Below are 576,716 nucleotides of genomic sequence, written 5' to 3' on the forward strand. Positions count from 1 at the left end.
AGAGCTGGAACAGAATGTCTTCGATACCCTGGGCACTGTCTGCATACTATATATGGCTGACTGAAAAAGATAAAATAAGGTCATAGGAAATCATATCCAAATGCAAATAACTCATCACTATGCTAAGCAAAGTTGATCACACTCTCAAAGTTTTAATTTGGAATTTCTTCATTCACTAATGTATGGAAGTCTACAGAACTCAGCATCTCACAGTTGTGAAGATTGCTGTAGTTGTAACGAAGAGTACTGCAAAAGAAAGGATTCTTAATAGCTTCCATAAGAAAACAGAGTGGTGTGACCAGAAGCAAGATTAACAAAGTTGGAATAATTATCTACTGGAAGACTTCTTCTTTCCTCCTCTAGACATACAGCAAAAAAAAAAAAAAAAGCTAATGAAAACGAAGAGCTATTTTGGTGGCAAGTAATCCCTTGGTCAAGCATCAGCTGCTTTGGCAGCATGCACTTGGCAAAAGCAGGATCCCAGACACACTAATTGGAGCTATATTTATGAGAAATAACAGACTATGACGATATAACAAAACCTCATCCAGAAATCTATTTTCTGTAAAATAACGGCCACAAAGGTACTTCTCACACATCACGAGATGCTGTGGTACTATTCAGGAGAGAGTTGTTGGTAATAAACTGAACCTTGCTGGGCTTCAAGGAGTTCTAATTTAACAGTTTTTTTGTTGACTGCCTAAGGTTTTGAAGGATGGCCAGTAGAATTGCAAAGACAGTAATTGCAAAGACTGGTAAGAACAAACTTGCCTGAAAACAAATGAAAGGTTCATTCTGGAAATAAGCGTGGAACAGCATCAGCAATAACAATGCTCTCAATGTTTTTGAAACCACTTAGTTTGTGCGTTTGGACAATCAAGCAAAAGAAGATCCAATTCAGTGCACAATTTATATGGGCCTACCTGATATCTGAAGATTCACTATCTACATCTGACAATTCCAGTAAATCTTCTGAACTTCCTTCCTCGTCTGAAAATGATCTCCGCACCTTAGGTTGCAACATGTCTTGAGTAATTTTGTTTCTAGCATCCATGCTACGTACATCATCTTCGTTACGACATTTATCTGTATGAAAACCAAAATCAAATTTCAAGAGAAGAGCACAAGATGCTTCACATTTGTTATTCCCATTCTTTTTACATGGAGTTATGACATTTTCATTGCCATATAATTTATTTTTAGGTAAGTTTGAGAAGATCTTGCTTTTCTTGCAGTCTTGTCAGAGAAAACAGAGTACTATGAGCATACAACATACAGATACTTGATTGATGCTGGACTTTGTGCATACCTCAGCTATACAGTTATTGTGTGAAATACATCAGATTCTGTTACACACACTTGAACTTGCCTGGATGCTGAATGAGATAAGCTTCAACCAAGTTGTTCAATATGTGATTTTTACAAATACGTTCTACTGGACAACGACAAGTTGGACATAGAGAAGACCTCTCCATCCATCCTGAGTAGCAGGCAGCACAGAAAGTATGCATACAAGGTTGCAAGCTGGAAAACACAAACATAACAAGTAAGTAAACCCTAAATATTTCTTAATTTACATTCATAACACTTAAAAAAGCATTTAAAACATGCTCAGATGATAAGAAAGACTCGTTAAAAAAAAAAAAAAAGACTTAGAGGGCTTGTAAATAACCCAAACCTCCTGGTCACCTCAAACTGTCACTGAACTTCTTATATCATTAACACATAACTAGGGCTTTTGTCAGTCATACGTACCTCACACAGTCATGCAGCAATTCTTGGCAGATAATACAAGTTAATGTTTCCTCCATCTTATCCGGTTTCACATTTGATGTTTTTGCATCTTCAGAGCCAATTTTAATTATACATTCACTTGGAGCTGCTTCTGGAAGATTTGGACAAGCACCATCATCTACAAAGACAGAAAACTCCACAGTATGTAGATTCTGAAACTTTTTTTTTAAGTGTTTAAAAGAGACCAGAAAGGTGCACAAAAATTCCTTGCTCACTGACAATAGACCCACTAAAGGTTCCTACTTATTACAGAAACCATTATGCAAAAAAGTCATCACTTTCACTGGATCAGAAATCAAGCAATCAAGAAAAAAGGAACTGAAAAAGGACTAATGACACTGATCTGACTGAACCTGGAGATGGGAGAAGTATTATTTCTTTATTTAACACAATAAAGCAACATGGAAATACATTGGGGGGGGGGGGGGGGGAAGCTGTCTACCCCACAGTAACCTGACAATCACAGAACTGCAGGGGTTGGAAGGGACCTCAAGACACCACCGAGCCCAGCCTCCATGCTAAAGTAGGTAACCTTTCAGTCCTTCCTAAGTCTGATGAGCACCTTTGTATTTATTTCATGGTAAGAAAAGTAAGTGCAGACTTTTAAGTTCCTATTCATCTCACTGGACTTCTATGAAAAATAAACAGCATTAGATTTCTAATTTAAACTCTTAATATAAACTTTCAACAACAGTAAAGAATAGACTGCAGAATAGATTGCAGAATACTAGCCTCCTTTCAGTTTCTTCTTAGCAGGTTCCAAAACTACTTCTTCCTGCGTCCTTTGAGAATCCAATTCTGTATTTTCTTTGTCACTGATTTCTGAAGTGATTGCAGAAATTCCAGTATTCACCTCCAGCTTTTCATGTTCCTCATGAAGTGCTCTTAGACACACAGATTCTAAAATGGGCAAAGCAGGCACAGGAGTGAAGAGTGAGGATTGTGAACTTGCAAAATAAAAACAGAAGTTGCATATAGATATGGGATAAGCAGAGACAGAAGTTACTTGAATATTGATGATGCATGTACAGCAATCCAAACATCCGTACAGGAAAAAAAGAATACCAAAGCAGAGAATTATTATAATTACACTAAATGCGTTCTGAGTGAATCTGACTAATTGGAGGACCTGGAAAAAACAGCCTTTAGTTGTGTAACCCTGCTTAAAAACCCTCTTCAAAGTACAGAGCATTTATTCATAAGATTAGTACTCATATCAATGCTTTCTGACAAGGATGTCAGGCAAAGGATTTGTACAATACTGATCATACGTAGCAGATCAGGAGCAGAGGGCAAAGCTTCATTTTCATAGGAGTATGCACAAGGGTTCTCTACATAGCTGCCCTTGCTCTAATTCTATTGGAATATTGTACTGCCAGTACAGCTGAAGATACCAGGCAAGGCACTCATGTGGTGTATTTTGGCCTTAGTGCTCTAAAGTAAGAGAAAGCAAAGCAGTGACTGGCAGAACTAACAGTGATAACCAGAGTAGTTTCTCAGGCTGCATGAGCACAAACAGTTCTATTTACTTGTCTGGTAAATTATCCATATGCATTTGCTAAGTTTCCACCATATTGTCAGTACAAATCCATAGCATAACAAAAGAACAGTTTGAGGTTTACACTGATTTTGTATCTCTCTGAACATAATCAATTCTCATCACTGTTTTACCCATTCACCAGGATTTACCCTGCCTACTCATAAAATACACATAACTACCTGGTACTTTAAATAGAACTTACAAAGAAAATGCTAAACACCCGAAAGGGATAAGGTTAAAATTAAAATTTGGTCTAACAGCTGATGAGATAGCACACTAAATACTTGATATAACTCTTACCAGATGTAGAAGGATTATCCTGTTCAACAGATGCAGACTCAATAAGAGAGGTAGAAGAAGCATTAAAGAGGTTAGATGTAGAAGTAGATGGCTGTGGTTCCTCATAGCAAGACTGAGTAGCTGATGGTGATGAGGTAATTTGGTTCTCATCATTACTTCTTCCTGTACTTGAGGTATCTTTGGTCACATGGCATTGGTTTTCTACATTAGCTTCTACAGCTAGACGGGAAAAAAAGGGGAAAGAAAAAGATCTGTGTGACAGTCATCACATGATGGCTACAGAATTCCAAGGAATCAAATTCTAACAGAAGTGCTGCATTAGTCACTGGAGCTTAGCTACTCTTCCTGGATCTTCAGTTACTTCCTTACCTACAGGTTCTTGAGTGGCATCATGTTTTGCGTTTAAGGATTCATAAAGATAAGCAACGTCTGAAAGAGAGAAAAAATATTAAATGGAATTTTTTAAACAAAAATCAACTAGCCTGAATGTTACACAAACAAGTTCTACTACCAGGCAGATGCTTCCCCAAAGGGTCTGACAGCACAACAGCCAAATGAGGGACCACCTCTACAGTACAAAGTTAATGCTCCTACTTAGGAGGCAATTAGGAACAACACAGCAAGATCCTTTCTTCTCAGGAAACCAGGCAGAGAGGCTTTTGTGTGAGGTTTATCTTGTGCCAGCCATAGAACCACAGGCTTAATCATTTCTTACATGTAAAATATGAGTCTTTTCTTTTACTGATACTTCAATTAAAGTTATTTGATGAAGCTTATCATTTCTGAGCTCACCTCTCAAATTCTTCCTTCAATTTTAGATTTCTTTGCAAGAAAGAAACTCTAAAACATACAGATTAATAGCACACTCCAAGTTTAATCCAGAAACTAATTTAGTAACTATTAATACAAAACAACTGAATAATACTCTCCTTTTCACCAACCACTTCAACCAAATACATTTTGACAGATTCCCCTAGCCTGCTACTTTTTACCCAAACTAGAATCCCATTTAAAAAGAACAGAAGCCCTTTTCCTCATCAAGTTAGGCTAAACTCCTTCAGAGCTTCAGACAAGCCAGAATGTCAATCCTGCAGTTCCTTTCCATCTTTGAAGATGGAGAAGCTGAAAAAGCCAAACTGAATGCTTGGTAATTCCAACACTTGTTAGCATGAAAAGAAATCTGTACTTCTGTTCATTACATAGTACCTGGAGAATTCATATAATGATAATAATTGTATTGACATTTATTTTCTCTTGTGAAATAAAAATGACTAAGTACTCAATTAAAAAAAAATCCTTTACTTACTGTTCTCTGGCTCATTTTTTCTGTAAACAACATAGATCACATCTCCAGTTTGTAAAGGGTATGTCTGCTTCTTAACCACTTTCAGTTTATTAATTACTGTTCCATTAGTACTAGAAAGAAAAATAAAAGATGATAATGTAAATGGTTCCAATAATTATCTAGAAGAAGGAAAATTCAATATACTTTCAATGAAGAAAACTGTTGGCTCTCCAAGACATTTTAAGCAAGGATAAAAAAAAAGTTCAAGAACAAACCAAAGAAAAGAGAAAACCTGTTTCAAAGACAGAAGTGCAGGACCATTTGTACTTTAAAGCTCATTCGCAGCTCCTAGTAAAGACATGAACTTCATTGAGACATGATACTTGGCCACCACCACTAAGTAATTAGATGACTGTTCCTATAGAAAACTCTCTATCTTTTAAATATGAAAGAGGAAAGGACAAAAGGATTTCTACTCAAGAAGTTCAAGGTTATGTTTTCTACTTAACAATAGGAGCCTCCTAAGACATGCTGGCACAAAGGAACTTCTCCTGTACAGTAAGGGATCCATTAATGGCATTCATTTTGTTTCCTTTCTGCTTCAAATAGTGAAAAATTGAAATTCCAAGGTTACTTAGGTCGTCTGCAACTAAAACCCAAGAAGTCAGGTGAGAGAACTATTATGCACAGCTTAAAGGAGAGTTGGAAAGAATTATTTTGGTATTTGCAAAAGCTCCAAGACTTATGGAAGAAATTAAACCAGGGAAGAAGCAAATATGAAGCACTGCTGATTAATGGAGATACCTCTGCTCTTTCACTGTGAGTGATGTTTAATATGCAAGCTCTTAGCATTTAATAATTCAGTCATAATTCAAATAGTGAAAAACTTCAGCTGCATTGCAGTAAGCCTCTTTCAGGGCTGCAGCATTCTAGAACTTCAAATTTCTGCCATTCAATGTCAGAAATACAATTCAATTAGTATCATATATGAAAGAAGATGCTTCCAGCCCCCCCCTCCAAGCAGAGCACCACCTCCAAGAAACAACAGCAGACCTCTGCTGCCACCTCCTGGAAGCCACTACTTGTTCTCAGTACACAATCTGGTCTTCCTCAAATGGACCAGTTATTACCTAGAGGAGGGCAATGGTTATTTAGCCACAAGCACCTTTCCTTCCCTTCTCCTCATCTTTTTTCCTTTAAACAGCAACTCGAACCTGAGAAAACTTCCTGCCATTTTGCAAGACAAATAGAAAAAGAACTTCGTACTGCTGACCTTTTCAGACACAAAGTTGAAAGCATTACATTAAAAAGCTAAAAGGGCAAGCAAGCCTTTTTGAATAGCCACAGCACGTTCTGTTCAAGACATCACTTCTTCCTTCTCCCTCTGCAATGGCTTTCACTACCTACATATATGAATCAACTAATCCAACACACATTAAAGAGGATCTTAAACATCATCAAAGAAAAACCTTTGGGTCACATCAATCATCGCTCCATTAAATAATCTTCAAGCTTCTTTATAAGTAAATAAACTATTTAGAGCTTGCCTTTTTACCTTAGGTGTATAGATGCTGACTAGCCCAAAAGACACAAGAACCAAAAAGGCAGCAGAATGGGAGTGCCCCTGGCAGTTAAAAGCACCAGAAGTTTAGCAATTAAGAGCAAGAAAGCATTCTAAACAGTCTGCCAAAAACTACACTCGTTTTTAACTTAATACTGCTACCAGTGATACTAAAAAAGATGGTTATGAGAGGGAATAAGCCAAGTATGGCATTCTTGCAAAAAACATTCATCACCATTGCATGTCAGAAACCACTCATTCTTGGTCTGATAACTGAAGCTGAAGAAACAGCTCCCCATCCACAAAGTGACTACAAACACCCACGTCTTGTCAGTCCTGCAGTTAAACCTATTCCAAGGAGTGCTCAGTAATGAGTTACATGGCATCTACAGATGCAAAGTAAGTAAAAATAAATTGACAGAATTTATAAAGAAGGAAAAAAAAGCAAACGGAAGTTTTATCTCAGTCAATAATCAAAAGGAAAAAAAAATAATCACCAATCACCCCAGGTAATCATTGTTTCTTCACTTAACAATTCCAGTTTCATTACAGCAGCATGAGACATTTAACAGGCACTGTGACATCCTACGTTTTTTTTTTTTTTAAGGAGACACACATGATAAATAATGGCACTTGTACATTCCTGTGATTAGACCAGTGTTTTAGACCATAGCTTATAAGATAAATAATATTTATAACACATACCCCACAGATGAAGGTCCACTGGGGACTTGACACTGGGTTGATATTAATTGGCTATGTTATTTTTTGATGTGAAGAAGAGAAGATTTACTATCAGGTATAAATTGCCTGAGTTGTGAAACAATGCCACAGAAGATCCCACTGGCACTTCTCTAAGGAACAGAGTCAGGCATTGGCTCACTTCCAACTCCAATTTCTATTTCAAAATTAAGAATCTTACAGCTGCTTTCACTTAGGGCAAACCAGTATCTGCCTCAACAGTGTCAGGTCAGTTTGCTTTTCTGTCAAGTAATATCAAGGAACTATGACATAGCCACACACACAAAAAAAGGGTTGGGAGGGGGGCTGGGGGGGGCAAATCCACTGATATTTTATTGTTCTGTTTGCTAATCGTTGGGTTTTGTTACATTACTACTTGTTCTGTTTACTCAACAATTTCAAATCCTCTACATATTTCCTCTCATCTGCAAATCTATGGCAGTTCTTTCAGAAATAGATTCATGAACTCATCACGCTACCATGAAGGTAAATAACAACACCGACCATCTACATATATTTGATGATATTGTTTGATTTAGCTACAATACAAAAACAAAGTCCACTCAGTCCAACTATCCCATGCGAGCTGCCTCCTTCAATGCATTCCTTCTCACCAGAAAAATCCGAGCTTGACCACAGCAATGTTTCCAAACTATTTTCCACTTAACAGAAGAAAAAAAGCTGATGCTGCAGTATTTTTCTGGCATCAGTATTGCCAACTCAAACATCTAAAATTCTTCTTCCAGCTTGCTTGATTTCTCAGAGCTCAGCTGACAGTGCAAATGTCGGAAGACTCAAAGGAAAGGAGTCTTCTGTAAACAGACATACTAACTTTGGGTTTTTGATTCAGCAAGAAGTAATTGCACTACGTAACAACACAGAGGCAAGAAGAACACTTGAATGACCTTCACTCCTTTTTGTCAGCTACGTATAAGCATAACATACATAAGCAGTTAATGTTAGTACTCCACAGGCATGCAGCCCATCTGTGACATTAGCAATTCCTTCCTTTTCATGAAGGCATCATGTGAAAAAATAAAAGTTTAACTGGGCTTCGCTAGGGTTTTTTTTTTTCTGCTTTTTTTTTTTGGTTGACAAAGAAGAAAAAGTAGAAGATACTACAAGGATAAATAAGGTTCAGAATAAGGGCCATGAGATGCTACAGGATTTTGGTGCTTAAAGGATTAGAGAAAACCAAAACAACCCAATTCAAATAGAGTAGTGGCCCTTCTTCAACTGAGGCTGAAATGGGTGACCACCTGAGGCAGCTTCCAACCTCAGTAATTCCACAACATTCTGTTTTACTGGAGGAAAATTAAAAAATAAAAATAAAAGCTCATGTAATTATGTAGAAGTGAGTTCCACTTAATATCAGCATAGCCACTAATTAACAAAGCAAAAAAAATTTTGCTATAAGAAAGATGTCAATTAACTCTTGTAGATTCTGCCAACAGTGCCCAATGAGATGTGCCCACTGTTCAATTAAAGGCTTTTCTAGAATATTCTCAAAGCCTCAGAAAGTATGCAACACTAACCTGAACTACCAGAACAAAAGGCCTAACTGCAACCTGGGACATTTGAAAGAGAAGCAGCAGATCCAGCATGGTACTTTGTGAAACTTTTCACATTACACTTCATCGTCGTGTATATACAGCTATATATTTTGAACTGCCATCTTCATCTTCGGGAATAGTGCTTTCTAGACACAAAGAAGGGGGGGGTGGGGGAAGAGCTGGCAAAAAAGTATTATTTGTTTCCTTACTGAGTGCAACAGTGGGGCAGAAAAGAATGTGGTTTACAGAAACAGTCTGAAATGTCACGGATCTCTTGAAACGCAATAAACCAGAAGCTTTCTGCAATCTCAGACAAAAAATCCTGTCAAAAATGAAGCAGATGAAAATGTGCAGGGGGTTACAACCTCCTCCTAAGAAGTCTCCTTCTATTCAAATTCCTATCTCAAATTTTACAAAGAAAACAAGATAAAACCCAATGAAAACCACCCACAAACCCTGCAGTGCTATTCATACTCCCACAGTAACCTTAAAACTCTACAGGAAATAACATCACTAACATGCCAAGTTCACTGGCCTTCAGTATATGAGGAAATATGCAACGAACTTCACACACCAAAAGTAGTTTCACAAAATTAGCTTAGCTTTTTAACAGCAGTTCCAGTGAGGTATGTACTTAAGTCTTTTTACATTAAGGGCCTTAGTAACCAAACCCTTAATACATCATGGAAATAAAATAATCATTCTAGTTAAACAAACCCCAACACAAGTATCAAGAGTAGAAATTCACCAAGCACCTCTTTAACTATTAGATTAGATCTGGTCTTCAGCTGACATGCCCAGCACAACAACTAGATGACTGCAGTACCCAGGGTATACAAATTCATGACATTTTTAATACCATAAAGATGTACCACAAATACAGATTTTTATGACTTTATGCCTTGAGATAATCACTACAGTTATTTTCCTTCTTTGTTAAGTTCCTGAAACCTGGCATGCTCACATATAGAGCTTTTAAGAAAGTCAGTATCACTGCAAGCCATCCTACTTCCTCTCATAAGCCCAAAGAAATATCCCAGAGAACCATTACACCATCAGTATTTTCCACGGGTTCCTTTGAAGAGGAAAGAAAAAAAAATACTGGGAAAGTGCAATAAACAAACAAACAAGAAAAACAACCACTCCAGAGCTGCAAAAAGGGAGGAAGAAAAATGAAGGAGAAGGATTTGCTATTAATGCCTCAAGCAATACACAAGATTTTGCTTCACAGACTTAAGAGATGATAACATCACAAGTTCAAAGGAGAACCAACCTTGTATCTTCCAATGACACTTGACCAGACTCTTCATCCACTATGATCTTACAGTGATCTCCAGACACCAGCTTGTTGCCAGGGAAAGATAAGTCACAACCTGAGAAAGAAAGCAGATTTTCATGTTTAAAAATACACATTACAGACAGCTCAGGATTCTACATGTACATGAGTTGGTTTGTTGTGCATTTATAGACATCTGCAATGATCGAATAGTTCAAAACTTCCAGTGGCATATAAGCAGAAACGTAGTCCATCTATGTGATATATAAAAACAGTGCAATGGTCCCACGTAACAATACAGGTTTATTTCAACCTCTTCAAGATGTTTCAGCTCCCTTTCTTTCCTCAATTTCAGCCTTTATAAATGAAAGTCAGACCGCGATTACCCCGCTCTATAGTGGTATAAATTCATGTGTATCTGAGATGCATTCAATCCAAATTCTGGAGGCCTTTGTCACAGAGCACCCAGCTCTTCTTTCATGCCAGCGTAGCACTAGACTATAACTGAGGAAATGGTGGGGACCAGTGGTTGATAAATGAGAGTATTGCTTCTCTGCCTTAAAGCCCTGTGACACCAGGAAGTGCAAAGGTCAAAACGTACCAAGCATCTTCCCAGTATTTCCATTCTATTCAAGGAAAGCCTCAATGATGACCTCCAAAAACGCAAAGGAAACATAAACAGGCGTAACACAGACACTCTCTAAATCAACTACCATTTTCTCGTATTCGTGCAAGCTGCCTCAGATGACCTAAAAGCTACATTCACTCGTGAACGCTCCCATGCCACGAGTTGGTGAAAAAGAGAGAAGGTCGGTGCAGAACGCTCCCTTCACACAGCACAGGGGGCACGAGGGACCGGCCGGGCAGCGCCTGCAGCAGCTGAAAGCCCCAGGCCCCGCTACCCTGAGCCCACCTCAGAAGGCCGTGAATGCCGGCCAGGGGACCGCGGGCGGCCCCGCGCACTGCAGCCCGTCCCACCTTTCTTCCTGCCAATCGTCCACTCTCTCTTGAGCAGCAGGACGTGCGGCTCTGCCTCCTCAGCACCCAGCCGGGTCAGCCTCCCCCAGGGCTGCTGCTGCTGCTGCTGCCGCCTGCTCTGCTCTCCTCCTTCCGAGCGCTCCATTTGCCTTCACATCTGACGAAATCAAACAAAGCGAACCCGAACCCCACATCACACAGCACCCGGGGGGGCCGCTGGGAGCCGGCGCCCCCTCCCCCTGGCGGGCCGCTCCAGGTTCTGCGCGCCGCCGCCGCCGCCCCTCAGCCCCCCCGGGGCTGCCGGCCCTGCCCGCTTCCTTTTGTGTGGAGCCGCAGAGCCCTCCCCTCACCCCCCAGCCCCCCGCCGCCAGCCCACCCCCTCCGCTTCCCGCCGCCCCCACCCCGCAGGGCCGCTCCCAGACCGAGGGGAGAGCGATCCGGGGCGGCCTCCTTTCCCCCGCTCACTTCTCTCCCCAACTTTCCGCCCTCTGCCCCCAGCGGGCCCCGCTCCCTCGGAGAAGAGGGGAAGGCAGAGGGGGCCGCGGCCCCCCCCGCCTCCACCCGCCCCTTCGGGCCCGTCGCCCCCTCCCCTCGGCCCGGCCCTTACGCCCAGTCCCGCGGCCGAGGCGGCTCCTGTCAACAGACATTGCCACCCTCAGCTGATCAGGGCGGGGCGGGGCCCGGCCTGCCATTGGAGGCGGCGCACGGCGGCCATAGAGAACGAAGTGACGGCAGAGGAGGACCTTCCGGTGCCCACCACCGAGTCAAGGCGGCTAGAGCGTCGCCTCTTCCGCAGACACCGGAAGAATGGTGGTGAGGTTGGGGCGCCGGAGACGCCTCGGCGGACATCTTGGGTGTGGGGCGCTATAACACGGCGGGCGCCATCTTTGTTGTGGGCAGGTCGAGAGTCTCGGCCACGTGTGAGTGCCGGACGTTCTGACGTCCGCTGCTCAGCAGGGATGGAAGCAAACGCCTTAAAAACCATCACTTTGCTTTGTTACCCCGCACACCATCTCGTTTTTATACTATTCCAAATATCGTAGCAAAGCAGCAAACATTTTGTTTGGGTTGGTTGGTTTTAAAGCTCTGCCTCCTGATGTGAGCGTTAAATTGATTAAAAAAACTCCAAACCTGCTCAAAAACAAAACCATGAGGAAGGTTCCATCAGTTCCTAAGGGTGACCCTATAGGTCAGCAGGGTCTGCACTGCCAGCCTCATTGCACGGACACAGCCTCATTTCCCAAACCCCTGCATCATCTTCCCATCCCTCCCATCTCATCCGAAGCTGCCTCTGGGAGCTAAACCACTTCTCTGTCTACTTACCTTCTGCTCCTGCCTTAGGTCGGTCTGAAGTCCCACAGAGAGGCAGAACCTCCCTCCATCATGTGCTGGGTGCTGCCTTCACCTTCCGGTCTCACAGCATCACCTCAGGTGTTGGCCCTGATACCCGCCTGCTGGCAGCTGCCTTCCCTCCAGGAGCTGGATCTGCCTGCTTGGAGCTCCTTCCTCGGGGTCTCCTGAAAGACATCCTCTTCCTTGCACATTACTCCCTCTTTGCTTGATCTAACCTTTGAAGGATCACACAGCCCAACTCCAGTCCACTAACCTAACTGCTCCTTTGCTCCCCAAAGGATGCCAAGACAGACAGTGCCTAAAATTTGGTGGTCCTTCATGCTTCTGCATAAAGCATCATCACTGCTACTGCTTGGTGGTCAGTCTGCATACCTGTTCCTTGTTTCTCTAGATCTGATTCAGATTTTTTTCCTAGAACATTGTACTGTAATTTAGGCCACTTAGAACCCCAACTGAGGTGACTTGTTGAAAAGATGATGTTTATCCTTGCATACAACACCAGTAGCAACTTTCTGGCTGTGAGTTCATTTATTGCATTCATGCAAAGGACTTGAACAGTTTAAGAGCACCAGAGTAGAGCAGGAAGAAGATGGAGTAGCCTAGATACTGCTGGTTAGCTTCTTACATTAGTCATGGCATACAAACAGATGCAGTGAACAATTTGCTGCCCCCTCGTCCCCCAAAAGATTCTAGAGTTTCTATTACGAAATGCTGAAAACACAAACAAAACACTGGAAAAAAAAAATCCAAAAAACATTTGCATTCTTTGCTTTATACCGCTACTTGATTCAGAGGCTTGTGTGCTAAGATTTTGCTTTCATTTTGACCTTTCCTGGAAACTCTGTGTATCCTTTCGGCCACAGGAGCCTCACAGCAACACCACCCTGTGTCAGAAAGCCCTTCAGCTCTGTGAATACAAGCAAAATTATCAGTTCTACCCAATGCATAAAGCACAGTATTACTTCACAGTTCTCCATCACATGAGCCTCAGTTCAAGAGAAATTGTAAGCTCCATGGAAGTAAAAATGGAAGAATGTACTTAGAAGCTTTGCATTATTGACCTACAAGAATTGGTTCTTTGGGGCCTGTCTGCATTCCTTTCAAAGTATTTGCCTGTAAAATGCCCTTCTTACTTTTAACTTAGTCCTCACTGAGGACTAGTGCCTTTTATACACTTGAAGAGAAGTTATAAGTGGAGGTTACTATCACTCAAAAGCATTTTCACGCGCTTCATTCTTATTACTGCTTACAGTTACTAGTCATTGTTATCTCTGAGCAGCAGAGCATAATACCAGCACATGGGAGATGCAACTGAAAGCCCAACAACCAAATCTTTTGTGTTAACCACAGCATTAGCTGAAGGAGGAAGTTGTTTTGTTATATTGTGGCACTGAGAAAACATTTTCTAAATATTCCTGCCAAGAGATCCCTTCGCAATCACACTGAGGAATTACTGCACCTTGGTGATAGCACAGTGCAAAAGAACGATTGGTTCAGCTCCTGCAGCTCTCCTGTGCTCTCCACGTAAAAAGGCAGCAAGTGAAACACACAGCTAGCTTAACGAGTCCTGTGTGGATGGGAGACTCAATTAAAATTAAATTATACAACAAATTAGGTTTTAAATGCTGCACAGCTTAGCCAGCCAGATAAATAATAATTAGAGATATACTGATCTGCTGCTCTGTGCAGTTGAACGGCAGACTGCTATAGCTGCTTTCAACACATGCTGTCACGTCTCTCCCAGCTCAAGGTGGTTTTCTTGGCATTCCAAAGAAGCCACCCATGAACAGGCCATTCGTACCAGACATTGCTCTGAGCTGGGCTGAATAGACAGGAACTTCCTTCTAGTCTGTCTTTCCCACCTCTTTGTTCAGTCAATGTTTCTTTAGCAATATATTTCCCCTCTTCCTTCTTTCTATGATCCAAATAATTCTGTACAGATTTAATTTTCAGGCTCTGGATTGTGTAGACAGCAGACTCCCTAGAAAATGCAAAGAACTTTCCAGGGAAACAAACAGAAACCAGCACATCAAAATCATGCATGCAGGAGCTATTGGAATAACATGTTTTCCTGGAAGAAGTCCCTCTCAGAAGGGACCATGACTAAACTTTGTTGCTGGGGCAGAAGGAGCACTGAGAAACTGCTGTATGTCCAGATGACGAACACAGATCAGAATAATGCAATTGTTGTTCACACTTCACAGGTTAGCTTGACTGGATGCAGCATCCATATGCGATGTTCACAGCTTCACAGCTTTCTTTTAAAGTCATTTGTAAATGAAATCAGGTATTTATTGGAGTGAGCTAAATAATAATAATAATAGTAATAATAATAATAATATAAACATCTTGTTTACTTTTGCTTTTAGAAACCACTAACATCCAGTTCTTTTGTTTAAATCCTATTTGCATTTAAAGCTGTGTAAATACATATTTTTGTTTTGCATATATTTTTAAAATGATTATTTTAATTAAGACTGGAGGGGCAAAAGAAAATTGTTGCCTTCAGCATTTTTTAGTTCTGAATTTTAAAGTCTGTAGCTAATTTGGAAGCCCAGGATGTGGTCATTTCCATCCAACAAAGAAAGTGTTCATGCCAGGCTCATGTTGACTCATTAGCTGTTGCCGTTTTTGGGTGCCATTCCAGGTTTTCTTTTTAACTACTGAATTCTCTTGCACTTTCACAGTAAGAGTCTTAGACTGAAGCGTTTAGTCTCAGGAAGAAAAAAATTGCATGCATCATCTCAGGATGAAAAACCACATCCAGATAAAATGACATGAATATTTCTGCAAAGACCCCTCTCTGTAGATAACTGAGAAGATTTACAGTCTGTTTAAAGAATCAGTTTCAAAGGGGATTTTAATAATATTATCTTTCTTGAAGTGTTTTCAAACATATTTCCTCCAGGGGGTGCCAAATTAACACCACTGGAAAGTAAAAACATGTAAGTGTAAACGTGTATAAATGATCCACACAGAGGACATAACTCTCCACGCTGTATGTTTCGCTGTATCTTGTGGGTGATAAACCATTCCATCCAGAGCCAAAGGCAACAGTGTTGAGAATGAAACATCTCAGCTGTTCACTCATGAACAGTCAGAAGCAGTGCTGCCTGGTCCTGCAATTAATGTCAAATGCATTCCCTGCCAAGTTCAGATAGGAGTTTTCAGAGTGGCTGAGTGGAGAAATACATCCTTCTTGTCCTCTGAGAGAAAGGGACTTTGGGGAGAGGAGAAGTTACAGATGTAGTGAGAGCTGTATGCTGTTTCAGCTAGGTTATGAGTAAGGGCAGAAGCCTGAACACGGTAATGAAAAGGACAGCAAAACTGAAGAAGAGCTGGTCAGGACTGTCACTGGGTTTTCTATAGGTCTGCAAGGGATATCAGCCCCAGGCAGGACATCTGTAAGTGTCATTAAAGCAGAGAAGTTTTGCTGGCTCAGAAAACAGAAAATTCGCTTTGAACAAGTGGCCACTGTAAACTTACTGTACAAGAAAACTGATCTAACCACCATTCCCAGACTAAGGAGCAAGAGAAAAAGAAAACTGAGAAATAATATCATAATATATACACACATTTTCCACATTTCACTGCTCACATTTTGCTTTTATCTACACAGCAGTTAAAATAATCACACAGTCCAGATACTGTGAATCCTTCACCCACTGCGTTAGAAATATAACTAAAATAGTGCCTGGTTATCTTCTACTTGACAATAAAATCTCTACAGGATAATGACTTAAGTAAAAGAATTCTTGCAGACTCCAAATCTGAAAGACAAAATCCTTAATATATATTTATTTTGTCCTGTCATTTCGAAGTGTAAGTTTACTTCTTTTACTTCAGGAAAAGCAATGGAAGCCAACACTATGAACATAATTAATCCAGAACTTATAATCGTGGACATGGTCAGAATGGGAAAAAGATCTCTAGATCTCATCCTAACCCAGTGCTGGACAATCCCAGACTCACACAGTACCGAGGTGCAGAAGAGATGCTCATAATTCCAAAAATCATCTAACTAAATTCTTAGCTGCGTGTCCACTGAAGTTGCTGACAGGAAACTTCCAATCAGCTGAAAATACTTTGGTTGCTCCGAAAGTAATGGCTCCCATTTATTTCCATGGGAACCACAGCAGATATTTTGTCAGACTGCCCCTCTGCTGCCGTCTCTCGAACAGCAACGAAACGTAATGGGATATTGGTTGGAAGGTTCAACCTCTGCTGCCATACCACCACCATCTGCCATGGGCCAAAATAATAAAGCAGAAGACATTACTTTCAGAGCATCCCTCATATTACTTGTCTAGACCAGTCAAAGCTTTGAATTACTATGAAAGCACAATAAATTCATGAACCAAAACCTTGAAAGCTGCAGAGAATTTGGTGACCATGCAGAGTGGTAGCAGCAGGTTCCAGAAGTGAGGAGCAGCTGAAAGATTTCAACTCATTTGAGAAATCAGACGTATATTCTGGAATACCAAGTATAATTCTGGTGTGCCAAAGTATACTTCTAGTACACCAAAGTATAATTCTGACCCCTCAGAGCAGCTCACCCATCCTGGTACTTAGCCTTGCAGATCCATTCTCAGCTGAGCATCTTTGATATGGATTGTATGGTTGCCATATAGCAACCCCAGCAAATTCTGCTTTTGTTACCAATCCATTTTCATGCTGGATATGGAGAAAAGACATTCAGAGGTTAGCAAAGGAAATTGAAATGATGGGCTGTGGTCATTTCTTTCCCCCAGGATGTTCAGGTGGATCTTTAAATTGGAGTGTGACAGAGCAACAGGTTATGCAACATACAGACTAGATGTTGACTGAGATTTATTTTTATTTTATGCATTGTAAAGTGCAGTGATATTTAAATGGACATCAAAGCAAAGAAAAGCAGATGAGAACTAGATATCAGCTGCAATACATGGCTGGAAGTGCAGTCACTGTTTTTGTAAGTGGTAGCATTTCCTAAATTATGTCATCTTTGGAACAGAATATGGGATTAATGAAACATCCAGTATTTTTCTAGCTTCTTCTCTATACCATATGCAAGAGAAGCTTTATTATTTTTATTTTTTGTTACCTTTGGAGATGCAGGCTTACATGCTGGCCTGGTTTACAATGATATGTCTCCAGAGGAAGGGAAGAATCTATCTTCTACCAGCTGTACAAAAACAAAAGGTTCCATAATGTCTTGTCTGGCTTATTATTGGCAGGGAGTTAAATCCATCAGCACTGGAGGATGGGAATAGGCCAGCATTGTTTTTTGCTGTTTTGATTTATTAAAAATCCCTGCTGTGGACATTAAGAGGAAATTGGCCATAATTCAGGAGCAGTGGTTCTGATGGACAGCGAGATGGAAAGTTTCATATTAAAGCCTTAGGAGGCCAAAAAGAAAATTGAAAATCGGGAAGTATCAGCTGATGGGCAGTATCTTTTCATTATAAAGAACACCAAGCTCTATAAAATTCTTGGCAGGAGGGATAAGAGCAGAATCAAAACAATGACCTTGAGATCAGTCCCAGTCTGGGCAACAGTGGGTTTGCAATGGATGCCAAGTAAAGGAGAGAGAATAAATGCAAGTCAGATGTCAGCTTCAACTTGGACCTTCTTCTGATCCCTCCTGTTCAAAAAGTGTCCACATTTATAGTTCCTTCCTGTATGATAGATCAGATACAGGACTGTCTCTCTCTATCCATACAGCTAGAACTCTTAGCTATGTTCTCTTCACTTTGCATCACCCCTGCTGCATTATTCTCACTTCCATTTTTAATCATTCGATGTCTCACCCAATTCCTTTTCCTAACCAGAGCTCCTAACCAGAGCTCTTCCTAATCAGAGCTTAGTCCAAGTCACTTCCTATTTACATTCTTCTTTTGATTCAGCATTCTCTATTACAGGAAGGAAAACTGACCAACAGCAAAGTGACAGGTGAGAGAAGATGCAGTACTCCACTGTTGTACAACCACTGGGACTAGAAAGGACAAGAAGCTCGACCTATCACAGCGAGGATGGCATTTCTTTTTAATAGCAGCCTCTCAGCCTTTAGAGAGGTGTCAGTGGACTCTAGAAGTCTACTAGTTCTCCTTGGACAGAAGAATTAGGTACAGAAAATAGTGCAGGGACAAAGTTGATTTATGAATGGGCTTTATCCCACATTTCCTTCTGAGTCTGAGCTCAATCCAGAGGAGTCTTATTGTAGATCAGTATGTGATTTGATCTTGGCTTAAAAAAACCAAAGAGCATGTATTACCTGGAAGCAAAATCTCTGGAGGCAAGTGGTTACAATTTATGAGGATGCTGGAATGCCTACAGCTTCTCATCCAAAGCTACCAAGGCAGCAGGACAATGTGAGTTTTGGTGCAGTGTCACCATGTATTTCTTGCCTGTGTGAACACTGATCACTTAAACACCCTACATTCAGATTTGAAACTCTAAAGCACTGGAAATCACAATAACTCCCAAATATTAGCCTTGATGTTTCTCACTTATGGCATTCTCATCTAGTACACCGGTGTGTACACGAAGGATTAATAGCTCAAGGGCTCACCTAAATCACTGGTTTCCAGCTCATGTCCTGCGGAGCCTGAGAAACCTGTGGAAAACTAGAGTGCACAAAATGGTGAATAAAAAGCAAATTCATATGTGCCAGACAGCATGCTACATATGTGAAATTCCTAAAGGAGTCTGCATTACTGCTGGAAAATTTAGGGGTCCACAAATCACAAAAGACTGAAAAGCGACTGACCTAAATCTTCTCCTGCAAGAGCAAACAGCCTAGAACTGCAGCAATGTGAGAACTTGGCACTAAGAAGTAGCATGACAGCTAAGCAGAACAAAATCTCTGCAACTTCTTACAGATAAAAATGGAAGTAAGTGGGACAAACATCTGTATAGCTTTTGTAAGTATTTGTTTGGGGATTAGTGTTAAAATAGTCTCAAAGGATAAAAAGAGCAGCGCATATCAATGCTAACTGAAGTAATCTCGACAACAAATTACTTATGCAACACGTGTATGTGCTCCTCATACAGTTTGGCCCTGAACCTCCACTAAGTTAGAAGAAAAAAAAACACAACCAGACAAGGACAATCCCTATTAAGGTGTCACAGAGTTATTTTAGTGGATTCTCTGGAAATAAGCTTGTTTCTGTGCTAATTTTTCTTCTGGCAGAACCAATTCATTCTTGGCCTTTACAAGCCAGTCTTTTACATTTGATTGAAAATTGGATTTGGGCCTCTGGGGATATCTCATGTCAGCCTTCTTAATGTAGTGTCAATGTGAAGACACAAAGAGATAAAAAGTCAGTTTCACTTAGAGTTTCCTTTTTCCAGTGTCTAATCTGACTTTTCATTTTTTCACTTCTGCAGTTTGGATCTCTGTGTCTTCTTGTCTTAAGTCACATTCAGTGGGAGGGCAAGAGTGTACTAAGCCAACCTCCCTGGTTTACAGGCAGGGTCACTAGCACAGCTGGAACATATACTTAGACTTCATGGTATCACCTCATAAAACGATCACATAGCAGACAAATTTTAAGCGCATATTTGAAAAGCAGAAACTCTGGGGTCAGGGTGCTGGAGACCGGAGGAAGGGTAAACGTAGGCTACAATGAGAAATAATGAGACTCACTTTGCTGGAGGAAATGGACAGACATTAGCATTTCAATAGAAGAAGTCAAACCATTTCATCCAATACAGGATGTTGTTCCCTGCAGACCAAGCTAATACAATCCATAGCATCTGTATTCTGTATGGTACTTTTGAAAATACGGCATTCAAACCATAGGCTGCGCCCTCCATGATCCTTCCTGCCTCCTTCCCCAGCTCATCATGCTCACCTGGAAGAGGTGAACTAACCAACTGAAAACACAACACAAAGGACAAAGAGTGAGAATGCAATCTCTCAAAGGTATGAGGAAAAACTGCCATGTGAGCAGACAACATGGGGCTTCCGTAAAACACATAGAGGAAGACCAAATTAGAAGAGTCATTGGACAATAAAATAAGTTCCAGACTTTCGTTACATATGATTTTGTAACAGTCAAGATTATGTCATTTTTCAGGGTAGTAATACACATTATTTTGTAGAAATGCAAGTCTACCAAAGCAAGCACTATTTTTTTTTGTCTTTGCATGTGACAGAGCAAGTCTGTGTTCTGTTCTCTTACAGAGAACAACTGGGAAGCAAAGTGCTTGCTGCTGCATCGTCTTATGCGACACAGTCTGTGTGCAGAACTGAGATGGGACACAGCCAGTCTAGCAAATAACACAACAGTGAGTAAATGCACAGTACCCCAGTAGCATAAATACGTAACACAGCACCACATGCAGTTCTCATATAGTGAAGCTTTCCGATCCATGCAGATTCATACTGCTTTCCTGGAAGAAGTAAAATACCACGACCAGGAAAGAACAATGAAGTCTATCAATACATAGATCAGCGTTTCCCAGCCTACAGTCCTTTCGTGATTCAAGTGCCTCTAGATTCTTGCTCCCCTCACCACTGCAGATCAGAAAGGAAGCTGATTCGTGCAGTGGCTCACTCCTGTCTCATTTAGCATGTTAGATCTCTCAGAGGGGGTAGAGAAAGTATTTTGTTCCAGGTCTCATACATGGTGACTGAGACGGGATTTTATGCCGCACTCAGAACGTAACCTTTCTCCTGTATTGCCCTGCTTCTTAAAAAAAATCCTCACTCTCACTTCTGCTTTTGCAGAAGACTGAATTTTCCTAGGTCCTGCTTTCCTCTTTTGTTTTCATCTCTAATTTAGCACCTTCTATTCCCCTGTTTTCTCTGCAGTCTCTGCCCAACAGCATGTCCTCCCATCGGCTTAACATCCTACACCAGTGAAGTTCATGTTAAGTAGCTGATTGGATTCAGCTGGGTCTGTCTGTATGGTAGGAAGATCTGGCAGCCCTTTGAATACAGTTTCTGCGTGTCAGTCTGGATATCCAGATCACTCTTTTGCCAGAAAAAGAAGCATTGCATTTTTCATCACACTTTTCTTTAATGACATTTCCTTTCTTCCGCAAAGCAAATGTTCAGGGGAGGTAAATGAATTGCTTTGTATATCTTAGAGGATCTTCAAAGCCCTTGATCCAGGCTAAGTGTGTAGGAATGAAAAAAAAAGAACAAGGGGAGGACTGGAGGAAGGAGTTTTAAACGCACTTTCAGATTGTAGAGAAACAGTGAAAGAGCTAGAAGATGGAGGCGTGGTGAAAGAGAATAACTGAGGTATGGGGATAGTCCAAAATAATGCAACTGTTAGCAGGAGAAAAAAAACAAAAAACACAAAGCAGAAGAACTTTGTAAAGAGTGTGTTGATGTTCAGCAAAGCTCAGAAATTTTAATACCGATGTGTAAAATTAAACCGTGACAGCAGAACAGGCGAGAGCAGGCTTATCTGCAAGCGTCACATTACCTCCCCTGGGATCCTCACCTTCCCCCTGGTGCTTCTGTCATATTCTCCTTCCCCCTCAAATCTCACTTGACCTGAATTCTCATGATTTGACTCCGTAATCCTCTGGTTTCCACTGTACGCACACAAAAGATTATTGTACAAAAGCGAATTCCCAGGGCCTTGGGCTTTGCTTTCCATTTAGTTAAAGAATTATCCTACAGTAGTTCAGGTGCTGAGAAACTTCTCCTGTAGATTACTGCCTACAGGGCAAATGCTGAGGAAGCTGCTAACGAGAGAACAGATGTTCGCTGGCTTATGAGCCTTGCTGCATGTAAATGTCTTCAGAACAGTGCTTGTCAATATGCCTCTGCCTGAGAATCACAAACCTTATGGACAGAACTCATCCACAGTGTAAAAGCATGGGCTTAGGCAGAACTACGCCGAGGAGGAAGCTAGTCCTTGATCTGCACCAGAGACAGCGTTTAACGCCTCGTGCAGAAGCTGAAATTGAACATCAGGAAAAGCTGCAGCAGGAGGAAGCCCCGGGTGGGGGAGCGGTGCGGGGGGGCTGGATGCCGCCCGCTCCTCTGGCACTAGGTGGCAATGTGGGTCTGCAGCAGCATCGTATCTCGGCCCTGGGGGAGCCTGGAGGGAGGGGGGGAACCCGCGAGCACCGCTCAGCATCACCGCGTCCTTGCACACTCTCTGCATCACTCCCAGGATCACCCTGCAAGGCCTGAGGCGGTCTCCTAGAGGAAACGTGGAAAGAAATGCTCCCCAGTGGCTTTGCAGCCGCGTGCGGCCACCAGCCGCCTCTCTTCCCAAATCGGATTCCATCCATCTCTGGAAAGAAAAGGAGCTGACAGCAGGGCTCGCCATGCCACACATTGCTGCGGATGGGGAGCACACACCAGCGCCTGCTGAACCCACTGCTGGGACACACCGGCACGCATGGGAGACTGTGCGGGACGTCAGACCCCATCAGCAGGCTTGGAGTTGTGCCTGTGCCGTGTTCAAGCCACACTCAGCTGTGGTTCTGCACACAGCACTGCTGGGAATGCTCCTTGCCGTGGGGCTGTCTGCAGCAGCCTCACCATCCAGCAGAGAACAGCATTATCTTTTCCATGAGTAACATTTCTGAGGGTTTATACCTGGACATTTCATTTCATACCTTCCATCTAGTGGCTTTTCCATGAGAAGATGTGTTCTTGAGAAAGTCACTGCCTGACCCTTTTCAGCTGTTGCCTTTGTGTGGAGCTCAGTCTGTCAGTCAGGGGTGGATATTTAAGAGGAAATTTGACAATGAACGATGAAGGATGGCCTCTAGGCACACCTGACCCTTGCAACCCAGGCAGCCTGCTGCTAGGTTCCTGGGTGTCCCTTTGCTTTTGTGCATACCATGCCATTGAACACACATTACTCTACAGCCTGCTCCACCGAGGTTTACCTTCACCCACCCTGTGTCATTCCCAGTCTGCTGTAACATGACTGCTTTCAAGATTTCCCTCTCCAGCGGAACATCTGTGTTTTGGATTAGTTTTCCCCAGACAGATTTACTTACAGTTTTTCCACATTCAATTTTGTTAGCTTCTAGTCTATCTAGGTCCTTTTTTGGTATTGTTCCTCTGGGTGCGTTCGGAAGCTCCCCATTTAGCACAGTCAGCAAAGTTCTCTGCTATCCCAGCTTACTCTTTGTGTTAGTCTACCAATGAATAATGTGTTCCTGGATGTCCCTCTAGCGCAGCGCATTCATTTCTTGTGGTCCTTTGTTTACAGTTCATGCTTTTCTTCATCTGAGTGATTGTGCCAATATCCGGGAGGATTTCAATCAGCGTTTCCAGCAGACACACATGAAAAAGCCATAAAACCCCAAATAACTCCCCCAGTTGCTCTGCTTATCAGTCATAGTTGGATTCACTTCTGAACGTTACGAGACTTTCCTCTTCCTATACGTTTTATTTTACCACATATAAGCTGATGCTAACTTCCAGACCATTCCTGAATCCTGTTTGAAAGCTGGTTGGATATTTCATTTCCATCCTATTTTCTGTCCATGCAGCAGCAGTTTTCCATTTCTTGGTTGTAACCACTGGAAAATATTTCTTGTCCTTTAATTCAGACACATAACACTGTAAGTATACCCATCAAAGGAACAGCAGATTTTCTAATTGTGATACCCACTTCTTACAACGGGAAGAGGTGAAGTGATGGATGAATTTAAGCAGTTCTGTTTTCTGCCCTCTGTTTTGCCTACACACTGAAACCATGGCCGAAGCACAGCCTGCATCCCCAGAGCACAGCCCTGTGGGGCCCAGGAGGGATGTCCTTCCCTCGGTCACACAGGCAGGTGGTTGTTACCTTTACAATGAGGCCATCCACCAGCGAGGTCCTCGTGGCCATCACAACAAAGGCTGTCTGGCTTTGTGTTTTTTTCCACTCATTCTGCAGTGGAAATAGGCACTCAGGTGGAGTCAAGCAGCTCAGCTCCCACTGTGCTTTTTGGGTGGTGTGGTTACACAGCACTGCTTCCGGTGTCTGCAGCCGGATTCAGACATGCCCTTCACATGGAGGGGACTGAGATGTAAACCTAAAGGCCTCGTGTAGGCTGATACTGTCCCTCAAGGCTGTTGTGCTTTGGCACACAGCCCTTCTCCAGATCCTCCTACCCTTGTCCCCTTTATCTTTTTAATGGGAGTGATAGCAACAGAAGGGCACAGCAGGACTTTACCATTCAGTGTGATCATTTGCAATAGCAACTAGCAATCACCTGTGCTCTGCTGAACTCTCTGGAAGCCTCTACATTCCGAGGCAGTGCAGCACACGTTCTCCTAACCCCATCTCTTCTCCAGACTGCACAAGGTGCTGCAGGATGAATGCTCCATGGCAGCCCAGCTGCTGGCCAGGCAAAGGCGGGGGTGGGCAGCTCTCCCCTCACCTGCCCCCACCTGCCCACCTTCTGCTGGTAGAGCTGAGCACGGTCAGCTGCCTTCCACCTCCATCCTGCTTTGATAACTGAGAGCAGGGAAGGCATTACTTAAAGAATCTGGGTGACTGTTAGCAAAATAAACAGGAGATGAAAGATAAGGCAGTCTCCTTGGTGCATAATTACCTTAAATGAAGGTCTGTTTGCTAATACCCTTGTTTTGATGTGCTAAATAGCTTGGTCTTAACACTCCAGTAGATACTAAAACTGTAATTCCCAGTGATATCACACCAAGATTAGGGGCTGTCGGGAAGCTGAGAAGGATAGCCACGGAGCAGTGGTGAGCAGGGAGCAGGCTTGGCTTCACAGACAGCTCTGCTGTCAGCATGGATCTGCAGAGCCCTGTGGGGTGCTGCTGCCAGCCAGGCCTCCTCGGGGGCACCTCCTGCCTCCCCCCAGCTCGGGCCTGGGGAGTGCTGCAGGCTGTGCCTGCGGTGGTGTCACCTCCCCTGTCCCACACATAGAGTGGTGGATCACAAACTGGGAGCTCCGTGCACACGCTCTCCCAGAGCCCAGCTAATAGAGCCTGACAGGGGGTGCCGGCTTTTTCAAGACGAAGAAGTCTCCTGGGTGTTACCAATCCCCTGGAGGTGCCATTAGCTCATGATAACCACACCTTTGAAATTGTTTTATTGCTTTAATAATGCGGTGCTGATGGAAAATGGGGAACATGCCACATTTATTATTTATGCCAGTAAAAGATGAAAGTTGGCAATTAGAAGCTTTAAACCACAGGTTCAGCAGAACTGCATGACTCGCATTTATTCACTTTCAGAGTAGCCACCCCTGCTCAGGAATGCCCGCGCTGCCCAGGTTTGTTCGGTCGGGCGCCTACAGAACGCGCTGCAAAGTGGCAGGCCAGCACAATGAATGCTGCAAGACAGATACGCATCTCAGCTGCGGGGGAGGGCGGAGATTTCCTGGTGGGGAGCTGTTGGAAGTGGAACTGTGCTCTATGATATCTGAGCTAATCTTGTGCTATGATAATTTTGTCTTACTAAAGAGCTTGCAGCCTCTCTGTGCGGCGCAGTCATGCTGTGGCAGCTGCTGTGCACATCTGATCCAAACTCGCTGCTTCCCCACATATTTAATTGGTAAAATTGCCTCCTGGTTTTTATTAAAAAAAAAAAAAAGCATGAAAAGTGATCAGGGTCTCGGTCCCCAGGACTGCATCCCTGCTGCCACGTGGCTGGAAATCACACTCTGTCAGCTCAAGGCAAGGTGGAGAGGATGCATGCTGTACCGTATGCATTGTGACATCTACACCTGGAGGGAGCAGCTCTGCTGAAATAAAAGCAGCCCGTGCAGCTCGTGGTAGTGTGCAACCTTGAGGCTTTCAGAGCTGTGGCACTGAGCTGAGGGGTGATCCTGAGTGCCGGAGAAAGGGACTGTGGAGAGTTGGGCTTGTTGTAAAGGAACTTGCCAAGAATGCATATGGCGCCGCTTCAAGCTGTAGTCGAAGCTAGTTCACTAATCTGCCTTGCAGCCCACTTTCTCATTCTGTGTGATCTGCCAGCAAGGGCACAAGCTTGTTTGATCGCTTCACCTTAGGATCAAACGAGCAGAGGGCTGGCTGGGTGTTTTATCTGCAGCTGGCAGGAATGGGAGGTGAGGGAAAGAGAGTGAGTGAATTTTTATTAAAAATAGAGAGATTAATACACCCAAATTTAATTGGATTGCGCAAGCAGGCGAGAGGTGTCAAGATCTGAGTTCATGCATAGATTACGTGGGTGTCCTACACTCTGCATGCAGAACAACTGTGGCATGACTGCCTCAGCCTCGTACTTTGGTCCTTGCTAAGAACCTTCATGCTGGTTGATGCTGCTGTACATCCTTATTCTCCATTCTGCCCTTTGCCTCAGTGCACCACTCCCACGGGAAGGCTGTGTGGCTTAGAAATGCCACAGGGATCTCCTGCACGGCCCAGCTTCCCTTCGGCTCCAGCAGCCCCAGCATCACCCTGTGCCCGTGCAGCAGTGCTGGCCCTGATGGATGCGGCCCACAGGCCCTGAGCACTGCACTGGGATCAGCGTGCAGTGAAAGGAAAGGGCTTCTGGCTCTTCTCACGTGTGTCTGGGGCAGAAAGGAGGTGTAGTTTAGATTAGAGCACTGCGGCTTTTTCCGTGTTTATCAGTGTAGGAGTTCTGCTCCGTGTAGCGTAACAGCCTCAAGTCCTTTTAAACCCTGACATCAATATGTGGTGATAAGATAACGCTGGTTATCCTGTACCAGTTGCTCTAGATAAGATAAACCCTTTTATGCTTGAAAACAGGACTCAAAGTTTCTCAGTGTTTTCTTTCCCCTTTAATTTAGCAAACTCCAGAAACATTTTATTTCTAAGGGAGTGGTATTTATAAGAGCAGATAAAAATGGTACATATCATAAATAAGACTTCGCAAACTTGCCCAAAGAACATTAAACATTTTCTTCCAAAGTTTAAATAGAAAGGATCTGCTAGGAGGTAGACTTCAATGTCTTAAAAAAAACATTGGCTTAATTATGAGCAAAAATGACTCCTAGTAAATGTCGTGCCTACATGTACTCTGTCAGAGATCTCAGCAGCAGTGGACGATAGTTTTAATTAATATGAAACCACTTCTGCAGAAGCGTTGTTTGGGAGCGCGGTGCGGGGGATGTGCACTGTGCATGAGGCATGGGGACCATCTCCTGGGAGGAGCCAGGCTGCCCACAGACCCACAGCGCTTCCTCCTCGTGTGGGGAACGCATCTTCCGAGAAGCCAGAGACACGTTTGTTCATTAGCAAGTTAAAATTAATAACGGGGTCCTTTATGAAATTCAGCACTTTAATCTTGTTTGTCCCAAACGATTTTGACAATGGAGTAACAGACTCTTCACGTTTTCTGTATAATTAAAATTAATTGAAATGGTGTGCATTAGTTGCAATTAAGCTATGCAGCTAAGAGCGGTTGTGTCTAATTGCTGTGATTACGTAGGCTGCACACAAGCTCAAGTAAAGGAGCGGAGTTATTGTGGCAGGAGGGCCTGGCTGTGTGTGAGTGAGGGTCTGCGTGGGGGCTGGGAGCAGCAGGGCTGTGCTGCTGGCTGGGTTGCCTGGGCTGCCCTGCCCTTATGGTGTGCTGTGGGTAATGATGTGGGGTCATAAGGGCTGGGCTGAGGTCTCTTTGGGTGCCATACTCATGCAGTCACTTTTTTTTGTGCCCTGCATGGGCTTTCCTGGGTTGCATCTTGAAAGTGCTGCTCTGATTGTGGATTTCCTACATCTATAATGCATGGTTTGGGGAATAACAAGTCCCTTCTATTATATTTTTTTGTTTCTGCTTTTCTCTACCTTGTGAATATTGAATGTCATCTCATGGAAGCCCAGGAGAGAGTTGTTTGTAGGCTTCTTGGGATGGGAACAAAGCTGAACATTTCAGCTGCTGCTGCTGCCTGCCCTCCCCTCCTGCAGCACGGTGTCCTGCCCTGTACGTGTCAGAGAAATGGCTGCTCCAGCAAGGCTTGCCCTTCGCAGCACAGAGCATGGCAGGGATATGGCCTGGTCTTGCCAGCTGTTCATGTGCCCACATCCCAAATAAAGCAGAACGGCCCAACTGAAGCAGCTGTGTGGTTCCTGAGCAGCAGGGCTGATGTAGAGCCCTGTGCTCCATACAAGCCACGCATCAAAGAATTACAGACCACCCGAATTTCCCTTCCAGTGCACAGGGAATGACTGACAGGGCTCCCAAGCAAAGACCCCAAAAATTTACAGCACGTGGAAACCCTCCTGTTAATTAACAAGGGACTGTGCTTTGAGCAAGCAACTTCAGGAGTAATCCTCCCTCACTACAACTCTCCCTGCCTTGGAGAAGCTCTGCTGAACAAGCTCTTCTTGTTCCCATGCTCTGAGCAGTCCCAGTGGGGAGCCCAGCTCGTGCAGGGCTGTCGTTGTGCCTCTGTGCCCCACATTACGTCCCAGCAATGCACTTTGTGCTGCAACGGCACCCTCAGGGCAGGCTCCTCTGGCCACCATCATTAGCATTAGCAACAGAATTGTGAGGGAAAACATATTTCTTCACACACTGGTATCAATGAGTGACCCTCTTCTACCCAATGTGCGACTGCCACCGCTCGCTGCTGCGGTGCTTCGTGTATATGAGGTCAGGTTGTGGTGTTCTGTGGGTGACCGTGGGGCTCTGTGTGCCAGTGCTAATGGAGCTGCACTGACATTCCTGCAGCCATGAAGCACAGGCTCGAGATCCTGCCCCAGATAGACAGGCCACGATATGTGGCGTGGGGGAGTGCAGAGAAGTGAGAGAAACCATTAATATGTGTTGCAACATCAGACACAAGCCTGGGGACCTGTTACAGCAAATAAAAAGCCCACACCATTTAGCCAAGGGAATTCAGCCAAGAAAAGTCTAAGTTCCAGTTTTTTTTCAAACATAATAACTTTTTAGTCCATTTAGCCTCCAGTTCAACCATCTGAGCTGATAAAAGTACAGCGAGTGCGGGAATAACCGCACCTGAATGGGAAGAATAACACTCAGAAACATGCAGGCATGTTCACCAGGGACTCGTCCACACACGGAGCAGAACGGGGGGCAGCTTGGTCAGGACTGAGCCCCCTGGGCCCCTCCTGCACCTCCCCATGGCAGAGATGCCACACTGCACCAGCTCTGCACACAAACACGAGGCAATGAGACACTGCACCAAAGCTGTTGCTCTTGCCATTGCCTGCCTAGGCTGTGTTACAAGGAAAGGAGGCTGCATAGTGGAGCTGGATCATTGCTAGTCAAGCTTGCTATTAACCATCTATCTCCTGTCTGCCACATGGTGCTCCCTCATCCTCCCCCAAACATCACACCACCCTCGGAGTAACCTAGAAGCCACAGCTCCTGGCAGGAAGAGCTGGGCCACTCTCCAGAAGCCCTCCCTGCGCTGTTTGGTGCTCTGGGAGCTTTGTGATGTTCAGCCAAAAGCAATGGCAGCAAGCAAAAGTAATGCTGTAGGTCAAACTGAGGCCGAGCTCTATGAGAAACATAGGGCAATATTTTCGTTCCACGTACCCATGATAGCATCAGCCCACAAGAGGGGGATGTCAGTGGGTTCCCAACCTGTGGGTTCCTGGAGCAGCCAGCAGCAATAGGAAGCAAAGCACCCATGGCTCAGTGGCAGGGCTGCTCCCATTTGGGAACTGCACAGCTCTGGGGATGTGTGCCCCATCCATAGGTATACTGGGGCTGCATGGCACACATGGGGCAGGATGGGATGGGGATGCAGAGCAGAAGGCAGCTGAGGGCTGCCAGGAGGTCTCCCCCACTGGAGGAAGGCTCCCCATGGCCTCCTCCTCCTCTCACCAGGCGTGCTGGTTTTCACGGGGCTTGAGACGTGGGCAAGTCTCAGGAAATAAATGTTGAAAGTCTCTCATTTTATTGCCTGCAAAATAGCAGGAGGCTTTCAAAGCAACAGCAAATCTTGCTAAAAAAAAAAGGAAAGGAGTAGAGAAAATTAAAGAAATGTTTTTTGTCTCAGATCCAGCCCTTTTCACCTCAACTTTCCATCACGGTACATAAAACTTCTGTATATTCTGGCACTGAGAAGAAATTGCTTTTCCCCTCTACTCTCCTTGCACAGCCCAGGAGCTCTGGGTGAGCTTTAAAAATGTTTTGCACAAACACAGAATGGCCAAACGATAGAGCAAGAAAACAGCATTAAACTTTGCAGACAATCAACTTGATTCTGTGCACAGCAGCTAGTTTCTCCCGCTCTCAGCAGAAATAAAAATTTACAAGTGCTCTGGGAAAGCATTAAAAACCAAACACGTCCAGACAAAGTCTGGTGTGAACTGCTTGGAAAGATATCCGTGCGTTGCCTCCTCGAGGCTCATTCCAGGCGTGCTGGCACTGCCCAAAGCAAATACACCCGAGTGCTCCGGGCAGGGCCTGAGCTCACCTCCCGCCTCACGCGTTCCCAGGAGAGCCAGCTCTCTTCTGGGAAGCTTGTTACCAAAGGGCCCTTTTGGCATCACTTGGCCACGGAGAGACAGTGACATGTTTGGGACAGTGGGTCCTCCCTACGCTGGGAGGAAAAACTCAGCTACTAAAGAGGAGGGATGAAAGGCATGAGCATCGGACGCACACACACCAGCCCCTTCCGCAGGGAGCACATTAGGTTTGCAGTACCCCCTCGCTGCACTGACTGCCATCTTCCAAGCATAGCAAATAACATTTTCATAAAGTGCTGCTTTTAATCAAGCACAACCTCGCCATCCCCAGAGGAGCTATCTGGAGCCTCTCTCTTCTCTCCGCTGCTCCTCTCTGCCCCCTTTTAACTCCCCTCCCCAGAGGCCGGTGCCTGCAGTGAGCGGGGCTGGCCGGGCTCCCTCCGGAGCTCATTAGCACGGCTCCTGTCGCAGGCACTGCGGACACGGCTGCTGTGTGGCAGTGCACCGACATCCCTGCACTGATGGAAGCATGGTGTGATGCCCGACTGTACATCCCCTGTGTGCAGGGCCTGCGGGGTGGGCTGCGTGGGGCAGGGGTCTGCAGGCCCTGTACTTACACAGAGCTGCAGCAATGCAGACCTCTCCCAGCTCCAGTGCTGGGTAAGGCTGACCCGACCCCCGTGGCTGGCTCTGGGCAGGACCCAACAGGCTCCAAATCTCAGAACATGAGGAGTGATGGGAAACACAGAAGACTTTTGCTCTCAGGTGCATACCATTTGTTATGGCGTTCCTCAGGCTGCGCTGACGAGAGGAATTGCTCCTCACCGATGAGAAGCTCTGCATTTTCATCTTAGGGAGAACACAGCCCCATTCCCTTCCCCCATTTAATAACATATCAGGATAAATTGGTGAGTGCTGCAGCAAGCAATTCAAACCAACTTCAGCAGCTACGAGCAATCACACATACATGAAGAAAGCTACCGGCGCCTTTCTGCACAAGAGATACTTCCTCAGGCTGGGCACCCCCAGCCCTGCTCTCTTGCTGCCACCGAGAAGGAAAACCCTTTAGGAGCAGCAGGACCCCAAGTAGGAGATTGCCCCTCACCGTGAGGGCTCTGCAGCCCCCACCGTGCCCTCAGGGCAGAGCGTCCTGCGGCCGTGGGCAGTGGCACAGCCGTGGGTGGCCGTGTGGCTGTGGGGCCCCGGCAGCAGTGGTGGGGCCAGGAGGGCCGTGGGTGCCTGGGGAGAATGAGGGCTGTCCTCCCATCCTGCTTTGTAGCAGCCACTGCTGCGCGGAGATAAAAGCTTTTGTTTGCCTTTTCTTTCCGACATTCCTAATCTCCCTCCGAGCTGGGCTCCCCCATAGTCCATCGAGCACTTTTAATCTCTAATTGCATATGACGGATGAGCCTGAGCTCCGCACACAGCGTTGCCAAGAACCGCTTTTTCAGAGCCTGCGCTCGCTCCTTAGGCCAGTCATAACACACGGCAGGACCATTAAGGGTTTAGAGTCTGTATACATAACACCCTAGGAGCACCAGAGGGTGGTTTATCCAAACAGAAAAGAATTGAGATGAATGAATGCAGAAATGACTTTTGGCCAGGAAATACTTTAATTTTAATTAGGGGGGAAGGGGGCGAGGGAGGAATGAAGAGGCTTTCTTCTCTCACAAAAGACAAGACTAATGAGTTTACAGCTGCGGGCGCTGACCTTGGAGCATCCCGTACAATGCGAGTGCTGAAATGTTTGGATGTGATGTTAGTCCTGATAACCCCGCTTCTCAAAGGAAGAAATAAAGGGAAAGGCCTGAATGGGGAGGGATTCATTTCACAGCAATGCATGCTCGTATTTATTTACTTTTCCCCTCTCCGTTCCCATTCAGCTGCCTTTGGTGACACAGCCGCTCGTCCGGCTGCCTGGCTTCTTTGCACGGCCACAGTGTATTCTGAAGAGAAACCAACAACCGCTGCAGCGTTCCCACAGAGCCTCCCTGGCCCTGCAGCTGGAGCTGTGGGATCCGGGCAGCAGCCCTGGCCTGGCCCCACTGAGGATCTGCACTCACACCCTCCATGGGGCAAAATGTGTCGGATGGGGCTGTGGGGCAGCACAGCATGGTGCCCCACTGCTCGGCAGCAGATGGGGTGGAACCACAGTGCATGCTAACAGAGCAGAACAACATTGGTGCTTCCTATTAGAAGTATTTTTATGATGATGATGAATATTGTGCAGGGGCTGTGATTTTCTCCTGACTCTCTCTCCATCTCACAAAATAAACAGTTGCTGCATTATCCCCTTGTAAATGAGACCACAGGATTGTAAATTTTGTTACTTTTGGCCGCTCGCAGGTTTGGCAGACAATTAAACCAATTCATTAGTTCACAGAGGCACATTTTTGGCCACGTCTGGCTGCGTGAAGTCATCCAGTGAACGCACTGGCTGCAGGGCACAGAGAAATCATCCCAAAGAGCTCGGAAGGATTCAATGGGTGAAACTCCTCAGGTCGTGGTAGAAAAAGCTGAGCTCCTAAGATGGATCTTAAGACCCACAGAGCCATCCTCATGCGGGGATTGCCTCCTGGAGTGGCTGAGCTGTGAGTGCCTGCACAGCCCACAAGAGCTGTTGGGTTCTTCAGGACTACCAGCCAGGTGTGCTGTGAAGAAGAGCTTGTCCAGCTGTGCCACAGCCATTGCAGACATTTTATGGTACTGCACCACCTCTTCTGTCCAAAGGGGCTTAGCACAAACCTGTATCAGGTTGGATTCCTTGTCAGAAGTTTTTCACACCTTCCAGCCTCTCAGAAAACATGGATGCCAGGCAGAAACCTACCAAGTTTGCTCCGTTTTCTTCCAATTTTTCCATTCAACAAGCCATTAAGGAGACACTAAAAACCTCTCTGAGCAGAGTGCTGCAACAGCCCCACATCGGTGGGGGAGCCCTGGGTACCCTCGTGTCAATGCTCTGTTCCTCTAACTCGGGTCACCCACAACTAACCTCAAACACTGATCTGTAAATAGAGGAATGAGAATTCCCAGACACTTGTTTTAGGCAACAAAACTTGCTGCTCAGGGAACCAGAAGGTCCTTTTGTTGAAAACAAAGGAACAAACCGAAGCAGTACATTTTAACAAATCATCTGAGGCTTCACGATCTCCTGGGTTTTCATGTTTCAACTGCCGTCACGTGCCTGGCTGGTAAAGGATGTACCCACCCCCCCCAGGCAGCTCACACCGCTCACACGAGTGCAGGAGCTGCTGTCCCCGTCCTCTCCTGAGCACGCTTCCAAGCAGAGGCCGCCTGCAGCAGCCATGAACCTCACAAATCCCAGCCTTTGTCCCACTGCCATTTGCTTGAGACAGAAATGCATCAACGCCAGGAAGTTCTGTTACAGTCCTTTCGAACAGGAGAAGGCTCAGCTGGGGCAGCTTGAGGGAACAGGGCTGAATTAATTAGTTTCTCTGTTTAGGTAAATAATGCCATTAATCATGATGAACCGTTCTGTGAGAAGGCCAATATCCAGCCCAGCCTAATTCTGCAGGGGTCCCACTGCGGTGCAGCGCTGTCGATGGGTCATCTTCCCACGTGTGAGAGCAGTGCTTCCTAACACAGCGGATGACAAACCACTGACCTGCTTTTCATGTTCAGGCTGCCACATCACGATGAATTCCTCCGGCACCACTGTGGCTGCGATAAGCAATCCTTAAAGCACTGTTTTACCACCGGCTTTCCAAACCTTACATGGGCCCAACGTGTCCCAGGGGCACGGCCCACGCTTGGATTGGCTGCAGTGTGCACTGACAAACCCCTCATTGCACCCATCTGCGCTGGGATGAGGCAGCTACAGACTCTTTAATTGAGGTTAGGGAGGCTGACCTGGTCAGGTCTGCGTTAGAGGTGATGTCAAGCACGATGGCACATGGGACAATGGCAGAGGGGGAGAGTTATGGCCCCTCAGCCAGCATGACTAACGTCTTTATGCCGAGCGCAATGCGCTTTGCACTTCCACCATGTGCTGTACGTCCCTCCCATTTCAGCTGGGAGAGCAGGTGCTGATTTTTAATGCCTGTTTTGTCTTCAGCCTCCTTTCATCAGATGAAGGCCCCTGCTATTTGGTTTCGTTTTATTTTCCTCGCTCGCTCATTTAGTCACGCACAGACTGAACGAACAGAAGCCGTAACGCCGTTACAGCGCAGTCACCCACTGCTGAATCAGCCCCAGAGGGCTCAGGGGCCCGGAGCACCTCTCCACAGCCCACAGATGTCCGCTCTGCCTATGGGAAGAGCCAAGGGAGAAAACGGAGACACACGTGAGGCTGCAGCCCTCCCGCAGCACCTCCCGCCACCGAGCGGCTGCACAGAGCCCGGCCCTTCACTTCCAGGCCCTTCGCTTCCATCCGTCCCCAGCTCTGCACCAGGAGCAGAGCCCCACGGCCCGAACTCAGCCCCACTCCCAGCACCGCCACCACCGTGGGGCTGCGGTGGGCAGCGCCGGCCACCACACAAACACGCGGGCGCCTTTTTCGTCCAAAATCAATGTTGTATTTATCTTCATTGATCTACAAGGAAACTGAATGTTTAAAATTACAGGGGGTGCAGGGGGGAGGATGGGGAAGGGTGGGGGGGGGGGGGAAACAAGAGTTACAGAGCCAAGAAAATAGTAGCGGATGGCTGAATTAACTAGGGAGAAAAAGCCCTGGGTATATAAAACATGGACACTGAAAAATAAAATAAGGGAGGGGGGATGGTACAGCAAGTAAAACATGGCAAAATTTACATATGGATGAAAAGTAAAATTGGAAATAAAAAATAAATCATGCCAAAAAGCAGTTCAAGGCAGAACCACACTGAAACAAACATTTGCTTATGGTCTTCATGTACTATAGATAATATATCAGAATTGCTTTTTTTTTTTTTTAATCAACCATTAGACTGTTTTTTTTTCTTTTTTTTTTTTTTTTGCACTCCTAAAATTCTACTTTGTCCCGTATACAGATTCCAATAAGAAACACTGCACAATTAGCACAAGGGGTCCACAGAAAACTGTCCTTGCTTGCCAGCGATCCTGCCCACAACACAAAAAAAAAAAAAAAAAAAAAAAAAGAAAAAAAAAAGAGAGGAAAAAAAAAGGACAAAATAAAATCAAATAAAAATCGTAAGGAAAGGGTCTGCCCGCGTGGTACTGTGCCAGTTCCATCTGCTGCTGCCAGCATGAAGAGTAGGAAACCAAGGTGCCCTTCCAGGAGCGTGTCTGCCCTTCCTCGCCGAGCTGTCCCTTGCGTTTGTACAAAGAAATGCAGTCTCTGTTTTCTTGTTCAACACAAGCCGCCCTCCTGCTGCTCACGCGCCTCCTCTGTCGGTCTCCGTAGCTGCGAGTTGGCTGTTTTTGGGTTGTTTTTGCTTTAGACCTTCCTCCCCCCAGCATCCACTAAGACCTGCCGCCAGGTTCTTGCATAGTTGAAGTATATATGCCGTACGTAGCGCTCTGAGTGTGAATTTCTGACTGTGACGAGAGTATGAGCTGTAACCATGTTAACAAATAACCAGAGTGGTTCTAGAAACCATTTTTATAAAGCCTACCTATGTTAAGAATTTAATATTGGTGTACATTTATATTAACAGAGTATTTACAGTTTGTTTTCTGTTTTTTGTTGTTTTTCTTTTGTTTAAAACAAGAAGTCAAAAAAAATCCCTCTTAAATTTCTGCATAATATAATAAGGCAAAAAACAAACAGTTTTGTACATTATTATTATTATTATTAATATTTTAATATATATCTGTAACTCCGGTTCCAAAGTACCAAGGTAAGTGATCAATGGGCCTCAGAAGGGAACCTCACAGTGGACTGTAAAACTACAGCATTTCCATAAATAATACTTTTAAGAAACCCTGGGTTTTTTTTTTTTCTTAAGGATCTGAGGCCTTTAAAATGCAAATTTAACTAAAAACGAAAGCAACATTTCCTCTTTTTTTTTCTTTTTTTTTTCTATTTTTTTCTTCTAAGTGAATAAAGAGCACAAAATTAAAAAAAATACAAATCCATTAAAAACGTTTCTCACATTTGGGAAAAAATGTACAAACTTTTGTTATTTTTAACTTTTTTTTTAAACTTTTTTTTTTTCCAGCACAGAAACGAAAAACAAAACCCCCAAATCAATACCTATATATTAAATTCCCATTCTCAGCGCCTCCGCGTTGGAAGGTCTGCACCCCCGACCCCATCATTCATGGAAATGTGCTTCACCTCTACAAATTTTACATTAAAAAAAAAACAAAAACAAAAAAACAAAAACAAACAAACAAAAAACCAAACGGTTTACAGCAGTGCATTTTGTAAAAGGTTTTTGTGTTTTTTTGTCTTTTTTTTTTCTGTTTGTTGGTTGGTTTTTTTTCTCCTTTCTGTTTTTTCTTCTCTCTCTCTTTTTTTTTTCCTTCCTTTCTTTCTTTCTTTGTTTTTATTTTTTTTCCCCGTTTGTTTTATATACAGGAGAGTTTAAAATTCCGCGTGGGGGACTATCGGGCCTCTACTTCTTTGGGGTTCCTAGAGGGGGAGTAGTCCCTGGACTCTGAGTTAGTGAGCGGAGTAGTCCTGCGGGGGGAGGCAGGCCGGGTGCTGCTGGCTGGCACGAGGGGCGGCGGGGCGCTCAGCGCCGCGGTCGGAGGGTTCCTGTTCAGAATGCCGTTGTGCATGGCGGTGGATGGACTCAGTCTGGGGTAATGCATCCCGCTTAAATGAGGCATGAAGGATGGCACGTGTGCCAGGTGACTTTCGATAGGGGACGAGTGCAAGTGGTGCATTCTGGCACGCTCGAGTTCTTCCCGTAAGTGCAAGCGCTCTCTTTCCTCCACTTGCCGCAACCGCTCCTGCTCTCGGCGGGCTTCCAGAAGGTTCTCGTGGTTGTAGTCGTGTGGCTCCCTGTCTCTGTAGGAACGCTCGTGGTCATAAAACCCGGAGGTGGTGGGGAACCTGTGGATGGGATCTGTCCGGAGCTGGAAGTCCATTCGACGGTGCAGGTCCAAGCTCCGGTGGTAGGCATCTCGCAATGGGTCCCTCATCGGGTCCCAAGAAAATCCGGGATGCGGCAGCCTCTCTCTTCCTGACAGAGGATTCATGCCGATGAGTGGGGTCATCATTCTGCTGCGGTCCAGCACGTTCATGTTGTTCATCTGGTGCACGCTGCCCATGGAGATGGGCATGGAGGCTGCCATGGAGGGAGGCAATGATAATCCGTGCAAAGTTGGGGGCGGGGGATGCTCCACTGATCGGGAGTGCTGGGAAGGCTCAGAGCCTACCACCAGCACATCGCTGTCTTCCTTCCTCTCCTCTTTGACCTTGATGTCATTCTTAATCTTCTGGAGGTCACTGGGAAGCTCCGTCTTTCTCTCCATGTCCTTGCTCATTAGATTGGTAAGCTTCAAGCTCTCACTTAGTGCAGGTTTGCTGTACGGGGATACAGACTGGATTACTGGCTTTGTGTTGTCCTCAGAGGGTCTCTTATCATGGCTTGGAGTTTCCTTCACTGGGGAACGGCTCTCTTTAATCTTGTGTTCTGCTATGGGTGGCTCTCTCAGCCGGTCAGGGTGCTCTCGCTCGGGCTCTTTGGACCTTTCCCTTTCAGCGAGGCTAACCTGCCTGATGGGATCACTGGAGGTTTGGCTGTTGCTGCGGATGAGATTGCTTATCTGATGTGTCACTGGAGCTGATGCCGGTGAGGATCTGTTTGAATGCCTGTTTTTATCCATGAGGTCTCTGTAAAAAGAGTGCAGACACGTCCTTGGGTTTGTGCAAACAAAGATACATGTGATGCTGGACACGCGGTACCTAGCTACACCATTTTAGACTGCTCAGAACACGAATTGAAAAGCTCTGCCAGGATCAGCTACAGCTGTGGCATTCCCTGCAAGGGACCAACTACCTGCCTTCAGGGAGTTCACAAGGCTAGTTCAACATTCACTAAGCAATGAAAGAAAGAAGTACAGATACTTTATTGTTTTTTTAAAGAAGGTGGTTATTGTGTGTGCACACCTCCTGCTGCCAGACAGTGATTTCTTTGGCTATAACTCTTTATTATGCAGTTCCTTTCTTAGAGCATGGACCTGAGCTCACAGAAGAGCTCATCGGGAAACCTATAGAAACGTGTGCAGGTCCTTCATGAGGCAGCCTCAACAACTAGTGGCAGCCAGGAGATGCTGATTATTTTTCTACAGAGCTGCAGTGAAGTGTGTGCTGTTGGCATTCTGTCAGTTCAGCTAGATGCTTAAGGAAAACATCCCTGCACAAGCCAAGAAAAGGAACGACGGCCTGTAATGGGGAGCAAGGGGTTGGGGGAGAACGCCCACCGTGCAGAACAAACAGTGAGCATGGGATTTATCTTTCTGTCTCTGAGCAAGCCAAAGAGTTGCACTTATTTCTATGTTCTTCAGTGAATAAATAACGCTCACCTTTTAGAAGCACTTTGCTCTGACTGACACATACTTTAAATGCAGAATACGATGGTGTGATTCTGAGAAATGCCTTATACTGGAGGGGCTCAGTGGTGCCTTCATCTTATGCTGAGTTTGTGTTTGAGAGCCATAAGGCCGGAGTGCTGAGAACTGTTTGGTTTTTTTTTGGGGGGGGTAGTTCAGTATTTATGATTACAGTTGTTAACCCAGATTTCTCTCTCTGTTGTAGTCCTGATTGCTGGTCAGGGATATAGCTTATTAAAACCACGTCCAAACATGGATGCTGGGGACAGCTTAGGCTGAATTAATAGAAATGTAATAGAGATGTTAACCCCTGTGTGAACACTCCTGAGAGTGAAGTAACCTTGGTTTGGAAATGATATATGCTAAAGCCAACAAGGGAGCTTCCTATCTGAATGACTATTCATACAAGGGTGTCAGACAGTTTAACACTGAAAGCAAGATGATTCGCAGCCTATTGCTTCTGTATAATCTTTTTCACAGGCAATACCTGAAGAGATCATTAAAAGCACTCCAGGCAAACTGCGAAACCCTGATCAGCAGTCACATGCACACATCTACAGCATGCAGGCAAAAAGACTGTTGGAAACAGCCAAGGCCTGAAACATAAAGAGCTTCAAAATCAAAATGTAAAGCTTCAGAATCATAAAGCTGGAAGCTAATGACGTATCTATAGCTCAGGTGATACAGTTCTGCCATCATTAGTGAGGGTTTGCCTACAGTGTAATTTTTTAAATCACTTTTACTAATGAATTCATGTGTACTGCTCCACATACAGACATTTGCATTTTTATCTCGTTAACGTCCAGTTAACACTTGAATTTACTGTAACAAGAGCTATGACTGTCTACAAAGGACCCATCACAATACCACTTCCACCCTTTCCGAACTTGAGGCTGCTGAAGGAGGCTGCTGAGAATGGTCAAATACATTCAAGTACCCTGAAAACACTGACACGCTCACTTTCCCCACCTGGCACTCTTTAGTAACCCGCTAGCAGGGAAAGAAAGATGAGCCTCCAGTATTTCCACAGAGAACAAATCCTAAAAGGCAAGGTTTCTCTGTGCCACCAGTACTTGGGTTTATCTGGGTGACAAGGCTATCAGCTGCTTCAGAGGCAAGCAATGTTTTGCTCTGAAGGTGATTTTAAGATGGGAGCTGATGGTGAAGGAATCACGAGAAAAAATACAGAGGAAAACGAGAGCTGGAATCAATGGCTCAAAAGCACACGCTGCTCACCTCTCTTTGTCTCTGTCGTCTTTACTCAGAGAAAGATCCCTCTTCTCGGGCTCCCGCTCCCTGTCTCTGTCATGGTTTGTCACCGAGGAGCTTCGCTCGGAGTCGCTCGGCTTGGGCCACTGCGGAGGTGTCGGGAAGGACGGCGGGGTCCGATGGAGTCTGTTCCATGGCTCATGGGGATTATTGAAATTCTGCAGGTTTGGGCCATCTTTGTGAGTAAAAATGTTGTTGTGAGCTAGAATAACAGTGGGGGAGGAGGAAGAGTTAAAAGTAGTTCAAACCAATTACAAATGCATTTCGCACAACACAAAGTAAAACCAGAGCTGCCCTTTCAACACTTCTTAATGTGGAGCTCATGGCGAGGGGGAGCTGCTAGCAGGGGGTCAGAGATACCTCCAGCACTAGCCAAAGACCCACCAGCTCTTTTGGAGGAAGCTTTAGCTATGTATGTCCGAACAGCTCAGAGATGTCTTATGAGATTGCCCAGCTCCTTTTCTCCCCCCACCCCTGCATAAAAGCAATGCTCTTCCTCAGCTCCCCTCACTGGCAGAACCTTTCATTTCTGGGTAGCAATAAGCAATCAGCCGCCTGCAGCTGAGTATTCAAGGACTTTTTTGTTAAGAGACCCAACTATTTGGTGGTACATATGTATGTGTACAAAAATAGAGCTTGGCTGTAGGCTTTTTAGAACAGTCACTCGATTTTCCTCCATCAGTCTTCAACTGATTCCTGTTGCACCATGAGATGCATAAGCATGCTCTCTTATGTGTGGCTCTCAAGCATGTCTCACCTACACGTAACATGTTTTTGAAGTACAATCATTTTATACAGGTAATTTAAACTTCATGTATTGGTTACAGAGAAAGTCTACACACTGAATTAGGAGAAGTATCAGTAGCTGTCCCACTGTCCATCTCCACTGTAGAAGGGTGTTATCTTAGATGCCCATGGTGTGCCAGAGCTCAACGGGGTCAAGCAGCTCCAGCACCCCTAGGAACATACAAGGCAACAGCCTTCAGCAGTGAGGAGACACGTGGCACAGCTGCTGATGTCTGTGACATGCAGAAAAGCTCCCACCGCAGAGACCTGGAAATCTTAGGTGCAGTGTTTTCAGATAGGAGAATGGAGGTTAGGAAATAAGCTTCTTTAAAAACTACCACCAGCTGCTGTAAATATTAGCATGTGGCTTTTCTGGAAGGGATGTTTGTCTGCAGTAACCCAGCCAGTACTTACTCAGAGCATGACTGCCTAATCCTCCAAAGGCATTGCTGCCTAAGTTCCCAAGGCCGCTGAAGGTGCTTGACCTGCTAAATGGATCTGGAAAGGCAAACAGGGATTTAGCAGGCATTTAGCCAAGAATGTTGGAGAATGAAATGCACCCCTCCCCTTCTTAACGGTCTGAATCCAAGTAGGATTAGGCCAGACTTTAAGCTGATCCTTCTCATCGCAAGGTTCTTTGCACAGAAAATTCCCAGCATGTTAAAATGGAGAAGGGATTCAGTGCTCACTCTGCAAACAGGTGCTGTAATAAACTTTTGTATGCCAGTCAGAGGGGAGCGAGAAATTAAGTTCTATAGCTGCAATTAGGGTGGCTGTTGCTGAATTGTTAACTCCTCTCACCTATCAGCAGCAATACCAGAAGCACTGCAATTGCTTTGCAAGACCATCAGCAGGCTCCCAGGTCAGCAAATCCAAGGAGGATGCATTGCTTCAGTGTCCTTTCTCTATACAATCTTCTGCCCTCTTTGTAATGGTGCACAGAGACAGTCCTAAGCTAACTGCTACAGACATCCATCCATAACCAATGAAACATGTGGGTCTGTTTGTGCCCAAATCCTCTCCCATAACTGCTTCCTTGATCGTAGTGGTGGTGGATAGCATGGCCTAGGCCTTTCTGACACTTGTTTTTTTTTTTAAGTCCTGCCTTTTACTTCACCAGAGGCACCCAGCACCAAGGGCTTGCTCTCCTAGTGCCCAACTCAAGTTTACACCCTCCAAAGACAGCTGCAGGTTAAGAAGCACTCTCACTGCCTTCCTCTTGGTCATCTTGAAACAACTCCTCCTTCTGCCCACTGACTTCCTGGCTCTCTTTACAGCATTTAACTTGCCATGTTACAGGAGATGAAGTGCTTCCCATTTCCTCATGGACATCCTTATATTTAACACAGCAATGCAAACAGCACAAACATTTTGGAGTTTTATACCAACAGCTACTCCCTTATTCATTTTGAAATAGCTGTTCTTGCCCCTCTTTTACTGTTTGCAGTTGGGTGACTCTGCAGGGATACAGTTAGTTCCGACAGGATGTTCAGGAATGGTAAATCTGGGTATTTGCAACAGAAAGAAGTGTACTGGGTCATGTGGCAGGCTGCATTTACTGATTGGATGAATGTTACTACAATATTCATCAAGAGAGCTTGATCCTTAATTGGCAGTGAGCTGCTTGTGAGCTTTTAAAATGAGGAAATCTGAAAAAATCAAACTCTACTCACTGCCAATTAGGAAACTGAAAGATGGGCAAAATGTGCAGAACAGCTCTTTGCCAGGAACTGTTCAGTGAACTTTAATAAAGAACACAGACAAGAACTTGGTGAATAGGTGAGAAAGGGTATGGGAGGAACCCATGTTAAACTTGTTTGAGGTACCTCTGAAGCAAAGCCTCCCGTTTCCCTGGGCATATTTCAGCAGCACAGAAGGGCTCCAGAGGTCAGGTTTCAGCTTGAGTGCCCTCCTCTCTCAGAGGGGTGGGGGGTTCTGCTAATGCCACCCCTCTCCTTTGAAGATGACTGAGGGTGTGCTGGGAAGCTGGTGTGGGCGGGAAGACTTCGAGCGACCTTCTCATCCCTGGGACATTTCTATCCTCTCCCTCTGCTACTGCTAGTGCCTCAGGCAGAGCTGTGCTGAGAGCCAGGACCGGGTCAGAAGTGTAAAGGTGAAGGCAAGGTTTACTTACACTTACCTGCCAAGTGGTTAGTAGGCAGGAAACTGCTGTGATGAGGCGAAGGACCAAAGGGAGTGGTGGCTGGATGCGTCGCGCCTGTGAGAACAAGGTTACTTTTTAGTTCAGTGCCAGGTGACAGAGACCCTGGCCATCAAACTCAAGAACCATATCCAAAGGTGCAGATGGTGGGGGAAGATCTTGAAGATCAGCTGAGTGAGGTGAGCGTGGGGTTTCTCTGAGTGCTCTCTGTAGGATGAGAAAGCACTGGGAGGCACCAAGTGCTGCTGCAATGGGGCAGTGAATCTCTCTGGCTGGTGTTTTTCAGCCATCATTTTGTGTTTAGACTAAATAGGGTCAGCCCAGGTTATGGGCCCAGACAGAAGGTGCTCGGAAGTGACTGTGTCTAAATGAAACACCAATTAAGGGCAGGCATTCAGGAAACATCAATCATGCCTCTCCCTTGAGGGCCCCATCTACGCTCTCACATCTGCCTCTGCAGCCACAGGCTCCCCCATGGTATTTCTTCCTCTCCTACATGCTGCCTATAGCCATGCTGCCTTCTGGGAAAGGAACAGCACTACTTAGCACACTGCTTTACATTAGGTTGAGGTAAGGTCAAAGAATGGGCTGAAACAAGCTGGTCTGTCCTGCATTGCCAAGTGGACCAAGCTCATGCTCAGGTGGGCTTCAGAAGGGAAAATCAGAGCAGAGAATGAAAGATTTGCTTCCAGTGCAGGCAGACAAACACTGTGCAACTGTGTCCTGTGAAAACACTGGTGTCCCCCTACACATCTATTCCCACACATACTGGAAATGACCATGTGTCTGAGGAACCTCCAGGGCTTGCCCTTAGCCCCCTGAGATCAGCACAGATGATTTTCAGGATGCACCTTGAATCTAGTTTTGCATATCTATGTTTCAGACGTATGCACAAAAACCCTCTTCAAATGTTTGGGCCACGATGTCCATTCAGTGCCCCCTCTGCCTGCACTTCTGCCTCAGCAAACAAAGCAGAACTGCCACAGCTTTCAGATGCTGCTTGGATGTAACACAACTTGTGTCTCCCTTGCAGAAAGCGAAACCTGCCAAACCTTAACTGTGTCATGTTGTTAAAACTTGCCATTCTGCAGAATGACAGAAAAAGCACTTTCTCAAGGACAGGAGGTGCTGGTCAGTCCAGGACCTGGTTTTCCTTGTTTCCAGAGCTCAGAGTGCTGTAAAATGCACTTGTGTTCAGATATGAGCAGGCTATAAAGTCTGAGAGAGAGACAGTGCTTCCCATCCCTCACCAGTGTGGGCACCACAAACCTAAGCAGCCAGAAAATGAGTTGAGGAAACTTAAGAGAGACCACGGGTATGAGACCTGGAGTTATCTATAAACATTCTGACTGCTCCAATGCCTCAAGACGGATGGAGACTGTCATCTTTCTAATCCTTTAAGATTTCAGAAGGTGTATAATGGATGGGAGATTTCTTCAAAGGAGACGGCTTACAAACTCAACTACATGGGCTGATAATATAAAATCCTCTGGAGAAAGCTGGTAGCAGTATTGCAGGCTGTCAGGTAGTTATTAAATATAGCGTCTGCCAGGCAGCTGAACATCCGTCCTGAAGACAGGTGGCCCTAAGATAACTTATGTCTCCCACAGTAACCAGGCAATGCGGCAGAACCCATGATTCACATCGACGACGCGCTTGTTCGATAAGGTGAAAAGAATGCCTCAGATATTGCAGAGCAGAAGATTTATTCATCTCTCTATTACTGCTGCAATGTTTGCTCACTTTGATAGCGCTCTTTACGCAGGGTTAATGTGATGGCTGTTGTGATTAACACGCTCATGGACAAGCTGCTGGATGGTTGTTTCTCTGCACTGTAAGTTTTTTTTTCCACTAATTTGCCTTCTTTGAAGTATCTATTCCACATTATTCCCCTCTTGCTTTTATGAATAGAGAAGCGAGCCATGCTTGCATCTTTGTAAGAGAAAAAGCTCAAGACACCAATTAGACGGATGCTTTGATTCAACAACTGCATCAAGAGAGCATTCAGCAGTAAAACCGTATAGGAGGCAAGATTCTTGTAATGACAACACTGGACAGTCTGAGCCAGGGGTAAGGAAACAGCCGCCACAGGAGGAGGGTTGTGAATCAGCTCTGCTTATGCATCCAAGCAGATGCATTTCTGCTCCACAAAGTACCTTTATGAAGACCAAAATACAGGGAAGTGTTCAAGAATGTGCAGCTAGAATCAGCAGCGATTGCACGTGGTGGAAACCTGCATTTGAGTTTTAAGACTTTTCATCCACAGATAAGGTCTGAAGGACACTGAACCACTCCTGGAGTTCATGATGGTCCCCGACACCCACGCTCAGAAGTCTCCTACCACTGAGGTTTTGGCTTGATTGAGTTCAGCTGCTTTTTAGTCATGCTCAGGACCAAACCCATGGAGCACTTCTAACCTCATTCATTTCAACAGTAATGATTCAATACTGCGTCACAAAAGCAGAGTACAGTTAGGAAAGAAAACTGCATCTGTTGTCAATGAATTACATATGTAAGGGCTGAAGTGTACCACCACAACTGACAGCTCACTGAGAAGGCTAACTTCAGCATCTCAAACAAAGGCAATCAGCAGAAGCCCAGGGGTAGTCTGAGCCCCGGGAACAGAACAAAGCCAGCATCTGGCAAATGGGCACCAACATGAAAAGCACCAGTGACCTCCAAAGAGAAAACATCAGAGTGGCAGTCTCCTGTGGTCAGAAACATCAAGAACAGTGCACTGAAGCTTACTGAACTTTTGTAATCGGATTAATTGTAATTACTTCTCCAACATATTGGAAAGCAATTTATCTACATCAACAGTAGTTACTTTTTGCAAATTCAGTGCTATTTTAAGCCTCAGAGATGGCTGCACTTGGAAACACGAAAGGGAATTCTACATTTAAAAAACAAGTGCTTAAGAAATACACCTTCTGTATTATTTTTCAATGTTGTTAGTGAAGTCTTCCATTTTACAAAACCCCCAGGTTTCCCAAAGACAAACACAACTAGATGAGTGGATGAGCTAAGAAGAACACAGCAAACATGAGAGCAAGAAAGAAACCAGGACCGTTTCCAATCCTATGCAATGGAAACATTTTCAAGTGTTTTGTCAAAACTGGTTTTTAATATCCCTCCATAGTCCACCAGTGAGGCACACAAGAAGCAGCAGCGTAGACACAACTTTAAGAGCCAACTGCTGCAGCTCAGTGATGAAGAGAACTCACGCTGCAGGCTGCCAGCTCTGCTCCCAGAGCAGGGCTCCCAGCCCCGTCCCCAGCTTCTCCACACCCCCTGAAGCAATATTGCCCACTTCAATTCTGGAGGCATACACAGCTGCAGGGACACACACTAAATACAGTGATTTTTTCTCGGGGGGGAAGCAACAAATGATAAGCCTCCCTTACCTGTGGTAGAAAACAGAGGCCTGGCAAGGTCTTGTGGATAATGGAAGCCTGGAAACACTCCAGGGGCAGGAGGTCTGCTGAACAGGTCAAGTTTACCACCGATCTCAAGCTTGTGAGGATCCAGCTGCATTTGCTGCCAAATGATACAAAAACGGTCTCATTATGTGTTACCTTTTATTTTTTTTGGTTTGTTTTAATGGGAGAAAAAGAAAGGGAGTTGGGGCTTGCTGCTGCCTAGCACTGCCAGGGAGAGTTAATAAGAGTGACAGCAGCATCTCCGGTCACGTACCGCAGCCATGCTCTGACAGCATCTATAAGGCCATTTCACTCCACAGCCTCTCAGCTGCCTGCCTCATCCACATGAATAAGGTCTGAAGTGAGTGCTCAGCCCCTCAGCACACACTGGAGCATGCAACATGATACACCGAGCGTGCTGCACCACGGGAGCAGTCAGCAGTCTCAGCCTGACAAAAAATATTCTGAGGGCAGAAAGCTGCCGACAGAAGCCCTGGGAGCTGGGTGATGGACTTGTCTGGTTTGCTTCTCCAGTTTGGAAGGAGAGAGATGTTTTTAGACTCTTTCCTCCAGCCAGCATCACTCAGCATGAAGGTATGGGGAGAGGGATGAAGAAAACTGACTATGAGTCTCATCCAGGGGCTATTTTTACCCTTCCCCTATAGAAGCAAGCAAGGCCAACCCAAGGAACTGCACCTAAGTCAAAAACATGTATGCCTCTTGCTAAGTATACAGCTTCGAGATATATTTATGTACTGTGAAAAAAGGACATGACTCTTAGAAGTAATTATTTAAGCACTTAATATTCTTCTTTAATGGGAAAAAGCCCTACAGCAGGAAGAATGAAAAATACTGCTCTACAGAAGTCATATTACTTCTCCCTGCCACAGGGAGCTCTGAGCCCACAGGAGCACCCCGGTGTACCTGCATCATCACCCTGAAATTCACTGCCACCCCACCTTCACTACAATGCAGAAAGCCTCAAAATCTCTAACACAGGAACTATCAGCCTACTCTTCAGGTCTATGGTAATGCATTCTTCACAGTATCAGTCACTGCATCTTTACTGTGTAACACTCCATATTCCACAGGAGGTACTTGTACAGAAGGAAAATGACATAAAACATCCACACTTTGTACAAAGCTGGATCTTAGGCAAAGCAGCCCTTCCCCTCTCTTCTCTGTCTGTTAGTTTCTCCTGCTCATTTTGTTACCCTTCAACCCAACTCCTTTGCCCTTAGAGGTAAACTTGACAGTTGCTACAATAAATGTTAGAAGGACTGAACGTGTTGGTTAATCAGTACAGGCTTGCTTCCTCCTCACCTGTCACTACAACATCACGTGCATGCCAGAAGGCTTGGCTTTGCTCCATAACCTGTCTGAATTACCTTTATCTTTTGCTGGTGATGGTAGATCTGCCAGGCGATCTGTACATGAACTGCACACCACTTCCCGGGTTTCTGCAATGGAAAATGCAAGAATTTAGATTCATTCATATGTTAGCAATCCACAGCAGACAGAAAGTCTTATTTCCCTTACTGTCTAGCAGCTGAGCAATGAGAAAGGCTGATTACTGGAACAGCACAATAGATGGCTGATGCTTTTTTTCCTATGCTGCAGCTAATGATGTTTAAATTAAGGAGGAAAACAGGAAGAATGTGGGATATCTTCCTCATCTCATGGAGATCTGAGATCTCTCACTCTCAGGCTTCACTCTCATACTTGTACTCTCTCCTTCATAAATTCAAATAAATGGCTGCAGAGAACAGCATGACATACTGAAGAGAAAGAAGCTGATGCTTAATCATCCTTTTTCTGGAAAGAGCCCTGTTCATCCATCCCTGCTGTACCGGGCCTGCTAGCTACCTGCTTCCATCTGGGGAAGAAAAGTGTATGGACAAAGATCCGCCAGGGATGAGCAGTGCCACAGCTGAACGAGTTACTCTTTGTCAGCTGGCCTGACAAACACTGCTGAGTGTTTTTATGAAACACCAGAATCACAGACAAAACACACTGACCTAAGCCACCACAAATGCGATCATTTGTGAACGTCTGCCCATGCTCACAGTCATTCATTTCTGTGACCCTTATTTCATACTGTGAACTATTAATGTACAAAAGTGGATGCAAAACATGATTGGGATTCAACCTGTAAGTTATTAATCAGAAGCAGCTAAGAGCCAACAATGACATTTTGTTTTAAATAAAGGATGAGCTTGAGTTTTTCTACTGGACATGTTACATTTCAAAAACACATGCACATAATATATATAAAATCCCCCACAAACCTTACTTACTCTTACTGGTGGCCTGTATGGGTCTGACACCTATGGAAAAAGCAGAAAGAAAACAATCAGTCATTCTAAAACTACTCAGTATACAGAGAGGTGGGGAACTTCCTTCCTCTATACAAGTAAAAGCATTTAGAAAGCAATGTTCCAGAGAAGTCCCCTGTGACAAGGGAAACCTGAAAGGCTTAAAGCAGGCTTAAAACTTCTCTTTCATTCCTTGCAGCAGACTCAGCAGAACTTTATTATAAACATTGCAGCTTCATACCAGTAAATGAACAGTACTTGGTGCTTTTCTGAACCTTATAATTGCTCTGAAATGGACTGCATAAAACTACTCTCCAAGTAATGCTCTGGGGAAAGTCCCTGAAGAAGTTTCTTGCCTCGTTTCCCTCTGACTTTGTTTAAAAAAGTCAGTGCATCACTTTGCATTCATGACTGGTGGAGGCTACAGCTGTCTCATCAGAAAAAGAAAATTCAGTCCGGACTGCACATTCAGAGTCTTGAAAGGCCAATTTGCTTGTCAGCTGCTCTCTCTTTTTCTTTTTTTATGAGCAGTCACTCTGTTTACTGTAAGACCAGTTAAGCTCAAAGGAAGGTGATATAGCGTTGCCTACCCCTGGAGTCTTCTGCAGCAGTGTGTGGTGGACTGTGCCTGGTCTACCTGCTACGTCGATAGGGTTTGAAGTCTGAAAGACAAGAACAGAGAGTGAATAAAAGTGTGTCATATCAACAGCTCATTTAACATTTCTATTAGATGTTAACAGCATTTATTATTCCATGTTTGTACTGTGCTTCGAACACGCATATTGCTACATTAGTGCTAAATGTTATCTCTTACTGACAGCCAACAGCATTTAATCACTGTGTCATCAATTATTTAGCAGCAGAATTATGGCAGCACCCCTAAGCCCCATTTGAAATACCGACCCCACTGTGCTAGGCAGTATGCAAGTGGATGGGAAGAGACAGTCCCTGCCCCCAGAAGCTCATTCTTTAGACAAAACAGGCAGCCAATAGGAGAGGAAACGAGAGAGGTGGATTGATTCCCTCAGTGTTTCAGGCAGCAGCCAGTACCACAGTCAGGAACAGAACAACTCAAGCATCCTAGTCTGTATTCCACCTATTGGGCCATGGCCTCTTTCCATCCAGGGTGAGACGATACAACGGTTACAAAGGCAACAGCCCATCTATTTGCTTTGACAAGGCAAAATGAGAAACCTTAGAAGGTGCTTGTGGGTCTTTTATAGCTTTGCATTGTTTATCCCATTATTTTCCAGCAAGAATTAAACACCTCATTGAATGAATCCCTGTTCCTCCTCCTCCTCCGGATCCCACCTGCTGCCCTGTCCTAGATGATCCCCTAGAACTCGTTTGCCTTCTCACTCTGGAATTCATCCATCTCCCACTCCCAGATCAACTGCACCTGGTGCCTCCACGCAGCTGAATGCAAAGGGGTTAAACCTCATTCCCTGAGCAATTATTTGACTCACACGGCAGGTCAAATTACGGTACATTTCAACTGCACAAGGAACAAGTAAGATCATGGGTGTGGAAGGTTTTCATGTGTCTAGGGCCACGTAACTTCCAGATTCATTAAAAATAGAATTCTTGTGTGTGTGGAGGTAAGTCACCGAGCTCCGCAGGCAGAGCTGAGCTCTCAGGGCCAGTCTGACAGCTGAGGTATATGTAAGGTGGCAAATAAGTTACAGCTATCATATAGGCAAGAGTTTTAAGATCACAACACGTTAACAGCATGGTGTCATCCTGTCCCTTTGTCCCCTGGAGAAAGATGTGAAAGCTTCCTCCAGCAAAGCACACTGAATACTTCTGACCTTTTCAAGTTCTTAGCTTGTGAGAAATGCCTTTGGGAAACTCACTGAGAAGTTTACCGTCAGCCTGGATTTATGTGCAGTGGATTTACACACACAGCTGTAGGCAACTGACATGGGAAGGGGAAAAACAAAACCAAGACCTCTGCTTCGGAAACCAACAAGTACAGGATTCAGTGTGCCAAAACCAAGTCATCAGCTCTGCGGTGATTAAGAAGGCTTTGGTCAAACAGCTTGGGAGGGAGAGCACGGAAAAATGATTCAGAAACAATGCAACAGTCTTGAGTGGCTTTGCTGATGAGCAGTTCAACTCTGTCTCCTCTGCAAAACTGGAAAATAATGTGCCAAAATGGCAGATCAATTTTTTAACCTATTTTTCTTTTTTTCTTTGAGATGTCAGATTGCAGGCAAAAGCAGCACAGACCAGAGATCAAGTGCTGTTAGCGATGAACCATCGCACCAGAGGGTGGCCCCATGCTGGATAAACTCAAATGAGCAAATATTCTTTTTATCTATCATTAAAATGAATGAAACCTCCATATAACATGGCTCTGTTTAAAAATGTACAGGGTCTGTGCTCACTTTCTCCTTCTTGCCAATACAATTGCTTGTCTGTGATCTACTGCCATTTTACAGTAAGATGGTATCTACAAAAGTCTGCAGTGAAGGTGGAAGCCAGAAGAGCATGCTGTCCGTGCAGCAGAAGCTCCTCATTAACAGCAGCCTTGTGGCAAAACTCAACTCTTTTTCTACGCAAGAAAAAAGAACTGACATTTCCACATTATTATATTTGTGCAGCTTTTCTTGGGAAATAAAGCCCAGATCTCGACAACTTGGGGTCCATAAGGAACCCCTGGCTTCCATGCAAGAACAGCAACAATCTCACCCAGGGATAACTACACTTTCTCCCTCTTGCTCCCCCTGCTTAGATGCAACTGCTACTCTTGCAGCTCTGCAGTCACTAGCAACAGCACTGTTGTTGAACAAAGCCATTTTAGAGGCTTTGCTATTTGCAATGTAAGAGATTAGGTGCTGAGGAAATACACAAGGTTCTATCGATAAAATTAGGTTAATGGGGAAGGTTGCAGGAGACTTTACTTGCAGTGGTACTGACCTCCACTGACATCAGTGAAGAAAGCACAACACACAGAATTACCCAGCATGGCTGTGGAAATGACCTTCCAAATGCAACCAGAAAAGCATGGGCTACAGTGCTAGTCCTTAAAGTCCTCTTAGACAGCAGTAGAGCTCTATGGAGACGTGGTTCAAGGTAAGAAATCTCTAAAATCACAACATGCAAGGAAGACTAATGCATGGCACCTTAAAAATGGAAAAGATGCTCTATTTTCAAACTAACATTACATTCACGCTTCTTGGTTGAAGGGATTTAACACTTTCTGTATATTTGAAAGTAGATAATAAAAAGAAAAGTATGGGAGAGAAAAAACAACGCACGCCACAGAATTCATTGAAAATAGTGGTTATCACAGCAACACCTCGAAATGCCAGTCAGTGCCAGCTGTAATGACACGGTACACGTGCAGTGCACCTTTCAAACATTATCTCCAAGAAGGTTGCAGGCATTAATCAACCCTTATAAACCCACTGCAAGATAACGGTATGGATGAGGAAGCTGAGGAACAGAAGATTCAAGCAACTTGCCCAAGGTCTGGGCACTGGAGCTGGGGGTAAAAATTCAGGTCCTTCATGCTGCTCTGCCCATTTCTAGCTGTCTCTCCCTACTGTTCTCACACCTGTACAGTCAATTTCTCCTTCTTTCTGGGGATAAACGCAGTGTATCCTGTGCAATCTCAGCCTGTTAAATTTACGTAATGATTTGGGACTCATTGGTCTAACACTAGCTGTAGGTATGTCAATCAAATAATGCATCTGCCTGCATATGTCTCCTCCAGTTTCAGCTGACCTCCCAAGTGAACCAACTACACCCTTTTCCTAGGAACAATCTGCAGTGCCAAGAGAAAATTTCTGCTCAAGCGTTGGCTGCTTTGCGTGGAGGATGCTCATCGATCTGTGGGGTGATCGCTTCCAACCCTGCCTTGCACTTCTGCTAGTTCAATTGTGCTATAAAATCACCAGGGACACGACTCTGAATACAATTTCTCTCCCAGCAAAAGAACAAAGCCTTCAAAGAAGAAGTCTGTACCTTCGGTTGAAATGCTCCCTGAAGTGACCCAAAGGGACCTGAATGTGGAAGCATGGGTGGCATTCCAGGCATTGCTGGAGGATAGGTTGGAAAGAACTACAAAAGAAAAAGAGATGCTTATGTCACAGGACAACTTGAACAGCAGTGGAGGTAGGTGCCAGGCCTGGCACGTACGAAAATAGTAAAGTGTCGAACAAGTGCCACAGTGAATATACACACTAAATTTGCTTTCAAAATTTGTAAAAGCAAAGCCCAAACTTGGAAAATGTGATCATCTGATGAGTTTTCTCAATAGTGCTGAACATGTGTGTCTTTAAAATTTGAGGAACTATTGCAGGAAGCACAGAGCGTTCACCGTTCTTGGAGGAACTGGAATAATTTGGTTCCTACGTTCAATTTTGGTTAACTTTGCGGTTTTCTGGAGTAGTAAACAAATCAATCCTGTTTGGAAATGCGATCTGCTTTCATTTTCAAAGCAAAAAAGAACCACAAGATGCTCTATTGCACACTAACCACAGGCAACATGCACTGTGTGGGCTGGGTTAAGTTTTGCTTAGGTCTCTCCTGAGCGCACACAGCGATTTTTTGAAGTCCTAAAACATAACAGTTTTGTGCTTTGGAGCAGTGGGGAGCACCAGGAAGAAACCACCAGTCTGACTTACTCCTGTGACCTGAGCAAAATCTTGTGAAAGAGCCATGCACTCCGGGCTGCTGCACTGTGAGAAGCACCAGCTGCAAAGACACTGCAACGACCACCGACTCAGCAACCCCTGCACATCCCCTGCCATACCAGGCACAGTGAAACAGAGCTGCAGCAGCAAAAATGCAGTAGGCAAAGGTTAAAAAAAAAAAAGCTCAAAGAAAATCGTGTACCTTAAAAAATAAATCAAGGCGGAAAAAGAGCTTTAGGAATGAATGAATCAAAACACTACTGATCAGTCAAAAACAAGCAGAAGAGCAAGCAGAACCGTTAACAAAGACACCACCTAGAAACGTAAGCACTCACGTTGGAATGTCGAAAGTAAGGGTTGTCTAATTTGGGAGCGTACTTGTCAAACTGGAAAGAAAAAAACAGAAAGGAAAACGGGTGAGTTTGTTATTGGCAGCAGTGGACATATCAGGATTTCAACACAGACAAATCATCACAGCCCATCTGTACGACACTTAACAGAGCAGAACCGACTGATTATTCCATTACTCGCTCACCAGGGAGCTGCCTGATTTCCCAGAGCTAATGGGAATGGAAAGGCACTGGTCCCCAGTGTGCACTGGGTGCTGCCAGGTCCCCCTGAGGACTCCTGATGGCAGGCACTATGTGTTGTGTTCCCTCACTATGAAGAGAACAGCCCTGGTATCTGCACCCCAGCAAAAGGCAGGGGGGATTTGGCTCCGGGTCCAGCCCTGGGACCTGTCACCAGGCCACCAACTAGATGCAGGGAAATGGGATCCATTAGACCACAGTCTCTACCACGGGGCAGTCGATACCCGCTATTTGTTTTCTGGGATTCTCTAAGTGTCAAAATTGTTTGGAAAAGGGTTTAATGGCTTTAGATGCACAGATATCTTTTTTCTCCCTCCTCTGTAAAAGAGAGAGCTCCCTGGAAAAAAGCTGATTGTTAACCTTTGCCTTTCCAGCATGGGGTTTTAACACCTCCGCATGTGCAGTCTGTGCCCCATATTTATTTTTATGACCATTTGTCCTGTACCACCTTGGAAGCAAAAGCAAAGCATATATACATTGCACTTTAGAACAATATGTACATTCTGCTGGGGAAGAGGGAGCGGGGAAGGAGGCAGGGAAAGGAGCCGTAGGACCCCATGAAAAGCTGCTTATTTGGCAAGTCAGCTGCTGTTTCACACTCCTTTATGTGCAGGAGAGTAGATTTGTAATTTCATTAATTACAGTTATTACTGGAGCCATGTCCCCTCCAGTGTAAATACCAAAAATTACCAAACACATGCAGCTGTAAATTTCAACACTCTTCTCCGGTGTTGGGATTAGCAGACCTGATCTAGTGCAATATAAGAAGATGTGAGTGAAATATAACAAAAGAGCCTTGCAAGCTGTTTTTGCTATGAAGGCTGACATCAGCGGGACATGGGTGGGAGGGCAGGATCAGGTATCAGCATTCTTAAACAACACAGGAGAGTTCTGAGAAAAGTTTTGAGACCGTTTTACACAGATCAAGAAAATGGGAAGGTGTTTACACACGAGTAGGCTGAGCAAACACCTGGGGCTGCTTTCTGAGTGGAGGATATTACTTTAATTGTCTTGCTGCTAAGCAGATTACAACCCAGGAATGTCATCAGGCAATCAACAGTGGGAAAGAAAAGTGAGACACATTATGTTCGGTTTGTGGTCGTTCTCCCCAAATGCTGCTTTTGCTGTTAGTCCTTGTTTTTGCTCGCCTTAGCAGAAGATGGCTGCTTCCACCTTTTAGACACAGTGTGAAACTGAGAGGGAAAAAAGCTGAATCTTGTTCTTTCAACCTAACAAAGTAATTGCCAGAAATGGAGGGAGAGTGTGTTTTAAAGCACCGACAAAATCCATTTGTGGCGGATCGCTAACAATTTTATAACAGCTGCAGCAAAGCCTCGCTGTGTCACTTCAGTGGAAAAAAGGCTGAGGCTGATCAGGCGGCCAAAAGGATTTCTGCTGCAAGAGCCAGACACGCACAACTTAGCACTCGTTGAGGTGACCAAATAATGAATACCAAAAACGATACAGATTTGGGGGTTAGGAGGAAGAGGAACAACACTCGCACCGAACAGAAGAGACACTGAGCTGCGGTGGGAGCAGGCAGCACTGCAGCCATGGGAACGTGCCCTGTAATGAAGGCCACTGACTCCGTGGTGTCCTTGTTGGTGTGCTTCGGTGTGGGGGAAGGGGGAAGTGAAGTACCCAGAGGGACAGCAGGGAGGGCAGGTGCAGGGGCTCCAGGCTTCGCATGGCAGCAGCCGGGGGCACCCAGGGCTTCAGGGAATGGGATGGGGTCCCTGGGGGGTGCTGGGGCTGCTGCGGGGCCTCGCGGGTGGGGCAGGGACAGCACGCCTGGCTGAAAGGAAGAGGAACTTGTTTCTTTTTGACAAGAGTGGGTTAGGCTTTTTGACCGGAGATGCTCTACTTATCCTCACATTTTGGGCTGGGGTACGCACCATGGGAGGTGCAGAGGGCGGCATGAGCGGCGTCTGGGGCAAGCTGGATGGAAAAGGAGTGAATGTGTGCTGGTGGGTGTGTTGGTGCTGATGCGTGTGTTGGTGCTGGTGAAACTCCGCTCTCAGCAGCGGCACCGGGCCAAGTGAGGCAGCGGCCCGGTCCGAACTCTGAACCAAAAACCGGTTGTTCAGCTCTTGCCTGAGCAGTTCGTGATCTAGAGGAGAGAGAGAGAGAAAAAAAAAAGACACAGAGGCCCGTGGGCCTGTGAGTACCACAAAGATGGAGGAGAAAGAGTCAATATTCACCTGGCATTCCCTGTTTCTGCAGGTCATGCTGTGGTGGTTTTCTACGTGAGGACTCATTGGTGGAGGTAAGAGAGATGCCTGTGACAAAGTACCAATCAGAATCCCCGAATGAGGCTGGCAATACATGATTGGTTGGTTGAATGATATCAACAGGCTGGTATCTAAAGACAAGAGAGAACACCATGAGTCATCACAGCAGAAAACATCATCGCGGGGCTCAGCAAGCAGCCGCCCGCTCCCACCCGCAGCCCACCCCAGGGCCGCTCGGACCCCACCTCGGCCCTTCCCCTGTGCTCCTGCCAGCGGGACCAGCTGGGGCACACTGCGCTGAGTGGATGCGGCCCTACACGTACCTATGCGTGGAGTTAGAAGACGAAACACTGAGCGGGCAGCGCGGTGCCTATGGGCTGCCAACTGCTTCCCTGCAGGCTGACCTCCCCCTCCACAAGGCGAACACCCATCCCACTACCTGAGGCCTTCTTTGCACGTTGTCTTTTTTACTGGGACCTTAAGCACTAAGGAGTAAACTTCCTCCGTTCCTAACAGGCTGCACGTTGCCACTTTCTGCCCTCGCCTGCCCGTGAGAAAAGGAGGAGGAATTGGTGGGAAGAGGAGAAAGGCTGCGCTGGTGCAGGAGCTCATGGAAGCTGCAGTGACTGCTGGAACACAATGCTCTGCCCCATGATAAGGGCCTGTCCTCAGTATCTCGCTCTGGAAGAACCGAATCACACCAACCCTGCATGTACTTTAGGGTAACGGAAGGCATCAGCCCTTCAGAAATAATGTGGCTGAGGAGAACAAAAACAAATGCCCGCTTGCCCAGGAGACATCTGCTGGTATCAATTAAACCCATCTGTGATTTTGCCTGACAGCTTCAGATGGGCACCAGGCAGCATGCAGCACGCCAGGTGCTCCGTGAGCTGCACACAACCTGTGCCACCAGCTGCAGGGGATGCGTGCCTGTTCCTGACTTCTTGTGGCTGAACTTACACTGACCCTCTTTTATCATGGTCAGATCCCATCTACATGGCAGCACTGGGTATAAAGGGGCAAAAGAATACACACCTTTTTTATTGCATCTTCCACAGGCACTTCTTTCACTTAAATTTTTTACAGTACCACTCGAAGTATCTAAATCATTTTCTGAATTGATATCATTAAGGTCTTCAAAAACAGGCACTCTGATCTAGAATTTCAAGGTCTCTACTGACACTCAGAAGTGTTTATTCCATTGAAAGTCACTTTTGAAAGCATAGTTTGGATGCCTAATTCATTTGCTTTTGAGCAATAATGTGCTGCTAAGAGCAGGTACTGTGCACTGCTACATTCTGTATTAATAATATTTATACACGGACAGAAATGGAGAGCAGAAAGTACATATACTTGTGATGCTGAAGACTAAGGCACTGGACCAAATGAGTCTATAATGGGCTCTCCTCAAAAAAAAGCTGAGAGCACTTAGGACCAAAAGCTAGCATTGTTGTGAGAATACGAATACGGTTTCATACGTGTGTTGTGTTTATACATTTAAATCTGGCACAGCTTAAAAAACAGAATCCACTTTCTGTTTTTCTTGAGGCAGAGATAAAAGCAAGTTGGCAATTTTAAGTGCTCTGATACTCAGTTTCTTTAAAGAGACTTGAAGTCAGACTGATAAGATTTGTAGCTGGCTCCGGCCTGCTGTCCCACCCCATGGCTTTGGCCTCTGTTGGGACAAGAGGCCCACAGATGTTTGGAGAAGCAGTGTGGCACTTGGAGGAGTGGCTGCTCCACAGTAAAGATGGGACTGCTGAGCAACAACCCAGCTCCACGAGACGCTCTGAGCAACGTGAAGCCAGAACTTAGTTCTTGTGCCTGCCAGCTACGCCTTGCCCCATGGGCCTGGCTGCGCACAACACAGCTGGGAGCACACTGCTAAGTGTGCACACATGAGGTGGGCATGGAAGAAAAGGATCCGTTCTGATGGTGCTTCTAGATACCCTCATTCTGAAGAGAAGAAACAAAGATGACGTTTCCCCTGTGTCATACACAGCTGCTTTTGGGGCCTTTGAAAGGAGGCCCACATGATGTCTGCTCCTAACTTACTAGGATAAGCTATAGAATTCCAGAGGAAGAAGTGCCACCAGAAGTGCACTCTTGTTATTCTGAGATCTGAGCTTTTACCATCAGTGAATGCAGGAACTTAGTGCTCTGCTTTTCTTCTTGGTGAGAGTGACAAGCATGCCAAAGTAACTTTAAGGGAAGAACACTTTTTCCTCCAAAGCAGGGGAAATAAGAAGATAGTAACAGGAGACTTCAAAGCTCTGTGCTCTCTTGTAGGCTTTTCTAAGCTGGTGCATTTATAGTGAGCACACACACACTCAAACAGCACAACCGACCATGCTGCAAGTGGTAGTTGGCTCCTACCTCTCCAGGCTACTCAACAACATCACTTGCTTTTAAGAAAGTTTTATGTGACTGACAACAGAAGCTCCTGGATATGCAGCTCTCCATATTGATTTTATGATGTGCCAGTTTGCAGGTATTTCATATAAAGCAGACAAGAGGCATTTCATTGTCTGCAGGGTTAGACACTCAGACCTTTCCCTACACTAACTTAGGCCTCTCCAGCTTCAATTGCAGGAGAAATCCTTTTAGTAGGAGCAAGACTGCTACCATTTCCTGGCAAGGCGCTGAATGAGAATAGGTCACTTGATCTTGCACCTCCTGAAGTTAATGGCGAAAACATTCTTGCTTTCAGTGACTGCAGTATCATGCTTTTAGCGAGCACATTGCTACTTCCTTTTGCAATTCCCTCAAAGTCTCCAACACAGCAGCTTTTTGCCTTAAACAGGGGAAGCAATGAATAGGTCTCCCACAGTGCTGCCAACATCTTCCCAGCCAAGTAGTTGAAATTCTAGATAGTGCCAGGGCCTGTGAAAGCTAGCGGCTTTGGCCTTTGTGGTCCCGCTCCTGGCGAGGAACCCACAGCACTCTTGCCTTTCACTGTTCTGAGATCTCACTTTGGACCAATTCACATTCCTCACTCATTTAAGGAAGCAGTTCTAAATAACAACACAATATTATGTTTCTGGAAGGAAAAACAAGGGGATGCAAAACCATCAGAATTTTCAGCAGCGAATTTGCCCTCTCTTTTTTCTCCTAACTGGCTTCATAGGGTGCATTTTCTCGCAAAACGCTTGTCCTGTTTAATCCCTGCTGAGTTAGCTGTAGAGTCAAATGCCAGATCAAAAGGAGGCCCCAGCAAGTGAAAGTTACAGGGAAGTCTCCTGCTGCCAGGGTCTCTTCCAGGGACAGCTGCAGGCTAATGGATAAGCTATAAAGAGGGCATTTAGGGCAAGCCTGACAATGGAACTGGGGTGGGGTGAACAAAGGAAACATTTTAAAAGGATGCAAAGATAGTGAGTGTTGAACAGCAGAACTTGACAGCTGAGCTGTCTCTGCCTCACATGGAAAGGCCAAGCCTCCATGGACACACAGACAGCTGGAGCTGCTGCAGGATGCTGCTCTGCTGGCAGGATGCGCTGCATGTTGCAGGATCAGAGTAGGGAATGAGTGTGGGGGCTTCCCATGTGCCATCCTAACATACTGACTAGAAACTGGGGCTGACTAGAAACAAGGGGTTTTTTTTTGAGTCAGTTCTAGCAGCAGCAGTTCTCATTAAAGGTGGGGGGAGAAAAGAGCAAACTAAATGAAAGCCCTTTGCTAATGCACAAAAGCTAAAAACTAGTGACTGTGGAATGCCACAATGGATAACTGATGCCCTGAGAAGGAGATTTTGGGGGGTAAAAAATCATTTTGAAGGCTTATAGGAAGCTAAAACGCTGCCTCTACAATCTCTGTACTGGTAAAGCCCGTCCAGGTCTCCTACCTGTTTTAGGAGCACTCTTAACAGTTCCAGCACGCACTGCCTGCAGAGGTGTCTGCATCACTTTATTAAGCTGCCCACCAGCCAGCCCATCTCTCATCACCCTCCAGTGCATGCATGGCAGATCAGCCCTGGAAGAAGAAGGGAACCTACCCGCAGGGTGACCTGGTATCACGAGGCTGTTGGTAGGTAACGCTGGTGGAGGTGGCAGCGTGGGTGGGGTGGCGAACATGGCCGGATGGTGCTGGTGTTGGGTCTGCGATCTGAGAGAGAAGTGCGAGGTAGCAAGATTAGAGATGGAGAGGGGCAAGGCCGGGCCGGAGGAATGGTGCGGAGGAATCTGGGGAGAGAGGGGAAGGTGTTTCGGGATGCTGATGCTCGTTGCACTGCTAGCACTGCTGCTCCGGCTGCAGAGAGAAAAAGACAGGGGCAGAAGGGGAAGAGAGAAAGAGAGAAAGCGTGTTACAATGCGAGACTGAAACAGCACCAAGGATACACTAACAGAAACAATACAATCATACACACAAAACTGATCTCCTGGACTTATATTTGGTTATTTTTTTTTTTAAAGGCAGTGGAGAAAGTAACAAACAGTGAAGGTTTGGCTCTCTAGAGCAACAGTGCACGTGGTGTCTGAGCAGGTTACAACCCTCAAAGCTATCAGTGAGATACTGATACTGCTGGATTGTGCATCTGAATTTAGCTCTGATGAACCTGCAGTGGCCAGTGTGTCATTCTGATCATGCAATGCAATTCCTCTGATACCTTTTTCTGTTACTCTGGGTGTATGGAGCTGCACAGTGTGTAACTCAGGGACCAAGTTTTATCCGCAGTTCAGACTGTGCAACTATCATCACACAAGCATGCAAACACACACCATGTTAATACATTATCCTCATAATAAATCTGAATTTTAAATCTTCTTTTTTTTATTATTATTACTCTGCTGTGAGTGATCTAAATTTTGTGGGCTGAAAGGAATTATCACTGCAGTTATTTATTGTAATTCCCATAACAGCAATATTTGTTGCAGTTTCACATTTCTGAGACCTCTTGAAGACTCTGAAATATTATTAATCATTTATATCATGGCGGCATTTAAAGGGTTCGACAAAAGAAGATCCTAAGTATGCAGGATTCTGTGATACACAAACTTAACAGCAGCTCTCCGTCACAGAATGACCCTTGTTTTAAATCAGTTTTAAAATCTTGTTTAACAAGTCTAGCTCTGGTCTGGGAGGCAAGCCATGTTCTCTGTACCAGCAAAAATGCGGTACAGATTCCACTTGACTGGATAAACTCTTCTCTCTGGAAACTCCTTTTCATTACCATTTTCATCCTTCTTACTGGATGCAAGCAATTTAAACAGCAAAGCTAAGCCTACTGCTAGGTCTGAGCATGTCAGAGTGAAGCAAATTTGTCAGCCTACATGGGAATCCTGCCCTACAGGGCACAGCATTTTCTGATAGTTACCTCTCTGGATGTTGGTGAAGCAACAAAATAGTGATAAGAGTCAACAAACCACCTCTTTGACAGGAGTCTTTCTGAATATGAAACAAAGGAGTGCAAACTCAAACTACTTTAAAATCCTAAGGCAAGAATTGTTTGCCTCAGACAGGACAGTGCAAAACTCCACTAGAAACTGGACCTAAAAGAGCTTTACCCCTAAGTTCCCCATGCTTTCCTCCCATAAGGGGAGTGTTAATCACCATGTTTTACATGCAGCTATCCCACTGCTGTGGACAACCCAGCCAGCGGAGCTGGAAAATGCAACATCCAAACCACAGAGCACGTTACCCAGACAGGAGAAGTGCTCTTGGCTCCATTCCCAGCAACTTCTCTCCCATCTGAAACGAGCTCGATCCCCACAGCAGCACAGAGGTGATGCGTCTCTTTCTCCTACCTGATATTATTGAGTCCGTTGTGGGCCACCTGGTGATGCACTTGGTAGTTAAGAGGCGGAGGGATGTGACTCGGAGGCTGGGACCGAAGCTCAGGTATCAGCTGAGGCTGCGACTGCGGCCGAGGTTGAGGTTGTGACTGAGGCCGAGGCTGTGGCTGCGGTGTGAGCCTTGGTGGTGCTGGTGCTGAAATCACGGGCTCCTTCTTCAACAGTGGGCTCGCTCTGGCACTCGACGTGGGCGCTGAGGAAGTAGAAGTCACAACGGCAGCTACTGGCTGGGGGCTGGGGATAGGCAGCGTGAAGGGCACGTCGGTGCTCAGCTCCCGGCTCCGCTCTAGCCCAGACACCTTTGGGACATTGGCTGCTTTCGCCTCTGGCTTGTCATTCAAGGTGGGACCTTATGGAGCAACAAGAAAAAACCAAAGGCACACACTTCAGAGATCCGTCGTTGTCTTGTTGCAGGGTAGAACATATGTTTAAAAAAAAACCAAGACACGTCTGAGCTCGTGGGAGCAGTGCTGCTGCAGGATGGATGTGTTTGTGCACCCGTCCTTCCCTGTCCTTGACTGCTAAGCCAGTACTCCTTGGCATGTGTGTAGAAGACTGAGTTGTCATTAAACGAATACATACTACAAAGAACATATAGCTTGGTGACTTCTAGAATCCCAAGGTTATGTACAGTAGGAGTGTGAACATATCTCAGGTTACCGCTACAGGATTTCCTGCTCAATGTCAGATTTAAGGCCAATAATAAACTCAAGAACACAAGCCTGATCATGATGGCACTTCACTTTCTCAGTGGTCTTTCAAGGTAATCTACACTGTGTTGAGGCTCAACCCCAGCCACAAGGTGCCATGACCCAAGCACTGATCATCAAAGACAAGCCCACCCAGCCTCAGGGAAGGAGGCTTCTCTGGATATCTATGTGTGGCAAGGGACAGGACAACTCTGCTGTGAAGCTGTGATGCTGCTGTTCCTTGGCCACACACTCCTATGGAAGAACCAAAGCTACAAGCAATGCTGTGACCTTGACAAACACACCCGTGGAATTCCATTTGGAATTAATGGTTTTATATTGCCAACTATTTTCTCCAAATTAAACTCAAAATGCAGTGGAAAAGATGAAAAGGCTGGAAAGGAAAAGGGAAAAGGGAGGAAAGAACGGAGATTTCAGATGGAGCAGTATCCAAATGGCTGAAGAGAACCATGAGATTCTCGTTCACACAACAGAATTTGTGTGTCCTTGAAGGCACATATACACACAGTCACAAGAAAAGCTTGGAGAATGAGAGTTATTTGTGTGCTTCACCTCCCAGACAGGTAGGGTGCATGCTGTTATTACCCACCAGAAGGTGTTGGGGCTGCCTGCATTTAGCTGTCTTGCCGGCACCCAAGAGATGCTACCTACATTCCTCAACATGCTCCCAACACCCTCGCCAACAAATTCCACCTTTGAAATATTCCAGTCTCATCAAAGGACGGAGCCAGTTCCTGTCGTAGGAGGTGTGGAAATAGCAGAGCACACACGGGGAGCTAATTCTGGCAGCGTGGGGTCTGCTATGCAGCCTGCATGGAGCAGGGCCACTCTGCCTAAACTTTGGCCCCTTTGGTGCAACCATCAGACAAAGGGACAGCTCGTGCATGAAAAGCACTCTGCTTGTGAAGGTGTAACTAGACTGAGTTCCCATTTCATTTAGGGAGACAACATTTCTTTCTAAAATCAAATACTCCTTGCTTTCACCTGCTGATATTTTTGGTAATGCCACCTACGTTTGTCAACTGTCCTCAGATTTCATTAATGACAATTGCAATGTTGTCATTGCCCAATTAAGCCATGGGTCCACACGGTGCATTTTAGAGCAAGTGTACTCACAGCTGCAGATCCCACTGTTTTTTCAGGAGCCACCCATTAAAAGCAATTGGGTTTCATCCCTGACCATAGGTTTCCTGGGAGCCTATTATCTCTTTGCATCCAATAGGCTTCCTCCTATGGAGTCAAACTTCATATCGAGTAATTATAGGCAATGCAGACTAATGGTGTATATTCAAAACACAGTGGCACCGCAAAAGTTAGTTGAGTAAAAAGTTAATTAGATCCAAAACGAATCAATGAAGTCCCACATTAAAAGCAACTGTTTGACCAGCTTTATGTATTGATTCCCCATGGTTTCAGCATTAGTTCTCATTTGTAGTTTTCTCAAAGCAGAATCTCGGGCTCCCTTGCTGGCTGAACGGACCCTGGTGGTATTCGTGGCAGGGGTACGTGCCTAATTCCTGCTGCTGACTTGCTCAATGGAAAAATACCCAGGAGCTTTTTTTGGGGCATTCCCATGCCCAGTATCCCTGCTGCTGGGCCAGGCTTCACAGAGCTTCTCTCTGTGTTCTGTCCCTCGGCTCCCAACCGAACAGGAGCAGCACAACTGCCCTGACAAATCTCGGCCCCAGTAGACCACACCACGAAGTTCTAGAGACAAAAACGTGTTTATTTTAACCAAGTCCTAGAGTAATTTTCATGTTTAATGATAACAGGCTGAGCCAATTTGCCTAAGATTTGACAGTCAGCTCTAATAATTCAACCTTAATTAAACCCGAGCGCACGTCAGTTCAGCTCGTCCCTTCACAGGAAATCTGCCATTTGCAATGATTCATGCTTCAGCCATGCTGCGGGAAGGCCGGATCACATCTGCCATTCCCCGCTATGCAGAGCGCTACCCCTTTTCAGCATGCCAACTTTGTTTATTTTCTAACCAAACACTTCAGATTTGGTCGATTGAGGGGTTTTCTTAAATGAACAGTCAGTGGAATATGATTTTGCCAGGATGAATGAAAACATGGTGCCAGAGACAGGGAAGGAAGGAAGGAGTGAAGCTGCTCTGAAAAGAAAACCAATCAAGACTGAGATGCGGCATTCCCGCCTCCTTATCCAACTTCGTTGTCCTCTGCACTGTTGCAGAAGTCCACCCTTCCTCTGCCTTGTGCCAACTTAAAGTGGCAAAGATGAAAGCTTCTAAATACTTGTAAAAGCACTTCAGGTATTTCTAAAGAGCACTTTAGGTACTGCTGCTGGAAGTGTGCAGAGACAAGCTGGGGTTGAAGCTGAAGCCCAAACTCAACTACAGCTGAATGTGCCGCAAAAAGGAGAGGTTGGGAGGAATTGAGGGAACCTTGAAAACCATCAGCATGGGCCCAACATGAAACATCACCAGGATAAACGCGTGCTGCCCATCCCCAGGGCAGCACAGGGCGACACGCTCACCCACATCTAACTACCACACATTGCAGGCTAAACACTGTACAGAAAGCCCCCTGCACAAATTAAACCTTTCTGTTACAGGCATTTGCTTTCAAGCTGATTAAGAGTAGCTCAAGTGCAAGGGATTAAACATGTAAAGGCTGCTTTGAGGACTCCAATAAGCAGTTATTGTGTTATACAAACAGTACTTAGGGCAACAGCATTTCCAGCACTGCCTCTCGCTCTCTGCAAGCTGCCGGCTGCTGCTGAAAGGGGACTGTCAACACACGTACGATGTGATTGGAAAAAATCTAATCTTGCCTGCACGCCTTCCCTTTGTCTCTTGAAAAAAAGGAAAGTGGAGTCATTCAGATGTCTTTCTGCAGTCTCCTGCGTTGTATTCAAACAGCAAGGGTGATGGGGTGATGCGAGGAAGAAATTCCTCTCCTACATCCATCAATGACATCTTTACCAATGGCAATTTCCCAAGAAACACAAGCACCGCCATCTGCAGCCTATCTGTCCCCCCATACACATCTCTGCAAACAGACAGAAGCCAGCCTGGCTGTTACCGACTCTGCTCCGTATTAAAATTCCAGCAAGAAACGCTGCAAAAGCATCACTGCAGGAATTACAGGGACGTATGTGGCAAAGAGCTGCATGTTTCAGAGCTGGCTGACGAGTCCCTGGGATGAGTTTTGAACCATCAGCATTATTTAAGATGTGAGATAATTAGCATGGCTTGCTCCAGCCCCTGCTCGGCTGCTGACCCGTGCCCCCACGGCACTGTGTGATGTGGGATGCTCCGTGCAGCCTGGCCAGCTCCAGCCCTGCGCTCGGATCCTTCGTACCAAGCTGTCTGTCAAGTCAAGTCATCTCGCAGCCATCTGAAACACCCTCCCAACAGCTGCCACTATCAATTACTCTCGCAGACAGTCCTGACTATCAGGAAGAGAACTGGAGCGAGCACTTGCCAGTTTTAATAAACTGTGTTGCCCAAGTCATTTAACCTGCTAGATTGCTGTATGCTGGGGCTGTAACAAGCCTTCAGCTTTTCAAATGAGAAGAAAGCAACAGAGGCAAAAAGCTGTCAGCCTGGTCCTCAGAATTAACTTCCAAGTGTGTCTTTTTTTTTTTTTCTCCTCCTTCTCTCTTCTGAAATACCCAAGTTTAAGAGTAAAATATCTTCAAGTTGTTGTCATAGCGGCACGACAAGGATGGCATCCCACTGCTGAATACAGGCAGCTCCCAAGAGCGTAGGGCTGTGTGTGGAGGAGCCCTGGGCCTCCATCCCCCAGCAGTGCTGATGCAGCCAGGAGCTCCGGGATGCCCCAAGCATCCCCTGGCCCCCAGCCCTGCTCCCTCACACTGGGCTCACCCCACCAACGCGTGGTCAGTTGGAGTTGCTGGATCTGCACTTTCACTAGAAAGCTTATTGCGCTCTGCAAATTACAAAGAAGGTTAAAAAAGCCCTGTGCTCATTGTCTGCCTCAGCCAGAGCTGCAGATAACACCCTTCACTGCGGCAGCTTGTAGCGCATGGAAATTTCACTCTCTCCCCAAGAAAGGGAGAGCATAAAGACCTACGGATGGCGGCGATTTGCTGCTTTATGGTTCTTTAACGGGACGTTTTATTCCTGAAGATTTGGGAGCTTTCCATGCTCTATCCAGGCATGTTAGCTGTAAGCATGCGTGACGACACTGCAAAGCTGCAGGAGCTGAATGGAGATGGGTGCCAAACACAAGGATTGGGGCCAGCGCATAAAGGAGGAGGATCACCATTCTAATCCCCCAAAGTAAGTCACACTGCATTTTCCTAGCAATGCTGCTTCTGGCACCATTTCAATGCAAAGCTGAAACTGGATTTGCAGCTAAAGCACCTACTGTGGATGCTGGCGTTGTAATGAGATTGAAAGTTTCATACAGGCTGTTAATCTAGGGCTATAATGGTGGATCACACACTGCAGGGTTAAATCCCTTCAGTGCTGCTCCTAAGCAGATGACCAGAAACACGTGACGAAGGGGCTGCTCTCCAGCCCTGGGCACAGGCTGTTACTAAACCTGGCAGGTCCTTACTAAGGGTGTTTTTGTCTTGTTTTGCTCTGTTTTTTGCCATGTGTGACAGCACACCTGAGCAGAGCAGCAGACAAGTAGCAAGGTAAATAGGCTATAAGGAAGACAAAAAAAGCTTAAAATGAAAGCAAGTACAAAATCCCAAATCCAGATCGAGCTTTAAACAGACAGAAGTGTGCTACAGCAAGTAAGCTTATGATTTTAATTAGTCAAACCAGCACAAATAATAAACTATCAGCTACTACATTACAGGAGGAAAAGTACTGCTTTTGCTGTTTCAAATCCCCATCGATTCCCATCCAGCCTGAGTGAGTTATTAATCACTCCAATTAAATCATGAACACAGGTCTTTACGCTGAAATTGAACCTCCCACCAATTGATCAATAGCTCAAACCTCCAGGAGCAATTACTGCTCAGCACAACAGCAGCTTGTTACACAGCTCTGTAGGCCGCAGCTCTGTCATATCCTTCTCAGGCAATGCAAACAAACTGGGAAAAAAAAGATTTTCTAACTATTATTTTCAAAATAAACAGACATCTGCTTGGAGTTACCTAATCTCTTTCACATCACAGAGGCAGATCTGCCAAGGTCACATTGGAGACACGATTACATTTTTTCACAATTTGTTATTCTAGCAAAGCCCTGATAAGATTGAACTATTGAAGTTCACACTCCGGTTTAATTTCAAGAGGTTAAATGCCAAATCCTTTTCTTATTGCTACAAGGAAGGGATCTGCCAGGCTGCATAATACCCTGTGTGGGCTAAGACAACAATTTTGTTTCATCTACACAGTCTTACAAAGGTTTTGATATATTTTTTTTTAAATGACATCAGAGAACTCCAAACACCCAAAGAATCATTTAAAGTCAAATCCATCAGGGAGACTGCTCTGAAGGAGTGGGAATGACCCTTCCGACCCACAGCCTGGAGAAGTTAAATCAGCAGCTGGCTGAGAAAGCACGTTTGCTAACCAAAACCAGAACAAGGCATGGCAGAACATTCTTCAGCACCAGATCATCTCTGCTGGGAGTGGCAGATGATTACCCTAAGCAGCCAAGCATGCACAGGGCTGCTGAAATTCCCATCCCTGCCTTGGAAGATCACCGATGCCTGCCCTGATGCCATGCGGAGGGGAACTACCTGCCCCCTTTCCAGGTGAGAGCTGTACTTCTGCACGCATCCTTGCTTCCGACCGCTGCCCCTTGGAGCAGGTCCCTGAGCAGCCCTCGTTAGGGAAGCTATTGGCATCCAATTAAGTGGGGATGGACTCACGCCAGGGAGCTAATCGAGCTGAGTTCAGTTCAGGCTGCCGGCACGGGCCCCATCCCTAGGGCTCCACAGCTCTGCTTTGTTGTCTCACCAGCTCTGTGTGGATGTGCCCAGCAGCCCTGATGAAGCTGAGTGCTCCCACAGAGGAATGGCACCAAATCGGGACAGGGACGTCGCCGCTCAGCTCCCACCACAGCTCCCCCATCCCCACACCACACAGCTTTACAAAAGGAGGGGGGGGATTCTGTCTGTTCCCCACTGCAGCAGAAAGGGCCTGGAGAACAGAGCACGTGTTCTGCTGTGGCCAGGAGGCTCTGTGCTAAGCTCTACCATTCAGGTGGTCAAGTAAAGCATGCACAGCAGTAATCACTTCTAATGGATGTAAGCCTGCAGTGGTCTGTGCCAGATGTCAGAAGACCACAGAAAAAGACCTATTGTGTCTGTGTGCAATCAGCATTTGAAGTGCCAAAGCTGTTTTTCCGGCTCAGGAAAGTCAGCAGCGAAAGATGTAAAAGGGCAGCAAGCAGAGCTGTTAAGAACACATCTCGCTAACTTGACCAACTCCCATGCTCAGTGTAATGGCTGGAGCTGTGAACACTGAAGTTTTGCTCCAAGGTGACTTTGTCTTTGCTAAACAGGAACTGAGCTGACTACACACAAATCAGCAAAATCCTGTCTTCCTGTCTTATTTGCTACGTCCAGCTCCCACAGTTCAGCAGCTTCTGTCACATATGTGCTAATACACCTGTACTTTGGGCAAACAAGGCTTGAGGTTCAGTGCCTGTCATGCGAGGCCAGTGCTTTCCATGCTCTCTGCCCCTGCTGCCCCATCTCTGCCTGGTACCACACTGCCCATGCCTCCTGGCACTGAGGCATGGGCACCTTTTCTCCACTGATGGTACGGAGAATGAAGAGAAGCTGAAGAACAGATTACCCTGTAAGGCAGTAAGGTCACTCACCCCACTCTTACTCACACAGTCAGCTACTGTAATGGCAGCTTAAGAAAGATTCAGGTATTGAAATGAACAGATAATATCTCAACAGCATTTCAAGTTGCATCGCGGATAATTAAAATATTGAAGGGACACGCTGCAAGTTGTTAATCAGGGAACATTTACATGAATGGTGTATGCCCTTTGGATTCAGTCCCTATGGCAACCAAATACTCCAGAAGGATGTGCTGGAAGAAGCATGTCAAGAGCTGCCTCAACATTTTAATTCACAGGGCGAGTAGTGCATAAATACAGCTACTGTCAAGCACAGCACCAGCGAGAAAAGGTTTGCCAACAGCATTCAGAAGCCACAAATGGCCCTTCTCTTTAGAGACTGAAAAAAGTCCATTCTTCCTTTAAGAGCGCTGACTACAAACATCAAGAAAACTGGACACTGTTGCACACGCGGTGTTGAATCATATGTGCAGACTGTGTTTCTCCTCCTTGTGGTGGAAGATTCTGCATCCAGATCTTTAGAAAAAATGTTTCCATCTCTCCTGGCTCAACAGGGGGACAAACTCTGAGAAGGCAACAGCATGAGGACAGCTTCTGGGTGTGCTCAGGGTGGAAAATGCCAGGAATTATAGTCTTCTTCAAAGCAAGAAGCGCAGCTCGGGACGCAGCGAAGGAAGGAACGAGCACACTCACTTATGACTTGCACTGCAGAACGCAGACTCCTTCGCCATGATCTCAGTGTGAGCAAAACGCAGCTGTGAAGCTCCTTCCAGCCTTCTCCCTTGATGAAGTGTGAATTCTTCAATGGGCAGCAGAAATTTTGGAAATACTCCTGTGCCGGAAATGCTTGAAGATAATGTCAGATCTGGCATCTAATAAGATGTAGCAGAGGAACTCCGCGCTCTGCTCCGCACTGCAGTCACACCCTACATGAAAAGGAACACTTGAATCTCTTCTTTCATCAAGAATTATGACTGCGGAAAGAAATCTCCCCAGTGGAGGGTGCTGGGTGGTGCAACGCTGTAATTCCAGGCCGGCTGTGTACAGAGCCTGAAAGAGTCAATGGAGCCTTGTAAAGCCAAACACTTCTGCTCCACTCCTCTTCCTGCTGCCTCCAGAGCCCCGTGTCACTGCAGAGGCCCCACCACGACCGCTGCACGCCGTGGAACTCCTACCTTCAGCTCCTACCAGGTGGGCTCTCAAGGCCACCTGTGATTCTGACATCTGTAAGTACACCCTTGGAAAAGGCTTCATACAAAACTGCTGCATATCTTTATTTCAGTGCTGGGTGTCAGACAGAGGGAAGCATCCAGCCTCAGCCTGCAGATACTTCTTTGAGACAGTAAATGCTGAGTGGTTCCTGCTCCTGTTTTCATGTGTGCCACGTGTACCAGCAATTCTACTGAGTTCACAGTAAGTTTTTCCTTCAAGTCCTATCCATGTCACAGTTTTTCCAAACAGTTGAAGCCCAGTGAAAAGCAGTGACTTGGGTCTGGCAACCTCCTGCAATCCTGGGATCCTGCATGTCAGGAGGGCAAAGTGGGGTCCATGCAAATTCTTGAGAGTTTCCCATTCCCATTCGCACAGCAGACAAGAGCTTCCATTCACCATGCCTTTATCTCCTTGCAAGCAGTCTGTTGTCTTCATCTCTCTGCCCAAAGCCACCTGCTCCCCACCCAGTCCCAATCCTACAGGCTGGAGGACTGCTGCCCTCTACATGAAGAAAAGCTCAAAATTAACATCTGTGACCAGCAGGAAATCCCAGCAGCGTTAAATGCAATGTACAGCTTCCACACCAAAGAAACTCAACAAGGATTGCCAAGGAGCTGGGAGGAGGCAGCACTCCGCTCAGGCTTTCAGCCATGCTGGCTCACACCAAGCAGAATGGAGCTCATGCAGCAGTCCAAGTTCTGGTGGCACTGGTTCTGTTCCTGAGGACTCAATACGGTTTTGGTTTTGAGGACAACACCCCAAACTGCCAGTGATTTGTTTTAGGGAACCACCTCTTCCTACATTCATATAACCATCCGCAAAATGGATCACATATGTTGCGTGCAGAGAGTTTGATTCAGCTCTGACAGCACAAGAGCCCTCTAGCCCAAATATCTGAAAGTAATAAAACCCACCCCATCCTCCTGATCCCTCTTGCTAACAGTGAATTGACCTATATTCACTTTGCATTAGGACGCCTGTCAATAGCGAGCAACCTGCACGGATACGTGAACACAGTTAGAGACAAAACCAAAGAGCTATTGGTTTCTGGCATGCCTCTCAGCCTGCTCCTGCCTTGGCTTGCAGTAAGGATACGAACCCTTCTTGCTCCCAGAAGATGCTGAATGGTAATGCTGGTCTGTGCACGGCACAGCCTCCCCCCAACAGCACAGCACACATCCCGCAGTGCCGTGCGGGAAGCTCGGCGTGCATGGAAGGGCTCCCTATCCTTCCTAGCATCAGGAATTTCCCACCCCTTCATTTTATAAATTACCAGAACAGACATTTAAATGTTCATGAGTAATCTGAACAGAGTATTCATGCCTTGGGCATTTTTACGCTCTACAAGGAGAGAAACAAAAGGGCCTCATTTAATATCTCCCTGTAGCATTCCCTGCTCTTGCTCTTCCTTCGCCAATCTCCAAAGGCAAACTCGCAGTGGTTCAGTGCTCCCGCAACGCTCCATCCCTCCCTTCCTCCTTTTTAAGAGCGAGATGTGCTTTCAAAGCAAACTTCACAGGCAGCCTAGAGCAGGTGGTGGGAATGCTTTCAAGAAGAGAAAGATCATTTGTAACCAATAAAAAGAGAAGAATATTCTGATTCCTGGGGTTTGATCAAGCACCCAAGGGAGTCACTGGGTAGTATGTCTGCTGCTGCTGCAGCTCCAAGCATCTGCACCTGGCCCTGGTGAGGGTGCCTGAGGGTCTCTGCTCTATGGGGGATTTATGACACAGGTCAGCCCCGGACAGGCAGCTTGAGCTCACTCCCTCCAGCCCCACTGCCTGCCCTTCTTCTTCCCTGACTGCCTAAACTGAAGAGAGGAGAAAGGTGAAAGGCATGGCCAAGGCTCGAGAATGGAGAAACCTACAGCTGCACTCCTATGTGCTGCCACAGCACCAGGCACTGAAACATCCACGGCCAAGAGTGCAGGCTGGAGCCCAGGCTTATCTAGATGTGGTCTAAAGGATGCTTCACTCTGATGTGGCCAGTGCAGTTGTTTGTTCAAGAGTTAAAAGGAAATGATACTTCTTCCTAGGGAGGAAGACCAGGAAATTAAACCTGGACTGCTCTCAGATCTCCCTCCTCGTTCTGACGGGTTTCTCTGCACAACGAGCGGGTGGTGGTGGGCTTGAATATTCTTCAAATGTGACCTCCCTTTCCTGCACAAGTCACTTTTAGAGAAAAGCACTTAAAGGAAACTAGTCCTCAGAGCCTTGTATGAACACCACACCTCATCACATCGATGCAATCCTTCCACAACCTGTGCCAAAGTCACTCTGAGCCTCATGTGCCCACTGCTCCCAGGCACTGGAGCTGACAGCTCTACACGCACACTGGGTGACATCCTATTGCTCAACAGCTTTGCAGAAGCCAGCCCTACAGCAGTACCAGAAAGTCCCCTTATTTTACTAGGCTATGGGACGTGGCTGAAGCCTTCACGCAGGCTGAAACACAGCTGCAGTGTTTACATCTCTCCCCGAAACCACACAGACATTTATCACTGTATGGCCGCGCTCCCCCAGCCACAGAGCAGCCCTGGCATCCGGGGAAGAACTGTATCACAAACAAGAGCCCATCCCACGTACCACTGGGGTATGCAGCAAGTTGTGGCTGCCCGGAATTAGCTTCTGACCAGAAAAAGGGAACACTTTCTTCAGTCGCTCTCAGGAAGTGTTTTCGTTAAGGCCAAACTTCAGACATATTCACCATCCCATACTGAGGGTGTTTTTTCTAAGAGCTAAGGATCACAAGGAAGCCACGTGGTCAAACAAGAGGTCATTATCCACCAGCTCCAGGGAGCAGTGGGAGCTGCTAAGCAATGAGCAATTTGAAAACAGAGCTGCTGAAGCCCTACTGACAGTTTAAGTACTGATTTTTCTAGCTAAGATTCATAGGGATATCAAGTCAGCACAAGGATATCTTGTCAAGGGTAGTAAAGTCAATACCGTAATAGGCTGCGTCGTTTCTCTTTACTGCCACAACTGTATGACTTCATCAATACTCAGACCTGGAGGCAAAGGACACGAGGACGACGCTCTGTGCCAGGCACCAGCCCCTGCTCCATGCCACCCAGCCACAGCAGCTCCGTCCGACTGATGAGATTTGTAAAATGGGAATCAGGATATCAGCATAAGGAGCTGCTTCTACTTAAGATGCTTTAATACCTGGGATTTAATGTTAACTTACTGGTTCCTGACACAATAATGGGAGATTTTTCAAAGGCAGAAAATAAGCAGAAATTAATTGAGGGTTTGATCCCAAATCCTCGAAACCACACAGTTCACCTCGACCACAAACTGGATGCTCTCAGGACCACCACCAGTAGCAAAAAACCTTGCTCACTGAACTGACTGTGCTCTGAGAGCTCTGTGCAGCAAACTGCCCACTGGTGCCAAGCTGCACAGCCCCCCCACCTCCACACACCCATGGTGGTAAGCAGCGAGATTCCTCCATCCCCTGAACCCTGCAGACTTTCCATCTCCACCTGTGGAAAGCAGCAGATGCTGAAGGAAAAGCCCCTTGGACTCACAGAGCTCCCTTTGAAACCCAAGGAAAACAGATGAGCAGCACATTCGAAATTAATTACAGCGAAAACCTACTGCATTGTTCTCTCCTCCCCTTTCTTTTTCTCCTGACCCCCGATCACAGAGCTTTCACTGAAGCCTCTGTGCTGTGTGTATATTTTCCTAAAGCTGCCGGGGCCAAAACAGTACAGCTGAGACATTCACAGAAGTCAAAGAAAGTGCAGAGCCAGGTTAGCGCGCGGGGGTACAATAGTTCCTTAAGAGCGAGCGTCTCCCCCGCCCGCCGGCCCCCTCCTCCCAAACCTTCCGTCTCTAATGAACCTTTGGTGTCCGTCCACCAAAAACAAACATCAATCAGGCAACAGGCTGTTCCTTTTCCCCTGTTGCTGGTCTGAAATAACAGTCATCCCCCGCTGGGCTGGGAACGCCACTTCCCTGTCCAGCACACATACAGGATAATAAGGGGGAGGCGAAGGAGGGAGGAAAACCCGCTCCAAGGTGCCAGAATACACAGCGAGCTGTGCCTGTCGGAGCCAGGGAAAACTTGGGAACACAACAGCTTTTGATTCCTCCTGTCCCACTGGGCACGTTAATTATTTAAGGATTGGCTTGTGAGCTGCTGCTGGTGGTAGGAAAGGGGTGGAAGGGAAATCAGGCTTTTCCCCACTGCCTCAGCCCTGTCCTCATGCTGGCACAACTCTATGTGCACGTATGTGTGCATGCAAGCAAGCAGTCTCAGGCCTGCTCAGAGCTGTGTCCTCCCCACCCCTGCTCCAAGACCTTCCTCGCTGGCTCACCACCACCAACAGCACAGGACAGCATCTGGATCCAATGAGTGACAGCACAGAGCAACGTGCCCGGTCTCCTCTCCGAAGTTCCTCGTGTGTTATGACAGAGGGAGTTTATATTGGATTTCGACAGAGCTGGAAATGGAGCTGCAAATCAAGAGTTCGGCTCATGATTTGCAAGTGGGGCTTTCTAGGTGTCTGAAGCAACACTTTGGAAGGCGTGCAGGGAAAAGGAGAATGTAACTACATCTCCCTTGGATGGAGAGGACTCACAGATGTTAGGAATACTTTTGATCAACAGCTTTCCTGGCACTGCTCTTGGTGGAATCCACAACCTTGACGGCTAACTGAGTAAGAAAGCGCTGGCAAGCTCCTGCCTGCATGCAGGCAATTTGCAATGCTGCCAGTCAATATTTCAGTGAAAACAAAATTGCAGGGATCACATTCAAACAGGGGAAAAGGCAAAATAAACCAAAGCAGAACAAAAAAAAAAACCAACAACCCAAGACTCCCATTTTAGGAGAAACTCTGATAGGACCCATTGGGTCTCAAATCACAACACACCCCATTTAGTTAGCATTAACACCCTGCGATGCTAAGAGAGCCTGCCAGCAGCAAGAGCAGCTCGGCAAGGAGCGGCTTTACACGGGGGCACCTGGGCAGCATGTTTAGTACAGGCTGCAGGAAATGATGCATCAAGAGGTTTACAGCTTTCAGAGGAGGAAATGGATGCAGCAGGCAGAGTCTGAGCTGCAGGCCTGGACCCAGTCCATTAGAAGCACTGGGAGAAGATGTCATGCCCATAGTTTGCCTGGTGCTTTGCTGAGATGCACCAAATAATTGGCTCTGCTTTGATCATCAGGCTGGTCAGCACAGAATGTAATGGACGGATTCTTCTTGTTGGCTTCCTGTTTCTAGCTCAACTTTTAAGACCGATTCAATAATAAAAATGATGATAACGTTCATTATTGCGTAAACATCCAATGTCCACGCTGCCAGATTTCTTCCCCAGCTGTTATGCCTGTGCCAGGTTGGGCTGTCCCTGCAGGGGACGGGGAGGCTGTGCCCAGAGCAGCCGTGCAGGATGGCCATGGGCAGAGGCTGCACAGCTCTTTGGAAGCTCTGTCAATACCGGATCACCGATAATAATGGCAATGCAGAACAAACTGAGCCGGCACCAGCAGCAGATGCAGATCCGTAGATGTCTGCTTATAATCAAAATCCACCCCAGCTGAGACTTAAATAGTCACTCTTATGCAAAACAGAAGAGGGAGTGGAATGAGGGAAACTGGCAATTACCGAATTTCATTTCCCTCCCTGCCCATTTGCTTTTCATCAGGTAGCTCTGCGCTTGCATACGAGAGGTGCTTGTGAGCGCTAAGTTAAGCACAAAGCCAGCTTGGTACTTTCTTTTCACTGGGAGGACGTCTACACATGCTCTTCTGGATGCAGAGGGAAAGCACAGTGAGCACATTATTTTATGTTATTCTGCGAGTGCCCTGTGCTGCCTGGGAAGCAGGAACAGCCAGGCTGCACTGTCCCTCATTCCAAGCTGCACTTCTGAGTGCTGTGACCCACAACTGGGAGATGCACACACTCATCTGCAGTCTCCTTTTTCACCCTCAAACCTAACGCTTATATCACCCCGACCCAGGGGGCTGCCTGCTCAAGAACTCCCAGAGCTGGCACACCTCCCTGTGTGCTGTCAGGCTCTGATGCTCACCCGGCTAACACCTTCCAACCACGTACCTGCAACAGGGCAAAAGCTTAGCATCCATTTCATGGGAGGGAGATCTGGAAGGATGACTATTCCCTTAGGATAAACTGTAAAGAATTCATTAGTGATGAAACCAATGTTTCTTCAGCAATGTAATGGGGTCCCATAAAAATGAGTTCAATAACTTTTACAATTTAATGGCAAATGAGAACTTTTCCATAGGTGTCTTGAAGTGTCCAACAGAAACCTATGGCAGGGATGTAATTCTGCAATAAATTTTGCACGATAGTTAAATATATATATATGCATATACGAAACTTTTAATTTCCTATTACCTGCAAGACTTTGCCATCCATTCAAAGCAAATAAATGAAGTAAAGCACTGCAGTCACTTGTCTGTCCCAGCAGTTTACAAGAAAATATTTACTATTTGGAAAACAGCCACCCCAGAACAAGTATCCTTTTCAACGGCACAGAGACACAAACACAGACACTGTGCCAAGTCCTGCGCTCCTGCCCCGCACCCCCAGGAGCCAGGGGAAGGGAACGGGGTCAGCGCGGCCCTGGGGGAAAGCCGCTCGCAGACACGGCTGTCCTGGAGCTCCCTGCTGCCAGCCGGGATGAGCGGCGCATCGGGCTCATGCCACGCGTTTCATTTGCTGAGGAACTGAAGCTTTACGGAATCTTACATGAATAAAACATGTCCCTGAGGCGTTTGAAAGCCTGAATCGAGGAGAAGTGGGACCGATAGCTGTGTGGGTCTGCAGCTGCTCTGCACCACGGCCGCACGCCCGCGGCTCCGGCTGCAGGCCGCCTCGCCCCGCTCCGCAGGAAGCAGATAAGCCAACTATAAACAGGGAGTACAAAATGCGGTATCTTGCCAACGTCCTTCGAGAGTCTGGCTAATGTAAACTCCAGCGCACACTAGGAAGGAATTATTTTTTGGTTTGCAGTGTGATGGCCCTTTTATCTCCTCTCACGTGAACTGAGGAAAGCTACAACTGCCCTGCTCAATCAATACGAGTTTGAACGGGTGCGTTCCGGATGTGCACTGTTTTGCTTTTATAGTTTATTTTAAATAAAAAAGTGTAATTAAAGAAAACAAACCGCTCACTTCATAACATTTACACAACGAGGACTGTATTTATTTCATTTACGTTTCGGTGGGCAGGGCTCAGCAGGCAGTTGGCTTTCAGCGCTACTTAACAAAGCTGCGCTTGAAATTGAAAATCTTGAAGGAAATGAACAAATTCTGCGGAGGAAAGGCAGTTGGGCAGAGCCTTCTTACATTACCCTCAGTGACTGTGTGTTTATGTGCTCCTGCGTGCCTCTCCCCATTCCAAAAACACACCCGTGACTTGGATACTTTAAATCAAAAAGCAATTTCAGTCCGTAATACAATAAATCCAAATAAATAATTAAACATGCTTTATCTCCTACAGTATTGCTTCTATTCATTCTAATCCCACTGATGGGAGTGCAGCAACATACCCCACATCCTTAAAACAACGAAACAAAACACGAGACACCAAACAGAAGGCCTGGAAATGTTTATAATTCAACTTTTCAACTCTCTTGGCTGCAGCCTGAAGCTACAAAGCAAGCTCTATGCTGGCTCACTCAGGGGAGACGCACCAGGAGATAGCTGTGCAAACTGCACAGCAAATGGCGCAAGCCAAAGCCGCCCGCCGGCACCAGGCCATTCTTACTCTGCAGGCATACGGCACACGGCTCCAAGTCAATAAATTACCCACTTTTGCATTCTGAATGGTACAACGTTAGCTGGACAGTGTGGTTATGGTGAATGGCCTCTCCTACTTGTCCACCGTTATGTGTTTTCCAGATGGCTGCTATGGCTACGGATGGTTGTGTCCTGAATTACTATTAAATGCACGTAGTTCATAGGCGAGACGTCGATGCCAGTGCACATTCCCACTTCCAAAGAGAAGGCTGAGAGCTTTCCAGAGCCTACAAGATGACAGCACTGCAAGACTAAAAAGACTGCACTCGCTGCAGTTTTCTGCGCTTGCTTTTGTTCCAAGATGTGCCCAACTGGCTGTGACTTGTGTGATTATCTCGGTTACGCACGCTGCTAGAAAATCAAAGTCCTCCTCTTTCCCTCTTTCCCTGGCCACTGTGTAATTATATATCTGCATACGCAGGAAAGCCAGGAAGCTAATATACTCGTGCAGTCAGCGACAAAATTAGATGGATCTTTTCAAAACGACGCCGGGATGGACTCACATGATGCATTTCGCAGTACTTCACGGTATCCAGCACTGCCAACCCTAAGCGTTCACAAATCACAAGCTGTCTTTAAAATGAGGTTAAGAACAAGGTATTTGGGCTTCTTTTCAACTACCTGCTGGCTGGGAAGCGTAGAAGAACCACAGTTCCAAGCTCTGTGGCAGGGAAGACTAAAATCTCACTTAAAAATGAAATTAAAGCTTTGATTCTCATGTGGTTCTCCGAGGGCTTGAGTTTCATGAAAAACACAGAATACTGTACGGCTGTGCTAAAACCACAGGAGATGCAACATGGGGAGTAGAGCAGCTGCAGAGCATCCTGAGAACTGCATCAATCACAGCGATGTGGTTGCTATCCACGTAGATGCATTGCTTAATTTATTATTACAGATGCTGCTGCAGAAGTCTTTGCATGCCTGTAATTATGGGGGATCATCGTCCCAAGATTCAGCTGCAAATTATCATCAGTTCACCCACTGGCCAGGTGATGGCAAACATGCTGGTGACCTCATACAAACATAACCAAAACCTGGGGATAAAGCTGAGGTCAAAGGGACGGGAGACACTGCAGCTTTTCCTGCATTTCAAACCCTGCTGTGGACCCCACGCAGAAAACTGGAAAAATGTATGATATCACTCCTGACCCTGTTCATGTCAAGCAGAGCTAAGTGCCTGGTGGGGTGTTTGCTCTGCACCTGTGCACACCTTCTTGCAATGCAAAGCTCGGCATTGAGTGGCACAGTGGGCAAGGGAGGCTCTGCTCTCAGCTGCCTGCCTGCACGGAGCCACGAGGAAGCTGTACTACCACAAACCTGTACTCAGCACCTAATTCTCAGCTTAGCTGCGTTCAGGTTTCCTGCTTTGCCAGCTGTCACAGGTTCCTCCTCAACAGCAAACTCGCTGCCCGCCCTGCCCTTGCCCTGCTTTCCCCTCTCACCCCAGCTCGCTGTAACAGCCATCGGTTTTACAGTATGTCCTACACTGGAGGTTTTGCATTCTTATCTTTTAAAATGATTTAGTGTGACAGTTTAGTACTGAATTCAAAAAAAGAAAGAAAAAAAAAAAAAAGGAAGAGAAGAGAGAAAAAGGAGAGACAGTCCCCTTAAGGCAACAGAATTATAGAGCAGTGATCTCAGAGGAACAAGGGTTCCTCTCTGGTTCAGATGCGCTTGTCAGGGCTCGGTGTCGTCTCTGAACAAGAAATCTCTCTTGCTGGCCCAAGGCACACTTTCGTGGTCAAGAGGACAGAAAATAAAAGAAGGGAACTTCAAAGGCCCATAAGCTGCACTAGCCCGCTGGGGCGGGTGGCTGCAGCACATCCCATGGCTGACAATTACGACCTGCGCGCCGGGACGGCTTGCCTCCCTCTTGTCAGAGGGATAAGACACAGGCTGTGAGCTTTAGAGCTTTGAGGATGTGTACAGTTCATGATGAAAGATAGCACTTCAAAGCCCTCTGCCTCGAAACCAGGGAGCAGCGAGTGGAGGGTAAGCAATCTTTTTTTCCTGGGGGGCAACATGTGGGGGAAGGATAAGACTTATTTTCACTGTCATTTATTACTGCCATGAAAGAGAAGCCTCGTGCTGTTTATGGAATCTCTCATTAAATAGATCTCTAGATAAAACACTTGATAAACATTCATTAACTGGGTCTCCCAGCACACTTGGCTGACGAGCCCCGGTCTCTGCCTCGTGCACGGGGAAGCAAGGCAAAGAGCTCATGGGGCATCTCTAGTGACACCCAATAGGTCAACCCACTGCAGGAACATGGCTCTAAGGTCCACAGAGCACAGCCCAACCCCAGCACACCCACAGTCATCACCAGGGCAGGCAGGTCTTCCTGTGGCCGAGCCCCCCACCAGCCCTGGGTGCTCTCTTCTGGCCACAGACTCACAGGGAGATGGCTGGGCTCAGCCTACACCCCCACCTCCCTGCACCATGACTGCCCTTCAGAGCAGGTAAAGGACTGCCTGTCAGACTCCTGTGAGAAAGGAGCTGTGTAAGGCAGCAAAGAGATCTTTCTTATTTGCTGATCAATTCATGCACCAGGAGGAGGCAACACATGGCCCCAGGCAGCAAATGTCCCTGCGACTGCCCCACCACAAGGAGCGCTCAACAACTGCTTCCCTATGTCAGACACAAAGCTGCCGGCACGGCAGGCTGGGGATCCTCTGCTTCTGTTCTGAGATGCTGTTTCCTCCTAAGGGGCACTTTGCCTCCTGAGCCCCGGGAGCTCAGCCCATGTCCCAGCTGCAGGACTGCGTCCGATGGCCGAGAGCTGCACTCCCAGTGAGCACCAGACAAAAGGCGCTGCTCCTCGGCTGCCTGCAGAGCCACACGTGGTCAAAGGTGACATTTTACAGCTGTTCCAGCCTCCAACAGGCGAGAACCGTCTATCTTAGCACTTAATTGCATTGCTAAACTGCTGATAAACTAGGACAGCATAAAGCAAATACGTTAGGCCAAACACATCCCCGGGGAAAGCCTGCAGAGAACCGGGAGAGCTGTGCCAGACAATGAGTCTGCCTCGCTGTGCTGGAGAGCCTGGCTGCCTCTACTGACAACAGCCCTGCTGCGGCTGTACTGCATGCAATCTCTGCAGAAAGTCCCAAATAACTCACAGCACGGCACAACACAAATGCCCTCGGGAGCAGAGCAGCATGTGCCCACCACGACTCGGAGTGCCGGTCTGGCTGCCGCAGCTCCAGCCCTGCCCAACGTGTGCCCGAAGACAATGCTGTTATCTTGCAAAAGGAATTCCAGTGAAACGCTTTGCAAATCACTTTCTCCCGGCCATATGGCATCGCCAAGCCCGGCCCTGTTGGCATGGTGTGCATTTGCATGTGTGAGAGACAAGTTCTGGCTCCTGCGTTGCAGAGTGACAACAGGGTGAGGGCAGAATTCAGCACTGTTAGAGTTTCTGCACAAAGTCTTGACAAGACAAATTAATTTCACCTCTCAGCAGGAGCAGAAGCAGCGCACATCAGAGCCTGCCCGCAGCACAGCCCATGAGCCCAACCTCTCAGCAAGGTCCACAAGCACTGCTGAGTGCGGGGGACAAGAGCAAGGCAAAAATTACCATCCAAACCCAACACTGCACCGTCTACTTCCACACCAAACCAAACGCGAACAGCCGTCAGCTATAGGGATATAAACAGCAGCGAACAGATTTCAAGACAGCAAATTTGCAGCATTCACACACTGAACTTCCCAACGGAGAGGTATTTTGAAAACTTGTGTTGCTGAGCTGCTCTGTGATGCAAAGGGGTGGGGGATCTTGGGCTTCAACACAAGGAGGAGCCAACAAAGCTGCTCACACTTCAACACAAGCCTCTGCAGCAGATCTCTGTGCCACGCGTTTATTCAGGATGGCAAGAGTTTTGTTTTGCTGAGGCAGTGCCGTATGGGCAATCTGGCTTGCCTTATCAGCGAGCCAAGGCCGACAGAAGATAAATGCTCTTCCCCATTTGTTTAAACTTCTCTCCTTCCCCCACATCAAGCCGTATACTTTCATAAAAATATCTGCAAATGTAATAACACAATAGGCTTGTCATCAGTTTCCACATTTGGAATCGATACCTTGCAAAGCTTGGAAAGAAAGAGAATTCCTAATACTTAGCACTGCTGAGCAGATCTGGGTCTGTGTCCAGGTGATGCAGCACACACCACAACGCCCATCCATGGCCAGCACCAACTCCTACACAACTGCAAACGACTCCGTTTTCTTGGCCCTCTTGAAACAACACAAGGTTATTCCACCACTTCTTATCAATGTGCTCATCTCCTCTCTTCAGGGTATTTGTATGTTCCTCCTACTTTTTTATGCCACAACTCAAGTGCTGGGAATGCTGCAGAACAGCTGCACGCCCTGCCAAGTCATTTGGAGCCACATCACAGAATCACAGAATGATCTGGGTTGGAAGGGTCCTTAGAGTCCACCCCAGTGCCAACCCCTGCCACGGGCTGCATGCCCCCCAAGCTCAGGATGCCCAGGGCACAGCCATGGCCTCGGGCACCTCTGGGGATGGGGCACCACAGCTCTGGGCAGTGCCAGGGCCTCAGCACCCTCTGAGGACAAAACTCTTGCATGCTGCAGTGGAACCATTCCCAACACAATGCTTTCAAATCACATTCCACGCTTTGCCCTTCAAGCTGCTTCTTCAGGATTTTTATTTACAGTATCCAGCTAAGTGAGCCGGACCCTAGGAACAGCAGCAACTGGAGTAGCCCCACTTCACAGCTGCACCGAGCCCCCGAAGGATAGCCTGGCATATTTAGAAACACGTCACTGTAACTCCCACTGGGAATCCTAACTGGTGCAGTCTCTTAGCAACACCCAGTGAGTATCACAGGTAACCCTCAATTAATAGTAATAGCAGGAGCTGAAACCCTGCGGCACACTGAGCACCTTCCACCGCATTCTGGAGAGCTGCGAGAGACACAAACACTCTGTACACATCAGCAGGAGACAGATGTGCAAGGCCTTCTAAGAATAATACTCAGATATGAAACAAATAATGAAATACTTCTTTGTTTGGAAGAAATGAGATTTTGATTGCATTGGAGGGAGCTAGCATATACCCTACGCCGAGGGCTGACTTCTCCTTTGTCAGTAATCCCCTTCCTTAAGACATCTGCTGTGGCTCTGACTTGCAGGGAAGAAGTCCCACCCCACACTGAGACAACACTGCTCTACATTTTAACTTAACACAAACCCGCAAAGCTGATCTTTATGACAGTGTGCGTGGCAAAATTACAGGTGCTGGCAAAACGAATATTCTGCTGTTTGCATGATGTTCTCTGCAGCCTCACACACAAATCATTTGCTGTAAGATCAAGAAAGAATTTCTCTAAATCACTTACCTTTATTTGCTGCAGGGGAGAACAGCTTCTCAGAGCCTACAGAAGCCTGAAAAGGGAAGAGAAAGAGAGGGTGAGTAATACTCAAGGAGAATGTGGGAAGATTTGCTCATGAAAACACAGCTCATGAAACGAGTCTGTTATCTGTAGACCTGCAATTACACGCTGCACCTGGAGGGTGCAATGTTGTGCCATTAAAGAACAATCGTGCATCCTAAGATGAAAGCAAAGCACGCAGAAGCACTGTCCTGATCTCACCCAGCTATATCCTCCTGTCTATTTAGGCAGCCAGGCAATGCACAGCTATTTTATCCACAATTCTATGTATAAAAACAAAACCAGAGACACTGCTTTCAAGCTGAAGAAAAAAAACCCAAACATTTCCAAGCCTCTCTCATTGAAAATAAGCTCATTTCTTTCTGATCACATTAAAATGCAATTGGTGTATCGAAAACATAAGTTGCAACCAAAGACATCCATATGAAAGAGGGTGCTGGACAACATGACACCAAATGAGAGGCCCACGCTGCTATGCACTCAGCTGGATACGAATTAAAATGACTTCCTCTTGGAAGAAGCCCGTCTCCTTGAAACTGGGTTGTGCTATGCTGTCTGAACTCCACGGCTGTGCATTCGTGCTCCTCACAGCTCTGGGAAATAGTTAAAGAAATCCAATTAACCTAAACCTTGTAAACAGCTTCACGATAATCAGGGTCACTGGGTTACAGACAAGATGATAATGGCAGACGGGAAAAAAAGTCCATTCATTGTAAATAAAGCTTTTATGAGTTAATTTGATGGCTTCCCCCACCCCCACCTCCTGCATTCAAACAGCCAACCTATTGCAGCAGCAGCTCTTCCTCCTCGCTATCTGATAAAACAGCAGGCAGCCTCAAAGGAACGAAAGCTGGTCTGAGAGCAGGGAGCACCCCCAACATCACCACCTTCTAAGACACAGCTAAAATCATCACCAGCACTTTGGCACCCAGTGCTGCACAAATAACATGGGGTGAGGAATAGAGCAGAAGGGCAAAAGATACTGAATGCAGAAGAAGGTTTTCTCCCTTGGCTCTGCTTTAGAAAAATGAATTAATTCAACACATGGCTGAACTAAGTTGATTTTCTTTTTGATTTCATTGATTTCACTCTAAGGTGCCTTGGGAGATGTGCATGAGAAAGAGCACCGTGAAATGTGCATTGTTATATATTTAAAGTGACGACTCAGGAGGAAAAAAAAACCCAAACAAATACTGAAATGCAAAATCTGCATCAGAGACAGACAAGAGCCAGGAAGAGTGATCTATTAATGTGATTATTAAGGAAATGGCACTGCAAGCACTCAGTGCCTTACCTGATGCAAATGTATAAAAAAAATGAGAGAAATCTATACAAAATACACATTGAAGCTGAGGTGAATAAGAAGGAAATTCTCCATCTCGTCCAGGACAAAGCTGCACGTGTGGCTGTAGCATGGATGGCTGCTACACAGCTCAGCAGGAGCCTAAAATGTCAGGGAAGAGCAGCTACCTCCAGCACATCATCAGTGCACCAAGTGCACGGAGGACGAAGCAGGATCCAACCAGGCTTTGTCTGGGCTGGGTAGCAAAGAGAGCGTCCTGGCGTCACGCAGCAGCAAGAGCAGCACACAAAACGACAGCCAGCTCTGAATTTACAACCCATTGTTCCCATTTTTCACATGCAATCAGCACTAAGTCGTGACGGATCCCAAAGAGATGGCGGGCTCTGGAGCACAGGCTGGAGACACCAGGAGATGCTAAGGCTAAGGCTCTGCTGCAGCTCTTGGTGAGCACTGGGGCACGCGGCACGAGGGTAAAGCAGGCTCCCCCAGCTCACAGGGAACACAACTCGGCACCTCTGTCTGACCATGAGAAGCACATCTCATTGCTTCGAATCCGAGTGACAAGAAAACAATGCTCAAGGAAGTCTAACAAGAAAAATCACTTTTAAGAGAAAGTAAAACACACAGATTATTGCTCAGCCTGCTGATAGCAAAACCGCACACGTGGCACCACCCTCAGCAACCAGAGCCAACATTTACAGAGCAGAGCTTTCAACGTCGCAGCCTCGGTTTGCAGACACAAACTTTCACACCTAGAGTTTACAGTAACTTTTGCTCTCGCTTCTGGTGATTTCCAGCCCAAGATCTGAACCATTTTTGGCATAAGTGCTGCTCTGAAACACTGAACGCCTGTGCTATAGCATTTTCTGCGAGCTGCTGTAAAGGCAGGAGGGGAGCTGGGGGAGGAAGAGCCTGAATACATCATTCAATTTCATCAGTCACCCTTTAAAGAAAGCATACAATAAAACCTATGTGTCTGAGGGAGCCCACTAATGAGTGAAAAAATCCAGCAAACCAACGCATCTGCTAGAACAAGTCCCCTCCCAAGTTTTTCTGCTGTTTCAAGCAAATCATTTGCATACGATTAAGCAGGGATTAAATTAAAAAAAAAATAAAATAAAATGAAAAGTGGAATTCTCCCCTTGTGAGCGAAGCCAGGCACTGGGAGTCCTTTATGTGGACGGATTCGAGCCATCCCAGGAAATCCCACTTCTTTCTTGATTAGAAAGTGAAAGGAGGCATTTCCCCTTCCCTCTTGCTGGGAGCTTCCAGGAGCACATTCTGCTCCCGCATGAGGCTGGGAGATGGCCGCAGCCCCAGGTGGGCAAAAGACACCCCACAGCTCCCCTATACATCTGCTGCTCATCTCTGTTCCCCATGGAGATCTTCTGCTCTATCTGCATCACAGCCGAGCCCCAGATGGGCATGCTCTAATAAAAGCTGCTGCTTGCAAAGTCCCACCCTCATCCACAGAACCGACCTTTGTATTGCGAGCATAAAGGCTCCGGCATGTGTCCCAGCAGACATGCACACTGCCATTTCCGACCGGCAGCTTCCGAGGCAGCCTCGCTGCTGCAACTCAGGAGCCAGCACCCTTTGAAGATACCCTAAGCTCCACGCCAACCCTTGGGGTCCCTGTTTGTGCTTTCCTCAATGAAGTTAGCAGTTCCCTGCCCCATTTGGATGTCCTCTCTCTAGAACTGAAGGGAAAAACATCCCTGCTGGGTCTGTGACAGCTTGAAACAAGGCTGAAGGTATCACAAAGCCAAACAGCATTTTTGCCCTTCTCTGCTTCAGGAAGAGCAAGTGGAGGAGCAGTGCTCCATTCCCTCACCATTCCTCCCCTGGGTCCCAGCCAACAGGAGCACTGCTTCAGCACGAGGAGCCTCACTCCAGCGTTCCCTCAGACTGCAAGCTGCTAACCACAGAGGATGCAGCACAGCCTTGTGGGCAGGTGGGTGGTGCAGCCAAGGGCCTCGTTTACACAGCTCCTGCCTCCCCAGGGCAGCTGAAAGGTGCAAGAGCTCTTACAGATTAATAATTTAATGATTATGTAGAACAGAACAATATCATCTAACAGGGCCGCCATTATGAGCTATGTCAGGCCCTGCGGTAATTACTATTCCTCTCTCCCTCCCCCCCCCCCCCCCCCCCTCTTTGTAGCCTCTAAAATTGCTTGCAGGGAATGAACAGCTCCTTATCACTGTGAGCAGAAGCGCTGCAGATCCCCACGCAGCGTCCTGCAGCACGGAGCACCAGATCCAAGCCTGATACTCTGCACTCTGATCACTGCCAAGTTGCTAAAGCGGCCGCAGTTTGGGCTCACAGAGCAAACGCATGTGGTGGTGGTCGGACCTGGAGCAAGGGTCCTGTCAGGGTGGAAGCCAAGCACTCCTCCAAATCTGAGCACAGCGTGGTAGGCAAGAAGAAGAGCAGGCAGAAACACAGCTTCCATGTCACTCCTGGATGCCTGTCTATTAGACAGTCAAGGGCTGGTCTCGAGTGTGGCTGTTTGCACAATGCTCCTGAACTTAGCAAGTACTGAAAAGCTCTCAAGAAACCTTTCTCCAGGAGATTTTCAAACAAGAAGTGTCGGATATGCTCTACGTTGGATAGAGAGACTTTCAGAACGAAGCATGGACATGACTTGAGGATTCTGAACCAATTTTCCTTCCTCCCTTTGATCTGTTCCCCTGCCTTTACCCACCGCTCTGAGGCCACTTATTGCTTGTCTAGTGAAGCATTTCAGTGCTCCAGATGATTCCCTAAGTCCTTAATAGCAGAGCCCTTCGAGCAGCAACACGAGACCAGTAATAACACCAGAAGGTATTGTTTAGCTCGTGGTTCTCCTGTAGGAAATGGGACCCGGTGCACGTGGAGGTGCAGGAGCAGCCTAGAAATCACACACACATGCAAAACCGAACTGAAATTCACCCTGAAGACCAAGAAAGTATTCATCACATTCCAGGATCCAGAAGCACTGCAGCAACTTGTGAATAACAGTGCGTGCTTTGTGAGGGCTGTGCCGGCACTTCTGGGAACCTAGGGCCTTTTTCAAAGGCAGTAAGTAGTATTTTTGGAGGGAAATCCCAGCTTGAGTGAGAAGACAAAAGAAAGGCAGATCTTCAAGTTGGTCACTTCATGCACCACCTCAGGCAAAATGCTGAAGTACGTCAACCACTTCCTGTGATGCCTTCTGGAAGATTCAGCCCTGGGGTACATGGCTGGTTTAGAGCAACTTGTCTGGTCCAGGGCACAAAGCAGGACAGAGCCAGACACACGCTGAACTAAAATCCACTTTTCAGCCTCTGATTCTCACCCAATAGAAAAGGGGTTCACCTATCCCCTTCCCTCCAGAGACCTCTGCACAGGATTTACAGCCACCGCTCTCCAAAAGGACCGGTGCCCATCAGCCGCCCAGAGCACCAACTCGGCCAGGGCTGCCGGGCACGCAGCACTACTGGAAACTCCCTTTGGTACTGACACGGTGACCAAACTGCCCGGAAAAACCTAGATCCAGCTGGTCAAGAGCACTTACCAATTACGTCTATTGATTCTCAGTGCAAATAAGGACTAATGATTAAACAGGAATGAGTTCCAGACCTCAAGCTTTCTAGCAACATCCTTAAAACTTCAGCTACACTTTTCACTACACCCTAACAGAAGACAGCAAAACGTGCAGGACAAACACCTCAACCAGGCAACCAGATGCTGAAACACCAATGCCTTAAGTGCCCCTGACCACTTCATTCTGATCACATTTTATTCTGATCCAAGACCATCCCTGGGAGGAGCTGGGTTTTCACTCTGCAGAGGGTCCATGAGAAAGAAAACGCTTCTAGGACCGCACTTTTGCACAGAACGCACCTGTTTAGGTTCCCACCTCGTACCAATTTTACACATGCACGTGCAGTGCTGCTCAGTCCTGGAAAGGGCCTTTCACAACGCACACATGCCTCTCTTCATCACTTTTCCTTCTGAGAGCGCTGACTTCTTTCAGTGGTTTATATAACCGTGACTATTTTTTGCAACAGCCCCTTTGAGAAGCAAGCACAAGTCTGGGAACAGAGAATGAAATTAGGCCAGAGAGAGCCTAGAAGCAGAGATCAGAGGTCCCAATTCACTCTTGAATTGCACCAGATTCACACCACAGCAAGGTGGAAGCAGAGCGATGTAATGCATGTGCTTTGCATCACCGTTCTGAATCCAGAGCGTTTGGAGACAGATCAAGACGGTCTACACAAAGCAGCAAATGCAATTTCTGAACACTGCTGTTCTGGTCTGTCCCTCCCTGCCCAGCGTGCTCCTTGCCATGGCAGGGGAGCCCACCACGCTCCCCACTGAGGCAGCTCAGGCACAGCCCATCAACTCAGCTCCCCCTCCTTTCCATCCACCCTGCAGACCCTGGGGGATGGCCACAGCCTGGAGCTTTCCCTCCATTAGCCATGCTTTATGATTCACCTTCCTCTGAGCAGTCACTGCCTCCCAAAGGAAAAGATCAAACTCCCTCTCCTTCCCTGCTCAGCTCCAATAAATAAATAAATACACACACTGCAAAAAATCCGAGTGAGGGAGGAGATGGGAGGAAGCTGGGGAGTTACTGGGCCTCACCACGGCCAGTCCTACAGCTGCACAAGGTCCCTCAGCTGTTTGCGGAGACACTGACCAGAAAGAGACATTTTCCAGCTGTCCCTCATTAATCCCAGCCAAAAAAACCCCTCTCCTAGCAGCACTGTGCCTGCATGTCCTAATTTAAATGAAGGCGCACTTCATGCTTACCTCAGTATCCTCCAACTCAGCTCCCAAACTGAGACCAGAACTTATCTTGATTTTACATTCCTGGCTATTTTCCATTCAAATCAGCACCGGTTTCCCCAATTTCATATGCTCCAACCAACACAAACAAAAGGAAGAGCAGGATGTGGAGGAGACGTTGCCGTGCATGTCCCGCACCAGGCTGCGCTCACCCCTCCACTCACAGGCGGCAGCACCGCCTTTGCCGCTGGGAAGTCTGCTCTGTGCATGGCACCCAGAGGCCAGCCCTCAACCCCCAGTGCTGGGGCATTCAGCGCAGATGAGAGGAGCAGCATGTCAGTGCCAGGGGCAACTGGTAGACGCCAGTCAGTGAAAAACAGTTCTCCACGACACATTCAGGAAAGGGCTTTGCGCAATCTGATTTTACACATCTCAACCAGCAGAGATCTCATGCCTCTTCCCTAGGGCCGATCCCACCCCCAAACAGGCAGGCTTTTCAGCCCAGGCTTCCGCATTTAAATTGTTCCCATTACCTAGACAGTGACTTAGGCAACCGCAGACTTGATCACTGATTTAGCTTTTGCTACAAAATATAGGGGAAAGCCTGTCTATGAGGAGGAAAGGTTGAGAACGCCGCACAACATACTACTACAGGAGTTTGTATTATTGTCATTACGGCTCGAAACTATCTAGCCAGACTATCTATTTGGCCGGGGTACAGATTTTTATTTGCACTAAATCAAACAGAATGGAAAGCGCTCTTTGCAGAACTACCCAAGACTCCTTATAATTCAACGGCTGCATTGTAGGAAGAGTGATGGGCGAGAGCAGGGACTGCACTGCAAATGACAGGTGGCAGACTGTTGTTTGGTACCTACCAAATTACTCTGCTGCTCCCAGGGCTGCCTTGGCATTTCATTATCCCAACTCTCTCCTGGAAGGATGCGGACATAAATTCACACCTCGTGTCCTGGTTTCCGTCAAACTGAGTAAGAGTGCAAATGCTGGCACCAACAGGGAATGCCAAGCAGGGCTTGGCATGCTAGAACAAACTCTCAACTGTGGTCCTTGCCAGCTACCTGCATTTATCATTGTAATGGCCTGCCAGACAGGGCTTGGCAGCCGGCGGAGGAGGGCGGGAGGAGGAGGGCCAGGCTCCGCACTGCCAAGCAATTCATTCCTGCAGCTCCTGCCATCGCTGTACCAGCAGGGCAACCTTCCTTTCATTTTATCTTTTAACCAATTACGTGTCACCCAAATCCCACCTGCAGCCTCCTCCAATGCAAATGGCTATAAATCACCGTTCTGAGACCAGGAGGGTTTTGCAGGACATTTGATTTCATGGAAAGGTCACTGTCTGTTTGAGAATTGCTGCGGTTCAAAAATGTACCAAATAACAACCTGCACTGGCAGTCAGAGATGGAGCAGCTCCCATGGTCTGTTGCCTGTTGTCAGGTAGCATTAGAATGATTAGGGAGGCCAACAATGGCAGAATCGTTAGGATTCAGCTGAACTGAGGAGCTGACACAAATTCAGTAAAATATCTCTTCCTTTCAATTGCTGAAGAAACTATAATTGATTCAATAGAGAAGAGAAAATTGCATGGGCAAATGAGAAACATTCAACATCACCACCCTGAATGGGTAAGCAGAAGAAATGCCTGCCGTCAGTGCAACTTGTTCCCATTTGCCTGCGTGTTTCAGAGCGTACCACGATGTGCTGCTATTTCTCAGGCAGCTGCAACACTCGGTGGTCTCAGGCTGCTCGGGGTGACCTGCTGCTGTGGGGAAATGCTGTCTGCCCGCTCTCACTGCACATGCTGGATGGGCAGCATGGAACATTTTCCATGAATCCCAGCACACAGCAAATGCTTGGTGCCACTCCAAACCATCTGACACCAGTGCTGTTCCAGGAGCCTTCAGAGTCCATCCCCTTGCTGGTGACACAATGAATTGGCACCACTGGCTGCCCACAGCCAGCACAAGAGGTGCAGAGCAAACCGTGCCCTCCTCCTGGCTCTGGCTGTGCCACCTGCCCGGGGCCATCCACTCAGAAGCAGCTCCTGGCTACAGATGCCATCCTGACACGGCCTTCCCCAGGCTGGGGGGAGGGGGTCAGAGAGCTTATCAGGAAATAAGCTCTCGCCCGCTGCTATTGAGACTCACTGCATTACCCGCAGCAACCTCAAAGGAGTGCCTCTGCAGAAGGCTCTTTTGTTGTTGTTGTTTCTAATTCACTGCTCCAAAATATTTCTTGGCCGCGTCCCAGGGCTGAAGCCTTATCTGCCTGCCCGCCCCCCCCCACTCCCAGCAGACACGCAGCAGCTGCGGAGGCTTATCACGGCTGCCTGTCCACTGAGTTTACAAATTAACACCCTATCGAGGCTGCACGAGGGCTGATTAATTGGCGAGAGGCAGGCTGAGGGCCTTTATCACTGCTGGCGGCTGCCGGGGGAGAAGTCACAAATCCCGCTGGGGGCTGGATGCCTTACACACGGGAAGCAGGAGGACGGATGGGGGGAGCAGCGGTTCGGGAGGCAGATATTTTGGAGATGGTGGTGGTGGAGGTAATGGATCAGTGGGAGGGGGCAAGCTGCAGGCAAACGCCAGTACATTATGACAGCTGAAGAAAAAGATAATTAACAGCCTATACCTCATGATTCTAGCTTTCCCTCCCCGGGCTATAATTTAGCCTATTGCTCCTTTGCTCCAGAGGACAATAAACATTTATTATGTTAAACACATAACAGTGCTGCACAAAAGCACCGTTCTTTCACAGGTCCACTCCTTCCACAGCTGTGCAAGCCAGGGGAGGGTGATGGGGATTCTGCAGGCTCCCTGCCCCAAACAGCACAGCTCAGTCTGGACACCGAGCACATCCCTGGCTTTGTCCCAAGGGGCAGCATGCAGGGTGGATTCCTGAGGAAAACAAACCCTGGGGAAAACACGAGAGGTTGTCTGAGCCCAGAAGCCTCACTTGGATATTTTGGGAGAAATTTTTAACCCCACCAGAATGATGTGTGGGAGGGATTCCCATTGCAACGTGCACATTTCCGCTGTGTGAATCATACAGAGGCAGCACTGGGCCTGCATCCTCCAAGCACTTGGTCCACTGTAACGATGCAGTGGTTGAGGAGATGCACCTATTCTAGAGGGCTGTGGATTGCGGACTGCTCTTTCTTTGCATCAGTGCAAGTACTTGTTGCAGCCCCCCAGCACTCTGTCTGCGTCACAGCACTGCAAAGTAATTATGAAGACCGAGGGAACTCACTTTAAAAATACTGAAAAATGTAGTGCACCTTTAAAGGAAACCAAGTTGGACATCTATCTACGTTTGTCAACATTTGTTTGGTGTTTTTAAGTTGTAAAGTTTAATCCTGGCAACCAAGACAGCTGGAATCTTTCTTAAAAATGCAGTAAACATAAACAGAGACTCCCATGGAGCAACAAGACTCCAGAAGGTAAAAATTAAAGCAAAGCATTACCACCATGAAGAAATACTTCCACCACCTCCTTCATAGTCCGTCCTATAACACATCAGTAAAAAATTAAAAATGAGGAAATTATTTCCTGGACCACCTGGAGGGCTCTGGGTCCATAAATCAGTTCTGGGCTCCTCAGTTCAAGAAAGACATAAAACTTCTAGAGACAGTCCGGCAAAGGACCACAAAGACAGCTGGGGCCTGGAGCATCTCCTGTACGAGGAAAGGCTGAAAGCCCTGGGACCATTCAGCCTGGAGAGCAGAAGGCTGAGAGGGGATCTTATCAATGCTCATCTAAAGGGCAGGTGACAGGTGGATGGAGCCAAGCTCTTCTCGGTGGCGCCCCGCAACAACCCCTGGTGGTGTCCCTTCCAACCCCTGCAGCAGCTCATATATCAACCATTAAGTTAAGCTTATCTGAAATGGGCAAGTACATTCCGAATATTAGTCTAGGAAAGGAATATCAGCTTGGTTATTTGAAACCTTGCCCTGATGGACACTGTGAAAAATATTGCTGTGGAAGGTCATCTCACAGCTCTCTTCCCCAAACAAACAAAAAGAAACCTGGATCAGTTTGAACTGGGCCAAACCACCAGGAGCAGCTGACCCATAGGAAATCAGCCTAACAGCAGCTGTACCTCCCGGCACCACAACCAGGTAACAGCAACTCCATACATGAAGGAAGCATCAGACGCACAAACAGCCTCACCAGAAAGCCGTAGCATTTATGGACCTGACAGAGGGGATGAGGAGCTCCAAAGAAAAGAAGCCAAGGCAGCGTATAAAGTTCTCCAGGTATGGAGGCTGTGAGGGAAACAGTACGGAAGGAAGACATCTGGCAACCCAGGGTGGCTGGGAGATGGCTTCCACCCCCAGGGTCCCACTGATGGCTGCTGTACTGCCCACTCACCAGCCTGGGCTCACTGCTTGCCCACACTTCTCCCACACCACGCTCTAAGCCAAGAAAGCAGCTCTCATCATTGCGCTTTGATTAAATAAGGCATTATTTGACCTCCTCTTCTGGGTAAGAAGGCAGTGGAGGGGCCAGCCTGCCCTTTGCAGCCGACATATAATCTGTCTTCTCCAATTAGATATGCTTTGCAACAAGTGTGGTGGATCCATTTATTTCCGTACTGCAATAACGCAGATAAATCCAACTTTGGCTTCGGTCCCACTGCTTTCAAAGCTGGGGCTCCACATTTCTAATTCCTGTCCTGATTTTTTTTTTCTTCCCTTTCTGCTGCAAAATGTCACCAATTTACTTTAGCCTGGGGGCCCATTTCAAGTTTTACCACTAATATAAGAGAAATGCATTTTTCAAGCTGTTACCACTTAACTGTACTGATATCAGCCACTCAGGGGACACAATATTGTTTACACATCCCGCTCTATGGAATAAGCACGGATGCCAAAACTCTGCCTGGGTTGTGAAGGAGACGTTTACTCTCTGTTTTATGAGATTTCCTCGATTTGTGGCTGTCTCAATGGTCGTAAAAACAGCTGTAAATCAAAAGAGCACCACAAAATTGCAATAACAACTGTCGAACTCGGCTCTAAAGAGCATAACTCCCAGCAACAGAAGGTGGAAGGCTTTTTCCTGATTTAATACCAGGTGTGGGGAGCCTACAGACCCACACACCAGCTCAGCTGAAACACTTTTTGGCTGCTCCCCTATCGCCTGCCCCTATTCCACCCCACGTAGTCCCTTCCCACCTCTTTCCTCTGGAAAACAGAAGTCTTTTTTAAATGCCTGGAGAACGCTTATACAAATAACTGCTGAACGCATAGCCCTGCTTAAAGCATTAAGAGAGATAGAGAAGTCAGCCTGGCGTTCAAACACGGCTGTGCTTTGAATTGTGGCAATCGCTTTAGCAGATGACCTCAGCAAGAGCCACTGCCTCGCTCCTGGCCTACCCGAGAGAGCCCACATTCCTGCGCCTCCCAGCCCAGACTGCAGGGAGTGGAGCGAAGGAGGAGAGGGCTGGTGAGACATGAGTTATTAACGGCAGTCTTCTGGGAGCTGATTCTAGCTAAAATGGTTCCAGAACAGGCAGCTCCATTTGCTCTGACAGTCTCTAGTGAGGGCCGGCCAAGCAGCAGATGCATGAACTCCAAAGTTTCTGTTGCTCTGTGCCACTGGATATGGTCCAAACCAAAGAGAGCTTCACCCTGTGGGTAAAACAGGCTTCCTGGATTTTTCCATGGCCCATTCCAGTTGCTCTCAACAAACAACCTTCTCATCCTTGTCTCCAGAAACCTAAAAGATTCTCAGTTCCTGCATCTCGCTGCCCTTTCCAACCCAAGGCTGATGCAGCCAACAACAACCTTCCCGTTCCACCTCAGCTCCTTGAGGGATCGGCAGTGGCACTACCAGCCATGCCGCAAACCCGGGGCCAGCAGCTCTGCCTAGCCTCTTTGTGCCCTCCATCCAAAGCACAGATTTTTCCTGACTTCATTGGCCAGGTCTTGGTCCTCTTTTTCAAGTTTGCTCTTAAATCAAACTTCTTCCATGGGATTTAAATAACTTCCTCCTTTACAGAAGGTTTGTGTGTGCATAAGCCAAAGTACGTGAAGAAAGTGAGAGGGAAAGCTCATGGGAAGTAAGCTTTGATGCTATTTGTCTCAGTCTTTCTCCTGTCAGCCCCAGCAGACTGAAGTACAGTTGAGATCTAGCACTTTTACTGCCAGATGCATTTCCTAATCGTGCTCTTCAAGCAAATGCCCCATGGAGCAAGGTAGTAGAAGGGAAGAATTCTTTACAGTGGCCATCCTGCTGTGATCCATTTGGGACAGGAACTCCCCCCTGCATTGAGAGGACAATTTAATTTCCACGGACCACTTGATGCAAAGGGAAAAGAACCTATGTTCTTTTGTCAGAACCCCACAAAGTGTCAGCCCTTCTATTTCCCCTTCTTCCAGACATGCACATTCACCTTCTTGAGGAAAGCCACAATACATCAGACCAGCCTTTCACTTACAATGCATTACACATCCCTGCTATAACCTTTTCCTTCTTGTACAATGCCTCTTGACTTTCCTTTGGTTCTCTTCCTTTGCAATTTTTCTTTCATAAATACAATCAGAGAGACAAAAAAATAATTCCCCAAACTCAAATGAACAAAAAATGTCATTCAAAGCCTTTGCTGATGATGTGACTTGTAATTCCAGTTGAGAAACCATCTGTACAGACAAGAACTGATCTGAAATAGGGAACAGTTAGTTCTATTTCAAAAAGCTCTGTGTTCTCAGTGTTCTGGGTACAGGAACTCTACAAGACAGCTGAAGCTGATGGGGTAAATGTGATCAGCTACGCCCATGCAGCTCATCCAAATTTCTTTCTTTTGCACTATGCTGACAGTGACAGACTGGGTGGGGTTGCAAAAACATTAAAGCAGTCAAATATACACCACGCCAACTGTGGACCACAAAACCAGGCCGTTTCCTCATGCACCAACCATAAGTAACTTCTGCCAGTTACTGACTTCCAGCAGTAACCAACTCCTTTCAACAAAAGCATGGTTCCGTGTGCCACAAGTTACTGGGTTTGGAGTCTGAAGAATCTCAACAAGTCTGAACTTCAGATGCACACCTCATACCTGGAAGGTGCTGTCCTCCAGCAGGTCAGGCCAACTAACAACACCTGTTGTGACACGGCATTAATCACAGGCCAACTGCTACGTTTCTCCTCCACGCGTGCTGATGTGACTTTGCACATAAAGTTTTGCTTGCCTACAGCAAATGATGGATGTCTGCCTGAGGATCTGCATTCACATGTGGACCTATGATTCAGCCTTACTGAGCTGGCTTTGCCCTTCACCTGCGCGCAGATATGTGGCAAAGATTTTTTAGAGGTCACCTGTCATCACCTGTGGTGCTCAGGAAAATGCAAAGCTTTCGCTGAACTTGTGCATATGGCTTGCCAAAGGACCAAGGTTGCCCTGGGTGGAAGCAAGATGACTCCGTCAGAAAATGGAGAACGTCACTGGTGCACATGTCCAGACACCACTTTTGCTTTGGAGATAAGGAATGGGAGAAGAAGCTGAACTTCACCTTCCTTTGGCTATGCGCTCCTTTGCCAAGAAAACAACAGCTCTGCTCAGTTATCAGGCCTTCAACTCCCCAGTCCACTCACCTTCCGGAGCCCAGGGCCGAGCTCCTGAAGCTTGATCCTGGCCAACCTCGGGAAGTCCCTCCTGATGCAAAGGTCAGTACCTTTCCTGTACCTCTCATCCAAAGCCACACAGCAGCTAACAGCACACTTCACTGCAGCTTATTACTTGAACCAGAAACACAAATGTGGTGTTACAAGAAGGCTCTGTGATTTTAGCATAGATGTGACTGTGCCTGTTCAGTAAGGAGATGAAAAGCCTACAGCGAAAAAAGGCGTAATAATCCTGCATGTTAATACACAGTGACTAACACCTTCCTGGTGACAATCTTCTTGTACTCGCTGCAGAGGGATGTGTATAATGATCCTCCAGAGACACTATCTTGAAAATGCACAAAAGGCTCTGATCAGACCCTGGCATCTTCTGATTAGCTTAGCAAGAGCACTAAAAGGGACATCAATTTTCTAGAAAGTGTATTCCAAAAAGCACTTGATCAAACGCTCGTCTCTATGGATGTGCTTAATCTCACTGTAGCCGAAGCACTCCCCGAAAACAACGCCTTGTTTATTTCTCCTGTGAGAAATAAAACGATGGAAAGGCCTACCCAACTAAAAATGTTGAACCTGATAGTCAACAGCTCAGGACAATTCTGAGGAGGGCCTGAATTGCTGTGGCTTTCAGCTCAGCTGTGAAACAAACTGGAAGTGCTGACACTGGCAACCGAGAGGAGGAAAGAAATAGAAAGTAAATAACCACAGTGGATGAAGCTGCTAACTTACAAAGACAGCCCAGATTAGTTTAATACAACTGTGCATACCTTCCGTTGGTTGTAGCCTGATTTTTTCCATTTTCTTCTAGTGGACCCGAGGAAGCCCTGCTCAAGCATCCTGGCACAATACCTGGGCAGGCTCAAAGATCTTAATTCCAAGGAAAGTAACTACTATGCAAAATGATTAATTTGCAAAGCAGTACTCTCCACCACTTGACATCTCCTTCTGTACCTGCAGACAGCACCAACTAAAAATCACCCATTTTTGCCTTTCTCGATCAGTGGCAGATACACCTCAACGATTCTGGCATGTCACACTCAACCCATCTGCTCCTCTGCATCAGGCAGACTGCAGAAAACAGAGTTCTTCCCTGCCTGCCTCCCAGCCTGGTTGCCTGCTCCCCACCAGCACTCGCAGCTCCTTCCCCTGCTCCCAGCTGCAGCTGCTGGTGGGACCTGCAGCAGATGGCCGATGGAGCAGGGCTGCTGTTTCCTACACGCTTGGTATTTGCGATCCGACCTCAGTACCTCCTGCCCAGCTCTGCAAGAACACAGAGCTAAAGGTGCAGCAGTTCTGTACGATGAGTCAAAGCCACTTTTAGAGCTCATTTAAGATACGTATTTTAATAGGTATTTCTCAAAATAGGAACTAGCAAGTGTACAAGCTGAGTAAGAAGAGCGAAAAATAATGCAGGGAATCCCACATCATTTGCATTTTTATCCCCCTCCTCCAGGCCTATTATGACTTCATCATTGTGGACAACATCATTTTGTGGAAGAGCACATGCATAGGACCAACTGAACTGCCTCTTAACACAACTGGGGAGATGGCTGGTTTCCCTGGTCCAATCCAAGCCTTCAGGCTGTTGTGCTTGTGCAGGATAACCTGAAGGCTTTCATGGTCTAAACTACTTCCAGAACATACAGACAAAAGAAATAACATCACCCTGCTTCCTTACTCCCACCCATCCGAGGCAATGCTAACTGTAACTTTGCTTCTGCTCTGTTAATGTTTCTGTGCATTACAAATAAGCACGTCGTTCAGAGATCTCTCCCCAATTTATTTCACTCCAAAGAAGGAGACAGATGGTGGAAGACAGAGGGTTTTACAGTAAGAGGGGTTGGATTTTTTTTCCTCTTCATTTGTTCCCTACATTGTCTCTTCTCCTTGGGGACCTGGAGTTTCTTTTGATAGCACTGTGCTGCCTAATAAACACACATACAAGCATAGTCACAAGTATACATCTATCATCAAAGAGCCCTTCTTGTCTCCACTCCCCACAAAGTTGATTAATGATTACGTGTTTAACACATACATTATACATGGGAGGGGGAGACGACGAGGGTAAATCCAAGCCCGTGTATACATTTACATATATTTACATACTCACATAAAGAAAGCAGAGGAAGGCAAAAGAGGGCCATTCCCATCGGGCCAAAAATCCCTTTTGGCAAGGATAATTTCTAATTCCTCTTTTAGGAAACAGAAAAGCAAAACGAAGGCTGTACCTGGCCCAAGGAAGGAACCAGTGAACAAACATCTTCGGTACCTGACGTGAAATCAGTAACTCCATTACCAGCAATCACATCACTTTCAGCTTGCCAATGGGATCTAACAGTTTATGAGAAAGGAAAGGGGCTCCAGTTTTAACAGTGCTCTTACGTTTGCACTATTAATTCTCGCAGCTGAAATCACAGCGAAGCAGGTAATACGTTAGGTAATTAGGTCAATTAAATGTGTCCTCGATGTAGAAAGAAAAACAAAAGACTAATCAATATCCAGAGACACTGGAGTGTTTCATGGACTGCCACCCGGGAGGACGTTGGATCAAATACAACCCGTCCTGACCCTGAGATGCAGGCAGACAAGAGACGTGGTGTGGAAGGGAACAATATGGCAAACTTCCTTTTCCATCCTCCCAGGCTGAGCCCATCCGCAGACCTGGATAACTGCCCATGCACAATGAAGCAGCCTGAAGGCTGCTTTAATCATGCTGACTGCCAGTGGTGTTGAGCATTGTTCCAGCAGCTGGGGGACCAGTGCCATGGTGAAGGACTCCCCTGACACAGTCCCTTCTGGCAGCTGGGACAAAGCTGGCACTGGAACCACTATTGTGGCTCTCTGCTCTCCAAAGCGTCCTCGTGTGGAGTTAATCTTCCAGCCACCCGCTCTGCTGGCTTTCAGACATCTTTGCAAGGTTCCAATTGAATGCTGCTCCATTTGCAGGGGTCTGCCTTAGGATGCTAGTGGCAAACAATTGCATTTGGCACTACTCTGTGCTGAGCCAACCCACACCAGCCCCCTGCACACGCTGACCTACCAGCCACAGCCGTGCACAGTGCTGGCCAGGACAAGGCTCAGAGGCCACTGACACGATGGTTGAAGTCAGCAGTGTAAAGCCCAGCAGCACCCAAAGGGTAGCATGGCTACACTGGGGCAGCAACCTGAAGAACTGTCTGAGAAGGAAACCTGCACACAGGAGCTGGATGGCCACAGAGCTCCTGTACCTGCAAGACACACATCAAGAACTCTTTTTTTCCCCAATTCCCTTCATCTCGTGACCTTCTGACCACCAGCTGACCTTATGACTTCATACTTTCTCTCTCCATAAAGCACAAGGACCGAATTAAAGAAAAGCCATGTTCTTCCACTTGAAGAACAAGAGTGGAGAAGATTTGCCTTGAATTTTTATAATAAGAAAATCCAAAGCTCGTCAGGAAGCATCAGCAAAGGTCCCACTTACACTGAGACAAGCAGCAGCAATGCCTGCTCTGCTCCCTGCCCCGTGCACAGACCAGGCAGCGTAACTTCGCCGCACTGCGAACTGAAGCGGATATGGAGTGCTGCCACGAACACATCCTAACATAAATCTGCAGCAGCCATTGTAAAGCATTAAGTTAATTTGTGCTGAGATGAAGCAGTCCAGGGTGGAATCAGTGCCATGATCCATGGCAGCACATCGTTCTGCATGTGAGGTCACCAGCCTGCAGCACGCTGCTGCCCACCTCCTGGGCACGGCTTTATTACTGCTTCAGCTAATTGCAGGCACGCTCTTTTTCCACTGGTACTGCAATGTCCTGTGATGGATGTTTCCAGTCTACCTGTGCTACGGCTGGAAGACCTCGCTGTAACCCTATGGTAACACATGTGCACAGACTGAGGTGTCTGAGCTGTGAGCAGCGTGTCCCTCCACCCCTCCTTGGAGGTAGCTGAAGTCACAGTGGAAGCATCTGCTCATGCTGTGCATTTACGGACTCAATGGAATGACTCACAGCATCCAGACCTTCTGCTAAGTGCACTGTGGCTGAACGTGCTGGCTGCTTTGTGGGCTTGTACACATCCAGGGGTCTGAGAGCAGAACAATGAGATCTGCTTTGAGCTTTGCTGCTTCTGGATTTCAAGTTCTTTTCTTTCCAAGCTGATAAAATGAGCAAGACAGCAGTAGTGCGGACTGCTCAGCAACATGTGCTAAGGCCTCAGGACTCTGCCATCTGAGTAATGCCCGTGCTCGAGCCTGTGCCAGCAGAAAAGTGACTCAACGTGCAGGCTCCGGGGACTTGGGGTGAAGAAACCAACACACCGCGTATACAGAAAGCTGTGATCGCTCCTTCTATTTTTTGAAGCAGGGAGATAGTGCAGAGCAAAAACAGGAAAGCAAACACAAGACCTTGGTAAAGGCAAGAACAAGAAAGCATGGAAGGGAACCAAGATGCAGGGAGCCTACAATGGTGCCACAACTGAGATGCTGTAGAGGCTGAGCAAGGCTTAACACGTACAGGAGTACTACACGGCCGAGTCTGCAACCTTCCCCAGCACAGAGGTGACTCAAACTTTGATATTCTGTCTTTGAAACTCCCGTCTGAACACACATTTCTCTCCAGCTATGAAAACAATGAAAAAACCCCATAGTCACATCTCAAAAAACCCCTCCTGCAGTAGAGAATCTATTTCCCCGCACACTGAAATCCCACTCTGCTGTGCAGGCTTTCAGATATCACTGTAATGCAAATAATAGAGAAAAAAACCTTCTCAAAATAACAGTCCTGAAAACTGTTACCCCACGTACCATGGACACCCGTGTAAAAACCTCCACTGCAAATTGAAAACGTTACCCTCGCCCCGAGAAGCGCTGGAGATATTTAGTGCTATCGCCATGGGTTTGGTTTCATTAGTAGTCCGGACATGCGGCAACGAAGAACCCATTCAATTCCCTATCTCTGTGAGAGGTACACTTCCCGGGCTCACGGAGAGCACACATAGAGCTGTTATCTCTGACAGGGGTGGACACATGTGTGCGTGTCCCAGATTTGGAAATGGCACTGCAGCGAGCGCAGCTCTCGCGTCACTCAACTGCATAGCTTAGAATTTTACATTTTAATTTTTTTGATGTCTGGGGAGATTAAAATGAGAACTGGCAGCATGTGCAAGGGATACTGCACTTTGAATGCGTTATCTACAGCGATTCAGGCTTCCCGGAGCTCCAGCTGAAGCGGGTTTTCCACGATGGAAGAAACTACATTACATCGCTCCCTAGGAAGTGAAACAAAACAATAAAGGATGGTTAATCTCTTCTCTAATTCTGCTCGGTGGGACAACTCCTTCAGCAAGCAGCGCCTGGCTGTATCTACCTGGGAGGGGGTCATTTCACTCTGGCTTCCTCTTCTGCTTCCCTCCGTCCCTGGGAGCGCTCTGTCTCCCCGCTGCATCTTTCAATGGCTTTATCAGAGCTCGCACCAACTCAAGCGTGAAAAGTAGCTCTAGGCCCAGCGGGGAGAGGTGGGGGAGTGCGTGTCTGTGCGTGGCGCGGGGGGAGACAGGGGAAGACGAGGGAGGAAATGTTATTCTGTCCTTTGTCTTTTCAACAATTTCTTTTTAATGCAACTTGCAGAGCAGCATATAATTAGGGGTCTTGCGGAGCAGGCTTAAACTCAGGAGTAACCCTTCTAACGACCTCAGCAACGGATAATCAGGTACTCGGCTGTGGGGCTCAGCACGCCTCCCCACCCGCCGCGCCGCTCGGCCTCGTAATTAGAAGCCTCCACACTCCGCTGCATAAAGGCAGATTGCAAGGACAGCGTGAAGCCCTTGTTTGAAGCTGGGGGCACAAAGATTGCAGTGCCTGTGATGGATGGAGACAAAGACTCCGGCGCTGGAACGCTTCCAGCAGCCTCGCAATACTCACAGCATTTCTGATGGACGTTTTCGGGATTTTTTACAGCAGCGAGGGTTGTTCTGCTGCACCCCCTCAGGATTCCTTCACAGCTCCCTCCGCCAGGGCCGTGGTGCCCCACGCACAGGCACAAGGCTCCGGCGATGGTCTGCCCATGACAGAGGGTGTGTGCTGCTTCCTATTCCCAACATTCCTCACGAGAAGGAATGCCTTTGCGCTTGGACAAAGTGGTGGGGACACGGGGCTCAGCCCCCTAAAACAATCCCCGAGCCAGAGGGGTCTTTAAGCTGATTGCATTCACGCTGATCTGAATTGGCGGTAGCGAGAGTCGGGCTGAGTTGCAGCTGATGTTTGCATGATTCCTCTGAACCCTCAAGCACAAATCTAAAAACCTACCCTATTTAACAAGGCATCCAAGCCCTCTCTTTGCTGATCAGAACTCATCTTTAACTATTTACGTAACTTAAAAGTAGAGGAACATTGACACTGAATTGTATCCCAGCTACAGGGGAGGGAGAAAAAAGTAGAACGGAGGACAGAATTTCTGGGAGAGAAAAAGCCAAGAGAGCGAGGGGATGCCAGCTTGCATCACACAGCCCCTCATAAAGCAGGTGCTGGCTTGTTTTCATCTTCTGGCTGCTGCTGGGGTTCGTTTGTCAGTGCCTCCACACCTGACCTCTTCCCATTCCACCTCGGCCTCGCAGCAAAGCAAGGAGCAGAAAACCAAACAGCTCAGGCAACCTGCAGACTGAAAAGAAAGCAGCGAAGGCAAAAGGGTTTGAATAATAAAAAGGAGGAAGAAAAACCAGTGGAGCCTCTCACAGGCTGTCAATCGCCAGACAGGCAAGCTTCTGCAGAAGGAGCAGAGGAGGCAGGCTGAAGCAACAATCCCAGTGTCACTTCTCTCCCTCCCTAACACCAGGACTATAAGAGCACAGAACACAGAAGATGCCCATAGCTGAAATCAGGACACCCTGCCAAGGATGGCTGCCCTGAACTTGAGTTATCTGAGAACTCATGCTGGTAAATGCTTAAAACCTAGGAAGATCATTAACAAGTTAATAGGACCCACCAGTGTAACCTGGACTCATTAATGTGCTTCATTCTGAATAATGAAAGGGCAAATGCATCCAGACACTGAGTCACTGCAGCTAAAACCACTGTCACAAAAGATGCTGTGATCCACGTCCCGTCTCCCACTCCAGCCTCCTCTTAGGTACAACTGCTGCTGCATGAAAGCGTTCTCCACCATGCCCCATTTCTTCCTTTCCTTTGTTCTCACCACTGCTCGAAAGCACCAAGATTTCATACACCGCCCTTCAGAAAAAGCAGATCGCAGAGCACTGCATGCAGCCCAGCCTCAGGATCCCCACCGGCTCAGCACAGAGCCCTACATGATGGTGGGCTCCATGGCCACGCCTCTGTCCTTGGGAGGTGGGATGCAACCGCTCAACAGGAGCAAGGCAGCCCTACGTGGTAGGGCCTCACAAACACAAGGCAGCTCCAGACATCCCCCATTCACCAGAGCTCTTTACCCCACAGCCCCTCCCCAAGTCACCGGGCCGCTTGTTTGCAAAGAACAGAACCGCAGCCGGTGGCCAGCATGACATTTTCCCAACGCTGTGGCACAGCAGGAGGCTTCCCACAAAGTCTGGGGTTGTCTCCCTCCTTCTTTTAGTGCTTTTCAGTGGTGATGAAAATAATCAATGCTTATTATGCAGAAGCATTGTTGCTCCTTCCTTCTGTGCCTACCCAAAGCCATGTCATCATCAGAGAACAGAGAGGCAGGAGCGATGCTTTTACGCAGGTAACTCAGTGTTAGGCCTTCTCATGACAAACCTCTGTGGAGACAACACTGCCTGGACGTCTGCAGCCCTGCCTCACTGCGCTTGCTGCATTCAGGGAAAGAATTGCTTCAAGTCTCCTTTCATGTTGGCTGAATTACGTCTTTCATCACAAAGGAGCACGGCTTCGTCACACAGCAGAGCTGCTCCACTTCTGCTGGAAGACGTGTATTTACCTGAACCAGAACTTTTGGTGAAACCTGCTGAATACAAATCTAGGAAACCCTCAAGAAGGAAGCTGTAGAGAGCTTTTGAACATTCAAGAGCTGATCCAGATCTGTGACATTCAGAAACAACATCAAATAAAACCACCTTCCCTTTTTTTCAACTTCCCATGTGCGCACTTGCTGCAAATAGTTTCCACAAACTACTTCATACATCTTGAATTGACCTCTGCCAGCATCTTTCTTCCAGCCCAATTAACTCCCCGCAGCTCCCCCCAAGAGGACACGTGCTGAATCCCATTAAGGCAGCGAGAGCGCAGCCTGTGCCTCCGCAGCAGCAGGAAGGCTCCAGAGAGCCGTGACCCCTCTTGCTTGGGGCTGCACAGCCCCTCCAGGCTGACCTCCCCTCTCTGCTGGCAGAGAAGGGATGGAGACAGGAGCTGGCACAGCCCTGGGAGGCACTGCAGGGGCTGTGTGAGGTTAGATGGGGAGGGGACCAGCAAGGAAGCTGGAAATTTGTGGGCTCTTCTGCCATGGAAGTCGTGCTACCGTTGACTCCCTCACTGTGATTAACTCCTTGACATCCTCCTCCTGTGACAAGTGGGGGAGGACAGGCTGAACGCGGCGATCCATTTGTCAGGGAATTGCCTCCTTCCCTTCCCAGCCTCACTCCCACCCATGATCTTTACGGCTCAGCTCCACGTTACGGACGGTTCACAGCCAGATGCGGATTTGACAGCTGACATTTTCTCTCTGAAAAATTCTGTTTGGGGGCATCCCAAGCTCCTTTGCCAGACCTGGTGGTAATAACATTTGCAAGCTTAAGCCCACCCCACGGGCTCTGTATGAGGCAAAGAAATCCTCTCCTCCCCAGCCTCTCATTCAAATGACAGTAATTAAAGAATCTCATCACTCTAGACCTGGAGAGGGAGGGGACTTTCACGGTAATTGGAGACATTACATGAAGCCACACTGTGCTCATAAAAAAAAAAAAAAGAGGGGGGAAACAAGGAAAAACCACGCACAAAAAACCAACCCCCTTCCTCCCAGCCAGGCTGGCATTTCCTGAATACACTGCCTTTTTTTCAGGCACATTTTTAATACTGGAGACTATTGGAAGGGCTCCTGCAGCCCTATTAAGTGTAATGCAGCGTTAAGAAAAATAGGAGGGAGGGGGGGAAGCCCTGAGAAAGGCAATCGAAGAGAAAAATCTATCCCTGGCGTTTTGGTTCGGTTAGAGCCAGGAGCCCCGCTCCGAACACGCTCCTGCTTCCCAGCCATTTGCTCTGCCGGACACTCTGGGGACCCCAGCACAGCAAACTACAATTTCTAGTAAATATATCCCAGGGACACAATTAGTTTTTCAGCTGGGGGCATGATAAATTGGTCATGCATAATTCAAGGCTGGAGCAGGCTAGCACACAAACTGCTCGGTGGCAGCTCCCTGGCAGAATGCAGATGGGCTGCCGGGCGCTCCCGTGGCCATCTATGTGCACAGCATCTCCCGCTGGAGCCCTTCCTTCTTGTCAACGTGCATTTCACCATCCAAATGCCTTTTGGAATTGAAGGTACTTCATTATCATTTCAGACCTGCTTCAGCGCTCCCATCCCTTCCATGAGTGTATTTCCAACCACACACTTGCAATGGTGAGACGTGTAATTTTGGGTCTGCTGAAGGTCTGAGAGGTGGCTGAGGATAAAAAGCCTACCTGGAGGAACAGCCTGAAGCTCTCTGAGCTTTCTTTAGTACTTCTATAAATGAAGTTAGCTGCTCAGAGTCATTCTGTAGGAGAACAAGAAGAGATGCTGCTCAGCAGAAGTCAGTCTCATGAGGAGCGAAAGAAAACCTCAAAGGAAACTGTGGGAGCGCTTCAAAATGCTGTGCTCAAATTGCAGGTTCTCAGTGCACGCTCTGTAGCCTTCCAGACAGTGAGGGATACACTGCTGGTGTGCTGGAAGAAGCCACTGGAAATATTTGTACTATTAGTCTGACTGCAAGAGAAACAAGTATTCACAGCCTCAGATGCAACCGTGGAGTGGTGGGGTATAAATCCAGGCAGCAACAACGTTAGCCTTGGTAAGACTGAACATCCTCATCACCTTCAAGTGGCACAACTGTGCCAATACTTAAATGGTGTGGAGTGTCACCATGTCCAGAGAAGTAAACTCAGCTGTTCTCAGCATGGAAACATTGGCATCTGAACAAATCCTCTCACTGCCCCTTGCTGTACAAGGCAGTGCTTTCCCAAACCCCCATGCATGACCCTCTTCCACCCTCCTGCCATTGGCACAGAGAACTTCCTCCAAGACACCTACTCTCTCAGTTCTCCAATTTAGCAAAGAAAAAAATATACATATACATATATACACCTTGTAAAATTTATGTAGGATATTTCGCATCAACTCACAGGGATCACATTAAATAAAAAAAAACCTTAATTCTTAACAACTTGGTGGGTTTTCTTTTTTTGCAGGGACAACACAGTGCTGATGAGGCCTACTATTTCTGTGCATACTGCTGGGCCTTTTGTCTTCACACACAATTGTCTTCTCCATTAAAATAGGGCTCCCTGACACACACAGCACACTAACTGCTGTCCCGGGCTGCGGGGGCTGCCTGCCTTACAGCAAATGCATTCGTGGATGGATGTGTTCAGCAGACTGTATTTCCTCCTTTCAGCTCATCCCACAATCTCAACCTCAAAGGGAGGATGAACACTGCTGGCTTTGTGATACAGATGTCTACACAGTGCACCTCTGAATCATGAGGTTTGGAGTCTCCTGGCGTACCCATCACAGTTTGTTCAAATGCAGTCACTTCCAGGGAAGGTTTTTTGCTAATTTGTTCAATATCACTGTCTAAAAATCAAACAAAATAGTGCTCCACTCATGTATTGTTTCAAGGCATGACTCCAGGCAGGATAGCAGAGCAGACACACAACCAGTGACACTGCAGGACACCAAATGATGGTCAGAAAAAGGATCAAAATGGAAAACAGATTGAGAACGGAGAATGGTCACGTGCCAGAGTCATGGCACTGAACTTCCCAGGGAACATCTCAAGGTGAGAAGTGAAACATAGAGAAACCACGACCACGAATCACCACTGCCAGGAAACACAACAAGAACGCTTCACACATCATCCGCTGAAGACAAAATGGGCCTGCCCTTGTCCATGCAGGAGGAAAGGATGCCAAAACCTACTGTGGACTTGCTGCACAGCCTGAAGGGCCCTCTGGGCAGGAGCTGAGGGCACCCTGCGGGCACGGCACATGGACCCCAAAGCTTCCCATCAACCCCACTGCACTTCCACACGCCGGTAACCCCACGCAGTCGCTCGGCAGAGCCGAATCCACGCAGCCACCACCGGTCGGACAAAACTCTGCTCATATTTACACAAATCATCTCCACAGCACTGCCAGCAGAGCTCCCCGTGTGTTAACAGGGCTCGGAAATGACAGCCACCGTTTGGTCACGGGGCACAGCACAGCCACGGACTCTGTTTGGCCTTCAAGAAAAATAAAAAAGAAGAGCGAAACAGAAACTTCCCCACCAGAACATTAAAAGTAACCAATTTTTAAAAATTATTAACAAACACCAACCTCAGATCATTAGCCACCCTGGCAGCAGGCCAGAGAAAATTTATAGCCGACGTGCAACATCAGCTTTCATCCAGAAATGCTAATTTCAGTAAAATGAATAGTGTGTGGGCTTTTCATACTGCTTTGCATTTGGCTCCTCACAGCCCTGTTTAAAGCCTGGGAACCGGCCATATAGTTAAACTGCACAGATGTTCAACAATCTGTACTTGTGTTAATTACCCTAATGTGAGCAGAAACTCAACAGATCCCTGCTAATGAAGGAGAAAGTTTTCCAGTGTGACTACCGTATGTTTCATTGTCACTGTATTACCAAGCTTCTCCCCCTCCTTCCTCCGCCCCCCAGCTCCTATTCTCTCCATCTCCTTTGCATTCACATCACCCTCCTACCTCAGCATGCATGAATTGGACCAACTAATGACTGTGTATTCGCAACATGGCAGACACCATTAGGCTGATCGGAGGTGCGGCTGCTGAATTTTAACAGGCAATTTTAAACAAGGTAAGAAAAACAGATTCATCATGCTCCTGATGCTCCCATCCCCACCCATCTGCCATACTCCTGCCCTTGCCACAGCTAAAAAACACAGGCGAAGTGCAAATACACCCCCCCCGTAAAACACAAGAGTGCACAAAGCAATGCAAATAGATGTTGCTGGGTGATTGCCGGGGATGGAGCTGGGAGCACAAGCTGAGCAGACAGCACGGAGCAGCACAGGCACTGCTCTGGCCAAAATGTGCCACGGGCAACCTGCTGCTGCTGCTGCTCTGAGCAGGGAGGGCCGCCCATGGCTGTGAGCAGGGTCCCATGGCGGTGAGCATGGTGTGCTGCGTTCAGCTAAGGAGCTGAGATGGGGCTTCTCAAGGGCATGCTATGAAAGAGCGAGGCAACGCTCAAGTGATCAGCGCTGCCAGTAGCCATGAACCAACACTGCTTCTCAACTTAACCCAGCATTAAAACACACTCAACCTCTGCAGAACTGCTTTCCCAGTGAGGATCTCGCCTCCTCTCTGCCCGGCTCTGGTACCGATCACGCCTCCAGCTGCTGCTCCCCAGCCAGCTGCGCGCAGCTGGGGCAGCCTGCTCTCACCATGAGCCCTGGTGAGCATTCATACTCTCAGAGCAATACCAGCCCTGCTGAAGCTGCAGTGTGCATCTCCCTGCCAGGCCAGCCCGCACCAGCACACTGCATGACAATGGCCATCGTGGGAACAACTGCACTTGCCATGCTTGACTTGACTGGCAAATTCCCCCCCTATGGGGAAAAGGCCAACTTTGCTCATTTATTGCCACTACCCTGCTCACTCAGGCTCTTTTGTGGCCGTAGAGCACATCAGAAGGCCACGGCATGCTGTGGGGGGCCATCTTGTTGTGCCCCAGGACAGGCTGCTGGCTGCCCCTCATGCCCGCAGTCTGTTGGCTTCTCCTCATAAACTTTGCTCTTCACAGCATGGGAGGGGAGGGGTCAGCATCAACCAAAAAAGGGCTGGGAATGATTTAGAGAGCTCTTGGCCCCTCTCTCCTACCTCTCCATCGTTAGTACTGGAAGCAACACAGCTGTCTAACAGCAACTTCAGGCACCCATGGGCCAGCGAAGCAACGTTCTCCACACTTAAATAACACTGAGCTGATTTAATTACTGCACTTAATACTAACAAAAGATGTCTCAATTTAATCTTCAAACGGCCCTCCAAGATCAAAACACAGCTGGCTGGATAACAAGATGGCCTAGGCCAGCAAACAAGTAGGTCCAATTTGTTCAAGAGCTGAATCCACTCCTCGGTATGAAAGGCCAAGGAACACTTGTGTGTCGAGCGAATCAAAGAAAGCTGTGCTCCTTCTCCCCCTCCCTTCCTGCCCAACTTTTGTTATGCAGGAAAAAAAAAAGCAAGGCAGCTGATTCATGGGTAAAGAAATGCAACACGATAAAAGAACAAATGATGTTTGGGGGAGAAAGAAAAGAAGTAAGAACTAAGATTTAACAGGTTTTGTTTTTAGAGTCCTTTGAGATGATTAAGAATGAATGAATCAGATGAAAATCACATGGGGACAAAGGAAGGTCTCTAACTCTTTTGTTTTTCTTTCCATACTGGACAGAAGGAGACAGCTCATTAAGGAAAGCCCTCAAGACACAGCCACAGAGAGGAACAACTAAGCATTTTTTTAAGCATCTGTAAGCCATGTTTGGGCAAGAAAAAGTAGGGGAAAATTAACCATTTACTTCTAACATTTTCTAGTTGTCCATACTGAGTTGTGACTGTTACTTCTTGCCAACTATTCTGAAAAACTTCTCTCTTTTCAGCAGCTTCAATGTGTATTCCCGTTGACAGGATGGTTGGGTCCCTCCAGACACCTTCAAGGAATTATTAAGTTTTTGCACATTCCATTACAGCTGCACACAGAAAAGTTAAAGCCAGCCTTCCAGCCACTGCAACGTTTCTGCAACTCCCTGAGCAACAGAGAAGCCTCAATAAATGTTTGAGTTGTGCAGAGGATGCAGCTTTCCAAATTCCCCTTCCAACTACTGATAGTAACTGGGGGCATGCAGCCCACTTTTTGATCTCAGTTCCACCAGTATTAGTTACAAACAAGTTCACTAGAAAACACTTCACTGAGCTCTGTGGTATTTCTTTGGATTGACAACAGTCTGTGGGATATCAGTGCTGAAAGGTTTCTCTGCAACAAATCTTCCTCAACTTTTTCTCTTGATGGAGAGCTGTGATTAGGTAACTCGTGTTCCAATTTTCCTCTGGAGCCTGTGCATGCCCTGGACCATGGTTTTTCTGGGGATTACAATGCCTTTTTCTTCCCCCCCATAACATGTACAGAGCTTGTTCCAGGTTTTACAATACCAGTTGCCAAAAGCAGTTCTTGAACAACAGATGATGTCACTAGCCAGCGCACCGTGAATTTGGAAGACAGCACGAAGGGGAATTCACTACAACTCTGGGGCCTGTCCTCCCTTCAATCTGGGCTGGGGCACAGCAGAGGAAGAAGGCAGCTACATTTGAAATGATCAGGTAATTTGGTGGTTTGCTCCAATCCTCTGACAGGCACGAGGCATTTAATCAGACAACCAAGGATCTGCTTAAGCGAAAAGGGCTTTGCGAGACCATCCGGCACAGTCTCCTGCTCACACAGGGTTAACTTCTATGCTCCAGCAGATTTAGCTGAATCTGCCCCCAAATATTGAACTCCATTACCTCACTGTTCACTTAAGTACCTTCTTCTCCCAGTGACTCGGCTTCAACACCTGGTTTTGCAACTGGTGAAGCACACGTCGCTTCAACTTACAATGCAACCTCCGTACTGCTCAGAGAACACTTCCTCTGTGCTTCAACCTAGCTGGGCTCAGAAATTTCAATGGCAACAGGGAATAGAATTTTCCATCTTCTTGTCCAAATGGTTTCATTTAAATGGGGCTGAACTTTAGCTTAAAACCACTTTCCCAACCAATTTCAGTTCTAGACCACTAACAAGAGCTCTTGAGGAGGCACTCACTGCTCCATTTCAAACAAGTGACTGTTTCCAGATTGCCTGGTTAAGTCATGAAGATGGGGACCAAGAGCAATTCTCCGAACTAAAATACATGAGCACAACCAGCTAGAAAACCTCCTCCTGCTGTCTCAGACTGAAAGCTGGCTCTGCTCTATGGCCAGCACTGTACACGCAGCTCTGAGTGCAGGATCCTGACCTCCAGATTTCCTCGGGGCCAGAACGTTCAAACCCACTCAGACATCCATACCCCGCCATTTCCAAGGCACACCTCTGCACAAGATTCCCAAGGGCCTTTGGAGTTTTGACTTAAATGCCTGGATTATTTTTACAATTCCAGTTATGGGTTCTTTGTTCGCAGGGAGTTAAGCAATACAAAGAACGCAGCGTGAGAACAATGGACGTATTACCATGCATGATTTCTCTTTAAAAAGAAAAGAAAAATCTTTCTTTTCATTAAGTTACAGATCCAATTTCAGTCTTTATTTTCACTTTGCCTTGTGAGAAAGTGGTTCTTAATTCTAATAAAGGAAGGGAGCGTCATATTTCAACGAGAGCTAAAACGCTTCCTGCAATACAGGAGGTGGCAAGATCTTTTGCTCGCAGCTACTGCAGGCCAGACTCGGAGAACGAAAGGGAAATAATCCTTCCACGCTGAGTAAATAAATCTCTTCTAGGTCATATCTAATGGTGGGCAGTAGCCCAGAGGCACCTTGTCTGATGAGATCATTGCTGCCCCCTCCACTTGAAGGGAAATTAAGAGAACGCTCTGCCAAGCACATATTAACGTTTCACTTATCACCAAAACCAGGGCCCAAGCAAGTATGAATACTGCTGCAGCCTATGGTGCACCACCGGACTAATAAAAACCTTTCCACCACGTTAACCAAGCTGGATAAACAGCCACAGCCACCACGTCAGAGCCTTCCACTGAGATTTCTAAGCCACTTTCTCCCTGAAATCTGATTTACCCTTAAAAAGGAGTCTGCGGTACATTTAATGAGGCAGTCATACAAAACTTGACTATATCCCATTTTCTGTGAGAATGACCAGCAGAACACAGCCCAGCAAACAAAAGCAGGTGCTGCCCATTCACACAGGCTCATGCAGCTCACCTTTGAAGAAGCAACATTAGAGACCCAGTGTTCGCATTTCATGTTGCTGTACACATTCTGAAATGGAAATTCCGATTGTGCTTGGTCAACCCAAGCTACCGATCTATTCTGGTTAAAAAAGCCTTATGGAAATTCTTTTTTTTTTCCTGAAGATGACCAATGGCCCTATTATTTTACAGCCTTTCCTATTAGATCCTGTTTACACGAGTGCTGGAGCCATATTAGCAAAATCCATCTTCAAAACACAGTTCTCACTGGCAAGAACTAAACACAGTTTAGTAAAATTATTTTTAATACCGTTCCATCTCTGCCCATTCTGGCGAAGGAAACGGAATTAGCTGCAACCTGAGTACCAGGAGCGTGGTTGAAACACGGCCCATGGGGGCAAGCAAGACAAAGAGTGAATGCAGCACGCACAGAACAGCCCCCATGCTGGCGCCCAGTTCCTCCAGTCCCAAAACCAACATGTTCCTTTCAGCAATGTGCAGTCTCCTCCTCAACCTCAGCAAGTACAGGAAGAATAAAGCGAACTCAGAGCGTTTCAGAAAAGACTGCAAGGCCCACAGCTACACATTCACCCGACAACCCGGGATGTGTGCAGTGCCAATATTGTCATTTCCCTGTTGGAAAACCCGGTGCACAGGCAGGCAAGTGCCTCGCACAGCAAGGCTGCAGCACAGGAGCACGCAGGACAAGGCTGCAGCTGCAGGGACAGGCTGCTCGGGCATTTTCAAGATCTTTAGCAGTGTTAGGAGGGATGATATGCCATTCGTTGCATGCATTATTCATTGTTATTCGTTCTACACTCCAGCTCTCAGTACAAGGAATAAAGTGACCCCAAGAACCTGTGAACCACGCACAGAAGACATTTCTACTGAAATATCACTAACCAGAAAATCAGCAAGACACTGCTGGACAAATTTCAAGCCAGATCCGAAATGAGAAATGGCAAATGCAGGAGAGCAGAAGCAACTAGTGTTTCTGTCTTCCAGACTTCTCACATACAATTCCCAGTCACGGGATTTAGCTGCGGTGAACGGAGCTGTGAGATACAGAAGCCAGATACGGTGTGTGCTTATGATTCCTTCCAGGGAGCTGAGCACAGAACCCCTGCCCTTCCCTCTGCCCGGACCATACATCTTGCCCAGGTGATGGAAAGCCCCGTTCCCAGCGGGTGGTCCATCTCTCCCAGCCCTTAATGCCCGATTGCCACAAATCAGCTCCAACCTCCACGCTCAGGCTGCCGCTACCCGTTCCCTTTTCCAGCCCATTCTCTTCAAACCAATGGCAGCCCAGGATCCTCTCACATTACCCCATCAATCTTTGGACACAGCACCTCGAAAAAAACAAAGAGGCAGCAGCGATGCACGCTGCCGAGCGCGGCCGGAGCGACGTCACGCACAGCAGCCCGAGAGCCGCCAGCCCGGCGTGCCTGCGCGCACGCGTGCACACACACATGCCTCCTATTTTATTTTTTTGTTCAACTGGAATTAATCAGGAACGATAAACACTGTTTGTCTCCTGAAAGCAGCGGTGGGGGGATGAAATATGCCTCTTAAGCTTATCAGCCTCAGCGCCACCGAGGAGAAAGCTGGCTGCTAAGCCCGGGGATAATGGGCTGTCCTTTCAGGAAGGTATCAGAGGTCTCAGGAGAGGGAGGCAGCACAATGGTGTGACCTTCAGCTAATAAAGCCCACCCTAGAGTCCAAAGAAGCTTGGGGAATATTGACAAAAGTTCATATTTACAACAGCCTGGACTCCTTCCAGATACCATTACCAGTTTAGAGAGCTGCAGCCTCTGTACATACGCTCACACAGGCTTTTATTCTGCCTCCTCCTTTCTTTCTTTGTTCCCATGCTGGCCAAAAAAAAAAAAAAAAATTTAGTTGGAAAATGGCAATTCTTCTGCTAACAAGGCCCCACCAGTATCTTCTTTAATGAAGAGAGTTATTTAAAATTTCAATTTCAACCTCAGCATTATCCTCTACTTGAAGGAGATTCAAGGCCTCTCGCAAGGATTCTCAGTGCGTCATCGTGCTCATCAGGAGGAAAGCATATGTGTTTTTGTGGAAAATCTGCTGATGTATTTATAATTCTTTAAACAAAAAGGCAGCCAACATATTGTAAAATGAGAAGGTTTTTTTCTTTCTTTTTTTTTTTTAAATAGGCACTGGCAATCAACGCAGTCCCCATCAGAAATGCTGAGCTGAAGCTGTTTTGAGGCAGAAACTGATCCCCCCAGGTCTGCGCTGTGGTTAGCAAGAGGAGGCTTAGTCCATAACTGGAGAGCATAGGCATGACTGGAATACAAATAATAAATAATATTTTAAAAACTATTCATACAGTAAGAAAAGCCAATTCCAAAACATAAAAACTGTTTTAAGCAAAAGTTTAATTTCTCTGCCTCCTAAACTAGTTCCAAAACAAACATAACAAAATGAAGGTTCTGAGGAAATCTGTTTTCAAGGGTAACTTCAATAAAATCAACATTAAAACTCAAAACATTTAATGGAAATAGCATCTTTAGTGACACTGTGTTCTGAACGCAGTGGATCCAGCCACACCGGTCTGCCATGTCCATTTACCTGCCCGTACTTCAGCCCTGCCATCCCAAAAACAGTCTTGCTGGGGCTCAAAAGGGGATCCAACTACAGAGCTTCTCCTAAGAAGTGCCCCTGCATCCTGGTGGTTTCATTTACCACACTGCAATTTCAGCTGTTGCGTTCCAGCAAAACCCATTTCCAACCACAGCTACAGAGGTACGTCAGTAGGCAGGCCCACGAGCAGCTTTCCAAACTCTTTGTTTCAGCCCCAGAATGCATGTTCTCCCTTCTCTTTATCTTATCCAGGCATAATAACAATCAAGAGAGCTCAGGTGATTGATTACAGCTTGCCTGAATTCCAAGTAGTCAAATTAGACACTAATGTTGTGCTTAATTAATGCTTTCACACAAACAAGGTCATTGGCTGCATCAGGACTAATAGGAGATGACACACGCTGGGACTGCAGGGCCCAGGGGACTGGCAATGAGATGGAAGGCCCAGCCCATGGCCACTTACTGCAAACCCAAACCTGACCCTACAGACACCTCTCCCGACACGTCACAGCCATGTGTCAGAGCTCACACCTCCGCCTCAGTGCTGCCCAGATGTAAGCAGCCTCAGGAGTAACAACCCTCTGTCCTTGCTCCCAAAAGTCGCTCCCCACACCACATCTGCACTCCTTCTAGAGGTGGGCTACTGAACTGAATTCAGGAGGCAGCACGAAATACCAGAGAGGGCATAAAAACAGAGGCCCAGGATGTCAATACAGCCACCTGGGAAATGAAACCGTGTTCACCTTGGAACTAATTGATCTGTGGGGAAACACGATCCCTTGGTGAGAAGAGGGTGGGGGTGGGAGGTGTGGGGCTGTGGTTGCAGAGCTGGGCACCCATCGCAGCACCGCGGGGCGCAGCATCGAGAGGAGAGCGGAGCCATCCATCTCAGCTGTGCCCCACTGCTGCCTGCTGCACCTCCCAACGCCCAGCAGGCCTTCTTGTCAAGGCGTGCTTTTAACACCAAATGTCAGTGAGAAAGGGCTGAAAGCCCAAGTGTTGTGTTGCAAAGACCTGAGGCCCGCCTGCAGCCAGCCCTGGCAACGCTCTCTCGAACCCTGTTGAGTCTGTCCTTGTGTCTGCCGCTCAACAGCAAGGCTTTGTCTTTTTGGAGTCAAGAGACAAAGTAACTCAGGGCTTAAAACAGCTACAAACTAAAAGACTTTGTGTCAGCTGAGACCACCGCGGGTCCCTCCCACCTCCTCCTGGCTGCCATGAGGGACTCACGCTGAACATCTCCTGAGCCCACCTAAAATACAGCTCGGCCTTACCACGAAGCCCTTTGTTAGAACACCGTCACCATAAAGCTGTGAAAGCTTGGCTCCCAAGTACATTAAATCCTTATAAACCTGCCTTCATCTTAACCGCGCAGTATTTCACGACACAAAGCGCTTCTTCCAAGGGAGAGCACTATAATGAGGAAAAGGGCAAAATATATAAACCAAACCTCATTACAGCATAATTTTTAGGAGACAAGCATGCTGTTATAAAAATGAAGCCATGGCAATTGCATTTCACAGGGCCTGATGATTTAGTATTTTTAAAGAGCCACTGCTACTTTCAGCCACGGGTGTTGTTTGCTGCGAGTCCAACAGGAAGCAACCAGAATTACGGGCCCACTGTCCGCTGTGTATTTCATACTCTGCAAACTGGTGGATTTGGATCTGCTGCATGCTCACTGAACTACTGTGCATCAGATGGCAAGAGACTGACTACAAGCCAGAGCAGACTTTTATCTTTAAAACCTCTGCCTTCTTACAGGCTTCTGCTTTAAACGTGATGATGTGGAGCGGACACGGTAAATGACTCAAATCAGAGCCAATTCATACTGAAATGAGCAGTGATGGCAAAAAAAAAAAATTACAGAAAAAATACAAGAAAAATCTATGGTACTGTCATAGAAACAGATATAACACCGCTTAACACCAGCTGTCAGATAAGCCTGGGGAGTAACAAGCACATGAAAGGGGCTGCAACTGGTTTCAAAGAATTAATATACCAGATATTTTAAACACTGGAACTCAGTTACTTTCTACAAAATGTCAAATGGAGCACAACTCCCAGCCAAGCAGAAAAACTCTGCTGGAAAAAAAGCACTCCCCTCAAGAATGAGCCATTTATCTTCCTACGGAGCACCCTGACTTGCACTGCCCTGGAAGACTTTTAAACTTAATCTAATCAAGAAGCCATTATTGATTACAGTTCTTCTGTATCAGTATTGCAGCTGTGACTTCTGAAACGAAAGCTCAGCAATGGTTAGGTATTTACCACAAGCGGTAGAGAAAATAGTGGAAAATGATGAGTGCAAAGGTCACCAGAGAGACAATGGACTTGAACCCCCCCCACCAACAACCCCCAGCCCTTCCCAAACAGCCCCACCCCAAATCCAGCAGCAGCAGGGGAGTGCACTTCACAGCAGCTTTGACTCCAAGCACACATAACACTGACTGATGGGTACTGATAGAGAAGACACTGGTGGAAAATCAAACCCGACAAAGCAACAAGATTGGGAAAGTTCCTCGTGTTTCTTGGTAATGCTGTGGAAAATGATGCAAGAAGGGTCAGAATTTCAGCAAACAATCATTTTAGCTACTGCCACAGATCTGGATCGACAGCAGTGCAAGAACAGGCATGCAGCTGATGCCTACAACCTCATTAGGTTAAGTCTTCCCCTCTTTGCTGTAGTTTTTAATGAAGGAAATGCAGGAGTGAATGGTGCTCGCCTTCCCCAGTTAACAGAAGGTCCAATACTACATGGCCATGGTGATGGAACAGCACTTCTAACCGAGTCCTCAGAGAGGACATCTGAGGAGAACACAACGCACCAACACTTCTCCCAAACACACAATCCGTAACCTTGCTGTTGGGTCCTGCTCCTGAGGTACCTCCACCACTTCTGTTTCTACCAGTGTGACTCTTCTTTCCAAGCTTGAAGTGAGAGGACAACAGGTTCCTCCCCCGCTGTCACCACTCCCTCAAAAATCACAGCAGACTTGTCCAGCTCTTATCAAATCTGCCACAGAAGGCAGCAGGCTGGGTGAGTCTGAGCGGGTATGACAGCACACCCCCAGCACAGGACGGCTGGCACCACAGTAACCCAGCCCAGCACATGCCTTCCCTTAGCTCAGCTTTAATACTCTTCTGCTTAGCTCTGCAATTAAAGATGAAGACAACTGCAAGCAAGTGCCACGTGATGCTGGTTTTGTTTGACAACCTGCTCATCTCCTCCCTGACTAACAGAGGATTTGGGGTGCCAGAAATGAGAAGCCTTATCACAAATGTAGAATGAGGCCCTGAGGTCACAGGTTAGCTGATGTAGAACTGTTAACAGTGAATTGGCTCGGAGACAGCAAAAGGAAAAAATAATAATAAAAAAAATATGGAGAGACAGAGTGAGCGAGAGAGACAGAGACAGCGACCAATTCAGCTGCAAGAATCAAGCCAAGTCAGTCCCAAGTGCCCATGTTGGAGAGACTTGATCTCATACCTTGCTTGTTATCAAGGCACTCCTGATACGAGTCAGCTCCAGTTCCGTTGAGGTCTATAGACAAAACAAAAAGTTTCATTCATATCAAACGTAAATATCAGGAACTTCTCACATGGCAGCCTTGCTGGAGCAGTATGCTACGTGCAAACAGCGCTAGTTCTTTGGAAAGCCATGCCGGTTTGCTGACATAAAATGAGATTTGTTATGAGCAAGGGGCAACGAGCTGACACCAAGTCAACATGGGAACTACATCTGGTCCTCAGCAGAAGTACTGCGTGCTGCCTTCCAGCCCTGCCCAGCTGCTGCTGCACCACTGAGGGTGCTGGGCAGGGGATCTGAGCTGCAGCTGTGCTGAGCCACCTCACAGCATGTGTGGAAGATGCAGTATTGGGATCTGAATCTATTATAAACAACGTCCACCGTAGGCCCTATGGAACCACTGGTTGAAACCAACAGCACAAAACAAAGGATCCCAACCCGCAGGCTGGAATACACTTCCCTGTGGCTTACAGTGCTGCGCTCCCTTTAGGCTTTCAGTTGCTACACTTTATTAAAGAGAACTGAAACTACAAGAGTGTACTTTCCAAATATTACTCTTCCTATGGAAACAATGCAGTTATCACTAGGGTTGTGTCTGATGCTGGTCTGTGCCAGGAAAATGGTAGAGAAGCCAAGACTCCTGCACCCACGAGTACTCCACTCCATGAAGGAACCCGACTGTCCCACAGCCAGCTTCCAACTGCCGTGCTCTCAGAGCGGCACCTCGCAACCAGTGCCCACATCACCTAACAAACCCCTTCACCTTTGCTAGAGGTGCCACTGGATTGCACTGGCTGCCCGTAGCAGCAGCCTGAACTGTGGGGTGGCAGAACTGGGTTACGGCACGTCTTGGACCTCAGAAGCAAACCAAAGAATGCTCCAGCATGGCTTCTCCTCCTGCCTTACAATCCAGTCCAACTGCAAGAAAAAGTTCAGACGGTCCCTGAGAAAGACTAGTAAACACATCGGTAAATCCTCCACCAACGAAAGCTCTTCCAGCGGCTTTCATGCACCTTACGTCCTGGGCTAAGCACGCAGAACAAAGCTGATCTGTGCAGTAGGGTCCACACAAAGTGAACGTTCTGTGTATCTCAACTGAGAGAACATCAATGGTGCTGAAATCAGTCCTTCTGCAAAGCAGGGGGTCCCAACCTCAGCTGGTTCCTCAGGGCACCAAGGCCCAGGGCTGCCCCATCCCCCCTCCTGCATTACAGCAGCTTCATCCTCACGGTGACCCACACCGACCAGCACTGCTGCTGTCTGATGGGGGCAGGCAAGGCGGACATCCAGGCTGCTGCCTCAGGCGCACTGCCAGGAGGATCAGCACCGTGCCAATGGGTTCATTTCTTTCTGAGGATCCTCTCCAGGGCCTAGAGATTAGAAATACTGTTCCCAGAGGCACGCTGCAGCCAGCAGCTCCCTCCCAGCTCCCTGAAGACAAGAGTGAGCCGGCCCTGCACGCAGCGGTTCACTGCCATTTCCTGCACATGGTGGATGTGCTCCTGCACAAACGGCCCTTCCCCTCAGCTCAGCCAACAGCTGGCGATGGCTGCCCGCACGCACAAAGAGATCCCAATCGAGTTCACAGGCTTCTCATTCAGCAGCAGCATTTAATGAGGAAAAAAGCAAAAATTAAAGTTGCCCCACCATTTGTGTTGTGTAAATCCCAGATAACAGATCTTCTCCCTAATCCTAATGAGGCCTTCCTATTAAAATCTTTATTAGCTTTCAGCTCTGCAGACTGCCCAAAGGCTCATCAGTTTCCCTATCTCTCAGTACCAAGATCTGCTTTAACTTTTACAAATAGCTCTAAGATATTTCTCGGCTTATCAGCATTGCCAAGCAGCCTGTCTTATCATTACTACTGCAGATAAAATAAATGAGCTCAGGATGATATGAATAATGGCATTTTCTGTAGGCTGGTTTCCCATTACATTTTCAACAGATTGTAGATTTAAACTTCGGCACAAAAGAAAGAAAAAATAGAAATGCAGTGTTGGGGGAAGGGCGGCACTGCCCCTTCCCATTTACCTGCCCTGTCCTGGAGCACTGGCTCACCTGATGCCAGCCCATAATTAATGCTGAAAGGGAGCAGGAACACCTCTGCTGTGCTTCCTCTGAAGACCAGAAGCACAGTTACTTCTGGGATGTTTTTTCAGCTGCATTCGTTGCAGGGAGGCGAAGGCGAAATTGCACGCTGCCTAATGAAGCCATCTTCATTAGCTTGCTCCTTCCCCGAGCAGCCTAGGAATACCAGTCAGATTGGGAATTGAAACCACAGAAAGCAACAGAATTGTGTGTGAACGATGAGATGGGGCTGCGGGGGCTGCTGGCTCCTGGGGAGGCAGTGTGGCAGCACGGCTGTGCTGGCGAGCAGGGAGGTCACGTCCTGGCAACCATTTTCTGCCTGCTCCCCGCAGCAGACGCTACAGGGTTAAACGCTTTTCCATTCCCCAAATTCCTAGCCCTGTCACTGTATCAAGGTTATCTATTATTGGCAGTGACAGGTGAAAATTAATCTCCTAATTATTTCTTGCTGCGTAATCTGCACTGAAGAAGTAACATAAAAGGATTACAGTACACCCTCTACGGAAGGCTTTGCTAGAGAGCCAATCATCCAGGGAGATACAAGGTATGTGCTAAAGAGATATTTATGAAGGATTTCCAACCATTTTGAAGGCAGGCTATGCTGTGGCTTACACCCCGCAGCTTTGGAGCACGGATTTTAATAGCATACACATTTTTTACTCTTGATTACTCCATGGAAAGAAAAAAAAAATAAAATAAAAGATTTAATGCCATTATGTCCCCGATTTTCCTGTGGTACAGCAGTGACTGTGGTTACGGCATCCATCCACACACAGACATCTTCCCCCCAGAGCCACGGCAGCAACAACTCACCCGCCTGCTTCAACTGGAGATTAAGAGTCCTGTGATTACCTACCAGGGCAATATAACTGTGACACTCTTTCACAAGAATGCAAGCTAGGCTGAGCACCTTCCAAATCCAAAACGTTTTGTTAAAATTCTCATTTTATAAGCAAGCAGGAAATATCTTTGGTAACAACATAAACAGCCAACACAGACATGGTGCCTGATGAAAACCCTAACTCCTCGCTTCCCACCCACCACAAAGCAAGGCTTATTTTTACATGACTAAAATGACACCTTTTGTTTATCTCTGGCCCTCGCAGTGCAGCACTGTGAGCCAAGCAGAAGCCTTGAGGAACCTGTTTCCCCACGCCCACGTCAGCAGCACTGTTCTGCTTGAAGTCTACAAGAGCCAACAACAGCGGGTCCCTGTTCCTCCTGCTCACAGGGAGCTGGGAAGGTCTTGCATTGCCACCTCAGTGCCCTGCTTGCATTCGAGCCCTTCCACCAGTACAAGCAATGTGCTTCCAGCTTTTCTGACCTTGATATTTTGCCGTGGATGCAGAAATGTCAGCAGTTCCCTTATGCAACCTTTACATGCTCTGATCCAGCACCATTTTGCACAGGAAAGCTGACGCTGGTGCAACTGGAAGCCACCAACAGCATCCCACTGCCCAGCCAACCAAGTGAACTGACACCAAAACAGGAACGAACACCAAACCCCTGCCTGTCCAGAGACACTGAGCAGTACCTCAATGAACGCACTGTGCCTCAGCAGCCACACGGTGGCACACAATATACTACAAAATATTATCAATGAAGCACTGAAATAGGGGCCTGGGCTTCACAACGGCCATTGCCCCCTTAACTCCCTAGGAATAGCAGCAGCCGTGCAGAGCTGCTCACGCCTGCAGCCTCCGGCACCAGCTCCAGCACCGCAGGTCACCGAGCTGGGGCACGTTGGCGGCCGCGGGGACAGGAGCAGGACACCCATCAGATGTGTGCATTTTAAATGGGCAGCTGCAATTAGGCAGTTCCACAGCTAAGACAGAGGTGTGAAGATTTCTCGCCTTCTCCCTCTGCTGCTCTCACACCTCTGGCCATTGCGGGACCAGCCAGCTCCAGGATGTAACCCCTCAGTGTTCCGAGTGCACGGATGCTCCAGAGGGAAGGACAAGTACCTGGGAATTAAGAGGAGGAAGCGCAAGAATCGGCTGCGGCACTTCTTGCCGAGCACTGTCCCTGCTGGGTCAGCCAGCAAGCGAGAGCCCAGCACAGCACACAGCCCTGCTCCCACTGAGCCCACAGCATCCCATCCCACCAACAGGACATCACTACATATACACCACCACAGCCAGAGCTTTTCTTCTCCTTAGGAGCTCCAGAAGACAAACACAGGTAACATGAGGAAGCCTGGATTAGAACGCAGCCCTTAACGTTTCACCAGTGCTGTGTACCTAACAAAGCTATTGATTTGCACCTCCTATTCGGTGGAAGTTTTAATTGCACCGTTACTTAATCTCTTACACAGCAATTATCAGAACAAAAGAAGCGCGCGCAGAGGCGAAGCAGCAGCTCCTACCTAGCAGTGCCACTTTTCACAAGCCTATTTTTCAGTAACGTGTTTTGCTTATGGAAATCTGAAGAACAAATTCTTATCCATAGGCATTTCCCCAAATGCTCCATCAGCGGCCTCATTACGCGACGCAGAAACTCTCCCAAGGGATATTATATAATGGCAATTCCTCCCTCCTCTCCCCGAGGAGCACATTTCTCATTACATCTCCTCGTAATTGATTGGCCTAGGAAATAATTTCTGGTAAAACCATGTGTTTCTTTACCTGGTTCAAAATCCCAATCTTTATTCAGAAGGATAAAAGACTGCAGGAAACCCCAACATTTCCATCTCTGATGCAGAGAGTCAGCCTCTGCCCGAACGTGCTATTAAGGCATCCTTGTACCTGCCCGGCTTCAGCTCTTGTAAATTCACCAAGTCATTAAAATTCACCAGCCTGTGTTTCCTATTCTGATGACACAAATAAATTTCCTTGACTGAATCTCCTCTAATTGCTTTAAAAAGAGCGCTTCAGTGCTTCATATTCAAATCCATCCGGACACCACAACCCCCAGCGATTACGGGTCACTCCACACAAGGATGCTAGGAGCCAGAAAAAGAACGCATGAAAAACATAAGGCAGAAAATGACATCTACATCTGTGCTCTCCAGAAGCACTGAGCAGCACAGGGCAGCTCACTGAACGCAGAGCCCTTTGCACGGCGCTTCCGTGAGCACACGCGCTGTTATATATCTTAGCAGCTCTGAGTTGGAAGAGCAGCAGCAGCAGAAACCCACGTTTGGACCTCCACGCAAAGTCGGTGTGAAATCAGAGCAAAATAAATCCCGGCAGCTGCTTCATGCCTGCTGTGTGTCAGCAGGACCCACAGCACAGCCTGTCCCTTCCTTAACCTTACAGGTCCCAGGGCTGCTCCGGGCGCTGCCGTCCTCGGCCGCGTGTCCCATAGAACAACACAGGGATCTGTTCTGCTCGTCGGCAGGCGGCTGCTGGGGGGAGAACGGAGCAGCCCTGTGGTACAAGAGGCTTAGGGCTTCCCTCGGCGTGACACACCTTCCTCACAGAGGGAAAGAGGAACTTCAGCCTCTGCTCGAGAATGCCTGCGGTGTCTGCCAGCAGCGGTCTGCGCCGTGGGGCAGTGAGCACAGAGCTGTATCGCTAAAGGACGGCATTCCTGGAGAGAGCAATTCCAAGTCCCCACTTGTGGAAGTTAATGCTGCGTGTGAGCCCCGAGCGGCTCGTCCTGGTAAGTCTGCAGGCGGGGAAAATCCCCTTTAGACATAACATGGCTCTCTGAGACGGGTTCTGCTCAGGGACGGCCGCAGGTTGAGCTCCTGATGTGCGAGTGGGCACTGCCTGCAGCTCCACCGCAGCCCCTTCCAGGAACGGATATCCAGGAGACGTTCCCACTGCGCGGTGCGGGGAACAGCATCTCCAGGACCAGAGCCCCTGCTCGGAGCAGCGTCTTACGTAACGGGAAAATATCCTCCTTACAAAACGAGGTTAAAAGACCCTCAGATCTCGGAGTGCCACCAAAAGCCGGGCAAGCAGCAGCTGCAGCAGCATTATAACAGGCGGCACGCAGCCTCGGGAGACGGATGCGCAACTTCGCCAACATTTCCCGGCCGGGAGGACGCGCCGTTCCGCAGCGCCGCATCAGCCGCTGCCATCCGCACGGTCCCGCGCCCTCTCCCGTCCCCGCACCGCCCCGGGAGCCCCGCTCCGGCGCTCACCCGTCGGACCGCGGCGCCCCGTTTCGCAGCGCGATGCCGCCTTCTCCTCCCCGCCTCGGGGCTCTGCGGGGCGACTCCTCGGGCCGAAGACGGGCAAAACCCGCGCAGCCCTTTCCTCAGAAGCGGCTCTCCGTTCCCCGGCGGCCGCGCCGAGCCCCGGAGCCGCTCCCACGGGGCGCTCGGAGGACCGCGGCACCGCCGGAGGAACGCGCGGAACGGGGGCGGAGAGCGGCGGCCTCGGGAGAAGTCCCGCAGCGCAGCGCAGGACCCGCTCGGGGACCCGCGGCCGTAACTCAGCACCGCTCGGAACCGGAAAAATCCCACCCCCCCAACCCCCACCATCCGCGACCCGAAAGGCATAAAGGCAGAGCAGCGGGAGCCCGAGCCGCCCCGCCGCACTCACCGCATGGCCCCGCCGGGCGCTGCAGGGGGCGCGGAGCCGCCCGGGGCCGCCGCAGGGCTGAGCGCTCCCGGCCCGGGCTGCCCGCGGCCCCGCCGCTCCTCGGCTCCTCCGGGCGTCCTGGCTTTCAGTGCCTAATTGCTGCGCCTCTGCGTTTGTTCCCGTGTCGCCGCCGAAGTTCGCGTCCCCGCCGCTCACGGCCCCCGCTACGGCTCCATGGCCGCGGGGCGCGCCGGGGAGGGGGGGGGGGGCAGAAAAAAAAAACCGCCCCAAAAAAAGGTTAAAAAGGAAAACAACAACAACAAAAAAACACCACAATCAAAACAGCCCAAGAGAGACCCAGGCGGCTCCGGCCGGCATCCGACGACGGGAGGAAGAAAAAAAACAAAACAAAAACCACAGCCCCGGCGCTGCCCCACCGAGGGGCTCCCGGGCGGTGCTGCTCCGGCCCCGCGCCCTCACGCCGCGGCAGCCATTATTCCACGCACGAACCGCACCGCGCTGCCGCTCCTCGGGCGCTCCGCGGCGACTGCCCCGCGTCCCCCGCCCCGCGGCCGCCCCGCTCCGCCGCCGCCAGGCGCGACCAATCCAGCCACGAGCCGCGAGCCGCCGCGCGCCCCCGAGCGAGTGCGCGCACCCGCCCGCCCCGCCCCGCCCCACCGCGGGGAGCGCGCCGCGAGCGCGAGTGTGCGCGCCGCGCCGGAGCGGGTGGGGGCTGTGTGCGCGCGCAGCGTGGGTGTGCGTGCACAGAGCGCACTCAGGTGTGCAAGGTGCGTGTGAAACCTCGCGCGCGGTTTGTGCTGGGAGAGCGGCACCGCGCTGTCCGTGCGGAGCGTGGGTCTGTGCTGGTGTGAGCGGCCGCGGTGTGCTCGGCCGCTGCGCGCCGTGCGTGAGCGGCACGTGCAGTCCGTGCGTGTGCACACCTTCACCTCCGGGCACTCCCAGCAGCAGGGTGTGCACACAGTGTGCCCGGGCTGCGCGCACCGTGGGGTGGGTGTGCATGCGGGGTGTGCTCGCGCTACGCACGCGTGGCTGTGCCCGTGCTTCCTTCCCCGACGGCTCCTTTGAATATCGTCACCATCGCAGCGATTCTGAGGGGCTTCACCAGCGGTCAACCAACGGCCGCAGGGCTGCTCATGGGGCCAGGGAGCCCCGCGGCCCTACACCCCGCGTGGGGAGCACCGGGAGCAGCACAATTACCCTGCAACCTCCAGGAAAACCCCTGCGAGCCTTTGAGAGGAGGGCAGTAAGGATCTGTATGCTGCCAGAGCCGTGCGACGCGCTCATTACCTGCGATCGAGCGGCATATTGCTACACGAAGTTAATACGTTATGATTATTAGTATATTGTTAAATCATTAAATACGACAGCAGATGCAATAAATAATTTCCAGGGGATCTCTGCTGACATTTAAGAATTGATGGGGATGCTTTCCTCCTGCAGAAAGAAATGCCCAGGGCAGAGGGAGGGGGACAAAGCGAGGGCCGCAGGGTGCAGCTGCCTGCACAGGAGCCCAGCACTGCAGGACAGGGCTGCCCTGGGGCTGTGCAGTGACTGCTGCAGCCCTGCAGCACCCGCAGGTCCTGCAGTGGGGCTGTCCCTGGCCGGCACTCATGCTGCCACCGCTGGAGGCCCACGGCAGTGAATTCAGGTGACATTTACAGGAGTGCTCCACGTGAGCCCTGGTCCCCCGCCCTGGGCTGCTGCAGCCCGCTGGGTGCACGCGGACGTTACAGGAAGGCCCGGGGACAGGGGAGGGAGGAGAGGCTGTGTCACAAATAACATCCAGATGTGAACACACTGTAAATACAAACATCAAAAGGCTCGGCCCTCTGCGTTTTGCACACAACCCGGTGGAAAGGACTTGATGCGCTGAGACAAGCACTCCTGGTGGGGAATAAGGGACCCCACTGCCCCTGTGCATGGCACCCTGCAGAAACCCTCCGTGGGCCAGGGCAGTGCCTGGGGCTGTACTGAGGGCTGTGCCCCCCCCTGCAGCCGGATCACGCTTCTCATCTGGGAGCTAAAAGCTTCGAGCGGTGCTGACAATAGAAGGAGGAAGCACTTAGCCAGAGTGTGGCATGAAGATGTCATGAGAAAATCATGGTTTTACGGTGAAGAGGAGAAAAAACACGCAGAAAGAGCTGGGATAAACGCTGGGCCAGGTTCAATAGCAGCAGCTTGGTGTTCCCCCCCCCCTCCCCCCCTTTGGCTTGTGCTGGGAGGAGCTGACGTGGTACTGAGTCTTTGGCTGAATTCGTCTCTAAGCTGGGAAATGCGCAGGGTACCCTCAGCCGGAGCATAAAAATAGAAGTGACATGGGGATTTGCAGTGAAACCATTAAAATGTGCTCTGATTTGCTTGATAGGAAGGGGCACACGGGGAGAGGGGGCTGCTGCTGCATGGCCACGCGGGTGCACAGCCCACAGCAGCTCCAGAGCTTCGCTGTGACCTGTCATTTTCATGTGCTAAACAGAAGAGGGGAGGGAAACGACGAAACTGCCTAAACAAAAGGACGTTCCTCTCCCACCATCCTTTCAGATGTTATGAGCAGAGCAGGATGCAGTCAGAGCCACCCAGGGCAGCGGGGCTGGGCCTCAGTCAGGGCGGGGGATCGGAGCTGACACCTCCGTCTGGTCGCTGTGCCGCGGGCGGCAAAGCCTCGTGTGTAAACCACGCTGACTCTAACTCTCAACACAACAATTACGCATTTGTTTTTTGAATACATTTCCTCGCCACTCGCAATTCTGCTACTGCAGACTAGCCGGGACAAGAATAAATACCTTTGTGATTCTCTAAACATCCTCATAATTGCAGCACTTCACTCGTGAATGCGTATTTCAACAGCAGAAAAGATCCCAAGTGATGTGAAGACACGTCTCTTTGAAGTAACCTTTCGGAATCAGACGGAAATGTTTACAGCTAATCCTCACTGCAACAACTCCTGCACAGCCGGCAGCTGCGGGAGGGGAAGCTCACACGGGGCAGGACAGAGCCCTGGCAGACCTTGCAGGCTCTGTTTTTGAGGAGGGCTGGATGCAGAAGTCCAACAGAACGTGGCTTCCTCAGGATGGCGGTGGAAGGAGCGGAACGATCTGCTCTGTTTTCCAAAGGCTTTTTCCTAGAAAATGAACCTACTGCTGTGGAGCTGGGCAGCCGAGCACCATCCACCGTTTCATTGTATCAAGGCCCAACCTGCAGCTTCCCCTCTCGGCCAATGAACACCTTTTCTTGGGAATGCTCCCTAGCCATCACCATCCAGAACCCAAGAGCCCACCGACCCTGGGGAGACGTGACTATGATCAATGCTTCTTGTCTCACACCCCGATTCAGAAGTCAAGCACTGCTGCCCACTCCTATTCCTTATTTATGTGTTACGTTAAGCAACGACGTGCAAATGAGCCCGAGTACAAAGTATCAGCCAAGGCAAGATGTTACAGTGCGGTGCTACACAGCGCAGCAGAGATAAGTGACTCTTGGTATGGGGCCCAGCATCCTACCACTGTTTATATTTGACTGTATAATTGGGACCGCAGCCAGCTCATCCTAAAATATACAGCAAGAGTACGGTTAGGCATTGCATCTGTAACATATACAACTTTAGATGTCAAAGCATCTTTGTTTGAAGTCAACAGCAATAAAAACTGCATTTGTACGAGGGCTTAGCATGTGGGAATACATATTGCTAAACCAGGATGTTAACACATGGCCCTCCTCGGTTTGCTGCTGCCATAAGTATGCCTTTCAAAAGTGAGCGGAGCGTGCCAATGATCTGTGGGATATTTTAAAATGTGGAAGAATCCGTGGCAATCACCCAGTGGTGTGGAGAACTACTCCTGGGAGTATTTACCTTTGGTAGTCACTGACACTGCTCCTCCTCCTTGAAAAGATTCAGGTTCCTCACAAATATGGATGTGTCATATATAAGAATCCATTTAAGGGTATTTCTGTCACATTTCATTTTTCAGAACTTCAGATATTAGTCATTTGGTGACTAACATATTCATTTAGAAGAAAACGAGCTTTCAAACGTACACAAATCCAGCTCATTAGGGTCACTATCTCGATATTACTTCATTAAGACACATTTGAAATCTTATCAGAACTGTCTTAAGCCCACGGGATTTCCATGAGCTCCCTTTCTGGGTATTAAACTTTAAACAAATATTATGATTGTATTCCAAAGGCTTCAATGGGCTGATGATTTTGAAAGTGCAGCTCTGGCATCATTGTACGGCTCCATTCTTCTGTGCGTGTTTTGTTAAAACACAAAGGAACTCTATTTATGCAAAGCCAGCCTTAAATCTATAGTTTGTGAAGCCATAATTTGTGGTTGCAATTGTGGTTAATTTAACAAAGAAAGTCTTTTGGTTCACAGTGCACCACACTTAGTATTTTTCATAAACTATTGGAGCAAAAAACCCCTTCAACATGTCAGATAGACGATGATCCGGCAATATTGCAATTTCCCAGCTCCTATTTTGTGGTATGCCATATTATATGCATAGGAATGCTACATCATTTATTCTGGAGCGCAGCCCTGTAATTATTGCTGGCAAACTACTAATTACACACCGCCATCAAATCTAACAATTTTCCCAATAAAAAAAAAAAAAGAAAAAAGAAAAAAAAGAAAAAGAAACATCTACACTCGTGTGGAATAAGGCAAATACATGAGTGCATGCATGTTTATTTTAACACGCGTGCCACGGCGGACTGATCCTCCCCTCCTGTGCCCTTCACTTGCACCACCCTCACCAGCAGTGGGATGGGGAGTGAAGGTCTCTGCTGTGCCCGGCTCTGAGCTGGAGCTCCTCCCTGCAGCGGACTGGAACTCTGCTCATGGGGCTTTTGCCAGGAAGCAGCCATCCAGCCGGCAGCTCGGAGCATTTCAATCTGTGCACGCTTCCACTCAACACCACCCACGTCCCATACATGCCCCACGTCCCACATCCCGCTCCCAGGGCTGGGGCTGCTGCTCCCATCCCGATGATGATGGGCAGAGAACAGCTCATGGGCTGCTCCCCTTACATGGCCTCCAGCGACTCACCCTTGTGAGCAGTGCTTGTGCCTTGGCAGTGAAAACAACTGAGAGCCTCGCTCCTTTGTAAAACACGACAAACAGTGTCGGTATACGAGACAATTTTCTTCATCTTTCTCAATTTTCTCCAATTTCAAAGCTGTAGTGGAAATTGACTGCAGAGCAAAACCCTCTCCCACTTGCGTGAAGGCAGGGAGTGATGCACGGCGCTGGAGGCACGCAGCTAATAACGTGGGAAATGAGGCAGGCAGCGGCATGTGGGAAGATGGCAGGACAATTCCAGTGGAGCACAGTGCCCCAACCCTCCGGTGCACACAGGCACGGCTGCCAGCACTACATTGCCACCAGCACTACGCTGCCTGCACAGCACTGCCAGCACAGTGCCACCAGCACTGCGCTGCCTGCAGCTGCGGCTCTGGCACGGCACTGCTAAGGCACGGGCTGTGCACTTCAGTTCCTGGCATTCGCTCCTCGGTGTCCTCAGCAGCTTCAAGAGAAGCAAGCACGTCCTGCATGCCAAGCAAGTTGGCTGGTCTCAGCCACGGCCTCGGTCAAACACAAGGAGCTGCTTGTCAAGAGAGAACTTCAACTGAGGACATTGAAGAATGTCAGCAGAAGTCACAGCTCGCGAGATGAGGACTCGGAGCCCCATGGCCTTTGGGAAACACCTCCAGTGTTAATCTCGGCAGGAGTTCTATGGCACCAACACTCCTTCTGCTTCTTGTATCTCTGTCTTATTTATTTTGCAACCACAGAAAAGGGCCAATTTAAAGAGGGAAGTGATGGGTGTATAAGACTTGGCTTGTATGGATAACTCTGGAAAAAGAGATTTTCTTCCATGATCCTACTTTTGGGTTTGCTGCTATCAGTGGAGGATTACCAGCTAACATGGCATCTCTGCTGACATTCATTTCCTCCCCATGGCTACAACAGCTTAACTGCTTTAGATGGCAGAATATGCAATGGTTAACCAGATACATTCAGAAAAGAAACGTATCTCCTACTTACTCATTTATAATTCTGCTTTTAGTATCGAACTGGAATCCACAGACAAAGAAATAAGCACCCCAAACCCTCGTGCCTCTAAAATATGCTTACGCTGAAAGCTTGACTTATGGCTAGATAAATAAATGAACCAAAGAAGTCACTTGGCTGGTCCTGCAAACGCACAGCATCCATTCAACATCTTGCATATGTTTTCTTCCTCAGCAAATACACATTACAAGGATTAAACAGAAAGGGAACCTTACAGCTTTAGACGCACTTTGTGTCTCAATACCAAGCACAGCACTATCTCTGCCGCAAGGATTACCAAGGCTACACCCCCATGCAGCTGTCAGTCCCTGCAGGCTGTAATTCAGCTATCCTTCTCTCACTCTATCCATCACATTTACACAAATCCCCAAGGTGGACTGCCTTCTAAATGTCTTTACCTTGTGCATTATCCTGGGGCTTAACAATCCAATATTGGTGCAGCCAAGGATAATTACTCTCCATTGATGATAAAACACCCTGAATCCTGTCAGGCAAGGCAATTTGCATCTTACAGTGCTGAGGATCAATAGATACAACAAAGGAGTGAAACCTGATTAGATACCGCGGCCTCTCCCTGGGAAGGGGAGGGCTGATTGTTTAGCAGGGTTGAAGTCCTGGTTAAAAGGGAAATGGAGGTTTCCCATTACAGCACAGTCCCCAGACCTGCTGTTCGCCTGGAAACTGCTGCGGGGAGTTCAAGGCTGCAGGGGAAAGTAGGTGAGCAAACTGCCACGTCTCAGCTCCCGAATGGAAGGTGAAGAAATGACTTGTGCTTGCAGCAATGCACAACACAGCAGACACGGCTTGTTGGGAGCTCCAGAGTTTCTGCTTTCTTCCCATTTTTATAGATGGGCAGATTTACAGTATAAAGAGCTCAAGAAACTTGTTTGCAGCTACACGCTGCCTCACTGACTTGCCTGGAAGCTGGCTCGTGGCTCACTGAGTCTGCTCCTGAAGCATCCTCTATGAACAGAGAGCTCCTGCCCTGCTAGCGAGGCTGCTGAAATGTCTCATGTATTTAAAATAAGGACTGCAGGATATCTCAACCACAACCAACCAGGTAAGCAGAAGTATGAAGGCGGAGGTGGAATCACAAATTATCCCAACTCATTCAGCAGTTTGCTAACACTCATCTAATGCTGAATCTGATGGAAGATAAGAAGAGGGGTGGGTGAACTTGAGTTCCCACATTTAATCTGTGGAGACACCGCATGCTTCCTCCTCTTCAGGTCCTTCCCTGGAGGTCGGTGTGCACTGATGGTCAGAGCGGTACCTGGTTCTCACTGGGCACAGTTGTGCCCATCCCCACAGCACTCCCAGGTGGGAGCCCAGAGTTCAGCCCTGGGCTGCTGATCAGGGCCCCCCAGTATAGATGGAGCTGTTACATCTGGCTTTTTTTGTGGGTTTCTGGTGGCACAGTTACACTGAGCAGGGATTACGTCTCTCTGTGCTTTTTCAGGGCTGAAAGAAACACAGACTGTTCTTCTGCGGAAATTCACCAGTGAGGGAAAAGCCAAAACTGGGGGATTCCAAACCACGTGAAGAACAACTTTATAAAAAAAAAAGCTTTGAAATATGAATGGTACAGAAAATAAAACAGCATCAAGAAAAGAGTTGGGCACATCCTTTCAGACTGCGCGCTCCGAGCATGAGATGAAGCCAGGCTAAAAGCACGACAGGAGGAAACCAGAGGAAAAGAGAAAAACTCTTCAGAAACCAGCTGGGAATGGTCTGTTCTTATCAAAACACACTGCTGACACAGAGTTGTCATGGAGCCAACATCTGCTCCCAACTCGCGAGTCAGCGTGAGGCGTGCTGAGCAGCTCTGCACACTCAGACACAGGAACTCACCGCTGGCCCGGCATGTTGGACGTCAACGAGGAGAGCTTCTGAAAGCACCAGTGAGCTCAAAGGGAAGGAAACTTGCTCCTTTGATGGAAAACTTTTCTCGCAGATTTTCTCCACACACACAGTATCTTCCATTGGGGGAAATGGAAAAAAAATGCCTTATCCTGGAGCCCTAACACATATGGTAGTGTCTACTAAAGCCAACAGGGGGGTTGCATATGGCAAGCCTGAAAAACTCAAGCTCATTAACATTACAGCATAGTATTATCACCATTTTGTGATCATAAGGATCTGTCTCTTTCATCCTGATGATTTATTCACTTGTCCCATCTCAACTCCTAAGAGTAAATGTAATGTTGGTGGGAAGTACCAACCTCAGGAAAACCTTTATCTCCTTCACTGTGCAATAGAGAGGATGCACTCCTGCTGAACACCCAAAATCTGCCTAAGACCTTTAATTTTAAAGGCTTTCACTGCCTTTTCCCACTTCAATTTCCAGTGTTCTTGGGTACCAAAAGGCTTGCTGCTCTTTCTGAAATGGGAAATGGGAAGGAAGCTGCTGAGTCAGGGGCCAAGATGGCTTCTCCCGGCGGGATACCACTCATCCCCTGCGCTGCACCCGTGTGCCATCAGTTCCTTGGGATCCCCATGCTCTCTCACAGTCTCAGGCTCTCAGGGCTGCATCGATCTGTTTGGCAGTGGAGAACAGCATGGATATAATGGAGGCGATGCTGGAGGTGCTGGTTGCTACGGGTGGGTGAAGATAAAAATGCATGAAAGCAGCAGCCGGTAGAACACGAACCGGAGAGCTCAGCCCCCTGCCCCTGCCCTCGAAAGACAGGATGGTAGTGCTGCCGTGTGCAGCTAGCACAGGTGAGCAGAAAGATAATGAATTCACAGGGTGCAATAAACCTGATGGAAACTGGCTTAAAATAGACGTGTGGTAATAACGAGTCCTCCTGCAACACGGTGCACTGAAGGATGTTGTCCTCATCAAACTGACATTATGCATGGCGGAGGAAAACAGAAGGAGAACATAAATGTAGACACCTCATAAACACCCACAACTAAATCCCAAACAAGAGCATCCTATTAAAGACAATGATGCTGAACTCTCGAAAACAAATGTAAATTAGCAAAACTGCTGGTCACGGTTTGCCAGGCAAGCTTCTGGTCATTGTTAAGCTCTCCATGTGACTGGATAGCAGAGGGAAAGGGTCAGGATCAAGACTGATTTCCCTATCACTTCAGCACATCGCTCTCCATGGAAGCACCCTGCTGACCGGCCTTCTCCCAGAACTTCGCAGCGATTAGCACCATGCTGTTTCTTACTGTGAATTTGAACAAGAGTAGCACAAAGCTATCAGCAGGGACTTCAGTGATCAGAAACTGCTCAGCCAATTTCCCCCATCATTTTTCCCTTGTCAAACAAATGTCTATTGTCACAGGGCCTGCTCCTGTGGCATGGGGAGAGCTGCAAATTGCTGAGACCCCTGCCTCGCCATTTTAAATCCCTAAAATGTTATCTCTCACCTTAAGACTAGCAGATGAGCAAAGGACGGGGAACCAGGATCTGCCAGATATAATCCAGTGCCCTGTGCTCCCCACTCCTGCCCTGCTCCTCCCTGCTTGCCGCAAAGGGATGGAAAATAGCAGCATCTCTCCTGTCACAAGGTGCTTGGATTTTTCATGAAGCAAAGTGCTAACCTGTTACTCAAACTGCAGATCTCAGTACTGAAATAAGAGGCAACAGAACTATGTAAATTGCTACTGCAGTCACCAAGTACAAGAGGCTGGCAGTGGAGACTTCCCATTAAAACAAGGAGGGACTTCAAGTGCTTCATAGAAAGATTCCCCTGCACCTCCAAAACACACACTGCAGCACTGTTGGTAAGTTGTTTCTTTGAACAGAAACCTGTTCTGCCTGCAGCCTGCTCTGCCCTGCGATGGCAATGCCGTGCAGCCGTGTGGTGCCATGGCTCAGCCACAGCTCAGCCACAGGGCCCTGCTGGAAGAGGGGAGAGGAGCAGCAGATGAGCTGTGAAGTGGACAGCCCTGATTTAATTATAAAATATATCTAAAAATTAGCAGAAATAATATAGGCTCTACGTGAAAACATGGAAAGATGAATGGAATGGGATATGTGTGTATACTTGAGCTTCTTCCAGCCTACAGATTTCTTTTTACCACCACACATATTGTGTTTTTTCCTTAAAGCAGCCACTGTAGGGGCCATGGTATTGTGTAAAAAGAAGAATGGTCAAACACAATTTTACCATGTCTAGCAAGGCAGAGTGCAATACTTATATGTATCAGAACAAGCAGTGTGCCCAAGTGCCTGATGATAAGGAAGAAATGTGTCCTCGATCAAGAAAAACCAGTTTAATGTGCACACTGGGAGCAGAGTATTACACAGATAGCGCTTTCTCCCGGCCATGTGAATTTAAGGAACTCCTGCTGGTAACTGAGATTCTTCACAGACAATCAGACCAGAAACGAAATGCTATAAATTCTTAAGGTGCCGTACGACGTGAGATACATCCTCACATTTTGCACAAAACCAAGAAGGGAAAGATACCATGTAAGCATCTCAGCTTCCACACAACAAATGCCATTTCAAGCATCATTTATTATGCTGCCTTTCACAGACTTTTACAGTCCTCAATATGGTTAGCAATTCCAGCTGACTCGTAAAGCGGTTTTAAAATTCATCACTGAAAAGAATGTTTATCTCCATGTTTTCTCCAGTTCGGGAGTAAAATTAGAGCCTTAAAACCTGGGGATGGTGTGTCTTTAATTTTGTTTAGAACAGAAAATAACTGTGATATGAAAGGTTTAATGAGGTTAGAAATCTAAAAGGAAATGGAGTGGGAATAGATTATCAAGAGAAATAAAGCCAACCGCTGGAGAGTACACTAATATTAAATATTAGGTTTCTAAACCAAATATATATAATCCATTTAGGGACTTAATGGTGGTTCTCAGAAGCGCATTTATCTACAGCTTATGGTTCAACAACCAATATTATAACTCCATTTGTCATTGTTAGGTGAGGGGAATGGAAGTGGCGGAGGCGAGGGTCAGCGGTGCGGAGGAGCTCGGCAGAGAGCGGCCACCGCGCAGCACAGGCGGTGCTCGGAGGGGATGTGCTCACTGCCCATCTCCGGTGCCGCATCCAGATCTGCCTCCTGCCCGAAGAACTAAGGCAACGTATTCAAGCAAGGACTGGCCTTAAATTAGGCTTCATACCCATTTTTCATTTGGCAAGATACTTAAGCGTGTGCCTGACTAAATGTGGGATTATGCACTTGATTAAAATTAGCTACATGCTTAAACTACTTGATGAATTGGGTCATTAGATACCTAAGTCAATACGAGGTAAGGAGCTCTGAAAATCAAGACAAATTGAAAACGCAGAAATGGATGTTGGTGCTTAGCTTTGGGTGCCCACACGAACACGTCTCCAGGCCCAGCGGCCTTCCCTCAACACCTGGATGCAAACACCCTTGCCCCCTCCGCCATGAAGCCACTGCAGCTGCAGGCACAGCTTCTACCATGAGGAGAGGAGACCGGGAGCTGCAATATTTAAGGAACATCTGTGGAAGGATGTGTGGAATTTTTTTCCATGGCAGTGGCCTTTTTATAACGGCTGCGTGCTGAAATCTTGCCATTTTGCCCCAGCTCTGCATGCTGGCTGCACCACACATGCTCTTGTTTCCTCCAGCCTCTGCCTTGCTGCTGTCACACTAGAGGAGGAGCTAACTTTGCCCTTTGGATCGCTGTGTTAATTTGGTTACTCTTAGTACCAGTCCCCAAGTGCCTCCTGGGCCAGTTCTTGGTTGATGGAAACCAGTGAGGACTACAGCAAGCCAACCCACCGTGCTTGTCTGAAGGGGTCAAAATAAAGCAAGTGCCCTCTGCTCCAAGTAACACTGCTACTTGCAGCACTAACGTTTTTTGCTGGCGATGAAATTCTGAGCAAAGTCAGGGCCTTCATGTAGTGCCATATGTTGGCTATCACTCTGCTCCTAGGCTGCGTATTAGTGGGTTTTTACTACTAACACCATCAATAACTGCAAAGAGAATTAACTGCAAGAGCCACAAATCCATCCTCAGAGTGGTATGACCAAATTCTTTCACATAATTTGCCTGAGTGACAGAAAAATATGTTGCTAGCATAAAACAAGTCTGGAGACTAAACATGCTTTTAATTCTGCAAAAAATAACACGGACTTTCTTCCTGACTTCAGCTAGCTCTGAGTCAAGACCTCAGCTCAGAGAAGCACTTTGTTTCGATGCTCCACTTGAACCGAAATCAGTTGTGCTGAACAAGACCTGTAAACTTTTTACAGCGAGCCCAAGGAAGCAGTTTTTCCACATGACATGTCATTAAATCGTGGAATTCACCACCACAGGATGTTGCGGAGGCCAAAAATATAAATGAGTTCAAAAAAGATTAGACAAATTCACGGGGGATAAGTCCACCAGCGGCAATTAAACACAATGGTCTGGACACGACCTCTGGCTCAGGAAGTTCCTAAGCGAAGGACGGCCAGACGTGGCTGGATGAGGCCCCGTGCACGCTGTTCCTTGTGGTCCCTCCCGAGCACCTCCTGCTGAGCACTGCTAGCACAGCTCGGGGCCAGACAGGCCGACCCCAGCTCTACTTCCTATGGTCTTTGGGTTGTTTGGATCCAAACACAGCTCTAAGATCCGCTGCGAAGCAGGGAGTTTGGGAGCGTGTCGAACACCGCTTTTTTCACCTTCATAAAGGAACCAGCCTGAGCGATCACTTCAATGGCAAACGAAATATCTCACGCTTCTTGCCACCCCCATTTCAAAAAGAGCTCCAAACAAGATATTGAAACGTAACAGAATAAATTGTTTACTCCTCCTGGTATAATGCAGCTGTACTACTATCGTTTTACTCTCTCAATCAAATTTTGATGAAACAGCTGAACACATTCAGCAGATACTTAACTCATATTCCTTCAAGTCAGTTAAGCAAGACCATGTCCCAGTGCCTTCTGAAGCAGAATCACTGCAGCATTTTATGCAGGAGGGGTTTGCCTCAGTAGAGAGCAGACTTACAGGGACATAACTCCGTACTCTACAGCTCCCTCCCAGACTTATTTACAGTGCAGTCCTTAAGTCTTATGATAGTTGGTGCTTTTCCTGGAGCCCATCTCTAAGGGTAATTCCATGAGAATCTTTTTGTTCGATGAAACAGAAAATGATAAATTTCTAGCACTGTGAAGCTTAAAAATGTGATCTAAATGCATTCCCTCATCCCTCCAAAGGCTGTGGTAAGGAGATAGAAAGACCTCATTTAAGAACTATATCTCCTCCTCCCTCTGACAAAACAAAACGCTTTCTGAGACCCATGCTATTCAGTGATGTGGGTCAGATCTACTCTGTAGCCACAACCAAGCCTCAGACCACAAGCAAACAGATGTAAATTAAATTCCATATTCTCTGAGCCCCAAAATAGCACGTGCTCTGCATCAAATTCCTTGGCTCAATATCTCCGTTACATGAGCATGACAGAGATTTGGAATTCATCTGTATGAGTTTGTCACATGATATAATGAAAATGTCAAAAACAAAATTCCTTGTTTAACTGTCTTGGAGTCATCTCACCAGTTAGCCAGCCTAAATTCCCAATAACATCCTGCAAATTTCCACTGGTTTAATAAATAAATAAATAAATAAACTGTTCGTCCAGGACAAACTTCTATCAAGATGTTCCAAATTCCATCTGATATAAATGTGGCCGAATTTAATGAAGATCAAGATAAATCTATACAATCCTGGTTTAAAACAAAAGGAAAATGTCCATGCAGGGTTCTGCCTAAGTTCAGTGACTTCTGTCTCTCTCTAATGTACCAGCTAGCACAACTGTGCATACGAACAATGCCAAGGTCACAAGTTTTTACCTCTTAATGCTTCTGAGAGCAATTCTTTGAAAATAGACTTCCTTTGTACCTTCTGCACTACCTCGTGCTGTACAAAGAACTGCCATAATGTTTTTTAAATGATATATGTATATACAGCTGATGAGGTTTTTGCTCCTCATGTAAGAAATTCAGCAAGAGGCAGCCTGGTTTGTCCTTGGTGCTGTGTTTTGGAGATGTGCCCTGTGAAGTTTTCTGTCTTAATAAAACCATCACTACCATCAACAGCCGAAGCACTAAAAATAGTTCCAGTGAATTATTTTCTCCTCTCAAACCTTCCACCTGACAATCCCCATGCAAGTGTGATTTCACAGACTCCTCAGGTCCCCAAGAGCCCGCTGGACAACACACAACTGGATGTCTAGCAGAAAATCACCAGGATTTATGGAACAAACCATCCCCCTGCCTTCCCCACCCATCCTCTTCATTGCTTCATAAATCACACTCATGCACACAAGACTTTCTGGTTCTGTTGTATTTCCATAATGTGCTTTTTGTCTTTTAGTCCCACGAAAATTCCCTAAGTGTCAGCAGCAGAACTTAGACTCATGCCCATCAGCTGCAACATATGACAAGTTACCCACACCGAACTCCAAAGTATCCAAAATGAGCGCAGTGAGCCCAGAACAGCTGAAGCACTGGTGGTGTTCCCCACTTTGTTTCCCATCCCCTGGCAGCATACTTTTCTCCTGTCTGTTGAGAGGCAATGGGAAGGCAGGAGGGCACTTTGGTGACTTTTAAGAAAGGTTTTGATTCCAACTTATGACAACTTCTGTCAAGGCCAAAACAGAGAAGGAGCAGATCCTGCTGTGGTGAAGTAAAGCCAAAGTGATACGTCAGGGTCAGCAGCTATGTGACACAGACAGCAGCTGGCCAAACCATCCAGCAGCAGTGTGGCTACCAGCCCCAGGAAGCACCAGTATGTGTGCTGAAATGGTCAGAGAAAACAACAGTATTCTGGATTTTACTATTTTTTTTTTAATTTAAAAAAAGCTCCTTTTTTTGTCAAGATGAAGAAAGTGACATGTCCACAAATAGCGGTGGAGCCCGGCCGGCGCAGGCAGTGATCGATGAGCACTTTTGCTCGCTCTCAGATGCATGGGAGAGAATAGTTTTTTGTGTTAGGAGTTCATTACTGCTTCGGCCCTCCTACCGCACTGCTTCCTCTGAAATAAGAGGCAAGATTAAATCTGCTGTAGCGCGGTGCTCTGTAATGGCTCTGACAGACGTTGTTTTTCCTCGGCCGCACATCTGGGAGTTCCCCAGCAGAGCACTTGAAACCAAGCAGGTCAGCTCCTTAGCTGAGGTTCGTGTCTAATCAGCCAGGAAGGCTGAGGCCTCGGGTCACACATGGAAATCACTAGAGCTATTTAAGTCGCCAGAGGTTATTAATAAATCTCCCACTATTTCCTTAAGTAAATAATTGGAGGCCCATCTTTCAAACAAGTTATGTCTGGCCATGTTATGGTACCAATTTTATCCTTCCTTTTTTCCCTTCACCAAGCAGGAAGAACAAATCTCTGGTGACAACAATGGCAAAACTGTGAATTATAAACATCCATGTGTCTCTCATTTGAATGCCTCCTCGAGTTTCCTTGACAGCTGAGGGAGAGAGAGGCTCCCAGGCCTTCCAGCAGAGCCCGAGCCACCGACACGGCTCTCGCACCGATGCAGCCTTTGTGGGAATGCCGCTCTGCCGACCTCTGTGAGGTGGTAGCAGGCAGCAGTGCTGCCAGGAGGAGCAAGCACTGAGGCCTGGACATGAGGCATGGTTGGAGGGGAGGCTGGGAGAGCAATGGGGGTGGGATGGTGCCTGCTCCATCAGGCTGTGCATCGGTGCGGGGCTGAGCTGAGCGCATCCAGCCCTGACACCGCTGGTGCTGCGTGAGAAGCAATTTCTGGTGGTTGCAATGACGCTGTGCATCCCCCTGCTGCCAGGGCCCTCCCGCTGCCATGCTGAGTTACGAGGTGCCGCTGCTTGGACTTTGTTCGAGGCGATGAAGAGCGTCTGGCATCAGAAACATAGAATGTGTGCTTGGAATGGAGCAAAAAGTCTGCACACGAACATCCCTCTAGTGCACAAGGATGCGTCCTTGACTGCAGGTGCCCAGGAGGGCAGGCAGACCTTTAGACTCCAGCAGCATGGCTCTGCTCTGAGCAATGCAGCGAGCTGCTGCTGGGAGGTGCAGGCAGGCCGATGTGGGCACTGGGGGAGCTGCTGCCAATCGTTCTGGCAGAAGAGAAGCTGCTACAGATGGCAATCGCCAGCAGGGAACGAACAGCAAAAGCAGAGGAATCCATGACAGAAATTATGGAGAGAGAGAAAAAAAACCCCACGTTTCCTATGTTCTCTTTTCATCGTTTCAAAGGAAAACCTGTTATCGAGTGACCGAAGGAACAGCTCTGCTAAAGCTGATGGTGAACCCCCCTGAGGTGCCATCAGAGCTGGGGGAGTTCCTTCAATTAAAACTTGCAGCTCAGCATGCTGAGACACAGCACACGTGCAGCACAGGCATACACCAGTTAGTGAAGACCGGGGTGCACTAGAAGAGTGACATCATTTCTGTACCTACATGTTTCATGCACACCCATGCACACAAGGGAACAGAATCTGAGCACACCTTTCCTTCCTGCGTGGCTGAAGGTGCCCGGGGAAGCTGCGTGCTGTCCCTGCAGCCAAAGGGAGCACTGTGCGGGTGGGAAGGAAAAAAACGCAGCAAGCAGGAACGCTTAAAATGAGTTACTGTGTCTGGTCACTCAATCCTTTAAGCCTTGCCAACACTTTTCTGTGATTAGTTAGTAAATCTGACAAGGCCTGCGTTTGTTCACAGCTTATTGACAGAACCGTATTGATAAAGCAATATCCAAGCCTGGGGAAAGAAAGACCGCAATCTCATTTTACTTTCTCCGGTCTTTATTGCACAAAGGTGTTTTTTACTGGATGAATTCATTTTCTCAAAACTAAAGTTTGAATTTTCTGAGAGCGCAGCTCTGACATAATTGCTTAATAATTATTTATCGACTGGGGAGACATTACACGTGGGAGAGGAAAAACGTGCCCCACAGATTGATTCGTGCGGACTCCTGACCTGATGACACAAGGACGTTTGCTCAGAGATCACGGGAGACAGAGCAATGGGGACAGCGGGACTGTAATTCTTGTGTTCCCCAGAGACAGTCCCTGCTTTCCTGCTCCCGCTGCCCCGCTCCTCCCCAGCTTCCTCCCACAACCGCCGCTGCCTCCCCCAGAGGGCTGCCTGTGTCACAGCCTGGAGGGGAGAGCCATAGGGTCCCCTGGGGGGCCATTAGTGCCGCTCATAAATCAGCCAGATGGGGCTGGCTCGCACCGCGGCCGCAGAGGGCTGGCTCTGCAGGGAACCAGGGCTCCCGAGCTGTGCCTGGGGACCTGACTGCCACACGAGCGCATGGGATAAATATTCAAAGATTAGGAAAAAGTAAGGAGGGACAGGATTAAAAATAGAGATGATTTCACATCAGAAACCCACATGGTACTTGAAGCCTAGTGGCAGTTTTTCATATCCCGCTGAATTTCACAAGCTTGGTCAAGCTATAGTGTCAACAAAAAGACAAAATGTGGGATTGTTCAGTACTGTCAAACCAAAATGAGGGGAACTGGGTTCAGCAGCAGGCTGTGGATGCAGACACGGGTAGGAGCACACAGCAGTGTGCCACAGCTCTGCTCCATGCTGCTGGGGATGGCACCAGCTGCCTGCTTTGTGCGCTTCCACTTTGAGCTGCACATTTTGAAACACCCAGCAACAGCCCCTGATGCACTTCTGTCAAAGAAAACGATGTGCTGGTGGCTCAGTGACTGTTTTTCTTCTCCGTGTAGAGGGGAACGGCAGCTATAAGCCAGTGAAGAAGTGGAACATCATCACCAAAACACAGAGTGATAAGGAAAATCCCTTTATCGTTTCAGTTAAACCATCATCAGATATAAATGAATCATACCTCAAAAACCTATCCAGGCTTCCTTACTGTTACACATCCAGAGAGACCTGTGGGGTCCTCTGCAACTGCTATTGATTATGACTTGAAAAGCAGAAAAGTCTGCCCTTCTAACGACCAAAAATCATTTGTTCTAAATGCAATACATTTCTCAAAAATGAACAGAAAATGGCGCACGCATGTCACTAATGGTTATTTTCACTGTTGTGGGCTCACATGCATTGTCTTCTAAAATTTATGAAGGAAAGAACTAGTGGGAGAAATTACAACTAACTGAGAAGCTGGGAGTGCTAGGAAGAGGCCAGTGAAGTACATATACTCCAAGAAGTGATGCATTTATTGCTAATAATCTATAACAGTGGTCACTTCACTATGCAACCACTGGAAAAAACAGAAACAAAAACGAAGAAGCAAAAAAAAAAAAACCAACAAAAAACAAAAAAACCAACCAAAAAAAACAGCCTGCAAATGCTCTCGGTGTAGTGGAACAATGTCTCATGGGAGTGCCGTTGATGTTGGTGGGCTGACCACAGAACCCAGGCCCAGGAAATCCTGAGGTCGAGGCCTCACCCTCACAGGGCTGCACATCTCATGTGGCAGAGAGCATTGCAGCACTCTTACTTATTCCCCAGTGTTCTGATGAGAAAACCACTAAGAACCTACAGATGCTAGAAGTGTTTTGGAAGGCTTAGTTCATCTAAGCCATGGAAGCATTACTGTCTTTCCTTCCCCAGCCTCATATATCCCTAACACTGGAGAAGGTTGCACCTGGGAGTGCTTGCTTGCAGAACCCACTGGAAGAGTCTGCAGTGAGTGCTGCAGCGTGGCACAGCTCAGTGCAGCTTTCCCTCCCGGATCTGGCTTGTCCGTGGACACAAGCCCTGCTGGCTGCTTGCTGAGAACTCTGTCTGACAGCATCTTTGGGGAGTGCAGCCGTGGCATGCTGGAGACGTGACTCAGTCATGCTGAGCTGCCACAGCTCCTTCTTGGGCCAGCTGGTGCTGCAGACTCACAGTTCTCAATCTGATTGTTAAAAAAAGAGCCCAGCCCTCTATGGTGAGGATCCGGGATGGGTTATTGTAAGAGCTGGATGTTGAAAGTTATTGCTGTGGCAACACTTTGTTCTGCATCCAGTGCCACTTCTTAGCATAATCGTTGCAACCCCACTGCAATCGAGGGTGATGCTCCATTCAGGAGAGTTCTTAAAGGACTGTCAAATGACATTTTAGAATAATCTCCAGTCTAGTCTGCTGATTCACACCCTGTTGGGTTGGACAGAAGAGTGTAGCTGGTATGTAAGTGTGCTTTCTCCATCACAGCCACTGCTAAACAATGTAAAGCAGAACTCCCCCAGACCCAGATTGTCAAAATCCCTCCACATTTGGAACTCAGTTCTTTTCCTGAAGGACCTGAAGAAATTCACAATTACGGTACAAGACCCAATATTCTTGCTCTTTAGAGAATTCCAAGAATGCAAATTCTTGGAAGCAGAAGGTTTGATTTCATTGAAGACTGTCACCATTACTCTGGACACAAATCTTTGATCACAGCTTCCAAGAAAAAAAAATAAACAAACAAACAAAAAAAAAGGGCAAAGCAATTTGGTGTCCCTGAATTTCTGGATATACTTCTTGAAATCTCCCTGTTCCAATTTTCAGAGGAGCTGAGCATTTGCAAGCTCTCTGACAGTCACACAGCACTGAATGCACAACAGCTTTTGCACTGGGTGTTTCAGAGGATATTCCTCCAAACCTAATCTCTGCACATTGCTTCTGTCATTGTTTCTTGGCAATGCTCATACAGATAACACTAGAAATAAGAGACCTACTACTTTATTAATACCTGTGGAATACTTTTCAACTGTGGAAGAAGTTCTGTGCTTTAAAAATCATCTGTTGAATAGTGCCATGCTTGCACTGCTTCCAGCCGATACAAAACCATCTGCACAGATGATGATCTGCACCGCAGGCAATCACAAATCCCTCTCTATAACCTGTGGCTGTAAGTGCAGTTTTGCGGAGTGACAACTAAGGTGGGATGTTCATTTTAAGTGTGTGGATGATGGAAGCGAGACAAGAAGAAACCAAGAACAGGACAGTTTGGGGTCATGTGGTCTTACCAGTTACTTATGCTCAGGCCACCCAATGCTGCCTTGCCAGCACAAGTAGATGTTAATGTGAGGAAAACTACAGTTTCTGTTATACATTATCTCACAATGCCAGGGTAAGTAAGAAATGGCCTTTAGTTTAAGGAAGAAAAAGAGTGCATGCAAAAGATCTGTCTTGTTGACCCAGACAACTATGAGGCTCCAGAAGAGTTACCTAAGTGGGGCAGAAGAAAACTCTGTACAGTTAAGGTTGAAATGGTGGACAAGGATGAGAAAATACAGTGAAACAGAAGGTAATTTCTTGTGGGTAGGTTGGATGAAGTGACCTGGCACATGTTCTTCAAATCCTGTTTCTCTTAATACCTGCAGCTCTGACCTCATATGTGCTGAATGAACACATGTATCTGCACACCGGACCAAACAGACGCAGGCAATGCACACCCACTGCCACAAAGCAGGTCTAAGCATCAAGCGTGCCAGGCCACCACCACCAGAAGCACCACCACAGCTCTGCTCGTAACAGTATTCACTCATCAGGAACATGGTGACTGCTCAGAATGCCAGGAGGAGAGCTGCAGGGGTAGAAATGTGTCCCTTTTATTTCCCTGATTTCTCTGAAGCCGTGGCATAGCTATGCAGAACACGTCTTCCTACTGCATGTGCTGATCTAGAACTAAGCAGGAGATGGATGCTGAAGAGAGCCATTTTCATCATCCCTGGAGAGATTTGTAAAACAAGAGAGAAGGTTTTTCACTCCCCTCGCTCTGAAAGAGGCATTGGCCCCTTTCCACTTCCAATTTCACCATGGCTGCACACGACTAAACATCCATTCTGACACTAATGCGGAGTGGTGCTCTCTGCTAGGCTGGGTCAGCCAGCTCTCCTGCTTGACTGGCCAAGTGATTGTAAAATCATTAATGGTGTATTTTACACCTCATATTTCTTAAAAAACATAATTACCAGGGAAATTATTCTTCTTCTACTCCACACTTATTTTTTTATTATTATTTTTTTTCCAAAGACACATGTGCTCACTCTCTCGTAACAGTCAAAATGAGGTCAGAAACTTGAACATATGTGGCTGTGTGTGCTTTCTCCTCCAACCAGAAATGACAAAGCGGAGTTTGGCAAGGCAATAAAGGAATGGCCACAAATCAGCCAGGATTATCTGACTTCCTTTAAGAAAGCCATAAATTGTTTACAGCAGCATTGGTCTTTAATGGCAGAATGGGGGGTGATGGAGGGGAAAGCTTTAATCTAACAGTTTCAACACATTGCCAAAGTCCTTTCCTGTAGTTTACATTAAAAGAACCTCCAAAGCATCTAACATGTTGGCTGGACTTTTTATTTTCAGGGAAGAGATCCTTCCCATGCTCCCTTTTCCTTCACTACAGAAATAGACCGGAGCGTAATGAGGTTAAGTTTTAAAGCATTTAAGCATTTGACAAAAATGCTTGCAAAGATTTTAGCACCAGAAAACCTCTAGAGAAACCGGACAGAGCCTGGGATAATACACAGCAGACTCCTCCAAGCTTAATGCACTGGGAATTGGAAGTGCATTAGGATTTTGGCTGCAGCTGGGCTTTTTACGGCCACTGGATTCTCGGCACCACTGTCTCTAATAATACCCAGGTGAGGGACATGGCAGGCGGCAGTTTGCTGTGAATGCTGCTCACTGTACACTGCAGAATGGCTGCAAACAGGAAAAGGCAGCAGTTAAAAACAACACCTCCGGAAACAGAGCCAACCTTCACAATCCCTGTATGAATTTTCAACATGGAATGCTCCCTTCTCCTTCAGTGCAGCTCTACATTCAAAGCTGTTTGGTTTTATCCTTTTGTTCTTGCTTGTCCTAGAGGGCAGCTGTGAAATCCAGAACCAGCAGTGGAATTCGGGCAACAAGTATTTGCAAAGTTTGAGGGCTCCTCTAGTGAGGTTATTAGGATCTTAGGTCTGTCTCTGCTGCGTCTCTTTGTATATTTTGCCCTTGAGGACCAGCTCCCAGATGGCACTGTCATGCAACACACATCTAACACAGACAACACAAGTGTCTCTGCTGCCCAGAGTGGAAATCCCCAAAACCCCTTTCTGCACCTCCTCCAAATAATGGGATCATTCCCACTACTGCACTGTCCTTCTGTGGTCACACACCACATTTGGATAATGCACTTTCCTTCAGAACAATGTAAATAAATACAGCACAGCTCACATGGCTCGAAGAGTTTGTCAACAAAACCCATCCATCCCAGGCTACTGGCTTCTGAGAGCTGGAATGTTTCCAAATCTATTTATCTCATCACTCTGTAGAAGCTCTTTACTCCCTCCTCTTGATATTTCAGAAATTTATTTGCTTCCCATTATAAAAATAAATACAAGTGCTCTCCCTCCCCAATGCCCAAACAGTAATTAGTTATAATGATTGTTATTTATGTTGTGGCGCTGCCTTGGAGCCCCAGACATAGGCTAGGACCTGATATGTTTATATGTTTATAATCTCTCCTCCACATGTTACTTAAAAGCATATAGCTAGAAAGCCAGTAAAAGCAAATTCTTGAAGGAGGCTGCCAGCAAAGGCTCCCAAAGCCTTGGACAAAAATCCTACGTTGAGTGGTTCCCATACTGCAACTGGAGCTCCAGCAAGAGCTGCTCATCCTCGCTGCTTCCTCTGCCCCTTCGGCGTGAGACGAACTCAGAAGGCTGATGTACAAGAAGGGAAATGCACAGTGTTTGGAAGTAAACCATTCCTTCTTTCAGAAGCTTTTCTTTAATTATTAAAGCTAAAAAATGCCTCGTATTTTCCCCCACACTGATGAGAAAGTTATAGGAAGGAAGGAAACACAGGAAGATGTGAGCAGTACAGAAGCTCAGGATGAAGTGCTTGTATGGATAATTGCTGTATAACTCCTTATTTTGTTGCTGGTGCCTAGATATTATCGAGTAAAACTAATTAGAAATGCAATAGATAAATGTATTCAGAATTCTTCATATCCTCTGAGCGGTTCCAACACCACCCATCAGGGACTCTGTGTTTGCTGGGCAGGCAAATGATTTTCTCATAAAAACTGGACAGCCCTTATCACGGCTCATTTTCTCCTTTAACATATACTATTCCTGCTCCTCCTCCTCCAAAGTGAAATGTAACACCCGTCAGCACTGCAATGATTCCTTCACTAGAGATGCAGGAAAAAGCAAAGCAAAATCCCAGAAGCCTCAACGCAGAAGGCAAGGCGAGCACAGCTAGTTAGCCCTGCCTCTAATTAACGGCTTTTGCTTTTCTGCCAGGTGTGGTCCCCATGTCTCACTCGCTGCTTCCCCTCCCCAACCATTTGTTTTCCAAAAGCAGAGGAAACAGATCCTGCAAAATACAAATAATGAAGCAAATCAGTGCTGTTGTTTTTTCTGGCTGCTCAGGAACTTTGAAGACGTTTGGGAAAAACAAAACAAAATAACAACAACAAAACCCAACCAAAGCAAAAACCTTTCCACTAAGTAATTGAGTCTGTACTCCCGTATCAGACATTCAATGCTAATTTGGAGTCCTGTCTTATCGCATTACAGACAAACACAAGGCCCCTTACATCAAGTGCAACAAAATAGCTACACTCGGCATTATTAATGAAGTAGATGGATTAATTTCCTATTTATGAGAAGCTAACCAACTGGCTAGCTTGCTGACAGCACTATTAATGATCCTTAATGCCCCACAGGCGGTAATGGGTCCCGCTGGGAGATCTAGGAGCGCTGCAATTTGTATTGAGGATTTAGACATAACAAAAAAAAACAAAAAAAAACGCCCTCCTGGGAGCAGGCAGTTGATCAGCGGGCGCCCCAGCGGAACACAGCAGACAAATAATAAATGACAGCCTTGCGATTAAATCAAACCTTCTACTTTAAGTGTTAAAGTGTCTGACTGTCACTAACAATCTAGTGGTTGTTAAAGCCTCCCGGGGCCTCCAGGAACAGACGCAGTGAGCTGGAAGGTAAAGGGGGGGAGCGGCTGCGGCAGCAGCGGGAGCCGCGCTGTCTCGAGCAGGGAAGCTGCAGTACGGCTGCAATTCAGACACAGCCCAACTCCAGATCCGCTTCTTAAGGTACCACAGACCTGCGGCACAGGATCCTCAAGAACCTACGTGAGCCTCAAAAGCAAGTTTTTGCCTGCTGCCAGGACTCAGCCCAGAGCCAGGGGCACTGGGGACCCACATCTCGGAGAAGCAAACGGTCTTGCACACTGCTACCCAGGAATTCTGGCTTTTATTTGTATGTCGGTGCTTTTGGGATTGTAACCAGAGGGCTGTGTAAAAACTCAAAGGGGACACGTCAAGGTGTGAACAGAAGTCCTGCAGGTAGCATGCATTTCAGTCACTTAGTCTCCTTGATAAATACAGCTATCTACACTGTCTTCATTATATTTAGTTGCTGTGATGCTTTGGACAGATCACATCCCGGGGCCGGGTGACAGCCTGTAGAAATCCTAAAGCTTTCTCTTCTGGAGATCGCTGCTCAGAGGCAGACATGAAGTGGGCAGGTAGGTGAGATGGACACGAGCACTGAAATGGTCCTCTGCATCACCCTCTATCGAAACAACAAAGCAAGAACCAACGAGCTGAAAAGGCACAAGGCCAACATTTAGTTCTGGTTGGGAATATCCCCCTCCTCTTTGTCATGCTTTCTTCAAGCCATGATCAAGAGCACGCTTCTGTCTTCTGTCTTCTCCCAGCCTATTTAAAAAAGCTCAGTGCTACATACTGTTACAGTAAATAACAGGAAGTATTTGAACACAGTTAATTCACCTGTAAATAAACATCTGAAAAAATCAAGGGGTTTTGGTTGTCATGTACCTGTCATCTGCAATAATAAATACACTTCTTGTAAAGAAGGCTCAGGTAGCGCCCCTCAGTGCAGATGCCCAGACCAGAGGATAACAAACCCTTGCACACACTGGGCAGGTTTGCTTCACCAGTGCACTCCCAGAGCACAGCCAGCCCCCATAGGGACCAGAACACCAACGTGTTCGACAGCAAGAGCATCCGCTGCACACACCTCTGCTATCCCATGCTGGTTCCCTGCACTTGTGGAGAACAGGAACGGTTCTCTTCCTCCTCTTCCATTCCACAACCCAGAGAAAGGAGCCTTTTCCTTCTGGACAGCTTTCAAAATCTACACCACAGACCCCCTGAGAGCATCCCTACAACTGATCACAGGTGAGAGATGGTATCTGCTCTGCTGCCTTGTGAGAAGCTGTCACACGATTTATGGCACGAGTGTACCTTGGTACTGCAGCCTGGGAAGAGAGCCATAAATAATCATCTCAGCTCATATGTACCAATTTATTCTATTATCAATCCATGTGTGTTTTCTGGCAGAATTAGGCTTTGCTCTTTTTAATCATACAACTTAACAACAAGCGACTGAAGAAAACCCACAGGAGAACATGGCAGCCAGCTGGACTTCCTTCACCTCACAAGGGTGCCAGTACAGGATATGACATGGGAAAAGCACCACATCTGATGGGGAGACGTGGTGAGCACTGATGGGCAGGAAGGTGGCACTGTGGAATGCAGTGGGTCTGCAGCCTCTGTGTGGATTTAGCAAGAACCAGATTTAGGATGAGGGGCAGCACTGCACATCCCCTGCCTGAGCCTATCTAGGAGCTCTCGTTTCTCCTGGAAAAGACTGTCCAGGCTAGTGCTCTGCAGTCTGTGAGCCTTTGCTCAAGGGGACCACAAGAGGTGGGGCTGTACTTATGTCCGATGACAACAAAAAGTCACTGTGCACAGAAAAAATGCTCTTCCCAAAGCATCTTCCTCCTTCACCACATGAAGAGTTAAGGTACACTGCTAAGTTCCTGAGCCCGTCCCTCTCCCATCTTCCTGGCACAAAGCTGGATCCTGAGCCCTGTCTGCTCCATCACGTCTCTCCTCCTGCTGCCCTCAGCCCAGCACCTCCCCTCTGCTTTGCCCCCGCTGGCCCCGCTCGCATGGGGAAGGCAGAAATAACAGTGACAGCCCCCCTGGGGAAGCCGAGGGGCCCTCGCAAAGTGCACTGCGAAAACGAGCGTGCCTGCTCACTCATCACATTTCGCATTCGTTCTGCCACTCGCTGTCAAATTAAAACGTGGCCAACAACTCATTTCTCCTGCTCTCACAGTTACAAATTAGTCCATTAAGCTGTCTGCAGCAAGCCTTTTTTCCTCGTCCCAGTAATGGCCTCCGAGAATTCCTTCATAATCGCCAAGTCCTCCTGGGATGCCCACCGAAAGCAGATGGAGGAGCTCCCGGGTAATACAAGGCACTTTTTAATGACACAACACGCTGTAGTTTTTTTTTTTTTAATGTCCCTGTTCTCCCTTCATCATCCTTCCCCCTTTCCTGCTTTCTTCCACCAGGATGATTAGGAATGAAAAAAAATACAAACAAATAAATGCAAGTGGAGCGAGGAGATGGAGCGGGGGGCATAGCGCTTCTGCGCAGAGGCTGACAGCTCCAGGAAGGGCTGGGGTGGGGAAATCGGCTTCAGCTCCCTAATTAGAGTCTCCTAATTGAATTATCTTTATTGAAAAATTAGATCTTGCCCTGGAAGCTTGGAAGTCTGGGAGACAGCAGAGCAGGACCTGCCGTAGGTGACTGATGGGCCTCGCAGTGGCAGCCCCGTGGGCCAGCTGTGGGTGCATTGCTTACAGTCGCTTAGTGCAGAATCCCCTCTTAAGGGACACTCAGGAGAGCCGAAGGGACTCGAGTGTTATTAGTGGGTAAAGGGCTGCCATCAACTGGGAGGGGTCTTTATTGATTTAAAAGAGCATCTTGTCAAGTGAGGCTGCTCCAGCACAGGTGGTGTGGGGAGGGGGCTGCCGGCGCCAGCAGCGCTTCGGGCCCTGCAGCCCCCACAAAGCTGCTGTGTATAGAAACAAGGCATTTAAAGCAAGGCAAACATTTTCTGTACGTTGGTGATGCACAGAAAGAAATGCTACTGAGTAGATAGAGCCAGCTGGTCTCCACGCTGCACTTTAAATAAACCAATTACAGCCAAATCCCTCGTTGGTTCGTATGGCAAGGTCCCAGCCCCGAGGATGCTGCTGGGAGCTGAGTGCCTAGATGGAGCTTTGTGCTGTGCCCCACCAGCAGGTACGGCCCGGGACTCACACCGAGCAGTGCTGTGGGCAGCAGGGCACCTGGACTGGCACAGTGCCATGGGGACACACGCAGTTTGAGAGCTGCCGTGGGGCTTGATCCTTGCCCCCTGGGTTCCTGCCCATGCTGAGCTCATCCCCTCCCTCCTATGGACGCCTGCTTGAGGGTCTCAAGCTGAGGGTCAGCCCCAGCCTCAGCTATTCACAAAAAAGCTTGACACCAAAGTCAAGATTTGCTTTCCTCTGTGCAGAATGCCAGGAGCTGCGCCTTGAGGAAACCACTTTGCAGCAAAACTCCAGGAATTGGTGACATGGCAGCAATCTCCCCCCCTTCCCTCCCCCCACTGGCCTCCTCTCCCCAGTGCCGGCACATCCCGGGGCTCGCTGTGACAGCACACAGCGTGGTGCCAATGGGTCCCACCACAAAGCACAGCTCTCTGAGCACCTCGAGGCAATGCTGTGCTGTGGGGACCGGCTTCGGGGTGGAGCCATGCTATGGATGGATGTATTTCGAGGTGGGGAGGGGAAGGAATCAGCCCATTTCCTGGAAGTGAAGAAAAATTGGCTGTCTTTGCAGAGTCTGACTCCAGCTGGGAAGACAGAGGCGCGATTCAACTTTCTGTTTAAAGAAAACCCACTCCAAGAGGCAGAAATGTCCAGAAAAAAAAAAAAAAATACCATGCTGCCCAGCGCCAACCCCAAACGCTAAGTCCTGTACTGGGAGAAGAAAAACAGCTCTAAACACAGGCAAGCCAACGTGGATAAAATGTGGCCTCCACGCATCATAAATTATTATTTTGGGAAGAAAACAGTCCGTTTTTCTTTGAGCATTCACACTGGCAGAACAAAACAGGAGGAAGACTTGAGGCAGAGCACTGCACTCCTGGATTTTGTTATCGGTATCTGCTCGCTTATCCCCTTCCCATCACGCAGACACTTCCTGATCGTATTATATTTAAAGAAAATAGGAGACAATCCCCCGAGGCTTTTTCTAGGCTTTTTCATACTGTTCCTTACAGTGAATTCTGAGAGAGGAAGGAAACAACCTTTTATCTTTCCAATCCACATGCGTGCTCCAGGCAAAGGTAAGATCCCGAAGAAATCAGCTACTGGATAGTGGTGTCGCAGTGCTGGACAGGACAGGGGGACATGGAGGGACATGGAGATGGTTTGGGCACGGAGTAACACGTCTCCCACCTGGGCTCTGAGTTCAGTGCCCTCGGCTAAAGAAGGCTGCCCAGCATCAGCCAGGGAGACATCAAAACAAACTTGAATGGCATTTGCAAAGAGCTCTGTTAACTCTTCTGCCTCTATTTCTGTTCCTCTCTAGTCTGAAAATGTAATGAGAAGGGACATGCTGTTGGAAATGCTAGTTCAAATAAAAAGAAACCTAAATCACCAAAACTTGTCTCATCCACATGCTGTAATTTCTTTACAGTGTACCTGCTAGATTCAGAATTGCACGTAAGATCACAGCCAACCACCTCCCGCCCCTTTCATTTTCTGCAGGAGTTGGCACCTTCACACTGACCGTGCAGAAAGATGTGGGTTTGTGACAGCCATCCAACTTGCATGCAGCCCTACTGCAATCCTGCATACAAATCTATCCGCACACATGCGTTTGAAACTGGATCACTGCTCTGTTTCAAACATCTCCTTGAAATAACCTTGAACTAGCAGCATATATGCAGCATGCACGCACGTCTATAAATGCATGAGCAAGTTCAGCAGTGCCATTATAAAAATACTGCCATATAGGAATGCTTCAGTTAAGAATCAAAACTCCATAGCTTATAATTTTACTTCACTACTTGGGGCAATTTCTGAGAAATACCATAGTATTTTTAACAGCACATATGCGAGAGACCATATATATGGCTGCTGGCCGCTGCTTTCCATAAATCTTTCAAACCCAGTATTTATACTCCCGCAAAGGAGTGCTGGCTGCTTATTTTCCATCTCCGTAAAAGTGGTCAGATCAATAGCTCTGTGTATGTTACTTGGAAACATGTCACAGCAGCCTCGAAAACCTCTTTTTCCTTTGTCTGAAATTGATTTCTGTAATATGCAAATATGCAGAATAAGGAAGCTTTAAGTTCCCTCTTAGGATCCTTTGTGAGTCCTTCAGAATCCAGACACCGCCACGACGGAAAATGGGACCCTGCCAGCAGCTCTCCAACCCCCAGCACCAGCACTGCGGGCTGAGCTCTGAGCTCCGAAACCCCAACATCTGCATTCCCCTCACTATCAAACCCCAACATCCGCACAGCCCTCACTTTAGGACTGCTTCAGCACAAAGGTGAGTGCTGCAGAGCAGAAGCAGCCCTCCCTGCACCAGCCCCACTCCTCTGAAGATGACAGAAGAGGAAGGGGAAGATTTCCACTGCTCTTCTGTGACAGTAGGAAGACAACACCACACACTCTCTTGCTGCAGATGTTGCTGCATCCCCCAACTTTTTAGTTCATATGCAGCAGGATCAGGAAGATGAAGCTCGTGCTCCAGTCTTACTTTGAGAAGGAACAGAGACGTGCCATTCACTGCAGCATTTTGTGAGACTTTATTCTCCCCCCCCCCTTTTTTTTTTCAGCACAGCTTGAGCCCTGCAGCTTTCATTAAAAAAAAAAAAAAAAAAAGAAAAAAAGGAAAAAAACCCAAACCATGTACAAAAGTGGGGGGAGTAGAGAAGGTTTAACAAGCTCCAAGTCATAGATTATAAGCCGCTGCTAAAAATTTATGGCTGTTTGGATCTTTGCCATGCTGAACAGATTGGCAAGCTGATCAGAATCGCAGCAGGCTGCCTAATGAGTCCCACACAATTTTTCACCCCATATTTTTCCAATAAAAAAGCAGTTAAATACCAACCGCAGCCACAGCAGAGCCTGCCATCTGGCTGCTTTTTTCTCCAGCCATCATTAAAATGGTTCTTGGCAGTTTACACCTCGCTTTTTTCTGTACAGATGTGGAACGAATTTTCTGACAACCCTGGGATGAAACAGGGGGCTTTATTGAGCTTTACAGATTAACTGCCTAACTTCTGGTCCTAATTGTAAGTGTCTTAGCGCCGGAGGCATCATTTTAAGTGAGCTAATTGTAGGTATCGGAGCCCACCAGCAACATTTGGTTAAGTTAACCCGAGGTTCCAACCAGCACCACGGCCACGGGGTTCAGAGGGGTACATGCTCACAGCTGCGAGGACAGCACTCAGACCTATCCACAGAGGAGAGCAAAGATCAAAATACTGCTAACTAGCCCATTTAAAAGCCATTTATGGGCCAAAGAGAGGCAAGCAGGCCCGAGAGGAATACAGTTGGCTGGTGTCTACTGACAGCTTGGACGAATGTGGTTTCCACACTGGGGCAGTTTGGGGACAGCAGCAGCTGAGGGGCAGCTCACACTGATGCCTTGGCCTGTCCCCAAGGACCTGCCACAGCCAGAGTGGCAGTGGGAGGAGCGGGGGGTCAGCCCGGTCCTTCGAGGGCATGGTGAGCTCTGCCGGCCCCACTTTCTCTCCCAGAAGATGACAAACAGCAGCAGTACATCAGGGAGGCTTTTCATCATTTCGCTTCCCTTCACATCCCTAACACAGATTATTACTTATGCCAATCATCTCATAATGACCAGTGGATTTGAGAAATGAATAATTTATAGGAATGTTGATAACGTTTATTTGTTTTCAGTGAGGACTTTACAGAATCATAGAAATACAGTACGGAAGGGGACCTTAAAAGGTCATTCTAGACCCCCTGCTCTGAAAGAGATGATGGTGGAGATTATGTGCATAATAATGTAAATGACCCTATAACTGTACTCCAGAATCAACATTTTCATTAGGAGATATATTGCTCTTGTAATTCTGCAGGCTGGTACATAACCTTCAGAGCAAGAGATGCAGCCACAGCTACCAGGCACAGCTTTGGGCAAGGCAGTGCTGGTGGGTCGGCAGCACTCTGCACCCTCAGCCCCCGAACGCTGACGCACCCAATCCACGAGACTGGAAATGGCCATGCAAACTCTTGACAAAACCAGGGACAGAACTACCTCCATCTCTTTAGTGGGTGCTGAAAGCTGCAATTTATCTACTATACTGCCTGACCTAAAATGCCAGTTCCCCCTGAAAGCATTGACGTAGCATCAGTGCACAGTCCTGCAGACCTCAAGGCCAAGAGAGATGTGAGCATGGGCAGCCAGGTCAGGTTCTCAAATCTGCAGTCAGGGCCTAACATGCAGTGTAGGGTAAGGACTCTGTTTGACAGCAAAATAAATTAAAAAACAAACAAATGTGCCAGACCAACTCTTTGTCCCATTACATTTCTGGTAAACTTTGTTTCTAAGAACTATTATTGTATGAGAGGTATTCACATACACACACAGTGCCTTGACATTTGCACTTTTTTATATAAACATTTTTACAATATTCCATTACCGCAGAACGCACCAGCTAATAGCCAAATCCCTAAAGCTGCTAACAATCAAGTCTGGCTCAGAGTCGCCTCTGAATAACTTCCATTTCTTCAATGCTTTTGCACAGCAGGATTGCTAATAAACAACCGGGCAGTAAAACTAAAGCCAGCCAACACTGCCTCGGTCCTCTCCAGTTCAGGGAATTGCTCTAATACAATGTGGAAATATATCCTGTGACCAAGCAGCCTCTGGGAATTCTTACATTTCAGGTTGAGTTGTCTTCATTTGGGTTATTTTGGGATATCCACAAAAATGAGTCCCAATTCCCTTTCCCTTGCTCTCCGCCCCCCACAGTCACACACTCCACCAAGCAAAACATTCAAGCTACTTAAATGTGGTCAGGGAATAAACTGGTTCAAGAAAAAAAAAATAGCCCCATCTTAAATGGTTTCCATCCAATCCAGTGATTCAGCCTGAAGGCTGAAACGATTCAGCCCTTACACAAGCCTCACACAATAGCGTTTGCATAACTTACCCAGCTCTCTCCCTCTGCCCCACGGAGAGTTCCCAGCTCAGAGGGAAGGCACAAAGACATCGCCGAGGCCTCATCTTACTACAGAAAAGCTGTGGGTATGGCTCTGGGTACCTGCATGGGGCTGCCTGCAGCCACGGCACAGCCAAGATCCCAGAGCCTGGCCAGCAGCTGCGGTGCCTTGGGCACCCCATGGTGCTGCAGAGCATCCTCAAGCCACGCTCTGGGCTTTAGCTCTTGTTTTGGCCCTGAAGTGCTCCTCATTTTTACTGATTACCGCTGCTAAGCTGGTGGAGCTGACTCGTTGCTTTTACAGATAATATTTTTATGGTGAGTCTTTGAACCAGTCCTGCTTGTTTTAAGTTTATTAATGATCTTTTCCTCCTCACCTGTCTTAAGGGCTTACAGTTCAGATTTGAGATTTCAGCTGCAGGCAAAAATAGGGCACAAGGTGATCCTAGAATTCCCTGCGCCCCAATTGCATTAAAAATAATTTCCCTTTATTGTAAAGGTAAAAGAAAATCCACAATGAAAAAGATAACACGTGGCTTAGGGGTATCTTCAAGCTATTCATTTTCATTACAAACAAACAAACAAAAAAAACCAAAAAAAAAAACCAAAACCCACCAACATCAGAAAACATTTGCTCCTGAAAAATAAGGCTCTGCTCTCATAATTAATAAAGCTCAACACTTAAAATCCACCGAATGCATGCAGAAAATGGGACAGTAAATAAGCAGAGTGGCTCTGGACTTATAAACAGAAGATCTGGACCGGGAGGCAATCATACAGCCGGCCTTTTGGAGGCCTTGGGGTTATGCAGTTTGAATTCTGCCTTTATAGGCATCAGCAGGAACTGTGCCAATGACTTCACTGACTTCTACGCTATAAAGCTAGAATGATCCGTTTTGATTAACTGCTCTGACCTCCCGCACAACACAGGCTTACAGCACAGGGCCAAGACTTCATCCCAAATCTGGACAGAAGAGAGAAGCACGACATGTGAGTCAGCAGGACAAGCACAACAATTTTAATACTAAAATGCCAAATTGTTCTGGCAGGGGACAACAGGAGGGATGATAGACAGTTCTGGACACGGAACGGTTTCTTGAATTATTGGGAGATACTTGGCTATGTCAAATGAGCTGACTGAGCTAGCTTTCATCTCTTGTTTTTAATTATCTTTACTCTTTTAGAATTTCATTGTTGTGCTTAAAGTTGTCCTGGTGCGAGCCTCCTCCCCAGATTTAATCTTCCTGCTGCAGGCAATTGGGGCAGGGTTATTTTGACATGCAAACGAAGAGGACATATGTTGCATGCAAACGAGAGGGCCAGAGCTCAGAGCAAACAGATTTTTCCCCTGCCCGGGGTTCCTGTTACTTTCCAGGCTACCCCGGGACCCAGGGGCACGCTTTCCCTGTGGGGTCCCTAACTCACGCAGCCCCCAGGGGTGCGGGCAGTGGTGGTGCTGCCAGTGCTGCTGGGACTGCTCTGTGCAATTTGTTGTTCTCAGGTATTAACACTGGAAAATTGCCCACTGTGTCCTGGCTGTAACTTCTCAATGCTACTTAATACACGTTATTGTATTCCCACTGTAAAGGGCCCACACCCTGTTCTGATTCAAGACCTAGATACAGGCTCATTATGGTGCTATAAATGCCACTTTAAAAGCCTGACTATGTATTGACACAGTTTTTTATAAGTACATAACAGACTCTCAAAACCACTCTCAACCACTGATGACGTTTTACATGGGGCTCATGTGTCCCCCGGATGGCATTAATTGAAATAGTGCTGTGAAAGCAGAGGGAAACATGAAACAGCGAGCTCGGTGCAAAACAATTCTGCTGCAGGGACACCAAACCACGGCACATCCTCTGCTTGATCCTTCATCTTTGCTCACCAAGGTTGTGACAGTCGCCCGGGAACAAACCCTGCCATGGGAAGCATTTGAGAACTTGTCTTTGCTGCTAAGAAAGGTGCTTAAATTTCAAAATACCCTCAGGGCAGGCTAAGCCACCCCAGACAAGAGCACCGGGGATCTTACTGGCAGGCCCTGAATATAAAAAAAAAAAAAAGAAAGAAAAAACAAACCCAAAACTTGGCACAAACCACACCATTCATTGCAAGAAATCACTTCTGGCCAGCCTGTCCCCATGGGCCTGCCGGGCTGTCAGCAAGCAGCACAACCAGAAAGAACTCGCAGGTCCCTCCCTGCAGCGGCTCTGCTCCAGCCGGGATGGGGCTGCCGACCCGGGGGCAGGGCTTGCTTTCTCAGGATAAACTAATTATCTCGACATACTTGCCCACCGCCCTGAGTAAGGCAGATTTGGAACAGAAGCAGAGGGAGAAAGCCTTACAGATGGTACCGCCGCTCCGCAGCCCGCAACAAGGCTGGGGTGCCCTCCTGACCTGCGCCGGCTCTCCCAGGAGAGCAGCCCCACCGGCACAGGCTGAGCGAGTCAGATGGGGTCAACAGATGGCTGAGAATATGGTGCGCATTAACACACATTCTTTATGTGCCTGTCTCTGGCCCAGAATAAGCAGGAGAGGGATTTGGCCCTGGTACCTTCGAAGAAAGCATGGTCACAGAGCACTGAGACCTTTGCTGGCATCCGCGAGCTGCGCTAGCTCTGCCAGAGCTGAATATTGCACTCTTAACTCACTGTTGCTCAGCTTTTGTGGTTCTGAGAAAGGCACTCCACGTCCTCCCAGAGCACGTTAGGAAAAACTCCGACGCACGATGACAGCAGCAGTAGGTACAGCTGTGCTGCACAGATCAAACTATGCGCATGGATAACCTGGCCATCACATAGTTAGCCTTGACGCCTCCCTAAGAACATAATACTGTCCCTCTAATTTTGATTCCTCGTAAATAATCAATCAATCAATTAGCTAATCTGCTCAAACGATCCCCCTTCCCTTTGTGTTTTCAATTAAAAGTGTGAACGGCAAGCAGACAGGTTTACAGGGCGCAATGGGTGTTTTCTCACTGATCTTATCAGGTGCCCTTTAAGCAGACCTGGGTTTCTTGTGATCCTGACTGCTAAGCAATTCTGAGTGTTCAGCGTATTCCTGGAGGAAAGCACATCCTTACGGGACCGCCTTGTGGGAAACTGCTCCTTTAGAAGATGTAGCTGTCTGCTTAGGAAACAGTACTTCCCTTTCAGAAGCCTACCAGTGTGAGCACGGGGACTCTGCTCTTCTGAAATCTTGGGAATGTGCAAGCTGATACTTCCAGGAGCGTTCAGCTTGGCTCCATTTGATGCAACTTTTATAGAGATAGCAAAAGGCATCTGTCTTACCCGAGGCTCAGTCCCTGCCAGACTTCACATCCTCACTCCAAAGCACGGAGGTGGGCAAGTTTCTCAGTGAATTACTTGTAAGCATTCGTAACATGACCAAAACCATTTCTTCTCCCCCATCACATTTTTTGAGGGAGCCAAATCTTTTTTTACTTGAACTTGCAAAGAAGAGGAAAGAGCTGCAGGCAGGCAGACCACGTGGAAATGTTTGGCTCTAGGACTGCTCTACGGCACTTGAAAGCATCACCCACTGTTGGCAGAGATGTGGAGCCTACTTTATTCCTCTACTGTGATATGGGCTTTGCAAACAATGCTGGATGACAGAATTTAAAAGGAAATGGAGGTTCCTCAAAGTAAAATAACACGTCAAGACGTCGCAGAGACAAAAATCCAAGAAAATGAAGCAGAACAGCACAAAGCTGAGCAGCAGCTGGAAGGACAGTGCTTTCCCCCAGGCCAAAGCCTTACTTGTGTACATGGTGGAAAACATTATTTCAGGAACTTGCCACAGATCTACATCAATATTTTTAAGTGGAGACAACAAAGCTTATTATTAGATTTTCTACTTCGGTAAATGACAGGAATGTATTTCACAGCGTGACAAACTGCCCTCTGATTTCCAGACAGGAGGAGGCACTGCCCCTCGCTTTATGATGGCATTGCAGGTGAGCTGCACCCAAAGCCCACTTGGGTTATTATTAACTCCCAGGAGCACTGGGGCTCTGCCACTCTCACTCCATCTGTGCCTCAGAACTTCTGGAACGTCCTTTCCACGGTGCAGACATTTCACCAGAACTGAAGTGAGAATCTGCCTGAGCTGGAGTCTGTAAGAATTTTGCTGTCAGTGTTAATGCACCGGGATATCACCTTTGGTATCATTTTCCCGTAATAAGACGGGGATGATCACACTTGCCGATCTGTTAAGAGTGGGACAAGGACAAGCGAATGTGCATTCTGCATTCTGAATGTGTAGCATAATAAGTGCATGAATTATTTATGTGCGTAAATTTAAAACTCTTTGATTGAAATGTAAGACTGGCTGATTAGAGAGAAAAAAACCCAACAACTTCCTCCATCTCTTGACACCCAGACACTGTGCCATGGGAGCCTTCCCCAGCGGTTTGGCTGGAGGAGCTAGGGGACAGGTTGGCTGCACACAGCCCCCGTGGTGCTGGGGGAGGGAGGACAGGCAGCAGGATGATGCTGGCACTGAGCTGCCCGGGGACACAGACTCGCATCTGCCTCACTTGCCACTGAACCTCAGCCCAGGCTACAACACTTGCTGCCAAATCCAGCTCCTCCTAGAGATGGGTCGTTCTTGAAAACAGACATCTGTGTGCCTATGGATCTGTAGGTGGCTCTCCCAGCAGTGCAGTTCTTAATGGAGGTTATCCTTTCCTTAAGGTTTTAACCACCTCATTTAATAATCTGCAAAACAAAAAACAACAAAGCTGAGCCTGCTAACCAAGATGGTGCACTGTGATCAGGGAGTCCCAGCAGCAGAGCTGCAGGAATTAAAAATGGGCCTTGAGAAAGCCAAGTCACAGACCCAGCAACACTCCACATAGCAGAGGCCATGCAGCCTAGTGTGTTTTCCTTTCACTCACTGCTTTTTAAGCAACACAGGTGGCCTTTATCTACAAGTACATCGGATTGGGCTTCTAATCCACCCCAAAACATCCCCACAGCACACCCAGCACCACGCTGAGCGCTGGCTGGCCGTGCTGAGCGAAGGTGAAGCAGAAATACTCATTTCTGGAAAGCTTTTTTTTTTTTTTAAATGATGTTTTCCACGCTTTCCTTGGTGCAAGGTAAGGCAAGCTGGCCTCCCCCAGAGCAGCCTTCCCTCCCAGCCACTGCTCAGCAGCTGATGCACACAGGGCCGGCGTTGCCGCATGAAGGCTCTCTCTGCTGGAAGAGGCATTAATTATAAGCAGGCAAGGCGAAACTCCTGCAGCACTGATGGCTGCTCTGCTGGATGCTTTTCCTTGTACTGAGCTTGTTTTCATTAACTTTCCAAATAAATGATAAAAGGCACAGGCATGGGCAACAGAAAGACAAAACCATAATCGCTGGAGGAGCTGGCTGGCTTAGGGGACACACCATTCAGATCTGGGCAAGTGCACACGTAGATGCACATGTACACGGGCTTTCCTGCTGAGCAGTTTAACTAACCCAGCCATCAGTATCAAACACGATCCACGGTGAGCATCAACATTCGGCCACCTTCTTGTTAAGCAGGATTTCAAGCTCGCACAAACGCACCCAAGGTAGGAAGTTCTGTACTCTGCCTACAGCCATGGACAAAAGGAGTCAATGAGGCGATGAATCGATAGCGCTCTGCTCTCACTGAGACACAGTGCAGACAGCACTTGGGACTTCAATAAGAAATATCGATGCCTCGTACATATCCATGACTATGGTGATTATAATTGTGCTTATTGATTGCACTGATATGATATCTCATATACACAGAGGCCCTCAGGGCCTATGCCACAGATCAATCCTCTCTCTCGGTGCTGCCCACATGGACAGATAACAGAGTCCACTACAAAGTCCCCACTTCAGAGGTCCACTTCTTGGGGTCATGTGCTTTCCAGGAGTTGTGGCTCTCACTGAAAAGTGTAAAGTTCTCTCCCAGATCTCACTGATAGCACTAAAAGACCTTGAAAGGCACTCATCAGCAGAAATACTGGAAGGCAGAATAGGAAAACGTACCCTGTTCGAAATGATGACTTTTAAGAAAAATCACGTTGTATTTCCTGGAGCCTGACTCATGACTTTTCAAACACGAGGGAGTTTGCCAAACCACTGGTATAAATCTGGAGCTGCTCCACTGACGTCACTGAACAGCACTGATGCAAAAATGGCATCAGGGAGAACAGAACCAGGCAGGGAGAATTGGATGGCTGTGACCACCAACACAGGCTAAGCATTAGGAGAGATCAAAGACCAATGCTTACAAAACATTCTGTTTTGGACTAAATTTGGCTCAATTAGGGTAAAACACAGCCCACATTTGCTCTCAGTAGCTGGATGGGCTAAAAAGTTTTCTGAACAAGGGTAATACCACTGGGTATCTCACTGGCTGCTCTTTGGAGAGGGACTCCTGCTGCTGCTTTGCTCCCTCCAAGCACAGGATGAGCCTCCCAACTGCACAGCCCTGGTGAGGATGCTGCAGCAGACAAACACACCCTTCTGCTCCCAAGTACCACCCTGCCCCCAGGCTTCACAAACAGCCCCAGCTCCAGGCAGGGGAAACAGACTAGCAGGAAGGACACTGAAGGTTCAGCATGTGAACCCTTTGTCACATTAAAAAGCAAGAAGAAGGAGGAGGAAGAAAAGCAGATCGGCAGACAAGAATACTACACATCAGGCCAACTGAAGGGGAAAGGGTGTGTGCCCTGCTGCACGGGGGGGGGGGGGGGGGGGGGGGGGGTGCTGCCCAGGGCTGCCCTTCACCACTGGCCTGCAGGGAGAACAGCAGCAGTGTGAAGCCAGGAATGCTCAGGCATGGGCTTTGAGTTGGGAAACGGCGGATCCTGGCAGCACGGGTGTTGCTGGTATGAATGTTAAAACAGCAGGGTTATACGAACATGTGTATCCGCAAGGCCAGAAGAAAAAAAAAGCTGAAGTCTCCAAGGCCCTTTTTGGAGAAGAATCATAAAAGCTACAGACTACATTTCTCAGGTATTTTGTATTGTGATTAAATCCATTTTTAGCCTTACACCTTTAAGAAAGATCAAACGTAGTCAGCGAGGAAGGAGGCACACACTGACTTCCACTAATTGAAGCAAGCTGAAGCCTCCAGCACCTTCTGGGCTCTCCAAAGTTTCTAACTCAGCATTTCCCCTGCCCTCCCCTGCTCCAGCCCTCGCAAAGCAAATGCGGCCAGATGACTGACACCACCGAGATGCCTTTTGTGGCTGCCTGGGTACAGCAGCAGGAATGAAAACATCCCAAATCTCAGTACAATCACTGACAAACTCACCGCAGTTGTGTCACCATGAAATTTCTGTGCCTCATTTTTTCCGTTGTTAAGAAAGCAGATCAAAGAACACCGGGGTTTAGGAGCCGTTAACAACACATGTCTATCAATACCAACATCAGCAAAACACTGCATGCAACTCATCCCAGTAACAAAACCTATCAAAGCAACGCTGTACTGGGAAAAACTAGTTTCTCAGCATAACCGTACGTGCGGCAGAGGCTTTTGCCAATCTCCTCCTACCCCAGACCAACCTAATTAAGCTGCTCGAACCTGTAGCGTATAGATAAACCACGGCATCCCACGCGGGGCTTTGTAGCAGCCCGGCTGACTCAAGCGTGATAACGCCGAGTGCCGTGGATGCTGCATGCAGCTGAAGCTCGGGTACTTTTCCTTACCATTTACTGTCTGTGTCGTCAGTGCTGCCTTCTCTCATGCACTGTGCTGGGACTGTGCACCCAGTGGAGGTTACGGCTCCCATCCACTCGTACCCTGCGCTCCAGTATTTGCAAGGAAGAGAGATCCTTGTAAATGCCTCCAAGGGTCAAGCACAACGCTGCCTTTGATGCTTAATAAAGTTTTAAAATCAAAAGCACTATGTAAATGTTGTTCTTATTATCAGGTAGGCGTGCTCTGTTTTTTTTCCAGGAGAGCTCAGCTGCTGAAAGTGGCTGGTATTGGAAGCAGGTCTTGGATGCTCAACATTCGGCTTTGCAGGCAGAAGACTGACATATGAGCTTGGCATGAAGCAATGAAAGAGGATGCAATCTGATTTGGCAAATTAGCCCCTGGGATGATGCAGTTGCCATATGTACCTAGGTGCCAAATTTCAAATGGAGCAGAGTGACCTGACCCTGACCTTTGGCTCAGAGCGCTAAATTCCCTCTCTGGGGAGCCTCTCTAGCCTGAAGCGTGTTTCAAAGCTGTGAAGAGAATAAACGTATTCACCTGGGGGATATTTACTGCAGAACATTTGTTTTCACTTACGCTGAAATCTAAGGAGAGTTTTGGTAGAGTCCCTGCATGTCATTCATTCCAACAACAGGTTTTGCAACTCCTCTGATGCAGGTGTCTGAGGCCTGTGCAAATCTCCCCGGCTGCCCACAAACATCTGATGAACTTTCTGTTCCAGCCAGCAATCTGCCCAACCTGGGACTTCTCAAACAAAAGCAAACACCACCTTCTTCACACTGCTTACCAAAGACATTAGACTACAAGGGGAGGAGGCTTCCATTCACACCTCCTCTTCTATTAAGTGCACTTGAGAAGTTTACAAGCAGCACTGTAAACAATTTAACCTAGCCTTTCCAGAAGCTGTTTTGTTTTTTTAATCCTCCCATTGCAAACTAGTAGTTAGCTTGCTAACTAAAAACAATGGCTCAGTGGGTCGCCAGACAGCAAGTTAGGCAGGTCAGACAGAGGAATTAGTGCTAGCTGCAGGCAACAGCCACAGCTTCCTGAGCTTCAGACTTGTCTCTCTGAAAATACTGCTCCCCACGCAGGAATAGTAAATAAACTTAAGAGAAGGAAGTAAAGGTTCAAAGATGAGGCAGATTAGGTAAAATAGTTCTGTGACATAAAACAACACTAGATGGTTACAGCCTGGCTCAGCAATGGAATGCCACTCATGCCCCAGAGGCACCCTGCACATGGATGTGCTTTCACTTGAGTCCCCTTCATGTTTTCCCACATACCCTGGCTATAGAGACAAGCCCAGAGCTCTACTCAAGAACACTACACATACCTGCTCGCCTGCAAAGCAGCAGCCCAAGACAAAACTGCTTTCCTAACCCACTCAGACATCAGTGGTTTGAAAGCTTCCCTGCACACTTCTCTCAGATTCTGCTTAGAAAAGATGGTAGAAGTGGTCCGAGAAGAGCTGAGAGCAGAGCAGCGTGACAGGCCAGGCAGCAGGCTTTGGGAAAGCAGCACTGCGGATAACCCAGGCCTCCATTCAGCCAGCTCGCTGAAACACATCTTTAATTTAAGGAACTGAGTCACTTCTGAAATGTATCATTTGTTTAAATTACAGGAAATAAAGGTTTACAACCAGAGACGGGCTTGGCAAACCTCGGTAACAAAAAACAATGGTTTGTAAGAGCTGCAGGACCTGATCTCTGAAAGGCTGATATATCTCTGAGAGCAGCAGCAAAAGGGGAGGGAAAGCTTTGCTGAGCGCTACTTCCATCCAAGTTTCTCAAAGAGAACATCTGTTTGCACCCTAAAATATAAACAGGCATTTGATAAACACTTTCATTTTTCTCTCCTTAGAACGGCTCTTTGGCTCGCACAAAATGCAACACTCCTTCTCCCGTCTCACCCATTTCAAGCGCCGCATCAGCAGGCAAGAGAAAAGGAATGCTTCACGATGTAATTCACCCAAATAACTCAGTCTGAAGAGGACTCTGTACAAAGACATTCACCACAGCAGTATGGCTGGGCAGTGAGCAGGTGAAGGCAGAGCCTCATGGTATGACCTGCAGGACAGCAGCAACGCTGGGCCTGCCTTCCTGCCGTGTGTAGGACTGGGGGGAAAGACATCTGCACTCTGTGACTTTGAGATGAACGTAGAGAACTGGCCTCATACTGCCCCCAAAGAAACAAGGACCTGGGAAGATGGGAAAGCTGGCTGGGGGGAAGCTCCTAGCAGGGAGTGGAGGCAGCTGCACATGACAGAGACAAATGCTGTTTCAAGGAAAAAAATTGTGCTGAGATTGGACAAGATTTTCCATACTCATCTTGCCTTTAGAAAATAACCCTGAACTTTACACTTACAAAATCACACAGAGACACACATCTTTTACCTTGTCTTGGCAGCCTGAGAAGAATGCCAGGAATAAATCATAAGAACAAACAAAATACTCATAAAAAAGCTCTCACTGCCTGCCACGGACTGGAGCAGAGGATGCAGTGAAACACTGATTCATGAACAATACCTCTGAACCTGCTATTGTAAATGTCATTTCCCAGCACCTCCCCGCTCCTATCAGCAGGGTAAAGCGGCAGTTAAGAAAGTGGGAGTGCTCTGCAAGCCTTCCCTGTCTGTAACAGAGCCACATCCAGCTATTTATTAGATAATCCAATTACTCTGATGTGACCTTATTCCAAGCATTTCTGTCTACTCAGACTGCAGGGACAGCCTATCAGCCAGGGTGTTTTTCTTACAGTAATTCCACAATGCAAACCTGTTCCTCCAGCAGCAGAGGTTATTACAAAACACAGCTACTGCACAGAACAGCACTCCTTTGCACTTCTCCTCCTCTGATCGCTCCCTCCTGCAGGTAAGGTCTTGGCTGGAGCTCCTGGGGGCTTTAACACATCAAATAACACAGAGGTGATTTCCAGCATCACCTAGCAGAGCTTTCTATGGAAACCAATGACAAACGTGTGAGACCAACCACTAGAGCCTCTAAACCACAGCCTCTTCTACAACAGGGGTTCAGAAATCTCATTTGCAAATATACCCACAAAAGAAACTTTTAAGAACTTGGATTCCTAGGTGACATGTGAGGCAAACCCCAGCGTACGCTTCCTCTGAAACAGGCTGTCAAAGCACGCGGGGCTTCTGCTTGGAAATATGCTAAGGCAGGACCTTGGCCTCTATCCATTGACCTCTGATGACAGAGATTAGATAACAAGCGAATGGAAGTGCTTTCAGCAGTGTCGTTGTGTGCTGAGAGACATAATAAAGAGCGTGTATCGTGGCATATAAAATTCTCTGGAGAGATTACCCAGTGAGAGATCAGTCGTTGGTAACGCCCCTGTGTGCTACATTGATTTTCCTGACTTACCTGGAGTAAAGAACACTTTCCAGCTCTCTCCTACTCTGAAGCATGACACGGCCTCTGCAGACTCACGATGAAACTTGCACTTCCTGATTCTCAAGGGTCATTTCTATCACCCCTCGCTTCTCTTGAAGGCTTTTTACACCATGATTCTACATTAAATGTCTGATAAAATTAGACCCAAAAGCTAGGAGAGGAAGGCATGTAGGCGCAGGAGCAGGCACATCTACAGCCACGTGAGAGTTACAAATCAAACCAAAACCAGAAAGGGAGTTTCCAAATGCAAAGGGTCAGTGCTGTCTACAGTTTTCATCAGGTATGAGTTCACAGGCAAGGTTTCTCATTGAAACTACTGGCTTTTCCCAATTCTTTGGCACTGTTGTGTGACACAGACCAAAAAAGCGGTGTTGCTTCAAAGTTTTGAGGGACACTTTGGTCAGTCTGTGCTGCCCAAAACACTTTGGGCCCTCCTGCAGCCATGTAGGTAATTCAGTAATCCCTGCTGCTTACTGCCCCAGTGAAGTTTGCAAGCTGGGAAACTGCATTGGATTAGTAAGAAAGATGTACCCGAGGCAAGGTTTGTTTCAGGTAGGCACAAGTGCACTAAGTGCAAAGCTGTGCTAAATGTTTAGAGGCTTGTCTCATCAGCTACAGCTTCTGATCAGCCACAGGTAGAGGAAGCAGGAGAGTGCTTGTAAAACACAGCTTTTGCCCAGCTCCTGACCAAGCCAGGCCAGTTTCACACTCCTTCCTTCTCACTGAACACATTTAAATAAGATTACAAAGATAAGCTCTTTATTTCTAGTTTTATAGGATTATTTCTAGTTGCACAACTTTACACCTCTCACTTTGCTGCATCCTTGTGTCACACTTCCAACCTTTGCCCAGGTCAAAGATGCGCATACAACTGTGCCTATGACGCAGCCCATCCCAGGCAGCCTCTCCAGGAGCAGCAAGGATTGCCTCCCACCTCTGTGCCTGGCAGTGCTGCTGTGCTGAGTGCTGATCCAGGTGTCACTGCGCCCAGAGCTCCTTTCCCCTGCACATCCCCCTCACCAGAGACAGCTGCCATGTTGCTCTCCTGAACCCTGGGAACATCGCAGCAGCCTTTGTGGAGCAGCTGATCTGCATGGGAATCCCAGCAATGGACTCATGTTGGTGGCTTCAGTGCTACTCCCCCAGCAGTGTACAAAAGGCCACCAGGCAACGATTACCTAGGATGATTTAATTACGTGTGAAAACAGCTGCAAAGCTTTATGGGTTTTTTAGGGTTGTTGCTCTTTGGATAGGAGGGGAAAAAGGAGATGGAATTAGACACAGAGGAGCTGACAGGGGATGACTGGTGATGGCAGAGGAGCCCTCTGTTGTACAGTCAAGCAAAAGCTTAGGGACTGGAGCATACAAAGCCCTTTTATTTCCAAGATTTGCTTTTCATGACTTGTCACCTGGAACCAGGTTGGTGTGACCCGCGGCATCTCTTGTGCTGCCAGCACTAGGAGGGACAAGCATTTCTTTCTTCACCCGCTCTGTTTATAGAGCAAAAAGGCTGTTCTGTCACTATTTACCTGTACTTACACGTTCAGAAACCATGGTGGCCTAAGGGGAAGCAGAGTGCATACTAGCTGATATGACCTGAAATCTTGGACACATTTAAGTTAAAGAGTTTTAACACTGCCTTCAGAGAGGCCAGAACTTCACCCCTGATAATACAATGTCTGGAGAACAGTAGGTAGCAGAGTCCAAGGAAAAGCTCCATATTATCATTTACTTCACCTTGTCTGAGGTATTTTGCCCTTCTCAGTTCCATAAAAAGATCTCCATGCCTTAAAAAACAACTTCAGAGGAAAACGAGCCAGCACAGAGAATACTTCTCTCGGTGTTAGCTTTCATAAGGCACAAGGAGAGCTCATGAATGCAGCCTGGGAGCTGGTTGATTTGAGGACTCCTCCAAACATGTCTCACACAGAAATTACAATGCATGTGGTATTTGATTGTTTTTGTTTTTATTTCCATTTTATTTCTGGATTCTGCTTTGCTTTGTAAGTTATTTTTCTTGCATGACAAGCAGTGTCCAATTATTCGTGCACTGCCTTTTTTGTTTTGTTTCAAATTGACATTTTGCCCGAGCTTAAGACCACAAGACACTTACTAGAGCAGTCCTTCTAGCTTCAACAAAGTCTTCTGTGTTGCTTAAAAACTAGTACACAGAGACCCTAATGCACACACAAAAGACAACGCAGTCAGTGACATCAGCCATCCTTTCCCCTCCATATGTGTGTCTACATTTTCTCTATCTATGCACAATAGTGTTTTTAACCTGAAAACAATGCATTCAAGGAAAAAATATGGTTTTGTGTGATAGGATTTCCAACGGAGCCTGAAGGACTTTGGTATCCCAAGACTATAAAGGAAGCCCAAAGAACACAATGCTTAACATCTTCAGCCTCCTTTGAATTCCCAGCCTTATTGAACCAAGAATAAAGAAAGCCTGGGCCGTAAGCAGGAATTCACTAATTAAAGAGAAATGGGGCTTATTTGTCTTGGTTTCTGAAGTCACAGCTCTCCACTTCTGAAAACACAAGTTTCTCACCAGCTCTTTTCCGCCCTAGGGCTGTGACCTAAGCAGCTTAAACGATACACAGATTTTGGTCAAAATCTGCTCCTTATTTACTGGACTTCAAATGTGCAAGCAATTACAGAATGGCTCTCGTTTATTGAATAAAAGTATTTAGGCATTATGTTTACAAAGGCCTAGAAACATTAAAATCGAGTGAAAAACAATTATTTTTACAGAATACATCTGCAAGCAATATGAAGTCATTTTGTTTTTGTAAATTTCTCCGTAATGGACTTATTGTTGATGTGGAAAATGTTCACATCGCAGCAGTGAATTATTTTGAAATGCCAAACTTAATAAAGGAGAAATTATTGCAAATAATATCGCAACCCTTACGGAAAAGAAAAAAAAAACACACCAACCATGAAGCCAAAATACCAGTGGTTTCCTGACTAGTCAATCCCCTTCAGATTGGCAGACCTCTTCAGACTAATCAGGAAGAGTTAGACAAATAGTTACTTTATTACAGAGGCTGTCAAATAAATCAGGATCTGGCGAGCAACTGTTTTGGGAGCCCCGCAGCCTGGCTGGCTTTTCTTCCTGAGAAAGCAAGGCAGTCACAGCAGACCCATGGATGTCTGTAGAGCAACGTGTAGGCTTCAAGCCTCTACGTGCAACGTAGTCCACATTTGGGCCGGTGTGGGTTGTTTTTTTTTTGTCTTTGTTGTGGACCACGGCTTAGAGAGGAAATCTTTCCCAACCAATTAATTCAAGTCACCACCATTACTTTTAAGGGAGAGCTCTGAAGATCAACACACAAAGAGAAATGAGAAGATAATGTTTTATACAACATCATTTGAAGAATTGGGTCACACATTTGAAGTGCATTTCCTGGTTCTTGCCGTAGAGTTACTTTGCCTGCAAATATTTGCTCTTGACGGAGGCAAGAGGATTGGGAATTCTGCCTAGGATACAGGTCTGAGACACAGCCACAACGCAAGGTCACAGGACAGTGAAATCCAGACAGCAGCCCCAAGAAACGGCTGGTTGTGCCGCTGTGTGGTAGCTGCTGCAAGTGCTATTCTTGATATGAATTAACTTTTAATACAGATCTGCTTTAGTTCTAATTGACTTTACAGTGCAACTAAAAATAACTGCTCCCGTAGCCACAGGCCTGCTCCTCCCCACCATGGCTCGTGCTGCTGGGATGCAGGAAGCCTTCCTTCCCCCCTCTGCTGCCGGGACAAGCACGTGCTGATGCCCTGCTCTGGGAAGGGCAGCTGCTCTCTTCCTCTCCACTCCTTCCTTCTCAGCCTACCGCCTGTTTCCTTCCTGATTTTTCTATACGTTGTACTTACTTCAATTTTAAAGTGAAAACGAGTTTTTACTCATCTGTTTAAGCCAGTTTGTCCTCCCATCTGGTTTATACTGTGCATCATCACCTGCTGTCCTGCCGTGAGCCAATTTCTGAATGTTTAAGCTGTTGGTGGCTGTTGGCGATGAGGTATGAAGCAAATGCAACGCCAGAGTTGCATAGACTTCAAAAGGCTGAAGATTACTAAGAACACTGTATTGCCTAAACACAGACATATGCACCAAGAAGCTGTCACTTCTTCCAACCTTGCTCTCCTTCTCCGGAACCACCTTTTAATTTGTTGCAGTTGCACGAATGAGCTCGGTGTGCAAAGAGTTCAAAGGAAACAGCCGTGCTCAAACCATCTTGATAACACCACCACCTTAAAAGACATTTTTCTGATGAAGTTAGGAAAACAAGCCCTAATGCCTCAGAAAGAATACGACTTTCAATGTAATATGTAAAGATTTATGTCTTTACGTATGACCCAAAACATATTCCAGTTCAGCTAAAGTTAATTATTTTTTTTCTGGAGTTGTCTATCACCAGTGGGGCGTAGAAGGGGAAATCCATGGGCTGGTGGGCACTCAAGTGCTGCACACATAATACAGTGACAAATACACACTAGCCACTTCAGCCACCGCTGTGCCTATTATTAACAAGAAGAGCCACCTTAACATCTTTGCTGGCTATCACACATCCTCCTGTGATTTATCCTCCCACAATACCTCTATCCAGCTTTATATATGAATGGGATTCCTTTCAATTTTAGACTAATGCTCTTTCATATTTATAATATTCAAGATAGCTACACATGCTTGATTACCTTTAAAACACTTATCATTATTCCATTTAAAAATAAATGAATCCCATTTAAAAGTGACTTGTCCCCATCTTCTAGTATTTATGGACAAGGACATATGGAGCCGTTTTCTCTCGTTATTAACCAGCACGTCGAAGGCTTAAATCATTTAAATTATTCATTGACAGCAATTGGGCTACTCATACAAACTCCCACTTGCACAATGACTCCCAGTGATAGGACCGGTCGAGTGGATGAAGATGAGTGAACAGATTTTGGGATGCCCTAAGCATCCACAGATAATGCTGATTTCAATTAGGGAAAGGAGCACTTTAGATACTCAGGTGCTGTCTTTGCTAACCAATATCACTTCACTGGCACTTTCAACATAGTTACTCTGAATGATGTTTTCTTCAAAGATTCTCGTGACTACAGTTCTGAGTGTCGATCTCAGCAGCTGAAGGAAATCTGAGATACTGAGCAGTGACTTCCACAAAGCCCAAGCCTGCTGCAAGACATTTCTGGAGCACTGAATGATGCGGGACTTTCCATTTTGGTGTGGGCTCTGCATGAAGCAGGCAAGGCACGAGGTGGGTATCTCTGCAGAATCTCTGTGCTACGAAAGCTTTCATGAAGAAGGAAGCTGACTCTAAGCAAAGTAAGAAAAGCATCTCCAAGTCAGTGGCAGAAACTGCACACCTCTGGTATGGATACCACTGTTCCAGCAGCACTGAAATCTGAGGCAGGAGGTGGATAAATCAAGTGCACTGCTGAGCTGGGATGTTAATAGTCCAAATGACAAAGGCAGTAAACATTTAACTCCCTGCCATAAAGAGACTTTCCAGCCTATGGCAGACTCCTCTGCTCTCTGACCAGCTCACCAGTGGCAGACCTTGAGCTACTGCTGGTGCATTTTCAATAAGTGGAGTCAGAGGGAGAGAATGGGAATCATCTTTCATGGGAAAGATGCTTATGGTTGTTCTTTGCAACATTTTATTTTTAATTAAAAAGACACATTTCTCATTCTCTTCAGAATGAGCCTGAGGAACATTTGTAATCACTTTCAGGTCACATTATATTGTACATACTGCAGCTGCTTTCACAGCTATGTGGGCAAATTACTATTTTTCTGCACAACTAAATCATTATCAAGGTAAGAGCAGACAGGAGGTGCCACCAACATCCACAGTACATCTTAGAAAACACATCCTGGCCCTTGGAAGATGCAGCTTCCAGACTGCAGTCTCCCTTCCCTGCCCAACCCGAGTCCCAGCATCAACTAGACTTTGTCCCTGGAGGTGAACTTGATAGTGAAGATTTTGTTTTGTTTCTTTCCCCCCTAAGAAAGGTAAGAAGGTTAGTAAGTCTTTAAACTCTCCATTCTTACGGCTGTTAATATTTCACATTGCCAGCAGGGAAAGGAATTAAAACTGCCAGTAGCTATCCAGATAGATTTTAAAATCCCCTTCCCTCCCCCTTCTCTCTGCCTCCCTCAGCTTCAGAGGATATTTTCCCCGCAAATTGGTTTTAAATTAAGGAAGGTGATGAAGGCAATGTGCCGTCTCAGCATTTTCCCAGGTGCACTTAATCTAATTTCATTACGGAGATCAGGACAGATGATCGCTACAGTCGAAACATTAAGTCTGTCCATTTTTGTATAAAAAATCATTAAGTCTGTCAAAGTGTCGGCGGGTGGGCTGTTTATTATTGGAGATGAAGGCGCGCTTTGCTTCCCCAATAAACTGTCAGGAGTAGTAAACCACAAATTAAGTCAGCTGCTGCCAAAGGTTTAGGCAAAGATCTCCAACTAATTCTGACACAGGTGTGGGAAAGGCCAAGGAAACAGGGGCAGTAAGGCAGGCTGCATGCTCTGGCACCCAATTTCAATTGGACACAGTGATGGGCGAAGGACTGGACACCAGCGGCTACAACCAAGCAGAACTGCTGATGCTTTGGACACTGCAGACACAGCACCAGTGGGAAGTGCACCGTGACAAGCACTGCTTTAACCTACTGGGACCATCTTGTCTTACGCAGACGAGAGCTCATAAAAGCTCCATTTAGCTGCTCCTCTGTTTTGAATGTATGCACAGCTTTAATGAAAACACAAAATCCTATTCCTTAGATAATCATACAGATATCGTACAAAATTAGAGGAAAGCTGTCAGAATGCAGAAACTGTGGCACACTACTTAAAAGCCAAAAAAGAAATGAAGCTTTCAGACTGCATCATGAGGCATTACTAAACTGAATGTGAACCATTTGCTGAGGAGAACACCTTCCTGCTCATGAAAAATACAGATGGGTAGAACTTGGTATTTGAGACTGTCGAGAAATGTTAAGAAGTATAAAGTCCTAACAGGGATTACAGTCTTTCCAGCACATACAGAGAAATTAATAACACCTAAGATGGAATCAGGAATTATATTCTAGCTAGAGCTTCAAGTTGAAGGAAAACTCCCATGCTTGCAGTTGATGTATGCTTGATACTGTTCTGAGGATCAAAATATCCAGAAATCTCCTGGATCTTATTGCAAACTGAACCCAGAAGCAGGAACTATTAGAAACCTACAAAACCCAAAGCTGACTCTTTGCCCAACCTTTATCTTTGCATAGGGCACCCCATGCTGAATGCTAGGCTCTTCTGTTCTAGTTAGCCTGCTAAAACAATTTTGGAATACAGTTACTGGAAGATGCAAGCCAAACGAGGGACTGCAATTGTAGCAATTACAGTACGCGTCCTCCAAAATCTTCTCATCTTCTTGGCATCCTTATGGTTAATTAAATCATTAAACTATAATGCCAATTCCTGTCGGCTGCCTACTATGTTATGCTCATCACCAGAATACCTGGTCGCCTTTCAGAGCGTTCCTACCATGGCACAGGCAGCCCTTTGCATTTGTGCCTGTGCTATATAGGGGCTTCTTGATGCGGGCAGACAGCTGTACAAGACTGCTCTCTTCCCTGCTGCCTCAGACGTTGAAAGTGTCTCCTGGGAAGATAAGAAAATGCTCATCGATGAGGAACTGGAACTGGGAGATGTTAAACAATAGAAAAACCAGAGAGCTTGGAAGTTGCCAACTGCCAGCATCAGAACTGGTATTATCCTGTCTTGCTCCATGAGAACTAAGTCCTTTTATGTGAGTTAATGACGGACTTTTGTCAGCAAACTACCAGGCCCTTCCCATTGTTTGCTCTGAAAAAGAAGAATCTACATTTTGAAGAACAAGGATGGACACCACAGACTGAGATGACTCAGCTTGTTACATACAGAGTAATGTTCTTAAAATCTGCCTTTTTGTCTGGATAAAGCAAAAACATAAAATCTCAGTAGGAGGGGAGAACATTGGTTAATTTTTTCCATTGCTTTTTTGCTTTGCTTAAATTCTAGGAATACCGAGGTCAAGAAGGGCCACTTTTCCTAACGCTTTTTCATAGAGCTGCAGACACTCCTGTTAGGACAATGTAAAGGTCCCCTTAACCTGTGCAAGGGCTGGCATGGCCTACCTGAGCCGCTCTGCATCGTGATGGGAATCCTTCCATCTGCACTCCCTTGGCCACCACTTACCTGACACGGCTCTCCCCTCCCTGGGCTTCAGCATCCCCTGCCCTCTCTGCCCCCGCCTCTCTAACCACTCCTCTTGTGCATTAAGAACATCCTTAACCCAGTGTCATGGGCCTTTTTCTCTTATTTCTGGGTAACTTCATACACATACACAGAAACAATAACCACTTCTGCTAGAGCAACTACTAGATCCTTCACCTTGATTACATCCCCTCCTTGCGCTGCCTGAACTATGTTTCTTTCCTGTGTGCTTGCAGGCACTCTTTCAAGGTCAACACAGAACTGATAATTTCATTCCCCAGATCTTCCACAGTTTACTCTCCTCATTGCTTCCACCCTTATCACTTCCACCTCTCACTCAAGTCTGTAGTTCTCTATGACTTGCATCTCTCTTTACATTTTAACATCCATCCTACTGTAAAGTCCTGTGCATCCTTTTTCTTTACAACTAAATTCTCATTCGAACTCTCACTATCTCACCTTCCATTTATCATTTTATCCTTTCTTCTGCTACTGGCAGAAGTAACAGTGTCCTTGTGCCTATGGATAAAGCTGCTGCAGAGATCCTTTTCCTAGTCTGATGTTTTGCTCCTTACACAACTTCCCACTTCTAAAACTTCAAACTTTTACTTCTCATGTTTTGAGCCCTTCACAGCTCACCTCTGCTTCCCAGCACTGACACTCAGTACTGATGTCAGCTCTCATCTCTCACTGGCCAGACTCAATCAACCCTTTATTAAACTTTCAAATAAGCACATTCCCATTATGTTTCACTACAGAGAACAACTTCCCTTTCACAGCCACAAATCTCCCAATTTTCCCTCTCAAATGCTTCCTAAAGCCTTCCCCTTTCCTATAATTCAGCATGTAGCAGGATGGGATCCAGTGGTGCTGCTCCTTTCCCATGCATCAAGTGCTAACTCATATCTACCCGTGCACTGCTGCGTGCTTCCAGCACCTGCTGGGACTCAGGAATTAGCACAGCAAACGACAGCGTGGCAGGGCCGAATTCACATCACCCTGAGCCAGATCTGATGAATTTACTGTGTCACTGTAAGAAGGTGCATGAAGACACCGCTTCAGAAACCTGGCCTGACACTGTGTGACAAGCCACAGTTTCACGTGCAGCAGACAGGAGTCCAAGACTGAAGAACATGAGTGCCTAACTGCTCTGAAACACACCAGCTTTTTTTAATGCCGCCTTGAACACTGTTATTAAAAAATGAGAACTACATTTTGGAGTAACGAGCAGAGATTACTCATTCCCTTGTTTTACACAAGTTGACTTTTGGCTTTCTGCAGAACACCACTTAACAGAGCCCATTACCAAGCTGCTAGCCACTTTTCATAGTGATGCTAGAGCAGGTAAGAGACAATAAGTGGAACTGTTGATGGTTTATATTACTCTATTATGTTAATGTTCACTAAAGTATGCCATAAGCTCTCTCATTACATGTGTATAAACCAATTCTCTGTGGTGTTATTCCTGTGCTAAATGCTATAACTACATAAATCTTGAATTAATGGAGACTTTATAGTTCCTGAAAATGAAGGGTAATTGCTGTCTGTTAATGCTGTTGTTGCTATTAAAGGAAGTATATATTTTCAGTAACAATGTTTATGGACCGTGAGCCTCACATCGCAGCAATTGCACAGTGCAGAGAGCGCCATACGATTATCAGACTAACTCCCTTTCTCTCTCTCCTCCCTCACAAAAAGCACAATATCATTTCCACAGCTTTGACAATCTACCCTGCAATTCTCTTAACAGCTGCGAAGTCCAAAACTCTGTCCTTCAATGAACATTCAGTCAAAGAAACAGGATTTGCATTTCCATCTCTGGGAACGCATGATTTGCTAAGTTTCTTGCTTGGTTAAATGGCTGGACAGCTCCGTTTATTGGTTTGGGTATTTCAAAATGTTCTTGGAGAAGAGTGTGGTGACAGAATGATAGGAGTGAGAAAGCATCATCCCACTTACTTCCTCCGAGACTTCAGCAGTGATGCAGAAGTGAAAGGCTATACTTGGCCAGAGACAGTTCTCAGAAAGGAGATGGGATGGACAAGTCCCCAGCGTCGAGCTCCTGTTCTCCCATTATTAAAAGCAGCAGATCACTGTTAGGAAACACGCTCGCAATCTGCTGTGGAACTGCACCTTGTGCTAAAGCCATGACTCCTCCATCCCGACATACTGCACGTATGACTGACTATGCTCAATTACCTTTCTCCCCTGGAGACCTTCACAACACTGCAAAAAGGTAAAAAAAAACCCACCACGAGCGTACTTATATTTCTCAATGCAGTGACGGCAAAGCTTTAATTATACTATAACATCTGCGTTTAGAAACTTTAAGAGCTCAACAGCCCATAGAGCTATGACATAAATAAATAGTGAACAATTAGCAGCGTGGTAGAGAGGGAGAGATGTAGGAGGTGGAAAATTTCAGTTTTACTTCTAGCTCTATCACTGACTCAGCCTGCCATTGTACGTGAGTGTCTCTATCGTCTTCCCTCATGAGGTACAGACAGATGACAGCGATCCGCTGCCGATGACTAACAAAAAGTGTTATGCAAATCAAAGCACATTAGTAATTCCTGCCCTGCCCTTCATTAGCGTCAGCACGTAGGTGTACCGAGAGGAAGCTGCTTCTTGCTGACCGAGCAGCAAAGCAGGATTGTTCTGCAGAAGCTGACCCCTCATGCAATTTGCGCGGCCTGATGCTGGTGAGACAGCATGTCCAGCACTCCACCTTTGCAGGAGCCAGGCAACAACATTAGAAGATGCATTTAGCCACCAAATGGAAAGGGGAAAAAACAGCCAGTGCAATACCTCAGGAGAGTCGTGCCAACATTTTTACAGCTCCCTGTTGCATCCAGCCAGGTTAAGTTTTAGACAACTACCGAATGGCTTTCCAGGAGAGTACAGTATGCGAGGGACTAATGCAGACAGACAGCCTGCCCTTGTGCTGCCCAGCTGGAAGCCAACGTTGCATTTACATCATCCTCATGAAGGGTTTGAAGCCTCTTCATTTCAACCTCGGTGCGTTTACAAGCACGGGCACATGTCTTTGCTGACAAGCAAAGGAACCCTACTTAATTCCAAACATCTATTTAATAGAACCAATGTCATGTCCCATGCCTCTGCAGATCAGGCAAGGGATAGAAAGATGATGATCTCACTCTGCTCTCCTTACGAAGAGAAGACACGTTACCAGAAAGGTGGAGTCCCCTTAAGGAGAAGGCAGCTGGGAAACATGGGTGCTTACGAGGTCAAACTACTGTTATAGATATGTAAAGAAATGCCACATTAATGGTTAGGGAGGCTGTAATAGCCTTTCATTTGCTGTAAAGGACAGTAAGCGACCAGCCGACCGCACTGCAGCTTCCTCTGAAGGTAACCTCAGATCCCACATTCTGAAAGCTAATCAATGTTGTTCAGATTTCAATTTCTTCTCTACAAGGTGAAGTCAAACCTAATCTAACAAATGTCAGTCTCAGATGTAATGCTGCTAGCTGGGTCTACCAGTGTAATTTAGATAATCATTAATAGCATAGCTGTATAATAAAACTACATGTCACTTACAACTTCATCTGAGGTTTGACTGGCAGATCTTTAAACAGTTTTCTAAGTGATTGCTTTTACTTTCTTTGATTGGGCAGTCTAAGAAATGGTTTAACCCCACGGTACCTAAGCTTTTAGGGAATCATTTCTCACCCTCCCCACCCCAGCCATCAGATCTGCTGCGTAACTTTGGGAGAAACAGAACTTGAGTGGGAGTGACTTTATACAGACATACACATAAAATAAAATAAGCACGGAATCATTCATTAAACATAAGGGGTTTAAATGTCTCCCTTCCATCAGGGTTTCACCTCCAGACACACCTTTTGCCATATTCCAGGCATATTTCAGGTATCTGGTGGGATTTCTCAGAGAGGCTCAAGAAACTATAAAGCTTCCAATAAATAAATAAATAAATAATGACTTCACCAAAAGCTGCTTTCAGCACAGTCTCCTGAACTCATGTTAACCTTCAACGTATGTATGGCCACAGCCAAGTGTGCTGCCAAGGAGACAGGGCTATCTGAAGTCAGCCTTTACTTCTGTAATGCTGATCCAGTAGAAACCTATGTGCCACAGCTTCTCATGAATGAATGCAAGAGACGAACAGCCAAAATACAATGAAAGTTTGATGAAGACCTAACCTGAGATGCCAGGTTTGATCTGCCAGAACAGAAGTCAGCAAAGAACACCAAAGTCCTTCGTATGTTTGATGCTTAAAAGCACAGTGCAACCATGGCTATGTTGTCAGACTTCTCTGTTTTCCTTGCAAAGGTGAAACAAGAAATCCCTATAGAAAAGCACACAGCCACCACCTTTCAGTGACCAACCTCTGCATCGAAAGAAAAGGTCAGAAAAAATCACTGCTCTGTGATAAATATGCAACAAGACAAAACACTCCTTGGCAGATAGCACATGGCATCTGAGGGTGGGTGCCACTGTCCCACCTTCTGGGCTGATTACAAAACTGACGTCTGCAAAGGTTACGATAAATAAAATATGGGCTCCTGACAGGTCATCAGAGGAGACCTCCTCTGAAACAGCAGTAGCACTGTGATTTGGGTCTCACCGAATGCTCACATGCTAATGGAGACATTATTCTGTTAAAAAGAGTTCCTCTTCTGTAAACTAGTGAAGTAAAAAAACCATAAAGTATCTGATCCAGTGTTTGCTGTGTTCTATTATAAACAATTTTTAATCTGACGTGAAGCCTGGAGGAAAAACAGCATCTGTAAATTCATCCTTATTTTGACTGTGAGGGAATTTCCAAGCTAGTAAAGCACATGAAAGAAGAAAATTCAGTCTTACCTTATCGTCAACATCACTCTCGCTGTCACACTGTGGGTTAGAGAGAGAAAAAGATTATGTGAAAAACCTTTATGTAGAGAGATTTTTTGCATCATCTGCTTAAATCTTCAGGATAGCTGTTTATGATGTTCTCAGTTCAATGAAACATACACTTTTGATGTCTGCAGTAATGCCTTTTAGATTGCCAGCATAAACCAAAGCCAATTTCTCTCTTTTTATACAAAAATACGGTGTACTCATACTTTAATGGGTGACAGCGAACTTTAAACAAAAGAGACAATCAGCTATGCATTATAAAAACAAGTGCAGCATGAACCCCACCACAAATAGCGTGCCTTTGTATCATCACAAAATGCAATATATCATAACGGCCTTGCACCTCGATAAGCACTCTGGCACAGAGCAAGGAAAACTGAGAAACTGGCAATCAGTTTCTAATGTAATGAGTAGCACCAAGAATAGTAATTATAAGACATCCAGAAATTCTGGTCCATTTTTTAGTCTGAATCAGATGATGATCCCAGGAGGAAGTGGTTGCTCATAAAGAGTTTTAGAGCAAAATCTCTTTCAGCCTCTGAAAATGAAATGCACAGCACAGGGGGTAGAAAGGGAAATGGAGCACCGAATGTTTTGAGACACGCACTGGGGAAGATTTGGGAACAGGAATGATCCCTTGGTTGTCAGGCAAAGACAGCAATTTGTTCTGTAGATCTGGTGCCCATGGGCATTTCCTCCTGCAGCTCAGGATGGGTTTCTGCAACCCTGGCACCCTCTGCAGCTGCACTGTTCAGCAGGACAGGGCTCCGTGTGCCAGCAGCGCACAGTCACACAGTGGGAACGGTCCATGGGAACACGTGCTTCCATGTTCATGTAAAAGAAGGACTCGAACTCTGGGTCATTCTGCCCATTCCCACTCCTCCCATTGGCCCTGTCATGTCTTCTTATTCAAAAGTCACAAAGCAGAAAATTCAGCTGTGACATTCTCCGCTTCCTGCAGATTTCTGAGAGACTATTTAATCTGTTTTTCTTGTGTTCGGCACACGAAATGACTGACCCCAAACACTTGGAGAACATTTTACTCTTAAATTCTCTGAAACACAAAAGCACACGAAGGACAACGACAGAGCGGAGGGGTCTCCCGCAGAGATTCTGCAGTGAGGACTGCTCAGCTTCCCAATTTACTCCTTATTTCCATTTACCTCCAGAGGAAATGCTTGGTTTAAAGGAGCTGCTTTTCTACAGCCTTGACTAAGCAGAACTCCCTTTCAAAACGAAACTGTGTTTTACACCGCCCCACCTGATCTACAGCATGGTTTCCATAGGGAAATCCAACTGTTAGAACACTGCATACAGGTCTAACCTCATCCAGAGCCATTCTGGAACCAAAAGAGCCTGAAGTGAAGAGGGATGCAGTGGCAGGGTGGCAGGGTGCTGCTCTGCGGGGCTGCAGCCAGTGGTGGCCAAGTCCCATGGGAACAGCAGCACTAATGCCTGGGACTGTGCCAATCACCTTATGCACCGAGGTAAAAGCATCAGACAGCTTTGTTTTTAGCAAGTGCTTTCCTGTAAGCTGCCCGTGCCTGCTCGAAGATTTTTATTTTCATTACTGAGCTTTATGAAAATTACTGTAGGAAACGGTTTCACCGATCAGAGGTGAGTACAATCAGCTCTGGTAAATCAGCAGCAGCAGCCATTTGCCACTTGCCCAAACCCATGCTGTGCAACCACAAGGAGCGATCTCTGCTCCTAGAGGTGCCAGGCCTGGAAGGACATGGGCTGTCCATCACTGCTGGGACACGCTGGGACAGGCCTGCTGGGTGGAGGCTGCCCCAGTACTCGGGGCACTTGGTGTTTGCTCAAAACGGTGCTAATTCGTGCTGACAAAGCAACGCAGTCACAGTCATCAAAAACAAGGGGGTGGGGAGGAAGATGCAGCATTGCATTCGGTATTGCTGACACACCCTTGCCTGGGGGAAGCCTTTCTCCTCCGGCTGGGCTGCTGGGGGCTGTGTGCATTCCCTGCTGCCAGGACAGCCATGAGCATCACACACACAGTGTTATTTTAGGCTTTAAACCCGCTATCAGCGGAGGTAACCTCAGCTGCTGTCCTGCTCAAAGTGCTCATTCCACCTACATGACAACAGAGGCAGCGGATTTCGATGGCAATTCAGGCTCCTGCAGACTCTGGACTAAGCACATTACAGTGGATTTACTCTTATTGCAAAAATGGAAGAGAAATTAATAACTAAGTACAGTCAAGTCCACGTGCTTGAATTTGATGCCAAGGCAATATCTACTCACTTTTTAATTTGTACAGTGACTCAAAATGAAAAGAAATCACATACGTTCAGAAAACAGTCAAAATTATCATTTGAACTCAGATGCTTTTCCCCACAGACCTGAGTGAGCAGGTTACTAATGCAACGGAACTGCACACCTTAATAAATCTAGGTGTAAATATTCAAGAGCAGATGTAAAAAATCTGGGGGGAACTTCCATCATCACTCCAACAATATTTCAGTTATCTCTCTGTCTTTCTGTACCAAAATTTGTCTCTGCCTTTCCTGCTGTATTATGACGTTAAGAGCACAGGCTTTTTCTGTTTGTTAAGAGAAAATTCTTGCTCAAAACAGATTTGGCCTCAAAAATTCTTCCATCTATAATGAGTGTTAAAACCCACTGCAGATGGTTTGCGTTTCTAAAAGGTGCAGAACCGCCTTATTTAGATGCCTAATTTTGCTTTGTACCAATACACAACTCTGTCTCATGTAGATAAGTGCAAGTTGTAAAACGCAAGTGAACCATCAAATCCACATGCTAAGTTTTATAAACAGACATACGAAGGAAGCGAACATCTGTTCTCTGAGGACACATTTTTTCCTCATTCGTCGTCAGAAAATACTCCATAATTAATTGTTTTTGAAATGGAAAAGCAAAGAATTTTGTTTCATTTTAGCTTACATCTTCCTTAGCTTTACTGCCACTGCTGCAGTCTTGCAGTGGCAGAAGCCAACGAGGCCCACGGATGCAAACACGTCTCTGCACGGATGTGGATCCTGGCCGTGCAGTTGTGATTGCACAATGGGTGCTTCAGGAACTGTCCTTCTGACAGCAAGTTGCACAACTTCTTGTTCACCCCATGAAAAGCCTTCCTCTGGCAGCGTGCTCAGCCTGACTTGTGTTCACCAACCCTCCTCTGCTGCAGCTTCCAAACCACCAACAAACCACATCTTAATGCGCGTAAGGACCAAGTCCTTAACTGGACCCAAAGCTACCAAGTGACAAGAGAACACGGGAAAAATGAGCCCAAGTGTCCGTATGATTTGGATTTCTGCTCAATGTACAGTGCCCTGGGAAGTGGGGAGCTGACCACAGTCACGAGCACACGGCTACTGACTCACGTTAGCCCCTGCAGGGAACAGACAGCCCCTGCCTCAGTGAAAGGGCCCAAGCTTCACCATTCATTTTGGCTTTCCTCTCTATAATTTGAAGAAATGTGCTCCCACATAGGCAAGCAGAAACAGGAACCCTCAGGCTGCTGAACACGCACCATGCTGAAGAAACAGCGACAGCAAAACCAAACCTGTCTGGGACATGTGAGAAAAGCAGAACCGCAGTTGACCTCATCCTGGGGGGGTAAAAAACACCACAGATGGCAATGGGCTGGTGCAGTTTCTGTGGCAACGGCCTGACTTATCTTTGCACTCGCTTTTCTCCAGCCTCCACCTCCCTCCCTGGGTCAACAAAGAGTGACTGCCACTGGTGTGGTGTAGGACGGCCAGGGAGTGTAAGTGAATAACGAAGTCAAAGGAGAAGCTTGGGGCTGACCCGGAGGATTTTGTGCATGTCTGAAGAGTGGACTGGCTCCGGGTGGAGGAGCGGAGGGCGGAGGCACAGCAGTGCTGGCAGTGGTCCCCCGCAACGCTGCCACCTCCCATGCAGCTGCAGGGGGGGACAGCAGCCCTTGTCAAAACAGAAAGTTAAAGAAAATGAGGAGAATGGCAACTGTTGAGAGTTACAGGGCTCAATGAAAGACAAAAGCTTCAATTACCTGGATTTTTCTAAAGGCCTGTTAACGCTCCTGGTCTATAAGCGAAACTATAAACAGGCATTGTGCTAGGTTCATAAAGGCTTGTAAAAGGGTTATTCACTGCCTTGTGCCAATTGCCTCTCAGTGCCACCAAGAATGTTTGCAAAGCCGATCCCTAATTGTGTCGCTTTTTGGAAACGTTTCCTTGCAGTGGCACATTCAAGTCAGAAACAAGCCTCCTTCGCCGCGGTGTTAAGCAGAAACAACACAGAATTCAGGCCGAGCTGACCCACTGTGCAGCAGAAAGGCCGTGCGATGCCCTTTCCCTCCCTCCTTCTCCTTCTGCCCCACGCAGGAGCAATGCGGCTCTGTGCTGGGGACGCCCATAATGGCACAGGGCTCATCCCACTCAGGGTAGTGGCAAGGTCTGTATTACCGTTCGTTTGTACTGAGATTACACATCTTCTTTTCTGGTGAGTTTAGGAACCACCAAAATAACCGTCAGCTCTTTCTATTTGCCCTCCACGTTTTAACTTTCAGATCACCCAGTTTTAATTCGCATAGTAGGAGTCCTCCATTTATTAACACGAAACCAGGTTGTCACGTAGCTGCCTCATGCCAGGAACTAGAGCTCAAAGATTAAACAAAAACAACCCAAGTTTTGCAAGGCTGCAACAAGACTGGCAACACTTCAGTGTTATGTCATCAAGTGTAGAAAAACACAGTGCTATCTGAAATGGGGCCACATCCCCCACGTTTTAGAGAGCAGCACAGAATTCACTTCAGCTTATTCATGTTAATGAGGTTATCTCCTACTCAGCCCAAGCCTGGAGGTGTAAGATCTGTGCTGTGCCTGTGCAGCCCCACGGCTGCTGGGTCCCACTGTGCGAGACACTGTTCTGCACAGAAGTTACAGGTTGCTGCCCAAGTAGCTCACAGGAAGGCTTGCTTTTCTTTACTCAGAAACGCACATACCTACAGGTACTATTTATATCATGCTTATGAAGATGGTGATAGACATCTGAGCTGGCTGCGTGAACAAGCAGATTCCAGCCCGGAGGGACATGTATCCTAACCAGGCTACCTGCCAAAAAAATGGCATGGGGAAGCATAAGGCAGAAAGGAGTCCAAAATATTACATATACAATCTATAAGATTACAATGCACGCTGACAGGTAGAATATGCATGTAAAAAACTGCACGAGATATACAAACGGTGCAGATAACCACAGGGCTTACACGCCCACTCAGTCCCAGAGGATGGCCATGTTTCTGCTCTCTCATTATTTCCAACTGTATTTAGTTACTGAGCTTCCTTTTAATAATGAGGTTTGAGGAAGCATCAGGCCTAAAACCCAGTCTGTGATTGCTTCTTTTAAAGCAGGAGGTAACATCGAGCATCTTTTGAAGAGCCCTTCCCCCCGGTCCCGTCCGCCGTGCTGCCGCGAGCTGCTCTCAGCAGCAGCACACACGGATGCGCGTCTGGGTGTGCAGGGGGAGGGTGTTGTTTCCTATTAAGTCTGGCATCAGATTCATGTCTGCAGGGGCTTGCTTAAGATGATAGGAAGAGAGAGTTTTATCATGAGCCAGACTGACAGAAAAGCCTGCTAATGGGACTTGAGGCATACACAGGAAAGAAAGTGCCAAAACATTAAGCTACCGCCAAGTGTCAGAGGGCCACTGATTTATTGCAGCAATTTTGCCACTGTGTCCTTTATAAGGTCCCACAAGTCCTTCCTCCTGGCAAGAAGCTGTGAGCTGCTGCAGCTCGGGGAGAAGCTGAGATGCGGAGCACAGAAAGTGTCCAAGTGCGAGGCAGGGGCGGGGGGGGGGGGGGGGGGGGACGACGGAAATCGAATGTTGACTTGAACTTGCCCCAGGCAGCAGAGCCCTCTTAGCTCCACTGCCTCCCTGACAGTTTGATGAAATGAGTCAGGGCCTCCCTATGGCTAGACCAGCTCAGGCTTCCAAGCGCTGGGGTAGAGCTGTAAGAAACAGATTGAGCCTCAGGGCAGCAATCTTTTTTTTTTTTTTCCTTTTTTTTTTTTTTTTCCCTTTCTCTCCTCAGCATTTGGCTGGGGGAAGGGGGAGGTTATGAGCACTACAGATGTATAGGCTGAGCCTTTGTCTGTGGAGGGGGAGGGAGAAGAGCAGCAAGAGAGTATTAGCTATGGCAGCCGAGAATAGCCCTGAGCACTATAACTAATTTTGAGGGGCAGTGATGCATTGTACAGGCTATGTGCTGTTTGGTCTGAGGGGGCCCCTGTTGTGAAGCAGCAATCAAGAGGACATTTTGTTAAGTGACCAACAGCTGTCATCTGCAAACCCGGCACAGGGAAGGAGGGAGCAAAGGGGGAGGGGGGGAAAGAAGAAGAAGAAGAAGAAAAAAAAAGAGCATTTGTCCCTTGCAGGCAGAGCGCATTAATCCACCAATCTGGCACAGCTTTCACTCCAGCAGCGCTCGGTGCCTCGGAAGAGCTGCCCTGCCACGCAGAGATGCTATGGGTGCCTCGCAGCTAGCCTCCGGCCTCCGTGGGCCCGGCAACCCACGCTAAAAATACTGTTTAAGTCTCTTTTCATTCCATAAAATTGAGTTGATCTGGTGCAGCTTAGGGTCAATCCCTCAAGGACTGTTTTTTCCCCCCTTCCCTTTTCCTTAGCACTCATAAATTAATCAGGAAGACCCTGACTAAGTCATTTCATGCTGTACAACATAAAAGAAAGTCCCTGATGATCCAGGCGAGGATCTATTAAAAGCGGGAGGGGGGGGGGAAGGAAGGGCTGGCAAGGAGGGAGGAGAGGGAGGGGGGAGAGGAGAAAATCTCAACCTTTTTTGATTTTTTAGGATAAAAGCTGGAGGACTTTGTTACAAATTCCAGCCAACATCAAAACACCTTAAATAATTCAACGAACATGTTAAAGGGAAGAAGCTGAATGTTGCTCTGATGTTCAGTTGATGCAACGCAGAATATTACCCCAAACAGCACAGCCTGTTAAGGGAGGCAGCAGCCTTGAGCATTTCAGTTCTTTAGAAAAATGTCAGAACCTGTAAAAATCATAATTTCCAGCAACTTTTTTTTTTTTTTTTTGCATGATATAAACTCGGCGAGACTGAAATGTAGGTTTCTGACAAGCTGTTAACAAGACAACTTTAGAAATCTGTCTGGAGCTCTCAGGGAGATGGGCTGCCATTTCACTGCTTCGAAGGAGTTCATGACATGACAAGCAAAAATCAGGGAACACAGACCTAAAAACCACGGTGTAATTTTCATTTGCTTCTGTCGTGAAAGAATTCAAGCAGAAATATTAGAAGGTTGCACAACTAAAAAAGCCAGCAACTGGAAAATCATTGCTGTGGTTTGACAAGCACATCTTCTGTGCTGAAAATGGTTTCTTTATGATTACACCTACGTACAGGAAAGCAATTCCGGGAAAAAAACAACAAGAAAGGTAATCACAAATGCTTCCCTGAGATCTGCAAAGTAAGATCCGGAGTTGCCCACTTTAAGCCAGGACTGGGATCGACCGAGATCATGGGAGAGCCATCGTGAGAAAGTGTGAAGATCGCCACGTTGCTCTTGTTCGTCCCACGCTGCCCCCACAGTGAGAAGGGCAGAAATACCTTTCTGCAATGCTGCCTTGTACTTCAGTCCAGGCAGATGAGTGCTGCTACTCAGCTGTTTAATAAAAATTAAAGATTAAAAATAGAAAAGTCTGCATCCCCTGCCACCTACACAGCAACGCCTCACCAACCCGAGGGCCTTCCTGCCTGTTCTACCCCCTTTATCTCCTTCTTTAGACCTTAATATACCCACACAATGATTTGCCATAATTTCTGGATGATTTAATGATTTCTTTTCCGGAATCAATCTATTCTATTATACGGTTAGAAAAAACAGAACTATCTATCTTCATACAATATATCTCTCTCTATGTATAATCTCTCTATTTTTTAAGCATTTAATGGTGGGTTGATAGAGCTGCCTTGAAGTCAATTTACTGATCATGATTGACTCATTATAACCACACTTACACCATTTTGGTACCCTGCAATGGATGCTTCGGGAAACTCACAGACAGCTCTACAAATACAATCCTATGGTAAATTTCAGTCCATATTCAGCAAGAAAGAGAAAGATTGGACAATGCAGGTCTTTTTCACTTGTAACACCTGCAGTTATACCAACAGGTAATGTGAATTATAGGCAAAATTTAGCCCAGCCAAGGACCAAGCAAATAATGAACTGAAGCTTTTTCACCCCATTTCTATTTCAACTCATTTCCACACAGCTCTGGTGGTGCAATCCTACAGCCTTGCTTGGGTAATTGAAAGGACAGCGCATGCAGAGTTGAATGGCTGACACTGCATTTCACCAATTTACGAAATGGAGGAGACTCCGACAAGAAAAGAGACGCAGTTTGCCCCTCTTGTGAAGCGCTCACAAGCTCCTTTCATTCTCCCCTTGGCTGGGCATTGTGTAACCCGTCACTCATTTTCTTTTCATTAGACAGACGCGCTTGGAGACATTATAGCCTCAGTGCTGGATATAGATTTTCACTAAGAAACTAGAGAAACAGCCATTACTTTCTTATTCTGTGGCTCTAAACTATGACTAACCCCATTTGCCTGCAGAAGACCTCCTGCCTTGCTGCCTCCTTCGACCACAAGCTGGGTTGGAGTCATCCAGCCCCGGCTGCTCTGGTGCAAGAGAATCCACAGTGATGCAAAGTGCAGAGCCACTCCACTTTTGTTTAATACAAGGACACCTGGACAGGACATGCCCAACAGGAGAAAAGCAGCTTAAAGCCATTATTTACAACACCAAGAGCCTGCTGCAGTTTGGAGGGGGAGAAAACCTCCAAAAAAAGGAGTTTAGGACTTAATATGGATATAGCCAAAAGCCACTTTAACGATAATGATCTGTCTAGTAATTTCCCACTTACTATAAACATCAGTTTTCTTCTTCTGTTTGGACTGCTAATCTAGTCCACTTCTATGCCATGCCCACGTCATTATGGAGTCACAGAAAAGTTCTCGGCCATTAGAAGAGGATTTCTTGAAGTACCCCTGCTCTAATGGAAAACTTTTAGTTATTCTCAGCTCTCTGTCTCCATGACATGGAACTGTTTGGAAGTTTCATTTACATATTTATTTAGAGGAGAACATGCATGGCTGTCTTCCCTCGGTGCAGAATCCCCCTGAGCTGCAGGAAGCTCTTGGAGAAGTTTCAGCATGGAACTCAGCAGGGACAGCATTTGTTAATAACTCAGTATCCTGCTTAATACCGATCACCCTCTGGAAGGAGGGCGATGGGTTCTTGGTGAGGAAACCTGCTGTGATTTTTAACAGCTGATTCACATGAATGGTTACTGTGTTTGATTTATACATTTCATTTTGTATACACGCACACACTTCCTCTTTTTCTCACGCTGTCAGCTTCCTTTGTCCTTCTCCCTGCAGCTCCAAGTGGTGCAGTGAGAAGACAATATTCCAGGCTGTGCATGAGGACATCCACCTGATGACTCTAAAGTTTCTCTCAAAAGACTGTACAGATCTTTGCATTCAAATGCAAGTTGGCCTCCCCAACATTTCTAAGATGAAATCTCAGAGGTGGCCATTCATTCCTGAATCTGACACCCTTTAGGTATGAAAGCAAATCTCCACTGTGTCTTGTAACCACTTGTTCTGGACCTGGCAGGATGACTCTGCTGAAGTCAATCTGACTTCAGCTGTGGTGAAGCTGAGATGATGGGTTACACATCTTGAAACACATCTGCATGATGCTACATGTGATATTATTTTTAGCTGACTACTCAGTAACTTTGGACCTGGAAATCAATCTAAAACACATACTGTGTTCTTAATACACATGAATCTGTGAAGCACAGTTCATTTTTAATTTAGTGGAAATAGGAAGCTTGTGTGAATCACTTGCTTCGTTTTGTAACACCTTTGGCTATTAAGTAAGGAAGTCCCTGTCAGGACAAGGTTTGCGGTATTTATAGATAATTAATATAAAAATAAGTATTATTTAATTACATTATTATTTAGCTCAACTTTTAAAATAAACCTTGAGGGATGGGTGCCCCACATACCCAGAGGCAAACTACCCCGGAACAAAAGAATTCACCAAGAAGGAAATTAAAGAAGGAGTTAAAGCGAGCAAGCAAACAACCAACCCACATCAACAGAACTCCCCAAAACAATAACAGAGATCTAATCTCCAGCATAACTCATTAAGAATATGTATCATTTTTTTTTATTTTATTCCATCTAGATCTTAAAAATACTGAAGTAGGTAATTCTTGGGGGTGGAGGACACCCATTGCCTAAGGGCATACATTTAGGTGTCTTCAGTATCATCTAAGGAATGTAACAAAGGCTGCAAGCTAATTCAGTTAGTGAATATCACAGTGGGTTATTCATTTTCACAGAAGTATGCCAGGACAAAGCTAAACATAAAAGTTTCAAGGCCTATGCCATTATGTGGGAAATAGTCCTTCAGCCCACTGAGCAAACTCTAAGCAATTTAACAACATATATATTTGCTATTTCAGGGGAAATTGTAAGGGCTTCCCATTACAGTAGTACATCTGCTCCTTTCTCCCGACCCCACTAGTTACTCATTTGTTCTTGTCAGCTCTCCAGATGTCAATGATTGATGCAAGTGCAACGATTTACAAGAAGGAGCCTGCTGCCTTGCTGTTCTGCTTTCAGACTGAGAAGATTTGACCAGCAGTGACCTCAAAGATCAAGACAAGGGCTGGTAGTACACGTTCAAGGACAGCAATGCAAGTATCCTTCTTCGAACTATCCTGAAACTCTCCCAACAGGCTTTAGGTAAGGGCATCTACTTTCTGTTGGCTCTACAGAACTTTTAAGGTTCATTTTTCTTCCAAGACTATTGTGGCTATGCTCAGATGTGTGGATAGCCATCATTCAGGAATAGAAGCTCCATCATGTCAAAGTCTTTCCTCAATAGCAACAGCCCCCTGTATAGCTAATCCAGACTGCAGTGATTTGAGAATAAAAGAAAGAGGAAAACATCTCAAGGGGAGGGGAAATTGGACAAAAAGAATAGAAGATTGAAGAGTAAGAGTGGGGAAAACAAATACCAGTGCTGCGGTACCAGTAATGAGATGGGACTACAAGCACTGTCTATTTGGGTATGAGCTCTATCACCTTTAATCTGTAACCAGCACTGTTAGCACAATGATAAAATTGCTCATAATTAGATGGAACAAACCAGTGCGTATTTGTCATAGAGGAAGAGTACATTCAATTATGTAAACTTTTCATTTTTCAGTAGGTAATTGTAAACACAGCTGAATGCTAAGTCTGTTTGAATAAATGGCAAATACCTTGACTACGTATTAAGTAGTCGGCTCCTCTCACTCCAGCAGGAGTGTGACACAGCCAGAAGTCCTTTTTTTGAACCTGTTGTGATTCTTGCTGTACCAGCTGAGAGATCTGGCCAACACACATCCATGCTCTGCAGCCATGCATAGCAATAAAATGCCTGAAGAGCAACTCATGATAATACCATTAATAGTGTGTGTCAGCACTGCACATGTTATAACAAGGGTTTTTCACAGGTGTGGAGTGATTAGGTGCCCTAAAGCATGCTTTAAGGCCTTTCATGGAGCTGGAGTGGGGGAGGTTCTCCCGAGCCTTTATGCAAAGCCCAGATAAGGAGAAGCCCAGCTCCTGGCCAGCTCTAAGCAGCAATGTTGAGAATGGCATGTCTCATGCTAACCTACGTCCATTAAAAGAAAAAAATTCTTTTCAATTCACACCTAACACATTTGTTTCTGAAGCAGAAACAGTATTCAAAACAAGCCACTTTGTTAGCTCAGCTGGTTCATGAAAAATTGCCACAATTACAAAAACAAATCTTTGTTTTCAATTTTCAGTAAGCAGAGCTTTAGAAGAATAAGTTGCTCATGAAAGCATTATAATTTTTTTTTCCTAAAAAAGAGAAGAAAGAAATCTTTCCTAGCAACTGCAATTATGATACTTTCATGTCAAATGAATTATATTACTGAAAATAAATCTTAGTAAGATGCACAAGAGGGTTATCTGGCTCCAGTCAGACTTATGCATTACTGGTTTTATATGTTGTACTCTACTTGATTAATATAGGTAATCAAATTATATTGCCTTCCACTGTGCTCTCAAATTCAAGGCTATAATGTTTTCAATGACAAAGTTCATAGAGTTGTATAAAAATGTACCTCATGCTGTACCAGCCCTTTATTGCTGTAGTAAAACACCATTTTCAATTTAGTAATAAGTGATATAAAACAGAGTGTCTTGATTGGCAGGGTCGTATTCATTATGCAGTGCCCCACAAACGGCACAGTTCAGAATGGAAATTTAGGGGCAGAATATGCCACAGTCTTAGATGCTGATGCTACAGGGAATGTAAGGATTCCTCTTCCATGAGTTCTCCAAAGAAAGGACAGGGAATGGGACACAAAGACACACATGTGCTACTTCTATAAACACACACATGTATGGATGAAAGGGAGAAAGGGACAGGACAGGACTCATTATAGCATTCTCCTGCTCAGTACAGGTTTTGTTGCACTGGGACCACTGCATCCCACTTGGAATTAGAAAAGTTGAGAAGAAGAGAAAAGAAAAAAAAGAAAAAAGAAAAAAGAAAAAAGAAAAAAGAAAAAAAGGAAAAAGAAAGAAGAAAGGAAAGGGAAAGGGAAGAAAAGAAAAGAAAAGAAAAGAAAAGAAAAGAAAAGAAAAGAAAAGAAAAGAAAAGAAAAGAAAAGAAAAGAAAAGAAAAGAAAAGAAAAGAAAAGAAAAGAAAAGAAAAGAAAAGAAAAGAAAAGAAAAGAAAAGAAAAGAGAAAAGAGAAAAGAAAAGAAAAGAAAAGAAAAGAAAAAAGAAAAGAAAAGAAAAGAAAAGAAAAGAGAAAAGAGAAGAAAAGAAAAGAAAAGAAAAGAAAAGAAAAGAAAAGAAAAGAAAAGAAAAGAAAAGAAAAGAAAAGAAAAGAAAAGAAAAGAAAAGAAAAGAAAAGAAAAGAAAAGAAAAGAAAAGAAAAGAAAAGAAGAGAAAAGAGAAAAGAGAAAAGAGAAAAGAGAAAAGAGAAAAGACAAGAAAAGAGAGCTCTTTCTGGCTACATGAGTGGCCTGAGCTATGACCAGAAGGAAAATTCAGGGCCCTGTGATCCTGAGTGTTAAACTTGAGGTGTGTTAATGAAGCTGTGTTATCAAGTGCTCCTACATTATGAACATCCGGATTCTCTAAAGAGCAGTAAATTAGATGGTTGGAACTGGTAATGCCTTAAGTTTACAGCTACCTGTGAGTATGCAGATCCTAACCCTTCTCTTCCTTATTTCCCTTCTATAAATTAGGAATAATGTTTACCATATCCATAGACTATCAAGCCAATCTGTCTGTGGGTTACATGGATAAAAGGATTAAGGTGAGCCTTCCTGCCACTGTGAACGCTGTCTAGAAGACATAGAGTTATAAAGCCATTTTCTGTGGAGCTGAATGGCAGATATATTGTTAACTGGTTTCTTTTCCAAGCATGTATGTTGAGCAAATGATATGATCAGGAAAGACAACTCTTGGACTCAGGAATTAGTAATGTTTTCTTAGTTTTGTTTCCTTGGCAACTTGACCTTTCATAATTTGCCCAAAGGCAAAATATGGGCAGCATATCCTTTTCAAATCATACCTCAATATTCTTGTGATTAAAAGCATCACCAGAATGTGGCCTCGCCATAAGATGGAGAATTAAAGACTCTCTACTAAATGATCCACTGATGTTGAATCTAATTTAAGTAGCCTTGCAAGAATATTTAACACTTAATGATAGGCTCTGTATTAGAGTAGGTTTAATCTAGGATGCAGCCACAGATGTCATAAGAAGGAATTAATCAGCATTGCTTCCACTAAAACAGAAATGCAAAATTGCTGAACAGAATGTATTAGAAACAGATTAAAGAACTGGGACTTAAACATAAAAGAAACAGAGCTGATGCCACCCTCAGAGAGCTAATTTGAAATACAGGAAAACTTAATTCGCCTTTAACTGAAGAATTGGGGTGTTTGAAGTTACTAAAGAGAAGCTTGCACTATCAAGAAGGGAAAAAAGGCAGATAGTCTTTTCCGTCATCAATTAAAAATGAAAGCCCAACCCAAATATTAATGCCTGCCTCAAAATCCCAACAAAATGAAGTTACTGATGCCCTAGGGACTATTGCAGTACCCTGTGTGCAGCTCTATACTGCAGGATGTTCCACTGGAGAACTCCTGCCCAATTTAGATAAGTCACCTTTCAGAAAAGCACGTCTTGCCAAGAGGGAAACATTGCCCACAGATACTGAACTGCTTGCTTTTGGGGAAAAGCATTCAACATGGCATTTTCAAACTCTCAATACAGAGAGAGCTTGCCCACCCAAAGGCTTACACAGGCCCTTCCGTTACATTTACTCACTGTTGCTTCAGGCAGTTTATCATCTCCCCAATTATCTGAGGACTCCACACCAACCACAGGGCTTACACCGCTCGGTCTCTTTCCTTAACAGAGACAGGTTGCAGGTTTAAGTCTGAAGGCCTTTCTTTAATTCGAGATCCGAGTGCTTTAGTGCAAAGCCAGGAGGGAACAGCTCATCGATTCAGATGCTAGCAAAATACTTCCTATTTAGTTTATTATGAAAATTAATGCTCAAATCAGCCTTTTCTTTTTCTCTTCTTCTCGTACACTGGAAGTTTTCACAGCAGTGAAGCGAATGAAAGATGAGAGTGCAAGCAATGACCAACTTTACTCCCTAACTCAATGTTTTTCTTCCATTTTCTTGACTCTGGAAGGGTAGCAGTGATGCATCTTTTATCACACGGTCCTGTTTTGCTCTCTGTTAAGAACTGATGATGAAAATGTGTAATGATATTCACTTTTCATTAAAAATTTGCTTAAGTGAGTTCTCTCTATTTCTGTGACTCTCTGGTTAGCTGAAGACCTTTCATTAAACCTCTATGCTTCTCCTTTTGTAATAAAGGACACTAAACGAGTAATGATGCATAATACACTTCCCCATTACTAGTAATTACTCATTGAAAATAAGAAATGAGAAATCACTTTCTTATTTGCTTATCTGATGATCTCTAAGGACAATGATGTGCATGACAAATGCACAGAGTGGTGTAGCTGCTCATTTACGTTATTGATCTGATTCAGTGTAACGGAATGTAATACCAAGAAATGCAGTATGAAGCCATCATATGCCAAAAAAATGTACTTGTCTCTAAGATGTGTGTTGGTAACTTTAGTGCACTCGGATGTCTTTATGCTTTCTGCAAATAGTTTATAAAAGTTTTGAGCACAATGTGTTCCCAGAAGTTTTCCCTTCCAAAAAAAAAAACAACAAACAAAAAACCCAAAAAAGTCAACCAAATGAAATCTAAGTGGGAGCTGTCATGCTAATGTGTTTCAAACAACTAACCAAGGTTGCCTGACATATTCCTACAGCACAGTGTGCTGATTCTGGGTTATTAGGAAGGTACGTAGGGTGCTCCAAAAGTAATGCCTCCTATTTGATTTGCATTTTGATAGAAATGACAACAGATACACCCTCTTTCAGTGTATGAATTGTAAATCCTCTTTTTTTCTGAATACAGTATTTTTACCTGGGAAATACAGTACATGAGAAGTATCGAAAGTTAACATGCAATTAGCACGGTAATGTCTAAGCAAATTACTTCATGCTAGAGTTAACAGAGGTTCAAATCAGAAATAATCTGAGCACAGCCAGCATGAATGGCAAGCTCCTAAAATGCTCAGCATCCTGGAAAGTTCAGAGGCTCCGGGAGCACCTACCAAACCACCCACGTCTCAGATGTGCTACTGTTCCATGCAGACCCATGGTGTTTAATCATGCTCCATGCAGGTCAGACTGGAGCTTGCAAATCTCTGTGCACAGCTCCTGCAATGAGCAGTAGATGGTAGGATATGATGGAACTCACATCCCATAGGATGGGCTCTGTATCTTTAGCTTGCAGTGCGAGAGCAGAAGACATTATTAGATACTCTCTTGTTAATTTTCCTCACAATTAAATTTGCCTATTTTCCTCAAGGAGCAGCTATTAAAAAGAAACCTACTGCTGCTTAATTTTCGGTAGATCTCCTGCAGTTAGGTCATACCTGACAGGATGTGAATTGGAATCACTGTGCTAGCAAGCGGGATACATTTATGACAGGCAGCCTGAGCACAGAGCCAGTGCTTTCTTTAAAGGATCTACTACTGGAATCCTAACAACTTCACCCTATTTCATTTAGAATCAAACAACAAGGAGAGAGAGGGAGATTCTAAATTAATTAAACAAGCCTAGCGAAGGAGGAGAATCAATTTTGGCACAAACACTGTATACCATTTTTTAAAATTAAACCAAGACTACATGCTATTTAGCAACTCCCAAACTTAAAGAATGACAGAAAACAGTTAAGTAAATGACAATAAGAATAAGCAGAAATCAGTGTAAACAGGGCAACCGTCATCGGACAATCCATAGAAAGAAGGATGGTAATTTTTCAAATGACAGTACCAAATGTTAAGGACTACTGAGAAAAGCAGTAGTAGTTATTTTTAGACAACTGCCTTTCTTCCAAGGAACACAAAGCTGAAGAGCTTGGATTTATCTCTCAAATACTACGGCTCATAATGTGACAGGTTGTAATGCGCAGCACATGAGAGAGAATACATAAGCCAACATAAAATTCAGCATGATTAATGTATGATTAGTTCACGTTTGTACAATGCTTTGAAGATGTGAAGTGCTAATTAGAATTTCTGGATTAGTCTGGTTGGTGCCCCAATGCAATCCAGATCAGTAAATAAAAAACTGTGCACAAGTTTAAACTAACTGCCCGAAGAGTGAGCAGCCCGTGAGACACTAGGAAAGGCTTTACATTACAAGTGGATAAACAAATGTATAAGAGACAGAGATGGAGAATTCAAGGCCCCAGCGAAGATATTTAAGACAGATAACAGACGGTAATTATCTGGAAGACACTGCTTTGCCTCCCTCCACAATCACCAGAAACAGTCCCACTGACTTGTGAGATACAGACTATCTCAGCTCAGGAGATAAGATCCAAACATAAGCAACCATCTTCCCAAGAGTAGTTCTACAGTAACAAGAATGAGCAAAATACAAGCTCTAAAAAAAAAAAAAAGATGCAGCTTCAACCTAGAGAGAGAAATTCCTCCCTAGCTTTCATTGGAAAATTTGAAATTCAGAGCAAGGGGAAAGAGTGAAATCTACAGATGAACAATGTGGGGCTCACAGTATCAGATTATTTATTTTTTTTAATTTGAAAGTACGATATGTAAAACCATTTGCAGCAAATAGGCCATCCCAATGCATCACCTGCACGGGAGCAATAAACCACCCAGGATCAGAACAGAATGCCGCCCTGCAGAGAGATGCTGACCCTGCTACTGATCTGGCCTTTTCCTGCTTAATTATAGCAACTGCATACTTGAGCTGGAAAACTGTAATCCCCATTAAAGTGTCATTTTAGCTGTAGGTGATCAGACCTTTCAAGCTACACTAAGTAATTACGCTAGCAGGAACCATGTGTTGGTCGGTAAGGCCTACCAGCTGAACCAGTGCTTTCAGCTCTGGCCACATCTGAATCAAGACCAGTGTACTGGCACGTAGCCATGCCCGGTGCCACACACAGAAGGCAGGGCTCTGCTTCTACGCCGCATAACTCATCTGCATGAGCAGAGCCTGCACGTCATGGCTGTTTGTCCTCTGGTTCCAAACAACAGCGAAGACAAAAGGTATCGAGAGAGTGGGCACCACGCAATGAAATCATCAACACATCAATGCCTACTTTTGGTCTTCATCAAGATGCAGAAGTACATGTGGAGGCCTAAAGAAAATTGGTTTTGTACTACTCTGCGCTTTATGGAATAAGAAACGTGACCGAGGCAAAGTCCCAGTAATACAAAAAACATGTAGACATAAAGCTTCTACAGATGCAACGCAGTTGTGCTTCAGGCTTGGCAAAGTCTTTGAGAGCTGACTTCAAACAGAGTATCTGGGGGACAGGAGAGCAGGGCCCCACTGGAGATGCCGGCGGTTGGAAGCATACTGTCATGGCACAGAGACCACGCTGTGCTGCCTGTCCTACAGCGCCCGAGTTACTGGAAAGGACTGAAAGAGAAGAAATTCTAAACAAAGCAGACCTTCTAATTAGTGCTAAAATGAGACAAAGGCACTTTCTTATTAAGCAGGATGCACATTTTGCTGTAGTGTGCTCTCGCAGAGGTCTAGGACTATTACTTACACGATGTATGAAAAGATGTAATCCCTAGGTGTATACAAATCTTTTCCAAGTGTTCTCAAAGCCGGCATCTGTAGCAATACATGTTTGGCAGCAAATATTTAGAATGAAATATTTCATAAAGTACTTCAGCACTTCTTTGAGTGTTTAATTTATCTGACATAAAAGAACAAGAGTGTATAGCGTTTTCCTGTAAGTGGATGTAAAATACGCATTGCATGGATCCCTATAATTAAAAACACAGCAAATCATTGTCATTAATGCACAAGCAAGATCATAAATGAATACATTATTAAGTCCTACTGAATTAATGTTTAACTGCAATAGAGTTGAAATTGAATGAGGCAATTAATCAGAGGAAGAACTAAAAAAAAAAAAAAAGCCACATCTGTCTCACTTTGAATACATTGAGCAAAACGACCTTCAGAGCGGCGCTGCCAATCACACCGTGCCACCCACTGATTTGACAGCCCCGGTGCCACCACAGAGAGAAAGTTTAGGTGCTGTAACAGATACAGGCTTTCCATCTGAGTCACTTCGTGGGTACATGTCACCCCGAGGGAATAAAACATTATGTCTCAAGGGCCTCATTTCATAAAACCAAGAGTGTTCAGATGGCGAAGATCATGCTGGTTATACATGTGAACTACATCTGCTCAAAGTCACTAGAAAATGAAACTGGGGGAGTTGACATGCATTAATGATAATTTTTAGAGGCTTAATGCTCTTCAGCATCCAGGGGAGGCTAAAAAAATACGGCGTTCAGAAGCTTTTGTACCACGGATTGTGCTTTGATCGACCACAGTACATTAAGTTACATTTTTTCTCATCAGCCTCCAACTCTACAGTGGAGTTTTCTTTAACGGGTTAATTAAACTCCCTCAGGTTCTTAACTGTTGAAAAAGCCTTCGTTCAATCTATTTCAGAATTTAAGGAGGAATAAAATGATAATACTAATGATGATAACGACCCTCATCCCAGCGAAGGCTTTTTGCACTTCCCGTGCAGAACAGTAGCTATTGTTCACCAGTCCTACCTTTGACAGATAGGTATATGTACTTCTCCTCCATGTAACATATTATGAATATTAAACAATATTTAAAAAGAACAAATCCATTGGTATTTTTGTAGCAAATTCTTAAGCAGTAATTATCTTTGAATAAAGATTTTTTTTCCTCTCTTAATGCAAATGAACTGCAAATTTTCCAAACCGTAATTGTTTTCCTACGCTGAATTGATGGAACGAGTGGCATGTAGGTAATCAGCATACTCATTGCCCTTTCAGCAGCAGTAAGAAGGACGAGATTCAGGACTTTCCATTGAAAAAAGTAACAAAAAAAGGATTGTTCAGATATTCATTGATAAGGCAGCTAGTAATTAGGGGTTAGGAAAGTTTGCCAGAGAGATGAATAGTGGTTAGCCTACTCCTACTGCTGTTGTAACGATGGATGTGTTCTAGCCATTGTGTTACTTCACAATGTGCAATAATTTGTCCTCTGTACACAATTCATAGCTTTTTGTACCAAAAAAGTCAAGTCAACCTATAGAGGTATCATTCCATTAACACCTGCAATCACACATTTGGCTGTAGTGTATAAAAACAGGATCACCAAAGCACTTTGGACGCTGGCATGAGCATAGCTTTGCCTCCTGCACCAGGCAGGAGATGTTGGGAAAGAGAAGCCCCATGTGGGGAATGAAGCCAGAGGAGGGGATGGTGATGATGGTCCTCAGTCAGTGGGGAGGGCTCCCACCAGCTATAGCACTTAAGTCTACAGATTCATCATGCACATTTCCTTGCTTCCTACAGATATAAAGTTCCAGCAGTGAGCAGGGATCTCCCTTCCTAAGAAAACCAACACCTGCTCATGTTCAATAAAGGTGATTCCCCTTTAAGGACAAGGAAATACTTTCCATATTCTAAGAGCTTTAGACAAACTTTAGACAGTTCCCCAGGATATATTTTCAGGCTGACACTATTTTATTGGGATAACAGTGTGAGATCTAGGCACTTTTGGATATATGCCAGCGTGTATCTATCCATCCTACCCTATTCTGACACGCTATTTGTTCCACTGTAACATCAAATATGAAGATTTTAACAGAGCTGTGACACAGGGTATCAATTTGATGCAAACTCCAAATGGAAGAGCACAGCAGGATGGAGATGTCACAGAATGGGAGCATTCCAGCCTGAGCTGCCAAGTGTAAGATGATAGGTTGTATTAAACTCATCATGGCAAAATAGCTCATCAGCAGCTAAACACCAACGGGAGCACTGGTAATACCACCGAACTGTAGGGTTGGGTAAGGGATCCTGTTTCATGGAAAGATGTAGGACTCAGGGCTCAATCCTGACCTGACCACAGCCAACGGACTACATTTGGCTTAATTCCACAAGAATTGGTTTGGGATCTGTAATGGAAAGGAGGAAGAAAGGGAAGAGCATGAGTAGCAGCAATTCACAGCCTCACACAAACCCAAAAGATAAAATCAACAAAGCAATTAAGCTTCAATAGAAACAAGACAGGTTTTTTGTTTTGTTTCTTTTTTTTTTTTTCCCAGTGTGAATGTTAATTACTGTGCCTTACAGGAGAGATAAGGAGAGGGTTTTACTGCCTAGCATTTCTCAAACAAAGACATGAAAAATTCATGAGCAGGGAAGACCTTGGTGTTGAGCTCCAGTTTTCCTGTCAAATATTTCAGCTCTGTAGGTCCTTAGGAAGGTTACACAGCAATATTCAAGTCTAAAGGATGCCTGTCAGCTGGATCTAAAAGCAACCAGAATTTTATAGGCTACATGTGACCTTGTCAACATATTTTCACTGGCCAATGGCGTCTTCCAGCATCATTCACCCAGCTTACAATAAAAGCTGAACATTAAAACATCTGTCCTCCTGAGGACACAACATCAATTTGTCTGTAAGGTAGGAACTAAGATTCTCGGTGTTTTGTCCAATGCTGAGAAATGCTGATGTTGGCACAGCACTCTGGGAATGGTCCAAACGTAGCTGTGTGCTGACAACCTGACAGCAAGCACTGGGGAGACCTTTCCAGTCACACGAGTTATCAAGACCCTGTGCCATCTGAAATGCCACCCTTTAACTGGGGAGAAAGATCCCACTAATTCTGCCATGGTTTCCAATAAGATCTAAAATCTTTCAAGTAACTGGCTTCAGACACATGGCTGTTTGTGAGTTAGCAGTCCCTCATTAAAGCCTGGCCGAGGCTTTCTCAAAGGCTCTGAAAATGAGTTGCTGTTTGCCGACATGGAGGTCAGGCACAGATCAAGTGTGGAGAACAGGGCCACTGAGCGGGGTAACAAGAAACAAGCACAGCACAAAGGCTTTGGGGATCATCCGAATCTCCTTTCCTTAGCTAATCAAACTCACCACAGCACAAACAGGAATTTGAAGTCTTCAGAGTCTGAACTGCTCCTCATTTCCTTCCCATGTTAGTTTAATAAAGAGAAATCCCACAGGTGAGTCACTAAGAATCATCTTTCAAACCCCAAACTTCCCTAATCCACGGCCTCAGGGTTTTAATACTATTCTGCATCAAAATTCTCAGCATACCACCTTCCCGAATATAAACCACAACATGAAGACAGCACAATCATTGTGAGTATTGCCTGTGTGCTCTGCAATCTGTGGGGACCGCACGCGGACACAACAGCCCAGCTGCACATCAGAGGCCTGAATCGTGAATTCATCTCCCTTGCCACAAAGACGTTTAGCAAAAAGATTTAACAGGTTTAAATCTCTGAAGCTGGGAAAGAGCAGTCAGCTAAAAATAATGGTGATCAAGGAAAAACCGCTGATGATGGAGTTTAAGATCTAAGCGTAGCCATAAGTTCATGCAGGTCCACTGCTTCCTCCCAAAGTATTGTTTGAAATTCTTCTCTAGAAGTTCTCCACAATGACAAGCCCTTCCTGGCAGCAAACCTGCCTGTCATACTTGCTGAGACTTCACTGGATGATGCAGCCCCAGAAGAGCAAAGGGCTTCCACTCCTACTCTAAAAGCAAAAAGTTATTAAGAATATCAAGTCTTTGTTTTACAGCAAAGTGACAGAAAAGAGTGCTAACAGCTTTTTTCTCTTCTTTTGTAAGCTGCTGCTGACAAATGCCAGCCCGATCTCTGAGAGGTATATGCTGATGTTTAGAGGAAATGTGGTAAACAAGAGAGAGGAAAGTCAAAGGAGAAGTAAATAGGCACGCTGGTTTCATCAGCTCTGTATCTCAGCCTAGTGATAAGGGATGATGGAGTGCATTTAACCTCTACATGCTTCTCTTAAGTACCTGCAGTGTACGTGATGTTCCACTAACCGTGCAGCTCTCACATCACAGCTCCTGGGCTCCCAGAGCCCAAATGCTGCCATCTCAGCCAACCTCTCAGCTCTGTCCCTCTGCAATATCTCTCGTGATGCATTTGAGAAAACCAGAGCTGAGCTTGGCAGTCAGTCCCACACCCATGCTGATTCCCACCCGCTGGTGCCGACCCCGCAGGGTTGGTGGAATCCTGAGCAGCTTCCTCCTGCAGCGAGGCCCCGTTGCCCTCAGTACCAGCTAGTGCTGGTCCTTCACAAACCTTTTCTTCAAGGTTTTGACTCCCGCCAAGTACCTTCTCTTTTTGTTTGTTTTAAATCATATGAAGCTGTCTCTTCCCCTGCCTGCTCCTTTGTTCCTTGCCGTGCTAGGAAGAGCTGTCTTTCTCTTCAGATCACTGCAAAGCCACAGCTGAAGTCTGTTTGACCACACAGCAGCTAAAGCAACCGGAGGGAAGTTCTGACTCAAGAAAAGTGCCCTGCAGCTCTGCACATCCGTGTCTGGGGCTGACCAACCTGCAGCTTGCTTTGTGCCTCGGAGCTCCTTGCTGGGAACTTTATGGGGTACATCTGGCAGCTGTCACCCATTTATTGCCCTGGAGATGCAGACACAGCAAACCGCACCACTCTGCTGCAGTTTCAAGTACGAAAGTGTCTACATGTGAGTCACCATTACTACCAGTATGACCAATCTGCTTTCTACTTTACCAGAAGTCCCGTAAATAAACCTCCAAGGGAGAATTCAGGCCTAATTACTGTGCATGGCTTACATATTCATGCAGGGGCTCCCTCCTGGTTTTCCCAGGTACTTGAACTGAAAGTGTTGGGAATGGCTTGGCAAGAAATTTAAAGGTCCTAAGGAAAAAGGGAACTTAAAGCTGGTATAACATTTGCTGCCTGAAAGCATATTCATGTATGCTGTAAGGGGAAAACTGATGTGATACCAAACTGCAGAGATTCCCTTTCTCCTTATATCTTAAGATACTTTGCTTGTCTATCTTTTAATTATCACTGAGTGTATTTACTATTCAGGTTTGGGTCAAATACGCAAGCCCCAGTCAGAATGAAGAGCTACAACTTCGAAAGGAAAAGTGCTTCACCAAAGAAGAAAACAGCTCAGGCATGCCTGTTCCTAGAATTCATTCATTTAAGAGGTTTATTTCTGCGTATTACTTGCTAATATGTTTAAATTGCCCTAATATCTACTCCTGACATTTTAAAGCTCTGGGCTTACAGAGCGATCTGTCTCCACTCGGCACGCAGTGTCTGGTGGCCACGGCCGTGCCTCAGCTGGAAGCTGTCCCAGCTCGGCCCCGCCGCGTGCAGGCACGGCGGAGCAGGGCGGCTTTGGCTCAGCCCGAGCACGGGGCGCAGTTATGACTGGGCGGCTGCACAGCACCTGCACGCGCCATGCGTGGCGGCCGCTCGCTCTCTCGCTTTCATGAGAACCAACATTCAGCCTCCCACACACCCACCTCAAAGAGGAAACTCGAGAGGTACGGCCGAGTTTCTCGTGGCCGACGGTAAGTGGGGCAGAGCAGCAGGAGCCATGGCAGCAGCAGTGCCCCGGCACCCTGCCACGCTGCCCCGCAGCCCACAGCCATGCCGGCTGCCCACGGAGCACACGGTCGCACGGGACTTCAGCTCTTTCCTGTGGCGCCTTGCAAAAGATGGGGAGTGCTCAAGTGATTTAACTGTGCCTTACAGTGGCTTAGTGACTCATCTGGGGTTAGAAAAAATTCAGGGTTTTTCCTTGCTCACAGGCCTGTATTTCAAACACGGAGTTTTCTTTTGACTATTCCCGTTCTCATTTCATCTGGTTTCCATCGAGTGAAATTAGAAGCATAAAGTTTAAACTACACTGTGGACTGCTGAAACATTCAAACGCACACAGAGGGGTTTCGACTGAACACAGGCCATTTGCTGAGCCATGTTATCCACCGAGCAGCGACGAACGAAGGCTGCTGGACCCCCTGCCCTCAGCTCACAGCAGCACAACATGTCCCCATTCTGCTCCTTCACTGGGGTGGCAGTTCCTGGTGCTGGGGAACAGAGGCAGCTGGGTTGTGTGGCTGTGCTGGGCACAGCCTGGAGCAGCTCGGTGCTACCTGCCACCATACCAGCAGCGGGAGCATCACACAGCACGGGTAACACAGAAGGGAAGTTTTAGCTTGGAGATAAGATGGAAGAAAAAAAAGATTAAGAACGAAGTAGACATATTTTCAAAGAGCTGCACAGCAAAGCGACCTAAAAGAGCGTAGACACTTTTCCTTTAAAATTCAGCTGCCAGCTTGTCTTCACAGGAGGTTAAATGGTTTCAGTTCACCCACGTATTCAGATGCTAGATCCTACATACTGGTTATTCTCTGGGTTAAGAATACAGGAAAAGACAGGAACATAGACCTAAACTGGAGAGACAGCCCTGTATTACTGCCTTATTCATGTTAAGCATGACTTTGTAAGGCAGGAAAACAAACTTTCAAAGCAAACTTGTTGAGGATTTACTTCAAAATAAAGCAAGCTGTTGAAAGTCTATACTTGCATGCATCCTACTTTGTTACAACAGCTTTGCATCAATGGAAAACTGGCTGCAAATTGGATTAATTCAGCATCACAGTGCTTAGAAAACTTTGAGAACTTGGTGCTGCTGCAGGTAGCCATGTACCTGTCGAGGGAAACAAAATTTATCCAAAGGAAGAAATCAAACATGACTGCTCAGGCGCCATCTCAGCCACGGCAGTACTCTGCAGGATCCATCCCTGCCCACGAGAAAACTTGTGAGAGTGTGGCCAGGACGTGGATGCTTCCAGCAGCTAACGGCAGTGGGCAGAGCCAAGGGGGCCGGGCTGGGAGCGCCAGCACTGCGTGCCAGCCCAGAGGAGCACCTGCAGCTGCTGCAGAGCAGCAAAGCTCACTGAGCTCATGCGGCTTTCCAACCTTCGGAGGTATCCCAGAGCCCAAGCCCATCTGTTAAGCTTCTACTAAATACACATGTCTAGCAGATAAATGCCCTCGGCTTGTGAAGAGGAGTGAAAGTTCACTCGGAAAAGCATTTCTAGCCACGTCTGAACTATGAACTGAAATTCAAAATGAAGGGCTTTGTTGTGCGTGTTTGTTTTATGATATAATTGGCAACACGACCCCGGAACTGCTGCTGGTGGAAGTAGCTCTTTTACAAAACTGCAGTATCATTTCTGACATAGGCAGTGTGGGAATTTGCTGTAATGGTGATCTATATTCCCACGCTGCTTTCAGATTGGTTCAGCACACAGAATGCATAAATGCTGAGCTATTACACCCGTATTACACCCTGTCCTCTGAGGACAACAAAAAAAAATTGATGCACTGGAGCAGGCAAATCCTATATTTTCCATATGAAAAGAAAAAGCCTGGCAAGAAATAGTGTATTGCTTTGAAGGGTCTGGATTAAGTCTTATTTAAGAAACAGGTCTATCTACGCGGCATAAAAATTCTTGTAAATTAGGAATGAGTACTTATCTATTGGAAGACAACGGAGAATGTCCTCCGTATTATCTCACAACTAAGGACGTGATGCTACGATTTCCATGTGGGAATGCATTTTTAAGAGCACTGTGGCACTTTTTTGAGGTGCTGTGACAGGAGCTGTGCCTCTTAGAGACACCTGGACATGTCACCACCCAGCTCTTCATGCTGGGCCTGGCACCAGTGGCTCCTGAGGCAGAATGGGGCTGCGGACAAGGGCCGTGCTGTGGCTGGCTCCATCCTGGTGCCAGCCCTCCACGATGCAGGAGGCAGGAGGAGGGCTGCTGGGCCTGGGACCGGGTTGGATGGGGACGTGCACGCGCGTAGGGCTCAGCTCATCATTGTGTTTAAAATGTTTCAGAAACCTCAGAAACAGATTAAGTAATGCAATAATAAAACTCTCAGTGAACCTGTGCAATAAAATCCATCAACAGAGGAGATGGGTAATATAATCTCTTTAGAAAAAAAATCCTCTGCTCTATGCCTGAATTACCTTGTGCACCACAAGATAGAGGATTTAGACTATGGCAACGGATTGAAATCTCTCTTCAGGGACATCCTTCTCATAATTGCACATTCATGCCTCTCTCCCCAGTAGTAGCCTAAATACAATTTACCGTTGCACACATTTTTATAGGGTTTCTGCAAATCCACCACTTTATTACCACCCCGGTTATAAGGGGCCACACGGCAATTCCTAAGGGTTCACTAACTGAGCAAGATATTAAGCTTGAATGAAAAGAATCAAAAACGTCTATCGACAATTTATGGTTCTCTATAAAGGACCTTGGGGAACCGCAATTTGAAGGTGAAAAGTAAATGGAAAGCAGATTTCAGCTGAAAAAATCCATATGATCGATGGAGAAGACTTACAGAGAATTATCCAGAGAGGATTTTAAGGTGTGCTACAGTTAAAAACATACAACTCCAAATTACACACCAGGCACACAAACATGCCGACGTGGATACATCTGATTAATCAGGCCTATTCAGAGCCTGTAACAGCTGCCCTCTTTATGCACATCTCATGAAAGTCATCCTATTTTAAACCTTTCTTCAGAGGAAAGAAAGGTAAAAAGAGAGAGGAAAGTCCCAAGGGGTCCATAGTACCTAACAGCTTCCCCGTTTGTCTGAGGGATCCCAAGTCTTCTACCAACCAAACCACCAAACGCCCATTGCTTGGGCAAACCCCCACGTCCAGCTGTGCCTCAGTCTCCTCTAGGCACAGCGAGGGAGCTGCAGTTCATTGGTAACTGTTATGGTTTCTGAAAACGATTCAGAAACAAAAGCTGTCATTCTAGTGTTACTTGCCCTCCTCAAGTCGTAAGAATGAGAGTATAAAGGCACAGCAGCAATTAACTCAGATTAGCAAAAGTAGTCAGAATGGTCACGGGGTTCTTTGTTAGTACCTACAGAAATTAAGGAAAAAATGTCATTTGCCAATGTGAGCAATACTTTGAAACACTTCAAAATCCTGATGAGTGCTCAGAAGGAACACAAACCATCCCTGGTGCCTCAGCACCCCCCGGTCTGACAAGTGCTAACAGCCTGGGCAATGAAATCATGGGAAATGATTCTCACTGCAGAAGAGAAGGTGCCTGCAGGAATGACCTTGTTCTCAAATGCTTTCATCCCCAACCCAGAGGATGCAGTGTAAGGTACAGCCACACCATCGGATATGCTGGAGGGGTGGGACATTTCCAGGCAGTAAACCCCCCAGCTGATGAGAAGCAAAATATTTCTCTTTATCTTTTGCCGTTCCTGAATAGCACTGTAATTCCTCAAATCTGCGGTATCTCACTGGAATCTGAAACACTGACATGCGGTTATTAACCTTCTCTTCATCTCTTGCTGATTCAATTGCATGGGATAACTATGGAAATGTGTAACAGGTGGGAAAACCTGTATTTTATTTATTTATTTTTACTTTGAGAGATGTTGATAAAACTTGTAGGCTGTATCTGATGCTGAATTAATTGGGGATGCGATGCATTTGGGCTGCTCTACATCCACTACTGACACGATGTATTTATCCCTTCTCCTCTGCCCACTGCTGAGTGCAGAAATAGCAGCTGGAACCCAGGCAGCCATGAAGGGGACCCCGCTCCTCTGCACATGCTGTGACCTTCCTTGTGTCAGCACTTTGGGCAGCAGCATGGCTCCACCTTGCATGATCCCTTTGTTATGGCGTTTCACTCTGAGACTTAATCAGACACACTCAGAGACGGTGTCACTTCTCAGCTACAGACACGTGCACAGGGAAGAAGCTGGTGCAATCTAAGCTCCTAAGAATCCACTGATGACAGCCTATGTGAGGACGATAACCCCAGGCAAACCCATGTGGTGAGGCAACCTTGCTTTTATCCTTGATGTGATGCAGACTTCCAGTCGATTTTGGGTTTGTTTTTGCTTGTTGTTTTTTTTTTTTTTGCAGAAGACATTGTTGGTGCTCCTCTGTCTTCCCTGAGCCTCCCTTCCTCCCACTCTCCCAGAGCCCCTCTCCCCACATCAGCTACCTGGAAGGCTTTTGGCAAAGACTGTAAGAGGTGCTTGCATATGGCAGAGCAGCTATCTTGATGGAAGCAACGAGGCATTAACGTATAACACAAATAATGAACAATGATTCATTAGAGCAGGCTTAATACGAAGGGTTGCTTTTTTTTGAATCCGGGCCTCAGTAAAGCTTTAAAGGATAATTTCCACTAAAAATTGGATCAACTCCATCCAGAAGAACACAAATCCCTGTTTCCTCCAGATTGTTTCACTCGATTCACTAAAATGTTTATTCTACACTCAGAAAAAAAGTTGCTGGAATTTCTAAACTGCATTAAAATTAATCCTTTGCTTCTTTACAGTTGCCTTTTTCAGTGCTTCCTTTGTTCCAAGCTGGCGCTTACAGGAGCTTTCATAACCAGCAGGCAATCACACACATCCTTCCTGTTTGCAGTTTTTACTGTACTTTACACAAACAAAAAATGAGGAACAGTCCAAAGTACATCCCAGACATCTGAGAAAGGAGGAGGTAGATGTCGCAAACGGTTCCAAGCAGAAGACAGTGAGTGGATAAAGACACTCAAGCTGCGAAACGGAGCTACCTCTTCAACGCCCTTTTTATCTTGCAAACATAGGAGGATGAGCTGACCCAGACAGAACCAGACAGTCCAGCAAGGAGGAAAGGATGGGGCATCCCCTGCAGAACTGCCAACAAAGCACCCAAGAGCACACAGGAGCCTGCCCTGCCCGTGCTTCCATACAGCAGGGCAGCTCCAGAGAGGCACTGTTTCCAAATGACTTTTAATTAAAAGCTCTTTCCAGCTCCTACCCAATCGAGGGAAAGGTCTGCCACGAGAAATGCCTGGTGGCCACTTACATTTTTGTCTCTCTGTGTGGAACAGATGCAGTGAGTGAGCCAAGTGCCCCAGCCCCAACAAGCATCCTCCACCACCAGCTGATGCTGAAAGGACACACAGCAAGCCCTCCAGGATGGCTAACAAACCCTCTCTGCCTTCTGTGAACCTGTGTCTCATCAAAATCCAAGCGGACGTGTTGTCACACTTCAGAAACATTCTATTTCCTGCCAATGAAACAGCGAATTGCTGCTTAATGTTCTCCAGCGGTATTTGTTATAGACCGAGAAGCCATCTCTGGTACACTACAAAACACTCATTTTTCAACAGCTGTGTATCTGAAAATAGACAGGGCTCAGGTGTTTTCACTACAACATCAGGAAAAAAAACCTGCTTCAGTGTGCTGACAGGATCGGCCTTGTCTGCATGACTCCTGTGGCCCCGGAACCGCTACTGACAGCAGCGCCAAATATCCGAGTGCATGCGGGACTCAGAGGAAAAAAGGAAGCTCTATGGTTTCATGTATCTAGCTGATAAGCATCGGTGGGGAAGCACTGTCTAATTGTTACAGTGTGACACGGAGGAAATGTTTTTAGTTGCACCCTTATCTCTCTCCTCCCTACGTGGTCTCGCAGCAGAAGATCCCCAGCCGCTGCCCTTCCCCATGCCCTGGCTGGGTGCCCAAGCAGCGGCATGGAGCACTCCTGCTCCAAAGCTGCAGGAGCAAGTTCCTCCCCTACAGCTGTGGGTAACACACTTTGCTGTCTTCGTAGAAGGGAACAGTGCTTTTAATAGGGAAAGTAATGAATGCCTTCGCAGGGACTGGGGAGTAATAATAACGAATATATGCATGAAACTTGAAAACGTTGCGATGGATTAGGGGCATTCCCCTTTGCCAACTGAGGCTGCAACTAGAACAAAATACAGCCTAGATGCTTCTTTGGTGTTTATTGCTTGAATGAGTAATGCCTGTAAAGCTTCCCGTGGCTGCACAGTGCACTGACTGATACCACTACGATGCTACACAGGTCAAGACAGAAGAGAATTTCTCTGTTACCTCAATGATTCATGAAATCGATTACTCCTGCTTTGACTTGCATTCCAAAACAAATCCGCATGCAGTGATATACCTGCCAAACGCTCTTGGTGTGCTCCTGGGCAGCATCCTGAAACTGCTGCAGACACACTTCTGTGGAGCAGGACTGGAAATGCTGAGAAATACAGGGCAGACAGCACCGGTGCAGCAAAGCAGGCCCGCTTCTCTGCCCCTCCCCCTGCCCGAGGAGCAGCAGTGCTGGAATGGAGGCAGGTCTGAGCAGAGCTCCCAGCCCTGTGTCAGGATCTCCTTAGCAGGACCGTCTGCAGCCTTATTCCAGACCCTGCCCATCTCAGCCCGCATCTGTCTGTCTCACACACACACACACACACACTCGCTCTTACTTTCTTTTTCTCCTGTTGGTGGGAGATACCTTATCGAGAAGGTGATGTATGACTGTGATATATTTGCTTTTGAAGTGCGGAGTGGCTTTTAGGCTCTGGCATTTTGAACTTTTGGGGAGGAAGAATGTTACACTCACAACAAACTTTGAAGTCTGCTTCCTGAATGCAGTAACTGTTTACTCCCTTCTTCTCTTTCTTGGCCACTTTAAGCTCCTCTAAAGTAAACACAGTTCTCACATCCCCAAAGCCTTATCACCCAGGTATCCCATTACATCCCAAACACAAGAAATCAATGCAACTATCTCATAAACAGGGGGTCTGGGACAGGAATGAGCCTACAGCTCCAACACATTGCAGCCTGCCCTTCACATGCATTAATTTACACTGCATGAATGCGACATTGTTTGCCATTCTGGTATGTACATCCAAGCAGCAATAGCAGTCACCCAACATCTCCTTATTATTCTGAGCAAACACAAGCAAATCTAGGCCTCAAATATTCTTTAAAATGCAAGTATTTTGGATAGCAAGCCTTACCTTTGCCTCAGATTTTCAGCAAAAGCTTGACTGAGTGTTTAAAAAGGACAACTGCAAAACAGGACCACATCAAAGAAGTCTTTGGTTGTATTTATGTATTCTACAACTCCTAAAAAACTGGGTCATAATTTCATATTCGGTTTCACAATCACCAAATTCAGCAACAACCAGAGAAGAACAGGATCCTGTAATTTACTCTACTCTAAACACAAGTTTAGGATAACAGAGATTCAGCCTGATAACTTCCCCCATTTAATGCAATTCTGTGTCATGAAAACAGAAACAAAGGCGAGCTCTTTGTGTTACACCATGCTGTCAATTTAAATACCTTTGAACAGCCCTGTGTGGTTGGGTGACCTGGGAAGGCTACGTGCTCAAAACAACCAGCCCTCCACTTCAGAACAAAGAAAAGTGTGTTTTCTTTTAATCTGATAAACCTACATCCTGATCTTAATAGCTATGGTAGTTGCTCTGCAGAATTTGTCTTCTCCATTAAAGAAACAAAGTTCCTGACTCGCACCACAACATTTGATTAAAACTGGCAATTTGAAAGACCTTAATTTCAACAAACGCAACCCCCAAAGCTCATGCAGGGACAGCAGCGTTTTGTCAGTGAGTCACCTGCTCCTCCATGCCTGCAATTAAAATATGGGCTGATTCTTTAGCTTTTCACATTCAAAGCAAGTGATCAGAAGCATTTCTCGGTTCCTGCTTCAGCCTGACTGTCTGCTTCTTGTTATCCTTCTAAGAAAATAAAGGAGGAAACTTCTCACCCTGCTGGAAAGAAATGGCCTTTGTGTCATCTGAGCTTCTTGAGACAAAAGGGCTGTACAACGCCTGGATGGGGACCTGGATGAGGTCGGACAGCAGGAGCTCCAACGCAGCGCTCCTAACACCAGAGCAAGGGGCTGTGCTGCAGAACCCAGTGCGAGCAGTGCGCCAGGAGAGCACAGCACAGATGTGAGCACACCTTGCTGAAAGCCACTGCCCTTCCTCCCTCTTCTGCAAGTGCACCCAGTGTGCATCTACCAGGCAGACACACCTGATAGCCAAGGGTTCCTTCCCTGCAGCCTTGATCTTAAAGGGTATATTTCTTTCATGTGTATTTGCCCGATATTTCGGTACCATTTTCCTCAGGATACCTTAGTCTGAGTCTGCTTTTTTCTCCTTCCCAGGAAAAGAGAGATCTGAGTCACCCACACCTTTGTGTTTGTACTTGCAACCCACGTTTGGGAGGAATCCTATCGCTGATTCAGGAGCATCAGAAGAGAAAGACTACAATTACGTACCCTTCCATATGCTGCCCCAAGGGCTTCTCTGCTCTAAGACACAGCTCAGGCCATGACTATTACAAGCTAGAATCTGTTGTTTCAATATTTCTTTTGCTGGGTTTGAAGGGATTTATTGGTAATATAATTGTTTTTATTCCAAGGCACGACTTGAGAACAAGAAGCAGCAGTAGGATGGTAAACGCAGACAAATTCAGAGATAGGGAGTTAGATAAGATTGAGTCCCCACTGTGGATAAGACACAAAGAGGAAGAAGAAAAACAGTAGATTTGCACCATCCTGAAACAGGGTTGGTTTCAGCTGTAATACACAGGGTGTGTGGGAAAGGAGGCAGGGATGTCTGAGCAGCAGCTCCCCAGAGGTGTCACCCAGAGCACGCACTGCCCCAGCTGTTATGGCAAATCGCTGCTCCAGGGCTCCTTCTGCCACCCATTCCTGGCAGATTGCTGGGAGACATGTACCGGCAAATGCAAGCTGCTGGGCTCACAGATGGAGAGAATAAAACTGCCTGGCTTGTGTTATACAGGTGGTGCCACTGAAGGGACTGGTTCCACCTGGCCCTCAAAACACATTTTTCTGAAGTAATATTCCATACTTCATCACGTTGTCTGGGCCATCCCTTCTGCCCTGTGAGCGTGCTTTAGCTGGGAGAAAACCTGGAGGGCTCTTCCCCTTTGGACATCCACACTTCACCTCGCATGGTGGTGGACTTGCCCTGTGAGAACCCATTCCTGCCTGTCATATGCTGCTGTGCTCGAGCTGCTGGCTGCTGGCCCAGAAGCCGTGCTCTGCTTCCTGGCTGCCATTTGGCATGTGGTCACTATTTTTCTTTTAACTCTTTTTCTTTCTTAGAAGATTTTCCAGACTGGGAAATCCAACCTGAGTCTGCCCCCAGCAGCCTGGCTGCCAGCACTGGTACCTGCCAGCCTGGAGCTCACTGTGCATGGGGGGAGACCCAGGAGCTCTTCCTGACATCCCTGGGAAGTGATGAGGAGCCAGAGGGTCCCTGCTCTGCCCTGAAGAGGCAGCTGAGCAATCAGACTCCTGAAAGAGCTGAGCGGACTTAAAAATGAAAGGTCCTAAAAATAACACAAGCTACCATTACTTGACCTTCAAAAGGTGCCAGCACCACCAAGACTTGGAAGTTTTCTCTGACACTGAAAACTTGGAAACTTCTCGTATGTGAATGACTTCCTCTGTACAAAAGATAAAAGTCTGCCACAAAATTGAGGCAGTACCAAAGGAAACAGCCAGAAGTAAAGGGAACCTGGTTGAAATGCTGTTGTACGGGTTGCAGAGCTGATGGGAGCTAGGCTTGAAGTGTACAGCACTCAGAAAACACTAAAAAAATATAAAATACTGGAATTTATCCCTTGGCAGGGGAACTTACTGTAAGAACACCAAAATCTTCATGTTTGACACCAAGTTTCCATATAATTTTGAATCAAGTTCAAAGCTTCAGACTTCACTGCTACGGCACTGCCCGGCTTACATCCAAGACATCTAAAAGATTATTGAGTGTTCTGGGATGACAAAGAGAATGTTGACATATTTACAGTTAGCTTTTCTATAGTTTCTATGATAGAGTCGATGTCTGGTATCTGCAGACAACTTGCACCGCACGGACACTGTGAAAAGAAGGTATTTGCTTGTTGGCTCCTTAAACCTTTTGGGGCACACAGTGATAATATAAATACAAGCTACAAATATGATCTCACTCCCAATGCAATTATTTATGTTCCCTACACAGCCTAATAACAAACATATTTCTTTTCTAGGAAGAGAGATCTCAGGTGGTTTAAGGACTGTGCTGCCTTTATCAGTGGCAAAATGAACAGCCACGTTGCAGCACAGACCTGGTATGGATAATCCTAAAGGTTTTTGGAGGAGTCACAAACGCATTCAGACCACAGATAAGCCATGTATGGGGGGAAGGAGAAAAATCTGACACTGAGCTTCCAAGGACCAAGATCAAAGCTGAACCTTCCTTCAGGCCACCAAGCCAACACAGGAGAGCACATTTCTTCACATACACACATGTGAAGGATTTCCACTGGGAAAAGTCTGTGGCAGTGCTGCTGGTCCCCGTGCCCACTGCCAGCTGGGCAGGGGTGTCTCCTCCAGAACAGAAGACACTTCCCCCTCCTGCAATACAGCAGGAGGTCTGGAGCACCCTATGGCATAGCCATGTGGCACCTAGTGTCCATCCCCACACATGGTGCCAGCAGTGTGCAGCAATGTGTGGCTCCTTGCAGCTCAGCAGGGTGCTACAAGCTGAGGCTGGCTAAGTAGTGCAAGACAGGAAGCAAATGCTGCGCTTTTTCTGCGCAAGCCATGATCTGTCTGTAATCTTGTTTTAACAACCTGTGTGGGATGCAGGAGAATTTAAAACAAACGATTTAAAGCTTTTTTCTTTCCTCAAAGAAGAACTTGGAGGTTTGACAGTCAAGAGCAACCCTCCAGTTCAGAGCAAGAGCTAATGGAAGAGAAAACCTAAATAAACATTTTCATTTTCGAGCTCCCAGGGGACTCTTGCAAACAATAGCACAAAAAAACCCCAAAACATTTCAGAAGTGCCAGAAGTCAGGGGAGCGCTCCATTTACTTATTTTTACAGTCGGTCTCTGATCATGCTGTTATCTGACTTTGGCTCCGAAATCTCAGCTGCGTTACAACAAAGATAACACACAGCTCTCTGCGAGCTAATCAGCAGCCAAACTGAGATGTCTGCAGAGCTACAGACGTGTATGGGAACTGCTGAATCACGGCCCAAACCACTGATTGGTCACCTGAGATGAGCACCGAGTCAGCCATGGGGGCACAGGTGGAGGTGATATACCTGTGTGAGTGGAAGGGGTGGAGCCTGGCTGCACCTCTCCCAAACCCCCATTTAAGGGCTGACCACCACCAGGGAAGGATCTCTTCTTAGAGATCCCTCCCACGCGGAGTCCCCTGCGAGCCTTGTCATCCTGAAGGTGAGCCATCTTCTCTTTTGTATTATTTGTATCCTGTTTATATAGAACTACTTAAAATATACCATCCCCTATACTATCTCTTTGCAGAGTACCATCCTTGGGAGTTATTTACCCCACACAGATGGTCGTCATCTCATTTCGTTTTTTGCATTTTCTTCGTATGGATTTCTGAGGCAGGGATATCTTTCCGTGTTACACTCCTCGCAGAGGATCAGTTTCTGTCGGAGTCAAAGGACCTTGTGTGCAACCACCTTACACTGTTTCCAGAAGACAAATTGTGCCTTTATTTAAACTACCACAATGCGTTTTAATGCTCTCAGTGACACCAAAAGGCTTTCTATCAAAGCTATACAAGAAATAAAGAGAAGCAGTGAGGCCAAATGAAGACCCCCAGCCCTTCCACGAGCTCCTACAGACCATGACAATGATCTGCAAACATTGGCCAGTGCAGAAATCGCCACTCAAGTATGAGGTCTCACTCTCTGGAGCCTCCGAAGCACTCCACTTGCACAGTGCCAGGAGCAGAACAGTGCCAGAATTCTGCCCAAACCCCGCAGCTTTGCGGGATGAATGGATTGCAGAGACGAGACCAGTCGCAGCAAATGTGCTCTCCCTGAGCACCTGGTCGTGCGTTATAGAAAATCACAGTTTCTGCTGTGTTTCTGTCCCTTGGTGCAAAGGGGAGAAACCACCAATTCTCAGATTAGTTACCTCCCACTGAACAAAACACTCAAGGTTGCAGACTCCTCATGGATGAATTCAACACTTGAGTTCTGTTCCAATTTAACAGCGTTCCTTGGATGTAGCATCTCCTGTATCTCAGTGCCTGTATCTGAGTTTATCTGATGCAGCCATATTTCCTCCTCCAATCCTGTCTGCCTACGTACAGACAAGACTGCTCTAACAGATTGTGGCATGCCAACACGTGGAGCTGGCATCCCGCTGCACCTTCCATGTCCGTTTGACTTTATGGATTTTTCTTTCTTTTTCTTCTGGATTCTGTACAACATGTACTGTAGCCCAGGAATGCCTCTGGCTCTGGCTGCTTTGTCTCTCCTTTTGGCACGCTCATGGAGCCGGAGGGAATCTTGCTGAGGCTGGCGAAGCCACATATTTGCCCTTTAATGAACTTTAAAAAGAAAGCAGAATCTCTGCCATTTTGATGTTTCTATTAGTACAGGCCACAAGAAAGCTCAGGTTCCTGCTATGATGATGACCGAAAACAAAAGCATTTCTAGAAGTAGAGCACACAGAGCACAGGCAGAAGGGCTTGACCATACAGCAAGGAAAAGGGCAGTGTGCTGCATGTGCATGTTGCTTAAATTCCTTTGCACCTGAGTTCACCAAATCTGCAGTCACACCTTCCCATTGAATGGCTTAGCACTTTGCTTTCACTCTGAACTAAAGATGGGCATGCAATGCAACACATCCCTGAGGTCACATCCTGAGGGTCAGAGCTGAAATAGTGCTATTCCTCCAAACCCCTTTCCTCCTCAAACACAGAGAGGGAAAGACAGCATCCACAGCGCTGCCATTTCAAGATCAGCTACAAGAATTTCTGGGAAGCTGAATCCCAGGTTCTCAGAGGCTGATTTGCTGTGTCAAAAAAACCCAACGACCAAACCAAAACCATGAACATGTCCAACTGGAGTGACCTTTGCAAGAAAACTAGGGAAAAAGAAAAGAGCAGGATCTTTCCTTCCTAGGGAGGATTGTGAACCGTCTCCCAACTGCACTCCTGAGCGTGAATCAATTTTCTTCCAGTCGATAACTAGCGCAAAGGTTCTAACCTTCATTTGTGCTCCAAATACTCAATCGGGGATGTAGAACACATACCAATTAAGCAATTCAGCTAAAATAAGAAGGCCGTGAACCAACATCGTTGCAGCAGCTGCCCCTGAGGGATCGAGGGTTAGCAGCTTGGGGAAAAGGTAATTTATTGAGCTTAATACTCTGCGAAATGTTCTCATGATAATAAGATTGTAAGATCGTTTTAATATCTGAAGTCATGTTGAAAAGGTCATTTCTCATCTTTTACGCCTACCTAAGTCATGTAAATTAGAGCTACTCAAACAGAGTTGAGGATGTTTGCAGCCTAAGTTTTTCTATATTTTTGGATGACAGAGAAAAACGTCAGTAATCCCAAGTGGGGGACGCAATTAGGGAGTGCCTGTGGGTTTCAGAGCAGCAACACTAATAGCTGGAGCTACTTCTGCTGTGTGTTAGGCCAGAATTCCACCTTTCCCCTACCACGGTTTATTCAGACTCTTTTTTCCCCTCCTTTTTAATGTTGTGATTTTGAGGACGTTAAAATAAAAGTTTAACACACTGCACATTGGGGGTTGGACTAGATGATCTCTAGAGGTCCCTTCCAACCCCTACAATTCTGTGTGAAATGAAAAGAGTGGGGAATACAGCTGAAGTATCTGCCAGGAGTTCTACATCCAAGGTAGATGGGCACCGGCAATTTGACAAAGTACTCGCCTCTTTTCTGACATGATTTTTTTTCCACAAAAGAGAATTCATTGAGCAATTTCTTTTTTTCCTTTTTATGTTCTCTAGGCAGAAATGTGGTAGACTTTGCCTCCACAGCTCCCAGCCAACATTCCTACAGCACAGCTCACGCTGCCTGCACTAGCACAGCCCTGCAGCCTCTGTGCAGCAGCACAGCGGAGCCGTGCCAGGATGTGATGTTTCTGTGATGTGCGCCAGTACCCACCAGGGATGGAGCTGAGATCCCCAAATGCGTTTCACTAAGGCCTCTGAATCACATCTGAAACTAGGTCTTCAAAATTTATAACGGCATTAGGCTATCCAGGCCCTTAGTTTCATTTATGTTTTGAAGCTTCAAATCCATCACCCAATGGAGCTAAATGAGGGCATTATTCAGAGTAGTAATGCGTTTGATCCCATACAGTCTAAAAGATGGAAATCCCTTCCTGTTCTCTCTTTTTTTTTTAATGGCATCATCTAGGTTCCATCATCTTCTTCCCTCTCCATCCTCCTGTGACTCCCACTCCTGTCTCTCACCCCAACTGCCCCCAAGCACCCACCCTCCAGGACAGCCTCCCCTGGGCCCCCTCCCATCACTCCTGTGCCCCTTCCCACCCACAGCAGTTGCTGGTCAGGCTGTGAGCTTTTCGGAGAAGTCTCTTTTCTCTGCTTGGCTCCAGAGTTGCGATGCAAACGATTTATGGTAACATATTGCGGCCTAAAGTAATTTAATACACTGTAAACCAAAGCTCAGGAGAGCTGGCTATCCAGCATTTACAAAGCATGCCACGCTTGTATTTTTCAATACATAATACATAAATCTTTCTGTTGCTGTGGCTCTGTTTTCAGATTTGCTGGGGTTCATACATGAAGACTGTCTGACTATTTATCAGCGTGATCTTCTCCATCAGCCTTTATCATCCCTCACAGTTGTACTGTTTCCTGAAACCAAGCAACCAAGGCAGTGCCGAGTCACTGCACAGCCCTGCCCTGCCTGGCTGTGGGTCTGGGGGCAGCTGCAGCCCCTCCATGTCATGGCTGTCACCCTTGTTATTACACCAGCAATGATAACAATAATATCCAACTTGAACCTCCCAACCAGTCGGGTCTGCCTTCCTTGGGAGCTCCAGGCCCACACCATGAGCCAGGCACGGCCATGAGGCCGTATGAACACCTCACTAGGGTGAGGTGCTTAATGTATGTTCACAAAAGAAGCATTGACCTCCAGCCGATTTTAGAAATTCCAGTGCAGGTTTAGAGAAAGCATTTCACTGAGGACTGGAGAAAGGTCTGCAAAAGGGAAAAATAAACCTCAGAGTACACGGATAACACTGTGGTTCAGTGTCATTCTTTGTAAAGCCTCAGTTGCTCTTCAATGAAGGAGATCTATCTTTTACAGTAAAGTTCTGCTTGCATTTAGTATCAACACCTGACCACAAATGCCAAGTACAAGATTGACTAGGTCTCACTTAATTGCATTTTGTCCTTGTTGTGAGCCAAAGCTTCCAAGCCTCATCACCACAGGCTTGGAGAGCAGGGATTCCAGTTTGTACAGGTCAGTATTTCTCCTTCCAACAGGAAAGCCTGTGCTAACATCCCATGCTGTAGATCAGAACCAAAATGTCCATCACATGCAAAGCGTAAGAATACACAATGTAAGTTCTCCTTTAAAACTGCTTATAGAGCAGGGATAAATACAAAACTACATGCACTCACTCCTTTCTCTCCTGCTCTCCTCCTCCTGTGGAGTTCTCAAACACAATTAAGACATTGTTAAGCAGTCAGGCCCAGCAATGTAGGTGAGAGCATCATGGAGCACCTATAGCACTGTGCTATGTCTACAGTCCCAATTAGGGACACTATTTAAACAGTGCAATTTCAACCCATGCGGTGTTCACAACTCCATGTGCCACTGGCAGGGACAAGGGGGCTGCAATCCTGTTTGGGAGTGCAAATTAAGCCTCCCATTGCTGGGTGAAAACACGCTTTCTATTTACTTTTTCTCTTCTAATATTTAGTTTAACTCCTGTTACAGCTTGGAGAAACATTTGCTGCTAAGTGCACACATTTGCAGGCCCATCTCTTGGCCAAATACCTAAGTAGTACAACAAGAGTTTCATGTTAACGCACATCTTAGTTAAATAAACCAGTTTTCCAGGCTACTAGGTTCTCATTTACATTTTTGGTAGATCTGCTGGAACTGTGGATCCGAGCCCCACGTAGGTGGGGTGGTGGAAGAGGTCTATCAGCCCTTTCCGTGCCCACCCAGCTGTGCCAGCTCCCAGCCACTGGGGAGAGACAGCATTCATCCTCTGTGAGGAGCAGAGAAAGCAGCTTGAGCTGGATGGGATGCAGCGGGAGCTGGGCTTGGGGGACCCACCTACCTGCAGAGCCACCGGGAAAAGGCACGCTCACACAAAAAGGGGATGATAATAAAAGGTTGATTAATTATGTGCAATAACTGGGACGGCATATCATGAAAATTCCATTCTTGTTTACTCAGCTAATTCACTTTTTATGAGTGTTTAGGCTTTAAAGCAAAACAAAGCACTAATTACCCAATTAACGAGCAATTAAGTTACTGCAGCCTAATAGCCTGTACAGTGGCTGCCTTTATGAGTCTGATGGTGAGTTAGAGACCCATTAAACGAATTTATACACAGCTGTAGCAAACATTACATTTCCAGAGATGTTACATTACATGCTAATACTTTCACAGCCCTGAATCATCACTCAGGGTTTAGCAAGCAGAGTTTGCCAGTTTGCTCAGCCGAGCTCTGACAAGGGGAAGGCCTTACACTTCCCCAACAGCTATACCCACAGGTAGGGAGGGCTCTGCATCTTCACGTCTTCTGGAAGAAGGCTTTAAAATATTTACTTATTTGCAGCAGTCCAAGATGCTCTGTGCAGCAAGTGACACTGCACCAGAGATGTTAGGTTTGCAATCAAGCCAGGACGATTCACTGTGTGAGAAGAGACAAGATGCTTCTGTAAGCTCCTCCAGTGGATGGGGCTGCCTGTGACAAAGTGTGACAACCCTGAATTATGGTCTGGTATTCGAACAGCTCTCCCCTCCCAAGCAGTCAGCAGTGCTCGGACACGGTGCTGTGAATGCTAACAGCAGGCGGGACTCAGCTCCCGTGCCGCCTTCTCTCCGGTGACACCCAACCCAAGGCGTTATAACTGTGCTCCACCGTGGTTCAGGTTTCACAATGATGGGCGTATTGTTAGGTGTAACTTTGCATGAAGAGAATCTTTGTTCTTACAGGAGCACAGCCCTGCACACACGCTGTACTTCCTGGGCGACTCCACAGAGAGGCGCAGGCAGCACGGGTGGGTGGGTGTGCTGACTGTGACCTGATAGTAAAGGTCACACCTGACATGTGGACATGCGGGAGCTGCGGGTGCTGTGTTTTCAAGCAGCCTGATGGACCAACTCATGGATGGGCTTCAAAAGGCTTCTAGTGGGGAAAGCACAGACAGATAGCGAGGGCTCGTGTCTGCATAAATCTGGTTTTCTTGGGCTAAAGAGGATAAGAAACGATTTCCTTCTGGTCTAGATGGCTGCATGGGTGCCTGCATCAAGGCAGTTCTGTCAGGTTTTCTAAAGTAGCATGGCATGGTAAAGGCACGGAAAAACATCAGACAACAACAGAACAAAGCCACAGTGATCCTCATCTACAAACAGCAGAGGAATTTAATGGTCAGCCAAGACAAAACATGTGGAAAGCAAACCTGAAGGCAACAAACAAGATCCAAAGCAACTCACCTAAAAGGGGAGATCTTTTAATCATGTCTGTATCGATGATGTCTTGGAAACTTCATCACTCATCCGCTACTCAAACTCCCAACCCAGCAGTAGATGGCTTTGATTGAATAATGTCTCTCAACTCTATCTTCAGTCTTTCATTTTTCCTTCTAGCTCTTTTTTTACAACTATTAAAGAAAAGGTCTTACCTGGCCTGTTTTGTATTGTTCTCTCCTCTGTCTCTTTTTTTTTTTTAATCTAAAGTCATTTCAAAGAGTGAGCGTCAGATATCAAACCCAATATCCTTTTTCTCATTAGCACTTTTCCCGTGCAGACCTTCAAATGCGGTAATAATTAATGAGCCTGTGTCAGAAAATGAATAAAAGATGGCTCAGATGCTTCACTGTTCAGGGCTGACCTTTAGCTGAGTCTACTGTATTAATATATTCTTGTGTTGTCAGACTCAAAGAGCTAACTGCCTTATGAATTATTTATCAACACAAAAAGTCTTAACCAGAAACAGTGTTAACATTAATTTCTAACCCTCTGTGTCACAGCAAAGCCTGCCTGCACTGCATAATTGAATTTTAGTTTTAGACAAGCAATCAAAGCACAAGTCGCTGTTGTTGTAAGTGTGGCTGCCTATGATAGCAAGAGGAACGGCTGCTCTTTTTGCACATCTGGTGCATTACACGCAGTTCAGGTTTCTGTGAGCAATAAGCTTGACTGGAGACAAATGTGGAACGTGTTTGTAGCAATTAAAAGCATTGGGGCTCCCCCCTCCCAGAATAATTCTAGATGCTGAACTACTCGGAGTCCTGCAACCAGCATTTCTAATTGGGGCTGCTATGGAAGTGTCATGCCTCCTCTGCTTTTGGCATGCCAAGAGGTTTCCTGACGCACTGGGACTAGAGGGGATGAGGATGGGAAGACTGCCCAGAGGCTCTGATACTTGGCTCTGCTTTTCCACCCACCTCACTCAAACAAGAGCCTGCTGACCTCTTGCTCTGCCATGGATGCAAATCCACTGCTCACAGTCTTTGAAGAAGCAGGTTTCAACTGCTATTCCCAGTCAATATTGAGCAATTATCAACTCCTCCCTCGCAGGAGGGAAGCACCTGGAACAGCCTGGGAGACTACAGCTGCCTCTGTTCTTGGCCCCAGCACAGTCAGCAGTGACCTGGTACTTAATTTTCAGTTCACACTCAGTGGTTGAGGTCTGTTCATCCCTGAAGAAACAGTTCAGAGTTTATCATCAGAGCATGAGAGGGCCTTATAGAAATGAGAAGTGGCTTTAGGCTCTAAATCCTGGAACAACTTAGCCCAACAATTGGTAGCTTTCTCCCTCTGTTCTCAGAGTCAGCAAGGGCAGTGAGAGAAGCACTAAATCCCTTCGGTCCTTACCCATCTAAGTGAAGGAAGGAGATGGAAACAGTTTAGTCTTACAAAGGGATTTTTTCTCTTTTCCTGGGAGCTTAAACCAAGATGTTGAATGAGAATCAAGAGAGCCCAGCATGGGGAAAGGCTGCTCCAGAAGTGCTAGGGTCTGAGCAGAGATGATGGAGAAGAGTTCAGGCACAGGACTCTGCCGCCAAGGAGAGGACAGAGCCTGCGGAGGACAAAAGCTGCAGCTCCTTCAATTACCTCAAGGCAGAGCAACCTTACCAAAAAGCTGCAGCTGCTGGGAAGCAAGAGCCAAGGTGAGCAATGGCCTGAAGGCATGCTGTACGTCCTGACCCCGGAGCCAAAAATCCTGCTGGGAGCATGGGGTGTGCTCCCAGACCTCTGAGCTGCATGTACATCCAGCGGGAGACATGAAAGCTGTGCTTTCACAGAGCTGCCAGCAGGACTGGGATGCTTCCTTCAGATTAATGGAAACTGGGTGCCTCAATCCCCAGAAGGCTTTAAAAACTTTTATTAAAAAAAGACTGCCACCATTTCCAAAGCTTGGAATGATGTTACCCCTTACTAACAACTGGCTCGGTAACCAAGAGGTCCACCCTGCCGGGAGCCGTGTGTATCACACCTTTGCTATGAGAGAGCAGATGACTACAAATGTCTCAATCTGAGCTGAAAAGTGCTGAGCTCTGCGGGTGTTAGACTATGTGATTCTGGGTTTTCCATTCAGGACTGCCAGCCAACTTTCAATGGAAAACAAGACACGACGTTTTTCAACACTCTGCTAACTCTTCTTAGGGCTAATCTTTCATAGGCACTGGGATCTTCAGAGCAGATTTTTTTCTGTAGTTGTTTTTATTTTTACTCTGGAGCCTATGATGGAATATATCAGTCTTTGCCAAACCAGATACTTTTCTTTGGCAGCTGTTCGCATATTAAATCTAAAATTGTTTGCCGTGACACAGTAAGAAGCAATTCTTGAAAGCCACTTCACATCCTTCCTGCAAGATCTCACTAGCACCTCCGTAAGTCACACCAACCTGGCTTTTGGAGACCTGATAACCTGGCGCATTCAGCTCTTCCTCGTGCTATTAGTACTCAGAGCAGCAGCGATGATGAAAGGTCTGGAAGACACACGCTTCTGCAGTAAATCCGTACGACAGCTCAGGTCTCCCTTCAGTTTGGTATTTATTAGGTTTTTTCCCCAAACGCAGCAGAAGATGGTGACAGCTAGTTCCCAACTGTACACGCCTGCTCCCGAGCTATGGAAAATGACTCCAGAGGCCAACTGGAAGCCAAAGAGCCTACACACAAGCCAAATAAATGAGGCTGGAGGATGACTGATATGCTGGGGCCGACTCCTGGCCCCGCCAAGGGGACATCCACCCATGGCAAATGGATAAACCTGTCTCCTTGTGTTACGGTTGTGTCCTGCCCCTGTCCCACAAGCCCCTCACTTGGTCGGTCACGTAAAGTATGCTACAATTGTTGTGTTTTTTTTGTTGTTGTTGTTTTAATCTTCCACTTCAATATACCAGACTAAGCTAGTAAAAAAATGAGACGGTCATGCTCTTTTAAAATAACAAAACACCCACCCTGGCAGTTATGACATAACCCGGCAGATTTTTCTTGTTACTTTGCTGTTTTAAGTGCCTCCCTCAATGTGAATCCAATTACGCAGGCCTTTGTTTTCTCTAACAAAGGGACTGTGTTTTGGGCTCCGTCTCATCTGGCTTTAATCACCTCTCGTGAGGGGAGCCCGCTAACAGCCACCTTGGGATACCTTTTATGACAGATTTGGGAAGGCGCATGAAAGCAGGACTGGGCTGAAGAAAGAGTAGACGAGGTGGAACCCCCCCCTTCCTTTTTTCAGTTGTTTTTTGACAAGTGCATACACTTTCCACAGCGCTCTAGTAAACCTGAGTCTGACTTACCCCTACGCACGGATGGAAATGATTTTCTAGCGGCTATTTTGTTGGACTGAACCATGGCCTATTTTAGAAGTCTCCAAAGTCTTCTGAAAGAAGGAAGGAAAAAAGCCCAGCTCTGTATCTTCCCTGGCTCGTGTGGCTGCAAATCACCAGCTTTACTACTCCGCACGCCTCTGCCAGTTGGCCGGCACGCATGGCCGTGTTTTCTTTTCCCTTTCAGGCCCTACTCTGTAACAGATTTTTCCTCATAAAACTTACAACTGGTGCAGCTCTTCTCGAATTCGAAAAGAAACGATTTTAGAAATCAGTAGGACTCAATTAATGTGGCCACGCTCTGCAGATCCTACGGCCAACATGAGGAAAGAGAATTTCCTCTGCAAGAGACAGGAATTCCATTCCCCCTTTCATCGCAGGAGGCTGCAGTGATTGCTCAAGTTGTGCTTTAAAAGTAATCATTTCAATACCAGACTAGTAAACAAAGTCTTATTCCATTCTGAAAAGTCACATTTAAAAGGGAAAACCCTTCCCCAAAGCATTCTTTCCCTCTTATTTGCAGTGTAAAAGACCATCAAATACACCGTTAGCATTATTTTCTCACTGTTGCATGTAAAATTTACAGTGCAATCCCCACTGTATTCAATAACCAAGCACAAGAACTAGAGCTGAGTCTAGAGAAGTTTGTTTTTATTACATATTAATCTCAGTTTTGTTTTTCTTCAGTTTATTAATTTTTCACAGGACCTCAAGCAGGCTACAACGGTTCCCAAATACCCAATGGCAAAAAGGAGTGAAGGGTTCTGGGCCAAGCTGTTTCTCTGCATGGGACAAGGACAGAAACCTGCCAGTTTTCCCCCTCAACATGTTGGTAACCCACAGCAAAAGCCCCATAGCCACAACCAGCCTTCTGAAGGTGGATCTGAAGGGTCCAAGGCTCCTGGTTGCTGGAGCACTGGCTCTCCAGTAAAGACCTGTCCAGTCTTTATAGGAATCACAGGTGTTTCCAGAAGCTCCAGGAAATTATACATTGAGGCAAACACTCAGTGAGGGGCACCAGCCTTGTACCCAGCATGGCAGCCCCAGCCAGGACCCTCCTGTCCCTCCAGCCCCCCAGCTGGGCGGCCTCACACTGCTCCTTGCAATGCTCTCCTCGGTCCCTACCTTCAGACAGCTCTTGACGCTGACCTTGCAGCAGCTCTGTGCCCTGGTTTGCCTCTGGGTTGGAACAGTCATTTTAGATCAATACAACCACTTGTAAAACATGGGGGAATTTTTGCTTTGGGACAGCCTAGCCATGGTTCCTTTTTTGGTCTGAAAACAATGCACAGACCTCTACCAGACACAGCACTGCACTGACAACCCCACACAAATCACAAGAGCTACTGTGTTAGGCTAATGTGGGCAATGACCCAGGCAACATGATTTACCAGTACAGTAACTATCATACATTTCATGTTGATTTACTAAGTCCTTGCATGAGCGCTGTGACTAAAACTTGCCCTGGATGTTGCAGGAGAGCTCAAGACACAACTGGTGTGGACCTGCTAGGAGTATGCAGGCTGCAGCACGGGGCAGGAGCACAGGCTCAGAGATAGGAACCCCTTCCTTTCAACCCAAACTTTCACCCCAGAGTGAGTGTAACATGGACTGCAGGAATGGAATTAAATGCGGAAACAGGACTGCCCTGCTGGCTGGCAGAAACGTAAAGGAGCTGTAGTACATCTGGAACATTGCCATCAAAACCATAAACGTGCAAAGTTTGAAATCGGTACTGGAGATTTCTGTAGCTGAGAAACATTCACCTCCCGCAGCAGTTATGATGCTTCAGCCAAGGCTTCAGGAGAGCCTAAGCTGCCAGGACCTATTGTTATTTACTATTACAAAAGCTGATCCCTAAGCCTCAATGGATTAGCTTGAATTTTAGAAGTTTTAGCTTCTATTCTTTATAAATATATTTTCAGGGGAGGGGGAAATAATTCCAATACACAGGATGAAGCTGCTGGGATCCCAAGGCTTTGCTGGCTGCAGGGACCCATAAGATTGGCACAAATGTTCCTACATATCACAGATTTCTGGTTCTGCCCTAACCCCTTGTGCTTGTAGAGCTTCTGTAGGTAGTGGTATTCTTATTTTCACTTGCAGCCTGTATAGCCCTTCCATTAATTGCCATATAAAGACTGTCAGTCTCAAAATATCAGCTTCACTGAAAGACTCTATACTTGGTACTAAAACTAATCTCTCACATCAGTTGGACAGTAGAATCAAAGTCATGAGGGTTTTCTTTTTCTTAAAATACAGAAAGATCAGTGCAATTTCTCTGTAAAGCAATAATCATACTAACTCTCACCATGAGAAATCAAGAACATTGATTATATTTCAGGCAAATATTTCCATACAGTCTATTAATATATCCCAGTCAGACTGGGAAGGCACAAGACCAGCAATAACTGAGACTCCCAGCTCAGCTAAAAGCAGCCTTTTAAGACTTACTGTGGTTCCAGATGTTTTGCACAGCTATTTATTTAGCTTGTAAACAAGCCACCAAAAACATTCCACATAATGATGGGAGAACCGCAATTACATTGTTGTGGGGATTTACAAAGAGCTCGGCATACTTTTGTGATTTAGAGAAGAGAAATCTCTCATTCTTTCTGAGAGTTGATTTCCAGATTTATGTCTGTGCTGTGAAGCGCCCTGGGAATCATTAAGATGGTGACAAAGAAAAGTGATTTTCTTTATTAAAGGAGGAACGAGGGAGGGGAGGGCGACATAAGAGAAGCCTCCTAGCTCTCCTCCCCACAACGCATTTCTTTTGTCCTTGTTGGGGACTTTACATGAAGTCAAATGATCATCAGGTAGCACTGACACTCCTATGTTTCCATTTTTATGCCATTTATTCCCAGCGAAGTGCTGCAACAGCGGCACTCGGACATCCCAGTGCTAAGCCCCACAGCTCTGCTGTACCAAGCACGGGCACAGCCATACTCTGGGGGATTCTGGGATAGTGGGAAGTGGGATGGAAGCCCCAGAGCCTTTCCGTGCATGTGCCCAGCAGGCAGCAGGTAGCTACATGTTCTCCAGCTGATCGCTGGTGGAGTCACCATCCCTGGAGGCATTCAAGATTGTGGAGATGTGGCACTAAGGGATATGGTGACTGGGGGTGATGGGGTTGAGGTTGGACTGGAGGACCTCAGAGGTCTTTCCCAACTGATTGATTCTGTGATTCCATGAATTCAAGCTAACCAGCCCAAGCTAACCGGGCTCAGCCTACACGTGCAAGCATGGCCTTCAATCCTGCAAGGAGGCACTCTAGTTAATTTTAAGGCCTTAAATTGATACTATGCCATAAATGCACAACGATAAATTCCTCTAGGGAGAAAGAACACCCAAGAACCAACCTCACATTTTCAGGACTTCATACATTTGCTGCTTTCGTTCAGTCAGCCTGAATGGCAGATAAGTAACTTGCGGAGAGCTAAGGACTCAAACGATGACCATGCAAGGCACAGCCATCCCTGTGCTGCCAGGGTCTGCAGGGACAGAGCCCCACTCCCAGCACGTGCCATGAAGGTTGACCCCAGGCCTGCACTGGGAGACCCAGAGCCTGCCCACCATAAACTGACACAGTGGTGACATCACCGCCATAATGCCTTGGGAGAGAGCAATGAGAGGCCCTAAACCTGATTGCTTTTCATCTGTATATGTGCTTAAAGACTGTAAAATAAATTAATGGGGAAATCTAAAACATAATGATAAGGATCCCCCACTGAACAGGTGTTTTTTCCATCCATGAAATTACAAGTTGCCAGAAAAAGACACAGGCCCAGCTCAGCTTTATTTCAGTCTCAGCTCCTTCCATTAAAATAATAACAGGCTTTATGTTCCTGAAGCTGTAATTAAACAAGTGCTTTGGAAGGAAGACCTAGGGCTTGTGGTACTGGGAATCAAAGGCAAGCCACAGCAATTGGCCATGCCTGCTCCTCCTCCCTCGCTCTGCCTCCTGGTGGGGCTGCCTAGCCCAGGCTCTCATTTCACGCTGCCGGGTCTATTGTCTTTTTTTTCCCTTCTTTTTTAATGGAGAATGTGTAATTTCTGGAGTACATTTAAATTCTAGTCAGACAGTATAATCTAGAAATAAACTAGAAGTCAAGTAGATCTTCCAGAGGCTCCACAGACAGCCTGTTCCTCCATCCTGCCCAGACATTTGCCACCCATATCCGACAGGGACAACTCACATAACTGTGCATGGCACCAAGCATCCTTCCAGCCACTCTGAGTGTCAGAGATGAATTCTGCTCCGAAACATGTAACATAATGCATGGTGTGAAAAAAGAGAAAACCCACGAGTGTTGTCGCTGCATATTTATGATATAAAATAAGCATTAGCATATGGGAGAGCTCTAAAGGGAAAACAGAGCACAGTTTCATCCAAATTTAGAACAATTGAATCAGTTCTAGAATCTAGGACTTCCAAGAGAAATATGCATTTTTACTATGTCACAAGTCAGTTAACCGGCCTGTAACCCCTTTAAATGAGAGATCTATCTCCAGCATGCACGACAGGGCAACAGTAAAGCTAAAGATGCAGCCTAACTTATTTTTAAAACATCAATTGGGAAAGAAGGTAAGGAAGATAAGAGACTCCTCTGCCCATCTGCTTTTCTGAGCAGTGGAATATAATTCTGGAACATCAATATAACAGTGAGAAAGAACACATGACGCCAGGCACAATGTCCATGGGGAGCCTTTGGTGACTGATAACCAGGTAGCATGAACGGGGTTTTTCAGCCATGTGGTCCGCAGTAGCTGATTTCTTTCAGATGCTGCCAAGTAGACACCAAAGTCCTTTTTAATCCAAAGTACACAATGGCTGTCCAGAACGGGAGCACTAAGGAAACTGGCCCCAGCTTCAATGGGACACTGCTGACACAAGCCCCAATTTCTGCCCCATCTCTGCTGGCACAGCCACAGTGTGCCCAGAGGATTACTGTGTGCTAGAAATAAGCTATCTGCTGGTACTTCCTTAAAGATACACTGCATGGAGAATTCTCCCCTCTTACTGTATCTTAACTGTTGCCTCAAATGTTTCACAACAGATATCTACATGCAAATACAATGTTTTGGTTTTATCTTTCAGCTTCAAGATTAGGCTTCAAATTCAAATGGAAGGGTTGCGTTCCAAACTTCAAGAAGTGAGGTATAAATAGCGGGGAGTTAATTAGCAGTGTGCTGATAGGTGCCGGCACCACAAAGGCAGCGTTCCTGTGTTGGTGCCTTAGCATAAAGAATCTTCTACTCCAACAACTCAATTCCTACCAGCCCTTCAGGGCCAGGTGGGGCATATTTACAAGAACAGCAATGGGAAACGTTAAGTGACAGTCCCAAGTGCTGATAAATGCTCAATATCAAGGGAGAAAATGCAGCCTCAGGAGATTGGCTCTGAATGCAGCAGTGGTGTGCATGAGCTTCTCCTGCAGCATGCAGTGCAGAAACACGGGCCACAGCATTTCTGGGAGGAGAGCTGCTCCCGCTCTGCCATGAATGCTGTCCTTTTCATTAACAAGTTGAAGATAGCTGGAAGCTCACGGTACACACATGCTGGAATTTATAGCTGTCTCAGAGACAGCTGTGTGATATACAGTTCAAGGGGAAGGCCACAATTAGCTTATCTTCCTGGATTACTTTATTGAAGGAAGGAAGTGATAAGTGGTGTTTAGAAAGTGGGAAGCAACAAAGTCTGCCTTTGGAACCATGTGATAAGCACAGGTAGGTGCAGCTACACGGACAGACTTGTTTGTGGAAGGAGGGTCCCCTGGAGAGCGTGGCTCCAGGGTCTGGCAGGGACTGACGGCATTTGTCTTCTGACATCGCGTCTCGCAGCTGCAGGATGACCGCTCTTCTCTGCGCTGTCCATGATATTGCCTAACTCTCTTGGGAGGGTGATACAGCACAGACGTGTGCTGCTTTCCTGCAGTCCAGATCCCACACCACAGACAAGGGGAGGAAGCCACTGCTATGGCTCAGGAGGGTGGAAGGGAGGAATCTTAGTGGGGAAGTATGTATTTCAGCATGCAAAGCAGGTATTTCTCTGTTGCTTAATGCTAAGCCACTTCCCTGTCCATGCAAAGATAATTATTCTGCTTTCATGAAGAGCTGATCCCTCACAGATCAAGCTTGAGTTTAAAGAGCTTTGAACAATGGGGCACATGTTTTTGCCTGGAGTTCTCCTGAAATACCTAATGCCTTATGAGAACGTTTAACCACCTAGCAAGAGAAAAACACGTTGTATCATCGGTCTCCACATGACAGATTAAGCTGGGTTTGCTTTTGCTTCCCCATACATTGTTTTTCTTTCAAACAAGACTGGAGGTGCTGGAAGAACACAACAAGCTCATCCCATATTTCTGTTCCCAAGCTGCTCTCAGCAGGAAGCCCAACACTTCTGCTCCAGACCTACACAAGGACCTGGCTGTTTGCTCCAGCTCCATCACTCCATGCAATAACAAACTGTCTGGGTACCTCACCTCTTCCGTAACCTTTCCCGAGAAAGTTTTTTACTGAGATCTCAATGGTAGATAAAGAGAGAAAAGGATAAAGCTAACAGCCACTAACTTTTCGAGAAAATCATTGTACCATCATTTTCAGCACAGGAAAGGTCAGGATTAAGCTGGCAGGGCTTCGAATGCAAGAACTGATGTGGTTAAACATTATCATCAAGGGATGATGGCAGGGAGGAAGGTCTGTGCCCCGAACAGAGCAGTATTGCATTCCTGACCTCATCCCCAGCTGCACCCAGGCTGTCCCTGTTTGCTGAGCATCTCCCTTAGGGTAAAGGGGCAAATGTAAGGCAACTCCAGGTCTCTTTGTTTAACCCTACCTTCCTAACAACAGATCACATGTATGAACAACTTAGCATATCCCTAGAGCAGGATTAATCTTACCATCCCTGCTCTGAACCTGAATCAGTCATGTTTGTAACATGCTTTTGTCTCATTACCTAGGAAGGTAAGTAAGGAAACAGGATTCTTGAGGCCTACTTCCAGCACTGATGGTTTTGGGTTGTTTTTTTTTTCCACAAAAGCAGCACTGGCAGAAATTTCACTCAACTCATGTGAAACTTAGGGGAGGAGTAAATGAATTGCTCTTTTATCATGTCTTATTAAGAATGCTCAGTATATACTCCATTCTTCAAATTAGACTCTGTAAAATAGTCATATAATCATATTACAAGGTGAATGGAAGAGGAGAGAGGCATGGTTAGCACCTGTCACTTCAGTACAGGCAGAGGTACACGCGCCTAATATGTTTGTTTCTCAACCAATACTTTAAAACTGTATTTTAGAGCCTTACACTTCACAAAGTAACACTCTGAGCTGCAATAATACACGGTAACATTGTTCATATTGCTGTCGCAAACGAAGACTACAGTTCTTAAATATTGTAAGGAAAATTCAGATACAACATTGCTGTGGTACTTCTTCAGCCTCCCACCCCATTTACTACAATGCGAGGGAGGCAGCAGGGAGGAAAGGAACTCCGAAGGTCGCACGAATGCAGCGGCATCACGGAAGAAAGCACATCCAGTCATTTGAAAATAGAAATTTTAGAAGCTGGAATAAAATACCCTCACCTTACACTGATAAACAAGCATCGAACAGTAAAGCACATCTACATAATATGTATTAGGCAGCTCTATTTTTACCACAGAGCTCTTCAAGCTGAATGCACAAACCACTTCCACTCTGCTGTCATGATTTATTTTCTCACCCCGAGACCCCTAGTGAAAGGGAGTCCTGTATCTGGAGGCTGGCAAGCTGCATCCCTACTTATTTCCCACTACAGCACATTGCAGGGGTGCTGCTTTGCTTCTCTAAGCAGGAGATCCAGAACAAGCTTTGCAACTCTGCAGTCTCTTCTGTCACCCTTACCTGCTGCACCACCTGCTCTCGGGCTCTCCATGGGGAGGTGGGAGGAAGGCCACGCAGAGATGTCCCCTCCTGATCTTTCCCTTGTGGCTGTGAGGGGCTCAGCCACATGCAGCCCAGCTCTGACAGAGCCACATTACCCAGAGGAACAGTGAGGGGACACAGGCACACAGCTCTCAGTGTATAAGCAAAGAACTTCATGATACAATTTCTCACCTATGTGCTGAGAACACCTGGCATTGATTGGAAAGGTAGGTTCATCAAGGTGGATGCACACACACACACACACACACACACAAACACCCCACTGGCAGGTCGGAGATGGAGAACTATGTGGAGTTCTGCTGCTTTTCTAAATCACTGCCAAACCTCCTTAAGAAGTAGCCAGTAAGGCAAGTCAGCTAATCAGTCCACAGCTAGTATTAAGTCTAAAACAATCTCCAGCTGAAATGTGATTAATCCATGCATGACAGCTTAAAGGTCAAAGCTAGAATGCAGAGCTTCTTGACTGCAAAGAAAGAACTGACTTATTTTTATCTCTTCTTTAAAAATTACAGCAGCCATGAAGTGGCTCAAGGAGCAGAGTAATGAACGTCATAAACCTGCCTCATAAAAATGGCATTCATGCAGTAATACAGCAGGTCAGATGAGCAGGGAACATTTCATTAAAAATTCCCCTTCTTGCCTACCCAAGAGAGACTTAAAACTAATCATATAAAATGGCTGAGTGACACCATTAACGAGCATTAATATTTTAAAGCTTTAATAGTACAACAGAGCTAGGCTGTTATATCAAAATTATACAACCTTATTAGACAGTGCACTTGGCTGCACTGTACTTGAATTGTCAGTGCCCTGGGTTGGAGACATAGAGGTGGCTGGGAAGCAGAGCTGCTGCCAGTCTGCACCGGGAGCCATGGCCGTGTGCTGTCAGTCCTGGAGGAACCAGCAGTCCTACCTTGCAGCAGGGGAGAGAGATCTTCACTGTGAGGAAAAGGGAAGGCTGCTTTCAGGAAGACAGCGATGTTAGGAGACACCGACTGGAGTATGAATGCTTGCAATCTGGATTACAATTTTGTATTAAATCAGCCTGTCTGTGCAGGTAGGAGAATGTGTTCTGGGCTTACTTTCAGCACTAAGATGTGATAAAAGTGGAGAGAGCAGAGCGATTAGGGTATGCACATCTCCATGAGCATAAAGGCAAAGGGAAGTGCCGCCCATGTTCTGTTCCCAGCACAGCCATGGATCTGGCCAACAAGCTCAGCTCAAAGCTGCACGGCACTGCCATGCACCTCACAGACAGCCGTCTCCACGTCTCCAGCCTCACCTTGCTTCCTTGTGGCAAAGTGAACCCTCAGCCACACCTTGCAGTGAAGCGCATGGACTGGAGGAGGAGATACTGACAAACACGAGCTTCAAAGCGACTCATTCATCACTCTCTCCATGAGCAGCGTGGGTCTGTCCAAATCCCAGCATGCACAAAATGTTTGCTGCCCTGCAACCCTTCGAGAACTGGAATGGGCACTGCCCTTCTCCATGGTGCTGTGCTTCTCACTAGGCACAGAACTGCTGACAAGCAGCAGTCCTCCTCTTTTAAACTTTAATCATTTGTAGGACAGTAATTAACTGACTCTGACAATAATGTCACTGGTACACTGCAACCTTAGCAGGCATCCTACTTCAGAACATCTGAAAGCTCAGCAAAGTTATCATTTAAGAGAACCTCTTAATTACTCTGGCATTATAATGAATGTTTCTCATAGGCACCCAGCTGTTTTGTTTCCTCTTGTTCAGAGGCAGAGAAATGAATTGCTCAACAACAGGCTGAGTGATAAGACACTGGTATTCTTAAGATTGAAGAGATAATGTTGGTAACTGTGAGCTATTTCCCTCTCCCTAAATGCTATAATTTTAGTGAGCAATTTAGGAAGGGATTTCTCAGACAAGCGAGGAATAGTAGGAGTTGGCTCTGTATTGGTTACTTAGACAATGTTTATAGTAAATTGATGCTATGATTTTCAAGAAGAAAAGAGATGCAAGGAAACCGCAGTAATACAGTACTTGACAGTCCCGTCTTTGTTAAATACTGCACGAAATTCTCATCAGCACTGCTTTCTGCATTTCATAAGTAAGGAGAAAGAAGTGTTAACAACCTGCCTCACAGACCCCACTGGGTGCAGTGACCAGTCCCTGTGGCAGTGCAGTGGTTGGGATTACCAGTGCTGGGGTTTGCTGGAGGAATCACACCGAATGCGCCAGTGCCCGGGGCATGCATCACTGAAGCAGCCAAAGGGGCTGTGCCAGGCACACCTCCAGAAGAGAGAAGGCAATCAAAGCATGAAATGGACAGCAGGGAAGGTTGGTCAGAACATCGAAGGGAGTGCATTCGGTGCAGCGTTTTCAGTGGGGCACCTGAGGGAGCCTCGCTCCATTCTGCTCCTTCACTCGCTCAGAACAAACAGCTGGTTTGACAGACACAAATCAGGCTGCAAAACGGCCACGTTCTGTTCCCAGATCACAAGCATTAATATCAGTCTCCAGACCAGCTGGCTGGGTTATACGTTTTCAGTCTGATACACCGATTTTAAAACGTTACAGTAGTGATGCATCACTGTGACGTACGAGCGGGCACTGCAGGAAGAGAAGAGCAGAATCCATCACCGTGCACCTAACAACTCTGACACTGCACGTGGGCAGCGACAGCCCCTCCTGAATCCAATACAATGACATTACCCAACTGGAGAGAGTTATACAGCAAACAAAAATGAGGGAGCTGAAGCAAGCTGCTCATGTCTCGTAGTGGACTGAGATGAAGAAGATGGCCTTGACAGCAACAGCCATGCCAGAGCACAGTGCTGGACTGTAGGTCAGCTGTCACTGAATATGCTGAGAATAGCTACACCTACCAATATGCTGACTGCTGCAGACACCCAAGAAGGGGAAATATTAAGGCTGTTGTTCTGGATTGCATACAATGGGAAAAATAAGGAAGTTCACTAAGTAAAAGAAAGTTTAGAGTGACTGCAAGAGTTCAGCATCTTTCCCAAGGATGCAGCTGCATGGGTACTGCTCTGGCCACTGGCAGCCAGCCTGCATCACACTGCAGAGCAAACCTGGCATCTGCAAAGGGAGGAACTTAACTACCTGCTGTTTTTTCCCTTTCTATTTTCCTCGATCATTTGAAATTTAAATCTAACCTGCCTGTAAATAACCTTCCTTCCAGTTAGAAAATAAAGTGTCAGGCAAAACAGTACTTTTCATTTATGCCTGTTTTAGGATTCAGACTCTCCTGGGATTCTCATACTTGGTTACACAAGCAAGCTGCAAAAGCAAAGAGAAACCACTGCAAAGCAAGCTGACAGTAGTTCCACTCAGATGTCAAAAGAAACATAATTGATAGGACTGTTTGGAAGCACACAGGCTGAGAAATATCTCTGACAACTGAAACTGTGCTAGAAATACGCCGTAATTTGCCAGATAGGCTTTACAACCCATAATCATTTCAGAAGTTCCTCTCTTTCAATAGTCTAGCTTGATTGAAAATTAATACGAGACCTGCAGGGAGCAAACATCCATTATTAGCAGCATGTAAGTGTAGGGCACTTGCCACAAAGCAGGTGCACAGTGGCTCTGAACTGCATGAGTGTAAGAGGGATGTGGGACAGCTGAACTGTGCAACCACTGCACCACGGCTGCTTCCAGCAGGCAGTGCTGGGCTCCCACTGTGCTGCCAATGCCTTTGGGAAGCAGTTGGTCCTTGCCCTTCTCTATACCTCTACCCCTCAGCAGGATGAATACAGGTGAAACAGCAAGTAAGCAAGAGAGAAAAGGAGCAATGCAGAAAAAAGGGTGAACACAATGACTAGATGTGGGGACCACAGCAAGTTCCAGACTGCTCCGGGGAGCAGAGCTGCACGGCCTTCCATTACCTTGAGCAGAATGCTCCAAATGCAAATCAATTTCAAACACTGTCATGGGGGTGCACTCCCCCTTGCACTCCGAAAGAATCCACCCCTCGATAATAACCCATCATGACTGCTGAAGAAAACTGCACTTAAAGTCCAATGTGCACCAGCAAAGGGAGTAAAAACAGAAGTCACTGCAAAGAGGCTCAGTTTGTCCCATCTCCAGCTTAAGTCTGCATCTGACATCACATATCCTGAACCCTACCTTCCCTCCCTCCCCCCCTCCTCCCCCCCACCTCCCACTTCCACTTCTGCTTCTGTTGCTTTGTTCTTAAATCAAGTGATGAGAAAACACAAGAATGATTTTAGCGGCGTAATCGTTATGGATGGGACTGTTGAAAAAAATCAGCACTGTGCTGCTCACTTGCCCAGATAATTACTGAGGATGCAGAAGCCCCTTCCTGGCGTGTTCCTATGAGGCAGCAGCACTATATCAATCAAGCCAGACAGAAAGAGCCTGTCCTTACTCAGAAAGGATTCTGCATTTCCAAGTGTGTTGCTGCAGTTTAATGAAACCAGCGACTGCAAGTTCCCATGTAGCACTCCAGCTCTGTGCAAGGACACACAGAGCCTTCCAGCCTTTTACACTATGTATTTCTTTATCTAATAAATCAAGTCAGGCCTTTCTGAGTGAAGCATTGCTCCTCGTGAAGGAGTGAGGAACCGCCTCATTTGACAGCGCAGGGAAGGGGAAAAAACCTAATGGGGGAGCAGGCTTCATTTCAAGGTGACACTAAGCAAAGGAGAGGAGAGGCAGTGGATTGGTATGCTGCGAGATCCACGCAGGCGTTGGACATGAGATTCCTCTGAATTGAGGGAGTCTCACTCCATTAATTCAAAAACCGATTGAGGTGGAGGGAAAGTAGAGCAATATGCATTATGTATTTGTTACAAAACTATTGTGTCAAAGCAATATTTAGTGGTAAATTATGGCACTATCAGGAGGAGGATGCCACATACATAAATCAATTTGTCTCCTCTGCTGGCAGGAGTGTGACAAAAAGATAAGAGCTCATCAGTGCCATTACTTCACCGGGCGGCAGGAGAAGGGACGAGGGGGTGGGAAATGCTATGGGGAGAGCCCTGTGATGCTGGCAGGAAGGGAAGGCAGCAGCCAGACACTATCTGCAAGTTAAAACAAAGAAACCCAACCCCTGCTCGGAGAGGCTGCTTGGTCCAAACAAAGTTGTCTCTTCCCTGCAGGGAGGGAAGGGGAGGACAAGGACTGACGACTCACTTGTACTTATTTATTTTTCTAAAGGCAGCCTGAAAAATTGATAAAGGTTGGAACAATAATATTTTCTGTGGCAGAGAAATATTAAAAAAAAAAAAAGAGTTCAGCAGAATAAAGGGAAGTACAAATAGTGCCGTGCTAAGTAGTAATTATGCCTTTATGGAAATATCCTGTTAATTACTAGGTCATTTTTTGTTTTACAATTGAGTTGTCAATTTGCAGTTAATTCAGGCCATGCCAGTCTAATAGCTATTTACAGATCACACAATTGCCTAGAAGGGAGGAGCACGTGGCCTCCGGGCACCAGATGCCATTTTGGGAGCGCTGGAGGTAAAGAAAAGCTGAACAAATGCAGCCATCAGTGGGAAGGCATCTCTGGCAGCGGGGTGGGCAGGAACAATAACTGCAGGGAGCAGCATAGGGGAGAGGCTTCTTCCCCCAGCTCAGTGCTCACTGCATGGCAATAGGGTGGAACAGTGTGCTAGAGGCATTATCAAATAAAATCATCATTATCCTTCTCTTGTAACAACACCAAGCAGCTCTATTGGTTCTTCCCAGGATGTAAGACATCTGAACTCAGAAACTCAAAAGCACTTAAAACTATCCAAACACCAGCACTGCCAATCCCCTTGGATTTGGGGTGCCTTCTTTTAGTCCCTCTCCATGGAGAAGGGTACGGGGGTCTTCACATGAGCCTCTCCTGAGAGGGGTGACAGCATCCCTACCTCTGGTGCAGCGGGGCCAGGGGGACAGTGTGGAATGAGGACATGAAAGATGATGCCAGAGCAGCCTTCAGCAAGCATCTGGGTGAACAGGACTAAGCTGGCAATACAAGGGAACTGACACACCTTGGTTCATATGGACACCTTCTCTTCAGACCTTATAAGGGGCCACAATAGGTATTACAAGTTCACACACTGTCTTTGCTCGGTTAAATGAAGGAAGGTAACCTATTCTTAGCAACACGTTGAGACAATGACATGAAAAGTCTTGCAAGCTGTTCCAGTTCCAGCCTAGTCCAAAGCATGATATCAGCTGCCCGTAATAACCACAAATGGAAGCAATGAAGGGCAAAGAGGAAAAATACAAAATAACATATAAGAAACAACTCAAGCACATTAGAAGGCACTTTATGAAATTATCAGTTTGCAACAGTATAAACAATTTTAAGTCAATTTATAAAAAAAAATTCCCAGAAGGCAATCAAGTAAATCAGGTAATTATATCCTGTAAAGGGAGATAACATCAGGAAAATTAGAAACACTTCTTCACATAAATCAGAGGAAGGAAAGCCTTCACACTTCATTTACTCATTATCACATGTGATGTGTTTCTTTGCAGAAGATGGGGAGCTGGCATGGTTAGCAGTGACTGCCAGGTGCCCCGGTTATTGTCTGTGCCTGAAGAATGGCTGGAAGTCAGCTTACACAGTCAACAAAACACAGAAAATGTGGCAAACAGATGATGGAGCAAAGTGAAAGGACCGTATCCCATAGGAACAGGGTGAACACTGTGACTGCTAGCATTGGGAGAGGTCAAAATGGAGCTCTCCTCTGATGTGACCGAAGATGCCCACGGCTTTGGAGGAGGTTGGGATCTCAGATATGGGTTGGGCTTCAACAAGCTCATCCACATGTCACTGCAGCAATCCTAGTGACTACTTCCAGCAAAAACAGAAGTTGTGTCTCTAAAGGAACAAGGAACCCTATAACTCTCACCACCTTCCTGTCCAGAAGCCTATGCTGCTCACCACCACAGCTGAAGGCAGCCCCAAGTCTTGCCCTGGAGTAGCCAACACAGGATGGACCACTGGCTGACTCTTAGGCAAAATGCTTCCAGCACTGATCTATTTTTAATGTGTGTTTAGCATCATATTTACATATCATAACCTTATCTGCCTTAGGATGGGATCCTCATAAGCAGATTTCTGATTTCACTCCAGCTGCTGCCAGTAACACCTGTGGTGTGTCATTTTGCTCCCTCTATATGCAGTCAATCACGGCACGCATCAATGTCTTTTAGTAATAGTAGCCAAGGGGAATTATTGTTTCTCTTTTCACCAGAAAAAAAGAACACCAATGTCACAGAAGTAAAGCACAGCACTCCACTCAGACAAGCTGCTAAGTATCTATTTAAAGTTGGGCACGTGCTTAAATTTCATTAAAATTAACAGGACTTAAAGAAAATGCCTTGAGCTAAGCATGCTTTAAGTGCTTTGTTGAACAAGAATGTACTTAAGCAAATGCTTAAATGCTCTCCTGAATTGATGTCAAATTTATATTAAATCTGAGTCCTCACTGTTCTTTATTCCAGCATGCCACAAGACATACAGAAGAGATGGTGTTTAACCAAACCTTCCATCCTCTCCTTAGGATACGTAAGAGCTGTCCTATTTCCTGCTGCAAGTAAAATATATATCAGATGTCAGTGTGGAATCGCTGGTTGCCAAAGCATCTCTACGATGTGGCAGATAAGCCTTTTAGTAGTTAATATTCGTCCCCAGCCACATCCCTACTTTATAGATTATCATTTCTCTTTAATAAAGGAAAACCCTAAATCCCGTAGCTTCAGCTGGAGACAGATTTTCATTTATTTGGTTGCAAGAAACCAAATTAAGAAAATTACTTTCTAACTAATTTTATAGTGCTAAAGAACATCTGATGATATGCTGGGGAAAAGCTTCAAGCTTTCTGGATGAAGCCATTAAGACATGAGTAATAATTGGAAATTTACTGTGAATAAATCTTGATGAAATTAAACTGCATTTAAGTATGTTCTATAAAAACCAGGTCAAATGGCAAATGACGAATGCCCCGTGTCACTCAGTGCAAGGAAAGGGATTGCATAAAAGCAGAATAATTACTTCCTCCCAGCACTAAGCACAGGTAAGTCTTTTTTTCCTGCGCATAAGAAACCCCAGCATAAAAGAACCAACTCTGATCTGCTGTACAAAGAAACCAGGATTCACATCCATTCCCACATCACTGTATGTTAATAGCGACCATACGTTCAGATAATGGGGACTTGCAGTACAAATCATAACCCAGTCTCTTTGGGGTATGAAGTGGTATTTACAAAGGTGAAAGTCCATATACTGGAATCACTGGTGAAATTCCCACCTGGTTTCCACCGAGCTAGATTTCACCACAACTGGTAAAGAATTGATGCTATGAGACAAATGCTCTGGGCTCAAGAGAAAGATCTCTGTCTACTTAAGAGAACAAAAAATCAAACAAAACAAAACAAAAAAAAAACACCAAAAAAACAAAGGGAGAAAAAGATAATTCAGTTGTGAGCCATCATCCCCCTGCAGACTTTGCCACAGTACATAAAAACAATAGAAAACTACAAATGTGATAATCAAGTGTTTTTCTAAGTTAATCATCTCAGCTCACAGGACAGATCTTTCACTGCTGAAAGATGACATACTCGGCTGAAATCAATAGAGCTGTGACAATTTACTCCAGCTGAAGGTCTGGCCCATTGGTTTTTGAAATTCAAGCAGGACTGGAGGAAGAGGGCATAAATTTACAAGCAAAAAAAGATAGAGAGGAAATGAACCGTCCTGACCTTCGTGCTTCCCATGTCACAGACCAGAGTGCACAGCCCACAGTAATGCAGTGGGGAAGAAATTGTGCTCTTCTTCACTTACTTTGCTGCTAATTCCTAATGGGAGTGCAAGGAGAATTAGCAAACCGGGATGAGACTTACTATGTAGAGATTCAGCCTAGGCAAGGAATTTGGACTGAGTTATCTTGGTGAAGCAGCACCAGAGCCAGAATTCACCCCACAGTCACCTCATGCAGCACAAAACAAAAATACTGTAACTTAGGATGAAAGGCAGTGGTACTTCCTGAGGAAAACATTGGGAAGAAGGAAGGTTTCTTTTTTGCAGCTCTGAACTGAAGCATATCGTCCTTTTATGAGATTATGAAGCAAACATCTGCTAACAGGTATGTATTAACTACGGCTCATTTTTTCTTCTCAACATGCTGCACTTACCACCGTGTGGTTAAAAACAAAACCCTGCTGCTCTAAACCCTTTCAAGTAACGCTTGTGATGCTCCCTGCTGCTCCCATTTGCCCAGTCATATCTTGCCACACAAGTCGGGCAGATGTGCCTTGGAAGGTGTTCAGCAGTCCCATGGCGACTGCCCCAAAACTCTCCTGCCCCACAGGCTCGGGGCTCCAGAAAGCTACCACATTTTGTTGTGATGCAGAGAAAAGCAGACAGGACTTGATGCTAGCGACCAGCCCATCACGTCTTACCAGATGTCTCTGCTGCTAATCTGTACTTTCTGGTTCACAGGAAGGTAACTGGACCTGACATAGGCACAATTCATCTCTGATAATGCACACAGCAATTAGTTCACAATGTTTCTTTCACTGTGTCTTCCTATCTCTGCCCATTTCTAGTTCCTTCTCTAAGCCATGCTGTCAGACCATTGCATTTCTTCTATTTATTTGCCATAAGTATGCCATTGGCAGGCACTGTTAATTTTAAGGCACTGAGCTCTCTGCTACCTAAATTATCGGTAGGATTTCTTGGCTGAATGTGGGTGTTTAAAAAGAAATGTTTTTCTGAGCATGAAATGCTAGAAGAGAGAAAAACGAGGTACCTAAGCAGACTTTGCAGAGGGCTCTGAGTAGATTGATTTAGTAACATCTGCTCACAAGGAGACCACAGCTCTTTTAGGAAAAGGTGGAGAGCAGCAGCCAAGTCTGCGAGCTGCACATTATACCCCTCTGAATACAGACAGGTTTGTGGAAACAGAACATGCTGTTAGTGCAGCTATCTGACAGCCTCCGAGCGCGCCTGCTAACGAGGGTGAATTTATTTATTTATTTTTAAAGAAACTTGTCTTTATGGCTACTTCTATCTGAAGTGGGATTTGGGGATTCAGTTTGAGAACTATTATCAAGTGCTGCACGCGTGCCGGGGCTCTCCCTGGAAGGTTGTCTCTCAGCCAAGTTGGGATCCATCTATACCACTGCTCCCACAGCTTATGCTTAAGCTACTCCAAACTATGATGCATGTACTTCTTGTAAGGACTGGGGATAAACCAGGTCTTGGAACAGAAATCACCACCCCACTAGACGAACAGGGCTGCCGAACCCTAGAGTGAACTACCCAGCTCCTGTAAAAGCAGAGGCATGCAGCTTCCTGGAATACACAGCTGACTGATACACAACAGAAAATGGCTCCTGCTTCAGAGTGCAGCATGCCTCAGTGGCATCAAACAGCAGTGCTTTCTTCCTTCTGCCCAAGTATTCATCAGCACCTACCACCAACAGAGCCAGTCACGGTCTGTTTGTTGTCTTCTAAGGAGTCAGCAGCAGGACATCACCTTTACTCTCCAGGTTAAGTTTCCTCTCCCATCTGGCCTCTGCTACATCTTCAGAGAGAAGATTTCATTCACAGGCTGTTTGCCACGAAGGAAGGAAGCTGTCTGCTCCCTCACTTCTCTGCAGGGATGACGATGCAGCACGCTTCCTTTGCTAACTATCTGCTGCTGCTTTGCAGTGTATGAGAAAAATGCCTATTGACTGCTGCTGACTATTAGTAATACTCAAGAGGAAGACTTTTTTTTCCATGAATATACTGCTCTTGAGTCCTCATTTGGATTGAAATTGGTACCTTCAGGGGCAGCACAGTGGGATGAGCAATTAGAACAGAGAGAGGTGAGACTCGCCATAGCGTTTCAGCTTTGTACAGAGGAGATGAACTCAAGTTTTTCTCCTGTCCTATTCAGCCATAAGGCCCATCATGTTCTGACAGCAAATACTGCTGCTCTTCCATACCCTTGCCTGGTTCTTATTTCTTCTCAAATACACATTTCATCACTGCAGCCCTTTCTTTAATGCACAGTGAGGCCGTGTGCTGCACATGCCAGGGACAGGACACACTGGGACAAAGAGGGATGCAAATGGGGGGAACCAGACCCAGAGCAGGAGCTGACATCACTGTCCTGCCCGTTGTGCCTGGGGAAGGAGCCAGCCAGCCCTCACAGGGTCCAGGAGCAGAGTGGCAAACAGCAGTGGCTGGGGGGGGCACTCTCAGGACCAAAATTCTCTCCAAGATCTTCTTCAGCCCGTGATCCAGACAGCCAGATTCACACAACACATCCTGCTCACAATTAAGACAGATGCGATCTAATGATTACAGCCACCAGAATGTAATGAAGAAGCTACTAATTATTTTCCCAAGAACCTGAGACAGAAAACGAGTCCTAACACATGCAGTTTGAGTTCAGGTTCAGGCTCGTGGGTTTTTGCAGCCCGCAGCCCCTGAGCAGTGCAGTTGTCCTCAGTTCTGGCGCCGGTGATAACCCATCAGCACTCCCTTTCCACTCCCACCATCTCCAGATTCCTCTGGCAGTCATCTGGGCTAGCGCAGAGCTCCGCAGGAACTCCACTGTCACGTAGCATTAATTCAACGTCCACTTATTACAACGTGTTATGGAGAAATAATACGCTATTCTCAGATGAAAAGACTACATTAGAGACCCGCCTGTATAATGAGGATGCAGTTGTGAAAGGTGCTGCCTATTGTTTGGCATCTTATGGCACGAGAAGCAAAGCATGGCTTGTTTTGACAAGCGACGGAGATTTCCGTGTGCTGCTTTAAAAGCCATGTTTTAACTGTCATTCTGCAGGGATGGAAATGCTTGGTCGTTCAAAACACGCTATGCGGGGATTGATTTGGACATACCTACATGCCTGTTTATATACATATTTAAATGTCAAATTAGTGTGGAAGGCTAATTTTCCTGTCCAGGCTGATGGAGGATTTCAGGGCTCAGTACCCAGAGGCACTTCAGAGCAGACCTGCTGGATGACTAATGGGCAATTTGCAGCGCTTGGTTTTATGTTAGTTCAGAAGACAAAATCCAGCTACTGAAAGCAGGACTTCCCATTGCCACTTTTTTTACAAAGCCAAGACTCTCCCATCGCTCTGTGCAAAGAGCAGCCTGCTCTTCCGGTGCGGCAGAGCAGTGCCCACGTGGGGTAGGCCAGTAGCAACCTGGGCATGGCGTGTCCAGAGCTTCTGGGATGGCCCTGAGTGGCCAACACCTCAGCTGGGCCTGTGTGCATCGGTACAAGAAAGCTCAGCACTGGTATATGCCCCATCCCCGGAGGTGTTCACAGCCAGGCAGTGAATGGGCCAAGGGCGACCCACCCAGTGCCTGACCCAGAGGTCAGCAACCATGCCCAGGGCAGGGGGCTGAAACTGGGATATCTCTGACCCCTTCCAACACAAACCATGCTATGATTTCTATAAGAATAAGCATCTATATGATAATTAAACTGTGTTAATGACTTCGGTAGCCAGATTGACAAATGGCAGGATGACTGGTGGCTGGAGTTAAGCAGGACTGAACAGGAGGACGCAGCCCTGAAGAACACAGGACTGCATTTAAGACAAGCTTGCTCCTTGTACATTAGCACAATAAACACAATCACTAAAAACAACAGGAAGCAAGAAATAATGAAATTCACAACCAATGTCAGAATAAATCCAATTGCTGCCGCACTGAAGCTGCCGGAACAATGCCCCTTCGTAGCATATTTTCCTGTTTTAATTCACAGTACTGTGAACAATGTGAACTTCACAACAATAGGCGGGAAGTTAAGATTCTGGTAGTTACAAGATTTTTCTTTTGGACACCGTAGGAAGTAACTGGGATGTAAGCTTTCTGTAGTAAGGAAAAGACTTCTGAGCTCTGGGAAGTGTTTGGCTCCAGCAGAGCCCTCGCAGTGCTGGGCAACCAGGGCAGCATGCAGTGCCCGTTGGCACTTTGACTCAGCCACAGACGGAAGAGCAGAAAGGAGTGTGAATCACTGACATAATGACAGAGGAATCGAACAACCATCTCCTCCCAAGTTTGAAAAAGTCATAAGATAATCATTATAAATGACCAGAAGAAAAAATGTCTGTGTTATGCCTAGATGAAACTCTCTGTGAAAGCGACGGGCCGAGCGGGGCGGGCAGGCCGGTGGCTGCAGGTGGCCCCGGGCCGCCCCTCCACAGCTGCTCCCGAACAATCGAAGGAAGCGCTGGAAATGAAGTGCCTGGAACTTCCCTGACACTGTGACAGTGACAAAAAGCGTATGTCTGCTTAGCTTCAAAGAACGCTCTGTAAGTGCTGCTGGTAAATAGACAGTTGTCTAAACAATTAAATCAAGGAAATCGTTCCCGAACCCGCTGCCAAAGTTAGCACAGAGCGAGGCAGTCACTGTGCCCGCTCACAGCACCGCGATCCCTGGCACTGCAGCAAGGGGAAACACGGGGCAGCCCCTCAGCCAGGGCAGCGAGCCTGTGGGCTGCAGCCCTCTGCTCACAGCCAACGATGCTGCTCTCTCTGCCCACCAGCTTCCCCCTGAAGGAGTTGCAGGGCCTGGAAGCACTGGTGCCAGCTCCCTCCAGCAGCAGCACGGCGCGATGCGTTGTGTGGGCAGAGCTCTGAGGGCAGGCAGCCAGCGCAGCTCGCTGCCACACACACACTGCAGTGCTGGGGTGATGCGCATCGACCGACGGCTTCAGGTGCTCCACCACCGCTTTTGGTGATGTATGGCGTAAGTCTGCTCCTGCAAGTTATTGAGAGCATGTAAAGGTGAGTGGCAGCAAGGAGAGCTCACAGCAGAAGGGATGGGGTAAGGGAAATTTCAACAGTAAGAGAAGAAACTGAAGATGGGGACACAGAACGGAAAGCAAGAATCTATTCCCATCTGCCTCTGCTGTTGGGACTTGTATCTCCTTTCACAAAGGCTGTCAGAAGCTTCAGCTCAGAATTTATCTGCTCTGGCAAAATTGAGGGGATGCTGTGCTGGCCACCAGCCACAAGGGCACGCGCTGAGCGGAGCGCACGGATCCCACACCACGCTTCCCAGCCCAGCCCCGGCCGCACGGGGCTCTCGGAGACGTGCAAGAACCCGCGCTTTATATTAAGACAATAATCACTTGAATCCTCCACGATATCATGAGAATTTCAATTATCTTTTACAATAAATGGACGTGATAAAAAAGAAAAAATTAGCAAGGTGTTCTACTGCTGAAAGAATTTCTTTTTGAATGTCATCTGATCTTGATGGTACAGGACAAGATGTGAGTGGTGCTGGGGCTGTACACTCCCACTGTCTCCTTCAGAGCTGGCTGTGCAGGCACCATGGGGGCCTGGGAGTCCCACCTCACCCTGCTGCTGTTATTTTATGATGTGTGCTTTTTTTGCTCCTCCAGCTGTGCCTTGGCAGCATGGAATTCAAACTCTCTTTAAAGATCAGTCTTTAACCATGCAGCTGTGCAGCTGGAACTGTAATGATGTGCAGAAGGTGCACAGTGTTCTTCAACGCAAGCAAATAGCAGCCCAAACTAAGGATTTAACACAGAAATTGCCCTCTTCCATGCCCACTAGGCTATAGCGCTGTGAAGATGGTTTCAGCCTGAACTTAATGCAGGACTCAGACAATACAGTGACCTCTCCAGTATGTCCTTATTAAATACAGAGATCCTGGCCAGCACAGATTGCTTGCCTATGTTTCCCACATGATAGTTTCCAAGGAGCAGAGATCGCTCTATAAATATATTCCAGTACCATCAGGCAAGATTCTGATCTGAGTCATGCTGGTGTAGATCTACCATAATTTCATAATCTAGCCTTTAGCATTTCTCATCTGTAAGAATGCCACAGGGGGATATTTACCTCATATTCTCTACAGCCTGTTAGGTGAGAGTTACAGCTGCGCTGTCCAAAGCACACTCTAATCTTAGATGCATCCATTAGTGGCTTAAGAAGAAGCAGACTGTTCCATCAGCCTCGGAGATAACGCACAAGCCATCATTTACACGTTATCCCCTTCGGCAACATTGTGATTTCCACTTGGCCCTGGAGTAATACACTATCGGTATTAGCAATTTTCCTTGTAAATTAATCAGAACCACCTAGCAAATAATTACAAACTTCTCTTCCAAATCTATTATCTTCAAGTTTAAACGTGGGCAGATGGCAGGCCTTAGGGCATCTTTTATTCCAGGTATGGAATTAATTGATGATTTCTCACATTATAAACAGAGAACTTTGTATTATTGTTGAACCTCTATTTTTTTTTACCCTCTCATCCTATTAACGTTCATGCTAGGCAAATGTCTGGCAGCAATGAAATGTGAATTTTAAATACTTGGCCAATTGTGACTCCAGTGCAAGCACAACAAGCTTCCTTCTCACTAGCACATTGACACTCCAAGCTCTTCTGTGATACTCATCCTCTGATGGGTAAGAATTAATTTACTCCTCAGGCTGCCTGTCCTTGAGTGGAGTTGGACACTTCTCTAAAGAGGACTATGACATGCACAGTTGTTTCAGAATATAAATAATCTAAGACATTTGGGTCTGAAAATCAATTTTTGCTTCAAATTGATACCCTAGAGCTGAGAACTGATTACTCATTAATTAATTAAGCTTTCAGCAAGCACTGGATCTTTGGAAGCCCAGACAAGGGGGAGGAGAGCTCCCAGAATGCCTGGTCCAATGCATACATGGAATATCTAGCCTTTATGATTTGGATTTCTCAATATGCCAGTGAACTGAGATATCGCCTTTGAAAACAGTATGTAAAGACAGACTCAGGCAAATTGCTCCTTTTGCCTCTTTGATGGGTTCTGAATCTCAGACTTAGGCATCCAGGGCCTTGGGAAGCCTCTATTCAATTTGAACACCCACCTACCAAAAACTTACGCAAGCACCAAGGTTTGCCTCAAAGACAGTAGTGTTGTACTGCATCATTTAAACCCATCAGACCAATTAAAACGATTTTGTAATTAAGAATGTATTTCATGCTCAATATCTTTTCCTTAGAACAGGGTGGTACCTGCTGCTCTTTATTCCTCATAAAATGGGGATAGATCAAAAGTAAACCTACCGCCTATGGCGTAGGCTTCAAGCATCAGTGCTATGGCGAGCTTAAAAATATCAACCTTATCTTAAAATGAATATGAACTATCAGAGGCACTGAGGGTCCACTATGAACACAGTAATGCCTTAAATTAAGCCATTATCATTCGTGTTACTCTATGCAGAGATGGAGTTCCTTCTGCTAGAAATAAATACCTCCTTATAAATCACAGCCCTACAACAAAGCACTGAGTGTTTAATTCATTGCTTCCTTCCTTTATTATTTTTCTTTATGACTTCCTCATTTGGAACTTCTCCTATTCCACCACTCACACAAGTAAAAACAAGTTTACGCAATTATACATCACATTTCCCTCTTCTGGACAGAGGGGGAGGAAACCAGTTCAAAACAATTGAAAACATCAGAGAGATTTTCCTGGTTGAGACCAGCGATGAACACAGTCAGCGCAGCGTGCCTCGAGCGGTTGCCTCCCTAGGACAACCTATCAGTGCTGCACAAGGAAATCACATCCAACCAAGGGAAAACCCCAGTGAAATAGCTATTAGAGAACATTTCTTCTTAGACATTCTCAAGAATTATGTAGGTATTAATATAAAACCTGGGTGACAGGGATGGTAAGAACAGAAAGCTTTGTTCTTGCTTTTCATTTGAGGGAGCTCTGTTCTTTGTCAGCAATTCATAACCAACAAAATGAAATCAGAACTTCACTGAGTAAAAGACAGAAAAAGACAAACAGCTTTTAATAATGTATAAAGTTGATCACAGTGCCTTGCTGAGACTAAGATCCAGTGCCAGTATCAAGCAAACAAACCATTTATGATTGCATGGAAGACACCCGATGCACAAGGAATATGATTAATTTTAAACAAGCAATTTCACCAGCCAAGGTTCTCAGAAGTAATTAATCACTTTGAACGCCTAACCTTTCCCCCAGCCCATCTACTCGAGGCACTCTTAAGAGAAGCCTCGCTTTCACAATATGATGACTCTGCCCCCACTCTGACAATCCAACCAGCGCTAAAAGCAGAGAACTGACACTAAGAGCTGCTGAGAATGGAAAACTTCTGATTTTCAGAACCAGAGCAGCTACCAAAACCTAGAAGTTCAAGAAGTAGGCAAGCAAGAACACCGGGGTCTCTATGGGGCAAATCCAACTTCCTTGAGCGAAAATGTTTATCTAAGCAAGGAAGCTTCTATCATCTGAGAGCCTCTTAGGTGATCAGAAAGCTTCAAGTGATGCTCGGAAAGGGACAAAGATTTACTATAACCAGGAATCAAGAACTACGTTCTCTGAGCAATGCGTTAAGCCCTTTGAAGACAAATGGGAATATTTAACAATATGGTTTTAAATATAAAAGGAGGGTAGATGCAACTCAATTCCATAATTAAAGGGTTAATTATAGGCATGATAAAAATAAGTTTTATGTTTTACAGTGCTCACCCAATCCCTATAATCTGGTCATAAATAAAAGGGCTGGTGATAAGGAATGCTGCAGGCAGGAGTGCAACTCACCATCTTTAATGGGCAGTTATATGACATGCTGCTAGTACATTGGCAGTAAATCAGCAGAAACATCTTTTATAGAGTTCTAGTTTTTATGATGTCATTAACTTTCCTCCTTATACTTAAGGGATAATGAAATAAAGTCATGAGGAGGGATCAAAGGATGAGCCCGAACTGTGTAGTTTGAAATGGCCACGGGGGAATCAATTTTGCCCACACTTTCTTGCAGACATTTTGATGGTAGAAAGGAGCGAAGAGTGGAGGAGGCAAGACAGACCATGACACTTTTGGCAAACCCTGAATAGCACAGATATTAATGAGTTGTTTTATGAGCAGAGTTCTTTAAGCAGTGCTACAGCAGTTTTGCAATAATTTAAACACACAAGGTGCTGGGATCAACACCACGTTGAAAGGAACTGCAGGACTGCTTGCACAGTTAGCCCAGCCTCACTGGAAAAATGCCAGGTGCAGCAGGGTCATCTCATCCCCTCATGTAATTAGAAACACTGAGCAGGATGGAGATCAGTAGGGTAATGCCCAGCATACAATAACCAGAGGACACCATTAAACTAAGGCAGTAACACTGGAAAGTTGTAGTACTTATGAACCACTTAGGTCAAGTCAGGCATCAATCTAATGCAAACAGAAGAAACTGTTGCCAGCAGACCTGGATCTAATTAAATAACAAACAAAAAACAACAACCCACCTCAAATCTAAGCTTCCCCCTGCCGAGAAGCAGTCACTGAGATTAAAATTATTCTCATGTTGCTCCTATCAGACAAGCTCCGTAAAGCAGGTTGGAGCTTAATGCTTTTGCTGAGGTCCAGAAGCAGCTTCCAGTGTGATCCCCTGGACTCCCCACCAACAGCACTGAAGAAGAAACTTGTGACACTGAAGTTCATGTCTAAGGATTACCTTCATTGGAGGACTGGAGAACCAGAACTTTTCTCACTTCTGGCACACTGTAACCAGAAATCGGTAGATCTAATGTTCAGATCGGTATTTTGAACATCTCAAATGGGAGAAAACAGAATTTTGTCTTTTTATGAGCAAGAATTATCCTTATTGAGCCACCTCTGAAGTCATGGGGACTGCAGTACTGCCTGGACTAGCCTTCAGTGAAACTAATGAAGAGAGTGCCTGAGAAGGATGGGACACAGCTTCAGAAAAACTGTATTTTTGAAAAAAAAATCCCCAAACCAACCTTATTTCTAAATAATGTAGCAGCCTGTGTGAGCGTGCATGCATGTGAAGACTTCTTAAGGAGCAGGTACACATCTTGTTACTGTAACCGTGCTGTTATTCCAATGCTTCTCCACTTTGGAAAAGCTCCCCTTAACAAACAGGACTAACGTGGGGTGGGTGTTGGTGCACACTTCTGAGCATACCTAGAACAGTTCTGTGGGTAGCAGACTGTATCAACGCATACCCACTGCAGTTTAGAAATTACAGCCCTCTTTGAAAGATACTGCATAAGGGACCAAGAAACTCCCTAAAAAAGGCACGCTTTTTTACACTCTAAGGAATGATATCCAACTGAGTCACAAGGGGGAGGTGGATTTTCTCCCATTATCACACAGCATTTGTCTTACACATTAGCACAGACTTGAAAAGGAAGCACTGTTTGCTCAGCACCTCATGACTGCTCACAATTGCAGACCTCAGATGTGATCCAAAACCCCGCGAGGTGAAGATCCTGCACTGCCTGCAGAGAGCAGCGGGAGGAGCCTTCCCACAGCAGCGTGTGATTCTTCCCACATCGGGGTGAGCCGTCACTCCGTTTGCCCACCTGAGCGATTTGTTCAACCTGAGAGGATCTATTTCCAAGATTAACATCTGCTAGATTTGGCTCAAGCAAGATGCCGTGCTCAATCTAGGCTACATCTACTGCTGTCGGCTTGCTGAGGGTGAGTACAATCCGAACATGCCATTACTGCCCCGGAACGGAGAGCCTTGCTTCCATAAAACTGCATCCTCCAAAAACTGGTAGGCTGAACTTCCAGATCTTTCCTTAGTGTTGATTGCTCTCTCACCCACCCATTGCGTTGGAAATTCTGCATCTCCCACTGAAGGGGACACGCAGTATGGGCTGTTTCTTAACACATAAATTGTATGCAGCCTGGGTCTCCTCCTTCTTGCAGCCCAGTGCTTACTTTCTCTTGCTTTGCATAACTGTTCAGGAGATCTTGCCATGAAGATGGAGAAGTTAATTAGCCCATCTTAGGGATTTGCACGAGTACATGGGAAGCTCGAGGTCTGTGCATCTGTCTGCAAACACAGCGATCAATTAGCAAGAAGAATGTTTATCAACAAGTGCCGTTCCATTTTCCACAAGCAATCCTCAGCACAGTACCAGCCATGCTCTATGGCAAGGATCAGACAGGTCAGTTAAGGTGCTGGGGGTGGCTCTACCCAAGTACCACACAGCTTGCAGCAAAGTACCAACCCCACTCACCCTCCCATTCAAACTGAAACTGTCTCTCATCTGATAAATGTGCTCAGCAGTGCCACGCAAGGGTAACCAATCCTGCCTGCCACAGAACAATGATGGCTGTGTCAGCCTGCCTGTCCATCTCCTGCAGACATGCCTCTGGCTGCCCATCCTCCTCCCAGCTGCGTGCTGCTGCAAGTGCCAACCTGACAGCAGGAGCTGGAGGTGGAGGGAAGCTCTATTGCTGCTACTGAAAGAAGGGAGAGGAGCAAACGGAGCAGCTAATTGCATGCGCGGCAACTCTCCCTAAAAACACGAAGCTGAGTTATCACAGTGCTTCTTATAGGGCTTTATGCATTCAAACTTCTCTAAATGAGGGACTACACCATGCACTGCACATTGCCATAGAGATGATTGTACGCCATTACCTAAAATTGAACTGAGTCCGTTCAACCTACCCTGTGCTCCAGTTTGTCACAGAAACCGTTTCCCTGGCCCATTCACATAATGAATGTGGATATGAAGCTAATGCTGAGGAAGATAAACACCCTCAGGGTTATTTAAGCCTACCCTTCTCTGTCATTCCCTGTGTTACTTCTTTGGCAGTATTATACAGAAGTATTTTTAAATTTTATTTTGTCTTTTTAAGTTGAAGGGAGAAACTGGGTTGTGGCACATCATTAAGATGGGATGCCAGCGATTGCTGGATGGAAAATACTGTATTGCTACCCATGTCAAAGTCTAGCCGGATCAATGACACAGCTTGTTTTGTTTCCATAGAAGATAGCGAAGGACATACAGGACATATGGGTGTATTCTGCCAATCCAATGTTTCATTCTTACAGAAAATTTCTCCAATTCATCATATATCATTTAGTGAAGTAGGAAACACATGCTGTGTTCACCTATCTCAGAAGCTCAGCACATCCAGCAGCACTGTGGATGAAGCCCTGTCCCACCAAAATGAAAGGCTCAGCTCGCATTAACACCAGTCACATCAGAACTTAACTCCCAGCGAAGTCCCTTTTAGTTTCAACACAGCCACAGGAATGTGGCTGTTAATTTCTTGTGTATGCTTCCCTAATTCCCTCTAGACTGGATTTAGCCGTGCACGTTCCTGATTTGCAAGCATCCTCCATGCATTCTTTTATGCTGGAAAGTATATATTTTCTTAAAATTTTACAGGTCCTTGAACACTTATCCTACCTTAGCTATACTGCACGTTTCCAACTGTAGTTGTAAACTAAGATAGAACATTATGAAGCATTTCTCATTAAAGATTATCATGCAGGCTCAAAGCAAAGCACATCCGCCTCTGTTTAGGACTCCAACAATAGCAGGGGACTTGCTGTTCAGCATACCTCTCCACCACTGCACAGCTGCAGTCTGCTGCTGTACCTGACCAACAAGCGTGCTGGCCTCGCACAGCTGGGAGAGACTCATCACCACCCAAAAGCAGCACTGCAGGTGTACTGGATCAAACCTGCACTCAGCAGACACCAGCAGGACTAACGTGCTTTGAAACACGAGGCTTGTAAACTGGGAGGTTATAAGCAGCATTAGTGAACTAGCGACCAATTCCCACTGAGAAGTGGTGGTAACTAGTGTGCACAATAAATACAAAGGGCCTGTGCAATTAGTATGCAAAGATGCACGTGCAGAGGGCAGTCTGACCAAGATTTAACTTCTAGGGTTTCCACAGAGATTTTATCTATGATGTAACACTGGATTTTACCTTGGGTACGTTGCTACATCCTACCTACATGCACAGCACGAGCCAGCCAGACTGCAAAAGAGGTTTGTCCAAAGATAGCATTTCCCCACTGCTGAGACTGTGATGCTCCTCCATTCAAACTGCAATGGTTTCTTCTTTGAAGGATTGCTAAGTGGTAAGGACAAAACCTGGGACTGCCAGGCTCTGAGCATCATCATTCCTTACGGCTTTACAGCAGAACGTTAAGACAGGATGAAGAATTAGCTGTGTCAAGGAGAAAATTTGCTACTGTCACATTTGTTTAGTTATTTGTAGTTACAAATATGATTTGCTGCTACCAAAAATCAACTAGGCCGTGTTAAAAGTGTAATTTGATGCCTGGCTATAAATCTCTTTAATAAAGGTGTGGCGGGGATGATGTTACCCGTATATAAAGATTAATCTCCATTTAAATGTATCTGAATTCAGGAAGCTGAAGGACGCCGGCGCGGAGCGAGGCTTCCCATGGAGCTCCCCTCGCTTTGGGGCTCCCAGTCAATGCTCATTCTTTCTGCTGCCCGTGTGGTTGTACTTTACATTTAGCCACACAGTTCTATTTATTATTCTCACACTGAACTTTCACGGCATCCCTTTCATCAGCTAAACTCCCCCTTTCGAAACAAACATCTATTTGAACAAAAAACAGTCTTTACCCCCCCAAAATAAATAAATAAATAAATAAAAGAGAAATCAAAGCATTTTTAGTGAAATGAAGTTTTCTGGACTGAATTACCCAGCCTACACCATAGCATGCTCAGCCACTGGAAATTATTTAGAAACAACCAAGGGATGGGGCCAAAGGCCCGGGGCCTTTATCTGGGCCGGATGATTGATGTGCTGCGGCCCCGCTGCGGGGAACAGCGATGTTATCTGTTGCTAGCAGCAACAGTCAGGGGCGCAGCGTGGGGCCAGCAGTGGCTGCAGCGCTGCGGCAGGCCCGCACACAGGGACAGACAAATGGGCTTTTCAGGCGGACAGGTCTCGTGGGGGGCTGTGACATAAAGGGCCCTTTGGAAAGGCTGGAATTGTCAGCCCTTTGATGGCCGCACGCTGGGCCATTAGCTTCTGTTACTAATTTGCGGTGCATGTGAGAGGGCAGAGCGGAGGAACACCTGCGCGCGGCTCAGCGCTGCGGGACGGAGCGGGGATAAAGGCCGCGGGGTAACCCGGCCGGTCCAAGGGGAGAGGACAGCGGCCGCTCCCGCTGCCCGCCAGAGGAGGGCTGCTCTGATGGAGCACCGAGCTGCCTAACTCAAACCCGGACGAGCAAAGACAGTGGGGAAATGCAGAGCTGACAAGGGGCCACGTGGAGCACCGTGCGCTGGGTTCTGCAGGAGCTTTCTGGGCAGAGGCAATGTGCTGTGGTGGGACACACGGGATGGGTGGGCAGAACCGGTGTGACCCATTGCCTGTGTGTGCTGAGTCTGCCATCCTCCCCTTCTCCTCCATCCCTGTGTGCAGAACACAGAAATATGATGAGGGAAAATAACACTGTGGATCACAGAAAGGCTTAGGTTGAAAGCCTTGCCATGGGCTGGCTGCCCCCACCAGTTCAGGCTGCCCAGGGCCCATCCACAGCCCCAACACCTCCAGGGCTGGGACTGCTCATGGCTGGCATGGACCCTGGGCAGAAGCAGGAGGCTGCTGGGACCTCAGTAACTTCCCAACCCCCCAACATATGCACTCCTCACGGTGCTGTGTCCCCACCAGCCCTCTCACCACAACCCCCCGAGGTCTCCTTGCCCCGTGCTGGGCTGAGCAGATCAGCAGCAGCATGCCCAGACCATCAGCAAGATCAAGGAGTGCTGAGAGCATGGCACAGACCTGCGTCTCCTCACCTTGAACTTTGAACACAAAACCATGCTTCCTTTGTTGTTTAGCATTCAGGATGCTGAAATTTTAAGCATTTGAGACCGCAACTTTAAAGATTAATATAAAGCCAACCTGTGTGCAAGCAGCCAGAGAAGGACGTGGTAAAATAATCTGCAGTTTGTACTACAGTTTGTGAGCCACGCCACTGACTAACGAACATGTTAACTTCCAGGATGATTTTCACTGAAATGCAGTTTTTCCAACCAAATGACAAACTCTCCTTGAGTAATGGGATCACTTACAACTCTCACAGCACCATGGCATCACAAACAAATCACTCAAGTGAAATTAAAGAGGCGACAGAGACCAATGCAACATCCAAACCAATCTCATCCCTGCTCCAGTGAGGACAAGGAAAGCCCACCGTGATAGACACAGAGCCCAAAGGGACACTTAGAGCACAACTCCTGCAAAACTGTGCTCATCATCATTTCTTGTGCTGCACTGTGCCAGGCTGCCCATCAGCCCTGGCTAAGGAAAGCAAAACTGTGTCAAGATGGCTGCAAACCCAAAGCACGGGCTCCACCACTTCAGTGGTAGTTCTCTTAGGGTCACTGTGAACTGAAAAGGTTGAAAGCCACTAACTAGACTCCTTAAGAGAGGAATGAGACAAACCTACTATTACAAAGGAGGTGTGGGTAAAAGGGAAACAGATTCTGACCAAAATAGAAACAAAACGTTATTAAAAACACATCACTACAAATCTCAAATCACAGAATGCCAACAGTAAGGCTCCGTGAAGCTCTGAATCTGGCCGCTCACAATGCATCTTGAAGTACATGTCCTTCCTACTTGTGCTTCCAGCCCAGTAGCAAGTGAACGTGTTTAAATATCTCAAAACCTCAATTCATGAGATCTTGATAAAGCCATTGTAAGCCTATTTTCAATGATGTTTGCCTTAGATTTCACTACTGCTGATAAGAACTCATTTCTTTTGAAGCAAATTCTGACAAAATTGATCAACTTGAGAAGCTCTGGTGAGTGAAAAACACGACACAAAGTAAAGCTGCAGCCATGATCTGATCCTGTGCATCCTGCAAAGCCCCTCTGCTTCATGTGCTGGGCTCTCCTGGGACTGCTGCAACTTCCCACCACTGCCACAGAGATAAAAAAAGTTGTGCTGCTCTTGTACTCATTGTCCAAGGCCAGCAAGGGAAAGATATATCTGAACAGAACGTGCACAAGGATGTTTGCCCAAGGCACAGACGGATCAGAGATAAGGTTCTGATCAGATCAGGTGCAAAGCATGAAGCAGAGACCGGTCCTACTGAGGATCTCTCACACTCCACCCCTCCAGTAAAACAAACCAGAAAAAAAAAAAAACACAAAAAGACGACCCCTCAAAAGCTCAAGATAAAAACTATCCTGTGCCAAATGCACTGTTCAGACACTGAACCATTTGCACACCTCATGCCTGAGGTTATGATCCATCCTGCCTGCCCCCTGCAGCCCACAACAAAGAGCTGGCAGGCAGCCCCACAGCTTTGTTTCTGCACATTTCAACACTACTCAGCCCCTTCCTGCAATCATCTTCTCCTCATTTTCCCTGGCTGTCCAGTATAGCAATGAAGAAAATTAATGTGAAACTGCAAACTGCCCTTCTAATTTTTCTTTCTCCTTTGAGAACCTGCCCTCCTCTTTGATCTTCCCAACCAGCCCGTCTGATTGCTGACCCAACCACCTGAACAGAAACTTTAAAGCGTTAGTCACCGATGCACAATGCATCACAGCACTCTGGGCCTATGAGATGGGCAATGTGTGGACACTTCAGCTGAAAACATGCCAAAGCCCTTCTTCCTAAACACTAGATTGGTCTGAAGTTCATTTGCATACCTCTTCATGCACGTTCAAACACTGAGACTTCTACACTGCCTTGCCCCAAACAACTTCCACTGCTATTCAGAATAGCAGTGTTGCTGGAAGCTTTTGAGGAACCCATTTCCTTTCTTTTTTGCCAGATTTTAGCATTTATTTCTGAAAGGCAACTACCACATCAATCCTGCCAACCCAACAGCTCAGAGGCCATCATTCAGCTGAGGAAATCAATAGAAACGCTTTCCAAAATCCCCAGATTTGTGCTCTGCCTTCCCCCACGATACTTTAAAACCCACCAAATCTGCAGATGAAGTGGGGCCTGTCAGGCTCTGCTGCCCAGACTTCTGTGTGCCAACCACAGTGCTGCCAATCAGCAGTGCACAGTACTAATTGCCTGCCTGCACTAGCATCCCTCAGATAAAACCATTAACTTTCCATCAATTGCTGCCCATTATACAAACAGAGTCACTGGGATAAAATTCTGCTGTAGAATCAATTTCTTTTGGTTTTGATAACAAATGTCTTGGCTTTTATTTCCCACATAAATATCAATTCTTTTCATTCATGTATCACGAGCCCATTGTACCGCAGCAATGTGAGAAGCCTGTACTCATCTTGCTTAGTGTCTGCTAGGGGTTTCTATGTGGTGCCCCCCATCCAGCAGATACTGCCCAGCTCACCAGGCCTTCTTCTCTGCTGATTAGGTCCTCAGCCTCAGCTCCAGTGTCCAACAGAGGAAAAAAAACATGCAGAACTTAAGAAGAAATGCTGAAAAAAACAGACAGACAGTCCCTTTAATTCCCTCCTCTCCCTGCTCTAAATAGGAGCCATAAATAGGATTTATATAATGGAGCTGATTCTGGCATGCCTGAAAAAGTTCTATTTGCTAAGAAAAACACTTGAACAAAGATGTACTGTGAGACATATCATTGTTTGTTTGTTCTGAAATACAAATATGCAAATAAAGACACAATATGTTTTAAAAAATAATAAAGTCTTACATAGCTGCCCCAAAATAACGCAGACAAGCTTGAAAAAAAGATGCAAATACAGAAGTCATAATTATCTCGCAGTAGGATTAATCCAAAGAGATTGGTTGGAAATAAAAACAAAGGCAGAGAACAAGGGAAGTGCTAACTGTACCAGAGTGCAGCACTCGTTCCAAGGTGGGCAGGTGGCTGTGGGCACCTCAGCAGCTCAGAGCAGTCTGGCTGGCAGCACGCTCAGAAGCCGTGCTGCGGGCTATAGGCTCAGTGCACACCCAGGGTCAAAGCAACTGCTCCTTCCCCCTTTCAGAACCCTCTCGTGGTTAGATTGCATCCCGCATCCTCCGACATGGTGTGTGATGCCACAGGGGTGACCCTCACAAGGCCTGGCATTTGAGGAGGGCAGCAGTGGAGTCACCTCTTCAGAGTTCTGCACAACAACTCAAAGGAGCCTTGTTTTTATTATGTTATACTTCAAAGGTGCGGTTTTGCCTTGGCTAAGATTTCACAGGAGCTCTTGAAAGGGATGTGTTAAAATCATCTCTTGGGAAAAGAGGCTCAGCAACAACAAAACCTGCAAAAAAACCTAAAGCACCAGAAACCAACCACACACGCGCGCGCACACACACTTCCAGGCATTTAATTACAAAATATATGCGTATGACAGACATCAACAAGCCTACAGGAAGATTTCTGCTTCACTATTCAATGCAGCTGCAATAAATATTTCAAGGTTTCAAATGGATGCTTTGCAACAGCACAGTTTTCATTTGCACAAGTGCCAGAAGGAAGAATTCAACACAGGCTTAAAGCAAAACCAGAGTATTTTCCTGTAAAACTTTAATTGGGAAACTGACAATATATAATCTGTACATCACTGCCTCCGAGCTGTTGTTAAAAAATTAAAGCCGTATCAAAAGAACTGCTTTGTTAAATTAACATGTTATGCATACCAGACAATCTGCACCAGGCAAGGAAATAGCTTTGAGTAGGAAAGCACTGATTGTTATGGTTGTCACTGCAAGACCGAGCCGTGCAGCGTAAGCAGACAAAAGCATCTCATAGCTCATACACACGTCCTCACAAACATGTCCTCTTTATTTCAAGTGCTGAGCAAAACCAAGCAGCACTTCTTATCTGTCCATCTCTGTGCAATGGCGATGAGTACCACTGCCCATTGGAACGATGAGGTTCTCAGGCACTGAGGCTCAGAGCAACTTGCCCAAGGCCACCTTTAAAGCACTAACTGAAAACCTCGTTTGCCCAAGGTCTCCTTCTGAAGCTTGACCGCTGTAATCCTGCAATTTGCTCAGCAAACATACCAAGAAAATAAACCAGGTGCGCTAAGCGGTCCTAAGAATATGACAGCCACCCCTGTTCTAACCTTTGCAAGCCCATGGCACCACCGCCATCTTTTTGGCTGCAGGCTCACCAGGCAGGCTGTGCTTTGACTCATCGCTCCATGCCCAAACTCCTGGCAACTGAGAGCCTTGGGGACAGCGAGCTGCCTGCCAACGTGGAGCACGATCACTCAGAAAAGACCAGATCCTCTCATCTGTTTCAAGTTGTTCACCTCCAATGTGAAGTGCCGAAGTAGTTTTTGGAGATGTGATCTATAGCATTTCCCCAGCATAGCTTTACAGCCTTTGCACAGGACGGTCTCTGCTGGCTCCACTGCACACACCGAGAGTCTAAGGCATGCCTGTGGTCTGCAGTGGTTAAGACGGGTTAACAGTTTTGAGGTTTTTAAGATAAGAAAAATTTCCCTTGACGTTATAAACTCTTCAGGTGGTTACAGACAACAGTTTCTGCTTTTTTGATGTCTTCTCAGAAAAGAGCTCACCGAATTTTATCAGTCTCTGGGGTGACCATCAGATAACCAAGCTATTCCTGTCTGAACCACTCAATGCATCTCCACCTTCCTGTCACTGGCAATCCACAAGACAAGCGGGGACTCGAGCTAACCACACAGCTCGCAGCGTACATGATTAAGTAGGTGGGAACTGATGCCAGCTCAGCTCAAAGTGTGTTTCTCTGCTAACCAGAAGCTCGCCGCAAGCTGCGGAGGGGAATGACCACAGATAACACACTGATACCGAAACCGTTTGGTGAAGCTGCAGCTTCCTGTTGGAGTGCTCTCACAATCTCTCAGAAATGAACCTTCAGCAGGAAACTGGCTGCACTTACATAGGCTGACTGGGTCGTCATGTGGCACGTATTACCGACTCTTTGTTTTCAAGGGACCGTTTATTACTCTCTCCCGCCCTCTCCCTCGGCTCCCTAGAAATGATCTGAATCAGGGCTCTTAGAGAACAGCGAGTCCTTAGTGGGTGGGAAAGATGCTTACAACAAATCTGCGACCGCCCTCCACCCATCACAGCTTGATGCCTGCCAGTTACACAGCACTTATTGGCCTCGGGCTTCTTCGCTGTCATATCCTAATCTTCATGCTTCAAGCTCTTTTCCTCTTAAACCAGCCTGCTACTTGGCGTGGATGCTATTAAGCAGCTTTGGAAGAACAGTGTGAACACTGTGGGGAAAATTTGTTTTGCAAACTGGAAGAGAAGGTTTGATTTAACTTTGATCATGAGCCTTATAATCACGCTTGTGTCAACATCTGCTTGTATTTTGCTATGAAAAATGCTTACAGAGAAGAGCCTTGTAAACATGAATGATTTCTGAATACAAGTTCTGAATCTTTGGCTCATCTCAATAAGAATATCCCTCTGCATTTAACTTCTCAGCTGCTTGTGCTGCTGCCCAGGGTCTGCAGGTCATTCCTTGCCAAGCAACGGCAGCATGAAATTTCTCCCCTTGACTTAACCAGGTGTTCTTAAGCAGGACACAAAGAGGGCACATGGCTTTGGTGACTCATCAGATCACTTTTGGAGTTTTTACCACTGAAGCTGACAGCACTGGTTCATCATCCTTTTAAAAATACTTAATTCTCCTCAGTGCTGCCATTTTCCCCCCTTGGTAATTACTGACTGCTCTGAGTGTGATGACACATGAATTAAAAGCACATGCTATGCCACCTGTAGTGCACCGATTGCTACACAGGACCAAAAATTTTGGCTTGAGCAGCCCATTTCAAAAACAGCAGGAACTGCCCCAAGATTAAGCATGACCATGCCCAGAAAACCTAAGAACCACACCCTACAGTCTCTGAAGCAAACCTCCCATAGTAAAGTGCTGGTTTAAAACAAAGATAAACTCAGGTCTGCAAACAGCTACAAAGTCCTAACGTGCTCCCAGGGGTAGTCCAGTGCCTGGCCAGCAGTGCTGAGGCATACCAGCCATACTGGGCCCACCAGTCAGACTGGGCACACCAGTCATACTGGCTATACTGGGCACACTGTCTGGAGCTGCAGCATGGGGACCAGCCAACCTGTGCTCCAGCACAAAGCACTGCAGACAGAGATACCACAAGGAGACAGGACGCCAACTTCCCATCATTCTGGTTGTAAAACTTGGAGTACTCACAATTAGTGGTACGGGACTGAATCTAGAAAGAATCTAAAAATAAAACCATTAATTCCCTTAAAATCTACATGTGATATCTCCTGAGTGTGCAGCTTGCATCGCTGTGAGGACCACAAGTTCTTGCTAGATCTTTTATTTTATTTTTTTGAGCTATATACTAACACCATAATCAAAAGCAATTTTCAGCTCAAAACTGACCTCAAGGTTACCAGACTCTATGGCAGACTGTTCCCTTTCATTGGAAATACACTGTACAGCCAAGATGTTAGCACATACACCCCGGATGGGCCACAGGGCTAATTAAAAAGTAGCTTTGGTTGTTGCATCTGTTCCAAGACCAGCGTAGTAAAGCAAACTTTAAAAAAAGTCATGAAACAAAATGCCTCAGAAGCAGACAATTCATACAAAACCAAAGCAGAACTCAGGGTGACAAACAGTTTTACTTGGCCTCAGTGCCTTTGAGTTCCTGACCTGTGATGAGTTGAAAAAGGAAAGGCTGCAGCCACTGGGAACTAAGCTGAACACTGGGTATTTTCAGCTGAAGTCAAACATTTCTCTCATGGCACTCAACCCATCAACCAACAGGTTTTAAAGCAAGATGGACAACGACCAACTTCTGGGTACAGCAGTGAGTAAACTGAATTATACTACTGCCTCCAAAAGGGGTTCAGTTGCACCCTCCTCTCACAGCACAGAAGTGCTGGAGATTCAAAGCCATGTCTCCTGCAGCCATCGACCTTCCTATCCTGCTGCCCTGCCAGGCTCTCCCCCTTACAGAAGACGACATGCTGCCATCCCTCTGCTCTCCCACCCATTGCAAACACAGGCGTGCTGCCTTTCTGCTGCACACACAGCTATGTTCCCCACTATGTTTGCACCTTAGCAGCCTGTTCCACTGCAGCCAGGCTGAAACACCAAGTGAGAAAGAGAGAAACCTCAACCTCCAGCACACAACAGATTTTCTCCCATTCGCAGTTTTCGCAGCAGAGCCACCACACCTCAGTACGTTACCAGAGCCCTTCTATGGTGTGAGATCTCACATAGGATTGTATCTGTTCTGCAAAATTACAGTTGCATCTATGTTTTCTGAGAAGACAATGAAGAAATGGGTGAAGATTTGTCTCTACGCTTTAATAATACATGTGACGAAATTGAGTAAAAGCCACTAACCCACAGGAAATCCTCACCAGCCCAGGGATTTGCAAGCAGCTCTACCACTGGTCCAAATAACTCACCCGCTGCAGAACTGTTTATTTCCAAGCTGTTCAATACAGGGAAAACCATCTGGGGACATAACAGCCATCAGTTCCCTAGCACGAGGGCAAAACGTTATTCCAAAGAACAGCGCAATTAAATATTTTAAATAGTGCAGTCCACTAAAGATGGCAGCACTCTCTAATGCCAATAGCTCCACGAAGTTCATTCACTCCATCTCTTTCCCTTGTTCTCTCTTGTTCACCTACTATTCAGGTCACCAAAACGTGTCATTTGTCTCATTTCTACAATGGCATTATGAGCCAATGTCACTGTTATTTCCTCTGTTGCTCCCCTTACACGCCGTGGTTTTGGGTGTAGGTTTCAGCAAGGGCATATCGAGATATGAGATAAAACAAGAAAGCGTGAACTCACCCACCACATGAATTTCCTCTGAGGAACCTCCGGCCGCACACAGCGCAGCAAAGCCCTGCAGCCCTCAGAAGCTGGCTATTTCAGCCCTTCTCTAGGCACAACGCCCCAGCACTGACAATTCCCACTGCACAAGACTAACAGAGAATTAAAAACTGAAACCCAAATCTGCACAGAAGCCCTGCACTCACCCCCTGCTCATTGCGCTCACTGGGTGAGCAGCCCCAGCTACCATCAATTGTATGTTTGCATTGTCTTTCTGTTGGTTTTGGTAGAGGGAATGGAGAGAAAGGTAGAACAAGGCATGGGCTTGTAAGGAAAGGGAGGTGGGAGAAGAGATAGCAATGTGAAAACCACCGAGGCAGACCAGCAAATACCCTGCTCTGTTATGCAAGGAATGCTACAGCATATATGTGACACAACTGCCTCTGGGCATTCTGAATCAAAAAGGTCCAGAAATAAAGACCAGATACTCTCAAACGCCTTTGCCTTTCCTATTCAGTATGATGTAAACCTTTCTGGGCTGCTGAATTCAAGATGCATTTAGGACAACTCTTCACTTCAGTGTGTAAAACCTCTGACAGCAAGTTTATACTGCCCCAAAAGCTGGGGAGCACAGGGAATTTTGGAGGGCGAGTTTGTATAACAACATCTTCTGGACAGATGAGAGATCAGATCACCCCAGCACTCCCAGCTGCCGCGGGAACAAAGCTGCTCAGGAGCCTCCAGGGCAGCCCAGTGCCAGTGCTGCTGGTTCAGGCGGACTGAAACTTTGCCAGAGAGGGCCCTTTGTGCTTATTTATGGCCAAGGAGATGAGTGAAAATTTATGGGACTTTTCATCCTAATTAAAAGCAGAAGTCATCTGAGAAGAAACAGATTTTCGGAAAGGGGAACTTCTAAAGGAAATGTGTTGTAAGGATGTTCATGGGCTGCAGTATTTGTAAAGCTGAAGTACGTAGTTCATTTGTGTTTGTACTTCTGCTTACGCTTTTCACAGGACGTTTCAAAAACCCTCAAGAGCCCGCACAAATCTGGAATAATACGTGCTCCAATTACTCAACAGCACTGAGCTCATGGGTTGCAGGCTGATGCCAGAGTCAAGGGGCCGGCCGAGCTCGGCGGGCTCACAGCAGCGTGGCTGTGCCTAACACAGCTCTCAGGGCAAACTAATGTGGACCACTCATCCAGGAAACACCGTCTGTCCGCGTGGATTCAAACCTGGGGATGGCTCTTGTGAAGTGAGGCTACTTTGGAACACACAAAGAGAACAGCAGCAGAAGTTAACTGCTTTGGATTGACACCCACAGTTATGTTCTCAGCTCTCAAATATTCCAGCTGTCTTACAGAGAGAAGTCCTTTAAAAAGTTTTTGTACTTCTAGAATAAATTCTCATTTTTTTTCTATCTTCTCTCATTCTCTGCAGTGCTATAGCTCTTACAGACCACACACCACTTCATTTCATTCTTTTTATTTCCTCTTTCAGAGTATCTAACACATAGTGTTGCTCCACCTGAGGGGAACCCACCTGCCATTCTTTTTCTTGTCCAGAAGAGGAAGACAATCACAGACCCTCTTTTACACTTGGCATCACAGCAAGACTGATACTTATTTTGCAATGATTGGTCCCTCATTCGTAAATCTTGTCCAGAAAGTATTGCTCATTTTGCCAGTCCACAGGCACACTATTGTAGGAAGTGCATACTAAATTCACTTTTTTGATCGTTTAACTTTGGCTCCAGCTCAAGGAGTTTAAATTCATAACAAGAGCCCTGTTTCCAATATTGATTTTTGGCATGGGAAAATGCTAATTTATCAAAGGTCTGAAAGAGCAATGATTTTTCCAGCCCAGCTACAAAATTCTACCTACCTACAAGGAGAGATTTTTCACCAGTGTGACAGATCAGCAAGTGGAGGAAGCCCATTAGTTACAAGCAGAGTTTGGCTCTGCTCACTGAGCACGCCTCTGCACCCATGAGCTGCAGCCACAAAACTCCCAAGCAGAAGCAGTATGTGCTTCAGTAATGCTGCTGATCCTAATGCAGACGTTGATCTTCCTCAGGATGCCAGTCACACAGGCAGCCATGGACACAAGGATCCCTGTGCTCTTTGCACGGCTTGCATCACCCTGCAGAAAGGCAGCAGGCTGTGGGGGCAGTGCTGACCCGGCCCTTTGGGGTTCTGTGTTGGGTCCTTCACATCCATGAGCTGCAGTCTGAGCTATGTGAGACACCGGTCTCTAGTGCTCAATGAGGAAGACGTAAAATCTACAGAATTTGATGAGCTGCCAGAGATGTGACCAGGCCACAAAGATTTTGATATTTTGCAGAAGCTCAGAATAAAAATCATCTGCTGCTGCTGCTAAATGTATGTTACTGTATGTTTTGTGTAAAAAAAAAAATCTTCCAAGAATAAATACAACCAAACAAAGCTGCCTCATCCTCCTGCACCTCTGCTCTGGGGAGTATTTGGGCAGGCTGCTCCAATGGCCGTCCATATCCATATGTTTTCAAGCTTACTTGGTTATTCACTCCTGCTCACTCTCAGCCCTTTCCATTTCAGAAGAGGAACAGCTGCACAGATGCCTTATAAATAAACTACAAAAACTACTGGAAAAGTTATTTTTGTCTATTTTTTTAAGCCACTACATAATCCTACTTCCATCCTTAACTATACTCTGTAAAAGTTAGTTAAGTTCACCTGCAGCTTGGCTTTGTGATGAACTCAACTGCGAACAATGGCGACTTTGCAGCCATGAGCAGCAAACTTCAGGGACTGATCTCATGTTCATTGTAGCTACCTTCTAAGTATTTTAGATCCTAAATTGACTTAGGTATCAGAAATAAATTTGATAGATGATCCAACCTCAGAAATGCAGCCAATCTATAACCCTACACGTAGTTTCAAACGAATCAGGGTATCTTTGGGTAGACAGGCCTCTCATACTGTTACCAGAATGAAAACCCATTCTGTCTGCCCAGAGGACAGACAGTCCTTCCTGACTCCAATCACATATCTCATCAGTGCATGTAGGAAGCGTATGTACATACACATAGCCATCAAGTCATAAGATATGAACCTCCATAAACAAACCAGCATTCTATTTCTCAGCACAGCAGAAGTACATACGAACAACATGCTGCTGAAAAGGAGCTTGCAGAATCAGTACAGACATTGACACGTTTCATCATTTCACCAGCAGCAGTCTCCAGCGACACCAGCTGTACCAGGTGGGCAGCAGGTGTGTGCTCCCCGCTCAGCACCATGGGGACGTGCTTTCCCTACACCTGGCAAACAACCTGGTGTAAACAAGGGCAGAGCCAACCCACTGACTCTGTGTTTCGCAGGCAGCTGCTTTTGTGAGAAAAATGAAAACTGTTACAGATATTATGGACAACCCCTGGGTTGGGGCCAGTCTTCTTGAAGCAATGGTTTGCACATCACTCTGCCACCTGGGAGGATCGGCTTCCAGAGAGGGTTTGGGCCAGGGAGGTCTGGCAGGGCTGGAAGCGATAGGCTCTGCCTTATGCTAAATCAATTTAGGGCAGCACTGGGGTGTTAAGGGAAACGGTCAGCCTCAGCAGCTGGTACGTGGTGAGGCAGACGGCAATTTAATAGGGAAAATGACAACCCATAAGGAAAAGCAACCCCGGCTCACACAGCTCACAGTCTCAAAACACTGCCTTGGCACGTGGAGAGCTTCTACCTCCCTCAGTGAGTTATGGGTTGGCTAACAACAGAAACTTGTCCCTTCACATGCACAGAGAAGGAGCTAGAAATTTTCTCAAACCATTTACCTAAGCGACAAAACTGAATTTCTTAACACCCAGCAGTGGTGGAAAACAGTCCTCTGATTTACAGGCCTAGAGATTCTAAAAAGAACATTTTGGGCCTTTTCCATTAAGATTTTGAAATCTATGTTACAGCCAGTGGGAAATCGCTCCATTCCCAACCCATGCCCTCAGTCTTGCAATCTGTGAAGATGATTCATTATTATGCATGTGGTGCCACAGGCGTGCAAGGCATTTTTCGGATCAACAGAAGATGCAGCATCTGCCTTGAGAAGCTTAGGTGAGTCCAGCTGTTGCTGGGAGGGGAAGGCAGCGTTCTGCCAGGCTGCCACGACAGATTTCAATCTCTGTCCCAGAGCAAATGTTCCTCAATGCCCAGTGAATTCAGCACTGATACTCACCTGGGATGCTGGAAAGCTTTGATGGAAGGATGCTTATGAGACACGTGTCATTACTGTCTACAAATTTGTGACATTGTTCACAATACTTTAAGACTTTTCAAGTCGTGTTATTTTGTAAAGCGTTTGCAATTCAGCTGCGCTTTGCTTTGCAGCACGCATTTCTGATAACACATACAGCATGCACCAGTGTTACTGTTATCGTAACAGATATCTGCATACCACACGTTTGTTATGAGAGGCATACACAGTGTGATTCCAGAAACTTTCATATTGACATTGCTAAGCCACTCATAGCCTCTCCCATTTTGTTATTACTATCTGTGCTAACATCTCTGAGCCTGCCTTTTTGGACAACCGAGCAGCAAAGGTACCCAAATAAAACAAACCCAAATAGACAAACAGCTGTACCACCTCTACACGAGTTAACTGCTATTGCACACAGAAATCAGGGACACGTGAACAGAAATGGCCAATTCAACACCACTGTTCCACTGCACACACATGACAATGCGTCCTGGCCCTGCACCAGCAGCCCTGTACCTGGGACGGTCCTGTGAGAAGACCAGAAAACCTTCCTCTGAAAACAAGGCATTTTTCTGCTGCACTCTCTCCTAACTCAGAGCTTGTAGACAAAGAGGGTACTGACTTTTTTTTTGTTCAGACTGGTGAAGGACTCAATTCTTAAAGCACAATAATTTTCTCTTCCATTCTTGTATTTAATGCAAGAATGACAACCAAATTGGGGTGAGTGGGAGAGAGGAGGGAAGCATCTCCCACCAATGCTGAAAACTCTCCACACGTCTTTTAATTCTCAGGAGCTGACTCTCTAGCTCAAATGCACTATCCAACAACCAAAGAACCATCTCCAGAGGTATAAAATTAAATTCAAGGATCTCCAGGCCCTTCATGCCCACTCGTATGTCAGGCTGGTCCCTTGCCAGGTACGTGACAGGACTGTTCTCTAAGCCTACTTTTTATTCTCTGCATTTCTTTCATGGCAGTGGATATGCAATAGGTGGTGTAAACCTCTGCAATCAACATCAACAGAAGCGAAAGAATTAGCTGTAAAATGACTTACGGAGTAGCCTCTTCCTGAAAGCGATTGAGCAGAACTCTGTGGGAGGAAACAATATGCCACAGTAAGTAATGCAAGAGATTCTGTGTAATGTAAGATCAGATCATTTTGTGATTCCCTCCCCCAGCCCGGTATTACTTAGGGGAAAACTTCACAAGCAGAGTGCCTCAAATTCTCTCCTGCCATCCTGTGTGCTGCCACGGGAGTGACAGCAAAAGAGCATTTCCTGGGGAGGAATCTCATACATGGGTTTTGTAAGCTACAGCAGTGCTTCAGCAGCACCTTCTAACTGAGGTAAAGGCTCTCAGTGTGGGATATATCTTCATAGAAACAAGGACTCAAGGATGCAGTGAAGTATTTGTTTAAGCTGTCCCTCTTCAGCAGGCAATGACCACTTCCACGGAGCTCATGGGAGTACGGACGTCCCCTGGTTCAGGCAGCACATCCTGCCTCACCAGCTCTAGCTCTGTCACGTAGCCACACATCCCACTTCCATTCCCCCCTACGAACTCGCGAGCCTGCATCCTTTATTGCTCAGTATTACCATATGACAGCTCTATCTGAAACAATAGCACTGAAGCACTAATTTATCATCTCTCGGAGCTTTAATAAGCATTCTGTCCCTTTTGAATAAGTTAAATTATATTGTTTACTTCTGCTTTTCATTCCAGCTCCTCCTGCTCCTTTCTCTACCACATCCTTACCTCTTTCACACGCTGCCAAATCACTCGGTGCTTATCCTTTCTATTATACCACCTCCAGCCGCTTGGCTCTCCTTCCCTTTGCCACAGCCCAAGGCCTCTGCGCTGCAGTTTGTCGCTGGCAGCGGCCTCCTTGAAGCAGCTAAATGAATTCCACCTCTATCTGCAGCTGCTGCTCTATGCCTTCTTTTCGGAAATTAAAAAGGAGCCTGGAACAGCGCGGCATGTGACACGGAGGGAGCAGCAGCACATGACCCAGCAAGCACTCTGCAGGCCCATTTCCAAGTGTGATTTATAATCACAACGCCCTTCCTACGTGACTTTATTAAACAAGATTCAGGGAGTCTTAGCGGTCCTGTTTCCAAGACTGATATTGCAGTGGGTACCAAAGCCCGAACAAGAACACTGATGCACCACAGGTGGACCTTGAGGACTGCCTCCCGTCCTGCTGCAGCATCATGTGTTACAGTGCTACTCAACAACCAGAACAGCTCAGCACTCGCCAAAAAGATGGATGCAAACTGGCCATGAGCTACTGCAAACACCTGCAGCTCCCCAGCGGTACAAGAGAACCCTCCTCGCTGCCATCTCACAGCCCTGCCTGGCACACACGGCTCCAGAGGGAAAAGGGCAGCTCCAGGGCAAGCCTGAGATGCCAGTAACAGATCCCTTACGGGGGCAAACCTTTGGCCTTTTGTGCATTGCACATGGATTTGGCCTCTGCCTTCAAACCGTAAAAAGCTGCAGATGTATTTATAAACCTCTTCCATGTAAACTGCCCAGAAACCGCCACAGATCGATGCAGTGGAGCGACGTTTTCTTTTTGACAAACTAAAAGGAACCTACCCCTCCTCCTAAATACATTACAAAAAAACCCCAAATGCTCGTGGAATTCAGCCTCATATAGGAAGAAGGTTAATAGAGACACCCTGCAGTAAGAAGCAGGCGGGACGGCATCACGCGGTTCACTGGGTGCTTGGCTGCTCACCCCAGCACACAGACAGGAGAGGTGGGAGGAGGAACGCAGCACGGACGGCACTTCCTCCCCTGCCCCTCACTCAGCTCGCTCCTAGCACAGACCAGCAGAGCCCAACAAATTGCAAATCATAACCCAAACCAGAAACAGGAGGTTCCATTCAAAGCTTCTCCCTGGGCAGACAGCCCCTCCGAGCAGCCTCACTGGAACGCGGTTCTTTTCAATCTCGGCGACTCGTGGACTCCCCCAAATACTTTCCAGGCGTGGAGAGACCCCTGGCTGACAAACCCAGGCACGCTAACCACAGACCCGCTCTGCTGAGATAACAGTCAGGCATGCTGGGCTGCCCAAGAGCCCCGGGAACCTGCAGGCTGCTGATTTAAAACCACTGAGCAGAAAAAGAATAAACAATTTTTGAATAAAGTGTTACATCAGAAATAATTAAAATGGAATGGCAATTTACGCTGCATTTCTCACATCTAAGGATTGCTTTCTCCCTTGCAAGTTTCAACATTACATTTCCTGGAAATCAAGGGGAAAAAGTTATGCTGTTTTGGTTTTTTTTCCTCCCTCAGAATTTTTATTGTGCATATAAAGTTAGAAGCTGGTGAATACTTTGGATTCAACTTGTAAAATTCTTTCCAACAATTAGAGCTGTTGGCATGCATTTTTCTGCACATCTAACAAACCGCTGTTGCTTTTTTGGTTAGCTGGGAATGCTGGGGGCTCTTCTGGAGCATCCATACCAAACTGCCACATGGAGAAGCTTTGAAGGCCCCAATGAACATCAGCTACGAGCACCAGAGCAGAACAGTTTGCATGCGACTGCAACAACATCTTTTGGGGTTGATATAAACATCATTCCATCCATATTGTCTCAATATCCACATCAAATAAGAGGGAAAATGATCAATAGTGGCTGCAAATGTAAGAAATCTTTGTGGAAGTTTAACTTGGCCTCTGCCTGAGTTGGGAGAAAACAAACCTGTGCTGGTGAACATGGGGCTGCCTGGCAGAAGCAGTTACTGGGCAGCCTACAGCTGCAGCCTCGTACGGATACAGCCACACCAGCAGTGGGGACCCTCGTGCCTTTCTCTGCACTGCCCAGAATACACGGAGCTTCTGAGAGAGCCTGGTACTAGTTAGGGGCAAAATGAGGCTGGTCTGTGCATTTAACGATGTGTAAGTGGAACTACAGCACCAGGTGGCATTTGTGCATAAAGACAAATGGCTTATAATGTTTTGCAGATGATGTGCTCTTTCACAGCTAAAGATTTTTAAGCCCAAGGTTAAAAACAAAACCAGACAGCACAGACAAGACATTTCAGCTACTGCCACAGAGTGAATTATTTCTACTCTGGGATAGCTCTCCTGTTAATTACACTGGTGGTAAAAAAAATACACCTTTCAGGCAGCAAAGACAAAATCCTACTGTTGAAAAAAAACTATTCCCACACCATCGTCCTTGAGAGTTACACAGCAATTTCATTTAAGAGGTCTCTTCTTTATTCGCTATAAACACCATGATTGCAATTTAGAGGAGAACATGACAAAACCTCACTGATAACCTTCAGCAAGTTTCTCGAGGCTGGTCTGCCACACTGATGGGAAGTGTTATTTCCCTTGTATACATGAAAGCATGGCCTTCCCCTGCTCTTACGATGCAAAACAAATCAAGACTCGTGGTTTGTTGGCGAGTCTTAAAACCTCCCTCTTGCTGCCGCTACTTCACCAAGTTCTAAATTGCTTATTCTACTCTTCTAACCAGGGATCAGATTCTCCCACGGTATGGGTAGGGGCAGCTGCTGTCCACTTTCCATTGCTTGCAGATGACAGTTCACTAGTGGGGTTCTCCAGGCTCCATCTTACAGCCAGTTCTCCTTAATGTTTTCATAAATGACTTGGAGGACTAGAAGGTGTTCTGAGCAAAGTTTGCTGGCGATAATAAACTCGGAGGAGCTGTTGACCCCACCAAGAGTGGAGAGGCCTTGCAGAGAGATCTAGACAGTTAGAGCCAGGCAATCACCAACAGCACAAAGTTTTATGCAGTTGCTCTTATGAGGAGTGTCTGAGGGAACGGGGATTGCTTAGCATGGTGAAGAGAAGGCTCAGGGGAAAGCTTTATCGTGCCTTCTCTCGAAAGCAGGTTGTAGCGAGGTGGGGGTCAGCCACCTTCCCCAGATAACAGTGCTAGGATGAAAGGTAACAGCCTTAAGTCACACTAGGTGAAGTTGTCTTATCTCTGCTGACAGTGATAGGACCTGAGGGAACAGCATGAAGCTGCGATAAGAGAAGGTAAGGCTAGATGTCTGGAAAAGGTCCTTCACCACAGGGTGGCTGGGCACTGGCACAGGATCCCCAGAGCAGTGGGCACAGCCCTGAGCTGCCCAGGTTCAAGAAGCATCTGGAGAACGCACTTAGTCCTGTGGTTTGATTCCTGGGTACTTCTGTGCAGAGCCACGAGTTGGACTTGATCCTTCCAACTCAGGATATTATGCAATTCTACAACATATTGCCATTCCAGGCCTTCCAAAGTGCTCCTTCAGGACATCACCCTCTGCAGCATCCCTGCTGCTCTCAGCTTTTCCTGCTCTGAATCACACCGAGCTCTTCTGTCCCGCCGCACCCTGCCTAGAGCTGAGACCAGGCATCCCACGCATCTCACTGTTTGTCAAGTGGATAAATGTGGACCTGTGGTGCCACTGTGGTCCAATTCTCACTTCAGAGGATCTTTTGATCATGCTTCTGGCAAGGTACTTCAGCCTTAGGCGCACGTAATGGACCTGCAGCTTTGTGCCCTGCTGCTGCTTTAATCCCCTTGCCCCAGGAGGGGATGCGTGGTACAGAAAGTAGGAGGGAAGGGGGAGATAGCGACTGATGGCACACAAAGAAAAGCAGATCACAGAGAACTGTTTGAATTAGAAATCACAGAAATTATTTTGTATTCATCTACCAGAGAGAGAATTTTGTATCTGGTCTATACAATATGCTAAGCACTTATCAAAGAACATTCAGAGAGAGAAGATCTCTCAATTTCCTAGAAGACTGCTTTCTGTTAATACATTTAAAGAAAAACAAACAAACATACAAAGAGAGGATGATGGAAAATCTGAACAGATAGCCTGGGGGATGGGAGATGAGAGGAAAAAGCTCTGAACAACTCGGTAGCAGGGCTTGCTTTTTTTTTTTTTTTCTTCTTTTTTTGTATGTCTGAAGTCAATCCCTTGAAAAGGAGAGTTTTGACTCTTAAGTGGCCAGCACCTCTTGCAACATATTTCCTAATCAGTGAGTATTTACGGTCGATATTTTATATTTCCAATTTCCCCCTAAGGGCTCGTGAGAAAGCAGCACACCTGCCAACCTTTTCAGCTGGGCCAATAATTGCCAATTTGCTCTTTGCCTTAGTATATCACTCAATTTAGCCCTGGCTGTGCCCTGCATACATCCTCATTCATCTCTGTGCCCCCATGACAATTAGAGTGTTAGCTTCAGCTAACTAGGGCAACTATTCTACTAGGGTTGGAAGACAATTATTAGTCTATTTTCCCATCTTGTGGCAACAAAATTGAGAATCCATGACAATTATATTCAGCAATTCTGCACTCTGCCGCCTGCTCCCCCTCCTTGCCCCCACCTTCCGAATATTTCAAATTATCACAGCTCTACTACCACATTCAAATTTTCCATGTTCACAGGGAGTGAGGCTTCTATTTAAATGATAATGAGGGACGATCCATTCAATTTAGTGAGGGAGAAAATCCATTAAAAAGCAGGCAGTTCTTAAGCTGATGGGTCAAGAAAAAGATAAAACCTTTTTTTTTTAAGCCATTATACAAGGCTCTGTGTGGATTTTTGGACTGCCCAGGACATCAGAAAAGAAGAGGACAACTATGGAACACGGGAAAAGCCAAAACAAAATGCCCAAGCCTTCCACTTTTACTTGGGTCAACACAACAAAATAGCAGTATGGCTTATCTGGCTCTTAATTCTCCGCTAACTTCCAATTACTGCACTGTGAAAGACAGCAGAGGAAAATCCCATTTTGGAAAAGGGCTGTTGACTCTGCGCTGGCTGTAGAGGACTCGAGAGTACACGTGTAATAGGGATGTCAGCACAGTAATAGGTTTTAAGGGAGTTTTATGTCAACGCTGGGAACACAGACAAGTGGCAAATCCCCATTCCCTGTCCCCCACGCCACAATATCTGCTGCTCAGACCTGGGTTAAAACTTGTCTGCTTTCCTGCTCAGAAGTTTCATCATCCCAAGGATTGGCCCCAACAAATCACACCTCTGCAGCCAAAGATGATTTCACCAGATGATAATAAGCATTTTTTCCCAATGACCCATAATAAATGGCACTCAGCGTAACGTCTGGAAAGAAGGGACTGCAGAGCACAGTTGCTGTTTTACTCCGAAGTTGCAGCTCTCTCTCCTCGTGGAAGTTGCACTGTGTCAAAGCGGCAGCAGAACGCTCTCGTTCTGTGGCGGATGGGCTGACGGCGGTGTGTGTGTGCCCGTGTGTGCAAGACACAATCAATCACTGGCTTTGGTTTTCTTTAGAGTGCAATTACTTCAGGACGGACCACGCCACCTCTTGACTTCACGGTCCATTAGAGACTAACGACATGCATTAATGTAAATAAAGAACAACTCGCTGGCATCCCATTGAACAAGTCACCTCGAGAAACAAATCACATGGAGGAGCTAAAGCTGTTCATCATAGCACCTTCTGAACGGGGCCCACAGAGCGGCGCGGGGAGGACTCCTGTGCTCCGAAGGTGGCAGTGCCGAGCGCGCTAACGGGCACTTTCAGACACGCATTTCCCACCACACCTGCTGCGTACTGCTGCACAGCAGCCAAACCTGCTGCCTCCTGCCTCATTTACCCCATTGTTCACCCAAGTTAATGGGGACAGGGATGAGAGGGAAAGGCAGCACAAAAAAACAGGCTTGAAGGCCAGATGCACCAAGGAACAGCAGGAGAGCCACTCGGGGAAGAGGAATAAATAGCCCAGGTGCCTGCTGGCACAGCACATCCATCTGCAAGTAGCGCAGCAACGCCAGTGCAACGCATCCTAAAAGCTCCACGTGTAACCCCTAATGGTGAGCAGAGCCACCCAGCCCCCTTTCCATTGCCCTCCTGCCTGGGGCCTTCCCCGCACTCGGTGCCATGCAGAAGGCCTTGCACCACTTGAGCTGCCCACCACCCACAGAAACCATGTACCAGAGCATCACAGGGACCGGGGTCGCTGCACAGATCGTGTGCAAATTGACTCTCTGCACCGCAGCATCCTCTGCTCCCCTTCCCCTGTCCCCCTGCACCAAAACCCCACTGCCTTGTTCCTCGGCACACACACAGGGAAAACTGCCCGACTGCGCCTGTGGGACTTCCTGAGCCTTTCTGACAGCCACTAAACAAACTGCAGAATATTTAGCGGGACCCAAGGAAGCGTTGTATGTACTTAAAGCTAAATTGCACTCGTCGAGTAATGAACGAGGAGCACTCCGCTATTCAGGAACCTCACTTTTCCAACTGTTTAATTCTTAATTTGAATAATTCTCGCTCGCAATGGGGCTTTGGGTCACGAGAGCAACTCCAGCAAAGCCGCGAAGCGTGCCCCGGCCTCCGGGCGCTGCCCAGACATCCCCATTGACCGAGAAGAAGAAGAGCGCCTATTTCCCACTGAATGTCACCGGCTGATTAACCGCCTTTGAAGGCTTTGAGGGAATTAGGCGCTCGCGCTCCATTCCTACAGGCGCTGCCCGTAACTCTGGGGGCAAAGGGAAAAGAGGAGAAAGAACCGCGAGTGGTTCGGCTTAACAAGGAGAGGCTCCCAGGCCGCTTAACGCTTTGACCTGCGCTGATGGCAGGGTCTGGAGGCCCTGTTCCTCTCCCACGCCCCCACGTCACCGTGCTGTGCTCACACACCTGTCAAGAGCGGCCACGGGGAGGAGAAGGAGGGGATGGCATCAATGCAGACGTACATACAAAATGGAGATCACCGCCGCCTCCCAGCCCCATGGGGGCACATCTCAAGGGGTGATGTGGCCCTGGCCCCCCCCACCGCCCGCCCACAGGAGAAGGCGCTCGTGCCCCTGGGCTCAGCTCACAGGACGGGGCTCTTTCGCTCCTCCTCCCGCTGCGGGGGCTGTTTACAGTCCCCATTCGCACTCCAAACATGTAGAGAGAATTTTCCCCCGTCACATTTCCCTGTCAGAGCTGTCAAGCTGAATCCCGCTTTAATCTGCCAAAAGCACTTTTCTGCTGACATTTTTAATAAATACTTTCAGCTTTTAAACACATTTGTGGGAGCCATTTTTCCCCCTCTTTCTCCCTTCTCCTCCTATAGAATGGGCTCTGAAAGCCTTAATAGCAAATACATTACACTTATCAAAGGCTTTCCCCCCCTTCCTTTTGCATCCTGAAGCAGAGGTAGTGTTTTCAATTTTAAAGCTAAATTAACTGTCCAATTGAATTTAGCTGGTGTGAGCCGTTTTCTGTGACAGGTTTTAGTTATGAAGCATATTTTACATTAATAGAACTCAACATGAAAACCACTCGCTCTGGGATTTCTGTGGCTTGCCATTGAAATGGCAAATTTAATATTTCAGACATGCTCGTGCCAGCGTTTGATTATTGTTCTTCATTTAAATCTCTCCTAACGGAAAAGGTCCTAATTAGTAAAAAATCATGTTTTAATGAAGGCGAAATGCTAATTGCTAACACAAAAAGCCTTCATATGAAATTATCCCAGCACTGCCATTGATTTCTTGGTGACTCAAAAGCCCATTTGTGTGTTTACACACGAAGGCACCGTTTGCTTTTGTTTTATCATAACATTTCACTCAACGTACCATCAAATTTCCTGAGAGAATGACAGCTCTCCCCCCAAAACCTTCCACATCTTGGAGGCAGGAAGCGTAAAATTAGACGAACTGACTTCGCACCCAAACTATGCAATTATGCACGGGAGCTAAAACCAAAAACACTGTAAAAAGCTTTTTAACACAACTTCGTGGAAGAAACCAAACAAAACATCACGCCGCCTTTCCCTGAGGAATAACAATTCCATTTTGTTTTCCCATCTCTGATCTTTCGCTTATCATATTATTTGCACCATGATTATAGTGTTTGCGAGGCAGCTCAACCACTTATGCCATAACACTCAATCATGACATAAAAAAAAAAGTTATTACACAGTGACCTCTGGATGCCAACATTTGTTCAGCAAGATTTATGAAAAGCCGTGTCAGCAGCGGGAATTGCTGCAACGAAGCGGTGCTTTCTCCTGAACGGTACTTACATCACTGAGGCGGTCCCTTGAGCTGCTCCGCTGAGAGCTTGTGGCCTCCCTGATGCTGTCCTCCTCGCTATTTCTGCCACTTCTGCTTGTGGGGACCTTCATCTAGAGGGAGAAGAAGGAGGGGGAAAAAGGAGATTTTCAAGCACTGTCACCTGTTCCCGAGGTCACCAACAGCGCTTCACAGAGCGTCACTCCTGAGCGCCGCGGAGAGGATGCTTCCCAGCTCACGGGGATCCTCTGAAGTTGGGCTTCACCATAAACGCCCACAGATAACTCCTAGTGCCAGGGCAGGTCCTCTGACCACCAAACTGTCCCTCCTGAAGTTCTGTTTCTGTTCGCACATCAGCGAGAGGCAACAGTGTGGGACATCACCTAACTTCCCACTGCCATCTGCAAAGCGCATTGCCGGGCAGGAGAAGGATAGGATAGATGTGTCATTCACAGCTTCCTTCCTGGGCTCATTTACTAACAAATTATTCTGTTAATTCCCTTGTGAAATATTGGGTGGAAAGAAGTGTTTAATTTGTTAATAGGTTCTATTCATATCAGTTTGGTTCAATTTAAATTACACTATTTAAAATGTCGGCTGTACAAATTGGTACTTCTAATGGCAATAAAATCCCCTTGTTTCTCTCTGTCCTATTTCATTGCAGTCTGCAGCACTGATAGAAGGCTTTGTGCTGGAGAACCCCCAACACACCCCAACCTTTACCAAGTGGGATTTTACACCTGATATCAAAACAGCGCAACAAGGAGAGGCAAACCCTGCTGGGATCTCCTAGAACCACTTCCACCAGTGGCAACTCTGCATTTGCATCTTGTAATAAGGCAGGGAATCGACCACTTGAGATTCATCATGTTGAACCCACCCTGTTGTATTTCCTTAATAAAAAGGCCAGCGATATCAAGCACTGAAATCTAACTGCATTACATCATTGCTGCGGTTACTATCACAGTTTTCCTCCCATACAAAATAAGTACATTTCAAAAGATACATATATATTTCAAAATATCTCGGATTATTGGCATTCACTTCTTTTATTCTCTTTTAGGTCTTCATTAAGCAATTCTGATTGCAGTTATCACATTATCTTGGCTAGGATTCATGCCAAGCCAATTGGGTAAAGAGCGATACCCAATGGCTGCCTTTCAAACCAGTGGCACTACAGCCTTCCTCAGCCTCTGGACCTACACTCGCCCAAAGCCCAGCTCTCCTGGTTCCCACTCATCCACTTCTGCAGCCCTTGGATTTGAAGACTCTAACCTTCTGATTTCAAAGTATCCAGACACAACAAGCACATTTGTTATCCTGAAATGGAAACTAACTCTTACAGGAAAGAACTCCAATCTCCCTAAATGCAGTAGGGAAATACCTGCTGAATTCCCTGGCTTTCTGATCTGTACCCGGACTGCTCCCATCTAGCAACACATCACAGCCTGTGACTGCTACTGCACTTTTGACATAAACAACTGGACAGCTGCAACTTAAAGGAAAAATAAATCACTCCATTCCAAATCCCTTAACCTTCCTAAGCGCCAGTGTTCACTACAGCATTATTCGAAGGGACTAAGCTGGCAGCTGTTTAAAGTTAGCACAGACTTGCCCAACCTGTTCTCAGACTTCAATCCGCTGTTTTTCTCGAGTTACAGTATGCTCCCAAGGCCACCTGTTTCTCATCCCCAAATTTCATTAAAGGAGAACTACACCTACACACAAGGTAACAAATTGAGACAATTTGACCCGACAGGGCCTTGTGCGGGCAAGCAAATTAGAAGCATCACTGCTGCCATTAACCTTTCCAAGTAAATATCAATTATTAAACTTGCTGCACTACCTCTGTCCCCACTTTGCTGCTGTGAAGGAAGAGGGTCATCAGCCTTTTTGACAGATGTTGTTCATTTACACCTGCTGCCTGCCAGCGGGGGAGCCTGCACACCCGCAGCCCCAGCGCTGAGCCGAGCTGCCTTAATTCATCAGTAATTACCCTAATGAACCACACGCAGGACCCAGCTAGGAGGACAGGTTGTTCTGCTAAGTGGATGCACTGACTTCACAGGTACACTCAGCAGACCGGGGTATCGCAGCAAGCCGGTGAGAAGCTGCTTTTCCAATTGCTGGCTGCTCGACTTCTGTCATTTTCTGCGGCTGTTTTTGCCTGAGTTCCAGAAATTCCTCCTGACCGTACCCCCAGGCCGAGCTTTACTATAAAACCTGCTACTGCCCTGCCTCCAAAATCATTTCAATTTCTCCTTACCCCGCACTGCTGCAAGCTGCCCAAGCCCGGGGAGCAGAGGTGAGGAGGTGGCAGTGCAGCCCCTCTGCAGGACCCGGTGGGGGGAGGCACAGACCTGCAGCACGCAGCCCAGCAAGCACTGCCGCAGCTGCACCGTCCTGTGCCACACAGCGCCGGGAACGCACGCAGACGTTACAGCAACATCAGTCACAATCATCACATGTTTTAAGTATAGGAGCCAAATAACCTAAAGGTACACACGAGAAGGAGACAAGGCAACGCAGTGCAGAGAAAAGCTGGAGTGGGCAGTCCCAGCCACCCGCCATCGCTCGCGTTTGGTTTGCAGCAGGAAGCACTGAGCTTTCGATGGGAGCGCGGTGGAGCCCGGCAGCGCTGCATGGCAGGCTGGCTTGGCAGGAGAGAGGGAGAGGCCCGGGAGGACCTGCGTGCCCACGGTCCATTTGCATGCTGCAGGTGCCTGCAGACAGTCCCCAGCCATATTTGGAGCCAAGAATTATGAACCTTGCGCTGTTGGACATCGTGTAGCATGATTAAATACCATAACTCATTCCAGTAATAACTCCAGCTCTCATTAAAGTCCAGCTCCGCTTCCTGAACTGCTGCTGCCTTTTCGTCCCTGCCATCAAACCTGCCCCCTCCCTGCTTCTCCTTACAGGGTGTGGGTGGAGGAAGATACGAATGGGCAGGACGGGGTCTCGACTCGCTAAAAAGGGCTTCTTCATTATCAACGTGCTGGCTCTCAGCACCAGCTTTTTAATCATAATAGATCAGTCCACTCCCCATTTACTTATGCTTTGTTCATGTCAGAGGAAAGCACATTTTTATTTGGCACACCTATTTTCAAATCACGAGCCCGCTGCCCCCGCTCGTCATTAATAAACACACTTCGATTTATCACAAGCTCCGCTGGAGTGCTGCGGGGAGCCTGGGGCAAAAGGAGACAAATTCTTTTCTTAAGTTGTTCTGAAAGGTGCTGGGCTCCCCGACCCTCACCCCCATTAACCCAGTGCAGCTAGTTTGCTCCTGCTGGGAGCTCCCCGGCTTGCGCGGCGGCGAGCTCGGACTGATCTTGTGCCATCTCAATATATTTGTTCATTATCTTGCGCACACACAGAAGCATTTGGAAATGTACTCGGGGCACAGGCCAAATTGAATCATCTGCCTTCATTTTCCACACGATCTGAAGCTACAGCTGCTACAACAGGCTGTGGGATTTTTATTTTCCTTCCTTAGCGGTTTTTCCTCTCTCTTAAAGTCACAGCGGTCGGATTTCAAACCTGTCCCAGTGCCTGGGTGCAAGTCTGCTTTATACAAAATGGGTCACGTGGACAAACGGGGGGGGGGGGGGGGGAACTTCCCAGCAACCCATTTCTGAGCTGTTCTGAAGGCAACACAGGAGGCAACGCCCTCGAGGAGAGACATAATTGAAGCACTGGGCTTGGGAACGCCTGTTCTGGTGGCTCCCCTGGGTCTGTTGTCCATCCCTCCTCCCTCCTTGGCCAGGCAGCCGCCACCTCCACGCTGCACCCTGGGAGCAGCCCCATGGGCACAAGCGTGCTGTGCAGGTCAGAAGGGGACAAGGAGGTCCATGCAGCTCTGAGCCCAATCGTGGCCTTCTAGGAATGTATTAACTGCTTGAGAAAAAAGAGTAATTCCTTTAAGAGCTCGGGAAGATCGACTTTCACATGCACTGAGAGAAAGGAAAGACCCAATGCAACCATCAGATTCAGGATTTCACTGACTCTGAGGCAAATCTGCTTTGGCATAAGCTGCCTGGAGGTAAGTAGGTACATCTGAAAGGCATCCAAGTTGCAGAGCTTAGGTCCAAGCTTTCAGACCACCGGGGATAGGGATGAATCCACCTTATCGCACTCATCCATCTAAACTAATGCTGCATCTCATCAGCGTACAGCGGCGTTATTGCCCGCTCTGCCACAGCACTCTTTCCTACAGGGTCGGCTGAAGGAAGAGAAGTTTCCTGCAGATAGCATCTCAGAATAACAAAGATGATTCCCTACGGCTGCAAGAATCGTTACGAGCAACTGTTCCAAAAACTTATCAAAGCTAATTGTAAGGCCTGTTCCCTTCCCCACAAACAAGAAAATGATGTTTAAACCATGTTTCGGGAAGACTTTTTTTGTTTTGCTAACATATGCTTGGCATTTTATTATCAACTCCCAGATACGCCTGTGTTTCTCTTGGTAGACTATCAGCAGCAGCAGCTTTCTGCAGCAAGAGACAGTAAACTGCCTTAATAAATACAAATGGACAATTTAATTAAGATATATAGGAGACTTGGAAAAAGTACCATTTGTGGACGAAACAGTCTGTTAAGGGATCACACTCAGGACTAGTTCAGGGTATGTTAAGCAGGCAACGATAAGTGGCAGTGAAACATTCTGCACAGAATCACCCCAGTGATTAAAAAGCACATTGAAATTATAAACGTCGGTTTTCCAGAAGGGAAACAACAACAGCAACAACAAAAAACAGCCACCGAGCTGCCTCGGGTCTTGATGCCTGAAACAAAACAAACCATTTGGCTTTAAAAACTCACTTCTTTAAACCTGCAAAGACCCATGTATCAAAACAAGGTGGATTCAGCTAAACACATTACTCCTGACTTGTTTCCTTGAAAATCCGGCCTTAATGCATTCTAACAAAATTTATCTATCCCAAGCATACCTCGTAATGAGATCAACTGGGAAAAATATCGGGCTTGTTTGTATATTTTATACTTGCTCTAACTTGGCAGTTTGGAGATTATGTATTCCCCAGGTCCCTCCTTAAATCGTTTCACACGCTGCAATTTGATTTTCTTTGCTTGCCCTTTTCCACAATTTTTTTGATACATTTTATTGAGTTCTGGCTCAGAGGGAAACGTTCCCTTTGAATTAAGGGTGCAATCATTTTTTTCCCTCTAAATAAGGACATATGGCGTAGAAAGCAATGTTATGGTCTGAGGATTTTATGATTGAAGCAGGACTCATTTTAAAAAATGACAGTAACATCAGGTTAGATCAGAGCAGCTCTTTCTAATTGGGCGGTGCTGCTGCGGATGCTGCGATCTGCTATCACAGCTATAACTTATGGTCAACACGACACGTCCATTTTTACTTACTGCGATGAAGAGCAAAACAAAGCCAATCGTCGTGGCGCAGAGAGACACTTCTCCCTCCTTACTTTTATATAACTTTCTGGATGGATGTGAAATACGTTGTATGATTTTTAGAAACACAGAGTTTATACATTTGACTGGCATACGGACAACAGATTTCTAATGCTGGCGTAGCTATTTTCTCTGGAAAAGTTATTTGCACTGCAGTTCACCAGCCTGCTTAATTTTAGCCTCTCTGGGATGCAGGGAAGGTGAGCTCCTGTTAGCAAAAGCTTTCTGCCTCTAGGCTGCCAGTCAGCTGCAGCAGGAGGGCGGGCAGCAAAACACGGTGCCGGGGAGAAGTCAAAATACTCCACCAGAGGCATTGCTGGCTTCTCCACTACTTGAGTAACATGAACTACTCACGAATAACCGGACTGAGCACCCAAACAGCTGACAGGAGAGGCACCTTCGGTTTTTAAAAACAAATGAAAACTGACGTCGTGATGTGGTGTGGTCCTTCGGCTTTGCAATTTTTAGAGGAGCTGCTCCTGTTAGCCAGCAACATCTGCAACGAGCTCAGCTTTGGCTCTCCAAGAGAAGCTCCTCCAGGGCTGCTCTCCAACCTGTGCATGGTGCAGAGCAGTTCTCAGGCCAGGACCCGAGGGCAATGGCTGGGCAGGAGCCAGGGGACCCCCACTCATTCTGCCTTTCTAAATGCCCAACCCAGGAACTGCTGCTGGATTTTGCCCTTTTGAAAGAGAGCATGTCAGTGCCCAAGGGGACTGGAGGAGCACTTTCCAGCAGTGCCCGACACCCCGAGGCCTCAGGAGCAGCAGGGCCAGCAGCTCTGCACCCAAACAAGGTGCTGGGACAGCAGCACAGGAGCTGCCAGGCAGTCTGGGCCACGGAGCAGAGCAGCACTGCTGCCCCACATTGTCAGGATGTCCAGGTGTGCCGCAATGCAACAGCTCCTGCTTGTTCTGGAAGAGAGCTGGTGCTGCAGCGGGCAAAACTGCTTGATTTTCCAGCTGCCATCAGGCCTGCATAACAAACTGCACTCTGCGTGCCCCCAGCCGTACTTGGCAGATGGTTGGAGACAGCTGGGAAAATCTGGGTTTGACATACGTCAGTGATAAACTGTGCCGGCACAGACCTGCTGGGGTTATGGTGAGCTGTGTGCGAGGAGCTGCACGGGGCTCAGGCTGGCAGGGCAGGCAGCTCACCCCGGGGATCTGTGGCACTGGGGCTGGCTGATAGGGCAGCATGGCTCTGAGGTGAGCAGATACAGCACAAGGTGGCACCCAGAGGCACAAAACATACAGGTGTCACTCAGTGACTGAAGAACCAGACTGCACAAGGTGGGTGTGTAATCACCACTGACAAGACAACAGCACCTAATAATGACCATGTCAGGTGTAACGCTACGCCAAGTGCTGGATGCCCTAACTGCCCTTTAATTCAGCCACAGGTCTGAAGGAATAGCACACTATAAATACTGCTGGGGAGAGCTGAAAGCCTCAGAGCAAATTACTAAATAAGATTTGCAGCTTCAAGTTTCACACAGAGGCGATTTGGACCCACAGTTCTCTGTTATAAAGCACCATCCAATTTGCACGCAACAAGAAGTTGATTTTGCACTTCTCTGGGGCAGTGTGAAAGAAAGGGATACAATAAGTGTCGGCTGAGGTCTCGTAGCAGAGATGCAGCAAGTGCTGGGGCAGGACTGGGGTACCATCAGCCAAGCATCACCTGAGCAAGGCCCAAGCTGTGTTCAGCTGGAGCCAATGGACTGCATTAGGCTGAGTCTACACAATGCTTTTAAACACCATGTAGGAGGCAATCAGAACTGACAGCTCTAACGTTGCTGCCATTTACGCACACAGATACCATCTATTAAAGGCTAATATCAACAGCTGTGATGTTCAAAGCAGAAGTAGATTTAATATACATATTAAATTGTCCAAAGCTGCAGGAAATGTTTCAAAATATGTTAGGAAATTCAACCAAGAAAAATCTCTCTGTATATCACAGTATTTCTCTGCTAGTAATACTGCCCTTCAAAAGTAGCAGGTCTGAATCAAAGACAAGAGATGATAATCTTCAAAGATGATTTTAGTAAGAGTAAATCCCCAAAGGGTAAACATGTTACTAATGATGTCATACAGCAAAAAGATTCAATGCAGCCGTGCTTTGTTCTTGGAAAGAAAGTAGACTCATTCCCCAGCATTTGTGAAGAACAAACTTATCTAAAACCAAAGCTCAGATCTGTTGGACAAACCCCAGAAGAATGGGAGCTCATGCGCACATGGATGGTGCGTGTCAATAGACGTGGAAGAGCCATTGAAAGGGGCAAGTGCTGGGGAAAGAGAGAAGAAGGAGCAATTGGGACTGGCTGGATGGCTTTGGCCAGCCACAGGCACATTACCCTGACACCAGGGTCGAACAAGAGAAGGAAAGCAAAACTTCATTCAATTGATTGATTGAAGTCATATTTCAAACAGCAAGGCTTTTTGAAAAATTAACCTATTTGAGTAAGTCTGGTTTCATTTCTTTAGTAAATCTAGTTGAAAAGGGATATGGAAAAATTTGATATATTTATAATCCCTCATGCACAAGTACTGGATGATATTCTGATAAAATTAGCATGATATAAATATCAAGAAAGCATACATTAAGTGGGGACCATATCGGCTAAGATCTCAGAACGTAGCGTCAATAAATAACCATCAATGTCTCTTACAGAAGATGAAGAGCTTAAAACAAGGTCTGCCCTTTTTCAATGGTTTCATCAATATTTGCTGTGGAAAGCATACCACCAAAGCCACTGCTGATATAATTCAGATGCCAACAATATTTCTTTAAAATTAAGTGAGGATGAGGAGGGGAGGGCAATTTTAGGCAGCAGCCCGGATTCCTTGAACAACAACCCTTGTGACAAAGGGCACATCCAGAAGCAGATCTGCACTGTGCTACGAGGAAGGAAGGTGGCTGTGGCTGCTATGAGAGACCTCACACCACCAAACAGAGCTGCTTGAGGAAGAACTGGGAGCTGAGCTCACCGCCGTGGTGCTGAGCGATGGTGAAAGAGGACTTTTCTTAGCAATCTGCAAACACCAAATGCCAAAGGTTCTCTTCTGCAGTTAAAGGCAGGGCCAAAAACATCCCCATCCCTCCCAGTGATACACTCAAACCCTTCCAAGCATCCCATGTGAACGACCCTCTATTTAATACAGTGGGGTTTTGCAGCCATTACTAGGACTCCAAGCCCCACAACAGCACAATTAAAACACCGCCAGATGTGTGTCATATAATACATGTTAAAGAAAAAAAAGACATACTGCGTGCAGATACAACAACAATTTGCTGTTCAAATTAATTCAGAAATCACTACAATCCCTATAAACCCAATATATAAAACATATGCTACTGTAGGCATGCATAAGCTACATGCAAGTCTTTGCAGATAAAGCCACAGATGTAACTAATAAGCTCAAGTGAAAAACAAAAACAAAAGCAGAAGAAACAAAGTAAGTCAGTAAATTCAAAGGCTGCCCTGGGAGTACCCTGAGGACCACCCTGAGGAGCAGCCTGAGCTCCTCCATCTGAGCAGGGAGCTCATGTGTGGCTGCAAGGAAGCCAGACAGAGACCTGCCAGCTGTGAGGCCCAGCACTGGCAGAAGAGTAAGGTGCACAGTGCAGCCAAAATAGCAGTAGGTAGCAGTTGGTCATTCACTTACACAGGAGCAGGCCTCGAATTGCGTGCTCTCAGCCATTCCATCCCCACAAACCAGCCCTCGGTTACGTCCCTGCCACGACATTTATTCCCTCCCTCCGTTATTTCTGGAGAGCCCCCAAAACACAGGAGTGCAGCTCCAGCACAGTGGCAGCTGCTGTAAACATAGTGTTCAGAACCACTGAGTGCAGAGAGGTGGTATGAGCTGTGGCACAACTTGGATTTTGCAAAGAAAATGCAGCTCCCAGATATGAGTACATTACCTTGTTCTAGCCAGACCCACAGTTTGCTTTCACTCATCACACCCTTGCAGACCTAGGCTTCCCCAGGACATGTTCTTTCCCTGACAGGTCTCTCTCCTGCAGCCAGCAGTCCATCGACACCCCATGCAGAGGAAAGCATCCCAAGAAAACACGTCTGCTTCAGCAAATCCCAGCAGCAGCACGACCTGCTCCTGCAGGCATCCAACACCAGGGTCAGGACGGCAGGGCCCTGGGGCTCTGCACTACACTACACAAGCAATCCATCTGCTTGTGGTCACCTGCAGTGATCAGCCAAGGTATCAGTGTTGTCAAGGAAACTTTCAGTAAGGCCGTGAGATCCTACATCACCACTGTGAGATTTCTGATTTGAGAAAGCGCTGTTATAACTGCCTGAGCAAGCACAGCCAGCTCCACAAAGAAGCTCAGAAGCAATTTCCTCTCAGTGCCCATGGGACATCCTGTTTGCAATTCGACATCCTGAAAAAAATAAACAAAAATCTCAGAATAATTACAGCCGAAGCAGCTAAGGTGAAGCCCTCTGGAAATTTTCCACCATGAGGAAACGCAGAAGGGGTGGTGATTATTTTAGCAAACAGACACTGAGTCACAGCTGAGGAATGGGAAGCAACTCTGTAGGGAACTAAGAGAAGAGCCCAATGAAACAGTGTCTGAGCACTGCCCATGGGCTGGGGGCTTCGGAGCCACCTCGGATACAGCTTTTGGAAACAGCCATGGGTGTCTTCTGCAGGCAGCAGTGGAGCAGAGAGCCACCATAACCAGGGAGGAATGAAACAGAAAGCTCAGTCTGGAGACCAAAAGCCACCAAACAGAATTCTATGACTTCAGTGAACTGCATCTCTTCCTGTGCGAGCAAATGGGATGAAAGAACAAAGCCCACTGCTCCGAAATTCACCAAGGCACAAGTATGGCTGGAGCTCAGTCATTACCCAGGCCTTTAACGTGCTCGTTTTGTTACTGGTGGATAAGCAGCAAGAGTACACGACAAGTAGGAAGTGGGAATGGAACAGCCTCTGAAATTACAAAGCAAAAACTGAACCTGTCTACTGGAGATGTAAAACTGGTCTCGCATGGAGCTTTGGTGCTAAGAGCTGTCTCATCTGATACTCAAATCCCATATAAGAGCACACGTCAAGGTACCACTGCACGTTATAAATACTCCTGCTCAAAACACTTTACCTAATGCAATTCACGATGTACCTGAGAGTTTCCTATTACTGCTAAAGGAAACCATTAACAGAGGGCTAAAGGAAACAATCTTCTGCACTGAACCAACACTGTTGCCTCAGCAAAACAAAGCAATTAACATCTGAGTTCACAGGAAACACATTAGCACAACAGATGCATGTGCATGTATTTTGGCCCTTTGGTAAAATGCACTGTTTTGGGGCCAGATGTTTCTGCTCATGCCAAAGAAGAATCCAGCTGCATCAAGCTGTGAATATTTCTTCTGATCTGTCAAAACCTGCTATGAACTAGAAGAGAAAAAAACAGAGCTGAAGTTTGAAATAGAAGTCTGTTTTCCATGGGGGATTTCAGCACCATCTGTATTTTAGAAGCTTTAGTACAACTTGACAGAGCCTGAAAGTTTGCAGCACAATAGGCAAAGCACGTTGAAACACCATTCAAATAAGGTATCGGGCAGAGCTGAAGCATCTGCTAAAAGACTCATTTCATACATATTATTTCCCCTAAAATCAATTTATACATATTAGTTGGATTTACAACACATCTGAATTGTACTGTGTTTCTTGGAGTTGGCTGCTATCACGAGCTGACGTGATGGGGTAACATGGAATTTCTAATGGAACAAGGTCCTTTTAAAAAATGCCAGCAGACCTTTTTTTCTTGTGGTTTCTAAAGCCATTTCTTGTTTCTTTTTTTTTATAGAGTTGTGGGGGTTTGCAGTGAAGCCAGAATAAAACAATGTCCCTTCTCTGAAACCATCAGAACGGGGAAGGGGCCGTCCAGGGGCAAAACATGAAAGCATCTCCTAACACAGGTTCACAAAGCACTCTGTTAGCTGAGGCTCGGTGCTGTCCTTCCTGGAAACCACCTGCCTTACAGAAAACCCGTATTTTAGAGCACAGAAAAATACAGTGTTATAACCCAAAAAGGCAGCTCCCCTCTGCCCACCGGGAGAATGCCAGCAAAAGAGAAGAATAAAACAAAGACTTGCTTCTCCTTGGTGAATGTCTGCGCCGTTATCTAAAGCTAAGTCCTATGGCTGAGATTTTCTGAGGTGCCCCAGGTCTCCTGGCTCCTAAAGGTGCTGAGATTCCCAGCTCCCACCGTCGACACTGGAAAATTTGTCTTGAAAATAAGTAAATCAATAACAAAGCAAAAATTCTCCAGCAGACATATACTTCTGGTATAGCACCGTGACGTAGGGCACACCTAGCTGTAGGTGAACCCAACCCCCTGCCCACAGCCTGCTCTGCACATCGGTATGCTCAGCAGCTGGGCTGCCTTCCAGGTGCACTGCACAGCTTTTCCTCTGACAGGGTGATCTATTTTACAAAGAATTATGCGAGCAGTGGAAACCACAGCAGAATTGTTTCGAAAGAAGCAGGCCTCAGATGGACAATTTAGATTTCACCGTAAGTTGATAGAGGATTTGCAGGTTCAAATTATTAATCAGCACCCTGCCAGGAAGGGGCCAATAGCACTCTGCTGGCGCTGAGCTTTCTTGGGCTCAAACTGTAAAATCTGGATTTTAGATCAACTCGGTGGGGAAAGGAGTTTCTGCACCGACTGCCCTTTCCTTCTGAAGCATCCAGGCAAAGCAGGTCCCCACATCATAGGGGCAAATACAAGCGTACAGATGGCAGGGGAAGCTCTCCCTCCTGGGGATTGGGGCTGGGCTCCGTGTGTCAGCACCGCAGCGCTCAGGTTTTCATGCTCAGGGCCCAGCACTTGGCACTGTGCAGGCACGGCTGGGCACTGGGTAGCATCCTCCAGCAAGGGAAGAGGTGTGAGCGGCACAAGGGGAAGGTGGTCTCCTGTGTGTGAGCAGATGTGCATGTGCCCACGCGCACGAAAGAGACAGGACTGCTCAGCTCGAGCCAGACAGCAGCCCTTCCAGGTCTCTTCTCTCCAGCGTACATCTTTATTACAAAGAAGTGCTGTGAGATGAAACTTGGGAGCTTGGGGCTAAAAGCAAAAGAGAAAGAACAGGATGCGCTCCCACAGACACTGATTGGAAATGGTGATTTTATTATTTATTATTTTATTATTATTTATTCTTATTTCTTCCAGGTTAACCACCTCTCAGAGGAGCTGCCTGCAGAAGCGTCAGCCTGCTTCTCCTGGTGCATCACGTCACAACAAGCCTTGTTTTCCTCTTGCCAGAAGCTCATCAAGGAATACCCCCAGCACAGCCCTCTCTTCTCTCAGATCTAGTCAGAAGGCAAATTAGTAGCAGCCTGATGGGGGAGTGCTAAATTTTTCATTACAATGTTCCTCCGGAGCTTTGGTGTTTAATAATTTGTACTGTATAAAATTTCACATATGGGAAAACACGGCACCGCACAGCCTCTCCAGATGCCTTTTTTTTCCTTGCTAATCATGTGAGCCCCCCAGCTAAAACAGTGGATTTAGGGCATAATTAAAGCTTTATACTTTAATAGTAATACGGGTAAAGCCCAGTTTCATTTTGGAGAAGAACACGCCACATCTGTAAATTCCCATTTCACTGCAGATCAGCTTTCAAACAGGCTCTGGACCCGGGATTCATTGTTCCCAAAACAGCACGGGAACGCAAAGCACAGAGGCAGCTGGTGGCAGTGGGGCACACACACATCCCTGCTTCACCACCACGAGCCCTGAACACCCTATGATCCACATGGAGGGCAGCAGTGGACATCTGTCAGCCCTTTATCTGCCCTGAGCAGAATGACCTGGAGCACTCAGGTGTAACTACTGCTGCATGCAGAGCTTTACACACCAGTTAAGACCAGTGAAAACCTTATTTTAAAGCTCTACATAGGACTCAAGCAGGCGGTGAATTCTGCAGTAGGAGCTTCACAGCCAGTGACCTGCCATGCAGCCTGCTTACTACCAAGTGCCACGGCACTCCCCATCCCCAGGCACGTTTCCCTGAGTCTCCCTCAATCCTCTTATCTCCTGAGCAATGTACTGGCACTGCGGTGATGCCACACTACTGTGGAGCAGGACAGGGAAGGACAAGTGAAACGGAAGAAGGTGCTGACAGCAAAGGCAAGACACAGAGTCCTAGCATGGCTGAGACAGGAATAGTTACACGATGGTCAGCATTCTGAGAACTAATTTTAATTATTTGATGAACTCTGGAGTAGAGCTCCTGTAAGGAACGAAGCATCCAAGTGACTACGTTCCCAGGACAACTTCCAATATCAAGTCCTTTCCTTCTCCACCTCCTAAATTTCCCCCTAGGTAAATTCCAGAAACATGTACAGAGGAGGACAACAACCACCTTTTACAAGTTCAATTAATTTCACCCATCTGCTCCAGAGCCTACAGACTGCCTTAAAATGTGTGCCTTATTGTTATGATAGACTTGTGATTCCCCACAGAAAACCAGGTGCTAAAGAGCCAGTATGAACCAGTGTGGAAAAATTTACAGTACTCTGACAAACTGCACTGTTCAACAGAAAGGAGAGGTCCCTTTTTTGCCATTAAGTGTCTCCACGTCCTTATCATGTGGGGGAAGCCAGGCTTTACTCTGCCTATCACCAGCAACACCGGGTAGGGTAAAGCAAACTGTTCCCATGGATAAGCATCTACTCAGCTCTCATAGCCTGCAATACATTGGCAAACAGCTCAAACGACCTAGAACGAAGAAATAACGACCTTGAAAGTGAGAGCTTATTTCTGCTTTTATCCATCTTTAATATCTCAGCTTAAACTAAATCGACCATGCATTTTAAGATCTATATTGTATCCTTCCAAATCTACTTGAGAATGCTGAAGTCTCGAAACACTATTTGTTGAAGTGTGGAGCTTATTACAGGTCAACATTCAACTTGCCTTCTAAGTGACAACACGTGTAATGTGAAGTCAGTACAACCAGCACAGGACAGAGCTCCCCAGGCGCAGGGAACCTTCACTCCACACCACCACTTATTTCCTCCTGAAATAGAAGCCAGCTACACACAACACTGTTAGGATCAGTTTGTGAGGCTCAGTTTATCTGTAGCTGCCCAAAGCACGGTAATCTCAGCGCGGGGTACGACTGCCCTGCCACCACACATCTCTGCCGACAGTGATGCTCACGTTATCCCTTCAATGGGAAGAGGTCAAAGCACCGATGTTAAACCTGGGAGCCCAGGAGCTAAAGGATGAGCTGTGGTATCAGTTCTTGCCAGAGGAAACTCATCCATGTTCAGGTTTGGTGGGAAAAGGATCAGTATTAGCTTACACCAGATAAGGAACATGGGATAAATACCTAAGTCAGAACTTAACCAATGGGTATCATTTCTCAGATAGTAGCGAGTTAATGCCATATAGCTAGGCAACAAAGCCATTCCATCCTTGATAAAGGCATAAACACATTAAAGGAATAATCCCTGTGTGACATGGGGTTATTTCTACACTCATAAAACTCCCACTGCTTCTGCCAGTGCTGCTGTTTAAAAACCAACGCTCTGTCCCTGCTTGATCCACCCCTGCAGCCTGTGCTCTGCTTCTCTCCCAGCGTGCACAAACATGCAGAAATCCATTCTAAGTCCCCTTTTAAAGGGCAGACAAAAGCCTGCCACATCCCAGGCAAAACTGCAGCCTGACCACATTTTGCATGACACAGCACCTCATCTCTATCCCCAGTATTTATCACCGTTCCACCAGTCTGGGTGGAGTCTGCAGGTATTCTGATATACGGATCAATCCATCTCTTTCACTCTGCACAAAGACAATTAGGCAGCTCCTTACTAATTGTCCTGGATTTCCCTGTGCTGACGGGACATGTAACAGAATGCCAACTAACAGAATCAGCCAGCCAACAGAAACCTTTCTTCACCCCTTAAGGACACTGAGAGAACTTGCAGTAAGATCCAAATTAAAGGTGAAAATTCTCATTAGAAAGCAATGTTTAAATTATCCTTTTTAAATGAGAACTGAAGTCATAACTATCTTTTCATTATAGAAATGCACAGAATGGCACAAGCAGATCACTAGGAGAGACAGGGTCCTTCCCAAATATGAGTGTAAAAAGACACGGCTTAAAAACTGTTTCCAGCACTTGGCCTCTCTCCAGACACACTCATCAGTTATTGCAACATATAGGATTGCTTCATTACTGGCACCCACTTCTGAAAACAAACTCTCCTCCCTTAGAAGTTCAAGTGGGCCGCACTCAAGTAACAAGCCAATACTCACACCTAAGGATCCAAGTTGCCAGAGCTCAGAGCTCTGCTTTAGGCAGGCTGGCTCCATTATACTGAGGGACAGCAGGGAGAAGCCAAGCCAAGCCAAACCAAGCCACCACCCTGCAGTACTGAGAGTGAAATCACAACATGCAGAATTTAACTGAAGAACGCTATTTTAGAAGAACCTTTTTCTTCTGGAAGCCAAAGCAGAAGAAACAGATGGCAGTATTTCTAAGTAACATTTAAGGGAAAGACAGATGCAGCATTAGTTTCTTTGTTAGTAAAATAGAGGTGGGGGAAAAAGGAGTATCTTTACAGAAATGGAAACTTTGACTGTTCCCCTCTCTACCTACAATCTTTCACTTCCCCATGATCTATGACGTCCCTCAGGCAAAAAAGAGTCCTCCCTCCTCGCTGAAATTTCACAGCGAATGGTTTTGCAGCTCTGTTGCTGTATCGGCCATTAGCAAATCACTGTAACTACCAAACTCAGCTCAGCTTGTAGGAATCGCCACATTTTAGTCAATGAAAACATAAATGAGCTCATGCAGGATGCACCTCCCTATCTCAACAAGTTTCTAACAAAGCGTGGATGCTAATTTGTAAGATGTGATGAATATGCATCCTGTGAAACGAACAGACCGTGCCCAGAGCTGCTCACTGGTGCTAAGCGTCCAATGAAAGCTCAGGACCCTGGGCTGCTGCCATCTAATTGCAGTTTACAACTTCACTGGAGATCCTTTACATTTCACACATTAGCTTTGCAGGGTTCAACAGCTGGCAGCCTCGGTCCTAACTTAATTACAAATGGGATGTGAGGGCTGTGTCAGTGTAGTAACATCTGGCTAAGCAGAAATCTCTCTTCCAGGTACATTTCACCTGTTCTCATCTTAATTCGACTGGACTGATAGTTCCTTATCTCACAGAACAAAAGGGTCATCAGAGACAAACTATAAGGGTCTGGATGCTGCATGTCCTTTGCAGCCAGAGCGACCAGCAGCTCCCAGAAGCTGAGCAGCCACCAGCGAGGTGGTGTTTTCAGCCTTGTAATGAGCACGGGGAGATGTCCTGAAGGGGAACACAGCTTTGTTTTCCTGGAAGATGTGTGTGTGTGTGTGTGTGTGTGTGTGAGTGAAGCGAGAGGTGATGTGGTTACCTGTGTGCAGCCGAGCAGCCGCTGTGAGGGCTGACCTTGGGAAAGAGAAAGAATTCATTTGGGATCACCTCTCATCCCCGTGCAGCAGGAGACTTTGGGCAGCTCCAGAGGCAGCGCACACAGACCTTTTTTCCTCAACACCATCACAATATCTGAAGGAAAGAGCTGACTGGCAGATGCCAAGTAGAACACTTTGGGAGGATTAAAAAAAAAGCTGTAAGAAAGCACGACTAGCTCCCTTTCTGGGAGATAAGAGGGAGTGTGCTCTCCATAGACTCCACATCCCACAGTCACGGCTGCATGGTGATCCATTAACACTCAACGTGTTCCACTGATTGAAAAGAACATTTAATACATCTGTCGGAACACAGAAACAGAGTAAATATCCTTATCGTTCCAGTTACTGTAAATAATACTTAAGTGCAAGTCAAATATTAGCTGTATTCAGCACAGCATCATAACAAAACAGGCACTGCTAACATTATGGTCCCAAACTGCGTTATTCTTAATTAACATCTGACATATATCTGCTTTTGCAATCACCCATTACTGATTAAATGACAAGGCACAATGTCAGATGCGTAATCTGATTGGTTAGTACTCAGTTACCAAGGTGTTACATTTTGAAATTGCCTGTGAATTGATTTCTTTTATTGAATTAATAAGTGTTATCATACTGTACAGAAGGTAAAATTGCTACTGAATGTGAGTGATAACATATAATTACAGAAAATCAAATCCTAATCTGCAGAGCCAAGCCAGGTGTCAACATTTTAATTGTAGTTAGGGAAGAGCGGTGGCACCGGAGAAAGGGGGGAAGGGAAGAGCTCATGTGTAGGAAGGAGGGGAAATATGGGAAGCAGCTCAAGTTCAGAGTGAGAACCTCCCTGAAGGAAGTCAAGTACTCGGGCATGCAAAAATACTGTCCTTAATTTTTCACTGTAGATGACCTCACACACTGGGACGATCGACTGCCATCCAGACCCAAGCTTCTGTGTTTCTCTGCGTCTCAGACTGGCATTTTTGGAAAAACACTTCTGAAGGATTTTAGGGTACAGAAGCATAAAGGATATAAATTATGTGCTTCCCCTCTTGTTTCCTTAGGAAAATAAAGATCCCTTTTTTTCCCAGCACTACCAAGTCCCTGCTAGGCGACAGCACAGCTTCCTGCTGTCAGTAAACCCTCAGAACTGCATTCATTTCAGGAGCTTTACACACTATTCCAATGAAAAATGTCTTTTCCTGCAGCCTCCAGGCTGCTCTCCCTGTTGGTCTGCACTAACATAACTGCCCAGGCACCTCCACTGACAGTGTTCAGTTGGTGTGACCCCTCACACAGACACTCTTACATTCACCAGTTCAGATGTCCTCTGTGTCAGCCACTGTTGAACCAATTTCAGCGTTCACACTGACGGCTCACACTGGTTTAACTGCGTACTCAGAGAACGATGGAGCTAAACCAGAGCAAGTTCTTGGGATTCAGGAGGCTGGGAGAGCCTCAGCTCATGAGGAAGGAGCTCCCCAGCCCCAACCCGCTGCCCAGATGTGGATCCTACTTGTGGGCCATACCTCATGCCCAGCCATGCCACCCCCTGCCTTCCAGGTGCCCACACCTCCACCTTCTGCCAACCACTCCATCCCAGGTTTGTGCTCCTGAAGTTGGTCACCACCGGGCACCATTCCCAAGCTGCTCCTTTCAGGATGTTCTCTTGTTTCAGATCCTCTTTGGAAAAGTGACACACCCTGCAGAGCACGAGGTCCGTGCATGTGCGTGGAGCTTCCTTCAAAGCTCCACTAATTCCCAGCAGCACCACGAGCCGGCTACCAATTTGCAAAACATCTGCTCACATCATCAGCTTTTTCTTTTGTTTCAGGATAAAGGGGATAAAGAGGTTAAGTCATCCTGCTTGTACACAGAGAAGTTAAAAACCATGCTACCACCACGCTGCTGGCAAGCAGGATAGCATGTAAGGATTTAACGGGAAGCTCTTACCAAATTAATTCCTTCTATGACCATGTTCTCAAGGTAACGGTGACAGTTCCCTCTTGGAATTGCAAGGTCCTGGGCTTTGCTGTAACATCACCAGGCCAGTAAATGTCTTACAGATGCAGTAACACAGCCAAGGAATGTGACAGCTCACAGCTCATGACCCCACAACTCGTGAGCCAGGCGTGCAACCCGCACACATGGGAGGATCAAGCCAGGCAGGCCGTGCCCCACGCAGGCAGAGCTCTGGCTGAGAAGAGCAGCACACCTGCACTGAGCACCTCCAAGCCCTGCGTGCTGCCTCCACTGCTCCCTTCCCAACACTGTGCAGAAAGCACACTGTTGGCACTGATGCCATGGCTCGATGCGTTCCTTGCTCCTTTATATCAAATACTGCATGTGGGTTTCTTGTTGGCTTTTTTCCTCCTTTTTTTTTTCTACGATAATTCTCTTCAGTTCTTCTGTGCAAAATCACAGTTCCAGCCATCCCACACCTTGCTGTTCTGGGGTGGGGGGAAGATTCCCAGGATGCACTTTCCTTCAGTAATCTCCCATATATTGCTGCAGCCGACTCGGGCACCTACTTAATCTGTGACCTTACAGCTCCTGTCAAGCACGCTGTGACCCCCTCTAGACCCATCCTATCCATTACCGAATTTTCATTTTTATTAAGCTCAGCAGAGACTTCTTTCCCTCTCCTCCAGGAAGCATGAATTCTCTGGTGTCATTTATTCCACAAATGATTTATACCAAGGGCCTGTCAACTACAGGAGGCACTTGCTTGTGCTTACTATACCTGCAAGTAGCTCTGTCCTTTCCGGGTCATTACTAATAAAGCACTTATCCCTCATACAAGCACCAGTGCCTCCCTGTGCTCTCACAGGTATTTATCTGAGCACTTGAGAGCCCTCAGTGGATTTATCCTCGCAGTGCTCTGCTGGGCTAGGCATTGCCATGATTTCTGCTCCGCAGATAAAGAATGAGGCTGAGCTCTGTGCTGCCTGCAGGAGCCTCACTGCCCCACAGCCTGTTTTCCTTTCTGCTGCATCCTACAGCTGCTCCCCCCAAAATCCCTGCACTTCACTCCAAGTTTTCTGCAGTCCCCACCAGACCATATGGGCAGCCCCAGCCAGCAGAAGGCTTCGGTCCATGGCTGTTTTTCACTCATGAGGTGCTTAGAGAAGGAGCAGTGGGAACCCAAAGGCCCAGATTGTTCCCCCTAGCCTCATCCCTACTCACTGGTGACCCTAGGGATGAAGGCTGCTGCAGCTCAGCACCTCTCACTCTGCAGCCAGCCAGGTTCCACAAATAACAGAACCAACAGATTTGTCTTGCAGCTAGAGCACCAGGACAAGCAAGGAACAAAGCTGGGGGCCAACTGTAACACCACCGACTGGCAGCCAGCCCTCTTTCCAGCTCCTTACAAGTATCGGTCCCAGCTTTCCACCCAGTTTGTCCTCTCTGCAGTATTTCTGGGCAGAACACAACACCCCCAAAACATCAGCGTGTGGCCCAGGGCGTGCCCTGCTCAGCTGGGGACCCCTGCACTGCCCCTCTTCTCCTTCACCACAGGCAGGACTGAGAAACCTGTTGCTGCTGCTTTTCTTGCAAGCCCTAAAGCCAACTGGCAAGCCAGAGTTTAACCTCACAGCTGCTGAATATAGTTGGATTAAAACACACTGGCCAAGCAAAATATTGCTTTTAAAATATAATTTATGTTTGGCACAAAACACGTTGGGAGAATTCAGAGCAATTTGCACCACAGACCAGCCAGTAACCCCCTGCAAAAAGCACTTCGATGCCCCTGATTTACATCCGAGAGCCTTAATGCATTTTGGAAAAAGGCAACAGAGTTAGAAGCCCTTGTGCTAATCATAACTGATGCAAGGATGCTGAAAACACTTAACTGCTTCTAATTCATTGCAAAATTCTGCTTGTGTGCAGACACTTCTCAAAATCCAATTCACACATGCATTCACTCTCAATCTCTTGCAACCAAAATGCTATTTCCCCACCACAATAAAGTCACTTCAAAGCAGTCTGCTCACACTGAAGTCAATGGGAGATTCTCCTCCTGCAGCAGTTTTACCAGGACCTCGTCTGCTTCAGGACAAGGCTCGCTTGTTGATCAGGGCTCAGCAGGAAGAAGCAGAACAGCTTTCTTCTATTGATCACGCCCATTCCCCAAATAATTTGAAATGAATCCTGCAATTTAATTCCTTGCTGAAGTAGGAAAGGTTCTTGTGGAAGCGACGCAGGTGAATTACATTTGCTCAACAGTTTCAGCATTAAATAATCCACACATAACTCAGCTCACTCGAAAGGTGCGCCGCGGCGATCCGACATAAAATACGGCTCTGCTAAGCCAAAAAAGATAAAACAGGGATTCCTCCATACTTAAAGGAGAAACAGTGAAGGATTTCATATTTTAATGAGATACAGATGCCGACCACTGAATAAATCACTCTGCCTATAATTAAAGAGTCCTCTGATGTCTGAAGACTCTTCCTGTCATGAAAACTCCTGGACGCTATTTCATCTCCTTCCTAAGCCTGATTTCAGACTGAAAAAGGGGGGATCCAAACGTTGATGTCACCCCAGACACCACTTACCGTCTCCATTTCCCTTCTGAAGAACTCAGTATTCATTTGTCTTTTTTTTTTCCTTCTTTTTAATACGTCTTGAAGCACCCGGACTGGAAGGCAGATACAAAGAGCTGCCATGGGACCATGGCCCTTCCCGGCCCCGTACTTCAGCATTTCATGCAGAACAGCAATATTTCAATTAGAGATGGTTATAATGTTAGTGAGATGTAAAGTATGAAAACAGAAAAAAACATTCAAGTAAAGAAAGAAGACAAGAAGATTATATAGTTTGGGTCACACTACAACAACAGTCAAAGGACATGGGGAAACACAAGCTTTAGGAAGAAGCAGGGCTGCTACCAGCACCATGCAGTGTGGCTCCCTGGGCACAGAGGTGAGAGGAAAGCTCCTGGGGGCACCGAGGCTTTGTCAGATGCCCAAGAGCTCCTGTTCACCTGCTTGCTGACATGGCCAAAACAACTCTGTTTGCCATTTAAGCCATCTGTTCGGAATACTTCGACCTATTCTCCAATTTCTTTATGCTGCTTTTGAATTTCAGGTCGTTAAGGAGCTTGTGATTTAGCTAAAGTAATCTCTTCCTACACTTCCCATCTGTACTCTCCATTAAGAGCTCATACGTGCACTACTACATTTATTCTCTCAAACTTCCAACTCTTCCTCTCTTCCTTTTCACAACTCCCAGGCAAGGGCTGAGTTCCAGTTACAGATGGGTTGGTGTTTGTTTTGGGAGCTTTGGGTTCTGGAGATGAACACGGAGACTTTGAGCATTTGAAATAAATTTCCCTGACCAAGCACCTCGGCCAAACCTGCTCTGCTGCTAAATATCACTGCAAAATAGAGGAATATGCAAAGAAATAAGGAGGAAAAAAAAAAAAAAAGGAAGAATCTTTCAGACTCTTCTGGAAGGACACCCAAACTCCAGAGCATCTTAGTCCCTGGTTTAGCATCCATTGGAAAGGCTGCAGAATCCTCCCCACTGAGGACACGAGGCATAATGAAGGACTCTAGCAAAGGCTGTAAAATTCTATGTGCTGTCCCAGAGAATTCACACCTTCCCAAACGATGCTTCTCCATTCCTTGGATACAAGAAAAAGAGCCTGAAGAGGCAGCCCAGCCCACAGTGCTCCCAGCACCCCCTGCCCAGGGGATGTGGGTATCCCAGTGCTGTGCTCAGCTGCAGAGCTGTGGGCAGGAGGGAGCAACCTATGTGGAGGAGCTGGGGAAGAACATGCTTTTATAGCAGGCCCTGGTACATGGGTGAGGGAGGAAGACGACAGAGCATCCAGGGGAACTGCACAGAGCAGCACTGCTCCCAGCATATGCACACCCACACACTTATCCAGCATGTGCCTGCCAGCTCCTGTGTGCAGGGACCACAGTGCCTTTACCTTGCTCCCAGAAGCACATCCCTGCCCTGTGGGAGCACCCCGTGGCTGTGGCAGCCTGTGGTTAGCTGGTCCTGAGCAGCCCCTGTCCCAGGCTGCACCCAGTAATGGGCACAACAGCCACGGGATTCATATCACCACCAAAACAACGACTTATCCACAGCATGACTTGAAATCCTCTTACAGAAACACACGGATTCACATCACCACCTTAAGTTCTGTTTTTTCTCCAGCGGGCCATGCAGCTCCCTGTAAATGTTTCCAGCCTCAACTCCAAACCATGCAGGGCCTGCGGCCAAAACCTGCTCCTTAGGAGCCCTGGATGCCCTCTCCTTAAATCTAGAAACTTCCCCCACAGAAGCAGTATTTCTCCTCCCAGCTGGCTTGTACCCAGCCACGAGCAGCACCACCAAGCACCTTCAGCTGGCTGTATCGATCCACGTTTCAGTTCCTGGTTCATTTTTGCTTTCCAGTTTCTTTCCATTCGTGTCGTGCTTCTCCATGTAGTATTAAATGAACAGTGACAGACCGTCGCCTTTTCTCCAAATTCACTAAACTGTTTAATAATATAATTTTTAGAAGCAGATCTGTGACTCACACACACACACACACACACCAAGGCAAAATAAAGATGACAGCGCATTTGAACAAGGCAGCAGTAAAACACTGAGAGTAATAAAGAATAAAAATGCTATATCAGGTTGCCATGGGAACCAGCATCCAAGGACTCCAGGTAACATTGTAAAACATGCCACTGAGCATAAAGCAGCTAAGCAGGTTAAGGGGTTATTTATTAGGCTGCAACACGCTGTGCAGTGCCCTCTGGTGAGAGCGCAGCAGACAGAAGGGTCCGAGCCCCAGGCAGGGGACACGAGTCTCATCGCCACCAAGGGCACTGAGGGCACCAAGGGCAGGGCTGCACGCAGGCTGACAGCACGACACGTGCCCATCCCAGCTGCCAGCTCTGTGCTGTGTGAGCCAGGAGCATGCAGAGCAACCTGCGTGGGGCTGCAGGGCATGCACGAGCAGCTGGGCCCTGCTGGCCTCCGCTGAGGGCAATGCGACTCACTGGATGAAAGATGGAGTGGGGATGGGTAAGGCCAGTAAGCCCCATCCTGGGTTGGGGTGTTTTCTTAAGGGCCGAAAGCTCTTAACTGTTCCATGACTAGAAATTTCACTAGAATTAGGAGCAGTTCTCCACACAGAGCAACTGCAAAACCAAGCTCGTGTTCCCTGTGGCACCAGCTCAGCAAAAGCAGAGTGCCCACAAGGAACATCAAGAAGGAACTGAGTGAGGGGAGCAGCCAACGAGCAACGAGCATAAGGCCCCCCCAAGCATCCCTTCCTATCGGAGGCAAAAGCCCAGACCCCAGCCATGGGATGCTCAACTGGATGGAACAGAGCTCCTACCCGCTGCTCGTGAGGATGCTGTGAGGTGTCCAGGGTGCCTTGCAGCAAGGCTCTGCCTCAGCTGGAGGCTGCTTTGTCATCCCAGCTCATATTGTAATGAAGCACCATGCTCAACTACCGACCCTTGCCAAGGAAACACCATTCCGCTGGGACAGACAATGCCTTCTGCCAGTTGCACCCAGCAAGCAGCACACACCACTGTCTCTTCCTGGGTGCCATTACCAAACCAAAAGCATTTATTTCAGGCAGATGGGCCGTGTCCTAACACTACAGCACAGGATGTTTTTCTGCTAATACTCCATATAGATTGATTGGGATCAGTGCTGACGCTATCTCACTCCATGATCCTTCCCATTACATCTTAAGTGGCAGAAATCATGACACAGAGATTTAACAGTTTTTAAGGCCCCCCAAAACCCCCCAAAGCCCCCAAGGCACTGTTGAATTGATGTTGCCTATCAAGATAGGCAGCCAATTTGCCTCCATAATCAGCACTCACATAGCTGCTCGGCGCTGCTGGGGCTGTGGTCAGTGCTGATGGCAGTGTCCCATCCCTGCAGCTGCTGTGCCTGGCACAGGCTGGGCCTCGCAGTTGGACTGCAGAACTACTGGCAGGAGTGGCGGCTGGAACCCACAGCCCTCCTCTCCTCATTTTCCCCTGCACTGTTCAAGCTGTCAATTCAATTCTCCCCCCACTAAGTGGCACCAATGCACCGCAAACCACAATGAAAACATCTGTACAGACAGCTTATAAATAAATACTCCCCGTCTCCTGAGCCCGGCCCTCAGCAGGGGAAGCAGACACGCGGGGACCACATGCAGGAGCAGCAGCAGTGCCACAGCCACGGCCCTGTGCCAGCCCCCGCCCTCTGCTGGCCCTGCCACATGCATACCCAGCAACTGCGATTCCAGGAGGGCAGCACAGCTTGCAAGAGAAGGGGAAAAAGGCCAACAGGTGTTCAGTGCTCCCTGATGCCCGATCTTGACATCACAGGGACAGCAGCAGGGACGCTGGGCAGGGCCGGCTGCTGTACGTTCAGTCCTCTGTACATCCCAGAGAGCTCCAGTCTACTGCAGCTGGGAAACAGCCATGCCATTTATGCTTTATCATCATGCAAGAGCAGAAGCTAACAGGGAGAAATTTCTAGGTAATACCTTCCTCACCAGTGTTCACTGTGAGTAGTGACGACCAAAACCATCACGAAACACAGACATCACTATGGAAAAATGTACTCATACCAATAGAAATGGAAAACCCCAGCACCCTGAATCCAAACCAGGGAATAAAACAACCCTGTTGGTCTCAAAACATCACACTGGACACCTGGCCAACATGTCACTACCCATTCTAGCTTGCTCCTCCATGCTCCCTCTCCCTTCCCCCATGCAGTCCCAGCAGCTGATCACACTGCTGCTTATAGCAGGCTGAAGTAATTAAGCTTAACCCAAGTCTGGTGGGAGTCCCAGGGAAAGCCAGTGATCCACAGGCACGACACGCTGTTATTTATAGCTGATTAAGTTCTATTTATCTACATTTAAACAGTGCAGGAGATGGGAGAGATCCCAATACACATCTGTGTCTTATTAGAAACACCAGCTGTGTGTGGTAGCTTGAAGTTTGCCTTTTTTTTTTTTTTTTGCATTGGTTTACCTCCTCATTACTAAAGCAGAATGTCATGAAGGAAAGAAATACTAAGCTGATGTCCCCTTCTAAGAGCCCTGAGTCAAAACATCCAGAGAGCAGCAGTGGTACATCCAGGTCATGCTACTGGGGCACCACTACTCAGATGCTTCTCAAAACCCAGAACAATTTATCATCTAACTTCTTTACCCCACTGTTTTACATGTGAAATATTCAAGACTTGAGGTAAGTGTTCCAGCCCAGGCGAGTAAGCTGAGTTTCACTTTCAGCACCATCTGAGATGGAGCTCAGATTCAAAATGAAACTTGAGGGTAAAAAATGAAACCTCCGAGTTCAGCACAGCCTCCTGCGAATGCCCTACAGGATTCTCGATCACCTCACCCAGCAACCAGCGAGCTGCAGCCCCAGGTGCTCCCCAAAGCAGGGGGAGGACTGGCACAGACAGCTCGCAGCCTGCAGGCAGTGAGCTCCCAGCGGGCACTGAGCAGCCCTCTGCCCTCAGCTGCTCCTCTCCAGTCCCAGCCTGTGCTGCTCAAGCAGTGCTGGTGCAGTGACACTATCGGAGTGTTAAACCTCTGGTTGGAGTGTGGCTGGAAGGAGCCTGAGGTATTTCCTCCTTCTCCCCAAGGAAGGCAATGCAGGCACCCCTTTGTTTTGCTGCAACGCACGTGGTATTCAGCATCACTCTCTGAGCTCTGAAATTGGCTGGAACAAAACAAATCTTGAACTTTCACTAAGAAGGAAAAAACAAAGAGTATTGTCTCAGATGTGAAAACACAGCCCATGAGCACCCGAACACAATTAGGAAGAATCTAATCCAGAGCTCATTAAATATCTCTGTTGCCGGGTAGCTTATTTCTTCATTAGATTATAACTGATAACTGGAATAGTTTAGAGTTGTATTTCTGCAGTGGTTGATCTTTCACTTACCAGCTCTGGTGCAGGGCTCCTGCACGACCCCATGGAAATTGTGCAGCCACCCCATGCCTCACTCCAGCATTCCCAAAACCATCCTGATCCTTTTTAACTTCGCCCTATTTAACTGCCATGCCATAGTTTACATCGCAACTCTGAGAACACCTCCACTGGAGCACCTAAGCAACACACAAACCCAGCAAGCTGTCATCACATCAGAAAGCTAATCTCCACTATCTCAGAGTTAATCTGTTCCTGGACAGGAACCAGAGCCCCAGTGCAGAACTGCCCCAGTAAAACCTTGCTGTGGATAGGCTACCATCCTCATATAAACAGCTCCATTTTAGCTGATGGTGATCTCATAAAAGTGACATTTTGGGATACAACCAACGCACAGAACTAGCAGCCTTTAACTGCTCCTTTTTCTTACTGGTGCTTTTAGACGATGCCTCTCGGCAGCTGCAAGCATACGCGTAAGTATTCAGCAGAACAACTCACCAAAAACATTTCCTCCCGTATTACAGGAAAAAATGAAGCATTTCAGGTTAAAAACAAGGAAAAAAGAACCAAGACAACCACCAACAAAGCAAAGTCTGGTTATTCCAGAGTACAGCCTCCCTGGTACTTTGTGTTGCAATTATTTACATATCCCAGATAGGCAAACTGATGCGGTCCAAAGTTTTGTTGTGGACTCTGTGGAACACAGGGGCACTTGTGCCAACTGGAGCACACAACCACTCTGACATCCTGAGTCCGTGCAAATATCTGATATTATATCAGATATTGCATTCTGTAAATATAATTAGTACACAAGACAAGTAATTATAGCAACAGGCACTTCTTCCCATGTTTATTTCCTAGTGCTTAAAGCTCATCCTTCTGGGCAGCCTAAAGGCATCTGTAGACAAGGGATCCCAGGGATGTGATGCTCTGCTATCAAGCCCTACTGAGTTTGACCAGAAATCCAAACACAAAGACCACTAAAGAGGGTCTCCACCACAGAAATGTATTTTTTCAATTCCTTGAATTTCCACTTTCTAACCGGGGCTCTACAATTTCAATACTGCCCCCGTAGCTCATGTGAGTTACCTAAGTTTCTCTCCTTCCTCATGAAAACAATGCATTTATTTTAGGAATCCTACAGCCTTTCAGTCGTGAGGAAGCTGCCGAGTGTCTCACTTTGCAGGAGGAAGGCAGAACTGACCCACGGCCACGCAGCTCTGCTGCTGGCTGCTTTTCATCCAACCCTTATAAAGACACCCCACCCATTTCCATAGCCCCGCTTGCGTCCCACACTGCAGCTCCCAGGCACCTGCTGTACCTTCTGTCTGCAAAAAACAAATTCAGCAACATAAATCCACCCGCAGAATGACTACGAGTGACACACAACCCCTCCAACAGTCAAAAAATCTTTTAGGGCCGATATCATACATCTCCATGGAGCAGTCCGGTGTAAGCTAGCACTCCTCCAGGCACCCTGTGTTGAAGCACTGTGGCACTATGCCCCCATGCCCATGCTCTGCACTGCCACTGCTGGGAAGGCAGTGCAGGTGCACTGATGTTCTTCCTCCCCTGGGTAGCATGGTCTGCATCCCAACATTGATCCCAGAGGCACAGGAGGAAGCAAAAGAAGCAAAGAAAAAGATCACAGTGGCCTGAATTCAGTCGCAGCTCCTCAACTGCTCACTGAGCCCCAGCAAGTGCCAGCAGTTTCAAAAGAGCTGTAATCTTTCTACTGTTATCAAGGTTTTATCACACTCCAGTTCTTATCTAAACCAAACAATCACTAGAACAGCAGCCGATAAGGAATCCTGACAAGGTAATTTCAGCAATTAAAATCCCCAGCTACAGCCATCCCCACGGAGAACATTTCAGTGCTCTCTGCAGTTTAAGCTCCATCTCGCCCCGCTCCCCCAGCCCCGGCCCTGCGGTGCTGGAGCAGCACTGTGTGGAGCAGCACCGCTGGGATGGCCTTGGGGTTCTCACACATGCATCCCAAAGAGAGACAGGCTCAGGAGCTTTGTAGCCTCACATCTCCTCCTCCAGAGACAAAACCCCAAAGCCAACTCAGCTGGATGGAAAGCATCAGCTGACCCAATGCAATCCCTGCCTGCTGCTGGCCACCGCCTTGACCCGATTCCAAATTCTTCCACTCCTTAATCTGGAGCAGAGAAGTGGTGCTCACACCCCGATGCACCCATTGCCTCCAAAGCTCCCAGCAACGCAGCTCCACTCAGCTCCCTCTGGTTGAACTTTCAAAACCAGGAAAGAGAATTGAAGATTTCTTGCAATATGCACACAGGGAAAAAAAAACAAAAAAAACCAAATAGGCAAACCAGACGCTGTGGAAAACAAGAAACGCCTTCACTCAGGACAAGGAAAGCTTTTACACCCTACTTCAAAAACTTTCTTCAATCAAAATTTAATGAATCAAGAGACAAAACAGATGCAAAAGCTCATTTTGCTCTATAAATCACCGTGTCTGGCATGCAAAGCGAAAACTAATCTGTTCAAATTGCAAGATTTAAACATGGTTATAGAAATAATAGAGTGCCTTCCGATTTTAATCAGAAAGAATACATCTCAAGTTTCAGAACAAACTGCTCCACTCAAGCAGGAACAGAACATCTATAAACACAACATCATTTTCTTGATTAGACCGAAGAGTATATCGGTTGTTTCGTTTCTGCCATACTGTGAAGATGGAGGGGTCTCTTGTACAGAGCTCGGGCTGGGCAGCACTGCATCTCCATCGCAGGGCACACGGCACAGCATGCAGGGCTGGAGTCCTGGGGGCTGAGCACTGCTCTGGAGGCACTGTGCAGCTACAAGCAGCACAGAAAGGAAGAAATCCATCACCTCACCCAAAGGAGATGCTCAGCTTATACTCAGATGCTCTGGGTAGCTGGGGCTGGTCATTGGATTCACGTTTGGCAAGGACGCTGCACTTACCCGGCTCCTGCAGGACAGACGGACGCCGCAGCCCCGCAGCACACAGCCTCACCCACCCCAACGGTCACAGCAGGACTTTATGGCAGACACTAAGCACACTTATCACAGAGCAACTGTGCCCTGGAAGCTCAATCAATGGAGCAGCACTGCTTATCAAGGCAATGGCTTATCAGGGAGCCTAACAAAAATAAAGGTTACACCATACAAGTCTCCTCCTTTTTACCTCTGCTCCACCAAGGTGCGTGACACTGCGGTTAAAGCTGCACTGCTCACGCTCTCTGACTTGCTTCCTCCTTGCCTGCCCTTGGAAGGAAAGCCCCAGCTCTGGAGCCACCCCCTGCAGAACACTGCTGGCTGTGACCCACCGTTTGCCACCTGACCTACGAAGGAAGATGTGCAGGTCTTCCATCTGTTGTTGGCAACGCTTCATTCTGAGCTGGATCATCTTGAAGAAGAAGCATCCACAGGGATTGATTTTAATCAGCATTACTCTAATCGCTGCGGAGGCATTTGTGAGATGTTGACAGCATGGAGCTCACTTCTGTGCCATCATCGAACATGGCCAGTATTTTTCCTACAAGCTGAAAAGTCGCCTTCCTTCCCTGCTATGCTGCTGCACACAGCCAAGCACCCACTCCTCAGTGCAAAGCAGAAACACAGCTCGGCCACTCCTTGTCATAATCTTTACAGTGGGACTATATGCGGAAATTACTCCAAATTGAGGCAGGATGTGAATATAAAAAGAGCAATATTACTCCTTTCCTTCTGCTCAGCTCAACATGTGCTGGGGCTCCGTAGGCCATTCCTCCCTGTAACCAAGCCCCTCCCTGCCCTGCAGCCCGTCCCCTCAGCCACTGCTCCCAGACCTGCTCCAACGCTGCCTGGGAACAGCCCCCATCTGGCAGAACTCTTCTACTGAGTTTTTCCTTTTTTTCTTTTTATATATCAATACTGAAATCTTTTTTTAAATGCTACTCATCTGTTCTTCCAGTACTATTGACAGTTTCTCTGCTGAGAAGAACTATGAAAGCACTTTTTTATTTTTCCATTTAATTCACTGCCATGTCCTCACAGATGATCTATGTAAGCTGTTGCTACTTGGCCATGTTAAATTTAGCTCTAATGCAATGCACTCACGACTTGGCAAACTCATAAACACCAACCCTCTTTGATAAGCAAGCAATAAACCCTGTCCTTTATTACCACCAAGGTAATTCATACTTTAATATACCTATTATTTCAGCACTGAGATTATTTTACTGCAGCAAATGAATTTCTCACAAAGGAAACAAAAGCAGAAAATGCATGAGAAATTCTGTAGCAAAATTTGGAATACATTTTGGAGAAACTCAAAGGAGCACAGGTATAGAAGAAAAGATTGCTTCCAACAGCGTTATTTCTCACGGTGCTGCTGGGATCACCTGAAGAAGGCCAAGAAACAGCACTGTGACCCTACACGTCATCTGATGCTATCGAAGAAGCAGCTCACAGTTCAGTTTGCTCACTTCGCAGCCACCTGAGGGACATGATTCCCAGCTCCCAAAACACCAAGCTGCTGCAGGCGAAGTGCTGCAGTCAGAAGCAGATGTCTTACTTCTGACTCACAGCTTCTCGTTACTGCAAAATGCTTCCCCGTGCACGGCCTGCCATGGATTCACAAATCATCTCTGTTCTCACACTCAAAAGAATGGGAATGGATGAAGGATCGCAGGTAGTCAGAGGTGAGTCAGCCATCTGCTGTATGCTACAACAGCTGAGCATCAGACCTCGTCCCCATCCATCATCTCAGCATCCCGGAACCTGCGACACTGCCATTAGCACCGTCCATATTCAGCACTGCACATCACAGCCCAACACCCCCAGTGACGTTCTGTACCATACATGCCATTCCCAAACCAGTAGAGGATTCAGAGATACAGTTCATATGCTACTCCTTTGGAAGACTCTAAGACCTCAATTACAGGGAGGCTGATCCTTTTTTCAAGGAGGAGAACATTCATTTCTACTGACTAGTCAGCGGGAAAGAGCCAGTACATCAGTAACGCGGGCTTACCAGACATGAAAGGGGTCTGAGCGCTGCCCAGCAGCTCACTGTGAGCTCCACCACAGCGTTCCCTGCTGCTCACTGTCCCCAGCCCACCTGCCTGGCCATGCTGAGCCCACAGCCCCACACCACCACAGCCCACGCCTTCCTCTGCCTAACACAGCCCTGCACTTCCTGCTACACAGCACACTTGGTGCTTTGGTACAACAAGACCAAGAAACGATCAAAGCTGAGAAAGGAAAATGTATAAAAACCGGGTAAGTGAAAGCTGCAGGACGGGACAGTTGTTGGGACAGGTTAATCATTAACATGCAGATCTTGCCATCCCCTACATCTTTAAAAATGTTTAACTAGGAGATAGAAGGAAAGCACACGGCTGAGTCCTCTTTTCCTCTTGCAGAAGAGGAAGCAGAGGTAAGGAGTGAGCTCTTAAAGCAGCAGGGAAAGCAGCTGGACCCTGCACAAATCACTTCTGCCTTCTCGTTCCTCCTGTGAGATCTGAAGTCCTCTCCTCTTGCTTATTCTTTTATAAATTTCAATCAGGAAGGCAAAAATCAGCCTCTTTTAAAGGGTAGTGTTCTTACTCGTGATCTCAAAAGCCCTGGTGCTACCAGGGACAAAACAAACCACCGACCTTTGATGTTTTGCAAAGCTCAATAAATGGCAACAAATAGGAAACAAAATTATATCATGCACCAATAAACTGTAAATTATTTTATGATATGAGAGGTTATTTAATTTAAAACTATAACTATTAAGAAAAGCGATAAGAGATAAGAAAGGTAAAGACTCAGGGACTTTTCAGCCTCGTATCTTATCACTTCTGGTGTAATATTAACTCACTTGATCCACAGTATCCCAGTTACGCTGTGGTCTTTCCACAGTTGAAAACAATAAGCAAACGTGAAGTATCCAGAACTTTGTTCAGTTGTACCACAAAAACAATGCTATCTTGAGGCTGATCATGTATTCAAACTACAGTAGCACCGATGTCAGCATGATGTCAATCCTTTCAATTGCTTGTGAGGACTTTGACTTTACTCAGACATGGAAATTACCAACTCTTCCTCCTCCTATACAGTCTGCCCACTCTTTTGGCACAAGTAAACTGCCTCCTAACATATTGCTTTGACATCTCTCTACTCAATTATTTGATAATTTCCAGCAGCCTTGGATTGATGCTAGAAGTCCACAGGAACAGTCACACTAAGAAAGGTGACAACACCTCTCACAGGATGACAGAATGGTTTGGGTTGGAAGAGACCTTTAAGATCATCTTGTTCCAATCCCTTGCTATAGGCAGAGACACCTCCCTGCTGCCCAGGTTGCTCAGAGCCCCATCCAGCCAGACTCTTCAGTGATGGAGTTGCTGCCACGCACATTCATCCGTACCCCAGAGATAACAGACTTACCAACTAGACCACCCACTCACTGTTAAAGCTTTTCTTTAACTTGCATCATTATTGATTTTAATTGAAGAAGTCATGGTTTATCCTAGCTTGTGGAACCTTAAGTCTAAAACCTATTTAATTTGCAGGCAGTTTCATCCATAAACAACACAGCTAAAGTAACCCCCCTACCACAACCCTACAATCACACCCCCTGCAATGGGCTCAGCTCTCGGGAACAGCAGCAGCTCCGTAAAAGCCCCAGGCTGCACACGGGATGGATACACGCAGTCACCATCTTCTCCTCTAAACACTCTGTTCTGCAGAGATTTGTTTGTATCAATAACCCCATCAAGTCCCTCCCACACCCAGCAAAGTGGCTGTGTGCACCTGGGGGCTGGTGAGGAGAGAACCAGCCTGGCCAAAATAAAAGCACTACAACAAACCCGGCTCACTGCCGTCCTAACACACACTTGTCCAGCTGTATGGGAGCAGCAGGCAGAAAGCCAGCTGGAAAGGGGCAGGAGTGCTTGTCTGTAGCAGTGCCAGCCCAGGGCTTGCACAAAACCAGGCTCAGAGCGTGCAATGAACATGCCCTGCAGAGCAATAGGGAGCAAACTCTTTCAGGACGTGGCTGCTCCATGGTCATTTTTGCCAGCAAAGCAAGAACATTATTTTCCCTGTTGGCAAGAGTTACATTAAAGTAAAAGGCACAGCAAAGGAAACGCAGTTTGCACTCGCACATGCTCTTGCCCAGCAGAAAGCTGTCTTCAGCCATTTTAAAGCTCTGAAAGCTGCTTGGCCGAGCCTCGCTGGTGCTGCCCCAAACGAGGTGTTTCAACACATGCTTGTTGCAAACATCATTCAAAAGCTTTTCCTTTTGTTGCAACATTGAACCAAAACAAACTTGGAAATCTCAGAAGCTGCAACAAAACAGATTGGTCACTCTCCCAGGCAGCTTTAATCCCCGTGCTGCGGGAGCCCGCGCTGCAGCCAGCTCTGTTCTGCTCGGGGCTGCAGGACAGGACCTGGAAGCGCACCATGCAGCTCCTCCACACGGTGCCATCCACAGCGTCTGCGACGGGGAGAAGGGTGAGGGTCAAACACCCGTTATTTCCCAAGGAAAAAGAACATCCTGTTTTATCCCAGTGGAGGGTGGAAGGGGAAAAACAAGGCGGTGCGCTGCCACCGTTACACTGCACAGTGAGTTAGCTCGTTAGGTTGAGAAGAGTTAGTTAACAGCATGCAGCTGTGGAGCACAGGGCCCTGTGCTGGTCCTGCTGCCAGAGCCCTGCCCAGCATTAGCAATGGTGGCTGCTTCTTCTGCTTCCAACACCCATCTGAGTCTGAAGCCAGGCTGGCTCGAACTTCTGGGCAACTTCTTGTCAACACAGCTCACCCAAGGAGATCTTCTCTTGGTAAGGGCCCCGAGCAGCCTGCAGCAGCAGTGTGGAACAGCCTTTCTGTATTCCTCCCCACCATCCCTGATGAAGATGCGGATACAGCAGCTCTCTGAAAACCACCAGTGCTAAGGATTTGCTCAAGAGCCTTTTGCTTATGAAATGCAACCATTCCTAAAGTTCACCAAGCTCACCTAGCAAGGGAAACAGAACACCCAGAAGCAAACACGAAGGGCACGTGGGGATGGCAAATTCCTTTTCCCACTCTTGCTTCCCACAGCACATGCCTCTACTCCCCAGCATGGGTTTCTCCAGATCCCTCCCCAGGCTGCACATGGCTTCCCCCCCCCATGGCATCCTTGCACTCATACTTTGTACTCCTATCATCCACCCTTGAAGAAGAGACCAACCCTGTATCAGTGGTGGCACAAAGCCCATGGCCATTCCGACATGACACAGGGCATGCAGAGGGACCGACAGTGCTCCCAGGTGGGCTGTGATCACACACAGCCTCCAGCATGAGAGCTGGAGGGGTGAACTTGCCTCACGCAGCACTGAGCTTCCCCACCGACCCGCAGCAGCTCTGCCAAGGGCCAGGCTTCAGCCTTATTCCCTCCTCTAATTCACCACTGCTTTCTCAATGAGGACTGCCAAAAAAATGGAGCCAGTGTGTGCAGATGCTGGCACTTGGGCTGCACCCCTGTCTAGTGGGTCACTGCACAGCCAGCAAACCCAGCCCCAGCCCTGCACTGCGCAGCCCGTGTGCCAGGCAGCTCCAGCTGAGCAGCAGCCGCAGAACAACGCACTCATTTCATTTATTCAAGTCCAACGCAGATAGGGCAGAAGCTGAGAGAAAAGACAGTTGAGAAAATGACTCCGCAGACATTTAAAAACCTTATGAACTCTCTTTCTTTCTATGCAATCAGCCTAATTACACTTACGTAGAAGTCTAATTACACCTCTGCATTAGCTACCAGTGAAGTGTTTCTTGGGTTATTTCTGAGCAGCCTACAATTAAATGAGCCTCATCCATTAAGTGACACTTTGTGTGTGTAGTCTTAGTGCTCCAATTATGTACCTCAAATCAGCCCCTGAAAATCCTCCTTGCTGCCAAAGATATCCCTGTGAAAAATGAGGGATATCGGAGGTGGCTCGAAAAACACCGCTGACACGAGGAACAAATGCTGTTATGCAAAACCCTGCGTTTTATTTAAATCTGTGCTGCTTGAGATGCAAGCCAGGCTCATTTCACCGTGTGGCTCTGCCTTTCGTTTATTAACTATTCTGCATGAAATCCATTTCTAGGTGATTCCACCAAAGTTCATAAACCATTTTAAAACACAGAAATGAGTGAGAAAGGAAATGATCCAGCAGTTACAAACCTTGGACTAAAAGCCTGATGGAAATAATTTTATTTCTTGATATAAACGGCATACGAAATTGGATTAAATCCCGAAATCATTACATGCACGTTTTAATTAAAACTTACAATGGTTGTGGAAAGTGATTTCTTACTTTTGGAGGGAAGGAAACCTTCCTGGAGTTGGGTGCTGTAGTAACCTGGGACTCAGCATCCTATGGGGCAGACCTGGACCCACTACAGAGAAATCCCAAGCACTGGGAGAACAGAAGCCACGGGAAAACAGAAGTGTATCCCACCCACGGGACACGAGGCTGTTCCTCCATGCACAGACAAGAAACACAATCAGGACTGCAGCCTTTAAAAATGGTATGGAGGAGTTTTGTTTCTTCTATGTAGAAATTACCAACGAGGGGAATGACAGAAAGGAACTCTGCATCGTGGGCCGCCCCCCATCTTGCTAATGAGGCAAATTAACAAGAGGAGTCATTTTACAGATCTCACTTCACCTATCAGAGCCGTGCTGAGATTGCAACTCAGCTCTCTCTGCTGGGTTTCCTTTGATTTGTCAACTAACCACGTCCTGAGAGCTAATGGCTCAATTCCCTGAAACCTATCCTCTTTCACTAAGGTGTTAAGAAAGCAATGCTCTGCTTTTCCAGATGAGAAGCCTGCAGGAACCAAATTTACTTGTTAAAAACCTTTCCATTGCGTGTTCCCATCACAATCTCCACCTGTCAGCAGAAGCACTGCCCACACCAGCAGCCCCAGCTCGGCTGCTGCTCTGCTCCCTCCAGTGCTGCAGTGCTGTGCCCCCCTGCAGCACACACAGCCCCCCCAGCACGTGCCCTTCCTTCCCAATGCACCAAACACTACTAAGAAGTAAGCCTCACATTATTATGAAACAGGGCTCCTCGGGTTTGTATTTCATCTCACTTTTCTGATTCACATTTGCTGCTCTGAAGGGGTGAATCTCTAAGTCCTGTGTCAGAAGTAAAAGCCCTCAGAGAAGCATACTTAGATGGTGAGGCGTGGAGAAACTGGAGAGGATTAAAGGGCAGCTCCACAGAACACCACTTCAACTGCCCACTTCAAAAGGAGGGCAGTTACAGGAAGCCCGCATTTACAGCATCTCAACCTGTGCTTTGCAGCACATTTCTCTATCCCTACAACGACCAGAAGGGCACTCAGTGAATTTCTGGATCCAAAACCAAAAGTATTATGCCAAAATACAAGCAGTAGTCTCAGCCCACAACAAATATCATGCTGATGACACAGCAAGAAGCCTCCAGGAGCACATGTATGATGAAAACGCACTGCTGTTATACCCAAACCCACCCCACTGCCTTGCCAAGCACACCCTACACTCCAGCAGTCAATCTGACATTTAGCCATCATTATGTTTCAGGGACAACAGCTCTCCACACTGACCAGAGCCATTTTCGATCACAGAGACCTACTGTTTCTAGCTGTCAGCAGGAGCAGGTAGGGATAACCCTGTAAGTTCAATAGATTATTTGAATTAGGCACCAAGAACCTGTGTCTAAATTCACAGAAACTGCAGAGGATGTGACTGAGCTCTGCAGTTGGTTCAAAATCACATCTGAAGACAGGGCCAAGGACTGCTGCCCTCCTGAAATGACAGCCAGATTTACTAAGAACTCTGCTCAGAGGGCAGGGCGGGAGGATGGGTGGTAATTACACAGCATTAGGAGAAAGAAATGAATAATTCAAAAGTTTAGGCAGCCAAAACTTACCACTTCTGGTGAACTTCACCTCTGAGATTTCAGATTCATTCCAGCCCAAACCACAGCCCGGGAGGTGCAAATCATAAAAGCGCCGTGTTTGCAGGACTGGCTTCTAACTGAAACCACCACCTTCCTGCAAAGCAGCAGCTGTGGCAAGGGCTTGAAGAGAACAAATATTTGTTCCACCTTAACTAAATCTGCCTTCCCACCCACGAGCGCAAGCAGAACAAGCAAAGAGATCTCGAGGACAATTAGAGGAAGTTCTGCCTGCCAAAGCCGAGCGGTGCCAGCATGGCAAAGCCTAGCACTGGCTCGATGGCTCCTTTGGGATTTCAGGCTTGCTTCGCACTCACAGGGACTATTTCCCTGCAGCAAGCTCAGCTCTCCCCTCAACCCAATCGCCGCTCCTGCCGGCTCCTTCCTACCCCACCCCCTCCTTAGCACGGCCCCGCAGCGCCGCGCTCCGGCAGAGGGCACTGCGCCCGCACAGCGCGCAGCGCCGCACCAGCGCCGGAGCAGAGGTGGTGCTGTCTGCTTAAAAATAGAGACGTCGCCGCTCCAGCCCTCCTCGCCTTCCCTCCTCTCCCCTCCGACGAGTTTTATTAAGTTCTCATCTTTAATTCATGCCTGCAGCACAGCTGATGTCACTTTTTTTTTTTTTTCTTCTTGCTATTAAAAAAAGATCCACGAAGCACAAGCCGAGCTTGCAGCGTATCTCACCTACGTTGCTTTGTGACTTTTATTCTCACTCCCAGTGATCTGCTAACATTTGTTACCCTCAGAACCCATAAACCTCTTCCGACAGAAACACTCAGAGAGAAAAGGAAACACAGTGCTGGCTGGGTTATGGCACAGCCCCCGCATGGGTGCTGGCAGCCCATCCCAAGGGGAGCCCACCTGCAGAACATGGGGCTGCCGGTGCCCTGCCAGCATCAACTGCACTGCGGGTGTGAAGGTGATGCTGTCGTGTCACAGTGGATGCAAAGTGAGAACGAGGGAGGAAGTGCAGTAAGTGTGTGGGAGAGGTTTCCAGCCTTGCGAACCAAGGTGCTTTTAACTGCAGAAATATAAAGTAATAATGCGAAGGATGTCTCAACCAACTCATTCACACATCTGCCCTTGAGTTAAACACTGGGGAGTCTAAGCACTGTGGTTCTGCCGTAACTGTTAAGTCTGCACATGTGGGGACGTTTGCTCCTGCAGCTGCCAGCCAGGCTGCATGCCCCAGGACAGGGACAGGTGGTGGCAGAGCTGTCCCCACACTCCCTCCTGCCATCCCAGGGCTATTCTAGGACATCTAGTCCTGCAGGCCAACCCCAGTGCCCAGCTGCCACGTCACTTGCCCCAGCAGCTACCAGGCGTCACTCGGTGCACTGCAAGCTCCAAGAAGCTCATGAGGAGTCATGCAGCACCACAGAACGAGCCATTTCCTCTATGGACTGTATCGTTTGGAGTCATCCTGGTTCCTCTTGGCTCATGGATGCACAGTTTTGTTTTTGTTGTTTGTTTTCAAAAGTCATAGCAGTGGGTGGTGTGGTTGTGTTGTGTAAGATAATACAAAGAGCAGAACAATTACTGTCAAAGGAAAAGACACTTTATATTGTGCCCTTTCTTTTTTTTTAAACTGTGTCTTTTGAGCAAGATTCCTTGCAGAATCGCTTGTTTGTGTTGAGTTTTTATACCAGGATGCATTGTTACCAACCTTCTTCCCAAACCAGGAGAAGCTGTCACAAACACGCTTAAATAACATGCACAAAAATCACTGACACTGACTGGGATTGTGCAACATCCGTGTAACAGCACGTTGGGGAGGAGAGTCATGGGGGGGGAAAAAAAGCAAACCCCACGTCCCGGACACTGGGAGATGGCAGGAGGGATCTGTTCTGTTCCCAGCTTTGGCCACAAGCACGCCCCAAATTCTTTGATGGCTGTACTGAAGTCCACACAGCTCGGCCAGAGCACACAGGAGCTCCAAGAGTGCCTCACCCACGTGCTGCAAGGCGAGCCCAGGAGCTCTGCAAAGCAGCACGTGCATAAGTCAGGACCTAAAAGCTGAGAAGGTGGGATCAGGTCACACAGTCTCACAGCCCTCACGCTGTGGTTCTCTGCTTTGCCTTTAAGGGCTTGTAATGGGATTTTAATTACATGATTTTGTAACATCTTTGCTAATATTTTACGAAAGCTGTGTCTTTTGATAGCAGATACTTGAAGTTAGCACCACGCATCCTGTTTAAGGCCCCAGATCAGCACCAGCTTGTAAATCATTAAAGAATATGGGAAAAAGGGGCTATTTCCCTGTTGGCCTCTAGCAAGCCTGAACATACATTGCAATAGCTGTGATTTTAAGGAAAATACATGAAATCTGCACTGAAGTGATGCTTGGCCTGGCTCCAAATCCACTGAATCAACAAGCACCATCCTACCGACTTCAGCATGCTCTGAAGCACAGTGCGTGACGGCCTGCACAAAAACAAAACCCACCCTGAGAACACTCAGAGCCACATTCAGGTGCACCCACACAGCATCTGAACATCTACCTGCCATTCTTCAGACTCACAGCAGAAGCTGTGTGTCCTCATGCAGACTGTGCTGCCCCAGCAGCTGCTCTGCCATCCATACTGGGGGCAGCAGTGCCTGCCAACATCGGCACTATTGTCAGAAGGGACTCCTATTGCACTGTAGGCTTCTGGAATAAAAAACAGAACAAAACAGCACCCACCCCCCAAAAAAAACCAGCACACAGACTTGGTGCAAGAACCAGCAGACAGCTCCGAGCAGAGCTTATAACACAACCTCCTGCCCCATGCCAGCCTTCCTGCTTCCACCTCCCTCCCAGCATGGGTTTCCTAGCACGCTGCTGCCAACTCACCACCAGCAAAATACACCCCACTTCCCCATCCTGCAGGGCCGTAGCAGCCCCAGAGCTCACCACCCTGCCCCCCAGTGCCTCCTCAGCCAGGGGGACGTCCACAGCCACCGCTGGGCAGTGCCAGGAAGGCGAGCTGCTGCCAGCACGCAGGGCTGGCAGTGATGGATTATGTACAAGCGCGAGCTGGGCACAAACCAGCTGTCTATCTGTCTCCTCCAAACATCTTGCTTCACTTTCTGTACTAAAAGGTGCCAGTGCCTTGTTTCAGGATGCCTGCTGCATAATGAGTGCACGTTTCTCTGAATATTTTACAGTCACACACAGGGACCAGACTTTTTTTTTTAAATATATATACACTACTGCTCCCTCCACAGCATGTTCCCTATGACCAAAGCTTTTATGTTCCCAGAGACCCAAAGCTGTGTTGGCAGACTGCACTTTAGCTTTTCTTTGTGCAGAAACCCCTGCTGCCTCCTGCTGAACTCGCGTGCTGCATGCACACCCATCTGTGCTCACTCCTACCCAGCTCAACACCTCTGCATTTCACCTTCCTATAGCATTTCCACTGTCAACCAAGGGGGAAATGGGAAAAAATCCTTCCCTTCCTGGCCATACATGGATGCCAAGAGCAAAGCAGCACTACGGTTCTACCAGGAGTCTGAACCTGCCATGTCCAACGCTGTGTGTGCTTACATACTAGTACGCTGCATGTACAGGCACATCCACAGCTCCGTGTGGGATTCAGCTGCTCCAAAGGGTGTCTGGGGGAAAGGGCTGTAAACAACACCTATCCAAGACAGCTAACTTGGGGTGGGGGGTAAAAAAAAAAAAAAAAGGAAGATAAAAATATTGGTTTTGCATTTGGGTCTGTCAACCATCAGAATTCAGCATCAAGCTGCACCCTTTCCAAAGTGTGCCAGTGTTGTGGCAAAACCATGATAACATGGCCACACTGTCCTGCCCAGTGCAGGCAATTCCCAAGGAGAGCCCTGGAGCTGACTGCAGCACTGCTGACCGACAAAACCAAAGCACAGATAAAAGACATTTCCCTCCATCCTTCCCAGGAGAAAAAAAAAAAGAGAGAGAGACTTCTTAGGTTGAGAAAGTGATCACAGGGAGGAAAACATGTAGGAGTAGACACAGAGCTGCAGACCAGGCACTGCTGCATCTGCTCCAGCTACACAGTTGTTTAAAAAAAGCATTATGAATTTTTCTCTCTCTTCAGATGTCTTGCCTGGATGCTTTAAAGCAGCCTCAGAGGAATGTGCTCTCGGGTCTGAATCCCGTAGGAAATTATCCTTTGTGGTAGATGGTCTCCCCCTGGGGCCTGTCTGTGTGTTTTGCTTTCATGTAATCCTCCCACCTTGGTTTTCTAATGTAATGCTATCCACATTATTATAGCTCTTTGATACTCTCAAATGGCACTTACTCATGCTGTCGTATTTTCAGCTCTTCCAGACGGGGCCTGACTGTCTTGGTTGGCTTGTGGCTTGCACCATAAATATTCAGTTAAGTCACCAACAGATATTATGAAGCAACGGCATGCCAATGGCAGACAGCGCTTACAGAGTGCCTAGGCTGTTTGCTCTCCAAGTGGGATGTGCTGGTGATGTGCTCTACAACACAGCAGAGCCTAGAAGATAAGTGTGAGGTTTACTGACAGCTGCTAGCTTTGTGTTCGGGGCTTTGCTGTTTTGTTTTATGCACTGGTTCCCCTTTCTTTCTGCAAGTTCTGACACAAGAAAGTTTAGTAGATTACATGCTAATTTTTAACACAACTCATGTGCTTTGGATCAACTTTACCAGCAGCATGCCACTTCCAGCACCCTGACCTGCAGACAGAGCCCCTCTGCACACCTATGGCTGAGGCCTTCTCCAAGACATGAATCTTCACTGCTGCTACTGCTGTCATCTGCAACGAGAGCAGGCTTTGTGGTTTCCTTTCTAGTTTCTCTCCATCACAGAACCTCAGCGCTAGGTTTGCATCATCTCTGCTGTCCCACCAACGCACCTTGGGAACTGAACCATAACGCGAGCCTCCACTTCGGGTGTTCACTGCATCCCAGCAGGAATTCACACCCTGACAAGTTGGCTCCTTAATATCCCTCCTACACACGGCACAACTTCAGTACCTCCTCCACTCCCACGGCAGATACCCTTAAAACCATGAATCAACGTTTACCCGCAGTTTGCCTGCCGTGCTATCTAACTGCCAGCAGTTATTGACAGCGTGTAGGAACAAACTCAGATACTGCTGTGTGGCTGACTGCTCTCCCGTGGTTTCCCTCTTGAAGTTATCTCCAAATTGTAATGCAGGCTTCAATCGCAGCGAGGAGATGCATCCCCTCAGCTAGGGTAGCAGAACAGCACGGAGCTGGGCTCAGTTTGTAACCCTCCCTGGCACGCTGAATGCCTGCAATTAATCAGCATTTGCCACGAGCCCACCTTCAGCTTCCCCATCCATAGCAATGCAAAAATAATCCTCAACTTTTCTGCAGAAAACTGGGAAATTGATGATGTGTGCTGGTTGGTTATTACCAACAATTCGTGCTGCACTGAGCGGTTCCTCTAAGGCATGGAAATATGTCGTGAACACAGAGCAGGTAAAGCTCACAGCACACACGGAGAGGTGAGAGCAAGCATGCTCATTAATAACACCTTCCCTTGAACTGTGAAGGTTTCTCTGAACAAGAAATCCTGTTCTGGCCTGAAAACTGTGATCATATCCCAATTAAGCTGCTCCACTGTAGCTTAACCAAGGGGAAACACTCTCCTTCCTTCACACAGAGGCACAGCTGCAGCCTGCTCATGCTTAGGGAAGGAGGAAAAAAATCTGGGGCTCGCATCTGTGAGGCAACCATTAAGAGAACCTACCCATTTCCATTCCACCAACAACAGAGCTACGCAGTTCCCTTTTGCTGATGACATCAGCTTTAGGAAACTCTCAGCATGTTTATTTTGCAAACAGCATTTTGCTTGAAAATCACAAAGGAATCAGAAGTGTCACTTGCTGTTAGACAACATTATAATGCAAAATGAAGCACAACCATTGTGATGGGAGAACACATTCATTAACTCAAGAGAGTTGGCAGTCTTCTGATATTTAGAAGATCCTTTCTCAAATCCAACCCCCTGGAGTCATGTGATGAAAAATCTAGATTTTCCTCCTTTAACAAAGCATTTTGAAGCAAGCAGCCATCATAACAGCAGGGATTGAAGGCACTGAAAGTCACTGAGCCAGGGGGCAAGTATAAAAATGGAACGCTGAAGCATAATCTATTTTCAGGGCAATATTGTGAATCTCAACATTAGGTTTAGTAACTGAATAACCAGCATACATGAATTCTGTTTCTCGTCTCTACATCAAAACCAAAGTTATTCGTTGGTTTATCTTTTTGAGGCGGTTTATGACTGCTTAAAAATGAAGACACTGGGCCTAATTCCCATTTTGTGTTACAGCTCCATAATTGTGCTGACTTGCAAATGGTTGTGATTAACATTAGAATAACGTAGGATGTTCAGAAGATGCGCTTTGCTGTACAAGTACCCAGCAATCTGGGTACTTGAAAAATTGCCTTTCTAGAAGATGTGTTTTCCAAACAAGGCCTCTTAAAAGAGCACAAATGGATCTATGCAAAGTCTATTACTTCTGCAGGAGCAAAATTGGACATGTCAAGTTGCACAGGAACAAAAGGAGATGGCCACATCCTTTGAAGATACATTAAGGGAAGAAAAAAAAAAAGAATACGAAAAGACAAAACAAGTTTAGCTATCATGTATTTTTTTCATGCACCACTAATCCATTAGCTCAGCAGAGGTCATAAAGAAAAAAGGGGAAAGTCAGGTCCTATTCCCACATAGCAAATTTGGATTTGGAAGGCCCACTGTTCCTACTGGCACCCCGTTTCTGTTTTCCCTCTGCCTTCTGTGCTTTGCCTACACCACTGGCAGAGCCCCACTCCTTTCAGCACTGCCACAGCTAATGAGACCTGCACAGCCAGAATGGAATACATTAAGGTTAAAAAAAAATTACCCTCTGAACCCACTAGTACATATCCACAGGAGCTATTCATTTAAACATCAACTTAAATACGTATTTATCTTCGTGTTTTGAAGTCCAATATACTTCACTTGCAATTAAACCTCTCCTCTTTCACGCCTCGAAGAAGCCGTACAAGATCACTTAAGCAGAAATCTAACACGTATTAAAAATTCAAACAATTGGAAGAGCCCAACACGTGTTAGGGCTGGCGATCATACAGATCCCAACCCCAGCAGCCCCCAGAGCTACAGGCAGAAAGCATCGGGGACAGCCAGGAAGCACTGCATTGTGCAAATGGGAGGGTGGAGGGGGGGTCTCATCCAGCATAAATTCAGAAGGAAACATTTCTTTCCCGTGGAAAGACACCAAAGGCACAACTCCACGCAAATAATAACTTCCAGTCAGTTGAGAAAGCCTTGTTTGGGGTCATTACCTTCGCCACTTATTTACAGCAGCTCAATTATGCAGTAGAGCAAAATGAATTTAATTTTAAAGAGGCACACAGCTTTTGCAACACCTGCCTCAAAATTAGCTACAAAGTCATTTAAATTGGGTCAACTCAATTTGGACACCATTGTTTAGCAGAAGGCTTCTTAATTCCTTTGGATGAGGGCAGATTTTCTCCCCCCTTTGCTCCAACTCCTTCACACACCACCCCAAGTGGGCTTCCCACGCTCTGTCCGCAGAGCACAACGCATTCACAGCGAAAGGACAACAAAAATGGGAGCAAATACTCTGTGAGACATCAAATGCTAATTCCAAATAACATACAGCACTTTTTTCTTGTCTGGATTTATACTGAGCTTCTATCCATCCTCATTTCTGAAGTCTTTACTGCCCCGAGGAGGCTCATAGCGTAGCAGGTGACAGCAAACGTAAGTTAATGAAAGATGGTAACTTTACAGCGTACGTGCAGACACAAAATATTCTGGAAGTATAACTGACACGGATGTCTCTCCTCGCAGAGAGTGCTCTTTGAGAACAGGGTTTGGACGTGTGCCCCAGGCTGCCTCTCAAGAACCCAACCCTGATCTGCTTTGAGAGGCTTGAACTCGTTTTAGCACTCAAGTACGGCTCACAAAGACTGACCTGTAAGGGCGAGCAAACACAACACCCTACCAACACCTATTAGCTTCTTGCTCATACAAAACATGTTCTACATGTACGTGTCTGGCACGAACAGAGAGTGAGTATCACCTTCACCTTCAAAGTAAAAGCAATACGCCTGCTGCTCTGCCTCCAAGTTCCCACCTGTAAAGCTCCCGAGTGGTAGAGCATGCGCAGCCCAGTGCTCACCAAGGCTTCAGAGATAAGAGATAAGCACTGCTTTGTATTTCACTCAGATGTAGATTATGAGCCAGGGAAAAGCAAGCTTAAAAAGTGAATAGCTTCTTTTAGCATCAGCAGTATAGTCTCCAATGAAAACTGAAAGTGAGGTCCAGCAACGGTATGGGAATTCTGTAGTTGATAAAATAACTGTTTTTAAAGCACTAAGACAGAAAAATCCAATGTGGATGACCACTTTATTGAAAGGGCCATCATCCAACAGAGAAATTGCCAGAGCAACAGAGCCCACAAGTATTCCTCAGTTCATAGAAACCACAGAGAAGGGCAAATTCTAAATCCGTCTCCTCCCAGTATTAAACCAGTTTGCCTCTGAGGATCAATCTGGGCAGCAGAAACCATACTGCGATGGTGCAGGCAAGTTCTTTCTTCCCTGAAATCTGAGCTTAAACCGTAAAAAAAAAAAAAACATTGCTTCACAGCTGCACACCCACATTTAAACGTCTACGGAGGGACAAGGGATGGATCCGGCCCCGTGCTAACCCTGCCCACTGCCCTCACACCGGGCATGGCGAGGCCAAGCTCCAGCAGCTCCGCCACGAGCCCAGCAGCACGACTTGCATGCACTGCACTGCAAGCCAGAGCAGCACCGTGCCTGCCACAGGACAGCAGAAATAGAAGTCATGGATATCTAAACACAGACGTCCCTCCCCCACAACCCCAGCTTGCTGCAACTGTTCCGTTTCCTGGTAATCATTCTTCCGACATCTGAAGCTGCGCTCTCCTCCCCACTTGCTCGCTTTGGTGCTCCCAAAGCAAAGAATTTGGTTTGCTAATTACTGCAGTCAGGAGAGGTGGGGAAGATGAGGCGCAGATTTAGAAGAGCACTCAGGCTGGATTTTCCCTCAGCACTTTACCCTTCAGATACACCCGAGTGTAAGCCCGGCACTGAGCGGCACTTCATTCAACCTCAGTTCGGAGTAGGAAGAAATTAATTGCTATCTAATAGGATTCAAATTGGTACAAGGGATCCCATCATTACAGGACAAGAAAGAGTAGGACCGCAGTCCATTAGCTGGGTAGCAAAGGGCTTCCATCAGTGCAGTGGAACAGGTGACACTGTTGTCGAGACATGATGAATTGATACCTCAATAGCTGTAATTTATTAGTCACTGGTGCTCAACTAGTGTACGGACCAGGTGGGAAAGGATTAAACTGCAGCGGCATTTATGGAGGGAACGACATTCCCTTTGCAAGGTCTAACTTGAAACAATTTTACATCGGTGTGAAGATGTGTCACAGCTTAATTCAAGCAGCAGTTATGTGTACTGGAGGATGAAGGTGTAAATCAGCAGCAGACTGGGACACAGACGGCTCCCGGTATCAGATGGCAGCGGGGCTGCTCCTCGCTGTGCAACTTCTGACAAGTCAGGGACGCCCGGCGCTGGGCTGGAGCGAGGTCCCCAGCACAAGGCACAGCCTCCCACGGCCCCGGCACACGCACTGAGCTGCAACCCCTGCTTCGCCTGGAAACAGACATTTGAACCACGAAATGAGGCCAGCCTGTGGATATTTAAAATCATGTGTGACAAACAGGCTTTATGTAATGAATTACGGTTAAGCTGAGAGAGTAAACTTGAACGACATGCACACGCACTCACACAAAGCCAGGCTGTCCCACTTCCACATGAGCGGCTCTAAGGGAACATCTCCTCCGCAAAGCGGAGGCGCGGGCGCAGCACGGATGAGTGCACCTGCACTGCTTCCCTCGCAGGTAGCGCTCACAGGGCTGTGAGCCCACGGCAGCGAGCGGCCCCGGGGGTTTACATTCCTGTTCCTCTGCTCTGAAGAAGCCTATGCCTATGAATATTCATCATCTGTTGCTAAATTAAGCAACCATTCACATGGTTATTAATGCTACGCTTCCCTCTTATTTTGCTGGGCAGACAGAATTTGAGGAATTCAGAACATTCTGCAGTTGGTTTCAGAAAACAGAACGCAACCCAACAGTGCCAGCACAACTTGACAGAGGCGGCCGCTCTCCTCTGCTCAGGGACATTTCTGGGGTGCGATGCCCCATGGGCTGCAGCCCACCAGCTCAGCTCCTGCTGCCTCATCCCACCTGCACTAAGGGAGGAAGAGGCAATGGTTCCCCATGTGTCGCATCATGGGAGGGGAAGGCGCGGGGCTGAGCTAAGGGCAGCACAGAGACAAACTGCTGGGAAGATGGATGACTTCATACTGAACTGCAGAAAATGCTTTTTTTGGCAAGCCAGGGCTATGGCAGCCCTTCGTAGCCCATCTGCACCTCCTGCCCAGTGCTGCACAGCCACATGGTGCTCCTTCAGAGCAATGGATACCTGCGTCCTTCCTCAGGCATACACAAGTGGATCTATGCCTTCCTAAAGCTTCCTAAGGAGCCAGCTACTAAAGACAGAAAGCCACAAAATTATATGCTTAGTATTTCAAACCGGCCCTTCACCCTGGAAGACCTTTGGAGGCTTTATCATTAAGAAAAATGAAACGTTTAGGCTAGAAAACAGGCCTGGTGAGTTAGCTGTCAAGATCCTTCCCTAGGTTTGAAATGTGGAACACACTCTGCACTCAAACCTAGCCCTGCCACAGGATGCTGATGAATACCACTGTTAGATCCCCCCCAGCAGGTGCCAGAGCTCTGTGCAAGGTTTGTTTGTCTCAGTTATTGGAAGATGCTCGGACCCCAGCACAAGCTCCTAGAAACTGCTAAGGATTGCTGCCATTCCCAGCAATTGAGTGGCCAAATTAGGCAAAATAAATCCTCCAACCTCAGCAACTCTACCAATTTGCACTGTGAAGGACAATAGTGCTGAGCCTCCCCTCTCTGATCGAGTTATTTTCTGAAGGAGGAGGAAAATGGGGCTTAAAATTATCATCTGGAAACAGGAGGAAAAAGCCCAAAGCACTCACGACACTATGTACCATCAGGCTAGAGATTAAGATTCCTATTCAATTCAGAGACAAAAGTATCAGATAGAAGTTATTTCCTTACAGAGTTGTACCACGTAACAGTCAGCTTCTCATAGTGAAAAGACTGTATCATGTTTAGATTTGTTTTTAATGTATTTAATTAGTATTAGAAACACCTAATTTCTGGGGTAGAAAGAAGGTGAGGATGGACTGACTGCATCCTGATTCCTTCAGCACAAGCTACTGTTACAGCTTACTGGGAGTTAACTAAGGGTTTGCATGTGTGGCTGCATTAACAGCCTCTGTTTCATTTAAGGACTAATAAACCTTTTTGCACTGAGCTGTTTTAGCAGATATATCTCAATAGGTCTTTAAACCGCAGGAAATTCTTGATCAATGAAAGTCACATGAGCTGCTGAACAGTACAGAAAGTCTGTTTTATCTGCATTCTGGAAATGAATACAGCTGAAGCAGCAGAAATTCCTGTCATTACCAAGGCAAGTTAAAGACACCCTGCCAAAATAAATAAATAACCCTGCGATGATGCCACACGAGGAAACCTCTCCAATGATTAGAAATTATGCTCCGATTCCCATTCATGGAGCACAGAATACATCTTGCAGAAGCCTGCACATTTGTTTGCTGAGATCTGTTAAAGGAACCCATTTGTTCTTGTAAGAGGCACCAGAATAGAAAAATGGAGATACAGGAAAACTGGTTATTGGGATTTATGCAAATACCTACGTGACAAAGGAGCAAGAAACCTCCGGGATTTAGGTTCTCAGCTGCCTGAATGGCCATGGTGGCAGTTTCTTATGCATAAAAAGAAACCCGACAAAAATGTTCTGATGTTTCCTAGTCCTGAGCGGCACAGAGAAGCATGATTGCTCAAAGCTGGCTCTTGCCAACCCAACTTCCACTCGTCCCCCCACGTTCCCACTTTGCACCCCAGCCCAGCCCTGCAGCAGGGCAGCTCTGGGGACACCCAGCACCTCGGGACCAAACAGCGAGCACATGGGAACGCTTCCCCCGCAGCTAAAGGCAGAGCAAGCAAAGTGCAAGCCTCCAGGAGCTCAGCACTGCTAACTTCTTAACAAATCCCATGCTTTTTCTTTTCCATTTTCCAACTGAAACAACCTTTCATCAACCCAGTTCTCCCCAGTGCTCTCAGTTTCAATAAACAATAACAACCGGGTATTTGTCAAGATCCCGTACAATTTACTCTGCAACCCTTCTGCCTGTGGCTTTGCCTTAGGCATACACCTATGTGAGGCGGCCCAAGGCTGTCAGACACTTCACCTCCCACTGGAGAGCACAGGAAAAGAAACCACACAACCTATTTTTTTTCTCCTTCTTCTCTGGGACAATGCAGACTCTCTACTCATTACACCTGCTATGACATGCCCCAACAACATCCCCTAACAAGCAGTCCCAGGGGGTCACACGTGTCCCTCAATCCATTTACTGGAGATCTCGGTGCTGCTGGGATGGACTGTCTGGGGCAGGGAAGGATCCCTTTGCTTCACTGGAAGTTAAAGGGGAGAAAAGAAAGGAAAAAAGCTACCACATAAATTTTTCTTCTCCCTCTGCACTCCACAAGCCAGGTAAGCAGAGGCAAACATTGGGCAGCAAAGGGCTAATGGAAGAGCTGGCATTTGTATGAGCACATGGAAGCACACCTTGTTTGACCCAGCTACCTGCTGCACAAAGATGATTCAGAATAAAGCCAAGGGGACTGCAAAGATGTCTTAACAGACCACCTGCAAAGCTGTTTTGCAGGAGGACAAACCAAAGACTCACGCTGCGAGTGCCACATGGTGTTCTTTAAACAGAACTTGAACAATTCAGCACCTTGCCACAGTCAAAGCTCTCCGACAAGCAGTGACACCAACTCAGAGGTGCTCCCACCTCTGCCATCATGTAACTGGCTCCTGGAATTGAAGCTGGTAACTCCTGCAAATGCAGAGCAAGCAGCCCCTTTAAGAGGCAGCATCCCTCACAAGTGGCCTGTAACGGCTCTAAATGAAGGCAGAGCTGTTCCTTACCCATGCATAATTTCATTGCTTCTGTTCCTCCATACCCTGCCCAGCTGGCATCATTTGCAGAAGGTTTTTGGCACCAACAACTGTCCAAACTCAAAGCTTGATCCTACAGCCCTGCTCCTCCCAAAGGACAGCTAAACAGGGCTTTTGTTGTGATAACACCGTAGACTCCAACCCATGGGGACAGAACTCTGTACCAATGAGCTTATCTCACACAATGGCTGGAGAACAGAAGGCTCAAATCCTGACAGAGTCCACTCCCCACATTTCACCTGGCTGGACTAAGACCCCACGTGAACACACAGGCTCCACTCTAAGAACCCCAACGACGGCAACACGTTTAAATCAGCACACACCTTGGTGGTGTCCAAAATCAACCAAGCAAGAGTCACAAGCTGCTTTGCACAAACACGGCCCCCACGCCCATGTCAAACCCCAACACCACCTCAGTCCTCCTTACCCTTTAAGCAGAGCCAGCACCGCCACTGCTGATGGCATGGCACTGACAAAGAAGGGCTGAAATTCAGACCCAAATTGTTATTCCCCTCAGCTAGGCAGCTATGCACAAGAAACACAGCTTGTAAACACTTCTTTGTCAAACACTCAATTACGAGCTGCTTTATGAACAAAATGAGGCAGTCGCAAGGAAACAAGAGATGGAAATGGGGAAGCAACATGAAATGGCAAGCAGCCATCAGGCCACCACGGCCCGCTGGCAGAGGTCATTCCCCAGCAAGGACATGTGCTGGGGGAGCACCACCAGGTTCAGCTTCTGTGGATACAGACTCCGTTCTCTGCTTTATGGATTATTTACTGTGTTGTAAGCAAAGAATAACTTCCTTACTTCTACGTGATTGGTTTTGGCAGCATGCATCTGGAAGAAAAGTAACATGTACAAGCAAGATACAAGCTAAAAATCTCAATTTGGATAACACTTGTAATATGGCTGTGTTCCTTTGTGCCACACTCATTCACCTCTATATACCAAAATTGCTTTTGTATGAGCTGATAATGTTCAGAAAATACTGTCTCCTAAATTAAAGCTGCAAATGCTCTTCAGAGCAGACCCATCTGACCAGCTGAACCATTTCCACCTTCCATGCTAAAGGATGGAGACGAACTCCAAAAAGATACCTCCAACGGACTCCACAGCCAATAAACATCACACTGAGCTATAAAATACAGCCTACAGTCACTCAAAAGTTTTGAGGACAAGCAGAAGGAGCATCTGATGAGAGCCAGCACTGCCTGCTGGGAGGAACAGCACTGCGCTGTGATCCGGGCCATGCTAGACGGCCCCCACCACTCCATCCCTTACTCTGCCCTTGGATTCTTTATCCACATTATTCCAGTGGTTAAGGTTTCACTTGGAAAGGTTTCTTTTTCCTTGTTCCTACTGCTCAGTGACAATAAGCAAAAGATGCTAAAGGAGGAGACATCAGAGAGTGCAATATGAAAACCATTACTATCTTAAATGCTAACTGGATTTGCAGCAGGCAAAGGAAAAATCATGCCTGTGCACCTTTCCCTAGTGCCTAAATCAAAGCCTTTTACTGGAAGACAGTGAGATGTGGAGGGAAAGGTGAAGCCAAAAGATTCATTTTTAAATTAAATGATCTGCATGTATTTACATAACGAACCTTAAACACCAGTTCTCAGAATCCAGCAGCCACCCAAGTAATACTTTGCTTTGTAACCTGAACAACTCCAAATGCAAGGAACCAGAACAGAGAGGAAGCCACCAGGGCCAGATGTGGCATATTTCCACTTGGGTTCAAAAAGCACGCACGTGCATACGTGCCCCCTCATCCCACACGCTCAGGAGAGCTTTACATCATAAATGTCCACTGGCTTTATTACATTTTTTGACTTTTTAGATGCAATACTGGAGAAAATACTCTGGGTTCCATGTGCTGACTTTACCAAACAACTAGTGCAATGCCACTGACCTGAACAACTACCAGTAACCTTGCTTGAAGGCCTAAAGAAAAAAGAGCAAGCACTTACGTTACCTAAGCGACGTCTTCAAACCAAAGGCGTGTTTGCTCAAGCTGCGCACATTCTCAGCAGCTCGTGTAAACCACCCAGCAGGCACAAGCATGAAAATGAGCTCCTTAAGAACCCACACAGCAAAGAGAGGCTGAGGGATGTGGTAACGCTGCCTGAGGCTTTAGGGGTGAGAGCTCCCTGCGGCCGGCTGGGTGAGCTGGGCCAGCACCACGGCACAGCCCAGCAGCCCCAAGCAGCTGGTGCTGAGCTGCCTCCTGCACGACTGGACACCCACAGCCAACAGCAAGCACGGGCACATTTTGCGTTGGCTGTGTTTGGTTCTCGCAAAAATATTCAAGCATCCCCAAAATCACAGGATGATCACAGATGGAGGAAACTGCACCCCTACCTGCAGCCGCTCAGGGACTGCGCTTTATCACAGATTGTTGTATGCCTAGGAACAGAGGATACACGTAGGTAACAGATGCCAAACTCTCACATCAAACTCGCTTGTGGCTGTATCACGATGGAATAACTTTTTGGATGCTTTGTGGCCAAACCGGAAAAAACAGTGCACAAAAAGGCCGTGATGCTCCTGCTGCTCATCCCTAAGCCCCTTCTGCAGCAGCTCCATGACATTCCAGCTCCTGGGATGCCCACACCCTGCCCCCCCATGCCGTGCAGGCATGGAGCAGAGAGGCTGCCAGCATCCTCCCCACTCTGTGATTAGCACAGGCACCAAAGTCCCTCCTGCTCCACTCTTCTCTGCTGCTCCAACCACAAGATACAACAGCACTGCTTTCACAGTGGCCTCATGACAAATACATCATACAAAAAAAAAAAAAAAAAAAAACTGAGCAGGGAGGGAAGAACGATAAAGGGGACTTTGTGCATTGTGTCAGCCAATTAAATTCAACAGAAGAAAAGATACAAGCGGTTATAGCTACCTGTAAATTACTTCATCTAATTAAATCCCCTTCTCTAAATTACAAACCATTTTGCTCTTCTTTTACAACAACGTCACCAATGACCACCGACAACCTTTTTTATAGTCTGATGCTGAGTTGGTAGAGAAGAAATTTCCTTTGTATTTCTTCCTTTCTAAAGGGGCTGCTGTAACGAGATTTGCTCACAGCTGCTTCCAGAGGAGCCAGGTGGTTCTGCTCCCCTCACACTGCCCAAAGCCTGAGGCTGTATTTAAGGTGACCTGCCCGAGGTCACTGTCAGCCATCTAACTGCAGGCAATGAGGCACACCACAGGGCTCTGCTATAGCAAAGAGGGCTTTGTGAATTCTTGGATACATTTAGGCAAAACAACAGTGCTTCCTGGTAACAGCAGGGTTTCACAAGGGACATCAACACCCACTATTTATTTGCAGAGGGTTTTCCTCCTCCTGCCCCTGTTGTGCTATGCCCACTGCTCCTCTCGTACTTCAGTGCAGCAAACAGAACACCCAGTGCCTCGTAAGGACTTAAAGCAGATTTTTAAATTAGTTCCTGACAGCGCAAACAGATTGCTATCAACTGAAATGAGGCTGATTTTAGGCCCTGGATTAGCAAACCTAATGACTGAATGCTGTATGCCCGCTGCAGTACTTTGTGCCGTGCCTCCCCAGCGGTTTCCCAGGCAGCTGTGCAGGCTTGCTGCGGGCAGATTAGTGTGCAGGAGCAGGGGAAGGCCATCTGTGCCTGCCCTGCAGCCCTGCTCAGGAAACAGGGCCCGGCTCTGACCCCCCCCAGGCAGCCCCCTGGTGCTGCGGCCTCATTAGGAGCTTTGAAGTCAGTGGAGCCCCATGCTGGGGGGGGGGGGGGTTGGCAGCAGGTGCCGGGGCACTGCAGAGCACAGCATGCAGTGCAGCCCTCCCTGTGCTGTAGGCTGAAGCAGAGCCCCACCAGCCCAACCCTCCCAGCCAACACAAACACACACATCAAACTAACAGGTTTGGGGCTTCTGTGTCCTAACTGCAAAGTCTCGTGCTTACAAAAGTAGAAATGGACGCTGCTTTGAAGGAATACGTGAAGCAACGTTTTCCCGATGAAAAGAAAATGGATGTGTTTTGTGTTTTTGGTTTTTTTTCCTTGTGCTTTGTTGTTTAGATTCAAAGAACGTTTAAATAGTATCTGCTAACAAAAAGGGTAGCATCAATTAGAAACAAAAAGAAACAGGTCTGTATAATTTCAGCATTCAAAAGCAGAGACATGCAAGCACCAAAAAGGCACAAACCAAACCAATCCTCAAAACCCACATGAAAGGCGAGGTTGTTTTTTTTTCCCCTCCAGTCAGCTCTCTAGAATTGGTTTGCTCCCAACAGCTCCAGACACTTCAGGTAATAGAATGAGACACTGTTATATTCAGACCCTTTCAGATGCCATTCAGCTTCTGAGCGCTGCACTGAGGGACAGGAGCACCCCCAGCTCTCCAGACCCCAGAGGCTGTTTGCAGACTGCTCCCACCTGGCTGCTGAACCTGGGCTGAGAAGTGCACCTTTTGGTTTCCAGGCTCCCACAGACACTGCCTCCAGCCTACCAGGGGTTTCAAAAGCATATCCACGTTACAGAATCACCATGTCTGGGACTGGTTTGAAGACTGGCTGCTTTCACCTGGGCATCAGAAGAAGCAGTTTGCAGCTGTGATAGAAAATGACCTAGCACAAGACCTCGCACAAAGCCTTCAGCTCTGATCAGCGGTAACCTGGAGCTGTGCTCTTCTGGGGGTGTTATGTTCATCAACGAATGTCAGATAACAAGCTGATAAGCAACCACGGAAAAAACACGTGAGTAGGTAATCAAACATGTTAATGTAATTTAGTGGTTCCAGTCCAACGTTACACATTAATCATCAATAACAGTCAGCAGCATGACGAAGGCTGGGGAGTGAATGAGACACAGGAATTAGCTCTGCTTTCCCTCCCCCTAGGACATCACAGAGATGTCACACCTCCGGAGCAACGTGACAGCGTTAGCTGTCGTGCCCTTTCCTCCCATGCTCCCAGCCCAGCACGCTATTTATAAGCACGAAATAAGTGCTACAGCACCCTGTTCTCATCTGCTTCTCTGAGACTCTTCTCATCTTGGGTGACCTAAACAGTGAGTGAGAAAAGGAAGGAGGAGGTGTAAGACAGTCATCTTCACGACAGATGACTATTTGCAGAACAAAGTGTTATTCCGACCACATTTAACATCTAAACACATTCCGTACGCAGTGAGGCTCCCGAGCTGACTAACAGCTCACTTGAAGCATCAGCAACTCCTCCTTGCTCTGATCAGAAGGAGACCAGCCCACTTCCAGACAGCACACAAAGCTCAGGGAAAAATCCCTGTTCTACATGCAGAGCTATTAGTGACTCCAAACGTGAACTCAACACCGAAGAGAGCAAAGCAGCTCAGCTAAGGCTCAATAAAGACACACAAAGCTCAAAGGACGGCTCTCTGAAAGCTAAAAGAGCAACGCAGCATAACAAGAAAGCACGACCCCACCTCGCAGCTCGAGTGGTTTGGTTGCCTTCTGTCAAACAGCAGCAGCTGCAGACAGCACCTTTCCAAGCAAAGAGGATGAGAACAGACCCAAATCCAACGCACATCTGCCTGAAAGACCTGCAGCTATTTGGAACACCCTCTGCTCAGCTGGAGCAGATCAGGGGCAAACAGATCCCCATGTGCAGCTGGAGCAGGAGGGCGGATTAGCTCCGGCAGTTCTCTCCTCATAGCCTGAGGTACAGAGAACCGAACATTCAGAAGCAAACAGGAATCCGGATCTTTTGTCAAAAGGAGCGAAGCATTAATCTAATTTTCTAAACAAAACAGACAACCTGGCACTCAAAGCAGCTTACCACTTCGCACCTCCGTACAAGGATTAGCGGAGTGCTGTAATTATAATGCACAATTTGATTTATTGGAGGCTGCTCAGAAAGGATGACAATTCCATAGCATTGCGAAGAGAAGCGATGTGAGTATAAGGAAAGCTGCAAATTGATCAGGAATTTCTAAGCAATGTCTCAATATAGTTAGCATTAATTACAGTAAGCTTTTCAAATTAGTTATAAAGCTAGGTTTAATAACCCTGAGATGCAAAAATCACCCCCAACTTCCAGAAAACTCTGTGTTACAGCCAATTTGTCTAGACAGTTTGGCAGGAAACACCAGAATGCTAGGTGTGAAGCTGTGGTTATTAAAAATACATTTAAGCTGTCTATATCATTTGCATAATAAGTTTGTCTACCTTGGATGTTGCTACCTCTTCCAGCAGCCTTACAGGCCTGAAAACTCGTCTGGTTTGCACAACTGTATCAGCTAGCATAATATGAGCTATTTCCAAAAGCTTCATTTGCAGTAACAGATGAATTCAAAGTGTGTCTTGTTTAAAGAGCTGCGGTGTATTAATGAGTGAATCATCACAGATTTTATTTTATACTCTTTGTGCAAGCTCCTAGTTCCTTTGGGAGTTTGATACTTATACCACCAGGAGAACAAAAACAACAACAAAAGATTAAGCTGAGGATGAAAGTGAGATGAATTCAGGGTCTCATATACAAAAGCAGCCAATGTCCAGTCTCGCTGCCCAACAGTATCCAGAAGAACCTGGTATCCAGAACCTGGCAGCCATACCCATGGCAGCGTCCCCATTTTTCGGAGCAGAAATCAAAATTATCCAAAAATTTGGTCCACTAAAGCTGCTGAACATAACTGCAGCGACTGGAACCTGGCCAGCATGCCAAAGCCTCCCGTCCCACAGGTAGAAGAGGCAGTGTCACAACATCCTAAGTGGCCACAACTACCAAGACTCAGTTGTGCGTTTCCTGCAGAAGCTGTCCATATTATCCATACCAACAGCCCCTTCCTCCTGTGCAGCAGTGAGGAGCCAGCTCACCCAGGAAGATCTTGCCCCCAGACATCCACAACAAATACCTGAGCTGCACTGAACTCGCTGCAGTGTGTTCAGACTGGAGGGAATGACTCTAACCCTTCACAGAGCAGCATTTACTGAAGCCTAGCTTTCATGCTACAGAGATTTTGAAGGCAATCAAGAGCTAACGGCCTCCTGCAGTGCTCCTTGTCCTCACACTCACACCCAGCTGCATCCACAGGAGAATCTGTAGGGTTCCTCCAGGAACAAGAGCTGAAATGGGAGCTAGCTTCACCTGCACTCAGCAAAGGTTGTTGGACTGCTGCTGGGGCTTCTTCACATAAATAAATAGAAAAACCTGACACAACAGCTTCACGAGGCAGACACCAGAGGAACTAATGAAGTATACTAACGCAATCCCTGTGCAGCTAAGTGTACCATAAGGCACTATTGCTTCTAAATATTTTCTATCAGACCCAGGGCCTTCTGGGGAAATGCATGCTTACCGCTTCTGGTTTTCGATGTCAAGAAAGGATCTCTGTCACACATTTTAGTTTCACTGAAAGACTGAACATCTATTTACCCCTATAAAAAGTAATTTTAATTTGCACAGTCTGTACATTTGTGCACAAAGCCACTGCACCTGTAACTAGAGGGGGAACTGAAACCCAATCACTTGACTACTAGCAATAGCAAACAAGAAACTTGATATATTTCAGCCACACATACACAGGCAATTACAAAAACAAAACATTTGGTTCCACTTTGGGGTGCTAAAAAGAAAATAAACCTGACAAGTATTTTACTGGAAATGCTTGGTTACATGATTTGCTACCCGTTTCCAAGCAGAAAAGGAGTAACGTCTTGATGTAAGTTTCTTGCAGCAAATTATTTCCATTATTGTTCTTTAAATTAAAATGAAGAAACCTGAATTTAATGAGAACAACCAGCCACCAGAAGAGTGAGGACGTAAGCAGGCTCACAGAGCTTCTCATGTAAAATGTGATGAACCCTTCTGAATGAGCACCTTGCGATGGGATCACAAATGACTGGTAGGGTGGAGATGTTAGTGGAAGGCTGTATTAGATGACCTTATCAATCTTTTCCAACCCTAAAATATTGAAAGCCTTTGGAAAAAAAGTATTTCCAATACGATGGCGAATTCAATCTTCTGTTGTCTGGCACACATACAGAACTAGTGTCACTGCCTGGGTCAGTACACACTGGTCTCTGGAGTCATCCCCTCCAGCATCACAACTCTGCATGAATTAATGCTCTACTGCACTTCAGAAGGGCACAAAGATTCCCCAAAGCACAACTCCCTCCAAACTGATTTCAAACTTCTGAAATACTTGGATATTTTCTCCCTTCTCAGCCTACTCCTCTGGGGGGCAAATGAACTTAACACATGAGATGGAGACATTCACATTCACAACTCCCAGGAGCACGCTGACAAGCAGGACTCCTCAAAGAAGGCCACAATCTGCCTGAGAGCCACAAACTCACAGTACATATGAGCACACTTCCTCTAAGGATACAAGGGAGCTCTGCTCTTCCCTTCCTGTGTTACTCAGAACAGCTGACCTTCCATTTCAGCTTAGGAAACCTTCCTGCAACACTGACCATGCCTACTTTCCAGCAATCTCACGAGACACATCGTTTTCAGCAGCAGTTACATGAAGAAGCCCAGCCTAAGAACAGGGCAGCACCTCAGTGGCTAACACTACCACGCACTGCATGAGAAATAACTCCCCTACCTGTTTGGTCAGCTTCAGCGGGAGTTTCTTCTTCACACGTTCTTTGCCTCTTTCTGCCTCTCTCTCGGAGCTCCCCGCGTCGTTATTATGGCCATTTTCACTGGGCTCAGCAGACACGCAGTTTTCAGATTCTCTAGGTTTCTTGCCTGGATGCCTCTCCCATTTCTCCTTCCGCTCCTGAGGCTTTAGTGACATGTCCTTCTGCAAAGGAAAAAGAATACAGTACGTCCTTTAAATTCTTTAGGACTACTTTTAAGCATTCAGCAATATAAATATTGAATAAAAACACAGACAAGACGGCGTGTTCTTTCCAGAGATGACTTAAGATGAATGATTAGGCATGCACAATGCAAACAGTAATTTTAGATTAGATTAGGATGAACACTCTCCAGGCTATGTGTTTGATTAATTTCAGAGATGCTGGAACTGGTTATGAAAATGAGTTTGCTTCAGATTAATTCAGGAACCATATGTCAACAGCACCTAAACAAATCAGCGTCCTGAAGGAAAGCATTTAACTCCATTCATCTGAAACAGGGATGGGTTTCACTACTTTGTCTGATCTCAGAAAGGAACGTATCAGACCTGCCTTGGGCCTGACCGTCTCTGGTTCACAGCAGCACTCGCATGGGGAAACACACTTTGAAAGCCAACGCGCATTCAATAACTGAGCTGAGATCGATGAGATCCGCACAAATCACAGTGGTTGAATACCTCCAAGCGTTACGTCTGCTGCGAATCAGAGCCGTAACAGACAGGCTGAACACAACTGCAAGCCGGCCTGTCACGTCACAGTGACTAATGCTGAGAGCTGAGGTCAGAGAAGGGCATTCCTGCTGCTGTCCCTGGCATCCTAGAGAACCGAAAGCATAACTCCACACAGCAACAGATCGAGTCTCCCTCTAAACACACAGTACAGAAAGAGCATAAAGAACAATATACCATATCACTGTGGCAGTAATGCACTGCAGCTGGGTATGTTTTTCCCTATGCCTCAACTGCTGAAGCATCAAATTAAGCTTTCTGGAAGACTCTTGACGACTCTCTAGCCCAATTAATGTTTTTATGCAACCTAACTATATCAGATTAGGGAACACCTCAAGAGGCACTGCTAACCTATGCCAGAACATGCCAACTTCAGCCAGAGAAATACTTCTAAATGCCTCAGCCCTCACTGCTGCCTCAATCACACTGGCAGCATTTGTTTCCCACGTGAACAGCACAACTCGCACACACCTTCACTGCTGTGAAAGAGCACGTGGAAACCCTACAGACCCCACACAGAGGTCCTCTGCGGGGCTGCCAAGCTCCTCTTACACACTGCAAAAAAACAGAGACATCACCTCCCACCTCCACCCCCAAATTAAAATAAGAAGCGCTGCCTCAGAACAAGCTCAGCTTGCCAAATCCATAACCAGTGAAAGAGCAAAGAAAAGGATTATCTGGCATTATTCGCTGTGAATGATGAAATGAAGAATACAAATTAGTGTTTAGTTGCTCACTTTGGTTTCTAGCTTTGAGATAACACTCTGTAGCAGCAGTTTGATGCTGCTTAAAGGAGGTCACGTCATCCTATTTGCTGGGAAGTGGAAGAGATAGATATCAAAATGCTAAGCTTTAGTAACTAATCAGAAACTAGTGCAATGGAAATGACATCTGCTAACTGATACTCAGCAAAACGTAAGAAACAGAAGTCACACAGAAGCATGTGCTTCTTGATAAAGCCAGCTGCAGCTGCAACGTGACAGTGAGCACAGAGATGCTGCATGGGAGGATGCAGGCGCCGGTGGGGGAGAAAGGAGCAGCACCAAGGGAAAGCTACAGCTTGAAGGCCCCAGGAATGAAGGCACTGTGGCTCTACCTGGCCTCACGTGGGGACTGGAGCACCAGGAAAATCCTCCCCCCAACATGCCACCCACAGCATGTTCACTGCAGGTTTCAGGAGGTGCACTTTCCCACACAGCTAGTCAAGAAAGCTGCATTTTTCCCTTGACTGACACATACAAAATTGCCTACTTAGAAATTTGGCTTTTTATTCCCATTTTGCTTTGTGCTGTAGCACTGCCTCATCACTGAACCACCAGCAGAATTAATTCTGTGAGTGCAGGACATGTGAGTGCAGACAGGCTGGCCGGACACCATGGTAATGAGATATTCACTTGTAACACCACTTATATCCACAAACCTCCAGCACTTTCCAAGCAGACCTGAGACAAGATCCAGGCCCTGGCAGCTGCTCGCCACAGTGGGTGGGAAGCTCAGGGAGCTCCCTGGGCACTGCAGGACTCATGGTGGTGTGCACTGCACCTCTGCAGGTGGCATCCTCCATCACAAGGACTACTCCTTCCCAAAAGGCCCATTCCTGCCACCTGCACAGCTGCAGTCTTCAAAGGTGCTCGGTGCTCAGGCCTCAGCTGATAGATAAAGCTATGAATAAAGTGGGTGCACGGCTGTCAGTTTGGAATGAGGCTGTCCTCACCCCCGAAGCGCCATGGCAAGCAATTTCTGCACAGCGGCGTCCTTGTCATCTGTTTGATCAGAACAAGCAGCAGCCCTTGGGGAGCCCCACGGCCGCAGCCGCTCCGTGTGCCTGCTCAGCACAGCTCCAGCTCTGCCATAATCCTCCCAGCCTGCACAGCTCACCGAGAGCAAGGAGAGCACAGGGGAAGGCCTGGCTCCTAAGTGCTTTTCAGAGAGAAGGAGCGCTGCAAGGACTTGAAAAAAGTGCCAAACCACACTGCTAGAAGAAAAACCTTGTCAAGCATGCTGCTCTGGGGTGCAGAGGATATGAATGACTTTGAGCACTCCTAAAACAGCTTGCCTCAGCCCTCCAGCAGCAGGCAGATTGCAACCCTGGCACGAAACCAAGCTGGTCATGATTCCCCATCCCCAGGGCACACCGGACACTGCATGGCTCAGAGCAGCAGCTAAGGGCTGGTGACACTGCACTAATGCCAGACTGCCTCTGCTGACTTCAAAAGGTTATACAGGCTGATATCCCAGCACGGGAACAGCCTCCAGCTCCTCTCTCACGGGCTGCCCATTCCAGCACTTACTCCTTAAGCTGGAGAATATAAAACATCCCACTTCCACGCAATAGAAACAGAACCGCAGTCCCTAAAACTGACCCTGCTTGTCCTGCTTCTGCCTCTCCCTGTGCTCAGCAAAAGTGCAGCAGGAAGGCCTCCGAGGAGCTGAGCACCATCTATCCTTACATTACCTTTATCCTGCAATTAGCAGGAGGGTTTGTCAAATACACGAGGGAATGATCCTGGCTCAGAGATGAGCTGAAACAGGTTTTCTTTTAATTAGGTTAATTTTCAAATATTCCTATCGACCTTGTATCCAGTTTATAGAATGGCAGTGCAGAAGCCGATGTCGACTTGATTTCTCTTGTGCCTTCTAAGTAGAAAAAGTACTTTGCAGATACAGCCACAACCTCTGCTGTCTGTTTCATCACACAGAGGTGACATGGAGGCAGTAATGCAGAAGAAAAGATAACACTGGAGATATATATCAGAGAGATTCAGGAATGAAATGGACTTCAGAGAGAAACGACTGAGACCAGCACAGAAGAGAAGCAGCCAGTGGGCAAATGCAGTGTGGTGAGCAAGGAGAAAATGGAAACGTGGGATGGGAGAAGCAGTCAGCATCGCAGAGGAACACTGAGCTGATGGAAATGGCACTGACTGAGGGGACAAGGCAGAAGTCACAAGTCACTCCTTTCGCCAATGGGAAGCTCGCACTGTTCCTGTAATGCATCACACGCTTATTTGTTTTACTTCCCTGTCTCTTGCCCCTCCATAAGCTTCACTAAAGCACAACCCAAGGCCCAAGCCTTTCAGCCAGTGCCTCTAAAGCTTTTCTTTTTTTAAAGGCAAAAAAGGTCTTGGCTGGAAGTACCTTTCTCGCTTTGACCCCACATTCAAGCAATACAATCAATATCAATTAAAATGATTGCAAATGAAATCCTTGCTTGTTTAACCTTAGACTGTGCTTCTCCTTTCTGAGCTGACACATTGCAGATGAGTTTGGGGTGTGCTTTTTAAAATGCATCATGCTTGCTCTGACCCTGTCAAGCACCAAGCTCCAGAGTAAGATGGCTTTTTGATGAGACAGCTTTGGAAATGTTAAGATATTTGAAGCTGCCACCGGTTTGCAGGTTTATGATACACAATTCAGAATAAAAGCGCGTGAACCAATAAACTCGGTGTAATTGAAACAGTCAAATTCATTAGCAGAGGCTGCACTCCTGTCACCTGCAAAGAGATGAGGAGTGAGCTGCAGGCACTGCCAAGTGACCGCTCGCTGCTGTCCCGAAGGGATGGAGGCCTCTGCTGCGAGGCCAGGCACGCTCCAACAGCACTGCCTCGGGCAGACGTTACCCTGAGGCAGTGCCATCAAAAAGTGCAAAAGAGAATGTCAGTGCTGCTCTACTTCTAAATGCATTTCAACCCACCGTTCTTTTACAAAGTGCTGGCCTCTCTTTTTCTTGCAGAACAGAGTGTTTAACACTAATATAAGGGACAGTAAAATAAGAAGGCACGGAGCAAATGTCTTATGTAAGAAGTCAAGGAAGCCTGCCTGAACGTGAGCATATGGCTGTCTGCATTTCCAGCAAAAACCCTTCTCCAGCATCACCCACTAGGAGATGGATAAAGCACTGGCACTGTTCTGCCACTCAGCATCTCTGCAGGAAGCAAGCTGCTGCTTTGCTCCCTCCTCCAATCCCCTCTGGAGCCCGCGGGTGCCTCCCTGCAGAGAATTACACACATATCCTCACTACCCACTAACAGACGGACTGCACAGCTATTAAAACTCCCACAGGTGCTTGCTGTCCATCAGAGAGGAAATGATCCCGTTTTAAGCCATCAGTATTTCCTCTGGTGATGGCAGTGAATGCCCACCGAGCACTCGCGGAATTACTGTCAGTGGAAAGCGTGTCAGAGAGCAAGGGAGCTTAAATGATGGAGGGGGAGCTGGGGCACCATTTGCAGGTAGATGAAATGAGGCATACTGTGAGCCCAGCCTGCAGCAGTGCTGCAAGCACCGCAAGGCCAACCTGTCCAGTGCTCCCAGTGCTCCTAGCACTGACATGTTTGAGCTGAAGCTGCTTTCAGCCGGGGCTGCCTACTCAGGCAGACAGGTTTATGCAGCATGTGAAGGATTTGGAGAAGGGCTTATGCTTATCTGGCAGCACCTAGTTCAGCTGATTTCAGCTGTACTGCAAGTGGGAACACGACAGAGCAATCTCAGCCAGCTGGGTGAGCATTGTCCAGGCAGGGCAGCATTGGGATGGCAGCAGCTCTGCAATTTTAAAGAAAGCCATTTGGAGGACATTGCTCCCACCTTCCCAAAGCTATCCATCAAGCAGTAAGGTCAGGCGTGCAGTCCAGGTGCAGTGTTCTGGGGAACACTGCTGGGCCCACACCGCTGCCAGGCAGCCATCAGAAGCTTGTTTAAAGAGCACCACATAAACGCTTAATCTGAATTAATTCCCCCCTTTCCCTGGATTACTGAAACAGGCACCATATCAAATTCCAGCCGCTCCCACCGAGTGACAGAATCGGGACTCGATGCAGCCGCTCCTTGCTGACACCAGATGTGGTTTTTCATCACTCATTTCCAGCCCTTCAGGAAGGCAGCATTACCCCAGCTCTGGCTGCATGGGCTGGCCTGAAGCTGCCACAGGGAAAGGCATTAGGGATCCATCAGAACAGTCCAGTACAGAAGCTGGATGCCTTGCCAGTACCAATTTTCAGCTAAACTAGTCAGAAAAAAACAAGAAGGCACTGCTGAGTAAAAGGTACCTCCAACCTATCTGTCACTGACAGATAAGGATGCTAGAAAACCTGGCTCTCGAAAATTAATACTAAAGTAAAAGCTATTTCAGTTTTCCAACTTCTGCAGAGCAGGGATGCAGGCAGTGCTGGCACTGCTCCCCTCCGGGTGCAAAGCTCTGAGCACCCCTGGCTGCAGCTCAGCCTGAACTGCAGTTGGACACTGCTTGCACAGTGCCAATGCATGCTGTGCCTAGGGAGATGAATGCTCACAAATGCACTTCAGACAGCTCCTCTATAGGGGTGAGTCTGGAGAAGAAGCCCCAGCCATGTCCAGAATCCCTGGTGTCACATGAGAAATTAATTCCTGTTCAAACACTATGACACCAGAGGCATTTTTACCAATGCTGCCATTGCTCTCAGTGGTAGGCAACAATTTGCAGTTCAGCTGCCATGAGCTCAAGCGTGTGCATTAAATAATTAGTCCTCCAGTACTTCCTTTTGGCTGGGAAATAAATGAGAAGAAACAAAAATGATCCAACACCAAGAACTACGCAGAAGCCAGCCATCCCGAGAAGCAGCTGCCCGTGGTACAGCGCTTCAACCCAATGGCGAGTCTCTGAGTGAGGTGACTTCTAGCACAAGAGAAACGCCTTGCTGGACCCTGAAATGTCACGCACACTAATGAGAAGTCCAGCACGGTGCATCTGTGCTGCTCTGGCCGTGCTCGCTCTTCCCCAGCCGTGTCACGGAGCAGTGCATGCTGCAGCACAGCTCTGCAGCTGTCAGTCTCGCCAGCAGCTATGTTCTCCTGCGCCGAGCACACCACGTGCCCGTGAGCAGCTAATCTATAACTGGTTTGCTAGAACAAACAATCAGCAACCAAATGTTTCCAAATATCCTTAGGGCTTCAGAGAGCAGCTCAAATATTCCGATATCTGTGTCAGGAGCGGGGCGCTCATTTATATCCTATGCAATCACTGAGGAAGAGGAAACACACAGACAGTAGCGGGCAATTTTGATGTATTCTATCTTATAAGCACTTTTCACTTGGAGAGCTCAAAGGTCATTAATAGATTTTCATATGTTTACAGACAGCAGCAATTTCAAGCTCTGTAATTTTAAAGCTGCATGTCAGTCTCTCAACTTCCAGCTGTTATTTCAACATTAGATAATGAACACAACGCAAAGGTTACATAACCACTTGAACCAGCTTACGCTGGAAAACCAGCCAGACAAATCATTATTAAATTCTAATTACACATATATTATTTTACAACTCTTAATAGAACAGCAAGACAAATCCTCTTTCTATAAAGAGATCAACAGTTTAGAAGAGGCCAGAAAGGTTATTCTATTAACGTGGCCGAGCTGCTCTTCTCTCTCGTGCCATCGCTGCTGACTTGTGAGTCGCAGGAACAAAGTGACACCTGGTTAGCACTGCACCACACCCTGCAGTGCCTGGCAGAAGTACTCCTGCTCCAGCAAAGCCAGCTCCACTCTCATCTCTCCTCTTCCCTCCCAGGCAGTGCCAGTCTTACTGGGCCCCAGCTACCAGCTGCACAGCATGCTGCAACAATGGGAACTGAAGAAGCACATCCTGAGCCTCAGCTCTGAAGCAGGACAGAGCAGCAGTGAGGGCCCTCCTGGGATGGCAGTGCTGCCTGCAAAGCCATGTCTCTCCAAGCCCCAGTGTGCCCTCACCAGCCGTGAGCTCCACTCCAGGAAATTCCAAGCTCAGCCATTAAATAATTCCAGCTGGGATTTACAAAGGATAAAAGCTAGGAACCAAACCCCATCTCACCTCAATAAGAAGCCCCTGAAGTTCATTTAATTTTTAAAAAGGAAACCCATATTCCATAGAAGCAGCCGAGCAGTGCTAGTGGGGGGTCAGGCTTCCAGGAGACTGCCAAATGACAAGGCTGGCTCCCGGCACACCACTTTGCACCACCAAGTGCTACAGAAGGAGCAGGCAGCCCAGATATCTGCTGTCCATCAGGTGCTTCTGCTCGGCTGGTCTCATCTACCACTAAGGACAGCTTCTCACCTGCTCTGCTGCTCTCTTTGCACTGTGTTCAGAGGATTCTGATTTTCCCCCCACCCAAGCAGTGCTGAAGAGGGCTTCTTTGCAACCACCTTTACTTCCCAAGCCCTGGGAATTCCTGAAGAGAGGGTCAAGTCCTGTAGTTTTTCTAATTGATGCTAGTTTGTTATTTCAAAGTGCAACAGGGAATTCAAATGTGACACAAAGCAGCAACTTCCATCACTGCCAACCCATTCCAACTAGTTGAGAGCCATTGTGCATCTCACAACCAGCACCTTGCCACGGCAGCACGACAGAGCCAGGAACACAGGTGTGGCAGACAGCATTTCCTTGTCCAAGTGGACACAGCCCTTTGGCAGGAAGAAAAACCCAGCCTACGTGAGAAGGGTTACAACAGAACGGATGAAATGAGAGACATTCCGAAACAGCACGGCGACAGGGCTTCTCATCATTACTTCTGCCCCACAGCTCTTAATAAGTCACTTCCCAGCTGACATCTCCACCACTGCCTCCTCCTTCTGTAGAAAATCAGAGACAGGAAAGCTGACATAGCCGGGGGGTTACACACACTGCCCAACAACTCTGGAACAGCAGCACGAGCATCCCCTGAACGCTCACGTGGGCTCCGACACCAATCCTCAGTGTGACTGCATCTGTGGTTAAAGGAAGTTGTTTTGCAGCGCTCATTAGATCAGCTAACGCTAGCAGCTGCAGCACATCTCCATCAGAGGTGTTAGGATACAAAGAATTTTCCACACAGAAGAACACAGAAGCACCTCACAAGCACTGTTGATTAGCAAAGCCCAATGTCCATCACAGCTGCTGCCCCAAGACCCTTGGTGCCTCCCCCTGTACAGGATGGGAAATGAATGTACGCAAAGCAACTTGCCCCAGACCAACCATTAAGTCCTCTGGCAAATTTTGAGGGAGAAGCTACATGTCCCAGGTCCTGACCACACCTTGGTCCAGGAAAACCAACAGCCAGAGAACAGAAACCTCCTCCTGACACCGCTAAGGGCTTAATGCTGGAGGAGGTATCAGAGCTTTCCTTGGACACACACTGTGCGAATAGAAATATGTACTCCAAAGAAAGGCAACAGGTGGAATTTGTCCAGCTTCAACCTTACATCCTTCTGAGTCTCTTAGATAAAAACTGACTTGAGAATTGCACAGAAAACATGCTCAATACATTAAGTCCAGCTGTTTGTTACTAGAAGACCAGAACTGGCAGCACTTCTCAGCTTCTGAAAGCTGACACACAGCCTAGCCTTGCTAAGGCACTGCTCTGGATGGCACCCAAAGCCAGTGCCATCTGGCCAGCACGCCTGGGCACAGAGGGGAAGGAGATGTTCCTGGCTGCCAGATGCAGTGACATCAGGGCAGCAGTTCAGGCGTTCCAGCTCTGCACCCTGTGAGTGACACCAAGCTGAGTATCACAGGGCACCACGGCCTGAGAGCTTCTAGCACAGAAGAGCCAGGTAAACATTTATTTTGCTTGCAGAAACCATCACTGATGCCACAAAAATAAACAAAATGATTTTCCTGGTGTAGAGTCGAAGCAGAGCGTATCACATTTCCCTTCCTGCTCAAAAGCTAATCCCTACATTCAGAAGTCGGATTTTTCCACCTCTGTTTTTACATTCACTCTCGCATGACGCTCTCCCAGGGGTCAAAACCAACATGTTATTCCACGGCTTACAGCCTCTTAAAGCTTGGCTCCCAGCTATGCCACAGGCCGCTCCTTCCTCCTCTCCCACAACCAGGATGCAGGACATAGATTCTTTAAGCTCAGTTTCTAGCACCTAAGTGATGATTTGGCATTAAAAGGAGAACCAGGGATCACTGAAGAACCTGACAGAACAGCTATTCCAGTTTAAAACGCACCCACCTTGTCTCCTCCCCAAAGGTTATTACGTAAAAGCCAGAATACAAGGGAATGAACGCTAGCCTGGTACAGTCACACTGCAGGAATGGGAAAGTACATCCAAGCCCTAAATCCCAGCTGTGCCAAGGTGGGGGGACTGAAAGAGACTTAAAACTTGTAGCTGTCATTTGGGAGGAAAGCACCCCCAGGAATCTGATCAAAGACTTCCCAAATCATCCTGTTTCAGACTTAAAGACAGAGAGGCTGAAATCCAAACAGTTCCCTAATTAAATGAGTTCAAAGGGATCTCTTGGTTCTCCATGCCCCCGGGTCCTCTCCTTGATTTGGGCCCCACAGCCATATATCTCCCACACAGTTAATGCTTTATGCCTGGTGGCACGCTATAGAGCTGCATCAGAAATCTAAGGGAAACACAAGAAACTGTCAATAAATGAACAGAGAGAATTTCTCCTCCCTGGATAGCCAAAATTTCAGCTCCACAGAGGCTGGAATACCCCAAGCAAGGTGACTCAGAGCTACAAGCTGCATGGTCATCACATCTCCTCAGAGATGCCACCAGAAAAACTTTTTATCCTTGTTTTTAGTCCCTTACAAGATCATCACGAAAACTTGTGTGTTAAAATATTGGACATTCATTAGGTACTAATCCCAATTATTTCCATTATAAACCACAAATAAATGACTGTTTTCTTTTTGATGTACTACAGCAGTTCAGGCATACAAAAAAAAAAGTGAACATATGGTCAGCAAAGAGGAGCAAGCTCCTATAAAAAATGGTCTTATGCTTCACAGGTCAAACCTGAAGGAGTCAGGAGCTTTGGAGTCTTACACTAAGACCAGAACAAAGGGGTTAAATGGAGTTTGATGAGAATTAAGGTGCTAATTGCCCCGACCCCACCCTGGGGGCAGAGTGCCTTCAGCACAGCTGGGAGCAAAGGGAGAGAAGGGGAACTGTAAAAGACACACAAAGCCCCTTCTCCCCGCAGCACACGGAAACCAAAATAATTAAGAAATCAATTATCATTTTAAGAGATGCAGGGGATCTATAGGAAAAAAAACAACACTAAGCTCTGTTCCAGTCTTGCACTTTCAAAAGTTGGTAGTTAGCAGATTATATCTGCTGCACGTGGCTTGGCCTCGGACGCACTTATGATCTCCTGATTAATTCAACTCACAGCACGACCACAAAGCCCGACCTGCTGCAAAGCAGCCCCTCCTGCACACTGTACTTCTGTGCAGCAAAAGCGATGCACCTCGGTGAGAACAGCATCATACAGCAGTGACGGCAGTGAGACAGCAGCGCCCAGGATCCACTTTGACATGGACTTTCTGAAGAGCCAGCAGTCCTTCTGGGCACTCCCATTCTCTCATATCTTTCCCTCCGCTGTCCTTCCCGACTGACTGGGTTACAAATGTTCTGGAGGTTTGGGAAGCACAGTCTTTAAGATTTTATAGAAACATCTGCCAGCAGAGCTGCTAAACACTCTGCTAAGAGAGACAGAGATGTTTATTTAGACGTGCTGCTGACGTTTCCTGCTGCATTTTGTTCCTGAGGCATACGGAGCCCTTCCAAACGATTTAGTGAGTGCTGTGGAAGCACAGCCCTGAGAACAGCACAGCTACGAGTTAGCGAGACTGAAATTACAGGACTGCCATAGGAACTACCTCACCAAAGCTCCTGCCAAAACAAGCACCTGCAGAACAGCAGGATGTACAATGTTTCAGGAGCAGCAACACCCGAGAGGCACAAAGTAGCAGTGCAGGGCTTGCTGGGGGCAGCTTCAGCCGGGGGGCTGCAGAGGGGCGGGTGATGCTGGCAGCCCCTGAAAGGCTGCGATGCTCAAGGCCTCGGTTTGAGCTGGCTGCTGCAGAAGCCTTCGTGAGAGATGGGGCAAAACCAGAAGGAATGTGGATGCGTGCTTCTGGAGTACTGCCACAGCTGCATGGATGCACCGGGTGCTATGGTACTGGCTGGGTTAGCCATGGAGCTCCGCGAGCCTCAGCACTGCGTGAAGCAGAGGTGCGTCCTTAACGCTCTGCATCTGTGGTCTCTGTCGGGTTTAATTACAGCGGCCGAATGAGTGATCATCCCGCTCCCCCCGCCCTTCTGCTGGAATTTACCCCTCCAAGTATAGCTGACAGAAGAGAGCTTATCCAGCACGCAGCCCCTGCAGTTCATAACCTGATGGATTACTGTAAACTATAAATTGATCGCAGTTAAATCACCTTCAGCTGCTGCAAAACCCCATCAATCTGCATCCCTAAGCCTCTCTGCCTTCATTTCTTAGCTGTTAAAAAAGAGTAACCCCTTCACTACAAAGCTAAAAGCATTATGTTGGGCTGCAGTTTTCATACATGGTGTGAAAGTATTCAAGGAAGAGTGTGATTTCTCCCACACCCAAAGGAGAACTGCCCCATATCAACCAGCACTGAATAACCCAATGTGTTCTGAAGGGGAAGGGGGGTCCCAAACTCCACTGCATGCTTCTGCCATTTGATCCCTAGAAGCAAAGGACAGTACCTCAACAACAGATCATAAATCTGTGTGTACAGAAGGGTTTAATGCAGCTTGTTGGATACTGAACATGAAATACATAACAATAAAAAAGGAGAACTGTGAGTTAAAGTTAACCACACAAAAACTCAAGGGTTTATTAAGGGCTATAGACTTGAACCAAGCAAGCAAGCTGCCTGTGTGCAGCACAGGAAGAGGAAATCATCTACTTTGGTTGAATGTACACAGTGTGGATTTCTCTGCAGAAGCAGCTGCTTTACCCTGTATCTGGGTCTAGCAAACTGAGAGGAAACAGGATTTCCCTGCTCTAAGACTCCTATAACCTTGCCACAGGGGAACTAATGGATCTTTGCCTGTGAAGCGTGGTGTGCACAGCAGTGGGTGTGCCACAGACTGCTTTTTCCTTTGGATGCATGCTTTAAGTTATCTGTGTAAATAAGCATGCTGGTTACCCCCATCTGGTTTCCACTGGGAAGCACTTAAACTGCAAAGACAATAGAAGACAAAAACCAGTTCATGGTAAAAAAAAACGCCTTTCTGCAACTACTTGAATCTTCTTTCATTTGAGCCCGTTCTAGTTAACAGTCAGAATCTGCAGATATTTGGGCAAAGTACATAGTTCCAATTAAAAAAAGAAAGGGTGCTGCTATCTCTCTCTGCATGCTCATAATTACTCCGAAAGAAGTAGGTTCTCTGGACTCTTCTTCGGGGTCGAGAGGTTTAATTCCCGATAAAGGTCACATCGTCTCACTCAGAAGCGATGATGAGGCTCCATCAGAGTCTGACTGAAAAAGGTCACCAAATCCAAATTCTCTCATATTCTTTAAATAAACTCATACGCCTTTGCTCAAGCACCGAGGATATTTAAGGACACTGCAGTAAAACACATACACTTATTTCCAGTCCCTCTTACCAGGGTTAGCTTGCATGAAGTGCTATACACTTGAATAAGAAACTTCTATCAATGCAACTTCTTCCAAGTGCCTTTTACGAAGGGAAAGAGGGTACTGATGAAAGGAGTAGACCCCAAGCAGCTCCCAAGGCTCAACCCCATGTCACCTCTGCAACGTGAGGCAGCAACACCCCACAGCTTTGGATGTAAACATTTCCAGTCCCAAAAGCTCCCTGGTATAAATTATTCCAGCCACAACCCAAACAACTTCCTTGGAAAACCCTTCCAAGAGCTCAGGACAAGAAGCCCTGAGCAGCACCAGACAGCAGATGCATTTTGAGGTGCAGGGGAAGCACCAGCTACCTGCCAGCCACATGCCTTGGAAGCTGCGTGCATGGGACTCGCCGGCATCCCACACTGCTGCTGGTACGGCCCCTTCACCTTCGGGACAGCCAGCTCAGTGTCTGGCTCGGACTGACATGGAAACAAAAAGATCCCTTTGTGCTCAAACAGAGGCTCTCTCATGTGGCAAAACTCATGAGCTAAAGAGCAGAAATACAGTACTATACACAAAAGGCAAGGTTGTACCAACACCATTACAGACTCATGATGAGAGACTGTGACTCCTTCCACAGCAAATTATAACTACAGCCCCTAACAACAGTTCAATTTCTGTCCCACTCTTCCTCTTTATTTTTATTTAATTTCTGGCAAACTTAGTGCTTATAAAGACAAGCGATCCAGAATCGGTCAGAGCGTCATCCAGACAGACAAATTCCCCCCTAAGCCTTATTAAAACACACACTCTAATTCAGCCTTCACTTGAGGAAGGTCTCTGACTGCCAGATAAGCCACACGCCATCTCTGAAACCTGGACAAAAATCCCCTACGAATTAGTACAAAACCAAACTCATTTCCTCTTCAAGTTTGGGCCAAGATTTGAATCGAGGTCTCGGGAGGCAAAAAGACTGCAGCATTATAAATCACTACCAGCTCCCTGTTTGCCTTACTTGCCTATCTCTGCACTTAATTTGAAACCCATGTATGCACAACATTAAAAACCTTTAGTGGAATATTTCATATTACAGCTCAAGAGACAAGAGTGACTGGCTACTTCAAAGGCCACTGTACGGAACTGTTAGCAGCACTCTGTATCTATTGGTGGATTTGTTGCAAAAAAAATTGAAATTATTTCAAAGCCACTGAATGACAGCAACCCTGATTCACCCCTCAGCTGCGTGACACAGAGGCTGCGTATTCCCAGGAATTAAACACCTTAAAATCCCTGGGTAAGAGTTAACACCCTTTTATTTCACTAACCAAACTAGTTAATGCCCATAGGGAAAATACTTACAGATGCGTGTTGACATTTATAGATGCTGTGTTAATGCTGGTGAGGGCAGTAGCCACCATCAGCCTTTTCTGCTGGGCAGGTCCTGAGGCACGCTGTGCACACAGCTGGGCAGCGCTGCTCACGGCTCTACCGCCTCGCACAGCTCACACCTCCCATTCAGCAGTACGGCACCAAACACGGTTGGACTTCCAACTGAGCACGAAGTCAAAAGCGGAATCAGTTTCCAGTGATCCCACCGTTAAGCCGCGTTTCCTGGTGCTACGTCTCCCACAAATGTGACTCACAACAGTCACTGCCTCAGGACAGGGGAGCGCTGCCAGCAAGGAAACGGCCTCTGCCACTGTTCACCTGGAGGAAGCCACCAAAACCAAGGAAATGTGTAAAATACTGCTCCCAGGATCCAAGAAAAGGCCCCAGCCCTGGAACAGACGCTTCCCATGGAAGATGGCAGCAGTGATGCGCGCCGCACGCGATGGGGTGGCGAAGGAAAAAATCAAATTTGGGCACAGGACAGAGCTCCCTCTGCCATCGCGGTGTTTCCCGAGCTGTCAGCAGCGAGGCTGCTGCTGTCACTTACCCGCTCGCTCACTCTCCCCATCAGACACCAATAGCACTCCTGTCACAGCCGCAGCGCTGCCGGAGTCGGGGATGACAAATCGCAGGGAAGACGTGTCAACACAATCAACTGGCCTGAAGACAGACAGCTGGTGCGCGAATTCCACCACAGACAATATCGCCTGTGAAATCACTCCAAGGCATTTTTAGCAATCGCGAGCTCTCAACAACGGCTCTGACTGCTAAAAATAGCGTGCAGGAGGCTTGCTCCAGCATTAATGGCAGCGCGGGCTAAATTTGAGTCATGACCCCACTCGGTGACATACAAGCAAAACAAGCACAAGCCTCAAAGAAGCTGCAGCTATACATGCTTAGCGCTCCAGCAGCGTTAATGCACATATATTACAATGCTTTCTCCACAACGTTCACGTTGGTTACTACAGTATTTCACTGAAACGCTCCACCTGGAGCCGGGCAGGTGAGAAGCGAAGGCTCAGCTAACTCATCAGTACAAATACACATCCCCCTGCTTCAATACAAACCTTCCTCTTGGCGAACAAAAGCAACCGATGCATCAAAGGTGCCAAACGTCTCCATCTCTCACATTTCAAAAGCTCCTACCGAGCATCCATCAGCTCACAGAATGGAACTGCAACAGCCCAGAAAATAGAGCAAAACCTGCTTCCCCGGTGGTTTTGACTCTTGAAAAGTAGCATGACAGAGAGAGATTCACTTCCCCTCGGCGAACAATCAACCACAGAAATGCACTTTCCCCAGCGAGAGCAGCAGCAGCACCTGCAAGTTTCAGCTGCTCTGAGAGCAAAGCAGCAAACTGGGAAGGGCGCGAGGCACTGCTGTATTCAGACACCCAGCACTGACGGTTCAGGGGTAAACAAGGACAAGGACAGAATTTGTCTCCAGAGCATTAGTTTTTTTTTTGTTTGCTTGTTTTTTTTCTACAGAAAAATATGGCAGCTCCAAACACACCACTGCAGGTGTGCTACCGAAGGAACACAGAGCACCCGGCCTGTCTGAATTAATCCCAGACTGGAGCATGGCCTCTTGTTTAAAAAGGTTCGATTTGGAGATATCAAGAGATGGAGTCATCACAATCCATGATAAACTGCTCCAGTGGTTAATTATTCATCCTGGTCAAGTTCTGTAGCTTATCTCTGGCTAAACGTATCACTGCTGTGGCCTCCCAGCCACTGGATCCAGTTACAAGTTTGACTGCCAGAAGGAAGAGCCCTCCCTTATCGCCTTTCTCTCCCCTGTGCAGGCTGCTATAAATCGTAGCCATGCCATCCCTCTGCCTCCTCTGATAAAGCAGCTGGGGCTCCGGGAGTCCTTCCCTTCGAGACCGATTTTTCCACTCTAACAATCCTCATAACGCTTTTCTGAAGCCTCTCTGCTTTATCAGACTCCTTCCTGACCGGCAGCACCAGGGTACGGCATCTGACTTACCCTTGTGCCAAAGCCAAGCACAGGGCTGTGTCACCGCCTCAGTCCTGCTGAGCATTTCCTTTGCCCTGTGTTCAAGGATTACACACTCCATCTCGGGCACAGCTAGACTCCCATGCAGGCTATCTGTCATGACTCCCGTGCCCCTTTCAGGGTAAAGGCCACTTCTCAGAGGACAGCTATCCCCCCCCGCACACACACACGAAGGGCCCTCACTTTGTCCCTAGCGCAGGGCACTTTATTGCATCAGAACATACCGTTCGTGAAGCAATCGCAGTCACCCCAGTTCTGTTCCTTATCTTGCACTCCACCTAATCTGTGCGTTATCTGAGGACTTTGAGTAATGGTTTTATTTTTTTTTCCCCTGGGTCACTGATTAAAATAAGTTAAATAGTGCAATGCTCAGGATCCAGTACAAACAAACCTCCTGAAAGCTGGTTCTTTCTTGCCTGCCCTATTTTGAAACCTTCCAGCCAGATAGCTTAGGATTCAGTTCTCATGCTGCTTCTATTAAATATCTGCATTAGTAAAATATTAAAGCTGGGACAAAACCACTCGACTTCAAAATATACAGAATCAAATATCTGGGGCTTTCACAGCTGACCGCAGGAGATCTCAGAAAAATACAGCTACCAACTACCACGCCATTAGCAAATAGCTTCGAGTTTATTTTAAGCGTCCAAGGGCCCGCGTGCAGCTGCCTGCTTTGCCACCTCTGCTGCAGAGAGTGACTCTGGGGCAGGGAGGGAGAGCTCTGGCCCCAAAAGGAGCTCCTCCAGCTTACCTAGGGCAGCCTCCTCCAGATCAGAGCCGGGGCTGTGCCTGTGAAGCCCAGAGCTGCTGGTCCTCTTGGACCAGCCAAAGACCTGGAAAGCGCATCCTGTAAACGCTGCTCAGGGGTCTGAAAAGCCAGTGCGAACAAAACAGCGCAGCAAAACGTGGTGCTGCTGCCACGGTGCATTATAAAGAAAGATGCCTATTTTCTATGGTACTGAGACCTTTTTGAAGGGACTTCTGGTTTGCTGTAAGGTCTCACCTCCCCACAAAGCCAGGGCTGACTCAGCAGCAAGGCACACCCTTCCTCATCCATTGTCCGAGCGGCATTTGTCCTTCCTGGTGAAGACTGATGCTCTCAGCTGAGGTCCCCTAATGCTTACAGTTAATAACCCCATCTTCAACAAGTTCATATCATCATATTTAAAAGCCAATCTGATACAGATTCCAGCTGAGAAACGTTGTGTCTTTGACATAAGAAGTACTGCATCATCCACTTAATGTTAAAATAACATAAAAGAAACTCCACCTATAAAACAGTGAGAACATGGATGGCTGTTTTTTTGTCAGTACAGGGATACCACATTAAGGACGGAAGCAAAGCCATACAGCTTAAGCTGAAGGACCATTTACCATAAGCTGAGCAACAGTTTTCTCTAATTGCCTCAAATTCAGAGAAATTCAATCCCTACTCAGATTCCCCTTCCCAGTTCCTCAGGCTTTATAAAGGCAGTGCTGGCTAGACTCCCCAGGGCAGCCCCTCGGGATTTCTCCCAAGAGCAGCATGATAAAGCTGCTGGAAGACCCACACAGCAGCGTAGGAAATCAATATGAGTTGGCAGTTTCACGGGCACGCTGCAGACAGCCCAGAAGTGAGAGCTGAACTGCACCCACCCCCAGCAGCTGGCACACCCCGGGGTTGAGGGAGGGTTTGCTTTTCTCTGCATTTGGCAGCAGCAGCTCAGCATAAGCCAGCTCCTAAATGTCGACAGCCCACTCCTGTCAGTCCCACACAGCTCCACAGTTCTCCTTTTCTCCACTCATACTGTCTGGGAATACCAAGGAAAGTACCAGGCAGACCTGGCTGTGTCACTGTTCAGTAGCTTTGGTGTCACAGGGGCTGCCAGCATGGCCACGGGGCCTTCCAGCAGTGCTCCCGAGCAGGCAGGCATCCTTTTCCCTTCAGCTCCAGCAAAGGTTCAGCTTAAGCTCTCCTGCAGCAGTGATTTGACTCATCCCTGCAAAAGGCGTTTTTCAGTACCTTCATGAGATGGCTAATCATAGAAGTGGTGTCAGTGAGCTTTCCTGATGCTTGCCCACATTTTTAGCCACATCAGTGCAAAGCCTTTATCTTGCCTAGCAAAAGCTGGCAAGTCAAATGCAACTTAGATGCTACGACTGTACAGACTTCTGCCAGTCAAGAAGCCAAAGCATCAAATCACTTTAAGCACAGGCACATTCTCTCCCATACTTGTTTCATACTTCAAGGCAAACAATAAACGTGCTTCACTTCCCCGCTGCCTCTGCTCAGGTATCTCACCGGAACTCCGCTGGAACATGGACTACTGTTACCACATCGTGTTCAAAGAATTCCCTTTCATCTGCATCACCGAGAGATTTCCTGCTCCCCTCACTGCCTCTGAGCCCTCTCACCTTGTACTACTTATTCCACTACTATCTACACAATAAATCTGGAAATACACCGTGCAGTGGAGGCAGCACCGTTACACACATGCCATGGGGAATACCAGTGAATAGAAAACTTGCTCTGAAGAAAAGCAAGGGGAAAGAATAGCAAAAGCACACCAAGTACAGCTCGGCCAAGAAATACAATCTTTTCAAATTTCAGAAGAGAACTGGAATGGCCATAAATACCTAGCTACTTAGGGCTTTAATGGGATCTGTGCTCCTCACCCCTTTAAACTGCTAAAAAACCTCTGAAAGTCAATAGTTCCAAAATCTTCAAGAATTCTGTATTTGCTCTGCTTCTACAAACCTCAGACATTCTTACAATCATCCATTCCCCTCGCTCATAAATATTTATCTAGCTGGAGCCAAGTGCATAAATGAACCTCCCATCCCGCTTATGGCAGCTCTCCCTTTAATCCTTAATCCCTTTGCACTATCTTTCTTGTCTCTAACCTGCAGAGGACTCTGCCTGTTTGCATTTAATTCTTCTTACACATGCCCTGGAGCACAAATGGCTTGTCAGGTTAAAGATAAAGCAAACATGTATGGCCACCAGTAGAGAGCAACCCACCTTTCTGACAGCAGAGCATCTGCAGCCAAGGCCAGCTGGTTACGGGGTAACCAGTAAGTGATTTGGCTGGAACTCCACACCCAGCAAACCCAGGGACTTTCCTAGGACAAACCTCTTGCCTCCTATTCATGCTCACTAACTCTAAAGATGATTCCCTTCTCCTCTTTTTAATCAAACACAGCAACTTCAGGGATGGCACAGCCAGAAATGAGAGATTACATCTCAGCAGCATCTAGAACAAGACTGCTAACGGAGCAGGAAGAGTGAAGTATGACCCCTGATCCTAAGAGGCTGGCAACATGAGACTTGAAGTCATCAGGACAGAAGCACACAGAAAGCACTTTAACTCAGTGCAGAAAGTCAGAAGGAAGCAGCACTGGGATCTGGGTTTGGGGAGGGTCAGTGGAACTAAAAGAGCGTGTGCCACAGTCAAAAGCTTTAGCTCCTGAGCATGTCCCTTCTTCTCTCTCTAAAAAAGCCCTCCCTTCATTTGAAGCAGTGAATTCTGCCAGTGGGAGCAGCTGTTGCTGCCGGGGATCCAGACAGCCTGCTGCCCAAAGCTGCTCGCTGCTGCACTGCAGACAAGGCCAGGAGGGGCCAAGTCCCCGCTCCTGGGACTCAGAGATCACGGAGTTTCTTAACGGGTGTTTCTTTCTGTTCTTTCCAATCAATGTGTTATGACTGTTTTCTTTAGAGCAGAAAAATTTAAGGTTTTGGAAAACGTATCTAAGCATGCAACTGCATCATCTGGCAGCTGAGGCATCTAAGTGCAAGGATAACATTACATAAATCACTGCGATGAGCCTGTCCAAGCAAAGTGTTTCCACCCTGCCTCTACCCTGAAATGTCAGATTGCTGAAAAACCTATCTGATTTTGACATGATTTGGAAAATATTTATCCTTACTTCTTTCTAAAATCCTCCCTCAAATTCCATCCCCACGCCCATTTTGGCCACGACGGTAACAAAACAGAAATGGGGAAGAGAGCAATTGAAAAAGAGTAAGTGAAACCTCTTCAACTGCAGCAGATCCTGGCACTAAATAGTGAGCTTGGATGGACAAAAGTGCCGTATTTGCAAACAGTGTCCCCACAGTCACATGAGAGCTCTCAAATGGAGATTTGGAGTACACGCATGCTGTTGATTCTTTGATGCAATTAACATTGTTTGTCTCAGCATCAGTAAAAACAGGCTTTTGCCTGCTAGCAAAATTTTTGGCTATGCACACTATTGTTTACTTGAATGAAAGGCCAAAGAGCTCACTGAAGCTGTTTTCATTGCAAAAATACCACAGAAGTATACCAGGTCAGGAGCAAACCTTGCTAGTTACTGCATACAAAGCACAGCCCTAAAAAAAAATAAAATAGGGGGAAAGCCCTCAGAAAACCAAACCTGCCCTGTTCCCTTCCCACATTTCTCAAACTCTTTCCACAAAGCACCCCGCTGCCATCCCAGTTCTGCTTACAGAAGTCTTTTTAAGCCTTATGAAAATGTACCAGCGCATCCGTTATCCTACAGTTACAAAAACTTTAGCCCTGAATAAAGGAATGCTTGAGAACGCCTCATTTTGGCACGCATGCTTCGTGCTGTTTTGGCTGCTCTGGGAAGATTAAGCTGTGATCACCTGCTAGCAGGCAGAGAGAAGGTGATGCATGGAGCCGGTGCAAGGCTCCGGGGAGCCCCGCGGCCTGTCAGATCTGCGTGGCAGAGGAGGGGCTATGCAGCTCTGACCGCTGCAATGAATGCACTGCCCGTTGCTAGAGATGACCCAAACACTCCAGCATCTGGGGCAACGATCTGTCCTGGGAGGCAGCCCGGATCAGAAGGGAGGACCCCAGGTTTACTCACAGAGGTAGAACCTGCACAGATTGATTCTGACACTTAGTGATTTGGGGAAGAGTAATACCACTGGGACTTTGGAAGCAGCCCCTCTCCTTTTTCAACACGATATTTAAAGTTATCTGTAACGACTTCAGAAAATGGAGGAGTACCCAAACCCTGCAATGATCCCTGAACTCACACGATTTAGCAGCTGCTGAACCCTCCAGTACTCTCAAACCGAGCGCACACAAAGCACGAGCTGTGCTCCATCCCTCACAGCCCGGCTGGCAGACTGCACAGCATGCCAAGCTCAGGCACGCTCTCGAGAACTACAGAGAAAGTGGTTTTCTTCTTCAGTTTGTTTGTCTGCCTGGTTCTTTTCCAGATACAGGCGCTTTTGGCATACACACCTGCAATAACCCACCGAGCATCCTCTCACTGGCACTTCGTTCAACAACCTGAGCAGGGCAGCTGCCGGGTCACAGCACGACGCACCCGCTGCTTCCACCGCTCCCCAAAGTGCTCATTGAAACTCCCGAAGCAGAGAACACAGAGGTCCCAAGGCACCGTCTGCCCGCAGGAGCAGCCCATCCTTACATGTTTAAGCACCGTGCTTCCCACCCCGTGCCTCCACCAGCTGCTTTCATTTAGATGCAGGTCACATTCACACAGACTGGAAAGCATCGCAAACGTGTACAAATTGCTAACGTGGGAACTCGGGTCCTTGAAACTCACGCACTGCGCGCAGCGAGCAGTCCATCACTTCTCCATCTTTAAACACTAATATTAACAAACAGATTCCTTACTTTTACTTACAGGTTCCCAATGCCTTGAATACCTTGGCTACGGATTTTATTTATTTTGGACAGATTGATGAAACCATTAAGTGGCCATAAACTACAAAAGTTCAGTGGTCTGAGACATGAATTTTCTCATCAACCCACCTATCATCCTTAATGCAATGCCTGCAGCAGTGCAGGAGTGGGGGAAGGAAACGCAGGGGAGAGCATCGCTTGGAATTGGTTTCCAGTGGCGGATCAGGGAGAGCACAGGCAGCAGCAGAGAAACATATGTTTGAATCCCAGCCAAAAATCTGGCTTCCTTAAGAAGTGTAGGATGACAAGGCTCTTGTAGCAGTAACAGCAGGCTGGAAAGTGGGGGTGGAAAAATTCCCTCTGCTCGTGAAGAAGGCAAGTTCTCTAATATCTACCTACCAGCACTTAATTCGCAACAGCTGGGGTTTGGAGAAAGCCACCAAGATGACCCACTGTAGACAGTGAAAGGCTCAGCCCTGCTTTATGCTCTGACAGCACCGTCTCCTTACTCAACACTGCTGAGGTACTTTGGAAAATGGCAACTAATATCTCGGTGTCAAAAGCATAAAGCAGTTTTCGGGACACACACCTATACATTACTTGGCTGGGAGCTGAAAAATCTCTGTGCCTTTGCTATTTTACATTAACATTTCCTTGGAACCAGGCACATGAAAATTGGTGGTAAGTAAAAGTTAATTACAGTGTTTATGTCAAAAAGCAAAAAGGGCAGAAAGATGACTTTTAATTCGGGTCTTCACTAAGCTCAGCTTCTTCTAACAACAGAGAATCCCAGAGAATAGCATTTCTTTCTCCTATCAGCAGGACTGACAGGCTGTTCTGCTCTAGCTGCTGTTCACAGCAGATAATAGCACAAGCCTGGCACTGGAAATATTGCTATGATAGCAGTCCCTCTGTTGCCACCCACAGAAACTCTGCGAGCACCTTAGTTCTAGAAATTAGCACAGAGAGAGAACCCAAATATCCCAGGCATACAGCAACAGCAAAACAAAGCACAGAAGAATGCCACACATGAAATTCTGATAGAGCAGCAATGGCAATTCCCCATTCACGGAGGGCCAGCACCACCTCCAAGGAAGAGTCCCAGGTCACCAGACCTGCGGAAGGCCGCTGCTCTGCTCTGCTTCTGGATGCCATCCTCCTCCTTGAAACAGATCACGCTGATTCACAGTCTTGTGCCACTTGATGAAAAGCTACTCCAGAAACTGGCTTGTGCAGCAGCTCCTACAGCAGCAGATGACATCCTCACGGAGTACAAGTCAGCAGAAAGACGTGATTTCTGTAGGTACAAACGTACAAGCAGCTCATTCTGCAGGACACTTGCTTTCTCTGCTTGAGCGTGTGCTGCCGGCTGTCTCAGCCGGCTGCATCCAATCCCTCTCCTCTTTGCATATCAAAGGGCGAGTGGAGGATTGCAGCGATATTCAGGGGCTGCTGCCCAAGGGTTGTAAGATGCTCCTTTGCACCTGCACACAGTTTATAATCTGCAGCTCAACCACCACAACCGAATATCTGCTGTATCTTTTCAGCTCCTCACCAGCTTTTGTTCCATCCCCACATTCACCGAGCATTGGAAGGGATTTCAGAGCAAAAAAAGTCACATATCTTTTTCAAGGTAAGTTAGTGGATTACAGCCACCCTCCCCAGTCCAGCATTCAGCTACAGCTGCTGCGGATCAGCATCCCATGGACACGGGGCAGCCCTGCACGGAGGGCTCGGCACAGCGGGCGGCTCAGCTGCTGGGAGGGCCCCCACTGCCTGTGGGTAGCACGACCCTCCTCCTCAAGTAGGAAGATGTGCTTTGTTGGAGAGGAACTAGGCAGCAGTCTGCTATCACTACGTGCTGCTCTGTGCTGGCTTAAGAGTGAGCGGTGCCAATCACTTCTGCAGCTCAAGCTCTCCAGAGAGGCTCTGTTTTCGTGTCAGCACTCGTGGAAGCCAACTAGCAGATAAAGAGAGATGCAGGACTTTTGTATTATTTCTAAACTGCAAAGCTTCCAGTGAAGTGTCAGCAATTGTTTATCTCTATTTCTTAAAACAAAATGCAATGGGAAAAAAGGAAGTCTTAGCATGTTCCTGGTTGGTCTCTGTGAGAACGTCCAAAATGAGATCAGAGCTATGTCTGACGTTGGCATTTCTCTATGTAAAAGAGTGACCACATAGAAGCCTAAAAATGAAGTCTTCATGAAGCTGCATTTCCCACACTTGCCAATTCCCACTACTTCTCAAAGGACAGCAGCTTTGAGACAGAGAATGCTATTCTGTGTTCCTCATAGAAACAGCTGCTGACAACAATTAAGAGAAACCTTCTCCCTTGAATTAAAACTCTCCAGGTTCATCGTTGTTTGTCTGAGACCCGATGCAAAGAGACCGTGGTTGAGACAGCTACATTATATTGGAAGGGTTTTTTCTTTAATTTTTCCTGACATGAAGGAAATAGCTCCGGGCCCAACATACATAACAATTGCTTCTTGGAGAGTCCACCTGCCCGAGATCACTGCAAGGCAAGCCAATTTACTCCTGTTCTAGTATGGTTTTATTTTTAGACAGAAGCGTTTCATCTCAATCTCAGCTTGCAAAAATAACATGCATGCTCTACTGCTGAATAATCCATGGGCTTCAGCGTCCCTAAATAAACAGTGAAAAGACGGATTACCCATTAGGATAAAATAATACACACATTCCCCTAAATGCACTTGTACACTGTAACACAGGTTCTAAATAGCTTCCAAGTGTGAATTTAAATGATGATATGCATGCTAAAAAGTTTCAAAAGACATCTTTCCAAGGAGCCATTACCACTGGGTAAATAATCACTTAAAATAAATTCTCTGAACTCCCACAAAAGGCTCTTCTTTAGTCAACAGAAAAGGAACAGAAGAAATAATGCACATATAAGAAAAGGAATAGTTTTAAGGGTTTGGCTACAACTGGTAACAAAAGTACTTGCATAAGAGGGGATTATTCAGCTCCTAACAGCCTATGTCATGTTCCCATGGGATTAATAAACTCACAAGTCACCATCTTTGCAAACTGTGGCCTCTCACCACCTCAAGATACATCCGCTGCTCTACAGCACACACAGACTTGGTTTTCTTAATCAACTTTCCACCTCAACAGCCCTTGGCAATAACCCCAGGTCCAGATGGAAAGGGCTGCAACCCAAGCGAGAGGGCACAGCCCCATTGGCAGCCATAAGTGCTGCGGCCAAGCGGGCTGGGGAGGCACACTGTCAGGGAGAGCAGTCTGGGGAGGCAGAGATAGCTTGGAACGGCCAAGCCTTAAACACGAATGATCAGGTTTCACAGCTTTTTAAACTTTGATTTTCAACAAAGTGAAAATGAAAAGCAAACACACACTTAACACTCCCAAGCAAGTCTGTGTTTGAAGGCACATCAGGGCACAGATATGTGACATCAAGTTCACCTGTATGACAAAATCACTGCTATGCACCAAGCTCAGGCAGGAAAGGGAAAATCCACTTTCATTCACTGCAGCAAGCGGCTGCAATTGTTTACATCCCAGGGAGGGACAGACAGAGGGGCACAGCTTGCAGATTAGCAGCTCTGCCTTGGTAGCATGCTTCCTTTATAACCAAACCCTTCCCTCCTGAACCAGGTGTCTCCCACACAGCCCTATCCTTTTCTGTTTTATGTTTGGAAGAAGAGGAAGAACCAGGTTTCCCTCTCTGTGGGACAGAGGTGGATGCAAACAGCACTGCAGGGAACACAGCAGCCAGAGCTGCTAACACCATCCTGCCCAGCTCGGTGTTCAGACCTGCAGTGTTCAGGCTGGGACCCTGAGCAGATGTGCTGTCACCTGCCTGCACACGTGTTCACAAAGTGCTGAAAGCTTAAGCTTGAAACTGCTTTGCTTCACATTCCAGTTGCTTTTGTCAGTTCTGCCTTTTGAGAAGGGGCTTGAAGGAGAATAAAACCAAGAAAAGTACTTAGCAGCTGGTAAACCTTCCTCCAAGTGAAGCTGAAGAGCAGAGACACAAGCTCTTTATCTCCAGCAATCCCTGTCACAACCTGTGCTCTAACGCTGCAGTTGGCACGGGCCACTGTCCCACTGTGCCCGGCAGCCCTGCTCGCTTCTGTTGCTCTGAAGTTGCCTGACATCCATTCTCAGCCAGAGGAAGCCTTGTATTCTCAGAATGAAATGCAAAAAAAAACAAACAAACAAAAAAAACACCAAACCCTACACACACCCACAAACCCCAGGAATGTGCAGTGCCGCAATAGGAAAAACTGATGCATTGCATCTGCTCTGCAAATGATTTTCTGCCTGACGTTTCCCTGCCCCTCCCCAAGGACTCCCATTCTGCTGGCTGCCAGCAGGGCTGTGGGGAAGCCAGGAACCCCCCACTCGAGGACCTGGTCCCCCTGGCACTGCTACATGACCGTAACAGATAACGGGCTCCTGTGCCCACTGACATGGGGAAAGAAAAACCCTTTATTTATAAAAAGGACCTATTTACAGCCCTAAGAAAATTTGACACAGAATACATTTGCCCACAGGGTGCTGCTGAGAGGAACAAGGAAGCCATTTTGAGAGCCTCGATGCCGGAATGCAGCCGTACCAAAGGTGTGCTCAGGTTTTAGATTAAACAAGCTGCTGCTCCACTTCTCGGTCCTGACTGCTTGGCCCTGAACAGTCCTGGCAGTTCTTCTGAGCCAAGCTCCATTACTTGATGGCTTGATTCTCCATCTACCATTAAGACAGCATTAAGCAGCCCTTCGGTTCACATTTCTGCAGGTGGACCCGAGGAACAGACACCTGAAGCCATCCAGCAGATGTCAGCAGATCTGTCGGAGGGGAGCACAGTCTCAGGGCTAAGGACACTGCAGAACGCCATATGGCTGCTTCTGGTCACCAGCCCTCATGAAGTGACAACTCCAACCTGCAGCACTTCAGCGACTGTGATTCCTGCCTCAACTCGATGGAAGCACCTCTCACGCGTGGGGACCGATGAACCAAAGGGCAAAACCAAAACTGCTCGCTGTATTTCACAAAAAAAGTCAACCTCTAATCATGACACACTTCTGTTACACAAAGCTCCAGAGTCAGTTTCTGCAGCCAGGCCTTGTGAGCCGATAACATCAACAACATTACATCAGAGAAACTCACAGCCCAGGAGGGAAGCGTCGACATTCACCTTTTCCACAAGGGCAGGAATTTGCTATTTTTCCTCTCCAACACTCTTCACTTGCCAGGCATGTGGAAAAGTCTCATCTCAGACCCTACTGTCAGCACCAACAATTCACCTGCTGGTTTGGCTTTCTTCTAGCAAGCATTTCAGCAAATGCTTTTCTCTTCTGAGATGGAAAACACAAACTCTCTTAACTCTCTTGACTCAAAGCATGTCTTGTGCTGCTTCTCTTTATCCTTCGAGGTATTTTTAAGCAGAACAAACACACAAGATTTAGTAGAATACAATCTCTTTCAGTTTAGTGCTCCATTAGTTTTATTTATGCTCAAAGACATTGCTTTCATCCATTTGGTATTAGGGCGGCAGATGAATCAGGAGGAAGAAACACGATGGTACTTTGCAATGAAGCAATGGGCAGAACAGGAGCAGGAGATGTCTGAGCCACCAGACATTAACACAAAGAAGTTTTGATAGGTAGCAATTACAGCTAATAGACAGTCTAAGCACTATTCAGAGGTCTGCTGCAACCACACATTCAGCACCATGCCTTTATGTTCTTTGCTGCAGATGCATGTGGAAGCTGTCATTATTTAAGAGGAAAAAAACAACGTCCTTTTTCAGTGATGTATTTGGGGTTTTCCACATGGAGACTCCTCCACATGCAGCGCACAAGCACCCAAACCTCCTGCTTCCTCTCCTGTACACTATTCATCACACGATGGATCTCTCTGCCACCAAAAAACTTAACTTCCTCTTCCTGTAAAGCAGAAGTAGCCAAAAGCCTGAGCAGATGGAGAGATGTGATCAGGACTGAAACTTTTTAAACACTTCTACAAAAAGCTAGAGCTAGCTGCAAACCTGAACTGCCAGATTTTTATTTAGAGCGAGAACGTTTTTAATTATTAAATAATTAATTCATTTTAACCTGAAAAACTGCTTCCTTTTCTTTCTTGCATTCAAGGCTGACTGAACTAGGAAGGTTCAGATTGCCAAATGAAGGCCCAGTGCTGCCTTGCCTCCAGCCCCTGCCAGGCCTGCAGGAGGGATGGCCCAGCGGCTGAGTCCTACAAACCTCCTGGGGGACCCCGGACCCAGCGGTGCCCCAGGCTCTTGTGGGTTGAACGTCTGCTTGTTCTTCCTCTAAAGTACAGGAAGGAGGAACACGCGAAAGAGGATCCAGTGCTTAAGCACTACAGTTAAAACAGAGCGGGAGGGCTGAAGAACAGATGTGTGACTTAAGATACACATGACCACAGTAATCACTGGAAAACGTTTGCATACAAGCACGCCGGGAAGAAAAGGAAAGGGCCTTTTTCTATTCAGCTGCAAACGAAGTGCCCAGTTGCCCCTGATTTCTTTCTAAAAGTGCTGTTCTGATTACTTACTCGCACCTCATTCAGCAGAGCACTAAGTTCTCTCACCTAAAGGAACTGTGATGGTAACACCTTGCCAGAACCTTGTAGCTAGGAAGCAGCCCCTCCTGCTAACTGAAGTCAGTACGTGGGACACTCCTGGGTTAATGTGCAGCTGGAGACTTTTTCCCTCTGTGATGCAGAGGACGACTCATGGTTTTCTGGTTTGTTGGTTTTTGTTGGTTTTTTTTCTGTTGTTGCTTTATTTATTTATTTATTTATTGCTTTGTTCTGTTTCTCTTTAAAGCAGCATCCTTGACAGCAGGAATCAGATGGAAAAAGAAGAAAAAGCAAAGCACCTAGCGACAAGAAATGAATGATGATAGAGGCCCTGCAAAAGCCTTTCCTAATGACAAGATATTACTGCGCAGGTTAATGAAAACCAAATACCAATTTAACACGCTAACCTTTGAGCAAATTGAGTTCAACTAATCAAGAGCCCTCCAAAAGGGTATTTTGAACTAAGAGAAAAGACTGGAAAAATCATTTACATAAGATGTCTGGTAATGGTGCATTTAATGGCACTGGTGATAGGGGATTAGAAGGAAACGAACACATCACGTGCAACACGATCACTAAAGCACTTCAATAGGACATCTCCAAAGGGGCAGATTCTCAGGATAAGTTCCCATAACAAGCAGGGTGGTATCAGGCTCTCCCTCGGGACACTCTTTCCACAGGATTTTAAGCAGCAATAATGTGCAAGCTTTGTCCCATCACTCCCCTCCTACAGCCCTTACCCCCTCTGCTCCACCTCTGCACCCACCCACACCAGCGCGCTTTCTGGAGTTAGAGAGACATCCAGAAGAGAGGTTTAGAACAAATAAATAAATACCCATGCTATTCGTGGTTACGCTCAGCTGCTCACATCTCCTCCTTGTGCTTCAGTATGCCTCTCTGGGATTTCATGACTCGGATACCCTTCTCCTTTTTAGTTCAGATACGGTTTGGGAAGCACAATCCTTACGGTGAGAGCCCTAACCCACCCAACCTAAGGCTTTTGGCTAACAGCTGCCCTTCAGGCCTCTGGTTCTCCTCCCCATCGCTCATTCCTGACTCATCGTCTGAACAATAACAAACATCACACATCTAAAGTTTTCCAGCATTGGGAACTCTTACATTCATTTGAATTGATCCCGTGGAAACGTGCTATGCTTTAATAAAAGACCCAAACCGTTTAGTCAAACTATACCTTGCAGTTAAGGGATTCAGTAATTAGAACATAATTACTCAGCCATATAATGTGTCAAATTATGGAGAATGATTATTTGTTAAACTACAGATAAAGAGAAAAATGAATAAATCTGGAGTCACAGATAAAACCAATTAAATGGAAGTCCCTTCCCTTCAGCACTCTTCAGTGCTGCAGAGATCGACTCAATCCAGCAGCCAGTTTACACGCACGACTGCTGAGATAGAACTTCTACACAAACAGCATAAATCCCAGAAGTCAATAACTCAGAACAAGAAAGGGCTGCAGAGAAGGACAGCTGGTGCTGACAACACCGCTGGCATCGTGCTTGCAACGTGGCATACAGGTAGAAGTGCACTAAGGTCGTGGAGAAGATGACACAAGTTCCAGGTTAAGCTTAAGTTGTTAAGGGATTTCACCTACTGCTTGAATATGAGCCAGCATCCTTTAAAGTAGCATTCAAAGGAAACTACATGACTTCAAAAGACACGGAAGAAGTCTTTCCCTACAACTTCAAAGCACACTAACAGAACATCCAAAACATACAGCAGAGAAACATGGCACCCCTCTTTGTTTGGTGCACGTCCTACAATTATATCCTCTACAACATACGGGTTTGACTCATCAACTGGAACCTGGTGATCCTTGAGGTCCCTTCCAACCCAAGCCATTCTATGAATTCAGCCAAACCTGCCAAAAAACACACAGAACAGAGCTGAGGAGAGAGCAGGCAGGCAGCCCCATCGCTTGCTTGAGGGCTGCTGCTACAGCCAGCCCCACAGCCCTCCGCTCACCCCAAAAGCAGTGCCTGCCCCCAACGTGCAGCAGGGCTCAGCGTGGTGGCAAACAGGAAAGCTCAGCAGATACAGTAAGGAATGATGAGAGCAAAACATTTAAGAACAGTCCCAGAGGAAGCACTTATTTCAAATTAAAAGCCATGCATGCTCTCTCTGGCACATGGATTAAACCATCACCTGCAAATTGTTGCTCTTTCCCAACTCAGAGGTTTCACTCCAGAAGGGAGCCTTCCCAGCGGTACCTCTAGAATTAGAGTTTGTATTGGAGTTCCTCGTGCTACACCTTGATTTATTTTCTTCCCTTACAGCCAGCCAGTCACACAGGCTCCCTGCAACTGAAAACAACCTTAGAGCTCAGCTCATCTGCTTTTCCCTGCCCCTTCATTTACACATCAGCACAACTCTTGCTTTGATAAAACTTCAGCAGTGCAAAATGCAGCCATAAATTACAGTGACCTATAAGAACAGCCTTGTTATCCTGCAGGCATAGATAAAAGTCAAGAAAGGAAATAGGGAAGCTGCACTGAGAACACCACTAGTGATAAATTAGGGATCCACTATCTTAATTAGTACCAATAATTACATTCTCTTTCAAGGAAACTGAGGCGTAATAGACACTAATGTCATCTTCCTGTGCACAATAATATAATATTGACTTTTTACCAAAAGAAAGCGCATTGCCTCAGCCAAGTCAAAAGATGAATTATGGCCAATTTAGGGGCCCTGAAAATGCCTTTCAGGGAATGTAACACCAGAGCACGCTCCTCACAGGGTTGCACATTTAAACAGGGAGAAACCCCATCAAAAACCAAAGACCACAATGCAGAGCCCTCAGTCACTGCCACAGGACAGCAGTCAGCAGAGCAGTGTCCAGAGCAGCACACATCTCCAGGCTGGGCAGCTCCTGCCTTCAAACCTGCTGCTGGCCAGAAAAGGCTGAATTATTGCTGCTCCTTGTATTTACAGATACTGAATAAAGACATCTGTACCTCGCAAGCTCGCTTAGCTGAGCTTATCCGTTACCTTGATGGAGAAAGCATGTCTTCTCCAAACAACAAGCGTATGTACGACCCGATAAATTACTGCTGCAACTCACACATTTTGATGCTTCAACTAATGTGAGAAAGGCGGTCCTACAAGCTAAAACAGTTATATGTCTGTTACACAACGTGTGCCATAATATACCATCAAATTCAACAGCAGCGAGCGCCCCATCCAGGCTTGATTTATTGCAGCTAATTGCTAATTAGGGTTATTTTTGAAGCACTGCTGTTTGCATTGCACCAGATTTGCACTTGGGGAGAAAACAGGATTTACAAGGTCAGAACGAAGTTTAAACATTTGTATACAGACTGCTTCACTCCGCACGGTGCTGCTGAAAGGTCTGTGCAGCCTCAGACAGCCGTATTTACACGTGGCGTCACCAAAAGCAGGCACTCCCAACTTCGTACCAAGTGGTTATTAACACGTAAAAATTCAAGGCAGGATTCCAACGGCTACTGAGACAACTTCCTAATTAAATAATGGCAGTAGTATCACGATGCTTCATGTACTACATTAAAAATTGAACAGTGCCTCACTAATAATGCATTGGTCATTTGCATAATCTAAAAGATCTGTGCTGCCAGCGTCAGCTCCAGCCACCACACCACGAGCCATCAGCACTCGCACTGCTCCCACCACCAAGAGGAGGATGTTAGGAATTCGGGGGCTTTTCTTCCATGCTCCTGCCCATTAACATGCATTTAAGCACCACTGGTGGGAGGACGATCCCTAGTACCGAAGTGTGGCCATTTCTTTCTGAAATCAAACCCCACTGCAGACCGCACTATGCCCACTTCTAGCATCCACCCTCTCGCTCCTCTAGCAGAACTCTCCCTGCTGGGTCAGACACCCCAGCAGCACATCTACCACTGCAGAGCAACAGTGGCAGCCGGACAGGCTGGGTTTGCTGTGCTGTGCTCGTGTGCCTCTTTGATGTGCTGCATCCAATGCAGCTGCACGCATCTGTCCTGCGGCTGAGCCAGGCCGAGGAGATGTATAAAGACAAGGAAAGAACTAACCCACCTCCAAGGACCAAAATCCCAACTACAGCCGTTGCTTACTCCAAAAGCAGACAACAACAAAATAGCTTAAAAATTAAAAAAATATATTAAGAAAGCATTTTGTTTAGATTAGACTGGACTACAGGACATTTACAAATTAACCAACTCGAGGCAGGGAGGCTGAGTGACCTCTAATCAAGAAAAAGATCATGTGCCTCAACTTACCAGGGCTCTTCTTGATTTACTCGCTCAGCTTAGGTTTTTTTTTTTTCATGGTTTGCTATCACTCTTTCTATCTTTCTCTAATTTTTAGCTGTATCAGCAGCACAACAGCCATATGAAAGATAGCAGAGTTATTTTTAATATCAAGAGACTGAGTGTACTTCCAAATACACTGCTAGCATCACCTTGGCAGGCTGCAGCTTCATAATCCAGTGAACTTTTTTGACACGTTATCCCAGAGATGAAGAAAGCTAAGGCAAAACATGAGGAGTCAGTTTGGAGAGCTTGCTTTTGGTAAAGATGTGGAACTTCAGCCTTCCCTCTGCCCCTAGAAATACACTAGCATTTTGGCAGCATGCATGAGGCTGAATGAAGGAACTCCCAAAGAGGAGTGCTATGGAAACAGGACAAAGACTCTTTTCCAGCCCCAAAGCCTGCATACTACAGCACTGCTTCTTCCCTTAGCGTGGATACACCGTTCCCAATTGTGTCTTAATGGAAAATGTATTTGCATCAATGGAAGGCAGCTTGTAGACCAGCTGCTCCTTCCTGTTCCCTGCTTTGTTTTTAAAGGAAAGCCGCACTTCTCCTTCCTATTCCCCTCACCAGACTTGTACCAGCACAAAAGGGCTCCAGCACACGCTGCAGGTCAGCCCTCTTCAGCCCCAGTGGGCAGGAAGGGACTGGATGCTACAGCAGCTGGTCCTTCCCTCCGTTTTATGCCATGTATAACTCAGCCACTTCGTTACCTTCAGTAAATGTCCTCAGCTAACAGGTGCCCTCAGAAGACCAGCAGAGGAGCAAACTAGGCCCCCACAGCATTCAGGTGCCTTGGGATCCCTCACTGCCACCCAAAGGGTGAGCTCTGTACCCCCAGCAGCACTGCCTGCAGCGGCTGCTCGGCTCTGCGTGCCCCAGGAAGCACAGAGCGCGGCACGGTGCCAGACCACACACTGCATGCGGCAGGCAGACACTGGATAAGGTCTGACCTCAGATCGCTCAGGGAAAGTCACAGAGTCATAGGGGTTGTGAGGGACCTCTGGAGACCAGCCGTTGTGACTCACTGCAGTCCTGCGGGAAGAACCAGGAGGTGGCGATGGGCAGAGAAATACACTGCAGGAAACAGTTGATTCTTGCGACTCAAGGAAAACACAGCTCTGTTTGGAAATGATGAACAAGCCCTTAAGCTCGGCCGCTTTGACTCCACCCTGTTATCAGGCACTGTTTAACCACTGCAAATATTGTTGCAGGGACAGGTCATGGCACTCATACAGTACCCAGCAGCACAGGCCCTCCTACAACCACTACATAAACCTTCAGACCCAGAACCACTGCTCCCAACAGCACTGAGATGGGCACGCTGCTTCCATCCTATGCGTACACATACTACACACAAACCTCATTTAACAGGAACCCTTCCTTCATTTGTGTTGGCGCACATTTGGAGCAAAAAAAAAAAACCACAAACCAAAATAAATTAATTAATACTCAAATTAACGGAAAGCTGAAAGAAACAGCAGAGCTGCAGCTCCAAACGTGAACGTTCAAGAAGGAGAACAAACCCAAGTCCCCCATCGGCCAGGCACTGCTCACAGATTCCCAATTACCAAGCAGCCGTGTCAGACACACGCATTGACTCTGGGGGGAGGGGGGGGGGCATGGAGTAGAGGAATGTCCCCCATTCATCGGGCAGCCTTCCCCTCTCAGCAGAGTTGGCATTAATGCACGTAAATCCCTGCTTCATCAAGGGGTGAATAGCCCTTTTGTTGCAGTCTATTACAGTTATAAAGATTCTGGCCACGCTTCTCTCACCGCCACCATCCCCTGCACCCAAAAAGAAAGGTAGGAATTAAAACCACAGCCCAGATCGGGATTCAGAACACGCTGGAGCAGGCCAGCTGCGCCGAGGGAAACCTGCTGGCCCCTATGGGCCGCACGGAGCCGTGCCCGGGCAGCTGCCCGCCGGCCTGCCCTGCTGCAGATGTGCAGCTCCAGCACAATGGGCGCCCGCAGCCCTGGCTCTCCTCCACGTCCCACTGTGTGACAGAAACAAAAGGCGAAGCTGGAAGCCCTCAGCTACAGCGCAGCTCTGAATGATTTAGTGACCACAGCATCCAGAGCTTGGCAGCAGCTGCTGTGTTAAAGGGACGTCACCCAAGGAGTCAGGAAACCACAGAGGCAGGCTGTTGTCACACTACATTTGAACAGTGCTGTTCCAAATTGAAAGAGTCCTGCCATGTCTCTGTAAGAACCAGACAGGGAGAGTGGGGAGAGTGCTGGACAGCAGGACATCCTCAGGGCTGGCAGCCCAGGGGACTGCCCACCTGGCTATCCTGCACACGCTAACTTTTCCCAGTGCTCTGCAAGCATCAGTGAGCGGATTTCCCCCATCCACGAGCTTCATCCACTTTATAATGAAAGAAATTAAGTGCTGAAATGAAGGCAGCCACCTAAGGGACTGGGGCCACCTAAGCCCAGGGTGACATCACAGCACCGTCATAGCCAGGAGGACTTTTTACACGATACAGGACCCAAATGAATCCGTGCATCTCCACAAACCTCACAAGATATTTTCCTTCCTCTCCATGCTGCATAACAGCTGAGCGTTCATTACGGAGCTTCTCGCATGCACCGGAGGATTAACGAGCCACAGTAGTGCGATCTTCCAAAGAAAACAGCGAGCAAGGAGTGCCTCTGCTCAGCATTCAGGTCCTTCTGCCCATCACACCTTTCCCCTGCCGGCAGCATGCAGGGTTGGGTGCTGGGAACACACACCCCAGGACCTCACAGCTCCTACAGCCTGCACACAGAGCTCGTGCAGCTCCTCTCAAAGCCCAGCCGCCTCCACAGCCTGCGCTGCAATGGGAACCCTGTGGGCAAATGGAGGGCAAGCAACTGAGCAAAAAATCACCGTGTGTGTGGCTGCAAGGACAAGCAACAGACAGCTGCACTGTGCTGCAGTGAGAACTCGGCGCCAGAAATGAACTTGTGTATTCAAGGAAGAAAAAAAAAAGATTTACCAAAGAGTGGCTACAGCGCAGCAAATACTCGGAATAATTTCTGTCAACGGAGCACTCATTAAGACAGATAAATACTCGCTTTGATAATCCTCCTCCTCCTCCCACCAGGGTAATATAGTTGCCCACAGGGAGAACCACACGAAAGACCAAACACATCGGAAAGGTGTGCACATGTGTGTGTGCAGGTAACGCAGCACCGCCACAGCTCTGCTGCAAGGGGAAAAGCACAGTTTTATATTTCTCCGTGGAGTCTGAAAGTAATTTAAGAAGGACGTTTTAAAGCCATCCTTGACCACCTGCAGTCAAGTGGTCATTAAGAAAGTACTGTAATCAAAGCATCCACTAACTGCTGGGAAACACTATTAATCCACTGAGCAGAGCCGCTCCATCCACTCCCCCCCGCAGCCATCCCAAGCAAAACAAAGCTGCACTCATGCAATTGGATTTTCAGCTCCTGGGAGAGCAGTGCGGGCAAGAGGGGGCAAGCTGTGTCAGCAGAGACACTTCTGTGTCAACCCACAGGCAGCAGCGGGTCAAACACGATGGCTCATGTGGTTACGCACCTTTGGCCTGCTGCCCTGCTCCACATTTTGGTTTTCTCTCACGCAAGAACAGTGCATGAGAGGGGCTCAGGTCTGCACCCAAGCTCTAGCCATTTTCAGCCCGCTGAACTGAAGTGGTCTCCTTCGCTGACTTTAATAAGCAGGGAAGAGAAACGAGCGGGAGCTGTTACATGTCCTGTTAGGCCTTTCCTGCCCTGAACAGAGGGGAGGAGGAGAAAAAGCCTTTGCAAAACATATGGTTTGAACAAGTAGGGGCAGCAAGTGCTTTGCTCCACCATCATGCTGCTACACACAAGAAGACATCAGTGAGAGGCGGGCAGCACAGCAGCAAATCTGGTACGAGGAAACGTTGTGTAATGTCAAACAGAGAACAAAAGAATGATTTCTTACTCCCCCAATGGAATATGTCATATCTAGCCTTATAGTGCACTCTAAAACACAGCTGCTGCCTGCTCCGCTCAAACAACAGCCTTGGTGGGATTGCAGTTGATTTTTTCCACCTCGCTGAAACCAAGCTCAGGTAAATCAGAGCAGCAAGCCCAGGGCTCCAGAGCACCTGGCTACAAAGCAAAAACCAGTGCATCTTCCAAACTCCTGGGGATTGGAGGGGAGAGCGGAAGAGGAGTGGCGGTCACAGCATTTGTCAGGCAGCAATTTGTCTTTCAGCAGACCTGGATGTGGTGCTGACCGACCCCTTTAAGAGGGTGCTCCCCTTGAACTGGAGGGACAGTGCCCCTTGGGAACAAGGCAAGAAATCAAAAGCAAGGGGCAAAAAAAAAAAAAAAAAAGCAACCACCAAGAGGGCTGTGCAAGGATGCACAGCACAGAGAGCAGTTCTTCCTTGCTACAGGAAATAATGCCTGTTGGAAGCATGTGACGTCAGGTCTGGGGGAGCCAGGCAGCCCCATCCACTCTGGTGCTCCCCAAGAGGCAGTGCAGCATGGCAGGCAGCCAGCACTGCTCCCACAGCATCACACTGCATCTCCTGCTTGTGGGAACAGCCTCGGGCCGCGCCAGGGAACACTGCTGGCCCATCTGGGTTGGGGACACTGCCTGTCTGCCACCAGCCACCACTGCTATGCGACAGGCAACGCGGAACAGCGCAGCAACTGCTGGGATTCCTGCACAACATGGGACAAGAGACAGGTTTATCTCCGATCATTTCACAGCATTCTCTCTCTCCGTTCCCTGGTTGTTTTCCAGGTCCGTTTTGTTATGCTGTAAAAGCGTTACGTGCCTGTGATCGTGGTGACAAGGCACACCACGATGCTGGAGCAGCTCAACACAGCAGGCTCCACACAAACAAGCAGACAGGCCGGCATTGTTCTGTTGTCAGTAATGCAGTTCAAGGCACAGAGAAAGGAAAGCGGGGTTTTCCAGGACAGAGGCCTGGGTGCCAGGTATCCCACCCACTGCCACTGCCTAGATGTACAAAAGGAGGCAAGCCACTAGCTGCTCTGCACAGCACGTACCCCGATTCTGCACTCCTTCACATCAACAAGAGGTGAGGTAGAATAGGATGATTTTAAAAGGCTTTCAGCTTTTTCAGTAGAAGGATCGCACCAGTTCCTGGCATACACCAGGATTTCTAGCATTTTCTAGGATCCCAGACTGACTGCAGCAACTCAGACCCAGCCTGAAACACACGCAGACACTCTCAGCTCAGCACCCACTCCCAGAATGAAAGGAGTGAGGGCTCCAAGAGGTTGAACTGCAACAGGCAAATGTATTTTTAACAAATTCTGTTTCTATAAATATTACAAAGCTTTCTGCTCTTCGGAGGCTGCTCTGCTCCCAGTGCTGCTGACATTACGGTGACATTTAAGCGGCCTTCACATTGCCTTCCTGCCTTTCGCGTGCTGGTTTTGTTCAAGGGATCAGAGAGACACACGAAGACACAAGGGCTGCTTATTCATACTGCTCAGTGGCTGACCTGCTGCTCACGCAGGACTCAGGAGCACAAAGGGGCTCCCCATGTCAAGTGTGCTGGCTGCTGCTGCCTCCACCACTCTGGAATGTATATAAATGCAAAAGGACACTAACCCTGGAGGTGCCACCAACAAGACACAGGGGTGAAGGAACAGAGAACTGATTTCTGAAGCAGGGCTTCACATGGTCCCAGCTGGTGCCGTGCCCTGCCTACACAACCTCGTCTTTTCCTCGTTTAGTGATTCCAGCATTTGCCCAACCCTTTCCTCACAGCTGCCTCCTGCACAGCAGCCACGTCTCCTCATCCCAGCTGCACCCCAGGTCCTGCAACCAAACACTGCTCTGCTCACTCACTGTCTGCTTCTGGATCAACCCCTTCTGTTATTGCAAAGCAGGGGGTAACACTGCAGGGGATGGCAGAAGTACAATAAACATGTAGAGGCCTTCCTAAATCAAGGTAAGACAGACACCACTGTCTCAGATGTTTCCTCTTCCGCAGTCTTCTAGCTCTCCAGTCCAGATAACCACCCTGTCCACAAGTTAGGAAACCATTCCTTCACACCTGAATGGATGCCAAGCGACCAGATGAAGTTCCCAGCATATTTCTACATCGGCATAATCGCTTTAAGTGCTGTAAACTATTAAAATCCAGTTAAAAAACAAAGCAACAATAACTTCTGCAGTTACCTCCAGAATTCATCTGTCACTTTACATGTCCATTCCAGTTTAAGACTACATGTTCTCCACATCAAAATCAAATGCCACACACACACTGATCTGTTGACTTTGGTTATTTTCAACAGAAATTACTTGAGGTGCAGAAACCCTCTTCTCACTTAAGCAGGTGGGATGAAAAAGTAACACAGCAGGTCCAGAATTCACCGCTCCCTGGGCAGTGCTTTATTCTGCACAGATACCTGGCGCTCTCAGACTCACTCCCTATGTCACAGGATACGAAGGCCTTAACAACAGTTGTGTTACAGCTCCAGCAGAGTTCTCCCACTGCAGAACAGAAGGAGAAACAACACAGCTCACTTAGGTCTCAGCCAGCAAAAATGGTTTGAAACTTGGATGGAAGACTTAACAAGGAGGTGGTTTGGGCTTCACCTGACATTTAATGCGAGTATGATGGTGAGAGGATCGCGATGCACAGGATCTGCATGCTACGATGGGACCACTCCACAAAAATGCGTCTAACCTAGAAAAACGCCCATCGTGTTTTGTAATCCGATGACAAAGCAGAGCACAAGAACTGTCAGTATTTAACCTCTCATCAAAAAAACCCTGAATATCTGATAATAAATACTATCTATAAAGGCTTCAAGTCAACACTTTTTATAAGCAGATTTGTAAGGTAATAAATTTTCCATGACTTAACGATCAGCTTTGCCTATGAAAGCCAATGTTGTAATTCCCAATTGATTGTAGATGTTAATCTTGCAAGACTCTTGTTCTTACGCTGTGATTTATTAGCTGAATTAATGACAGACGGCACTGTTAAAAACAAGCTGCTGTTTTACACAATAATGCAGGAAGATCCGTCCGACTGAGTCACTATAAGGGTGGGAGGAGGGTGGTGTGCAAGGTGAAACTGCTCGCATACCTGAGCTCATTTGTCTTATTGCCTTTGAAATGCAGCACTAATTGTTTAACAATTAACCCCATGACTGAACGAGTGGCAGCAGCTATTCAGGCTCTCTGCAGCTATTCAGGCTCTCTGCAGTTGGGGACTCGTCTGTCTCTGCATGATCCATTTACGTGGAGACATTCTGCTTTCTCATGGAAAATGGCATCAGATTCGCAAAATCCATGCACTTTCTGTATGCATGTGAATAGAAAAGGAGAAGTGCAGAACAAGGACAGATCTGATTCCTTAGCCCTTATCTCATTACTACCACAAAGCAAGTGCCATTATGTGTAATAAAACTTACAGCCTTCACTCCAGATTATTCATTCTCTATCTCTTCAGCAACGATTCTAGCACAGGAGAGAATGTGCCACAAACATGCTCTAACAATGCAGTAAAATAGAGGGCCAACACCACGGTGAAAACAATGGCAGATCCTCAGTTCGTCTGCAGGTTTTATGAATGGCAGAGCTGTAATAAACGCAGACCTTTTCCTGTCAGCTCTGCCAGTGAGACGCAATACAGGAGCGGAGGATTTCAGAGCAGGGGAAGCAGTCACAGGGCAAGCAGTCCTGGTATAGGACCCAGGAGCCCCATGCTCGGCAGCCAGCGGCTCAACCCATCACTCCTTCTTTAGGAGCTCGTCTCTCAGGGGACCCCTCTGTCCAGCACTGAATCAGAACGCGCTTCTGTGCTTTTTCACAAGCGCTTCAGTGAGCAGAGGTCCTCCCTGTGTGGCAGAGCACAGCTGTTAGTGACCTGCGAGCCCTCCCTGGCAGCCCAGCTCTGCCCTGCTCCCCCTTGCCTTCAATAACAAGGTAATGCATTTCCACCCTGGTACTGCTTCAGAGGTGAGCACAGACTTCACAATAAATACATGAAGTCAGATAAGGGGGGCAAAATGATGGAGCCCTGCACGGCTGCCTCTGAACAGGTGTAATTCACAGTCACCTCAGAAGAGTCACACTGAATCCCTGGGACCACTGCTGTGCTGGGTTATTAAAAACTGGCCCCAGCCATCTGCTGGTGGTCAAGCTCCATGATGTGGCAATCAATTACAGCTGTTATCTTGTCCCAGCTTTGACAGATGTTCCTCTTTCATTGTACAGTAATTACCAGTTAGCTGCCAGCAGGCTTCACACTTTAATTGTGGTGCTAATTTGAGACAATAAGAGGAAAAAAGTATGGAGAGCCAGACAGGGAAAGGCAAAAGCTAAGACAGCTGTGGCAACCCGAGCACCCATGCATTAAGCATTTCTTTACAAACAATAGGTGAAGGCAACCAGTTACCCAACAAGAGTATGAAAAACAACAGCTGAGCACCGTCCAACTACACCATGCCCTGCAGCCCTTAATCCTCACAGTGGGGAAAAGGGGTACTTTCATTTTTTATTGCCCAGCAGGCTACGCTTAAAATACCTGCCAGCCTTCTGGCAACGTGTGGCTTCATACTGCCAAGGAACACGGTGCCAATCGCATCACAGCAGAGAAACCTGTGAGATAAAGGTGAGGTGGGGAGCTGCCGGGTTTTTCCAAGGCTCAGAGACCAAAATCTTACACTGTAACAGAGAGGAACTAACATAGCAAAACACAAGAGCAAATGTCCTCCCTTCCCCTGGCTCTAGGGTGATGATGGGAAGGGTCCACAGGTGGGGAGGAGTGCCCCACTGCATGACATCAGGACACAGCAAGGGAGGAAGGAAGCCTGGCTACTCATGGCTTACGCAGCCCAGGCTCTAATGGCTCTTCAAAGAAGGAACCTGGCAGGATCTATCCTTTTCTTCTTGGGTGACCTAGATGCAACACCCTCGTGTAATTTCTATAGCCACAACTGCCTCAGTTTCTGTCCTATAGTTAAGGAAACGTACCCAGGCAAAAAGTCTGTACAATGACTGTAGCAACATGCAGATGCAATAAAATTATCATCAACTACTGACATTCAGTGGTTAAAGACTTGAGTAGATCCACTGATTTGACCAGAACCGGTTTTTATTTATTTATTTAAGGCATTCAGTAGTCAGAAGAGCCTGCCTTTAAAGACATTTCAGAAGCCAAGTATCAAACTTAAACTGGAAGTCTGAGCACAAAGCAGAAAAATGTTCAATTCTTAGGGGCAGTTCTCCAGTAAGCTACAGACAGCCTCCAACTGGACATCCAAACCTGCACTGTTTGCCTTCCTATTTAATTCACTACAGGCATATTCCTCCTGCTGGATATTCACCAGATCTTCCAGTTGTGCTTCAGCTGTTTCGGTGATGTGGCATGTTTGGCAGTCCCAGTGGTCTGCAGCAGTTCCTGTCATGCTCTCTCCCGTTCCTCCACTGCTCACCCCATACCCAACCTCATGCCACTGCACACTCCCTGCTGCAAGTTGCGGCAGCAAAACTATTTCAACATCCATTCAGCTCAGGAAGTAAAGGGTGGCAGAAGGAACCGAGACCTGCATTTTATGCTAAACAAGAAAACACGTCCAGAGGCAAAAAAATAATAATAATAATGATGTCGCACTGGGTTTCACAGAACAGCTCACTGCCCCTGAAGGATTAACCACAGAACTGACAAGGGGAAGGGGAACCAGACACTTCCACCAGTGGGGCACAGCTCGGCCATCTTAGAAACCTTACACTGGTACAGCACATCACGTGTGTGGGAATGAGAAACACAAAACTGCTCATACCGGTATTACTGAGAGCTGCTTACCCATGAGACATGCCCCCAGTTTAATTGGACACACTCAACTGCAGGCATCTGGACTTGAGCTCAGACTGCTGGTGTGCTCATAACCACCAATGTTTTCTGTCCTAAAACTTGTTTGTTTTTCTGAGCTCTCGGACTCCACGCTTTAATTTCACTTACTAACCTTTCCATTATTTTATTTGTTGTTGGGATCACTTCTGAAATCATATTGCTAAAGAAATGGATGATGTTTTGGTGGCTGTTGAGCACAGCTGACCAGCTCCTGCTGACAACAGCAGCTTAACTTAACTGCCTGGGATCACCGCACAGCAGCTGCTGAAGGGAAAAGCTGCTGAAGGGAGAAGGGACAAAGCCACACATTTTCAACATGTTTCTAGCACTGCGACTAGCAGAAGTGGCGGTTTTATAGAAGCAGAACTACGTGGTTCACTGACCAATGATTTGAAACGGCTTCTCTGCAGGAACTGTCATTTATCTGAATTATCACTTTTTGAAATAGGTCTTTGGGACAGTGTTGTAAGCTTCTGCCAGACAGCCAGATGTTGGGCAGATAGACAAGAAAAGAAACAAGAAAAGAAGGCTGAGCAAATCCTTCCAGGGCCCTGACACAGTAAAGTCAACGACTCTGAAAATAATATTAAGAAGCATAATTGAAACCTACTAAGTTTCATCTCCACAGCCTGCTTACCAACTGATGCTACTACCTGACTTCCAGGTGTCCTACAGGCAAGCTGTTCTTTCCATTCATTTCAGCACAACAGATCTCTACAGAGAGACATTCTCAAGAGATTTTGCAAAGCTTGTTCCCTGTCAGCTGGAGTTCTGGATGACATCCCCTGTGCTATCTTGCCAAAGATGAGCAAATAGTACCTTTAAATCTCTGAGTAACCTGACAGATCATCTGACCCCGATTCCACTAAGATTCTTCCTGGAAATATTTCCTACTGTGATGGGTTACCAGCAGCCAGCTCTGGTCCCACAAAGACCCCTAGACTGCCATTCTTCTCAAGAACACCACACCAGTACAATAGGAAGTACAAGTTAAACCACACAGCTGCCTCTGGCCAAAAAGAGAGCCATATTTCCCCGAGGGAGTGTATCCCTGGAGTCAGAAGGTGCTGACCTCTGATCTCTGCCTCCACCAGTAGAGGACTTGTTAAATGCAAAGCAATCTCTCAGCTGTCATCAATGCTAAACAGGCAATTACCATGCTGATTGATTGATTACATTTCCCTGTCTAAATTATATCAGGAAAGAGGCAAATCACTCTGAAAATGAGAAAATCACAGCCTGACTTCAGGCAAAAGCACAGAGGATGGTTTCTGACAGTATGAATCACAAACTGGTAGAATAGAGTCAGAGACCCCAAGCAAATAGTCCCAAAAATGGATGACTGCATTGCTCCAAAGCCCTCCTGACCAAGGAAAGGTAGGGCAGGGATACACAAATCAGCTGTGACCACATCAGGCCACAACTCTTTCATGTTAAATTAACAGAGAAGGAGAGGGAGAAAAAAAAAAAAGAAAGAGGAAGAGAACCACAGGTCCCCAGAGAATGCGGATCCTGAAGTGCATCCATTTCAAGTACATGCTACGAAATCAGTGCCGTTCCAACAGGAACAACACATTTCTTGTACCAGCTGACTTGAGCCTCCTTACTGTACTTTTGTTTTCAGTGGCAGTTTCTTAACGCCCGTGGTCTGCAGCTGGCAGCACACAAATGCTAGCTGCAGACACGACAGCGATGGCTTGAAACCTGCTTCACTTTGCAGTGTTTGACTTATCTGCAACAACACGGCTTGTTGCATCCAGAGGGCCCCACAAAGTGTGAGGCAAACTGCTGCTATTCTCTAACGGCACTGAAACTGCTCTGCATTTTCGGCAGTCCTATTGCAGCACTTCCAGCAGCCAGGCTGCACCCTGCCCAGCTGGGTCTCCAGCCTGCTTTCCCACTCTGGCTTCCCCCTGTCCTTTTCCATCTCCCAGCACGGCCTTCCTCCACTGCTGCAGACACTTCCACACTCCAAGTTGCATTTTCAAATACGATGCTGTTGGCTCTTCCTCACAAATGTCTCATTTCATTCCTGCACAAAGCACTTAAGGCATGCAGTGGTACCAGGCCCAGGCATGGCAGGGATGGAGACCCACACAGGGCCTGGCAGGCAGCCTCGGGCCACAGCACTGCTGCCAAGGGGGCAGGATGGGTCCCAGGCCTCCTTCCTCATGGGCTTCCTCAGGCTGAGGGGCCGCAGGTTTGGTGCTGGTTGAGGGCAGCTGCCAGGCCAGGCTCAGCTTGGAGGGCTCCGCTGTGCATCTCAGCACTGCCCTCCCCACACAAACACAGTGTCCCACTCCTTGACGCCTTCTTAACCCTTTCCTCTTTGCAACATGCGGGGCTGGGGACTCCCCCAGCACCAACATGGCGCCCAGCACCTCCTGCCACACAGTGCTGGGCTCCACCGCAACCTGAAGCACATCCTGCATAGACGGCGGCCTTCATTCTCATTATGGGCTGCCACACCCGATGGGGACATACAAACAGCCACCCCACAGCAGGGCACCACCATTTCCCCACTGATGGCACCCGGCCCTGCCTGCCCCATGGTGCTGGGTGCAGCCATGGAGGCCTCGGGTCCAGCGGAAGCGTTTTGTGTGAAGGACCGGGAGGTGGACGAAGCCCAGCTGCCAAAGCTTTTAATTCCTCCTCACAGGATCAGGGCTGAGATGTTTGAAATCATTTCTTAACAAAAACAAAAAGGGCTGCTGCAAAGAATAACATTATGACAGCTGCTGGGAAAGCCACCAGTGGGTGAAACCTGGTCACTGCACGGTCCCTGGCTGCCGCATACAGGAAGGAAGGGATTTTTATATCCTGAGCTGCACTCTGTGCTTTTATTTACTTTCCCCTTTCTCCCAAAGCAGCCCTGGCTCACACTCACTGTTCTCTCCGGCACAGGCCACGCTACATTCACATTTGGCCATGATGATTTGGGACTGACCTGCACAGACTCTTGGCAGCAAAATACCACACAGATACACCATTTGAACTCCACGAAGTGTCCTACCTCAACTAACACCTGAAGGGGATGCTTGGCTGGATCAGACTGACGTGAACAAATCATGTTATCCAGAGAAAAGTTTCTTCAGATATCTCTTTACAAGGCCAAAAGCCTTGCTGCTGGTATTTTTTAAGGACTGCATCACGTGCTGTAAAAAAGAAAACTGGTCTGTGCAGCCATTATAAGAAATCAAACCAATTTTCAGATGAACTTAAATTTAATTACGCATACTTAATGACAGGTATGCGTTTTTAAAAGAACAGCTGTTGTGCAGATGCAGTTCAAGGTAAAGGCAGCAGCAAAAGCAAACTGTTCTTTGGAAAATGTTCCCATGGAGTGCACAAACACAACCCAGCACTTCTGTGCCACTAAATCAGCCATCAGCTTCATTTTATTTTGTAACTAGGGTGCAAGCCTCCCTTCCCTCTACAGACACAGCAGTTGGTTGGTTGCGTTGGTTTGTTTTTGTGGCAGAGGGGGACACAGCACAGGCTTTTGTTTTTGAAATATCCAGAAGGCCCTCAAAGATTTTCAAAGCTCCTCCGACCTAGCTTGGGTGCACAAAGCAGAACGCATCAGAAATCTCTGCCCTGCCTTGCATTTCCCTTTGGTCAAATATTTTTCAGGAAGTAGTTGATCTGGCCTGCAGGATATGAAAACCAAGGTCAACCACATCACTAGATGGCTGGTAAGAAATGAAAATAACAGCACGTCTGAAGGGAAGCCAAGAGAATTAATTTGAATGGGAAGTTATTTAAGAAGAAGCTTTGCAAAATGGGGAAAATATTGCTATTACGTTTCACGAGGCTATTGTCAGAACCAAAGATACTGAGACTCTGCGATACACGGTAACAAGTGACATAGGCATCCTTAATAAACACATTTACATACCATTGCATGTGATAATTGCTTTTATTCTACAGTCCCTGGCTGCATTTCCAGATCCTTTGATTCCTGTCCAACACAAAAACCTAGCTTGCCCTTGGTGCATGAATTCTGGAAGCCAGCATGAAAATATTCCAATATGCAGAACAGGAGCTAGTAAGAACGTGCCAGCAAAGAGTAGCTGTGTGATCTTACGTATTATGAACATAATGCTTGCATTTTTTTCCCTGTGCATGAGCACAGGGTCACTATTAATCACAAGAGAAATAGAAAGAGGAGAAAACATTGGGGAAAAAAAGGCACCTTAGAAATCCATAGTTACGAAAGAAAGGAATTGGGAAATGTTCTGACATTTTAACTTGCATTTGGCAAGATCAAATCTGATTGCAATTTATAGCAGCTCTGAACAGTACATAGGGAAAAAAACAGCCAAATGCCAGTGAGTGAAGAGAAGCAAAAGAAGGATCTTCCAGCACTGAAGCTCTCCTTTCTGCATCACAAGTCTTCTCTGCTTTCCACTGCTGGCATTCCCTGCCCTAGCTTAATAAATTAACTATGGGATGTACACACTAATTGTGTGGTGGCTCCTGGCCCCCTCCCGTCCTCTCCCCAAGACCCCAGACATGCTCCTGAGAGCAGGCAGCACCACGCATGGAAAGGCAAGCTGGCAGGTGAGTGGGAAGGTGGGAAAGAGCTGCATGTCTATTCCGTCTCCCACCCCAAAGAGAACAAGTCTCTCAGACCCTGGCTGAAATTTGGCACCTTTGTCTCTGTGCATGCAGTACAGATGGCAGGATAGACGCGCCTGCTGGTGCAGGAAAGCTGTGCCAGCTCTCAGGAGGGAGCAGGGAGAAGACATTAGCAGAGAAGGGTCACTAGGATTAGTGCTTTCTTCATCTCTGCCCCTTTTTCCAGGAACTGTCAGAAAGATATTTTTTGGGGTGGGGAAGGGAGTGTCACTACTGGATACCACCAAATATTTAAAGGATCTCCTTCTTCCCTGTAAAACATGCGGACCAATTGAATATTTTTCTTTCCTCCTCTGAACAGCTGTTTATCTACCATTCACTTCTCTGTCCGTTCCTGTTGATTTAATTAAAGCTCCTCTCAATACTCTCCAAGGAAACTAATGGCTTTGGTGGTCACTGAAAGGTGCCAAGTAATTTGCATGACCACTTCCAGCTAAGATTCCTTAGAACATTGATGTCAGCCAGTCTTATTTTACAACAAATCAGTTCAAGCACATGAGAATGTCCAACTGATAGGAAGCAAGAGGCTAAATGTACAACCAGAAAAAGGTAATATCCATCAGTTTCTCCTCCAGCACCACGTGCACTGCATTCACTGCAGTCCTGCATCATACCCTTGTTCCATCAGAACCCAAATAGAACAGTCAAATAAATAGAAAAGCTCCCCAGACTTGTTTGTTTACAGTCTTTAACATCTGCCATTGCCAAGCCCAAAGAGCAGGCTTTGGTTTTGAGGTATCAGACGTCCTCCAGAGACTGAAAATCACACAAGAGAAAACTGGATTTTAAGGTACAACAAAACATAAACACCTTCATGACAAACTAAAACCCTTCACAAAATAAAAATAAACGTTTGTGTAAACCAAACACCAGACATCACATATCCACCCCTTCAGCTGTAAGTTTGCATACCCAGAAGAAAAAACATGGGCAATATTAGAGAGTACAAGACTGGGTTTTCAGGCAATGTGATTGCTATTTGAGCCCCCATTCTCCAGGCCTTCTGGAAAAGGATTATTCCTTTTCTCTCCCCACTCCCACACGTTAACAACTACTTTCCAGTTCCCATTCCCTGCCCTTATCTGCCAATGAGAAAGCTGAAAGCAGCTCCTCAACAAGCCTCGAGACACGGAGACAAAACGCACTGTGTAAGACCCAGATATGATCATAAGAAGTAAGCTCGCTTCAGGGCTCAGGGATTTTTTTGTGGATATGGTCACATATCAGAAGCAGTCTTGAGAGTCCAATGTACATACATGCTGTGAATCTGTAAACTTTTTAGTGGCCATTTGCAGATTAAAAAAAAAAAAAGCATTTTTTAAAAATCCTCCAAGATCAAAGCACATCAGAAGGGAGTTTTAGATAAAAGGCACAACACAGTGCAGAGATCCCCAGAGTCAACCCAGTGGTTTTCATGACATTTTAGTCACATCTTTGCTCCTCTCTCTCTCAAGAAACGCCGAAGGTCAATTTATTTAAATTGGTCAAAGATCAGAGAGAGTGTAGAAATAAATAGGAACTGACACACGGCGCACCTGAAAGATGCTTTTTTGGAGAAAACACTTCCTCCTGTGTTTGGCAAGCACAATGTACACTTGGGGGTACTCAATTCTATTTCAAATTATTACCTACGTAGGTTTGTAGAAGTCAGCTTAGACGCATCCACGACCAACTACTGTAAATTAACTGTGCTTGCTCTGTGTGTAGGCAACTGCCCACGTGAAGCAGAATTCTCACTTAGTACAGGAGCATCAACGCCCATCCTGTAAGCACAGGTCAAGCTACTGAACATCCAAAGCTATTCCTCAACGTCAAATAACTTCTGGCAAAACTAGAACTCTCATAATGCTTTCTTGAGATAGCGACATGGATGAGCAAAGCTGGGGGCAGGGATCCTTGCAGGAGAAGGATGCTGGTGTGTACCAAAGTGCAACACGCCATCTCTAGAGAAACCAGGTGAAGAGCAACCCTCGCCAAAAGCACTTGCAAGAACAGAGTGTTCTTCCTTGCAAGACAGTCCATCCACATCAAATCGTCCAGCCTTCACTCTGCAAATTCTGAATAGCAGTCAAAATCTGGAGCTGGACTGTAGTCAGGAGTGAAAAATGTCCCCTAGCTCATTAACGTACAACCCCGCATCCAAGTTGGAGCATTCATGGACAGCTACGAACAATCAGCCAGACAGCATTACTTTGCATTAATCAAGCCAGTGATGACACTTGACAGCAGCGAACAGAAGATTCGGCTCATTTGTTTGCACAGAGAATACTGTCGATTTACCAAAATTATTTTATTAAGCTTTTGAGAAATCTTTGTAGTTCCTTAGGAACCCAGACCTCCTGGTTCCTTAACAATTACTTTGGCTGCTCTGTGAACAGAATGGTCACCTTAATCCAGTAAAATAGAGACAGATTCCTTGCAATTGGAAACAAATTTGGCCAAGATACAGAAGAAAGCATCAGAAAAGTTCATACAGGCAAAATGAGAGCCAGAACTAAATAGACATCAGCTGGGGGTGCAGTGCTTTTACAAAAGGTATTTTAACACCAGATGGCTACTTGCATCATAGTATAAAGTTATCTTTGGCCCTTTTACAGACAGAGACCCAATGCTCTAGAAATTCGTCCTATGACAATCAGCTTCCTAAAAGGCCACCTAAATGAAATACGTGTTTATGAATGCATCTGCTATGGTCACTTGATAGTAACGGTTAAGACCATGGCTGATGGTTTAGAGAAGAGCCGAGGAACAGGGAAAGAGAAAGCACAAGTCATGGCAGTAGGTAACCTGGCGCCATTTGAACTACTTACAGGTTTGTAAGGCACTGAGCAGAGAAAGGAGGAGAAAGACCTCCATACCATTATCCTTTTCCTGGATGCTAGCCACCTTGCTCTTTTTTTTTGTTTGTTTTATTAATTAGTGCAGTAAGTAATATTTACCAGCTGTTAATTCACCGCTATGCTCAGAGGTTGCTCCAAGCTCATTCACTTCCCCCTTACCTTTACAAACTGGTAAGGTCTCCCAGCAGCTCTGAGATCCCTCTCAGCCTCTCCCTGAACCAACGACAGGATGGATGTAAAGGCAGCTAAGAGCACCTACTCCTTCACGAGGGTATAAAGCCCACATGATTGCAGCCAAGTTTCTTTAGCATAGGTTTCCAGATCGTTGTATTCTGAGTACTTCAAAAGAGTCTGCCAAAGGTAACTCCAAACTACACAAGCCCATATTCAAGCACGGTTAAATTCTCTCCACCAGGACTAGAGCCTCAGTGGAGGAGAGCACTGGTGCAGCACTATGGGAGAGACCATAACACACAAGCCATATGAATCCTCTCTTTTGTTTGAAGGTAAAGTGGGTGAACATACAGTGATTCTCTTGGAAATGGAACCAATTGGCTCAAACTCTTCAAACAAAATTACTGAGCTTGCTTGGGAAAGCTATGAAAGCTGTATGACCACTTCAAATGCTTACAAGATGGCTGGGGAACTGCTAGCCAAGAGTGTGGGCCATGCGGTGCTTTTATTTGCTAATGAAAGTTGAGGGTGGGTTGGCCCTGGGAACATAAACCTGAAAAACATCCTAACTTGGCTCTGGTAACTGTTGGGAATACTGCTTGGAAATATGTGCTGCAGAAATCCATCCCAAAGGAAGCTCCCTCTGATACCAGCAGCTCAAGAAAGAGTTTCTTCTGCTTGCTGACCCTTAAACCGGGGTACGGTGTCTATTTGCAAGTTGTTTCACAACCTGCCTCCCTTGCCATGCATGCAGGCTGGGATCCCTGTAGCCATCAGCAGGCAGGGACACACCAGGAAGTCCAACCAGGCACCAACCTTAACCAGAGCCACCTAACTGCCACGGTCACGCCTGAAAGCACTGCCTTGCCAGGGCAGGAAGCACAATTCTAGGCCAACCTGGGCAGCCAGACTGCTGCTGAATTCACACTTCTGCCCTCCATCTTCTCCCTTTACCATCATCATCCTCTCTCCTTGTTCAACTAGAAGTGGGTTATTTTTGTTTGTCTGCTTAGACAAAGAGGGCCTCTTGGCCCCGTGTGTTCTTTCTTCTTTCCCCATTCCTTTCCATGCCCCAGCAGAAGCCAGGCTCTCACGCAGGTTGTTCCACACAGGGGAAGTTCCCTTTGTTACCCCCCCCCCCCACCTTCAGATCACAGGCTGATCACCCAGCCCCTCACTCTTCACCCAGGGCTGAAGGATGAAGGATCAACACGACTGCGAATAAACAGTGCTAATAATAATGGCGATGTTATGAACATTAATTATTAATACGTCTCATTTCCAAACCACAGCGACTGTCTGGACCACCGGCAAAAGACGAGCTACGTCTGTTACACAGTTGCTTCCACAAGAGCAACTTCAGGAGCAGGTGGATGTGAGGTTGGCAGCGTCGGGGCAGCCTGCAGCATCCTGCCCACATGGGGAAACAGCCCCGTGGTGCACACCAGCTCACAGACAGCACAGGGCAGGGTCTGCTGAGCCCAAAAGCTCTGTGCAAAGTGCTGGCTTCTTTCACTGTGCAACACAGTAATTCTGCCAGAAGTAAAATTAAGGCTGGAGATGACACTAGCCAAGTATCGCTCCACTGCCACATAAAAACGCATGTTTCTACAGTTACAGTTTAAGTATCACTTGAAAACACACAAGTGTTACATTTCAGAGCTTTAAAATACCACCATAAGCGCAACAGTCATAAAGGTGACGAGAGGCAGGGAAAGTACCACGATGACAAGATGGTCGATTTTAAGACTTAAGATCACAGCTCTGTGGACAAGGTGCTAGATGCAGAAGGCTCAGCACCTCGATTACGCCCACCACGATCCTGCTGCAGACCCACAGAGTCTCCTGCGTCGTGGCAAAACAGCAAAACACACCCGAGCACTGACATGCATGGCACGAGTTACCTGAGCCTGTGTTAAAGCTGAAAAGAAACAGTTCCAGCCCAAGCAGGTGACATTCTGCCGGGCTCCAGACATGCCCATCATGGCACTCCAGCAGGATCTGCTTGCTGGAGGCTCAGCTTCCACTCCTTGCTTTCAGCTCTTGCATCTCTCCCATTAATAACAACCATGTGGGTGCAATTACAGAGCCGAGGAAAATTGCTAGTCTGCATTTTGCTTTTCATTGCCAGAGCCTGCCTACTCCATTTGGTACTCCAGAACGCAACTTAATGGCCCTGGATCTCTGCAAGCAATATATGTCCATGAAGGATGGAAGGAAGGAAGTGATCCTCTCCTTCCGCATAGAGTTGGGCAAATCTGAGCTTCAGGCTCACACGGACACACAAAAAAGGCAAAAAATAAAAAATAAAAAAATTAAAAAACCCAACCCAAACCAAACCAAACCAAAAAAAAAAAAAAAAAAAAAAAAAAGGAATTAGAAAAACAAAAGAGATCCACATGGATTTGATGGGAAAATTACAATTTGGAAGACAACACACTGTATGATCCCATGAGCTTTTCACTAATGAATTCCCTGAAAGGACTGCTTCCCAGCTAGTCTGTTTTATTTCTTTGTTTTTCAAATGAAGGCCACAGGAACATCCAAATGTGTAAGCTGTTGGGTAAAGCTGTGATCTTAGTCATCACTTCGCTCTAATTGTATAAAAAAGCACACTGACGTTTAAAAACAAGTCCACAAGGCAGGCAACAAGCATCCTAAGCACTGCTTACACTTACACTGATACTTTTCATCACTATTTTAGAAATACCCCTCCTATTAAAGGAAAGCAATTCAGTTACATCCTCCCCTTCTATGATGCGAAGTTGAAGGCTGCTGAATTGATTTTCTTGCGTTCTGTTGAGCCGTGACTCCTCACTACAGTCAATTACCAGCAGGGATGCTGAAAATGAAGGGGTGGCTGTGAGACAAGAAGACTTTTCTGAAGCACCAGAATGGACAGGCAAAGAGCCCGCTGCTCCTGCCCAGAGAGCCGTGGGCTGTAACCCAGGCCGGACACAGAGGGCCTTGGCAGGGTTAATTACAAGCTGTGCTGACACAGAAGGGTGTGATTCAAGAATAACGTAGTAAATAGGTGCAGTCTCCTGTGGACCAACTCTAAACACACTTCAAATGCTTGGAGTCTAGGCAGCCTTATAATTAGGAGTTAAACTGGTTTAGAAAAGCAGTGTTTGAAAAGAAAGATTTCCGTATGTGTCTAAACTGGCTGCATACGTGCAACAAAGGCCACAGGAATGCCAAAAACATGGCACTGTCCTGAAGCAGCTACCTGCTTCTAAGTGAGGAAAACAAGATTACATTTTAGCCATTTGCTGCAATGATTTCCTCCTGTGCTGTGCTTTTCTATCTCTTTCTGAACAACACACTTTTACCAAAAGGAAAAACTTAAGCAGAGAACAGCAGTAAAAATAGTTTTAAATCCCTTTTTAGCAAACCTTCCAACTTGTTTTTTTTTAATTGGGAATTCTGAGCGATCACATGCTGGAGTCCTACCTAAGCTCAGAGGAGAGCTCATGCTACAAGACAGAGCTGTGCACTGCACAAGCGCTGCTCACATCACCGCGTGTCTGAGTGTGATCTCACCTGGACTCAGAAGCACACCAGTAAGCAGTGAAGATAAGAAAGCTCAGTTAAAGGCTTCTGACCATGCAAAAACAATCCTCTCTCTACCGGAGCATCGCCACAGCCCACGCTCCTGGCCAGCTCCATAGCTGCCTTTAATCAGCTTCCCCTTACCCCTCCGAGCACTAACTCAAAGCACACCATCTTCCTCCTTTTTTTGAGGACAGCAAAAGGGATCAGGACAAAAAGTAGCTAAAATATAAACCAGATGCTTTCATGTTTGAGATCTTTCATGTTTCCTGAGCTTTTACTACCATGCAATTTTAAGGGCTAATTATGAAATTACTGTCTATGTTCAAAAGGAATTGTCTCCCAAACCAACTGGCAAGTTCCTTACCAGCCTCCGAGCCATCAGCACAGACAGTTCAGGAGGGAAAGCAGTTCTGTGCCCAATGGGCTCGACTAACCTTCCCCTTATGCTATCTGACAGGGTCTCAGAAGTTAGTTATGTTTTGTTCATTCTCAAACACTAAAGCTGAAACAAAACAGATGCCAGCCTGCGTCAGTCTTACAGTAAGCTTTATAACCCTAAACACAACACAGCAATAATGTGGTATGATGCCATGGCTTCCCTTTTTGATGTTCACTTGTTAAAAAAAACAAACTGAATACAAATCTTCTTTCTTTAGATTGAACTTGACAGCTTGGGTTGCGGACTGGTCTGAACTTGTGCTTTGCAGAGACACCATTTGCAGACTGGTGCCAAGAGAGGCACACTATCACTCCCAGATGGGTCTGTGGGACACGGAGTGGAAGTTCTACCTACAGGAAACACAGGATCTGGAGAAGCCTGGGGTGGTGGAATGACAAAAAAAATCCTGGCTGCAGACCCACGTGGGGCAAAAAAGGCAACAATTCATTTAACCAGCGGGCTTCCTTTCGTTGCCTCCCCATTAGCTCTGACACGCTCAAGGCTCTACATGGAGACTTCTCTGTCTGCAGTTACAGATGTACAATAACTATAGGAAATGCTCAAAACCCAACTACTTTGATTAGAGATATATTTAGCACTCCCCTACCTGGGGCAGTCAGCTTTCGGAACCAGTTTGCTATCTGTAATTGCAGTCTTCAGCTCAAAGATCTCTCTCTGAAAATACTTCTAACACTTCTGTTCTGACCAGTACAGCTACAAAGCAGACTGCTTATTTGCTATCAGGATCTTCAGATTTCTAACGGCTGAACCCAAGATGCACTTAACACAAGTACAGACCAAACATCATAATTTCAGAACGCACAAACAAGAATACTGTAGGGGTGCATTAGCAGCCTGCTGCTTGCATTCAGCTGACTATTGTGTAGCCTTGCTGCCAACACGTGCTTGCCAAATCCAGTAACCACATTTTATAAACCAGTTGTTATTAATAGGAATCACAAGCTACATGCTCAGAGCTTCAACAAGCAGAAAAGCTCCACGAAGTTCATGAGCAATTTCAGCTGTGCTCAGGATTTGCAGCACAGCTTGGGCAGTGGCACCGTGCTAGAGGAAGGTCCCTGCTCCACACCCTGCACTTCAGCCCCAGCAGCCTTACTCAGCATCCAGGGCAGAAGTGGATGGCACCAGGATAAAGGCAACAGCACCAACGGATTCATATGCTCACGGAAACAAGAGAAGCACTCACCCACCCCCACAGTGCAGAGCTCTCTGCAGAAATAATGATTCTTTGGTCATTCTCACTACTCTGACGGTTTGTGGGGATCTGTTACTGCTCTGTAACTGCATTCCACCTGACCTGCCCGCAGCCGCTGCCTCGCTCACACTCTGTGAACCAAATAATTGTGTCAATAGAGACGAAGCGCACTCAGCACTGAGAGCTCTCAGAGCACCGCTGATGGAAGGGTGTGTGGAGCTGTGCTCTGGAAGCTCACAACGGAGCTAACGTCATGAAAAGCATGCTTTCCAACCTCAGGGAACCTACAAAAACGTGTTTAAAAATTCAGCCCAACATGCTGAGTGGGGAGCAAAACTCACCCAGGTACGGTAGCGTGTCATAAAATGACTAACGGTACCATGAAGACTCAGTGGGCAGCATGAAGACAACAAAGCAAATACACTGCTTCGTTTCATTTTCCTCTCATGCTCCCTCGATAAATCTGAGGCAGAGAAACCGAGCTTTCACAGCACACAGCAGTAGCAGAGAATGGTGAAAACCAACAGAATCTGAGGGGAAAAGAAAACCAACAACAACACAGCAGAGCGATAAGAATAAATGTTACTTTCATCTCTGCAAAACCCTGGCTGCCTTCTGAACCATGCTTCTGTTCTTCTGTGGAAACAAATATCTCAATTATTACAGTGCTGCAGGGATGCCCTTCCCAACCCAAGACCATCCAGCAGCCGCAGCGTGGGGCAGACCTGCCAGGTACCAAGCAGGGATGTCCTGCCATGGCTGCCCCACACCAACCCCAGCGAGGTGCTCCCAGGGCCTCTCCTGCCCTCCTCAGCCCGCAGACACTGCTGCCCATTGTTTGCCGTCCTATGGCAATTTCAAGGAGCAGACAGCATTGTGTGAAAGACACTGTGGGGGATCATGCTCCTCTCTGCCGCTCCTGGAACTTTCAAATATGAAAAATGCTGCTCTTGCACATCAGGCCATCCAGAACAGGGGGAAAAACGCATTCAGCTTTTCAACGGCAATTGTTTCAGAGGATCTGACACACGTGTTTGAAAGGATCGCGGCACAAAGCAAATCCATTGGCTTCAACCATGGTCTAAGTGTTCCTGCAATAACAAACTACGGTTGACATCCACCATGAATTGAGAAGTCAAGCGGCACACACTGCAGGGACCCCATTCCATGTGGGAGGACGGCACACGTCCTCTCATGCTTTGGCAAGAAGGAGCCAAAATGCTGCTGATGCTTTCTGCAAACAGCTCAGTGGAAAGGTCTGCGCTCCTCTGTTTTCTCACAACCCCCAGCGACAAGACGAATAAATCTCACCTTTTACCTACTCATCAATTTAATAAAATGCCCAAAATACACAGGATCGCTTCAGCGTGTGGATTTGACTCCATCATTACACCATATAATTTCAACAGCCTGTGGTTTTATCGTCCTCAAAAAGCAGCAACTTACTGAAGTGAAAATGGCAGCAGTACTGCAGTCGTGGTGTGACAGCACATGTCCAGAACACCAAAACCTGTCTGCATTTCTTCAACCTGCATAGGTCACCTCTACTTTTTAGAGCAGGCACTTTTATTTATTTACTTCAGCCATATACTTAATGAAATAAAAATGAGAGGTCATCACATGCGTTGTAGGAATTGCTTCATTGGAAATGATTCAGCCTTGTTGTGGTGTGCCCAGCAGTGCTGTGCACAGGCAGATGTCATGCCTCACCTCCCTGCCACTCGCACCACTATGGGCAGCGTGCTGATGGGCACGAGGCTGTGACTTACAATGTGCAACCAGGCACATCAATGTGGAACTGCAGCCCTTTAGCATAGCAATGACAGGTAATGCCATCCACCTGAAGAAAGAATCACTGCTGTTGCAACTGCAGTTCATCCCAGTGAGTATAATTGAGCTCAGTCATTTATAAATGCCTGCCTTGCTTACGTTTTCCATTTTAATTTCCTTGTACTCCTTTAGTACTTCTTGTACTAAATCTTGCCGTATTTAGGAGGATGGTTTAGATGCCCTGCATAATAACCTACAACCAAAAGTGTGGCTGATGCCCACTGGTGTTGCGCCAACGTGGGAGCCCCATGCACTGTAAGGGCAGAGGCTGCCAATCCTGTCCCTTCCTCATTCTGCTCCAGGGCCTGGGCGTCCCACTCATGCCCCACACTGCAACTGAATGCCACCAGCAGACCCTTCCCCAGAAGGCACGGTTCATGTTTTCTCTCAGGCAATGCCAGACATAGAAAATCTCACTGATTTACACCCAGGGATGTTCACCAGCTGTCCCACAGCACTGCTGTCAGGGAGATGCAGAATCAGGCAAGAAACCTACACTCACCAGAGAGATTTCTGTAGCAGCCCCATACGTTTACTGTATTTTACTCAATTACCTTAGATGTGAGGCTACCACACTGTGACGTGCATGGAAATGAGCTGAGATCCATAGGGAGAGCTCATAGGAGCAAGAGGTGGACGGCACAGAGTTCTATCTGAAGGCACTGTGATGATCAGCAAAAGGCAATACAAATTCTGAGCAACATCCATTGGATTTTTGAGTCAGGTCTGCACACCCTCCAACCAGTCATGCTCATGATTAACAGCAGCCTTCAGAAGCCTGCCCGTGCACTCACAGCCCACTCATTTACTCTCCACGCACAGGATGTGATCTTGGCACATACAGAGACACCTGAAAAGGGATTATTTTCATCCACCAATGTAGTTACAACTTTGCTAATATGTCTTCCTTGTCTAGGATATTTTTAAAGCAACTGAAAGAGTAATGAATCATACGAAAGAAGAATGTTTCTGGGCAGAACATGGGAGGCATGAAGACAGAAGACAGACAGCTGAACAATTAATTTCCAGCTACGATTGAGCATTTTCTCAGAACATCTACTCTGGAAAGACATCGCTGAGACTTTGCTGTCTCTTTCTGCTGAATGAGGAAGATGGCAAACAAATATCTAGCAAAGCACACAGACTACACAACAGTTTCATATTTAATGTAAATTTGAATACTCAAAGAAGAAGACTTAATTGTTATAAATGAATTAATGGCAGATCTGAACCAGACTGGCTGTAAGACGGGAGCTTTTGCTTCTCACCGAATGAGGCTGCTCTGCTGAGGAGTAACTCATCATGCACCTCCACCTCATGGGATTGCCCTGAAATGCTCTCCAAGTGGAATTTCAGTGGGTATACCACCAGGTATTTGGGGGCAACATGCAACTTCAAACCCAGAAGTGCAATGCTGAAGGAAAAGTAGGCTGCAACAGATAACACTAACCACGCGCAACTATAAGCTATTAAGTCAGCAGCAGAAAGGAAAAAAAAAGTGCTTCAGAGAGCTTTTTAATTACTCGACCAGTATTAATCCTTATTAAGTATTAATTAGGGAGGCTGCATGTGTGCTTTTTTTTTTCCTCTCTGAATTGTAATGTAGTATAAAATATGGTCCAACAAGGCTATTCCTTGGGAGGGGGGGTGGAAGTTTTGCATGTATGTGTTTTGCTTTTCTTTTTCAATCTGCTGCCTTATTCAGGACATTCATGGTGGTTCCATCAGCAGCTATGGTGCAAGTGTCAATGTTATAACAAGAGGAAATGAAAACACAAGCAGCTCCAATTAGAAACGCATACAGAAGAATAAAGCATTACAGAAAAGTAATATTCTAGAAGAGCTGCTAACTTGGGATGAGTAGTTAACTACTGATGAGCTCATATCCCTTCCCCCTCCGGTAGCCTCTAAGGACATCACCATCTTCAGATCTACTCAGATGTGCCAATAATGAGACAAGGAAGAAAGGGACAGCGGGGCACATGGGCACTGCATGATCTAGCAATACAAGGCCATGCATACATAAGGACAAGCTGCCTTTGAGGATACACTGATAGAAATCTTACTTATACAAACTAGAGGTTAAAGACACTCCATGTAGAAAAAAAAAGGTGAAGATCCATAAGAGAAGAAGCTTTATAATATCTGCATTAATACAAGAGACTTTCAGTAACTGATAGATAACTTCACCTCCTCTGTGCATTCAGTTTCTCTGCACACACATTATGTTTGCTCCTTATACCACTTGTTCAAACCAGACACATGCACACAAAGTTCATCCAGAGCCTGAAAAGAAGCCAACACCTCTGAGCAGATGCAGGTCTTGTCAAAGATTAATAGGCCCAACAAGCAATCAGGGCTGCAGGGGGGAAATATCCTAGTTAAATATTTCAGTGCTTCCACTCAACATCTGTCCTCTACACGCCTTGATAGAACGGCAAGGTAGCGTCTCTCAGAGACAAGCAGACATCTGCTCAGCTGCAGAGGAAGCCCACACCCCACACCAGCCGTGGTGCATCAGCTGTTGGCAGCCCTTGGCTGCAAGGTAAGAGCACTGCTACATGTGCCAACCATACCAGCATGTTGCACGGGGACTCTGCTCCCTAGGGTGGGAGGCCAAGAGGAGCAGCAACCCAGAGCTGCACACAGCACAGCTCACTCTCTGCTCTCACAGCTGTTGCACAGGCAGCAGAAAGCCTCAGCGATGGGGGAATAAAGCTGCCTGGTAAATGGGGGGTTTCCATCACCTACTCTTCCAACTGTTCAGAAATGGTGGGCTTCGAAATACTCAACACATGTGCAAATAGAACGGAGATGTGGCAGGACATCAGTGCTAGGGTGAGAGGTTCACACTGTGTTTTACATCCAGAATGGGCAATAAGGATCAGCCCCCAAGCAGCTCCCCATCCTGGGGCAGCCCCAGTGCCACTCACAGCAACCTGGGAGGGCAGCACAGAAAAGCCATGAGAATGCTCTGATCTCTTCCACTTGAAAGGCAATTCAGGCTGCACTGTGGATGTCAAGCAGCCCAGGATCTGACGGGCTGCCAGGCCTCCTCAAAGGAATCACTGCAGATGGACTTGTGGTTTCCAGCACATCTCCCCTTCTACGTAGCAGAGTGCCAAGGAGAGGTGAAACTCTCCTCACCTGTAACTGGGAACAGGCCGAGGTCGGGCTCAGAGCCACCACAAGCACACAAGAAGGGAACCTAATCTCCAGCACCCGGAGGTGGGGGCTGCAGCGCTGGTGTTGGGGTCCAGCTTTGTTTTTAGAGGGTTATCAGAGTAAGCCTGCACCAGCAGGTGCCTCTTAGCAAGAACAGGCTGCAGGCATTGCCCTGAAGCTGTGCACAGCACCTAAATGCAAGTACCCCAACAGCGGTCCATCTCCCAAATGACCCCACCCAGCTTCCAGCCAGCACCAGAAATAAGAACAACTCGAACCAAGGCACCCGAAGAACAAGCTGACTTCTTTCTATAATGAGAGCAATAAAGTGCTTCAGTATTTAGTATTTAATAATATTTAAAATATAGTGGCAATAGCCAGGCTTTAATGGCTCAGAGCTGCCATTAAAATTAATAGGGCTACCTGCTAATTACCTCTGAGCATCAGACCACTGGGTTCCTCAAGGATTTGCAGTCCTCCTTGAAAAAACACCAGCTTAGCCTCTGCCTGTACTTCCTCACCTCACGCCTGGCACAGGAGAGCACTCTGCTCAGCCATCCTCACTCTCCCCAGCCACTTGTCCTGGAAGATGCATTAACACCCAGGAAAGCACACGTTAGCTGTGAGCCCCTACAACAAGTAATAATGTTTTTTTCCTCTTTTTCTTAAGAATAAAGATGCAATTCTGTCAAAGGACATGAAGCAAACAAGATTTCTCCCAGCCCCCAAAGCAAGTCTGCATTACTCCTTCACCACGTGCACGTCTGTGCTGGGAGCCGGAGGTTTCCCCTGCCAGCTGGCCTCAGCTGAAAAGGTCAGAGCAGCACTCGGCCTCTCCTGTACTACCTAGCTTTGATTTGCAACAAGATACCAGGGATTATGCCGTGCTGTGCAATAAGAGCAGTTTTTTTCCTAATCTATCCCACACAGCTCCCCTGGCTGACCAAGCTCCATGTTACGTGCTTCCTCTCTCCTCCACCCACACCAGGCCATCCCGCCCATGGCAGCCAGCACGTTGGGGCCGAGTCTGCAAACTCACAGCTACCAGAAAGCCTGCCCTGAGCACTGACACCCGGTGCCAGCTCTGCCCCTCCAAGAGCCCCAGCGTTCCACCACTCCGGGGACTTCCAGAACAGAGCACGTGGGATTTCACCCAAAGTTTCGTCCCGTCCTCGGTAGCTTGGGGCCTGGCACTTCACCTACACAGAATCCACATCCGAGTACCCACTGAAAGTTCCCACAGAAACGGCATGCAAAACAGATTGCTTTCACATCTCAGCAACTCCCCTCCCGTTCAGAAGTGGGCTATCATGTTTTCTCCATAACGTGCTTATTGTCTGCAGTCAGACAGCACTGCTGGCATTGTCAATGCCAACTAAACCATGATACGATTATTCTCCTGAGACTTCACCCTCAACCCACTGAAGACAATGGGAAGGATCCCCTTCACTCCTGTGGGCTGCACACAGCTCGCCTCGCAGCACTGCTACTCAAGCACAGAACAGGATGTGGGGCACAGTGAGCAGTGTGCAGCAGCACAGCCAGCTTCCTGGCCCTCATAGCAAGAGCCCTGGGCACGCAGACCTCCCTCCCTGCAGCAGCAGCAGCACACCCAGCCCTGCTGCTGAGCCCTGTGCCTTACTGCGAGCAGCACCTGACGTGTTGTTCCAGTTATTCCACCAGACCCAGCGTAGTAAGTGTGGGGAGAGCAGGCTGTTGTGCTCCTGCAGCACCTGAGCCTCTTGAGTGAGGAAATACTTTAAAGGCAACAAATTAAAAACTCATCAAGGAAGGGAAAAAAAAATAATATATATATATAATCACAGAGCACAAAGCCCACGAGACTTGATTCGGTGCCCACAAAGCTTAGCAAAATTCTTTCAAAGACAGAATATTTATATCAGCAAGAGCATCCAGATTTATAGCGGCAGGAAGAAAAAAAGAAAGAGAGGGCAACAGTATGCAGAACGTGTTGGAAGGGACATAAATCTGCCTGCTTTGAGAGCCATTTCAGCTCTGCACTGTTACATAAATACAACAGTTGGAAACTTTCTGTGTCAGCGCGGTCTCTCCCAGCTCCCCCGGCATTGTGCCCCCGCTGCCCTGCAGCACAGCCCAGCAGTGCTCTCCCAGCCCCCACTCAGGGCAAGGGGAAACCTCAATGCAAAACCCAGTGCAATTAACACGCAGTCACACTGCAGCCAAGGATCCGTAACCCCATGCAGAGCGCAGGAGGTGCTATGTTTGAATACAGCAGCACTCTGGTGATGCTAAGAGAAGTCCTCCTCCTCCAGACAGCGATGCCCAACCCGCAGCTGGGCTGTGAGCAAGCGGCCTGTGGCACGGCTGGCTGCAACCTACCAGAACATTCAGCAACTCTGCGATGAAAGGATCATTTTCAGAGCTCCCAATCCAGGTGCTTAGAGCTAATTAACTCCATTATTATACTTCAAAGGGAAATAAATAAATAAATAAATAAAATCAAAATGAAAATCATTTTCTTTCCACGGCTATAAAGCGCTGCAAAATCCATTTTATCTCTACCTATCCCATATCCTCTTTACAATGCTTTTGAATGCTGTGCTTGAAATACTATTAATTTATAGGCATTATAAAAAGCATCCGAATTTAATATTCAAACAGCAGAGGCTTCTTTTTTTCCAATCTTGGCAAAACGCCGAAGCCCCGCTCCACATCCTGCTCAGCATCCTGCCAGCACCTGCAGCACAGACAGCATCCCTCACACCCCAGAAGCCACCCCCGCTCTCCTCATCCTCCTCCTGCCCCCAAAGCCAGGCAGCCCCCCAAGAGGCAGCAGCTCTCCCCCGTTCCCCCCAGGAGAAGCTGCACCAGTGCCTCCAGCTGATCAGCGTGGCTGGATTCCCTCTGACCCCCAAATCCTAAATTCCTGTGTTGTCCCGTGACCACATAATAGTTGAGAGAAGATGGGACGGTAGAGGCAACCCATACATTATTCATTTTTCTCTGAACAAATGAAAAATCACTGCAGGCAAACTTTCCACTGTAGTTTTGATTGCTTCATTGAAAGCAACTGTGCATTTTGCTCCGATGGCTGTCTTACATGATTCATTGCGAGGCTGCTCAAAGTACTATATTGTTACATCTCGAGATTATCTGTGCTGCAGCACATAACCATCTCCACTTTTCCTTCTCCTCTGCACCAGTGGCTCTTTCCCTTCCTGTTCGCTCATCAGCACATAAGAAACCCACACAGGAGAGGAGAAGTGCCCATCCTGCCCCTTCCTTGGCAGGATACAATTCTCCCTTATGGGGGAGGGAGAAGAAAATTCAGCCCTTGGCAAATTTTCAGCAGCCAATATTCCTTAGAAACATACAGATTTGATTAAAAACGTTTGCTTTCTGTCCAGATCTGGTAGGAGAAAATGAATGGCGCTCTTTGTTAACCATCAATCTTCCCCACTTGTCCATTTGCCAGATGGCACCGCACTTCACAGGAGGAGGAACAATAAGCAAAGAGTCAGTTGTGCAGTGAGTTTACTTAGAATCATTTAATCTCGAACAAGCAAAAGGAGAATAAGGATGGAAAGGGGGAAAAGAATATTAACTCAGTATCGTCCACCGTTTGTTTTTTCTTTTTCTAATAGAAACCACTCTCGACAATGCTGTTTGTTGACATTTCTGAAGTTTCTGTTCACTCCGAACTTATTTTGCATTCTTAGGAGAGCTGCAAATCAAGCATGACCAGCTTGCTATTAAGCAGCAAAACGGCAATATTAATGAGGCACTGCAGCAGGCCAAGCACAGGGCACTGACTGATACCCCCTCCCCAGCTCTGAGCACACACTGAGCCCTGCACACTGCAGCACTGCTGCAGGAACTTCCCTCTGTCCAAACCCCATCACTTTGGTGGTGTGTGCTTGGCCAGGAGGACCGCTAAAAACAATCAACATCGTTTATTTTTTAAGAGAGGACTTAACGTGCAAATCACCGAGGCACAGGCGGGGAACCCTACAGTGCCATTTTCACAGAGTCACACTTCAGAACATATCTGCACTTTAAGATTTGATACCACTTAACAGCATCTGCTGGTACGGCGCCAACAGCATATGCTGGGAGCAGATAGGGGTTGGAATGCCAGCAATGATGTATAGTTTAGACCCAGCTAAAGAACAACAGAGCCAGGGTGCAGTGAGCACTGCGGGGCGAGGAGCAGTGCCTGGAGGAGCACAGTGCCACAGTGCAGCGCATGGCCCAGCTCAGGGCTTGGGAAGCACCAGGCATCTGTGTTCTGAGGATCTCATTCACAGAACACGCAGACATCAAAAGCAAGAAGTTCAAAACACAGACAAAAAGGCTTTGGGAATCTTGGCTCTGGCACCTGTGCTCTATGGGACAGGAGGCAGGTGAGCGGGATTCTTCCTTCTGGCCGTGCTGCTGACCTGCTGCTCCACTCTATTCACTCTCCTCCATCCTTCTGTTTGCTCATCTGCTGAATGAGCAAGATACTCATTCTCCTGTTCAAAGCATTTTACCACTGTGGTACAACAGCTACACGCTGCTGGCGTGAAGAATCGCATCGCTCACGATCTTTTTTTCCAGCTGTTAAGTAGTTAATTGCTCAATCTGAAGCCATCAGATGGTTTCCTCCTCTAACCAGTACTTCCTATCAAACTGACATCTTGAAGTATCACTAAAAACATCTTGCGGAATTAATTGTCTAATTTCTCCACCAACTGCATTCACTCTTCGTCCGACCGCTGGGGGAGGTACGAAGGCAGACAACAACGAAGCTCTGCAGTGCAACAAAGCAGCAGAAACAACCCCCCAAGCCTCCAAAATCAACAGCAACCAGCTCACCTGGGCTCCAAACCACCAAAAAAAATTCCACCTCCATAACAAGCCGCAGCTACCAGCACCAGCCCCATCCTTTTGGCCTTACCCGGCACAGAACCATTTCATGCTCTTAAATCCCTTCATGGAGGAAAAAAAACCCACAGTGAGTGCTGGCAGTGCTGAAGTGAAACCACGTGAAACACAGTCTGAGTCACACACAGCACAGGTAATGCCTGCTGATGGGGCAGTGTGCCAGCAGCAGGAGGAAGGACCCGGCAGCACTGCCTGCAGCATGCAGCTCAGCACGGGCAGCTCCCATCGAGCAGCACAGCAGCTGCAGGACAGAGCAGTACAGCCACGTGCAGCCCTGCGCTATCCTGCAGAGGTTTGCATGCATTGCTTCGACCTGACCTTGGCTCTAACTGGGGGGAGCAGAGAGCTGACCTCCCTCCAGCGGAGCCAGCCTACAGCCAAGCAGCCACACTGGTGAGAGATCTCCCCTTTCCTGCTCCCACTGCATTGTCTGACCTCTCACCACCAAAGCAGCAGCACTTCTGCTTCCCTATTAGCTGTAAGCAGATCCACAAAGGGGAAATTTGCCTCTTTTTTAAGCTGATTTACCTGTCACGAGCTCAGCTTCCATCTCAACTTCTCTGCAGGCACACAGCTGCCACCACGAGGGGCCTGGTGAATCGTGCCCCTCTTTGGGCAAAGTGAACTTCAAACATCAAAAATCCAAGGCTGACCTCAAGTATTTCACACAATGGATGCAGAAGACACTGGGTGTTACAGGGAGCCCCCTCTGTCTCCTTAGAAGATGGGAAGGGCAGCAAACAGAGCACGTCTATCAGGTGCTCACAGTGTGCTGACACCCCGAGCTCTGCCAGTGCCCGCGACCCCCAGAGCCCCACACCACTGACAGCACTGTGAGGCACTCGGAAGAGCTCCAGGAGCTGGAGGCAGAGCCTGGGGCCTTTGTGCTCAATGACCAGGGAAGGGAAGGAAAGAGGAGAGGAGCCTTGGGCACAAGGATCTAATAGATAGAAGTGCTGAAGCACAGCCACGGCCTCTGCAGTCCATCCCTGCCTGTCAGTGACAGACTGCACATCCTGCAGTTTGTGCTGGGGAGGTATAGGGAGAAGAAATGTCTCTGTTTTAATAAGGATACAATTTCAACAGCCAGAAATGCACTGCAGTTGTCTCCTGAGTCTCAGAGCAGCCCTCAGCTGCCCTGTCCTTCCTGACAGTGATGGACTGCATAATTCCAGGAAGTAAAACATAATTATGGAGACAGATGAACAGACACCCAAGAAACAGAATAAAAAGATAGTGTGTGGCCATAAAAAGCAATATGTCATATTTAACACTACTGAAACTAAGAAAATATTATCTAAGAAAATGTTACCTGTGTAAGGACCCTATGCCTGCTGAAATACAAATGGAACAGGTGGGGTTTTGTTTCGTGTACAGTACACTCAATTTATCCAAGTGGTCATTTTTGTGGTGATGCTTTCTGATACCTGTACCACCCTGCAGCACATGGTATGAGCATATAACTAAGTGACCAGCATGCAACTTTTCTCCATCAGACCACACCACATCCCTCCCAGCTTCACTCGCCTGGCTCACTCAGCCCTTCCCACATCCAACCTCCTACAGCACAGCTCTTAGGTTGCTATGAGACCCCCTTGGGCTAAAGGAGGGGAAAATGGGTGCAGGTTGAGCACTTTGGCCCCATCACGCTGTGCCCCAGGGAGTGCAGCTCGGGTGCAGAGCTTCCCAGAGGTGATTTCTGAGGCCACTGCAGAGCACTGGCACTGTGCAGAGCAGGCACTCCTCCAGAGTTATCTGACAAGCTGAACTACAAAGTGCATTTCTCTCCATTTTCCAAGGAGTGTAACAATAACAGAACTAGAGGAAGGAAGAACTCCAAAGACAAAAAAAAAAAAAAAAAAAACAAGTTAAACAAAACAAACACAAAAACAAGCAGCAAAACAAGCACTATGCACATTTACTTCACTTACAGCCTTCCCCTTCAAACCACTTAAGAAAAAATGTTCTCTAGACAGATGGTGTTTTCCCTGTCTTGACTCCAGTTCAAATCTCCTTTTTGGAGAGACCAAGTTTTCCACTGAACTGCACATTATACACCAACAAAGAATAAATAGGCTAAATATAGCTTGCAGCCAAATTGCTGCAGTCTTGTGGTGCAGCATATCCAGAAGTCCTTTAAGGACAGCCAGCATGCCGGCAGCACACCCTGCACCAGGTTGAGGTTCTCCACTTTAGACATCAGCACCAGCCCTCCCACAGCTCTCTGAAGCATGCTCATCCCCACGCCGTGGGAGCTGCCTCACCCACACTGAAGAACGCTGAGGAGCTGAGCATTGTGAGAGATGTCCGCCCTCCATCTCACACAGGACTGCTCGCATGTGGGACCAAACAGCCCCATGGGACACAGAGCCAGTCGGCTGCAAGCCACTGGTTCCATCGTTATGATCTCCTGCTCAGCAACGACTAAAATTAATTACCCCACTGCTGCTGTTGCTGCACGAAGCAGCTAGCAGGGCTCCCGGCCATGGGGCTGCAGATGGCCCACGGAGAGAGCAAAGAACCAAGGCAGTGGAGGCAGCTGTTCCCCCTGCCCGGTTTTTGGGAGGTCAGGGATGAGGCCACCAGACACTGAGCATCAGCACTACTGCTCAGAGATGGAGAAAACCCCTCAACAACCACTGCATAACCACAGGAGCACTGCTTGCAGACACGCTGAGCACGCTGCTTTGAGCTACTCCCGGAGAGCAGAGGGGAGAGAAGCAAAGCCCTCAGGAAGCACTGGGGAGTCTGCGGCCATCCAGTCCCTGCTGCTGGAGGCAGACTGTCTGAAGCACAGACGCAATATGCCTCCAGCAGCTGCACGGCAAACAGCACACAGTGACAGCCACAGACCCTGTGGCTCAGGGCCGGAGCTGCAACAGGGCTCTGTCACCCGTGTGGTGGAAAGCATTGGGGCATGTGGCCAAAGCTGCTCTCCTGGCACCAAAAATACCTTTTTACAGGGAAGTAATCACGGTCACTGAAAGCCCTATCGATGTTGGTCAGGAAATCCCTTAGCAAAACTCACTCTGCTTTACATCCCCACTGCTACCCAGCAGGAGGAGAGCCAAAAGCCTGGAAGAAAGATGCACTGTTGAGCGTTCGGAGATCTCCAGCGCCAGCTTCCCCTTGCACACTGGCCTGGAGGCACAGCAAGAGGGGCTCACCACGTTCACAAAGCTTACCCAATCCAGCAGCGAGTCCATGGAGCGCCAGGTGGCTCACGAAGCAGAAACAGACGCCTGCAGCCGGGCTGATGCTGATAAGCGTCGGCCATCTCTGTGGAGCTGGAAGGCGAGGAAGCAGTGCTCCGAGCCCAGCATCGCGCGGCCTGCAGGCACGGTGTCCCCCACACAGCGCTTCTGGCTTTGTTTCTGGGGCTGTTTTTTGGCAGCAGGTTTTTTTACCTGCTGTCTGACCCGCTGAGAGCCGGCCAGGCCCAGGTGAGATGCTCCCTGTGTACACACCACGCTGTGTTTCAGCCAGACAGCCCTGTCACGGCGGTGACGCAGGAAACGCTTATTGTTTTACATGTTTACAAACAGCCCCTTCAGATCTCCCTTCCCTCTCTGTCCCCTGAGGTAATACGTATTGTAATAAATTCCTAACTCGCATTACGATGATTTAAACAGCTTTGGAGTGGCATGTTTTAGTGCCGTGATTCAATTGTCTGCCTCTCAAACTGACAGCCCGCTCACTGCAGCGCCCCGGCGGAGCGGAGCTGCTCCCGCACGCGCGCCGATAAATATGCAGAAGAGCCACACTTCCAGAGAAGGAATTAGCAACAACGTCATCTGAGCTCCTCACCAAGGAGATGGAATAAATACCGCCGGCTGGCCCCAAGCACATCGCTAGGCTGCAAAATCTTCACGTTCAGGGTTAGCTTTGAATGCCGCTGGCAGCAGAAGCTTTCTGTGCCGTTCCTGGTGAATTCCTGCCATCCAAGCAGAGCTCTGGGTGGGCTCCCTGACATCACACCGTCAGAGCAGGCTGCACCAGTCCAACACAGTGCCCCGTGCTGTGGTGGGCACACAGAAGCCCACACCTCTGCACCAGCCCTGAGCAACTGCCACAGCTCTCCTGCTGTCATCACCACAAAGAAACTGCGCAACAACAACGTGGCAGCAAGAACTAGCTTTTAAATACGGTAATGGCCTCCTTAAAAGGTAGGCAGCACATAATAGATCTTGGGTAATTGCTTCATGTTTTCACCTTGCACTAACCCCAAACCATTCTCAAGTGTATTCGCAATGTATTAGTCACTGCCTGCTTCTCTGCAGCTACCCCGTGTCAAAAAAAAAAGGCACACAAGGACTGCACTGTGACTAAAGCACACTTAGCTGTTACAGTCTAGATCTTTGTTTGCTGTTTTCTTTTAATTAGACATATTCTGGTTAAGATAAATATAAGTTGACTTCCTTTCTTTTCCTTTCCTACCAAGCATTCTTCAATTTCTTTCCTACCAAACTCAACACTGTTAGACTGCTGATAAATGCTCCATATTGCTACACCTCTGTCAAGAATAAGGCAGAATTACTGATATTTGGGGTTAGAAGAGCTTTTCTTCTTTTTTCCTTTAACAGTAACTTAACAGAGATTGTGAGGCAAGCAAGTCACAGCACACTTTCACGAGAGGAACAGATGGGGCCGGGCCTTGCTGAACCCAACCCTGGGTACTCATTCCACACACCTGAATGGAGAAGGCAGATTTTCCCCCATCTCGCAGTAGAGCTGTGTGACCAACAGAACACCTTGCTGGAGCTCAGCCTGCCTGCAACGGCTCATTCACTCAGGGACCTTCGGTGGGGGCTCAGCCCCAGCCCCACCATCCCAGCTGAGCTCTTCAGCCTGCTCTGTGACAAGCAGCATGCAGGACCACGCTTCACCCACCAGTCCCAGCACTGCCCCCACCCTCACCACAGCATCAAGCACTACAGACACCTCACACAGGACCTATGATCCCAGGACAGCAGCTGTTCTGGCTGCTCAGTCTGGTGAGCAAACAAAAATGCCTTCAGAGCTGAGACAAACTTTTCCTCCTCCTATCTCAGGAAAAATACAAGAGCTCAGACAGGATAGATGCTGCATTTCAGCACAATCCTCCTCCAAACAATGCAGCGAGCTGTCGAGCCATATTAGCACAGATCTGTCTCATAACTCACTCGGGATGCACTGCTCAAAACCACAAACCTCGGAACATATGTACCCATTGAGATAGGGCAAAGAATAAAAAACCCCACAGAAAAGTCAACAACAGTTTATAGAGAAGGATTACGGATGCAAAGAGATTTGCATTTGATATATAAGCAAATCCCAGTGATCTGGATTAAAGCAGGAAAGCCTACTTCAGACATCCAGAAAAGCTGGAGAAAAAAAGAACGAGTAAAAAGTCTACAGGGCTGTAATTCAGCCCATAGGGCAAACAAAGACATTACTCCAGCAGTCATAATGAACGAAGCAGCATGAAAAGAGATGCCTGGAAATATCAGAAATGGGAGAATTGGCTTTTCCAAAGAAATTCAAGACTATAACAAGGGAGGTCGGTGAGGAGAGGCCTGGTGGGATGCTTGCCACCAGCAGCTCCTGCTGTAAAAGGATGTTTTAATTAACACAGTGTCAGCCAACGAAGGAAAAACATATTCAGACCAGGATCAGCATATGCTTCGCTTAGCGATAACTGTCGTGTTGACAAAGGGCTTGACAGCTGAAGTTGCGCCAGTCCAGGTCTGACCTGGAGTTTCTGTAATGCTTTGCTTTGTATGACATGGACAAAAAGGTAGGAATGAAGAGAAGCAGGCTCTAGCCAATTCAGGCACATTTTAAATCACTCCACCCACATCCATGGAGAAAAGCTCTCCTATCCAACTCACGTACTGGAGGTGAAGAGAAACCATGAATTACAAGAAGAATTAGAAGCTGTTAGGTAATGGCAGCAACCACTGCAGTGTTCAACCACTGACAAGAAAAGGGAACTAAGACAGAATCTCACACAGGGAAAGCCCCAATCCTTTCACATGAGGAGGGGAGAAGAAAAAAAAAAAGCATCAATCACAAGCTGTCATGATATCCCATTGTTCAGCACTGTTAGCATTAGAAAACAGTCACCACGGATTAAGCCAGCAGAGTCTGTATAGTAGTTACTGACTGTTAAGCAAACGCGTGCTGCCCGGTAACACTCCGTGCAAGGCTGTGATTAATCATTACGATGCGACAGAAGGCGTACTACTGTGCAACAGCGTCAGGAGCTGAACTGTGCCCTGCCTCTAGTGACAACTTGCTTATCCTGACGTGCTCCACGCTTGCATGACTTGCACATTTGTTGATGGCTGAAGCCTGAAGGACACAGGTGCCACATTCAGGGTTTGATCCCTGACAGTGCTTGGTCAAAAAGCATCTCTGAGGGGCTGGTGCTGAGTGCTTCTTCAGGAAACCACCTCGAACCACCCCTCTCTCCTCCCACGTGGCACTGCGGCAGGAGCTGCTCTGGAGTTAGAGCAACAATACTTTTCAGATGAACTGCAGAACCAAGTTTCAAGAGGCCTCTGAAAGCCACGCAGGTGCTTATGAGTTCTGCTTCCATCTATTTCCAGAATTGATGTCTTTCTTTCTTTGGGGCAAAAACCCAATAGCTCCGTACCATCAGCAAGGGAAGAAAGCAGAACCTCTTGCCTCTTCTGCTTCGCCCACTGTGAGGGGCAATTAGTGAAGTCCTGCGCTGCATCCAGCAGAACTCCACAGGAACAATTATTTATCAAGGGCATGGACAATAGCATCGATTGTTACCAGTTTGATTGATTAAACAGACAAATTGGCAGAGTCTCTCCTTCCCCGCCTGCCATATGTTTCTTCTTAAACATCTGGTAAAGTCTTTGTGTTTCCTTGAGTAACCTAACAGGTGTTGAATCAAATCCTTAATGCTTCAGTTTTCCCATTGGAAGCAGATGGGTGAAGGAGACAGAAGAATATTGCTTTTCCAAGCTCGCTGTCTCTCTCCTTCCTCTTCCTCTGCAATGGCCTCAGGTAGAAGTAGCAAAGGAGACTCCAGTCAACCAACTCTTTTAATGGAGAGAAAATCTGGTGCCAAGGCAAGGCTGTCAGACCTTACTTTACGCCGATGTAATTCTTCCTTCTTTTTCTCAGCACAGAGAATGCTGAAGTTTTCCATTAGCACTGGTGCACACTGTGAGGACAAGCGCTGAGAACACTGCCAACCATGGGCCAGGAGGGCTCCCAGCCCAACCCCACCACAGCACAGGGCAGAACCCCAGCTGGAAGAGCAGGTACCTGCCACGGAGAGGGCACTCCATATTGGGAAAAAAAAAAAAGCAACACAGCACCACTTTAGCTAATTAAGTCTTATCTGTTTAAAGCTACAGGATAGTTTGATAACAATTAGGAAGGGTTCCCAACAGGCTGTTGGGATCAAAGGCCCTTTCTGCTATAACTTTTAACAAGGAAATCAACACTTCAGCCAAGTTACTTGCACGCGCAGCCAAAGCTGTTTCAACTTGCTGTTAATATCTCAACTCTAAATATGTACCTGCAGAGATGCAGCTTTAATTCCAGTGCTCTGCACGCTCCCAACCCCAATACCAGTTGCCATGTATGATGGAGGGGAGCTTCCCCAAGCAGTCTAACAGAAGGACACAAGTGCTTGCTGCTATTCACAAGAAGTCCCTCACTGCTTTTTTGTTCGTGGAAACTCAATCCTTCCAAAGGGTTTTGCCTGTGGGATCTGAACCCTTAATGTCCCAAAAATTAATGAGAACTGTGATGCTGAACCACCACGCATGCTTGGAAAATTCCAACCAGACTCTTCTGATGAGTTTTTAATACTAGAGCTGGGGAGCAATCATGACTCTGGAGAGCTGTAATGATGAATGGCTGGGGGACAGTGAATCTAACAAGGGAAAATACAAATTCGACAGCTGTATTTCATAAAGAAACAATAAAACCATGCATAGCAGTTTTTCTTTTTTAATTCAGTGCTGTGTTTAAAGAGACATTCTGATACCCTGTAAATTATGCTCGCATATCCACCACTGATTACTCTTTAATAAAAGCAAGCTTCCAGCAGAGCAGGGTACTCTTATGGTTCCCTAGGATCCAGGGCAGGGCCAAGCACAAGCGTCCCATCTGATTCTCACGTCCCCTTCAGCACAGCTTGTGCTCCAAAGGAGACAGTATTACTGAGCCCTGTTTGATGCCTGAGAAGCTAGCTTTTAACAGAGATGTGCTCAGCACATTTCTTTGCAGCCGGGAGCTCATGCATCAACCTAAAGTTGTGTTTGCTCCATGCAGTAAATCAGAAGTAGAGAACAACCACATCCTGCCCCTGCACCACAACCCATCTGATGTGACAGGGTGACTTGCTCCTCCTCAGCTTCCAGGACCCAACTCCCAAAGCCACCTTCTGATTTACACAGCCCTTCAAAGGGAGCTTTGACTTTCCACCATGAGTAATTAGAGCATGGAGAGCACCAGGTTCTCAAGTTTTTAATCACATAAGCTTTGAGAATTTATTAGCAAGCCAGCTGACAGCACGAGAACAGGAATTAAGAGTATCTGCAATCTTTTCACTACTTCTGTCCAAATGATGATCGTTACATGCCGAGACACTCCAAGGGCTCACAATTACTGCGTTGCAGCAGCTCCTGCACACTGAAGTCAAAGGCTTAAGGCTTAAATCAAAAGTCACACTGCTATCTACTGTAAAAAAGCATGGAAAAAAAAAAGGAAAAAAAAAACAGCTTCTGAGAAACACTGAGCAACTTGGCAAGCTAAGAACACAGAGGCACCAGTAACTGTCAAACATGGCTTATCTGACCTCAGGCAAGTTGCCTGCCTTTTGCCCAGGTCTCATATCTGTAAAATCTAGCTGCAGGGGAACTGTTATGTCACAGCCTGAACTGATGATTGAGCACCTGGCAAAGGAGGATCAAGGGAGGAGCCCAGGTGCAAGCAATTCATCTGTGCTTCCCACGTGGCCAAGGGTGTGAGCCCAGGGTCCACTGTCCCCCCTACCCAGCTCAAAGAGCTGGCCTGCAAAGGGACAACATCTCCTGGGTGAAGGCTACTTCACTGGAAGGAGTGCTCTGCAGCCAGAGTAATAACCACTTACAAGGTCAGGTGTTTCTGGACACAGGCTAGGGAAGGTGTGGAGCCCAATTTCAGATGACTTAGTTAAAACACAACCAAGGAAACAAACCAACCTCTCTTCCCCACCAGTAGTAAGAGAGCAACCCTCCAAACACAGTAACTCAAGCCAATTTTCCAATATACTCTGAAAGGTAGAAATTTGAAGCCTACATTGGATCTGGGCAACTCATTCCCCTTCCATTCCCAACAGCTTATCTAACATCCAGGTCCCCATTACTGAAAAAGCATCACAGTAGCCTTTCACCCTTAACAACATTGTACAGCTGTTAATTACTGCTATGGGCAGCCAAGACATCGAGGCAGATAAAACTGCTACAGGACAGACAGAGCCATCACCCACTGCAGTGGCCACAGGGCTCCTCAGAGCGAAGATTAGAGCCAGTCAGTCACAGGACAAAGGTTGCCTGAAGGCACTTTGACTGACACTCTCCTTAAACATCCTCACTTAATACTGATGTCAAAAATAGCTGGGATTAATGCAATGGAGTGGTCAGGTCCACTGAAGATACCAAAAAAGTCACTGGTTATGTTAACCAAGAACAAATAAACAATATCATAGGAAATGAATCAAAACCAGAAGGTTCATTTCCATTTCTAACAACATAATTTAAGGCTCAAATTTAAGGAGCACCCAGGTGAAGTCCCACTAGCGTCCCCAGTCTGCTTGCAGAGACGAAGGAACTAGTTGCACTCCTCCAATTTTGGCAGCAGGACTTTGAACCTCCTTTCTACAGCAAGGAAAGGGGGATGCAGTCCTTCAGAAGAGCAAATAAGCACTGGACATCCTTTCCCTTGCACCCAGCACCTCCACTTCCCTTGCTCACAGAAACCAACCTCACCTTGGCCAAGTAAGCCCTTCCCTCCCACACTACTACACCACTTCCATAAGCACCCTGTTATCACTCCAAGAAACACAGGAAAGTTTCACAGGTATGTGAGTGGTGGCAGGCAACGCAGCTAAGTGCAAAGCTGACATCATGAGGCCTGCCAGACCTCTCCACCTTCCAGTTTGTGTGTGGGTGCCAGAAGAAAGAAGAACATAGACAACCATACTTGGGGAAGTCATTAATCACAATTGCAAGACAGGCAGGTTCCACACAGAGAGACGACCACCAGAGCAATGGGAATTAGGGCTGGAAAGAAAGGGACAGCCATACATCCAGCAGCAAGGCTGCAGATGCTGAAGATCTCACTTTGTTCTCGATGCAGACACACGCATCCCATCCACATGCCTGACCTGGGCATTAGTGCTGCAGAACAGCTCCCATGAGTTAATTCCACTGCCAAAACCTCACCAGTTCATTCTAATCCTTTTAAATGGTGGGGGATTTCTGCTGATTGTCTATATCTAGGGTTCAAACCAGCAATGCAGAAACGGGAAGGAAAAAAAAGTTTAGGTTGATTTTAGCACCGGGTGGGTTTTCAGTTGAGCAGTGAAGTTAAACGATGCATAGGTCTGAAATAAAATCCATAACGCTTTTTGCTGAGCATCTTGGGAGCCTCCTCTGAATGGTACCAGGAGCAGAAGGACCCCATCGGCCAGCCCTCCCCTTCACGCCTTCCTTACTCACTCTTACACATGCTGAGGAAATCCCCCATGTCGACTTGGATAGGAGATTTCCTTTTCACACCGTTCTCCACTTAGTAATAGCGTTAGCGTGCAAGCGAGGCCGTTCTGCTTGGACACTGCAGTATCAGCAGCAATCCCAGCTCCTCCCATTACAAAGCAGCCGGATCTGCCAGCCACTCCTGGGGCGGCTGGGCTTTCTCACACCGCTCTCCAGCGCGCTGAAATATCTGAATTAAAAAGAACCGATACCAAATGAACTAAGCTGGATTTAATAACAACTGTCAAGAGAATGAAATTAATAGTCTCCCATTTCCACACTTCTACAATAAAAGTTTTAATTTCTGGAAGATCCACCGCATCCCTGGCGTACTGGATCTGCTTCATTAGCTGCCAATTTGGAATCGCTACTATACCAGCACACATTTGAAGACGTGAACCAAGATGGGAAGGGATGGCTGCAGGCCGACAGGGAGCTGGGCACGCCAGCACCCACGGCTCCACAACACCGCTGCCGCTGGACTTTGCCCGTGAGCAGTTCAAAAGCTGACTGCCAAGTCATTCCCCAGGTTTATTGACACTGCAAACTTTATTGAAATCTGATTTATAAACAGTGTTCGGCAAGTCCGCGATAAACTCTTAAGTAATTACACAAACAACCCAGCAGACTCAACCTAAAGCTCAGCTCCACTCTGAACGCTTTTGTTGTTGTTTTTTTTTAAAGTACAGCTCCAAGAGCATGAGTAGTTCGATGCAATTCAGCTGTGCGGGACAGTGTGCCAACAAAATACATCTGTCACTAATAAAAATAACAAAATGGAGCCTGCGTAGGGCCTGTCTGTACTTCTGCACCAACTTCCACTCATTCCTACCAAGTTAGACTATTAATAGCACTGTCGATGCAGCAATAAAACAAATACTTTTAATAGCTGTGCAAGAAGGTTTACCAGGCAGACAACAGCAATAGCATGCACTGTGCAAAAGCAGCCGTGCATTTCAATGCAGCAGAGCTACCAAACAAAGCCTTGCAGCACACATGCACTGCTATGCTACCAACTGGTGTGCTCCTTGCAACTGAGTTTCAGTCATGGCTCAGGGAGCTCCTGCTAGCTGCCTCAGGGAGGAGCACAGGTATGGAGGCTGCAGAAAGGCAATAGAGAGCAAAGGAGAAGGGACAGGAAGCTAGCTGTCAGCCCCCCAAGGGGGTTTCTGCTGCACTCACACCTCTGGGATCAGCACAATGAAATGCTGAGGATGCTCCAAAGCAGCAAACCTTCAGGCTGCGAGAGCTTTGCTGTGGCTGGATTCTGGAAACCCTGGCTTCTCTGACCTTCAGAAACTTGGTCTTGTTCCTTACTCTCTGCTCAGATCCCAAGCACTACAAATCAGGAGCCAAACAAACCTGACAGCAGCACAAGTCTGTGCCTGGGCTGATGGTGGCACACAGCAGCGAGATGAGGTCCTCCTTCCCCTTATTTCTGACCCACAGATTTCCTCTGCCTTTTCCAATTCTTAGCTCTTCACTGTGCAAAAAAGGCTGGTAACTGCACAAGGCAAACTACTCCAGCACTGTGAACATGTCCAGGAAATCAATTAAAAAGTTCTACTTTCATCGAGGGAAAAAGGTTATTCTGCTTTAACAACCTTATCTCAGCAATAAATAGAGGAACTTGGCATGCCAGAGAGCTCGCTGCCTTCAGGAAGCTCTGGCAGCAGGGTGCAGCCAGCCACCCAATGCAATCCTCCTTGCCTGTTGTTTGCTGGGTAACCACTGCCTCCATAAATTAGCAACTTGGGTACCACACTAATTGCCAAAGAATCACTTTGTGGCCATAAGAGCCCTTTTTTTCCTTTTTTTTTTTTCATTTTTTTTTTACTGTCAGCCTGGGCTCCTGAGCCCACCTCTCTGACAGAACAACCTACTGGGAAGCCCAAACAGAGTAAGAGCCCTTATCCCCCAGGCTCATATTCCTTACTGCCTTAACGCTCTCAAAATACCCCAAGTCTCTCTCACATGCACTTCCACCAATTTAGTTTCCTTATCACAAATTGCAAGCAAATACGCTCACTACCACCAGAAAACAAAAATGCTGCAAGTTTACTATTCAAATTATTTACATCTCCGGATGAGCTTTTAAGACTGCTTTAGCAAAATGTCACCTGCACCATGAGGTTAACATTCTTTTTCCCCTTCTGGTCAGCCACCTTTGCTCCACAGACCTTTGGGACGCAGCTCTCAGCGCAGTTCCACGCAGCACAGCACAGAAATCTCAGCAAGCTGCCGCAGCAGGGAAGCATTTCTGTATTTACCCACCCACAAGTAGGCTTGGAGCGTGCTTTACTAAGTACATATTTAACTCAGTGATTGGAAATGGAGACCTCAGGGGGTTCAGCATCTCAGTGCCTGCAGGGAACCGCCCCGTGGGGACAGCACAGCTCCCAGAGCAGCAGGATGCTCTGCTCTGGGCCATGCACACAGGCACGGGACCCATGATTCTGCTTCTGAGAACAGCTCCCTTCTCCCCCACTGTTTTGGATACAGGAACTGACTCATCCATATGTTTTTCCCCCTTCATTGCAAGGAAGATATGAAAGATAATACTCTTCATTTCAACATTTAATCATATGCTTCATTTAATAATGAGTCCAAGAATAATTTAATCCTGGCTACCAACATAAAAGAGAGATTGTTCCTTTCGCTTGACTACGCAAGAAAATAAAAAGCCTCTGCTGTTCCTGGCTGCTCTCAGGCCTGGGTGCTGCTCACCCCCGACTCATGACGTAAACGCCAGCGCTTCGATCGGAGGCAGAACCCGGCCGTGCGGGGGCTGGGGGGGCTCAGGATGCTCCTGGGATCGGCTCCACCTGCCCGCTCCTCTGCGCTGCCGGCACCCTTGGGCGGCACAGCCTCGCTTATGAAACGGGAAGCTGACATCTCATGGCACGTCGCCTCGTGCTCCGGTGCAGAAAAACACGTCACGTGCCACAGATTTCTGGAAGCGTCACCGCTCCCTTATGGTACACGAGCTCTTGCCAAGAATAAATAGGACAGAGTCCAGCCTAGGAATCACATAACATTTGGCTCACGGATAATTTTTCTGTTATTGTACGTTATTATACTAAATGCACTGTTCAGGTATTGTCCACTGTGGAAAAATCTCGTTAGCTATGAAAAACTTGGACTTGAATAAGGTGATTAATAACCCAGAATGTCTTGCTTAGATGCTCAGTTCTCAACTTGAAAGGAGTCCAAACCTCTGAAGACTGCGAGCGCTCACTCCTTGCATATCACATTTTCGTGGTTAAGTGATCCCCCCGAATGTGCTCCTCCGAGGACAAGCAGCCCTTGTTCTCCACGCATCTGTTAATGCTCCTGGGACTTGTCCCCCCCTTGTCCAGTTCTAACAGTTCGACCGTTTATAAAACACAAGAATGACAGCGCCTATTTTATATTACAATCTTTCAAATAAAACTACTTGTAACTTAGCAATATTTGCATTTAAATGCTCTGCTTTGTTTTCTACTTAACAGGTTTACTTCCAGCTCACCCATCTTCTTCCTTCTAAAATACTTCCATTCATTATCACACGGGTGTGCACTCACACTTAAACCCCTCTTCCTCCCATGTTTCTCATTTCACAAGCTTTGCTTTGGAAATGTTAAGTAGAACTTATCACTTGTTTCTGGGAAAAAAAAAAAAAGCATTTCAAATGTGAGCAAGAGTCCTTCAGAGATAAAGCATCCCAGGTTAAATCTAATGATGTCCAGGGGAATTCTGTGCAAGTGATGAGCTGCCTGCTAATATGTCGATGCTTTAGGGAAGAAAATATCAATTAAATTTCATAGCATGCAACCACATATTGACCTTGAAAGCTAGCTGTAACTTAGTTTAAACTTGAAAACTCAAAGTCTAAGTCAGAACTTCTGCCCTAATTGGTTTTAATTTCACTGAGAATGGCACAGCTCTGGAGAGACAGTAGAAAAATTAACAGAATGCATTTGGAAAAAAAAAAATTCCCCAAATCCTATTAAGTGTTTAACTATGACATTTGTGTGTGCCTCTTATCTCCTTCCCTCGGGTTTCGTGCACTGCCTCCAGAGATATCAGCCTTCCTTTTCTCTTGCAGCCTCCTGATAACACCAAAAAGGAGCCACGAGCTGGGACAGCAGAGCAGCCTTGCACCAACGCTGTGTGAAGCTTTCCAAGGGGAGCATTTCCTCACTGGGACAGCTGCACGCCAGCACCATCCCGTACCCACACACAGCCAGCGAGGGCGAGTCAGGAAGGAAATCCTGCTGCTAACTGTTTGGCAGATCAGACGAAGCCCAGGAGGTAAATCTCGCACCTGGAACCAGAGTTGATCCTTAAAGCCTCTCCCACTGCAATGCCCTTTGCTAAGCAAGCTGGAATTCGCACCGTGCCAGATCCTTCACTGTCATTCAACAAGTAGGGCTTTCTTACAATTACCATTTTTATCTGTGCCAATCTAGCTTCTCTGTCTGAGAAGAGAGCATTTCTGTGTTCGGCTAGTTAGCATACTGTTTTCTGCATCAGGAAAAAAGGAATGTAAGAGTCACGACAGCTTCTCTACACTGCGGGATTCAACCGTACAGTTCTCAGCTTAATACTCAGGATTCCCAGGGTTTGAAGAGAACGTGATATGTGCACATCTTTCCTTACTTAAAGATGCCAAGCAAAAAAGCCTGGGACGTTTATTCTTAATAGAAGAACTAATGGCAACAGATCCATAGGAGCTGGATACCCAAGCCATCACATCCGGAAGGGGGAAGGAAGCCCTAATCTCCAGCCATGCCATAGAACCAGAGCAGCCCAGCTCCCCCCTGCAATGCAGTTTGCCTTCCATAGGCAGTCCTAGCTGCAAGCAGAGCCACAGGGGCTGCTTGCCTTGCTGCTGGAGGCGACCGTGCCTCCCCAAACTTCCTCTGGGCACCAGAACAAAGGTTTCAAAATTCCTCCAACATTCCTTGGAGGTTGAATAAAAATTTGTGAAACCCGGGCTGACAAAGAGGTGTGACATCACAGCAGCACAGCTAGGTCCCAGCCAGAGGGTGCCAAGAGATCGGACAGGATGGCTGCCTGTCATCCTGGGAACACGAGTGTGAGGACTGCACAGTGACTGGGAGCAGCCAGGACTCCCGGGTCAAGTGAGCTGGCAGTCAGAGCTATCAGCCCTAGCAAACAATTCACCCTTACAAACAGCAGCTTCTCCTTCCTGTTGCTGCACACCGACAGACACCCAAGTCAGCCCAGAAATCCAGAGGACTTCTCTAGGAAAGCCAGCACACCTCGTTTCAAAACAAAGCAAACAAAACAGCTGGAAATGCAACCCAGGGCTCAGCTGGTCTCCCAGGAGCCACCCAGGCCCAGCACCACAAAGCACTCAACGGCTGCATCTTTCTTAAGTCTCTGTATAAGGGGATAAAACGAGATGCTGCGGTTCAATGACACAGCCCAGAGGGAATTAAGGTCTGACACTTCCCTACTTAGAGGGGATAGAGATAAGCCCGGAGCGAGCTGTTACCTAGAGCAATGCCAACATGCAAAGCCTTCAGCGCACACGTTGGGATTGCGGCAACATTCCAGAAATGGACAGTTTAACCAGGGGCAGGAAGGGACAGACAGAGCCCCGCAGCACCTGGTTTGTGCCACCACCACTGCCACCACAGCAACAGCATGTCCCAGCCTCGGCTCTTCCTGGAACTCGCCAAGTCCACAGCCCTTCCTCAATTTCTGAGCTCTTCCCCAATTTCTCTGGTCACATCAGCAGTTTTATCACATCAGTGGAAAAGAAATAACAATACAAAAACCTCATTGAGCACTTAATATCTGGGTGGGGGTTTAGTATCACTAAAGCCTCTCGCTGGTTTTCAATACAGCTTTATTTTAAGAAAGCGTCTATTATGTGAGGCTTGGCTTTGGCAGGCACAGCAGAAGCCTGGCCAGTGCGGAGAAGGAGGTCACTACTCAAAGTGCACCATTATTTTGTCATTTTTTCTCATTCTTTAATAAGAACTTAGTGAAAAAGTTTACTGCTTACTGGAAGTTACTTATCTTATGATTTCTGCCTTATTCCATAGTCAGGATACAGCCTCTCCCTTTCTATCCTCCTACACAGACTGAGCAGAAACATTTTCTAGCAGTTAATTCAAGCCAGCTATTTAGTTCTTGCTTGGCAATGTTTTCAACGAGAGGCACGTCCAGCCTCCAGGAAAACAAGTTATGCAGCAAGAGGGTGGGACACTATCAGAGAGCACATAATAAAGTAAATACCAAGCGTGACCCACGAAAGGACAGGATAACTAAGAGATTGTTTTCGTAATAGTGACCATTAGAAGTCATTAATGCTGATGTGAAAACGTGAAATTCCTTATGGTCATTCTTTGGCCATAGAGGGGGAAGGCCAGACTCATGTCCAGACACACATCCCAAAAGACCAACAAGTGGGGGACCCTGCCAGCCATAACCCAGCACCCAAGCAAGCCGACCAGGAAGCTTAAGCCCAACATCATCCATTCAGCTCATAAACTTCTTACCAAGTGCATGAGGAAGAACTTCACAGCAGTTTTTCCTCTGCTGCACTCATGAAGTTTGATGGACCCTAAAGCTTCTCCTTGATCAGCCAGGGTCCTGCTGGTACCATGGAGGGAGACTGCTGTGCATCTATTGATTTACTTCAACCTAGCATTTCCCAGATGCCCGAGAATCAATTTCATATCACTGCTGAAAGCAATAAGGATAAAAAAGCCAGATGGATACCTTTGATCTATGCAGCCCTACCTGGCACCAGCAGCTAAAACACTGCTGAGAATCTCCCTAAGACTTTTTCCCTTCCCTAGGATTATTCTGCAGTTCATTCAATAAAGCAGCAAAACAATTTCCTGACAAACTAGGAAATGAGCGTTGGATCGAATTCAAAAACCTCAGAAAATATTAGAAACAGAGATTTAACAGAAAGTGCTTGGAAGCCACTGACCTTACAGACAAGTCAGACTGTCATTTCCTCAGCCATCAGCACGTTCAAAGGCAGGGGGGAGAGAAAGGAGGCTTGCTACGGAATGCATTTTAGTGCCCTCCACCTCAGACTTCCAAACCTGAGTCTGAAAGAGCTGCACACATGGCAAGCCTCCTTCACTAAGCCTCTGCCACAATACCCTGCTGCAAAAATATTGCAATTGGAAGAAATACATTCTAAGCTTAAGCCCCCTTTAGCTGCGCAGGAAATTCTCCTACACAATAGCTGGGCAAGGAAATGACAGCATCACGTTCAAGTTGCAGTGACAGACAAGGTACTTCAATGAGTTCAGCCCCCTGTCCTCCTTTCTGGTGGTAAGGGCACCAATGCTTGCCCGGTGGTGTGGATGCAGGTCTCCCTGCAGGACCAGCTGTCCCCAGTTGCCATCAGCACAGCTGGCATCAGCCCACTGCACAGCCGTGCTCAAGCACTCGATAGCTGCTGTGCTCTTCTGCATTAGTCCAACTCCCTCTGCTTCCAAAAACATTATGTTATTTTTGTCTAGTGATGCCTTTCATAAACAGCCCAGTTGAAAGCAAAGCTAGTGAAGCTCCTCAATTATTAATGCTCCCACTTCATTCTCCAGAACGCACGATGCCTCCACCAAAAAAGACACCAACACCACCAACAAAAAAGGAAACCAACTAGAAGTTGTGGAAGATCTATTTTATCTCCCGCAAATTAACAATGACTGCTCCCACTTATTTCAAGCTCCAGAAGTTCACTGTCAATCCACTTTTGACTCAGAGCAGTGCCTAAACAAAGCAGCATTTCTGTGCAACAACTGCACTGAATTTAATGCCCAATGACCAAGCCAGTGTTCTGCTCCTGGAGCAGCTGTCAGACACCTCCATCTCTACAGTTACGGCATGCATCCCTGCACCCAAGGAACTGGAGAAAGCTTGTGTTCATTAGCTTCATTGCTCACCAACTGGAATCTGCTGCAGAAATGAGGTAAGGTGCTCACAGAAAATAAAATACATCATGGTGCTTCCTGCCAACAAACTGCACTGTTTTTTAAGGTCTTAATTCCACTTTCAAAAGGCCCAGAAATGCTCTGAGCAGCAGCCAGCTCCAACCCTCACTGGGACATGGCAGTCTCCCATCCACTCCAATGAGACTCCAACACCTGCTAAAGGGAACAAAAAGGTGATGTGGGCTCACCTGCAGGACACAGTACTGTAGCACAGCTCATTCCCCTCCACGGGATAAATACCACATACAGCCAGTTAACTCATTTGTTTGCTTTTGACAAATAAACCAAATGCCATTCAAAGGCAGCAGCTCCTCAGGCTGTGCCACAGGCAGGACAAAGCCCTCCTGGCCCAGCACAGCTGGAAGGGGCAGAGGCAAGCTGTGGCATGATGGCATGCATGCCAAGAGGCCGAGCAAGCAGAGCACACCGCAGTGCAGCTTCTCCCGGCTCAGGGTAGCACAGATTGGCGCTTCTCACTTCGTCTCACTAACGAGGTTCATATTAGCAGCAGGGAAACCAGAGTCATTTCAACAGCTTACCAGAAAATCTAGGAATTGCTCCAGGACTTTGTGAATAAGAAATCAAGTGCTGCCACACGGTTTTCATGCACTGTTCTTTTTGTTTTGGCTAACAAGATATTAGTGGAAGGTAAAAAGAGACGAAGGCGTTAGCCTTGATCCAGGAGAGAGCCATAGGAGGCTTCCAAGTCCTTCCACTGACATCCCATGGGACTCCCCGTTTCCTTAGCTGTAAACATGCAGAGATGTCTCTACAGGACTGAGCTGGAGTGCATCTGCTTTTACCGACAGCAACACTTGCTCCTTAAATTCCCAACTCGTATCTCAAGCAAACGAGCAGGCGCGTACCAGGGAACACACCAGGCTCCCTTGCACCAACAGAGCAACACACCCTCCTCCCAGCAAGCATCCTGATGGGAAGAACCTGGTTATACAGCTCAGCACACAGCCTTTTTCCAGAAACACACACCAACCATTTCCATCCAGAGCTTCCACACATTTCCTTTCGAGAGAGAACCACTCTGGATTTTTCCATTATTAAAGGTCAGTTGTTTAAGCACTTCCAGACTGAAGTTATCCACCAGTCCCATCACTCGTGAGGGCACTGCCAATGCATCTGAACAAAGTGGATCAGGTCAGGAAGTAGCTGCCCTGAGTACATGCACTGAAGGGAAGAGACCGCAGCATACCAGGATATTAGCTGATGCTCTGCCCCTCCTTCTCTGGGTTTACAACCCAAGCACATTAAGTCAGTAACACATATTGAACAGCTCAGTCTATAAACACCTGCATGACCACTGTCACTTCAGGCTGATGTCGAAGTGCAAGAGCATCCCACCATTTATAGGGCACCTCAACAAAGGACAGAGTTCTAATTTTAGCAAAAAACACATTATGTTCACAGCACTAATCCAAAGGAGAGCTGCACAAACGCCTCTGAAAACACAGCCCTTTATGTGCTCCACAAAAAACTGAATTCTTTCAAATAGCCACAGTTAAAAGGTGGCCTGAGAGTAACCCCAAGCAGCACAAGCAAAGCTCTGCTGATGCAAGGCAGCAGGCTGAGCGGGAGCACCGGCAACACAGCACAGCCACGCAGGCAAACAAAGCCCTCCAGCCAGCCTCGGCTCTGCTGGGCTGCTCAAACCCCAGAACACTGGTTGCAGTTTCTGAGATGCCAATGTCAGTGACACGTTCCAGGGTTCTGTTGAAGCCCATGGCTTTCATCGGGCTGCTATGCACACAGCAGCCATCCCAGCAATGCGAGCGGGTGGCCAAGGAGAGATGGAGAATTCCATAACATGCCAGTTCCACACCAAGACAGTCATTATCGATTCTCATCAGACACAACTAAGCAGACAAAGGGAATAACTCGAGCCAAACAAACCCTTAATTTTTTCCCCACTGAGATAAGACCACACTAGCTTTCCAATCTTTAGCTGTTTTTTCTTCGTGACAGTCACACATATGTGCTTTTCATTACTTTTTGGCCTCGAAATTAGATGGATTTCCAGTTACTTCCAGAGATGCTGCAGGATGGCTGATCTGCAGCTAATGTTTAACTTCTCACTACTACGGGTGCAGGACAAACACAGTAGGGCTCCCCAGCACTGCACACAATGCTGCTCACATCTGCACTTCTACAAAGAGCTCCATACGCTGAACTTTGTTTGTGAGCTCCTGCACACTTCCCAAGAAGGGAGCTCTAAGTAGGAAAGAAATAAACAATCACTGATTTGCAGAGAAGAGAAAAAGCAGCTTGAGCATTCCTGTCCAGGAAACATCCAATTTTCCAGCAGTTTGGCCACACAAAAAGATAACGTCAAGATCTGGATTTCCTTTTTAAAGCCACTAAAGCAAATGAGAAGATTACAGCTGCATCAAGATATCCATTAGCTCAAATTAGCAAGTATTTGTTACCTGGGTTTAAAGCTTCCCAGCTTGTTGGAAACAAAGCATAAGGCTGTAGCAAAAGGCATCCATCAGAACAGCAGACTGTGGCCTCACTACACTTCAGAGGAGGCTGGGGGGGATTTTCCTTCGCTGGCTCAATTCCACCCTGGCAGCACTGCTCCTGAAGAAGCAGAGCATTTCTCCCCATGTTACAGTTGTGAGAGTTTGCTCATTTAGTGCTTTGAGATGCACTGCTACAGAAACAACTGCTCCACATCCGATACTCACTGCATCCTTTATGAACATTCACTTACTTCAAAACAGCGTTTGGAAATCACAAAACGTTGAAGTTCTCTGAGCACCGTGACCATGCCCACAGTGAAAACACAGCTGGAATTGGCAATACCTGCACACATTTGGGGCTGTAATTCCTAAAACGTTATGCAATACCCAGCGTACAGACAACTGCAAACTCAGGTGGAAACATGCTCAGTGCCGTAGCCCAAAACCACGTTCAGGCCAGCTGCACAAGTGGGAAAAACCATTCCCCAGTGCAGAAAAGGCATCCCAGTGCAAGGAAGGGAGTCTGAGCTCCCCCAGGCTGCCCATCCTGCTCCAGCCAGCAATGCAAGCTTTCACCTTTTCCGCCTTACTCTGCCCCCCTAGAAAGCAAATGGCAGCAGCCTGCAGAGAGAGAGAGAGGGGCAGACAGAGCCAAGAAGGCAAAGGGCTTTTCTCCCACCCATCTTGCTAAGGCTTTTCTACTTTCAAGGCAACTCTCCAGTTGTTTTCTTAAAAAATAAAAATTCTCCATTTCTCCTTCCATTTTGTATTTCATATCAGAGTGATCACTCCCGAGCACTGTTGTGCCCAAACCCAGCGTTACAAAACACAACCTACTCAGTGCCTTATGCGTGCAATTCCACATCTGCTCACCCTGCACACAGACAGCCCCCAAAGCTCAGCAGCTACCCCAACACAGAGCACTCAGAAGCCCCTGGCCCCAGTGCCCATCTCACCTGGGCTCCTCTCTACCATGGAACAGCTACAGAGCTGCTGGATTTGCTGGAAGTGACTGCACGACTCTGGCATCTTCCTCCAAGGTTCACAACACCCACAGACAAACAGAGCACCCAAAAGAAGAGGAAGAAGGGCCAGGGGGAGAGAAAGAGAGCAGTGCTTCAAATGGGCTGTGTGAAAGGAGGAGAGGAGAGAGAGAAAACCATTTTGCTGGTCACTGAATCAGAGCTGTAACCCGACCCTGGCTGTGCCTTGCCACCGACAACACTAGCTACAAGCAGCTTCCATTCAGCAGCTCCAGCCAAAAATAAACAGTGCCGGCTTTCCTGGCTGCTTGCTTGGGTTTTTTCTCAGTGTTTTTCTTCTTGCCTCTTCTGGCTAATTGGAACATGCTCTGCTTCCTCCAACCAAGCTCCTCACTTTGTTTCTGCCCACTGCCTCACTAGAACTGGAGCAGTTTCTCACAGTGCACCATCAGCATAAAAGCTGTTTGTTCCGAGATGGCCACAGCAGGCTCCTCAGCATTTCTGTGGAGCAACCAGAGGAAGGACAAGAGGATTAAAGCAGGTATGCAGCAGCACCATCATTGCCCTGTAAGCACCTCCACTGCCACAGGCGCTGCCACAGTCCCACCAGTGCTTTCTCTTTTTCCTCCAGAATCACCTACTCACAAACAACTTCAGCAGCAGATATTTTAATGTGGGCAAAAATACCAGTGCTGTCCCTACTCATCAGACACAAAGCATTCGGTCTGTTGGGGTTTGGTTTTCAATTAAATTCATTTATTACACAATCCAAGCAGACACAGGAGAACCTCAAACCATCTCCAGCCAACTGACGCAAGCAGCCACGCCAGCTCACTTGCAGAGACTCCAGCCCAGCAAATTACAGAGTATCACCCTGTTTCCTGAGCAGGCTGCCAGGCAGCAGCCCACCTGCATCTCCTCCTCCCCCTCTCTGCCCATTTGCTCTACTGAAGCCCCTTACATCCAGCTGCCTGTGCCAGCAGTCACATACAGATACCCAGTTTTGCCTGTCTGCTGGTATCTTAGCCATTACTCGCAAATAAAGACAGTTTATAACAGTGATGAAAATGCTAAACATGATGAAGATGCTCTAAAGGTGTTAGACAAATACATCCACTTCTGGTAGAAACTTCCATGACCACAGCATTCACTGGAACAGAAGTGTGTTGAGGTGTTGCAAGCAAAACAATTTAATAACCACTGCATCACAGCAAGAATTGTGAAATATGTGACCTACTGGTGCTGAAAGAACAATTAAGAAAGCCCAAAACAAACCAACTCATTCAAGACTTGGGGTTAGCCTGCTTGTATAAGATGCCCTTCCTTGCTTCCCCTCAATTCTGCAATGCAAGCAAACAAAAGGGGAAGGAGCAGTTGCACCAAGCCACACAGTACGGTTCTGACCCAGCAGCTGTATGATATATGTTCAAAGGCCCTTTAAAGCTGAGCTATGTTAAGATGCTCTCTTTACTCCTTAATTTGTTCATTTCTTTGAAACACCTAATTTCCCCTGCGCTGTCACTGCACAGCACTCCGGAGCCTGGCAGAGCCCTGCCTCTTGATTCAGCACCAATAGGCACATTTCAATAGGCAGGGACACTTGAAAGGCTACAGATGGGGAAAAAAAAAGTTCAAACCGGAGGATGAAATGCAACACTGTTTATTTCTACCCAAGTCCCCATTTCTGCGGCCGCTACTGTAGGCAGGAGCCAAAGAAGGGAAGGTCTGAAGCCTCTGTAATTAATTCTAAGTGGTTTTAAAGCAGTCAGAGATTTAAGGTAGACAAGGTGTAGCACTGGAATCAGAGGCAAGCTGCTGGGCTCCCTGCTCTGCTCTGGAATGCACTGTTTGTTCTGGCATTATATAAAATACGTAATTGATTTCTCGAGGAAAAAGGAAAAAAAAACATCCCCATATGCCTCATTAATCTATAGAACAAAACTAAACAGGTGTTTTGGGCCAAATCACAGCTGTACTTCAGTAGGGCAGAGGAAGTGCAACAGAACCATAATTACATATTTATTAAAACTCATTTACTACAATTGCCATCATCAGGACCACAGGGCTGGTAATAAGAACCTCCCTAGAGTCAGAAGCATCACCTTCTGCAAGCACATACAGATTTAAAGAAAAATTAAGAGAAATCTAACACCATTACTTTGAGAACACTTATCAGTATTCTGCAAGTCTTTCCCCCCTTCCTTCCCAAACTTCTGTATGAAGATCATGCAAAGCTATAACGAAACTTGACAATAAGCACATGGTGTCAAAGCACACCTCCAAACCAGTAAGCAAGCACTCCCACTGGCTGCACGGCCTCCCCTTGTGCACCCTCAGACTGCAAATGCCCCTCCTGCTCGCGGGGCCTCGGGAGGCTCAGAGCATCTCCCTAAGGCAACGCAAAGCTCTGGCAGCTCCCCAGCACTACCAGCAGGCTCAGCAGAACATTTCTCACGTGCCCCATGAGCCAGGACAACAGCATTTAAGGTGCTGATCGAAAAATCCACACTGAAACTGCCCTGATTGGAGGTAAAAAGCAGAGATCCAGAAAACAGATCTCAAAAGGATGATTAACCTCCACCTTGACGGCCTCTGATAACAGCAACTCATTCTCTGAGTTCTGGAAGAACAGTCCTCACTTTGGGCTGCATTTAGGTGTCTCCTCACTCCCTCCCTTTTCCTTTGGACTGCTGCAGCAGGGAGCTGGGGTCAGGGCAGCACGAGTCACCTGCCAACCTGCTCGATCAAAGAGCTCAGCCACCCCAGATGCTCAGATGAGGAGCAGCATGTCATTCCCAGCCACTGAAGTACACTAAATCTTTGCTCTTTTGTCAGGCAGGCAAACACAGTAAAAAAACAAACACTTTGGGGCAAGAACTGCTTTGTGCTCTTTAATTCTGAACCAAGAGAGCAAATAGCTGCTGGCACTCACTGGCCAGATCCCTTCCTGGTGCAGTGGGCCTGGCACACTGTTCACATCTGTGCAGCTGCAGCAGGAGCTGCAGACACAGGTTCCTCATCACAGGGAGCTGGAGCCCCAGGCCATCACAGCACAGCCTGATGTCACCGGCATGCTGCTCAGCAGCACACACTGCACTGCATCCTCAGAAAGCCCGGGCAGCCCGCGGGCAGCCCACCTGCCATGCCTTGTGCTGAGTGCTGCAGAGAGCACCCACTGCTCTCCAGGGGCTGCACAAAGCACATCTGTCCCCGGATTTCCCAACGCCGAGTTTTGCTTTCTCCTTCCTCTAAGCAAGGAAATAACACAAGGACTGCTGAAGCACAGGCCCAGCTCACAGCAGGAAGGCAGCCCCACTGCACCAGCCCTGGGGCACACACACAGGGGACAGCAGGGCTGAAGCAGTTACAAACCCCTGTCAAAATGCAATCCCAGAACACCACAAGGACCTCCACTGTACTAAACTTAAAAACAGAAGAAAAAACATACGTGCTGCAGAAACAGAGTTGCTACAGTACTAGGATGAGGCCCAGCGGGAAGCAGAGGAACTTTTCACCCATTCCTTTTAAGGAGGATGATAGCTTTTGGTTTTGTTATTTTATGAAACCAGCACTAATAATTCAAGACAGAACACAAGTATATCCATTTTGTCACACAACACCTGCAATCAGCTAAGTAAAAAACCCCAAAACATACAAATGAAACTCCAACCCCAAACCCCGCTGTTCAGCTCCTTCATCACAAAGTGTATCTCATGATTGTTTAATTAAAGTCATTTTTAGCTTTGCACGACTGCAATCACCAAACATTGTCTCCCTGTCAGCATTTGAGGGACTAACATACTGTTGCCAACAATTAGTACAAATCTGGCCGACATTGTTTTCTCTATAAATAAACTGTGCACGCTAAGAAGCTTGAGAACAAACACGCAAACAAGATTTTAGGATAACATTTTCCTTCTCGGTTTAAACACAGGGTCTACCAGGCACCTTTGCTGCTGGAGAAGTACCACTGAGGCATAAATGGGAAGTTCTGGACAGCTGTGACTATGAAACCTCCTCCCCTTCAGCTCCATTTCTTTCTAAGCAGAGAGCAGAAATGTCTATTCAATTCTCCTCAGGAAACAGCTTTCTTTTTTAATACAGACTGAAATATCTGAAGTGAGAAAAGAAAGCAAACTTGCTGCTGCCATTTGCAGTAAAGACAGGAAATTGAGCAGCTTAGTGGACCTAACTGGAAGATGAGGAACATTGTCTAGTTTGGGAGCCAGCACATCCCCTTCCCAGTGCTCACCCAAGACACAGTGTGGAGGCTCCTTTGCCAGGTGCTGGGCATTCCCCCTTACACCAGATACACAATGCCATTACAAAACTGATGTTAGAAATCTTTGCCAGACCTGAGAAGTTAACGTTTTCTACTCAGCAGATAGGAAGTCTACAACTGCTTGTTTTATACCCTGTTCTCATCTCCGAAGGCTTTTATTCTTTAGAGCAAATTAATCAGGCTGCTTGTGTTCTATGTTCTTTTTCCAGGTCTGGCTCCTCTCGCGGCATCTCTATTGATCTTTACTCAGTAATCCATTAGCAAAAGGTTTTGGAAATTTGCTGCTTTTATAGTTCCCAGAGAAAGCCAAGCCCAGTGTAGGGGGTTTGCCAGATTCAAGTTTGAGAGAGCAATTCATCAGTGAAAGATCACCATTTTTCAAATCACAGCAATACACAAATCCCATTCTGCTGCTCACTCACATATGCCAATATGTCTAATACTCAATGCTCCTTCCTGCACAGGAAAGCTTTAAATGACCAGCAGGGAGAACGAGACTGAGACAGAACGGATGAGAAAGCATCACGTGCCTACAGTCAGAAAAAAAAAAAAAAAAAGAAAGAAGAAAAAAGAAACGTTCACTGATGGATGCAAAGACAACAGGAAAAAGATGCAAAGAGAAGGACTGGAAGGTGACAATAATTAAAATAAGTAACTGCACATTCTTTGACAAATTATTTTTTCCTCAAGGCTTCACAAGGTCATTGCTCTGATACATCTCCTTTGGGGTCTCGCTTCCTCCACAGCCCAATGAATCCACGGCAGTGAAAAATATCAGTACAATTTCAATGCATTTTTATCAGTTTTTAGGCATGTGTATGCAAGACTTGCTAGGCACCCTGGCTTGCAAAACGGGGATAAACCCATACTCAGGAGGAAGCTCTCTCCACCATAGAGCCGACGCAGACTGCACAACGAAGTGCTTCCTTGCCCACACCACCACCACAAACACAAGCCGCCTGCATATAGGAAAAAAACATATAGTTTTCTTTAAATCCACCACCCATTCCACCTCCCCCTCACTTCAAGCAGTGAAAACAGCTTCTGTCCAACTGTCACGTGAGATTTGAGCAGATATGACAAGAAAGGCAGCTTTGTGCAACTCCCTGCCATTCCCTCAGCTTTGATGCACAGGGAACACGGACAGAACACGATGAGGCAGAGGAAGCAACCCAATACTGCACACCCAGCAGCACAACACTGCACGCACTGACCATGTTACCCACCACCACTGCTCACCCCCCCCACCCAGCACAGACACTTATTGAAAAGGCTTCAGCTGAACAGCAGGACAGAGTCCCAACAGAGCATTTTTCCCATGGCAGGATTCTCTTTCAGCAGTGACCAAGCAGTCAGCAAGTACCACAGGTTACGCAGCCCATGAGAAAGAGAACAGCGATGCACTGCAACTGTGTTTTCCCCACTTGTTTGGGACTCAAGAGGCCTGCAGATTACCAGCAGCCCAGTGTTCATAACAATTCCCCAAAGCCTTGGAGAGGTACTGACTCAAAAGCAGGAGAGAATGACCCACAGCACTGCAAAGATGATGAGCTGCTCCTGTGGCAGGGGCTGCAAGGACAGACAGATGAATGCATCTCCAGAAACACTCAGGAACACAGCCTGGAAGAGAGGCTGCCTTCAGGATTCCATCTTTCTTCCTCAAGATTAAAAATAAATTCTGAATCTTGCCACCAAAAGCTTTGAGACAGCAGACCATTAAAGAGGAGACAACTCTAACAGTTACAAAGCCACACTGCAAGGCCACCAAGCCACCTTTTTCCTCCATAATTCTTCAACGTGCCCACAAAACTCATCCCTCCAAATCCCCCAGTATTTACACAACAGCCAGGAGAGCTATGGGGCAGAGGAGAAAAGTCCTGTGCCTAAGAGCAACATTACTTGGCAGCCCTCTGGCATGCCAGATGCAGAAATCCCAAGGGCAGCACACAGCGATAGGAATCTGCTCCGGGCAGCTCCGCAGAGCTCTTGTGCTGTGGGAATTCCCAACGCTGCTGCAGTGCCCGAGCCAGGCAGGCTGCGGGAACTCAATGGGATTTTACAGCACCAAGCAGAGGAAAGAAAGGAGGCGTGGGGAGAGCAATAGTGATGAGCAACCTATTGCTTGCTGTCTGCACTGACTGAGCTAAAGGATTGAAGAGGGAAAGGAGGAAGGAATTTTGCTAACTAAATCCTAATATAGGAGGAAGTGGGGGAGGAGAGAGCGACGACAACCGATTGATGTTTAGCAGCAAAAGACACTTGTTTACTCTCACAGTAACAAAAATTCACAGCTACTGAGCAGGTGGAGAGAAGCCCCTCTTAAAAAGAACAGCTGAGATTGATTGGAGAATGAGAAAAAGCTCATTCTGAACGAGTGAAAAGCTCTACCCCTCGTAGCTGTTTGTAGCTAGCAGAATACACTGGATTTCTTGCCTTTATCACCACAAACAAGAGCCTGTTTGTGATGTAAAGCTGCAAGTTACACGGCCAGTACCAGTGTCTGTTCCTTTATACTTCATCTCCCAATTTTATCATAAACAAACACACAGCTTACGGTTGCCTACAAATTTCATCCTCAAACTCCTCAGAACAAAACACCATGTACTTTAATCTTAATGTACTTCCTATCAAAAAAGATCCTGCATGCAGGGCTTACAACTACTAAGCAGTAGAAGTGCCGTGAGATAAGTTATCCTTGTTTTACAGAAGAAACAGAGGAACGGAGATTATATAACTTATCTAGAGAAGGAGGGGAGGGGGGTGGAAAAAGCATGACCTGCCCCATTTTCAACTCTGATTTTCCCAGTCCCCTCAAGCTGTGCTGAAATCGCTTTGGAGGGGCTCCTCAGCAGCTGCTGGAATAAAAATCTGCTGAAATGAAGCTTGACAGCCAGTTTTAATAAAACTCCTCGCATGCTGATTTCAGTACTGGAAATGTGAAAAGCCTCACAAGTTAAAGCAGCTCAGGTAACCTAAAATGAGGTGCTCGTGTGCCTGTAATTATCCATACAGTATGTCTGACACAAAACCAGGAGACTCATGGCCAGGGGTCGGTCCCAGAGGAACAGGCGAAGGAATAAAGAGGAGTTTGCAAAACAAATCTAAGTCAGGTCCAGCTGTTTAACATACAGGGCACAGAGGAAATACACATACTCACATACGTACGTGCACGCACATGCACTATTACAGCCAGAATCTGATGCAAACAGCCAGGAACGCCCTCAGCTACCTGCCAGGGCTGGCCGTGCCATGCAGACAGGTGGATACAGCAGCCTCCCCAGAACCTGCCTTCTAATGCAGGAGTTTATTATCAGTCTAAGATCACCTTTCCACTTATAAGAAAATAAAGATATGATTTCCTTACACTATATCTCAACTTACCATCCACGTTCCTCAAACACACCAGAAGGCCACTACCGGACTACTGCTCTGCAGACCCTGAACAGGGTTACACTTATAACAGCCTCTACTCCTCATCCAAAGAGCAAAGGCTTAAAGAATTTAATTTTGGCATAGCAAGCTACTTGCATACACATTAAATAATTTATTTGCTACAATGTTGCAAGATACCGTTTTATTAGCTTAATTTGTCTTTAGCAGCGCTGGAGACTGAGGTAACTACAGCTGAGTAGCTGGAGCCCACACAAAAAAAATGGCTTTTTTTAAGAGTATCTTGTTATTCTTGCACTCGCAAAGCGCTTTTTATTGGTTTGTTTTTTAAAAAAAGCTCGCTTATTTGAAGCAAATGGGGCTTTAAAAAGCTAGCTGACTGCTGGAAAATATTTCAGCCCACTTCTCCACTTTAAAGAGCGTTCGTATCAGAGATTCCGCAAAGTCCACAGCATGCTAAATGGACACAAATCCCTGACAGGAACAGAGCTTATATTTAACCTAATAGCAAAATACAGCTATCTGAATTGTTAATATTGTTCAAATTAAGATTTCACTTAGCTCTTTAGGTGTACAGTATTAAATCAAATAACCATTTTGTTAATTTGCAGCACACCCATATAGCCAAGATCAAAATCAGAGAGAAGACAGGGAAGCTTGTCACCAGCAAAGGCAGAGTTATGACACGGACTTCACCCTCAGTCACTCAACGCTACTTCGGTTTATTTTTCCTCCTTTCCTCCAGCTCTTCCCCTTCCTATCTCTTATGAAATGCACTGACGCTCCAGCGAGTTCCCAGCCCTCAAACAGCACATTCTCAAAGCTATGAAATCTGCGCTGCAGGTTCCACAGGGCTGGGACCACTTTACACGGCCTCGTCACACGTTTACAAACAGAAAAAGAAAAGGCTGTGATAAAGTGAGCCATCTTGTCTCCTGCAAGAGTGAAAAGGCTTTGAGAGTGAAAAATACCAAGCTGCTCATCGTAATCTTTAGCGCCAAGTCTCTCATCCATGTGTTCTGCTTCCTGCTCCCAGTGAGCACCAAGCAGACCAGACCGAAACTCGACATCAGATCTACACGAAACGCTGTGCCTAATCTGCAAACCAGTTACCATGACTGCACATGCAAATTGGTCAGATAAAAGCCAGTCAGAGGAATAATTGGCTATTCGGAGGTACAAAATGACTAATCTATCACAGCCACCACATAAGTGTTTTTCCCTCCGCTTCATAATTGCGACACTTAATTCCCCAAGTCCAGCCTAATATTTGGGATGCGATCAGGAGCAGCACATGCCCTAACGAAGCAGAAGCAGCCAGGCTCTGCTCAGAGCCCCACAGCCACAGCAGCACAAGCACAGCCACTCTGCCTGGGTCCTAACAGCAGCTGCAGAACATGAGCCCAGTCCTGGTGGTCTCAAACACATCTTGGCAGAAAACGACAGATGCTCCAAAAAGCACAGAAAGCCATCAGCACTGGGAAGCCTGTGCCCCTGTGGCTGACTCGGTGCTCACCTCAGGTGACCAATGAGTGGTTCAGGCCGTGATTCAACAGTTCCCATACACCAGGGTAACTCTGCTTGGGGCAGGGGGGTCACAGGTCTAACACTGAAGCCTGGCCTTGGCAGCTCTGATTACACAATACACGTGTGGCTATAACAGAGCACATGATTTTCCATCCTGCACAGAACCTGCTTTAAGCACACAGGCAGCACTTGCATTCCTGCTTGAGCTGTAAGCTATTGCTTGTCAGCTAATAAACAGAAAGCCATGCTGTGGGCCTGCCTACCAACCCAGGGCAGTGCAGAGCAGGGTTGTACAAAGCCTCACACTCGTCTGCTTAGGCTTCAAGGATGCCATGCCAACAAGCTTTCTATTAAACACTTCAACAACGCAGGAAAGTTCAAGCCTTCAACGTTTTCCTTTCTAGGCACAGAGAAAATGGATCAGTTGCTAGCAGTGAATTGCTTCCCCATGCTTCAGGCATTCCCATCTGTATCTTCATTTATATCTACACCGTTTGTATTCAACCCACTAGTTTCACGTTCTTGCCGCACTCCTCAACTGAGGCAAAAAGGCAGTGGTGAGCCCACAACTACTGAAACCTGAGATGGCCAAGGACAGCTCCCAGCTCCTTACTGCCTAGCTCCAGGCACATCCCACCAGTGAGCTGAGCCCAGCCCAGCCCAGCCATCCCCCTGCTCCCACAGCTGCAGCCCGGCCGCAGCAACTCCCTCCCACACCACGTGCTGTCTGATCTCCTCTCCTTGGGTTTTCTGATGAATCCATATGCACTGCTGGAGATGGGTTTTGGCATGTGCACTCAGATTTAAAACCCCTCTGCCCACATGTGCTAATCCCCTGTGGCAACCCACTTTGCCACACATGACCTCCAATGGCATGATTTGACAAGGTCAATGACTACTGTGCCACAGAGGTTACTTGTGCTCACTGAAGTTTCCGATGTGCATACAAGAGGGTTCCTCCCCCTCTGTTAATGCAATTAAATTCTTTTTATTTAGAAATTTGCACAATTCCTGTGCAATTTTCTCACTCTCCCCACACAACCAGCCTCCACTAAAACCATTTTCCACAGCAAAGTCATCTTTTAGCTGGGCTCAAACACTGATCTTATCCTCCCAATGCTTTTTTCAATCCCTCTGTGGGACCACAGCATGGGAAAAGTGACACTAATGAGAAGAGCTGCTTCTGGATTTGATATTCAGGATGCACTTCCCCTTCGTACAGCGTGAGCACCACAAACAAGTTGAGGAGGGAAGGAACAAGAAGAAAAGAAGGCTAAAAAGAAAGAATTCTTGAGTAAACTGAGCTGTAAAGGCCATCTACAGACTGAATTACTTTTAACCTTCTGCCATCACCAGGGTTAGATACCTCTTTCACTTGAAGCACCTGGCCAAGCACAAACAAGAGACTCTTTCTCCCCATCATATTGAAATTAATCACTAAAAGCAAGGTGGAAACCAGGTTTTCAGAGCAATTTGCTTTGAGCTTTCTTCTTTCTTAGCAACCCTTCCCATCAGTCCCCACATTTGGCCACCTCAGCCCAACTCCACAAGCTGAACTTTAAAGCAGTACGGAAAGAACCAGCAAAGCATCATCACCATTCTGCACCATCCAAACCTGTCTGCAGATCCACCTCCCAGGTGACTCAAACTATAGGGTGAACCTGGCCACAGCCCCACTTGCAGAGGCTCAAGCTGCATCAGCAGAGTGGTTTCTTTCACCCTCTCCCCGTGCCAGTCTAAATACTGGTGCTGGCACACAGGAGGCAACGGGGCAAGGCAGGAAAGGACCGTCCCCTGCAGCACAGGCAGATAGCAATGTCAGATTGCAGCCGCGGCTGTGCCTCCCTGCTACTGCACAGTGGGAATTCCCAGGCAGCACAGACACCCAACAGGGCAGCTCTGCACAAGGCTACCTGCCAACAGCACGGGGAGGGAGCCATGGAACAAAAGGGAAAATAAGGTCAAAGCAACAACAAAAAAGAAAACACAAAACAAGAAGCAGCCGTGATGAGTGAGATGACAGATACAGACGTGGACGTGAAAAACCCCCAACAGGCTGCTCGTTAGCGCTGAAGCCGAGCACATGGAAAATGAGAAGAATTTACTTCTTCCTCAGCCGGAATGTTTGCATAATTGTCACTTTCAATTTTACATAATTCCTTTTTCTACACATTTGTTTCATGTCTAGGCCACCATGCATGAAATAAATCCCTGCATCAGAGCACTGCCGGTCTGAGGAGCTCGGGTTTCCCATTTATTCCCCCATTACTTTCTGAGCAGGTGTGAACGACGCTTTATCGGACCTAAAACAGAATCAGCCACACAGCTATCTGCCCAGCCGGGAAGTGTTTGCCTAGGCAGATTTTTCCCAAACCATAAAGCAAAGCGACTAATTACTTCGGCATTAGTCAGATGCCATTTTCCCCTTCACTCCAAAGGGCACACTGAGCTGGGATAAGCACTGCACCAACAGGTAGTACAGTCTGAAGTTGTAGGGCATTTGTTTTTATTCAAAATTACACACATCGCTTTGCGTATAGGCTCAATTTTCTTGGTATTTAGTGCTGATGCCCTGGTGTCCCTATTATAAAAGCTTCATTACAAACCTAGATACAGAAATATCAACCCTAATTAGGTCTTTTAGAAACATATTTTTAAAACACTTTAGAGAAAAATCTACATCAAAAAGTGGGGGCAAAGGATGAACATTCAACATTAACAGGAGCAGCACTAAGTAACCAGGCACTCTGTCTCATTCTTTAATTAAATGAGAGACAAACCATTTCCATGGCCATAACCTAAAGGGAATACAACACTGTCTTTATTCAGGCTAAATAAAATAGAAAACAAGGATTAAACGCTGTTAAACACAGATGATATTTGAAGTTCATTCAGCTTTAAAACTAGACAGTGCATTATTAGAGGAAGTAGATAGTCTAAAAAAAATAATTTGTACATCACCACGAAGACTTTACCTTATAATTCAGGTGTAACCCAAACCTGCCTGGAAGGAACCTGCAACCCCCCAGAAGATGTGAATGTTGCTACTTGAGAGGTGTGAGCCATAGGATGTCAATTCACTGATGAGGAAGATGCTTGACCCATTTCTCTTCCCTTCACCAGCTCAGGAATTCGTTGCAAGAAATCTGCGTTGGCCCTTTTCAACGTGCCTCCATCACCAGGAAGACGCAGCCAGCTGCATGCCCAGCCCAGGGGACAGCACCAGCCAGGCAACTCAGCAGGGCAGCCTTCCCAGCCCCAAAATACAGGCAGGGATGCTCCACTACAGTTGCTAAAACACACCACACTCTCTCTTCCCCCAGGCTTGTATTCTTATTGGCATGCTTTTTGTGTCCTGGTTTGTGCTGTAGGCACAGACTCATTATTCCTACAGTATTCAGCTGAGACTGAGTGAAGAATCACATTTTGCTTATGTTCTCAACCTCGCAAAGGTACTACTTTGAAAAACACCAGCGACTTCAGCTGCTAAACATTTATAAACAGGGAACGGGAATTTTAACATACACATGCACAGAGGGAGGGAGATGTAAAAGAACAAAAAGAATTCATGTATCGCTTGAGACAAAAATCTATTCCTCCATCTCAGCACTTGTTCCTTTTTTCCCTGGCAAGAGTACTGAAACAGTGAAAATTCACTCGCTGTAATGAGCGGAAAAAAAATCAGAATTACATAAAAATCAAAGTGCGAAAAGAAAAAAAACAACGCTGGAAAGGTGCATTTGCTTGCAAGATGCATTCCACAAGAAGCTGCTCACCTGCTAGCCCTGACACCAGAGCAGCACAGCGTGTGCCAGTGCTCAAGGCAAATAACTGAGGAAGCCCTTGGAGCCCACAGCACAGGGGAGGGCCACAGCACGGAGTCTGCAGCCCTGCACACCCCAAGCTCCCCCTCCCAGGTGGAAATCCATGCTCAGCCACCCCAGCACCATCACTGTGCTCCTCGTGGCACCGTGTGGGTGAAGCTAAGAACCCAAAGATGTACACTCTGAAAACAGCTGCTTCAACCCCCCAGCAACTTCAGAAATAATTCTTTGGAAGCATTTATGAAAACAAACCACACATAGTTGTTTATCTGAGTTTGTGATCTGGGAACATATTTTGCACATAGGCCCTTTTTACACCAGATCATAACCTCTGCTTTGGAAATGGCACATTCTATATCTGCCAAAACACAAGCTTCCTTCTTAGAACTGAAGGTCTGATGCATAACATGAGGCTCTAAAAAACCTCATCTCCAACAGCTGCTGAAAAGATCACCTTTCCCACAATAAGACCCAGTGACAAGGACCTCAGGGCTCTGCTCTGCGCCTGCAGGGCCAGCACCCACCAGGGCAATGGTAATCAGACTGCAGCAGGTTTACCAGCACGTTCGATGTAATCAGCAGCATTACCACACACCCATTATAATGAATGTTCAGACATCTGCGGAGTGTGATGGACGAGCTGATAGCAGGCATGTTATAGGATCCATCTGGTTGGAAAACCATTGTCATTTGCAGCTAAAAATCACATTAACAAACTTACATCACAACTTGGTGCTATTTCGCTTCAGACTAGAATCCCAGAGCAAATGCTACTTTCTGCTTCTTTTTCCTGTAGAGAATCTTGCAAAATATTCAGTAACATGACACTAATAGCAGCATGACTTTTTTCCCCCCCTTTTTAAAGCACCAAATGCTTTAGGAATTCTGAGAAGAAAAACGAAGGAGATTTCTGCCTATCTTGCAAAAAAAAAAAAAAATCCTCTCTTGAGATATGGGTCTGTTCTGCATCAGGAGAGTTCCCTTGTAACCACATGAATGAGTGCTTCTGTGAGAAGCAAAACTACAAATCCAGGGCATGGGTAAGGAAAAGCTGAAGCTGAGGAGAGCTTCGGCTCTTCAACTCCAGACCTGTGCTTCAGGGGAAAGTGGAGCTCGGGAGGAATCTAATGCTGAATTTCCACATGCCAGGGGCTAAAGGAGAGCCAAGAGCCACTCAGGGCAGGGGACAGCATCCCAAGCATCGCAGGGACAGGACCTGCCAAACTCCAGCAGGAAGCCCATGGCCGAGTCAGAAAGAAAACCCCATTATCTCACCTTCCGGCCCCTCTGCTAACCGCCAGACCACAGAACGCTTTTACTGTAGGATAACGTTACAACAAATAGCTATTTTCTGTTAGCAGAAAACCCACCCTGTAGTTTTACTTTTAGCATTCATTTATACTCTGACTCCATAGGAATGCAAGCCAGTCCTGTGACACAGCATAAACAACGTCTCCCCCCTTTCCATGTCCCAGTTTTATTAAGTAATCCCCATAAAAGCAATTACTGAGCTTTGCACTGAAAAATAACAAGAAAAAAAGCAACAGCAAATTCTGTGTATCTTCATTTGCATATGGATTTCCCCCCTCCCCCTTTCCAAGGTTTTTGCCATGAGGTCTTTTATGTCTCTTTCAATAATCATATAATTATATGATTCCTAAAGTACACGCTGGCAACACTTCAGGGGATTTTAGTCATTACAGGTGACAAGACTTCTCCTGTGTCTAATGCTCGCTCGAATTTCCTTCCACTCCATTCAGATGAGACGAAGAACTGAGCGACACCCAGCACTCTCTCTCAGATGGGCTTTGGGGTCTCATCCCTCTCCACTACGGACCCAGTCAGACAGATAGAGACAAACTGCAATGAACTCCAACTGGAATGAAGCATTTTTTCAATTAAGCGGCCCATCATTTTTCCCAGGCACTACGTCCAACTATTTTAATGGCTTTCATATTTTTTCTTTAATTTTACAATCTGAAAGAAATGCCAAGGTTCCACCAAAGACCAAGAATGCTGTAATTCCATTTCTTCCATTGGTTGCAAGTTATTAACAAGCTGTCAAAACACCATAATAATTTTATATACGTTTGGCTGATTCCATAAACATCTCCTAGCTGCACAGTACTCTGATTCCTGCTCCCCCCTGTGCAGCATGTACTGGGCTGGAGGGGATAAAGAGGCTGCACGTCCTCAGACAGCAGCGCAAGAGACATTTATGAGCCCAAAAACATCAACAGCAATAGTGTATTTATTAGCTGATGCACTTGGCACCGCTGCGAGGTTCAACAAGACATTTTTTGCCCTAAAATACTTTTGTTTTTTAGCTCTCCAGTAGATTGAAGAGCTACCAGTGAGCAATCCACAGCCTCACTGCCTAAAAGGAGGGGTTTGGGATGTGACCTGGGTGTCCAGCAGTTCGTCCCAGCCAGCAGCCCCAAACCTGAGCTGCACGCTTCCTCCAGCCCAAGCATCCTCACCGAGCAGAGCCCAGAAGAGGGATCTGGCTGCAGAGCAAATCAATCTACACTTAAACAAGAAAGAAAACACCAAACGACTACAGGTGTTGTTAACAGACCTAGAATGAACATCTGTTGGAAGGGAAAATAATGCAATGGTACTCAACAGCAAACACCACAAGCACTGCATTTAGATGGCAGGCATGAGTGCAGCACAGAGACACTCATAAATGTGCACTTCTCATAGTACACTCAGAAGAGAGGCCCAACACCATCCTGCTCCATCAGCAGTGCCCCAGGCCCAGTGACAGAGCCCAAGAGCACCATTTCCCATTGCCACATCCATGTGGCACAGCTATACATAGGCAGCACAAGATTAAAAAAAGCTTTGCTCTGAGCACAATGGGAGAAAGAGGAATGGTGCCATAAGCCCATGTTTTGCAGCCAGCAGCACAGGGAAATCATTTTGATCCCTTCAATCCCCTTATCCATGCCAACCACTGACCTTGCAGATGCAACTTTTGTTCAAGTTTAGTCTCTTTTTGGCTTGAAGCAAGACAGTGCTACAAAGGAAATGCTCTCCATTCATCCTGGAGCATTGAGTGCTACACACAGAGCTGCCCCAGTGCCTGATTTCACTTGGCACTTCTGAACTTCAGATCCAGAACAGCAAACTTACAGACTGAGGCAGGCTGCCCTCAGGGCAGGGCACTCCCCATCCCGGTGGCTCCAAAGCACTCACCCCTCTCCTCAGTTTCACACCTATGGGGTCAATAACATGAAGACTAGCTCTCCTTTCAGCATCACAACAGTGTTCTTAAAATTTCATTAGCTTTGGAGGAGGCCGGTTTTCAAAGAGACAGAACAGAGCTAGTAAAACTGCATTCAGGCCTTGCAAGTAATGTGACTGGAGCAAAACTCTCGTGGTGCTGGAACACAGCAAAGCCAGAAGATATTTAAACGGCAAGAGCCACTTCACCTACATAAAACTCTTTTACACCTTTACAGTGATAAACTGGAGGCATTAAAGTGCAGTGAATTGGAAATTGTTCTCACTTACAGCAGGATGTTCACATACAACTGATACTGAAGTGCAAGTCCTCTACATTGTATTTCAAAACTTTATTTTAAAAGAAAAGAAAAAAATGACTGCACAGGGCAGGACAGGCTGCTTTGGAGATGCTGCCTTCTCCCAGAGAAGCAGCCCTGCAGGCACACAGCAGCGAGCTCCCAGGTACCTGCAGACCTTCTCCAGACATCTATGATCCGTACAGGTAGAGGGAAGCCACCTGCAGCACCACACAAATATGCACTGCATGGCCAGGAAACAAGAGAGCAGGAGATCAGAATGAAAACACCAGTCCCAAACCTCACAGCTGCAGGAAGCAGGGCAATCGCCGTGGGTACTGCTGCATGAGTGCAGCTCTGCAGCCCAGGCATCACATCTACATCACTCAATGCATTTTTAAAGAGGTACAGAAGAGCAACCCATCCGCCCTCCTGCCCAGCAAGCAGGAATCTCAAGAACAGCCATGTGCCTGGCTCAACACATCCCTCCCAGCTCCTCTGCTCTGCTATTTTCCCAGAAAGAAACACTAATATTCAGGCCCATTCTGGGAAATAATTGAGATAAAACATAAAAATGTGTGCCCTTGACATACTGGGAGGACAACAAAGTTCTTACTTCCCATTAAACAAGCAGCCAAGTGCAGTGCTACAAGCAAACACTAACTTGGGTCCAGTATCATCCACTATTTGGATTAAGTGGAACACTAGCTATGCTAGGGCCCTTTTATCCAAAAATCTTGCCTGTGCAATACATAACACCCTGTGTTTTCAAATATTATTATTATTTTTAAGAATAACAATTCATCTTCTCTGTGCTTGTCGGTGCAACAAGCTTCATCCCACCTCTCACCCCAGGTTTCAGCCCACCGAGGAAAGGCTGAGCTTTGAACAGCACAGGCACCCCACAGCCCGGCCTGGGGTGAGCACGCCACTTCCTCCCCATGACACCACAGCTATGCTCAATGGCACTGCTGCTGCTAATGGCACGCCGGTGACCTGGGTGAGCAGGCACTGCCCTTGGCAGGGCTGCAATTACAGCTCTTGTGCAAGTGGCCCTGTACCTGGTGACAATGCCACCAGCCAACCCCACCTGTGTGCTACCCTACCCAGCAGGGCTCACTAGTGAGGCAAAGCACGCCAGCAAGAGCCAGACCACCACCCAGCACTGGGTCCCTCTGCTCAGGGCTGAGCGGGCACCCTGGCATCACACAGCCCCTCTGTTTTACAACTGTAGAATGGGTTGATTTGCAAGGGATCACAAAGATCATCTCATTCCAGCCCCCAAGTTCTGTACTCATCACCTCTCACTCCTTGATAGCAACAAAAACACACCATGAGTACCTGCTTCAGACGGAAAACCAACAGCAAGGAGAGCAGATCGACGCAGATTAACAAGCCTGCAGGAAATCAGGAGGCATTCACTGTGCTGCCTACAAAGTCACCTCCTCACCTTGAGTTTGGAAACTATTTTCAGGACCAACTGTCCACCAGAAACACTGACTTCATACCAAAATCATATGGCTATTTAGTAGAAGGAAAAAAAATGCTTAAGCCTAGGAGCTTTCAAACATCAGTTTAGCCACAGAGAAGTGCGAAGTGCACAGGGAGATCTGATCAATGAGGAGCTGCACAGCCAGGCCAGCAGAGCCAGCACAGACCTCTGGAGCAGGAAGCTGCAGTAACACACACTGCTTTTCTTATCAGTGGGAGATCAGAGCACCAGCACACACGAGAGCAGCCTCATCAGGACAGCAGCTGAAGAACCCAAGGACACTGTCTAGAACGTGCTGGCACCGTGTGCATTCCCTGAACCCTGTGACACCAACAGCAGCGTGGTCACTGGGGGATGTGCTTGGAAGTCACTGTGCTCAACCCCTGGGGTCAGGGGCCAGAGGAGACCAGCATCACAAGGTGGGCACAAGGTCAATTCTTAACCTGCTCTACCCATGGACCTGCTGCTGCCCAACGCCTGCCTGCACGTGAGTCCTCCAGGAGATGCTATAAATAGGTTAAACATTCCTTTAAAAAAAAAATACACACAGCTCTTACACACACATACACCCAGAAAGTTAAAATTTCCACACAGTGTTCCAAAACTTTGCTGGAATTTGTAAAATTGATAAACAAAAGCCAAAAGGAAAACACAACCCCACATCTTTATGACTACTTCGGGAGAACAATTGCTCTCCAAGATCGCATTCATTAACATGCTGATGAAGTTCCCTTTTAGGGTTGTTTTTTGTACTTGAAAGGAACAGCGATGATCAGAGAGCCCTCAGCCACCACTCACTCATTTCACTTCTCTCACTCTGATTCACCAATCACCTCCACGAATAACGAGCAGCTTCATCTGAAAGTAACAAGGCAAAACACACTCTCCCCTCCGTCCCATTCATCTCATGAGGTGCCCCAAAATCCCCCATCCATCTCCCCGGAGGCAGCACACTGCGATGACCAGCACTGTGCAAACCCAACGTCCTGGCTTTTAGCCCCGGTGCCGTGCCCAAAGGGGATGTGCACCCCACACATGTACCAACGGGATAGAGCCTGAGAGGGAGTCACATTTATCTGAGGAGGTTCAGGGAGAGGAAGGGAAAAGAGAAGTCTCAGCTTCCTGGGCTCTGTCTGTGATTGTTTTCTTTCCTTTAAATAAATAAATAAATGTCAAATCTGCCTTTCCATGAAGGGGGCAGAGCAAGACAGCTGTAAGTCGAACCTCGGGAGGGTACCCTAGAAGCAAGACAAAATATTTTCAGATGACAACTTCCACACCAGTTAAATGAGACATCCCAAATGCCCAGAATTCATGCCAAAGAGAGATGAGAGGCTTCACAAAGTGCTCACCCCTAACTGCTCCCATCACCAGGTCGGTGTGAGGGAGCCACGGAGCACCCTGTGCTTACAGGAACACCACTGCTGAGGATTTTCTGAAGTGGGCAAGGGGAATTCACAGCTTTTTGAGATTAAAAACTAATTAAAAAAACCCTTACGTCTTCCCAACATTTCTGTCATAAATTTCTGCCTCAGCACTCAGATTTAATTTCCAGGGGGAAACCCAAAGCCCTGCTAGCCTATAGCACAGGTCACCATACCGCCCTCTGACAAACACACCTAGAAGAAGGACGCACCAACAGACCGCAAGGAGCTACCACATACACAACAAAGGCTCCTTTTAGGATTAGAAATCAAACAAAGCAGACTTGGGTAGTCCAATTCTCATTTACTTGCAAAATCTCGTCACGGCAGATTTTAAGTACTCCAGCAACAACAAATAACATATATGAACACAGACTGAAAGGCTCATCTCCAAACCAGAAGAAAACCACCTGTTGCAGCCAAGCACACCATAGCCCCATGGCCACAGCATGCAGTGACACCGCAGAGGCAGCCAAGCACACGGGCACACCAGCAGTTGTGCCCCAACAGCCCCTTGGCCCCCTGCTCCACCAGCTCTGCCAAGCAGCATCCATGAACGAGGAGAAACCCACACCACACTGAGCAGTTTCTCCCTTTTTTGTGCCACTGCAATTTATGAAGCACATGTGGACATCAGAGCGCGGGGAGAGCACCTCTCAGCCCTGTACCTGAAGGAAACACTCCTCTGGAGGAAACCACTGCCCCGAGCTGCTGGAGCATGCACAACTCCCCTGCACACAAGGAAATAACAGGAGTCCATTTATTTCAGCCACTAGCGTGTAACATTTCAGAGGGGACCACTCAAAAAGATCTGTATATCTTTTTTTTCTAAAGGACAAAACAATGCAATGCTCCCACAGACAGCTGTCCGCAGGGGTGAGCAAAGTTTAAGGTCACCTCCCAGCCCCTTATCAAGGTTCCGGCCCCGCTGATGTGATAGCAGGGCACATCCCATTGGAAAAGCACCGAGTTTTCCCTCCAGCCCTAGAGGGACCACGCTGCTCTCATCTGAATTCTATTTCCTGATAATGTGCTCATCGTGGGGGAAAATTTCTGCAAGAAGATGAACGTTGCTTTCTGTGCTGACAGCTCGGTGGAGGCTGGGGGCTTTAATTGGACCTCTCGGCTGATGCGGATTTGGCTAAGAGCACAGCCAAGAAAAAAAAGAAAAATGACACAGTTTTGCGGCATGTTTTAGGCACACAAGCAGATCCCTCACTTGTTATCAGCTGCGTTAGGCAAAGTGCCGGCCTTCCTGCCAGGACAACACCCCACAAGTGACAACGTGAAGGCCAACCACCAGCACAGCACCACACACACACCTGGGGACTCAGGGACTGCTCAGCTCCACTCACCACTGATGTGAAGGGAGCGTGGGCTCCCCAGGATCCGTCCCCCAGCACTGGGGCAGAGGTTTCCCAAGCAGGACAGCACAGAGGTGACACAGAGCACGGGATCCCACTGCAACACTGGGACCGTCCAGCAGCCTGTGCAACACCCTTCATCAACACATAGCAGCAGGACACCTGCAGCACCCAAAGCTCTGCCCTCACTTGTGTCACAGGGAGTGGACAGAGGCACGGGGTGCACTTGGGATCCATGTCCCAAAGCTCCCCAAGCACCCCACAGGGTGCACAAACAAAGCAAAAACCAAAAGCCAAAGCTGCAGTTTGTCAATGCCCCTCTGAAAATATTGGATTTCCTGCTCTGCTCAGCTCAGCCCAGACAAGGCAGGCAGTATTTGCTCAGCAAATATTGTTTGTAATAAGTTAGACAAGCAATATTTTTTGCCAGCCTATTAACACCAGAAAAATATGTACAGTCAACAAGAGATGAAGAATTTGTTCAATTACTTCAAAAATGGGAATTACAGCCGAGGGATTATTATCCATTTAAACATCTCTTTTCCACAAAATGTCAAATGCTGGCCATTTGCTAACCATCTTGGGATCAAGTCACGTTTTGGCACGGGGCAAACACAAACTCTGCGAGCTGGGGGGGGTTGGGGCCGCACCATGGGACCACCCCAGCACCGACACAGCCCTCCTGTCCTGAGCGAGGGCAAGCAGGGGGCACCGCGTGCAGCAAGCTGCCCCCCCAGCAAACACAGTGCTCAACACCCACAAACGGGCACCGACAACATTCAGCATTCCGGAAAGCACAATGCTTTGTATATTTTTTTTTTCCTCTTCCAAATTTTATTTCTTTTTTTCCTCCCACCCCCTCCTCCAGACGAGGGGAAAAAACACTCCCTCCTCTCTCCTCCTCCCCCCCCCCCCCCAAACACACACACCGCCCTTTCGGCTCTTACCTCCAGCGCTTCCAGCGTGTTGAAGCTGGCTATGGCAAAGCCATCGATCAGGTCCTCTTCCTGGGAGCTGGACTCGCGGCGGCGGCGGCGCGGGGGCCGCGCGGTGCGGGCGGCGGGCGGGGGGCCCCGCGGGGCCGTGCAGTTCTGGGCACCGTTCTCCTTGCCGGGGCTCGGCTCCTTCTCGGAGCCCGACGAAGGGCTTTGGTTGCGGGGGTCGCGGGCCGCCGCCTCCCGCCGCCGCACGCGGTCCCTCTGCGACCTCGACCTCCGGCTCTGCCGGATTTTCCCATCCATTTCCGAAGAGGAGGCAAAGCAAAAATAAAATAATAAAAATATATAGATAGATATTAAAAAAAAAAGGAGGAAAAAGAAAAAAAAAAAAAAGGAAAAATAAAACAGGAGAAGGCCGGGCGCGGGGGGGTGGGGGCGGGGGGGGCGCGGGTGGGGGGGTTAAAAGTCGCCCCCCTCCAACTCTCCGCTTCCCCTCTCCGAACCCCGCAGCCCTTTAAAGATAATAATAATAATAATTTAAGAAAAAAATAATTAAAAATAATAATAAAAAAAATCAACACCACCAACAACAAAAATCCTGCTGTTCAGCGCCTCGGATCCAGGGCGATGGTAATCCACAGAGCAAGGCTGGGTGGCGGCGGGGCGAGCGGCACACACACACCAAAAATATTAAATCCACGGAATGACCTTGACAAATTTCCACCCCCCTGCCTCCCCCCACCCCCCCAAAAAAAAAAATAGCAGAGACGGGAAGAGGAGGGGAGAACACAGAGGAGCGGGGGGGGGGGGGGGGGAGGGGGGTCTATCTGGATCAGGACGAGGACACCTCGGCTTCACTCGGCGCGGAAGAGAGAGGCAGATCCGTGAGGCTCCGACCCGGCTCGGGATAATCCAGGCACGGCGCCCCCTCCCCGGGGGCAGCGCCGCTCCGGGGCCCCGCTCCGCGGCCGGGGGCCCGCCGCCCAACTTTCTTGCCGCGGAGCGAGCGAGACAATCCCTGGGCAGCCCCCGCCGCCGCCCGCCGCCGCCGCCGCCGCCGCCGCCCGCCGCCTCCGCCGACCCCTCCTCGCCGGGCTCCGCCGGCGGCTCGCAGCCCCCTCCGGCGCGGCGCGGCGCCCCCTCCGCCGCCGCCCGCTGCCGGATGCCGCTCGCCCGCCCGCCCCAGCCCGGCCGCCCGCGGCGCGGCGCAGCCCCGGCCCCCAGAAGCCGCTCAGTCGGCGCTGCCCGGATGCCGCCCCATTCTCCCCGAGCTGGGACGCGGCGCTAGCACCGCCCGGCCGGCCGCGCATGAGCAGGGCTGCCAGCTGCGCGTCATTCCCCGGCGCAGGCCTGGCCGTGCCCCCGGCCCCCCCCTCTTCCTCCTCCTCCTCCTCCTCCTCCTCCTTCTTCCCGCCCTGTCGGCGGTGCACGGCCACCTCCTCCCCCCCCCCCCCCCCTCCGGCTTTTCGTCTCGGTGGGGTGACCCGCCGTTCTCACCCCCACCGCCCGGAAAAGTTTCCCCCCGGCCGAGCTCCTCCCCTCCTCCGGCCGGGAAATGAAGGGTGGCAGCTCTGGGAAAGCCGTGTGGGGCAGGAGGAGAGCTGAGAAATGGGCCGGGAAAAGGGATCCGCTGGGGGCTGAAGTGGTGAACCGAGGGTTGAGCGAAGGAAAGAAGTGAGGGACCGAGGATGAGCAGCAGACGGGGACGAGCTGGGGATCACGCAGAGCTGTAGGGTTTGGAAGGGACCTCCAAAGTCCAACTCCCTGCTACAGCGGGTCCTGCAGTGTGTGAGGAACGGAGGGATGAGGGAGAACCTGGAGGACGAGCTGGGGGTGATGGCTTAGGGAGCACATAGGGGTTCTGTGAGGAGCTGAGTTAGTGGGAGTTACGTGATGAGGGACGAACTGAGGGGTGACTTGGGCTGGGGGATGAGTTAGGGGGACAGGCTGTGGGGCAGGCTGGGGACACTGCAGGTGGCACCCAGAGCAGTGCAGGGGGTTGGGGATGGAGGCCAGGGTCATGGAGGAGACCCTTCCCCTTCATAACACCCTGCTCCACATCCATCCATCTCACCGAGGCCTCATCTGACCTCTGCCACGCAGGAGGAGGCCACGCTTTGCTCCTTGTTCCTTGCTCTTACAGTTTCTCCCCTAGGCCTTTGCTAAGCCTGGCTCCAGGTGGGGTCCCTGCACCTACCTGGGAAGGACCTTGGGAGGTGCTGACATAGGGCACCAGCTGCACCATGTGTCACAAGAGCAGCACGACCTAATCCTCCTGTTACCATTATCATTTTTTATTGCATCCAATTAGATATTGCTACATGTTAGCATAACTCCTGGGTGCTCCCTTCCTTGGCTGGCTTTGCTCTGTTCTACTGCCTTGGCTTCCTTCCTCACCTGCTCTAGTTTCCCTCTTCCCTGGGGGGCAACCTCGAGTTCTGTGTGCAAGAAGAGTAGACGCACATTGTAAAACAAAAACTGAGCTTCATAAATAAGCAGAGAAATATCTGGAAGAGATTAAGGGCTAGTGGGAGCTGTAGAAGCGAGGGGAGACAAAAAAGGCCCTTGCCACCTGTTTGGTCACAGCCAGGGACAATGGCTTCATTGGAGCCATGCCCTGCCCAGCAGAGGCAGGCTGGTGCCTGGGACCTGGCCCATCAGAGGCTCTGTGTAGGCAGCAGTGGCCTTCCTTTGCTTTCCTCACATTCCTGATCCAGTTGCAGTAATGGAGCAGCTGAAAATTAGCCTCCTTCCACCTGGCCCTGACAGGCCTTTTTCAAAGGATTTCTGGTGTCGGGCACCAGCTCTGCCCTATCTTCCTTAAACAAGAGCTAAAATAAGTATTGCCTTCTTAAAAAGTAGTTCTGAAATATCATTTAAAATTTAAGCAATTTAAAACCAAAGGTACCACAGTAGTACAGAGCCTGTTAATGCATACAGTCACTCACGCATCATATGCCGCAGCCACATCTGTACTGGTGTCATTTATGTCCTGAAAAAAAATTCTATCGTCTTTTACGTGCCAATTAAACAAGGGAGATAGCTCAGTCACTCCTATCACTTGCTTTGATATTTATAGGCATTTACAGGGAGCCGCAGTTACCCACCTTGGGTTTTGCCATGTTGATTTCTCTCCTCCTGTCTCTTTAAGGGACAGTACTGTAATATTTCAGATACACAGTGTTTTAAAGCTATAACCAAATTCTGCAAAGTGGTTGTTGATGAAAGATCTGGAGCTTAGATACACCCAGTTAAACAATGGATTGATCTTAACAGCTGTATTTGCTTTACCAATATTTTAAGAGCCACTTTCTAGAAAGGAGCCTGATCTCAATAAGCTTTTCCTTACATTTGTGAGCACCCCTTAAGTCACGAGGTGATTTCTGTGTTGTTCACAAGTTAAGTATATAATGGTAACCTCTCAAGAAACTGCAGAATCTATAGCAGGTCCTCTCAGTAGCACTCTCTTCAATCCTATTGTGCTTTAGGTCCTCTATCATGAATATTCATTTCCAGTTCTCTTTTTTTTCCACTCACTTCCAAATTCGCTGACCAACAAGGACAATGGAGATTGCCAGTACTGTTCCTTTCTTTATTTCCCATGGGCAGAACCATCAAGATTCTCACCCTGCTTATGTGTTTATGTGCATCTGTTCAGTGTCACTCTGGATGCAAAATGAAGGTGTCTTCCTCGGAAAATTGTGAATATATATATATATATATATATATACATATTATCAATTAAGTGCACAATTTCTGCAGTGGGGGGTAAAAAAGCAATAAATAAATCTATTGCACTGTGGTTATCAGTATTTATCTGTGGGAAACCCCTGGCTTGTATGTACGTATATTTTCCTTGAAAAACACAGCGGAAGGGTCACCCAAAGGAATTAACAAAATCAAACGGTCCAAATGTGAAAGGATGCTTCTGTTTGAGACAGCATCTCTGAATCAATCGTGCCTTTCCTTCCACCAAGGCAATTTCACGTTTTCAATAGAAGGCAGACCTACGGTGATTTTTTCCCCCCTAGCATCAAATGGCTTTCCACACAATGATATTCATCATGTTATAACTCTAGGTGAATGATAATGGATCAGAGGGAATGAAAACAGATGGATGTTAAAACAGACAATTCTCTACTGTGAACCTGGGAGCCCTCCGCTGCTGCCGAGTCCGCTCATTCAGTTCATAATTGTATTAGACATTCCAACAATAGAGAGGCCTTCTTCATTAATCCCGAATTTACTGAAAAGAAGCCCTGCAGACTATAGTTCTTTTGGTGCTTAGTCAACACCAGGCAAAATTTACCAGAGGCTCAAAGAGATAAAACTCAGCTAAATAGAAACTAGCACAGAAAATTCCAAAAGCAGTGAGAGAGACGGCAGGGAGACGAGGAGGGAGGAGAGCCTCTCAGCAGCACCACTGGGGACAGCAGGCGTCCCATTACTTTTGTGACAGAGCTGCAGCTTCGATGCTACCAGGGACCTTTATGGGAGGGCTCTACATTGCTGGTGTACAGATGGAGCCAAACTTAACAATACTGCTCCTGCACTTGCTCAGATTTTTTCCCCTTTCAGCCACCAGCCCACAGATTGCTACAGAAGCCAATGCATGCCAATCCCTGCCATGTGATGGGGCACAACCTTTTTGTAACCCTGGTCTGCATCAGATGACTGGGGCTAAGCAATACAGATCAAGTCTCTTACCAGCTGTCCTATGAGTCAGACCTTGATTACAATATTGACATTAACATTTTAATCGCACGCATGCTGCTGCAGATTTCAATGACCAGCTTGCTTTGCCTTTTCTTGCCGAGGATAAGAAATCAGACCCTTGTTCGTAGCCTGAGTAAGAACAGCACTCAGAGAGCAGCTTCCCCAGTAACTGTGGTGTTGCTCTGCCATGGGCTGTCCCTGAACGTTAACCTTGCTGGCACTGAACACCGCACTGGAACAGGACTTTGTTCTCAATTACTCTGTTCCTGTGTCTGGGGCAGGACTGGGAGTTAAGAAGAGAGGAGGAAGACAGTGCTTTTGTATTCTCTGTAGCCCAAGGCTATGTGAAAATCTAGCCTGTCCTGGTCCTGCTAGCATTTTCTGGTTCCCAGGGACTTTACTCAGAGCAGCGTAAGCCAGAGGCTTTCCTTCATGCAGGACCTCAACTTTATCGTCACTGCCTTGCGCTGTCAGAGCTAGGTGAAGAAACTTCAGTGCAAATGAGAATGAGGCCCCAGACCTGCATCATACCCTCACCTTGAACAGACCCCATCATCTGCTGCGAGCAGTGCAGGCTCCTTCTGTGGAGCCTTAAAGACTGTAAGGCCCAACGTGGAAGGACAACCAGGTCAGAACAAATAAACCGAATACAAAATTGCAATAAAGGGAGACCAGAGGCTTTCATTACAGTTCTGACATGAGATAGAGCATACTTTAAGACGTTAAATAAACTGGATACTGTGCCGCCAGGCTTTGATGTTTTACGTCGTTTCTCCCTCCCCCCCCCCATCCCAATACTTTGCCAAAATGATCAGGCCTGAACTGCTTGTTATCCCTTCCGCAAACACGGGCTGCCTTTATCACTTGCTTCATCGCGGTCATTTGCAGTGAAAATACATAATCACTGTCAGAGTACAAAGAATCATTACGAATAATTAGTTACTTCCAATATGGCAAGTCAGACTCATAAATCTTGAATATTTGGCTTTGGTTTTGGAAAGAGAATCCTTAATGGCTACACTTGTGAGACTCTGTTAATTGATATAAAATTGTGTTCAAAATTAAATTTGTTTTAACAGATCTAAATCACCCCAATAAATCAGCTCCAGCCTATCTGCTTTAAAGGTTCAAGTACACTTTTTTGCCTTAGGGAGAAAGCATGCACTTGCCATCAGTGTGTGGATGGCTAGGTCTGACCCTCCCCTGGTCTGCTAACTGCTTCCATATGCTGACACCATGGTGATTTTGCTGGCCTGGACGTACAAAGGGGGAAGTGTGCAGTGCAGCCCATCCTAGCCCAGCTGCAGCAGCCCTGGTGCACTCACCCTTCTGCGGGCAGGTGTGGGCACCACACAGGTGGGCTTTAGCCAGCCTCATTTACCCCCCAGCCACCACAGCAGAGAGGAGCCACTCTGGTTGTCCAGATGGGTAAAGGATGTGAAGGACATTTCAAACGTAAAGGAAGTGTAAGTATTTTTATAATCAGATATTCATATTTTGTGTGCTTGTGGATTGCAGTAGTGTGAGTGGTGGCTTGTATAATGCTCTTCTTGTCTCCAAAGAAGACACGTTTCATGTTCTGTCACGGGTTGGAGAAGGCAATAATAACAGCATCTTAATTTTGTCCGACCGTATACACTCTGCTTAGCTCCTGAAATGGTATGAAGAACTTATTGTTTAAATCCTTATTTTAGGCTGGAGAAGGACAGCGAAGCAGCATTCCTCCCATAACTTCAGCAGGGGCAGCCTGCTTCTCACCTATCTGCGGTGCTCTCAGATCCTGCGGGTAAAGCTCTGCTTGAAGAGCTCAACATTTGCATCCTGTCTGTTCCTACTGTCTGTTATCTTCAATCTCTCTATAACTTTTTTTTTCTCTTCCAGAGATTCTTTCCTGCCTACTTCATCTCAGTAAAGCTTTCCCCACCCTTCTGCCAAGGCTGTTGGCTGTATGCTTGCCTGTCTGCTCTCCCCCGTTGGGGCTGCAGAACTCGTTCCGTGTGGGCAGGCCTTGACTCCTGCCTGCAGCCCTGTGAAGTCTGCTGCTCTCAGCCCAGGGATTTGCATATGCATGGCTCAGATTTCAGGAGGCTGTGAGCATTGCAGGGAATGCACGGCCTCTTACTTCAGTTGTGTAAAGTCTGGGAAAAAAACAAAAACAAAAACAAGTGTGCAGCATGATGTGCAGTAGCAAAATACTGTGTTTTGCTTGACTAGGTATGCCTAGATCCTGTTGGGCTCAGTGATCTAGTTAATGATTCTTTTACTTGCTCTTAGAATGCTGCTGTATAGCCATCTTCTTCAGCATGTAATGCGAAGATTTACTTATTGGTGAATAAAAGCTAAAATCAGCTCCGCTCCACTCGGTGCAGCCATTGCTGCTGTTCGGATCCCGTGGACAGAATCAGCCTCTCTTTGCAATTGTGCTGTAGACTGTGCTCTTGTTATCATTTAAAATATCATTCCTTAAAAATATCATTTCTTTTTAATCTTCTTATTTATAGTATTAATCACTTGATAGCATAAGAAACTTACCTTAAAAAAAAAAAGCAAAAAACAACCCTAACACCGACTGTGGGAAGCCTGATAATTAGGGCTTTAAAAGCATTTTTGTGTTCTAAGCCCAGAAACCAGGGGAAAGCTGGTTAAAGCCATCCCATAGAGGGTATGTCTGGTGATCCAAGTCCCAGAGATCTCCTAAAAAAGGCTGGCATGGAGCACAAATGTAACTTAACACGTGGTCAGCCACTAATGATAAACAGGTGCTAAAACATTTCTACACTGTTCCCTCCATTCACATTTTGTCTCTTCGAAGCGACCATTAGGAAAATGTGTCATCTTAATTACAGTATCTGGGAGCAGGGAGTTTACTAGCAGCTAGGCAACTTGCTAGTAGGGGCTGTTCTGTGCTGGGGATTGAGCTCTCTGTGTAGCAGCAGCAGGCTAAAACCCAAAGTAGACTGACAAAATCACGGTGATACATAATTTATATTGGGTCAAGTTACCCTTCACGGAAAGTAGGTGAGCTGTGCAAGTGTTAAGCAGGGCATCACCCTGGCTATTGTCAATAGCTATAATGGGGAATTTATTCCCAGGATGGACAAGGCTTAACAAATTGCTCTGGTTATATGTTCTGGTGTCGTTACTAGCTCAGATTGACTTTGCAAGAGCTGAATCAGAAATGGATTCAAAGATATCTAGGAGAATACAATAGTTTAAATGTTAGATTAGCTGCCTGGAATAATTTTCAAAAGAGAGGTAGATTTGGAAGCTAAATGACAGAAGATTCAAATGGGTCACCGTTAGGCTGAATGTGTCACAAGTACTGAATTATTCTTAACACGGAGGGCTATTTTTTGCATGTGCCTCATGCTATTGCTAATCTGTTGTTCTTCATCTGATTCACTGATTTAATTTCACTTCTGTGAAGGAAGGAAAGAGCCTCGATTTGGGAGGACAGAAGGGGCCTTTGGAAGGGGGGTGTATTGCACTACAGAAAGCAATTTACAAGGAGGTACCCCACCACAATCCTGTGCTATAGGCCTCCCTTTGGAAGCACATATTTCTCCCCCATAAGTCTTTGGAACGGTTTTATACCACACATGTTTCAAGAGAATTAAATCAATAACAATCTGTACCTTTCTAACCTGAAATGCAAGCTCTGCACGGCAGGAGATCAAGCTATGCAATTAACTGTTGTCCTTTCAAAGGAATTCTGACAGATATTTATAGTTTACTGTATTCCATTTCCCTGCCATTGGAATATAACAGTACAACTGAATGCAGCTGACTGGAACTATGAAATAATTATAGCAATAACTATTCCCTTCTCTTCTGGGGAAATCTTGTAAAGTGCTGAATGTGGGAACTGCTGATGTTCTCGCACCTGAGAACTCAGCCCTCGCCTTTGGTTTATCATGCATCTTCATGGCATCCAGGAGAGTTTTTTCAATTACCTGCCGCTTTTTCTACTGTCATACTCTAAATCTCACGTTCAGCTGGAGGTTGAATGGAGCAACGCTGAACAAATAAACACAGTTTTAAGAGCTTTCTGCAATTGGGCATGGTCAGTGCACGAAGCAAAAGACCGCTCTGTAGTGAAATAAGTCACATCTCTGTGTGGGAGTTCGGAACGGCGTATTAAGAAGAAACTGTGCAATATCACCAAAAGTGAATAGATTGGCATTTGACTGCCAGGCACTTTGCAAATTTCAATACAGTGGCACTTATTTTATACCCTGAGCTGTCACTGTAACTTATGTGCTCATGCTGGTGACTTAGTAGCATAATGACAGGCCATTGTTACTAAGCTAATTAATTTTAAGCAATCTTTCCTAACAGTGTGCTTGAGAGTGACATTCATTTGCTGCAGACTTGAGATGTTGGTGCTTCAGGAAAATAGTAACGCTGAATCTTACAGCTGTCTCTCTTGCTGGCTCAGTGCAAGTGTCTTATCAGAGGATATTTGCTGCATTGGGCACTTTAGATCTGAAGCTTGATTCGCCTTTTGCCAATTGCAGTATCCTCAGCTGCTTTTCTCTGTGGCTGTGCAGTACAGAGGTGCATTGCAGGTTGCAGCCCTCTGGCAGTTCTGCTGCAGGACCTGTTTCCCTCAGGTGTGGTGAAGTTCTGCAGAGGGTTTCGTGGAATTACTTCTCCAACCCTGCTCACTGAAAGGGCTAGAAAAGAAATGTCCAGATGCCCCAAACCTCTGCCACATGGATGGGGTGTGAAGTTGAATCGTTCCTCCAACAAGGAAAGAGTGAGAACAGGGAAGAGAAACTATTCTCACTTCATTCTCTCAGGTGGCACAGATTCCATGCGGCTGTTGAGTAATCCTGTGCTGTGTGACTGTCCAATAGCGATGGCACCAAGTCACCCCGCTACCAGCACTGCTTTGACACAAAGTCACCCTGCTGCCAGCCCTGCTCTGCCCCCTGCCCCAGCTGCTATTGGGATTGGGTGGGTGAGCAGTGCTGCTGGACCAGGACAAACCCAACAGCCAACTTCTCACAGAAGTGTGTTTCCTGGGAGTGCTGTCAGAAATGCCGAGTCTGCTAGCAGGAAAGAAGTTAAGGAAGCAGAATGTCCTCTAAATTAACCAGATCTGGAAACTCCCTATTGTTACTTTTTTCCATATGAGGCTCTTATCCAGAGCGCAGCTCGGCAGCCCAGCACAGATGGCTCAGCTTCTGGAAGCTTGCTCTCATTAACGGAGAAGATGGGGCCTTTTGCACAGCGAGCTGTGTGTGCCCGAGGATCAATAACGTATCTGAGCACTCTCCTCCTGAGAGGGCTGCACAAACAGTGCATTATTTATGTGCCCTTCTCACGTTTCTCTGCGTTATGTAAATACTAATCAAGGTGAAATTGGACTCAGCCATGTCTAATTTTGACTTGGGTTTATTTTGGCAATATCCAAGCAGAGGTCAGATGCTAAATGGTCTTCTGGAGGGGCCCTGATGTTTTGTACGTCTTTATGTGAGTTTAAGGCAGAGTCTCCACATGGGCGGACTGCTGGAATCCCAAGAGCTGCTGCTGTTCCCAAGCCTCACACCCTCCTTTGCTCACAGCACAAATGGGAAAATATCAAATCCTATTCAGCATTGCCCTTTGACCACAGCTGATGTTACTCATCCAGATAAGCAGCAGCATGTTTTATTCTGTTCGATCAACCTGCCCCTGTATCCTTGAGTATTTTCCTCTGTGTTTGTGGCTCTTCCAGGGTGTTTCCACTTGGGCTCACCTGGGAGCAGGGGCTTTCTTTGGGAACTCTGCTGAATTTTCTATTTATTCTGCGCTCTCAGGAATCTGGTTTTGTTTGTGTGCATTTATTTATGGCATAATTGTATTCCTTCACCTGAATGTAGTGCTGGGGAAAAGAAAGTGCCTTCCTGACAGCCCTACTAACCAAAACCTCTTGTTCCTACTTGGTACAAGCGAGTGCACTGCAAGCTTTTAATGTGCATGGGTGTGCCTGCCAAGCAGGGCAGTTATTAGTTCTGTGCATGATGATGGTTTCTGTGATGAGCATGACTTTTCTATTGGGAAATGAACTGTGAACACCTACTCATTTTTCATAGGCCAAATTACAGTGATCTTCCAGCTCTCTGAATTGCTTACATCTCAAAAAGAAAGTCTGTAGGACCCTTCAGAGTGAAGCTAATGAAATAGCTTTGCCTGAGCAGTTGCTCTGTGACTGAGGACTTCCTCTATGAATTTAGCTATTTGCTTCCTGCCTGGCAGAATCGGCACCTCCTGTATTTCCTCCATTTATTTATTTGTTTGCTTCTTTCTTTACTTGTTACACTTAGGACTGAGGTAGCTTTGAGGCCCTTCTTGGTCATGCTTCCCTCGCTGTGATTCAACTGAACTAAGAGCATTTTGCTCACAGTTCTGTGTCTCTCTGAAAACTTGTGGGCATCAGCTAAGAGGAAACAAGCTAAAAAAGGCATTGCTGCTCTTTACCACACTTTTTTCTTTTTTTTTTTTCTTTTTTTTCTTCTTTCCCTGAGGTGAAAGAGTACTATCAATAGATTATTGCTGAAAAACATGAGACAAAATTCGGACCTTGGAAACAAAGGAACGTGGCTCTCAAAGGATTTAGTCCCAACACCAGAATTCAGACACTTCCACACTTAAATTCTTTGATGGTCATGAATGTCTGTTGCTTGTCCTTTCTTAACCTGATCGTTCCCCAGGGTTACTCACCGGCCTGACATTCCTTGTTTCTTTCCTCTCATTGCAGTTCTGAGGTTGTTCCTGACTTGGGCCAGGGGAAAAGATGCTTAGTGCAGCTCTTGCCTCTCAAGACAGCAGGGCCAGCAATAGCTTTGTAGTGGCCCACGTGATGGAGAAGACAGGGCCTTTGCTAAAATGGGAGGTGTGGGCTCTGTCTCATCAAGTGACTGTCACAGCTGTCTGACACTTCTAGGATGACCATAGGAAATTTGTCCCAGTGCTGTAGCTTTTCCCAGTGAATAGGCGTGTCTCACATGTGTCTATACATTAAAACAACTTCAATCTTTCTCTAATGTTACATCTCAGCATGTGTGCTCACACAGCTGTTTTTTGTTGTCCTGGGGAAAATACCCATCTTAATGAAGGGCACTTTATATTCTGAGATCTGATCACTGTGGTCAAGACAATGATACTGTGGCCAAGTAAGGTTTTACTTAAAGCCACACTTTCTAATTCAGTAGGACAGGAAGGGTGCTATCAGTCAGTCAGCCAGAGCTTCAGAGCTCTGCAGGTACTTGGGAGTATAATCCATCAGGTGCTCTGATCTACAAGTCTGGCTGAAATCTTGCAGCTGTCAGCATGACGTTACTCCCAGTCACATCCAGTGTGCTGAATAGCTAATAGATGTTTTGAAAGGAGTTAAATTGGCTTCCTCATATTCACCTCAAAAATGCAGGATCTGTCTGCAGCTTGGATTCTAAGGCAGGGATTTATTGCAATGGACTGAAATCACAGTAACCTGCTGTTGGTTTGGTTTTGTTTTCTGGAGCTGCCATTTTAACTTGCATTTACCCAAACATTTAGCAATGCTGTGTTGTTCTACAGAAAACAGTGTGCTGGCAGGTGACTAAGATCAGAAGAAAAACCAGTTACTTTTTTCTTGGTGGATGTGGCTTTCAGTTCACAGCTAAGTCAGGCCTCTTAAGTGTGTAATGAGAATGCTGCAGGACGAGTGCAGATCTCACTTCAGCTCTGATTAATTTTGCTTATACATACAGTTCAAATTAAACTGCCACATGGTCAGCAAAATGAACGTAACTGTTCAGTATTCCTGTGCTGTTACAAAGAGCATGTTATGATCCTTTCTCTTTGTGGGGAAGCATAAGGGATGTTCCTCATGTATTGCCTCAAAGCAGAAAAAAATACAGTCAGCATGTGCTGATTGCAAAGTTCTTCATTAAGAGACAAAGTTGCTTGGCTTTATCCTAGGAAGCTCTCTCTGAAAAACTGGGAAAGAGTAGTTTCAGTGAGAAGGATGATCCTGCAGCAAGCAGAAAGAGTATGGAAAGTATGTTGTCAGACATGGTGAGTGTAGGGATGCGGTGTGCTGTTGCTGGGTTTGCTGCTGGGCTATGTCTGGTACCTACATCCCTCAACTTGGCTTCCAACACAGCCTGTGCCCGAAAGTAAAAGCATCCATTATATGTCAGTCATCTATTTGTCTCAGCTCTCTTTTTTCCCCCTTATATGGGTTGCCAGTTTGGTATTGGGATGGTAAGACTGAGTGCTGGAGCTTGTTTGTAGGTACTTCTTGCAATGCATTATATGAACAGCTGGGTAGCAGGTATAAATTGCTGTTAATTGTCAGCTTTAGAGAAAGGTGGTTACATACACTACTGGAGAGCCCACTTGAACTTGCTGAGCAAAGCTCCCACCAGCACCAAGAGGTCACGTAGCCCTCTGCACAGCCCTGCTGCAAGCCCAGCCATGCACTGCACAGCTATGTGAGTTTCTCTGGCGGGCACTGCCCAGAACTGATGCAAAGTGACATCTGACAGGCCAGGCAAAGCAGTGACAGCTCTCTGAGACATTAATAATAGCTCCAGAGCTGGAGCAGTTTTCCTCCTTACTCCTTATTACATTCACCCCTCTTTGGTGAGGAAATGTCAGCACTGGCACAGTTTATCCTTGGAAACCACCTCTGAGCCATTTAATCTCAAGGCTGGATGCACAGTGGAGTCAATGTACTAGGAATGCTCCCACCATAATTTCTTTAAAGAGCGGCGGATGCCTCACTGAAAACTTTGAAAAACATTCCTCTTTGAAGCAATCTCTCTTCCAGGTCAGAAGGGGAGCTGATGGGGGAGAGGCTGAACTGTTTTTGGAGCAAACCCCCAGAAAGGCAGACTCCAGTTCTTTGCAGTCTTCTCTTTTTTTTTTTTTCCCTCTTTTCCCCTCCATTTTCTTTGTTACTAAGGAGATTTACATTGCAGCAGGCTCTGCAGGAATCCTCAGGTTCCCAGCAAGGGGATCTTCATATTTCAATTAGTAAAGGAGTGAAGATATTAGAAAAGGTTCCTGTGAGGGGTTCTCAGGACCAAATTACAATTAGAGAGGGAGAAATAATGACTAGCTCCTCAAACCTCAGCTGCACACTCATGATCAGCCTGGTGGGAGCCTGGAGGCAACTCCAGGGCCAGCAGCAGTGATGTGATGCGCTTTGCTAGGACAGAAGTAGATCAGTGTGATTTTTTGGAGGGTTGGCTTTCAGTTCTTCTGCTGTAGCTGCTTGTTCCTTGCCCCCTGCCCACGTCTCCAGGACATCGTCCTGCTGCATGGCACCCAGCTGACAAACTATGACAAACGAAAGAGGCTGAAGGACATTGGTTTATTCTGATAGGTATCTTTAACCATTACTTCATAGAAGGCAAAAAGGAGGAGCGAGATTTAAGAGTGCTGGATTTACAGAAAGGAGTAGGTGCCTAAGGAGGAACTTGAAGAATTTAGGCTCCTAAATCCAAAAGGATAATCCTCGCTGCTCCTGCCTACTTCAGTAAGCGGCTGAGTATCACCACCAAGAGGGTTCCTTAGGTACTTAAAGCTCCTCTCTGTATGTCTAGAATTATCCAAGTCGTGTTGATGCTGAACTGTTCAAATCTGATCTCCCTCCTAAGCCCTGTCAAGATTAGCAGGCCAGGCTTTCTCCTGCTGCCTGAGAGGCCCCACTGCCTCACACAGAGCATGCCTCCTGCGTTACTCCACACCAGCCAGCACCCAGCCAGCTGCTATTTACATTCCAAAGCAGAGGAAGAGTCAGGGATGTCCTGCTGCTATAAAATGCGGATGAATATTAAAGAATAAGAGGAGCTGTTGCATGAGCAGTGGAGTTCTGGCCAGTATCTTGCATGCTCCTCCACAGGGATAATCTCAGCAGCATTTTTGTATTCAACAGGGGTTTTTTGGCCAATGCAGGGGAGCAGCCTGCGATGTGAAAGGGAAGAAAATGCCGGAAAGGGAGAAATGAGTAAGTGCCTATAAAAGAGCAGCTGAAATCTTAGAGCAATGATTCCCTCTCATTTCATTTCCCAATTTCTTCTACTAACGTCTCCCTGTGTATTCGGTAAGTGAAGTATATTAGGTCCTCTTTCGCCTTGGCAGCACTGCTGGTGATACTGTTATACAGATCTCTGGTTGCTAATTCCTTTCATCCAACTGTCGTACACCACGTTTTTTCCCACACTGATCATGTAGGTTCTTCTGACCTTTAGGAGTATGGCACTTCTGACTGCTGCAGTGACATCCACCCTTCCCGTTTGCATCTTTCCTCAATTCCCAGCACACTGCCATGAGATGGACATCTTTTTGCTTCTGGTACATTATTTTCTTGTAGAATTAGCCCCCAGGAAGTCAGCATCTGGTCCCAATTATTGCTCTTCAGCTGAGGTGGCTGAATCTCCTGCTACTGAAGGTGTAGAATTCCTTTCTCCCAGAGCACATGGACACCAGCAGGGAAGGCAGAAGCTTCTTGTGAGATGAGGAACATTGGCATGCTTCCCAGCACCTGTTGATAGCACAAAGTGTTTGTTACAGGCTGGGCTGTACAGTCCCATGGTAAAGAAACACGGCTAGGCTATTAAACACCCACTTCAAATTGCACCTTTGATCAAATTCCTAACCAAGGGCAGCATTGCCGTGCAGTTCTGCTGTGTGTGTGCTTTGCAAATTACATCCCCAGATGTATGAGATCTCTGGAGACCAGAGGGGAAGGAATGTCATGCACACAATAGGGCTGGAAAAACCTCCTGTCTTAATGGTGTCCCATCAATTCTTATCTGATAATCTCTCCTTTTGAAGGTATGTGGAAAGCCAAAAATAAGAACAAAGCAAAACACAGACATAGACTTGCCCTGACCTGTCTTCTAGTCAGTATCTCTCTGGAGCTCTGCTTGCCTGCTCGCTCTCCTTGTCTGCCTGTGACCTCTCTCTCATCTTGCTATCAAGCTCACTTGCTGGTGTGAGCAGCTGCCCCCTCCTTCCCCTCTTCCCAGCCTCTCCTGTTTGTAGCAGCCTCCTTGTGCCTGTCTGCCTTATCCACTTTGTCTTATATTTTCAGCAGAGATTAGAAATATCTTTTCTTCTGAGTCTCAAAGTTGTGAATTCCTCTATCTTCCTGCCACTGCTTATCTTGCTGCTGTATTTTTAAACTCTAATATGCTCCAGGATGTGGTTGTCACAGGGGACACTTGAACAAAGTAAGAGCAGTGTAGCAACCTTCTGAAATCCTCGGGAAAAAAAAAGGCTTTGTCAAAAGAAGAAAGTTCAAGGCATAAATATATGTATCTATATTTTTCAGTTGTTGAATAGTGATAACACATGATAACGGGATGATTTTGGAGCGCGTTAACCACTCTGTGCCACTCTGTTCTGCCCTTCACGCGTTGTACCACTTCTAGTTTGAGGGCTCTATGGCACGTGGTGGCTAATTGCAAGGAGCCTGAAAGGCAAAGGATTGGTATTAGCACAGTAACTGCACAGAAGAGATATCAAAGCAGAAAGGGGAAGCATGACTGGAGCTGGTGGCAGACTGGGAAGTGAATTCTGACTTCCCCAGTCCCAGCTGACAGCAGAGGTGGAGGGCTCCTTCCTCTCCCTCCAAATGCATCTTGGAAGGAGAGAGCACTGAATCTCTCGAACATTTTGAGTTTAAGGAGAGACTTTGAAGCATGGTGGTTCACATGGACAGAGCCAGGCAAGTGCTCAGCTCCTATTCACTGGGGAGGCTGGGTGGGAGTTGTCTTCAGGCTCCTGAGGAGCCTCAGCTTAAAACCCTGGGCTGATGTCACTGTGCCTTGGGAAGCTCTTACTGAATGCAGACGAAGCTGTTTTCCATTGAAGCTCTCTGGTCCTTGAGATGCCTTGGCACATTTTGCCTTGAACAAGGGAAGAGTAACTAGCAATTTTCCTCCTTACTGCTGCCTATTCAGGGATGTTAGCTGCCACATTCCGAGAGAGTAATGGTGCTCTGGGGTTGTTTGTCTTTTCTCTTTGGTTTGTTTAATTATACTTGCCCTGAAGACAGCATTAATAAGATACATATCTAGTCCTTTCAAATGGTGCCCTCACAGTCTCTGAGGTTCATTACCACCTTGCAGTGCCCATAACTGTTCTCAGGAAGCCAGCCTTTTCTCTAGGGATTGGCATTAATGGTGTGTAATATGCCATCTCCCCCGAGCCACTGTGGGTTAATCTCTCCATTTCAGGAGATACAGGCATAATTGCCCTCTTTGTGGGAGCAAAACAACTACAAATGTCAAAGTTGGCAATTAGAGAATTGCATCAATCCTCTGCCTCCGTGGTGGCTGCACACCAAAAACGCACTTTCTTTCCATGGGGGAGGAGGATGCCCAACGTCCTCCAAACTGGCCCTTCCCATCCCAGCAAAAGATGCATTTCCTGTATGACCAGCGAGACAATTCAACAAATTAGATTTACAGCTGCATGTATCTGACAAGTAATGAAATTAGTTTTTACCAACCCGTTTTATTTTAGGGAGAGTACATTAACTCTTGTTGCTTTGCAATGGGAAGAAAAAGTCAAACTAAAAGGCATGTGATTTCTGCTTCTGAAATCTTTGTGTTGTTAAACTGAATAGCTGCAAACAACTTGCATTGCAGTGAATCATAAATAAGAGATGCCACCAGCTGAAGGGTAAACTGAACAAAACCTGTGAGCTCTCAGTGCGATTGAATGCAGGTGGTTTAGGCAAGACTGGACAGAGCTGGCAGGCAGAGCAAAAGGCACGGCTGGGTCTTGGACAAGCCTTGTGGTCAGCTAATTTTGAGATGCCCAGTTAGTCTTAATTTTCAGTATAAGTAACATAATATTTGTAGTTTGGATGCCAAAATTGTCAGGCATAGAGGAGGGGAAAATATGAAACCCTTCTGTGGAACAGGATTAGGCAGGATTAAAGTCTGAAGTGATCATGTTGCACTGCGTAGTGGATACTGCCAGAGCCAACTCAATAAAACTCAGTGGGACACTTGACATTGTACATTTTCAAGCAGCAAGTCGTAAATCTATATTCATGTGAAATCTTTTGCAGTCAGCCTGATGGGAACAGAACAGCTACACAACTTCAGGTGCAGGTTTGGGGGAATAAAGCACAAGCTGCTGCCTTGCAGGGGTGGATCATTGCTCAGAGAACTGGAAAGCAACTAGAGTGATGTGCATAGTATTGTTTGAATCATTCTGCTTAATGTATCTTGATTGTAGGGCAATGTGATTGCTACAAACCCAGTAAGAATCCTTAAAACCTGAGATTAAAGCCAGCTATATCTATATTTTTAGCAAGTTGTCCAGAGTTAACTATATATAGATAGGAGTTTGTACAACAGTTCTCAATTTGACCGCCCAAAGCACAGAAATACCTGCTTACCTTTTATAAATTAAACCACACACTTACATGCTTTATTGAATGGGAAGTACTTAAGCATTCTGCTTAAATATTGGGCTGAGTCAGGTCTAAATTTGTCTCACTGTGAGCACAAAGTTACTTTCCACAGAGCTAGCATGAACACAGAAAGACCAGTGTTGGAAAGATGGCATGGAGAATGCATTCTTACATCAACCTTGTGTTATATTGCATGCATGTGGAGCTGGCTGCAGGTCTGCTGGTGGTGCTGGACTCATTCAAGAGTTCCTTACTTGGTGGAGTGTTCTCCATGCTCTGTATCAAGCAGATTTCTCAACTGTTGCAGACTTAACTCCGCCAGCCCCCGGCCATGAGGTAACCATTTGCTAGATCCAATATGAGTCATAGATGGGGAGGATATTTCTGGTTTCCAATTTAAAAAAAAAATAATGGTGGCGTAGCTCATAATCATGAGCAAAAGGTCTCTGTGCTGTAATGGGAAACAGCTGGTGTGGTAGGCCATTGCAGACTAAAATCTGTCTTTGTTCAAAATGTGGCCCCACCATTATCACGGTTGGAAACAGTCCTTGGTGCTGACATGGTAATGACAGCTTCATGTTTTAGACACATCTAATGGCACTAAGTCCTGATCTTAGCATGGCATTTATCAAGATAAATAAGGCAGTCAGGCAAAGAGCTTGGTGGGCTGACTGTGTTCGTGCAGATAACGACGTGCGTGTTTCCTCTCTTGGAAGAGTAATGAACAGAATATGACTGTCAAAATATTTCCCTCTGGAGAAACTCCAAAATAACCAGCACTTGCGTGAGCTTGGTGCCATCAGCAATGTGAGCTTCTTCACAGACCTGGGAGGAGCGGAGTTGTGGCCAAGAAAGGTGGGAGGGTTTCTCCTCAAAACAAAGCAAATGTGGGGAGAATTGCTTTCTTACATGCTACGATACCTCTTCTGGAAGTAGCTCTGCTAGTGGTGGCTAGATGAGATGCTGCAGTGTGTCCTTCAGGCTTTCTGCAGGAGATGGACTAGGTCATGCCAGGTCAGAGTGGTTCTCATGTAGCACAGTGGTAAACTTGCTTTGAAACTTTCCTTACAATTTTTCAAATCAGCAGAGAATCAGCGTTTCAGCTCTTGGTTTCTTCTCGTAATCCAAGCGGAAAATGGCTGTGCTCATGACTTGTCTGCAAAATGAGTGCATTCACAAATTCATGTGGATCCTAGCATGCTTCTGTGCTATACTCCTTCCTCAGTCTTAGAGAACTGTGGGCAGTGAATGTAACTTCTTGGAGCTCTCATGCTTTCAGGGAGGATCCATTGAAAACATCTACCTGGGAATTGGAAAGGTAGTAGCATTCAGAGCCACAGTACAGCACTTTGTGCTGTAACAGCGCAGTGCAGTGCAACAAAGCTGCAGCACAGGTCAGAGCTGGGAACAGTACAGAAAGGGCTTTCTCTGCAGAACACGTCAGGTCATGCTGCTGGTTAAATGCAGCCTGTGAAAGTGTCATAACTCTCTGCAGCCAGAGTGTTGTGTCTCCGGTGCGAGAGCAGGGTTGTGCGAGGTTGGATTAAGGTGAATTTCCTTCTTTCAGAGTAGATTTATCCCTGTTGATTTGAGCTGTGATGAGCTTTTTTTGCAGTAGGCAGAGGACTGCCTCTTGCACTGTCAAAGAGACTTGCACTTCTGCTGAAATACTTCCTCCCATGCTATTCACAGGAGATTCCATGATTTTTCTGGATGGGTAGCCAGGAAAACAATTTCTTCTGGCTGTAATGGGCTCTTCCAAGGCTACAGCTGCCAACCCCCCTCTTTTGCTGTTTGCTTCTCTCAGGGCTGTTTGGGGGATGCCCCATCCGGGCAGAGCATTTCTGCTGGACGATCCCTGGTACATCCAGCTCCAAGGTGTCCTGAAAGCTGGAGGAGGTGCTCTGGTGCAGAAGGAGAATGCTACAGATGCGTGCCATGGGGCAGCTCAGCAGAGCTTCAGGGGTTGATTTTGGGATGGGAAGCTGCTGGGACCTCTAGGGCTCACCACCATGCAACAGCTGGGAGAGATACAGCCAGCAGGAGGAAGGCACTGCTTCGTTTCTGAGAAGCACTGAGCAGTACTGCAGAGAAGGGAAGCAAGCAGCAAAGAGTGGGTGGGAACCAACCCCCCACATTTCTCTTTGTTTGCCTTTTAACAATTGGTATTTACAGCAAAGTTTGACCCCTCCCTACAGCCACACGTTTCTACATGAGATAGTTTTCCCAAGAAAGGATGGCAAAACATCAGTGGTAAAATAATATTTATAGAGCTTTGTATTCGTGCAAGTGACTGTGGTTTTCTAGGTAAATAGTAGCTGGATTATTCAAAATACTCTGTATGTCAGTCAAAATCCTTGTGTCGTGTGGAATATTTCCCACACAGTTTCACAGAGAGCCTCTTTTTAGCTGCTGGTGGTAAACCTGTAATGCTATGGTAGGTTTTGAATAGCTTGGAAAGGTCCCCAATTGATTTTCACACGTTTATTTCCACAGCAATAGCATTTTACATACTGAGGTGTGGGAAGGAAAGGGAAAAAAAAATAATCACAGGATGTTGAATGTGTTTCAAAACCTGTGCCTGAATGTCTGCCCTTAAAAGGCTCTCAGAGTGGGGGTGGTTGAAGTGATTACATTAGCAGTCCTGGAGGAGAGCTGAGAATTTTGCACTTCTCGAGCAAGGGAGCACCTCAGAGATGAGGCAATTTGCACAACGAGACCAAATCCCCCACTGAGCTGTGTGCTGGCTCCTGCAGAAGGGATGGATAGTTGGATAGTGCCAGCTCCTCATTGCCCACCTGAGCTGGGGTTTCCCCGCTGTGCCCCACTTGTGTGATGCAGCAGAAGGGAGGAGGCACCTGATGTGACAGTCATACCCCAGAAATCATCCTTCCAGTGTAAATGTTAAACATCTGCAGAGGTCTGACAAAGTTTAAGGGGATGTAGGCGGTTTTCATGTATACGTGCAGACATCATTACTGGGGATATCTCCTTCCCTACCTCATAGCAGCTTGCCTAAGGACTGCAGCCCAGCCCCGCTCTTCCAGAGGTTTTGAGTAAACAAATAAGCAAGTATTCTATTTAATAAAATAAATAAATAAAAAAGACTCGCAATTAAAAAAGACATCTTGCATTGTACAGTCAGGAAGGATTGTAAAACACTTTGCAGGGAGTCAGTGGAAATGCATTCAGTCTAGTTTATAATCACAGCACAATGAAATACCCTGAACATAAATAGCAAGAAATCAATTTTCTTTAGAAAAAGTAAAATAAAGAACATTAAACGATCATTTGACTAGATAACTGTGGTTTACTCGGCGGTATAACTGTCAACTTGCCTGTGCACAAGAATGGAATTAATGCAGAGGGGGTATGGTTTAGATGTCTCCTTCTTTACAGTGACAATAACGCCCTTGTTTCTCTAGTGAGTGGATGTTTATATTCTAATTTTGTCTCTGCGGGCTACACGGAGCCTTAAACTCGCACGGGGGATTTGTGAGCAGCTTGCTTGTTGAGAACAAATCCTCGTCGGAAGGAACGCATGGCTTGCTGACCCTGGGTTCATGCAGCCTTCATCCTGAAGCTCCCGCACCGCCGAGGAGTCGGCTGCTCCCAAAACTGATGTTCTCAGATTAGAATGGAAGCTCCACAAGAGGACCTGCACGGTTTACAGATAGGCATCAGAGGCAAGAAACCAACTGAAGTCACTTGGCAAAAATGAGACTTCTGAAAATGTGAGATTTCTTATTTGTATTTTGGATAAAACCCTTCACTCTTTCTGTGTGGCTCTAGGCTGGCTTTTTTTGGCTCAGGTCGTGTTGCCGAGCTGATACTGTGCCATAGGAAGGGACACTCAACCCCGTGCACTTGTCAAAGCATAATGCAGGTGTCCTACGGCGCGGGGAGGCCAGAAACCTCCCACAGAGCTGAAGGGCTAAAGCTCTCTTGCCCCACAGTGGCAACACACTCCTCTCCCACGAGTGTGTGTGCACACGTGACTGTGGCATGGTTGTCAGTGCCTTTTATGTGCATACATGAAAATCAGATAAGGATTTATTTTGAAATAAATACATAATAAACTTTTCACATGCTCGAGGGACATCTGTGTGGATAGCAGTAATATCCCTTAACCTTAGTTCCAAGGCTGTAATTCCCATATATTGTACCTGCTTGACTGTGAAGATGTTTATATCAGGAGAAGTTGGAAAACTGAGAACCTGTTTTGCTTACCCCCATGATCTGCAGAGTTCACTTTGATGATAGTATGTCATAATTGCTCTGGGTGCCAGTCAAAACAAAGCCTTCACACCGTACACAAGCAGCTCTTGTTTGGATGGTTTTGGCATTTTGAAATGTGGAATAAAATCCAAGACAGATATTATTTCCCTTCCTGTAGCTGAATAAGGACAAGGAAGAAAGTGTGAAGAATTTTTAAGCTTGAGGTAATGGAGGCTTTGATCCCCTTAACACTGAGCTGCTGTGACTCGGTGCTGTATCATGGACAGTTTAAAAGAAAAAGCAGTGAACAAAAAATTAGAAACCTTTCAAACTGTCAACTTCTGCTGAAAGGGGATTCTTCAGATGTCAGCAGTGAAATTTGATGGAAAACATTTCTTTTATGTTTCGAAGCTTCCAGAGAGAGAGCACAATTTAAGTGCATATTCATTTTCATATTTTTTTTCCTACTTACTCCTTTTACCTATTAAGAGGGTATTTTTTTTTCTTTTTGCCAGCTATCAGATGTCTGCTTTAATGGTGCCACTGAATTGTGTCACTGAAACTACAGTCACTACACTTACGTGCATTCATTGGTATTCGTCTGGACTGAAGGCAGTTACATTTCTTTTGAAGCTTGGATGGGCAAGACAACGTATTCCCTGAAAATGTACCTCACAAAAAAGAACAGTCAATAAAGTGAATTATTGTGCCACTTATGCTTGTTCCAGGTCAAGTTTGCTTAAGCAGCTAAGTGTTGTCTGTCTCTGTACTGCAGCTGGAGTCAGCTGGGTGGGCCTGAGATGACCCTTGGGCTGAAAGTCGAGCTCGAGGCTTCTGATCTGGGGTTTCATTTGGGGCCTGGGGGAGGAAGGTGCGGAGCTGTGCATCTGGGGAGCTCCCAGGGGCTGGTTTGCTGCATAGCCAAAATCCTGCAGCACAGCTCATGGGCCACCTCCAGCAGTGCTGGGGGAGAATTATTGAGTGGGAGTTGGACAGGGTCTTTACACCATCCTTCTGTGTTTCCTTGCTGCAGTTTTCCCCCAGCAGAAGCTGAAGGTTACATTGCATGCCTTGAAAACAAGTTGCTGCCTTTGTTCTTTTTTTTTTTTTTTTTGTCTATAAATCTGGGATAGCTTTTCATTTCCCAAATGGATTTGAGGTCTCAGGATGAATAGACTTCGTAGCTACCACTAGTAGCTTTCAGGGAGTATTTCAGACCTTGCTGAGTCCAAACCATCCAATCTCTTGTTCTTGGGTTTGGAAATTGCTGACAGCTGTTTTTAGGCTGAGATCTGGAGTTTTACATCCAACTAAGAACCTGAACTGAGGTTATCTACCAACTCAGCGAAGACACAACAAAGTTTTCACAACGTCCTGAAGTGCCCTGGGAGAGCTCATCACACCCCTGCAGCACAGCTTGCTATCAAGTTGCAATTAGCACACATTAATGAAGGGACAGCACCCACCGTTGGAGCAGCAACCAGTGCAGATTGTGCAGCACTTCCTGGTGCCCACATAAGAGCTGCTGCACCCTGAGATGTGCAGGTTGCTTTGCAATGCAGACTGCTCTAGCTGGACCTTGGTAGTGCAGCAGGAGATATGCAATTGCAAGTTGATTTAATAATGTGAGCAGAGGGCAAATCCCAGGAGCTGTTCCAAATATCAGCACTGTTCTGTTGACCGTTTTCCTTTGGGAGCATTGTCAGCTCCAGCTCTCTTTTTTTTTCCCTGGAGCTGCAGATTGGATTTCAAGCAGACAACAGCTCTATTTTGGGGGCAGTGGTGCCCAGCTGCATGAAGGGGTGTGCAGGAAGGAGATGCAGCACAGCTGCCCAGGACCAGGTGCTGCGGAGCAGGCTGCTGCTGCTGCCTTGCAAACCAGGCTGGGGTGAGGAAAGGTCGGGGAGGATCTCGCCGTTCCCAGTGTCTGTCAGTGAGTAATCATACAGATAAACATCTCACCACTCCCTCAGCCCAACAAAATTTTTCTCCATCTATATATCCATATAGCATTACAATACAAGCCTTGGGGCATCTCCAGTCCTTATCTAAACAAAAGTCTTCTCTGAAAACCTTAGTCATGCAAGTTGTGGCATGAAATCACCCTTTCAGCAGAAAAACGGTAATTTTGCATCTGGAGTCAAAGGAGGACTCGCTTGGTGTACAAAACTGTTATTTTTCTCAGATCCAATCGCCCTCAGTAATTTGGGAGCAATTCACACATCAGTCTATGAGGTTATTTATTCAATGTGGGTATAAATTCCATCAGGTTTTTTTTCTTCTGGGTCCTGATCCTACGTAGCACTAGCCACCTTCTTCTTGGAAGGCTTTAGAGAAATAACAGACACAATAAATTAAATGGGAATGACCTGCAAATGTAACCCTACGGCACTGGGACGCTGTACTGTGATTAAGCTGAGGAGGGGAGAGGAGTGCTCTGATTTGCTGGTGGCTCCAACCACTCCACTGAGCCTGGGAGGGTTTGTGGAGCGGAGGCCTGTGCCTCCCACCTGGCCCCAGCTGCACAGGGGCTGCACATCCCTGCACCCTGTGGCCTTTCCAAAGAAGCACAGAGTCATTCAGATCAGTAAAGACCACTAGGGTCCTCCAGTCCAATCCTGACCCACCCTACCACCCCCACTGACTGTGTCCCTCAGTGTTCACATTTCTGGAACAGGGACAGTGACCTGACCACCTCCCTGTGTAACCTGTGCCAGTTCCTGACCTCTCTTCTGGAGAAGAAACAAATGAGGATATTATCCTTCTGTCCTTGTTTCCTGCCCATGGTGGGTGCTGTGAGCTCAGGGAGGGGAGAATCTCCTTCACCAGAAAGAGAAACCTCTGTGCACTCCTCGGGTTGTGTAGTGTTAACTCACGTGGTTGACATTGGAAGGAATGCTAAATCAGTCCTTAAAAATAATGGCATGTAATGATCCCTTTCCCTGTTTTCCTTCCCTGCCAACGGTCTATTTGCCCTTATTAGTTCTAGCACAGAGTGGGGCGAGCTGAGCCTTCCCTACAGCAGGCAGCTCCTACTCCCAGCCCTGCTCGGCCTCCCAGCACTGCACCTCAGCCCCGTGCCAGTGGGGTGGGCAGGTGGTGACCAGTAAGCCTTCATTTCTTCTCTCAGTTAGAGTACCTCTGTGCAAGCCTCCAAGATCTCCTTTAAAATGCTGATTATTAAGAACTGCACTCTGTTTGCAATACATATTCGTGCTGCCTTCTTGGAGAAGAGAAAAGCAAGCTCTATCAGTTCCCCTCTAGTCTTTACATTTTAAGCACTGTCATGTTCTCTCTGCTTCAGCTTTGAATGCTTATATTTAGATGTTTACATTATTGCTGGGGATCTAATTTCTCCTTCCTTCTGCTCTCCTTGCGTCCCCTTTAGGCAGTCCCCTGGTACACGGGGTTTGAAATGCTGTTAATACCTCTCGCTTTGCTGTTTATGATGCTGGGCAGTGGTGCATTCTGATTATCACAGCACGGGTAAAATAATACCCACTTCTTCACTTACATCCTATTACTGCACCTTGGAGAGCCCTGTCACTTAGATTGCTCAGGGGAATGTCAGTGACATACAGCCCCGCGGTTTGAAATACAAACTGGTGTGCAGTGATCTGAAAGGTACCCTAATTTCTTTGGAAATAGCCAGAGTGTGCCGGTGTTCTTTAATTGCCATTTTTTATTAGGTCATCATTGGTTTCTTCTTTTTTTTTTTTTTTTTTTTTTTTGCATTTAGCTTCTATTCCCAAAGCTGATGGAATGATGGTGATTTATTTTGGACATCTGTTAACTTCTGAGCTGTTTGGAGAATGAAGTGAGAATGAAGTGAGGGATCTGCACTGCTGGTGGGAATATCTGGGGGTTGGAACTTGGTGGTCTTCAAGTTCCCTTCCAACCCAACAACTGCAGTCTCCCCATAACAATGTGCCAATGTGAGAACCCCCTAGCTTTGCTGAAGTCCCTCTTGCTTGCATGGCTTTTGCGTGCACATTTAAATGTATGCATACCCAGACACGTGATTGACTGCTCTTATTAGATATATTTATCTTGTTCAAGACCTACCTCAAGCCTTTCCCAGAAGAGCAAGGACTATCAGCTCTGTTGCTCTGCTGTGCTCAGCAGGAGCTGTTTGGGAGCATGGAGAGCAGTGGTGGCAGTGGGGGCCAAGTGTTCCCCACCCACCACTGCTGTGACTCTTCTGTTCTCAGCTCCGTACTCTCAGTTCTCCTCCCCCCCACCCCCAGCTGCTGCCAGTGCTGACGGCTGATGCTTGCTCTCCTTGTAGCTGAAGCAAACCCCCCTGCATTTCTGCTTCCTCCTGCAGGACAGATTTACTCACTGTGGTGACCCTGTGGTTGCCACATGTTCGTTAAGTTAAAGGCACGGCTCCTAATCTAATGAAACAGAAATCCATCAGATGTATATAATCATTCTGTTCTAGTTTCAAGAACACGTCCTGTTCTCCTCCTCACTGATTCCATGAGTGAGGTCTTCACACTGGAAAGGCACTCACATGCAGCGTGCCAGGGTGGGCTGCTAAAAAGTGTGCACCCTGTTTGGGTTTCAGCAGTGGCAGTGGAGCTCAAGGGGATGTTCCCAACTGAAGGAGAGGTATTTGTGCATGGAGTAAGAGCAGGTAGCTGGGGCTCCTGGAGGTGTAGCAGGAGAACTGAGTCAGCAGTGTGCACCTGGGGGCATGTGGCTGAGCTGTGCACTGAAAGGTGCTCTCACATGCTGCTGTATGATGCCATTAAACACAGCCAGAGATGCAGAGAACTGCTCTGAAGCTGAAGAAGAGCTGTAACTTAGGGGAGTAGGGTTTTTTGAGGGAAAAAAAAATAGCGTTTCAGACAGTTTGTAAGTGCATTAAATGTTAATCTTCACAAAGTGGTTAAGAAACAGCAAATGACTTATTTCAGGCACAAAACAAGCAGGCTGGTGTTTCAGGGTAACAGGGGACTTAAAGAAGTCTGTTCTGCTCTGGGGTTTGCAGGTTTGTTGTCGCACAGAAGGAAGCTGAAGAGCTCAGAGGCAGGAAGAGGATTCTTGTAGTGCTGCTATATGATCCCGGGTGCTGGGCTAGGGCCGTGGCTGCGGCACTGGGAAAGGGGCTGGGGGTGCTGACCCCACTGCTGCTGTAGCTCCCACAGCCAACACACTCAGATCACATAGTATCTGGGCTTCGGCATCACGTTGAGTCAGATGACAGCAGCAGATCCACTTCATGAGTCATCTGCTTAATCCCTCTCCAGACAGAGTGCTCTTCCTTTTGTTATTAGTCAGTTTGTCAGCGTGCTGCCTTGCTGTTAGATGTGCTGGTTGTTGTTTCCTTGCAGCCTAAATGAGGTCATTTTCCCTGTGCTTTTGACTCTGTGGCAGTGGCATTTCCAGCCACAGTGAGGATTTCTACCTCTGCAGGTTAGCTGGGTTCATGCCGTGCTCCAGCAGATTGCTTCCCCTCCTGGAAGGAGAACTGGCAAGGAGGTTTCCCACAAAGAACAGATTGAATCCGTTGGGCCTGGTAAGAGATGTCTGTGATCTGTGCAATGTGCTGGGCTGTGCCTTACAAATAACACACGGTCTGTTGCTTTTCTACCGGGGCGATGATAACTCAAAATGAGACCGTTCTCTGGCCGTTCGTGGGGGTGTGACCTGGGGAAGCTGTCCCAGCAGCTGTGAGAGCTGTGTGAAATTTCTGTCCTGAAATCCCATACCCTGTGAGATGCTTCAGGCTTTGCTGCCAGCCTGAAACCTGAATTCTGCCTGTGGAGGTCTATGAAACTTTCAGGAGAAGCACGGCCAGTTTTTGTTTCAGCCGAGGTTTGCAGTAGTGCCATAGGTTCGGTTAAGTGCTGAATATGTGGAAATGAACTCCTTTCCTTCCATGCAAATGTTAATTTAGTTCGCTTTGTTTAGCTGCGATGGCAACACTGTTTTTGGAAGTGTTTTGTGTGTGTGAGTCATCAATATCTGAGTGATGTTTCTATTGTGCTCATATGCCAATGGTCCTAAAAAGCATCAGCAATTCATCTGTTCCAGCTGGGACAAGAAAGACTGACAAACTGCAGTGCCGCATCAAAAAGTGACTAAAAATGGAATCCTAGGGTATGTTTATTGCATCTTCGTGACTGTGGGAGTGAGGGACTGATTCCCTTGCACGCAGCAGTGCTTGGGGTTGCTGCTGTGGGCTGTCTGCCTCAGCCCGTGGGGCTGTGGAGTGGACGTGTGCTGCTCTGAAGGCTGTGCTGTGCCGCAGCAGCCCTCGCTTCAGCCACCAGGTTCATGCGTAGTGATCTCAGCTGCTTTGGTCGATAGGGATCAGTACATTAGCTTAAGGACCAATATATTTGCTTAGTGAAAGGGGTCGATGAGTGCTAGTTCTGAAACTCTCCGGTTTAGCTTTGCTTGCTGTGTGAACAGCACGATCCTGCTTCGCAGGAGCACTGGAGTCACAATAGGTGATTTTTGTCTTTGTATCCACCAGGCACAAGGGCTTTTTCCTTGGATTTCACACACGTTGTTCTAGGTGCCAGTGTGCTAAGACAGAAAGTTGCTCGTTATGGCCTAACAAGCAATGGAAAATTGCCTAAATGGGGGAAACAGCCAAAGATCAGCCGAAAGTCACCGTGATGAAGATGATGATGGTAAACTGAGGTGAAAGGAAGTGGTCTATGACCACCAGAGGCCCCTGCCATGCATCTCCGAAAGGAAGTTAGCATATATTAATGAGTTCTTGGAAAAGAATGAATATGTGCACCAATGTATAGCATATATATATATCTTAACTGTTTAAACGTAGTACTTGAACCCTGAGGACACGCGCTTGGTTTGTCACGTCGCGTGGTACATACTGTGGGGAATAAAGGAATGCTGACTTTCTAACACCATGTTTGGGTTTGAGGGCTCTCTTCCCAGGTTTTGGATGACAGTAGCACTGTGTGCTGCAGGCTGAGGTGAGGTGAGGCTGAGAGCCTTGGGATGGAGGTTCTGTGTTCCAGCTGTAGTGTGGAAATATTCTTTCTTTGTCTGCCTGCCCTTGGCTTCTCTACCAAAAATAAGAGACGAGGAGTCTACAACCAATGAAATATGGGAAAGGTCCCAAAAAGCAAACATGAGCCAAGTTAGATTTCTTTGTGCTGCTTCTGTCTCTAATAGGCTCCTCCAGAGACTGAAGCATTGCTGCTTGACACAGATTCCTGCTCTGGATCCTTTTTGATTAAAGTTTATCATTGTGAATAGAGATTTTACCACTACGCAGAGTGCCCTGCCCACCTGGGGTTGGGATGCTATTGCAATTTACACTGTTTTCCAAACAGTCACTCTGGGGAGTGGCAGTGCCCTGCCTGGTGTCTCACAATGGTGCCCGTGCTGCCCAGCTCCCAAGCTGCCTGCAATTGGTCAAGATGGAAAGGAGCAGTTAGAATGCTCTGCCCCACACCTGTCCCAGGTAGGTGTGCCCTGGCCGGCCTCTCGTCATCAGCTCCTCCCACTGGCAGGGAAGCAGATTGAGACAGAAAGGTTTTTAAGGTCAGTGCTATCTATTCAGAGCAAGACTAGAAGGCCTGACCTTTTTCAAATGGTGAGCGTTGTCAGTGCTCCCATTGGGATTTTTCCCCAGGTGACTGCTTAAATGTCACTAGTGGTAAACTAGGGGACCAGAACCACTGTGAACTCCTTTCTTTCCATCATGAGACATCACTGACTTCTAATGAGGTTACATATTCTCCTAAAGTTGAAAACATGCTGGAGCATAAATGCATTTTTCCTGCCATATCCATTTTGTGAAAACAAACTTTGCAACGTTGTCTGTCTTTAGCAATGCAAAAGAGACATCTTGTATGGCTGCAATTAATACTCCAGCAATAACTCAGTGGCGTATATTCCTCGTGTTTATTGATTAGTGAACAAGCCCCCTGGGCTTACATTGCTTCCAACACATTTGGTTCCAGCTGAATACCTGCAGTGTGCATTGATCTAAGTGTGTGATTTCCCCTAAATATCAGCCTCCCTCTCCTACCGCATCGCAGCCGCACGCGCTCATGTAGCAGTGCAGAACCAAGTGGCTGAAAATGAAAAATCGCCATGTGAAAAATGAAAGGGCACCTGTTCCAGTCTCTGCTGACATCCATGAGCCCTCTGTCACGTCAAGATTACACCTGCATAATTCACCTCTCTGCAACAGAGTGACTCCTGATTTCTACTTGTGTGTGAGGAGAAGCTCGGGTCCCTCAGGGGTGATGGTGGCTCAGTGCTTCAAAGCTTTGGGTGCAGAAAAGGACCTGATAGCAAAGTTCAAAGCAAATGGATGCTCACGTCTTTGCAGCTTGTGTTTTCTTTGTGAGCTTACCTACAGATCGCTGCACAGGCATTTCCAGTATAGGTGTGGCTGCAGTCATTACTGCTCATTCTTTTGAAGGAACACATGCTTACAGAAGAGTAGGATGTGAAAGCAGATGGATGTGTCTGAATGGACACGCAGTGACCAGAGGAAAGTGGAAGGTGATGAGCAGTAGGAGGAGCTGCCCAGCAGGACAAGGGCAGGGTGGGAGCTGGGGAGGTGCACCCTGATGTGGCCATGCATGCTGCCCATGCTTCATGTGGCAGGGAGCACCTGGGGTGGGGATGGGGGCAAAGAGGACGGCTGCTAAGGAAGAGGAAGGCTGCGTAAAGAGGGTGCTAGAGCTGTGGGAGTAATGAGCTGCTGCTGTCAGCTCCTCAGCCTCTGAGCTATTTAAAAGTTGATACTGGAGTATTAAATGGCGTGTGGCAAGGAGAATGGAGATGTGGATGAGTTTTCAAGCCAGAGTTCTGGTGTGGGCTAATTCCGCAGTTCTATTCATAGCTGCATGGTAGAAGAGCATAGGCTGCATGTGGAGGAGTAAGAAGAAGCTGATAAGCAAATCAGTGAACATTAATGCATCTGTGATGGGGAATGTCTTCCTGCTGCCGTGAGTTGTGCTGCTCCTAACCAAGGATAAAGCACTGGGCACAGTGCTGACTTTGCTTCCACCTGCCAGGACCTCAGCCAGTCCTTGCTAGGAAGGGTCCCAGCTGTGAGGACTCCTGAACACAGGTCCCAGCAATTCCAGGGCCATTCCCTCAGTGCTCAGATGCCTGTGCTCTGCTTGCTGTTGCCCACAATGGATGAGCCACTCACCTAACAAGGTCTCTCCCAGCCCTGCTTTGCTGCAGCTTGAACAGAGCCCTCCTCTCTGCACTGCTGGAGGCATGATATCTCCATAACTGCTTTCTGCAAAGACCTGGAGAAGTGTCTCTTCCTAAAATTCCATTTCTCCTTGCCTTGTGCCAACATTTAACCAATCTATTGCAGCAGCAATAGTGAAGAAGGCTGTGGAGGCCTGCAGGTGCCAGTCTGAGGCTCTCATAGCTGGTAAAGGGCAGGGCTGGGATGTGGGAAGCCAGAGGCTTGGGTGCAGAGAGCGAGGAGGGCTTCACCCCGAGTCCAGCCAGCCCTGCTCACCCTGAGCAGTCCCAGCTGTTGCTTTGGATTGCAGGCTAAGAGGCTGTCTCCAAGGTTCATTAGGCTCTCGCCTATTAAGGGCTTTAAAAACTCGGGTCAAGACCTTGAAACAGATCTGCAGAATGCGAGGGAGCAGAGATGTGTTCTATTCACACAGCGAGGGGAGCAGTTCTGGGTCAGCCCTGCGTGGATGGGTGCGTGCAGCACTGCAGCTGGAGCTGACTGCAGGCACGGGGCAGCAGGAGGAGAGGGAGCAAACCACCCTTAGCCCTGCTTGGATACAGGGGTGCAGACACATGTGGGAGGCCGCTCCAGCACTGCCCACACTGTGCTTCATCAGCTACATTTCCAGAGCTGTCAAGGCTGAGTTGCTGCAATTACAGAAGTGTTTTATTTTCTTGTAGGAAGGTTGCACACATTTATTTTCATTCAGGCCATGCTGTCCCTGGAAAGTTGCTGCTAAGAACCAAGACAGTTCCTGACATCCAAACACTGCCTTTCTGCTCTTATTTTTCCTTGTATATTCCCATAGGACACGTGAATGGCAAACTGTGCTCCTCAAAGCCTTGCAAACAAAGCCCGCCAGAAACCAGTCTCAGCTTTGACCAGAAGGATTTCAAGGTGAATCCTGAATGCCATCGAGAAAATGTATCTGCGTCCGACAGCATCCTTTGATTCCCTGCTATGCTGAAGGATTATCTAGCAGGAAGAATACCTGTTCACCACTGATGGCTCCCAGTGGTCCTGCAAGGAGGACTGCCTGCTCTCTGGTGCAGCAGAGGCTCCAACACGAGGATGGCTTGCAGCTTGCTGAACCCGCTGAGGCTCTGAGCAGTCCCCAGGCACCGCTCCCATCCCAGTAAGAACAGGATTTCCATCAGCACTCTGATGTCTGGATGGAAACTGGGACTGCAGCTCATACATATACAGACGGAGCTGCTGGACCAGTAATTCTTCTGTCTCTTTTTCTACTTCTAAGACGTAGCTCTGGATTGAAACTCTGAAAATGGAAGGCCCAGACCCTAGAAGCAGGGTGACGATTTGGAATGTGTTGTGTCCCACCTGGGTGCGTGACCCTCCCCTCACTGCAGAGGAGGAAGGAGCTCCGTCCTTTGGGGGGATATTCCAGTTTGGGGTAATGCAAATGGGAACACCACATGTGTCCTTTTTCATTCAAATTACATACAAAAAATTGTGATACGAGTCATGAGCAAAGGCAGAACAGAGCCTGGAGTCTTTAATCTTTAAAATCTATTTTACATGATTAAAAGGATCCTGCCTGGAGAAAAGCAAGACTGGCTATTTATATCTCCATTCTTCTCCCCCCTCTCTTTTTTTCTCAGAAAATACTGAGCAGTCTTTCACATCTGAAAGACCACGGCTGGCTGCCATTAATTTTAATGCTAAATCCTCATCAGCATTTCAAAACATTATGAAAATGTCGAAGAAACTGTCTTCTAGTAGCTTGAAAATATTGCAGGCAGCAACCTAAATAATACTGTAAGTGCTCTGGTAAGTACAAGAGCACATGCTGGAAAGGAAAAGAGGAAAAGAAAAGGCTTTAGACCACCACACGAACATCACTTCTACAAAGCAGGCGTAAATGGATTGCAGGATTTCATGGGCGCTGAGAGTCTCAATTACTGACGGAGCTGCACCTCTCTTAGAGAGAGCATGGCTTTATTTTTTAGGGAATGCATCAAATATTGAATGCTGCTGTTTGCTGTGCAATCCACTCTGTGGATAAGTGCATAAATAACCTTACATGTAGGGTCCTGTTTTGGCCAGCAAATGCAATTAAAGGAATGAGATATGTCATAGACTATAATATTAGTGCTCTATTCTGCTGCATTTGCAAAGATGATGGATGCCAATTAAACTGAAATCAATGGCCATGGGCTAAGCAAATGATGACTCTGATCAAAGCATTCCTCCTTAGCAAAGCAGTAAATTGGTTCCTAAACTGAAATACATATTTTTCATGGTTGTGCTCAAAATTAAACAGGTGCTTAAGAAACTTTCTGTTTAAGGAAAAGTTGGGAAATACATTTTGGGGTTTAGTTTTGAACTGGGAGTATCCATGATTACCTGCATCTATGTGGATGGTATTGATAGATTCCTATGCCAAATTTCACTGGGGTTTCAGGATACGATCTTGCTGTCTCATGCTCAGTTGTATTTAGAGCACTCCAGCAGGGCAGGGAACTGTACCAGGACTTCAGAATCACGTGCTATTTCTGCTTCCTTTGATGGTGAGGCTTTTCCTGAAGTTTGTCCTTCATTGGGACAGAGCACAGGAGAGTGCTCCTCCTCTTCTCCCTCCACAGTACATGGGATGCTGCCATGTAGGGTGGCTCTCATAGGGTCAATTTTGCAGCAGGGATTTCCTTCACCTTGAGAAACAGGTTTTGAGTCATGCCAAATTTTCCCACTTTTTAAGAATTCAAGTTATTTGGTTTTTAATTTATTTATTTTTTACCCTTTTCTTTTTGAGACAGGTCTGGAAACCTACAGCTCCACTTTAAAAAAGAATTATAAAAATCATTTAAAAAATGATGAAATTCTCCAAGGGGGGAAAAGCCTTCTGTTTTTTCCCAGCAGTAAGCAGGGCAAATGCCATTAAAAGCCTTGGCTTTGCTGGGAAATCTCAGGCTCTGTGGGGAAAACGTACCATCAGAGGCAGAGATGGGAAACTTTCAGCCCCCGTGCCACTTTTTATGATAAAATACCAGGTTGAAGTATCATCAGCAACGTGGATTCTGAAGAATACATGAGAATGCACTTGAGGTTAGAAAGCTTGTCTTTTATTCAGGCATTTTATTTTATTCTTTTAAAGCCACTAGACTGTTCTTGAAATGAATCACTGAGAGGGTTCGATGAAGGCTGGAGGTGCACACTGTGTTTTCATCGCCAGCTCCAGGTATGCTGTCAAGCCTCACCTTGGAGAAGCACTTCTCTTCCTCCATAGCTCTCTGTGCTGGCATCATTAATGTTGATGGCTATAACCATCTACAAAGTGCAGACCTTTAGTCCCCACCTGATCTTTCAGAGTGTTTATTCACTGCTGGCCTGACCACAGAGCAGTCCAATGAATATTACACTTGACAAATATTGTCATGCCTAAACAGGAGATAGCGCTTCTGCTAAGGCAAGCTGCAAGCCTGGTGGCACATCACTCTCAAATAGTCAAGTTAGGAACCAATATTCTCTTCTGCTCCCTGTGCCTGATCCAGATCCCCAGTGCCAGTGAAAGCTTTCACTGTGAGCTTTGTATCTTGAAAAAGCTCTTAAGCAGCACAACCAATCAGCAGATAGGAAAAAACGAGAACCTGCAATATCATTGAGGCAGTCACGCAAAGCTTGGCGTGGCTGTGCATGATCTGCACACGGACTGCTGGGGAGGTTCCCCATTGCCTGGCACTGGGGCTGGAGGGAGATCCTGGGCAGCCTCAGTGCCAGTGTGGGGGACACAGGTGACCGTGCTGCCATGAGGGTTTGTGGAAGGTGGTCCTGCTGACAGGAGGTGACCGACTGGGATACACATCTGAGGCCAAGTTGAGCTGAGCAGCTCAAACAAGTGGACCTTGAGTGAAGTCAGGTCTCAGCACAACACTCTGTCCTTTTCCTGCTGAAAGGACATGCTTGCCATACCCATCAGTGCTCCCCGATCTCTCAAAATGCATCCAGAGGTGAGTGGCACAGCAGCAGAGCTGTGCCATTTTAGGATGGCTGTGATGCACAATGTTGGCTATCAGGAGGTCCTGGGGAGAACTACAGCAGTTGTGTGCTGTTCTGCCTCATCTGCAGGGAGGCTCTGAGCTGCCAGGGCAGTGTTTTATGTAACTATCACCTATTTACTTTCACCTGTGTGCTGTTAAACTGTTAATATATCAGGGGAAACTGCTCCAGGGGAGTGCACTAGGGCTGCCTAAATGAGGTAGCGGTGTTATCCTCAGTAAAAATATTATTATTGTTGTTAAATGTTCCCACCAGATAGTTGGACAGCTTGCATTACAAGGCAAAGCTAACATTTCATTATAGGAAGATATATATTCATAATGGATTGCAATTTACCAAAATACACAGAGGACCCCAGATTTGTCAGTGTGCATTTGCTCTGCAAGAAATACATCTCACTAAAAAACAGATGTCAAAATTAACAGTAGAGCTTCTGCAGCACAGGGAAGAAAGCTGACATTTCAGAACTGGCAGTCCAGCTGTGCTAACGGCATCAGGGAGTCTTTGTGTTATTAAGTGCCAGCTTTAGTGGCAGAATTGCATTAGGAGTTTCTTTAAATTGTAAGTGGTGGGAAATCACTGTACTGTGTTGGGGACAACAATTGCAGTCAGGTGAGATCCTGGGTCCCTCTCCTCCCTCTATTCTTCTCTTTTTATTCATTTGCAGTTTTCCCCTGTGGCAGAACTTCCATCGGTTGTAAGAGTGGATTTGGCTCTGAGCAAATAGCAGGGGATCACCGGCAGGTCATGTTTTGCAGAGGGGCATGGGAGACAGGACTCTGAAAGCTCCTGCAAACGTCTGAGTAACCATTCTGAAACACAAAGAGTTAGTTGGTCCTGTCTGGATTCTGGTGTGCCCCATCTTCCTGGTAATTACACCTCAGGATGCAGAAATGTGAGGGACCAACTCAGGAGAGCCCGTGGGAGTTGGCCACAGTGCTGCCACTGCAAGGCTGCGCAGAAGGAGGTTCCTGAACCCGAGAGAATCTCTGCTCCACTTCACACGTGACTGCTCGAGCAACATGCACAAAGTGTCCTTTGAAATACCAGCTGTCTGTGTTATCTCCCTCTGAAAGATAAGTAATTATGAGAGCATTACAGTGATTTCAAAAAAAAAAAAAAAAGGGGGGGGGGAGGGCTAAACAGCAATTGCTTTTTAGCACAGGAGATATTTAAACATCGGTACCTTGAATTGGTTAAAAAGAGCTGATAATGCAGTTGTGGTTTTTGTGCATGATTTGCACTCAGGATGGAAGGCTGGAGGAGTTTCTGATGGGGACCCTACACTGCACCCGTGGCTCGGAGATGGTGTTCACAGTACAGAGAAGTCTGTGCTAGTTAAAAACAAACAAACAAAGCAAAACAAACAAATCTGTTCGTTGCTGAGGGCAGCCAGGATCACTGCCAGGTTGGTTCTAGCAATGTGTGTTTGCTCCATGGTGGTGTGCAGGGGCAGCTGGCTGTGTTGGGGGGCCCCATAGGGGACCCCAATCTTCTCACAGATACTCTGCATCTTCTGTGCATTCATGTTGATGGTATTTCTATGCTGACTGAAGGATTTTTAACATCATGCTACTGTCAGATTTGCATTTCTTCTGCAAATTGTTTTGTTTAACTAGCCCAAGTGAAATACAGATTTCTTCCAGCTGGGCAGGAAATCACTAGGAACCGGTGTCCCAGCCAACAGGCAATGCTGGCAGGACCTCAAATCACAGAAGAAGCTGCATCTGACCAGCCAGCCCCTTTTGTGCTATTCCCTTTATTCCTTTTGGTGAGGAGGGTCACAAGTGGAGGTGCAGCTTGCTCCCCACTGCTCTGGGGAGGAAGCTTGCTTCCACCTCTGCTCCTTTCCTGCTCTCCTCCCATGCCCTCACTGCTGTCACCGGGCTGCTGCCTCCGCACAGGGGTCTCAGCCACTGAATCCTTGTCTTCGAGCAAGTACTGACAGCCCCCTCGTGTTAAGTTTTGTAAACACTAATTTGTGACATCTCCTGTGGCTGAAATCAAAGCGCTCAAGTAAAAGAAATAATATCGCCGCTAAAGTGAATGTTACAGAAGCAAACGTCTGTCAGCTGATGCTGAATGGAGACAACACCGAGCGTGTTCTGGGAGAAGCTCCTAACGAGGAGGTGCTGGAGAAGCAATGCTGCCTCCCCGGCCTGGAGCTGTCAGCCCTGGATCACCTGCCTGGCCAAGGCAAGAGGGGGAGATAGCGCTTTGCTCCTTCTGTTTTGCATTTTGGTGCACAGGAATGGCCTGGCTCCTGCAGCTGCTCCTTTGAGCTGCAGGTGTGCAGCCTGCTGCCATCTGATCTCAGGGCCCAGAGCCCATGTGCAGTGCTGTGCGGTCACACGTTTCCCTCTGTCCCTTAAAGCATGCAGTATAACAGCCAGGACAAGCTATTCTCTTAAATTACGACTGCAATATACTGCAGTTTCTTTCCTATTTGTGTCTACATTTATACAGCCTTCTTTGTCTTCCCTTCATATTTGCATTGGTTGAATCAAAGCATCATTCCTCCTTTTCCTTTGCAGTGCCCTCAACTCTCTTGTTGCGCTATGGCAACTTTTCATATCTGGCAATAATGGAAACAATAGAAACCTACAGGTGTTTATTTTCAAAGAAATATCTGTAAGCATTTGTAGCCCAACCGTCCCTAGCAGGTAGCTGAGCTGGTTGTACCATCTGCTGCATCTAAGCACACTGAAGGATAAAGCAAGCCTCTGTCAACACACAAGAAGCCCAAACAAAGTGGGAAAGCAGATAGTATTGCCAACAAGAGAAACATCGAGCTGTGTGAATTCCCAGTCCCACGGGAGGGGTAGGCAGCAGGAGAACTGCTTGAAGTGATATAAGTACTTGAGCTGCATGCTGGGGGGTGAGACTGCAGCCACCAAGGCCCACTCCTGAAATCTTGCATGTATTTGGGTAGGGTCAGTGCTTACAGAAAACTGGAACTATGGCTTTCCAAATCATGTACCGATTTTATTCCCCTTCATTTAGCTCCTTTCAAGGCAGGATCAGTAGGAGAAACAAGAGTTGTGCGTGATGCCAGGCTGTTGCCATCTACATTTCCAAATAGACCGACCTCTTACTGGGAACTTATCCTGAGCAGGTTACTGCCTGAATGATGTGGGTTGTCCTTCACTCCTCCTCCCTGAACGTCTGCTGGCAACAAGGCTGGAGTGCTTGGCACTGGGCATCGCAGCATGGAAACCCACTGGGTGGGCAGTGGTCTCATACCATGGTTTTCTGTCTTTCTGAAGGCATTTGTCTGAAATCGTGTGATTTGGTGTTGCAAAGCACAGAGTTGGAAGGAGAGAATGAGAAATGAATAGGAAAACTTGTGATATCCCTGAGAAACTCAGCTAGAACTGCAGCTGGAAATGGAGGTAGGAGTACAAGAATACTTGCACAGTGCAGGAGATTTTGCTTCATGCGAACCGTGACTGCACTCAGGCCTCCAAGAGATACCAGCGGGTGCTAAAAGATTACACAGAGGAACATGATAAGGGAGCAGAGCAAGGGAACGCACTTGGATCCAGGGAGCACACTTCTCTTCCTTTCTCCAGCTTGCTGAGCATGTGCTGCAAGAACCCAGCTGCCTGCTGCCCTGCTCAGCCCATGCCTGCTGCTGGTGGAAGCGGCTGCTCTGGAGCTGGTGGAAATGTGCCAGCTCACCAGCTGGAGCCCTGACCCGTGCTTGGCTTCAGCAGAGCAACATCAAGGTCAGGCTCCGTGGATCTCAGGGATGGGCACAGCTGTCCTGGTGGCACCAGCAGAGATCAGGAACTTGGCCACGTCAGCACAGCTGCAGTAAGTGCTGGTAGCAGGAGGGGCTGGCGTTGCGGAGCTGCTCACACATCTGGGGGTTGAGGTCTACTTTGGACTGAAAAATGCACTTCTGGATCTCTTTGTTCCTTTTATGATTAGGAGAAATCTGAGAATTCCGATTAAGTCAGAATACTTCTACCATGGAAATATTTAGTACCAGCTCTGGCATATTTCTCTTGGCTTCCCGATTAGACAAAGTGCCAAGCTGTCCTTTGCGGCCTTAATTATCGCAGCTTCAGGCCAGAGCTGCCTGCTTACTGCATAATCCCATGGCCTAGAGTGAACCCTGGAAATGCTTAATTAAATGACATTCCACAACAGATTAAAGAGTCAGAAGCCCAAGATAAAGGAAAAGGGAGACGGCAGCCATAGGAGTAGCAGGTGCTCTTCCCATTCAGGCTAACGTTCCTGGCTTTGATTATTTCACCTTGAGCACATTGGAAATAAGAGTGTGAGTTGATAGGTGCTGCATTTCTATACTTGGCTTCTCCTTTGTTCTGTGCAAAGTGGCTGGGAGGTGTCTCATGGCTCTGAAGCCAAGAGTGGGCACCAGCTCTGGCACCAACAAGCCCTTGACTCTTTTTTTTTTCTTTATATTAAAAAGAAAACCAAAGTCTCTCTGTGCAATAAACTATTGTGCACTTACTTGGAACAGGGATGATCAGAATGTGTGTGGATTCCCCCGGGAACCAAAGCCTACATGTAACCACAGCAGATCAGCATACAAATACAAATGTTGTAGGTAACGTTACACTACACCGATTAGGGTTCAAATCTTCAGCAAATCTCTTCATAGCAAGAAAATCACAGCAAGTGGGGTCTGTGCAGTGCAATGAGTGCATCTCATTCAGGGTCTGATCCGTAAAGGCTGCTGCCACTAATACTATCTTTTTATCATATTACTCTTTAATTACTTGCTCCAGCAGCTCTCTTGTCTTGGCTGAATGGGGGACCTGTGCAGAAGCTGACCTGGAGTGATTTCCTCATTGCAAAGAGAAGTGGATCATGGGGAGATGTTGTGATGCTTCTGGGGGTTGATCTGTGTGCTTTGGGTCCTCCTCCAGTCCTGTAATACCATTTCAGCAATTAAACTATGGGAGGGGAATGACTGAAATGCTCGTCCTCACACCAAATAGACATTGGGAAATAAAATGTGGAGGGTGAGGATGCCCCCAGCCTAATCCCTAGTGCACATTTTGCCCACATCACGAAGGGTAACACACAGCTTGACACAACTGGAAGACTTGGGCAAGAGGAGGCAAGGCTTTTTTTTTTTTCATTTGATAGCAGAAGTAAGGCGGATTATTTCCAAACAACATCAGCTAAGCTGTGTGAGGGAGGGTAGTGCATCATTTCCTTCTCTCTGCAACAGAGAAGACTGTTTTGCTGAGTGGGGCTGTTCAGCTGGCAGTTCAGAGCTGTGAGCTCTAGGGCTGGGCAGCTGCCTGTGCCCTGCTCTGAAGGCACTGTGCTCCAGCTGCTGCCCCATGGCTGAACCCAGCAGGACATGCACCAGCATCACACAAGCCCCAAGACACACCTCGGCTGGGCTTCATCTACAGCTTGAGATGCTTCTGCAGAGAGCAGTCCTCTGAATGCATGCTCCATGGCTTTGCTGAGCACAGTGCACTTATCGGTGTTAACATTTATCAGCTTCTATCGTGGCTTTTCTTCTTGAAAATGCAAAGTGGAAGAGTTTAAAACAAACAAATGGTATCTTACAGCAAAAGCTTCTTTATAGGTATTCCACGGAGGAATAACCAGTGACAATACATGTGGCATTTTTATTTACCTATAGATGTTTTGTGCTTGGAGCCAACAAATCTACCCTGATTCCTATTCAGAGCCTTATGAGTAATAAAATGTGTAAGTGCAGATTTGTTTTCTTTATATTTACTATTGTTCCGGTAAATAAATGGAATACTCATCTTGTTCCAGAACAAAGCCTGGTTCTGTAGGGCTAGAGCATCCTCTGCTTCGCATGCCACCTCTGAGCTGTCAGGCAGCATGCAGCTCCTCTTGCCCTTGGGATGGGTACAGAACCCAAGCCAAAACCTGGGGGTCTTGCCCTGGTTAACCTGCATGAAGCTTGTGCGTGTTCAAACCAGGACTGCCCTCAGTCAGGAGCAAAGCCCAGTCTTGTGCACATCACCATTGCAGGCCCCATCCGGAGGCCTCCTTAGCAGCTGGAGCAATATAAAACTTTTGGATTGAGCCTTCGTCCTTGAAAGTGCTTCTTTGAAGTTTTGGGCCTTCACATGTCCTCCAGACTTTCATTTAATGCAGTATTTTGTTTTGGTAGGTTTTTGTGAGATTTCAGGTACGATTTCAATAAGCCAGGGATGTATCAAAGCATAAAATATTTACTCGAGTCTTAATCAATCCAAACTGCTCTCTGAAGAAGGAAGCACAGAGGTTGCTGAAGCAGGCCAGACACTTACAGAGCAGCAGATGTTTCTCTTTATTGTCAGAACAGCAATCTTTATTAAATACCAAAGAAAGCCTTATAAATCCGGGAAGGCGGTGCAGTCCATGTGGAGGACACCTCTTCCCCAGGCCAAGCAGCCTTTCTGCAAGGCCCTGTCTCTTTCTGCTGATCCCTCGATGGTGTTGCCATGACATGAAAGCAGATGGGAAAATGGAATATTTAACCATGAAAGCCATGCTTAACCAATGTTTTACCTGATGGCTTGAGCTTGAGAAAAGGAGAAGCAAAGGTGGGAGCAGAGCCAGGACAGCAGAGCTCCTTCAGGATGAGCTGGAGAGCACTGAGGATGATGTGTCCAGTGCTTTTCAGTAGTGGCATCTTCCACTTAGAAGAAACAGCAGCAAGATTTTGTGGATTAATAAAAATTGTGATTGGTTAAGCAAAGGGTGTGCTGGTCTGAGCAGCTGGTCAGTCTGAGCCAGGTAACGTCCGTAGATGTGGCGTTAATTTAATTCTCAGTTGAAGTACTCCAGAGGAAATGTCAGATCGATAATGTAGAAAAGGGCAGAGATTTGCTAAGCCTGGCTGACTTGTGTGTGTTAACTACTGCAAGATAGATATGGATAAATGCTGAACATTAAGGTGAGTAATCACAACTGTCGTGGGTGTCTGAAAAAATTTTCTGCATAAAAGCTGTACAAAACAAAGGTGTTTCAGACAAGAAGCCGGGAGCTGAGGCAGCAGGCTGCTATTTCCTGCACAGTTCTGCAGTTTTCATCCCTGGGTCTGCTGCTTTTCTGGAAGAGTGCAAAAAGCCTTGTTACAGACACTGTCCCAGCATAGCTGACGTCAGGTTGTGTCCCAGATCCTGGCAATGGACATGAGAAGGCCTACATCCATCCCTGCCGAAGGGTAGGGCCCCCATTACCTGGTGGGTTCCATGGTGAAGGGTGCTTCAGAGCAAATCCCACCTCTCCTTACCCAGAACTACCTTTGTTCCCAGCAGCTGTGTTCAGCATGGGCCTGGCAAGTAGGCCTTCCTCACAATGGAGACGAGAACGGACAACTTTCTTTGCCTTTGGGCCTGAATCTCAGCTATTTGACAGTTGCAAAGTAACATTTCCAAGCAATCTTTGCTGAACCATTCAGAAAACTAGAAGATTTTTTTTTAAATTTAAATAGTATGGTATCTTTCAGTACTGAGAGCTCGAGCTCTCTCTGTGACCATGCTTGCGTGCCAGGAACACTACGATTTTGGGATTGCCAAAACAAACAACAGGTGCCCGTGTTGTTTTGAAAGTAGAAGCTTCTTAAATGTCAGATCTGGAAGAAAAGTTTCCTTACAACACCAGGCACCTTACCCCAAAGGCCCCTGGAAATCTGGGTGGTGTATTTATGGTAAAGAAGGCAGAGCTGGAAAATAAGTTGATCACCTGTGAGGCAAAAGCCTTTAACGTGCCTTCTCAGAGACTTGTTCAGCTGCTATGTTTCTGCTTTTAACAAAAGTATGGATCAGCATCAGGTTTAAGAACAAGTGGAGAAGGCAATCCACGACTCAGAGCACAAATAACAGCCTTTCTCCTGGAGGCTTGGCACTGGAGAAGTGTGTTGTTATTACTACATGGATCTCCCTGTAGTGTCACAAACCCCTGCTCCTGAAGCATGGTGAGTTTGGAGAAAGTGCTTACACTGGTGCAGTTAGTCCTCATCCAGAGCTGCAGTGATGTCCAAGTGGTGGTTTGTTGTGGTGGATGCGAGCTAGAGTGAAGTGAGACTGAATGCTGCAGCTCTTCAAGCTGAACTTCTGTCCTTCTGCAGGGGACGAAGCTCCAGCTGGCTGCTATGGAGCCAAGGGACAGTTCCTGGCCCAGATGCAGCATGGTGCTGGGGTCCCAACTGAGCAGTGATGGACAGGGACCAGCCCCTCTGGGACAAAGAGAGGAAGTCGAAGATGGGAGCACTGACTGTGGGGCTTCTCGATGCCAATGGCCTCCAGCTGGGCTGCTCCCAGCGCTGCTTGCAGAAGAAGGAAAAGAGCTGATGGTGCTGGAACTGCTCTACAGTGGAACTGAAACAACAGCTTGTGGCAGTCTGAATCAGTTCCCTTCTTTCATATATTTGACTCAGAGCTGAGTATTTCAGAGGCTTGGAAAGAACAGGCTGATTTCAATTTTGGTTCTAATAATGCGCAAAGGTCATGGCAGCTGGAAAGAGAGGGGAAATGAAAGGCATGGTTTTGACTGTTTTCTCTGAAGCAGCTTCACCCATTCCTGCTTACAGTCTCAGCAGAATAATAAGTGATGCTAAGCAAAGCCAAGAAATGAAATTAACACATGCAAAATTACATTATGGCCGTGTCAGGAGCCCTGGCACCATGCGAGGTCTGGTGCACAGGGCAAGGAGTGAGGAGTAGCTGGAGGCCGGGAGCACAGCATCCTGCTGCTGTCACCAGGTATGTACCTGAGGGTCCACCCCTGCCCAGCCCTGTCCCAGCATGCTGCAAATCCAAGTGTAAGAGCTTCAGCACCTGTGGCTCCACTGTCACAAAGCAGGTTTGCACAGAGCCGGGAGATTAATGCAACTATTCCCATGATGTGGTTAACGACATCATTTACTTCAGAGACTCTTGGGACAGCGCTGACACTCTCTTTAGCAGCTGAAGTGTTTAATGTGTGCTCCAAGACATTCTCTAAACACTGATAGGACCGAGTGACACCAATGTGTTTGCTGAGCATTTTGGGGTTATCACTCTCCATTCTGTTAACTGGGAATGCTGGAAGCGGTTCTGTATGAGTACCATGATGCAGTGAGTACTCATGGTTATTGAATACATCACAAATTTCCTTCCCTCTGTTTTTTATACCTTCTTTCTCAAAGTATTACTCACATAATTTTCCCTCTGAAAGTCATTACGAGTGAATCACCTCCAGCTTGAGTGCGCAAATGTGGCCAAGTGTTTGTTCTGCTCACAGATGGGCAATTCTAAGTGCAGGGCCTGACCTTAAGGAAGTCCCCAAGCAAGGCCAGTGGATAAGCCCTGGCAGTACACGGCTGGTCCCTGCAGCATCGTGATTCAGAGGCACATCTCTCATTAACATATTTCTGCTTTTTGCTGTCACACTGCACTGCCCTGGCCCCATGGCTCGCTGCTGCCAGGCTGAGAAGTAGGGAAGCACTGATTTGTTCCCATAGGCAATGAAGTCACCGTGTGCCGTTCCAACGGGAGAATAAAAGTGAGCATCCCTGGGGTCAGCTGGAGGACGGGAGTGGGGCTGAGTCTCCTGCATTGGTAGGATTTGCTCTCTGGATCAAATTCTATTTTTTCTCCCCTTGTCATCCAAGTTCAGCAAATCCATTCTGCGGTGCAGCTAATGGAGGGCAGTGTGTGCCACTGGTGAAAGCCGCTTTGCTGCCTGCTGCTAATCGGAGCCGTTTCACAGCCTCTGTGAATGCTTTTGTCTCGAGTTTTGTTTTCAGTTCAGGTCTCACCACCTCTCTCACATGGTTTCCTGGCTGGCAGAGTAATCTCTGAGCTCAGCAAGCAGGAGGCTTACAGCTTGGGGGTGAGCAGGTGAGGGAAGCTGCAAGGCAACCCTGTCATCATTCAGTGTGCTGGTGGGAAGGTGCTTTGTCCCAGCCTGGGAACTCGTGGCTCTGAGCCCTGGAAGTGAGGTTTAATCATTAGCTAATTGGCCAGGCTGCATCTCGTTTGTGATGAACGAAGGGAGGAAGGATGGGAGGTTAGCAGAAGGGGATCTGAATTTCCTATTTAAGGCCACAACAAGAACTGGGCTCTGTGCTGCTGCAAGGTGGGGGTTTAGCCAGGTGAGTGCCTGCAGGCTGGGCTCCTTGCTGGTGGTCAAGGCTTCAGCTGCTGCTGCCTTTCTGGCAGGACAGACAGAGTAAGGTAATAAACGTTGTGTTGTGGAGGGCTTTATATGTCAGGACATTCTCTTTTGAGAAAGTCATGGGGGAATAAAGCAGAGTGCCAGCAGTTCTGAGCCTGAAGCCCTGTGACAAGGCTACTGTAGGGCAAAATAAAAGTAGCTCTAATCTCATATTACCTTCTTTTGTAAGTGCATCATTTAAATGCATGTTAGCATTATCTGTGTGTGATGTAGCAAGCAGCCTGCAATGTTTGCTCTGAAGGCAGTATTAGCATGCCCTATCTCTGCTTTGTAGCTGCAAGGTTATGTGCCATCAGCTTTTCTGCTGGAGCTGCATGGTGGCTGAGCAGGCATTAGGCTGAGGCTGCAGCTTAGGGTGTCCTCTCCTCCTTGTGCTTCAGGTGGTGGGACAGTGGCCAACCACAGGGCTTTGTCTGGGCTCCTGCCCTCACCTGTGTGATTAGGATAACAACAAGTTGCGTGTCCTGTGTGGATCAGCACAGTAAGAGTTATGAAAGAGTTGTGATGAGATCCATGTCACAACATAGGGGATGTCAAGGGAGGGGAGAAGTTGATAGCACTGAATTTGGGTAAGAAACTCAGATTTTTGGGTTCAAACTTTGTAATATTCCTGGAAAAAAAAATGGATGGGGTGGCTTAGCATTGCAGAAAGATATGTATGTGAGGATAATGAAGCCCCATTAGCCTCTCTGTTCCAGCTGAAGGAGCTTTGCCAGCAGACTGGGCAACTGGGGTTGGTGTGGGATGATGGCATTGCTCATGCTGCTCTATCCAGGTCTAAGATGGTCATTAATCTGGTCCCTGGATGACTAGGGTTAATTGAGATTTGTGAGGTGCTCGGAGACTGTGGGAATGAGCACTGTGCTAATTGGAGGCAGTGGAAGTGTTGATATTCATGTGAAATATAGGGGAAAAGGACTTCTGGAAGAACATTGGAAAACATTTCTTCATAAATAATTCCTGTCTTTCTTACAACAAGAGAATTTAAAACCCATTATTGGCAAGAGCCTTGTATTTTCTACACCTCTTAACAAAACCCTTTGCTTTCACTTGTATCTGATGGCAAAAGAGATCACAGCACACGCTTTCTGATAAGCACCATATATTTGCCAATGGTTTAAACAAACACCTGCAGGCTCTACCTCCAGTATTTGCCTTTGGAGGTTGCAGAGGATGGCAGCTGTGGTGCCCACCAGCTGTGAAGCCCCAGGGGAAGGAGATACAGGGCCTGAATGGGAATGAAGATCCCCTTGTGTACAGGCTGAGGTTGCAGCTCATTTTCTAGCAGTGAAATACAGACCATGCAGTGGGGCTGGAGAGAACAGGACTGGTCACCAAGGGGCACATGGAGGACAGAGCATGGTTAAAACACAGAGGGGTGCTCAGGCAGCTTTGCAGGAATGTTTTTGTTGGCTTTAAGTTGTTCCCCTGAATGGCAGGGAGAAGGATGTGTGTACATGTTGGTATTTGTCTCTGATTTTCTGTAGAAGTGATATGTAACAGAGAGGTTAAGTGGGAACCGGGGACCTCAAAGCTTAGGTAATCAAAGCACAAGTCATGCCACAGTCTGATGGCTGCTGGTGTTGCAGTAGGTGCCAGCTTTGCTACAGCCCTGCTGGAAGGCAGCTTCCCTGTGGGGAGGGCAAGGGGCATGCCAGCAGGATCAGGTCTGCTGAGCTGGGGAGTGCCCTGTGCACCACTGCACCCCCACCACCGCTCCTCACCCGCAGGCCATGTCAGGCACTGGGAAACCAACATGTTTTCCTCTTTGGGCAGAGGGCAGAGAAGAAAAAAAGTCATGAGCTGCTTTCCCTTGGAGCTGAAATAATGCACTGAGGATGCAGCTGTGGTTCAGAGGGGGGTTATTTTTATTTTTTTAATATGCCACTGGGAGTTCAAACAATTTGTCAGTGATACGTCACCTTCTGTACAGAGCAGCTTCTCTCCCCGCCCTTTTATTTTTTTATTTGTAGAAGTATTTTACTCATTCCATGGCAAACGCAGAGCTCATTTGGATAAAAGCCTCTGCTGTGATATCCACAGCCTGAATGCGTGAAGTTGTTTGTTCCAAAGCAATAGACTAGGAGAATTTATTGAGCAGACAGCCACCTTCTCCCCTCCCCCCCCATGCCTCCTGTGTAAATTAATGAAATGGATGTTCTGTGGCACTTGTTAAAAAGCAATAAATCCTCTCCCTTGCGCTTATTGCTTAGCAGGTAAGGGGAAAGCGTGCTGCAGCTTATCTGGAGGCAGGACGGGTGGAAGAGCTCTGCTTCCCCTGCACCTCAAGTGCCAGGAGCAAGTGAGGGTGGGCACAGTGTGGGCTGAGGGCTCTGGTGCAGCCCAGCTCAACCCCCTCCTGGGACCTCTGGGCATTGTGATGACTTTTGACACATGCTGGTCAGTGTGTGCTGATGTTGGTCTGTACTTGCTGGTGCTTGAGCATCTCGGTGCTGTGCAAATCCTGATTAAACAAGCATGGTGTTGTGGTGGTGTTTTGTTCCATTATTTTTTTTTAATCCACATATTGCCAGGATGTGGTAAAGCTGCTTAATCTCTCGTGCTGAATCAATGGCTGCAGAGAGAAGCAGGTGCTCTCAAGCTGCTTGCTTCCATCTGCTGGGCTGCTGACTCACAGCCAGAGGGTGTTTGTGGGCACTTCTGGCACTGTGGGGTGCCTGCAACCAGAGCAGGGGGAGCTGTAAATTGAGGGGCACAGGCAATGCTTCTGCACTGCCATCCTGAGCCATGGCCATGCTTTAACCTGACGCATGGGGCACCTCTTCTCTCTCTGCCTGGGGCTTGGAGTGCTCTGTGTGCTTTGGGTGAGGCCTTGCTACAAAGGGACTGCAAAAAGATGTATTGAGCTTCAGGTGGAGACAGACAGCAGAAAGGGTTGTGAGGATGAAGTTGACAGGCTTTTAAGCATTCCTTTTGTAACACAAACTCCAGTCTTTTTGTTTTTAGTTTCTTGGGATAATGCAGGAATCACTTGGCTAGTAGCATTTTACCACAACTAACTTATCACTGCATGAGATGTTTTGCAACTGGGTTTTAAATCTTTCTGTTGCAAAGTGCATATGGCACTGCAGTAAGATACTCATGTACTCGAGCAGAAGAGAGCAGATTGACTGTCTCCCTCTCCATGCCATCAACGCAAGCACAGAGTGGCTGTGTGCCTTTGGTACTTGGTGGTGTAGATACCCTTCACAGAGGGGGAAAAGCTTCTACACATGTGGTCTTAGTACAGATAAAGATGTTGGTTTACTGTTAGTCTTTTTGCTTAGATTAGGTGACGTGAGGAACGCAAGCTGCCTTGCTTCTGTTCCCCATCAGTGTAACCCTCTTGGCAGCCCTGACCCTACATAGTGCCCTGCTTTCCCCTGAGCATCCAGCCAGCTCTGCAGGTCTCTGTGTGGGACTTCCTCAGCTTTGAAGAAGAAAAGGGAAAAAAAAGTTTGATTCTGTTTCCAAAACAGAGCAGTGTTTAATTCAGCAGCTCGAATCTGCCTGTGAAACAAATTATTACCTAGTAACAGCAGGGAAAAGGATTTCAAAACCTTTCCTGGGTATCTGGAATATCACAAAGCTCTGAAGAATTACAGCCTGAAACTGAAACCCCAAGCCACAACCGAATGGCAGACTTTAAAAAACAGCTTAGGAGAAGAGATACTAAAACATGTTTATTTTGTAGGTGCATGGGCAGCAACCAAGAGTGGTGTTGTCTGCTTCTCAGATTTTTAGACCCAGCGTGTGTCTGTCCCCAAGCAGCTGTGGCTGGTATCAGATAGAGACCCCTGAGCTTTCACTTGATTAAACATTAAACCCTCATCTCATTTCAAGTCAGAGTTCTTATTCCTTCCTTCATGTCAATGAGAGTTACAGCCCAGCTCTATGGGCAGCCTGTGATGCCATGAAGTCACAGCGTAAGGTGAGACGTGTGAGCGCCAAGGACTGAAGCACCTCAGGCCTCTTCTCCAGATGTGCAAACCCTCGGATTTTAAACCAACAGAAGGTGTCAAAGCACAACCAAGCTATTGTGATATACAGCACTCGGAAACCCTTTCTCACGTTATGTTTCCTAACCTCAGCCACTTCAATTCTGTGGCAGAATGAACCGTGAAGTGCTGCACCAGTGGATTTATAGTGGGTAAAGTTATCTGTGATTCATGAATTACCCCTGAGTAAACGTTCCAGGGAGAAGAGTAAAATGCAGCTTTTGGGTCTGTTTGGCTCAAGCATTTTCTATCTTATTTTTTTTTAATGCTAAGTTTTAGCCATGAGTACCTTAACCTCAAGATCTTGGTTCTCTCCTCAGCTCTTTGGCTTTTGAAGCTGTGGAGACCTCATGCTTTGCCAAGGATGGACGTTGGTTGGTGACACTTAACCTTTGGTGTCCTGTCCCTTGGGAGCTATTGATGGAACTTGAATTAATGCCTTTAAGCCATTCAGAGCACAGCTCAGACCCTAGATTGCCTGTTTTAACTAAATTGGTTACAAAAAAGATCTGTCTAAATTGGCGTGAGCCCCTTTGTGTGAACACTCCTAAATCAGTTTAAGAGTGGCTGGTATTGATTTTAACTTAATGTGGTTTGTTACTGAAGTAAGATGGATCAATAGTGCTAAATAGGTGCAATTCTTGTCTTATGTTTGCCATGTGAAACTTCGTAGAGAAAACGAACTCAAGGCAAAAATGATTTGTCCCACTGTTTCTTCCCAGTGAGCTTTCAATTTTTGTGTCCAGCTGTGGGATTCTTCCCAAAAAGGCATCTTTGAATTGAACCCCTTACATGAGAACGGAGGAATCCTAAATTCAAATCCACTTTAATGCAGAATTCTTAGGTATGAGACTCTGCTTTACTTACCACATCTAGCTTTGCTCCAGCAACTGGTGCAGGGAACAAGCACAAGGAGCTGCCCAGAGGGTGAAGCTGCAGGAAGGACTGCAGTGGCTGTGGAGGGTGGAGAGAGCTGGCTTGGCCATAGCCCTTCTGCATGGCCCTGGGGCATCACAAAGGTGCTTAGCCTTGCTTACCTGGATGCTCTGCCAATACTGATAGGCTTAGAGACTTTCTTGCATGGATGGGATTGAGGGCATCATCTGGGGAGGCCCTGGGTGCAAACTTAAAGCCTTTCTGCCACATGACCTCTGTGCTGAGTGAGAAGAGTGGGACCTTGGGTCCTAGCAGGAAAGAGAGAGTAGAGAGACGCTGTAATGAGAACCAGCTTGGTCTCTTTGTAAGGAACTCAGACTGTGTGCTGTTGAATCCAATGAGGATTTTTGCCTTCAAACTCTCTGAAACCAGCTCTTACTGTCAGCACCGTGGCTCTCCTTCTCATGCATTATGCAGCAAGTTTTGCTTTCTCATTGCCTTTCCAACACTTAGTTCAGTGCCCTGTTATTATAACTAAGTTTAGCTACTAAATGTTATTTATTATAGCTGCTAACAACAATTATGGATCCACAGTGGCCATCAGAGCCTTGTATTGATTTCATTGCCACCCTTCCAATGCAGAGCAAGAGCTGCTCCCTGCCCCAGGGCCAGGCTGCAATGTGTGCCTCTCTGTACTGCTGTCATTGCAGCAGAAGCAGTGCAGCTACTCATACTGTAGCACTGCTGACAGGTTGTTTGTGCACAAGCATTTGGCTTCTGGAGGTCTCTGGTGGGTGTTCCTTCTCTGACTCTCCTCCTGAAGATGTGTGGTGGGGGAATCCTCACACTCAGCTCATCACCATGCGTGTCTCAACCGAAATCTCATTTTCATTCCAGAAACAAAATCTGTCAATTCACTTAACGGCATAGAAAACACCAAACAAGAAATAAAGTCCAATTAAGAACAAAGAAAAGGAAGAGGCTCAGGATAATAGATTGTTTGGGTAAGTGGTTCTGTCAGCTCTGCAAGTGAGCTCTGGCTGTGTGAACCTGCTGGCTTGGATGTGGGCACCCTGACTGGTGGGATGCTGACTCTGAGCTCTGGGATGGTGGAGAAGGTGGGGATCACCTCCCAGGTGTGGCTGTGCCACCAGACCCCAGCTGGCTCTTTCTGTCCTGCTGCTTTGCCCCTTCCCTCTGGCACAGGCTGGGGACGGTTGCAGTCAGGGGCGGATGCTGAGCTCAGCTCCTGTGTGCCCAGTGCCACCTCACCCCATTGGGTGGCTTTCTGCCAGGCTGCTCCTGGGGACAGCTCTGTGCTAGCAGCAGATTTCTTGCATGTTTTCCCTTGACTTTTTCTTCCTTTCAAGAGATGACCACTTCAAACAACGGTTCTGCTTTCTGATGCATTAAGACTTGGAAATTTGCCATTCATCACAGCTGCGTGTTTCAGCTCGTGTGATTATTTTGGGAAGTGAACCATGGTGATTTGTGTGTATGTGTTTTATTGGTGAGCAGGATGTTCGCTATCTACCTCTTCCTGGCTGTCTGCATTTGCATTGGTTAATAAAATGGATAATGTTCAATGACTTTCTGATGGGTGAACAAGATTTGGCATATAGGATGTAGTAGCTTTTCATGAAGGCTAAAATTTCGTCAGGGGAGATTGAGCCCTCTGTGGCAGCCATACACAATCCATAATAACAGAAGCTTTTAACCCATCCATAATTGCTTTCATATAGAAAATGATTGCTGTAAGTTAACTTCATAATTCCAAATCAGTGGCTCTCGGTAGGATTTCAGATGCTTTAATTTGCCCTGAATTATCTGTAGGACTCATTGCATTTCATCTATGCTCTTTTCTGATTATGTTCCTTGTTGCTTTGACCTGAACTTTGCCTAATTAATTCCACCCCCCACCCCCCACACTGAAAACAGACCAATTTACAATGATACCTTGCTAGTGATAACGATTCTGACTTGTGAACAGGGCAGATGATGCCCTTCTTTCTCCCTTGGTGCCTGACTCTTGCTTTATCTCTGCGATGTGCTGCTGACTTGTGGATGAAGGCTCAGCCATGGAGGTGAGATTGACCCAAGCAAGACAAAGGCAGTGGGTCCTCTTGCAAGGAGGACCAAAGAATATCACTGCTGGCTTTGCATGTGCCCAGTATGCAGCAGTTTCCTGGGCATGGTGCTCGATGTGCTGTAACAGCATGAGCAGCGTGGGAATGATGCAAGTCTGGGGCATCTCCCTAATGAGGGCAATGTGAGTGGCTGTGCTGTGTGTCAGCCCCTAAATGAGCAGGGCAGCCACTCCCCACCTTATGGCAGCAGCCGGCTTGTGCGATTGTGAGTGACAGCAGATGAAGGGATTGCATTACAGCTTGTCTCAGGAACTGTACATCTGTGTCAGCTCTCTGCTAAATCAATAAACAGGATGCTGAAGGAAAAATACTTTTAGGCTTCTTATGTCTTTATGTATCAAACTGATTGGGCAAGGAGCAGCTTGGGTGGTAGCAGGGCTTGCAGCGTGGCTGGCTGCTGGATTTTGTCACGTCACAGCTAAGGGCTGTGTCTGGGCAATGCTGGGTGTGTTCCAGATTGCAGGTTCCCCAGGAGAGAGGGCGGCCATGTGGGCTCCTTTTCAGTGGTAGCGTTACTACGCAATTTGGATAGATGTCTTCAACCAAAGAGCCTGAGGTACAGCATCAAGGAGTAGGGAGAAATCACTTTGCATGTTCCAACAGACTAACAAATTACCTATGGAAATGTACTTGAGAATATTCCTTAGTAATTGGATTTCAGCTGTTGTTTCAGTGTATGTGCCCCTGGGCTGTAAAGGTAAAAGGACTCCAGTGAAATGCTTTGAAATCTTCTCTGGCACCTACAAGAGGTGTTTATTATTTAAAAAGTGAAACTTGCAAGTTAGAACGCTGCTAAGTACAGTTTAAAAACAAAATTGCACCCCTGCAGCACAACTCGGAGTGATGGAGCACCTGGCTTATCCCAATGGACTCATCCCAGAAACGTTTCTGTGACTGGAATGGACAAGTCCTATCTGCTATCTTCTGGAGGGTAACGTGGGCATGTATATGCTGTGCAATGGGACACTGAATGCACTGGTCCTACTCCTGGACCAAAGTAGCTCCTTCTATGCTTTGAAATCCTTACAAGCGCTGCTTTAGCAGAGCCTGGGGCACTGTGGCTCCTTGACATATTTGCAGTGTGTTTGATGCAGAACATGGGCGCTCTGTGGGAGTGAACCCTGAATGTTTGGCATCCTTTATCTTCCAGTGTGACGGATGGTAGCAGCATCTCTAGTCTTGACCTTGCTGCTGAAGCCACAGAGGAAATAAGGTCTCATTGCACGTAATGCAGCGGCCACTGAGTTTGGCACAGCAGTGGAGGGTGGCAAGCTGGGTAGGGTTGAGTCTGAGTGCTGAGAAAGTATTGAATTTGAAACACAAAGCACCCACAAGCAGAAGCGACTGAGAATCACTGTCTTCCTCCCTGCATTTATGTCTTGGCTGTAGACAGCAGCCAGCTGTTGGGAAGTGTGTGGCTCTACTGGAGCACCTTGGCTCTCCCTGCCCTTTGGAAGGGGCTGAAAGCACAGAAGGGCCAGGCAAGTGCCCTGGTTTGCTCTGAGGCAGCTGCATGGAGGGAAATAAATCTGCTCCACCAACTGAGGCAACTAGTTCTGTGGGTTTATAAATGCTCCAATTGAGTGTTTTGACATGGCAGTCAGATATAGTTAATCTTTCCCTTGACCTCCCGATACCGGAGCGCGGGCTGAAACCGCTAGTTAAGCACGTCCTTCTCCTGTTGTACCATTTGCGCTCCAGCGCACCGCCTAATCAAGTGTAATATATCTCTGGGTAAAACACACACAGTGCTTTTCACAGCTATTTAAACAAAAAACAGACCTCGGCACATTAGTTATGTGCGCAGACCACGGAGAATCATTGCTCCCGTGGTTTAGAAAGAAGTCGGATGGGCTGGGTGTGCTCCGGGGTGGAGGCGTGAGAAAGGTGTGGGAATGTGCTGCACACCTGCCTGGATATGGAAATGCCCCTCTGCTGGGCATGGGGCCTGGAGCCTGCGTGCAGGTTTGGGACATGGGGGAAGGTCGGGAGGACCCCGGTGTGCAGGGGCTGCTCAGGTGGTTGGCTCCTCTGGTGGGAATAAGTCTTTCCCCCCCACGATCTTAGCAGTCTTTAACAGTCTTGGTGATTCCATGACTCTATGACACATTTTCTTATGTTTGCTGGGATGGATATGGGAATACTTTGACAGAGGATATGTGGAGGGATGCGATGCTTTTAACAGCATATATCCAGGCTGTGCCAGGGAGTGTCTGTGGACAACCACTGTGGTGGGCGTGTGGGCCACATCCCCACAGGACTGTGGGAGGTGAAGGAGAAGTTGCTGAAGGCATTTTGTGTCAGTCCAATGCAGAAAGCTTGCATGTAACTCATGATTTTGGAAGGTGAAGCCTTGCTGAGGAGCCAGGGATCTGGCCTGGGAGTCTTCAAAACAGAGTGGCTCATAATACACCCAGGAAAAAGTAAATCATCCAGGAGATTGAAAAAAGGGGAGAAGTAAAAAATATTTTAGCATTAAACCAAACTCTGGAAAGGTTTGCAAATGAGCCAGTTATGCCAATGATGCACAAGAGTCTGTGACCTCTGAAATAAAGTATTGAAGTTATCTTTAAATTGAAGTAATCTTTAAATGTTGAGAAACACTGGACTGGGTGACCTCTTAATAGCCCATCAAACTTTATTTGTTCTTGCAATCCTTGCAATCCTTTGCTAGTTTTTTCCCCTAAAGGACCTCAGATGTTTTTTGCTGTATTTTCCTAGCCCACTCTTTGATCTCCCTAGGACATCAGTGGGGATTCATTGATGTGTCTCTGAAATCTGACAAAGCTTCTGTTTGGGAACTTTATGGAGCAGCTCATCCCACTAGTCACTGAGAAATTGTACTGCTCAGGATGAGATATGTCCTCACTCAGCAAAAACCCCAAGCACTTCAGCATGAGGTCCCCTGGGCAGTACAACATGTACCCATGGGGCAGTGGGGATGAGACTTCCCAGCTCCTCTCTGTAGGGCTGGTTGGAGTTGAGCATGTACCTGCAGCAGCAGCCTTTCTCCTGCATGGCTATTAGCATTCAGGGCATGCTAGAATGGCAGCTCTGAGGCGGTGTGTTAACTGTACTGATAAATCTTGTGTAAGAACAACACTCCACTGCGCCGCTAGCGCTCCTTCCACCTGGGAACACCAAAGCATGACACAAGCATGGCTTGATCCTCACTGCAGCCAGTCTGGTTTCACACCACGGGGCTGCAGGGCCACTTCTGTCCCTGTGATTTTAGCAAAAGAAATGTAGATTTGAGGGTCCCACGTTGCCACAGTGATACTCTGATCCTGTGTTTTACAGATATGGGATTATCACATGTGAGAGGCAGCCTCCCACCTCCAGAGCCGGTGGGGCCACGTGGTGCCCCCAGTGAGGGTAGGGCTGGGTGCAGGAGGAAAAGGTGTAACAGCACCTTGAAGTCTGTCTTCTATGCTACAAAAGGCGGTTGGATCCCACTGTAAAATCCAGTAGTGATGGGTATGGGAATAGCAGTGCCGGTGTTGTAACCATTTGCCCACACTGTGCCAAATGCTACGGTATTGCTCCATGTGCCTACCTTTAAGGGCTGCAATTCGTCTTAAATGTGTTTACTTCTATTAGTGCTTTGAATTCAAAGCAGCAGGTACTCGTTATTAGGTTTTTGTTTTTTTTTCATGTGGTTTGCAATATCACCAAATTACAGATTAATTTAGGTTGCAATGAACCTCAGGAGGTCAGGAAGTCCACCTCCTGCTCAAAGCAGGGCTGACCTCCGCGTTATGCCAGACTGTGATTTAAACGTGATGACATTTATGTAGCAATCATCATATATAACACTCATGAGTGATGGTTTATTATATATTTGGCCTGGCTCTTTTGAGTGAAGGGATAGCTGGAGAAAACAGACAGGGATTTCTGTGGCTGGTGTCTGCGTGATAATGTGACTGTCACTGCCCAGGGATGTGTTAGCCCAGCGAAGGATGCGGGGTGGGGGGGACCCCCACTGTGTTCTCCACAAGCAATGTGAGGGCTTCAGTGGGTGCAGGAGGGCTGCAGCTCCAGGGCAGCTTCAGCACTGTCTCATGTATCACTTGCGTGTCAGTTGACAATTAGAGCAAATGGCGCTGCAAGGAACACAATAATTAGATTTGACAGTAGCAGTGAGAAACAACTTTAGAGTAATCTGTTTGGGGAGGGAAAATATTGTTTCCATTGTTTGCTTCTTGGCTTTCACTTTAAAATTAGGCATAGGCTTCCAGCTCTCGTGTGGGAGTAGACGTGCCTCTGGTGTCTAATAATGGTTCTAATAAGTGAGTATTTTAGGTGCTGCTGCTGTAGAGCTTGTCACTCGGTGTGAGCTGGGGAAAAATTGCTGCATTTCTTCAAGAATTTGAGAATCTTCTGCAAAATTTTCTCCAGGGTGGGTACGTCCACCTCTGCTGTGTCTTCTCTACCTAGGTCTGCAGTGTTGAACCACTCTTACAGCTCTAAAACCCCAAACAGCCTCAGGGCAGAATATGCTTAGAACCTGAAAATTCTCTTAATTTCCTCCCATTATCAAGGGCCACGCCACAACGTGCCTGCTTTTATACTGCGAGCTTCACTGCATAAATCAACTAGTATGGATTACTTGTTTCCTTTAACACTGAATATGGCATTTATGAGTTATATGGTACAAACAGTATGCTCAGTCTAGTGTAATCATCTTACTGATGGCACAAACCCCTGATCATTATTTCTGTGGCCTTGTAGACCCAGAAGATGGGATGCTCCCTTTGGCAGCAGTGAGTGCTGGGAGCTTGTGTTGCATGGCCAAACACATTGGGTGTCCAGGGGGGTTCTGCTGTGACCTGCTTAGACCCACAGCAGAGCCATTGCTCACCTCCTGTGTAATCCAACCTTGACATATAGAGCTCATAATGCTGGCTGGATATTGGCAGCATTTGTAAACCATGGGAAATTGAGCTGATGGTCTTCTGGATGATGCACCACTGTCACTGTGCAGTGTGAATGGCTCCGATGTCACTGCTGTAGCACTCACACGATGCTTGGGATGAAGGATTAACAAATGATGGATTAGCCAAATTAATGTATGCTGTGTCAGGAGGACTTTACATGAGGTTCAGTTTAGGCTGATGGATTTATTATTTATTATTTATTTGCTGTTGTATGTCAGTAAGTGGCTCTCCCTAATGTCATGATGTATGGTAGCTGCCCATGGTTGAGCTGCTATATGTAGGGGTCATCATCTCTGTAATTAACCCCATTTTTCATGGTCTTTTAATACTAATACATTAATTTGTGTTGGCCTGGGATGTGACAAAGCAATGCATTTCCTTGTTAGGTTTTCTTAAGACAAAGAGCTCCAAGACACAGGACAACGACCACAGGCATTCAGAGTACCAACGTCCTGTGTTTCAGCAGATAGCCTCTAGCTGAGTTTTTGTGACCCACAGCTGTTTTCAGGAAGAGATGCAAAGGGTGGAGGTGCCAGCAATGTCAGCTTTAAAAAGAGGTGTGAAGTGTGGGACTCTGAACTAGAAAGCAGCATCTCCCCTGCAGCCAGAGGTGGGCACCTGTGCTGTGACTGCTCACCTCGTGAGGATGGGGTGGAAGGATCCTGGCTTTCCCATGCAGGCAGCTGCAGTTTTGCTCCCAATTACCCCATCCTTATGGCTTGAATCAGAGCCTCAAGGCTGGCAGGGGGCCCTGCTTAATGGTACTGTGGAGTAATCATTTACAGCAGAATGCAATGGAAAAGCAGCGTGTTTTAATCTTTACAAATGTATCTAGATAAGCCAGGAGACGGGATTATCTTTTGCATTACAAGGAAAGGGTGAAAAAGCCCACACCGCAGAGCACTGCTGTACCGCCCTCGGCCTTTTCTTCAGCCGTTGTCTTTCTCTGTATCTTGCACTGTAGAATTAATGTGTTATAAACTCTGAATGCTTAAGTGATCCTATTCATTTTCATTAGCTTCCTCATCACTTGTGGTCGGTGACGGAGAGCATTGCTGGGGACAGGGCTGTTTGCTCCCCAGTGTGAGATGCCACACCTCCTGTGGGATGCCTGAGTGCAGCAGCTCGAGGTCGGGGTGCAGAGGTGAGGGAGCAGCACTGCTCATCTTCCTCCCCCCTCCCCCCCAACCCGATGTGGAGATGTGAATGGGGGAAAGGCAGCCGAGGCTGGAGGCAGAGCGCTCGGTGAGGCAGAGCGAGATGTGGGAGATGAATCACTCCTGCAGCAACCTTCTCTGCTGGCAGGTTCCCGAGAAGTTCGGCTGCACTGTGTGCAGCATGTACTTGAGGAAAAGGGAGAAGGGATGTTCTCTGAATCAGGGGAGAGTGACGCACAGAGACATTTTCAGGGGAATAATTTGCATATGCATTCTCTTTCTAAAAATATCGGTCACAGTGTTGCCTCTATTTTTGAGCACAAGGCTCCCTGGGCTGGTAGGTGGAGAGAACTGTGAATCTTCATTCGCACCAATCCAAATACCAAAGGTCCAGCAGGGCCACAGCGTGGGCTGCCTGCAGGGAGTGCCCAGAGGCGACTGCAGGGCAGGGGCACAGGGAGATGGCCCCACTCAGCCCGGTGTGGGGTCAGAGCATACCCTTCTCCACTTGAAGCTGTCCCTTCCTGTGTCCTTTTTGTCATATCTTGGCACCCAACCCACGTGTGGTCCCAATCTCCTGGCTGTGTGTGCCGACCCTCCTGGGGGTGAGATGGGACTTCAGGACCACCCTCCTCCTGAGATGCTTGAGGCAGAACCCATGTCTTCACTTCATAACAAATTAAGGACCTCAGTAGAAACACACATTTATCTTGAACTTCTGTCATGTTACATCCTACAGAAACAAAGCAGAAGGAGTGCTTTGATGTAGCTCCAGCCATCTCAGGTCTTACAACTGGGATTTATGTAACCTTTGGAGGATAGAAAAGGTGCAAGCTGGCCACCAGTGAGTGTAAGCTGGGAATAAAACAAGTATTGCTGTCACCCAGGGGTGGGTTAGGTCACTGAACCTGCGGGTGTGCGTGGAGCTGTGTGCTGCTGTGACAGAGGCCAACGTTACCTCTGCCAGCTGGGACCTTCCCTGCATCCTGGTGTGGTTTGGCAGGCATGTGCTGATGCAAAAAGTCTTTGTGGTACAGGTGTGTCAAAGTGGAGATTTTACTCACAGTTACAATGACCGATCTGAAATCGGGCAGATGTTGACACAGCCTGAGTAATGGGGAGCGAGGAGAAGGAGCAGGGCTGTGCTGGCAGCGAGGGAGAGGGCTGGAACACGGGGGAACTCACAAAGCTTTTCTCTTTCCTCTGACAGTTTTGTTAGTACACTCAGGAAGTCCCATTAACGCCCACTCACTCCAGGAACACATGTTTTGCACCTCACTGTGTCTTCTATGAAAAGATGTTACTGAGGAAACAGGCTGGCACTTCCTTGAAATGGCGCGGCGGAGCATCGTCGCCCTGAGCAAGCAAACAGCGAGCAGAGCAGGGCTGAGGATGATCTGCTGTGCTCCCTGCAGAGCAAGCCTTGGGATGGCACCGAGCACACGGGGCCCAACTGCATTATGGCAGCCCCTGAGAGGGCAGGAGGGCAGTGAGAGTGGTCCACGTTGGCTGCAGGGAGGAGCAGTGGAAAGAGGCAGCACGCAAAATGGGAGGCAGCCTGCTTCCTCAGTCACATCCAGCGCTTCTCTAAGTGTTGCTGTTTTTTCTGCATCCCGTGAAGCTTTTTGATTTGTTTCCATCTGTTCGGTATAGATCACTTCTGCAGTTTACTTAAAACACAAATACCCTTTATGAATCTCTACAGATGGTTTTCAAAGACTTATAGAAAGACAACGATAAGATCAAGAAAATCTTGAGTGTTCGCCTCAGGGGAAAAAAATGGGACAGTCGCTTTGCCTTGCAGCTGCAAGCCACGTCAAATCAGACACTTTGATATGTTTCATTTTCCGTCTGAAGTCTACATCTGAAAGGCAGCCTGGCTTATTTCAGTCAATGCACAATTTTTGTTAGCTGGGGCTCTTTCTCAGCTTCTAAAAAAGATGCTCATTTGCATCCCAGAACAAAGACGGCACTTTCCCCCCCCAGCTCAGTGCCTTCACCGACAGGCAGTTCATCACCCTGCAGAGTGCATGCGGGGCGTGTGCGTGGCCTCAGCCCTCCCCTCCTGCCCCTCTGGCCGTGCCTCCGTGTGCTTAAACCCCAAATCATCCCCCAGGGAAACCACATGGAGCAGGACGGCTGCTGCATTGCCACTGCTCTTCATCTGCTCTTCAACATTCTGCTGTTGTATTTTATAGTTCATACTACTTTTGGTCATCTACTCCCATTCATCTGTGACCCAGGGCAGTGGTCACAGCACTGAGGTTGTCAGAGTTGAAGAGCGCTGGGACAAAGCTCTCAGGCATATGGTCTGAGGTCTGGGTGGTTCTGTGTGGAGCTGGGAGTTGGACTCAGTGATCCTTATGCGTCCCTTCTGACTTGAGATGTTCTGTGATTTGTAGTAGTGTTGGGCATGTCCCACAGCCAAATGAAAGGGATCGCTCTCCTGGGTGGAAAGGGACAAAGATGTGGGTGATTGGCTATGGATGGAATCAACGTGTTTGCAGAAATCAGAGTGTTTGCACTGCGGTAGGGAACTGGCAAAAAAGAGGACACGTTCACCTTAAAAGTACATGTGCTTCATTACTTAGAGCCAATGGAAAAAAAAAAAAACATGTAGGAGTCGTGCACGTTAGCACTGGACTTTATGTGCAAAGACAAGGTGTGTATTGTTTGCCCAATTAAAAAGATAAAACCTGTAGACCACAGTCAGCGAAATGAGCTGTGAAATGAGTGATGACTCGCTGAACAGGCAGGTGCATGCACAAAGGCATATGCAAACTGTCCTACTTATCTAAAGACAGGTTTATTGCCTGGTCATCAATTTACACTGAAGTTGCTTCACAAATTCGTGACCTGCCTTTGTGCTGCACTCTGGGATAAGCCGTAAAAGAAAGAACATTGCCTGTGCTTCTCTTGATTTTGGGGGTGGGAAATGAGGGCTCTCTATGAACCTCACTCCCAGGCACAAGAAGCCAAGCTGCAGAGCTATGGGTGGGTGGTTCATCTTGTTTCTCTGGATGCCAGCAGCATTAGGTAGAGTGTAAGGTGTCTGAAAATTACAGATGTTTATTCTGTCAAAATGCAGACTTGTAATGGATAGATGAGCTTTGCAAACGTGGTGCTGAACTCGGATTTGGGGAGGCTGTGGTCCCCTTGGGCTGTGTCAGTGTGCTTTTGCCCACCCAAGGCTTCTGTCTGCCCCCCACCCTCCCACTGGAGCCCCAGCAGCGTGCTATTGGGCAGATGAAGAGCAAGTCCTGGTTTTAAACCTCAATGCAACATAAAGACCAGTAAGTTCTATGAATAAGGCAACATGTGCAATAGTGCTTGGTGCAGTGATGTTAGCTGTAGCTTCCTAGGGAAACCAGAAGATGAGAACACTTGCTCACTTGCATGCTGAATTCACAAATGACACAGGCTTCCTCTTTGCAGTGTTCTTCACAAGTCAAAGATGGTGTGCTTCCTACGAGAGCTCTGCAGCAGTATAAATCAAACCTACAGGTGCATGCTTGGCTTAGAGATTCAGGGTTTGCCTCAAAGAGATTGCTTCCAGTTTACACCAGAAGTGCACGTTTCTAGAGCTTAATGTGCCTCACAGGCTTGTCTAGGAGACTCTAGCTAAAGCTGAGTGTTGGTTCACTGCTGAGCGTTTATACCTATACACAGCAACTCTATGAGATTATTTTGTATCCCGGCAGTGAGTCTGAGAACCAAATAATTGTCAGAAAATTTCTAACGGCTTGAATTGGGCATGTAATCCAACTTACTACTTTTAGGGCTTGTATTTAGTAATTATTACATACGTGTTATTTTATCTGTCAAAAGAACCTCTGCTTCTGATGGATAGGTGGAAATTGCTATTAAACTTAAAAAATAAAAAAAAACACCTATTTTTCTCTTGATTTTGCATGTGTTGTCTGCAGCAATATGCTGTGCTATAGTCTTTGAGAAAGTGATGTGCCATTTCTATAGCTTGTTCCTGGACACCACAGGTTTTTGATGGAGCTGAATTACGACCCCAGCTGCAAAATACCATATGGTGTTCATAATACAGGGATGTGGTTCTCATAATGAATTAAATTAAGCTGTGTGTTTAAATGCATGGTGTGCAGCACCGTGTCCCCTGCTCCCAGCAGCTCTGTGCCCATGTCCCTTTGCCCTTTGTTGTGGAGAGTGGCATCGCCTTGGCTTGGGTTGGCTTCATAGGACAGCTCTCGATGGCTCAGTGTGGTGAGGATGATGCCCAGTGCCAGCACAGATCGTGGGAAGGACGGGGCAGAGTGTGAGCCTGTGTCTGTCTGCAGGATGGAGCTGGCTGCATGCAGCGTGGTGGGTGCATGTGTTCCCAGTGAAGGCAGTGAAGGGAGGGGCAGCAAGGACACAGGGGAGGTTCAGGTTGAGTGTTGGGAAAAATTTCTTCTCAGAAAGAGTGGTAATACTTCAGAACTGGCAGCCCAGGGAGGTGGTGCAGTCACCATCTGTGGAGTGTTCAAAAAATGTGGAGACGTGGCACCAAGAGATGTGGTTAACAGGCCTGGTGGGGTGGGGTTGGCCTGGATGATCTTAGTGATCTTTTCCAACCTTAATTGATAGTATCTGGGGTTGACAAAAGTTCTGGTTGCAGTAAGAAGAGCTACCTGATGGCAGGGCATTTGTCTGAGGACAATTTGTGAGCTGAGAATTTTACTTGTGCCTTTCTTCTCCTGCCCTTTGCGATAGAGAATTGACCTGTGCAGTCATCAGTTCATCCCTCCACATGCAAGAACACTGTTTGTAAAATCTATCCTTAGGTTTTAGTACCTCTGGGGAATCCTCGCAGCAGTGTTTGAACAAATCCCGCACTCATAAAGCAACCAGCTCTTCCACTCACCTCTCAGAAGTGTGCAGCTCCCCTTGGTACAGGGATGTGTGTGCAGGCTGTGCTCCAGGAGCACAGCACAGCTGGTCCCAGCCCTGGGGGTGCCTGAGGGCACCGCATCACCTGGTGAGAGGGGCTGTGGGGAAACAAAGAGAGAAGATGGAGTCCCACCACTACAGAGGGATCAGAACAGAAGTTTTCCTTTAGAAGCTGCTTCTCCCCCTCCCCCAGCACCCTACCACCTTTTTAAGGACAGCAGTGCTGCATCCTGTGGGCTGCACAGGCAGCATTGCTGCGGGCAGGCGGTCCTGCTGCTGGCTGTAAGTGCCCAGGTGGCACCTAGGTGACTTGTTGCAGCTCACTGGATGTCTCTCTTGGAAATGCTTTGGTGAAACGTGGTTGGATGAGAGGTTGGTGCTGCCTGAGAGCCAACTTCAGGTCACCCACCGAGCTCAGAGTCCTGATGTTGTCACATTACCTCAGCTCTGCACTGTGTGCTCCATTCACGCTCTCCTCACCACAAACCCCACACCAAACCCCTCCTGGCTGGTGCCTGGGGCTGGGCTGAGCCGTGGTGACCCCGCTCTGGCAGTTTTTCCGGTTGATGATGTAATGGTGACCAGGTTGTGTAAGAGCAGTTATTAAGAAGTAGTGCTCTCTGGTGCTCTTATGAAACAAGAGCATAGGGTTGGGTTTTGTTGTTGTTGTTGTTGTTGGTTTTTTTCCATGTGCTTTTTTAAGGTGGCTGCTCTTTCTAAACCTCTCTTATTACAAACCAAAATCTGCTGTCTGCTCCGTGCCCGTGCATCTCCTGTGTCACAGGGTGTGCCTGCTTGCTTGGAAGCACAGACTGTGTGTTTGTGCAGCACAGAGAGGGCTCTGATTCCAGAGTGCTCTTCCTGTTGCTTTTTGTACTGGAAAAGCCAAGTTACAGGTGGACCCACACTCCTCCTCACACTCTTCAGGGTTTCTATCCCAAATCTGTTCCACCTTCAGATGAACGAGAAGGTGAAAACAGTTTAACACAAACATTTCCCTGTTGACTGAATGCATTTCTTTTTCCCCCGATCTGAATCACAGAGGAAAAAAATAGTCAGAGCGTCAGCTCAGAAGGATGTAAGAGCCCTGTTCCACCTCGTAAAGCACGCGGTGCAAAAGAGCAGTGTGTAATGCTGAGTGGGCAGCTCCGTGCTAAGTGCAATAGATTATCTGCAGCTCAAGTTTTGAGGACCATCAGTCATGTGGTTTCCAAGAAACTGAAGATTTACGCCGAGAAATGATTTGCAGAGAAAAACTCTGAATGCATCAGGAAAAGCGGTGCAGTGGTACAGAGCTCTGCTAACCAGCGCATGGGCAGCATGCATCTAAAATGAGCTTTTATTTTTTCCTAAGCATGTGTGGTGTCCTGTCCTGCCTCTAAAGCTAATTTGTTTGAGGATAATGAAGCAGAAGCCATACGTGGCTGTCACACAGGGCTCCCAGGGGCCTGGGCCATCGAGCCAGCCACCCTCTCTGGTTTCTCTTGCGAAGCAAATTTTCAGTACAACAGGAACACAAGAGAGGCCTATTCCTAGCAGTTGATTTGCACAACAGAACGTGGCACAAAGCAAAAAAGCAGCACCAGGATGGAGCTGGGTTCACTGCCTGTTGGCTCCTGCAGCACTCTCTGCCCACCTGGCAGGCTCCTGGCTGCAGTCTGCATTGGTGGGAGCAGGCACTGCCTCACTGCTGCACCTGATGCTGAATGCAACAGGATCACACTGCGGTGCTTGACACGTCTCTAAAAGCAGCATCGTGACACTGTTGACACTGAATGTTTGCTAATGGCATCTTCTGCCAAACTCCCATGTAAAACGAGTGGGATGACAACAGCAGCATTTAAAAAACTTCCTTCAAGGGAGCATTTAAAATTTTATCAGGTCTAACTGGCGTGGCAGATCTGCAGATGTGGAGGATATCCAGTTTCCCTTGCTTGCTTACAGCTCCATCCCCTGAGGCTGCAAACCCTGGAGGCATGGCATCTCCAGTACACCAGTCCCAGCACACCATGGGACCGCTGCACTGGTTCATAGCCCAGCTCCCAGCTTGGTCCTCTGAGCCAACACTTAGCTACTGCCTTTTACGTGGGCTTAAAGTGCTTGTTATTTATGAGTATAAAGCTTTAGCTCTTTGGTCAATGAAATAAAATATAACAGTACAAAATGAAAGCTGAGCTTCTATAAATAATGTGGTTGAGTTAATCAGTAGCTAATGAACTGTTGGTGAGGATGTAAGCAGGAAAGAATTACTCTTTTCTGTGCTATTTCGGTGAACGTTTCTAAGTGTGGGTGCAGTTCTATTAGTTTAAATCTTCTCCACAAATACAGCTATCGTGTAAACATTTTACACAAATATAACTTCATCCACACTTTTGCTAACACAAGCTACTTTGCTAAAAAGCGCTCCTATTTAAATATTTATCCAAAAAATGGGTAGGTTTTAAAACACATCCTTAATTCTGACAGGGTGAGCCCCCTGTTCAGAGCAGCAGCGCTGGGCGGGAGCAGGGGGAGAAGAATTACAGCGAAGATGTGTTTGTGCCAGCATTGAGCTGTGGTAGGATGAAGCAAAGTGTTTTCAGTCCTGATGGGTTTCAGATATCAGCGTATCAATGGCGTTTGGAATTCACATGTTCTGACAGCTGAAATTTTTATTCAGCGGAGGTTGTTTATTGATTTCTCTTTCAAGTTGTTCCGCTCCCAGGAATAGAGTTTGCAGGACTTTAAGTACATGTTTGTGGCCCAAAGGATAACAAAGGAGAAAGAAAATCTATTTTCCTCCACTGTGCAGATCCCATCCCGAACATGGCTGTGCCGAACCTCCTCCACCCCACTGTGGCAATAAGAAGTTCCTCCTGTTGCTAAGTATGGCTAATAAAGTTGAAAAACACCTTTAGAAAAATGATTAGTCAGATAATAAAGTATGTCAACTTGAAAATATCCATTCTTCATGTGATGACTGGAGATAGTTTATCACTTTATGAGTGACACATCCATTTATAAATATTTATTCTCTCCAGTGGTACTGATAAATCTTTTGAGCCTATAAGCCCATTGATACATACATAGTAATATCATTTATCTTTCCAATGCATTTTATTTATTATTGACTAATTGCCTGCCAGATTGTAAATATGATAGGGGTGGCATTGTGCTTTGATTAACTGTATGTTAAAGTACCCAGAGGAATTTAGACCCAGCTCTGAGCAAAGACATCCATGGCAATAAATTGTATATTTTGAAATCAGCTCTGCAGCATGGAGCTGCAGCGCTAGTTAAACAAGCTGAGCAGAGGCATTTTCCAGAGCAGTTTATTTTGATTAATGTGTTCCCAAAAGCCTCTTGCTGCTGTTTACAATGGATTTGCTGTAATATTTACAATAAACTGGGGTTAGTCAAGAGAGTTTTAATGTACTTCAGCAGGTTACTTACATGTCCCAAACCAGGAGCAAGAAGTGCGGTACGAAGGCGGTTTGGTCCACGTTGGTCTGTGGTTGGATTAGATGATCCTAGAGGACTTTTCCAGCCCTGATGATGCTGTGATTCTGTGTTTTGTCCTTCACTGTGAGGCCTTCAGGCACAGACAGCTTTCCTCTCCCCTCTGGTTCCCCTCTCAGATGTTTCCTAACCAAATGTTTCAGTCTGGCTCAACACATCTCAAACCATCTCGGCAGTGACTGGGGATAATTTGTCACATCAGAACTGACAATCCATTTGTAAATATTTATCCTCTGTTGAGACACTGATGAGTGATGGATGGGCTGAGCATGCGGCATGCTCCCTGATCCCGTGGCCCTGTGAGCTGACATCAGAAAGCCCAAATGTTGTTATCCTGCCCTGATATGAATTCCTTGGTGGAAGTCTCCTACCCAGAACAGCACAGAAGAGGGGAGATGCTTCAGCTGAGCACCGTGCTGTGCCGTGCCCCATCCGTAGGATGCCTGCAGTAGCACACACTCCCTCTGTAGAAACGGAGCTGCTTTGTCAGGCCATACTTATGCAGTGTGTAACTTGACAGAAATCCTATTCTAATTAGCACGTGCTAGTCACTGGCTGTGATGCTATTTAGCTAATTGCACCTTGGGCAGTATAAAACAAAGCAGAACCAAACTAGGTCCATAATTTTGCCCAAATAGATGTAATAGCAAAATGTGCATGTTCCCGCAGAGGACGTGGACGTGCACTGCCATCCCTCTTTGTGTCCCACAGAAACACCTCCCTGGAGGCCTTCTGGACCTTCCCCAGAAGTCCCATTACCTGAATCTGAGGTGTGCTTTGCAGGGGAGGAGGGGAAGGGAGAACTCTGCAGGACTGAGATGGGAAAGCCCCAAGAACAGAGATGGACGAGGAAGCAGAAGCCAGGGATGGGTATTTCCTCAGAGGGTGACCCAAATCAAGAGAGTTCATCGTTTCCAACCTGAGGAACTTGCTCACCTGACTTCAATATTTGTTTGTTTGTTTCCTTATTCACTCATTTTGTTTAAACCCTGATACCTTCACACTTATAATGGAAGATAATGCCATTATCCAGAGTTGCTTTGCAGCCTTTTCTCTGTGGATGCAGGATAATCAAGCTCTCTTTGATTTCCATTATACTTTCCAGTGGATCTGAGATGTAATTAATTAATTGATTCTTGCTGCCAGTCCCCTAATTAACAGTAAATAAAAATTCATGCCAGGGTTAATAGCTTTAAAGGTTGGAGGCAAGAGTGTGTACTGTGCAGGTCCATTGCCTGTTCTGTGGTGCATTTGGGCTATATTCCCTGTTATGCTTTTAATTCCTAATCAATTGAAAGTTAATTCCATTCTTACCTTAAAAAAAAAAGTGGGAAACTGATTACTGTTATGTGACTGTTTTTGGTTTTTGGCCCTTCCAGGTCTGTTTTTCTAGTCCAGTTATAACACCACTGGGCAAACTGGGACACAACAAGGCCCCAGTGCTGGTGTTATACAGCCTCCAAAGTCAGAGATTTATACTGTGGATATGCCCTGCACTCTGTGCTCCCAGTGCTTACTGTAAATGCTGCTCTCTTTGCTCTTTATTGTGCAGGACAATTACTGTGTGGATCCATTACTTATTATTTGTGCAGTGCTTTGAGGACATGAAGTGCTAAGTAATATTATGTGTATCCTAGTGGAAGTTTACTAACAAAAGGTCAGCTCGTTTTTATCCATTATCTCTTACTAGACAATAAAATTGCAACAGACCAGACAGAATTATTGAAAATATTGCTTTATGTGTTGGTAAAATGAATTATCTGTACAACCTCTCTCCTGCATGGGAGTATGGACAATGAGGTGTCTTTGAGACCTGCACTCGTCGGCAATGCCAGCATCTGTGCTGCTAATTGGGACTCCTGGCTTCTCATAAACCAACAAAGCCTTGAAAGCATTCCTGTGAAATTGATATGAAAAATGCTATCTAGATCTCTATTAAAAAGTAAGAGAAGTAGGAAGGAAATGCTTTTCCTTCCTTACTGCTGCTTTTGCTTTCATGTCTCTGTGAATTCTTGGCTCGACCTGTTCTCATCCCCAGCTATGTGAGGATGAACCAACAAGGCTCTGCTAAGGCATTTCAAGAAGACATTCAGAACTAACACCATAAGCAGCAAAACAGGGCCCTGTTTGATAAAAATGTCCAGCTCTGCTTCTATCTTTTTGTGCTGTCAACTTGATTCTTTGGTCCAACTGGAGTATCCGTTCCATGCTCTTTAATAATCTGCTGCTCATCTGCTTTGCTGGGCAAATATTGTGCTCGGGATGCTGCCAGCCTTTAGCCTTGACCATCCTAATACATAATGCAGATGATAAAAGCCAGTGTAACAGAAAAGAGATCCCAGGGAGAATACAAACCATGACAAAATAAGAAGGAAGCAGATGGTTAGGTATTAAACTGCAGTAATAAAATAACATCTGGCAGAATATCACGCACATGCACTGATGCCCATCTGAAGAGTGCTCTGATTTAAGTAATATGCTTCCCATTTTGGTGCAATTAACACCAACATTTGCATAGCAAACAGTGGCAGAGAATGCAGAGGCTTCTTTTGAAAAATACAATCCAAATACATCTTTTCTATGAGGGGATTGGCCTTAGTGGACACCAATGGCTTTCTATACTGTGGTGTAAAGCAATTAATGAGTCATACCTTCCTGCTGGCCAGAGAGCCCATTATTCTGTTTACATACAGTCTGGCAGATGTACGTGTTTGCAGGGCTGGAAATTAAAAGATAAAAGGGGAAGAGCATTTGACCAAGTGGAACTTTGCTCCACCCTGTGTCATGGGGAGGAGGACGCTGTACAGATGAGGTAGATCCATAAAGCTCCGTACAGGAAACCTGTCCATCTCAGGTCCTCTCCCACTCTTTCCTTGTGTGAGTGAGCTTGGGAAGGAGAAACCTCAGCGCTGGCTTTGCCAAGGAATCAGGAGGGGAGGAGCAATCCCTGCCTGCTCCAACAAGCTGCAGGGTAGTGCTGCATCCCCTGCAGGCACTTGGGCCCTGTTTCTCACCAGCCCTGACCTGCCCACAAACCAAGCCCTGGGCCAGATGAGGATGGTTAAAGTTCATTTCATGTTGGCAAGCGTGCAGTGTGGGTTCTAAAGGGATGTGCTGGGAAAGATATGGGAGCATGGACATCTGCTCCATGGTGGAACTCACTGGGCCCTTCATCAGCAGCACTGCCAACACCACGGTGACCAGACGTGAGCAGAGATTGCAGTGGGGAAGGTGCAGAAGTGCTGTGTGAAGGCCCCCAGTCTGACCTGATTTGGATGAGTGTTTGCAGTTTGGATATGGAGAGCATCCGAGTGATAGAAGCTGCACCCTGTGCAGAGGGCTGTGATGTGTTAACCTCCCAGAGCAGCTCCAGAAAGAGTGCACACCACTGACTTGCAGAAGCAAATGGCTGATAAAGCAGGCAGTGGTTTGGTTATCAAAAGCCCATAGAGAAGTTAGCAGGCGGCAGATTATCGATGTGATATCCTACATGAAGCAAAAACTGCCCTGGGCCCTTCCTGAGTAGAGGCACTGCCAGATTCCTGGGCTGGCATTTCTTCCAGCATCAATGTCATTTCCATTTGGAAACTTACAACCCAGCTTGGGATAAAAGCACTTTCATTTTGATACTCCTTGGGAAATAGAGTACTGACAAAGAAAAGAAATGTGGAAAAGGCTTTGTCTGCATACACCTGCTCATCCCAGGGCAGATGTGTACAGTATTCAGGTCATCCTCTTTCCTGTGACAGCCTGTACAAGTAGGAATAATAAGATGTATGTTTTTCTTACAGAAGCCACAGGTGTAGGACAGCAACAGAAGGAGCTGGGTTGTGTCTGAGTGCTAGAAGGATATTTATGAGTGGAGAGGGCTGTGTGAGTTAACAGAAACAAGTCCTACCGCAGCATTTCCAATGAATAATAGCATTTAATCCCAGTGCAAATCTCTGAGTGTGGCTGAGGAGTGGGTGATGGGCTGAATGAGGATACATCTACAGAAAACGGTCCTGCTACAGCCAGTTTTACTCTGGTTCTGCATTTCCCTGGGTTAGTTTCTGAATATGGTTTAATTTCCTATGTGCTGCCTGTATTTCGCTTATATTTCTTCTCCTCAGCCTCCCTCTATGATATCCCAGTGCCTGCCTTCTCAACAGTAACAGCAATAATAGCTGCAATATATTTAATAGCTACCCACTGCCAGCCTCACTCAGCCTTCCTAACAGATTCCCTAAGGTGCTGGATGCATAATGCATTTCCCAGCTGGGGATCAGACCTTGTGAGCATCTTTTCACTTGCAGCAGCGCCTTGCTGGCAGCCTCCCTGCTCTGGGAGAGGCACAGGAGAGGCATTTTCCTCCTCCTTGTGGGTGTGAAGCAGAAGGATTGCAGCGTGAGCCTTTGCTCCAGACAGCAGCAAGTTACCCATCCTCTTTGCATTCCATCCCCAGACATGTGAGCTACAAACAGCAGAGGTGCAGAGATGGAGGTGGGGACAAGGGGGAGATTTTGCTGTAGATGACCCAGGTTGGTTTTTATGAGAACATTCTCCAAATGGCAGTGTTTCACCTTAAAAGTTGTGATCTCCTCAGGAAAAAGGTACTAATTCTATTACTCATTGATGTGGCTTTATGTGCAGGAAAGATGGGAAGCAATTTTCTCATGCCATGGTGGAGCTGGGAAATGAATCCAGGAATGCTGACTTTGAACTACACCAAACCCATTGCAGTGCAGTGTTGTGCTCAGTACTTTGCTTGGTGTTCAGCCATGGCTTTAAAGTTTGTCCAATGAATTGAACAAGTCAGGAGGGGGGTAATTTTTGTTCTTCAGATGAAGACTGAGAAATCTAAAAGCACGTTGCTCACAATAACTTACTATTGCTCTTTATTTGATGGAATGACTCATGTAGCATGTAGCTTCAGGAGCAGGTCTGGGGAAAGCTAGAGCTGAAAACACAGCCAGCTGTACAAAGCTAGCCATTTCCTACACAGTATCTACTTCAAAAGAATAAAATAGATGTCTCCTTTTTTTCTATCCAAAAAGTCACTGCAGAAGCAGCTTTCTTTTGTTATCTCCCAATAAATGTGTCTCTGTAATAGTGGAATTTACTGCTGGAGGTGCGCGTTTCTCACCACTGCTTCCCCTTACAAAGAAGCTAATCTATCTTCTGCTGGAGAAGGCAAATGATGTCATGTTTCCTGTATTTCAGCCTACTTTCCAGCTGCTGCAGTAAGGCAGGGTTGGAGGTAAGCCCTTGGCTCTGCAGGAGCAGAACAGGAGCTACAGGGCTGGGGCTGAGCTGCATTGATGCTGCAGGAGCAGACCTTGAGTACAGGGTTCTGTCACCCCTGGCTAACTTCTTGTCCCTTGCACAGTGACCTGGCCATGGTATGCCCGGCCCTTCAGCCTGCTCAGCATGGGCAGGCCTGGAAAGATTGCAGAGCACTGCCCACGCTGGTCTGACCTCCAGCAAGAACCCTTGATGTTTATTAAGGCTAAATTCACTCTCACATTTTAATCAATGAAAAGGAAAACCAACAGAATGGGAATGCATAAGCAAGTCTGACTGCTGTTGTGTTGAGTATTTTTTTACCAGCAGCCCCAGATAACACCCACTCACAAGACTGCACACCCAGGTGTGATCACAGCCCCAGCTGAAGTGAGTACGCTGACTCCGTGCCTGGACAGGTGCATGGGTCTGTGCACACTGCTGCAAAGCTGAGCCTGTGCCACTGTGTCAGCCCCAACTGAGGGCTGCTCCGACCCACCAAATATCAGGAGATACAGCACTGAACAAGGGGTGAAAGCCAAGGCTTCACTGCTGCCTGTTGCTTCCTGAATTTACCACTTGCATGTGCTGTCCCCTTCCCCAGGAGAGCTGCACACAGCCCCACGGCTCTGCTGGTTGCATTTGTTTGGCTGTAATTCTGTCCTTTGCCTGTGTACCAGCAGAGCACGGCTTTTCTTATATATTATCCTTCCAGAGCAATAGCAAGAAAATAAAAATGAGTAACAGCTTGTTTCCCAGCCCTGGATGGAGCAAAAATTTTGATGAATGGACAAACTAGTTGCCTGGAAAAGAGCATGAATAATTTGCAATGAATAATATTCAAGTGTTACCTTTTTTTTCCACCCATAAATTGCTTGTGAACTTTTTTTCCCCTGAGCTGTTAGTCAGCAGAGCAAGCAGAGAGCAGCGTGCTGGAAGCATTTGTTTGCTGCCACTCAGAGCAGTGGGTGAGCACCGGTCACTCTGATGGATGGAAGCTTGCAGCAGCAGGTTACTTGGGTTGACACCTTGAGGTTCCCAGGGCTTTGCATGTATTTCTATCGCAGGCAATGACAGATGCTGAAACAGCTGTTGCTTTGCTACTGTTTGTAATTTATAAATTATTGCTTCTACAAGTCTCAATCAACATGGGAGCTTGACAGAGTCCCAGGTTAAGGATGAAGAATTTTATGAAATATAGCTGTGGGTCTTTGTGCTGCTGGGGAGGCATGGCTCTCCATTTGTTCCCCAGTATTCACAGGTGTAGGCTGTGAGCTGGGGGTGCAGGGTGGTGACCTCCCTCACCTCTTCCTTTGCCATTGCTTGGCATGCTGCCTCTTCAGAGCTGTCCCCTCCATTCCTCCCTCCTTTCTTTTCCATTGCCCTATTCTAATCAGCTGAGAGACTTCCCCCTTTTCTCCTTTTGCTTGGACTCCAAGCAGAGTGAAGGAATGACCTCTCTTTCACGCACATGATTGCATTTTAAACTTTAATAGCTTCCATACCATTTCCTAAGAGGCTCCCTGCTCATCTGAAGGTCTGTGCGTTGCACTCAGCTTTAGGGAGCAGTCAGGACGTGATGGAAAACTACAGCCTTTGCGTCAGGTCCCTGGCTCCATGATGGACACTTCACATTTAAGCCACGCTTCGTTCTGAGCTGAACGTATGTGGAGCTGAGGTTCATCACATGGAGCAGTTACACAGCTGTAAGAACTCTGCTTTGCCTATGAAAAGCTCAGAATATAATGTGGTTAGTGCTAATCAGGATGCATCTGAGTGGTGCGCAGCGACTTCTTAATAAATGCCAGGAGAAGAGGCTTCAGGGGGTGAATATGGTGCAGCACAGAGCTTTCCTCTGCCACAGTCCCTCCTGTGAAGGGCAGGCAGTGTCTCCTTCCTGTGCGTATGCCTTCAGGGAAACCAGCACAAGTGAGGTTAGAACAGCCCTGCACGTGGAATGCGGGTTTTGGGGGTGCCATGGGTTTAATGACTTATTTCCTCATGGTGTGTCTTTGACTAGCTGTGGCCTTTTTCCAGGAAAGGGAGTCAGCTTTGATACACAAGGAGGGATCTGAGAAGAGCGGCTTGTTAACACGGGTCCCAGAATGGGGAGGTTAAAGCCCAAATTACTTCCTGGCTGTGAGAGACGTGAATTATTAGCTCCTGGGTGGATAGCTCTGCTAGCAACTTTGATGTTATGAACTTTGATGTGACAGTGGCTGCTCAAAGCAGTGGGAAAAGTATATGTAAAGACCTGAAAGGTCTGCAGAAATCAGAATAAGGGCTTTTCACTTACGGTGTCTGTCTTTTTCTCTCTTGGTGAAGTTGTCTCAGAGGCAATTAGTACATCTAGGATGGGGATGAGCAGAGGTTTCTTCTTTGCATCTTTTGCTGGAAAAGCCCAAATTGCAAGGCTTAGACAGAGATTTGAAGTGCAAGAGGTGAGTGAGAGGTTAGACCTTGAATAATTTGAAACCATCCCTGGCATCAAGGGGAAAGCAAGCGAACAGCACGCTGAAAATTAACTGCTTATCTCCTGAAGCAATTGCCATACCTGCAAGCTATCATTATTTGAGCACTGATACTGTGGTGAACACCAAAGCCCATCCCACCCAGCTCTGTGCACAACCTGCAGGATCTTCCTGTGGGAGGAATGCTGCAGGTTGGAAAGCAGAAGAGCAGAGTCATCCCCCGAGAAGGAATTTCCCACAGCAGATGTTACAGCCTGCGATCCCGCTATCTCTGGTAGTCGCTGCTGGAGGAACTGCTGTGCTGCTCGGAGGTCTGTGTGCAGATAACACGGTCCCGCTCCTCTGGTCATGTCGCTGCAGCAGAGATAACGCCTCGCTCAGTGTCAGTAAACCCTGCCTGCTTGCAGGCATCCTTGCCCGCATTGACACCTTACCTCTGAAAGGTGATAATGTGAAAAACATCCTGCGACATTTTGCAACGGGGATCTATTTATGTGCACTATGTCCTGGCGCCCTGAACGCTGTGACCTCCGGGTGACTGCTCTGTGCTGTCCTCTGGCACCGAGCAGAGAGGAGGCAGCTTGATGCCAGTCCTCTGGAATGAAAGTCTGCGAGGTCTAAATCCAGCCCCTGCTTCTGCTCGTGCACTGCCTGCAGTTTAAAGCAAGTCACTCGTCCTGCTCCTCATCTGTGATGTAAGATGGCATTTCCCTCTGCCTGCTCCCTCTGTAGATCCGGCACTGCTCCCTCTTGGATGTGGGTGTCCCTGCGAGCTGCCTCAGGTCATGAAGTACCCTGGGTGATGTTGCTATTGCCAGTGCTTCACTTTCCCCCAGTTCTTTGCTAACCTGACTGCGAGTTTCAGGGGATTTTTTTTGCAGTATTTAAACCCCAACTTCTTGGCTTATCTGGCAAGGTGATAACCTTGCCTCCTGCATTTTGTTTGGGTTTTTGTCTTATCTTTTAAGGAAACATTACTAGCACCAGTGCAAACCTGACCTCAAAAGCATTCAGCACTCCATCGCTCTAAAACTGAGCCCAGCAGTTTCGTTTGGACAGATTGCTGCTGCAGAGTATAAATCTTCATGAATGTTTCTCTTTTGTTACCTAATTGGTTTCCCTGCTGGTACACAACTTACATTAGATATCTCAGAAAAAAAAATGATACCACCATTGAAATGCTTTAGAGCCCAGAAGAGTTAAATCTCTGATCTCTGCTTTCTCTCTGGTGCTCCACAACAGCTGCAAGAGTTAAAGCTATGTGCATGGGCTGTCCTATATTGCAGGAGCTGCATTCATATCTTTCTTTCTCAGCCTCCGCCTCCTCCTATTCAATTTACAGTCTAGACTGTTTAAAAATATCTTGTTACTGCTTTTCATTTTTTTCTTCTTCCTATGGGGAAAGGGCACTTGTGAGACAATGCTCTCAACTGGAGATGGCACAGATTTGTTGCATGTTAGTGCATGATAACAGGAGAGGTTCCAACAAGCTCTAATATGTAATAAACTGTGAAGGCATAAATTGCATGTGATTAAACCTTTGATGGTGGGCTGTTAGGAATTCCCAGTGTAACATGCCATGCCACATTTTACATCAGCCCCAACAATGACAGTGCCAGACTCATCGGCTCCAAGGGGTTAATTATACATCATGGATGAAAACAATGCAAGGATGCTTGCTAATACTCAATTATTTGCATGGTAACCCTGGGTGACTCCCTTATTGCTGCTGCCAATTCACAGCGCTCACCTGGGGCAAGAAAGGAAAAAGCTTGTCATTCCTCACTCTCAGCTTTCTTTCCACCCCTCCTTGCTGGCTTTTTCCTATTTGCAACACCAATTTGCTTGTCAAGGTGTCTGACAGGTGAAAAGCCCCTCTGATTATGGAAATTGTAAGGTCAAAGGAAATTTAATCCATCTGCCAGGGATGGCAATGTGTAGCTGATGCCAAGCAGGACAAATGGAAACAATGGGCAGGTGCTTCAGGGTGGCTTTTTCACAGGAGTGTTAAAGCAGGAGGTGATTAAAACGGTCCGGGAGAACAGATAAGATGCAGTGTGGTGTGAGCTCTTACATCCTTCTGTGTATGTCCTGCTCCAGGTGAGCCTGCAACCGTCCCTTGGTTGTGCCTTGGCTGTTGGACTTGTTGCTCGTGGTCCCTGCCCATGTGAGGGGGCTGTATGGTAACCCCTGACTGTATGTGAGCTGGCTCAGTGGATCCCAAAACCCATCTGTGTTGGTGACTGCAGTGAGGGTGGCTCAGCAATCAGGGTCCTAGCAGTAGGGTGGGAGCGGGTGTTGATCTTCTGGAAGCAGAGCCCTTATGGCTGATGGGGCTGTAGTGCTGCTGGTGTGCCTGTGTCTGTGTTTCCCCCCAGACAAGCCTTGCCAGCATCCTGGGGAGCTCTGCCTGATGGTGCTTCTAGCCTGAAGGAATGCTTGATGGTTTAAAAACTAAAAAGGGAGGATAAAAATAAAAGAGCTGGTGGGAAACCGATGGTAAATAAGGCTCTGACCTTCTCTGAATTGTTCCTGTGCAGTGAATCTAGCCAAGGACTCTTGAATAAAACAAACTTGAAGTTTCTAGGCCAAGCGGGTTTTGAGATATGGCTCTGCGATAAATTGTTAGAGGAATATTTCAAAGACTGAATTGCACCTCATTTTTCAAAGCCCCATATCTCACAAACACCTTGTCTGATCTGCCACAAATTTTGTCAATAAATTATCCTCTGGCTACTGATCGCATATGCAAAGTGTTGAGCAAAGAGAGTGGCACAAATCTTTACCCCCAGCTTCATCACCTCCCTCCTGGAGGTACGGCCCTTCCCCTCCTCAGTGCAGGCAGAGCTTTTTGCGTGATGTAAAAATAATAGTCCTGTACAATCCAGACTGATTGGTGCTGAGTGGCAAGTAGTGGATCCCTGGCTTGCAGCTCTCTTCCCAAACCCTATGGTTTGCATTAGCACAGCTGCTGAAGCTGCCCCCAGCTCTGAATGGGGCTGTGTGCTTTATCTGGGTGACTCTGAGCAGCAGCTGGTGGAGAAGGCTTCTATTTCAAAGCTGTGGATAAATGTTTCTTTCTCTCCTTCGCTCCCCTATTTGTGCACTTGCAAAGATAAGCCCCTTCTCTCTTGGTATCTGCATTCAGATCCATGGGGGAATTATTAGCAGAACCAGCAGCACTGTCCCACAACAATGGGATAACGACCCTGTCCTCGTAGTAATTTGTTCTATGACATTATAGGGATTCAAATGAAATAATCATTTAAGAATAGAATAAAGAAGTTTTGCATGTCTATTCCTAGGATGATTATTTCTTTTCACGCTGGTCTCTTTGAGCCTTTCTTTGGATCCAAAGAAAATAGATTTTTCTTTTTTTTTTCCCAGTTAGATCCTGTCTGAAGCCCCTCAGATTTTTGGCAGTGCTCCTTTCAATTAAAATTAATAAAGCTAACATTTTATCAGCATTAAATACTCCATGGGAGGACCTCTACTTGTGTGAGAAGCTTGTAATAAATTTGAAAATATATCTTTGAGGAAATATCCACTATGCTGAAACATGAAGGGGAAATCTGGCTCACTGAGACTCATTTAAGAGTCTCTTAAAGGATTCTGAAGATAATGTGTCAAAAGAACCAAAAGGTCACTTTTGTGGGGGGTGCTGTGCATCTCCAGTCAATCACTTCAGCTGTCAGGTTAGTGCTGAAGTTGAAATCCTATCCATTCTCCTTAAAAAGATGTCACCAATAATGATAACTTAGAAGACAGGGAATATCTTCATTAATATGCTCTCTGAAGTGAGGTTTGTGTGTCACTGTGTTATTAGCCAGTTACAACTTAGTCATAGAGCAGGACTTGGATGATTTTTGGAGCTTTCCTTGAGCACTGGGCAGCATGGAGGGTTTGTTGGATGCAGAGTGGAGTGGTCAGGATTAATGGGGAAGTGCTGGGATGGCTGCAATGGGCACAGAGTGGGTGGAGGCTGCAGGGTGATGGGAGGGACTGCGCTGCTGGCACAGGGTGTCTGGGAGCCTTTGTGGGAAACTCTCCTACCTGAGTTGTGAGATCCTAGCAAGGCCCTGATGAAGTGAGTGCCCAGTTGTCTGGGACAGTTCTGCATGAGTGGGGCTGGAGATGGCCTCATCCATCACATGCCATCTCTCTCATCTCTGCAGCACACGGAAGAATTGGCTTTTGAAAAGGCTCTGGGTGATATATTTCCTCCCCTCCTCTGAGTATGTACTGCGAGTTGCTTGGGGAAAGCTGTGTGTTTGTTGGTGGCATGTGAAACAGGATCTACCAGGAAACTTCAGAAATATTTTATGAAGTGTAGTAATAAATACATCCATGTGGTGCAGCCCATGCAAAATAGCATCTTTGGCCAGAAGCAGTATGTACAGTTTCTATAGCAGAGTTCTTTCTCTCTAAAATAAAACTCTTGCAGATGGATTTAATCTCTGTTATTTGAATATCCATTAACCAACTCTAAATCGCTTTCCTAGGGCAGTTGTAGAAGTAGTTATCTGTGACAGAACTTTCCAGCTCGGATCAGGGGCTGTTTGGCGCCCAGGTTGGTCCTGCCAGCTTGGATCCAGCTCTGTGCTTCTGGCTCTGCTCCCAGAGAGCCCCGCAGCCATGCTGAACAGCTTAGTGTGGCTGTGGGCCCCAGCTAGGGGCTGGAGCTTGGTGGTCCTGATGGGATGCATGGGAAAATCCTGCTGGGAAGACTTTTCTTTGCTTCCTGAGAGGACTCAATCATAGAGGTGATCTGGGCCACCTTAGAAGAGAAAAAGAAAGACTGGAGTGCACTCTTGATGTAGCTGAGCTTTATTAATTGGTTAATATGGGATCTGCTTTGTAGCTCCTGCTGATGTGCTCTGTAAGGAGCTCGCTACGAGCTTGTTAAGAATCCTCATGTGGTGGCAGTGCTTTGTTCCCCTGCCGTGTTTTGAGGTCTTTGGGTATAAAGTTGGACAGGATGTGAGCAAGGTTAGTACACCCAAAGGGCAAAGTGGGCAGTTCATTGGGGCTGGCATTTCTAGATCTGATGTGGGATCGTATGCAAATAAGGCCTAATGAATGTTAATTACTGGGAGGGTTGCATACTTGCTTGATTCCTTTTTGGCAGCTTGTACAACAGTGTTTTTGTATACCTGGCACTTGAAACATTTGATTAAAAAAAAATTCTTCTGTAATAAAGCAATTGCTTTATTAAAGGTTGCAGGGCTTATATGATCTCTGTAGTAAAACTTTATGAATTCCTCTATCTAGACAGTAATCTCCTGGCTCTTTCTCCAAAAGAGCAGAGCACGGTTCGTTCACTGCTCAAGCAAGCTTATTTGCCAGCCTCTCCCAGCCTGGGTCCCATGATTTCTAGTAAGATGATGAGGGCTCTGGATGTCTGTGGGTGGAAGCATAGCTGTCAGTTTGGCTTAAGCCTGATGATTGACTTTGGAGGTCACTTCCCACGACTTGGCTAATGAGCAGCAGGACACCAGCTGAGGGCTGCAAGCAAAGCTCCAGCAGAGGTCTGCCCTGGTCCTGGCTGCAATGTGTTCCCCTCTGTGACCGTGTGAGCAGCGAGATCCCCAGCTGCTCCTGCACTGCATGGCCTCACCTCCACGCTCTGTCTCAGCACTTCTGGGTCTTTTCATAACTCAGCTGGAGAGCACCTGACATCCCCAAGCCCTCTGTGGTGAGTCGGTCGCGTGTGGCTCTGGAGGCGTCACACGTTGGGTTTGGCAGGCGGGTGGTGGCAATAGCAATTTGGAGCCCTCGTGCCTGTTTCCACTGGAGCTACAGTCTCTGGCTGTGTGACAGGTTTCCTGTCCTGACTCATAGCTGCTGAGTCACATTCAATTTTATCTCCTTTTGAAGGGAAATGGCATTTGGTCTCGGTTTTCTTTTGCTATTATTTTAATGTATTGCCATGTTTAATAAGTTTTCATTCACAGTTTTTATTTTTGCTATTAACACTCTTCCAGTTTCGGGCTGGCTGCTGCAAACAGTGTAACTGTGTTGGGCTGCGAGTTGGAGTAATGGTTGTGAAGTTGCTGAAGTAACTATTGATGCGATTTGATATAGCAGATTCCTATTTCCTCACCCCAGCCAGTGATGAATGAAGTAGGGGAAAGAGTAGAGCTTGTACAGTGGATCTATGGATGGAAATTGTTTTGGTTTTTTTTTTCCTCAAACTGGGGGTCTATAATATCCCTTCTATGGTTTGTGTTTGTTGCTTCCACTGCCAAATTTTGTGTTTCAGCACAGTTCAAAACTTACTGAAGTCCGTCTGACTGAGTTACCCAGCTTGCAGACAGCATCCCTCTGTGTGCTATACAACAGTCTGGACTTTTCTCTTTTCGCGGTGTATATTTCAAGCTCTGCCAGGCGGGGGGGGTCGGGGTGTCCCCAGCTCTGTAGCCCCGGTGCGGTCCCCCCCCGGGCCCGGTCCCCAGCGGCTCTGGCAGCGCTCCCGGGCCGCCCGCCAGCAGCAGCGCGGCTTTTCTTTCCTGGCTAATCGCTGATAAAACAGGAAGACCTTGATCATCCCTTCTGACATGAATAACGATGTTATCTTCTGTGATGTATGACCCAGAGCCAGATAATGTCCTCTGGCAGGCCTTTTTTCTCGTGAGATGTAAAATACAATGATTATGTTACAAGGGGAGATAAAGTGGCACAATCTTCACTAGTTCAAATAACTAATTGAAGCAGGAACTCGTGGAAATGGCTTCCTTTGTTCCCCAGCCATTGTTGATAGAACAGTGCTTATAATGAAAGCCCAAGCTGTTGCCCTCTTTTTCTTCTTCCTTCCCCTTCTCTATTTCTTTTCCTTTTAAAACCCAAGCGCGTTCTCCCCCCCCTCTTCCCGGGGGAGATGAGGGCAGCGGGGCTTTCCAGCACGGGCCCCGTTTTCCAGCGGCGTGAGAGCGTCGGGAGGATGAAATCAATAAGGAGCTCTCATTCTTTGTTTCCCCGGAGGACTTTTGAGAATGGAAAAATTGAGACCAGTGCTCTCCAAGCCATAATTACACTTTTTTATTATTATTTTATTTGGTTTTTGTGTGTGTGAAAGCAACAGACCTAATTACCTGGGAGGGATGGGCTGGCCACTGGGGGTGTATTGGTATCTCAGAGGGTGTGTGGTTCTTAGCACCACTGAATTCAAATATTAAAAGGCAAAAAGAGGGCCCGCTCAGCCTGGCCCTGTAGAAGCTGGCTGCAAAGAGCGGGAGGGGAGCAGCAGGCTTTGCACAGGGCTGTGAAGCTGCACAGCTGTGGTATGTCGTTAGGAAAGGGCTGGGAAGATTGATCTTTCACAGCCTGCTCTGGTCATTAGGAAAGGTGCTATGGCATGGGGCCTTTCCTCCCAGGTGGGGCAAATGAGCCTCTTTGGACCACAGCTGGCTTCAAATATGAAACAGGGATTCCTTGCCTTAATATAGATATGTATGTAGTGACGTCTGCCCTGTTTTAAGAACAGCATTAAATATGAGCTCCTCTGCCAGAGGTTATCTGCCAGAGCTGTGGCAGGTGAGGAACAAGCTGTGCTCTGATGACTTGATAACCCTGGTAGATGAAGTGATAGAGATGTGGCCTACTGGGTGGCAGCACACCACCACTCAGTCCTCATCACCTAGGAATATAGCAACATCTAAATGAGGTTAAGCTTCAGCTCTCATGATCCCAGACCATTGATGCCGTACTATCTGATGTCTGACTCACTGAACTTTAATCTTATTGTGATTCATTTTATGGCACTTGTAGGGGAAAAAAAAGCAACAAAAACCTGGCCTGTGAGATGCAGACTAGCTTTGGCTCTGCCTTGTCTCTGCATTGCAGCCTCTGTGAAGCTGTGTGTCTGCAGCTGGTGCTCTCTCCATCCCTGGGGTCCAGTCTTGTAAAGCCCAACTCCCACAGCTGCATGTAGCCCAGAATCTCTCCCTGGACCTGAAGAGCTGATGAAGAGCAGTCCATCAGCTGCTTGAAAGCCTTTAACTCAATGACTGGGCTATGCACAGCATTTGCATTGCCTAGTCTTGTGTTTTATCAATGGCTATCATGGATGTAAAAGGCTCAGAGCTTACCAATGTGTTAGGGTGGTTTTGCTTTCAGGTTATAAGCAATAGTGAAGCAGCAATCCTTCATCTGACAGCTGAGCTTGTGGCTTCTCTGGTAGGAGTTTTCTGTAAGGTGTTGTAATTTGTGGGTGCTGCTTGTCATGCACCTTCTTTTCATCTCCCTGAGTGGATGCTGAGCTCCTCCCAGCAAGCAGCAGCAATGAGTATGGGCTGCTAGGTGTCCAGCAGCCTCCTTATTGCAAAGGCACAGACAGGGTTCCAAACCTCTTTGAACTTCCCAAATACCATCAGAGCAGTGTGAGAGAGCTCAGAGTTAGCAAGAGTGGAGCACCTGGGTGCTATTTATTTATGCTACTGGGTGACCTTGAGCAGCTCTGAGTCATAGCTCTGCTTCCCCAACTGCAGAAGGAGCATTATGGGAACACCTACTTCATTTGCAGGGGTTGTGGCACTGAGGGATGTGTTAGTGGTATGGTGGTGATGGGTTGACAGTTGGACTGGAAGATATTTTCCAACCTTAATGATTCTATGATCACGTAGTGCAATTTTATAACTAGTAGAATGTAGGAAAACATTTTCAGTGTCATTAAGGCTGCGATGCAGTGCTCCTGGTGCTCTCTCACAGGCTGAGCTCCCTGGTGTCCAGAAGGGGTTTTCTTCCCTGTAAGTGCAGGAAGAAATACTTGCAGAGCTGGGACCCTTGTGTGAAGTTTTATGAGTTACCACATGACCACTGTGCAAACCAATTACTGCAGCAGGTCTGTAATGAGACTAACTTACAGAACAGTTACTGATTCTGCAGCAACTTGAACTGATGCCAAGAAACTCAGGCAGTAATTAGTGACCGCCCGACGGACGGTGCCAGTGACTCTGGGGATGGCTCTGCACTGAGGTTGGAATTGGTGCTGATTCTTAAGATACTTGTTAGGTGTCAGTCTTAGAATCCCAGTTTAAAACCTTTCAGGTGTAAGTATAATGCTTAAAAGCTTTTCTACAGCTCCACCCTTAAGAATGGGTTTAATCCTTTTAACAAAGCTCTGATCTGACAGTTTATTTCGCTCGAGGCTTTAGCTTCAGTGGTTGCAGCCAAAACCTGACAAGTTCTTCTTGTTAATTCTGAATGTATTATCCAGTGACAAATGTATCTCCCACTTATATGTGACACTGAGAATGAAATGCATATGATAAAATTTCTTATAGCTGGAGTGGGGCTGGTTGTTAAGAACATCTCCATATCTTTGCAGCATGACAGTCAATCCAAACCCATTCTTTTTCGGTAGCAGATCTCAGCCCAGTTTGGGACACTCATGATGGGTTGCAATCTGCTGTCATCCTCTGCAGAGATTAAAGGAAGGCTAAAAATAAACCTGCCATTTTCCCTGGACATTTTCTTGTGAAATGCAGAGAGATACGTCACTAGAATGCAAAATAAATTCATATGGAATTTATATGCTTTTTTTTATGGGCAGATGGAGTCACTGTCATTTCAGGTTTTTCATTTCTAAATACAGTGGTGTTACATACGGCCTTCCACCTGAAAGCTTGTCTTGGAAGCAGAAAGGAAAAAAAACATTTTTTTTTTTTACAATGAAGGGAAAGCAAAAATGTTATTAGTTTTAAGTTTGCCAGTATCCAGGATGCAGATGATTGATGCAGTACTTGAACTCAGACCCCTTGTCTGCTCATAAAATGTTGGTGTGGATGAAATTCATTTTCCACAATACTGTGTGTAGTAAGACTACTTTTTCTTTGCTTTTTTATTTATATGGGATGGATCTTCTGCTAATGGTAGCTTATCTCCAGGAATATGGCACCTCAGTGGAGTGCAGGGGACTGAGAGCCACACTGAGTGATGCTATCACTCACTGAACTCCCCCAGCTGACCTTATGCCATCTGCTCACTGTGTGTTGGTTTGGAACAGTGATCCTCAAACCAGCACCGTTGATGTTTGGTCCTTCAGAGCCCTGCACTGTCCAACCCCATCATTATCCCTGTGCTTTTTTGTGGCCACATTGTGCACCTTTAAAGGCTGGAGATGTATGTTAGTAAATTCTGGGTCATTTCCTGACAGCAGCTGTCTTTGGCCTCTTCTTTCGTGTAACTAGTGACAGGGTGAGAGAGCATGGCCTCAAGTTGTGTTGAGGGAGGTTCAGGTTGGATATTAGGATTGCTAAATGTGGTCAAGTGCTAGTACAGGCTGCCCAGGGAGGTGGTGGAGTCACTGTCCCTGGAGGTGTTCAAGAAACATGTAGATGTGGTACTGAGGCACATGGTTTAATGGGGAAATATTGGTGGTAGGTGGATGGTTGAACTGGATGATTTTGGAGGTCTTTTCCCAACCTTGGTGATTCTATGACTCTATGAAGTGACTGCCCTGGGATCTCCTTTGCTCCTTCCCAGGGTAGTGCAGGAACCACGTGGTTTTACAGATAGCTGCACAAGGGAGAACTGCTCATGGATGGGATATCTCTGGACAGTGGTGCAGTGTTGTCACTGTGCTCAGAGGCATGAGGGAGATGGAAGAAAGTCAATTTCCTGTTGAATTAGCTTGGCTGTTTCTCTAAGAAAGGTGGAATTTTAATGAAAGTGCTTATTAATGGATGAGCCCAGAGGGAAGTGGGTTTGTGGTGAGGCCAGAGCTTTATAAGGAAAGCCTTACCTTGTAAAAGGCCACAAAAGATGCTTACAGGACTCAAGTTGGTCTGCTCAGCATTCAGCTGCTACTACAGAGGGACAGTCTTCCCCTTCTCATAAAACGTGCATTAAGGGTGCCAACTAAGTTGGTTCTTTTTTATATCAGTCACAAAAACAGCAGGAGGTTTAGTTCCTGTCAAACTTTATGGGCCATTTACAAGGAGGCCTTCCCCAAAGTCTTTCACAGGCCAAATAAAAATAAATGGCACTGAACAATTTTATAACACAATGCACAAACAGTTGTGGTAGTGGGAAAACTTGTGCCAGAGACCTCTCCTCCCTCTCTTGTGTAGAGGTATTGAAATGGAATTTTAATTATTGTAACTTTTATGGCTTTTTTTAAATTATTTTTAAGCTTTAAGCTTTTTAAGTCTTGGTATTGCCTTGGGACCACCCCCCCCCCTCCCCAGAGGTGTGTGGAGACGAGAAATGTGGTGGCAGAAGTGTGGCTCCATGTCCTGGTGAGGGGCAAAGAAGTACCAATGGGATAATGGGTGTGAAGAATGCTGGGTGATGACTTGCTCCTTTGGGTGTTTACATCTGCCTTGCTTGAATGTCTTGTTCAGGTGCCTGTTGAGCCCGTAACTCCAACTCCTTCAAATAGCTGGGCTAAAACATGGGCTTGGCTCAGGGTAAGCTGCCTCTGGCCCAGCACAGCCCTCAGCTCTTCTTCCCAGGCACATGGTGCCATGCTGCATCAGGAGCAGGAGCTGAGATGAGATGGATGCAGGGATCTGATTGAAGCTGACAGCAAATAAGTTCCTCTGAGCCAGGGCAAGTCAGGGCACAGGGAAGGGCTGGCTGTGGGTTGTAACTCTTCGATGGAGCTGGACTTGAAAGGTATTGGACTGTGGGTTTTTTTTTTAAGTGTAGAGTGAGGTTAAAAGCTTTCTCCATGTGCAGTTCTTCTATAACTGATGCCAAAATGTTCAGACAGTGAAAAAAGGTGGGGTAAAATCATGAACACCTCCAAAATCTTACAGGGAAACAAACAGAAAAGAGTTTTGGGGGAAAAAATAATAATAAATTGAGGGTAGGGGAGAGCAAGCAAACCAAGGCAAAGGAGGTTTGTTTGCATTTGGCTTATTTTCATATCCTCTCTAGTTCCCATTCCTTTCTGTGCTTTCCACCCACAAGCTCTTCTAGAAAATGTTAATTTGCCAAGCCTCCATTAATCTGCCATTCTGTCTCAGTGACATATCTGAGCAGCTCTCCTAATGCTGACAGGCTTAGTTTGTGTTTGCTGCAATGCTGTATCAACTCGTTCAAAGTCAAGCCATCTACAACAGGACATGGCTTTGAAATAAGCCCCTGGGATAAACAGAGCTGTAGAGAGCAGTCTCTGCAATTCTGCATAACGATGTAGAACAGGGAGATGTTATTCCCCTTCCTCAGGTTACCTGCAACTCTGTGATGTCGACTGGAAGCTTTAAGACAGTGATGCACTGATGCAGGAACTCAAGGGATTGGGACTAATGATGGGACTCATTGCTCCTATCCTCAGGAAGCAGTACCTCTCAGAGTTGTGCCCCACTGGCTAGTTCTGGCTGTGGTTGTTTATGCTGCTGCTGCAGCAAAAAAAGATGGATGTTAAGTTAATATGATCTCAGTAATCACTGGATTTATTGCTTAGGAAAATTTAAGACCTTTCAAGCTCTTAATTTTGTCAAAGCTGAGATCACAGTTTCCAAACTTTGCTGCCTTATGCTGATACGCAGTTGCTTACCATTTCCTCACTGCTGAGCCATGATTTGCTGGGCTCCTATATACAGCACAGCAACCTTCCCAAGTGCCCTCTTATATGTGCTGCTTTACAAGGAAGCTATAACTAACAATTAAGCCAGTGTGTAATGTATTATTTTCTTGGTTTATGGAAGATAGCTTTACAGGACAGTATATTAGCAAGAGATGCCAGTTTTGTGGTGAGCACTGTCTTGCCCTTTGGTAGTTCACATTCATGCACAGATGTGAACATATGATGATCATCAATAATCAGGTTGCCAATGGCTTTGCTGAGTAATTGCAGCATTAGTCTTCCCTAACTGAAGCTTCAAAGTAATTTCAGTGTTTTATAATTACAGAGTTAGCAGGCTGTAACAACTTCCAAATGTTTTGGAGTTGATTTTTAAAGCGGATCTGCAATGTTAGTCTCAAAGGCCTGGATCCCAGAGGACTTGCTTGGACAGGTAGGCTGGGACTCTTCTTGGAGTGAAGCAAAGTCTGGTGGGGAAATCTTCAGTATTGCATGTAAGGCCTACGTGAGAGATGAGGCCGGTCTGGGTACAGTGGGACCTCTGGCTCAGGGAGGGAAAGGAGTAGTATGCAGACATTGTGGACTTGTGGTACTGAGAGCGCTTTAATGACTGTTTTGATGCAAGCTCTATTAAAGAACACATTCCCATTCCTGCCTTTTAAAGCGTAAAGGCAGATGATATAGACCTTTGGGTATCTCAGGAGATTATTTTGAAGTGATTCATTGATTAGAAACACTTTTTCTTCCAGGAAGTTTAGGCTTGTGGGGCTTCTGTTCCCCATATGTAAAAGACTGTGGGTCAGGTTTTCAAAGGTACTAAAGTGGTTATAAATGGCGATGAGAACTTTATGGAGATTCTCTAAAGCAGCTGAGCTGTCCAAATCATTCCTGGGTTTTGTGCCTAAATAAGCCTGAAACTAGGCCTGGGGAGCCACCCCATTATCTCACCCTGTAACCCAGGCTCAGTGTTTCTCCACACAGCTTCTCATGGCTGACATCACTGTGTATGTTAATGCTCGTCTCATGTTCATCTACTGACTAGCCTTCAACTGCTATCAGAAACTGTGGGGAAGAGTTTGGGAGAAATTAGCTAATAGCTGGAAAAGAAGGGGGGAGAAAAAAAGATCTGACCCTGGCCTATGAATCTGACTTGTGGTGTGGAGATGGAGTTGAGGAGATTTCTGGACAGCTCAGGAAAACGAGATCACGTCACGGGACAGCTAAAGACAAGAATGCTGTAATTCCTAAGATCGCCACTCTGCAGTCTTTGTTGTATGGTGGATCACTGCCACCAACACTAGCAGAAGTGAAAGAGTTTGGATGTTGGTGCTTGAGCTGATGGTATAGAGGTGGCCCTGCAAGTCATCAGCTGGGACCTGTCCTAAAAGCTTGTGCATAGCACTTCTGAAATCAGGTGCAAAATGCCTTTGCCTCCTTTCCTGCAAGCTTATGTCAAATCCTTTCTCTCTGCACCCTGCTCAGACTGGTGCTCAGGGATATCATCTTGCCTCTCTGTGTATATTTCAAATGTGAAAATGGGCTTTTATTGGATACAAAATTCTTATTTAAAATAGAAAAGAGAACGAGGAATTTTTATCCTTCCATGAAGTTGCTCCAAGCCTCCAAAGTGTTTTGGTAATTGTGTTTATGGCTAAAAGATTGATTATTTGAGTCTGCATTAGAGTATACTTCTTAGAATGAAGTAATGGCTCATTACAAACCAGCTCAGGAATGCTTTTGAGTTTTTTCCCTTTTTTCTTTTTTTTTCAGGAATTTTTTTAAAGCAGGATGGGGAGGGAGGAGCATGAGGTACTGTTTAACATTTCAAAACATCTGGATCTCTTCTACCATTTATTTTTTAATGTGTTTTCCATGAGTCTCTTTAATCAGCCACATGGTTTGATGGCAAAACGAATGCAAGTGCAGCATGTGGAAGGGCACCCTGGATGAAAGGCCAGCGTGCTAACTAGAGTCAAGTGACATGCTCTCATTTCTGGTTAGGTCATGTGGATTCACAGAAAGCCCATCTTGGCTGCTGCTGTTCCTCTTCTCTGCCAAAAGCCGTTAAACATAAAGCAGGCGAAGGAAGTACTAAATTACAGAACACCTAATCTTTAGCCCTTTGTTTAATCTCAAATGAGTCTCCCAGATCGCATAAACCAGAGATGAGAACAACACATTGGGCCAACCACAGGATGGTCCAGGACCTGTGCTGTACCTGAAGAGTGAGCAGGGAGAGATGGGTACAGGAACACTTTTTTGGGCTGTGCTACTGCAAAGGTGTTGGCAGTTATTCTTCTGGCAGGCTACAGGCACACTCACAAGGTGAGCAAGGACTGCCCCTTGCTTTGCTTCTTCTAATTTTGAGGAAGCTGAGGGTTTTGTTGGTGGTGGTGGTGGTGGAGAAATAATGTTGTTACAAAATTCAGAGGGCTCCTTGCAGCTGGACGGCACTGGCAGTTGAGATTTAGCCTCAACTGTGCGTGCAGGTGATCTTTAACCATTGCTCTCTGCCCTTCCCTCTGGCATTTTTCAGATCACTTTTCTCCCATGTCTGCTTTCCCACCTTTCCTTTCTTCCAAGAATGTGTTCACTCTGCTGCTTTCAGCTTAGTCTAAACCATCTTCTCAGAACTTCAGCTCTGTGCTTGGATCAGGAGAGTGACACTGATTAAGGCACAACTAGGGGCAGTCCTTACTTAGGCTGACTGGGGTCTGTCCCACCAGAGCTTCACCATCCCTGAAATCCCCACTGTTCTTTGGCATTCTGTCTTAACAGTGACATGCAGTGGCAGCATGATGTAACAGAGGCAGCTGCAGGCATCATACAAACTTATTAAAAAAAGCTATAGTAATTGGAAAAAAAAAATTGCAGGATCCCAGTGTGCCTCCTGCCTCTGCATTGGATTTCAAAGATTCTCAGTGATGGTGTCAAGCCTGCAGAGATGGGCACAGGTCAGTGTAGGCTGGGTGTGAAGAGAGGTATGTAGGTGAAAGAAAAAAGGGTCATTTACAGAGGAAAGACATTTTTACTGTCTTCCAGCATTTAGGCTATATATTCTTGTCCTTTTGATGTGACTGTGATAAGGAGTTATCTGTTCTGTTTTGTATGATACTGTTAAGGATTTTATATGTGTTATGCATGTGCACAAGAGTACAAAATGTCTGCAAATATTTATGTTAAGATCCCCACCATCTAAAAAAAAAACCAAAACATTGATCTGCTGGGTACAGCTTGGATTTCTTAGTACCTGGGAAAGGCTTGTAGGGGTCATTCTTCAAAACCTGTGTTTACCAGGAAAGAAAATGTGTAGAATTAATCTTCAGAGAATTGATCCCTTGTTTAAAAAAAGAAGTTTGCAGGAGGGCTTGGATGGCAGCGTTGGTGTAGGCAGTACAGATAAAGGATGGATTCTTCAGGGAGTAGAGGAGGGTGCCCAAGAGGAATAGGATGGGTGAGGCTTTAGAGGGGCTGTGGGAAGGGAGAGAAAGGTAAGTGCTGTTATTACAGGATGCTTCTTTCAGAAATCTGTGCTTTGGGGCACAGCTGCTCTAAGGGCATGGAGAATAAGGGATGTTAGTGCTTAAACTTGAAAGAGATCTGGAGATGGAGCCAAGGATAGCACTATTTGTCTTCAGTGACTTGTAGAGGTTTCTGGGCTGAGGAGCAGAAGGGTTAACTGCTGTGTGTGTATTAAGGCTACAAAAAGCTTTTCAACCAGGAACATAAATTACTGAAGCTGCTATTCAGAAAAACACATATCAGACATAAAACAACTGCCACAGCTTTTCAGATGTCTTATTGTGCTTCATCTCATAGTGATGACTGAAGTGCTCTGGGACTACTTTTCAAAGTATTCTCCATTGTATCTCAAGAATACACAATGGCTCAGCCTTGACATCTATCTTCGTATGTAAGGAGACTGATAGGTCACTAGTGACAGAGCTGCAAATGTATTATCAAGCATCTTCTGATTGCTTCCAGGCAAGTGTTCTTGTCCTGCAAAAGAGACAATATTTAGATGTTCCTTTTTCTGAATATCTTGCTTGATTTTTTTCATGTGCTTTGAACTATTGCAAGAACAAACATTTAGCACATCTTTCTCATCTCTCTCCTTTGTGAAGTGTAATAGAGAGACTGAGATCAGTATTTCTGGTGACCACTGGATTCCCTCAATCCCAGCAGGGTCCTGCTCTAAAAAGAAAAATGCAAAAATCCCTATCCAGAATGATGCTGAGCTCCAGATCTGGAGTGAGAGTACACAGCCAATCAGTTATTCATGCCCTTCTGAGCCCTCTGTTGGAAAGCAGCCAGATGACGCCGTGCTCTTTATCAAGTTGAACTGAACAAACAAGAAATGGATGTTATTGGACCAGGATCTGTTGTTCTCTTCCCAGACTCAGCAGACAGGTCCTGTTGAGCCATCTAGATGGGGCAATCTTCCCCTTGCCAGCTTTCTGTCTTGCATTCATGCCTGGGAAGATGTGAAATTGTCTGTATGGTGTTTATAATTTTTTTTTTTTGGAGCTATTGCTAACACAAACAAAATCCATTCTGACCTTTCTGGCTGCAGCATGAGCTCAGCACGTGGGCCGTGGGCCATGGGGCTGAGTACATGCAAGTGTCTGGACCATAGTGAGCTGTGGAAAAGCATTCCAGCACACGGCTGAGCACTGGGACAGGTGGAAGGTGCTGAATGACTGATTTCTCACATGCTGCAGCACAGGCCTTGGTTTAATCACACCTAGACCTTGCAGCAAAGCCAACTCCAGCAATTTCTAGCCTCAGCTGTGCATTCCCCTCCTGCCTCAACATGCCAGTTTCTTTCTCTGTGAGCATGTAGAGCCTGATGATTGGTGCAGCAGTGAGTGTGTCTGTAAATACTCCCCTTTTGACACCAGCAAGAAGCAGGTCCCAGAGCTCACACGAACATCTGTCCCATCCCTTGCAGCTCTGAGGCTGCTGGGCTCAGAAGGGCCTAGCTGTGCTCATACCAATAGTAACAGTGGTTTTGCCAGCTCTTCCCTCTGATTTTCCACAGCTCATCACTGAGCTCTTTTCCCCAACCACTTCTTTTTTTTTTCTTCTTACAATGCATTAAATCAAAACCCAGGGATAGCCACAGCTGTAAGTGACCAGGCTGTGAGCTGGGTCCTGCGGCCATGCTCATGTCAAGGAACTGCCCTGGTGCTCTCTTTATTTCTGTAAGGCCCTTATAGCTCTTCTCCAATATTTCAAAATAGGTACCTAAAGGTACCTAAACCCCAGTGGACCCGAAAAGCTGTGTTTTCCTACATGTTGCATCTCATACTAAATTTCTGAGGGTTTGGAAGAAGCAGAAATAAACTGCTCTCTTCCACCTTGCTTCCCACTTTTAGAGAAAGAAGTAATGAACTCCTGTCTTTCCTAGCCTCTAAACTTAGATCTAAATGAGTGTAATCTGAAGCACAGACAGATGACCTCTCTGTGCTGGAAAATAAGCCCTTTCACTTTCATGTGTGAGCTACTGTCTCAGCCATAAACCCAGCTCATGAACACTGTGTGCATGTACACAGGGGTTGGTTTGGAATCTGTGTTCACTCATAACACTGGGGAGGTTTGCTGCTGGTTCAGACTGGTGATAATGTTACATGCATACTGTTGGGAGTGGAGTGGATTTTGGGGTTTCCATTCTGTCAGACCCAGATCCAGCAGGTTTCCTACGTCCTGCAGGTGTCGGGTGAATTCCAGTTCAGTCTCCATTTCTCCTGGCTGCTGCTGAAACAATCAGTCTGAAACAATGAGTCAGATCTCATGGAGTTTCCACTGTGGTCTTTGGGAAAAACCCTTAGAAAGGGGTAATTTTTGTCTCGGTGGTTGAGTGCTTTCACTTAAGTACAGAACCATAAGGATACCAGAAAATAGTAAAGCTCTGCTCTGGCTCTCATTTGGAGCCTGACTGACTTTACAGTTGGGCTCCAAGGAGATTGCATCTGTGTGTTTATGTCTGGGAGGATGAAGTTGCACAATGCTCAGGTGAGGCAGTATAGTGGTTGCGTGGGATGGGGAAGGCTTTCTTATTTCCACAGATGAGTGAATCAGGTGTTTCCTTTCCATAGAGGGTGTCTGATTCTGCAGGAAGGTGGTGGATGTTGAAGGACAGAGTAAAGATGAAAGCTGGGGTGTGCTTCCACCAAGCTGAACGATGAGTTGCGAGGGCTCTGGGGACAGGCTTACATATGCAGCTGGTGATGTGAGGATAAGATAGTAATAAATATGGCACAAGTCTGTGTGCAGACTTGGTGAAGCAGTGGAAAGACAACTCACCTGCTGCATTTGTGACAGGTGAATAAAATAAAATGCTTTAAGAAAGAATGTGAGGTCAGCTTTTTGTTGTTTTTTTTCCCCTCCCCTCCTGTGAGGGAGAGACTAAATCAGAAGCCTGCACCTTTCATGGAAGGCAATCAAGCTCTTTTTTCACCAAACATTTGGATGTCAACATGAGCAGCTTGAGCCTATGTAAGATTATAGACTTTTCCGTGTGTCAGTCAAAATATCCTGGGGAGAAAAATGTCACATTCTTCCTCTGTGTTACTGGCACTCATGTTTTGTAAAACACATAGCTTTTTATTTAAAATAGATCTGCTGATATAAAAAAGCTGAACACAAAATATCAGGAAGTTGGCTGGTCTCTAAAAGGGATGCCTGCTGAGAATATAAAATTAATTTGCTGCATGTGAAAAATGCTAGTTGTGGGGACAGATGACAGAGGTGACTGAAAGAGAATAGTGTGGATGTATTTCCTGCATCTCACCAGGCAAAATCGTCCGTTTGTGTTCACAAAAGGCTGTTTCCAGGGTTAAGCTGGTAATCTGCTTTTCATTCTTTTTACACTTGCTTTCTCCTTTCTTTTTTTCCAGCTCAAAGCATTTCTGCATGCCTTTTGGTAGAACAGCCAACAGGTGAAGTGTGTCCCAGGGTCCCAGCCTCGCCAATGGCAGGTGCCTCACTCCCTGGATAGTAGCATTGTCTGTGAGATGCTCAGGCTCTTTAGAGAACCTCTTGGTCTGGGTTTCCCCTGAAGCAGAACTCTGCTGTCTGCTCTCAGTTATGTAGGTATGTTCTTGGGGTGAAGTACTCATTCTCCTGATTAAACATGGTAAACTTAAGACAAGACTAAGAACAAGGGGAATTGCATCTGTCTGTTTTCCAAAGAACTCTCAAATTCTCTTGGAATTTGAGCTGCATGCTTCAGTCTCTCTCTACTATCAATAACAGCGAGGTCCAAAGGAGAGGTACCAGGAGATCCAAGCAATAGTTTCATGGTCCTTATGGTTTCTTGGTTCAATTGGAAATAGCTTCAAATTGATTGTTAAATCAGGGAGCGTGGGTGTAGCTCATTCCATTATAATCCCCACAAATTGCTTTGTAATCGAAAGCTTTTGTTCCAGTGTCAAGTGGTTAAGCACCAAGTAAGAAGATCTATTTTACAAGACCAGACAAGATCTGACAGACAGCGGAAACTTAACTTTCAACAAATATAACAATCAACATGAGAGAACCAAAAGGTCCTCATTAAGCGCTGCTGTTTTTAATTAATTGGTCCTTCAGATTTACTTCTTTAAAGCTGCTAACAGCCTTAAGCCTTTCCTAGATTAATTACAAAAGACGAGCAAATCACAATAATTAGTTTAGCCTCAGGCTCTTGCTAGGCCTCTGACCTACGTGTAGGTTTGCTCCATGCAGAGTAGACAAGGGGAAGCAATTTGCCTTCTTGTCGTGTTTCTGAATCAGAATTTCTGGCAGGAAGTAGTCGTTTTTTTTTTCTTTGGTTGTTGAAAAGTGTAGTTTTCCTTTCCCTAATATATTCTTGTCACTTAGTTTAAAATGATCCCTCTTCTGTAATGACTCCCACTTGGGCTGGAAACCCTCCTTCACCAACAACAGCTCAGTCAGTGACGATGACTTTCAAGTCTTGTAATTCTTGGCTTATGGGGCCTACAGACTCAGGGAAGTATCATTAAAAATGAATCATGCTGTTCCCCTGGGGATGTGCCTGCTTCCCGGGGTGCACATTAATATGAATCCATCACCCCTCCCTCGCCGCAGAGGGCTGCTAAGTCAACAGAGCAATGTAAGAATGAATTTCAGAGGAACACGTGTGTACCTATTCATACTGAGAGAGGGAGACTTTTTGTGCCTGTAAGAGGCAGATATCCTTGCACCCAGAAGCTGGTGCTCTTTAGGTCTTTTCCTATCTCATCTGTGCTTTCATGTGTAACTGCAGACCTCTGGGACCAACAGCATTCGCTTCATTCATAAAGCAAGTCCTCACATCTCTACTCATCCCTTTGGTTTAAGCGTGTGTTTACAGTGTGATGGGAAACTATGCAGACCTTTACCTGGAAAACATGTGCCTCAGTTTCCCTACCTGTAAAATGGGCAGAGTACCATGCCTTGGAGAGTAGTTACGTGTCTTGACTTACTCATTCTGTAAATTGCTTTGAGATCCTAGGTTGATGGGTAGATAAGGGAAAATTATAGCTATTTGTGCTCTTGATTAGATAATCATCTACTTAATTTCCTGTGAGTTCAATGAGACTTATCAAGGCACCTAAGAATTATGCTAAACTGTGGTTTAAGAAATGACATCATCAACATGCTGTGCTGTCTGACAAAATCAAGTGTAACCATGGATAACCACTGATAAGTGTTATTTCTAGGACTTCTGAAGCCACCAGTGTGTCCCTCTGCCATCTGTGGGGCTGTGCTTGGGTGTGAAGGAGGCTGCTCCCTGGTACTGCTTTCTGCAATGTCTGCCCTGCAGACAAGAGTCTCCAACTGCTCTGGAACCTGTTTTCCCAGAAAGGGGACAGCAGTTATGCCAAGAGAAGGAAGATCAGTAAAAGGGTATTTTCTGAGCTCTGTACTGCTGTGGTAGCATAACATACTGCTGCTTTTTTCCCCTCTAGCAAGTAAAATGAGGTGCAACATTTACATCAGAGTCATAGGCTCCCACTCCTCACTGTACTCTGTCCTAGAGCTGCTGGGCACAGGTTAAAAAAAGGTGTATTTTTATTTCTGAACTATTTGTCCTCAAATGTCTCCTTTCAGGCCAGAACAAACACACTGGACTCCCATGTACTGAACTGCTAGCTGTTATGTCCTTGCTGCCTGGAAGCTGTAGAGTGGCATCAGTTAACTGCTGTGCCTCAGTCAAATAGTGAGCAGTTATGCTGGGGTGAGCTCCTCCTGGAGAAGGCTTTACTCGCCTCCCATACCGTAATGTCTTGGGTGTCACACCAGTGGCTGGATACTGGAATGGAGATGAAGGCTGGCCTTAAGGAGGAAGGTGGCTGATGCAAGCTCCTCGCTTCCTGCTCCCTTGAGGTGCATGAGGAAGTCTGTAACCCACATGTCTAACTCACTTCCCTTACAATGCTCCAGGGAAAGGAAAAATATCCTTATCTCCCTAGACTGGAAGTGAAGTGGGAAGCAAACAGGGGCCTTCCTCTTCCTCCTTGTTATCTTCCCTTTGTCACTCTGCAGCCCTAGCTGTCCCTGGGCCTTAACCTCCCACTCCAAGGGCAGGACAGGGGGGCTGATAAGCTGTCTCTGGAATGGTTAGAATTGAGGCAATTCTATAGCAGCTGAGCAGAGATTACCATTTCTGTCCCTGGCAAAATTCTTTGTGCCTCTTTAATGTCTGTGGTTGGTGTGCTTAATCCATGGCACCTTCTGGCTGAATTACCAAACCACTGCAGCTCTGGGATCTTTACAGATCAAGCACTTCTTTGGACTCCGTCCTCAAAAACGAGGTCTTGTTTTTTCCTGCGTATTACGCTTAATCCTGTTCATGGGATAGCAGCATTCCCACTCACTTCAAAGAGCTGGTCCTGTGTGTTTTCGGTCCTCTGGGAGCGTGTGCAGTGTGACACAGACAGAGACTAATAATGCCAAGAGATGCTTTGCTGCGAGTATGCTAATATTGCTTTTGTTAATGGCTCATATTCATAGCTAATTTGAATGCAGTTGGGAAAACAATGTCTGCAAATACTTCCATGGGTTTTAAAACAGATCTGTCTATAGATTCTACACTTTTCATTTTTTCTTTTGGGAAGTAGATGTTGTATTTTATCTCAGATTTTGCAAACGGCCTGGAAACATGACCAGTCCCTGAGACCAGGAGTGCCACCCCAGCTCTTTGCATTTGCCCTTGGTTCTGTGCTGAAGAAATGCACGAGAATTGGGGAATTGCCACCAATTTGGAGCACTGAAGTCAAGAGAGCTTTGTTGTGTGGTTCAAAAGTCAAATGCAGAAATGAGAGGCATCTTTTGGAGTATTTTCTTCAGTATTTGTTTACTGCTGCTGTCCTGATAACTGTCCCTCATCGTTTTGAACAATGGACACTCAGGCAAAAAATAAGAGAACTTGCAACAGCTCGTTTCACTTCTTCTATGAATTGTTGCTGCTATCCAGCATGTGAAATGGGTGCCACAACCTGCTGCACTGCCCAGCTCCTGCTCCCTCAGCTGCCTGGCTTTCAGCAGCTCTTACATCTTTGGACCCTTTGCTTTGTCTTGTGACTTTGCCATCAGGGTGGGAAGGAGGTGCTGAGAAGTGTATGCAGGAAAAAAATCTGGCTAAAACAAGATGAAAAAAACTCTTCTCCAAAACTTTGTAGACAAGAGTTTCCTCTGTTCGAGGAAAGAAAAGCCAGATAGCATTATCAAGCACTTCAGCAGAGAGCGAAAACAAATTCAGCCGAGAGTCAAAAAGCAATAAAACCCTATAAAACTAAAGCCCCAAGTGGTAACCATGGCAGCACTGCTGGCAAGATGCAACTGACACAAAGGAAGAATGGTTTTGGGTTTTTTTTGCATTTTTCCCAAAAAGCAGCTGTTGAAAGGCTCTCAGTCAGCAGCTGAGCTCCAGCTCATGTTTCCACCTGGATGCTGCAGAGCTGCACCTTCTGGGCACCCCCACGGCTGGAGCGGTTTGTGTCTGGGGTGCAGAAATGAGAAGATCAGGTCTTTGAGTTATGGATTTAGCAATAAATGATAACAATTTTTGCCTTTGTATCAGCTACAGTAGAGGGAAAGAAAAAAGCAAAACAAAACCCTTGCCTCATTTCCTGTTGTGTTTTGAGGTTTCTTACCAACATTGAAAACCACAGTTCATTACGGGAAGTTTTAGTGGTCTGTATCTGTCCGTGTTTTAAATCAGTATTTGGCATCAACAAATGAGACACTTTTCCCTTGAAGTAGGAGGGGAATTTCACCCTTTTGTGTGTTTTGTTTGAGAAACTGTATTCACACTTCTTGTCAAGTTTCTCATTTATAAGCATTGCGAAAAAATCTATACAAACAAAACCAAGAACTATTTGGACAGTTTTCCTGCAAGTTCTGTGCTTAACATTCTGCTATTACCCTGCGTGCTTACTATGGGCTTGGAAGCATGATGGTTGCTGGTCTGTTCTCAGCTCAGCCTTATATCGTGGGCTCTTTGTTGAGACATTAGTTTCCAGCAGTGCACTTGTTCTGCAGAGTTATGAGCTTGAGATGCTGGTAAATTTTTAGGAAGCTGGTTTGTATTTTATGCCTTCTAGGTTGTTGGGTGTGTGATGCATTGTATAGATAAAATGCAGGAGTGATGGTGACTCCCTAAAATTCACCATAGTCTGGACAACCTGGTGGGTGAATGGAACGTGTTCCTTAAGTGAATGAATTAATGGAGAGTGCACGTCCCTGTTTACCTGTAGCTTGTTCTCTGCCTGGGTTTGGAGGCAGTAGCTAGGATAGTTGACTGGAGAATACTGGATTGGAACAAGGCTGGCTGGGTCTGGGAGCATCTGCCACCCTCATGTGGGCTGCTGGCCATCCTAGCAGAGCATTGTGTGGTATGGCCATCCCTTCTGGCCAACTGATGTGTGAGCCCTACAGATACAGAATTTTCCGTTTGATGCCCGCTCATGCAGTTTTCCTATGTTACAGGGCTTCTATGTTAGCATGGCTCTACCTAGGAGTTCAGGCAAGGAAATGGGGGCAGGGGAAGCTGGGGAGGGAAGAGCACCTCTCTGAGCCTGACAGCTTTCACACCTCTCCTTTCACATGCACACACACTTCTATTTTTCCAAAATCCTCCTTCTGAAGTAGGAGTTGTTAGTCATGATACAAATCACGAAAACAGTGGCAGCCCTGCTTAGTGCTGCTCCATCCAATGGACTGTTGCTTAGTGTAGAGAATAAAAGAGATGAATTTATTCCATCTTTATTTGTTACTCAGTGGCAGAGGGGCTAAGCTCCCAAGTACAAACTGTATCTCTCTTCCAGCCTGAGATGAACAGAAACGTGAGTGCTGCTGTAAAACGATATGAGTAGACACGCACTGTGGAGAAAAAGCACTGCTCTTCATTGCATCTACATTTCAGCGTGCTGCAGAGTGAGATGGCTCTGCTCTGCCTCTCTATGGAGACTGTGGGAGCCCCTGAGCACTGTGGGGCAGCTCTGTGGGTCTGGCTTTGGGTTAAATGTTTTTTGTTTTTTTTTTAAACAGGGGAGGTATGAAGCAAATGCTCTGCACTATTCCCGGAGCCATTAATTCAGTATCCCAAGGAAAACTGCACTTGGGCAGTGCCCCCACCTCTGCTCGCAGAAGGGATTAGTAGAGGATTTAATTAATGAACATGGCACTTAGCTTTCCTTATTTCTTTCTCTTTTTATTTTTATTGTTTTTAAGCACAGCACGAGCTACCTGGCCATTGCCCTAAGTGGCATTCAAGCTGTACCTCCTTCCTGGGACACACAGAGACACACATCACACAGTGCTGTTCTCCCTCTTGAAATGGATGTGGTCAGTAATATGGGCGTAAGACAAGAGGTTTTAGGAAGGAGGAGGGAAAGGTCATACTTTCAGCCTTGCATGGCTTGTGACACTTTTCTTTGATCTCTATGCTTTAAAAGGCAATAATGCAAAATCATTGCGCCCAACGTCCTTTGAAAATGCAGCAGGCTAACAAGGCCTGCACATTTGTCAGCTGAAGCTTGTAACGTCCTTGAGTTTTGTGCCAGATAACATGTTGCTATGCCACACGCTGCCAAGGAATCCAAGTACTCCGGGTGAGGGGATGCTAAGGATGCCACACAGAAGGCTCCGCATGCTTGCTGTGTTTTTCCATAGCAACAAATACGCCTGATTACAGCACATTCATATGCTCTATATAATGAGTATCCCATAGGAAATTTATAACTGTGCTTGCTGCATCATAATTAGAAATCAGACACGGGCAAGTGAAGTAAATTCCCCAGCGTGGGATGTCAGGCAGCTTTGCTCTGTGCCCGCAGAGGGTCTGCCCTCTGTTGTTGAACAAAGCTGCTGATCCTGAAATGCTGGTGCTGGCCTTCTTGGCACTGTTTGTGTGTGTGTATGAGCAGGGAGAGGTGCTTCAGACATTCTTCTTTTTCTTTTTTTCTTTTTCTTAAGCAAAGGTACCCTTTTCTAGGCTAATTTCTCTTCTGTTCCCCTCTGGTGGGCAGAAATCAAAACCAGCAGCACACAGACTTCAGTTTCATAGGCAAAGCACTCTCTCCTCAGGGGTTTCTGCTGTGGACTGGTCCAATTGTTACTGATGTATTACTTATGATATTCTTAACTACTTCAGACAAATTTACTGACGCTCTAATGAAAAACTGAAATACACAGGCATACTTTCAGCCAGGCAAATTTAATAAAGGATTTTATTCACCTGACAAATCTAATCAATTTTCACTAAATAAGGCAACATTCAGCCTCAAGGCTAGGAGTTCACTGTGTGTGCAGTGTGTATCCATCTTTCCAGGTTCAGAAGACTTATGCTTTGTGGCTGGTGCTGAGTTCAAAACAAGATGTTACCAACAGGTCAAAAGCTGTTTCCTAGCACAACTGTGTTGCGTGTTGGTGTGGTTCTATCAGTGATGAGAGCTATTAAGGCATCTACTTATATTTGCCATTAGCACCGCATTAGGTTTCATTCTTGCATGACAAGTTCTGCTCAGAGTCACATAATGAGATTATCTTTCTTCTCCATCAACTTGTGTCACTTTAACTTAAGGACAAGCGTTGCCCTTGACCTCAGCCTGTCCTGAGCCCACAGGTTGTTGCTATGTCTCTGAGGACAGAATTCGGCCACAAGTGGAACCTCAATGAAGGGACCCAAATATATGCTCTCTCTATGTTGCACACATATGCACTGTTTAATATTTACTTTGCCTTTCTAGTTGAATCAGCTGGCTTGGTGCTGAGTGATAACTCTGCTAGGCCTTGCTGAGCTCACGGCCACAGGCACACTGGAAGTTGTGTGGAGGAGAGATTTTCTGTGCTGAGGTTTATCATGTTGCATCACCTGCTGCTGCTTCGCTGCAGGAAGTGAACAAGGTGCTCAAATGCATGTGTCACATTAGATACCCTACAACATCTGAGATAACTGTGGAGTTGTCATCTAGGATGCAGGAGATCTGTGTTCTCTTGCAGCAGGCACGTTTAGATGACAAAATGGCAATAGATGCTTTTTGGGTATTTGATCTGTTCCCCTGTATATCGATATAACTATATTTATTCAACAAATGGGCTAATTGAATTTTGAAACCATCCAGCTGGCCTTATAAATGGTAATATATATTTCAGTGGAATTGTTTGGGAAGGGCTGACAAAAGTTCACAATGCTTCAGTCAGGTAAAAGAAAGCAGTGCTGGGTTTCTGGGACTGACATCACAAAACTGATTAATAGTATGTTTCACTTGCTGCCAACTGAGTCTATTAACTCCCCTTACAGGTAAACAAGCCTTTCACAGCATATAACACCACGTTCTTGTATTCTCCACTTTGAAACAAAGGAAAACAAAGTAAGCTCTTTTTTTCTTTACAGACACTAATACCAACATTTCTTTCAGTTTTCTGGCATTAATTAAACAACTGTTGGGTGATGCTCTATGGATTGAACTTGCTAAAACTTTCTGTTGCAACCTTCAGATTATGTGCTACTCATCAAATCCCTAAAGTGAGGCAGCTGGCCAAGCAGCCAGGAGCCAGCCCGTGTGAGGCAGAGGCACTCGCTGGGCACCAAAGGGCATTTGTGCACTGTGTCCAGGAGCTCTGGCTGCAGAAGACCCTCTTTTTAAATGCTTATCCCCAAGGAAGTGTTATTCATTCTTTAGAGGGAATATGACAGCAGCTCAGATCATTTTTCTTCCTGTTTATTTGCTTTCCCCCAAAAGTGGCCAAGTTGGGTAGATGTGAGTTTTCACCTGAAGGAGACATTGCAGAAATTGCTCTTGTCTTGCTTGGTGCAGAGTAGAAAAACATAGTTGTCAGAGTTCTCTTTTTTCTCAGATTGACAGGGCAGAGGGCAGGTTAGTAAATGGTTGTCTTGTGGAGAGGAAGAGTAATTTTCACCTTCAGGTTTCCCATCGTATGTGACCAGTGAGGTCCCTGCTGCTCAACACGAAATCTTGCTGTAATTTATTGTCATGAAGAACATACAGCTCTAGAAGTTCCTCTCTCCATGTTCCTATTAGGCTATAAGTGAGGTACCTTCATTTTCTGGGGATGTCCTTAGCTATGGACAACAGAGGTTGTCCTTAGCTATGGACCTTAGCTATGGACAACCTGCTGAGGTCTGCGCAGTCTTTGGGACAAGTCCATGAGTGTTCTCCAGATCTGCAGTGACTGAGAGATTGTTCTTCTAAAAGCTGCAGGTCTGGATTTCCTTTGGAAGTCTGATGTCTTTCTTAATAAAACATGATGGGGAAGGTAGTTAAAGGGGTATCCTGAGCTGGTGCAGGGCAACAGCACTGACAGACAGTGCATATTCTCCATTACTTACTGCAATGCTTATTGGGGCAGTAGAGCAGATTTTTAAGCCATCTACACATGAAACAAGTTTGGTGTAGCAAGAATAGATCAGAGCAGAAAAAGAGAAACGAGTAAGGAGGAGGAGATGGGAAATAGACTGATGTGTCTTTGGCAGAAGGAAAAGGGATGTGAAAAACAGACGCAGGAAAAGTAGATCAAAGAAGCCCAGCAGGAAGAGGAGAAAGAGCAAACTAGTTATTGCACGAACAAAAATACCATCGTGGATGAGACATGAAGAGAATGACAGAAGGAAAGAAACAGAGGTTGAGAGTGAAAAGAAACATTTTCCTCTTAGAAATGAAGAGAAAAAGAGCAATAAAGGATAGGAGTGGGAGGTAAAAGGGAATTAGATGAAGAAGAGGAAGGCTCAAATGGTGCCTTTGTGACCCCAATAGGAGAGCAGCAGTGAGGAGATTTATCTGGAGATTCACTCTGGGCAGCACATCATGAGGTTCAGCTCATGCAGACTTTTTTTGAGTGTAAGAATCCATGTCTGTGTTTGTGTTGGAGTGTTGGGTACATAGATGGGGCTGCAGGGACTGGAGCCCTGGAAAAGGGAACTGGGGCTTCAGTGTAAGGAGCGACTGCAGGGAAGAGTCCTCTGAGCTTCAGTTGCCTTTGGCCAGAAGCTCCATTCTGCCCATCTCCTGTGGGCTCGTGGGGCAGTGCTCAGTGGAGCAGATTGCCTTCTCCCTGCTTAGAACCAACATGGTTAGTTTGTTGGCTGCAATAATATTCATTTGAAGCTCTAATGGATACCCATGCAGATAACACGCTAATGTATTATTTTGGCTCAACGGGCTTCGGGATGAAAAATGATTGAGGAAGACTTTTAATAAAATTCAAAGGGATTTTATAGGTCTCAAGCCAGTTTTAAAATGCAAAGGAAAGCCAAGAGTATTACTTGGTTAACCCATGTAATTCTATCCTGCCTAATGAGGTCTGGAGCTAATCTTCAGCACTTTGCCCTGGGATCAGAATTACTGGAGCAGGTAAACACCGCTAAGTATCGCGCTGCATCTTTGAGTTTTGCTTGCGCTGTGACTTTCTGTTCCTTCTCTCTTACAAACTTTTCATAAAGCTCAGAATAGAGATTATTATGTAAAAATACAGAGCTGGCTTCCTGTAGAGACTTGCATGCAACGGTCTCTCTGCTGTGTGTTGGCCTGGGGGAAGAGTGCACGCCTGTTTGCGTGTTGCTTCTCGAAAGGGTGTAGCTACAGGCTCCATTTAAGCAACGTGTCTTTTCTTCTTTCCCTTTTTGCTGTTAGAGGTGATCAATGCAGTTTGACAGAGTCAGTGCCAAGGACACAAACTCAGGTTGAGACTGCCAGTTACTGTAAACTGGTAGCCCTGCTTGATCCAGTCGAGTCACGCTAACCTACACCATCTCAAAACCTGCTTCCCATCTGAGAAACCTTAGCCAACTTTGTCCCTGTCAGTAATGTTTCAGCTCAAATCTTGCCACTAAAAACAAACAAAGTATTAAAAAGTCAGTCTTGTTTAGTGGACCCTGTCACTACTCCTGCAGTTGCACCCCGCATGGGCAGGCATTGCTGGGGTTCATCTTTGGCTGGGTTAAAAACAAGGTATTTGGATCCCAGTTCTTAGAATAGCTTGGAGAATCTCATCTATGTTTCCAGAAAACTACCCTGTTTCACAGCAGGCTCCACTGAGCTGGTTTCACAATGTATACACACCATAACCAACAAGAAAGCAAAACTAGATGGGTTCAGAGTTCGTTATTATGCTTACTAATTTAATACAAATCTAATACAAGTATGTCAAGTGTTCAGGGCATGTTCTTCAGAATATATTTTTTTAAGGAGAGCAACAAGATTTTCCTGACAGTTCAAGCAGTGCTTGTCACAGCAGCCAGCAGAGCACAGCCACAGCCACGGGTTGGGTGCGGGAAACAGTTATGTGGACCAAACTGACCTAGTGATCCTTTTTGGTCTTATTATTCAGTGGTTACAATGCAACCTGGGGAATATCAGCCATAGCCAAAGCAGTGGAGGTTGAGGTGACCACTTAACAGGAAAATGTAGCTTTCAGGGTATAATCTGTTTACAAGCATTTAATTGCAGTAAATGAGCCAGGCAGAAGGTGAAGAAGCTCTAAAACACAGAGGAGTAATAAATTGACTCATGTTTATTTAAGCATTTATATCTTCTGAAGCTGGGCTTAGCCTGGGGATACATGGGTATTAAGACATTTTTGCAAAGCCCCTTCTGCATCAAACTTTCTTCCAGTGTTTTAACACTAAATCCTCTCTCCCTCTCCAATGGAGTCTTCCCGCTTCTACAGTTTTCTTTGCTTCTCTCCTGTGATCTCTGCTGTTGATTTCTGTGCATCTCACATCCTTTCCCAACCCGTTCTTTCTATCTTTGTATCAGTGAGAGCTGCTCTTTCAAGCTAGTTTATCCTCTCCCACCTTACATCGCCTTGAGTGCAGAAATTCCTTCTCTGTGGCTGAACATGTGAATTGGGATGTATCACTTTACGCCAGCTGAAACTGGTGCTTTCTAGGAGAGTTCAATTAATTAAACATATCCCAAAAACAAAATTAATTTTGAGCTAAGATGTAAAAATGCTTGACATAAAATGGATTTTGTTGAGTTTTACTGCTGATGAGTCTGTATTTAACATTAAACTAAAATCTAAATTAATTTTTTTTTCTTGCAAAATGTCAACATTTTCATTTGGAAAAATGTCAAAACAGAATGTTCTGACATTTTGGAAAATCTATCTCCTCCCATATCAGCTTTGCTTCCAAAAACCTATCATTAATTTACTGTTCATACAAATAACCTCCTCAGCAGTTTAGGGCCAGATTCTCACAACCCAATCTAATGCAGTGAGGCTGTTCACCTCCTCCCTTTGGTCAGACTGCTTGTGGGGTTGCAAGCCTGGCCATCTTTCAGTTCTGCACCATGAACTGAAGGCTAAGTGCCCCTGAGTTGAATGCAGGAGGGATGTGCTAAATTGGACAAGTAGCCCCATGGCACAGTGGCTCAGATCTTGCTTGCGGTTAAGAGCTGTTGTGAATTTTGCATAGTTGTATTGGCTTCCCTGCTTTCAGATAACTGTGCAACATGTAGCCTGCACCTGCCTGATGGGCACTAATGGGCCCTGCTCCCCCAGCTGGTGCTCTGGGATTCCATTTCAGCTCAGTCCAGAGCTGGCCTCCCTTCTCAGTGATGCTGCTGGGTGTCTCCAGCTCCAGCATAGCTCTGCCCAGGTATGGACTTTATCTGTCAGGAAAGGAGATACTGTTGTGCTTGTTCCATAGAAGAGGAAAGGAAGCGCATTTCCCTAGCTCTAGCAGATTTTAGCAGTTTCCTTCTTTGTCGTGGTGTTGGTTTTTTTTTATGTTTGTAGCCCAAAAGTATCAGAGAATACTGAGGATTTTCCCCATGCTTCTCCTATACCCACAGTTATATAGCATTGTTGTTTCTCCCACTCCATTGCACAGTTCCCACTGAGCACAGTTCTTACTGTTTATGGTCTGATTTTTGGGTAGTCCTGTGTGGAGCCAGGAGTTGGACTCAGTGATCCTTATGGGTCCTTTCCAACTCAAGATATTCTATGATTGAATAGTTTGTATTGGAAAAGAACTTCAATCCCACCCAGTTCCAACCCCTTACTGTGTGTGCTGGGGGCCCTCCATCAGCTCACACTGCTCAGGGTCCATCCATGGCCTCGAGCACCTCCAAGGATGGGGTACCCACTGCTCTGGGCAGCAGTGCCAGGGCCTCACTGCCCTCTTAAGTAAATAATTTTCTTCTAAAATCTAATCTAAATCTCCCTTCTTTTCATGTAAAAACTCCCCCCCCCCCATCCTATCACTGTCAGCCCATGTCAAAGGGTAGAAATTTCCTAACCCCTCCTGGTGCAGAGCCAATCCTTGATGTGTGTGTGTCATGGCTGCAGAGTGTGGGTGGTCTGCTCCTAGGGCACGCTGAGCAGACTGAGACCCCGGCATGCTATCAGCTGGGGCTCCTGTAAAAGATGCATGGCACATATGGTCAGTGCATGCATGCCCTGTTTGTGTTCATTTATTGATCGGCCTGGGGGGCAGCCACAGTAATTAACTGTAACGAACCCAGCAGACCAGGTCTGTCAGATGCAACTCTCAGTTATATGAGCATGCAGACAGGGCGGGCTCTGAGCAGCTGAGGGAACACTGGGGCTTGGGGTGAGACAGAGGGTCACTGTGGTCCGTCCCTGATGTCTGGCATCCCAGGCATTCACCACATCCACCTCGAGCTGCGGGTTGTCCCAGCATTTTGAATTAACCCTGGGTTTAGTTCGCCTCCTATTAAAACTTGTGAAAAGATTCCCATCAGTTTCTGTTGTAACTGGGCTTCCTTGTTTGCCTTTCGCTGCCTGAAGAACAGATTGATCACATGGGATTTGCAGCGGAAAACTAATCGGTGCCAGAAAATGTAGACAGCTTTTCAGGAGCAGACATTTCAAATGGCTGGGCTGCAAACTACTTGGAGCAATATGTAAAGCTATCTGAAACGGAAATATTTTTCTCTCTTTGAATAGTGATTTTTTTTTAACATTAATCTGTAAATGGAAGTAATCTCCTGGTGTTAAAAGAAGGTGTGTGTGGCTCGAGCTGAGACTTCACAGTGGCTTTAGGACTGTCTAAGCAAAGGCTTCCGGTGGAGGGAAATCCTATGTACTGTTTTGCACGAGGTCTGGCTCTCATGATTCTCAGCTCCTGTTCTCAGATGGGATGTTGACCCTCAGTACCCATATGATGGTTTTCCTTGGGGGGGGGGAGGGGAGGGAGGGAGGATGGTGTGGAAAGCCTTTCCATAGCAAAGCAACTTGGATGTGTTAGTGCCTGTTGGCACGTTGGCCATGTGAAGGCATTTGAGTCCTGCTGTGAGGCCTGGAGTAGGGTGAGGAAGGGAAGTGAAAGAAGAAGAAAGAATCTGGAGGAGTGTTGCTTGCAAGAGGCTGTGAGCAGAGCCCAGGCAGCAGCTCGCTCCCGTTCACCCGCTGTACACCTCTTCCCTGCTCTGTGGGAAGCAGCAGTAGTTGAAAACCAAAGCAAGGCCATGGGAGCAGCTGGAGCTGGAGGCACAGGGAGGCAGACCCTCACTTCCCATTGCCTCGCAGGCTGTGTGGGTGTCAGGACAACACTCAGGCTGCACCGAAGGTCATCTGAATGGTGATGATTCATGCAGGCTTCTCAAATAGTCTGCTGGTGAACAAAGCCCCACAGTGGTGCTTCAGGGAAATAGAGGCCGTGGTGCTGGGCACAGTGTGACTGGGCTTGCTCTTCCCTGTAGTGAGATGAGCTCAAGGATGCAGGCCTTCCCGATGTGTTTCTGGAGGAAATATTATGTTATTCCATGCGATTGAGCAAGAGAAGCAGCACTTTGGTTCCCCTGCTGTAAAACCTGGTGGCTGGAGCTGAATCCCACAGTAGCTAGTTAAAATAGGCAGGAGCCTGAATTACATCTCCAGGTGACACAGCAGAGATGGAGCTGAAATAGCCCTGGGACCAGAGGCAGAATTTAGGGATATTGCCTCTCTAAGCTAGCGTCCAGCTTGCCTCAAAGTATTCCACTAGCACGTACAGGAGGACTTTCCCCTTTTTTTTTATTTATTTATTGCCTGCCTAATGGATTCGGCCTTATCACGAAGTGTGATAGCAGGATATCGCAGAAGTATAGCTTGCAGACTGCTACTGCAGTTACAAGTAAGCAGTAAATAGCCCATTCAGAAAAAATAAATGTGGCTTTATCAGTGTGTCCATGGCACCCGTATGTCCAATTTGGGATTGATCACTCATGCAGAAAAGCTATTAATGCTAAGTACTCTGCTTTCAGACCCTGTAGGCAGCGATAGGGCAGGTGACCTCTGCTTGCCCCACAAGCCTGGCACTGCGCTGCTTCATCCACTGCCAAATTTTGTTTGTTTTAAGAAGGCAGTAGATATGGAGAGCAAGAGATAAGGAAGAGAACAGGATGAAGAGTTTTAGGCCTGATTAAGGGAGCTGCAAAGGTGAGGAGACCTTCCCCTGCTAAAGCTGTGCCCAGACTCGGGAAATTCCTCTTCAAGTCTGACATGCCAGACCTGAGGAAGGTAACAAACATTTCTGGCCAGGAGGAAAGACAGAGGAAACCAATAACCGCTTTGTGTGGAGATCCCAAACGTTTTCACATTTGACAGTGCAAAGAATGATATTAGTAATGAGAACCATCTATGGTGTCTTGCCCTGGCTTTTTTGAAGAGAAGCTGTTTCCATCAAAAACTAGAACAAATAGTTAAACAAAGTCTACCTAGACTTCATTTCTTGAGTTTCACAGAGGGAGCAGTATTTTGGTGTTTGTAACAAGGGTTTGAGGTTTATCAGTGGTTTCTGGTCCATTGCTATGGAGAGGATATTCATGGATCTGGGCTGTTCGGCTTCCTCTGATGTTTCCTTGTTATGCTTTTCATTCAAATGGAGGTTTTAGTTTTGGGTATTTTTGGAGCACTGGAGTGACATGTGAGTCAAGTGGAATTTTATGCTGCAGTGTTTATAAATAAATAAATAATGGAACTCTACTCTCAGCATTGTTAGAAATTACAGCAAATGATATACCTGTATCAGCAGTTTATTTGACAACATAACTGCAGACTGATGACAACTATTTATAAAAAGAAGAAAAAGAGAAAGAAAAGAAGGAAGGGAAGACATTTTGATTATATGTTAGCATCTTTAAGATTAGAAAGGAAAGAAGAAAAGGCTAAGAAACCAGTCACAGCCTCAGTCTTTAAAAATGTTCTGTAGCAGCAAAGGGCTGAAATCTTCCCTAAAGATATCTGAAAACTAAAGTCTCGTTTTCTTTCTTTCTAACTCGGTCCCAGTGCTGAGAATAGGACAGTTCAGAGTGATGGTTTCTTCCCAGCTCTACAAAGAGCCAGGTGCTATGGGAGGAGGCACAAAGGCACTAGGCTCATGCTGAAGGAGAGCAAAGTGCTGCCAGTGGCTGTATTAATCTCTCTGGGTTTTACAATGTGTAGAACAGCTCTCAGGAATCACAGAGTTTATTAATAAATGACCATTCTCTCGACCTTGCTCTGTGCTGTCAAACAGTAGGGAAAATTAAAATAAACACTGACTGCTCTACATTTTGAGCATAATGAAGGAGAGAACCACAAGGTGTTGGCTGCCATGGACTGGGAAGCTGCTGCCAAAGGAAAACGCAATGGGAACCTTTAAGAACTGTAATGGATGTTGCTAAACTGTGGTTTTGTGATGGAAAAAGCTGTGGTTTTTGGCTCTTGCTTCATGGTGCTGGAGTTTTAGAGACCTCCCAGAGCAAACATAAAGCCTCCCAGTGCCTGGCTGACATGGACACCCTATCCCAGTAGCCATTTACAACCCTGAAAATCCCAGTTTAATCCCAGAAGGGTGAGAATAAGGCATTTTCCAAGTGAACAGCTTTTTGCCCAACAATTGTAGAAAAGACCTCGTTAGAGTACAATAGCTCTCCACCTAAACGTTTCTGTTGGATTCAAGAAGCAAGTATCTATTTAAAATGTCCTTCTAAAACTGTCTTCACACTTCCCCAGTATAATTGATCCCAAATTTGAGAGATACATGCATTGTAACAGGTGCCAGAGGAAACCTGCGAGCCTTCATAAAAAACAAGCAACAGGCAACAGCTCAGCCTGCAGAGATGTCACTGTGAAGGGCAGCATTTTAACACGTTCAGATTCCTTTTTGGATGAGTATTTTCTATTATAGTAACACAGTGTTTTCCGTATTATTTTTGCCTCGACTTTCAGTGGGCTACATCATCTGGAAGTACCAAGAATCTGGCCTTCATGTGAATGAGAAAGCTAAGATTTAGTGCTGAGATTTATCTTCATGAACTAGGGAAAAATTCCCTTCTTTATGATGGGTCCAACCTTTTAAAGCCTCTGAAAGGAAACCAAATATCTTTAATTCCCAGGAGGCATCTCAGAGGATCAGAGCTAAACTGTTACTCTCTGAACTATCACATAGCGAGACCTCTGCATGACCCTTAGTGTTTCAGCATCCAGAGGCTGTGGGTCCTGAAGAAGAACCTATTTCCCCGACCATGGTGTGCCCTCGTTCAGTCCCTGGTTATAGAAGTTAAAATAAAGCACATAAGGTCAGCGGCTGCTTAAATCCTTACTACCAAAGTCTGTGGATATATTTTGCTTTGTTTCTAAGCGAGCTGAGAGTCCCAGTGCCAAAGGGCAACATGTAAATCGTGCTGTTATTCTGTAGTGCGCAAGGTAATAAATGGTGCTGTCAATTGTTTTCACTCATGTGACAGATTTACTCTCTTCAGAATGAATAACCAGGAACGACTATTATTGCGAAAAAATTCACTCTGTATCATCTTATGGCCGTTCAACAAACAATGCTGAAGTCTAATCGCCTTACTCCATGGCCAAGCATCTATGACTTAATGGTTTTTTTATTGAAGACATGTAATTTGCCATTGCTTTTGATGTGCCATCAGATCAAATGTCTCCGTGAATCACATTTGTAATCTAGCACCACTTGTCCCAAAGGAATACTCCTTGTCCCTTTGTTTTCTTGCCATCTGGCTAAAAGCAGGCTTTTCTAACGTGAACTATTGCGCTTCTGTTTCCCAGTTTCTGGACTGAAATTCCAGCTCCTGGCAGATGCACTGAGCTTTAGCAAATCACTTGCATGCGGGTTCAAACGAGCGGTATTCGATCGTGCTCCCAAGGAGCGGCTTCACATCCCACTAGCACTCTTCCCAGAGAAAATCTGCAGTCAGCCTGGAGCTGGACCCTGCAGCTCTGCCCCAGTGCCCCTGGGATGTGCTGGCAGCCCCTCCTCACTGTGTCTTCCCTTCCCAGCAGGACTGGCAAGTCGCCTTGGGATACAAACCTTAGCACTTCTTTTGGGTTTTGTGATGCAGTAGAGCCCGTGTTCCGTTTTTCCAATCAATGCTGCAATCTTCTTTATGTTTTGGTAAACATGTGAGGAGGTTAGAAAATAATGTCTGAAACTGAAAAGCTTACACAGTGTTCACCCCGGCGATGTAATTTAGAGCTGATTGCTGACAAGAGTTGTTGCAGTTAAGCTTGGTTTCTTTTTAAAGCAACTCAGCATTGGAGTGCCAAAAAGGTGATAAGGAACACAGGTAGTGCTTCCATCTGTAACAAACATCTTACTTACGTGTACCGAGACCCAGCACAGCATGATGGTCACAGAAGGTCATCAGCTGTGTTCAGAGGTGGTGCAGATGCACTGAGGGCACTTTGCACCCCCTGAGGCAATGTATTAGAAGCTTCAAACCAAGGTCTGGGGAACGTGCAAGTTCTGCATTGGTGTAATGGACAGAATTAGAGATGCAGGGATTTAATTTCCAGATGTCCGAATGATCATGTGGATGCAACTGAGCTTTCTTCTAGTTAAAGATGTCTTCCCTAGTGTAATTTATCTGTTGTCTTTAGCTGTGTTTTTACAAAAGCATCAACTACAACTACCAGTCACCCTGGTGTAGTTACAGCAGTGTGATTTTTCTGTGGAGAGAAATTCTTAGCAACCATTCACTGCCAGGGCTTGTATTTGTGTTTCTTTATCCCAGTGATGTCTCATTAATGGACTTTCTCAAGCAGGAAAAGCAAAGGTCTGGTTTGACAATAGATGTGGGATTAAAAAGGGGAAGTACAAAAGGGGAAATAAAAATAGGGGATACAAGTAGGGCAGGAACTGTGACTTGCATGAGAGTCATCCAGAAGTCAGCGCAAGCACAGAGCGCTGTTGGTGGCACAGAGTGCCACTGCCGGGGTCATCCTCCGGTGGGGGCATCTGAAGTTCCCCCTGTGGGAGTGGAGGCCCTGACGTGTCTGCTGAGGACCCTCACTCAGCAAGCTGCAGTTCTTCAGCTAAAGCAATTTCCTAACAAACCCCAGGCACCAATTGTTTTGTTCTGTTAAAACAAACCTCCAGGAAATTCAGCTACAAACTTTTCCTATTGCTCGGCTCTTATCTTGCTCTATTGCAATAACTATTTGATGACCTCAGCAGGGGCCTTGAATCCAGTAATCAGTTCTTCAAGTGTGCAACAAAATCCTTTTTTTCACCCCTAAACAACAGCAAGTAACAAGGGTTTGTCTTGACCTTTTATCTGTTTTGACAAGTTGAGGACCTTGTCCTCCTCCTCTGTATGCTGATGTGCCCAGAGGATCGGATTGGAGGGTGTGGTTGGGCTCTCCTACCTTGGCTGGGAGGTGTCTCACATAACAACCTGGCAAAGCAAAGGAGGGAACGATAGGCATGGCCTGTAAGGTAATAACTTGCACTGCCACCAGGAAGTTCACACATTTGTTTCGTGCAGATAACTTTTAGCTCCTGCTTATTCTGAGTGAGGACAATAAATGATGTGAGTAATTCAGTCGTGGAGATGGCCTGATATTGCCCTGGAAGCAAAAAACCAAGGATGCCAATAGCTCTGCCCAGCTGTAAGAGTTTGGTGAGTAAGGGGTTCAACTGCAGCTGGTGGCAGTGCAAACAGAGGAGCTGCCAAGTACCTGAGCACCAGGACTGTGCTTATCATTGCAGTGAAATATTATCCCTTCATGGCTAACAACTAGCAGCAAACCTGCCTGTTGTGGAAGCAATTTGGCAAAATTAGCTGGTTAAAGAAGTCTGCCTATTGATTAACTGAACTAAATGACCCATAATTAACAGCACGACTGTGAAGCTAATCTATTTGGTGGTGTTTTCCTTTCCCTTAAAGATGTGGAAGCTGCAGGCCCTGAGAGTGGTCACACTGGCATGGGCTTCTGTGCACTAAACCTTTAGAGGTCCTTTGAGCTGCAGAGAGACCTAGGTAAAGCTCGGGTTAATGAGAGAGATGATGCTGGAGCTGAAGGTGTACAGAAGGCCTTTGGTTAGTTGGCATGCACTGTTACTTCCTTGTTATAGGTGTGAGATGTGTCTAGCATGATGTACAGTCAATAAAACATATTCAAGCTGGAGCTTAACTTGAATAGTTTAGAGAAGCTAATTTTTAGAGAAGCTAATTTAGATATGAATATTTTTGTATCTCTCGTTGCTATCTATGCTACTTTCTTCTCACTCTTTTTCAGCTATACTATGAAAAACAGTGCCCAGATTTGCTGCTCTGTCCTTCCTTCAGTGTGTTGTTATAACAACTGGAAACACTAATTCCCACTGTCAGCAGTGAGACCACCCAGCCAGTTTTGCACTGCCTGGTACCACTGCTGCACCAGGACAAGTTGCTGATAAAGTTAAGCTATAGTTTCAAGCAGTCAGAAAGAAAACAATTGTTTTCTGTAACTCAGCTCTTATCTGCCTCTTTTTCCCCAGCAATCCCTCAGAAAAACAGAAGCTGGAACCTGACCGGATGGGCTCTCAGGGAGTTGAGCTTACAGTTAAATGAGTCCCTAAGCAAGAGTTTTTCTGTAGTTAATAGTTTAACACCTTCTTGCAATGTCTGAGCAGCAGAGATAGGTCCTGCTGAGCAGGCAAGCACAACCAAGAGGGAAGGGTGGGAAGCAGGAGGCAGCAGGCTCTTTTCCTTCACAGCCATTCCCCCCCCACTTGTTAGTCCAGCTGCAAGCCAGATAAGAGCAATGAACTCCCCATAGCTCCAGGGGAAGATGCAAGAGAGCTCTCCCTGGGCTCCCCTCATCTGGTAGCAGGATCGGCCCCTGGGAAGGCAGCAATGGCTGAAGTGTCTCCTGCCAGCAGGAAGGCTCCAGGTGGGATAAGATGAGGTATCTCCTTCCTTCCTTTCATGGGAATGGTGCTTCTCGCTGTACTTATGGTGCTTTCTGAAAGGTGTGGTGTAGGAGCTTCGCTTTGGTGTGCAGGCAGCAAGTGACTCTTTGCTTTCAGCAGTTTGCAGAGCCCCCAACAAACTTGGACATTCTTTTTCACTATGTATATGTAATTTGTTAGTAAAGAGATGATGTCTGTATCAGCATTCATTTCTTAGCAGATCCATTCATACCTCATGTATCGCCATGCGGCGTGCAGTTACTCTTAAGAGCGTCTCGGTTGCATAACACGACTTTAATAGCTATAACAAGGCAATTAGTGCATCGTTCCACTTGAACTTTAACGTAGTAATTGGTAGTAAGTAATCCCACTCTGCTGCTGTGCACGACCTGTGATGTGAACAAATATGAGTGGCCCTATTTATGAAAAGGGGAATAAAATAAAATGTCCCAGTTGCTGCTGCTGGGTTTGGAGTTGATGTTGCTGGATGCCAAGCACACCAGGGGCAGCAGAGCTTGTCTGTGAGCACTGAGCCCTGTCACTAGGTGTGCACCCCACCCTACTGTATCCCTGTGGCTTCCAGACCGCCCTTTCCTCAGCCACATGCCTCTGAAGAGGAAGGGAAGGGGAGAGAGGAAACGCTCTAACCCACATCTTGCTTGATCTCTGCTGTAATCGAGTCCCATCTCTTCTCCTATGCTTCTGAATAACTGACATGTGGGTTGCTGGGGCTGGTTTGCTACTGACTGTGCTCAGCTTTGTGAAATGTGTAGTTATGAGAGACTGCTTACCTTGGGGAGTTTGTGAGTGGAGAAAACAGGAAATGGTATTTGGGATGGTACAGCAGCAGAGGGTTTTTAATTATTTTTCTTGACCCCACACTTTTGAGCAGAATTGGTTGCAGTATTATCAAAGATCAGATGCATAATTAATGATAGATCTTATTTCTTATGGATTTTCATGGTGTGTGAGCAGTAAAAATGTTTCCAACCAAGGAGGGTGAGGGATATGTTTCCCAGTCTTCTGTGGCAATGCTCAAGTGCTGATTTTGGCAGCAGTGTGCTTGGCTCTGCACCACCAGGGATGCTCTGGCTGCATGCCTTCTGTGCTCCTCGAGCAGCCCCATGGCCAGCTCCTGCACCTCCTGGCACAGCAGCTCTGTGAGCAAAAATCAGGGGTTCCAGGGAGCAAGGGGATAGGAAGCAACGTGTCCAGAGTTCTGGGCACTGCTCCCTTCCAACCTCATCCCTCCAGCAGCAGGATACCCCCTACTGCTTCTGTTCATAAAAAGCAAACGACTTTTCAGATTTATTAGTTACCTCCAGGTGCAATTTATCAATTCCTAGCTGAGCCCTGCCCAGGCAGCTGGGGAGAGGCTTGATTAATAGGCTATCCCCCACAATGGTGGCAGATTTCTTACTGGGATTTAATTCTAACAGATTCTTAAAAATAACAAGTAGTGTATTCAGCAAGCTGTGTGAGAGGACACAGCGCTGGAGAGTGGTTCATTTGAGAAGGCTTGGAAGTGTTTGCAGGAGGGACTGAGCTGGGGAATGGGCAATGGAGAAATGGTGAAGGGGGAAAAGGGGAATTAATCCAACAGCTTGTAATAGAAACAGGAGAAAGAGGGCTTTTTAGACAGGATAGAAACAATGGGAAGCAAGATCTCTAGAAGAATAACAAAAATGTTGAGAAACGGTCACTTGGAAACAGAAGGAATTCCTCTAAATGATGTGAATTTTGGTTATGGAATCACTGTGAAAGAGGGAGAGAAAATTAGTGGAAGAAAATAAGAAAAAATAGGAAAAATCAGGGGCTAAAAAGTATGGAAAAACATCAGTGTTTGAATGCAGCTCTGCCTTCGATTTCTTCTCCTTTTAGCCATGGACAAAAATGACCATGTGATGTGCAGACACATCTTTCGGAGTCTAAGCCAGGATGAATTCCTGAACTTTGGCCCTTTTTCACAGATGAAATGACACTCATTTTACCTTCTTTTCAGCTCTACCAAAGCAGTGTTCCAGTGGCTCAGAGTTAACGTAGAAAAGCAGCGCAGGCCCACACCAAGGTGAGGACAGGGTGGGCTGTTATTTTCCAAAGGTGTTGGAATGATGGACCAAGGTGGTTTACAACTCCTCCACCAACATCATCCTGTCCCCTTTGTGCCTATGTTGGCTGCTGACGACCCTCATAGATGCCACAATTTAATGTCAGTGTGACAAAGTGTTTTCTCACCCTTGTTAAGCAAGAACATCACAACCCAGTTAAAGGGCAGCGTACTCCAAGATTTCAATACATATTTATGCCATCTATTTTAGGTTGCTACTTTCAGATCCTACTCTGTGGTCATTGCAAAAAGAGATACGCATCTCTGGAAGGTGACTCACAACACCCAAAATAGATGCTTGTTCTCAGACATCCTCCCTAATTATAGAAGGAATCCGGAGAAATTAAGATCCTCACTGCAGCACAAGGAGGCTGATGCATGCAGGATGGACCACTAATGCCCTCTTTGTTCTCCTTCACACCAGGAGCGTGCAGGCTTTCTGCAACCAGGCACGTTGGTTTGCATCTTTCCTACAGAGCTACAGAGGAAAGCGTGGAAGCAAGGAAAACAGTTTGTCTCATCATGTCCATTCTGCAGAACAGGGATGCCACAGCTCAGGGTGGCACAGTCCAGAGTTTCTCACTCCACTTTGCATAGCCATCTTTGGAATCACAGTTGAAAATTAACCCAAAAGTTAGCCATTTGTAAACCAAGCTGACAGGAAATTGCTGGCTTTGTGCTGAAGAAGTCATTACCTTAAGCTTTATTGCTGTGTGCAGAGTTTACTTGTGACAAAGTAAATGTGCAGAGATGTCTGTAAATAGGGCTGGGATATTGCTGTGTTAACAGCTTTGTGGTAAGCTATCAATCAGCAGAGCAGTACAGAAGAGAACATTAAATGCCACTGCTGTGAGCACAGAGGCTCCTCCAGGTGTGTGCGATGGGCATCCAGCTTCCTTAGCACTGCTGGGCTCTGGAGCTTGTGCAGGCACATCAGGTGTCATCCTCATTCCCAGCTGGGCAGCTTGCCTTTCTCACATGGCTCTCAGGGAGCTGTGTGGAGCACATCTGGGGCTGCGTGGGAGGTGTTGTTAAGGATGCTTGGACCTAGAGATGTCTGGATTTGGGGTTCAGGCAGATTTACACCAGGATCCTGGCCAGTCTGTTCTACAGTGGTGTGATTTACTGCTGGTGCTGCCAATGAGCCCCTTGAGTTGCAATCAGGATGTGCAACAGCCCTGACATGTCCTTGCAGGCAGTGAGGCTGCGTGGGACAGAAGGGAGTGCGTGTGTTGGGCTGGGGCTGGAAGCATGGCTGAGTGCAGCGAGGTCTTTGGGACCTCTGCCACTGTGGATGGAGCAGCATCGCCTTTGAGCCAGTGTGACAGCTCGATGTCTCTTTGTGCTTTGGTCCTGTCCATTAACATTATGGATGTGAAGGGGAGAAGGATTTGCTTCCACATTGCTGGAATAGGCCTCATTTACAATAAATGAGGCAGCAGGGTATACTGCCTGCGCTGCAAGAGAAGTCGTGCTGGGGGGAAATGCATGTCCTGAGAACAGGCTGGTGGCTGTGCTTGGTGTGTGTCCAGATGACACAGGCTGCCCAAACAGAGCACCCCTGCCCAGAGCTGGCTGCAAGCTGCTGCTGTGCTCCCTCCATCTCACCGCACTCTGGCGAGTGGGAGATGTGGGTTTCTGGCTTATCTGTGCATTCTCAGAGTGGCCAGCAGCCTGCCTTTATGCTGTCTGAGCACTTCAGGATGTCTGGAGCTGTTTATGTGCTTCTTACCTTGGGGTTGACCTCCACTTCTCACACTCGTTTTGGCCAAACCTGTGGCAGCCCACTGCAAGCCTGCGTGTCTGGGCTTTTCCTGCTTCTGCCCCTTGTGTGAGTGATAAGAGCAGATGGAATAAAAGTACACTGCCGTGGGGTGAGGGCAGAGGAATTTCCCAGGCATTGGCTGTGCAGGGCAGGATCACTGCACTCAGTGCAGGGCAGCAGCTGCAGAAGCCAGAGCCCTGTGCTGGCTGCTTTATGGGGCTGCTTCCTCTGGGACAGCAGAGCTGCTGCATCTGTGGGCTTGTGCAGGTGCAACAGTTTAGGCTGGTGTGGGAAGAGAAAGGAAAGGGTTGAGAGGTGTCAACATAAATCAGAGGCTGTTGCACATTTCCTCTTGAAGCCCTTGCCTGCCCTGTGCCCAGATGTTGTAGGGGTTTGTTGTTTGTTGTAGGCTGATAAAACCACGTTTCCCTGTAGTGAAACCTTGGTATAGGCCTGTGAGGCTTGCTGCTGCTCCCACTGCTGAGATTGAGAGTGGAAGAAACCAAGTGATGTTTTTTTGCTGCCTTCTAGCCTTGGCTCAGGAGTTTCCATGGCACTGGTGCTGGGTGGTGGATTTGGTTTTTGCTCTCTCCTCTGCAGCTGCCCTTTTCCTGCATGCAAGTCCCTTTTTCACGCACAGGGAATGGCACCAAGGAGCATCCAGCTGTAGCTCTGCACTGGCTCTCAGAGCAGTGCTGCTGTAGCAGCCAGACACTTGGCTCCAGCTGGGCAGTGACTCATGCAGAATTTTGGCTGAAGTGTGCAAAGTTTCCTGACGAAATGGAACCTTTCCTATTCATCCACAATCACAGCATCCCCATGAGCTGGAATGCTGCATCCCTCTTCCAGCTTCCTGGAAGCTTCCCGGTCTCCCTGTACAAGTTCCCCTTATCAGTGGGAGGCAGGGGACTCCCCCAGGCTCTAAGGCATTTTCCCAGCTTTTTCAAGCAGAACACTTTGAGGGTCCCAAGGCACAGCTGAGCCTTGGTGTCAGCAGGAGCCATGTGACCGTCCCATGCCACCCCCGGCTTGTTGGGGTACAGGAAGGAGAGCCAATGGCTCCTGGACCCCTGCCCTGGGCTGGGAAGTTGCTGGCAGGGTCTCGATAGCTGCTGCATTGAGCTGACCCTGTGTGTGAGTCTGGGCTGATGGTGAGCTCAGAAAACTGTCCCCAGGGCTGGGGTCTTGAGGGGTCTGCAGTACCTCCTCCGGTTGTAAGTTCTCTGGTGTCTAATCAAGGCTGAGCACACACTGCAGCCTGTTGTTCGGTTGAGGTTACTCATAACATCTCTCTCCTTTACGTGGATATCTATTTCTGTGAACCTTTGAGGAACTGATTCGTCTCTGAGGCTGTTATCTCTGTCAAATTCGTCTGAAACTGCTCAATGAGTTCAAAGTTGCCGAGGGAGACACAGACAGTGTGAATGTATGAGCCGTAGGAAACCAGACTGACAGGTTGAAATGAGAAACTCTTCAAAACTGTCAAAACAAAAAACGGTCCCAGTGGCCTGACCTGACTTTTTGTCCAGATTATTGGTTCCTAAAGCCTTCTGAGATCCTGGCAGCTACCCTAGCTCCTGAGATCCCTACGTTGCAAAGCGCAGCACCAGCTGTGCTGACACTGAAGGGATGTTGGGGATTAGCAGATTTGGCACCAGCTTCACTTGTGGCCTCTCAGGCCTGGGAGAGTGGAAGCCCATGGCCAGAAGCCCATCCACACCATTACCAACCCACCCCAAGAGGAGACTGTATGAGAAAGCTGTTTGATTTGTGTTTCCTTTTGCTAAATACGTTTGAATGGAAAGGGATCTGACACCAGTTAATTAGATACAGGTGCATGTTAGAAAAATAGTTACAATAATGAATCTCCTTTTACTGATCCCTGCTGCCTTTCCACTGGTACTATCACAACCATTCACAGCGTGGTTAATCTTCTAGCTAGTGCTTGAAGCGTTTTATGCAGGGAGCTATGCACCATCAAAAAGAATGAATGACCCTGTTTCTCTTCCCTAACGTGGCTATCAACCAGAGCTGTCTTTGGCACAGCTTGTAGGTTGATTTCTGGATGAACGTTAGAGGCAAAATACATCTGTCCAAATGCTGACATCTAATTGTGGATGTCTACGTTTGAGTTAGTTGTCTAGACTCTTGTTTATAGGAAAGAAATGGGCACCCTAAGGACATGAGTCATTGTATGCTAGAGTAGATGTTGAAAATAGGTCAGATGAATCATTCTCTAACTGGGCCTCTGTCTCTCCAGTGACTATAAAGGGAGTCTGGAGCCTTTGTGCTGAGGGGAGCAGAGACGTCTGTAACGTATGAGGAGACGCATACCATGTCAGATATGTTTCTGGGTATGTGTACCCAGCTGCTCTTCTGTTTACACATCTTACCGGCATCTTCTGCCCACTTCTTCCTGCTCTTCTCATTACAAATTAACCTGGGATGGAGACGCCATTTTGTACCTTCCAGCTACGTGAAAGATGAGCCATAAGTACCCCACCTTTCCCTCTTCTCACCATCATCAGACTGAAGTCACCTTTACTGCCCAGCAGGGGTATGGTTGTTGACTTTCTCCTTCTCTGTTGCATTGCTGAGGTGGCTACAACGTGGCTTGGATGGGCTCACAGCAGATTGGTGCCAGCCCTGCTCAGCCAGCTCGCCATGGCTGCAAGGTGTCACACAGCCCCCACGAGGAGTCAGGACTGTTAGCTTCAACCTGCTGCACCCGTTTCTTTCCACCTCTCTACTCTGTGTTGGAGAACAGAATGTGCAAGTCTTCCAGCAGATCCAAATCCTTCCCAGTGAGCCTAGTTCTAGAAGTGCAGCATGATTGTAACAGAGCCAGTTACCGTGCTGATAAACAGGGCTGTGGGAGGAGAGAGAGAAACTATTTGGAACACATGGAACAGCAGATGAGGGCAAGAAGAAAACTTAAGAGCTCAGATAAGATTTGTGCTGTGGGTGTTTTCTCAAGTTTTGCAGGCTTCTCTTTATCTCTGAGCCAGGTCATCCAGATAAGCTCATTAGTCAGGTTAGCTGAGCACTGTTCTGTTTCTCAGCAGAGTTATCTAGGCCCTCTGGCCTCAACAAAATCCCATGGGTCTTTTTTGTCTCCAACAGTATTACATTAAAAACTCCTCCCTGTGTGAGAGCTACTGGGAGTGGTGGTGCCTGTGGTCTTAGCTTGGCACAGAGACTTGCCTTTGCCTTCCTTTGGTTAAATGGAGCCCTGCATCCACACTTCCAGCTCCAACTTCTGCGAGACTCAGCTCCTCCTGCCCAGAGCTCATGAAAGGTGAGGGGTGTGCTACAGGAGAGCTGTGCCAGTGACTTGAGAGGAAAAAGAAATGGCACTCTGCTCATGGACCCTTGAGCAACAGGAGGCTGCTAGGCAGCAACTGCCTCGCCTGGTGTGGGAAGCAGCTGGAGCTGGAGCCATTGGATGGATGCAACAGCCCTCTGAGCAGCTCGGGTGAGGATCCCAGCTGAACTTGCTACTGGAGTTAAATTATGGAATGTAATGCACCTAGTCCTGAGTGCCAGGCACATGCTAACACTTGCTGGGCATGAAAGCGGATGGAACAGAAAGGAAACCACCTTGCTCTGCTTGGTGTACTCCCACCAGGAAGCTTTGTGCCACGGCAGCCAGCCCTTCTGCTGCCTCTGAACTCACTGAATGTGGTGTGCAGCAGGAGTGCTTTGGGAACATGCTGCCATCTCAGCATCTGCAGCACTGATCTGAGGTGACTCAGAGGTGTTTTCCTTTCATCACGTAAGTTCAGAATTGGTTTGTGCTGATAATAATGATTGAACATTCATCATTCCTCTGATGGTGGTTAGTGCTCTCATTTGGAATGAGTTGGCAATTCCTATCCAGTTCCTAACAGACTGGCATCTATTTGGTAGAAAGTCTGGAGCTGATGTTGACCAGGAAGGCTCATCTTAGGCTGAAACAGCTGCCCAGCAAAGGGTCCCACCTCTGCTGCATAGTGGTGATGGTCAGGACACATCTGCTCTGATGCTGCACCATGTTCCATGTCTCACTGTCTCACTCAGCTCTCCTCTTGCTCTCTGGCAGGTCCTGTGTTTTCCTCTTCTATCCAGGGTTAACCTTACAACTAAAACTCAGAAAACCTCTGGGTACCTATTTGCTCCTGGAAACCTTCTTGCTGTAATGATACCTGTGTGCACACTTGTCCAGCAAATACCAAGCCAGGGATTTTTGCTGATGTTCAGAAATGTCATTACCAAACCTGAAGCAGATGGTAGAACGGGATTCAAGCAATAATACAGAGATGTTCTCAAAATTATGAAGCACTGTAATGACTCACCCAAGGATGCTGTAGAAACAAGATCTCAAACTTGGGAGGATCTTTAATAACAACGGGTATTAGTCAGAGATGACCCCAGACTGGACCTCCCCTGGAGAAGGAGAGGAGGGTGTGCTTTCCTGGTGTCTGCTCTGATCCCAGGAAACAAAGCCGAGAAACCCAATGGATATTGCAAGGGTGTAAGGTATCGTAACAGAGAAGAAATGTGGAAAGGAAAGCATGCACCTCAGCCCGGTTTCTCAGCAGTGGTTTGATTATGGCAAGTCCCGCCTTCTCAAGGGGTTTGCAATATTCAGGTGTTTCTGCAGGTATTTCTGACTCTCAGGACAGGCAGAAATGAGAGTGCAGTTTCCTTAGGGCAGAGCTGTGGGGGTTTGCTTTGTGCTGTCTGACCCTCGTTGGGGCAACTTCTAAACATGGCTTGAAATTTCCTCCCATCATTTGATGCTTCTCCAAAAAAAAATCCAACTCGATAATAACACTACATGGGCAGCAGACACTGGTCTTGAGCTGATCCTGGGTTAATTTGCATTAAGTGCTTTTCAGTTCTCTCTCTGATGCCCAGTCTGTGTGTTGCTCATTTCCTCTGGTAGAGAAGTGAGAAGCACATGCAGCGGAAGCTGAGCAAGCCAATAAAAATGATGTGACAGAGCAAGAGGGGGTACGGTACAAACAATCACTGCTTGGGCTGATAAAGGCATCTTCAGGAAGCTTGCACATTGTAGAAGCCTACAGTTTTCCTGGGCTGGGGGGAGGAATGAAGAAGAATATGCGCACACAATAAGCATTTCTATCTTTTATTTCATTTCTGTGGTATTTTAGCACTTAGAAGAGTACTTAGAAGAAGAGATCCAGGTCTCCCATTCCACATCTCTTGATGCTTTGACAGGGACACAGTGAGCAGCACCACGATCATGTGCTGGTGGAACATTCCTGCTCCATGCCAGGCCCCAGAATGGACAGGATGCTGCGCCAGCTTGCCTGCTTCCACCCTCTCCTAGCAGCTGAAGTGGCACTGCTGCTTGTAGTGACACAGCGTCGGAAATCCCCAAACATGCAATTGCAAGAGAAGGTCACAGCTCAGTCAGAGCAGAGCATTAAACATTAAACGCTCCATTTGTACGCACTCGTGGCGTCATGCCAAGATGAATTTGAAATGATTAAATCTCCAGCCGTGTCGGCTTCTTTCACAGCAACATAAAACACTTTGCTCCGCTAGTCAACGCACGGGGCTGCGCTGAGGACGGCGGGCTCACGCTCTGAGCCACACGCATCTCTGAGGTTGGTCATTAGTGTACCTTTTATTACTGTGCCTCCACTGCTGCTGGGTGATGTGCTGAGCAGCGGCCACGTGTCCCACCCTGGCTGCTCATCTCTGAGTGAGACAAAGGCAACTGGAAGGCAGAGAAGCAGATAACCAACTGTTGACCGCATCGTAAATCCAGCGACATGGCGACAGCAGGGTTTAGCTCGTTCATGCAGGAAACGTTGTAAATGAAACTGCAGTGCTTGGATTCAGTGGTTGCTGGGAAGGAAATCTCTTTTGGTAGCTTGCACCTGCTGGATATAAAAGGAAAGGGACTGGATTTCTCAATTTTGCAGGAGTCTATTTTTTTCCTCAGAAGACAGCGTATTTATAACTCTAGTAAAACTGCAAAAAATGGTAAATAAGAAGAGCTTTACAAGAAGAAGAAATTGATTTCTGGATCTGATCAGAGCAAAGCTCTTAATCTTTGCTCCCCTTTAATAGAATTGCTGCCTCCGCAGGCCCAGGGCCTAACATTTGAGTCAGTCCATACTCGCATGGAAGACTGCCAAAAAAGGGAAAGAATCATCGTATTTTTTTTCTCTCTCTCTCTTATTGATTACAAAAAAAAAAAAAAAAAAAGAAGACATTTGGGTCAATCGTTCTTTGCTTTTTGAGCTCCTCAGGTGACAGGAGCGAGTGCAGGTACTGTGACTCTGTAACAGAGCACTGACAGGAGCACTACTGAGAGAGCAGAGTGTGTCCAGGCATTGCTTGTCCCTGTGACGTGCTCAGCTCCTCCAGCTGCCTCAGACAGCCACCAGCTGCCTGCCCAGCCTGCCCAGATATTGCTGGTATGCCTTCACACCTCCGATGGATGAGGTTCACCACCCAAACAGCAAACCTAACCTTGCAGCCAGCCTGCAGAGGGTTGCAGTAGTGCTCAAATGCTGCATGCTGAGCACAGATGGATTGCCCATGGACTGAGCTGATG

The 576,716-nt window shown here is 46.8% G+C and overlaps 2 protein-coding genes and 1 long non-coding RNA gene across 20 annotated transcripts in view; 1 reads left to right on the forward strand and 2 right to left on the reverse strand.

Annotated features, from left to right (window-relative positions):
- CHFR (checkpoint with forkhead and ring finger domains) overlaps positions 1 to 11,254 on the reverse strand; it is a 16,507-nt gene extending 5,253 nt beyond the window's left edge. The window contains exons 1-10 of the mRNA XM_065739079.1: positions 11,029 to 11,254; positions 10,048 to 10,147; positions 4,941 to 5,050; positions 4,004 to 4,063; positions 3,619 to 3,853; positions 2,527 to 2,741; positions 1,756 to 1,912; positions 1,370 to 1,524; positions 924 to 1,086; positions 1 to 60 (exon numbers count right to left, since the gene is read on the reverse strand). The exon at positions 1 to 60 is cut by the window's left edge and continues 83 nt beyond it. Of these exons, the coding sequence (XP_065595151.1) occupies positions 1 to 60; positions 924 to 1,086; positions 1,370 to 1,524; positions 1,756 to 1,912; positions 2,527 to 2,741; positions 3,619 to 3,853; positions 4,004 to 4,063; positions 4,941 to 5,050; positions 10,048 to 10,147; positions 11,029 to 11,173 (1,400 nt within the window). The 5' untranslated portion in view covers positions 11,174 to 11,254. The remainder of the gene's footprint in view (positions 61 to 923; positions 1,087 to 1,369; positions 1,525 to 1,755; positions 1,913 to 2,526; positions 2,742 to 3,618; positions 3,854 to 4,003; positions 4,064 to 4,940; positions 5,051 to 10,047; positions 10,148 to 11,028) is intronic.
- A 25,493-nt stretch (positions 11,255 to 36,747) lies between these two features.
- FBRSL1 (fibrosin like 1) lies at positions 36,748 to 451,877 on the reverse strand. 18 transcript variants are annotated; one of them, XM_065739035.1, is made up of 20 exons: positions 451,135 to 451,877; positions 341,517 to 341,717; positions 282,039 to 282,140; positions 273,061 to 273,096; positions 182,956 to 182,985; positions 120,100 to 120,153; positions 84,156 to 84,201; positions 62,283 to 62,679; positions 60,533 to 60,786; positions 56,206 to 56,420; positions 54,056 to 54,106; positions 53,050 to 53,145; positions 49,671 to 49,742; positions 49,054 to 49,092; positions 48,154 to 48,225; positions 46,751 to 46,883; positions 43,320 to 43,403; positions 41,600 to 41,683; positions 40,367 to 40,601; positions 36,748 to 38,411 (listed from the first exon to the last, which is right to left on the reverse strand). In XM_065739035.1, the coding sequence occupies exons 1-20, from the start codon at positions 451,426 to 451,428 to the stop codon at positions 37,175 to 37,177; spliced, it is 3,732 nt and encodes a 1,243-aa protein (XP_065595107.1). In that variant the 5' UTR covers positions 451,429 to 451,877; the 3' UTR covers positions 36,748 to 37,174. The 18 variants fall into 18 exon arrangements, with proteins under 18 accessions (XP_065595107.1, XP_065595106.1, XP_065595104.1 ...); XM_065739034.1 differs by having other exon boundaries at positions 43,326 to 43,403; positions 49,063 to 49,092; positions 56,185 to 56,420; XM_065739032.1 differs by having other exon boundaries at positions 49,063 to 49,092; positions 56,185 to 56,420.
- Positions 451,878 to 478,571: 26,694 nt separating this feature from the next.
- On the forward strand, positions 478,572 to 484,749 carry LOC136050059 (uncharacterized). Its single transcript, XR_010622371.1, has 3 exons — positions 478,572 to 478,991; positions 480,787 to 480,917; positions 483,484 to 484,749. It is a non-coding gene; the product is annotated as an uncharacterized LOC136050059 (long non-coding RNA).
- Positions 484,750 to 576,716: the final 91,967 nt, after the last annotated feature.

The sequence above is a fragment of the Cyrtonyx montezumae genome, unplaced genomic scaffold, assembly GCF_038088225.1.
Source record: "Cyrtonyx montezumae isolate F1298 unplaced genomic scaffold, pur_monq_1.0 scaffold_23, whole genome shotgun sequence".
Taxonomy (NCBI): Eukaryota; Metazoa; Chordata; class Aves; order Galliformes; family Odontophoridae; genus Cyrtonyx; species Cyrtonyx montezumae.

Bases quoted from the DNA above. Each gene is read 5' to 3' on its own strand.
- FBRSL1 (XM_065739029.1), bottom strand. From the start codon at position 451,428: ATGGATGGGAAAATCCGGCAGAGCCGGAGGTCGAGGTCGCAGAGGGAC. The intron at 60,787-62,282 runs GTAGGAGAAAGA...TTCTCTCTGCAG, and splicing joins AACGGACTCAATAATATCAG to CCGGAGCAGCAGTGCTAGCA. The intron at 48,226-49,053 runs GTTTGTGGGGGA...TTTCCATTGCAG, and splicing joins CACCAGTAAGAGTAAGTAAG to AAACCCGGGAAGTGGTGTGC.